Source organism: Drosophila albomicans, chromosome 3 (genome assembly GCF_009650485.2).
Source record: "Drosophila albomicans strain 15112-1751.03 chromosome 3, ASM965048v2, whole genome shotgun sequence".
Classification (NCBI taxonomy): Eukaryota; Metazoa; Arthropoda; class Insecta; order Diptera; family Drosophilidae; genus Drosophila; species Drosophila albomicans.
The window spans coordinates 4657770-5135339 of record NC_047629.2 but is presented as its reverse complement, the minus strand read 5'-3'; the positions used below and the strand labels follow the sequence as shown (position 1 = coordinate 5135339).

Genomic DNA, 477570 nt, shown 5'->3' with positions numbered 1-477570 from the left:
ATTGTCAATACAAGTCAAGTTTGATTCAAAAATTTATCAAATGAATTATTGGTTGGAAAGTTGAGTATACATTCTGAATTTCGAATCTAGTCAAATAATTAAAGTTATTCTTTAAAAATAAAAGCACTGTAAAAATGTTAAATTTAAAATTAAGACAAATAATTTAAGTTATTCTTTTCTCCATAAATTTGTAACTTTTCAGTCCAGTTTCATACATATATTTTATCCATATGGATTGTATATGTAAATTATTCGTATAAAAAAATTTATTTATCCGGAAATATAATTGTTTATATAGGGTAAAAATGGCGTGTCAAATGAAATTCGTTATCGTTTAACAATATTTTCCGCTATTTATGTAAGTGCTACTATAAATCCAAAAGTCAAGCATATTTCATTTCAGTCACAATGAATTTACAAGTTTGTCTATACATTATAGTTCTTATATACGTTCGCGAGGGAGATACCGGCGGAGCCTGTCATTATTTCAGTGAAAACAAGGTAGTACAGTCATTTAAAATAAGTACACTCAGATATTATAATAAAATAATCTTTTTTCTTCTAGTTGGACTGGTTCGACGCATTATTTGCCTGTCAGAAAAAGAAACTATGTCTGGCGAATTTTGATACAAAAGAAGCATTTGATGATCTCCCACGAAAATTTAATATTACAGACGAGTATTGGATTGGTCTGAACGGTTATGAGAAGAATGTACTTCGATATGTATCCAACAACGAAGGTGTTAAATATATGCCACCCGAAGCCACTATCAATGTTGAGCAGCCTTGCATTTTTCTAAAGCCCATCTTTCAAGGAAAATTAACCTTTGAATCAGACTACTGCTTACGTCGGCGTCGCTATGTCTGCTCATCGGCCGTCATCTGCAATGGTGTGGCGACAAACAGCACCTATAAAGACAAATATTCTACAGAACTTCCTTGTGATATGAGCGACATTGTCAAGGATGTCATTGGCATACCCAAGTAATAATAAAGATCAGTTGACATATGTTATTGTAGCATATGGGTATATTTCAGATATGACTATCTACTTTTCATTAATATTTGCAGGACTACTTAACGCAATAATCTTTGCGTTGTTGCCGGATGACCGCATTCAATTTAAGGCACTGTTGCCGTAGGTTGTCATTATCCCCTTTAAGCACATCAATGGTTTCCTCTTGCCGATGTATGGTCTGATGAACTCTGCAACAGTTAAAAGGTTAAGAGATTAGACAACTTTTAGTATACAATTGTGTATTAGGTTTACCGCTTCTGTAACTGTTCCATTTCCTGCTTATGTCGCTCATTGAGCAAGGCCACCTCATTCTGAATATCCGTGTTCAGATTGTCACGCAACTTGTCGCGCTCATTGATGATATCGCCACACATCTTCTTGCTGTGCCCCAGCTCCAGATGCAATTGTTTCACCTCCGCCTGGGAATTGCGCACCTGAGCATCCGACTCTGCGAGTTTGCTACGTATCTCCGCATACTTTTCCCGTAGCGACTTTTCCACATTCTCTGCAAGGGTTAAATCCTTTTCGTACTTTTCCTTTAATCGCCTGAAAATAAATACTAGTCACTCACTTTGCTCTAACTCTATCTCTTTGGCTACTTACATCATCTTCTGCTCGTGCTCCTCGCCGCTTTGTAGAGCATCCGCCTCCATGCGCACCACAAGCTCATCCAGTTGACGATCGCGCTCGGTCCGATAATGTTGTCTAATGGCGTTCTCCTTTTCCGCTTGCGCCAGTTTGCACTTGTTTTCATATTCGGTCTTCCAAAGCTCAAAGTCCGCAAGATATTGCTGCTCGATTGTATTAATGCGATTTTGATATTTCTCCTCCTGCTTTGACATCTTCTCCTGCATTTCGAACTTGGCCTGCTCCAGCTCGCCATCTTGTTCACGCTGCGCCTCCTGTCGCTTAACCTGATAATCGCATTCCTTTTGCCTCAACTCCGCCTGAAGTCGTTCTCGCTCTGCGGCAAAATCATCAGCCAGCTTTTGCCTCAGCTCCGCTTGGGTTTTTTGCTCCTCCTCCAGCTGACGCTCGAGTCGCTCTCGTATAGCGTTGCGTTCCTTTTCAATAATCGCTTCACGATCTTGGGCACAGCTTTCACGAATGCCATTCTCGATCTGTTCGTGCTTGAGTCGCGCCTCCTCCAATGCATCGAGCAACTGCATCTGGTGAGAACGTTTCAAATCTGTCACTTCTCGTTGATGGTTGCAGTTCATTTTATTGATCTCTGCTTCTAGTCCCTTTACTGTCAACTCCTGTTTCAAAGAGAACACGATTACAGCGTAAACCCAATTGCCTTCTCTGCCTTCAACCCACCTTGATTTTCTTGGTATTCTCACGAACCCAACGCTCCCTGCGTATTTTCTCTCCAGCCAAAGTCGTCTCCTTCGCTCGAGTTAGCTCAGTTTCTAGTCGATGCTCCCAGGCTTGATTCTGGCTCTCTAGACGACGCGTTAGCGCCGCAACCTTCTCACACAGTGATCCCTTATCCTTGAGCAGCTGCTCGATGAATCCTTGATGACGTGTCACCACCTCCTCGTAATGCTTTTTCTGGTCACGCAATTTGATGGCATTGCTAGACTTCTCCGCTCGCAGTAACTTTTGCTTTTCACTGCGCAGCTGAAGAACGTGTTCCTTGGACATGTGAATAGCATTGGCCAGCTCATTGGCTCGCAAAGTGAGTGCAATTACACGACGTGCCAATTGATGATTGGGCAACATCAACAGCTCCGAGAGTCTGCAAGTTGAATAATTATGGACCTTTAATTTTAGTATTTACAATAAGTTTTCCCATTTATCATTGATTCAACTGAAATAGCTTCCGTTCGATTACACTTTTGATGACTATTTTGGCTCTCAACGTTATTCGATCATTATTATTTAATACTCGCTTTTAAGTAGCTGACGTTAACAATAAAACACATTATTTTATTCCTTCTACGTATAAGGATCAACTCACTTGGGTACTTCATCGGTAACGTCTGGCTCAACAACAAATTCAACCTCGGAGCGATTGCTATCCGGCATAGATCGTCGAGTTTCCATCAGCGTTTTGTCACAGCTGCTCTCCACATTATTCAAATAGGCCAAAATATCTCTGAAAATAAAGGACGCAGTCTCAGTATTAGTAAAAAAAATAGTAAATTTAAAATTCATCTTAACAAGTAAGAAAGCTTCAACCAGTGTGCTTGACTGTGAGATACCCAATTTCCCATTTTGAAAAAAAACAAAACGTTGCAGTAATATTTTTAAAACATACCACATAATTAACGTATTCCGCAAAAATACTTAAATATATTATATTTGGTATATCGATGAAATACTACATTCGAAATATATCATAGAATTCAAAATATACAGATTGTCACCTAAAGCAGCTAAGACCCCATTGCAGTAGGCGTAATTAGCCATACATACATTTTTCTTTAAAACCTTCTAAATTTTTATCCGATCAGAACCAAATCTCAGAAATTATACATACTACATATTGCTTGTACCAAAATTCGCAACTCGATTTGCGGGGCGAAAGTTGGCGTGACAAACATTACAAGTGAGGTCGAAAAAAATTATATTTCTTAGGTGTTCATGCAGACGGACGGACAGACAAGCAGACGGGCACGGCTATATCCTCTAAACTGTTGACACTGAACAAGAATATATATACTTTATGGGGTCGATGATAACTATTTCTGCCTGTTACATACATTTCCTGCCGGCGCAAAGTTATAATACTCTTCTACCCTATCGGTAAAGGGTACAAAGGCTAGGTTTACCAACCTTTGGGTGAACTTATTGGCTTTCCAATTGGTTTGTCCAATTAATGGAACTTAGCCATAAATTATCAGGTTCCAAATTGAAACTTATAAAAATCAAGTCACTATGCAAACTATAATTGATCCAGCATTGGGAACGTGGCATATTTGTCAAGCTTTGGGACTACTTAGATATTTATTTATCAGTCAATTTCAATGAAGTCAGTCGACTCACGGTCCTCGGCTAATCTTTTAGCCATCACGATAAAGTTCTTGCAATATGAGATTTTTAAACACCAGATCATACATTACTCACTTGTACTTGTCGCCGCTTTCTGGAACGCGATCATCATTTTGACTAACCGTTTCAGCAGTCTCCGAACGCGAATCGAGTTTGAGGTTCAACTCGCTGGGTAAGCGTTCTGCAAAATTATCTGAATTGTGGTAGTACAGTAAAATATAGATTAGGTAATGGTAGTATTAAAAAGATTCATCGAGCGCACCTCGCTTTTTGTCTTCCTCGATCTCTTTGATAACCGACACAATTTCATCATAAGTCGAGTCCCTGGAATCCTCATTCGATTTAAGTGACAACTGGGAGTTACTGTCGTCCATGTCGTCGACTCCCTGTTTGTGCAGTTCCTCAAAATGTGCCAACGCCTGCTTCTGCTCCTGCATGCTCATCCAGCTGTCGACCTTATCCAGATTGTACTCGCTTAGCTTGCGCTCCTCCCGCAGGCTCCCTACGCTGACGGCTTTCTTAAGTTTGGCTCCCGTGCTGGAAATTGAACTCTTGGTCAGGAATTTGGGTTTACTATTCCGAGAACTCGTCTCTGCACTCGCCGGCTTCACATTCTCCTTTTTCTTGCCGACGAACGCCGTCGTAGCTGCCACTTTGAGATAATTGCTGATCACTGAATCAGCGTTGCTGCTAGTGCTATATTGACGTCGATCGTCCTGCACAAGGGGCAGAAAGTTGTTCTCGGCACCAAAGTTGCGTTGTCCTGTTGATCGATAAGAGCTCACGCCACCATTGTTGCTATTGTTGTTGCTATTGCTGTTGTTGTTGTTGGGGTGTGTGATGGAGCTGGAGAGATTCTTCTCGGAAAGATTGTTCTGCTTTTGGTCTTTGCTCTGTGCCACGTACTTTTCCAGATAGTTTGGCAACTCTACGTTATTCATGGGCTCAAGGGATTTGCTTTTGGTCAACAAATTGTTATCCAAGGTCCCACCCACCGCCTGCTTATACTCCCTGATCACATTCAGCTCAGGTGTGGGTGACTTTTGGCGTGCTGCCGCCGAAGCAGTCGATGGCGCTATAGATGTGGTAGATGTTTTCACTTCGGGTTCGGGATCGGCATAGCGACAACTGGGCGCATCGCAGGCGCACTTAGCGTCGGATGCAGCTTCGTTGGTGCTGGCCGTGGATGAGGAACGTGTGCTGCAGGTGCAGTTCTCGGATGGGCACTTAGGGTACTCGTATGTCTCGGCAAGCACTTCAGCGCTGCTGCCCGCCGAGACAGATGTGCCAAAATGCACGGACTTCTTTTGGGCGCCAGTGTCGATAGCATCCAGTTTGCTGCTGCCACTGATGCCATTGCTGTTACCAGCACTATTATTGTTATAGATGAAGCTGGGCAGAGTTAAGGGACCCGGAGCAGAGATGTTACTGTTACTATTGCTGCTGCTGCCAGGCCGCATGTCCTGTTTGTCGTTGTCGCAGTCACTGGAGTCCATGTCGTTGTGCATATTTGGCTTGCTGAAAGACACTCTACCGGGCAGATCCGGTTTGGCGGTCTTCTGCAGCAACGTCGCATTGCTGAGTCCCGCCTTTCGGGCTGACCAGTTGGAAGCGTAGGATTTGAGCTTGTCGCTGCTGCCGGACTCCGGCATGCTGGCCATAAACCGTTCCAGGTGCTCCCCCTCGCTGTTGTGAGGCGATTTTTGTGAACAGTCCGACTGATCGTCGGTGGAAGAATTGCAGCCGCTGCGACACAACCAACTCCGCTTGATGGGCTCGTCCAGCAGCGATTTCAACAGATCCGTAGAAGATACTTGACGCTGCAGGCGAATTGCATAATGTTGCAAGTGCTTTTATTTTATTTCTGTAGCTACTCACGTGTTTGCTAGTCCTGAGATCCTTCTCGGCAAAGTAGACACTGAGCTTGCGGCCAAACTTCGGATCCGCAGACTGCGGTCGTCCCAGGAAAGGCGACGAACGACTGCGTTGATGTAGAAAGTTGGCCGAGCGAGGACGAAAATGGGGCACGGAATTGTGCAGAGTCGTCAGAGAGCGACTATTGAGCTTGGGTCTCGTTTTCTGTCGTGTGGCGAGGTTTATCTGCAAATAAAGCCGAGGCGTTACGTGTAAAGGGAAGATGTCCATAAATAGATACTGCTGCAATACAATCGAAACGTACCTGCGAGCCCTTAAGACATAAATCCATAATAGCACCCGATTTAGCACTCCGAGTATATACTTTTCAAGTGCATTTAGACAGGGCTTGCTTTGCTTTCCTTTTTAGCCGAACTGACGGCTGCGCCACAGCCAACTGAGCTTGTCCCATGGTCGAGCAGTTTGTTTTGGCCAAAAACAGCCCCTGGCTATAATATCGATTAAACGCACGCTACGGTCAGGACATGTGCCCGGCAGATGTTGCCCAATATTGCCCCGATGTTGGTCAGCAATCCAACCCCTGTCGTGGACAATCTGTTGACATGGTTACGAGTAAGCACCCCAACACTTTGTAACCGAACAAAAATACAACTATTACACCCGCTAGGCACAGGTGTTTCAATTTCGGTTTCAGCTTGCTTCATAATAATAACAATTGTCTTTCAATTAAAATCCAATTTTTATGGGTGCAGTTCACTCTCAATATATCTTGGCAATCTCAAACAAGCACAATCAAATCTATTCACTACTATGATGGATAACGTTTCTGCCAAGGTCACGGCAAATATATTTCGCAATGTTAAAGTTCAGACGAAGTTGAAGTAAACTTGATCTTCCAATGTCAGACCAATGAGACTCAAATAATAGTAAACTTGAAAGTTGATTAAAGAGAACAATTCATCTTAGAAAAATCCTGCTTGAGGCTTTTGAGAATACATTTAAATAAGAAACAAGAAGTTTCATAAGACTGGTCTTTTTAAAATAAATTACTTTTGAATAATTTTAGGAAATTAATTACTTTTGAACGGGATTCAGTTATTAATGATAATTACTTCTAAGAATTTAGAATTTAGAAAAATTGGAAACGGTTGAAGACCAATTTTAAAGAGTTAAAATAAAATTAAATTGAGTGATCACTAAATGTAAATATCTCTTACTAAAAAAAAAAAACATTTTTAAATTGAACAGTGGATACAAAGTATTCTTGATGTTGTTAATAATTTCTTATCTACTTCCAAGTAACGTTTTTAGTGCTAGAAATCATATGGCTAAAGTTGGTGAAATACACCAAAGATTAATATGATATTTTCTATTATAGTGTTTCTTAATAATTTCTCCGTATGTTAAATGAAACCAATTGCAAGCAATTCAACGAATATTTTAATAATAATAATTTATTTAAATAAAGCAAATTGTTTGAAATAAACATAATTAAGTATAGCAGGTCTGACGACCGCCTCAACAGTTGGCTCGTCATATAGATACAAATCGTACATACATACTACATTCAGTAGTTATTGATATGGTATATCTATGGGATGCCTCTTCGGAATGCGTCTACGGATGCGTATCTGCGGATACTGACTGATGCGTGAAGCATAAAATTAAATTTGGCAACATTTCTCATAATGAACTTAGAGGCTAACACAAAATACAATACAATACAGAGTGAATGTTCTCGTTCCTTTTTTTTTTGTAGTTTTAGTTGATTAATAACAATTGCACTAACTCCTAAACGCCTCCTTACTCCGCACGTAGAACGGGCGTCACTTGCACCTCATCCTGTGCATCGCTCTTGATGTCGAACTTTAGTTTGGCCAGCTCCTGAAGTTCGGCATCGGCTGCTGACGCAGGTGCATCCTTGAGCACCTTCACGGTGTCGGGATAATTGTTCTCACCGCCGCCAAGCTCCTGCGAGAAACTGACTACCGTCTTAGGCTCGTAGTTGACACCCAAAGCACCGCTGGGATCGGGTGTGGCTATGCTGGGCACATCTCCATTGGTATGCGAAATGGTAATATCTTCAGTGTGTCCATTGCTCTCAGCTGCAGCAGCAGTAGGAGCGGTGTCTCCATTCTGGACAGGCGGCGACACGGGCTCAGCAGCAGCCACTGGCGTTATGACCTCCACTTGGGCTTCAACAGCGGCAGGAACAACCGATTCCACCTCGGACTTTGTTTCGGTTATGGGCTCTGCCTCCGGTTTGGTATCATCATCCTCGCCAGCCACCGCTTTGTTGACCTCCTCAATGGCCTTGGCCACCTCCTCGGGTGCCACATCATCACTTGCCACATGGCCATTGCTGACAGGCTGCACCTCGGGCTCTTCGATGTGTCCGTTGCTGGATTCAACCGCAATTTCGGCAGCAGTTACGGCCACGGCAACGGCCTCAGCCGCAACCACTTCGACTGTCTCTGCCTCTACCTCTGCCTCTGCAGCCGCTTCGCTGTGACCATTTGTAGCTGGTTGCGGCTCCTCCTCAATCTTGGCCGGCAAGGGCATTTCGAGGGCCGGCACTATGGCTGGACTGGCCATGGTCTCAACGAACGAGGTGCGATTCGGTGAGTCCGGCGAGATCATGACATGCGTGAAGTAACCACTGCGGCGATTCTCAAAGTCCAGCACATTCTCCTTGGCCAGACGCTCCTGAATGCGTCGCTGTCGGAGGATAAACTCCGGCACATTCTCATCCTCACCCTGCGCCACCGGCTCCACATCGACGGGCTTGGGGCGACGCAGCACCACCTTAGCGGCCTCATTCTGCTCCGTTGTGGCGGTGGCATTGCCATTGCCATTGCCATTGGCGGTGGCGGTGGCATTGCCGTTGGTAGTCGCCCAAGTGGCGGATGCATTCGAGGGCTTGAAGACGCCATTGAACTTGGTGCCTACCACAAATTTGTTGGTGTTGCTGATGAAGCTGCTGCTGTTGTTGTTGACTGTGGTGGTGTTGGCGCTTTTATAGGCGTTGTAGTTGTTGTTGGCATTGGGCTGCGGTGACAACGGATTGCCATTGTCTTTGGTGCTGGGCGAACGGGCGATGGTAAAGTTGGGTTTGCCATGACTGATCAGCAGCTTGGTGGCCGGCGAGGGGCTCTTGTCGGGCAGCGGGGAGGGCAGACCACTGCGAATTTGTATGCTGGGCTTGTTGATGGTATCAGCCATGATCTTATGTGTGTATTTCTCTCGAGTCTCGAGTCTAATAGCGCTTTTACTTTCCGTCGATCTCTGATCGTCGTTGTCGTCGTCGTTGGCTAACGGGGCTTCGCTTCGTCGTGTTTAGCTGTAAAAGTAAAAAGATGTTTAAGCTTGGAAACATTTAACATTTTAAATTCACCAAATGCTAATTTTTTGCCAAATCATAATAATGAGCAAATTGCGGTGAAAAGCAACCAAATATATCATAATACTAGTCGCGGATATTCACTCGCACACAACATAAAAATGCTTATAATCAAATTTAATTCAATGTGTGGACATTCGCCAGCTAATTATTATTATTTTAATTTGCTTTATTAGCACCTTTAGAATGCTGCCAACAACTTTCTTTGCACTATTCGCTATTTAGTCCAAACAGTCGCTTTTTAAACCAATTCGCCCTGGGCCTAATTCCATGATGATGATGATGATGATGATGATGATGAATCATCCAAGTAGAAAATATAGATTAGAAGAATTTCAATTGGTTTGGAATGGTTACTCATCGTCTTTTGTTGGCCAAATGGTTTTCAGTAAATATTATTATATACTTATAATCAATTGTGACGTGCCAGAAGTCGCTTAACAATTGCTTCGACCAAAACTGATAATCTTATTTATCAATTGAAGCGCGTGGCTCGCCCTAAGTTCATTTATAATTTATTTAGTAAACCAAAATTATAACAGAGTCAAAAGTACACAATTTACTTTATAACTGGGGCTTAAGTCAAGACATTTAATTGTTAGAGTAAACAGTAATTAATATTTGTTATCTACAATTGATTGTGACTATAAAACAGTTCGAAGTTGCTAAGGTTCATCAATTACACTTTCAATACGGGTGTTGACCAACTCAATTAAGTGTGTTATATCAAAGAGATATATATGTGCATTTCATTTGGTTAAATAACATCAATCGCTATCATGCATTTTTGTACAAAATTGTTAATAATGGATTTAATAACTACATTATTACAATCGCTCTTTAGCAATGCGATCCTATAGTTTGTGGTTCAAAGTAATAAATAAATAATAAATTTGTATAAACTTTGAATTCATTCGTCGATTTAACTAACTCTACTATAGTAATATTGTGTTATCAAATCAAATACAATAAAAGAACATTGACGCCACCAAACATACCAAGAAATAATATCTGGGTAATTCTTTGACGTAAAATGTAGCGTGCGACGATATTTAAAGTGAAAAAAGCATTAACAGAAACAATTTTAAAAATAAGTATGGGTTATTTTTATAGCTCTTAAATATACATTTATAGGATTTTAGGAAATAAAATATATAAATTCCTTAAGTTTTTTTTTCGTTTTGTACGAATTTGCAATTACCTCAAAACAAAAAAATATTTTCAAAATCATTTTTATTACTAATTAAATAAATATAAGTTTCAACTTTATTCAAAATAAAAAATGTGCTATATTTTTTCTTTCGACAGAGCATTACCCACGTGTAACTAGCAATATCGTGAAACTTTCCATGATACGAAAACTTTATCAAGTCGAAATAGTTTAAATTTTTTCAATGTCATTCAATTTAGAATATAACTTAGCCCAATTACCGGGAACCTAATCAATTTATTTTCGCTTCTGCTTTGTTTTATCATCAACAAAATTGTATAATATTATCGAACTAAACCTTTATCAATCTACAATCAACTCCTAGGTTCGCGCTATCAATCACATGCCTGTCCACACACTTCCCCCAATTTGATCATCAGTAATGCAAACTTTGCATTCAGTATTGACTTTCGCTGGCAAATTGTAATTTTCAGTCAGTTCAGTTTTCAATTATTTGCTACTGTTCCACATGGCGTATGCGTAATTACGTAATACTTGGGAGGGGGCAAACACAATGTCCCCAGGGTCATATGCTGGTCATTGGCAGACCCCCAAAACAAATGCCATTGATTGTTTATAGAGCTCAGGCGAGCTTAAATAACAATTAATTCGCATAGAAATGTGTGTGAAAAGTCCAAGCACCGAATAGGCGCATGTCTATCTAATTGGGCAGTCGACCAGCTAACTTCATAGATCGATCAAGTGCATGTGACTGACTGACTGACTGACTGGCTGGCTGACTGAGTGACTGACCAGTTAACTGGTTTCGTTGGCGTCTTATCAGTGCGCCAACACACGTACAGATTGATCACAACTGATATCGAAGACCACAAACAATTTTCCATATCAAACGGCGTGCTCTCCTCTCTCTCTCTCTCTCTCTCTCTCTGCCTCTCGCTCTGCTCCCGTGGCCAATGTCTGGAACTAATTAAATTAAGAGCTGCAATTTATGTGGAGCTGCATTGCAGCTACTCGTAAATTCAGTGCACGTTCAATTACTTAGCCAAAGGTCAGAGCAGAGCAGAGTTTATTTGATTTCAGTTTCAATTTTATTGTCCGCTTGTAATGAAGGTTATTGTTTGTTTATTTGTTTTATGGCGTCTGGCCAAGTGTCTGGCAATTGTGATGCATCCTAAATGAACTAACTAAATGGAAAAAGATTCATGTGATTCTTGTTGAAGATAAGTTTACACATTTGAAGCGTTGCAAGAGTAAATTCAACTACAATCGATAGCAGATGTTGACTGTGAAAATGGAATAACTAATTAAAAATATTCAATATATTTTTTTAAATGCAAAATATGAAATTATAGTTATTATTTTCGCCCGTTGTGAGTGTGCACTTAAAATTTTATTATTTGCTGATTGCCAGTTTAGGAACAGCTGAACTACATTTTAGAGCTACACGTGCTGATCGAATGGGCAGTTAAACTATTTTGTCGGCACTTTGGCACTGTTCACTGTACTTAACGGCTTATGATGTGACTGCTGAGCTCTGGCATTCATTAAAGTAACACACTGACTTAATTATTCAATCGAACGTGCCATTAGCAATATCAACCGTCGTCATTGTTTTTTTCTTTCTGTTTGCTGCTAAACCTAAAGTTCCCAAAACCCCATGACAAACAATTAAACAATGTAGAGCTGGCTGATAAAATACAAAAATAAATTAAATTACAAAACGAGCGAATCGGACAACAAATCTCAATTGTTTTGTGATTTCGCCGACGGCGACTTATATAGAAATTGAAATTGCTGTGGGGGTGTCCGATGTATGCTTTTTGCTTTTTGGTGGCTCGCTAATTAAATACAAATATGCAGCTCAATAGGGTTCAGCTGTTTACGGCAAATAATTTAAGCTGTTTAGCAACTTTTTTCTTCATTTTTTGTTTGTTAGTTTTTCTAATTGTGCTCGAAAATACTAGAGAATATATATTGACAGAGGGGAACCAGAAGCTGCAGTGTGAATTGACCTTGAAAATTTGCGCCATGAAATCAACAACTACTATTCAAAAATATATTATGTTTTTTTATTTTTTTTATTATTTGCATAAGGTGAGCAAGAACCTGTATGATTTCGTGTACAACAGTTTGCACTTAACGTTAGACAAAAAAAATGCGACTATAAATATATCAGACTTATGGTGAATTTGATCTTGAATTGATTGAAAAAGAAAGGGAAAGCGCAGTCTGATTTATTTGTTTAAAAATTGGACAAATGTTCGTATTGATACAACTTTCTTATATCATTTGATTATGCTTTAAGCTTCCGCCCTTGTCAATAGCGTCGAGCTCTCTATCTTTCGCCTTTTTTCTCTTTTTTTTGATCTCCACATATCACAACAATAAATCGAGGCGTTTATTTATGAGCAAGTCTCTTCTTCTTTCACTTGGCAAAATTCTGAAGTCCAACAACAAATTTGAGGTGTGAATTGCGAGTGTGACGAAAAACGACTCTGAAAGTGGTATCTAACAACATACTAATAAAGTAAAAGTGGAGACTGCTCGACTCTCAGATACTCAGCTAACGGAGAAACAGAGAAATATTTTTACCCGCAAAGTAGTTTTCATCGTTTTTAAACTTTATTTGGGAGTGGTCGAGTGTTTTGCCAATTATTACTAAAATACTATCGCTGAAACACTCCACTATGAGTGTTTTATGGCCACAGGGTACAAAATTCCCCAACATAAAACCCCAACCCAGATACAGATACAGAACCCGGCCCAAAAGCCCGGCCATTCACATTGAAGTTGTTGGTTCGGCTGGTTTCTGTATTTTGTTTTTTGTTTTTGGTTTTCGGGAACAGAGTCCCATGTTTTGTTGCGTGAGTTCGGTGCGTCTATCATTGGTAAATCAAATTGGTTACTTGGCCCCCTTTTGTGGTTGAGAGGTAGGTGTGTTGCCAACTCGGTCAGACAGACGCGTTAGCAGTGTGAACTGTCTGCTGTATTGCCACAATATTTTTACACACAATTGCAATGAGTTGTTATTAAAAATATGAATATATCTCATCTTGACTCAGTTAGCTGGGAATTGCCTGTGTGCGCCTGAGTTTCGTATATGTAAGTACACAACTATATACATACATAGATACTTCCATCAAGTGCGCTACGTGTTTGGCTGGCAGTCGTAAATATTAAAGTAAGGTCTGTAAACCAGTTTTAATGCATAAATGTTAAAATTGTTACGATTGCGGCAGACGTTAATCTTATCGAATGATAACAAGAACTTTTTGGCAAAAATAAAAGAACAATAAAGAGCACAAGAATTGTGCAGATAAGAAAACCAAACCATATACATAATCCAGAATATTTCAAGAGCATGTAATACGTAGAGTGTTATTATCTAATCTTATAATATGTACTGCGATTAACGGCAAACTCAAACTGGAAATTACTTTAAAGAAAGTGAAAAGCCAACTCTTTTTCTAACTGTTTTTGTTTTCCTTCGTTTTTGCATAAAAGCCAAAGCATAATAAAAACAAAAACAAAACTAAACACGAATAATAATAATAATAACAAAAGTGGGTTCAAGGTACGCGCCAGCTGCCAACTTGGGCGCAATAGCTGTAAATACTTTTTTTTTTGTTTTTGTTTCTGTTCAACACTCGTAATATGAAGTTTTGCATGCAATCGAGCTGCAACACAAAAAAAAGTGAAAACCATTTGGCCGATTAAACGCAACCATCAAAGGTAGCAACTCTGTACGGTGAATGAGAGTGTGTTGTATTTTATTTGGAATTATTTTGATAGAACGTGAAAATAGACATTTTTGGCCAATTTACAGATACGCGACAATTGGCAACACTGGCGCAATTTAACGGTACAGGAGCACAGTACGGGCACAGACACGATTGAACGTTAAGCGGATTCATATTGTACAATATTTGTTATTGTCATTTGTTCGTTAATCGCATAGAATGCGCTCAGTTATTACAGTATTTACACGTTAGCAGAATTTTTGGACACGCACCTCGCTGAATTGTAGAGCTAACTGTTGTTGTTGTTGTTATTGTTGTGGATGCTATTGTGTTGGAGTTGTTGTTGTTGTTATCTTTCACGTTGTCGTCGTCCGCTGCGTTACCGTAAAACGCCAAAACGTAACTGAAACTAAACCTGAACCAACTTCAACACTGACGAGCACCTCTAAAGTCTGAAGCAGCCGTCGACGTCGACGTCGTCTCGTTGTTGTTTTTGTTTTTGTTGTTGTTGTTACTGTTGCTATTGTTGTTGTTGTTAGTGTTGTTGGTGTTGTCGGTTATCGCGCAAAGTGCTCGTGCGCATAGCAGGGGCAAAAAATAAAAAAAAAAACTACATAGCTGAGCAAAAGTAAAGACGCTTAATAACTAAACAAATGCCCTACAGGCGGACAGGGGACAGCGGACAGCGGACAACGGACAGTGTGAAAGGTATAACTACCATATGCTGCACTATCATCATCAAGTATTATACAGGCTATGCTATAACACGAAATAACCAACTATTTAAATAAGCATTTACGTTTAATTGTTGCACAAATTATGCATAATTTGTTGTGAATGGCGTTTCCGACACTTTACAGTTTGTCTAGCGCCCAAAAAACAAAAAACTATCAAAAGAACTGACACAAATGGTTTGCGCAAATATTTAACTAACGTGACGTTAAGTGCTATACTCTCCGCTGTTATAGTATACAACTCTTATAGTGAAACGCAGGGTTTACACGTGTGCTCAGCACGTGATCATCTGATCACGTATGCAACCAGTTGCACAAAGCCTTTTGCTATTTTTGCTTCTATTATGCAACCGCTTGACGCTCGACTCATTCGCAATACCTTAAGTATTTGTTATTTAAAATGGCACAATTATGTGCAAATATGGGTCAGAGATTATAGAGATTACTGTTCTAATTGCACTCATAGACTGCAAATAGCTCGTTAATAGTGCCGTACAAACAAACACTTGGAGATATCTGAAGACTTTGACAAATAAACAAAGATAATTTTGTATAAGAGCATTCATTATCAGCAAATGATAGATCAAAAGTAGCACCGCCAAGTAAAATTAGAACTCAGGGAAAGAAAAAGAGAAAGAGAGAGTGGCGCCTCAACAAGAAAGGCTGATTAACAACTATCAGCATCATCGAGCTTAAAGTTTTCCATACAAAGATTTTTACCCAAAAAAAAAAAAAGAAAAAAAAAGTTGAGTACGATTATAGCACAGATGCTTCAGCAATTCCAGTCTAGGCTAAGAACGTTGTCAATCCGGTATTTCTTTCTTTTAACAGTTTCATCATGTTCATTACACCGCATAAACATTCCTCACATCGAGAGAAGTTGGCGCACGCAAACACAAAATGTTAACAGGCGCTTCACCTATCGATTTGATAATTTCGCTATCACCAATTTGGCTTGTGTACTCCACGACTATTGTAGTCAGTATGTGTGTGTGTGTGTGCGTGTGTGAATTCTTTGATTGTTTTAACGATACGGGCTCAACGATTGTTTGCCTGCCTTTTACACGTTACTTTTTTGGGGCCCTAATGCGCCTCGGAGCTTCCGTCGTTGGACAGACTGTCAATAAAAAATAAAATAATAATTTATAGACAGATTTTGTTGGCCATGAAAGCCGATAGAAAGAGCGAGCAAGAGAGAGAGAGAGAGAAAGACAGAGGTGAATAACTAGAAGAACGAGGAATAGGAGCCAAAGGCGTGGCCTCATTCTATGGCGATAAACGGTACTCGTACATCATATGAAAATGCTCATGAATCGCAAACAAACTCAAAACTGGTAAGAGGTGTAAGCCTTCGACCCGCTTTGCTTATTGCGAATAGATCCCAAGCCAGTTTTACACTTACACTTACTAGTGTGGCAATGAAATAATGCGAAAATGTGTTAATAATTCCACTGACTGTAGAAATGTTCTGCAACTAATTCAATATTTGCACATTATTACAATTAGCGAGTACGCAGTACCTTTCAGCTACAGATCTACATAGTATATAGTATGTATTTGCCCGGTTGAATAACACTAATTGGCATACAAACACACAAAGCAGAACCGGAATGTGTACGCGCCCGATGGGGAAAGAGGGGAGAAGGTCGGTAGAGGGGCTACGCTATGGTATTGCATTGAAGCCGGCGTTAGACGCACCGCTCTTACCCGTTTGCCTGTTGCCCGTTTACCCCAAACAACCTTGACAAAGAAATTTTCAATGAACGTTTAAAATTAATTTGCGTACAAAAGTCGAAAAGAGGCGCACAAAGCAACACCAACAACAACAACAGCAACATTAACGAAATCGAGAACACGAACACAAACGTTAGAAGATCATTTCTTTTGACCAATATAGTATTTATCATAACTGTATATTGTGAGTTGGAAGAAAATTGAACCAATTTGAACGCAATTCTTTGAGAAATTCTACAAATATTTGTGAAAAAAATTCAACACAATAACACAAAAACATTTGATTGGCTTAATTATGCACAATAAATTATAGTTCCTCCATATACATACAATATTTATGCATATATGTGAGTACGTATTTGTCGTTTTTTTTTTCAGCTTTCTTTTCTCATATGGTAAATTGCCGGGCGATGCCAAATAAAATAGAAATTGTTGACCTACCAAATTTTTATTATAAGTATTGTTATGAGGCCCGCTTAGTGCATTTGCATAATAAATTAAAATATTTGAACACAGAAACGTAGCACACACAAATTTGTCTGCGTAGTTGCTACTGCAATACAAGTATAACACGCGCTTAGGGTGGACAAAAACTTTCGAAACTCTCGGCTTTGAAATTGGTAATGCGCAAAAACGCTCTGCACAGGCGCATAACGTGTTTTGAACTGAGCGCAAAGCCAGCGACGATCGCTGATCGGTCAACAGCGCGAACACATAGCGACAACAACAACAGTAACATCAGTAGCAACAATAGCTAGCTTTAATGAATGAAAGTGTAATTTTTTGCCATAGCTGCCTCTATTATTGTTACAATGACAATGTGTAGTTTTTCCACATTGCCCGAAGCCTACAATGACTGTCCTTTACACTCCCACAAAAGGCCAATAACAATGCGATAAAAGCATGACTAAAAAATTTAACATATGCTGCGTATTGAAAGTTCGCATAGAAATTTGAAATTTAAGCGCATAGGTGCAGCAATTTATCGATAACATATCTAATGCCATTTACAGCACTGCTTTTTATCGAACCAGTCAATTAGTATATCACAAAAGTTTAACATTTCGATCATTAGATTCTTGTCAGTAGGCAATCTTTCCTACAAAATTTAAAAACCAAAACGATAACGTTATTAAAGCTCACATATTTAAACCCAGCAGTATGTTTTGGTATATTTATTTTGAGCGTAAATTATATTATTTTGTAATTTAACTCCATCTGGCAGCACTATCAGCTGTTGTTGCCTGCCGTTGAAGAAGCAGCAGCGTTTTGCACGAACTTATTTTGCTAAATTTATAAACTCACAGCGGGATAATGGCAGGACGTGAAGTCGTCAAACGTGCTGTGCAGCAGGTGCGTCCCATATTATCCGTGGATCGCGAGGAAGCACGTAAGCGTGCACTGAACCTCTACAAAGCCTGGTATCGTCAAATTCCCTACATTGGTAAGCCACTTGGTTATGTCATCAAACTCTATTATCCCGTCTCCGGCCATAAATATAAACATATGTGTGTTCCCAATCCACAGTTATGGACTATGACATACCCATGAGCGTGGAGCAATGCCGTGAAAAATTGCGCGAGCAATTCATCAAAAACCGCAATGTGACTGACATCCGAGTTATCGACATGCTGGTCATCAAGGTGTGTGCGATCTTTAGGTCCTATCCTTAAGCAACTATATCAAAACACAACTTATATTACAGGGCCAAATGGAGCTGAAAGAGTCTGTGGAGATTTGGAAGCAAAAGGGGCACATAATGCGCTATTGGAAGGAGTCACAGGATCCTAAGCCTACAGATTTCCTCTCAAAGTTCATTCAGGGCATTAACTAGAAATGCTTAACAAATTTAAATAGTTTAAAAATATAAAACGAATTGTTTGTCGCGAAAACCAAACGACGTTTTTTCGGTAGCGCTTCGTAAGCGCTTGGTTTTTTGTATGTTGTTTATTAAGCTACTTCAAAAAATATCAATGCTTTGTATATATAATTTATACAGACTATGAGTGTGAGTGGTTCTTTTTTGTTTTGTAAATATGCGTAAATCTATTTACTCGATATTAGTTTATGATTGCTGGTTTTGGTGTGCGCGACTATTGAGAAAACATTTTGGAAATCAAAACAAACATAAAGTACAAATGGAATTGGAAATGGAAATGATTGCTGAAGTTGGAGCGAAAGATTGATTGATAAGTGTTTAGTGTGGACAGTCTTCATGTTCTCGTTAGCTATTCAGGATGTTTTTACTTATATTCTAGGCAGGTAAATGGATGTATATTGGTGCTTTCTTTTTACGTGTTTTATGGCACCAACTCGAGCAGATTGTCCAATACGCTAATGGAATTCGAAAAGAGATCGGTTGTAATGTCATCGTAGTCCAAACCGAGGCTCTTCAGCTCTGTATAGCAATCGTCACTAAAGCCCGGTATCTCCAAAGAATTGTTGGTCTTGTTAAATGCATCATGGCGATTGGTATATCCAATACGTTCGCGAAACATTTCGGCCAGCTGCTCATCGCTCAGCTCCACCGCATGGACCTTCTTGGAATGTTGGCGTATTCTGCAATTAAAGCAAAACTAGATTGTGACACCAAGTTGTTCATTATCGTTACACTTCACTTACTTGCCGCGATCGGCAAACTCCTCGGGACAATGTTGGCACTTGTAAGGATAATCGGTGTGCTCGTATTGGTGCTGACGGAGACGCGCCCGAGTGCTTGTCTCAAAGGTGCAGCTGTCACAACGCCACACCTTTGCTTTCTGGTGATTTCGCTGCTCGTGTTCACGCAGCAATGCATAATTTTGGAATTTACTGCCGCAGTTGCGACAGCTGACCACTTCCTCCTCTTGGACATGAGCTCGCTCATAATGCACCCGCAATTCTGCCGCATTAATGTAGTTAAGCGAGCACTTTCCACATTGATAATGACGCTCCGAGTGCCGCTTACGATGCACCGACAATGATTCGCTGTTTTTAAAGCTCTTCTTACATATTTCACATTCGTGCAGCGTATCAACTGCATGCTGCTGTTGCAAATGCATCTCGTACTTGCGCATGCTGCTAAATTGTTGTTCACAGAAATTACAGTGCACCGGTTGCTTCACCTGACAGAAGCGCTGATGGGCCTGTAGACTGGCCTTCGAGCTAAATACTTTGTCGCACGCAATGCACATGTGTTGCTGTTCTGCTCCTTCACGTCCAGCACAACTGACGCCTGCTTGCGACTGCTGTTGTTGTTGCGGTGTATGCATGCGTGTGTAGTGTGTGCGTGCTGAACGCTGATCCTTGAAGATACGGCCACAGGCTGGACAATTCTGCTGTACATAACAATACATTTCTGAAAATAAGAAGAGTATAGAAAATTATGCTATGCATTCATCCAAATCTCACCGCAGTAATGCAGTCTTCACAATTACCGAAGTCACCATCGATTTTGTGATGCTCAATTAGATGTTGTTGCATATCAGTACGACTATTGGTCTCATAGCTATTGCAGGGTCTACACTTAAAGCTTTGATCTAGAATTGCAAGAACTGTCAGTTAATAAATGCCGTTCTTAATAGAACGAATCAACGCACTTTTAGTGAGACCAATGATATCGTCTTCAGACACATCAGAGTTGTGCACTCGCATATAATGGCTGCGCATTTGTTTGGCCTCCATGGCTGTGTGCTTGCATATGTGGCAGCTGAGTAAAGGAATGTGAGCGGGATTGATTTCCCTGCTTGGTGTGGACTTTTGTGACAGCATGGTTGTGGAGTTCTCCTTAGTAGGCAGCAATTGCTCAGTAGCTAAATAAATACACATAAGCATTTCAAAAGGATAACAAAAAAGGTTTAGTCTCACATTCTAGTAGTGTGGCTTTGATCGATTCTATTGTTTGCAATTCCTCAGGAGTTTGGTTTCTAGTGACATCGACATCGTTGAGGGTCATGAAGAGTGCACGTTGAATGAGATCATCAGGCAGATCATTTTTGTTATTAAAATTAAAGTTGTTGTTGTTGTTATTGTTGTTGTTGTTCTCATTGTTTTTATTAGTAGCGTCGTTTGTAATACTATTGTCATAGAATGTCTCGCTGTTCTTTGCATCCGATCCATCATTCTCATCTTCCTGATCCTGATCATTGCTTTCATACTTTACATCAAACAAGATAACTGCCGAGCACAATTTTTATATTTATATATATGTTATATAGACATATTTAATTTGGAGTCTTTTTTCTTACCATCATCTTCTTTTGGAGGCTCGTTGCTCGGCGTTGCATCGTTGTCCAAGCGTGGCACCTTCGCTCCTCGCATATACAGCACATTCTCTTCGATGGGCGCTGAGATTCCATCATAGCTTTCCACGAATTGCTCGAATTCCTGACTAAATTGATTCCAATGCAACAGCTCAACGCTGGCCTTTCGCTTGAGCTCGCCTGTCGATGGATTGCTTGGCGTGTGCGGTGGCGTCAACTTAACATTCTGCGATTCAGCAAACAACTTGCGATTCGAGTCAACAGCCAGCTCCATGAAATGCATGGCCACCTCTAATGCGCGGCAACAGCGTATGCAGATCTGCATGGGCCACTTGTAGCCGCCAGCGGAGCGCGCGGTCATTGGCAAATTGGTGCACTGCCGCAAACCTTGGCCGTATGTGCGTACGCTTTGCAAATCCGGTATCTTGGCGTCCAGCTTGACGGTCTGGCGACTTACCGAAAGGCACGCGCGGCATTTTGTGTTGTTCGCTTTGTTCATTGCGAGCAACGCGTTGGATCTGGCTGCATCCGCAGCGGCGGCCATGCGTCTGATATTTTTGGATGTTGCGTCGATTCGGGAGTGCAAATATATCTGTCGAATACTCTTTATTTGGGTTGAAAACAATTTTTATTTGCGGCTAACAAAAGTTTGCAAATTCTTCTGTGACTGTGATTGTTAGTGTGCCCGTAATACTACATTGCAAAGTATACCGTTTTCTTGAAAAAAATACCAAGACGGTCCCTCTATTCTAACTGTTCTTTTCCAGTTAACGAAGTTTATCGTAATATTTAATTTAATCGCATTCATGACTCACATTAATTTAAACAATTAATAAATTTAATTTACTCTCTATTGTTATAATATTATTTGAATTTATATTACTAACGGAAATTCCTGAAAGATTAGTATTCAATAAAGATTAGAATTTATCGATAAGTGTAATGGGAAATCTACAAACCGCGAAAATTTGAATATCACCAAAGACATTTGAAACAAAGTATTTAAAACTTTCACAATTATACAGGAGACTCCACTGCTTTAAATACTTTACGCTTTGTTCGGATAGAACAAGAAAACCCCCTTGCAGGCCCAAATAATTGTTACTTATTTTTAAATACGTTTAATGATTTAATAATATTTGAAACAAATACTTAATTTAAGGTAGATGTGAAATATATTGAGATTTGTGCAGTTTAGTCAGAAAGAAATTAAAATTTATAAGTTCAAGGCTTAATTCATGTGTGCTTAAATTAAGCATACTTAGTCAATTAAAAGTAATATAAAAAAAAAACAGTAATCCTATTACTTTCGTATATATATGAATATAATTTAACATATTAATTAACTCGTTCACCAACTGTCTCTCATTCGTGCATTTATACAAACAACTATAGGATACAGGGATTAACAGACAATCTGCATTGTGCGGCAAGATTCTATACCAAACAATGTAGTATAAACTTAAGCTTGATAAACGTTTATACTACTTATTATACATATGTATACAAAATATATATTCTCTTTTTTATGATATAATAATCGTGGTGCGTCAAATGGTTAATCAGACGTATCGTTTTCAACATCATGCGACCTTCGTTCGCGAATTTTTATCGGAGGTGTGGATTCATTCACGCTATACATTTTATTTAACTCATCCTCAGTAAGATGCCATTTATGTTCACGCAGTGCATGTCTTTGAAAGCTGCAATTGAATTATTGATTAGCTTATATAAATGGATAGTGGATCATTAACTTACGGTCCGGGTCGCATATAAGTCCGAACGCACTTTGGACACTTGTAGGAATGTGTTCCCTTATGCATTTTTATGTGGTTTCTTAAAAGAAGACTGGTTAACATATCGCGTCCGCACTCGGGACATATATATTGTACACGAGTATGGGAAGCTGTTTGGTGTCGCTTAAGATGATGCTTGTAATTAAAAGTCTTTTCGCAACCATCGATGCCACATTTCAAGGCCGTGTTTGTCCGATGCTCAGCATCCACGTGTTGCTCTAGCTCTGCACTCGTTGTGAACTCTTTGGAACACTGCTTACAAGGAATCTTGCGTGGTGCGTGCCTTTTCATGTGATAATTTAAGAGCGTCACTGTTCGATATGTTGTGTTGCAGACTTTACACTGATGCTGATAGACGTTACGCGGCGACACAATGCCGCTGGAATGTTGCTCCAATTCATGCTGCAACATTTTACTCAATTCGTCAAATGTCTGATTGCATTGTTTACACACAAAAATTGGAGTTTGGGGTAACCTGGAACGAAGATCTTTAACTGGTGACGGCTCCAATGCTGCTGTAAGTAGTTTATCTGTGCCGTTTAGCAATTGTCCTGTGATTGGCAATACATTAAAGTTGTCGTTGTTGCCATGCGCACCATTTTCTATGAAGTCCAGATCAAAATCAAATGGCGTGGGCGTTGGAAAAAGTGTTGATGTTGTCGGTGTTTTTTCGAGTGCTGTTGATGTTGTTGTTAACGGTGATGTCGGTGATTCAGACGTTATCTGGGAGGTTGAAGTTAAAGGCGAAGATTCTGTAGTTGTTTTTTGTTTATCATCGATAGCATCATTTGTGTCAGCTGTTGTGGTAATTGTTGCGAATCCAGACGTTGGTGTTGAGGTCAATGATTTACTGTCAATATCCTCATTATCCGTTTCAATTCCAGTGTCACTGTTTATCACTATGTTGTCTGCTGTTGCACACGGCGATGAGCAAAGATCATTTTTCAATGTCATCGCTGAAGAGCAGTTTCAATTTCGTATTTAAAACGTGTTGCAGATGTTGTCGTTGTGGCGGCATGTGTTGAGCATATTTGGAATTTGAGTTTGAATTCATTCTTGCTAGGCTATTGATCCTCTTACCGCTTTTTCCATAGCCACTGCCATCGCCATCACCATCACCATCGCCATCGCCATCGCCATCAGTGTCAACCTCAGCAACAATACGTTGTGCATTCTTCGGCAAGGCGGTTGTAGACGTCATAGTGGTTGTTGTTGTTGCTGCTGAACTGGTTGTCCATTGAGGCGCCTGCATCTCAATGATTGTGTCTACTAAGTGACTTCGCTGCAAATGGCGAGTCAACGTGCGTTTTGCCGCAAACGAGCGAATACAGCGTGGACACTCAAAAGGTAGTTCTGTGCAAAAGAATTAGGCATTATTATTTGCCATAGTAAGTAAAAAATAATAAACTTACTGCGTATGATAAACACCTCGTTGGCATGTACTGAGACTGTAGAAAATATTAAAAGCCCAACAAGAATTTTTGATAAAACAAGATTCTAGTGTTAACATTTTAAGATTATACTTACCGCCATCGTTAATGCCATGATGAGCATTGAGATGTTTTCGCATCTCACCCTCCACTTCGCATTCAAAAGGACACTTGGCACACATCAGTATCGGAGCTGGAAGAGCAAAGAAACGAATGAATACCAAAAGTATATTTGAAACAACATACAGCGCTTACGCTTATCCACACCGACGTGCAGCTTCTCGATCGCTGTGCGTTCCACTGTTACTTTGTCGCCCTTGGCCTGAACCATATCCCTCGTCGGCATCCGCTTATGCACAGTTTTGTAGTGACGTATGAGCAGACGCTTCATATTGTACAGATTGGTGCAGAGTTCACATCGATATGGCGCCAGTCCTAAGAACAGATTTCATATTGGTTTAAAAGCGTAACTAAATTGTAAGTTGTTGCACTTACCGCGATGTACAAACATATGATTCTCAAACTTGTATTGGCTGGTAAACTTTTTGTTGCAATAGATACAATACGGTTTCTGTAGATGCTTGGATTGCTCGTCATCAAAGTCATCGACATCATCATCATCACTGGTAAGTAGCAAGTTTTGATCGGCAGCCGCGTCATTGTTTTCATTCTCATCCTCATTCTCGGGATCATCCTCATCCTCATCCTCATCTTCACCCACTTCAACATCTTCCTCGAAGTCATCAAACAAATTCTCGGCATCGAAATCCAAACTCATATTATTGTTATCAATCACAATATCGTCGCCATCAACGACCGGCATATCGTCGGCTGGTATAGTGCAAATGGCGGCGACGTCGGTATTGTCAATGAAGTCTTGCATGTCTCCAAAAATAGAATTGTTTGGATTTGCTGTGGTAACTACACCAATATTGCCACCACCAGCAGTAGTAGAAACACTGACAGCAGGCAGAATGCCACTTAAATCGACTTTCCTCGGTGTTGTCCTTATGGATTTGGATAAAGATTGCTCCGGGAATACTTCAAATGCTGCAGAGACATTCTCAGTTGGTTCTGTTGATGTTGTTGTACTTGTAGTTGTCGCTGTTGATGATGCTGCGCCACCATCATAGAATAATGAGGTGGCATCCACAACCACGTTTATATCGCCAGCAGGCGTAACCACAGCTGTAGTTGTCGGCTGAGCAGGTTGTAGATCCTGTAGCGTTGTCGTTGTCGCCGTTGTAGTTCCAGTCGACTCAGTTGTTGCCGATGATTCAATTGTTGATTCAGTGAATGTTGATGGATCTGTGAGGAAGCGATGTACCTTGTCAATAAAATTCCATAAATATAAATTTTAAGAAACACACATGTGATACCAAGAGGCAAATGCGACGGGCTGCATCCCTTATCCTTGGTGTCGTTTGACCAGCTGGGACGCAGTTGGATGTCACTTGGCTGTATCATGTGCTTATCACTATAGTGTGATCTTAAATGAGCACTACTTGGTGTCTCAAACAAACACATGTCGCAAGAGTATATACGACTTTTGTCCGTCGACAGCGACTGCAAGGATTTCTCAACGTGAATTTTACTATCGCCAATGGAAGACTTATGCTCCTCTGTATAGTGCTTAATGAGATCGGAGCTGCGCAGCGAGTGATAAGAGCACTGATCACAATAAAACTTGGGTAAATCTAAATAAAGGAAATAACGTTAATTGATTGGAGTCTTAGAGATTGGGGAAAAAATTAACTTACGACTATGTGTTAATTGATGAGATTTAAGGCGTGCAATTGTGGGAAATACTTTGGGACACAGATTACACTTGTGCTTCATTACACTCGTCGATCCTGGACCTGGTCGAAGTTTTGGTTTCACAGTGATTTGTGGCAATGAATCTCCGACTGGATGGTTTATTTCAATATCCCTTGCACTGTATGTCACATCCGACTTGGAGTCATCCAGTAAGTTCTGCAAACTTGCGTTTGTCGTGACATTTGCCGTTATTTGCTGTGGGGTTTTGCTGTCATCGATGTACTCGAAGACAACCCCAGCACCACCATGGACTTGCTGCAACGAGCCATCAGGCATGACAAGAAACTCCGCCCCAATGCTCATATTCGAGTTGCCACCCGTAGGATCATCAACCGGCAAGACGGCGGAATCATTCGCATCCAAAGAGTTCCCCAGCTGTTGTTCAATATCACGTAGTTGATCAGCGTCAAGTTGAGGCTGCGAGAAGTCTTCGGGCGTCAGCACAGTGGGAATCAGTAACTCCATGTCCTCCAGTGTACACACTTTCACTTGTGCATCATCATTTTCCCTCGCTTGCCTTGATGTCGTCGCATTTGTAGCGTACATAGCAGCCTGCAAGGATTTGCGCATTTTCAACTGCTGATCTATTTGAGCAGCCGTTAAGCCATGCGCTTTCCTGTAATGCTCGGGAAGCAGTCGCTGCTTAAATGTCACGAATTTGCACAACTTGCATGAATGGCGCGTTTGCTCTGTTTAAAAATTATACAAAATGATTAAGTCTTCTTATCTTGTCAATTCCTTCTTCTTACCTGAATGCATGCGAATATGTTGTTTGAGTTCCAGACGATTACTAGTAATGGCGCCACAGATTTTGCACTCGTGGCGAACAGAAGACTTTGAGGGCTTCACATTGTCCCCGCGATGCAGCTGAAATTATATACATTTTTGTGTATAAATGATGCCTCGCACAGTATTATAATCACATACCTCTAGGGGTGGTTGACCATTGAATCGCGTTGTCGCCTTCGTTATCTTGCCAGGGCACAATTTGCGACAGAGAATTTCATGAGCCTTTTGAGCGTTTTGTATGAAAAAGTAGGCAATTTGCAAACTCTTACTGCAATCAGCACAAATATATTGCGGCAGCTCAGGCAGATTTTCGGTTCGAATGCAGAATAATAGCAAACGTATTAGAGGTATTTTTGTGGAGTTCCCATTATTGTCGTCTATTAAACTAGACTCGGTTAGAGCGTCCAGCTTGAAGAACTCCGCCTCCGATTTAAGACAACAGCGACAAGCAAATTTGTAATCCACAACCATGTCATCTATTTTCAATCGCTTGCTCGCCATCTTTGCATGTTCAATATGTTATTATTTACGATAAAGGCAAATCTATTGCTCTTCCGATAATACTAACAAATAAACAAATACACTTTTATCGCGCACTAACGCGAAATTGATTCACCTGGCTATGCTCAAATCGTAGCCATTAGAGGTGGAGAAAAAATTCTGAAACTATCGATGAATCGATACTTTTACATTTTTAAGCATCGATTATTTTATCACGAACAGATTTTATATGTATTTTATTTTATTAATTATAGTGAAAGTTAGTCCTTGAATTGACAATAATTATATAATATCATCTTTTTAAACTATCAAAGGTTATAAAATCATCGATCCTCGCTCACGTCGATATTTGCAGCCAATATGCCCGCAATCTACTCTAAATTTTGTGCGAATGGCAATGGCTCTATAGCGCTGCATGATCATACAAACATATGTTTGTATATACATATATACCATTGAATTGAGTGAATTTTAGAGTTTGGAAAACATCGAATTTTGTGAATATCGACAACATCTGATTCGCATAATATCGTGGGAAAACACATTTTTTTTTTAAATAAATCTACGAAATTCTAATAAATTCCTGCTTTCAAAAATGAAATGCATTTATTTTTATTTACTAAGTTTCTTCTTCTATGTAATGAGACTTTGCAATGTGGCAATTTAAAATATATGTTTCACGGAACTTCTTTGGACAATAAGGACACTTGATAGTGGGTTCCGAATGCGTGCGCCGATGAACCGCCAACGAAGAACTTGACTTGGTTGATACGCCGCAAAACTCACAAGTGAAATTTCGGTCTCCACTGTGAGAGGTAACGTGCGACTTAAGATCCCATTTACTGGGAGCACTATAGCTGCATATTTGACAACTCCAACGGGTGTATTTTTTGTGAAATCTATTCTGATGCATACGCAGTTTACTCGCGTGCACAAATCCTTTTTGGCACACATCACAGACATAAGGATCACCTCCAAAGTGCATGCGATGCTTATGCCGTCTCAGTTGATCTTCATTGATGAAACGGCGCTGGCATCCGTCGCAATTGACAACGGAAATGTCCGATATGGGCACAAATTTCAGCAGCTTATCGTAGTAGTCCTGGTGACGGGTACGAAAGCCACGATTACTAATGTGCAGAGCATACTGACGTCTAAACCAATTCAGCAGTGCTCGAGCACTAAGACTAATAGTCTGGGGCCTTATTTTGACATTAAACCGCCTGGCAAGGGATCTGCCTATTTGTTGGGCGCTTTCAGTTCGCTCGTTCCTAAAATCCATGTTTTTAAACTCATCACGCCACAGATATTCATGTTGGCGCAGGAGCTGAATAAAGTAATGTATAAGCTTGGGATGTGTATTCTGCAGACTGTAGAAAGGCTGATTCAGCTGTAAAATAGTAATATTACTTACTATTAAGCTTGCGAGTTACAACTATGTATGTTGTGTATTTACCCTGTTTCCTTCTAACCCTTCATCTTCTTCAGATTGGTATGAATCTTCTTTCTTCACTTCTGTTTCTTTATGTGTCTCTTCGGTTTCAGATATCTCGCAGTTTTGCTGATTCTGCAACTCGATTTCAACCTCCGCCTCAATCTCGTCATCCAGCTCTGTGCGCTGGCTTATTAAGCATGTATCCAAGGCAAAATGTGACACAGCAAAGTGTCGGGAAAACTGCGACCACTCTGTTAATTCGCCTGCATCACAATGACAGCATTTGATAACAATTAAAGCTCGATCTCCTTCTCGTAACTTTAAATAAACTTGCGCAGCTTGTATATAATCTTTGTTTACATTCATTGTTTTGCAATGAAAGTACCCTGCCAACTTAAGTGCAGTTACAAACGAGTTGGCACTCACACACAGTATATTTGGTATATTTTAGCACCTTATTAACATTGCGACCGGTCTTGTCTTGATGTTTGTGTACACCATCGAGTTCTTAACGATTTTTATCCCGATAAAAGTTGCAAGATATTGAATGGCCAACAGTTATGATATACCTAGCTGGGCTGGCAAACCGCCCACGGGGCTGCACTTGGACGTGCTTAAGGACGACAAACTGGTGCAAAAGCTAATGGTGGATGATAAACGATGCTATTTATTTGGTCGCAATAGCCAAATGAATGATTTCTGCATTGACCACGCCTCCTGCTCACGAGTGCATGCCGCCTTTGTTTACCACAAGCATCTAAACATTGCTTACCTCGTGGATTTGGGCTCAAGTGAGATTTGCCGCCTACTTGACTTGGAATGTTAAGTATGTAGTTTTACTACAGTTTTTATTCGTTCTTGCAGCCCATGGCACATTTATTGGCACCCTGCGGTTGGAGGCACATAAGCCGACACAACTGCAGATTAATAGCACCTTTCATTTTGGCGCATCGACACGCAACTATATACTAAGAGAACGTCCGTCGGCCGGTGGTCAGCATGCAAACATCATGGAGGATCTGCCGTTGAGCGAAACAAGTGATGGCGCTTTGCTGGGGCTGCCGGAAACCCAAACCGAATTAGATGTAAGTTTAAAATGTAGTGAATGTAATGCCCATGGTCACACAATTGCTTTGTAGAACCTGACAGAGTACAATACGGCACACAATCGACGCATTTCGATGCTTGGTATTGCCGACGATAACAATCTGCGCAAGCAGAATGCCTTGAAGCAGGGCCGCAAACGTCGCAATGTTACCTTCAACGATGAGGAGATTATCATCAACCCTGAAGACGTTGATCCCAGTGTGGGACGATTTCGGAATCTAGTGCAGACAACTGTTGTACCTGCCAAACGCTCCCGTTACGAGCCCAATCACATGGGATTGCACACGGGCAGCGGCAGTAGCTCAAATGCAGCGAGCATACTCTCAGCGAGTCACCAAATGTTCCAGCAGAGCATAGTCGAAATGAAGCATCAGCAACAACAACATCAGCAACTGCAACAGCAGCACCATCAACAGCATCAGTTGCCTGCGATTCCCCATTCGCCATTGTATCAGGGATTACCGGCTAGCAACAGCGATGCGGGAAATCAACTGAAAAACAATGAATTTGAACCCATTTCACCGCTTGGAATTAACTCCAAATTAGGCCTAATGCTGCCCAATCCGGCACCCGACGTGACGCCTATCTACGAGGAGCCACTTGTGCCTAGTTCATCCATAGCACAAAAATTGGCCATGGCCAATGCGAATGGTGAGTGCAGTGTTCATACCTTCAGTACGAATCCCTTCAACAATTGTGTTCTTGCAGTGCGTCGATTTGTGGACGAAGTGCATGATACTAGCGGCGAAAGTGACTCGATGTGTCCACAAAAGAAGAAGTACGCCAAAGAAGCATGGCCAGGTCGTAAGCCAATGCTTGGACAGCTCTAAAAGCCCATCAATAGAATGCATTGAGTTTCCAGTGCAACATAAAAGAAGCTGATCATCGGGGAGATAAAACCTTGGACAAATAGAATGCTTTGCTTCCAATTTCGCCTGTTGAAATCTCTCAATCCCGTCGTTTACAAATTGATCAAATTGTAGTCACATTTCCCAGCAAATAACAACAATTTATACATTACATTCTGCTTACATTTTACAACTGTGCGGATAGCGAGGAAACGGTATCACATCGCGTATATTCTTCACACCCGTCAACAGCTGCAGATATCGCTCGAAACCCATGCCAAATCCGCCTGTTGGCAATCCGCCGTATTTGCGCAGCTCCACATACCAACCCAAGCTCTTCGGCAGCTGTGGATGCCTACTGAGTTGCTCAGCATCAGGTTCGCGCAAACTTCCGCCGCACAGCTCACCCACCGATGGCATCAGCAGATCCAGGGCATGCACTAGTTGTGGATTGCTGCGGCAAGTTTTCATGTAGAAGGGTTTCTGTTGTGCCGGCCAGTCTATAACGAACACTGGTGTGCCGCAGTGTGCAACTAGAAACAGTTCCTGCTCCTTGCTGAAACCCTCATTGGGAGTGACAGCGCTTTTGAAGCTTTGTTTGTTGGCTATAACCAATGCGAGCGCCTCATCGTAAGATAACGTTTTCCACGGTACTTGTAACCAAGCCAGATCCGAGCTAGCATTGGCGCTCTGCTGGCAGAATTGCAGATCAGCAGCGTTTGCATTGAGCAGGCGATTAGTAATCTCCTTCAGCATGCGTTCTATGAAGAAAGCCAGGGTTTCCAGCTGCTCCATATGCACCAGCTCTGCTTCGAACATATAAAACTCGGCTAAATGCAATGGTGATTTGGAATTCTCGGCACGAAAGGCAGGGGCCAATGTATAAGTATTGCCCAGGCCGTAGGACATGGCCTCCAAATGTAGCTGGCCGGAGACGCTGAGGAAAACCTTTTGGTCAAAGTAGCTTTGGTCCGATGGAATATTAGGTCGTGCCATTTGTTTCAGCAATTGCTCCGACTCTGGCTGCACACGAAAAACCTTCAAGAAAAATTGCAGTTAATCTACGAAAGTTATCAGAGACGATTTGTGCTACTCCAAACCTCTCCTGCTCCCTCACAGTCGTTTGTAGTCAACAACGGCGTGTTGATCTGCACAAAATTGAGCTCGTCCATGTAGTCGTGGATGGCCTTTTGTGCCCTGTGCCTAACACGCATTTGTGCGGCAATATAGTCGATGCGGGAGCGCAAATGCAGATGCTCACGTACATATTCGGGAGCATGCTTCTGTTTGGGTGAAAAGGGATAGCCATCCTTTAAATGACCATCCGCTTAAAGAGAACAAAACAGATAAAATGGTGTTAAGAATCACATCCTATAGAATCACATTATAGTTGCTTACTTAGAGACTCTACTTTGTCGGCATGCAGCTCCAAGTGTCCATTGGGCGCCACTTGAACACAACCTGTGGCGCTGACAGCGCAACCCGAGGTCAGCTGCTGTGTTCCTGGATTACGGGGCACAACAAGCTGGAATTTCTCATTCGTTGATCCATCGTTGATGTCCAAGAATATGTTGTTTTTCAGTCGCCTCACATTTTTTATCCATCCCTGTAAAGCCACGAATGTTATCCAAGCGAATCTTTGAATGAAAATTGGTGCTCACCTTAACGTGCAACGTGTCTCCAGGCTTGCTAGCTCTGCTTATTTCTGCAATGCGTTGTACGCTACTGTGAAATCTTTTAAATAACAACATTGTTTCCCTTTTTATACAAGAGCCGGCGAAACAGCTGACCAGCTTAGTGATGAGCACACTTGATTGCATAAAAGCTTCATACGCTGTTTATTCTACAAACTTTAAATACAAATTAAAACAGTGTGTTAAATGATTTTATAATTGAACAGTTTTATTATATATATTTGTAGAGCCATAATGCAACTCAAAAGTCGATTAAGAAATATGCGGCGGTAAATGTAGAATGCACGAACATTAAAAATCGATAACATTTTCAATGCAAATTCTTATCGCACGCAGTTTGAAATTTCTCAATATTATGTTGAACCCATTCATTTGCATTCTTCAGAAGATTAGGATTATTAACAAACTCTTGCTGGTCCGCCTGCTTGGTAGCGTCTCTATCTTTGCCGCCTCTGCGAACAAATCCTTCTTCGCCATCCTTTAGAATACCCACGGCAGCCATTTGATGCATATTAACTGATTTATTTTGCCGAAAATTGCCAATACTCAAATGATCGAGCAATTTTTGCAATCCTTCTGCATCTGGTCTGCAATTCAAAAAGTCACCGACTCGGTTCACAGTCCCCGGTAAATCAATCAGCATGTCCTCATAGTTAAGGAAGAGCACATTCGACAGGTGGCTGAATTCCTTAGCCTCCTTCACATGGCTGTAGTAAGGCAGCCAAGGATCTGAAATAATCCAAGTTAGAAAGCTGACTCATGTTTCTATGCTAATGCTTTGTAAACACATATTATTGTTATGGAATTATTACAAAATACATACATATAAACTTTTAACTTTCTTCCATTTTTATATGTAAATGAAGGATCGTCTAATACTTACTTAATCCCTGCTGAAAATAACGCCAATAACGTTCGAAATCGCCGGTGTAGCCCTGTGTGCGAAACAATCGATTCAAATGATAATAGGAGACGGCCACATCTTTTGGATTACGCGCCACATAAATGATCTAAAATGAGATGGATGGTGTTCATGCAAAAAGACATTTGTTTCAATTTGAATTTATTGCATGCCTTGCACTTCTTTTCCAAAACACTCGGCGGCATCAAGGAAAACGGGAAATGTGTCTTTATGAAGCGTCGCTGATTTCTAGGCAGTTCATCTAATGTTTCGTAACCTGGTCGAGAAATGAGTTCAATAAACTCAATAGCCTTATCATTACCCTCATTCTCTGCGATCAGCTCAGCTTTAACATCATTATGCATAAACAAAGGAAATCTGAAAAAAAACAAGTATTAAGTATATCGAAAGAATCCCCAAGGAATTTCCCTTGGCACTCACTCAAAGAAAGGAAAACGCTCTGTTAGCGGACGTTCTTGGGCCTGTTCAAAGTCCAAACCGTTGGCAACCAGCCAAATGAGCTCTTGTGTCCACGTGGTGCCCGAACGTGGCACAGTGGTGATCCAAATATCATCGGGTCGTGCCTCGAAATTATAGTATTGTTCCGCCTCTTCTTTGAACTTGTGGGGAAAAAAGTATCCCTCGGGTCCGACTTGTACAAATCCCGTGCGCTCACCTATTCAGATTTATAGGATTACTAAGCAGTAATCTAGTTGTGTTCTTATACAAACCTTTAAAGTACTCCAAAAGCTCCGTATTGATGGCGGGATCTACGTCGCGTATGCGATGTGGAAACTTGACCTGTAACTTATCCATTTGCACTCCACAAGTGGCTAGCACCAACTAAACTGGTTGCCGCTTGCCAATATGGTCGGGAAAGCGTTTCTTTTACAGACTCAATACATATTTGACTGTTGCACTTTCGGCTTAGAGAAAGTGACTTGACTCTGTCTTGAATTCGACAGTAAGTGCTGGCCCAAGCGGAAAATAGTTACTGTCAATGTACTTGCTTAGCAATGGAATTAATTAGACATCTCGACTCAAGATATACCCATTAACTAATAGTTCTGCAATAAATAAAATAATATCTTTATAGATGCTAGGACAGATGAATATTATAGTGTTATAGCAACAGACAATTTTTTATTCACAAATATCTATGTATGTAACAGTCACAAACAAAATAATTACGACGTTCGTCGCCAAAAAAATACTTCTTATTTAGATAATTCAAATAATATTGTCTGAAAATCTGGCTGAAACCTTAAAAGATATATAAAAACCAATGATATTGGGCAAAAATTATATTATATATTTGGTATTTTTTGGTATATTTGAAGCTCACTAGATACTTGTACATATACATATCTTTGTTCTTTAAAATATTCAAGGAAAATCTTTTTAATATCACTTTCTAGATATGTATATGGTTTAAGTTGTGGTTCATTCTAACGCTAATCATGAATATTAATACAATAATTAAATAAGTTTTTTAAAATGCAAATGATGAAAAAGTTGAATGTTTTCTTAATTAGCTTAAAAAATAAACATTTTTTTACTGTTGAGTTTAATTTGTAAAATTTTGCACACAACGATTCGCGTCGAATTCAATATTAGAACTGACGCTCAATTTTAAAATCACTCATATCATACAGCCAGAATTCAGTTGTTATATTCTTCTTGACCTCCACTTATTAAAAAAGCCCTTTCTATTTATAAATAACCATACACAATTTATACACGGCGCAGATCAATGGAGTGACATAATCTTTTATAATTAAATTCTAATATACATATATTTACAACATTTGCATAAATTATTTGAGACCAATACCTATACAATTATCTTTTAAGGATTTAAACACCTGCGATAATTGACATGCTAATAGATTTTGTTACAGTTACCTCTTTTGCCAAACTTACCCATAAGTGATCAAGTGTATCTCCATGTTCTGTTTTTATGATAAACAACAATTTTCACATTACCAAATTATAAATGAGCATACCCATCCAACTAGTGACCTAGGGCACCTAATTGTGTCATGTACATACATACTATATGTAATAACAAAAACATATAATAAACACGATTAAGAGGCAGTTTAAGCTACGTTAACTTTATTTGGAATTTCACAATCAAAATTTAAATGTTGTGGTTAGTAATGAGCAAACAGCTGAACTTCTCAGCTTACTTAACAAGCGGGCATAGTGCAGAGACGCTGCTTCACCAGACGCTGGGGACAGGCTTGACCTGAGCGAGCATGTGAGCTGACGAGATAGCGATATCCCTGGGAGTGGCCGACGCCACAGCTAACACTGCATGGCGTCCAGTCGGACCATTCCGACATGACGCAACGCTTTGGCACATTAACCTCTTGCTCCTGCTCCTGCTGACCATCGTTGATCTTGTTGCAGGTCACCTGACAGTCATTTTCAGTGAGGAAATTGTTCCGGTTGCCACGACAGCCGCCGTAGGTAAAAGCCTCGCAGCGACCGGACTCAGGATTGTAGGCATAGCGCTGATAACTGCCACGGCAAGGACCTGCTTCGGCCTGCTGTACGCAAATCTCCTTGGCCATTTCCTGGTTGATGTTACAGTCCAGAGCATGCTGGCACTCGCGTTGTTGATGCAACTCCATGCGTTTTGTGCAGTCGTCCTTCTCCTGACCATCTTCAAGCAGCAGCAAGCGCTTACGTATGGCACTACCACGTCCACAGGAGCCAGAGCAAGGACTCCAGTCACTCCATTGCGTGGTCGGGCACTTGGGATCGGGCAGTTCCACCTGCTCGAAAGTGCAATCCGGTCGCATACACTTGTTCTTCTCCACAATGGTAATGTGCGGACAACGCTTGCGACCCATGGGATTCACAAAGGTTCGGGTACGCATAGTGATGCCAATGCCACAAGTGGCAGAACACTCTGACCAAACACTCCAAGGCGTAGTCTTGCACAAGCCAGCTCCTTCGCCGTTGTCGCTTACCAGTGACTGCGAATTGGCAAGATTCTCGCCCTCATCTTCATCTCGATCTTGTGCACCCGCACCATTGGGACACTCTGCTAAGCTTGCCACGCACATTTCCTTGGACACCAGTTGACGTGTGCACTTGCTTTGCTCAGCGTGTGCAGCATTCACATATTGACGACTGCGCATGCGGATTCCCTTGCCGCAGGTGACGGAGCACGGGCTCCAGGCTCCGAAGTCGCTCACTCGGCATTCGGCTGTAATAACATCACACAACTAGTTAGCTTTCTTTTCATGGATAGGGTATTCCAATTTTCTGGAAACTGAAATGTGATTGGATCTCTATTTGTTTGTCTATCAGTCTAAACACTTTTTATTAAATAGCTAAATCTTAGAGACAGTGAGAACCATAGACATTAAGTTTGGGGACCATAGTCCTGTGGATCATCCGCAGATCGAGATTGTATTCTAATTTGACCATGCTATCTAGCTCGCAAATCACAATGCGACTAATCTATTAAAAAGTTTTTTGAGAGAGCTAAATTAATGGTAATAGATGACCTCTAGAATTGCCATTACAAATTCCAAATATGGTGACCCAGACGCGCCTAACAAGCTTTCCTTTTTCACTTAATTAATTGTATTTTCAAGGCTGAAACTTTCCCATCACACTCAATATTAATCTTATAAATTCAATATGAATTACCAAAGTTGGAGTAAAGATATAGAAAATGAATTCGACCTTTAGCAGGTATGCTTAAGATTGCCCCAACTAAATTATGGCTGTAAATTAGATCAATGCGATTTCAATCTTACCTCTGGTATCGTGCTCCTCGGCATCGTCAGAGACTTCCAGCTGGAGGGCTTGAAGGAAGTCGTCGTCGCAGTTGCGGGAAACGATCTTTTCGCGACGGAGATATAGCTTAGCTAAAGGTGTCATCTTTTGAGTCTGTGGGTTATAAAATGGTGCACGTGGATCTTCCGGGTACATTGTTGTGATTTTATACATGCGCTCTCTAGGCTGCGTCTCAGCATTGGGTGACTATGGAAGATAGAGTTGTGTGGGATGTAATTTAACATTTAGGAATGTCACTTCTACTGACCATGTAGGATATACCACTATCGGTGCCGGCATCCCAGGGATACAAATCGAAATCCAGAGACTCCTTCCAGCTGCAGTCCGAGGTACACAAATCAACGCCATTGATACCAACCACCCAGTCGGGAGAAGGGCCAAACATGGAGGTTAATGAGACCTTTGGATGCTTGCGATCAACACGGAATTTGGACGATGTATTTTGATTGACATTGGGATACCAAAGTCCTGCAGCCTTAATCAGAGTTCGTAACTTTGGACCTTGGGCGCGCAGCTCAGTCTCCAAAGCTGTTGGTGATCCCCATTCAGCCAATGAACGGAAGCCATCGGTCGCAATGTGATTTTCGCCCCAGAAGGAAAAGTTTGCTTCATGGGAGGCACCAATCACGTCGGAAAAATGCGTTAGCCAGATGGCAAAAGGATAATCCTTAGGATGTGTCTCGTTTGACCAGATTCCTTCAAAAACAAACTAAAATTTACGGTACAGCAAAAAACTATGAATTGTTACTAATTGGGTAGGGCTTACGCTGTATTTGGCCTCATCACAGGCGCAGCATTCCTTTTGTGTATCTGCTGCATTTAATTTGTGCTCACAAATCACCTGGGTGAGCTGACCGTCATCAGAGAACCAAGCTCTTGGTCCCTCGTACACCATGGCGGACAAAGAGACGCATCCTGACCCTGCTTCGGGGGCCACCCACATAACCTGCACCTCAGTCTTGGGTAGATTGTCAGCCTCGGACACCGTGTTCACGCAGCGATCATTGAACTTGGTAAGCGAATCGCTGAAAAGCTGGAAGCGACCAACACGACGAGGACTGGCAACTTGGGGACGTCTGGCGCCGGTGTGTGCCTCAGCAGCGATGGTGAAATGGGTGAAGTGCTGAATTTTCGTATGCGTGCGAGAGCCGAGCAGTAATACTAGAAAACACCAAAGTATTAAACGCCAGTCAATTCAAATAACCGTTTCGTTATTGTACTCGATACTTTGATCGTGTATTTTGTAAGAAACGAGAATATTCTGGTGCATACTTCGATATGACAAGTGGTGTTTTGCAGATTAACATGTGGCAAAGATGGAAAAATTGTTTATGTACTTGAAGTGTTTTCTACGTATTAGCAATGAACTTTATTTAATCCGATAATCGCGGGTCCGTAAGCAAAAATACAAAGACACGATACTTTTAAATTAAGTATATTTCCTCAAAGTATTTTTAATTTTTTCTGTTTTTGGTCACACTATCACATAGATATCGAACGTGTTATCGATTTTTCCCCATCTCTAATATGCGATCGCTACAGCCGCGGTTTGCTTACAACAAATTATTTGAAAATTACCGAAAGCAATTATAAGCGAGATGAGTTTGTTTGCTAATCTTCTATTAGAAACATGTGTAAATTTCGAAAAATGCGGCGATGTGGTAGTATCACGAAAAGAAAATATCGTGGGATTGTCTTGTCAGTTTTGTTATGACATATTCAACAGTGTGATTGAATTTTTGCATCACTTGCAGAAGATGCACTGCGACATTCTTGAATTTCCAAGAGAACACAACGTGTATACGATGGATGAAATAATGTCTCTTGAGGACGACGACGATGAGGTTGATTCACATGTTATTATAAACGAAGAAACAGATAAACAGATTAATGACATGGAAATTGGACTAGATGCTAATACATTACAAATCAACATACTAAAGGAAAACAACCTTGTCAAAGGCAATCAAATTTCCGGCACAGAAATGTATCGTCAAGGTGCTGAACTTAATAAATCTCTTGTCACTGGATATGATAAAACACTAGCTCTGAAACCTGGGATAGAAATTAAGTGTGAAAGACAACTTCAAAAACCTGGAGCCTCAGATGCAGCAAAGGAATCTTCCACATCCATAACTCATAAAAAGATTAAGCGAATAAATAATACCAAAGAGGAACTAAATGCTGGAATTACTGCATCAACTGAAATTCAGGACGAAAATAACGTTAATTCATTAAGACTTAAAAAAGTTAACATTGTTAATACACACAAAAATGCAGAATTGGCGCAAGAGGTCTATGTACCTCAGAAAAACATACCTAAGGTGAAAGAAAATAATATAAAGCTATTAAAAGAGAAGAAAAATACTGGTCAACATGATCTAGAGACTCCCGTGAGTCGTAATAAGCCAACATTCTACAATCTTTTAACAATGAATAGCGGAGAGAAAAGAACCAAACCCAAACTGAAAAAGTCATTAATAATGACTGAAACCAATTCATTAAAGACCGATTCTTCTTTTAAGCTGGACTACAAAACCCATCGAAATTTGTCTTCTATAATTATTGATAAAATTGAGTACTTGCCGAATATTGATTTAAATTTCCTCAAAACTTCTAAAAGCACAACTAAGGAAACTTCTACATTAGAAGTGAAAAAGCAAAACCCTCTTCGGGAATCTTTTTCTGACAGGTCAAATCCGGCGATGTGGAAAAACAAACCACCCAGGAGACCTACATATTCAGAAGGGCTAACAAGTCAAATCTCGACAAAACCAGAAGTTAAATCAAGTAGTAAACGATCATTAGTTGAATCGATTGATGAAATTAAAATGTCAATAATTTTTGATGATAATTCCAAAAGAAAACTTCCAAAGAATGCGACATCTAACAGAACGCTTGATATTAAACAGGTAAGTTATCTATATAATAACTTACTTTCAGGGAAAAATATCCTGAATGTTTTGCATATTATATTTAAGACGGACTTAAGTGAAGAGCTATTGGGATTGGAAGATATTGAGGTAAAATCAGTTGAAACCACGCATCCTAAATTACGCGATGATTGTGTACTTCTGCAATTTGTTGGCGTAAGTTATGACATTTTTATTCATTTTCGATCAGCATTTTTTGAGCTCTCATTTATTTGCAGTTGAATATTATCAAGGATCCATATTACGAGGACCGAAAACCAGTGGAATTTTGCGAGGTTTTGCGCTCAAAAGCTACTAAGTTCAGCAAAATACTAAGGGATCGAGACATTATATGGAATTTTCAAAAAAGTGCAACTAAGCAGACATTTCAAAAGATCGCTAGTGAATTGTCGATGCTCACGGAACAAGCAAATAAATTTCTTATGGCTGATCTAAATGTGAGCGAAGTGAAGCGCATTTTGAACTTAATTAGCAAATGGTATACGCATCAAACCACTCAAAAATTATTTAAAAAGGTTGAACTTTCATCGACAACGGAAAATTACTTACTGTTGTTTGGCTTTCTGCCCAAACTTAACAGATGTGTGTATTACTGTGAATGGTGTGATGAATGCAGCACTAACAGATCACGCTACAATGAACATCGGATGAGCCATTTACATAATTTCTATTGTCCACAGTGCGAAAGAGGATTCCTAAAATACGGCCAACTGAAAACCCATTTCGAAATCCTACATGGAAGCACTTAACATGCAGCCTTTTAAAATCATAATACTATACAAATTGAAATAATTGTACACCAGCATAGAATAAATAAATGATTTAATACTAAATACAAGATTATTGTATGCTCGAGTCTGTCCATTGTTATCTATGGGGTCATTAGGCCCCGTAACCCCAGTGCTGATTATGAAACCTTTCAATCTCAAGTGAGACAAACCAGACTAGACCAGGCCACCTTAACTTACAGTTGTATGCCTTGCCAGGCACATAGCCATTGGGACCATCAGCCACAATTAATTTGTATCCATTATCGCCGCGTGTTCGTCGACCATGGGGCAAATGTGTGGGAGCCCGTGAACAACCAGCCGCTGAACTAATTGTGCCGGCCACAACACAGGCAACCACAATGATGCTGGCAAGCAGCCGCAGTGAATGCGACATCTTAATCTTAATCTATATTTTTGTATTCTACTCAAATACAACACAAAATAATAATAACGCGACGCGACCGCTTCAGGCAATGCACACAAACAGACTGAATCCCATTTCTGAACTGCTTTTTCGAGTTATCATCAAAATGAGCCGACAGCTGATTACTGCTCTCACAATGGATGTACATCGATTAGCATATGTACTTTGCTCCTAGTGATTGAACAGCTGCCACGGGATCTGTGTGGATGGATAAAAAAGAGTTTGTTCGTATGACCAGTATTGAAAATTCACTTGTTCTGCGATGTCTTCCGCGTTTTATCTAATGGAGCGTAAGCAACTGTGATAAGAGCAAATGTCTTCGTCTAAATATAGTACACGACTCTCGGCAGGAGACCTCGGCTTAAGTTGACACTGATGATGATACTCAAAGATTGTATTCGTATTGTATTTATTGTACGCAATTCTTTATTTTACTTTGTTTGTTTCGCACTTGTTCACTATACATATACATATATTATTGTACATACATACGCATGTATATAGTATAAATGTTGTCATATAATATATATATATAAATAATAGTATTACATGTACATTTGATTTTTGGTAACAATCTTTATATCATTTCAAAATGCAGCATAATATTAAGTATACCATAATATATGTGTGGTTTATAAATTTGTAGGTTGGCGTTGCATTCGTTATACTCGTACTGCTATACTACACACTTTCAATCGGGAATTCGCATCTACATAATATATAGTAAATAACGCTCTAGTCCAGATTCCTAGCGAAATATAATATGTTGGCATTTGGTCAAGGATAACCGAGCTAGATGCAGTTAAATCAAATTGGGAATTTGTTAGGGAGGTGCCAGATGAAGTTAGCTACCTGAGATACACTCGTTCACGTAAGATCACAAAAGATAACTAACATAATTTACAAATTAAAGAGACTTGATAGGTAATACTTTAAAGCATAATAATAGCAAATCACAAGCGTAGCACACATCTAATACTAAAAGGTTAGTATAGGTGTCTCTCGATGATCCAGCAAATCTGAAACAACAGTAGGGATTAGAATATTTCTAATAGCGAACTCTGAAGGCAGCAACTCACCCTTGGCAATGCTCCACCAGGGCAGTGTGACATAAGTGAGGAATGCATTGAGTGGCGTCGATTGCTGGCGACGATTCTCCTTCCAAAAGTGAAAGGATTGTGTGAACCCTCGACTGGTCCACAGTGGATTGTAGGCACCATCATCGAGTTCTGTAAGCAAACGGATAAAAGTCAGAACAATGAATTCCAAGTTCAGCACAGTTCAATGTTATATGCATGCAAAGTGGCAGGAATATCGTGAGTGTATAATTTATAACTAATAAGATATCGTAGCAATGACCTTTGAGTGCCTTTTTGGGAAGATCGCACCAATAGTATATGTTAGTGCCGTCCGGTGTGCGACGCTTGGGTACCAGATGCAGCACCTTGTTATAATAGGATTGCTTGGAGGTGCGTGGCAATGTGGCGCTGCTTGCTTGTGGCTGATTGCCATTGGCCACATCCGCCTCGCCATTTAGTAGGGGTGATACCGCATCACCACTTGTGGCCCCTAACTCCTCTTGTTGCTCCTCGTTATTATCATTAGTTGTGTGGTCAGCCGGCGCCGTCGTTGGTGACAACGTCAAGTCCAGCTGCAATGGATGGCTCTCTGATTTAACAGGTACACGTATACACTTCTCAAAGCGATGCATCGACACCGTCACTGGCACCACAGTGGGCGGTGATGGGGTGCCAGATTGCTCCACCACGGGCAGCTCTTCACGTCCGCGCACGCTTATCATCATCTTGCTGTCGCTTTCGCTGAGTATGGCCATCTTGGCAGAGCAGGCGCTATCGCCGGACTCTGCAGCCTCGCCGTTCAATGAAGTGGCATCATCGGCCAGCTCGTACTCCTCCACCTTGGTAGCAGAATCTGTCCCAGATGCTGTTGTAGGTGCTGTTTTGGCATCGTTATTGTTGTTGTTGCTGCCGCTGTTACTTTTTGCTTTTGGTGTCAGCTTTGACTTTTCCTTGCTTCTCTCTTTGTCTTTGTCTTTTTCCTTCTCCTTGTCACCTGCTTTGGCATTGCGCAACCTCTTGGGTGACATCTTGGCCAGCAGACTGCTGGCTCCATTGGCTTTCTGGTTCGAAGACTTCTTATCATTCTCTTTATCCTTCTCCTTCTCCTTGCTTTTGTCCATCTCCTTTGCCTTGACAACACGCACTCGCGATGCCGCTGGCGCCTTCTTGGCACTTCCCGGGATTGGCACACTCGTCCGACGATCGGCGGCACTCAATGAGACACTGCGTGTGATGTTGTTGCCCTTGCGCTTATTATCGCTAGAGCTGAGCCGAAGACTGCCACGTTTGCTGACCACAAGTTCGCTCTCCACACACAGAATGCTGGGCGGTTTGGGTTTGAGCTTCGTCTGACGCTTGTCGGGCATTTTGCTGAGGCAAGCTGGCGTCTCATTAGATGCATCCTCGCAGCTGGGACAATACACTTCCGACATCACCGGCGTGTCTATGGCACTGGCCCCCGATGTCCAGCGTTTCTTGCACTTTTTGCCACCGAAGCAATTGCAGCCTGTGCTGCTGCTGCCGTTGTCGTTGCTGTTGCTGTTGTTGGACACGGTCACCTCGACGGCAACGCTGAGCGGCGGAGGAGTGACGGCTGGAGCCGCAGCGGCTATCTCATTAACCACGGATTCTGGAACTGGGTCAGACGGTGTGGTGGCATCTGGTGCCTTGTGTGGTTCGTCACCAGCACACGCTTGAGCTAGATTGAGCGTTTCACAATTCGGATTTGAGTGCAGTTTTGTCGCGGAGGCCGAGAAAGCAGGACGTTGCTGATCTACAAGTAGATATAGATCGGTTTTTTGTTTGCGTTTAAAAGCATATACAACGACACATAAAACAACCGACATACAATCGGCGTCCAAGCAACTTATAACATAATTGTTTCGCCAACGGGATCAAATAAGCAAGGGAAATCATAAATAACCAGGAGATGGCGGAGGGCAGGAGTCGGGTAGCGGGTAACGGGTAGCGGGAGACTCTAATCAATAGGGCACTATTTGATTTTGGTGTTAATTATTAATTGGGATGCGGAGTGTAGGAATTAGTTGGTGCTATATATATAGACATTGGATAGGCCTAACTGGAGAAATGAGTAAACAGTAACCAGTACCGAATGAATGATCTATCAGCTAACCCATCCCTGTTAATTAATCATTTTCGCTAAAACATTTCACATGTTTTCTATGCTTTAATCTACTATATTCATCTCTGTTCTATTCATTGAAACTGAGTGTAAAGTAATCAACAATTTGAAACTTAAAAGCAAACATAAATTGCAAATAATTAATTTTGGTTTTACTGTAGTTTAGTTGTCCTGCTTTCTCGGCAATATATCATGTATTGATTACAATATACAATATACATTTATACGTTTTCGGCAATCCTTTTTCGTAATATAACAAATATTGTACACATTTGATTGGTTAGTGTGAAATTTGAAATTTGTTAATTTAAGGAAAAATCGTAGGAACCACAACATGTTTACGTTTACAAGGAAAGAATTGATCACAGCAAGCAGAAGAAGCGCAACACAAATCAAGCTATTTGTACATAAAACATAAATACATAGCAAATCCACATTATTTACATAAATGATCTGAAGAGCATGCAATTCAACAAATACACAAATGTTACTTGAACTAAAGCTAGTGGATTAATCCCAAACACTGCTTACCGTCTCGCAAGTCTCCGGCTTCAATCTCAGACACTTCACTGGCCAACGAGTCGAGTCCTTCATTCTCGGAACGCGCCTTAGCGCCAACACTAGCGCTGGTGCCACTAGTCACCATGTCCTGGTTGGTGTTCTTGGTGCGCCAGCCGTAGCGTGAGAAATTATTGAGATTGGCGCTGGGATCGCTGAGTCGTCGTTGATGGCGATACGTGCAATAGTCATCGTTCTCCTCCTCCCACTCGTCCCACATGTCCGTGGCACAAAAGCCGGGCTCGCTGGTTGGCGTCTCAACACCCGATCCCTTTGGCTTCGTCACCGCCATCTCAGCGTGTCCCTTGCCCTGCGGTCCCTTCATGCGTACGAATTCACAGCGCGTTTGCACTCCAGCACCGCTGCTAAACAAGCCAAAGGACATTCGCTGCGCCACCTTGGAACTTAGACTGGATTGCTGCGCTTACAATAAAACTCAATCAGGCATCTATTTAGGTAGGAGGAATAATAGTTCACTTACTCTGGCATCGTAGACTTTCTTCAGTGCATCGTAACGTATCGATCCCAAGAAGATGACACCCTGAACGGCACCATCCTTGTCATTGGCCACCAGCTCGACGCACACCATTTCGCCATCGCGCACCAGAATGTCGCTGAACACCTCATCGAAGTTGTCCACCATGAAGCAAATGTGTGGGTACGTGATCTCTTCGCCCTCGCCCTTGGTGTCCATCTTCCGACGACTTGGACTAGCATAGACACGTTGTGAGTGCCGACGCAGCACTTGCAACTCTTTGGGCGATGTTCGGGTGCAAATGGCCAAGGTCAATGTGTAGTCAAACTGATGTATAACCATATTCAGGTAAACAGTCTCCTCCCAATCCACATCTGGGTCTCCAATGGGCAGTTTGCGCGAGTCCTTGCGAAATACTTCAACTTCAGTCTGCAAACACACAATTGAATTAAGTGCACCTGATAGTGATGTACACTTACTTACCTCATATTTTGGCATGTGACGCGATGAGCTCTTCACATGCTTCTTGCGCACAAAAAAGAGCAAATCATCCGAGTCAATGCTGTGCACTGGCTCCGTTTGAAATAGAAAATGCCGCACGAACAAATCCGTCCAGTATGTTGTACCCTGTAGCACTACAAAGCCGCCATCTACAAGGACACATATATTATTACGGTAACTAATAATATATTTTTTATATAAAATAATTTTATTTATTTTTTACTTTTCGAAAATTTGTTTTCTTCAATATTACGCAGTTATCTTCTTTATTTTTGTGTCATCTTGCTGTATATTTTATTCATAGTCATGCTTTTGAATTCTGTATTACAAACCCAAAGTTTACATATTACCGTTTTTAAGGAGAAATTTGTTTTAAGCAATATTACATATTTTGAAAATAAGAATATGTACATAAGTAATATAAAAGAGTTGAAAATCTTATAGAATTGCTTATGTAGGAGATCGAAATTTGTACACAAACAAAGAAACATACATTAGATCACAAATTATTCGTTCCATTTTTCACAATTTCTTTCTCTTGAAAGTTAGAAAACGAAACCATATTCTTAAGTGGCAAATACAAATTGTTTAGTCGATATAATATTCGCTGGTATTGTTGAATAAATGGGCATCAGACCAATTTCCGCCCCCTCGACAAAGCGTAACAAAGACTTAAGAGAACCCTTCCTTCAATGGCATTGTAAACAAAAGCGAAAATCCGGTTTGTGGATCGCATACTTCAAAGTATAATTGTGTATGTATATGCATACACATACAAAGCTAATGCACGTCCAAAGTGGAGCAAAATCTGCACACACACTTTTACAGACACATTTACATTGGACAAGGGTAGAAGGAGTTGCCGTTAGAGAGCACTTGATAAATCGATAATGTGCAAATGTAGACAAATTTCTCATAAACTTAAAATAGTTGATAATGGATTATACAATTGAAAGATAAATTTAATCACCATCTTTGAGCAGCTGTCGCATCTCCTTAGTGCGCTGGAAGTTGATGTCCTCAAGCAGCTGCTGGAGTGGAGTCTGTGGTTTGAGCAGAGCACCCGCTGCACTCGCCAACGCCATGGCGATGACGTCGCTGGGATGATTTTTCGGTTTCGCAAGCTATTAATTATTTCACAACTTTGCAATATTTCTGCGGCTTTGCATATTGATGTGTTAAATTCACTTCTATTAGACGAGCAATGAATACGGTTTAAACAGCGGGCAGCGACTAACACACTCTTCAATCTTGCAGCCGAGTAACAGAGCTCTATCCACCTTTTGTTTGGCCACCCTATTTTCAATCTTGGGGTTGTTTGTCTCACAGCTGGTTCCACTTGCGTATCATCTCCAGTTTCTCTTATTTTGGTTAGCCAGCTGTTGTGTTTACAATTACGCCGAAGAATTACTAATCGCGACCTGCTCTCTATCACAAGCTACAACGATAACACAACAATGGCAGTATATTAAGCTTTAATTGCAATTTGAGTATGTCTACAGACATCAATGTGTAAGCTTTTTTAAACATATTAACTTTATTAATATATTCAACACTAATTCCGATACCCTCAACACTAATTCCTATCAACTACCACCACACAACAAGTTCCGATAACAGAAGCTTTAAGTAAAATTATCGATTATTGCCTATTCAAATTTGGTGTTTTTCAAAAGATTTAAATAAACGGTTATTAACATCTGTATTTTAAATAAAACAAAACGATAAATTTAATTGATAACATCATCATTTGATTGCTGAAGTGCTTTCATATCGTTCTGCAGCTCTTTTAATTCCCGTAGCATATTGCGAGCCAATTGACCCTCAGGCGTTGAAATTGGTTCGTAGAGTAGCATTCGAAGCGCTTCTCGTGACATTACTTCAGTCTGCTGGAGCTCAGCCTAAAAAGAAGTGCAAATGAGTTAAATAGAAACTTTACTTTTCAATTGCTTTACCAATAAATCGGAAGCATTGTGCTCTTGTTCGCTGTACAACTTGCGTCCCAACTCTGCCTGGGTATTGGCCAATTCATATAGGGCAATGGCCTTCAATCGGTTAAGTCCTGGCGCCACAACTTTTAGCACAAGCAATATTTCTTGGCACAAGCGAATCTTTCGTTCGTAAACTTTACGATTGGGACGATGAGCCATGTTTTGCAGAATCTGTCGCAGTATGGAGGCAATATGTTGCTTCAGATCCAACATAATGTAATGATTGCCATGCAACAAACGTCCCAGCTTGACGAGCAACAGTTCCAGTCGATATATATCGTCGCGTGCATGAAACACCTCCTCCTTGGCGCGCTCCAGAACATTGGCTACGAACTCGGCTTTCAGCGTATGCTCAGCATTGAGCAAACACTGCCAAACTCCAGTGTCCGAATGGCGAACAATGTAACCACCAGGTATGCAGCTGGTACAGACAAAGCTGCTCATGTGCGTGCCCAGCTCTGTGGGATCCAAGCAACGCACACATTGACAATCGAAGCATTTGCCAGTCTTCAGAATATGCCGACGTTCCTCGGTGCCCAGCAGAATATTGGTGTAGCAATTGTAGAGAATCTCTCCAGCAGCTATAGCTCGACTGGCGTAGACCTTAATCTGCCGCTGCTCATCGATGGCCGTCACCAGATTAGGCAGGCAGCTGTGCGCGAAGAGAGCAGCTCGCATGTAGATGCCCCTCATGGCACCACCTGTTTCAGGAGCTCGTATCTCATAGGCATTGATGTCCGCAATGCCCAGCAAACGTTGCAGTAACTCAGCATCGATATCAGCGCCATTGTGCAGCTGGAGCAGCAAGCCCGTGGCATGCAGTGGCGCTATTACCTCCTCCTCATAGTGTCTCCAAATGTCCGTATCACGTCTGACAGCCAGCTGCGACTCCATCTGCAGCAATTCCTCATACTGAGCCTGCGTCTCGGTGTGTTCCCGCAGCAGCAGATACTTTAGAGCGCCATGGACCTCTGTATGTGTCTGCAGCTCCTCCACTTGCTCGGCGTTCAACTGAAGATTCGCTAGACGCTGGCAATCCCTGCTCTCGTGACTGGCACATTCGCCACACAGCGGCAACAGTCGACACTGGCTAACAACTCCCCAGGCAAGGCAAAAGATTTTATATAATGCTCAGCTGGTTGTTGGAGACAAAGACAGAGACTTACCCGCAAAACGATGTCGTCAGCTTGTGGCAGCTGCAGCAACGTCGATCCGCACTGTTGGCCAGCAAAAGGGTCGGCTGCTCCAACAGCACTGTCTCTCCAGCTCCAATATGGCGCGAGGCAATCACAAACCTAGCCATGGATTACAATAAGGAGTAGGAAGTTGAAGCGATGGAGAGATGAACCCACCTGCCCAGCGTTTCATTGTGTTTCACCTCACATTTCTTCAGAAAATCTTCACTGACTGCGGCCATTCTATGAAGTACAATTTGCCGATCCCTTCGTGGGCTATAAATTACGTGCAGCGTCGTCTATTATCAATCGCAAACTGAATAGTGTGGTGTCTAGTGGCCGACATTGCATGTGGCGCGAGTGCAATTCGCAATTCGCAATTCACATTTCTCATTTATATTTAAAGGCAATTCTTTATTTATTTCAACCCGATTCGATTGATACCCATTCTTCCCCGTTGCTCTCTGGCAGCGAGCTGTGTGTTTGGCTGTTGAACCTTCTGTGCTGTCGTCCACGTTCAGGGCCAGCACAATAGAAACTATGACTAAATTAATTCTCTTTTATTTGCAATCATTACAGTTTGCCGTATTTCATCAGATCCGACTCGATGCGCTCCAGCTCCATTCCAATGCGTTCGGTCAAAAATCCCTCTGCGGAGTTTTCCGGCTCGAACTGCAGCAGCTCCAGGGCCTCCTTGGCCACCTCTCGTGCTCGCATCAACAGCGCCTAGCATGGCGAGATTATAAGTATTCTAATCCTATACAGTTTTCCGTTAGACCTTCCACTTACCACATACTCCTTCTTGCTGACATCGGCATCGGCAAACTGCAGCTCAGTTAGCTCCACAAAGGCCACCAGGTACTCGAATAGCGCTATGGCATACAACTTGGAGATGCCAGGCACAACAGCGCGACAAACTGGCAGCAGATCTGCGCATAGTTCGACGCGTCGTTGCATCAATTTCTTGCAAGGATCATTCAGGGAATTCATCAAAGTCGCCGCACGCAAAATGCTGGCGATATTCTGCTTAATGTCCAGCAGTAGAAAATGATTGGGATGGAACAGTTGCTTGTGCTGGGCCAGCAACGACTCATAAGCCTCCAGCTCGCCCTTGGCATTGACCAGAGCACTGCCTACCTCGCCGAGCAGCTCATGCACATCCCCAGCAGGCATCACTGCTCCACAAGTCGCGCTCATGCAGCGCCAATCGCCGCTGCCAGCCAACTCACAGACAGCGTAACCATCGGAGCAATCCCTGCACTTCATGCTGCTCATGTGCGTGTTCAGTTCAGTTGGATCCAAGCAACGCGAGCAGGCGCAATCCATGTGCCTGGTGAGACGCAACTGATGCTGCCGCTGACTAGTCCCCATCAAAGGATTCGTGTAGGATGTGTGCACAACGGTGCCCGTCTCTAGCGGCACTGCAGCATACAGCTTCATGTTGAATTGCTCGTCGAGGGACACCACAGTGTTGGGCACACAATGGTGCGGCAGACTGGCGCCGCAGACATACACGCCCTTCAACATGTCGCCATCGCGTGCCGTCACCTCGAAGGCGTTGCTGTCGATGCGGATGCAGTGCGCATGCAAGATGTCCGACGTCAGATGCTGTTCAGGCAAGGCTTCCACCAAGCCACTGCTGATTATGGGACGCACAACCTGCTCCTCGTGCTCTTGCCACATGCCATCCTTGTCACGGTAATCCTCCAGCGTGATGGGTCGATTCACCAGCGGCTGGCATTGGTCTCGTCGCGCTGGATCCTCGAGCAGCAGCAGCAACTTGAGCAGCGCACAAATGCTGTAGTGCTTGACCAGCAGATCCTTGCTGATCCGACTGCCGGCGCCGCTAGCGAAGAAGTCGCACTCAAAGGCATCGTGATCACTGCAGTCCATGCACAGCGGATACACCTGACACTTGCGGCAAATGATGTACGATTCCTGCATGCATTGGGCGCACTTTAGCTGGCCGCATTCCCAATGAGGCGCCACCATCAAGGGCTGCTCGTCCAGCAACGTTTCGCCCGCCTCAACTCGCTCGCTGACCACCAAGTGCCTGGAATGTGATGCACAAGTTGTACCATTAGCAATACCATTATGAAGTAAGCATTCGCAATTCGTGTCCAGCACCTGCCCAACTGCTCATTGGTCACCTCTTGCAACTTTTCGCTGTAATCTTGCATTGTTTCCCCGATTACGTGGATCTTCTATGTCTGAAACACAACAACAACAACAAAGACTTTTCATTTCATTGTTTACTTAATTTCGATTCGATTTTCTTTCTTTTTTTTTTTTGATTTTCACGGCAATGCGCGTGCTGCGGTTACCTAAAGCGAACGCTCCCCGGTGACTGCCAGAGGCACATTATAGTTGGAGTCGCCAATTATAAATATCCAAGAGAAAAGTGATCCTATTCTCACTCTCTCCTCTCTGTGTCGGTCTCTCGCTGCTATCTCGGTCTATGCTGGGGCCCAAAGAATTTCCCTCGGCTGATCGCTTGGATGTGTACTAAGTACTTTGGCTAATTGCGTGCGTAACGCAACGCGTTGTTGCTCGCTTATTTTTAGTTAGTTGCTCGCCGGCCTTTTTAGCAGCAGCAGCAACAGCAGAAACAGAAACAGCAGCAGCAGCCGATGCTGTCTCCATTTCTGTGGGGTTCGCGTTTTCCTCATTTGTATTCTAAATTGGTTTAATCGATCGTTAAAGCAGTTATCGATCATTAAAAAAATAAAAAACAGTTTTGTTCTTGCATTTGATTTTTGTATGCGTTAAAGTTTTATTTAAAATATTCCTTTGCCATTTCTTTTCCATTTTCTGTCTTACACACATGCCTTATTTTGAGGAGTGGTTGTGTTTGTGTGTGTGTGTATATACGTGTATGTGTGTGTGGCTACTAATCATAATTAAACTTATGTCGATTTTAAATTATTATTATCGCTTTTGCTCTGTCTGTCAATACACTTCAAACTACAAAAAAAACTTAGCTTCGTTAAGTATACGACGAGAGTGTTGTATGTGTGTGTGTTGATTTTAATTGCTGGTGTAATGTGTTTGTTGTTTTTATGTTGTATTGGCGCTAATTTGGGGCCAAAGAACATACAGAGATACACTTTGTAAATCGTAATGATAATAATTAATTGTAATAATAATGATAATGATTATCAGAGCGCCTAATGCACTCGGAGATGTTCATAAAAGTTATACATGTACATATAGGTAATCCATATACATACACATCTATCTATGCTTGTGTGTTCGTTTAAGGTATATTCTTAATTTGATTTCCTTTTTCTCTTGATCATTTGTTTTTGTTTGTTTCTTTTGTTTTGTTTTATTTTGTTTTTAACACTACAGTTCACGCGAGCACACGCACATCTCTTTCTGTGTGTGTGTGTTCGGTTGCGACTTTTATATGTAAATATATGTATTGTATGTGTGTGTGAGTTTGTATATACGTAAGTAGTAAAAAATGTATTTTGTTTTTATGCTTATTTGCTCCGTTTGCCATGTGCACTTACACATCTATTGGCTTTTTGTACTCTACGTGCCTTCTTCGACTCCACCGGCTCCACGTTGCCAGCACTCGTCGGATCAGTTGCTCCGACAGCCGTTGGCAATGTGTCGCCGGCGGCACTTGATTGCAACTGCTGCTCCGATGATGAGATTCCACCATTGCCATTATTGATCACTGCCAGCTTCATGGACACTGGACTGACAATGACACCGCTACGTTGATGCTGCTGCTGCTGTTGTTGTTGTTGTTGTTGCTGCTGTTGTTGTGACTGCTGCGGTTGATTGCCATAAAAGAGCTTCGTTGGATAGCCACAATTGGCGCTTTCAGTCGGGTGTTCCTGCTGCTGAACAACTTTCGTATTCGAATTCGAGTTCATGTTTGCGTTAGACGATGACGCATTGGACGCAATTGCTTTGGACGTTGCAGCGGTGGTTGCGGTGTCGGCATCGAACACTGTCGCATACTTGCGCTTTAGATTTTTAGCGGCCAAATTAACGGCCAGCAGCTTGGCTGTGGTGGTTTCGTCTGGTGAGGCGAATGGCTTCTCAACGGTCACCGTGACTGTGGTGGTCACAGCATCATTATTATCAGTAGATCCATTCGCATCTCCATCTGCATCGGCTTCAACATCCGCATCAGCATCAATCTCCTCGTTGATGATGATTATATTCTCGGGATCCACTCCCTGATTAACCAGTGCCTGCAAGTCCTCTGGCGGCAGCACTTGTGGCAGCTTTTGATTGCACGAGCTGCAAACTGGTGGAATGGCGGGACTCTTGGAGCGCCAGAATTGTAGCTCGGTCTTACACTTGTTGAGTTCCTGCGGAAAGAATTAATATTCCATACATTAAATCTTTTGAAATATATTTTGCGAATCGAAAATCGTTGCTTAGGCTTATAAATATTATTTGGCACAGAAAAAGCTATGAAATAGGCGACTTCGATTTAACAGAGCCGTGAACTTATGACATTGAAATCCAGATTTGTTGAGTGGCCATTAAGTGCAAACGAAGGTCAGGCAAGATGCCCTTAAGCGAGTTACAAGTGGGCATATGTAAAAAGCCTTCCTTATTGCAATGATTTACAAAGTATTTCTAATATGTAAGTATCTTTCTAACTATGACATTATGTTTAAGATAGCTTACCTGCAACAATGTGGAAAATTTGCGAGCCATTTCCTCATTCTTTTTGTCATTCTCGTCTAGACGGTTTGCATATTCAAGCGTCTGCTTCTGATGCTCGGCCAGCAGATTCTGTTGCTCCGCCAGCTGCTTGCCCTGCTCAGCAGCCTTGCGCTTGCAAGTGCGTAGCTCGGTGCGCAGCACCGACAGCTGATTGTTGTACATCTTCATGCCCTGTTTGATCTTGCGTATTCCCTTACGCAGTACCATATGATTCTGAGGTGGTGAGTTATTCGAATTGTCCGAGAGATCCGAGCTGATGGCCAGAGTAGCTTTAAAGGTAAATAGCAATTATGATTTCATTCGTGAAACTTATTATTATGCTGATATAGCTTACGCCGCTTTGTGGTGATGGGTAATTGAAAGAAGTCCTTGTACGCCAGGCCAGGCAGTGTGGGTTCAATGCGATCCTTAAAATACTCCATGGCCATGGTGGAGAGATCAAAAAGTTCATCGGTGACGCGATATGGACGCTGCAATCGCGGCGTAATACTTATATAGTTCAAAATAGACTGGACCTCATCGAGTATCTGTCGGGAAATAAAGTTGCTTCATTAGGAATCTTGAATAAGGCATTAATTGAGAGGATCTACTTACGGCACCCGGAAAGAAACAGCAATGACCACGCTCAATGTGCTTGCCCATTGACATTTGGAGCAACGAGAGGCGCATGTAACATGTTTCGATAATGTCGCATTCACAGGCCAACGGATGATTGCGGCGTGCCGACTCCCGACGTGGCATGCTCGCCTTGATCGACTGGAATCGATTGAATGTCGTCTTTATTTGCCTGGCGAAGGCGGCATTCAGCATATTCATGCAAATGTCGTTCATCCGATTGGATACCTAAAAGCAAGTAGGGGGGTTTAGGGTCATCTAAAGTTAAAAATATATCAGCAAAAAAGGGGCCCGCATCTCAAAATCTGAAGGCCATCTATAACAAACATGCTTACGAATGTATCAGATTACTCGGCTACCTACTTTACAATACCAAACGGATCGCAGGACCAGTCACAGATACAAACAAGCTAGCGATGTGTGCGTGACACGACATGTCAAGAACTCAACGATAGCTGCCACGTCAACTAATAAAACAGATAACGCGACTACCTACTTTACTTTACGCCATTGCAAACGGATCCCAGGGCCACTCGCAAAAACAGGCAAACAAGCTAACAATGTGTGCGTGACACGCCATGTTGATCTGTCTGTCGCCTAACGTAATTAACGTTTGCTTTCAATGCAAACTGATGAAGCAAGAAACTAATGGCAATCTGTCCGTGTCACGCGCTCAACTCTATAGTCAACTTTTGAGTGGTAGAAATAATAAATACAATAGCAGTAGAAGAAACAACAACAATTCCAGGCAGGTAGTTGATGAATAACTGGCAACATGCCCCCTCCCCCCACCGCAACCGAGACGACCCACGCGCATTCTACTTACATTTTGCAAATTGCTTTTTATTGATTAAATAATGGGGCAACACTGACGCCCCTCCCACCACCTATCCCATAAAGCATTTTTTGGTCTCTCACACTTACCGATCGCAGATTGCTAATTTTCTTATAATCCAAGTAGCCAAGTGTTTTATGAATCAGTTCCGTGGGCAAATCAAGAAAATTCAAAACAGGTGCTGCAATTGTCGCCACCGTTGAACTGGAGGCAGCAACCTGCTGCTGTGGATGTTGATGGAGTTGTTGATGTTGATGCTGGTTTTGATATTGTGTAGTGCGTCGCACCACAGAGGCTCGAGTGGACGATGTTGGCGTCTCTTCGAATCCGGCACCAGCACCACACATTTGGCGCGTTGAAACCATATTGATGCAGCAGCTGGAGAAGCAACAACACAGCACTCAAAATGCCAATGCCAAAATAGTTTGGATACCCGTAGTTGTTACTGAGTGAAGTTGACAGGCGCTATTTTGTGCTACTGCGAATTAAATTAACAACAACGTTGTACCATAAATATGAGCGTGCGCTAAGAAAATATGTATTAAGGAGCGAATATTAATTTCGATTATCGCTTTGATTATGATTGACAATCTACCGATGGATGACAGGCTTCATTCAAATAAAAACATGTACCCAGCAAAGTAACTCGTTTGAACGACGAGTACAGTGGACGACGAGAAGAAATTCATAGTAATTTAGCTACGCACTTCACGAATATTGAAGTGATTTTCATACCCGTTTTATTCAATGGAATTATTGTGTGCACATTGTTTGCTGTATGTTAATTATCGTGCTAGAGCGTTTAGTGCACAGCACAACACTTTTTAGTTGTATTCGAAACGTTTTCATTGACTTTTTACACAATTTCAACAAGCACAATTAAAAGTACATTCACGCTAAAAAAAAATGGTCGAAGACGTAGGAACCTGACCAGCGTGACCGCAGGTTGAATTTCAAAATATACTTTCTAACGTTTAATAGCTTGGTTACACTTCCATGCCTTGCGTGTAAAAAGGCGCACTTTTTAAACAGCATTTACTAGCATTTACACCGTAAGCCATATTTGTACTGAGCATTTCTGCATTACAAAATTGCGAAATATGGCTGCCTAAATAGTTTTTCTATGAACGAATATGGCATATATGAGCTGATTTGGAAATTAAAAATATTTTTCAGTACTTTTTGGTACGTTGGTAATACGATTTAAGGTCACACTGAAGCACAGGCTACAAATATCGATTTCTTACCTATCGAACCAGTTCAATGAAGAAAATTTCGCGGCAAATGAAAAAGCATAGCAGGCCGGCAACCCTGTGGGTTTTAGTAGAGGACAAATATCGACAAATGTAGATTTAGATGTGTTTAACGATCTCGCAGCAGCATTGGTGGTCTTTGGAAAATAATTGTGGTGCTTTTTGGCAGTTTTCGAATTTGCAGTTGACCATTTATTTTTCGCAAAATCATCGATGTACATTAAAAAATCGATGTTATAAAGATTCCAAAACACCGATGCATCGAATGTGTCATCGTTATTTCCCCATCTCTAACAGTTGGTTCTGTTGTTAGGTCAATCTCGCCCAACATGCAGGCTGAAAAAATAATATTAAACGTACTCAATTTAAATAATTGAATACATTTTATACATAGAGATTACAACAAAATTAAATGGTAATAATAGCGATGCTTGCGCGAGATACGCAATGCTGAATTCAAAACACAATCGCAGTGAAAGCGCAAGAACAAAATGCTTTCAAGTTTCGTGTGAGTGTGTGCGTATGTGCTTCTGTTGGTGAGCGTCGCGTCTATGTGTGAGTGAGTGAGTGTTGACAAAAATACAACAAAATCGCAGAAAATCAAAACAGGAAATGTGTGCTGAACACTTTTTCCAAGTGCAATAATAGTTTGACGAATAATATTACACAGAGAGTAATACACCAGTTTGTTAGCTAATAGCATATTTATGTTTTATAGTCACAAGGCACCGCCAGCATGAAAAGTAAACCACAGAATCACTAGCAACAACAATAACATAATAAGTGTGACTGCTCTCCCTTTCGACCATTGTAGTATGGGGGCGTCTCTGAGTAACTTTCAGTGTTGTGTGTTTTTTTGTCGCTGTTTTCAATCGTTTCAAGCAGTTCCATGGACGACGCGACGCTTTTAAATATTATTGAATATCACGTCATTTTGGCCACGCTGATTGACACTCTCTCTTTCGCCCTCACTCACTCTCTCTCTCCGTGTGTTGTTATTGCCATTGCTGCATATTTAATATGAAAAACACTCACAAGCCATGTAACTAATGCTCGTTGCTGCTGCTCTTTATTTTTGCAGTGAAATCGAAGACTTGCATTTAAATGATTGTGTGTGTGAGTGAATGTGCGATTGTGACTGTATGTGTATGTGAGTGTGCGTTTGGTTTCATATGTTAATGCTTTTGTTTTTTACTTCGACGGACTTTTTATCTTGAAAAGTTTCGCGCTATCGCCGAACAGCAGCAGCCGCTCCCATTCAACATTCTTGCCAAGCATCGTCAAAGCGGATTGAGCGTCAAAGACGAAAAGAAGAATAAAAGCAAAAATAACAACAAAAGTAACAGTAACAATAGAAGCAGCAATTGGATAGCTAAACTGGCGCTGCCCACGCCCACTGTCTGTTCACGCCCACAATGACAGCCGCTCCGCCCGCCGTACACGATAATGGCGAACAGCAGCAACATGCATTAGTGAAACGCGCCGAGGATGAGCGCGAGGATATATTCAACCGCTATGAACTGGGCCTGGATCCCAACAATGTGGTGGATTCATGGGAGAATCCCACATTTGAAATCTATCACATAACCGACAAGTAAGTGCGAATCTCTCTGCCAAATGCGAAGCATGTGATATCATAAGAATGATGTCACAACTGCGAGCAGCTGTTGAATTGGAAATTAGAGTAGAAGGATATGTGCATACTTATGTGCAATTATTAAACTATGGATGTACATATGTTCGCTAACCAGTGTAACTATTTAAACATTATAGAAAGAAATTAAGGATGTGGACACACTTATCAGTAGTGTAACTATTTAAATAGGTATAAATTAAATTGAGGATGGAGGCATACGTTTTTATATCTCCAATTGGAGATATATCTACTCTTATGTGTATAGTCACAGATGGTATAATTATTTTAATAGAGATTAAGGATGTGTACACACTAATTGATTGTAAACTTACAAGATATCGTAGATCGATAACAGTTGATTAGCGATTGCTAGTTGCAGTGTTAGCAACAGGGCTAAGCCGGGGCTGCCATGGACCGTGTAAGGGGCAGTAAAAACTATTCACAAGAATAGGCATTAGAATCAGCATTGAAATATTCTTTGGAATTTGTGTACCTGATAAAATCGGTTGGCAGTTAGCAAAGACGGCGACAATCACCGTCATTATCTTATCAGTTACGACGATGGCACTGAGAAATTCATGTCAACTAACTGTTATATTGTTTTATTGTTCTTTTATGATGACGATCAGATACGGCTTCATGCACGACTCCCGCCTGCCATCATCACGCGACTCACAAGAAGTGCAACGCACAAAGATTGAGCTGGAGCGCGATAAAAAATGGGTGAAGATGCTCAGCCATTGGCCGCCGCCGCAGGACAAACTACACAAGCGTGTCTACAAGGGCATTCCGGATCGCATGCGCTGGCCAGCCTGGAAGCAGCTGCTCAACGTGGATCAATCGATGGCGACGAACAAGGGCGTATATGCACGCATGCTACAGCTGGCCAAAGAGCATGCGACTGAGACGCGACAAATCGACGCGGACGTCAACCGGCAGTTTCGTGATAATCTCGCCTATCGGGAACGCTACAGTGTGAAGCAATGCTCTCTCTTCAATGTGCTGAATGCGTACAGCATCTATAACTCGGAGTTGGGATATTGTCAGGGGATGGCGTGTGTGGCTGGCGTGTTGTTGCTGTATATGCAGGAGGAGGAAGCCTTCTGGGCCCTTAATACTCTCATTACGGATCGCAAGTATGGCATGCATGGACTTTTCATTGAGGGATTCCCTAAGCTGACGCGCTTCATCGAGCATCACGATCGCATTCTATCCAAGATCATGCGTAAACTACACAAACACTTTATCAAACACAATGTGGACGCACTGCTCTATGCCATCAAGTGGTTTTTTGTCGTCTTTGTGGAGCGCGTGAGTTGCAATAGTGCGTCTCTTCTTTAGCATTGTTTAACCCCAATCTTCTTGTCATGTTACAGGTGCCTTTTAGTCTGAGTTTACGTGTGTGGGATACTTTTCTGCTAGACGGAGATCGGGTTATTTTGGCCATGGCCGTTACCATTCTCTATCTGCACAAGGATGAACTGTTGCGCCTCAAGGATATGGACGGCATTATTGAATATCTGCAGGTTAAGCTGCATAAGAACTTCGGCTATAACGACGACGATGCCATTCAGGCGCTGGAACGTGTCATGAAGAAGCTAAAGGACCTTAAACTCGATGTGCCGCCACCAGCGAAATCTAATGAGTTTCCCACACGTCAGCTGGGCGTGTTTGTTGAGGCGGATGGCGAGAAGAAAACCGGACGTAGACGAGACTACACCGATACGGAAAAGCAAGTCTTAACCGATGTGATATCAAGGTGGACAGCATGTGATTACAATTGATGTGATTGCAATTATTCATTGATTCGTTTTTGTATTCATTATAGACAAGAACAAAACGCAATTGAGGTGCAATCAACTGTATCATATGAGACATCCGAGTGTGCTACAGGTGAGTTAATGACTTCATCAGGTTCATATTGTATAACTTAGCACAACTACTAAACCTGACACAATTACTAATGCTTGCTTCTTACTTAATCCACGAGCAATTCAACTAATAAATATTATATTTGGCACTCGATAGATTTAGAATTTAGTGTGTGGTGCAAGCTTTTAGATATTGATTCAAAATATTGTATATACATAGTATTGAATTCAAAACATTGTTATATACGCTATTATGTAAATTTTACAATTTTAAATGTACTACTTATGTTCGTTTTATTCAAAGTAAGCCCTCGTGTTGTATTGTATATATAAATATTTATTATTTTACGTTCTCTCCTTTGTACATAGTGGTTTGATCTTTTAGCTTGGTATTGTCGAAGATTTCGTTATTGTATCATTTAGTTGTGGTCAGCAATCTTGAAGATTTGTATATGTACCTATTTATCCCTTTCTATTTTCTACGACGCGATACAAATTTCAAATAATATTCTTATACTTATTAATTTATAACCAACATATTGCTGCATGCTGGAAAAGTTTGAACAAGTTAGGTGGGGGAAGAGCGAACAGACTTTTGATCAATTCATCAAAGTGGTTTTCCGTGATTTGGGCAGTCTCCGGTTTGTGTTTTTGTAGGCAGCAGATTTTAGATGGTACGAGTTTCGGTTGTTGTGGGCACTTGACTAAAATTGTATATACTTATTAATTGATAACCCCCTTTGATATCAATCAATAGCAATATAAGCTACTTATATCTATAATCACAGTAGCAAATATTGTGACAAAAGTGTGTAATAAATATCCAACAAAATATTTAAGAATAACCCGCTGAGTCACGCTTATATGATAAATACGCCCCGTTCACATGCCATTCAGAAGAAGGTGGTCCCACATTTTGTAATTATCTCTCACCCCACACCCAAACCCACACACTTATACATTGTCTAACATATTGTCCATGGTCCATGTATCCATCATGTATCATGCAGCATTCGAATAAAATCAATAAACGCTTAACGCTGAATGTTGTCTGCGTGGGACTCTTGGAGCTCTGTGATTTGTGTGCCGTTCTCTGTCACTGTCACTTGTCTATATCTCTCATTATGTAATGGAGAAAATTGTTGAAACTAAAACCCGCCAATTGCCTTGTAATCTCTATTGTTCGTAGGTGATGCGTATTCAATGAAAACCTATCAGAGTATGACTAGTTTAGCCACATCACCGGCAATTAGCAGTAACTCGCTCTATAGCAATGGGTTCGTGATCACTGGCCCCGAAGATGGCCGCAGCCAAAGCGTTAATAATCTCAACTATAACTCCTGGCAACAAATGCACCAGCTGGCGCCTGCTGAATCAATGCCAAATGGCCGGGGCAAGAGGCACAGCTACAGCAACGGCAGCGATAGCGACAGTCGCAATCGCCTCGATCTGGACATGGCGCTGGAGGCGCTTCAAAGTCAGCAGCTGCATTTGCATTTGCAGCCCAATAATCATCATCACCCGGCACCAATATCGCCTCCAGCTCACAGTGTCCGCCTCATTGTGCAGAACGGAAAAGGAGACGATCAACAGCTGAACAATACAACGAACTTCCACAAGCAGCGTAGTGTGATTGTTGTTAATAATTCAAATACTGGTAATAATTTCATGGGGGAAGAGAATGAAGAGAAGCAGGAGCAAGAGCAAGAAGATGATGCGCTGAGCGTGGAGAACACGCGTCTTTAGTCTTTATTTTGTACTGTATTTAATTCATGACTTACCGTTGCTCAAAGTTTAATTGTTATGCCAATTATTTAGTGAAGGAAATTTATGTAATTAGCTTTAATTTGGCTATCAAAATAGTTGTTCAAATTTGCCTAGCACATAATTTTATCTATATACATACATATATATTATATATAACGTTTTGTATTACGTTGAAATTTCTCACAACTTTGATATTACACATATACAAACATACATATACATACAAATTATGAATTAGTCATATTCCACTGATAATTCCTAAGATAATACTACTACTACTACCAACGACGATTCCAGCAATACGTACAACGATTCCAATGCACAAGCAAGCAACCAACACTAATTACCTACGTATATATTTATTATTAACACCGCCCCACTTAATTATTCCTGATACATTTATGTAGAACCAACAAAATACTATACTACTTAAATTATGTGTCTCTGCCTACGTTTAAGGCTGCATTTATTTATGAACACAGTTCCGTTTCGTATTTCTAGCATTTTGAGATTGTTAGCAAAGTGAAACTCGGAATATGGATCAGATATACTTTTGCTCTATATGTAACATGTACTTTAAATCCACAACATCCACACGCACATATTTCCACATTAGTTTATGTTGAAGCCAAATTTAAGTTGTCTAGCAAAAGCATAATGTATACATTATTATATACTTATATTAGATAAATGCCACACAAGAAATAAAAAAATATATATATGATTTTGTACTGAAATTTATTCTTTGTTAGTTTATTGTTTCTTCTACATCTTCTTTGACACTACTGTGCATGTTCAGTTTCTAGAATAATCGACTGTGTTTTGCAGCTCATAATTGATTAATGAAAAGTATACACATTATTTTTGCACAAAACTACACGAACAATACAATACGATACAACAAACACTAACATTCCTAACAAAATTCTGAATACGAAAACTAAATGCAAATTCTTTTCAAAACGAAACGAAAATCGCACGCATTGGCTAAATGGGAACGGGATCGAAACAATTTGGAACAAATTGGCATACATACAATCTGTGTACACTCGACAACAATTAAACAAATTAGTTACGCTTACTGTACCAGAGGATACGCACTCAATACGAAGTTCGCTTGCAGGTACCTCAGTTGCCTCGCACGGCTCATCGGAGACGATGTCACTGGAGGACAATAAGTGAGTAGAGTCGACATTAAATTTAACATCAAAAGTTATATATTAATTTGCTTCTCATTTACGTTTCAGCGTTCATTTAAAAACCGCCAATATGTTACAAAATGCACCGCAGCGTGAGATGCTTCTGGGCACCTGACGTCAGCTGCCGCTGCCGCCATCGTCAATTATTACTGCCACCACGACGACAACGACGACGACGATGACGACAGCAGCGGCAGCGGCAGCAAACAGCAATAGTAGAATAACAACAACAGCTACACCGCCACCAGTGCCACCGCGATCGCCTTTGGCGCTGGGATGATGACGCCAAGACCATGATGAAGAGGACAATGGCGACTAAATGTAGTTCAAAATGATCGACGTCGGCATTGTCCTGTGCATAGTTTTAAGCATTGTCTCGCCTTGCCATTTGAGAAAAGAAAACCACAACAACATACAAAACCAACACATTCGTAAATTTTCAGTTCGGGGTCTGGACGAGATTTAGTTTAGTTTAGTTTAGTCTTTGTACATATAACCTTAACAAAGTGTGCTTGTAAAGAAACTTTGTGCTTATGTGAAAGGGCTCAAGTTTCTCGAGGGACTTCTAAGATATTGATAATTGTATAAGTATGTATAACTAGAGCCAAATCTGACGAGGGCGCCTCATGCCCCAATCACAAGACATGGAATTATATGAAAGCAATCATGAATTATACGCAAAACGAAATGAACAATATTGTAGCAAGAGCAAATCGTATTTAATACAACATAACAAAAAAAAAAGAGGAACATAACAGATATGGAAATACTAAATAAAATATTAAAGACATGTTGTAAATTGTAATTGTATATACGTATCGAACAAAATACAAAGCAACGTTAAAATCCAATATACAAACATAATTTCAAAAACGTTACGTCCATGAATATATAATAAAATAAAAACAAAACAAAGTGCTACCAAATATTAGCAGTTGAAAATGAAAAAAATGAAATACAAAACGATTATGTATAGTTATTTATTGCAGCAAAAAATGCAAATTTACACATTTAATTTAAGTAATTGTTTGTAATTTGTAATAAACAAAAACTATTTATATTTATATGCATAATTTAAGTTTGCAAACGCACTTGAACAAATACTATAGAAATGCGTAATAATCAAGGATATATTTGCTTCCTCAAAATAACGTTCATTCATTTGATTGACCTAAGTTCCCTCCCCCAAAACAAAAATAAACTTGAAATTTAATTTGTTTATAACAATTTATTTAGTATCTATGTCGTTTTCTGTTCTTCAAGCATCCCCATCCACCTTGATCTTGCCACCCTTCTCGAAAATCGTACCCAAATCCTTAAGCGATACTTCGGCTGTACCGCGTGGCAAAGGTTGTGGTTGATTTGGCCCCGGTTTCCACCCGACCAGATAGATGATCTGAAACGTGGCTGGCACGCCCTCTTCGTTCGGTTTCGCATATAGTTCCTTGTATATAGCACTGGCTGCCAGCAATGTTTCGCGACTCACATGCGCCGGCCTATTGAATGCCGCATTATTCTCGGCCATGCCCTTGAGATCCCACATCAACTCAAACATGCTTGGATAGCCAATGACTAATTCGTCCGTATCAATGGTCAGCATGGTGAAACCGGCGCGATTCAACAGCGATCCAATATCGCGTATCTGTGTAAACGGCGAAACATGCGGCGCAATGCCGCCCTTGCGTTCCAGCTCCGCCAGCTGCAACGAAGAGCGCAGCTCGTACAGAGTATCGCCACCAAAGAGTGATGCAATAAAAACGCCGTCTGGCTTCAGACTGCTCTTGATTTTGGCAAAGCAGCCGGGCAAATCGTTGACCCAGTGCAAACTCAGACTAGAGATAACCAAATCCAGCGAATTTTCTTCGAACTGTTACAAGAAAATGGTCAGTATGTAAGATGAATAATGGTGGTTAGTTTACTCGCCTCCAACTGTTCCTCATCCTGCAGAAGTTTATGCATTTTGAGGCCTGGTGTTCCTTGAGCCTGTTCAAGCATACTGGCGCTTGTGTCGGTCAGCGTGAGATGTTCGACGCACTCGGCGAGAATGTGCTTCGATATGTAGCCACGATTACAGCCAATGTCAGCAGCAGTTTTGAATTCGCGCTTAATGTCAAACACTCGATCCGCCAATCGGAAGCCGACCTCCTCTTTCAAATAATCATAGAGACCCACATCTGCACTGCACAGAACATTCTTTTAATTCATAAAATATTACAACATTCGTATATGTTGAATGATAATCTTACCTGAGTGCTGCGCGTTCCTTCTGTAGTCTTTTGGCGTTCCGATCGAATATGTTCATGTGCGATGGTTGTGTTGAAAGCGAGCGCCAAGCGCCGCATTTTATTAAATTAAAGTGCTGAACGCACGTTTTAATCATCATTTATTTACTTACAACAGCTTTGTTTGTTATGCCGTAACGCCGGTCAGCTGTTTGTCAGTATATTTTTTGAAGTGGTATTTTCAAAACAACTTAAATGCCCATAATGTTAGTGTTGCAGAGCGGATACTTGTTTACGCTTAACCAACACTCATATTGTTTTGTTTTGGCGCGAACATAGTAAAAAGTGGACATTGAAAGCAGCAGCATTAAATTTAATTGCAATGAGTTTTACGCGCAGTTCCCTGCGCTATGCGCATACTAATGGCTACACAGGACTGCTGTACACTCCCAAAGGTGACTTCATCATCACATGCGGCACCGACGGCGACATACGCCACTGGACATGTATCAGCGACGATGATCCCCGATCCACTTGCTTGGGCGAATTCGTCATGTGCATTGCGCACACGGGCAGCCGCCTCTTGGCGTCCACAGATCGCAACACTGTGCACGCCTATACCTTTCCGCAAATGGACAGCGATGGAATCCTCATGCGTTTCACGGCGCCCGCAACATGCTTGCGTGTTTGCGGTGATTACACGGCAGCTGGCAGCGAAGACACCACCATCAAATTACTGCGCGGTGACAATGCTGGCGCTGAGATAACACTGGAAGGTCACAAAGGACCCATTTTGGCGCTGGACATGCACGTCGAGCGTCGTCTGCTCGTCTCAATTGCCGGTGATGGCGAACTCAAGGTCTGGAACTTTGAAACGGGTGAGGAACTGAAGAGTCTTGGTGGTCTGCCGCGTTCTAACAGCTTTGAGAGCACCAGCCTCTTTGGTACACCATCCTTTGAGCCACAACGCGGCGAGCAATTGGCTTATTGCCTGGACAAGGAGATCATAGTGCTTAACACAACGAACTGGCAAGTCTCCTATAGACTGCAGGATGAGCGTGTGTCCAGCAACTACAGCTGCTGTCAGTTCTCGCCCAATGGCGAACGCCTAGCAGCTGGCACCACCAGCGGAGAGCTAAGCATCTTTGATGTACAGCGTCGCAAAGCATTGCAAGTGGAGACGGCTCCCAGTGATTGCAAGGCTATCACTTGCTTGGCCTGGAATACGGCCAACGAGGATGAGGTAGCCTTCTGCGATTCCACCGGACAATTGGGTACCATCTTTGCGGGCGACGATGAGCCACAGGATGATCTTGTTAATGGCGTGGAAGCGGAAGAGGAGCAGGATGATTTTCTGGGTGGCAACGACTATGAATTTGAGCAGGGTGACGAGGACGGTGTGAATGAGGTGGACGACGGCGATGGTGTGAGCTTGGAGCAGCTTAAACGCAAGGTGATGAGCAAGGCCACAGATGACATGGACGATGACAATGCGAGCCGACATTCCATGGCTAGCAGTCGAACTGCCCCAGCTGCACCTCAATTGAAGTGGTTTAAGCAACAGGCGGCATTCCAACCGGGAGCCACGCCCAATGAGCTCGAGCATCGTTACCTGGTGTGGAATGATGTGGGCATCGTAACCGCACACACAGAACCCAGCGGCGATGGCGCCATTGACGTAGAGTTTCACGATGCTAGCGTGCACCATGCCCTGCACCTGAGCAACAACTACAATCAACACAATCTGGCCAGTCTCAGTCGCAGCGCCTTGGCCTTAGCCTCCACGGACAGCAACAAGCTGGTGGTGATTGCTCTCGCAGCGGCCGGCAACAAGGAGTGGTCACTTGGCCTGCCCGATTGTGAGAGTGTCGAGGCATTAGCGGCCACCAGTCAACTGATTGGCGTGGCCACAAGTACACACTTTCTGCGACTTTTTAGCGTGATGGGCACACAGCGTGAGGTGCTCAGTATTCCCGGGCCAGTGGTGGCATTAGCCGGACACGACCATAGTCTGTTGTGTGTCTATCACGGCGCTGGCAGCAGTCAGACACAACAGCACTTGTCTGCCATGCTGATAAATGTCAGCGGCTTGAATCTGCGCGTGGAACATTTCCCTGTGCCGCTGACCCCAGGACGACAGCTCAGCTGGCTGGGTTACACGGATGTGGGCTCGCCTAGCATGGCGGACAACATGGGCCTGGTGCAGTTGTATCGACGAGCGAGCAATGCCTGGTTCCCCATCTGCGACACCATGAAGCAGAGTTCCAGTGTCTCAAATAATTACTTCATTGTCGCATTATCGGAGGTCCGACAGATTGTGCAGGCTGTGCTGTGTCGTGGCAGTTCGTATCCCATGACAAATCCGCGTCCTATGGTGCAGGAGTTGCGCATGCAGCTGCCGTTGTGTGACATTGAGGTGGAGAAGTCCGAGCTTGAGGACACGTTGATGCGCGCCAGCATAATGCAAGTGGATGGCGCCGAGAAGCTGCAAAAGGAAATGGCCATCAAGTTGTTTGCGCTTGCCTGCAACGGTGAGTGCGAGACACGAGCCCGCGAACTGATCGAAACGATTGCTTGCACCGATCTGCTGCAACTGGCCGTAAAATATGCCTCGAAACGTGGACGCATTCATCTGTCGGATCGTTTGTGCGAACTGCTGCCACAACTTGAGGCTGTACAGGAGGCGCGTAAGCAACAACAGCTTCTGGGCGCCAATGGCATTGCGGCAACCATTGTGCTGCCAATGGTAGGAGCGTCCACCTCTACGGCAACCACACCCAAACTAGCGCCCAAAGCCATGGAGCTTAGCGCCTCGAAGCGAGGTGCTCTCAAGCGCTTCTCCAATTCGCCAAGCCTTTTTAGAGCTGCAAGCTCGCGACCTGCCACACCAGATGTCGCCACAGCAGCATTGGACACCCAGGAGAATATGTTTGGTGAGTCCGAGTCGCAGCAGAGCGAATTGCTGCCTAGCAAAGCGAGTGTCAACGATGGCAGCGAGGATCTACAGCGTTTACCACTCAACTCGGTCAATCCGTTTGCCATGAAGCGCAAGCTAGTTGATACCGGCGTTATATTCGGATCGGAGAAGCTAAAACTCGCCAAAAAGTAAACGTTTTTTTCATTTTATGCTAGCGTTAAGATCAAACAGTTGTAGAAGAAAACTCGTAGCGGTTTTATGTTTAAATTTTAAATTCGTAATAAATAATAGTGTGACCGTCGAGATGGCACAAAATATACTGTATATGCGGCATGCTTTTTTATGTCTAAGTTCGCAGGTCTGGCAACACTGCAACACAGGTTTCGATCAAACAATGATTGCCGTGAAAACGAGTCGCGATCAGTTAGAAGAGTGGTCTTCCCCGTGAAAGAAGTGGGAGATATAATAAGTGTCTCTTTGTTAGCGCTGGTGAATATTTCTCGTAATTTCGTGCTGGGTCTGATTTTTAAGTCATACATATTGAATTTAGTAGTTCTATTTTGAATCGTGTTACACGCTATATTTTAATACATACCCAAATATACAAACAAAATAAATACAATACACACATACATATAATACATTTCAAGAAGGCGTGGCATGTTTTTATCGCAAACAAAAATTCGCAGTGGGTAAGTAGGATACATGTGTGCGTATTTACGTACTTATGCACGGCAATACTGGCTGAATTGTCAAGTTTTACCGTTACTATTGCATGCACATGCATATACCAAAAACACACACACACACACGCGGGCTACAAACAAAGACTCACACATGCACACATGACAAGCTCAGGCGATCTCGATTTCCGCGAAACTGTGCGAATGAGAGAGTAGGCAAATGTGTACACTTGATACATTTTTGGAGTTGACAGCATATTACGTTGGTCATTATATACATAGCAGTGATCGTTTAATTGTGTGGTGCGCAGTGGTCTTATTTCTAAGAACAACAAAAATTAATAAGTTGTGTGTCCGCTAGTGTGTGTGTTTTAGGTGGATTGCTAAAAATTTAACAAGAAAACGGTACAAAATTCGTACTATTTGCAGTTTATAATTCCAGAAAGAATCCAGTGTGCGACAATTTGTGTTGCCTTCGTTATTTCGTTGTGAGTCTAAGAGTGTGTGTTAGTGTGTGTGTGTGTGCGTGTGTACACAGTGAATTTGTGTCCTTTTGTATACGAATATAAATTTAACATGACAAAGAATAAAAACCAAAAAAAGCCCTTTTGCCAAAAGAAGCCGCCCAATTGGATTGACAACGCAACTAATACAGGAACAACAACAGAAATGCAGTCTTCTTCCATTTTGACGCCGCCATCGACACCTCCCGCTTATCCATATATGAATATGAACAGTAAAAACAACAACAACAACAACGGCAGCAAGTCTTGGGGTACGTGTTGAATTATCAGTTTGAAGACAATATACTATATTAACAATGAAATTTCTCTTTAGAGCGGGAGCTCATTGGCAGCTTTCTGCTCCGTATGACGGATAAGCAAGTGGTCAGCGCCCGGAGTGCCTGGTATGTGGACAAGCGTACGTTGCGAAGGGAATTCGATCAATACCTATGGTTGGTGCCTAACAGCGCCGAGGTTCGCATAAAGCTCTCCGTTAACGGACCGTTCAATGTAAGTACGAACTAGATGTGTATTTATATGATTTAAACTTCGAATAATAGAAGTGTATTATTATTATTGACCTAGAGAACTGCAGCGGCTTCTCAGTGTTATTATCTACAACTAGGGGAATCTCAAATAAAGTTAAACGTGTTAATACTCAGGTGTAGTAGGGTATCTAATTGTTGTTCATTATATTTTGCATGTATTTCCTTTGTTTAACTAGACGATACTTAGAAAGACAAGTAGAAAAGACGCAATTTGAAATTTGAACATTTTGTTTCGTCAAATTAAGTAGTCATATTCTTACAATTGATACGCTCTTCAATATAATTAGATGTTTAGAATTTTGGTTTTCTATGGGAATTTAGTACTTATTACATTTTAAAGTAGCATGTTTAGCCAGATTCAATGTGTTTCATTTTTGCAATCAGTTTCGCTTATTGGTATCAGCAATATCGATAGGAATGTTTCCGTATAATTTAAACGTGTGAGTCATATATGTTTGAAGCCGCATGAGTTATAATAGTATAATACACACGCCGCTACTATTGTTGTAAACGCTAAAGCCGGTTTTAATAGAGAAATGTTTGCATGGAAAACCCCTCAGTTGCTTCAGTTTGGGCTTTTAATATACTTTTTTTTGTAGCTTGTTGCGTTTATATTTTTAAAAGGGAATCCACCTTAAAGACAAAACTTCACAGACAACAAACACAATTAATTTAATATTTGTTTCTAAATTCCCCATCATTTATTTTATCTATTACCAGTCCCAAAGGGCAATAAACAATAATATAGAATTTGCACATGCCTTGCGCGATAACAAGTGCAACCACAACTCAATAAATATATACATATATACACTTGTATATTAAAAGTATTTCATTGTTTATTATGAACGAGTCTTGCGGTCTTCTATTGTAGATCGGAAAATTGTTGCAGCGAACGAACTTTTTGATGAATACCCCACGCGGCGATCCAAATTATCGCATTAAAAGCTTGGCTTTGATAGAGTTTCGAAAGGAGAAATACAATGCTAAAGATGAGAAGCAACGACAAACCGATCTTGCTGTCGTTAGCAATGTGACGGACGCTGAGAACAACGGCCCGATAACCCAAAGTAAATAAACATCGCAATTGTATTCATTTGTTGTTTGTATCTAAAGTTAATCTGTTGTAGAATTCGTACTGGACGAGAAGGCTGAATCGGTACCATTAAAATATCAGAAGACCCAAAAGCAACAGCGATACGTCGACTTTGAACTAAGCTCGTTGGGTTGCTATGTTTGTCAGCGCAATTTTGAGAGTATTGAGAAGTACGAGGAGCATATAGAATATCATGGTGATGAGTCAGATTTCGAATCGTTGCAGCAAATGACAAAGCGGTAAGATAATTGGCAAATCTAATCTTATAATACCTGCATACTACAATGAAGACTTTTAGTCTTATGAATGTGTATTCATTTGTCAAAAATAAAATTGCTCGACAAAATTTCTAAATATATGTATTATATATATCCCATATATAAATATATTCTATTCTGCTATCTATTCTTAAAATTTTAAATAAAAAAGTTGCTTGTATTTTAAGTTAAGCAATTATATTGACATTTTATCAATTAAACCTATTATTTAAATCTTTTATTCACAGTGCCGAGCCAATGCTGACTTTATCGTATCAGACATGCGTGGACAGTCATTACTTTGGCTTTACGCTGCAGACTGAATTGAACGATCTGGTGATTGAGAAGTTCATCATTGTTCAGTCGCGGCAGTTCTATTATGTGCACAACAGTCGTCTGCCTGTGGAGGTGCCGGCTACTGGACAACTGATCTTCTTTGTGGACTCGCATGTCTTTATGATTTTGCGGGAACAGCCCATTGTGATTGGGTACAGTCAGTTGGTGAATGGACAGCGTCAACATTACGTGGAACAGCATCATTTTATGCGCACTGAGGCATTGCCTAAGGTCAGCTTCAATGTGAATCCGTATCGACTGTCCAACAGTGAGCAGTTTCGAGGCGGACGTCTCGAGCCGGCTATACCGCCGCCAGCAATTGTGACGGCATTAAAGCGCGATGCCCAGGATGCCCAACTGCGTCTGGCCGAGTACAACAAGGAGTATCGCAATTACTGTGAGCTGGGCAACGAGCTGACGCAACAAAATCTGCACGGAACATTGAGGACTCTGCTACAGGTGGAAGATATTGAGCGATTGCAGTGTTATGTGGCACTCAAGCAGTCCAAAATGGAACTGCATCAGTTTGGCAAGGAGTTGTCTGTGAAATTGCAACCCAATTCACGTGGCATTAGTGCTGAAGATGTCCTATCACCAGGAGATGATGTGTTAATCATTAACGAACGCAGCAACATCATTAACCAGCCCGAGCCTGGCAAAGCCAATAGCATACGCCAGCTATTGGATAACAATGGCATCATATTGGAGTTGGCACTTAAGGATTTCGATGCGCTCATTCAATGGGGCCACAAGGTAAACGAGCTGTTCGGACCGCCCGAAAAGGAGCGACGCGAGCCGCGCGTTTACTTTGCCCGCATCTTGGGCGTATCGCCGCAGCGCGTTAATATCACCTGCGATCGCCATCTGCCCGATAATACCACATTTGCATTGGTGTTTCGACCAGTTCGCGCTGTTCTGCGCTATCAATATCGTGCTCTGCATCAACTGAAGCTAACTACGTCCGAGCATGTGCAGCGTTTATTATTTCCCTCCAATATTTCCAAGCAACCAGTCGCCATTGGCGCTTTGAACCTCTACAACAAGAACATCGCACGCAATCCTGAGCAACAGCAAGCGGTGCAACAGATCGCCTTTTGTAATAAGCTTCCAGCACCATACATTGTCTTCGGACCACCCGGTACAGGCAAAACGGCAACCATTTGCGAAGCCATTTATCAACTGTATGTTCGGCGTCCGGAGACCCATATACTAGTGCTCGCAGGCTCGAATACGGCCTGTGATGAGATTGCCTTGCGTCTGTTGCGCTCCATATCAAAGGTGCCCAATCAGACTCGTCCGCTCACTCGCATCTTTGCCGCCAGCTGCGATCGCCGCATCGATAACATTGATGATCTGTTGCTGGAGTACTCCAACATGTATGCCCTACATTTTTATCCGGACGTGCAGGCGGTGCACAACTACCGCATTGTGGTTTGCACCCTCAGCTTGGCCGGTAAACTATCGACGGGCGGTTTTGGACGCGACGAGGATAAACGTAGTGTTTTCTCCCATGTTTTTGTGGACGAGGCGGCTGCCTCAACAGAAGCCGAGGTGCTTATGGGCATCACATGCACAATAGCACCATGCACCAATCTTATACTCTCCGGAGATCATAAGCAGCTTGGTCCAGTGTTGCAATCACAGCGTGCCGGCGATTGGGGACTGAGTGTCTCTCTGTTTGATCGTCTAATAAAGCGTGAGTGCTATCGCTTGGACGAGAATGGTGATTACAATGTGGCTGTGCAGACGCGATTGCGACGTAACTATCGTTCCCATCCTGAAATTGTATCGCTCTACAGCAAGCTTTATTACGACAACGAACTCTTGACGGAAGCTGCTTTGGGTAAGGGCTTTTAAACTTTACTTAAGTTATTTATTTATGTGTTATTGCCTTTGGCAGAAAATGTAAACCGGGCTAAAAATTGGTTTCACACGCCAAACGAAGACTTTCCGATCATGTTCCATTCGGTTTTCGGCACGACAATGAATTCCAAAAGTTCAGTAAGGTATGTTTATCGTGAGCAATCAAGTGTATGTACGTCTATATTAATTCCATGTGACATTTTGCAGTCTGTGCAACAATAAGGAGATCGATGCGGTTATGGACTATGTAAAGGATCTTATGTATTTTGGCATTAACGGTCAAAAGTTGGCGGAAACTGACATTGGCATAATATCGCCATATAAAAATCAGTATCAGCGCATCCAGGAGCAGCTCAACATGCGCAATTGGCATCAAATTGATTGTGGATCTGTTGAACTGTTCCAGGGTAAGGAAAAACAAATTATTATCGTCTCATTTGTGCGCTCATTTACTGAAAAGCTGGGTTTTCTCAATAATAGTCGGGTAAGTGCTTCTTTTAGCTGTATAGATATCTCATGCCAATTTTGCGAGAATCGAATTACATTTATATTCTTCCTCACACACAGCGTTTGAACGTACTGCTCTCACGGCCAATGTCATTGTTAATCCTTATTGGTAATCCACGCACGCTTAGCAAGAACGATGAATTCAAACATATTATTGATATGTGTCGCGATCGAAAGACACTCGTCGGTTCGCCTTATTATCCGGAGGACAATAAACTGAGCGAATCGAGTGACGGCGCTGGCTCCGGCACCGCCGTTAAAGGATCTCGGACAAATGGTCATGTAAACAATCGCACACCGCACACACCACCATCATCAACCGAGGAGACCTCAACATTGGGACACTCATTCAAGCGAAGTAATAATCGTTATCATAATTATCAGTATAACCATCAATATCATTACCAAAAATACCAAAGTAATCGTGAGAATGACTACAAATGCATGTACTCAAATGCCTGTGCCGAATCAATAGCATTTCGAATCATCCGTTAACAGATTGTGAATGGGGTCGCTAGTACATATCTCATATCTCGTATGTTCGCTACGTGCATTTTAGATGTCTTCAAGACCATATATACCACATCGTATTTCTCATACGCTCCTATGAAAGCGACGCCGCCTGCTATTTTGTGTACAATTCTCAGCTGTTTTTAATCCAAGTCAAGTTGATCAGGAATTCATATAAAGGACCAATTGAAGTTCTTTCAGTTGTAATATCCAAATATCGACCCATGTTTACAATAAATTGGCACATGCATATTTTGATCAGGGCGACTATCAAAATCATGCACTGTATTTGTTATCAATTTCACGATTATCTGGTTGTTATTGGGTTTCCTAGCTCATTTTAAATTAATATCTGCATTACTTATTTACCTATTTCTCATATTCTTCATATTTAGCAACAACGCAAAAGAAATCGAACTTTAATGCCGCCAAGAAGATGGTCTACAACAAAGAAGAACTTTTGAAGCTGGGATCTCAGACACCGCAAGTCAAGAAGACTGATATGGACAAGTTGCTTGAAGAATTACCCAGTGTTCCGCGTTATGTGGAAAATGAATCGGACACAATTCGCTCAATTAGGGAAGATATGCAAAAGCTCTTCCTAAATGAGAAGACCAATACTGCTTCTACTCTGAAGCCAACCATATCAAATATGAAGAAGGTGCCTTCATCTTCGCCAGAGATCAGTAATAAGACTTCTGCTGATATTCGTGCGAATACGAAACAATCTGAAAATGTGGCCTCTTCCACTACTTCAAGAGCATCAACATTGAACCTGACTTCAAAAATTCATTACGATATTGCTACAGAGGCTGTCTGTTCCTCCTTTGCTCCTTCTGCTCCACCGGCCAGTCCCTATTTGCAACGCCCTTCGCAGTATTGTCACATTCCGACGGACAACTCGCGATTTTCGCATGTAGGTTCAAGAGTAAATATTCATCACATATTTCGAGTGCAAGACCGACTCAGCATTCGCCAGGGCTCAGTGATGCATACAGACTGCCGCCTCCGTTTTATAATGCACATAAACCGGAGCCTAAAAAGAAAAGCACTTGTGTTATTTCATAATTATTATATTATGTAGTACGAACTACATTTATGAGGACTACTCCGTGAACCTTCGAGTATCACTGTAATCCTTTTTTGACCTTGCTCTCTGGAAGCATGATGTAAAGGACGCTGCTTCACTCAAGTTGGCTGCTTCGACTGCACCATGTTCTGGAGAGCAAACAATAAAAAATATTCGTATTTTGTATTTGCAAATGAGTTACGGGAGAAACTCACTTGCATCTATAACTTACGATCTTGGATAAAGGTCTCTGATCTATTTTATTCAAGCACAAGTTTAATAAGTTGTACGCTATTTCATCATATATGTACGTATATATTGAAAAGGCATACAACGTTAGATTCATAATCTTGTGAGTCTGAAATTAAATATTTATGTCTGTAATGATACTAAATCAGCCAAAAATTGAACTATAAACAATAAGGTTTTAACACATTTGTGAAACTGCGTATATTGCATACGTTTGTTAGATTTGATCAATTTATGTATTCACCTTGGAAAAAACATTACGTAATAATAATGGTATTGCAAATTGGGCACTGGATTTCTGACCATTATTTACTTTATGCTAATCAAAAATAACTTTAATAAACAATTATGTATACGGCACATTTTAGTTTCTTTTAGATCATTAATTTAATTGAATTCGTCGGATTAGGTGCAATGAAGTTATTGCGAATTTCATATGTACATATCGAGTACATGTTAAGTAATCGGTCTCAGTAACAAACAATATTTTTTGTCCAGAAAAATACTTTATTATTAAAAGTAATATAAAATTTATTGGACCACCAATAAACAAATGGGAAAGCTACAGTCGAAAGTGCTTGAATGTGAGATACCCGCTACCCATTTTGAATAAAACCAAAATATTGCGGTACTATTCTCAAAATATATCAAAATAATATACCACAAAGTACTAAATACATACCAACTGATGTATTTGGTATATTAATATGACACTACAATCAATATACACTATAGAGTGCAAAATATACCAGATTGTCAGTCAAAGCACAAAAGACCCCTAGAAAGTAGGATTTTTGCCCATAGAAAAGAATTTCTTCGATAATTATACCCGCTACCCATAGGGTAGAAGGGTATTATAACTTTGTGTCGGCAGGAAATGTATGTAACAGGTAGAAGGAGGCATCACCGACCCTATAAAATATATATTCTTGATCAGCATCAATTGCCGAGACGATCTAGCCATGTACGTATGTCCGTATGAACACCTAGATCTCAGAGACTATAAGACTGCTATAATTTATTTTCGACAGCATTTTTTATGTTTGCACGCAGATTAAGTGTGTTTCCAATTTTTGTCACGCCCACTTCCGCCCCCGCAAATCGACACAACTCGAATAACAAGCGTAATTTTAAGGCTAAAGTCTTTGTGATTCCTGAAATTTGGTTGCGATCAGATAAAAACAAGTAAGAAAGCTACAGTCGAGTGTGCTCGACTGTGAGATTAATTATAGCTCTGATAGTCTCTGTTACATATATTTCTGCCGACACACCTTATGGGTAGCGGGTATAGAAAGATTAGTGAAATTCCTTAAAGTTCGCATAATTGCACTTTATCAACCATTTTTCAAATATTGTAGTAGTTGAATTCAAAAGTTTTTTGCTTTTAATTTTTGTTGTGAAATGTATTTGATAAAGTTGGCTTTTTACAATTTTAGAAGTTGAGAAATGAACAAATTAAACACTATTTCATAAGAGTTATACATAATATTTACTAGATTTTCGAGAAAATTTTATAAATTTTCGTAACTTCAAATTGAAGCTCAGCAACGTCGAATAAATAGTGGCATTCACATTTTATAAAGAAATTTAGAGTATGAGCGCACGAAATAGATTGACTATATCAAATTTGGTAGATACTGCACGTTGTAACAGAATGGCGACGCCGCTATCATCACACAAAACCGGAGCTAGGCTACGAGCAAACGGAGGCGATGGCGATGGAGGCAACGTCATCTTAAAGGCATCGTCTACAGCTGCTTGTCGCATACCTGCATCTGGGCGTCAGGAGAAGTCTAATATTGCATCAACGCTACGTGCTGCTAGTATTCGTAATAAGGCATCTGGTGAAAAAGTAGTCAGTCCCCGTAAAGGAAAAGCTTCAGTAAATGGCGATAAAAAGTTCCCCGATAGACTAGCTACGATCGGTGCTTCAAAACAATCAGATCGCATGTGGCCAACTCGAAAGTCTGCTGTAGGCGCTGCTATAGTAATAAAAGATAAATTAGAAGAAGTCCAAAATAATGGTAGAATAGACGATGAGCCAGCCACTATCATCATGCTTGACACTGGAATTCAAACTGATGAGGCGGAAATAATGAATCGTGACCTACTCGTCGGCGATATTAAGCTCTTGATGCCCTCGACACTAATTACCAGAAAAATTGACAAGACGCGCCGCGAAAGTCCAAATAAAAGTAAGCGCGAATCAAAGCGTAAATTTGATTCCCATGAGCGCGATGAGGAACAGCATTTGGACGAACTGAAGGAGTATATGGAACGCACATGTGTAACAAAACGTGCTGCCAAGAAGCCATCCTCGATTTTACCTCACTTTGAGTCAGCCCAATACTGTAATGTATTCAAATCTATGGATGAATTTTTTACTCGTGAAATTCCTAAAACTGAGTCCATATCAAATATACAGGATCGAATTAAACGGAAGGAGGAAGAACTTATGAGCTTGTTTGATGGTGTGGATGTGCAGAAACCGTCTGAGTCGGAATCTGAAGCCGAATAAATACAAATATGTAAACAAAAATAAATAAATACATATTACATTTAATTTCTATGTAGTCGAGCAATTACATTTGAAATAAGCGCCGATTTGTGTTCTTGTTATCGATAGCACCGCATTCCATTTGTACACACTGAATGGGTGTGTACGCACTGTTTGTTACTCCGCTTGCCGGTTATTTGACATATTTGATAAATATTATTTTACGACGGACTAACCGGCCCATTTAATGTCAACATCAATATACGGGGAGTCTTGAGACTCCTTGACACACACAGTAACTATTGCTGTGCGCTTCTAAAACACAGGAAAACTTAAATTACTACAACATCTACGACACGACTACATCTACAAAGAAGCAGCGGCAGCCGGTCGGTGAGTAAGTTGCACATCTGGTTAATAATGACATGAATCACATGCTTACGTCTGCGTTCAACAGAAAATGACGCTGAAAGTAACAAAGTTGGCACTTTCAAGTCGCCTAATTGTCTTGGCTGTGCAACTGGTGTCCAACTGGGTGGTGCCCGATCATAAGCCGGATGTTTTTCGTATGCCTCTGCCACCAGAAGGCTATACAAAAGGTCCTCTGCCCTGGCTGGACAAGCTGATTGTGGGCTGTTTGAATGGACTTCGCCACTGGGATGGAGAATACTTTTTGCATATTGCCAACAATTTATACACTTACGAGAATACGCTGGCCTTCTATCCACTGTATCCAACTATGGTGCGCTACATTGCAATGGCTTGCCAGAGTTTATATGTGCCATTGTCGATGCAATCGCTGACGCTGGTCGTAGGCGTGGCATTAAATGTGTGGCTCTTCTGTGAGGCGGCTAATCTGCTGTATCAGCTGACACAACGAATGTTCAATGACTTGAACAAGAGCTGGAATGCAGCGTTAATATTTTGCTTCAATCCGGCAAGTATTTTCTTCAGTGCCGTCTACTCAGAGTCATGCTTTGCGTACACCAGCTTTTTCCTGATGCTCGAGTGTGTGAAGCCACATCAGAAGTTCAACTATATTCGTATCGGCGTCAGTCTATCGGCTTGTATTATGTGTCGCTCCAACGGCCTGATTGCCTTAGGATTCCCACTCTACTTCTTCCTTCGCCACGTGCTGCTGACAGCAAACGCGAAGCGGTGTCGTCAAGTTTTCAAAATGACGTTGGCTGTGATTGTGCCGCTTATCATCCTGCACGCTTACTATTTCTACATCTATCGGCTATATTGCATACCCAGCGTTAAAGTTAATATTCCTCAACATGTCCAGGCATACGCCAGCGAACGTAATTATCTGCTCGCGGGTCGAGGACCCGAAGGATCGCCATGGTGCCAATACACCTTGCCTTTCCCCTACAACTATGTGCAATCAAACTATTGGGATGTTGGCTTCTTGCGCTACTACCAGTGGAGTCAGCTGCCTAATTTCATTTTGGCGCTGCCCATGCTACTCTTCATGAACTGGCATTGTTGTGATTATTTGTGGTCATTTGCCACCAGGAAGTGGGCACCTACCGCAAGCTGGCGGGATGTGCTGAAAGTTCAAAAGACGCTACCATTTGTGCTTCACGGCGCATTTTTAACGTTGGTATGTGCCCTGTTCGTTCACATTCAGGTGTCGACGCGCTTACTGGCATCAGCAACGCCCATTTTCTATTGGTTTGCTGCAGATCATATGCCGCGATCACTGGATCAGCTGAAGTTTCGCACAAAAGCTGGTGCTCTCTTCTTTTGGTGTACCGTATACTGTGCATGTGGTACTGTCCTTTTCAGCAATAATTATCCCTGGACTTGAACTTGACTACGATGGGCGTAATGTTGCCAAAGAGACTGTGTTAGGTTTGGATTAGTACGTAATTATTTTAGATGCGTTTCACGCAATAATGTTGACCACCAAATAACGAAGCAATACCAATTTAATGCGAATAAAAATACAACAAAAATAAAACACCTTTGAAAATATATTTTTGTGCTCACATTGCTCGATTATTTGCTATCGGATGCAACAGTATCATTCGCATTTCATTTGTGACCAATTTTGTAAACCAAATTTGTATATGTATGATTAAGAAAAATTATATCATAATAATGACCACCAAAAATATCGAAGCAATGCCAAGAAAATATAAGACGAATAAACGCGTTTGAAAATATTATTTTGCGCTCACACTTATCGATAAGTCGCAAGCAGTGCCGTCTACTGGCATAATCGTTTAGTTGTCACCACTAATTTAAGCAAAACAAAGAATATTTACGATTGGAGTCATTGAAAATTAAATAAAACAAAGCAGCATGGAGCAGCTATCGGGTGTTATGATAATTATCATAATTGGCGGCGGTGTGCTGACCTGTGTAATGCTCTTTATTTTCGCCAAGCGCCAGATAATGCGTTTCACTCTGCGTAGTCGTCGAGGTCCACATGTGGCCGTGGGAACCGATGCTAAAAAGGGACTGCGTCGCGAGATTGAGCGCCGTTTGGATTGCATACAGAAAATAGCACAGGAACCAAAGCTGCTGTGGACAGATACGGACAAGTACATTGTGCAGCCGGAGCAAGAATCCAACCTGCCACCATACTATTATCGCATGAAGGCAGTGGACGATGTCAAATTGCTGGAGTCTGAGATTGCGCGTGCCGACGGAAGCAGCCGTCATGCCCACGAGAGTCTACGTGCATTTCTGTTGACAACGCTGTCTGTCACATTGAATGGCACTGGGCAGCGAATAATACATCAGTTTTGCGACACTTATGAGCATGCCAGACACGATCCCAATGAGTTTGGTAAGGATGAATATGAGGCATATCATCATTTGCTACTGAAGTTGATGGAAGCGTAAGTGTGTAGCTGCAGCTATTCCTACTACCGGATACATGTGACTCTCACTCTTCTTTTACACACAGTGCCAAACAGTTGAAGAATTATAATTCAAGAAAGGCGTCACCTGCTCGAACACCACGTAAACAGAAAATGCACTCTCTACTGGATCCAGCTCGTTTGCGTCCACCGCCTGCAGTGGAACCACCAAGCAACGAGTTGGCAGCCGGTCAACATGCCAAAGTCAATATGACGCTGGGGCTGCAGGGCGATGAATTGGTGGCTGCAGAGTTGGCCACCAATCCATTGCATTTGCAAGCTCCTGCCGAACGAGATCTCATCATTCGTAATCGCATAAAGACGCCAACGCTGGATGACATTGATGTGGATGGCACCGATCAACAGCAGGGGAGCGATACGGCTGCCAGCAATACTGACAATGAAATAATGAGCATTTCGTCTGTTCAGTTTCAACGTAACTCCAGTGTAGTTTAATTGTGTAATTTTAAGTGTACTTTATGCTACATAAATTATTTAATTTTAACGATTTCACTTCTTGCATTTAGAGTCTTTCCCCTTCTCGGCTTTTCGCTTCTTTTCATCTTCGGAACACTTGTCCATCATTTGAGAGAAAATAACTAAATCTAAGAGGCGACATGAGTATCCAGTCTCGTTATCATACCAGCTTATCAGTTTTACAAAATTATCGTTTAGCGATATAGACGCTTTGGCGTCAAAAACGGAAGCAAAACGCGATCCATTGAAGTCGGTCGACACCACTTCGTCCTCTGTGTATCCCAGTATACTCTCCATTTCATCCTTTGCAGCTGCTTTGATAACCTCTTTGATTTGATCCATCTTAGCTGCACAGCCCAGACGACATGTTAAATCCACGACAGAAACATTTGGCACAGGAACTCGAAAAGCCATGCCAGTTAGTTTACCATTTAGATCGGGAATCACTTTACCAACAGCCTTGGCGGCGCCTGTGCTGGCGGGAATTATGTTCACCATGCCACTTCTACCATCACGCCAGGCTTTTCTACTGGAACCATCAAGTATCAGCTGCGTGGCCGTGCACGCATGAACTGTCGTCATAAGACCTTCGACAATTTCGAAATTTTCATGCACAACCTTGGCAATTGGGGCGAGACAATTGGTTGTGCAAGATGCATTCGATATGACCTTCATCTCAGGCTTGTATTTGTCCAGATTAACGCCGCAAACAAACATAGGTGCATCGGCGGATGGAGCCGATATAACAACTTTTTTGGCACCGGCATCCAGATGATCCTGGCACGCTTTGACAGTGGTAAATCGTCCTGTGCACTCGACAACAGTGTGCACACCCTTTTCTGTCCAGCAGAGTTTCTTTGGGTCCGTCTCAAAGGTCACTTGCATTTTCTTACCATTTATCACCAACTGATCGCCTTCAAGCGAAATCTTCTGATTGAAAATACCATGAACGGAGTCATATCGCAGCATATAGGCCATGTATTTGGGATCCATGGCTGGATCATTTACTGCAACCACCTGAACGTCCTTTCGACGAAGAGCTTCACGCAAAAATATGCGGCCAATGCGTCCAAAACCGTTAATACCAATACCAGACATTCTCAACAATTTGAAATAACACAACCAAATATATAATTGATGCCAATAAAAGATTAGTAAATAATACCAATTTAGGTCCACTTTTATACAAATATGCAAATCTTTGTTGTTCGAAAAAAACGAGAAATTTAAATCGAACGTTTCAACTTGTCAAATAAAATAATAGTTGTGAACAGTTTATATTTTTGACATGTAATATTACTACAGAAAAGTTAGGGTTACTTCAGAAAATAAACCTTCTCAAAAAATAAACTTGTAACTGCGGAGTTATCAAAATTCGCTCAATTCGCATTGTAGGCATACTATAATAAACCACCCTGTAATTAACCTGTTGAATTGTCAATTAATAATCATGGGTTTTAAAAAGGCAACAAACGTATTGATTTGATTTTAAAGCTAGTAATTCTCTTCTTAATTAAAAAAAAAAATGTAATCAAAATAGAAATATGTAGATCTCAGAAAAGTAGCGAATTTAACTGTCGTGTCATTAAAAACTTCTTTATAATTCTTTTATAAACAGTTATTTTTATTGACTTGTCTACTGAATGAACTATCAACGTACAGCCCAAACGGTAAACGGAACGGACATTATGATTTATGAAATTTGGCATGATTATGAAATTTGATCATCATAATTTAGATAAAAAGCTTTTGTTATTTTTTGCCCGCTGCTAATAGGATAGTAGGAAATGTATTTGACATGCAGAACGAGTCATGTTCGATTCCATAAAGTATATATATTCTATTGCCATCATTCTATATTCTATTGCCATCAAATGGCAAGCCTAATTTTGAAGCTGGAGTCGCGGTTTTTAGTACATAAGAACAAGGTATGTTTACAATTCCTGAAAATTTGGTTGCGATCAGATAAAAATTGTAAAAGTTATTTAAGAAATAATTTTATATGGTAAAAACGGCGGTTGGAGTCGGATCATACATACATTAAACAAGTAAGAAAGCTACAGTCGAGAGTGCTCGACTGTGAGATACCTGCTACCCATTGTGAATAAAAGCAAAGCGGCATTATTCTTAAAATAGACCAAAATAATATACCGCAATATACCGTATTGACATATGTGGTACTAAATTCAAAATATACCAGATTGTCAGCCAAAGCAACTAGACCCTAGCGTTTTTGCCCATAAAAAAGAATTTCTTAAACTTTGACAATTTTTATCGGATCGCAGCCAAATTTGTAGGAATCACAAAGAGTACAGTTATTATTGTATAAAATAAAATTTGGCTTTCTTACTCGTTTTCGAAATGAGATAGACACTTTGCCTTAAATAATCCATATAAGAAATGTATGCATGTTATTATGTACATATATATATATATCTATAGTTATGACTTGGTTAGAACAAGAAGATTACGGAAATGACAAGGCCAGAAGCACAGCTTCGGATTATAATTAGGCAATTGTGATAGCTAAATTTACCATGTAACACGAAATAAAACATTCGGCGCACGATTTATTTTGAAAGAGTATTGTCCGACCAGAAGCCATAACCGACGCTGCCCTAAGAGGAGTAGAAGAGTTCAAATAAAAGATGTGTTCGTTAAAATAATCAAAAAATTTACAGCAAGTCAAGTAGCGGAAAAGTTGTTACATACAATTGAAAATAAAAAATTCCAAATAAATGAAAGTGTCATCCAGTACTTGTGATATGTTTACTGCGGAGACTTTCTTGCATCAATAAAACCGGAATATAAGCAATATAAATGTATACTCATTGGGGAGTCTATGGGTCGTATGAGTAATAAAGGTAGATTGCAGGATTAACATGTTTTGTTGGACGTTTCTGAGTGATACTCTTATTGTCTACGCATAATTAACTAGCAGACAAAAAGAGCAAATGCAAAAATGATTTGCATAAATAGCATAGATGGGGTATATTAACTATAAACTAAGACAAGAGATTGCGCAAATTGTAACGAATTGAAGCAAGTGTAAAGGGAATGTGATATTCGCTGTTGATGCAAGCGAAATCAACTTTTGCTAAAAATTCTTTTTGCTGAGCCATCGTAGTTGGGAGTTGTTGGCTGGTTGGTTTTATTGCTTATAAATCAATCGACTGCTGCCAGCTGGCTGGTTTGGCAGGCTGGCAAGTCATGGGCTAAGTATTCCAACAAAATGCAAATGCGAATCTACAGGACTCAGAACACAGAACACAACACATCACAACTGAGCACAACACAACACATGAAAATCAGCTGCGGCTGTGCCCAGGGCGTCATTACTCACCTTTGTCTGTTTCGTTACCGTTGCCGCTGCCGTTGCCTTTGCGCCCCTTCCAGTATTTGGCTCCCTTTTGCATAGCTGATGGCCGGAAAGTATGGCATTTTTTATGGCATTCCCTGGGGCCACATGGTTGAAGAGATCAAGAGGTTCGGCTTTTGGGTTGAGGCACTTTTGCCCAGAATACTTGACTTACCATTTGCTCTTATGACGCCTTGCATTGATATTTAAATTGAAGTTTTGCGTGCTCCATTAAATGTGCTGGCCAAATGCATATTTGTAAATGGAAGTGTTCAACTTCAGTGCGATTGCTTTACATAGTCGTAGAAGTTTGTCAACCTTTGAAGCAATTCTTTGCAACATTTTAAATGAATGCAACATGTTGCCAAGCACTCGGCAAAAACGACGCCCACACAGCTCAAAGTCTCACGCTGACGCTCTCTCTCTCTGGTTTACTTTAACTGTTGCTCTCCTGGCCATGTCCTGTGGTGACTGTGGTGAATTAGTACCCGGACCAGGCAAATGGGGCCGCTGATTACGAAATTGTTTGGAGTTAGGCAGCGTGTGGAGTTGTTGTCCATATTATATTCATATTTGTATATTGAAACCGCATTCTATTTCAGTTTGCTGGGTCTGTTGCTGATCATAAACTCTGGCTAAATGGAAATTGAAACCGATGGCAACAGACGAGTCAAGACAGAACGCTCACTTGGTATTTCCCTTTGGTTTTCTTGAACCAAAACCAAAACCAACACGGAAGCGGAAATTCATTGCAAGTGGCAGTCAGGCGACTTTGTTATTGTTTTGTAGCTCTTTTTTCTTTGTCGTTTGTTTGTTTTCTCAATTTGCTGTTTTGCTGTTGCTTCTTCGACTGTGGAAATTTATGCGCAAAACTTTAAAATTGAAACTGCACGGACAGCCAAAAGTTTTGCATTTAAAAATTTTATTCGAAATTCTGCAATAATACATAAAACCTAATGACAAGGTTAAATGCAGCGAACTTTTTATGTGTTTTCGAATGTTATTGGCAAAGTTTCAGATTGAACAGTGTCAAGGTGCTGTCAATTATAAATGGCGAAAGCCGGATAATACTAATTTCTCATCAAATAGTTTCAAGAACTTTTTTACTATACATAAAAACATATATATATACATAAAAACATATATATTTATATAGGTAACTGTCATTTCATTAGACTCCGTATGGAATTTACTTCAATTTATTTCCTTTTAACAAAATTTTTATTTACACAAAAGAAAGTTAAAAGTGATTTAATCAATATGATAATAAAATAAAAATGTATCCTTTTGCAGGATAATCAACAAGCAACCCGCATTAGACCCTTTTGTATTATCCCCGCTCAATTTGATATGTGTAGCTTTGATTTGCAAACTGTGATTTAAATTATGTTCGTTTTGTTTGTTTCCAAAAAGCAGACGGAGTTCATAATAAAATATAAATTTCTTCTAAGAGCGTATAACATATCATTCTAGCTTTATTTATGACTATTGATATTAAATTCAGTTTAGATTCAATGATAACAATAAAAAATAATAATAACAATTCATAAGATAATAATAATATAATGGTAAGGCTTATAAAAATAATTTTATTCACGCTTTTCATTTCCGGTAGGTCTAAAATAATTTTCCAATCCAATGCCTTGAATTTAAGCTCAGTCATTTTCGTATCATTAAATGGGACTCAAGGGTGTCTTAACATTAAATTTATGCACCACTTGTTGTGGCTATATAAATAAGCAAACGCATAAATAGTGGCACTTTAAGACTCCATAACATTAAAGTCATGCCCAAAGAACATAAGCCGGATGGCACCAGCAAGAGCATTAGCGGAATTGCGTTGCTATTTAAGTTGTCAGCAAAATTCGTTACATCCTTTAACAATGGCGAATTGTTTTTGGCAAGCGGGTGACAACAGCATTACCAGCTGTCAACAGGAAGCTATCGTATTTGCTTCAAATAAGTATGTACAATGTACATACACATCTGCTCAAGTAGTGTCATAATTTTATATATGTATAACGATATTTTCCATAAGCTGCACAGCGTAAAAGCGAACGATGAATTTGTTCAGGATAAACTCGTTGCGCACGATTACGATTACGATGACGATAATAAGCTGTAAAGTCAATGCATAATGCATAAGCAGTAGAATCAGCAGCAGCAACAGCATCTGGCATGCTGTGCCACATCAGGCAGCATCAATTATTTGCAGTTTTGCCAAAAAATTCAAATGCAGCCTTGAGATGGAGATAAAGATGCAGATGCAGAAACTACAGACTACAAATTGAATTGTCAGAGACACAGGCAGGCGCACAGTTGGAACCATGCTGAAACACAAAGGGAGTAACTGCATCCAGAGGGTCTCCAACTGACAGCTAATTGTGCGCTCAAGCGTAGGCATCGGCATGGTTACGAAATTAAATCAAAAGACCTATACAACCAGCGACCCACTTCCAACCTCCTGGCCCATTCTTTGGTTACTATTCCCTTGCACTGCTTTTTTTTGTTTGCCACAAGGAACAGAAACTGGCATTCATTTTACGAGCAGTGCAGACAAAATGGCACTAAAAACCAGCAGGTAATAATAAACGACTAGATCATGTACAATAAATCATTTGAATGGTAGCTACAAACGTGTAAAAGCATAAATAAATGATTTCTAAAATTCTAGTTTCAGAATGAAGTGTACTGCAATGAAAAACTTAATTCAATGTTCCTGCTGAAATGAATATTTATTTTAAGATATAGTATTTTGGATGCCCTGTTGTTACTCTTCAAATATTCTCTCCTAACACTGTTTTATTATTATATATAAAATGCTAATTTTGGTATATTCAAAATATACTATAGATTACAAAATCTACCAAAGTCGAGCGGCACAGTCGTTTTTTCAATACCCAATTATTATTTTAAATAACTTCTACAATTTTTATCCGATTGGATCCATAAAGTCAGAAAGATTGTTGTAATTTTTTGTACATAGTATGTACTACTATTAAAAATCGTATTTCTATAAAAATGATTTAAATCTTCCCTGCCAAAAATGTTTCATTAGAGGGTATTAAGTGAATATCTAAGAGTAAGTTTTACGGTTACCAAATCAATGGCTTCAGTTCGAGTTAGAAAATACCGCTTCATTCTCACACTCATGACATCTGTTCGAATAAAGAGAGCGTTTTATGGCATGATATAAGCAATTTGATAAGTAATTTTCCCTTTTGCAAACTTTTTCAAGTTGTCAGCTTATGAAAAGGGTTGGCAATAAACAAATTTAAAGCTGCTTCACAACGCTTTACTTGGAGTGCGGCAATTAGCAGGTGTATACGTTGCTTATTTATGAGCTGGTCATTTGAGAAATTGCTCGAAATTGAAATGCAGTAAGGAGAAGAGCAATTAATTCAGCTTGAGGTGAAGCAACCGCAGCCAAAACATTGATAAATGTAGAAAGTAATGGGTATAAAGCTATAGGGGTCGTCCATGTCGATCTGTAGCTACGGCATTGCAGTTCGATAAATGTGGCACATTACGTGTCCTCGCTAAGGGTAAACTTTACAAGACTGCGTATACGTAATGTCACAAGAGCCAAATGTCATGAAATTTCATTACGGTTCGAGTGCAGCAACTAAATGTTGAGCACTGAGTTAAACTGTCAGCTAAACCAATTACATTTGCACGCCACTGACAACAGCAACAATAATGTCAACAGCAGCAGCAGCAGCAGCAGCAGCAGAAGCAGCAGCAACAATATTGCACGGAAACGGAAGCCGCAGCAGCAACAACGCTTGAAAAATGGCCACACTGAGGAAACGTCGTTGAAAAACAGTAAAAATACAAGCAGACACAGGCTTCCACTGGCGAAACACTGTAATGAGCTGCAACTGAGAAGTTAAAGTGATTTATTCAATTCCAGACAACATTGAGCGAATAAACAACTTGGCACGAAAAAATAAAAATGAGAAAAAGAACGCTCAAGTGATTGACCCAAACAAGCGCCAAACTCCAAACAGTTGTCCGCCTGTCAAAAACTCATTTATTATTTAAATATTATCAGGCCAAAAAATTATAAATGAACAAAAAGAGAAAGGAAGAGAGCCTGCTGCTCATTTGAAAAGTTTTTTTTTTTGTTTTTGTTTTTTTTTTTGTTAGAGGGCAGCTGTCAACTTGAATGTGGCATAAAGGACGATGCCACCAAGGTGGCAAAGCCGCGGACACTTGACGCACTTTGCTTGTGTATTGTGTATTGCTTGAATGCGTGTGTTGTACGGATCGAGGATGCGGGTGTATATCCATACATACATATATATATATATGGGTTTGTATATTAAATTACAGTTGGGCACAACACTGAAAGGCATACAAAACTTTTTAAATTTTTATCAAAATTATTATAAAGCAGTGGAACAAACACAACACGACGCACTGACAGTCTGAATGAATTATGGATCCAATTTTAAAAACTGAGTTGATTTCTGAAACTTCTCGTGCTTTTTATATAACAAACCAGCATGGTAATCGTATTCATATTTTCTTAAAGTGTCAAGTAAAACATCTTTTGATTTCTAGAGCGCTAATAATACAAGCTGCTTTTAAATCAAAGCAAAAGTAGTTTAATGAAATTTAAGTTTGTCCATTGTTAAGAGTCGTCGAGTGAATAACACTCAACTTTTTTCAGTAGTGTTATTTAATATTAAATTCATATAGTTTTTTGAATTTACATTAGAAACGACATCTTACAACAATTTTGAAATTATTATAGGATTACAAAAATTTAAATTTCATCTTTACTCAATTGGTTTGACATTTTTATTGATGTTTTTATTTTGCCACTAATAAGTTTAACACAATTCAGTCAAAATTAAATCGCTATACTTCAAAGGAAATTTTGATATACTTGATTAGTAATGTAGCTACTTTTACAGACTGAAAGAGACCTATTTATAACTAAGTTGGACCCTTGCCTTTCTTGGGTAGTTGGTATAAGAAACAGCGAAGCGAAAAAAAGTTGTAAATTTCTTTCTTCTTAAATTTTGATTAAATCAGAAATCACAGCTCATTGATATTATAAAAAAATACAAAGTGGTATTTGAAGTTCAGGAAATGTTATGTTTATTGACACTGTAGTGACATTTTTAAGAAAATTCTTGATTATATTTGTAAAAGCAAGGGCAAACGCCATTTGCTTTTTTGACTTTGTGTCCTGGCAGCAATGAAAGAAAAATTTTGTGCACTCCCGAATTTATGCCATGACATTTTCAGTGCCTTATCATTACCAGAAGTTGACCCGCATATCCTCGCAACTGAGAGCAATACTTTATATTTGAATTTATTTTTTTTCTTGTGTTTTTTTTGTTGTTGTTTTGTGCATAAATAATTGTTTATGAGCACGTGCTCGTGGCACAGAGTCGACAATGGCTGCCCACATGCAAAGTGAAGTCAAGTGGAAGTGGGTGGAAGGTTGGAGGTGGAAGGGCAACAACTGATGGCACAGACTGTGGATGTGGATGTGGCTTTGGCTGCGACTGTGCCTCTGACTGTGACTGTGACTGGGACGTGGCAGCTGGGATCTGGGCTAGGCGGCGACATGGCACGACTGCTGACTTTGCGTGACCAAAGTGCAAGAGGTGATAAATAACAGCAAAATGTAGACATCAACGGGACGTACCGAAAACTCCCAGTTGTATTGCCACTTTCAAGTTTGTCGTGCAGTTTATAAAGTTGTTGAGGCAGCACCAACCCAAGTAACATTAATATCAACAACAACAACAACAGCAGCAACAACAACAATGTTGTATTACTTTAGTCGTGGTTACGTGTTGTCAAGGCTAAATAGCATTTGCTTGCTTCAGTTTAACACTTTGGTTCCCTTTTTTTTTATCAGCCGAATGTGGATATGAAATGCAATTTTCCAGCTGCTGACTGTGTCCTTCGTTTTTTGTACTATTACGTTTCTTTTTCTTTTCATTTCGTGTGTTTAATCTAAATAACCTTCTGCATATGGCAATTGTCTTTGTCCCTGTTACTGTGTCCCCGGTTGCGGCGCCACAAGAGCAACCGCATCGTGGCGTAGAGCGCGATTAAGCGAGATATTTTTGTTTTGTTGTATACGTACTAGACGTTTGAATGTAATATAACATATGGTATATGAAAAGCACCACTCATCCTATCTTCACCTCCACCTCAGTCAGCTGAAACCACCTTGGCTGCGCTTTGTCCTTGTCTTTGTTTATGTTGGCATTGTGCAACAAGAGCTAAAAATACACATATTAATGTAAATATGCTGCAACAACAGCAGCAGCAACAGCAACAACAACAAAGCACTTGCGAGTATAATTTAAATAACTGCTAGCGTTGCACTGGCTAGTGTGGATACAGTAACAGCAACTCATCCTTCCACACATGCGAGTAATACATCTGACAGATACACATCTACTATACGAAAATACAGATGCATAAGCAAATTGTGTGCAAAATACCTGCACATCCTTAAACGTCTTCAGTTCACCCTTGTTCAACATACACACTCACTCTCTCACTCGGTCTATCTACTGTTCTCTTTCTATCGTGCAGCGCTGGGATGTTCTAAATATAGTCATAGACATGCCCCAATCAATATTTCTATTGCTAATTGAGTTGCAATTGTTCAAGTTTACGCTACGTCAAGGCCAACAAACTGTCGCTGCATGAATACTAAATGCACTCAGTCTGATTTTACCAACAACAGTTTCAGCTTGTATTACACTAATTAAATGCACTGCATGTGAAATAAAACGGTGTTAGCACTTGACATAATTACACATTCTACATAATTGTGAATTTACTTAATTATATTTTCGTGTCTATTTCTATTATCATGTTCAATATTATGAAAGTCATATATGTTTTCGTTATAAAATTTAAGTATTTATAGACTAAAATATGTGATTGACATTTCATTTTATTTCAAATTCGTCGTGTATGCGATCGTCTTTTTGTTCGTCCTCGTTCGAGTTTATATTTACTGGCGTTTTTGTTATCGATTCATCGACATCGATTATCGAAAATAAGTTGCAGGCTTGAAAGCGTAATGTTGCCAGACCGTTTTATTGCAGAGAACGCTTCGCATTCTGACGTTGCCTGATCCATTCCAAGTTTACTGTCTAATTTGAATGCATATTTACAGTTTTCAATGTAAACCAATTGACGCACCTGCCTTCATAAAATACTGCAAACCAAAAGAGTGTGTGTTACATGTAAGTATAAAGTATAAAATATGCAACACATTATTCTGTTTAAGTATAAAATATGCAACACATTGTCTTGGGTCAACAATGTTTTGAATGGAATTTCTGCTACTCTCAGGTATTCATAATCTGATTGCTAAATACTTAAAGTGCTTTTCAAATCTAATTAAAAATTATTAATTGACAGGCATAGCGTGAGGAAAAGTTAGCACAACCTGGATTATAAACGCATAGAGTGTACTCAAACATTATGCTTTTTAAAAGTGAGTGGCAAGCCCGGAAAAATGAGCGTGAAATCAACTCTGTAAATCCCCATACACACAAACAACTTTTTAACAAAGATTTTCTCGAGGTTTTGTTTTTTTTGAGACCACATTTTGTTGAAACAAATCTTTGTTCACAGATCTAATAATACAAAAACTAGAACTAAAGCTGCAGTGGTGAAAGGAAAGAGGAGTTGAAGTGGAGACGCAGAAAGTAGCACCAACAAACAAAATGCCACATAATCCACAAACAAGCAGATGGGAAATGGAAAAGAGGGCGCCATGCATTGGAAGTGTGGGCAAACACAAAAAGCTGGACGATTCCCTGTTAGGCAACAGGACTCGAGAACTCTGCCAGCTGCCTGTCCGGGCATATTTTATGAATCTTTTCGCAACACATTAGCATGAGGCATGGGGCAAATGGCAAAGGGGGGAAGGGGGAAGGCAGGCCTCGTAAGCTCTTAATTGGCTATTGAAATTGAGCCGAAAACAAAGCAAAAACTTTTACTGTGGCTTTAAATAGCAAATGGAATTCGCTGAAAAACAAATTGCTTCCTCAAAAATGAATGATGAGCCTCGCGAATGAAGGGGAAGTAAGTTGCTGGGAAGAAGGAGGATGTTATGGATTGTCTAGGAAATTGCGACATTGAACAAGTTACAATTTGATTAGTCGGAGCGCATTTAATCTACATAAAATATGAAATGAAAATATTATGATGCAGTTTTTGGTACACATAAAGGAAATATTCAATTTAATTGCTTGAATAACATCTTTAATTTAACCTCTGGAAATGAATATTTATCTTGTTTTCCAATTTTAATTCATTGTACGTGTTTGATTTATACCCACCCACCCACATTATTTTCATTCATTTAAAGTCTATTAAATATAAACAAATTTGAATTGTAGATTAAAAAAATAGGGAGGCATAAAACTGACTGAGGAAATTAATAAATTACTATTAACATAAATGTCTTAATTTTCACACTTTTACCCGCACTCTCACAGCCGCTTTCACTTTGAGTCCATTACTCTCTCAATATTTATCAGTTTGAGTCACATAAATATGTACGTATATTATGTACATATCCATCAGTTTTATGTTTATGCAGTGCGCCACTGGGCGTTTGATTACTCATACGACGCGTTTGCCATCGATGATGATGTTGATGTTGATGACTTCATGTGTTTGTGTGGCTTTTTGTTGTATCGTGTTGTTCTCAATGTTAGCTTTTAATGCATATCAAATGTAATAACGTTGGCTATTAGCCAACTTGACGACGCACATCAATAGGTGGCAAGGTATGAGCCCCCTTACGATTATTAAAAAAAGCAACTTGCCCCTAAACGAATGGACTTTGTTGCTCCTATTTGCAGCTCTTGTAATTACGTATCGCGCCAAAAACAATTTACCAAATCGCGCATGAAAGCGCTGTCCCCATAGACCATAATGTTGACAGAGTGTCGACGAAGGGCAAAATACAGAACGTGTGAAAGGGAGAGAGAGAGAGAGAGATGCATATGCCGACTGAGTGCGGTTAAGCTTTAAACTCGATGTTGGCACTTAGGCCCCAGTACTTCCCGTCGGGTGTTGAGCTAATTATTGGGACACTTGTCAGGTGGCTCTACCATCTGCTGTATCGATTTGCAATCTGCATGACAATGGGCGTGGCATCCTTCTCCACTCTCCCCACTCTGCTGGGAAAGCGAATATGTGCAATGATTGCGCGTAGTCGCAACCTAACTCTCAACTCTCAACAGCAGCTGCAATTCGCTACAATGACACGCCTCCCTAGACACACAGGCAAAAACAACGGCAAAATGTTTACTGACTCAATTTGCACTGTTTCTCCAGGTGACTACACAGAGAGAAGCTATTGGGTTAACCATATAAATGAAGAACTCTACAATATAATTAGTGTAGGCCAATATATCTTATGTTGATTATAAGTTGATCGTATTATTATAAAAACACACACTTTATTTTGGATATATAGATGGAATTTTATTGAAGAATTATAATTTATAAGCTTACAAAAAAATATATGCTATGCTAATAATTAAGAATTTGTATAATATTATATGACAGAGCAGACAATGTAGTTGTGGAAGAGTTAGACCAACTTTACAATATAATTAGTATCATATTAGAAATAGGAAAAATGAAAATAACCAATTGAATAGTTTCTTAAGCCGATTGTTTTTAGAGAAAATCAATAAATGGCGTAATATAAAACAATTTTTTATTATAAATAAGAAAAACTGATTTAAGAAGAAATTGTACAACGTTGTGTATTTCATATACATTGAAAATTGTCAAACCGTACAAAATATATCAGATTGTCAATCAAATCATTTAAGAATACACAGTAACTAATGAAGAAGTTACTTGAAATTCCTGTTGGAACAAAGCAATAATATACTTTTACCTAGTAGGTAGCGGAAATAGAAATGTTATTACATACAAGTAGTAAAATATTCAAATAAAATACTATAATTTTAGGCGCATTTTGTTACAAAATGTTTTGACATTGTATTCCGATTTCTCTGACAAACGTTCAACTAAAAGTCTCTGCATTTCTGTCACTGTAAGTGTGAATATTGTGACACAGCTCAGGTAAAGAGGCGATTACCTGTCATGTCAATGCAATGGGTGCTCACTTCATTCGTCCAACTCACATCAACTTCCACACACACACACTGTAACAAATCTTTTTTTGTATTGAAATCTGTGATATATATGAATGTGAATGAGCAGATTTGCGATTGTCTATGTGCGTCTGTAAATTGGCAGATGTTGTGACACGTTTTATTGTTGCCATTTTGCAATTTTTACTACTGCAAGGCAATTCAGCGTCGATTGGAAGCTTGCCTTCAGCTTGTCACTAACAAATTGTAAAAGTTTTCAAATGAAAATTTTCAATTATTATGCAATGCTTGCCTTAAAGTTTCGCTCAACAACATCAACTGCATTTCACATTTTATGGCTTCCTGCCTTGGCGCTTCATAAATATTATGATATGATTTAAAGTTGTGTGAAAATCGCTTTAAATAGAGCCGCACATGCACCATACCTCGAGTGTGTGATGCGAATTATGTGCACATTACGCATACGCCGCGTTGCTTGCATTCAGAGTTCAGAGTTTCTGAGCTTCACATACTCGTAGCTGACGTGTCTGGGCTTAAAAAAATATTTTCACATAGCTTATAGCGTTGCTTCTCCTCCTTCAGTGGCCCCAACTCTATTGCTACATTAATTTTAAATGCAGCTCATTTACAGTTGGCTGCCTCAGTTCCTTGCTCCTGGGTAAATTTATGTTCTGTGTGGGCATTAATATTTTTCTACAAGTACAAATTATCGAATATAAAATTATAACCTATTTGGGGTGAAAATATTATAAAAGAAAAAAAAATAAATCATTTTTACATTTTTGGTTAGAGAATTATGCAAAGTATTTCAAATTTGCATTTGCATTAAATATGAATGTTTTTTTTTTACAGAGTATAAAAAACCAAGTAACCAAGTCATATAATCTTTATTTTCATACTTGTGCTATAATTTAAAAAGAGTGCTTTAAGGAATCTGTCAAGATTTATGAAAATTTAATTAATTCAAGCTTTGTCGTTTTTTATCAGCTTATTTTTCAGCTTTTGCACTTGCGGGTTTTGTTTGTTGTTGCTCTTTATCCTTCCGTTAAGCACGCTGATGTTTCGCTATTTGTAAACGTTGCATGCAACGGGGCGTTCCCAAAAATTTGTCAGCGCCACTTGCTGCGCTAATGAGCTGCAGTTAGTCTTGAGTTGGATGGGCGTGGAAGAGGGCTTTGCTTTGGGCGGAGACTTAGCATGTTGCCCAAAGTGGTTTTATGGGTTGAAAAGTATTAAAAAGCCACAGCCTAAAAGGCCATAAACAAGAAAGAAATAACAACTTAAAGCCTTAGCGAGACTAGGAAAATAGACCCAGATAGAAACTGCTGGCAATAGTTTGGCATTGTTCATTTATTGAGTGGCAAGTCTAGAGCCATCAACTAAGCCACATTTTGGACAATCAGAAAACACACACACATACACACACACTGATCGCTGGTAGTGACTGCGGCTCAATGTGTGGTTGTTTATTGGCAAGCACATATTGACACAAGGATTGTGGCATTTGACATCTGAGTGCTTTCGCCTGAGCCTTTGGTCGTTGTCTCTTTCAGATCTCTACTACAAGGCAATTAAAAGTGACAGCTAACAAAATTCTGAGCCAGGACAGCGCTCATGCTGGGTGCCTATTTAAATATCCATTTAAAGAGCCCCTCCTAACCAAACATACACACACTAATTTGCATGTGGCAGGCGAAGGCGACGTGTCTGTGAACTCCCAAAAGTGATAAAGACATAAAGAGCTGCAGACAGAGCTCTGGGAGGTAACGGAATTCAAACTATATTTAACATTTGCCTTCATAAATCAACGCTGGACAACGCCCCGCAGGAGTTTATGTCCTCCTCCTCGCTTTATGTCTGCAGCACCTTAGTGTCCGTTTTCCTTGACTGTTGTTCTTTGGTGCCACGTTTCGGGCATCATCGTTTCGCGCTATCGCAACAATTAAAACGGGTTCACTTCTGGCCAGCGAATAGATTGCAGCTGAGCTGCCTTTGCGCTGCCAGAGGGCCAACTTGTGTTTGTTTATCGGCAACAAAGTCAGCGGCTTCCGGAAGTAACCGGACACGGCCGGAAGTTCACTGTGCCATGAAAATTTGTCAACATTTGCCCCACGACAAAATCACATTCAGTTTCCTTTTATTTTTATTTTTGTGCGGTTTCATTTTCAGTTTTGGCACTTTGTTTGCCACAGGCAAATGGCAAATGGTGCGTTTCCAATTTACTTTCGGAATGGGAATGAGGATGCGAATCGAAATGGGAATGGCATAGTCAAAAGAAACAAACTCGTTAAAAGCAAATTCCTACACACATGGAAGTTCGCCATTGGGCCGCATGTGTAATGTGGCATTAAGCTGGAAATAATTTGAATAAATGACGCTGACAATGACTCGAGCACTCGTCAATAATTATTTTAATGACACTGACGCTCACATGAAAGCTTTTGTAATATTAATTGTGCGGCCTTTTGCATATTTGATGACATAGCTCTCCTGCAAACATGAATTTGTAATCCAAAGCACTTACACAGACAATTAGCGAGCGCATTAAGTATACGACACGTTGTGAGTTCACTTTAAACACAGTTACAAAAACGTAGCCACAACTAAAAAGCTCATACTCAACTTAAACGAAATTGAATATGCCGAGTGCCGAGGGCACAAGGACTAATAAAACTAAATGGCAAATAGCAAATGTCTGCCGCAATGAATATAAAAATACAAAAATATTTATACCACATCGCAGCTCAAATACGCTTTTGCGCAATGTAAATAAGACCAAATACTGACAAATTCTAGGAAATGTTAAATGTGTAATTTAATTATGAAGAACTTAATAATTTATAAGCATTATAAGTGACTCACTGAAATTATTTTGCTTGTCATCTAATTCATACAAAAATATATATTATTTCATAATTTGTTAGCTTGCTGTATAAAGTGACATCATGGAATATTACTCAACAATTTAATGTGCTGTAAATCAAACAACTAGTGGCAAAATATGCATTACCCATAGATAGTGTATCTAAAAGGTCGCAGCTTTTTTGTACTATTATGAAAATGGCCTTGGGTAGACATTGAGAAAGTTGAAAAGAAAGTCTACGAACAACAATGCAATAACGCCATGGAGTAAATAAATATTGGCAATCTTGGCCAAATGAACAAGCACTATGAGTATGACTATTGTCGACATCAAGTATACGCTATGTGTCCCATGTGTTGCCCTCAGAAATGCTGAAAATTATAGCATACTTTTCTCGCAAGCAAAATACAAACACGAGTATCTGACGTCTTCCACTTGAGCAACTAAGACTTGAATTTCTCTTTTGTAAATCAGTAGAAATTTCCGTTGAGCGGAAATGCAGCAGCAAAAGTTTCTAATCATAATACGAACTCAAAAAACAGATAAGCAAAAGTGAAATGTTGCATTGACTTACTTCAAGCTCAAGCTGAAAATCTGGAAATGAAACATGGCGCCAAAGGAGTGTGACAGTTGCAATTGCTGCTATTCAGCTGAGTTGCCCCTTTTTAATAGGTGTAGGCAGTTTTCTCAAGGTGCAGCTTGCCATTTTGGGTAGCCCAAAAACTTAAAATGGTCTTTGGAGCTACATAACATATAAAATCAATAGGCGGTATTTCAAGGTTCAACGTTTTTGTGGCCTTCTTGCCACTTGCACAAATATTCTTACTACATAACACTATGCACGTAATCATGTATCAAAAGTTTTTATTACGTCCTTAAAACAAGTTAAGTATTGAACTACCAGAATAATATACGAACTCCACGCAACCCACTCGTTTATTGCGTGCTGAGCTCAATTACAGAGTTCGGTAATTAGGCACCATAGACGAACATAATTATAGTAATCAAGTAGCAACAGACTTTAAGTACAAGCTATCAGTAAGCTGAGAATAACAAACCAAGCGATAAGCAACCCCAATCGCAAAGATTTCACCCCTTTTTTGGCCAGCAGCATTTTCAGTAAATGGAGCTTAAAGCAGTATTTCAATAATGAAGCTGAATTTTATGCTTATTGGATAATACTTTAAGCGCATGAAAGTGTGTTAATCAATGCTGCAATTTCTCTCGCTCACTTTAAGGACTTAATTTACAGGGTCAACAATCAAGCAGGAAAACTAAACAAAGATCTCAAATGCGAAATGCAAATTTTGTTCCAGCTGCAAGTAAAAATCATGCGACACCGAGTGCGAGCAAAGCTTGAATTCGCTGAAACATTATGTTGTACAAACAATGGAAATATAAGAAAAGTAAGAGGAGAAAACATAGAAAGGAAGACTGCGACTGAGAGCGAGAGAGAGACCAAGACTGGCACTGAATCTGAGACGACGAATGCAGTAATTAGAAATGCAAATGATGCGCAAAATCGCAATCGCAGCAGCAAACAGCAGCCAAGTAGGAACACGAGAGCGCATATTAAATGAGTGGCACGTGATGCCAAGCGGGGTACGAGTGACTGCCAAGTGGAAAGTATGTTAGTGTGTGTTGTTCCTTAGCCTCTTCCCTCAAGTCATGTCTGAGCCAAGGAAGGCAGCACTTCAAAGTGGCTTTTAAAAGCATTGCTTAAGGTACTGCGTGCGTATCAAGCACGCGGTAAGCTGAATTTGATGTGCATTTAATTAAAATTGAAATGCTTTAGGTGGCTGCTTGGGTACAATTCTTATAAAGGTCACAATGCTCATGATTGTGGTCGAAAACAACTGAAAAACTGTATGGAAAATACAGAAAAATATGTAAGAAATCTACAGTCGAGTGTGCTGGACTACGTGATACTCAGGTGAATACTGTGTGTGGCTTAGAAGTGAAATACAGAGCGCGACATTAATACGTATAATAAATGGAATTTAATTACATTACTAAGAATATCATTGATAGCACCTTCTATGTCAAATTGATTCTATAACAACTTTGTTCATGTCTATATTACATATTAGAAATAGCAAATAATACTCTTCTTATATAAACTGCTCATACGGTAGAAGAGTATTACAACTTTGTCAGAACTGCATAACGGATAGAAATAGGCATCTCCGGTAAAGTATATATATTCTTGATCAGAGTCACCAGCCCAGACGAAATAGCCATGTCCGTCTGTCTGTCCGTTCGTTCGTGTAAACACCTAGATCTCAGAGACTATAAGAGATAAAGATTTCGAAAGTGTCATTTTTTAAGCTAGAATTATGATTAAGTACATACAATAATAACAACAATAATTTATATTTCCTGCCAATTTAACGATGGTCAATTCTATTATTGTAGAAGTTATTTAGAAAATAAATTTCTATGGGAAAAACTGCTACTGCTATTGGGCTTTAGTTGCTTTGGCTGATAATCTGGTGTATTTGAAATGAAGTAATATATCAATATATCAAATATAGCATTTAGTGTATTTTTAGTATTTTCGGTATATAAATATAGTATATTTTAATACTGCAATGTGTTGATATTATTGAAAATGGGTAGCGTGTATCTCGTAGTCGAATAGACTTCACAGTAGTTTTATGTATAGGAAGGAAGTTGACTCATTATTTCTTTGACACAAAACTATATATCTTTTTCATGGAAAACAGCATAAATAACATCGCATATTACAAATTAGTATAATTTAAACATAAACATACAGGAAAAACTAACTCGTGTGCTTATTTCAATTATAAATACAATTTTTATTGCAAAGCTGTTGCATAATAAATAATAATAAGCAGCGTTCTTCACTGGGTTTATTTATTATCAAGTTAATCAATGCTCAATTTAAATTGCATGCACCATGTACATGCAATGTTTACGCTAGTTTACTGCAGCAATGTCAAGAATGTGGAAGCACAATATGCAGTTTCAAAATAAATAAATTCCAATTGCAAAAGTGCTAGAAACGCTTGTGTACTTAGCACACAAAATGCAGATGCTGTCGCACCAAGTGTCAGAGAAATGCAGACACGGTCCTCAGATACAGACAAACAGTGAGAGCGACAAGCTGATTTAAAGCAAAAAGAAAGCAGTGAGAAAAACTGTATCTTTGCGGATTGTGTCGTTCGAGTATTGAGTCTATTAAATAAATATTTAATTTATGGGCGGATTAGTTTGCATAAGGCTATGCAATCACTAGACCGCTATAGTAAATAAGTATTTTAGTCATTTTCAATAATAAATGCACAGTTGGGAGATAAACTGTTGTTTTTATGTAGACTCACTTTATTTCTGAAAATTAACTTTTTTATCTTACAATCAGTACAAATTATTTAAGTGGTGAATAGAATAATCGAGGAAAAATCGTAAAAAAATAAAATAGAAGCGCTAGAGGAAAATTTGAGTTTTAAGAACACTAATCTAACCAATTGAATTCCTTCCACTTTATGGCTAAGAGCATTTCCATTATCCATAGTATAAAAGAAAACTGACTAATCTGAATCTGTAAAAGTGCAACTAAAAAGACTTCGAGAGCGAAATGAAATGGTTGCAATGACACATTTAAAGAAAGTTTAAATTATGAGTATACATTTCTAACATGCAATAAATGCTCGCTTCTGACACAATATGTGTTAAGTCAAATGAAACTCGTTTACAAGTGAATTGATTGTAATGCACTTATTCAACCGCCAAAGGGAATTAAATCATGTACTGACTGTCGAAATTGCAGTTGCCATTCTCTGGTGGTCCCACATGCATGTATTTTTGCAACCGTAATTGAGGACTATCAAACAGAGCTAAACAATTTATGTGTCAATGTTTGTGAGTTGATGAATGTGGAGTATGTATGCGTATTTTCCGATCAAGTGCAAGTGTATCTGTGTGTGTGTGTGTGTGTGTGTGTGTCCTGTTAAATGGTGGCCCGCAAGCTGCACTCGTTACTAGTTGTCAACGCAAAATGGCGACCGTTTGACAGCAGATGCACAAAATCAAATTGTACAACTAAAAACTGGTTTTAGTTCGAATGATCGACTAAAAGTTACCATGGGAATTTCTTTTTCTAATTACATTTATTTCATCTCTATTTTATTTTTGTTTCTCTTTCTGCGAATCAATTTATGCATAGCTCTTCTTCATTTATTTATTTCCTTTCTGAATTTATCATTGCTTACTTTTAGTATTCAAACAGCCACCATACGCCCTATTCATCTACCATGGTTACTCATACTATGTGAAATACAACATGAACACCGCATATTTGTGAAGGCAAAATCCACTAAAAGATGTCAGGCCCAATTTGACTAAAGGTCCAGAGCATCTGTCAATAGCGGGACTTTAACAACGGCATCCAAAGTTGATTTATGCAGCACGTTTATTTAGAAGGACTCATGCAGAGAGAGAAAGCGAAATAGAAAAGAAAAAGGAAGAGAGAGAGTGAGAAAAAGAAAGAGTAGGTATAGTTGATGGTCATCAGAGTAGTTTGGGAAGCCGTTAACACTCACTTGAAAGTTTTGCAGTTGTTCAAGCTGTTGCTGCTGCTGTCACCATTGCGTGATTTACAAATTGCCAAAGCCTTGAATTGTAAATGTCAGAGTGAAGAACAAATTGTTTTTATGCTTACCGCCAATACTCAATGAACAAAGTGTAGCTTTTGGCAATTTCTTATTGCATTTCATTCGACTCATTCTCAAGAGATGTTGTAATTAATGCAGAACAATTAAGTTAATTTGTAGGCAGAGAGAGCACAAGTGGAAGCACGTACTCCATTCAGAAATGGACCTGACCAATTATAGGCCAAACAATAGATTAGAGATGGGTGCACATCGTGATTCGTTGCGTGATACAGAAATGAACACACTTGATTATGATTTTCGATGAAGAGATGATAAAAAAAAAAAAATAGCATCCACAATTAAAAAATATTGTTGTTAGACATATAGTATCTCTAATATAATCGATGTATCATGTAAGATTACTAAAAATATTTTGTTTTAAGTTTTTCTCTTTGCGGGAGAGAAAATGAGTTGATGTTATAAGTCTATAAAAATCAATTCAATGGTGATCTTATCAATATTAAATCAAAAACTGACTATTCACAATAAAAGTCTGCAAGCACTCCTATCGTATGACCAACATCTTTATCACGTTCATCTCTAAAAGTAACTAATACAATCCGAACATTTCCATGCCTGCTTCGTTCATTGGGTAATTAGAGAAATCACTTTCGATTTTGCCTTTGAGTAATTCAATACGTCTTTCCCCCTTTTCTCTGTCTTCCTTCTCTAGAGAGAACTTTATTGTTTTGGTGTTTTGTGTGAGTTTTGGCCTTTGGCTTAAGTGGCCAACATTTATCTGTAGCATTGTTTGCATATTAATTAATTAGCTTAAAATATTTAGGATAAAGTTCCTTGGCGAATATTCAACGTGACTTTAATTTTCCGCCAGAGAAGATTCATGCCATTACAATGCAAGATGTTCAATGCAAAGCAAACAACAATAAATAAAGCTTAAGGACAGCCTAAAAGCTGCGGCAGCTTTCAATAAGCTCTTAGCTGATAAAGGAATTGTATACGACGATACGTTGACTGTTAAAAAAGTGGAAGCAAAACACCAGATAAGTATTACATTCTGGATTACTTTTTCTATTTTGCACTTAAAATTCTTAAAATTATTATAAAGTACACTTTTCGACTAGAATTCCCTTGACATTAAAAATAATAATAATGATAGAAATATTTTTATGTGCAATGTTCTTTGTTGGAACTTTGCTAAGTGACTCGCATGGAAATCAAGTAGAGCCTGATAAATGACAAGCGAAAGCGATTTACAGAACACGAAGAATAAAAAACTTTTCACTTTATAGCCCCTAAATATGCATCAGACTCTGCGTAGGTGTGTATGTGTATGTATCTGTATGTGTGTGTGTATGAGGGGCAGTCAAAGGCAATAAATTCTCACAATTGATTTTGTGGCTGGTCCCCTCAGCCTTCAGTCTCAATGCTACTGGTTGGTGGTAAACTTGCGCCGCATTTGAATGATTCAGACTGAAATTTTGTTACTTATTTATTTTGATTTAACATTTGAATGTTTTATTCATGCGAATGACGACCCACAAGATGCCATTAACATATTTACACATTTAAATGATTTTAATACTCTTGAAAACAAAACAAATTCTCGCCACTTTTAAAGTCAAATTTCTTTTCTTCTTCGATCTTTTGTGCCTTCAATTGTAAACAATTGTAAACTTCGCAGAAACTTTTGCCTATACTAGATATCAATATATGTATGTATGCTTGGCCATTTATTAGCAATTTAATTATATTTTAAATTAACAACATATTCTAAACAACGATTTCCTCATGCTGTGTAGTTGTTGCTTTGTGTTTACTGGAAAAAAGCACATCTGATGATTCGCTGAGATTCAGGAAAGCTGCTTACTCTGCCCCAATAGAGCGATAAGCGCCGCATTAGCAACGGAAATTTATTGCCAGATTTCATAGTTGAGATGAGCTGTAAATGCGCTGAGTTTACCGATGTATTTCTTGTTGCTGTAATTTGTAATTTCCGTCATAAGCATTCAGGAGAAATGTGGACAGACGGTAAGCTTGCCTGCGCCCTTCTTGTGTTTAATGTCAAAGCAATTATGTAATGGACTTTTTGACAGTCGAAAAAAAGTATCTCATGGCCAACACAGGCACATACAGAAATAGTCAAGCAAAGTCAGAAACAATTAAGTTTAAAGGCTTAGACACACAAATCCGGGCACAAAGGTGGCCAAAAAGTGTGCGTAAGAAAACTGAGAAAAGGCTGGAAAAACGACAAAAGTGTATGAAAAATGAATGAGCCACACGCTAGGACAAAACCAGCACAACAATTGGGCACTCACATATGGAAATGCAGGACAAATAGATGCTCCATAATATTCGGATAACAAAACATTTGCTTTTCTTTTAGGATTTGCATAAATGTGTTGTATTTTATATGCTAATGAGGGAAAGAAATATGACATGGTTTTTATTTAAAGCCTTTTACATAACTTGTTATAGAATTTAATCAAATTAATATGTTCTTTTGTCAGACAAAGAGAAAAGTTGAATGAATGTTTGTAGTAAACACGTTTACACCCATTTATAAGTAGTTTTGAGTACAGGGTATGCCAAAGAACAGCTGCTTTAGTGCGCAGTAAGGCATGAGTTGTACTTGACATTGCCTGACGAGCACACACAAACACACACAGACACACACACACACACACACACACAGAGAAACAACAATCATGCAACCATATTCACACAGACAAACATGCGAGCTAAGCCCCAAAGGCCAAATGCTATAAAACAGCCGAAAGTTGCTTTTTTCTGTAGAATTATAATATTGCATGCTGATAAAACATTGAGAGCCAAAGCACCCAAGGGGATTACAATTAAAAGCGAGCACACATACAAAAGTATCTATACTCATGCGCACACATACATGCATACAAACATACAACTTCACAATCGACGGAGAAAGTTGAACTGGCGGAAATCATTTTGCGCATTATGTTCATTTGTATTTTTACACTTTGCATGGCAGATAAAAAGCGAGCCAAAGAGAGCTCTCCACTCAACCCACTTGTTTTTCCTGATACCTGCACTCTGCCCCATGCCCCATGCCCCATTCCATTTGCCACTTGCCACTTGCCTTTTGCCACTTGGCCCGATAAGTTGGCACAGTCAAGGCCCAGTTCGAAGCACATTTCCATATCACTTGCCACCAGAGCGGCCTTTGTGGAAGTTTTCCTCTGGTTGCGTTTTGTTTTTGTTTACGAAATGCCTGGAAAACCACAAAAGGCAAGGCGCGGAGCATTTGTTGGCAACAAATTCAACAGTTTGTTGCCAGCAACCCCAAAAATGTTGCCAGACCCAATGTTGCCACACTGTGTGGCACCTACACACTCGCTGGCCCCGGGTAAGTCGCCGGCGTATGCTCCACTCGGCTCTCTCTGGCGTTCTGCTCTCTCTCTCTCTCTCAGTGTCGTCTCTTAAATCGTTTTCAAACCCAAGGTGTGTTGAATTTGCTGGTCTTTGATAAACCATTCGCCAGCCAGAATTTGAAGCAGTCTGCAAAGGGTTCTAGACGTTAACGGTTCTTCTTAATATCAAACTCAAAACCAAGAGCAAAATCGTTGCGTGCGTTCTAACAGTTTCTGATTGTTTAAATCAAGTGAAGAAAGTGCTATAAAAAATATACATTCAACTATTTGCTGCAGTTATTAAAGTAAATATTTTATAAACAAATCATTTCTATTTATCTATCAAATTAACTAGAATGTGTGTGATATTTTATAAATTTATGTGATTCATCGATTGGAAATAATTTGGGGGAAATAATTTCAAATGCCTGTATTAAATTGTTCTTTTAATTTCAAAAATTTTTTGGATATTCTTTGAAATATATATTTAATATCATTTAAATAAACTTCACATACATTTAAACGTTCAACTGATTTCGTTGATGCTGAATAATTTTGATTGGTTTTATTGTTCTAAATTTGGCTTTCGTTTCGACCACATTTCAAATTTGATTGTCATATTTGCAAGTACAGCACATGAAATTATTTATAACGTAATTTATTGTATGCTGCAAGTGCAAACGGCGTTGCCAAAAAGCATTCCAATCGTTTCTCAAGGTTGGTCAACAGTGGCAGCTGCCACAATTTGCAATGTTGCAGCCAGCAGCAACAGCAGCAGCAGCCCGATCAACTCGGAGTAGTCCCTGAGAGCTCCGAGAGCTCAAAAATTTAATGCAAAATATGGCTGCGTCAATTGGTGGCACAATCGACGGATCTAATATGCAAACTGAATGGTTCGCTCTGCGATTGCTGAACCTTTATGCAAATTGCCGTAAATACAATTTGGCAGACATAAAGCCGTGGGACGAGAAAACAATAAAAAAAGACACAACAACCAACAAAATTTCACAAACAACAAGCTGAATAAAGGAGCCAGCCGCATTGAAAATGCTTGAATTTCAATTAAAAAGGGTCGAAAAAATGTCAGCAGTAATTTATATTCATATTACGTATACGGCACGAGCGCCGCATTCACCAGTCATTTAATGACAAACTTGACACTAAAAATGCCCCATAACATAACAACGTCCTTGTTTATATGTACTGTATTTGTTGTTCTTTCGCAAAATTTAACACAATGTGCCCTCAAGAGCTGTCGGAATGTCTAATTCTGTCTGCTGTCTGTACACATCGTAGGTCCTCGTCGGAAACCCGCTCCGCTCCGTCACATTTATGACAGCTCGGGTCTCGTTAATTTATGTTCATTCATAAATTTGCTCCCCGCCACGAACAGTCTTAGTCGAGATGTTCATTTGCATTTTGCGCCCCCGTGTATGCAACACAAATCAAGTCGCCAACTTTGAACGTTATGTTGTGCGTCAAGAAGTCGTCTCATCAGGTGATACGCACAATGTGACATTTCACTGATATTTATAGACACTACTGAACACATTCGAAAGCGTGTTCCGCTGTAGAACAAACTATTCATAAGGATATATTTTCTATAATTTTAAGTTTTGTTGGAGAAGCATACTATTTTTTTATGATTAAACACTTTATTAAAATACCTTTTTGGTGAAAGACTTTGGCTTGCCTGCTTAGACAAATTTGTCGTACAAAATAATACTTTTTTTGAGGAAAGAAAACAACAATAAACTTTAATTTATACTTGAATTTAGTAGCTTAATTCTTCAGCATAAAGTGCCACTAAAACTTTTTACTGTCTACATTTAATAATTATTTAGTTGCCGTCAACAAGTTTTTAAGTTCTTTGATGTTAATTACCGTAAGCACTTGCCAAGTGCATTGTTAATTACATGTAACATACTTCGTATATAGTACAATAAATTACTTTTAATTGCTGTCATCTGCATACTTAACATACTCAACATGTTGTCATGCTTGTGGCCACACTTGAGTCAATTGCGAGTTGCAGGCTTTATTTCATTGCTTAGCCTACAGAACATCAACAAAATCAGCGTCAACAACAACAGCATTTAATTTTTATATTATTTTCGGGTTGGGAAATTGCAGATAAAAAGTCGACGCAGTGGAAATTGTTTCGCATATTTCTCTTTTGCCTTCCGTCTGCATTTCCTTCGTTTTTTCCTCTGGCACAAATGAAATAATTAAAATAACACAAATGCGCACCAACAGCAACACACAACCTCGCCCAAAATACACAACAACACATATTGTTGAATCTCTCTTGTTGTCGAATGTTTTCTTAATTTAAGAAAAGCGACGGCTCATTGTGCACGCGTTGTGGCAACAACAATACCCCTCGAATAATCAAAATAAATATGGCAAAATTGGAATGAATGAGTGAAAGACGCCAGGAAGTCAACACGCCTTATTTGCTCTAAGGTTGTAGGCTTTTATAATGCCTTCTTCGAAAAGAAAAGTGCTATTACAAATAACAATTCTCAGATGCCTTATTATAGTCGTATGAGTTGTGCGTATACTTAATAAATCATAAAAACACCAAAACTGATTTATAAATATTTTTAGTGACTCACTTTAGATTCACACATACTCGTATGCAATTGTAGAGTGTTACATTTCTTAACAAATCCCCAACTTCCTCTTAGACGAAATAGAAAACTTTTAATTTATGAATAGAATATTTTGATGAGTTGCTGATACGATTTTTTTTAAAGCAAAATCGTGTTCAAAACTATTAGACGAACGATCATATTAGACAAAAGACATTTTGGATTAACAACAGAATTTAAAGAAGAACAGATTTTTATAAAGAATTCTATTGTAAAAAATAATTGCTTATATAAAATTATATTTTATTATTATATAAGACATTTTATATTGCGATCATAGTTGATCTCTTTATTTCTGAAAAATCAAATATATTTTTCGATTTGTTATTGAACGTGTTTTTTATGTAAACTACTTTATTTATTTATGTTATTTATTCGTATTACCAATTCGAAATACAGCCAAATCTTTTTCTACTTTAACAAAAATGAAAAAAAGGTTTCCCCTCATATATTAAAAAAAAGGAATAAATAAACTATTATACATATAACAAAATTTATGTATATTCAAAACAAAAATGTGGATTATTCCATTAACAGGTTGATTCGACTTCATTCACAAGATTATCAGCTTAAAGGGCACTGCCAATTAACAAACCTTTCATAGCATAATGAGAGACCTTGGCCTGTAACAAGCTCATGGAATTAACCAAAATAGTTACTTCAATTGATCCTCATTGTGTAACCACTGTAATTGTCATTAAGCAAATTGTGTAATGCTTAACAATTGGCCGCCACTTGAAGAGACAATTTGAAAGCGCTAATTCAAGATGCCTCACCCACACACATCACGAGGCAAACCCACAGGAATTTTCCAAAATTATCTTTGTACAATGTCAAAAGCAACCTTGGCGTGGAGTGCGTGTGTGTTGAGAGTGTGAGGGGGAAGGGGAGGTTGGTAAAGTGAAAGTGCCATTAAGGAACTTTCACGCCTAACAATAATAATTATTATAATTACAAGTTGGCCAAGAAGTTGAGGGCCAAAGTGTTGCCGTTTGCCTCAGGCAGCGTTAAATATTTACCCAAAAATATTTGAAGAACACCAACAGCAGCAACAGTAAAGGCAATCAGCATAAATTTTCCTCTTGTTTTTCTTTTCGTACATACTCGTATACCCTGTACAAATGTGTTGAAAATGTAAAACAGTTTTCAAAGTGCCAAACTTTACATAAATTTTTAAGCGTTATTTATGCAAAAGTGAGTTGTTATAATTATTCAAGACGTTTCATAAAAATCCTGCAGATATAAAATAAAATATTTAAATTATTTAGAAATCGAGAAGACAGTACACTTTTAGGTGTGACTGTCATTTGGTTGACTAAAGGGAATCTTTTGAGTCTTTCATGTGTTGCTTTGTTTTGAGGAAGAACCAGAAATCATTGCACACATCCATTACTTTTGGTTGGCATAGACATCCAGCTGTTTAATTATGTTGGCCAGCCCATTATTATTTATTATTATTATTACTTCTTGATTATTATTTATACAAACGCGCTGCCAGCGGGCATAAAAAACGTACCGACTATGTAAATATTTACAGCATTTGCGCGTGTCTCAGTTTTATGATGGGCATTAGTCGGTCAATTTATCAAGCTTCTGGCTACAGATAACTGTGGATTGCTCTTGAGGGTGGTGATGGGGGGAAGTCTGTTAATCAAGGAAGAGCGACGTCATAAAATGGCATTTGCAACAGGCGTCGACAGATTTAATGAGCCAATTTTACCGACAAACAATTAAAAAACTTCTTTGAAATGGCAGCGATGGGTAAATAATATTAAAAATCTTATAAAATCGTAAATGTTTTCGCTTCTTCTTTTGTTCGACATTTTTATTTATACAAATAAGGCCGAACAAAATGCTGGGCGGCTTGTTATTATCTTCAGTGTAGCCGACTTTTTATGTCCGTATGATTTTCAGCCGAAATTTGCTGATGACGCAGCCGGAATTCAGCATTGTTTGCATTGTTGTTATTGCTGGTTGTTTTCCCCTCTATTGTTTACTTTAGCAGCTTCGCCAACACTTTTGCTATTTGTTTAACAGACTATACTACGAACTCGTATTCCCGCTAATTGAGTAATTTTTCTGCTATTATATGGAAATGTGATGTGGTTTCACTTATTTATATACATAAAATCATTCCCTAACACTCAAACTGACAGCACTTGTCTGACGTGTCCTTGCCCAGGTGTCTCTCCGTGTGTTTGTGTATTATATAGTATAAACGTTTATATGTACTACAGGTGTGTAGTATGTCCAGAGTATATTCAGCATAGCGACTATTTTAAAATGAATGACTGGCATTTCCATTTGCAAATTGACAAAACCCGCGGGCTCCGCTCCAAAACAACATCTAAAAACACAACTCACAAAAACTGTCACAGCATCCGGCAAAAGTCAGCAGAGCGACAAATATCTTTAACAAGTGTTGTACTATCCTATCCACCTGAAGTGAATAATAAACTAAGAGTATTTGTAAAGCAAACTCTTAACACATAACTATTTTTTTTATTTATCTTAAATTTTTTACAACTTGATTATTATTGAAGTAAATAACATTACTATTGCATCATCATTTCCCAGTCAAGTTCCTCTTAACAGGGTATTGCAATTAACAAATTTGCAAATGGAATTTTATATGCACAAATCATAAACCATTACGGGATATAAATCTTCTACATCACTCAAGACTGAAAAGTTGTTATAAATGTTGTACTAAATATAAACAGTTTAGTTTCAATTCATTTCGATTGTTCGATATCGGTTATCGTTTATCGGTTAGGTGTAACCTCTTATTTTCGCACAGTGCTGCCAACTCAAGCGATCTATCAAGTGAGCTCTTTTATCGACATATCTTATTCATTCAATAACCCAAAGACAAATTTACACTAGGGAATAAATATATTTGTAATCTATGCTTAAATAATAATAATAATAATATAATTCCTTAAAAACTGATAAGTACACTACTTCAATACTGTGTACATAAGAAACAAATTAAATTTTCAATTCAAATATTCGTAGCGCAATTTACATTTTTTCTATAGTCATATTAGAATACCATTATCAATGTTTTATTAATATATTAGAAGCCCATTTGACCCTACTCAGTCATGTTCGGTTGACTTTTAAGTTGTCTTTTGAAATGGGTCCTTCCATCTCTTATGACCCTGCCAGTCATTTCGTGCTCATTCAACCTTGCGAGTTCTGCTTGTTTCAAGCTTAATTGAACTCGTGTCAAATTGTTTACGATGTGCCAGCAACATATCCCTAAGTAGAAGGAAAACTTCTATGTACTTAACTCGCTGTAGCCTTAAGTGTAAAAAATACTGCGTCGAAAGATTTGCCAACAAAAAAAAGTCTGAATAAAGCAGAAAACCGGAATTCAAAAAGACGTTTGCTTTGGTTGCTTTTCATAGACTATTCAAGAGACTCTTGTTTCTTCAGCTAACCAAAAAATTTAATTAGAGAACCGCAGTCGCTCTCTTTCTTTCTCTTTCCCTCACTCTCATCTCTATTTCTCTCTTTTATTCAATGCCGCATCGCATGCTTGCAATTAGATTTATTATTTTTTTTTCTTCAACATAATTCTATTATTTGTTTTTATATTGAAATGCGGGCTGCCTTCTGTTAAATTGAACAATAAAATAAAATGATACGCCGGATAAAGTCAGAGAAAATCATGTGGTGCAAGCGACGCGTCAGTTTGCAATTGTTTTAATTAAATTTGTATGGTAATTCTAAAGGGGCGCATGCCAGGTGATGAGATACTCTGTGTGTGGCCACAGACACAGAGCTAATTAGTATACAGCACTGGCAGCCTAAGCTTTCATTTGTTTAAATGCACACTGCCAACACTTGTTTGCGACAGGCAGTCGACACTGCGTATACTTAATGCGGTAGTTGTTAAATGTGTTCATCGAGTAATGCGATCTGATTAGCAGTTTATTACGAAAATAATTCTCATAATTCTCTTCATTCAAGAGATTGTCAGTAAATATTAATGGGTGAATTTAACAACACTTTCTAGCTAATTTGCTGCATTGTCTGTTGAATAATGGAATATTGCAATTTACTGACAGGCAATTCAGCATTCGCATTATCGAGTCTGCTGTAGAGAAATGCAGTTTTCCTCTTTATAATTTTCTGTTTACTTAGTCCTGACTAAGCAAAGATGTTACAACTGAAGCCATCTACTTAATTCCTTTACCAAAGCCAGTTTAATACAAATGACGCAATTGATTCCCCCTCAGTTCAGTATGAAAAGCAGAGCATGGACACCCCGCTGACCTTTTATGGCATCATTGGCACCGACACATTTTGCATTTGCCTGTGTATTATCATAATAATAAATTCCGAATGTTTTCTTTCACATGTCAGACTTAGGCCAAAAATAATTTTGAGGCAGTCGCTTGAAGTTTCATTGAAGAGTGCGAAAAAGAAAAAAAATATATAAACGCAGCTGCTGCTCCTATATATAGACATCTTTACGTATTATCCGCCAATTGTTGTAGATACATATTCACATACATATGTATATGTATATGTATCTTTATGCAGGTCAGACAACTTGGCCAATTAAGTGAGTAGACAAGAATGTAAATCACAAACCCATTGAACTTGAAAGAGACTGCTGCAATGCCAGCTAATTGAGTATATACGAGAAGTATGAAATGTTCAAGAAATGTTTAAAATGAAATTTATTGCGATTTACACATTTCACATTACGCCAAACACTTGCGAAACTTAGCGTGTGAAATCGCTCAGCGCATCTCGGGGGAAAGACAAATAAATATTGAGATTTATTAAATTAGAATGCCATAAACCATTCGATTCCATGTTCTGTGTATAGCAGATTTATGCTATTTAAAATCACATAAATTAAACGCTGCTTGCAACTTTCGCTTAATTAAAATTTATGCACATTTTCGATATTGAAATTATTGTAGCCATGTGCCCGACGAAACCGGATAAATACTCGTAAATTACGCGCTAATTATTTAATTCGCTTGAAAGAAATTCATTCCAATAGAATACGCCACGTGAAGCACATGCTATTTCCATACACGAAGTGAAGATAAACATAAAATAGAATATATGTACATGGATGCAGATATAACGAAAGAGTTATGTGTATATCAACTGCTAGTCGTGTTTGTTTAATTGCATTCCTTTGGTTTATTGTCGCATCTAGCTGCAATTTAACTTTACAAATTGGTTGTTAACATTTAAGTGCATTTTTATTAGCATATGCTCCGAACCCAAACTCAAATCCAAATCCAAAACGTGAAGCGAAATACAATAAATAAAATTGTGGCAATGTCAAAGTGTTTTGATAAATTGTCTGTCTCGGCTTAGCCCCGCTCATAAATTAGATGTGCTCCCTTCGGCATTTGGCAGACGTTGGCAAACCTTTTATTGGTTAATCCCTTTGGGTTACAGATTGATCGGATCACAGATACCATACAAGTGGGTGAGGCTGAGGGTGGCTGGAGCATGCAAATCAATGCGGACCATTTGCCTTTTTATGATGCGTGTGAGCTCAGCGCAATTTTCAAACCATTGGGCAGCTGATTTGGGCCGCATTTCAGCGTTCAGCATTCAGCTTGGCTTTAACGTGGTGCCCTGGCCAAATGGAAATGTCAATGTCAAGACGCAACTGTTGCCGGCTTCGCCTTGTTAAGTGTCTTGCTTTGATGCCAAGGCTAACTTTATTATTCCCGCTCGCATGCACAAGCAAGTGGAAACCTTCCTTGTTAGATAGGGGATAGGGGTAGGTAGGTTCTTCCCTTACCCTTATGTCGTGCTGTAATGAAAGTGAAATACAGTAGGGAAAACTAAAAACAACCTATACAAAAAACTCAACACAAAAAGCAGCTGAGACTTGAGTCAACTATGCGCTACTTCAAGATGCCCTGTAATGAGTGCTTCGCGTGCTTATCATGACAGACTGTTCAGTATACTGAGATACTATAAGTGGAGGAATGCTCAAATTTGTATTATTTTATCCTATACAAAATATTCAAGTGTTTCTTTGCAATAGCGCTTTTATGGTTTTACATCTATAGTGAATATTATAAGTTTAAAGATCCCAAATATTATTGAAAACACTTGAATTCCGCTGATAGAATCTACGGCCAGTTAATAATCTAATGCATTTACTATACGTATATCCTCTATATGCAAGACAGTTAACAGCGTATACCAAGAGAGACAATATATGCTGCATAATTCAACAGCTAAGCAGCAGGCACAACAGCACAAGCAGACTGTCGTCTGTCAGTCAGTTACTCGGTCATTCAGTCATTCATTCAGTCTGTCAGTCAGCGTGTCAGTCTTGTACGTGTGAATGAATGTGTGTGCAAGTGTATTTTGCTTTTCAACTTCCGCCTGCACTGCACATAAATTATACAGAAGTGTGAGTGCAAGTGTGCGTGTGGTTTGCTGTGCTGATGCTTGAATGTCTTTATATATTATTATTTATGAATATGACTTTGGCTGACACATTGCAGTAGAAAGCTGAAAGCCACAAAGTTTTTATACACGAACACACTATGAACAGCTGTCTCTTTATATAGCCGCTTGTAAAACCGGAAAGCGTCTCTTTTTCCTTTGGTTTTACAGCAACATTACTTACATTTACTTGGTTCATCATTTGCTGGTCGTAGTCCTTGAGCAGTCAGCCAGTCAGATCACTGGCATAAAAGCCAGTCGAATGAAGACCATAGGATATGGAATATAAAATAGAAACATTTGCACTGCAATACTGAAATGGTAGAAAACAAGTAAGAAAGTTACAGTCGAGTGTGCTCGACTGTGAGATACCCGCTACCCATTTTTAATAAAGGCAAGATATTGCGGTATTATTTTCAAAGTATACCGAAAATAATAAAAATACTAAAATTATACCAAATTGTACGTTTGGTATATCGATATAGTACACCATTCAAAATATACCATAGACGGCACAATGTACCAGATTGTCGCCCAAAGCAACTAAGAGCCCTAGTAAATAGGCGTTTTTGCCTATACAAAAGTATTTCTTTAATAAAAAAAAATTACGCTTGTTATTCGATTTTTTTGATTTGCAGGGGCGGAAGTGGGCGTGGCAAAAATTTGAAACCAACTTGATCTGCGTGAAAACAAAACAAATGCTGTCGAAAAATTAGAGTTCTATCTCTTAAAGTCTCTGAGATCCAGTTTTTCATACGGACAGACGGACAGACATACAAGCAGACAGACGGACATAGCTAGATCGTCTCGGCTGTTGACGCTGATCAAGAATAAATATACTTTATAGGGTCGGAAATGCCTCGTTCTAACTGTTACATACATTTCCTGTCGGCACAAAGTTATAATACCCTTTTACCCTATGGGTATAAAAAGTCTGGACAGTATTTCTAATATTCAAAAAGCAAAAAAAAACAATTATTACTCAAAAGAAATATACCGAACAATTGACGATTACTTTACTCTTCTTGTGCTTCATTTGACATTCTCCCTTTTCGGTAACACCTCAATATCGATAAGTCATCGATATCAGTGCTACAAAACGTGTTAATCTATCGTATGCTAAATGTAATTATTATGTGTACATAACTTAATTCCTAATATTGCACTTATCTCCATTCTTACAATAAACAGACAGCACACTTAGCTATCAATAAATAAATAATAATAATACTATTGTACAGAAATTACATTAGAAATAGCGAGTCGCCATTCGAAATCGCAGTCGCCTGCCAAATATTGAATTTATAAAATAATCAATAAAACCTGTAAAAACAAAGAAGCCAAAAAAAAAAGAAAAATAAAACAACTATTTTGAAGGCCAAACAAAAACAGTCTGAAAACGTCAACAAAAAGCCAAACTATTATTGTTTTGTGTTGTTAATACTTTTACTACCACTGCAATTGCCGTTGTTTGGCGTAATTAAAGCTAAAAATAGAATCTGCCACAAAGCTATCGTCTGCGTCAAAAATACTCAAGGCACTAATATATAATTCAGCCTTTGAGAAACTTATAAATAGAGCAGGACGTGAGCCCAACATGTACTACACATTTCCGTCAGATCATGTTGGAAGGCGGTAATACTATAGTACCAGCAGAAATAAACAGACACAAACACTTAAATAGAATGCGAGAAGCGAGCTTAATGCAGTTAAAGTTAGCACCGTGCAGTAAACAGTTGAGCATGCAACGGGTAAGTGCTGAGCACTGCCCACAGCTCAACGGCTGCTCCATTGTCCAGGCTTTCTGGAGGCGGACGTGTCACAGGTAGCTAAGCAAAAGCACTCGGGCTGTGACTCGCACTCATCAGGCTGGGGCCACTTTAACACGCGCGCACGCCAGAGTCTTGACTTATGCAATCGCAGGCGACAACAGTGCCTGACAATTGTTTGTCCCCAGGCTGCTTTTCCCGTTCGTTTTGCTTTTTGCTTACCTGGGTCAACTGGCGGGTCTCGTTTTGGTATTGTTAGCTGCCATGTGAAACGACCATTAAGCCGCAACGTCTCGCCATACGAATTTTCACTATTTCTGTTTCTTCATTTCCGTTTCCGCAACTGTTGTTGTCGCTGTTTTCGCCTGTTGTTGACAGCTCGCAAAAGTGTGACAGCAAAAGCAAAAATTAAATTATATTTGTTGTTTTCGTTCGCTACGCTGCACAAGCATTTTTATGGCATTTTCATGTCGGATGCGTATACTTAATATACGCACTAAATATTTATGCTTGTTGTTTATGTTGACATTCCGCGGCTCTCACATAATTAGGCAAGTGCGTGCGCTAATCAACAATCGGAAGAAAATAGATATAAATATTTTATGCTTTTCACGGGCCACTTTGACTAATTATGCAAGGAAAATCATGGAACATCGTCAACAAAAACAATTGTTTAGTATATTAATGATATTTTAGTATATCATCATGTTGAGACTATTCTTATAGTAGGAACAACAAAAACAAATAATAAGTATATTGAAATAGGACATTTTTAGACAATACTTGCAGTATAGATTATTTATTAATTATACAAGGACAACAAAAACAACTATTTGGTAAATAAACGAAAATTTTAGTATATTAAAATAAACTACATATACTTACAGTATAGATTATTTATACATTAAACCAGAAAAATCAAGAACAACAAAGACACCAGTTTAGTATCTTAATGCATTTTTAGTATATTGAAGTACATAATTTTTAGACTATACTTACAGCATAGACTATTTATAAATTATACAAGCAAAATCAGGACATCGTCGAAAAAAAACAATTATTTAGTATATTAACGAAATTTTAGTATGTTGAAGTAGATTATTTTTAACTATACTTCCAGCATATATTAATATTATTTATTTATAATAATTAGACACAAGTAAGAGACAAACTTTATTTGGGTCACAAGTATCAAAGCAAACTATTAATTGGATCAGCAGTTTACAAATCAACTATGCAAATATTTGCTGCCGTTTCAAAGTTGTCTTAGCTTCTTCCAATTTCCTGCATGTAATATTTGCTTGCTCTGAATATTTTTCAAAGTTTCTCTTTTTCGGCAGTTTGTCTTGCAAATTGCATTACAGCTGGGTGCAACAGAAGAGCGTGAATTATGCATAAACTATCGCAGCTTGAACTTATAGAGGCTATAACTTATAACTATAGTATGTATGCGAGTTGTGTAAATAGCTTAGCCATAACATTTTGCTAGCTCATGTGTGTGTGTGTGTGTGTGTGGCATGCCATATTTTGTATTTTCGATGCTCAACGCGCTTAGCGTTTGCCATTTTCGAGTGTCTTCTACACAATGAAAGTTTTCAAATATCCTGCAGCACTCATATAAATATATTTTCTGCTTCATATGCCATTCCACAATTGCAGCAGTGACAGCAAAAGCAACAACAACAACAACAACAACAATAAAAGCGGCAACAACATCAATTGCTGCAGGCTGTGCAACTCGTACTCGTATTTGTGTTCCTTTATGCGTTTTGTAATAACAAACGGCGCGCCAACAATGCGAAGGTCCTTCTAATGAGCCTGACCCAGAATGTGCTCCAAGGCTTCTACTTCGCTATGTGCTCTTGGTTTTTCTATGCTATTTCTTTTCAGCCATAAAATGTCAACATAGCTGCAGTATAAAAGTCTTTAGGCAGCATTATTGCACTTACTTTTGTAGTTGCAGTTGCACTTGGATTCGTTGTTGCAGTTAAAGTTGCATTTATTGCAATCAGCTAGAGCTAAGCGGGTTCTTTACGCAGCGAAAGTTCGTAGTTTTTACGCTGGTAGGTACTAAAAGTTCAACAAGTGTTGCAATTGTTGTTGCTTACTTAGATACTATTCCGCAAGTTACACAACTCAATTTAATGAAATGAAATTGAAGCATAATGTAGGAGAAAATTTAAAAACTTTCATTTACAATTTTTTTTGATTTTTCAAATATTTCTACACAGAAGAAAAACGTGATAAAATCAAGAAAAACTTCTTGATGACAATATTTAAGTAGTGTAAGGCTTAAGTCAAACTCAAAATCCTACATTAATTCTAGAAATTTAAGTATATTTTCTGAATTCAAGAATGCATTAGTAGTCAACTATACATTATGAATATTTAGTTGAATATGTGTTGACCATATTTTAATTGTAACGATTTGGCGAATTATGATGTATCTTAATTCGCCAAATCGTTACAATTAAAATTAGGTTTGCCACTACCAAATGCAGCATTAAAACCTAGTATTTAATGTCAATTTACTAAATTATTTATTAATTTTAATGGAGTACTAGACAAATTTCGCTTTAATTAATAATTCCAAATGGTTTAGATTGTTAAGCAAACGCTTTTCTCGTTGCACAGCATTAAAAGCAAATATTAACGGGGAGTAAAGTTCAAAAGCAAAACAGAATGGTCAGTATGAAGAGCGCACACTGTGCGTATACGTAATCTCATGCAATTTGGCTCTGAAATTGCTGCAACTGTTTGGAATAGATAGTGCTACATGACTCAACTTGTAGGGAAAACGCATTTGCAGTAGCATTAGCAACAGCAAAAGCAATTGCAGCAGTTACAGCAACAACAGCAACAGCAACAAGTTGCCCCCGTTGCCCGCATTGATTCTGTGTATGTGCGTGTGTGTGTGCGGCACGGTGCAACTCATTTAGCGGCAGCTGCTCTAGAATTTGCTGGCATGTCCAGAGGCAGACTCAGACTAGTTCAGGAGCCCGCAGGAGCCGCAACAAACTGCTACTCGCCCGCAACTTCCGAGCAGGACAAACGTTTAGTCCACATCCTGCTGCTGTTGCGGCGTCATCTGCCTTTTTTTTTTTTTTGGTTCGTCTTTTTTCCTTTTGTTTCAATGCCCGCAGCGACCGCACAACACATAACAACGGGAACAGGAACAGACAGGCGACAACAGCGGCAACAGCAGCAGCAGAGGCAGCAACACTCGTTGTAATTTATGCTTGTTATTTTAGTTTGTAAAGCAATTTATATCGCATTCTCTTTGTTAAATAAGTACATATTTAACGCAGAGTGACGTTGCTGCTTTTGATGCGTTGTCTGCGGGGGGCCAATGTCGGGGAGCATGGCTTAATTTAAGTGTCGCCTTCAACTATGCTTTTTGCATTTTATGGACGACAAACGTTGTCTAGGTAGCTCCTCCTGCTTACATATAAGTGCGCAGCAGCAGTCTCTGCCTTGGCTTAAAGCAAGTAAGCTAGTGTCGAGTGTGCTCGACTTTTGAATACTCGCTATCCATTTTCTATAATAGCAAAGCAGTGCAAAAGCATCAAATATTGTTAAAAGTTATATATTCGTATATTCCAAAAGCTATATTTGTTATATTGATATTAAAATTTGTAAACATACCAAAAGATACTTAAATATACCAAAATATATATTTGGTAAAGCTAAATACTGCTAAATTCAAAAAATATCATATAGAGTAAAAAAATACCAGGTTATTAAAAAAAAGAACTCAACACCCGACAGCTGAAGTAGTTTATCTTTTATATCATATTGTTTTTTAATCATTTTTTGATTCTTATCTGACCTTCAATAGTTTTAAGGACTGAAGTTATTATTGTTTGTACCAAAAGCCTCGAATTTCTATTTAAGCTTGCTATTGGTTATATTTTCGATTTGCGTGGCCGGAATATTACCAAAATTGTAGCTCTATCTTATACAGTCTCTAAGATCTAGGTGTTCTTAGATGCCTCTTCTGCCTGTTAAATACATTTTCTGTTGGTACAAAGTTATAGTACTCTTCTACCCCATGGGTAGCGGATATAAACACACTCACGCACACACGCACACAACATTGTGTGCTCTAATCCTGTTAGCTGCCCTTTTATATGCGCTGCCGCCGTCAGGCAAGAACGTCATTCGTTGGTATCCCACTGTCTATGTGTGCTATTAATTTTAAGCTCCCCTCCTCCGATGCCGCTGTCGCTGTCGCTGCCGCCACATGAGACTCTCACTCTCCCAAACACTAAGCCAATAATGAACTTGCCGTCAAACTAATTGATTTAATTTTCATTCTTTGCTGTGGTGTTGCGAAATATGCAACAATTTTAAAGTTTTTTGTTTGGTTCACTTTTTATTTTCGTTATTTTTTGTGGTTTTTAAAAGTTTTTAGTTTAAGTTTCCTTTAACAGCAGTTGAGTGATTTTTGATTGCACCTGCTTACGTGACTTTTTGCCAAATGGAATTCAATTGAAATTTTCAAATTATCTTTTGCTTATTTTGTAGGTAACCTCAGCAAATATACACGGCAGTAAAACTACCAAACAAATTCAATAAAAAAAAGAAGTTGAAATGGATTCTGCTGCAGCTGCTGCCGCCAAGCGCGTACAAATCGAGAAGGCACACAATTTTATGCGTCAATATCGTGATCCCGAGTCGCGGGAACTGAAGAAACTGTCGGCAAATCAGTTTATGGATGTGTGGGCGCACTACGATAAAGATGGTGTGTAGTTGTACTTGATTTCAGCATATGTGCACACTAAAAAAAGTTTAGTTTATATTTATAAACATTTATCTTAAAATTTGGGTTCTTAAAATAAGACCACTTTACGACTCAAATTAAGCAAATTATTCTAAACAAACCCAATTCTCAAAATAAGAATAAATTAACACTTTTTTTAATCTTATAATAATTTGATATTTGTGCTGTTAAAAGTATACAATTTTGTTTGGTTTTTAAAAATAATTTGGTCAAATACTCATGAAATTGATACGTTTTCTTGCTTCAAGAACAACTTTGATTTTCGAACTATTTTATCAGTGCACATGTTCTGCTTCTCTGCTAACTGTCAGCTTTATTTCCTCCGTCATAGGCAACGGCTACATTGAGGGCACGGAATTGGATGGCTTTCTGCGTGAGTTTGTGTCCAGCGCCAATGCCACTGACATCAGCCCCGAGGTAAGTGCTAGTGTACCATAGTTCAATGCCAACTGTCAACTCATCTCAACTTAACTCGTCTGATATATTTCATGAACACGATATATCACATTTATCTCTTCGTAGGCTGTCACTGACACAATGCTGGAGGAGCTGAAGTCCTGCTTTATGGAGGCCTACGATGATAATCAGGATGGCAAAATCGATATCCGAGAGGTAAGACCTAACTACTTAACATGTTTAGCAGTAGTACAAAACATTTCTTTTAAGCATAGCTGGGCACTTTTCAATGCTTCATTTCGAACATGTCGTATGCGCAATGTGACATTCTGTTTGCCTCTGCGCCTGCTGTTTTCAAATTGCTTTTTAAATGATGCTGCTGCTGCCGCTTTGTCCCCATTTTTCCTTAGGGGGCTCAATAATTTATTTGGCCATTTTCGCCATTTGCCATTCGCCATCGTGCCCATACTGAAAAAGTCTTGGCAGCGTCAAGGTCTCTCGAAAAAGTTTCGCCCGTCTTTAAATGACTTTTTAATTGAGGCTCAGCATTGCTGAAGAAGCGGCCACAGACTATTGAATGTAGCTTTTGTGTAACATAACTTCGACTTCAATGAAAGTAATACTAATAATGTTGCCAGCTTTTTTGGGCGAAGTGGCGAATGATAAATGAGATACGGTATTTTTGGACAGGTTGGGACAACCCTTTGTGCAAGCTTACTCGCATTACAATGTGACTTCAAAAAGCTTTCAGCCACCCACATTCATCATTTATTCAACTTGGAAATGTTGCGCATACGCAATGTAGCCACTTTTCAAAATAAACATTCTCAAGGTAATACTGCGAAGGAAATGTCTAAGAATCAGCTTACACACACGTAACACAAGCATTTTTGGGGACGGAGAAAAGCATCTCAAATTGTAATAATTAAATTAAGAGCAAACTTTAAAGTTTTCGTCCCTCGCTTCTGTCAATCTTTGGGTGCAACTCGACTGTCGACATGACCAAAATTCAAATCGTCACTTAAATATGGAGGCAAAAGTTTTCCGTTGCAATTTTCGCCCCAGAAACTCGAGTGAAACTAAAGCGCAGAATTTTACTTTTAGTTAGCCAAAATATTTCCAGCTAAAATAGCAATACACACAACTACTCTACAGAGAAACGGGATAAGTTTTCAGTTGCAAATTGTTTGACTTGCTACAAAATCCATCTCAATTAAATTATTTGCGTAAACAAAGCTTGATGAATGGTAACTTAAAGTTAGAGAACCCAAAAGTTAAAGCATCATCTACCATCCAATATTCAAATATTATTTAACTTGATTAACACAATTTAAGCTAATGGAGCTAATTTAATCAAGAGTAGATGTCGCTTTTTTAAATTAATGTTAAACATATAAGAATAAACAATGTTTAACATTATTGTATAATGTTTAATACTATGTAAAGCATCTGCTTATCGTTAACTTAAGCCGTAAACCAAATTACAGTTGATTCTTAAAGTCAAACGATTTGGTGACAAATACATTTGTAAACTTTTATATAAATTCACAGCTCGCACAACTTTTGCCCATGGAGGAAAATTTCCTTTTGCTCTTCCGCTTCGATAACCCCTTGGAATCAAGCGTCGAATTCATGAAGGTAAGTGTGTTGGCCAACGGAGCGTAAAACGAGGAGCAGCCATTGACAAACAGACTGGACCCAAGGCAGTCACAGATGCCGTTGATGATGTTTGGAGCTGTTTTCGCCGATGCGGATGCAGATGGCGAAACCGTTAACAGCTTTTTACAGAAATGTATTCTTAATTAATTTGAACATGATGTTCTCGATTACCAATAGATCTGGCGTGAATACGATACTGATAACTCTGGTTACATTGAAGCGGATGAGCTTAAGAATTTCTTACGTGACTTGCTCAAAGAGGCCAAAAAGATCAATGATGTCTCCGAGGATAAGCTTATTGAATACACAGACACCATGGTGCGTACATATACCTGATGTTATATGTTAGATTAGTTTAGCTAGAGAGTAATTCATTACCGCACAAACAAAATGAAAAGCATCAACAACTATGCATTACTCAATCAATGTCAACGTTTTTCCTACAGACCATAAACATGTTGTGAGTCAAGTCGTGCGTATAATTTGCAATTAAATTTCCACAGCGACAATATAATGAGAATTGCTCTGCAATTTATCTGCACTGAAAGCAATATAAATTAAAAAGTTTATAATGGAACCAGACATATATGGGCAACTTCGTGCATCTCTAAAATGCTTGGTACAAGAAGCTAATTTGTTTTGTTCTTTTGCCAGTCTTGGTTGTCGGACTTCTTCGTCTTGAAGCACGTATCATAATAAATCACGGTAAAGAGTCCACGCCGTTCAAAGCACAGCAAACTCATTTGCATGTTAAAAAACCAAAAAAAAAAAAAAGAAAGATGGAACGAAAAAGCCTAGGATGAAATATCTAAATAGAAAAGTTGGCAAATTTTTCATTTCTGAAATCAGTGACATTACGCAAAAATTTCTGAGCTCATAACTCTTAAACGGGTTAAGAAAATAACTATTTATTATACTTAGGATTTCTTGTCAATCCTTTTTAATGCTTGTTAAGTAATTTTATACGCTGTATTAACTTCTTCGGTTGACAAATGGAATATTTTGGACTGTTTTCTATATTTTTAGTGTAATAATATGTCTATAAAGCTTTTGATATATTTTAGTGTTTGTATTTAGTATTTTAATGTGGTAAATTTTAAGGATTACTCTCCATTTACAGTGAAGTTCGTTAAAAATAGGTAGCGGATAGCTTTCTTGCTTATACACTGACGAGTCTTAATTTATTTGGTTGGCAATCTGGTATATTTTTACTTTATTGTATATTAAGAATATAGCAGTATATCGATATACCAAATATAGCTTATAATGGAATTAAGTATTTCTTAGTTATTAACTTGGAATATTTTAAGGGTAATTTAGCATTCGCACTGAAGTTTGATAAAAATGTTTATCGGGTATCTCACAGTCGGGCACACTCGACTGTCGCTTCCTTTATACTTTATAAAGTTCGAATTCAACAGGCTGGCAGTGCTTAACGTCTTTTAAGCCTATCAAACAGTTATTGTACGAAACAAGAAGAATAATACGTAATTGTAGCTTTTTTTCTTGAGGCGTTGTTGGTCCGCGGGGAACAAAAGTCATGACTAAAATCGTTAAGTAACTTAGCTAAGTCGATTTACGAGCATGTGTTTATTTCGGTGATGTTATCCAATGCTCAAGAGACACACAAGCAATTTCTATATCATTAATTAAGCATAAAAGTTTTGTCATTGAGCTCATTTACTTTAGTCCCGGTTTCTCTTTCTTTCATTCTCACTCTCTCTCTCTCACTCTTGGCAGCTCCAAGTTTTCGATGCCAATAAGGATGGCCGTTTGCAGCTCTCGGAAATGGCCAAGTAAGTAGATTGGCTAAGGCCTAGCAGACCGCCTACTGCATTCAATGTCAACAATACGCCCAACTTATTTATTGCAGACTACTTCCGGTTAAGGAGAACTTCCTATGCCGTCAGGTATTCAAGGTAAGTGCCAAGCATTATTAGTGCTTTTACCGTTCGATTGAGGAAATTGCGATGAAAGATATCGAGCCTTTAACTGTAATTTGCAAGAACATATACTTTACAATATATACAAGTATAAATATTTATTACTATGAGTAGGTCAGCACTTATAGCACCTAGGTTAGTCATAGCTTTAGCTTTAAATATTAGCTCTGAACTGAAATACTTGGCTAAAAGCAATGTATTAATCTTGCATTTAACTACTAAGGCCATGCGTATATATTATTTTTTCACTTTATTGTTTTGTTCTTATTAGTTTCTTTTTACAAAACTAAAGCTGTGTGTCTGGTCGAACGAGTTGAAATATATTTCAGCCACGTTTCAACGCCATCAACGTAAAATAAAAGTTAGTGAAGCGCACACGGCGAAAAACCAAAGAAATTGCAATGCACAGCATAATAACCGAGGCGACCAACGTGGCGTATGTGAGATGTCAAAAGGCAGCTATGCCAGACACAACAGATTGAAACACCTGTTCTGTGGAGTAGGCAGGGGAGGGGTTGAACAAATCAATTTCTGTGTTCTCGAGTAGAATAAATTCCCGCCCCTTACCTCTCTCTTTCCTTGTGTGCTTTACCCTAGTTTTTTTCTTGTCCACAGTCAGCACATTTCAGGGGTCGGTAAAAGCAAAGTTTTCCGCTTGAAATCGGCAATGGCAATGACTGACATCTGTTCAACTTTTGATTCTGTAATTAGACAAAGTTTGAGTCCCCAAATCTGAATCCGATGACAAATCTCAATCCTTTGCTGCAGCAGGTGTTACTCTTTGGGGAGAGACAAATGCCAGGGGAAAATTGTTTCGTAGCTGTACATTTCAGAATTTTGTTTTGACATTTAATATTAAAGAAGAGCGCTGCTCAAAATGCGCCCATTGGGGTTAAATGGAGCGTTGCCTCAGCAGTGTTTGGGGCAACAAAAGCCCCAGCTATGGTATGGCATTCATTGTTGCCATTCTGCCAGGCAACTGACTGCCCGGAACGTAATTGGTCACCAGGCCACAGAACAAAACCAACTTGGCCATAACTTTGCCATCGCTATAGACGCTACTCCAACTTTTTGACTGCAATATTTGCCCAAAATGTGGCTCGTTGTGAGCTCACATTTATGTGCTTGGCTTTCAGTCTGCTCAGTCAGCCTTTTGGGTTGAGCTCAAGGCTGCATTAGGGTTAGTCACAAGTTCTCGCTGGAAATGAAAGCAAGAATGAATGTGGATGAAAATGATAAATTACTTATTGTGAAAGGACCTCAAATTATCATACCATTACCAGGGTAATTATGTGTATTGACGCATAATGCTTTGATGATTGCACGTGTTATTAAAGGAGTTACAGAATCAAAGCCATTAGCCTCTCAGAAGTTGGAAACAGAATGCACATTACTTAGACAACTTCTTAAAGATGCTTCAGAAGAAGTCTGAATCGGAATAGAAATTTGAGAGTTTTTCAGATGACTGAAATTGAATGCCTAGTATTCAGACAAAATCTTAAAGATGATCGCAAAGTAACATTATCAAATTACTCTTATAGCAGTCTGAATTGAAATAGATAGTCGAGAGCATTAGCTTTTAATACTGAATTTGAATACATATTACTTAGGTAACTTCTTAAAGATGCTTCCAAAGTAAGATTATATAATTGCTCCTATTGCAGTCTGAATTGGAATAGAAAGAAAACTGAATTTGAATGCATATAACCCCAACAAATTCTCAAAGATGCTTCCAAAGCAACATTATCAAATTGCTCGTACATGAGTCTGAACTTGAATAAAAAATCTTTAGAAACTTCTTGACTACCCTTAACGAATGCCTCAAAGCTCTAGAGTGCTATAGCACTGTAAGTAAGCAAGTAAACGAATGTCTGATGCCTGCAGCTGAACTTGGAAAAACTCTTTCGTTACTTATGGCGCTTGTACTTCAAGCAGATGTCTAACAGCAAAACAAATCCTGACCATGACCAACTACTATGTACAATACCACTTTGAGAGCTGTTCCTGGCAATCAACGAACTTCGACTGGCTTCTACAAACGAATACGAGTAGAGAAACAGAAACAGAAACCGGAGCTGTGCCAGTTGCCAGTTACGAGTGCTTATTGTTATTTGCTGCAAATGTACGTGCTTGAATCACACTTGAGCTGCTTATAGTGAACATATGGATGTGCTTTCCATGCTCTACATCCAAGTTTTTAAAGTTCCTCTCAGAATTCGTATGATTTGATTAGACTATTCGACCAATTTTAATTTGGCTAACCGATCTAAACGGTTGCTGTTGCTGTTGCTTTGCACGCAATGCAACGTGTTCGATTTGCATATTAGCCACAGATCCACAAGCAATGCATTGCAATTGCCAACTTTCAGTCGGTTGTGCAACGTGGCGTATGAGCAATGTGCAGCCACAGAAAGCCACAATTTCAGTTAAAGCTACAGCCACAGCGACAGCAACAGCAACAGCAAAAACAACAACGACAACGATATTCAGAGGCACAGCCGCCACAACCATGTAAACTATTTGCCCATTGTTACAGTTGGCAGCACAGTGACATTTTATTTGCCTTTTATTGACAACTCCCCCTTTCCTCCCCTTCGCATATTCCTGAGAGATTTTGCTGCCACGCCCCGTACATGTAGCATGTCGCATGTCGCAAGTAACACGATGCCCATTTACAATGTAACCGACAAGTTGAAATCAACTCGTACACGTCGCATACCACATGCCACATGCAACATGCCACACCGCGTGACACACACCGTCACACCGCTGTAATCAAAATGGAGATTCTATCAACTTTCCTCTCTATTGGTCACAAGTTTTTGCCCCGGCATTTGTGCAGCATCAGCACCCAATTATAATGCCCATCAACCCTCGTAAAAATCCATAACTTGCGGGTAGTGAAAACACAACACAACTCACAACACAAGACTTGCGGAAGCTGTAACTGATAAGACGTTGAGTCGCAGCGCGTCTTCGAACTTTGTTGCAGTGCTTATTAACGCCCGCAAGTATGCAATAAAATAACAAGCTACAAGTTTAAGCAGCCATAAAATTGGCATTTCCAGCCCATTTGGCCATCTCATAATACGCATTCCATATATTTCTCACCGTTGGGGGGCAAGTCAGGTGGGGGGATGGGTGGATGGGTGGATGGGTGGACTGCTGCCAGTTGGGACCATTTCGTAAGCAATAAAAGTAAAAATAAGCATGCATCAACATTTTTACAACCGCCAAGTGGCAGCGAGAAAGTCTTATGAGTTATGCTCCTCTGCATGCTGCATTTACAGCCCAAGCACAGGTAATTGCCTTGCCCAATTACACTGCACGACAAATTGCATCCCATCTTAATGGCTGCTAAAAGTCTACAAATAAATATGCTATCGCAAAATGAGTGAAATTCTAAGAGATGTCTTCTTATTCATATTCTACAACAAAGCGAATACCACGATAAATTCATTTTAATTGCTTTCTTCTAAGATATTCAAATTTATTTCCTTTCGATCTATGTGAATTCAAATGTAAATTCATTTTGAATAAAATATATTGAAATAAAATAAATAAATTGAATTTAATTGAATCAAATTCAATTAAAAAAAATAACCTTTTAATTTACACGAAAACAAATAACCATTCATTTTAAATATAAAGTAATATTGCTTTCTTTTAACATATTCTAATTTCTGTCCTACTGAGAATTCTGTACATATTTTTCACCAACAAGTTCCGCATTTCACATTCGCTTTATATCCAAAACCGAGCTTTACAATAATTCAAATGTAATTTTGAGCCTATGTCAGCCAAATTAGCAAAATACTTGGAGATACCATTTCCAAAATTAATTCATTATAAAATCGTTCCTTTGTCCTTCCATATTTTGCACAAGCATGTTCCGCATTTCACTTTCGCTTCATAGCTAAGGCAAAACTTTACAAGAATTCAAGTCTATGCTTCGGTCTTCTATTTGTTTCAGCGCGCTGATTAGCTTGCTTATAAGCTCAACTGTAAGTTCAGCTTTCAGCTCGCAATGTGCGCAAGACTTTTAAATATAACGTTTCTGTATATTCCCTATAACAAATCAGAATTTCATGATAAATTAATTTTAATTTTAAAATCACACTCGTTTCTTCTAAGATATTCAAATTTATTTTCAAGAGATAACCTTTCGATGTAAGTTCTACAACAAAGCGAACTGCAAGATGAAATCGTTTGATTATTAAATCACATTTCTCCATTCCCAGATATTAAAACATATTTCCTTGTGAGAATTGAGCTTATATTTTGTAAGTGAAATGTGGAACTTTATTTCACTTTTACTTCAAAGCTGTGCAATAATTCAAGTCTAACTATTCCGTACAACAAATGAGAATTCCCAGATAAACTCATTTTAATTATAAAGTCCCACATCTTTCTGCCAAGATATTCAAATTTATTTCCATTAATTCCTTCTGGGAAGTCAATTCATATTTATGCATTACGCGTTCCATAAGTGAACTCCGCACTTCACTTTCGCTACATATTCAAAAACAAATGTGCAGAATCACAAATAACTCAGAGCCAAAAGTCGTTATACATAACTATTTGATACCCTATAAATAAATTCAGGGCTATAAAATTAAATTGAGGTTGCTCAGTGTACGAGGCAAGCACTTGATGTGACGTTTGCTGCTTCTGCAGGTTTTTGCTGCTGTTTTGGCGTCGAGCCAGCAACGCCGGAACAGCTTATGCTAATGCACATCACGTATACGCCGCATGTGTCGCAATGGGCTACAGCATAATGCACAAGAGCTGCAACGGCATACAAAAAACTTTAAAATGTGCAAAAACTTTCGGTCTAAATGTGGCTTGCCAAATTTACTTTAATAATGCCAGGCAAGGGAAGGAGATAGAAGAGGGAACTTGGCCATTTAGAAGGTTGGCCATTTCATTTCCAACTCGGCTCGTTCCCAGTTCCCAGTTGTGTTGGGCACATATTTATATTTACGCTACTTTGGCGTCGTCTCTGAAGCGGCATTTGTTTTCGCCACGTGCAAGTTGTTGGCAACGTTCGACTGAAACACACACACGATAAATATTACTTTTTGTTTTTTTTATATTTCTTTCTATGATTATGTATTGCTGAAACACACTCTTTGCACCTTTAAGCGACAGATAATTTAAGTAGCAATACAACAACTATTAAGTAATTGCAACTAAATCGTTTACTAATTGGTCTTGCATATGACTAGCTTATGTTTATTAGACGTATACTTAAATCTTATATCTTAAGTTTGCTGCATTCTAGCTGGAACTAGCTTACTAACAAAATCTATTCTAGTCTAAAACAAATACATCTGGAAAACTAAACTAATTTAATTATTTGCTGCCAAATAGTTTTGCAGCTCGAGCAATACGATTTTTATTTAACTACTTTCGAAACTTGACAAAATTTTCTCTGACTTTCTTTTTTCATTCCCCTCCGCATAACCCCTTCTCTATTGCAACTCTATGCCTAACCAACTGCAACTACCTAAACAACAACTGTATTTATTACAAACCTATCTACATACATATTTATATATGCATATTTCTATTAACTATTTTAAACTCTTATCAATAACAACAACAACAAAAACAACAATGAACACTTGTAAATTTTATTTCATTTAAAAATACAAAACAATAATGAAACTAAAAATATATGTGCACGTGATGTAAATTTTGGCTGCCACAAAATATTCTTTTCACTCTTTGCAAAAAATAAAAACAACATCTAATAAAAACTAAACGAATGCAATAAAAACTAAATAAATAAAATGCAATTCAAAACTCGACTCTAATATTGCTGCGAAAAAACGCAAAAAATAATAATAATATTAAACTAACAATAAACAACAAAACAATTTGCTGTAAATAAAATCGACAACAACAACTACAAACTACTCGCACTGCCTACAACAACAACAACAACATCAACAATAACAACAACAACTATACAATATTCAATAAAAAACACACTCGTTCAACAGGAGGGCATTGATGTAAGTATTTACCAACCAAAGCTGAACGCAAAGAGAGAGAAACACGTTACCAAACCAATTGGAATAAAAAACAACGACAAAACAGCAAAACCGAACACAAAACAAATATATGAAGAAAATAGGAAAGAAAATGAGAACTAAATACGCTTTGCTTTTGTATTTTTATTATTTAACAAGTCCAACTTACTTTAAATTATAGTCTACATTTCATTCTCTTTTTTCCAATATTCTATTCTTATTCATATTCTATTCCAATATATGAGTTTTATTAAATGAAAGCATCAAAATAAAAGCAAAAATTTAAATGTATATATACATTATCGATTAATCAATTGTGTCGAATTAGACAATCTCCCATAGATCGAATAGATTGAATACTTAAACATGGCCTGAAGGCTCTATTCGCTTAGCTTATCTCATTGCAATAAGGAATTCTATTCGTTATTGCAATAAAATTAATAATAATAATTCTTAAACTTAAACTTAAAACATAGCAAACATCTCTTAACTAGCATTCCTTCTTAGTAAAAGTAGATTCAATAAATTGTGCTCCTATTTTCTTCAATTTAATATTCAATTTTATTGACTAAAGTGTTATCACAAAAACACTTCCAAATGGTATCAAAAATTAATCCCCTCAAAAATACTCATATTTATTTTGTGAAAGACCACAACAACAAAAAAAAGCAAATACACAAATGTGCATATTTATGAACAATTGTTCTATCAACTATGATTTTTAACTATAATATTTGGTTTACATTTAAATTAGCAAAAAGAAAAAATGAAAGGACTTTTATTGACTTTTGCTTTTTTGATCCCTTTTTATGCGTTTTGTGAAAGTTTCAACTTTTTGTCTAAACCTAAATACATACATATACAATTGCATTTCGGTAGACAAGTTTCTGTAAAGAATTTGTGTGTGTATTTAAATTTATTGTATATTTTACTTAAATAGCTTTTAACTGCATGCTGGAATGCTGTGTGTTTGCTTTTGCTTTCCCTTCAAAATCCTTAGATACTTTTAAGTATTTGTATGCTTAACAATGAGTGAAACTGTGCGATTGTGGTCCAGAGGAAACTTATATAACTCTGAGCTGTGCGTCCAACCACATTACAACAAAAGGATGCAACTTTATGTCGCAAGAGAGTGATAAACAACTGAATAAGTATTTGTGGACTGAATCTAGTATAAGCCAGTGTTTTAAGCTGAATTAGTGGCGATTATAAATTGAATGCTGTCAACAAAAGTTAACTCAGTTATAACCAAGAATATATTTCTCGTTGAGATAGAAGAGAGACAGATGCAACTTAATGTCAAAAATAAAATATTGCTTGCAATCACTTCACTTAGTAAAAGCAAATTTTATTTTCTATGCTGCTTCAGCAACTGATTGTGGTGATTGTGTATATAGATATATTTATTATACACTTCTTTCAATGAATACGAAAAAACAGTACAACAAAATTTCAACAATTTTGGAGTTAGCAAAAAGCCTTAGCAACGTTTCTAGTTAATTTTAACACTTTTCTGACTTATTTAAGGTTAAATTTACCCAAATTAGTCTTAGTTTATTGTATATCTATGTCAAGCACTTATAGTGTGCTATAAATATGGAGAAGGATTTAACTGTCAACTGCAACATATCAATTGCAACTTGGCTTTAAATTAAATAGACAAATAAACGACTCAACTTTTTTGAATAAAATGAAAAGCATAATGAAAGGTAAATCTATGCACAGAATAGCTCATAGCTTTTGCTGAAATCAGCGTTTAAATCCTTCACATGCGCTCAATGTATATATATTCAACCCTTACTCTATGCTAAAGTTCAATTTAATTTATGTGTTAAATAGTCAAACATCCAGAGCTTAAGCTCTATGAAACACATCCTCTTTAACCGCAATGGAGCCTTAAGCTCTGACCAATCCAATAACCAAACGACAACTATGCGCTACTAATTAGATGTTTGTCGAGTCCCACACACACACAGAGACAGAGACACACAAATACTTTTACAAGTACATTGTGAGTGTGGGAAGTAGTTCAAACAGACGATGGGAGTGTGAGAAATGTGTGATAAGTACGTGTACGTGCCCTGCTTAAACCTAATGATAGTCCAGATACGACCCACAGCGACCTTTTGCATAATTTACAAATGCGTGCAACTATGTGAGTGTGAGTGTGACTGTGTATAAGTGTGCGTGTGTATTACTTGGGAGCGAGAGCGAGAGCGAGATCGGAGACGCATCCGTCTATGCCGCCCATATGGGTAATGGCAGCCGCAGACATCCGTCGAGGCGTCGTATAACCCCGAAATGGTTTTCAAAAGTGTTGAAGTATAAAATAATTACTTCATTTTATCAGGGATGTGCGAACGTGCCGCACTGACAGCAGCCAGCTTAAGTGCGCAATTTGTCAGAGTTCCGACAAAATGTAAAGCACGCTTTTAGGCGCCGTCCAATGTTATATAATTCAGTGTGAAAATGTTTCGAGCAAAATTAAACACTAAAGCCAACAACCATAAAGCGAGGCTGCCATCCAGTCATTTTTACGCCACGCACACAGATACGACACACAGAAAGAACAATGCGCTGAAAGGGCTGCCAAAGCGGGCACTTAATGGATTTCCAATCCCCAGAAAACCGAATAAACGAGCAGCTAAGAATGTGCTAATCACTTCAGCTCGACTGTGCGATACCCTGCACACTTTCGGCAGACAAGGCAAGCCAAGAAAATCGTCAGTTCGCTGCTTATACCCCTTTCTTGCCCCTTTCGCTGTACAGGGTGTGCTGAAAGTAAAGCAAATGCGTTTTGTCGCTAGCGCCGTTTATAAAGCAGCTTACATGGCTAAATAAAATAAATGTTATCAGCCCTTAGGGACACCCACACGCACACACACACACACACACACAGTTGTAACAAATTGTTAGCTAGCTGAATTTAAGCCGTTCCCATTTCTGGTGTTTTTGGGCCAAGGGAGCACCTGCAGCTGATTTGAACTTGAATTGCTGCCAACTCCTGCCCTTGCTTGCATAACCGCAAGTGCAGTGCACGAGCATGTGTTGGAAAGGAAGTGGAATCAATAAATCTAAGTACCACATATACAATACAACACTTGCCCACACACACACACGCAAGTCGAGGAGCTATAAATGTGCGCGCCGAAATACATGCTCCATTACATTGCCAAATGCGCTAGAAAGCCGCAGAGAAATACGCAATTTCACCTTAATGCATATTAATTACGAACTGTCAAAGGGAAAGAGATAGAAACAAAGCATAGAGGGAGGTAGGAAGGTAGTGTGAGAGAATAAGGAATAAAAACATGGCTTGCTTAATTAAGTCATTCGTTATGATTGCGACCCATATGCAATGTCTGGCGACAGCAACATAATACTTAAATACAGGAATAATACTTAATTTATGAGAATATGTAGAATACTTTCAGAGGCAATGGAAATGTGTCCTTTTTTCTTGTATTTATTTTTAAGCTTACATATTAAACTGTAAAGATCAGTACCAGCAATGTTAAAAGGCATTACTGTTAAAAAATTGCAATATTTTTCAGCTGTTTTATCAAATGGCCAATACTCTAACGTCAAACATAATTTGAATAAAATTTTTAATAAATTTAACTTTAACGTGTTTAATAGTACTTCCATATATATATGGTATTGGTGCTGGATGAAGAGAAAGCATAAGGGCGGGAGTGGGACAAAGTCGGTTATAATAACATGGCCAGATAAATTAAGTGATTCATTATAATTGCAACTTGTTTGCAATGCTTAGCGACAGCCGCAAAATACTTAAATACAAAAAGAATACTTAATGTATGTATGTTAACAACTTAAACTTTAAAGATCAGTACCGGCAATGTTGATTAACATTACATCTGTTTATGTAAGCTGCAGCATATTAATAAAATGAATGATGAAAAATTTAAATATTTTGCAACGTTTTTACAAGTTGACAATACCTTAACGTCAAACATAATTTGTATAAAAGCTTCAATGAATATAACTTTAACTTGTTTGAACTACATGTTAGTATTACTTACTTATATGTACATATATAGTATTGGTGCAGGATAGAGAGAAAGCATAAAGGAGACAGTCGAAGAAAGTAGGATATAAAAACATGGTCTCTAAATTAACTGTTTCGTTATGATTGCGACCCATATGCAAAGTTTGGCGACAGTCGCAATACAGAAATAATATAATACTTTATGTTTGTAATTCGTAGCATACTTTTAGGGGCAATTTTTAGCTGCCCCTCAGCAGTTTTTCGTTTTTGCCTTGATTGTGCAAATAATTGTGCTCAAATTGGTTGTAATGTTTATTGAGAGATTGAGTCAACGCAAACACGAAACAAACAAACAAACAAACAAAAAAGAAAAATGTAAATGAAAATTGATTTGCATGCAGGCAATCTCAGTCCCATGTGTGTGTATGTATATGAGTGTGAGTGTGTGCGTGTTTAAATGCGTGGGCATGTGTCTGACTTAAATTTCCGTAGGCAAACAAACACACGCAGCATGGGTTGCATAAAAATAAATACAAAAGTTAAAAGCAACAAAAATGTTTGGCATGAACTGTAAATAACACAATATTAGTAAGCACACACACACACACACACCCACACACTCCAATTCACATACCATTTACATACATGCGAGTTGACTGTATAATTGGGTCGAACACAGTATAATTGCGAGTGTAAATACTATAGAATTAAAAAAGTAAATCGACTTTATAAACATCTTTAACTGGAACAACAATGGCTTTCTTTTCTCTCTTAGGGTGCTACCAAACTGACCAAGGAGGACATTGAGAAAGTCTTCTCATTATACGATCGCGTAAGTATCTTCAATAAACGCTTAGTATAGAAGCAGTTAATCAACTCATTTCGTCGACAGGATAACAGCGGTACCATTGAGAATGAGGAGCTGAAGGGCTTCCTGAAGGATCTGTTAGAACTGGTCAAGAAGGTAAGATTTTACTTTAATTTAAATGTACTTAAATTAATTGAGATTTATATTCATTTATGATTTTTAGGATGACTATGATGCTCAGGATCTGGCTGCATTTGAGGAGACAATCATGCGAGGCGTTGGTCATGACAAACATGGCAAGATCTCACGCAAAGAGCTGACCATGATTTTACTGACCCTGGCCAAAATATCGCCTGAAGATGAGCAGTAAGATTTTAGTGTCCGTCGATGCCAACGAAACGAACCGTAAGATTTGTTAGCACAACAGCACAACAATATAAATATATATTTTTGTTACCAATTTGGGTAAACGGCAGAGTTTTTTGGCCACAATGCCAATCGATTACTTTAATAAGGCCCCATTCATAGGTGGCTAGCTGAGAGGAAAGCAACTCCCGAAATGCAAAACCTCTGCAAAATAAATATATTAAAATAAATTAAAGATTACAAAACAAAAAATTGATAAATTGACAAATTGATGAAGCGCTAAATTTCCATCAAAATTACAAAGCAAATATAAGCTAATATAAATGTTTCAAATTAAATAAATGTTTATGCATGTTAAGCTTTTGAAAGTCTATTTCCTAAACAACAACAACATCAACAACTACCAAGGCATAAGAACCCAACAATATTATGTACTATGTGTATTCGTAATTTAACAATAAATAATAATAGTATGAAATATACTTACTTATAAAACTAAAGTAATTACTTTTATGATAATGCAACTCGAAACCAGCCAGAAACACACAAAAAACAAAAAAACAAAGTTCAGTACATCGATTTTAAAGTCTTGTCTGGGATGAATTTTTGAATGCGAAAATGCATGGAAAACATTATATTTTATATTCTCAATTTATTGCATATATTTATTTAATTTTTAAAAAGAGAAAACAACTAATTTAATTTCGAATTAATTGAAAATTTAGCTAAGTGTAAGTGCAGACACTCAACGATTTATGGCAGAAGCCAAATGAAAATTAAAAATAAAATAAATAAATACATTTATTATGTAGCGAGATTTTTTTAGATAATTGTTGTTAACTATTGTGTGTACCAAAATAAATATTTGTAATAATTATTAAATTATATAATATAAATGTATATGTATATGTATAATGAATATATTTTATGCGTGTGATTATTTCCGCTTTACTTTCCTCGTAAATTTTTGCCCAACAACAATTTCAAAACACTATTCAAGTGTCCAGTTAAGCGTAAATCGTATCGTATTTACATTTCGAACACTTTTTTTTAGTGAATAAGTTTAACCAACATCAATCAGACCACTCAAACAGCAGCTGCCAATTGGCACTCGAACACGGGCGCCTGTCCAAAGCAGGTAATATAAGATTCCACTTGCAACGTGCCATCCACTTGCCACGCCTCTTTCAACTGTGCTCGACATGCGTTGCGTTGCCTTCGTAATTGTCCTTGCTGCATTGATTAATGCGATTCGATTGAGGCGATGGCAGGTGAGCAAAATTCATTGAACCGAACAGGTTCTATTAGAAGTCAAACAACTGTTGGAAATTGTTTTAACAAGTCCTCAAGGTGCTATCTCTATATTATAAATACTTGATAACTAAGCCAGCTCTCTCTTGAATATTGTTATTATTTCACTATTTGATTATTTGAAATAAACTCAACCATAGCCAAACGAAAACAAACCTAATCCTATGCTAGCTAAATTATTATATGTTTTAGAGAAATTTACGATCTTACAAATGCCAAGTAAACGAATGAAAACGAATATCGTATATACCTTATAAAATATACTTATATACTATGTCAACTTACTCGTACTATATATACTATGTTTAAGATCGAAATGAAAAGTCTATAATACACAATATCAGACGATAGAGTAACATGCATGTAAAGCTTCAAAAAGGACTTTCCGAAAAACAAAACAAACAAAAAAAATACCAATCTATACTATAACTACTATATAATAACTAAAATACCATATACGAAATATGTCAAGCAAATTCTATGAAACGAAATGTGTTTTAATAAACTATCGATAGATCACAAATTCACAAAAGCATCCTAAACCTAAACCGCTTGCTCCTCGTTCTGCTGCTCGAGAAGTTCGTTGAGCTGTTGCAGCAGCGAATTGAGGCTCATTATATTGGCATTAACATCGGGCAGGGGACATTTTTCAGATTGTTGCTGTACCGCCTTCGTCTTCTGCTCCTCCTCCTTCTGCTCATTCAGCGCTGGCATTGATACTTTCAGCAGTCCATTGATGTACTCCGTCATCTGCTTGATCTTATGGCAATGGCTGCGATCGAATTGATAATGATTATTCTGTTTTTTTTTTAGCAAATAAAATCAAACAGATCTTTAACAATAAATAATTTTCATTATTTTTCTACTTTATGAATAATACTTATTATTATTTTAGATTTTGTTTATAATCATTATATAATATTTAAGAGGTAACAGTCGCTGTTAATTTTGTTTGCTGTTTAACTCACCAATTGGGCAACTGAAACTCGCTGTTGGGAACATGACGCCAGTTGCAGTTCTGCAAATGCCAGGCACAATTGAAGATCTGCAACTGCTCCCGTTGCCACTCGATTGCAGTGGCCCACTGTGGCAGCACCGTGGGCAACAGTTCGAGCTGCAAAGTGTGCAGCATTTGCGGAGACTTGAGCGCCTCTAACTCCAGCAGCAGCGGTTGATCTTCGTTAGCCTCTGCGACAAGTTGCTCCTCTGTTTCCAACTGCTGCTCTAGTGGCTGTTCTACTTGCCCTGCTTGCTGATCTGCTTGATGCTCTGCTTGCTGATCTGCTTGCTGCTCTGCTTGCAGCTCTACTTGGGTCTCCACGTGCTCCTCCACTTGCTCCTCCACTTGCTGCTCTACTTGGGTCTCCACGTGCTCCTCCACTTGCAGCTCTACTTTTTGCTTCACCTGCTGCTCCTGCTCCTCATCCTGGCTATAGTTTATGCCCAATGCGAATAATAATGCGCACAGTGATGAAGACTTCTCAATGCAGCCATGTTTGCCAAAGTGTCGCTGCAGGAAACGCGTTGCCTGATCCAAGGAGTCACCCACACAACTGCAGCTGGCTGCTCCCGTACTGCGAAAAGCAAAGCCCGAGGGATTGTTGGTGAGCAAGCGAGTCGCGTCATTGGCATAAGTGATGTGCGTCTGGCTGAAAAATAAATGGAATTTAATAAAATCAATATGAAATGCAAATAAATGTCTCACCACTTCGCAATGTGAACATTCAATTTTGTGATGCGTCCAAAAGACATGCTACAACTTGCAATCGATTTACAAAAAATACAACATAAATGATAACGAAATCAATAAATGGGAATAACAAATAATGTTGCTTGACTGACAACTAAACGGACACTGAAATTTAAGGGGTATTATGTGTCGGATATATTAATTGTAGGCCGCCTCGATGTCCAAACGCTGTTGATACGCCAAACGCTGGAGAATCGTCGGATGCGTGTGATGCCAGCGTGCATAACACCTGTCATAGACGGGGAAGCTCATGTGATCCGCATAGATCTTGATCAAGGCCGAGCGCAATGGCATCGAGTAGCCCAGAAAATGGGCAAACCGATCGGCAGCATATTCGAAGCGTCGTAAGTTCCACAGCATCACAAAGTTCGCCAGTGTCAGATAAGGCGTGAGGGCAAAACGCAGCACAATGATGAAGCCTACAATGATCGGGCAGAGACCTGGCTTGAAGCCGACCGCCTCGTATAGCTGAGGGCAATGGAAGAGCAGACCAAACAGGATCATGGTGATCAAAAAATGCAACTTCATTATCAGCGTAGCCTTGTAGAAATGGCCATTCTTCCAGTGTCCCAGCTCGTGGGCCACCACAGCAGCCACCTGAATATTGAACAGCCCTCGTCCCACCTCATGCGGCTGCAGTTCATGCGGCTGAAGTCCCTTATTGTACAGCAGCGTATCAAAGATCACGATGCGCTTAAGACAGCAGCTGCCGTAAAAATAGGCATTGCTGTACTGCGTCGACTTGGTGCGTATGATGAACACCCGGGACATCGGGAATCCAGTGAGATCGCAGACACGCTTCACATCCAGGTACAGAGGTCCCTCAGGCAAACGCACCTGCCGTCCAATGCAGGGAATGCAGAGATAGGGCAGCAGGAAGACGAGCAGCAAGGTGCAGATTGCCCACACTGCCCAGAAATACAAAAAGAAAAAATAGCCAATGGTGCGCACAACAAACACAATTGCCAAGGTGAGAGGAGCCAGGACGATTTGTGACAGGATTATGGACAAGATGCCCATGCAGATGTACATGTAGCACGGCATGCGGGTTTGTGTGCCATACCGCAACTCCAGTATGCACTTGTCGTAGAGCAGCACGGGCAGACAACGCAGCGTTATGTAGATGGTTAGATAGAGGACGAAGATCAGGCTAATCCACAGCTCATCACCGGTGACGGAGCCAAGTGTTTGTGTGGCCAAACTCCATACGAAGGGATAGAAGCCGAAGAAGAGTTCGGCCAGGCTGATAACCAAATCGATGCCATGCTTCCACATAAACAGCTCCATCTTGTGCAGCTCATAGACACGGGCACGATGATACACTTCTGGTGGAATGACGGCACGCAGCTCCTCGGGTATAACGCCAGCTCCCAGACAGACCAATTGCTACTGGACAGACACGAGAACGGAATGAGGAATCGGGAACAAGAAAGAAAGCTACAGTCGAGTGTGCTCAACTGTAAGATACTAGCTACCCATTTTCAATAAAAGCAAAATTGTGCATGAAAATATACGAAATTAAAAATTACTTATATATATCGATATACTAAGAGATTTAAAATATACCAAAGAGTATAGATGCAGAGTGCTGTTAAACTCTTGCTCTTTTAGTATCTGAACTCTAGGTAGAGTTACCGATAAATAGACAGATAAACAGACATACGGACATGGTAATATGGTCTTGACAGATGACGCTGATATACTTTATTACAATTTTTACCTTATTACCTTATGGATAGCGGTTGTAATCAGAAGCCATGGAACCATTACTCACCTGACGCTTGGCCAGTATCATTTCCCAGATGTGATCAATGGTGAGCACAGCCAGCAGCACCCAAAGGAGATGCTGCGGATCGATCTTTGGCCATGTGTCGTAGAAAACCATTGCTCAGGATAAGATCATGTTTTCCCGAAAAAAACAACAAACAACAATAATAAACGAACAACACATACAAAGTATACTATAGTATAAATATTTTATTTCTTGAGAAATCCGAAACGAAATCGAAATTAAAAATAAATGTCAAAATCGAAAATTGGAATCGAGGCTACTTGGATCACAGTCTGTGGTTTCGCTCCAACCACTCGAGTTGGGCCAATCGTCGCAGCATTGGGGGATGTGTATGATGCCATATCGAGTAACAATCGTCCGTAATGGGAAACGATAGATTGTCTGCATACAACTTGAGCAGCGCCTGCCTCAGGGCTGCAGCGTAGCCAAGCCGAAAGGCAAACCGATCTGCCTCGTACTCAAAGTGTCGCGTCACCGTCAACATACACACATTGGAAAGCGTGAAATACGGCAGCAGCACATATCCAAAGATGATCAGGTAGCCAACAATTATCGGCTGCAGACCAGGCTCAAATCCTACGGCTTCATAGATGGGACCATGTGGAAAGCACAAGCCAATGAGCAGCAGCGTCAGCAGCAGTTGTGTGGTGAACATAGCGAGTCCCTTGTAGAAATGTCCGTGCTTCCAGTGGCCCAGCTCGTGAGCAACCACAGCCACAACTTGGCTATCCCGCAGACCTTTGCCAACATCTTCAGGCGGCAGTTCAAAGCCACTGCGGAATCCACGATTCAATAGCAGCGTATCGAAGATGACAATCCGTTTAAGGCAGCAGCTGCCGTAAAAGAAGGCGTTGCTACCCGTGGTCGGATCCCGTACCCTAATTATATGCACCTGTCTCATGGGAAAACCAACTCTGGCAGTGAGTTGCTCCAGCTCTAACTTCAATGCTTGGTTCTCGAGCGGCACACGTTTTCCCAGCACGGGATCGATCAAATAAGGCAGCAGCAGGATGATGATCGACGTCGCCAGGAGCGCCAATACAAAAAGGCCCAGAAAAGCAAAGTTACCCAGAGCGAGGCCCAAGAAGACAATAGTCACCACTACGACGGAGAATATGAGAAACGAGAGGATCGCATCCAGTAAAAGATTTAAGATGCGGAAATACCAAATCACTGGTTGCCTTTTGACCAGACTGACGATGCAGTACTTCTCGTAGAGCAATCCCGGCACAGATTTGATCAACAAGTAAAGGTTGAAAATACACGCAAAGATGATGGAGACGACAACCTCGTGCTTCATCCAACGCAGCCATGCTATCATGTTAGCCAACTCCCAGAGGTACGCATAGAAACCGAAGTAGAGCTCGAGGCAGCCGCAGATGACGACCATCCAGAGCATATTCACAATGGTGAACCAACTCTTGTGCAGCTTGTAGGTGCGCATTGCATTAAAGAGATCTCCCGATAAATATGGACGCAGCACCTCCGGCACCTCATGCACGTGATAGACGACTACAATCTGCAATAGAGATTAGAAGCCATGCTTGGGATCGAGTTGGGAATCATGTGGGATTTTACCTCGCGCATTATGAGATAGATCGACCAGAGTTTATCTATAACCAGTACGCCAATTAATATATAGAGTATTATGACGGGATCATTCCAAAAAGATTTGATCATTTTAAGTGCCCCAGTTCCAAAATTGACATTTTAAAATTTGTATCGCTTGCTTTATTGAAATCTACATAAATTACACATACAGGAAAAGGGGGCGGGAACATGAAGCGGGATCACATTAGAAAAAGTGAAATGCTTTGGTATCCATTAATTAAAATTACTGCTGCTTCTTGGCCTTGCCCAACTCCTTGAGGCGGGCCAAGCGTTGCAGCAACGTCGGATGCGAGTGATTCCATGTGGAATATAACCAATCATAGACTGGAAAGCCTAAGTTGTCCAAATTCAATTTAATTAGGGCGCGTCCTAGCTGCTCCTCGAAGCCCAGCGAGTGAGCAAATTCGTCGGCCTGATACTCGAAGCGACGCGACAGAATGGTCATGGCAAAGTTAATGATTGCATTGTACGGTGCCATCACATAGGTGAAGACAATCAGTAGACCCACCAGAATGGGTCGCGTACCCGGCTGGAAGCCCAAGGCTTCGTAGAAGGGCGCATACTTGAACAGATATCCAAAGACCAGGAACATGAGCAGTAAATGCACCTCCATAATGACAATGTTTTTGGTTACGTGACCCAACTTCCAATGGCCCAGCTCGTGGCCAAGTACGGCAAGCACTTCCTCGTTTGTGCATCCCTTGCCTTTCTCATCGTCCGTCAAATCAGTATCATCAGCCTTGCCCTTGTTGAGCAGCAGCGTATCGAAGAGCACAATACGCTTCGAGTTCCACAGTCCATAGAAATAGGCATTGCTATGCGACGAACGCTTTGAGCCCTCAACCACATATAGTTTGGTCAGAGGGAATTTCAACGAGGCTGCCAAATCCTCAATAGATTTGCGCAACGGTCCATCCTCCAGCGGTGTGTACTTGTCGAACAATGGAGCAATGAATATGGGATAAATGGTGAGTAGCACCAGTGAGATGACGCCAGTGAATACCCAGAGCCAGATAAAGAAGTTGTCGCCGCCACGCTGAACGATGAATATAATGGCCGCAGTGATGGGCACCATAACCACTTGGGTGACTAGGAAGCCCTTCACCTGATCCCAGGCAAAGAAGCCGGCTGTTTGCTTATTGAAACCATGCAGCTCCTCCAGCACAAAGATCTTGTAGATCTTAAAGGGCAACGACTTGCACGTGGACATCAAGTTCGAGATGAGCACAAACACACAGCTCACAAGAATCTCATTGCTGGCGTCCCATTGCAGACGATTGACCACATCCACTGAGACCTGCCAGATGATTGCGATCAATCCCAAATAGAGTTCTAGGCATAACAGCAAAACATCCATCAACAGTGCCTTAAATATGCCAAAGTTCTCATTATCCAGACCATATTTGCGTGCCTTATCAAATGTCGCCTCGCCCATATGCGACGTCAGCTCTTCAGGCACTTTTCGCGCATTTCTATAGACTTTCACCTGCAGTTACGATTGATTGAGAATGAATGCTGTTATTTAGTAGCAAGTAAATTGACATTTAAAGTAGTGCTAAAAATATACACATGCGTATTTGCCACATACACACATACAAAGTCTGTGTACACGTATGTTTGTATATATATGTATATGATGCATCATACAACTGTGTACAATTTTATTGCCGCATTTAATGACGGCACGTGCCGGCTAAGCTGCAATATTGACTTACCTGACGCAGCGATATATAAATTTCCAGTGCATTCTCGATAATGACCAAAGCCAAAATACTGTAAAGCACAGTATCTGCATTTACCGAAGTCATTTTACATAAATTTTAACTATACGAAAAATAGAGGAAAACTTCAACGCCGCTCAGTACGGCGGTGTGACCGCAAGTGAATAGTAGTATAATATACCCTTTCGCAGTTCAAAAATATACCAACCACTTGCATTTCATTCGGTATATAGATTTACTTTATTCGTTTAAAAGGACGCAACTTTTCTTGATTTATTTTTAAATTTGTTAGAAAATATCATTGCTATCCTGCTACCCTTATTGATATCCGTCAAGTTGATCCGTTTTTTCGTATAAAAATAAATAAAATACCAAAAATTAAAATGCTGTCAACTGCCATTTATCGATAGGTGCGCTAGAAAAATCGATTAAAAAGATTTCAAATTTTGTTTTCTTATCAATTTTTCTTTTTTTTTTTGAACAAGATTTGACTAAGCTTAACGTATTTGTACATTAAACTGTTCCACACTGGCGTCAGCAATATTTTTATGTATTTCATTAACCTCTGCTTGCGTCATTGTGCGTTCCATATGGCGATAAACGATACGGAAACAAACGCTGGATTTGCCCGTTTTCGGATGTTTAAATTTGTCCACTAAACTTATCTGAAGAAAATAGAAAAACAAACCAATTATTATTTGCCTTACATATTTTTTATATAGAATTTACCTGTTCCACGACATCCCCCGCAACCGAACGAACCAAATCATAAAAGTCGTTGGGAGAGAAACCTTCATTGACCTCCACATCGGGTGGCAGCCAAAAGGACAAGTCATTTGTGCATTGTGGATAGTGCGAAATAGGTTTGTACTTCGTTAGTTTCTGCAGATCCTGCTCACTGAATTGCGACAAGAATCCACTGTCGTTGGACCAAAACAATCGAATGTCAGGTATATCAAACAAAATCATGGCTAAGCGCTCCAAACCCAACCCGAAGGCGTAGCCAATGGACTGATGCACACCCGCGTGTTGTAAAATCTCGTGACGCATAATGCCGCAGCCGAGCACTTCTAGCCAGTTGTCCTTAAAGTAAATCTCCAACTCCCACGAGGGCTGAGTAAATGGGAAATACGTGTCCACCCAACGATATTTGATGCGTGGCCCAAACAGATCCTTGGTAAGACCCACAAGCACATGCTTCATCTCATGTTCCATCAATTTGACGGCTTCCAATGTATGACACGGCTGTTTGGTTTGATCCATGAACTTGGAGGATGGCAAAATGCGCTTTGGATTGGCTATCGAACCCGTCCACGTCTCCTCGAACAGCTCCAGGCCGGGATTACGCTCAAAGAGCTTATCTTTGGTAACCAGACGCACTGCATCGGCCTGATGGAACACTGGATAATGCGTGCTATCGATCTCATCGCGTCGATACACTTCACCAACCACCAGAAAGTTATCCAATCCACCCGAGATTAGCTCCACTTGATGGGCTGTGGTGTGGGCACGCAACAAATGCTGCTCATTGATGTAATAACAATCCGATTTCTGTCGACTCACATGATCACTGGGTATCAGTAAGTTGTCGAAATTCTGTTGCACTGTCACAACGGGATTCAATTTGTCGTATACTGAGAATAGTGGATTTCCACGCTGATTGCGATACGCGGCATAAAAATAGTTTACAATACGCTGGCGTATAATCGACAGTGGATGATCTTGTTGCAGATGCTTATTCATTCCCAGATGCGTCAATATTTTGGGCGTTACATTCGTCCAGCTGTCAGTGGCGTACGTGCCTCCATTGATTTCCAATTGTGATTGGTTGTTTGGTGTCACTATTTTACTGGCCTCCTCGGCAGCGCTGCTGGCCAACAAGCGTCGCGAACAGATCCTTGCACTATGCACTGTGCGCAGTGTTAATAACATTTTCATGCTGTTTATTTTTTATTTATTTATTTAATTGGCAGAAAGTAGGTCTATTGCATTATTTACTATCTATTACAAAACAACAGCTGTTTGTGTTATCGATGCGCGTGCGTCGTTCGGGTCGATAATTATACAATATAATTCTATCGATACGTACTGATTTTAATGTTATTACGCAGGGCTGCATTTCGTTATCAAAATCTATCGACTTCAAATATTCAACGTTTATCAAGATAAAACTGCCTGAGCAGTGTGTAGTTAATATTAATTGTATTTTAATATTAATTAAAATGCGGTATTATTTTAATAATTATTTATTTAATACAAAAACATCAACATTGATATATGCCTAATTTGTTTCTTTTGTAATGGCAAACTAATAGAGAATATATGATGATTACAGATCGGAGCATAAATATATGCCATTTAAATTATAAACTTCGCTTTTGAGATGCTTCTTGTATTGGAATAGAGGTGTTGTGAATAATTAAATGAGGTTGAACGGCTGTGTGTGATGATGATTTTAGACCAATGGATAGCTGGCAGCTGTGGCAATACCGCACTGATTCTTCGCATTACGCGTCATCTTGATGAAACCCTTGTCACCCCAGGTGGTGCCCCAAGAGTTCTTAACCAACCAGAAGTCCTGGCCATTCTCGTCAGTGCCAAAACCAACGGCAAGCACACCATGATCCAAGTTCTGGGGATCGCACTGTGGCTCATTGTAGACGCCCTCAGAGTAGAACTGGAATGATTCGTGCGAGGCATCGATGGCAACCGAAACGGGTCCAATGGTGGCAACTGCCTCAGCCATCTTCTTCTCATTGCCTTGAGGAATATCAACAAAACCGCGATCTGTGGCTCCAACGGTGTCCTTGTTGAAGTGGCAGGAATCATCAATACCCTCATAGGCGTACGACTTCTCGGTGTCAATGCCACCATTGTCCTTGATGTAACGGAAAGCGTTGTCCATCAGGCCACCATTGCAGCCATTGTTGCCATACGAGGTGGAGCAATCGACCAGATTCTGCTCGGACAACGACACCAAGGCGCCAGTCTTGCGGAAATGCTGTCCCTCCAAAGCACCAGTGCTGGAGAATGCCCAACAGCTGCCGCAATGTCCCTGATCCTTGACCTCAGTTACAGCGCCCTTGGTGCGCCAATCCACAGAGTTGGGCAACTTCACATGCTCGGGCGAGATGAATGTGATGCCTGTGAAGCTGGGATCCGTCGAGCTGCAAAAGCGAATGCCAATCAGAAAAACCTGATTTCCAAGTCGTTTGCAAATTGATGGTCATTAAACTTACCGTAGCTGCTTGAGCAGTGTGTAGTTAAAGCCATTCATCGTCTGATGGAACTCATGATGCAGCATATCCGCATACTTGTTAACGGCCATCTTGTAGCTAACTTCGCCGGCAGCATAGCGCTGATTGTGCTTGGCAATCTTGTGCTTGTTCTCATTGAAGATCTTGAGGCGGAAACGCTCCTCGGTCTCATCGAGATAGTTCTTGCGATGCTCCAGCTGCAATGCGAAAACAATAACATGAAATACTTGAAATACAAAGAGTACAACAATTCATTTGCTTATCATGTACGACGTCTATCGCAAGACGAGCGTGTTAAACAACAATATTTTTACCTAGTACACACTATGTAGATTAGATAGCACAGCAATCTACATTTGCTGCACTTGGCCCGTGAAGAAGTTCATTTAATTCGAGAGCAGAACCGGCTTAGATTTAGTTGCCACGATTGATTTTGTTTTAACGCCCTTATGCGCTGATAAGACGCTCTAATTCTTATCGGCCAGCTTTAACACAGGTGTTGGTGTTGTCAACGTAGCACGGGGGCAAACATAAAATTAAACGATAGCCATAACAAGATTTTACGACTCTGTCAAAAACGGAGGTAGAAGTTGTAAATGAGCCCATAAAATCGTAAAATGCCTGAATTGAATGCTGTAGTCAACTAGCAGATACCCTAGAATTTGGAGAATACAGTATAAATATACATACAGTAATGTATTCCCTCTACACATTGAATGCGTTCGCTATGCAATGTTTGAGCACACAGTAAAAAACACACTCTTTGGACCCGTACAACATGCACAAACAAAGAACAATTGTCGCCCATATCAAGCCGCATAACAAAGTTTTTGTCATTGTTTGTTTCCATTATGCTGTCACCCTAGACTTGCGTTGCGTGTCTCTTTTTTTGGGAAGTTATTCGACTGTATATTGCACATAATTGATATAATTGCTATGACTGCTGCGTGGCACCATTTTCAGACTTGTCAACTGTGAATATAAAATTCTAACGAATTCCAGACTCATTTTTATTGATTTTTTGAATGAATTTCACACATTTATTACAAAATATATAGTTTGCGTTAAAAATAGACTATGCGGTTCAGTTCAATACAAAAAAGGAAGATACAACACAAACTTAAAATAGTAATTAAATGCACGTGCTTATAAATACGCAACACACACATACGAGATGCGACTGTATAGGTGTTGATTTTTTTATTATACAATTTACTGCTGCTGCTTTGCACTTTAGTCGGTTATTTTGTGTGTTTAAATACAATAAAAGTTCGATGCAGCCACATGTCTTGAGTATCTTATAACTACAAAAATGTAGCTAAACTAGAATTACAGGATAATTTTGTTACACATATCGTGTGGGTTTCTCATTTTCGCTACAGTCGCTCCATTTCAATGGAGGTGCTATCGTTTGCCTCTACAATAGGGGCATTTGTAACCAATGCAGTTGCTTTGGCTGACGTTGTGGGCTCCTCTATTGATGGAGCAGCCGCCGCCTCCAGTTCTTGGTATTCGCGACGCTTCCGCAGAATGAATCGCAGCACAAACCCATTGATAATGCATATTGCGATGACAAACACGGTTGGTACCACAACATCCACGGTTATATTTAAATCACTCGTGTGGGCCATAATAACAATAGTAGTAATAATACGTGGTTTATTTTATATAATAACTGTCTGCTCGACTTAGTTGGCTTTAGCACGTTTTTCCAAATGACGCGCGTGCTTTGCTTTGGCTTTTGCTTTTCCTTTAATATGTTTCTCCTTCACTCTCTCGCAGTGTAATTTCGGCGCGCGCACTATATTGTCCCCCTCTCTCAGGAACTCTCTCTATCACTCTCTTTCTTGCTACGAGCTAACGGTGCGACTGCCTGTCTACTTGCGCTGAGAGTCGAGCGGCTAATAACAAAAATAGCAGCCTGACTTTTTTCGTTAAGCGCGCTGTGCACGCTATATACACGCACACAAACATACAAGCTACGCAAATAAATGTGCATGTGTATGTGCATGAAGATTTAATCATTAGGGTCTTTCGTTGTATGTGTGTAAACATGCAGGGGTCGAAACGGGCAGAACGAACAAAACAACCGGTTTTCTCAAAAAAGAAACCATCTGATTTATTAGGATATCTATTCAAAACGAACGACACATGCATAGCCTGCATGTGTTTCATGTATCGAAATAAACCAACCGGTTGTAGCATAATAAAATGTATATCGATATCACACATATGTATGTATTTATATATCGCGCGCCCACTTGCCTACTTATTTTCGCGCACTTTGCAAAATCGGAGAGAGCGAGCGAGAGCGAATGGAAGCTTCTTTGCGGTAAAAGAGCAAATACAACTGAGCAAAAACAAACAGCATACAAGTGATAAGCAAGCATTTTTTATTTTAACAAGAGTCACACGCCATTGCGGGGACCGTTTTTTGTTATTGTCCAGTTTTTTGTTTGCGAATTGCGCACACAAATTGAATGAACTGGAAAAATAACATCTTAATAAGCACATGATGATTGACAGAGTTTGGGGGGTCGCATTTCACACGCTTATCTGCCTGCGAGGCCGACTCACCACTGCCTTGCTCTTTCATTATTTTGATTATTATTATTATTGCTCTAGTTCATCGGAATGTGCTCGAGTCAATAACATAATTTGCACACTCATCATTATTAATGACTATTGGCAATTTGTAATGTCTACGCACACATTTCACAATCCGTGTCCTCTTATTTTGCAAAGTAAGCACTTATTTTATGCGCGCCTGTTTGTATGCTGTGAAATTTTGAATGCAAATATGGTTTAGAGTACAGCTCGAAAGTATGCAATATTTTTTGGTATTTACGCAAAAGTCGTTATAAATTGAAAACTGCTTATCAGTTTCTATATACTATATATGTAAGTAAAGCAACAGCAACTAGTCGGGAAAGTCTAGACAAAGTTGGAAGCTTGTCAATCGTTCTAGTCAGTCGATAAGCAGAGAGGCGAATTGAGCACAATTGCAAATAACACTGATAACGCTGATGGTTGATTATAAATACATACATACACAAGAGTTCAAAGCGCTCTACGTCGTAACTAGCACAAAAGACAAAGACGGCATAAATACACAAAAAAAAGAACAAAACAATGTTCAATGAGTCAGCAGTGCAAAATCACATTAATGTCATTCTTGTGTTTGCTAATCGGTTGTTAGAAATTGTTCGCTGAATGAAGCCGCTTTGCTTATCGCAACAAGCTGACTTTGCTTATCAATAGTTCTGTTGATCCGTACCGAGTTGAGCCGGGTACAAGAAATAAATGGAAGGCGGTTTAACAGTACATTTGCCTATCATCTCATGTGACATTCTGCGATCTGTCATGTGAGCCGGCATGTGACTGGACGCGGCTTAATCAGCGATTTCAGCTGCAGCTGCGCAGTTGCAACAAAATGTTGCAATATTTGTCAGTGCATCTGATGCACATGACTCACACGAGAGTCCAAAACAATGCCATAAAATAATGAAAGAATGACACGGAACTAAACCGAGACAATGGAATTAATCATTAAAACTATAATGCATTCAAATCTCGCCACCTGTTAATTGTTGAGAGGTCCGATTTCGAAGATCGATATTGTTATTACTCACCTTAAACGCTTGCCATTCCTCTTTGATGACATCCGCAAACGAAACACCCTGTGCAACAGCCACCAGGGCCAAAAGAGCGATCACAAAGCGCATTTTCTGCAAAGGGGGATAAACAAAACAGTAATTAAAATAAAATCATACGAATAATTATCTATCTAAGCTTCAATTTAGTTGAAGTTTGACTTGTCTGCGTTGTCATCACGTGATGAGCTTTTACATGCCAGCAAAAGCTCAACGATTTTTGTATAAACAAACCAAATGCAAGCTAAACTCTGATGAAATAATAAAATAAAGAATGTTTTCTGCTGCGTTTACAGTTTATCAATTAACATGAGCCGCACACATGGGCAACAATTAAGAAAAGCAAGTCTCCGACCTTTCACTCGTTCATTACATTTTTCCACTTTTTTCGAGTTCGAAACTGAGCTCCGTTATCTTTCTTATCTTACATTAGTCTTGCGTCTGTGTTTTTACGTTTTTTGTCGTAAGTACTGTTTTGTTTGAGCCAATTCCGAAATGTATTTGTTATACTTTTTGTAATATTGCAACAATTATGCCAAGTTCGAGGGCCACCAACAAACAGGTTTTGCAAACGTTTCAAAGCTGAATCAGAAATAACAACAAACAACAGGTAGAAAAAACCCCAAGCGAATTGATAAGCGGCATAGAAAGAGAAAATAGGCCAAAGAAGAAGAGTGAAGCAGCTGTTGAAAACAAAATGCGCAACAGCAACAAAAATAATAATGGCGTCCAGAGCAGAGCGCAATAAACAAAGACGCCAGCCAAAGCAAAACACGTAGGAAGAAAGTAGAATATAATGGAATGAATAGAAGAAAATGTCTACACAGCTGAGAGATGCTGCTAGAACTTGCCAGACAAAAAGAGAGAGAAAGATACGGAAGCAGGTAAACCCACAGACAATGGAAATAATGGAGACTTACTTTGGATCAGACAACAAAATTAAAAGTCACGACGCACTTTATTTAAACAAACAGTATGCCCCCTTCTAACAAGAAACAAATGACGAAGTGGCTTAGATGTAGCTGTTATATTTGAATTATGTATATAGTATATTAATATTGCTTACCTACTACTTGAACGTCAGTCTCGAGTTGAATATTAATTACTGAACAATTGCGACTTGACAATAAAACCAACAGTTAACACTTTGTGCAGGCAGAATTAATATAATTGTTTAGCTTAATCTGCGCTAGCTCCACTCTCGAACACTTTTCGTTGTTTAATAAATCCAATTGCAAATTGTTGTTGCCAAGAAATCTTTTAGCAGGGCTGGAGTAGCTTCGATTGCATTATCGATTTGATAATCGATTTATTATTGCATAGCTTGTTTTATACGAGTATGTTTTTCGGTCTCAATCCGCTAACGCCAGAGGTGAAAGCATCATGGATGCGTTTGATCGGTTTATTCTAGTTTAATTTATTTGAGCCAAAATAACAATTGGGTATATTAAACGAGTCTTTTGACTGAATGTTAACAATATGTTAACACTCTGTTATGCCACTGTGTGGTGGTAACGTTGTTTTGGTATTATACCACTAGTACTTTATGTTATATTCTGAAATAAATCCTGTGGTCACACTTCGCTACTGTCAAAATAATTTGCTCCGTCATCCGCTGAGCAGGCGATTTTTGATTAAAAAAGGATTCCCAAATTATTAATATTTCTCACATTATATATCCAGTAAGTACAACTACGCCAACAAATACTGAGCACACGAAAACGGAATAATAATTAAATTGATTGCAGCTCTCGAGAAGCAATCGCATCATGTTTGGCAGACAAAGCGGATTAGGCAACTCGAACAGCTCGAATCTTGTAGAGTTTCGCGCTGGTCGCATGAATACGGTCGGCAAAATGGTTCATCCCGATGCACGCAAGGGTCTGGTCTACATGACCCAAAGCGACGATGGCCTAATGCACTTCTGCTGGAAGGATCGCACCAGCGGCAAGGTCGAGGACGATCTGATCGTCTTCCCCGATGATTTTGAGTACAAACGCGTAGATCAGTGCAAAACTGGTCGCGTCTATGTGCTCAAATTCAAGACGAGCTCACGTCGCATGTTCTTCTGGATGCAGGAGCCCAAGTCGGACAAGGATGACGAGCACTGCCGTCGCATTAACGAGCTGCTCAACAATCCACCATCGGCACATCAACGCGGTGGCGGCGGCAGCGGAAGCGAAGGAAACGATCTACAGTACATGCTGAACAATATGTCGCAGCAGCAGCTAATGCAGCTGTTCGGTGGAGTGGGACAGATGGGCGGCCTCAGCTCGCTGTTGGGCCAGATGAAGTGAGCTTATAGGATAAGATATTTGAATTTGTTACTAATGCTTTTTCTTATCAAGTTCACGCACGCCACCATCACGCAACGCTGCGTCCTCTGGAGGTGGCACTGCTCTGCAAACGCCTGAGAACGTGAGTCTACCACGCCCACCATCTGCGCCCACCAAGGGTTCCAAGTCTGGTAGCAGTCGCAGCAGCAGCAATCAGCAGAGCGATTCAACAGGCGGAGGCAGCGCTGCTAGTCAAGGCGGCGATGTTGATGCTTCTGGTAAGAAAAGTACTACAACAACTACATCAGCAGCAACACCAACTGCAACAGCAACCACAACTGCAACCACAAGTGGCGCCTATGCAAATCCATTCCAAGCCTATTTATCGAATCTCTCCCCCGAACATGGCGCAGGTCGTTCACTCAATATCGATCTATCGACGGCACTGTCGGGCGCCGATGCCATCAATCAATTGATCGCCGATCCGGAGCGCGTCAAATCGCTAATCGTCCACTTGCCCGACTCTGAGGATGGCGACGAGGATCGCAAGCAGCAGATCAAGGATCACATCAGCTCGCCGCAATTTCAACAGGCACTCGCACAATTCTCCAACGCTTTGCAGTCGGCACAACTCGGCCCGGTTGTGAAGCAATTTGAGTTGTCCCCCGAAGCTGTTGCCGCTGCTTATTCCGGAAATCTGGAGGAGTTTGTGCGTGCGCTGGAGAAGAGTTTGCCAGCTGGTGCCACAATGCAGGAGGGCAAGGATGCCAAGGAAACTGCTGCGGCTGGAGAGAAGAAGGGCGATGCAGAGCCGCAGGTCAAGGATGAGGCTGCCACATCTGCCGAGCAACCAGAGGAGAAGCAAAAGTAGTTTAAGCAAATACTACGCAAACATAAATATATACCCGCAAATCCCCATTTGAAATGAAACTATAATTTTTCACTTACTCCAAAATAAACTAATTGGCCATGCAAATGTTTTTGTTTTTGTATCTTGTGGATCGACAAGTGTTGCTGGAGTTAAGCTGAAATTCATTTGTTGCCCTTGACACTTGATTTGGGCTGCATACAAATGGCACGCACTGTTTGGCTCGCTCTTGCTCTCTCTCTCTCTCTTGCCTGCGCTCACGCGCCGCCGCTCTCTCATCAAGCACACACAGATACACACACACACACGCTTGCATGGTTTGCGAATACTTTTGCGAGCAGCAGATACAATGTGTGTATTTATTCAACTTCAAACGGGCAAACCGCGCGTTCGCTATTTCGCTTGTTTTTGATTTTGATATTGAATCTTGATCTCTTCAATATATCACAAATATATAATAATTATCACAATAATAACGCGTTCATCTATATGCACAGAAAAGTGTTTATTTTGTTCTTGAAAACAACAAAATAAAAAGAAATTTGCTGCTGCGTTTTGCGTCGTAAGTTTATGTTTTGTATGTTGCTGTTGTTGCTGCTGCTGCTGCTTTCGTTTTGCAGCAAGCTGCTTCCAGTATAAAACATATATGTATATCTATGTATGTATGTACAAGTGTGTTTACTGTTACTGTCGTCGTTTTTTTCTGTCTTTCAATGCATGACTGCGCGCCGCATTGTTGAGAAAAGCTTTTCCCTCTACAGCAGTAAGGCAAAAGCAAAAAAAACGAAACGAATAAAAACTTAGCTCGACGCGGCAATAACAAAAATTTACAACAACAAAAAATAACAACAATTAACTGTAGTGGCAGAGCGGCCACCCAGCTGTGCTGGTATTGGTGAGCATGAACCAGCGACCGTCGCTGTCGCTGTCGTTCACGTTGTCTCTCTCTTTGACTCACTCGCACTCGCACTAACACACACTCACACACGCACGTACACTTGTACATAAAAGCTTGCATAAAAAAAGTGTATGGAAAAAGTCAGCGGTTGCAAATTTTGTTGTTAAGACAAATAAACAGAAAGAACGAAAAAAAAGTAAAAATCGAAAGAAATTCGCAAGTTTGTTGTTCGCATGTGCGAATATGTGCGTGAGAGCGAGATGGAGCTAGTTAATGGCAGAGAGCAAACGTTACTTTATCCCGGTAACGATCTGGCAACACCAACAACAGCAGCAACAACAACAGCAGCGCAGCAAAAGAAATTGCGTTGCGGCAATCGCAACAATTGGCAGCAGAGTAAAATAAGCTTGAAAAATTATTCGATTTAACAGCCAACAACTACAACAACAATTAGTTTAATCGACAGCTGATAAATAAAAAAGGAACTTACATTTAAAACAAGATAAAATTGAACAGAAATCCTCAAGGACAAACAAACAATTAACAAAAAAACCGACCGGAATAATACACAAGCTGTTTTTAATGTGTAACAAATTTAAATTGAGAATTCAACCAACAACAAATCCCAATCGAAGTACAACAACAACAATAACAACAGCACAACACAGCGAACGACTTGTCGCTGAAAGCAAAATCTAAAAAGCGCCGCATCAGCTGCAATTGTGCGATAAGGTGAGCAAACATTGTATGTATGTATGTATATATATGTACATATACTTTATGAATGTGTATGCGTGAGTTTGTGTCGCTGGTCAGTTGTGGTAAAGGAGAGAGAGCGAGTGGGAGAGGGACAACAGTGCCGAGTTTGTCTTCGCATATTCTAGAACAGCTGCAGAAATTTCTGCACGCCCACGCGCCTGGCACTCGCGCGCCATTTTAGCTAACAACTTTCTCAAGGAAGTTGGAGCCATAACAAAGCTGTGCACACAAACACATGCATACAATGATGCAAACACACACAAGCACATTATGCTGTAATGGCGCCTGAGCATATGCTATGCCAGTTTCAAGAGACAGCTGTGCAAAAGAGATGACCATATATGAACGTAGGTACTGTAGAAGCTCCGCTGCTGTGTGAGACAACTTCTGTTTATGTTTTGGTAGAAAGGTCACACGGGCAATTTTCTTCGTGTTTTTCGCATATGAAAGTGCATTATTGCACGTAGGAGTGTGTGTCTATGTGTGTTTTGTATATTCCAATAAATTTGATTGAAGGACATTTGGCAAATAAAAAGCACACGTTTCTGCAATTCAATGTACACGAGACAGGTTTGTACATATTTAACCCCTTCTGCCCCATTCTGATACGTTCACTGTCAACCAAACCACAAGTTTAGCGCTATTTCATCAGGTTATGCAAACAGAGAGGAAAATGTATTTAAGCAATTTCCAATATGGCCGACGTGGCCTGAGCTAAAAACCCACGCAATTTTCGGGTAAAAAGCGCTCAGAAATCAAAGTGAGAAGCTTTCGTATTCTAGACTGACATTGAACTTGAATGACAGCACAAACAACTACTACAGTTAAAAGTATATAGTATACACTATGTAAATATGTATGAGTTGGTAGTTTGAGAGGATGCTGCAACAGCTTTAAGCTGCTGCTTTCACCAATTGCAGACCTGCATCTCAACAGTTTGTTGTTTTTATCTGCACTCCACCACAATCGATATGTTGTTATTGTAGTTGTGTCACACACATAAGCACATGCACACTATCAGCCATTTGCCCGCCATTTTAAAAGTTTAACCCGAAGCTTTGGCTTTGCATACTCTCATTGACCACTGCACTTGCGGTGGGCGGGGGTTTTGGTGAACAAATTTTAAGCATCTCTCTCTGTCTTTCCCCTTGTCATCGAACAAGAGGGAGAGCGTAAGTTAGTGAGTGCTTGAAAAAAGAAAAGCCAATCGCCAAATGAAAGTGAAAAATCTTTATTTTGCTCTATTTTTGTCGCTGTATGTTGACTAAAGTAAACATCTGTTTAACCCTTATGTGGTGAGTCTCACTCATTACCAGTGTGACCAGATGTTCGTTACTTTGGGTTGCGTACTGGGCATTCAACAATGCAATTATAAGGAGTCTGTATAGTCCTCCCCACTACTCCCCACACACCTCCTCCACAGCCCCAGCGACTGGCACAATTTTGCTCGACAGCAGATGATTTTCCGGTTTGCCAAAGCAGCGACTGACTGCAAAAAAAGACAAGTAAGAAAGCTGCAGTCGAGTGTGTTCGACTCTGAGATACCTGTTACTCATTTTGACTCACAACAAAATACTTTTCTAGGCTATTCAGATATTCCAATATATAGGAAATTATTGGTAGGAAATTATGTCATTATCCATTGGATAATATCCAATACCCATTTAAAATAATCACAAAATATGTATGTGCATGAAAGCTGTTTGATCGCTAAGGTGCTTGAAATTCATAAAAATATTCCAAAAATTTCAGCGTAAAACTAAAACATATTTCATATTAGATTATATTTTGAACTGTATACTATGTATTTTTACTATATCTTGAAAAACTGCTTGATTTTGTTGTACAGTTTATTTCCACTTGAAGGATGATATCAAATTCTCAACTAAACTGCTTAATATTATATTATATAGATGAGTCCTGCTAGCAAATGTGATTACTCCAGCTTTTATTTTCTCTGCACGCTGTATAGTATAGTATTTAAGCATAAAGACCATGGCTAAATATATTTACTGCTGCCTCCCGCTGTCGTTGCTTATATTTCCTGCTGGCGTGAAGCTATAATACCCTTCTTATTTAACGGATAGCGGGTATTAAAATGTTTGTACCCAAAACTGGTTTTTTTTTGCCAACAGGCGAAAAGACGGCGAACAAGATCCCAATGCGCTGCCCTTTTTATTTTTCTTTTATTTTTGGGCTGCAGTAGTCATTGTGCAAAGAGAAGACAAATCAGTATAGTTTTTGTTTTACATATTTAAAGCTTAAGTTTTAATTTTGGGCATTTTGGCTTAGAAATCAACGGGCTTTATGGTAATAAAACGCGATAGAATAAATGCCACTATAATCGTGGCACAAACGAAACAAAAGGCAAACGTGTAGAAGCTCTCCTCCGTAAAGATGTCGGTGAAAGCAGGAATATCCTGATAGATCTGCTCAATGACCGCCAAAGTGCCCTTGTGTTTCTTCACCATGATGATGTCTCCAGAGGAGTATTCACTTCTTTTTGGTTGCCTTCTTGCCACCACCAGCACCGCCACCCAGCTTTTGTTTTTCGGCTTTGGTTAGCACCTTATTTGTAATTTCCTCAGGCGGCGCTAAAGTCGAGACGTGTTGGTTGCAAAGCTGCAGGAGTTCCAGAGTATTCAGATTTGCACTGTTGAAGCGAATCTCCTTGACTTTGGCTTGTTCTGTAATTAAAAAATAGAAATTTACTATTCAATTCATTAAAGAAAATGGAGTTCATACCTTGTGCTGAATCGATAAGCGAGAACTTGATAAACGCTGGCGATCGATCGCAAACAATTTCCGGTTTGACAACGCACTTGGGATTTGATAGCGACACTTTCGGAGTGGAGAGCAGGAACAGAAATTCTCTATAGAAAAAAATAAAAACAATATTTATTATAAAACAGCTTTTTGACCGTCAATCAATAAGATTAATTCCATATGTTTAACTATTATTATATAGCTGATTCATTTGCTTGCTTGCAGCTGTCTCTGTTTGTGGAAATAGAAGCAACGCCTCAAACTGACGCCGACACCGACTAAAATGTCAACGGAGCGGGAGCTGGCGGGGGGAACAGCTCAGCTCCATACGCTGCCGTTGACATTTCAGCCCGATTTGGGCACTGCATTGCAGTTGAATTCCGTTGGCATCATTGGCAAGGTTTATGGTAAGTGCTATCAATTCATAATCATTTAAATCATTTTACTGCACATCTATTATTTTTGTATTTTATATATATTTCAACATATTCGTTTTATATTTATGTTTAATACATTTTTGACTAAGCACTTTTTGTTCGTGAAAATCTTTACCATTTATTTGCGTTGTACTGCGCATGTTTCATAATCGATAAACCATCTGGGTGTTGGGAAAGCGCTTTTCCAACCCTATTCATTACCCGCCTCCTTTCCCACTCCCACTCACCGTGTGGATTTTACATTTTCCGCAAATGGATCAAACTGCACTGTTATGCGTTTGACGCCTTTCAAATTAACGCTCTTCAGCTGCTTGCCAATCGCCGAAACAATGCCACCAGAGCGGCGGAGCGTGCCCGAAAACGGCACCGACATTTCAAATGCAATTTGTCAACTATTGGCTTGTTTAACGAAAAACAATTTTTTTTGTACAATTGGTTTTGTAACAAACACGCTCAGCTGGAGAGACCGCAAGAAGTATCGATGACAGAATCGATGCTTTTGAAATATGGAGTATCGATTCGTAGTTTTGTTGGCAAATAAGATAAATTAATAAATGAATGGTTAAGAATTAGATAATACTATATTCATTAGAAGAATGTAAAACCTACTTAATTTATAAAATAGTTTTAAGGTTTTTTCGTTTTTAGCAAACATGCATATCTAAAAATATAGTATTTTAGGTTAAAAATATACCAAAAATACTACTTCTAAAAAATGTACAAACAGACTCTGGACATATTTTTTGTTTCCATTTCATTGTTATTTACTTAAATTTTCAACAATTTAATTGTTTGAAAACAAATACAAATAAAAATGTTCTCTACTCTGCGAGCATTGTCGGAAGAGAGAAAAATGTCAGATTTGGCTCAATGCTTATTGTACAACACTGTACATGCGATCTGGCAACCTTGTTATTGCCATTTTGGCTTTAACAGCGCCAATTTGAGTTAACATGAGACTTATGGTCTATGATTTAATGACTGTTCAATAATCAAATAAATTAATTGATGCATAAGAAATTGTTAGGATGTCTTTTGTAAACAATTTTCAATGTAATTTTGAAAAAATTATGCACACAATACGCCACTGTAACACGTCGCGAGGCGACATCCTATAGCCATCACTCTCATGCGCATCAACCCCCAAACCAAAGTGCTTTGCCCTCATTTAAGTGTGGTTAGCGTACAGTATGCGTCTCACTCACACACACGTCGCGAGTAAAATTTTTGTGTTTGCTGCGGGACGTCCAAGTGTGAAAAACTAAAGAAAATTGCATTTTTTGCATAATGCGCGACGTGAAAAGCTAACAAAAGTTGTCAAAAAGCAAAATTGAATAGTCTGGCTAACGTCTGTGTATAATTTTGGCAGCGCATAACGTGTTCGGGTGCACAAAAAACGACGTCTCGAAAATATAAGAAATATACGTGCACACATTTTTTGCTGCCCAATCTAAAACGCATACAAAAGCATTTTCTTGCTGTAGAAGCGCCACCGAAGTTGTCGTCGTCGTCGTTTGTCCAGCGGAGCACCCAGCACACCAGAAATTTTCACACATACACATACATACATTGATGAGAGAACACCCACACATTCACTCACACATTGAGAGATCAAGATAAAAAGCATAAAAGAGAATTTGTTCTTTAGTTGTATTGCAAACACAACAAAAAAAAAACATACATATGTATATGTATATGTAAAAGCATATGTAGATGTACATACATACAAACATACATATAACGAAAGCTGTGCCTACATTTGTGTTCTTTTCCAATACTACAATAAAAAACAACAACTACAACAACAATAAGAATTGTAATAATAATTGAATAGAAATATAATAATTAACGAGACTCGACATTAAACTCAACGCATTTTTTTAACTAAATCGCGTGGTCCTAAGTGCGAAAATTCCAAATAAATTCACATTGCGCCCATAAACAAAAACAAAAAGAAACAAATGCGAAAATCAACCAAACGAATAAAACTACTTTAAAGTGTGATAAGCAAAAGGCTGAAATCAAAAAAACAAAAAAAGTATAATAATTAGTAGGAACGAAAAGCAACAAATAAAAAAAACAACCAACAACAACTACAAGAACAATCAATTACATTTAAAACAGAGCAAAACCAACAAAAAACACTCGCAAACACAAAGACAAAAAAAAAAAAAAACAAAACACACCTTTGATACACTCTTACATTTCTTAAACAAACAAAAAACTAGTGCAAAATGTATCCAGTTGGACAACGTAAGTGGGGAATGCAATGCAACTCAAAAATCAACCTACAAATCTGCCACATGTTATATACATATAGATAAGACCCCGCACAACCTACCTACATTGCAGAGTGATGTTATACTTTTGCAAAGACAAACAAAAACACACAATCTTCGTCATTCGTAGTTCGTTAAATGCGAAATGAATGAATGCGTAAAACAGACGAGGACAAATCACTCAGACGAGTTTGAGTGACTGTAAAGTGCAATATGCCTCTAAGCTCCAAATAAATAGAAAGGAGAGGGAAGAGAAGAGGATTGCAGTAGACTGCCAGACTTGTTGTGTTTGTAGGTGGGGCTTTAAGGCAGAGTGAGTGCGACAGACTGACAGATATTTGACAAAGCCATGTGCGCCAAACTGGGTCAACGACCGCCTCATATTAGTTGAGTTCTAAGGCAGAGGAAGCGAGACAACGGCAATTAGGGGTCGCAATTCAATTGCTCCTTAAATGCGGAGTTGAAAAAGCATAACTCAAACAAAAATTGCGTCGCATTTTTGTTGTATTTGCGTCTTAGAGATATGTAGATCGACGACGCCAGATGCGTTTTGTTTTTCTACAGATGACATAATACATAGATAGATAGATTGTCGATAGTATGCAATTACATATTGTAAGTGGGGCATGGTGACTAATCTCAGCACACATACACACACACACACTCAAACACACACTTGTGGCAGATTTATTGACAATTATATCGATAATAACTAAAGAAATGAATAAGTTGGGAGAAGCTGTAACTAAAATATTAATCGCACTCTCTATAAATATATACATATATATTCAACATTTTCTTTATCGCCTTCTCTTTCATTTACATTTCATTATTTGTTTTTATTTATTCTTTTTATTTACCAAACAATGATTGGCCAATTGTTTTCTGTTTGTTTTTATTTACATATATTATTTTGGATTTTATTTTTGTGTTTATTTCTGACCATTTTGATTTTGATTAAATTTTCTTTTTATAGAGTCACAGTGGACCACCCCCTCGCCCACGCGGCCTCAGAGCCCCTCTCAGGCGCAGACTAGCTTCGACACGCTCACATGTAAATTTCTCTCCAACCAAAACCAAATTACTAAAAACTACTAAAACAAAAAAAAAATCTAATTTTAAAATCTATAATTGAATTTGAAAAGCTAAACCAAACAATTGTTTATGTTCTTTAGTTGATGTTTGAACAAAACCAAATCTAACAAAAAAAAAAAACAAAAAAAAAGTTTACACTACTAACCCAAAATGTCTACACACGAATTTTCATAGTAATGTGCAAAATTTTTACTAACAATACTTTTTTTTAGTTCATGTAATGTTTGTTTGTCTCTATTTTTATTTTACTTTTTTTTATTTCTGGAATGCAACGTGCAACTAAAATTTAAAAATTAAACCTAACACAAAAAAAAAAACACAACTAAAAATCTACACTTAAATCTCTACAAAGCGCCTTACCTGTTATAGCGATTAGAGTTTTAATATTCTCTTGAGTAGTGCAACAACAAAAATTTGCAATTTGTGCATGCAACGTTCTTAATTAGATGATTTTTAATTGAATTTATTAGTGCTAGTGCTAGTCGCATAGCCCAATATATATATTTCACCAGATATTTATTTTTCGCAAAATTGCAACTGCAAAGAAAATGCAATCAGACGAACAGTTGACTAATCAGATTCTTTGAACTTGCCACACACCACCTTGCAGCACCACCAACGCCCGGTTCTTCGGTAAATCCCACCGCTGTCACCAGCCCAAGTGCTCAGAATGTGGCTGCCGGAGGTGCCACTGTGGGTGGCGCTGCTGCCGCCGCTGCGGCTCAGGTCGCCTCGGCCCTTGGCTCCACCGGCAGCGTATCGGCGGCAATTGCCGCTGCGGCAGCTGCATCGCCCACCACTCAGCCGGACATGCCGGTGTTTACGTGCCCCCGACGGCCGAATTTGGGACGGGAGGGCAGACCGATTGTGCTGCGTGCGAATCACTTTCAAGTGACGATGCCGCGCGGCTTTGTGCATCACTATGACATCAACATCCAGCCGGATAAGTGTCCACGGAAGGTGAACCGTGAAATTATCGAGACGATGGTGCATGCGTACAGCAAGATCTTTGGAGTGCTCAAACCCGTATTCGATGGTCGCAACAATTTATACACGCGCGATCCGCTCCCCATTGGCAATGAGCGGTTGGAGTTGGAGGTGACGCTGCCAGGCGAGGGCAAGGATCGCATTTTCCGTGTGACCATTAAGTGGCAGGCGCAAGTGTCTCTCTTCAATCTGGAGGAGGCGCTCGAAGGACGCACCCGTCAAATACCCTATGATGCCATACTGGCCCTCGATGTGGTCATGCGTCATTTGCCAAGCATGACGTACACGCCGGTTGGACGCAGTTTCTTTAGCTCCCCCGATGGCTATTATCATCCACTTGGAGGCGGTCGTGAGGTTTGGTTTGGTTTCCATCAAAGTGTGCGACCCTCGCAGTGGAAGATGATGCTCAACATTGACGGTGAGTTAATTTGAAAGCGTTTAATGCCACTCAAACTAATTCAAGTCAATGTCTTGTAGTTTCGGCCACTGCCTTCTACAAGGCGCAGCCGGTCATCGACTTTATGTGCGAGGTGCTGGACATACGTGACATTAACGAGCAGCGAAAACCGCTCACTGACTCGCAGCGCGTCAAGTTCACCAAGGAAATCAAGGGACTCAAGATCGAGATTACGCACTGCGGCCAAATGCGTCGCAAATATCGTGTCTGTAATGTAACACGTCGCCCTGCTCAAATGCAATCGTAAGTCGTACATTATCTGCATTGTAAAAGTCTCGTTTATCTAATTTGCCTTTTTTGCAGTTTCCCACTGCAGTTGGAGAACGGCCAGACTGTGGAGTGCACTGTTGCCAAGTACTTTTTGGATAAGTATCGCATGAAGTTGCGCTATCCGCATTTGCCGTGTCTGCAGGTGGGACAGGAGCACAAACACACCTATCTGCCCTTGGAGGTGTGCAACATTGTGGCCGGACAGCGATGCATCAAGAAGCTGACCGATATGCAGACATCGACCATGATCAAGGCCACCGCACGCTCGGCACCCGATCGTGAGCGCGAGATTAACAATTTGGTGAAACGTGCCGACTTCAACAATGACTCGTATGTCCAAGAGTTCGGTCTGACCATCTCGAATTCCATGATGGAGGTGCGCGGTCGTGTTTTGCCGCCACCCAAATTGCAGTATGGGGGACGTGTGTCGGGCATTGCCGGGCAACAGTTGTTCCCGCCCCAGAACAAGGTCAGTCTGGCTTCACCCAATCAGGGTGTCTGGGATATGCGTGGCAAGCAGTTCTTTACCGGCGTCGAGATTCGCATTTGGGCCATCGCCTGCTTTGCTCCGCAGCGCACAGTGCGAGAGGATGCGTTACGCAACTTTACGCAACAGCTGCAGAAGATCTCCAACGATGCTGGCATGCCCATTATTGGCCAGCCCTGTTTCTGCAAATATGCCACAGGTCCGGATCAGGTGGAGCCCATGTTCCGCTATCTGAAGATAACGTTCCCAGGACTGCAGCTGGTCGTGGTCGTGTTGCCGGGTAAAACGCCAGTTTATGCAGAGGTTAAGCGTGTGGGCGACACCGTCTTGGGCATGGCCACGCAGTGTGTGCAGGCCAAGAACGTGAATAAGACGTCCCCGCAGACGCTCTCCAATCTGTGCCTCAAGATCAATGTGAAGCTCGGCGGCATTAATTCCATCTTGGTGCCATCCATTCGGCCAAAGGTCTTCAACGAGCCTGTCATCTTCTTGGGCGCCGATGTCACTCACCCGCCAGCTGGCGACAACAAGAAACCATCGATTGCCGCTGTTGTTGGCTCTATGGATGCGCATCCATCGCGCTATGCGGCCACGGTGCGTGTGCAGCAACATCGCCAGGAGATCATCCAGGAGCTGAGCAGCATGGTGCGAGAGTTGCTCATTATGTTCTACAAATCCACCGGCGGCTACAAGCCGCACCGAATTATACTCTACCGCGATGGCGTCTCCGAGGGTCAATTCCCACATGTGCTGCAGCACGAGTTGACGGCCATTCGCGAGGCATGCATTAAACTGGAGCCCGAATACCGACCGGGTATCACCTTCATTGTCGTCCAGAAGCGCCATCACACACGACTCTTCTGTGCCGAAAAGAAGGAGCAGAGCGGCAAGTCGGGTAACATTCCCGCCGGTACCACCGTCGACGTTGGCATCACCCATCCCACGGAATTCGATTTCTATCTGTGCAGTCACCAGGGTATCCAGGGCACCAGCCGTCCCTCGCATTACCATGTGCTCTGGGATGACAATCACTTTGATTCTGATGAGCTGCAATGCCTCACCTATCAACTGTGCCACACCTATGTGCGATGCACGCGCTCTGTCAGCATACCAGCACCCGCATATTATGCGCATTTGGTTGCCTTCCGTGCCAGGTAATTGAAGGATCTCTTCTACCTCTTTGAATGCTATCGACTAAATGCTTTCATTTTTGCTTCTGGCAGATATCATCTGGTTGAGAAGGAACACGATTCCGGCGAGGGATCACACCAGAGCGGCTCATCCGAGGATCGTACACCAGGAGCCATGGCACGAGCCATCACTGTTCATGCCGATACCAAAAAGGTCATGTACTTTGCCTAAAAAGTTACAGCATCAACAAACAACAACAAAAACAAAAACGACACCAAAAACACATCAACATCAACACTACACACAGCAACAACAAGAAATTTTCGAAAATGAATTCGAATAAGCAGCAGAAAAACAAGAGAAATACAAAAAAGTGAGAACGAAAAAGCCAAGCCGAAAGCATTAGAAATTAGGTTTAAAAGTAGTAAGTAAAGCAGATGATGAAAGAGAGAAGTCGGAAGGTCTGAAATAAACACACACACACACACAACACAATATACACCAAGCAGAATACAACTGAATATGAAAGGGAATCGAATGTTATGAAAAGCACAAGTGAAAAACAAAATTCTCAAAAAAGCGTAGCGAAACAAATAAAAACATTACTAAAGGGAACAAAACGAAAGTCAAACAAACAACCACAACAACAACAACAACAAAACTGCAACACACATTTACGATGAAACTTTTTGTAATAGAATAAATTATATTTTTACACAAACTTAAGAGAAAAGAAAGAAAAAAAAAACAAAACAAAAACACAAAAATGAAGACAAGAATTGCAAATAACCAAAGGTTTTTAGTATATCAAAAAACATGTTGCTGACGTTGCAATACACACACACACACACTTACACCACACAGACAAATACACACCCACACCAATACCAACCACAAGACAACAATAACAAGAACAGCTCGGATTCTCTGTACTGTGAACGAAAACCACCAACAACATGCATAAGGTAAAAACATCAGCAAAATGACAAAAACGAAACAAAAACCAACAACAAGCTTGACAAGCATTAAACGAGTGTAATAATAATTAGCATGGTATTAATGTAATGCAAAACAAATAACTTCAATAATTCAACTCAAAGTCCAGATTGTGTAAAATTAATGGAGAGAATTGTGAAACTTTAGAACACATAAGCCGAAAGAATTACCAAAAAAAAGCAAGAAAAAAAAGATACAAAAAAAATAAGAATATTAATCCAGAAAGATTAAGTATAACTCCAATTTCAACAAGGGACAAAACTTTTGGTCATACAATTACTAGTTATATTTATATATAAATATATATATTTAGGCAACTTATATGTAACTATATATTGTGTGCAGAAATCGAGAAGGGAAGAAAGTGAAAACTTTAGAACAAGCATCAGATTTCAATAATTTAAAAGTCAACAAAGTGAGTTTTAGCTAATAAGCAAATAATTTGAGACAGACATACATACACACAGACAATCCAAAATACACACACAACCATCTACACACACACACACAAACGGCATATCAACCCAATGTCCATTTAATTTATGTACCTTTAAATTAGCTCATCTTATAAGTTGCATAATTTTTAATATTAATTCTAATTAACAAAAATATTACATGGTGTACGGGTCAAAAACAAACATTTCTTTTAGTTAATAGAACAAAAATAAGAAAAAAATCAAGAAACAGCAGCAGCTACCCAACAAATATCAAGAAGAGCATCAACAAAAATCGCATTAGTTTAGCTTTAATTTTAATTGTTTGTTTTTTAAATGCCAATCAAATGATATACACAACAAATGTACTTTTGTAAAGGACACAGTTCAAGTTAACATTATTGCTGATTTGCTATCTATCGAGTCGAAAATGCAGTGGCTCATTAATTTATATATATTTATATATATATATATATAGACATCTGTCCCTAACATACACACCAACACACAAACAACATACGCATTATAAATTTAGTTAAAATTTTAACATTTTTTAAATATCTGCCAAGTAAAACGTGTCGTATTCCAACACAACACACATACACACAAACAAACACACACACACCACACTCGTATATGTGAGCATTATAAAATACATAAAAATATATATATATTTTATTTTAAAATTACAAATTAGTTGTTAAACTTGACACAAGCGTTTGCTTTTGATTTTAAATTATTAATGACGAAATATGATTATTTTTAACATGCCTACAACGATTTTTTTGTAGAAATGTTTTTTAACAAGGGATTAAATTTGTACGATTATTTCAAGTAACGCAAACAAAAACCAATCATGATAATTTTAAGTGAATGTAAACAAAACAAAACAACAAACAACAAACAATGCAAATAATCTGCGGGGTCTCTTAAGTTAAGGATTCTTCAGCTCATGCACATACGTACATATGTGTGTCATGTATATGAGATATGTGTATCCTTGTATCCTTGTATTGTATAATTGTAACTGTAATTGCTGTTTCGACAATTCTAATAATACTTGAAGTTTAAAGCTTTAAACAACAAACACGAAATAGTTTTAAAATGAGACGAAATACAAAAACCAAGCCTCAGTTGGAACTTGTGATGTAAGACGAAATAAAATGGGGCATATTAAATCCATATAATCCCGTACAATATTAACTACTACTATATATACTACATATACATACATATACTATATGTGTGACAAGCTGATAGAAATTGCAATAAAATTAACTGTACTTTCCCAAAATCAAAAAAACAAAAAAAGAAAAACACTCAAAACTCACTCATACAACAACAAAATTGAATGGTTTCTTCAATGTCGAAGCACATTATCTCTTATATATATTAAACATAGCAGAAACTGAGTTACAGTAGCAAAACGTAAACTGAATACCGAAAACAAAAAAAAAAACCCAACTGAATGAAATACTTTTGCTCTGCTCAATCTCAATCTCGAGGCCGCCAATAACGAGTATATATAATATCGTATATATGTAGATATTACGTTTTTTCTATTCACAGAACAGAAGTCACTATCCCAATTAGTGCTTCTTCAACTTCTATGTGTCGAAATTAAATTGAGCTTTAACGTAAATAAAATAAAGTGGAATAAAATTATATGATTATGAAGAATAACAATTATTACTTATAAATGTGCCGTTTATTGCAACTCAATGAATAATGAATAAATAGAGTCTAAGTACATATAAATGTCTACAATAATATACAAGTATATATATATATATAGAGTACTACATACAAACACATATATATATACATGTATATATATATTTATTTGCGGAATACATTAGAGCGAATAATGATATCGAAGCTAGAACAGCAATTGCACAACTCTTCCTAAAGGAAATAAAATTATGCCACAATTAAACAGCAAGAACAACAAAAACAAAACAAAATCAAAGGACTAAATCCAAGCAATTATATACTTATTGATATATATAGATGTATATGTGTGCGTAATTGTATACTCTACTCTTCCAATTAGTTCCACAACACACACACAAACACAATCCACATCCCCAGATCCAGGCCCAAAGTCGTCGTAGTGTTCCAACAAAACAAGTACATATACATACATACACATACATATATTAAACCCTAGCTGAAATTGGATTAGTGAAAATCATAAAATTAATCGTAAAATCGTTAAAGTCAAAGGTATCAAGTATCAAGTATCGTCAGAAGCTTACAAATTACTTATATATGATATAAAGATAATGATCAATTTCAAGCCCCTTACTTTAAAGTCTAAACCAACATGCCGGGTAATTAATCAATAAAATGAGTAATTATTAATTATTATTTAAGAAAACAAAAAACAATGAGAAAAAATACATTATTCGTAAAATGAGAAACGTAAGCAACGTCAAATATGGGAAATCTGTAACTTTGGTGATCTTTTTAAATGTTATTAGTAAAAAATACACAAAAACTTACAAAAAAAAAAACAAAAACAACAAAAACACAACTAATAAGTGAAACAACAAAACAACAACAAATCAAACAAGTTCTAAATGTGACTTAAAATACGACGTAAAACACTTTTCCACATATTAATATTAATATATGTATGAGAATCATCAGAAACAATTAATTTAATTCAATTGGAGTTTTCAGTAATACAAAGTAAAATCAGCTGTCTAACAATTAGTTTGTAAGAGCTTCAATACAAATAGTGCATATATGTACATACACATATGTATGTATGTACATATATCAACTAATTCAATTAAGTTACATTTTATACAAATATTTCAAATTAGTTTGCAAATTTTTGCGGTTTTAAATTTTTTTTAATTGCGTTTCAAAAACAAAGTTGAACAATGGCAATCCATATATATCCGCATATGTTAATATCAACATATACAGTGAGAAGAGAGCCAAATAACATATTCGATTGCATTAATTATAAAAAATAAAAACAATATACATATACACCTATTTTCTGTTCAATAAAAATATATTTAAACTATATGGCATTTATAAATTATTGGAACGACATGACATACTATATATATTTATTTTGATAGCCCACTCATTGGGTACGGTTTTATATCTTCGATCCATTGGGCACACATAAAAGTATATACATATTTACATCTTAATGGGCAATTAGATCTCAAAGACTATACGAGTAGGAAGGCATTAGAATGAAGATGATAATACAGAGAGTTTATAAATACGAATAAATGTTTTAACAAACTTTCATATCCGCAATGAAGAATGTGAACATTAATCAGATTGAATCGCTATATTAATCGAGAAGCATATGTATTAATTTGTTACTCTCGAAACTAAAGAAAACCTTTCCATCTTCCAATAATAGAGGGATTTATATGTACGTCAAGATAGTTCCGCAACTTTATCGATACAAAAATATTGGATAAAAAAAAAACTTTATTTTCGCCTTTTTACTTGATATTTAATTTTAAATTAAAAAGGTTTAAATGCGAAACAATAGAAAACTAAATTATCTTTCTATTTAATCCATGTTCGTCTAATTGCATGCAGTATTTATGCACTATAATCGTGAATGAAAAATTGGGGTAGCAACATTTTTGCCAATATCTCGGCTTTGACGAGTTGTCAGCCAAATCGGCATATGACAAGGTTTAAAGTATTGTTTTATGAAAAAAAAAAATCATAAATTTCTCTAGAGCCGTTTTCGACATATTTTTCGTATATACAACTATAAGGAAGATAATTAGCAATTTTGGTTGAAATCCTTAAAGCGATTTTTGACAAAATTAATCTTTTGTTAATCCGCAAAAACAAGTTCATTTCACAGGTGCATCAAATAACTGGAACCAGCTTGGAAAACTTTAGTGTTAAATAACACCCTTTGGACTTTGCCGGGACTTTAAATACTTGCAGAAAATAACTAAATGAAACAACTATAACTATAATTTCATATTACATTTTAATATTCTATGTACATATATATTGATTTATTATAATTAATAAATACACGCAATTTTATATTATTATTTATATCGTAATTTTGCAATTTTCTTGACCACTATTAGCGACAAAACAATATGTTAACGCTATCATCAAATTATTCTTCATATTTGTAGAACTTGCTTTGTTGCGCTATTTTATTCTATTCGAATCAAAGACATATGTATATGTGTTTTATTCAAATCGGTAGAGCCGTTTTCGAGAAAATTCATTTTTTGTGATTATTGCGAAAATTACAAATCAATTGAATTTGGCATCATGGCAACGCCTAACATCTGCGAAGCTAGTGGAAAGTTAGCGTCGAGTTTTTGGTTTGCAGATTTTTCAAAATTTTGACCATGTACATAATTGCTCAATACCTTAAAAAATATATAATTAACATATGTATCATTTATATATACTACATAGCAAATTAGCAAAGTTTCCAAAGAAAATTCAAGATTATTCGATTATACGCTCTCCTAGACTATGTCAGAGAAGGCGTCCATTGTTATAATTTTGCTTACAAAATTCGAATGCTTTGCAGTTTGTTTTATTCAAATCGCTAGAACCATTTTCGAGAAAATTAAATTTTTGTGAGTAATACTCACTGAGTATTTCCAAACTAATATTACCATGGTGGCAACACTTGTAACGACCGAAAGTTGGGCCACGCTTTATGAAAGCTTGGTGGCAACTCTAGAACATAACGGAATAATATTGTATGTTCTGCTAAATTGCTGCAGTCTTAACAAGTGATTTATAAAGTTGAAAGTTTATAAAGTTAAAATAATAAATATATTTAAAATGCCACGCAAATTCTCCAAATCGTAAGTACATACAGTAGTAGATACATAATATGTATAATATATCCAGTGCACACTTTAAGAGCATTAACATACATACATGTATGTACATACATACATATATGTATGTATGTATGTATATGCAGTGGGACTTTTGTGACAATGCAGCGGCCATTCCGGGAAAATATAAATTGATTGGAAAAGTGAGTGCTCAAAGTGAATAATATTGTTTTGAATTTTCAATGCCATAAATATATATTCGAAGTGTATAATTATATATATATACATATACATATATATATGTAGATATAAAATTATTATTATTCACTTTGCAACACATTCTTCTCAATATCTGAAAAGCGTCCCTGTATTTAATACAAGTAATAATTTCAGAGTCGATGGCCTTAGTTACTAGCACTTCCTTCTTTTATTATTTTGTATAATAAGTAACATGTAAATAAATAAATAATTTCAATGTTTCCTTTGCATTTATAGCAAATATGGATATAAGGATGCTGTACAGGAGGCAGTTTCCGAGGGACTAATTTCCGGAACCACTCTTTCGACGTTGGATTACCAAATGTTGTTGGACAAACTAAATGCCAATCAGAAGCGAGTGGTTCCATTTAGCAACACTAGCAAGACTCGTTATGCCTTGCTAAAGAGCTTCCAACGTGTAAGTATTAAAAATTTGAATTTAATATACATATGGAAATATTTTTAGATCATTTCAATTCTAATTTGAATTTGTATATAGTTTCAGGCAAAAACCACTAATGGAGTCTATAAGTCAAATGGTATTTATAAATTGAACTCAAATATAAAATTAACCACAAGTATACATATATTCTACTGACATTTGCATTGAGCCGGCAGACAAAACATTGATAGAAGCCAATTAGAAATGATTTCGAAATGAGTGCCACAGTGGAAATGAAAGTTTGAATGGATCGGTTCTCCTAGTTGACAATTTGAATAGTCCACGTGCAATGTTTTCAAAATGCAATTATGAGGACTGTGAATTTAAGGTTATTGATTTTTATTAATTAACAAGTTCTCTGCTTCAAAAAGTATAGAGCACATGATTAGAAAAGCTTACAGCTCTCATAATAATGCGTGTGTTTTATACTTTAAGAAGCTAAGAATTAATAAATTAAATTTTAAGCGTATGGTTATTGTAGGGATCCATCGTGCAATAGCTTTATATTTAAAGGGTCTTTTGATGGGGTGGTTAAAGAACTAACAAGTAGTCTTAAAATAACGCACACTAGGTATTTCATAAAAGCAAACACAGTGCAGGGCAGTAAACAGATTTATGGAAAGAGCCTCCATAAAAACTGAACTGCGTTTGAATATAGAGTTAAAAAAAATTAACAAGCTAAATATGACTCAAGATTTAGTTGGTAATAACCAGATGACAAATGAGAAACTGCCTTTTTATAGAAATTTAATATCAGAAAACAACGGCAATTTGCTTCGACAAGGATCCTTTTGTCGATGCTTTCGGTATGATTTTTAAAAAACATTCTTATTTTATTCACTACTTATCAACCAAGCTTGAAGATTTTATATGGGACAAAGAACATAATAATATGTTATTGACCCATATAAAACAAGGCACTTTACATATGGATGTCACAGGCTATGTAGTGCAGCATTTGCACGTTGTAAAGAACAGAATATTTTTGTATTCATTAGTAGCACATATCCCTAAACTCCATATTGTATTCCCCGTAGCTCATGCAATACTTTCTAATCATTCATCGTATGATATTGGAAGATTTTTGTATAAGTTACGGGAGTCTTGTTTAACAAATCGACATTGTAAATTATAATGAAATTTGTTTTAATTATGTATATAATAGAAGTTAAATTTTTCCTAATGTTTATTTTCAATTTTGTACAAGCCACTGACGCACATAGATAGTATAACGAACTGTTTAAAACTCAGGCAAGTGTAACCAGGCAGCTTTTTTCAGCGCTTTTGTATTTTGGTATATTTCATGGTTAAAATGTATGTTACTAAAATTTTACTTGTGGTCACACTCCAACAAGTAAAAAGTTTTGACAAGACACTTCTTAAAGAAAGGTCAGAATTCATGTAAAAAAATAGACTACTTAATTCAATAATAAATCATTTGCTGATAAGAAATTAATATATTAAATTATATTATTATTTGGCTGCAAAAACCGTCGCAATTTGACATAAGAAATCGATGTTTTTCAGAATGTTAAATACATCGATGCATCTTTTTCGCCACCGATATTTTTCTAACCTTGTGGTTAATAATTCTTTATTATTAAAACGAATTGCAGTGAATCCGTCTTTTGCTTGTGGCTACAGCAACAATTGCAACAAAATGGGTAAAAGTGCATTGGTTATCTTGGCCCCCGGCGCTGAGGAAATGGAGTTTACAATCGCCACTGACGTTCTGCGTCGTGCGGGCGTAAGTTGTCTAATACTTATCATTTTGCCAGCCGGCTATTTATAGACTAATTTATATTCTTTTATTGGCAGATCACTGTGACAGTTGCCGGTCTTAATGGCAGTGAGCCCGTTAAGGGCTCTCGAGACATAATCATCGTACCCGACAAGTCGCTGGATCAAGCAGTGGATCAACCCTACGATGTGGTTGTGCTGCCAGGTGGTTTAGGTGGCTCCAATGCCATGGGCGAGTCGAAGGCTGTTGGCGAACTGTTGCGCACTCAGGAATCAGCTGGACGTCTGATTGCCGCGATATGTGCTGCTCCCACGGCGCTTGCCAAGCATGGCATTGCCACCGGCAAATCGCTGACTTCATACCCGGCAATGAAGGATCAACTTGCAGATAAATACAGGTTAGATTTCATTAACATGAATGAACAAATGAATAACGATTAACCAAAATAAACTACGTTTATATTTAGTTATGTAGACGATAAGAACGTTGTTCAGGATGGCAATTTGATTACCAGCCGTGGGCCAGGCACATCCTTTGAGTTCGCCCTGAAGATCTCCGAGCAGTTGGCGGGTGCTGAAAAGGCCCAGGAGGTTGCCAAGGGCATGCTGCTGACCTTCAAATAAAATATATTCTCATTTTGAATTAAAAATATGCAAGGCATTAAGTAATAAAAGTGTGTTTAACATTTTGGAGAATTAAACTATAAGGATCTCCTATATTACTCAAGGAAGAAAGTTGTCAGATAGCCCCTTAAAATATTAATAAATGTATATAAAATTAAAAAAAACTTTCTTATTTCATTAATTAATTTCTATTAACTCGTTTGTACTTTTTAAATGATAAGAGGGTTTGAAAATGGCGCGCAGTACGAAATATAATATAAGCCATGTAATATCTCTCAAAGAAGTTGTGACGTCATAAGCGTCAATGTTATGCTACTCAAAGAGAGAACAACCACCTCATTACGATTGCCGTGCACTGAATGGACCTGTTTCACACACAAGCAGCAGCTGCTCTCTCCCTCGCTCTCTCTCAGCAGAGTTATCGCCGCGGCGCCGGAAAGAACATTTCACTTGCTCAATCGATAGACGAGTCGTCAGTTACATTTTAGAAGCCAACGAGGGAAGACGTGCGTGATCGTTGCTGTCGGGCCCGTTACTCGCACTGTTTTTTCGATAGAATTAAATTTCGCTGGGATTTGGATTTTGGATTTGGTTTCGGCACGTGAATTATTTTGCTGTTGTGTTTTCGTCGCCGTCGTCGTTGTCGTCGCCGTTGTGCCCGTTGCACCTAAAACGCCCATTACTGTGTGTGTGTGAGTGTGCAATTGGCTGCTGTCCATGTATTAGTGTAAGTGTTGTCTGTGTGTAGTAGACGCTGCAGTTTTGTTGTTCTTGCTTTTGTTGTTCCTATTTCTTTTGGGTAAATTGCACAAGTGTAACGGTATATATATCTAGAATTGCATCAAGCACAACAACAACAACAGCAACAGCAGTAAAGACAGTAACAAGAGCGCCAGTCTATTGTAACAGCAGCATAGTGTAAAGTGTGTGTGTGTGTGTAAACGAAGTTAAAGTTAAAGAGTAACATGGAAAAAAATAAATTGTGCAGCTCATTCAAACTGCACGCGTGTAAAAAGCGCAAAGAGATATTTCCCAACAACAACAACAGTAGCAACTGCAACAATAGCAAATACAACAACAACAACAACGCCGACGATTCGCTTGCTTAAATTGCCATAAATTATTTTTTATAATTTTTGTGTATGCAGTGTAACAAACAACAATACATGTTTATATGTATATATGCAGTTTGTTTGTTGTTTGCCAAGATGTAAAAATTAACATAAGAATTGGAAGGAAAAACGGCAAATTGAAAAGAAAAATCTTTGCACGAGAAAAGCCAAAAGCGAGAAGAAGAAGACGACAAAAAAACTAGTGGAAACAGCAAGTACGGCGCGTCACCCTCTGCTCTGCTCCTTGCTGTTCATTTTCTCTTGCTCGCTCTCTCGCGCTCTCTTCACTTGCTTTGCGAGTGCTGCTTCGCTCTCTCGCGCTGCCGCTATACTGCTCCTTATGAGTCAGCCATGCAGCCTGCGTCGAAGTCGACGTTGGCGTCAGCGACCGCAGCAACACGATTGAGGGCAATGTATGACAGCAAACAACAAAAACACAGACAAACACAGTGTGTAAAAGAAATTGTGCAAAATTCAAAGGTTTAACGTGTTTCATCGGTCTCCTCTCGTTCTCTCTGGATCTGTGTGTGTGTGTGGCAGTGACAAATGCAAATGCACAAAAAAAAAAAAACAACAATAAAAACGGCATAAGCAAAAGCAGATCGACAACAGCCACAAACATACATTTGCTTAAAGTTTCAAGCAAAAATGGTATTTGCTCTATACAATACGAAGTAATTGCTAATGGACAGAATGTGGAATTTAAGTTGCTCGTATTTAACAGTTGCGTTCATTTGTTTTTTGCTCATTTTAAATAAACATCGACTTAATTTGTTTATACACTTCTATTTACGCTAGAGAGCAGAGTAGTTTCTGTGTGCGCGTGTGTGTGTACAAGAATTGTGTCAGTTGCATCACCCCCCTTGAGTATTCCATCCACCCCTTAAGAACTCAGTCGCGTCGCAGTCGATAAAGGCCGGTTACTCAAAGGCAGCGCTGCCCCCAGATGTTGTCTCTTATACTGCTCTCTCTGTCGTTTTTTTTTTATATTTGTGCAAACAAGTGAAGCTTTTAATCGTAAAATTTCACATTGTCTTGTTAATAAGGCAAATTTGTTGTTGGGTAAAAATCGATAGGGAATCGCTTGTTGATGATGACGGGTGACACATCCACTCGCTCACATGTTTTTTTTTATCACTCAAACGCAGGCAAAGCTCAAAGCACACGCATACGAACATCTCACACACTGACACACACATGCAAGCACAAGCAATCAACCTGCCAACGGCAGCCCTGACACTGACCACAACAACATTAATAGCAGGCACATCAATAATGTTTGCAGGTGCGAGCGAAAGAAGGAGAGCTAGCCTCAGCAAGAGCGAGCAAACGGAGATAGTACTGCACACTACTCGCAAGTGTGAGAGAGCAGCATGTGCAAGACATCCGCTCTCATCTCTACTTTTACTTATATGCCGATGCCGCTCTGTTTACAATTTCGAACGAATGTTTTTTTTTTTTTTTTTTAATTTTATTGGTGTTTTCTTGTGCTTGTTCTTCGCAACAGACAGCAACGAAGTTCAGCGGCTACGAGAAATGCACGCAATCAACCCCTAAATAGAATTCCGTATGCCTTTTGGCAGCTGGCCACGAGCACACGTCCACTAACTCATACATGGTGTATATTACTTTATCCAGTTTTTTGTACCCGTTAGCCAAAGAGTTAAAGGGTATTAGCACTTGGTGGCAACTAGCCAACTATGGACCCTATAAATTTTCTGCAGTCTATTTTTCTATAATTTACAGTTGAAGTATGTTTTCAACCCATCTTACAGTACATTCAATAATAGTTTAATTAAATGAAAAGCGAAACAAAACTAAGGATCAAGAGTTATTATTGTTATGCGTACTTTAAGCTTGTTTTCAAACCTATGTAAAAAAAATTTGAAATATGGAATGAGTCATGAATGAGTTTATCAATCGAAATTCTGTGCTATAGCGATAATTGTTGTGTTGGACTTCTGGTAAAATCCCAAATACTAATGAATAACTTTCAATTGTAATCAAAATTGGGTGTAGCTTACACTAAGCAGAAAAAGTCTGCGTACAAACTTAACACGCAACTTTGATGTTAAATAAAAATAGTTGTATTGAAGATATTGGCTTCATTTTTTTTTTTAAATTAACAACATATCTATTATGAAAAAATATAACCAGTCTTCATTTATTTCCATCAGCAACTTTTTTAATTAAAATCAAAAAACAAAAAATACACCAGTTTCCGAATCAGAAAAAGTCTGCGTACAAACTTAAATTAGTTTAAAAAAAAGCCATTTATTAATAAAATATTACAAAAATTAGTACGAGGTAGGATAAATAGGAAGGTTTATTGTGCCAATCAAGCGTTTTGGCATTGATTAAACCAATTTTTGGTGAATTCTGGTGGTATTTCGATCCACTCATCCAAAATTGCTCCCGAGGGAGGAAACCGTTCGTCAAACTGGACCAAAAAGGGAAATCTCAGCGGGAAATTGTCGAATTTGTTTTTAAAACGCATTCTATGATTAAAAAAGTCAAAAAAAAATGGAATCAAACCGGCACAGTTCAATCAAAGCCACATTCTGGTAGGCCTCCAAAGCTGACCGATCGAGAAGAGCGGGAGATTTTGATGTCGGTGAGGCGTAATCCTGGGTCAACTGCCGCAAAAATTGGTCAGGACATAAAGGAGAACTATAAGAAGGATTTACATGATAAAACAATCCGAAAAATTTCCGAAAAATTTCCAAAAAGTAGGACTTTCATGCCTGTGTTGCTCACGCTGCCACCACCGTACTTAACTGCTGGCGCAAGGTTATGCACATCAAGGGCTGTGCCAGGTTTGCGCCACTCAAATTTTCGCCCTTTTATGTCAAATTGCTCCAATAATTGAAAATAACTTTTTTCCAAAAGGCTAAAGGCTATTGGATGTATTTTTTGTAAAATCAAAGCGCTTCGCTTTACTGACGGGTGATATGAGAATCTTCTTCCGCGCAACACTGGCATGAAAGTCCTACTTTTTGGAAATTTTTCGGAAATTTTTCGGATTGTTTTATCATGTAAATCCTTCTTATAGTTCTCCTTTATGTCCTGACCAATTTTTGCGGCAGTTGACCCAGGATTACGCCTCACCGACATCAAAATCTCCCGCTCTTCTCGATCGGTCAGCTTTGGAGGCCTACCAGAATGTGGCTTTGATTGAACTGTGCCGGTTTGATTCCAATTTTTTTTGACTTTTTTAATCATAGAATGCGTTTTAAAAACAAATTCGACAATTTCCCGCTGAGATTTCCCTTTTTGGTCCAGTTTGACGAACGGTTTCCTCCCTCGGGAGCAATTTTGGATGAGTGGATCGAAATACCACCAGAATTCACCAAAAATTGGTTTAATCAATGCCAAAACGCTTGATTGGCACAATAAACCTTCCTATTTATCCTACCTCGTACTAATTTTTGTAATATTTTATTAATAAATGGCTTTTTTTTAAACTAATTTAAGTTTGTACGCAGACTTTTTCTGATTCGAAAACTGGTGTATTTTTTGTTTTTTGATTTTAATTAAAAAAGTTGCTGATGGAAATAAATGAAGACTGGTTATATTTTTTCATAATAGATATGTTGTTAATTTAAAAAAAAAATGAAGCCAATATCTTCAATACAACTATTTTTATTTAACATCAAAGTTGCGCGTTAAGTTTGTACGCAGACTTTTTCTGCTTAGTGTATATCGAAGTGGGAATGGGAACAGAAACGTGGAAATAGTTGGTAGCTAAATGTGACACATTCAATTTCTTATTATTCTCTAAGAAATAGTTGTATCGGGTGTTTTGCTGTCGGGACTTCTGCGGTACATTTTTTTTGTTCTTTCCCCTATCTTTTTTATGCGTTTGTCTGTCTCTCTCACGCTCTTAACAACTTGTAACATCATCAAATTGATTTGGCGTCTAGCCTAGAAAATAAAATGCCAAGGCTTTGTTGTTGTTCCTCTTGTTGTTGGCCTGGAAAATGCAGCCGAGCGTTGACTGTAGCTGTTCTACTGCTTCCCTCACCCCTCTCACCATTTGTTTGCCGCTTGTGCTTTTAGCTTGTTCTTGTTTGCTGCAAGTATTTTTGCCGTCTGACAAGTTCTGCGTTTTTTTTTTGTTTTTGTTATATTTATTTTCCTCTCCTTTGGCCTGGCTCTGGGTCTGGGTCTTGGTCTGGGTGTGTCGCTGGTTTCCTCATGAACTCGTGCCTAAAGTTCAAGTGCCCAACTTGCATGCGATTTAAGGGCGTGCCTAGTATGAGGTGTTGCCGATTAGTCTAATTGCAAGTCCAAACTCTCTAGATAGTTTAACACCAGTTGGCTGATTATTTAAACTTAGTTTACACCAAAGTACAGCATCAGCAATCGAAACAACTTCATTTCCACTCAATTCGAAATATTAATAAGTCACCAGTTTTCAATTTGAACTTCCTAAACTTCAGCTAATTAAAGTTCTGACGAGGCAACGCCTCCACAGATGAAATATGTTGGTTCTCTCTAGGCCTACATAGCATATGTGAAAGGAAAGCCCCAATTAGCCGCCGTTGCTCGTAAACATGAAAATAAAGAGTTTCAAACAGACCATTTAACAATTAGCGGCTAGACGGATGGAAAGATGAAAAGAATGCTGTCGACATGAGCTGGAGTATGAGTAACCGATCCCAGTTAGTGATTGTGGGCAATGGGAATGCCCCAACCAAAGACTGCAAAAGATGACAGAATGATGATATATCTGAGATTTGGGTTGATCTGCCTGCAATTTTCATATCAGACCATTGAAGACAACAAAATGATATGTTAGAGAGAAGTTAAATTTGAGTAGACTCGTTGGAGATTAAATAGAACATGTTCCATCATCGAAGTACTAGATTAGATTAACTAAGATAGAAAAAAATGTAATGGAATTCAGTATTAAATATTCTTTAACATTGCAAACTATATTTTAATATACAAATGTTAAAAATGAAGATTCAAATAGTTTCATCTATCGGAAGAAGCACAATTTATTATACTCACATAAATATACTCGAACATTTCGCCTTAGCTGGCAACTTGAACGAAATTTAAATGCTATAAAATGCTCTAAATAGGGCAAAACGACTGGCAATTAACACATTTCGAGGTCTTGGACTATATTCTAAATAGTCCAAGAATTTAAAACGCTGAATATCATTTTAATTGAGCTCGTTCTCAACTAATATGCAAATGTTTTCTAATTGGCAACCTCGGGCGCTGTCCGATAACTTTATAGCAATAACTACAATAAAGCTGCTAGGCATGATATGATCGCTGACATGATCGTATAACTCACCCAAAAGTGGCCCCGACATGTGAATATAAATGTGATCTCATGATCTAATGGAGCCATTTACCGCCCGTATTATAATCAATGCAATTTCATAAAAATGATTTCATTCGACTCGATTCTTTAGATCGAGATTAATGCTCGTTTATTAATGCCTGTCAGCTTGCGGGACAATTATAATTTGCACGGAGCTTTGTTCCCATGGTTTTCCTTCCCCCAGCCCCATTCAAAAATATTGCTTTAGTTTTTTTTCTCGCTTTTTTTTCTCTACTATGCGATGACGTTGTCAAACTGGTTGATTGTCCCTGTGTGAGTGTGTTTTATCAGCATTTATTGTTTTGTGACCGTTCAAATGTCGCTTAATTGACTTTGTGGTTTGCCTCGCTCATTCTCTCTCTCTCCCTCTCCCTCTCTCTTTCCCTTTCCCTTTGCCACCCGCCTGGGAACCCCACGAGAATGCTGATCTAAGCTCGGCTTTTGCTTTTTCTTCCCTTGAACATTTGAGCAGCACTTCACAGCTCACATTGTTGTTGTCTCCTCTCCGATCGCTCCCAGCTCCCGTAGTGGAATGTCATCAAAAATACTCTTTGCGGTCGTTTCAAGTGCTTTTTTATGGGCTCTTCACAAAACAAGAAACGCCTATTAGAGTCATAAATGTGGATTGCTTTAGGAATCACTAGACCTGGCTAGCACAGTGTTAAGTAATAGCGGTAATGTCTTTACAAAGTGTGAAAAAGTTCACAAAGCCCTGATGGTAGCAGTTTTTTTTGGAATAGTCTTTAAATATTGAAAGTCGTTATGGGGCTTCAACTTTTCTGTGGAGTTTTAAGGAATTATTATAATTGCTAAATAGTTCAGAAGCACAATGGTAGCACTTTTTTAAATAATATTAGTAAACATTAACAGCACTAATAAGGGATTATTATAATTTCTGTAGCATCTCAAATTACACTTGCAGCAGGGTTTTTCTTTTTTCTTCGCAGAAACGATTTTATATTTTTAGATCGTTCTCTAGAACTCCCGTAGCATCCTATATCACATTTTTGCAGCTCCTTTTCAAGATTTGCTTGCTTGCCAGAGAATTTCTGCAATTGTATTTTTAGCTGTGGAATATCTTTAAAAAGATTCCTTTTAGCTCGTATAATCTTTCGTATTGAAATGTATTTTAAAAACTCGCATGTTTTATCCTCCGTGCTCTCCAAGCATCCATTCTGCCAGAGAATTTCTGCAATTGTATTTTTAGCTGTGGAATATCTTTAAAAAGATTCCTTTTAGCTCGTATAATCTTTCGTATTGAAATGTATTTTAAAAACTCGCATGTTTTATCCTCCGTGCTCTCCAAGCATCCATTCTCGGTTCTTAATTATATTCGCTTGTCTGTGCAGTCGAAACAACTGTTGTTGGACCTGTCGTCATCATCTCAGCTGGAGGGCAGTGCTTGCAAATCTTTTTCCCCTCTTCTCTTCCCATTTCGTTTTCATTCTCATTTTGTTGTGCTTTTGACGATTGGATTCGCTTTGCTAATTTGCAAGTTAAATGCGCAGAGACAAATTGCCAATGTATCTTTAATTAAAACTATGTAAATGCAGAGCTTCTGTCTCAGCCCAATATAAATTCAAGACCAAGGGGAAGTCATCGTAAATTAACCTGGCGTGTTTTATAAGTTTTCGAGCAACGATTAGATCAGCCTCTCATGCTGCTGTCTCTGTCTCTCTGTCGCTCCCTCTCTTGCAGTCTCTCAGGTACAAAAGTTAAGGCCGCGTGCGTATTGTTGCGAGTTTTCATTTCAATTCTAACTGTACAACTTATCAGTCAACAATTAAATTCATGATTCGCTTATCTACTGATAAGCACACACAAAAACACACACTCACACTTACACCTGGCAATGTTGAAATACTTTTTAGGCTATTACGATAAGTTTTTTTTGTTGATTTGAGGTCTGGTGACAGTGATGATGGCGTCGGTGGCAGCGACGCTTAGACGCCAATGTCAGTGCTTGTCAAGCTGCGGCCACCGACTACAGTTTGACAGCCACTTGTGCTAACTGTCAACAGTGATTTGTTGTTGTTGCTGTTGACAGTGATAATCATTTGTTTCTAATCTTAAGCTTGCCACTCACGTCGGCTTCTAGCGGACGTCCCTCTCCCTCTCCCTGTCTCTCACTCTGTCGCCCTCAATAGCGTAATGCCATTCAGTATGTACAGTTAGTATTGTTTCATATGACGACTGGCCAAAGAGTGTCCACATAAATTGATTAAAAGTCATAAAAGCGAGCGGCAAAAACAAAAAGCGTCACGAAAATTCCCATAAACAATTCACACACACATTGTTGCACACACACACATACCGACGCAGACACAGTTAGTTTACTTTGCCAAAAGACATTCAATAATAATACAATTTAGCAGCAATAATTGGCCATTGAGCCGGCTTTGGGCTTGCAGATAACAAACAAGCGCAAGAAACGCAAACAGCGCCAGCATGCGAAGGAGCGAGACAGACAGAGAGTGAGAGAAGCATGAAGAAATAATAAAACGTTCGCTTCTTCTTGTTACTTTTGTGATTTCTTATTTGGCCAAGTTTGTTACACAGCTGCCTCTGCCGCGTCGCTGTCGCTGTCGGCGTCATTTTACGTGCTCTTGCACTTTGCACGCTGCTTCGCATTGTCTCTGCTTGCCGCTGTCTATTTCCGGTAATGCAATGCGACTGCGCAAATGCGCTCTCTTGCTCTCGCTCTCACGTTCTCTCTCTGTTTTAACCCATTAAACCGGTCTCGTATTTGACGCTCTCTTGCCGTTGCTCTCTATCTCTGTCTAGCCCACGTTGACATTTCGCTGCACTCACACGTTTGTTTATCAGCAGCAAACGTAGTTTCCGTTGTTCGTTCGAAATTCATTGATTGCAAATTGCGCGACCGTTTTTCGATATCGAAACCAGCGCTGCATGTGCTCGTGTTGTTTTTATGTGTTTTTATCCATGGCACAGTGCCTCTAAAACTGCTGCCGTTTGACTTATCGGAAAGGCCTTTCCGTTTTGTTTGAATTTCATATTATATACTTGTTATGTGAGTGAGTGTGTGTGTTTCTGTGTTTTGCTGGCATTGACCCACTGGTAAACAACAACGACGCGAGCGCGTGATAACAAGTGTCGTTGTTGCTGTTGCTACTGTTGTTGTTGAGTACACTTTACATATAAAGGCAGCAGTTCACAATAGACTTTTACATTGCCGCCTAAAAGTATGCAACTGAAATTTTATTTCCATATTAATTTTGTATTTTGTGTTTGCTTAATTTACAGAAAAGTATTAAATAAATTACCAACAAAATGTTAGCCAAATTTTAGTAAATATTAAGGATAAGTAATAAATTAGGGGACACACTCCGACAACGAGAACTGCGACAGTCGATCGCAAATCATTTTTCACACCCAGCCAAAGACGCAGACGCAACGACGGCGTCCCCGCGGAGTTACGTCCGTTCTCGCTCCACACCGCAATCGCCACATTCGCCGCAATTGGTGGCGATCGCCGGTCGGGGGGAGGAGCCCAACAGACGCGCCTACTTGGCATCAGCATCGTCATCAGCAGTCGCTGCATCGTCGGCCTCGTGCCCGCTGCTGCAGCCACGGCATCATCAATCGGAGCAGCAATTGTCCAAGCGGCGTTGCATCTATGCATCAACGGGGAGCGCTGCAAATATCATGATGGATCGCGAAGCCCTTAGCGAATGGGCCAAGGATAAGCCGCTCAGCATACTCCAGCTGGATCCGGCGGATCGTGCCGTCCTGCGGATAGCAGGTGAGTTTGCAAAAATCCTTTTTTCATATTATTTATATGGTCTAAGTGCAACTGACGACATATAGGGATAAGAATAAGGATATATAGGTTTCATTATGTTGTTGAATAAATATACTTATGATTCTAAGGATAAAGCTTTCATTATGTTGTTGAATGAATCGAATTATGATTCCTCCGATCCGCTGGAAGTTTAGAAGTTATTTAAGAAAAAACTTGCGACTGCTGTAGGGTATATATCGTATATTTTATATGTATAGATATATCATAATGACAAGCAGTATTTTTGTATAATTAATTTAGTATATTTTAACAAGAATACCGTTATCGCACTGGTTTGACTTTATTGAAAATGTGTTTAGCTTTCTCACTTTTATTTACATACTTGATTATTTGATAAGGAATTGAAACAATCGCAGTCTCAATGCACTTAAGATAAAACCTATATCGATAGAAACTTTCATCGGTTCAAGAGAAGTATTCAGTTAAAAGAATACTTTGATTGCGTCGGGTTTGATTTCATTCAGAATAAAGCTCTAGTGTTAATATAAAATTTTTTGATTGCCAGAAATGGCATTTCTTAAATATATTTATTCTCAGATACAAAAATTAATTTAAACAAAATTACACAAGATTTTTTGAATGTATGATATTGCTTTTTATATTCTTCTTAGTTTAGGACATTTCATATTTATTATATCTTTAATTAGCTCATTCATAACTGCAATATATTAATGCCCTAGGCGTAGTATTTAAAAAATAACTGATATATCATCCCACTCGTGTTCATAAAAATTGAGAGTAGAATTAATTTATGGTAGAGCTTTATTCGAAACCAGAACTCTTAAAAAGAAATAGGCAATATTTATGTGCAAATCTTTTGTCTACATGACAAAACGTCTGTTTGTGTTTGTGTGTGTGCCAATTCTGTGGCCAAATATTTGCGTTGGCCCACTCGAACATGGCTCAGAGCCAGAGGCAGAAGCAGAGGCAGAAGCAGAGGCAGAGGCAGAAGCGGAGGCAGACACACAGAGCCAAGACTCGACAGCCGGTTCATTGCACCTATTAATGGCAGTGCATGTCAAACTGTACCGCAATGCTGCTGCTGCTGTTGCAGTTGCCAACAGCCAAGAGTCAGCACAACTTTTATTCTATGCGCTCGCTTGCTGCATTGACATTTTTTCAATACAGTAGCAGCGCCTCTCTCCCCTTATCCCCTCTCCCTCGCTCTGTGCCAGTCGCCGCTCCCAATCCGCTGATGGAACTCGCATATTATGCGCTAATTCCACACCTAACGGTGCAGCCTCCGCCTGCCTGCCTGCCTGCCTGTCGCTTTTATTCTATTTCTGTACCGCCAACGGAGTTGGCAGTAGGCAGCCCACAGCGATTTCCCCACTTCGTCCCTCCTCCTCCTCTTCTCTGTTCATCCCATTTCCCTAACGTTTTGTCGCTTGCGTTTTTCATTTATTTTATTTTGTTTCTGCTCTTTTATTTACTTGTTTTTTTCTTTTTTTTTTGCAATTGCAACACAAAATTGAAATTTATGTCGCAGTCATTTTGCTGCCTCTGTTGAGGGCATTGTGCGGTAACAATAAAAATACAAAATAAAAAAACAAATTGAGAAAAGGAAAATCAAATTGAAGAGTCTATTGAGTGCTCTACAATTGTCGCTGGTCTCGCTTCTGCTGCGAGTTATTTGTGGCCCGGAGACAGATGTAAATGCAGATTCTTGACGAGTTTATTGGATGTCTGGAAGGAATTGGAATGACTTTGGAATTTCTGGCTGTGGAAATAAATTTATTTCGGTTTCAGATAAACAGTGAAATAATCTTCGATTTAAGGCATTATCTTAGTGGTAATGGCGTTAATATTAAGGTATCACAAATAACACAAAGAAATTGATCTATAATTTAAGAATATGGTTACATGCACTCAGTTCATATAATTGTTTTAAGCATTGTATTTCCATAGTTACTATACACATGAGATAATGACGTTATGACTACAAAAGTTATCACTACAATAGTTAAAGTTAGTTAGTTTGTTTGTCAAGAACAACAGAATCATTTCATAGGAAAATTCAATTCATTTGAAGACAGAAAATTATTGATTGAAATCCAACAGACTTTCGCTTAAGTTAAAACAAAATTTAAAAAAAAACTTTATATACCACAAATAGAAAAACGAAATAGCTTACGCTTGCTAAAGCTTAGTTTTGATGATTCTTAAAAACTTGATTGCGATCAGATAAAAATTGTAGAAGTTATTTAAGAAATAATTCGATATGATACAGCTGCAATTGGGTCTTCCTTGATTTGGTATATTTTGTACTCTATGGTATATTTTGAATGCAATAGCATTTATACAAGGTGCGTTCCAAAGTAAACAGGACTTTTAACAAAAAGACAGAACAAATAGCTTTTTCGGCAAAATCAATTTATATTATTCAAAATAGTCTCCTTCTGCTTTAATACAGCTTTTTGCACGGTCCAAAAGCAAGTCGAACGAGTGTTTTAGCTCGTTGCCCGGTATGGCCTCCAGTATGCCGGTGCAAGCCTTTTGAATGGCCTCGACGTCTGCATAACGCTTTCCTTTCATCGGCAAATGCATTTTTCCGAAAAGGTAGAAGTCGCACGGTGCAATAACAGTTGAATACGGGGAGTGGTTCATGGTTAAAATGTGATTTTTGGTCAAATAGTCGGTCCTTCGAATGTTTAATTCTGAGCATTTTTTGGACGTCAGTCAATTTGTGCGGAACAAACCGTGCACACACCCAAATGTTCGGTCAAAATGCGATAAATCGATGTTTTGGAGATGTTCAATTCTATTTCCATTAATTTCAATAATGATTTCGTCTGATTTTTTATGAATTCACGCACAGTTTCGAAGGAATTTTCGGTGATCACGGATTTTGGTTGGCCCACATGTTCATCGTCATTTATGTCCTTACGATCACTTTGAAAACGTTGAAACCACTCGTGCACTCTGCTACGGGATAGGCAACCATCGCCATAAACTTGTTTCATCAATTGAAACGTTTCGGTAAAAAGTTTTAAAACAAAATTTAGTGTTGGGTTTTTTGTTCGAAGCTCATTCTCGCACCGATGACAAAAACATACTGACACTTAAAAGGGAATAACTTCACTTCCAATAGATGAAATGTCATGAAATTTTTACTGGAAGTCGATAAAGGATAGCAGATTCTAACGCACCAGTTGACATAAATATGGCGCCACCAGAGGGCGCTAGATTCAAAAAGTCCTGCTTACTTTGGAACGCACCATGTATTGATAAACCAATTATAGAATTATGTATATTTTAGTATTTTTTCATTATATTATTTTGGTATTTTTTGAAGAAGTTGAAAAATGTGCCATCGATAAAAGTAGTAATTGATATTTTAAGCATTTATGGTACAACCGAATTAAAATCACATTTATGATCATTCCTTATTTTAAATTATCGTACATTTTTCAGGCAATTTTTGAATTTTTTTCTTGCATTTACAAATAAATGACACACAAAGTATCTCAAAATCTAGCACTAATCGGCTTTGTATCCGTGAGTCAAGTTTTGTCTTTGTCTATTTACAATCGCATTCAAATAGTGTGTTGTCTGAGACATCTAATTGGCTAATCCAATATGTTGTTTGTCTCCATATTTCAATTGCTGACCTTGATTAGATTTGTCTACACTTCGCCGTAAAACACTTTCTCACTTTTCCACTTTCCATGCCGCCCACTCACGATAACGAGTCTGTTGTTAAGACACGCCCACAAAAGCAAAAAAACCAAATTATATTCAATTGCAAATGATTTGAAAAAATCAAACAAGTCGCGAGACAAGATTTCAAGCGAAACTGAAAGCCACAGCTACAGTTGATTGAGATTGATAGTTAGTTGATGATGTGGAGAGAAGGGAGAGGAGCAGATCTCAGTCTCAGACATAGACTAGTGGCTACCAGTCTGCCACAGACACCCACAAACATTAGGCAGCTGTAATACTGCTGCCGCATTGCGTAGGCTCCATGTGAATCAATCTGAACCGATTTCGAGTCGCCGCAACTTGATTTGCAAAAGTTGGACAACTCTTAATGTTGCAAAGTTTTTCTCTCCCTCCTCTTTTTTATACTCGCTACTCATTATGTAGAAGGGTATTATGACTTCAGGCTCCAGCATATGTATGAAGAAGCGGAAGGAGTCGTCTCCGATCCCATAAAGTATGTATGTATATACATATTCTTGATCAGCTCTAACACTCGAGACGATGACCGTCTGCCTATCTGTTTTGGTTGACAATCTGGCATATTCTGTATTCTATGGTATATTTTGAATATAATAATATATCGCTATACCATTTATAATATTCAGTATATATTAGTATTTTTTCAGTACTCCCCTGATCCTATTGAAAATGGGTATCGAGTATCTCAAAGTCGAGGAGATATATCGATATACCAAATATAGCATTCAGTATATTCTAGTATTTTTCAGTATTATTCTGTTCTTACTGAAAAGGGGTAACGAGGATTTCACAGTCGAGGAGATATATCGATATACCAAATATAACATTCAGTATATTCTAGTATTTTTTAGTATTATTTTGTTCTTACTGAAAATGGGTAACGAGGATTTCACAGTCGGGGATATAAATCGATATACCAAATATAACGTTCAGTATATTTACAGAATTTTCTGTTCTTATTGAAAATGTGTAGCGAGTATTTCACAGTCGAGGAGACTCGACTTTAGCTTTCTTACTTGCTTTTTTTTTTGCATATGGTTAGTTTTAATTAGCCCTGAGCCAGTTTACCCACTAACACACACACACACACACACACACACGCTTACGCACACCCACAGCGTTTTGTTCATGTAACGGAAAACTTGGCTACATTTCTCGATTTGGCTTTAAAAAGAGAGAGAGAGAGAGAGAGAGAGAGGGAGAGAGAAAGAGAGAGAACTGAAACTTTGCATAGCGCCAACTCGCAACTCGCTGCTCGCAGTTCGGAACTCGGATTTCGCAGTCAGCTAATGAAGTCTGAGCTGAGCTCCCACACAGATTGCAAGAGTTGTTTCCCCTTCCTCTCTTCCCCATCCCTCCCATCCATTGGCGTCTGATTGCGAGGCGCAGTCAATCATCAACATTTCGGGGAGCGTTGCTAATATTTTAATCAAACAAATTTTAAACGCTATTTTCCTATGCCTATTTCTTATTCCCAATTTTGGTTACGCCAAATAAAATGTTTATTTTGTTTGTTTTTTTCCCTCGCTTTATTTTTGCCGTTTCAAACTTGGCTCAAATCTTATGGTCGGTTGCGTAGGTCGCACTTCTGACACCAAAAGAAGGTTGTGAATATTTCGATTCGATACCCTAACAAAGGAAATGCTTGATTTTCAGTATAGCTTGAGAATTTTTTTTCAAAGAAACACTGAATCTGCAGCTTTTATATTTTTAAAACATGAGTTTTTAATGTATTTTAAATTTTATTATAAGCAGTTGCAGTGAAATTACAAATTATAGAAGATTATATCTTTTCTCAAGTTAAAGCGAAACGAAATAAAAGCCACAATTTAGTTTTCATTAATTTTTTTTAATTTTTTTATTTAATTTTTGTAAATTATTTTTTTTTTCAAGTTAATCTATTAGCTTGGAGTGTAGAAACATTCACACTCTAAGATATATTTTAAACATATTAGTATAACTATATACCAAATATAGCCTTCGATATAGTTCAGTATTTTTTCAGTTTTTTGTTTGTTCTTGTCTTGTTTATACTTTTTAATTAGTAGTTTGCAAACAAGTTGTTTGATAAATTCGATAATTGATATTTTGGTCAGTTCTTGATGGAAAAAAGAGTATTTAAATAGCGACTCTGCTTTCTTCTTTCCATTTTATTTGTTTGTTGTCATTTTGATTACGCATTGTTCGATCACATTGACCATTTTAGGGGCTATCCCAAAATGAGAAAAAGAGTTCACTTTTTTTTCGTGTATCGCATAAGCTTTTATTTTTAGCAAGTCTGCATCACTGACAGACAGTCGCGTCTTGAGACTGGATACCGTTTAATCGAGCTATCGATTAACGATCGGGGAAGGGTTGTATTAGCATAATTCATTAATAAATTTCACGACGCGCCTTCCTCTGATTGCGAGTCGGCTAATTATTGGATCTAACGTATTAGATATGCAGGTCGCACAATCGCAGTTCGATCGCATCGAGTATTGAGAGTGTGTGCATTATAAACCTGGCCTGGTAACAATACTTATGCCAAACCGGAAGTACAGTTGAGTTTGCCAGAGTTGTCACCACTATACACAGAATATTTGCTTGTAATTTATTTCGCTTTTATTTTGTGTTGTATTTTGTGGAGCTGCCTCTGTTTTTTATTTTTCGGCATTGCGCTTTGTTTTGTATCTTATAGATACCGATACGCCTACTGCGCGTACATAACACGATGTTGTTAATTGAAAACTGATAACTGAATGTGGGCAACCCTCCCCTCCTCCCACCCCCTCTCGTTTAACGTGAAGCGGGCGCCCGATGAGTGTTCTTACACTTGGAACCTGCTTCTGTTTATGAGGCACGTAGACGCTTCTTTCTACCCTTCTAACTATCTATCGAGTTGTGCTTCCACATCGTCTGATTTCGTTTCTGTTTGTGATTCCGTTTTCAGTTTTCAGTTCTCAGTTTTTAATTGTCATTATGTATGCGTGTCGAGCGAACCTATCGCGGGGCGTGTTGTCATCTATAACTCTCTGTCTCCGACTGTGTGTGTGTGTGTGTGTTGATATCTCTAATTAGTTTTCAATTCAATTTGCATTTACATAGCGCTCTCGCTCTCGCTCTGGCTCGTTTGCTGCCTTTGTTTTCGTCGGTTTGGTAATTAACCGTTTTAAATTATGACAATCTTAAGTGCTTGAGAGTTTAATTAGAATTTAACGACTTAGTCTCGACCAGCGAAAATAGCACTATAAATCGATAATAATGATGTTTGCAACTTGTTTAACTAATGAGCTTGCGTTGACTTCTTTATGGTATGCTTACTGTTTTTCTTTCCTCTTTTCAGTGAGTTATGATTTGTGGAGAGAGATACCGAGTATCTTCACACTGAAGGTCATTCGAACTAGTTTCGATACTCGCAACTTGCACACTTCTAGATAGTTTTGTGCCATCTCCATATCGGTTGCTTGTCGCTCGCTTTGGTTTTTTTTTTTTTTTTATCTGTGCTTCTCCCACCAAGGCTAGTCGAGTGATAGAAGAACATATGGCAGAGCTCCCAATGCGTTGGGCTCTCCGTCAGTCTCTGACTCATTAGAGATAAGCAATTTGCTCTGTCAATTTGTCAACTACACAAACATTGAAACTCTGTCTATGGCTATAGTGGAGTACATGCACATATATCTAAATATATAAACGTCGATCAAACGCAGATACCGCCGTTCACACACTCCAATAAAGCGTCAAGTTGAATGGCGAAAGGCAAAAGTGTGCGGCTATTGTATACCCTGTATTTTCTAACATAAAATTGACACACAAAATCGAAAGTTTATCAAGTGATCAAGAAACTCAATTTTTGAATGTTATTTAAATATAAAATTTTATTCGAGGGTTTAATATTTCATATTAAATAGTAGATAATCCTAACTGAGTAACCGGCTTCCAATTTTTAAAAAACAGCCAATAAAATCTTTCAAAGTTTATAAAACTTTTGTAATCTGAAATTTTCAGAATTTAACTAAACCTCTTATGATTTTTTTCTATCAAACTATTTAAAATAGATTAATATAAGAGCTGAAAATTAAATATTAGATTGTTTTTTTTTTTATAAAATACCAAAAAATAAATCATTATCAGTAATGAAAATAAAAAAGAAAAGAATTCGTAAAGATTGACGAAAAAGTATATGGATGACCTTTTTTCTAATCGCTTCGAAGTTATTGATTTCTTTCATTTGAAAATAACAATTGATCCTTACGAGTACATATTTCATATTCTTAGAATTTGCCACATTAAACAATTCTGGCATCGAAATTTATTGAGTATTTAACTAAAAATGAGCCTTAAAAGAATACGATTAGCTTTAAGTTTGGAACTCTATTCTTTGGTAAGCTATTTTACAGGGTATAAATGATACAAAAAAATAGAAGAAAAAAGAAATAAATACAGAAATTATAGAAATTCATACAATGAAATTTGTACACAAATATTTAATTACGCTACTAATTGCCAACAACAACAACAATAGTAACAACAACAACAACAACAACTTGGCGAGGTCAAGAGACTTCTCGGTTCGGTTTCCCCGCATTGCGAACAACAGTTGTTGCTTGGCGATTCATTGAGACTGTCAAGTGTCACAATAAAACAACACACATCACCTAGCACAAGTGTTTTTTGCGATATTTCTGCTTCTGCTGCTGCTGCCATTATTATTGGTTGTTGTTGTTGTTGTTTTACGGTTACGCCCACAACTTCAATCGAGCGAGCAACTGCAATGAGATCAGCGCTCCGTTCGTTGGTTGCTCAATGATCAATTCCCTTAAAAATGCAGCAAATAAAATGATTAAAATATGATTTTTTGTTGGCCGTATTTTATTTTTGGTTATTTATGGTCTGTTATACATTTAACAGTCAGTCAGTTGGTGTCTGCTCGTTGCGTGTGTGTAAGTGTGTGTGTGTGTGATGTGCTGTGGTGTGGGAGGTTGTTGTCCATGACGTCACTGTTAAAACTGGCTTGCAAAACAAGTTGGCCTTTTGACAAAGCCAACAACAATCGCGCAAATCATTTAAATGACATTACACGCAAATAAACGTAAACAAGTCACTTGTTCGCAATTATGATGAATGCACGCATTTAAGATACCCTAGAACTCAGAAAAGCTCGAATAAAGATTTTCAACAATTGGTCAAAAAAGTATTGCAAGAATAAAAGTTGCTTCATTCAATATGAAAGGATTTCAAATGTTGACAAATTCAACACTTTTTGAAATCATTTTAAAAAAATGAATACAGATTAAATCGAATAATGATTAAAGGAACCTAATATTCAAATTTTTAGAGTACAAATAATTTACATAAATTTCATAAATGTTGTATATTAATATATATATATGTATATTAATATTGCATATAATAATAATATCAAAATAAATATGATTCTACAATTTAGAATGAAAAAATACAGTTAAAATAATACAATATTGTTAATATTATCAATACTAAGAACTTCTATAATGAAACGAAAAAACGACTAGAAAAGTGAAGATGAATCATGCATGATAAAGAAATTATATATATGCATATATTATTGCATTATTCTAAATTCTAAACTGTAATTATAATAAATAAAATACAAAACTATATAATACAAAAATGGGGGTATACTGGTACTATATCTAGGAAAACATGAGCTTGCTAACTTAGGAATTACATGTGGTTTACGTGAGTTAAATCGGCATGGAAGAGACTCAATGATTGTTCCATATAATTGACTTTCCCTGGCTTCTTGATAATCACGCAACATCGTCTAACCCTTGTCAGAGGAGAGTCGTCTGTCACACTCCCAGGGCAACCCACATTTTCCATGGTATTGAAAAAATGTTGAGACGGAGACGAGACGCCTACAACACGAAACCAGTCTCAAGTCTGTCTTGCGATTGTGTGTTGCATGTAGACACGTACAACAAACTATCTGACTGTCTGTCTCTGTGTGTGTGTGTGTGTGTGTGTGTGTGTAGTATGTGACCAGCTGTGATGGGGGCACTTTGTTCGTATCTGAGGTCTCGGGCTTGGGGTCTTGGGTCTGGGTCTCTTCACTGGGTCAGTTGTAGTCTCGATGTATGTGTGTGTGTGTGTGCTTTCGGGACCCTTCTCATTGCCAAGTGAGACACGAAAATTCCATTGTTTCGTTTTGTTCACCTTTGTTTACACATTTTGCAAAAATGTATTTGCTGTTTGCCTGAATTCCCATATCGTCTTTCACTCCACTCTCAACTCTCAAGCGAACACTCACTTCAGTTTAATGCCAAATTTTGAATTCCACATATTGACATACTCGCTTGTATTCCTATATATTCGTCGTACATATTTGCGTCACTTTTCGTAATATAGTACTATGTACTTTAGAAGCGGGACGTCGGGGAAATACGAATACGAAACGAAACGAAACAAAATGAATAAAATGACAATACTCGTTAGCGCAGCAAATGTCCAGCAATGTCTCCATCTCCAGTTTTAAGCACATGACGCAGTCAGTTACTACTTAAATGACTGACTGACTGACTGCTTGAATGATTGACTCACTGACTGAATGACTGATAGACAGACAGACAGTCATGTGTGTATTTACTTTTCGGTTGACGCCCTTCGGGTGCCGGCATATCTTCAAGTCGAGGTACAAGTATCATTACGGAAAAGTGTCGACTCTGAGATTGTGACTGAGTTTGGGTTGAGGCTAGTGTCTGCGATCGGCGGGTCTGGGGCTAGGCCAACTCTAGGCAGGTCTGGTCTGGCCTGGTCTGGTCTCTTGCTGTTCGTCATGAAGCGGATGTGGAACTGACAGGCGGTATTCTTGTGGTTTGGGCGTCTACAGCGTGGGCAGTTTGTAATATAGTGTGTTAGGCAGCTGCTTGGCTAGTTGGCTAATCAATATTGTGCAAGACTTATTTTCTGCGAAACACTCTTGAGTGTATTCACAAGTGAATTTATGCATATTTATCATGAAAAATGAATACTAGCGAAAATTGAAAACCAATTGTTAGGTATAGTATTATATTGGCATGTTATAATGGAGTAATATCGATGTTCGAAATTGTTTTTAAAGAATACTGAATACTCATGGTAAATACTCATGAGTGTTATTCAATGATTCTATGACATCATATTATTGGGAAAGTATAATTAAGTATTTTTTATGTTTGCAAATAATTACGGTAATATAATTGAGTATTTCTTATGTTTGCAGATAATATTCAAATACCTATGAGTGCATTCATGCTAATACTCATGAGTGCTATTTGAATACAAGCGATATTCGATAATTGGGCATCTTTTATGTTTGCAGATAATATTCAAATACTTATGAGTGCAGTTTTGAATACCACTGACAAATACTCATGAGTGTTGTTCATGTGTATACGTGAATACAAGCGAGAATTGATAAAGAGCTGTTTTGTCATAGTATTACTGACGAATACACATGAGTATTATTTATTTATTATGTGTGCAGATAATATTCAAATACTTTTGAGTGCATTCCTGAATACTACTCATGAGTGTTTTCATTTGCACATGTTTCTGCAACATTTGCGTCAGCTATGACATTATTAATGAATGGTTATCAAGTGTATTCACGAGTGCATTCACGAATACTATTCATAAATAATCAGTACTCGACATTATTGAGCTTAACAGAGCTTAAATAATTTATCAAGACGTTCATCCTTGCTGCTGACCTTCCACAGCTCGCCCCACTCAGCTCGCTATAATCCGCAGTTCATGGATTTAGTTCGCTGTGAATAGCAAACTTTGAATAAAAGTTCCTAACTGCTTTGCTCCTCCCCCACAAACAACACGACCGTGGCGTGACTGAAGGCAATATGGCCCAAGAGAAGTCGTAAGCAATCAGCTGGCAATTAAATAGTGGCAATTGGAAATCAGCTCAACGATTTGCGAACTGGGTAATAACTAATTAAAAATGAAATTTGCGTAAGCGCACCCACACACACACACATATGTGCACACAAGCAAGTGCAAGCTCGCAATCTGAATATCACACTTGTATCGATTGAGGCCGGCCACTTGAGAGCCCAAAGAGAGCAGCAGGCGCTGCACAAGTGGGCTGAAGAAAGAGCGGGGGAGAGAGAGAGACAGAGAACACTCCATAATCTAGATACGAGAATCACTCGAGTGCGACTGCGACTGCGAGAAACGACATGCAAATGAATGAAAGGCAGGCTCACAAATACTCTCAGATAGACTCTGTTAAGCTTAAGCCTACTCATTTACACTCGTATTTGGAGTGGTCGGCTTAGTCACGACTCCCAAGGCTCTTTGCCACTGACTCATTCATCAATTCGGCAATTGGCCAGTGACAAATTTAGCTCATTTTCGGCGTCACTTTCCACGTATTTCCGTCAATTAGAACACAGCTGTTATTAATGCTCACACCCACTACAACTTACTACATCGATCTCTCTGCAATTTACTCAACTTTCCATTTTTAATAATTGCACTCAAAGTGCAGCACATGCGACAATTTGTGTGTGTGTGTGTGTCTGTGTTGCGTTGTCAAGTGCTTTACGCACACGCAATGAACTTCACCAAGTCCGCTCAGCTGTTGTTGTTTGCTCTCTCTCTGTATGGTAGCTCTGCCGCTCTCTCACAATGTTCAATGCGTTCCCTCTCTGTGTCGTTAGGTGCTCTTAAGCTTGCTCGCTCAGCACTCGTGCGCTCTGTTGATGACTTGTTGTTAATCTTTGCATTTCTACATTTTTATGGATTCCTACACTATTTTTACACATCATTTTTCTTCGTTGCTGTTGTTGTTGCTGCCGCTACTTATGTTTATAAGAGCGCCAACCGTATTATAATTTGTTTTTGGTCAGCAGCTAATATAGTGGCGTTCCAAATATCGCACCCCCTTCCACACCGAATGCTCACCGAGTTGTTTACATTTTCCAAAACTATTTTTGGTGCTTTCTTCTTTTGCTGCAATAAGGAAGTGAGTTTGAAGAACTCGAACGAGGGCTGCAACAATTCGCGCACCATTTCTTTCGTCGGTTATTAGTTTGGTCCAAGCTACAAACCCAAATTAGGGCTTTTTGTTTATTAACGGCCATGACCATTAGCGGTTTATTTTCTTTTTCTATTTCTTTTTTTAGTTGTAGTTTTATTTTGATTTCTTCTTTTTGCTAGCCCACATGCCTGAGAGCCGCCGCAACAGTATAAGCCAGCTATAAGCGGCTTCCTCTCGCCCGCAGTTGTCGGCAATTAAAGACCCGCAGAAAAGGCAAGGCGCATAGCGAAAATCTTGACCAAATATGTGGCATTTTTTGGCTTTGAGTGAGTTGGAGTCGAGTGAGTGAGCAAAAAGTCGCGCTCACTCTCACGCACTCAAAGAGTCCACAACGATCAACACTGCCCACACAGACACAGCGCCACATTGTGAGAGAGCAAGAGCGCAGAGAGTGAGAGCACGATACACCTGCTTAACTCACGTATGCACTCACACGCATGCAGAGTATGTGATAAAGAGAGTGAGAGAGGCAGGCAGGCGGTCGACTATTGGCGGCACCCATTGAAATCGTTGCTTGTGCTCCGTCAGGTCTCTCAGTCCAATTTGAACAACGATACCGAGCGGTTGGCGTTTCTCCTCTGCAAGCAAAAGTTTTTCGTTTTTTAAGTGCCCAAAGACAGCAGTAGGCAGCACCAACAACAATTTGTAAATTCTGCTGCCAACGCACAGCCGTTTTTCTAACTCGGCCCTACAATAACAACAACAGCTGCAGCGGCAGCAACGACGAGAACGCGTTCGTTGTGTGTCGTGTGTGTGTGTGTGTTAAAAGCGAGTGAAAAAAAAGTTGTGCAAAAATCGCAGAGGAAACAAAAAGCGTAATAATTCCGGAGCTTATATAAAAAATAATATAGAATTTATGCAAAAAAAAGAAACAAAACAAAACGCGTGTTTTATCTAACACATAATAAAGCACTAAAATAGTGACTAAAGAAATGACTTAATAGAGTGACTGAAACCATAAAATAACTGTTGAATATTTAATGCAGATTCAGAGGGTGTTCCCCTCGTTTCTGTCCCACAACTTGTTGCAGCTGTATTTGTTCCTATCTGCATGCGTGTGTGTGTTGTGTGTATGTTTTCGTGTGTGCATTTTTTAAATATTTGCAAAGTCAAAAGAATGGCTCAGTCCCAAAAGACAGTCAAGAAACTTCTTTGCTTGCTTTGCTTATTTTGTTGTTTGTGTGTGTCGGTCTGTCCGTCTGTCTGTGTGTTGATTTTGTTGTTCTGTCTCCGCCTGGCTTTTCATTCAATAACCAGTTTTGACGCGCTCTTTTCTTATTCTTATTTTTTTGGGTTTTATTTTATTTTTTTTTCTTATTTTTATACATTTTTTGGGCGCTACCTCTTCTGTTCCATTTTGTTCTCATGGCTTATGCGACTGCACACGCACATTTTTCTTGTTGTTGTTTGTTGCTGTAGCATTTGATTTCGCTGCAAGGCGAATTTGCTGGCAAATTCCAAATGTGACTCAAACTCTGTGCTACCTGTGGTTTTTTTTTTTCTTCATTATCTTCTCTTTGCCACATTTCTTCTTACCCACTTGCAAATGCCAGGCATAGTTGAGTTGCGCTCTCTCTCTTTCTATCATGCTCTCAGTTGAGCAGTTCACTCAAATATTAGTTGACAAAGACTGGGAAGAACAGTCGTCAGCTTTAGTTACTGTTCATGGCAATTTGTGCTCAGCAAAGAAGTGAACCTCTAAAGTCAGGTCTCGGCATTAGACACACACACACACATACACGCAAGTACAAATGGGAGACACACGGACAATTGGACAGTGGGGAGAGTGTGAAAGATTATGAGGAGCAACTGTGCCACACAGTGTTGAAAAAGTGCGACGAGCGAGTGATGTGAAAATTAGTAAACAAGAAATACATTTTATGAATTATTGTGTGAATTTTTGCATGTGAATGAAGAAAACTAGCAGCAGCAGCAGCAGCAACAACAACAAATACAAAAGCAAACAAATTATGAGTGAAAACCGAACGGAAAAGTGAAGAAAGCTGTGAAACAACACAAACAACAAATTAACATTGAAATTGTCAAATGAAAAACTCATTGAAAACTCATCGAAATATGCAAATCAAATAATCAAATAAAACAATCAACATATTTATAAACATAACAATAATAATAACCACAACCATAATAATAGTATTAGAAAAACTGAGTAAAAGCGGCAACCGCCCCCTTCACTTGCATATTTGTTGTGATGTGTGTGTGAAAACAATGCAAACACAATGCACAATAACAAAATAGCCGCTACCTATAAACAAATTGAGACACTGCGCCAGAGAACTAGAGGAAGAGAGAGAGAGAGAGAGAGAGAGAGAGAGAGAGAGAGAGAGAGAGAGAGAAATTTGTAGTATCAGTATCTATTGCTGTATCTGTATTTGTATCTGTATCTGAGCAGCGGAGGCGACTCGACGACTTGTATCTAATCAGCGCGACAGCAAGTCTCATTGGCCAGCTGCCTGTTGCGTGCTTATACTATTATTTATGTAGTTATTTTTACATTTATTATGGAAGTTGTGGAAGTTGAAAGAAAGCTGACCTCATGCATTTGAGCTGAGAATGCAGAAAGGCGCTACAAAAAAATGCCATTTATAAGCACCCAAAAATAAAAAAATTTGCTCAGCGGCAAACTCGAAGAGTTTCGCAAATGAAAGTACAATTTATTATTGTCATTGTTGAGTTTTAAATGCAAAACACACAGACAGGCACAAATAAAAAAAAAGAGACAAACGGGAGACAAACAATTCAGAGCATTGCTCGCTTTTACTTGCCGCTTTTGCTTTGTATCTGTATCTGTATCTGTATCTTTGTAAGTGTCTCTGGGTCTCCCGGTGTATTTGTATCTGGGTATCTGCAGCTGTGTGCTGTCTTATTTCAATTTATCTTTATAATTTCAATTTGCCCAATGGTGCTGTGCCCTTTTTTAAAGTGCAAATATATAGAGCATCTGTTAATTTGAGAGACAAGTCAGGAAATTAGCTAAAACATCTACTATAAATAGTTGAATAAAAATAGAATAAATACTTACTCATGCTTGGACAAGACAATAAAATGATGAATATTTCATTTATGTTTTTTTGTAAACTATTATCAAAAGGAAAGCGTATCTGAACTTCAGCTATGCGTTGGAATCTTTGCGATTCTTTTCATTTCTTTTTTGTCAATTGTCTGTAGTTTTGTGTCGAGACAGTTCAAGAGCCGGGCAACAAATGCAGAAAACAGCAAGTCGTCTGTCACTTGCAGATACACAGATAAAGATACTCATATGTAGAGATACAGATACAAGTGATACAAAAGTATCTCGGCGTGGCCTGTGGCTCAAAATTTGGCTGCTGGCCAATTGGAACAAAATGCCGGCTACATGAGAGAGATATTTAGATTTGCAAATAGACAACGACTTCCTCAACTTTTTCTCAATGCTATTTATTGCATTTGTTTTAATTGTAATTTGCTTTTGCCTTTTTTTATGCTCGCTTGGTTGCTTCTTTTTGTTGCAATTGGATTCGATGATTTCACGTTCAAGTACGCTGACTCATGGGGTTAATTTGCATTTGATACATTACACATCACATCTCTCTCCTCCTTTCCCTTTTGTCTGGTTTCTCTGTGGAAGAGTCGCGTTTAAAAGTCCAGCATTTCTCATTCGTTTTGTCAATCAGTCAGCAGCAAAGCAATAAAAATAAAATCACAAAGTGCCATCCACAAATACACAAAATACAAGAAATACGAATAAAGAAAAACTCCAACGACGAATACGTGCTAAAAATAATCAAAACAACAAAATAAATCGCAACTGCAACTGAAAGCGAAAGTAATCCTAAAGTGCTTGAGTGCTTCATGACATCGTAAGATGACATCGCATTCCTATTATAAGGATCGTCTCGGTTTCGATCCCAATGAGATTCAACATGAGGCATCAACCAATAGTCTTCAACGCCAGCAGCAGCAGCAGCAACATCACAGCAGCAGCAGCACCACCACCAATTCCATGAAACGCAGCAGCTCAAGGCAGACGCATCAGCATCACCAGAGCTATCATCATGCCACAACAACGAGCAGCTCCGCCGCATCGCCGGCACGAATCTCTGTCTCGCCCGGAGGCGGTGGCAATGGCGGTGGCAATGGCACCCTGGAATATCATCAGGTGCAACGCGAGCAGCGTGATCGTGAATTGTATGCGAATGGCCATAACAGCAGCAGCAGCAGCAATCACCACCACCATCATCAACAGCAGCAGCAGCAGCAGCATTCGCATCATCGGCACTCGCAAGGTCTGATTGAAGCGAGTCCGGCGGCGAAGAAGGCGAAACACTCGTCGACGCAGGCGCAACCGCAGGGCGGTTACGAGGATGCGTTGACACAGTTTAAAGGTAGCATGTCCATTTGGGATCATTTTATAGAAGATTGGGATATCATGCGTAAGTCGGCCAAGGTTCATTTCCAAATTCAAGAGTTACTCGTTGTTCGTTACTCGTTACTCGTTACCTGCTGCCCGCCCGCTCCAGATCAAATTAAACCAATTCCAGCTGATTCTAATATTTACTCGCTACTCGTTGCCTTTTAGCGAGTCCTTGATTGAAGCCGTACTAACATATACGCTACTCGTTATTCGTCACCTGAAATATATTTGTCAGTTCCAATTGTGAATGAAAATATTCGAGCTACCATTCACTTCTTAATTTGTCGTCCTTCCTTGATTGTTTATTTTTAACTAATAGCTTGATGAGCTGTTTATGAAGCTTTCAAAGAGTTACTCGCTACTCTTTAGAAGTTTGCATATCCTTGAAGGCTGTTTAACATAAGCACTTTAATCATCCATTTAAATTTGATAACATAGTTTTGAAAAGTATTCAATTGAAAATAAACGATTCGCTACTCGATTCTCACTCGCTTGTCAACATTTTTCCAGTTCGTTAGCTATGTTATTAAAAGCGATATTGAAAATACCGCCAGCGGAAATGATTTGCATTTGCGAATGCTTAACACATCTCGATAAAAATTAAGTTTGTATAATTCTTATTCTAATTATTATACGGTATCTGCGTTTTAGCATCTTGCCAGAGTTCAAGGCCATCGTAGCTAGCTTTGGACGCCAAAAAAAAGGCAACAAATTAATATCTTATTAATATGCAAAATACACGCGACGAAACCCTATTTGACACCTTTCTGTTTATGAAAGCACTTTGATTGACTGACCCTGACCATGAAATTTGATGGACATTCAATGCTCAAAGAGTGGCACCCAAAAAACCAAGTCAAACGTAACGAACTATTCGAAACCCTCCCATATTTACGGTAAACATTTCACCTACTCTACTCTTTCAGTTGTGTCTGCATAACTTAGGTGGGGTCTCCCTCCTGTTTGCCAACTTCTGTCAATATTTATCTAACGTTGCTTCAGCCCAAAAGTATTTTATTTTCCGTCTTCTTTATTTTGCGTAAATATTTTTAAACTGGTTGGTTGTTAGCTCTCGTCGTTTGGTTCGTCTTGCGGTTGGTCACCCAACAATCTACACCAAACTGAGGCAATTAACTCTTATAGCTCGTCGACAAATTAGTCGTTGCTCAGAATTCCTCGAATTTCGTCTCAACACATTTTGGGGGAAATATGCATATATATTTATATATATATTTGTATCCACCAATATCGTGCATAGAAACCCGTTTATGCTTTTCTAATTTATGAAGAAAAGGTCGAGCCAAAGCTTGCCAGACTATTAGATACCTTAATTCAACACTTTAGTTAGCTGTATGTGATCACAGACCCGTTTCGTTTTTATCGATCTTAGAGAGGGTATAAGAAATAACACATTTACGAGCTTTTTATGTTGATTTTTATATTAATTTGCCTTTTGTTTGAAGTTGACACAAATCTTTTCGGAATCGTCGTCGAATTATGGAAAATAATAAATTATTATAATACGTTTTGTGGCATTTCGAACCATTTTGGTAATGTGTTGATTGGTTAGGAGCGCGAAAGGTAGGCGCTTAAATGTCTTAAAATTCTATCGGGCCCCTCACTCGAACTTTGAGCTCATCAAGTATCATCATATATAGTGTGGATGGATATAGTATAGACGTAGAAATACTTCTGACTGAATGGTTCTGTTATTTTATCAATTGATTTAAGTCTGCGGAAAACCAACCGGCACCGAAACGCAAAGTCGTTATTTATAGGAAATTGCATAATGAACTTTATGTGCAAAAAAGCCAAACCTTATCTAAACTCATTACGAGTGTTTTGCCAATTTTTCGTTGTAGTCATCGATATCGTTGCTATTGATATTGATATTGATGTTGATATTGATGTTGTTGTGGGCAAGCAACGTCCTTCGCTTAGTGTACCAATTGTTGTAGTTGTTCGCTGACATTGAAGTGCGCTAATCAGAATGCAAAAATAAACATTAACGAACCTCAAATGCGACCCAAGACGCCAACTGAAATTTCGTTAACAATAACAACGAGCCACCGACAATACTAATAGCAACAAAATACGTTAACAAACACTTAATCGTGGAAACGAATTCAACTTAGAACGTGACATCATCACGCGCTCACGAATACAACAAAATGCCAACAACAGCATTAAAAGCAGATAGCGTGTGTTTCGCTGTGAGTGTGCCTGTGTGTGTGTGTCTCGCACACACACACTCCAATACTTTTCTACACCTTGTGTCGTGTTGTCAAATTGAAGTGAACCCTATAAATTTATGAATTGTGATATGTTGACGGGGTCCGCAAGTGATAAACTTCCTATACCCTGTATAGTCAATAATGTTGAAATAGGAGAGTAAAAATACTGCCAGATAAAGTAGTTTCCTAATTGTGTGATAAATTTAATAGATCCTCTAAAGATACGATTTTTACTGCCACTCATAACAAATACAATCATATAGTAGTCTTAGATCATTTTGTTGAAATGGAATTGTTTTTACTTATGATAGAAATTTTTGGGGGAAATTTACATAATTAAATAACAAGCGTCGAAAGTTACCCAGCTTGTGAATAAAGATTAACATGCTCGTAATGATCCTGATGAAATGATATATAATATATTTATTTCTTTGACTTTGAAGATGCTTCCTTATAGTTGTTAATTAAATTCAAGTTATTTAATCCAATACGATCTCAAAAATACCGCTAAAGAGTTGAGTTATGTAAGTTAATTTGGTGTTCAATTTTGAATTAACATTCCACAAAGCAGGAAAGAAAAACAACGATATTAAACGAGATATGAAATTTGATATATTTGTATTATTCAAATAGGGTATCTATATATGTATCTATAGCATAATTTACATTGTAATGACAACATGAACACAAGTCATAATGGGGTTTTAGCTATTTATGAATGTGACGTGAGTTGTGTAATTGGTAAAATTTGATTTATGTATGAGATAAATAGAATTGTATATACGATAATATATTATTCTGTTGTCTTTGTAATCAGATCTACAAAGAGAAGGATTTAACGAGTATTTTTGTACACTTGTGTGTGAGTCATTCACACTTAAGTAGAATGTTGGCTTAGTCTGCAGTTGCTTTTAGTCAGCAAAATAATTATTAATACAAACACAAATGCAATTAATAGCTCAAAATAACTCGAATAAAACAAGTTAACAACCTTCACACACACACACACAAACACAGAAAAGAGTTTAAAGAGATTGAGAGAGTAAAAGGGAAGAGAAAATGAGAGAGAGAGCAGAGAGAGAGCGAGTCACTCCAGAATTCTCTCTCTAGAGTTTATATTTTTATACACTCATTTTTATCTACTTTTTATTTTGCATTTTTTGTTTTGCTTTTGAGCTTCTGCTTCTCCTTCTGCTTCACACGAAGTTTTACGGTTGCGTTTTATTTACACTGCACTACAATTTATCGGTTCGCTTAATCGCTTAACTTCGTTTACAACTGTTTTGTGTGTACATTTTGTACTCGACTCTTCATATCAGTCAATGGGCTCTGAACTTTGCTTTTTATACCCGATACCCATAGGGTAGAAGGGTATTATAACTTCGGTATTCGGTATTAGTCAGTATATTAATTTGGTATATTTTATATATACAAGTATATAACATTCGGTATATTTCAGTATTAGTCAGTATATTAATTTGGTATATTTTAAATACTATATCATTACAGCAAGTATATAACATTCGGTATATTTCAGTATTAGTCAGTATATTAATTTGGTATATTTTAAAAATAATACCGTACAGTTTTACTTTTACTAAAAATGAGTAGCGGGTATCTCACAGTCGAGTACACTCGACTGAAGCTTCTACACATGTTTTCTATTGGCTTAGAGCTTTGTTGTTTGCTAATCAATTATATTGAGACCCAAAGAAAGCAAGATAAGGCCTTTGCCTAGATCAAAATCGCATTTTCACATATAGTAAAATCTGATCGATAGTGCGCCTCTTTCGCCACTGTCCCTTTTTGGTCAACTCGATTCTTATTTATAGGCCAAAGTAAATCAAGGCAATGACTTATCAGATTGTTAGTCTTATCGGACTCGGACTATGAATAAAGTCAATGCCTGAGGCCCTGAGATTTATATAGAAACTTATCGCTATACTTGTAAGTATGTAGAGGGAACAAGTCGAGCTAATTACGAGACAAGTTAAATGAATTGTCAATTAAGTTGAAATGAATTGAATTGACTTTAAAATGTGTACAAAACAAGCTCATTAAAAGTTTAGGCCATAATTCATCGCCTACGCGATAAAAATATAGTTATAATAGCTAGATTTTCGATCATTTTTTTTTATTTACAGTAGGCGTATAAATTTTGCATAAATTATTGAGCAATTTTCGGTCGATGATGTCGTCAGCCTGCAGTTTAGATCATATCAAAATTTGTTGAATGATTTAAGAGAAATATTTTAATACTTGGCATGAGTTTTGTTGTTGCATGAACCAATCCTAACTGCTGACAAATTGGTATCACACAAGAGCTTTTTAATATTAATGCATAACCTTTCGCTTTTCATATTTTCACAGACGAACGCGATGCCATTCAAAAGAAGACTTTCACAAAATGGGTTAACAAACATCTTAAAAAGGTGAGTGCACGAAAGCAACAAAAAATGGAAATGAAAATGAAACCAAAGCAGAGAAAGAAAGAGATTTAGTTGAAAACATCATCAACATTGTCATCAATAATATTTCATCCTATTGAAGTGCATTTATTATGCAAAAATAGTTACATAAAGTTAGTCGATTAGGTATTGAGAGTATTCTTCTTTTGTAACCAAAAAAAAAACAACATTAAAACAGAGCTCAATCTTCTTTTCTATTTGTTTAATACAAGCAGCATTGGAAATATGCCAAGGTATTAGTTTGGGTTAATTCTCCAACTTACATGTACATTAATTTTCCTTTATTATCTTTACAAAAAAAAAATTCTACAAATTTACAGACTTACACAATGCTACACGTTTGTGTTACGACAAATGGTATACCCTGTTGTTCACAGTCTGTAAGTTCAGCTCAAGCATTCGACTGTATATAAATGTTGCTTATGAGAGATCGTTATACTTGGTTTTTATTTCTGTTAAAACGTTTTTATAGCTCTCTTTTTTTTCCTTTCGCAATAATATTGCATACTTTTTTTCGAGGCATTGTTAATACTAAAAATAATATTTTAAATATAGTTGCGTTGTCGTTGTTTTCTTTTTTTTTACCACTAAATTCACTCACCCACTAAAAAAAAAAACCCGCACATTTTTCCAACACCTGCATGTTTGTAGTTCCTCTATAACATTAACTATTTTCCAATATTAAATGCTTTCCGTTTCCCCTCTTCACTTAGGCCAATCGAAGAGTTGTCGATTTATTTGAGGATTTGCGCGATGGTCACAATTTGCTTTCACTCTTGGAGGTGCTATCTGGCGAACACCTGGTAAGTAGAGATGATTCACATGACTCTCCATCCAACGCAGCTTCGATTGAACAACGATTTCTTTTTGATTCTTTGACAGCCACGAGAGAAGGGAAAAATGCGTTTCCACATGCTGCAGAATGCACAAATGGCGCTGGACTTTCTGCGCTACAAAAAGATCAAATTGGTCAACATACGCGCCGAAGATATTGTGGATGGCAATCCCAAGCTAACGCTGGGCCTGATCTGGACAATTATATTGCATTTCCAGGTAAGTTTGCACTGTCGAATTTCCTTTACAAATGGAGAAAGTTTTAAGAAAATGTTAATTGAATTCCTGCTGCTTCTTCGAACCTGTTTATGCGTTGCATCATATGTTAGCTTACAATCGACTCTGTTGGATAACTGTGGGCAGCTCACCCGAATGTTGTTTCAAAGTCATCGGGCAGCGCCCACCATCAAATAATTGGGTGAACAGTTTGCTGCGCTCAAAGGTGACCCTCAAAATTGGCCGCCCAATTCGTGAGATCGTTAACAATTTGTGTGTGCTTTTGTTTTCATTTGGGCGTCTTGCGAGTTTTATATAGTTTTAAGCTTTTTGTTATAGTTTCAACATCGATTCATTGAGACAACTGCAACTGAGCTCGGCCCACACACAAAACTAGTGAGTTTTATGGTGTGTCACTCGATGTTGTTATTGTTTTTTTTTTTTTTTTGCTGCTGAGTTGTTTAAGCGATCTCTACTCCTACCCATCAGAGCAGTTGCTTTTTTTTGTTTATTTATTTATTTTTATTTTTATTTTTGTTGAACGGCTCTCTCAGATCTGTTGACTTATTTTGGCGAATGCGGCGCTGCCTTTTAAGGCATCAAGCTTGCCTTCTCTTCGCCACTAGCAAGCAAGCTTGTCGACGTTGTTGTTGTTGCCGTCGTCTTACCACCAGCGCTTCATTGTCTGACACACATAACCAAGTCCAAGTGGTTGCTGCTACAGTTTGTCAGCTCAATATTGTTGTTACTCTTGTTGTTGTTGTTGTCAGCAAGGCCGCCACAGATCAACCACTTGCTCGGGCCACCTACACAACACACAGTCACAATTGAATTGTGCGAATGAAGTGTAGTTGAACTTGTTCATTCAAACAGTTCATTCAAAACTAAAACTTAACTTGAAACAATACAATGAAGAAATATTTTAATTCAAGCTCATTCATAATTAGCTAAAATTAACATTAGATTTCTCTGAAATTCTTCTATAAAATAGAATTGAAGTTGCATATATTTGATTTGTATTTTTGGTTTCGGCTACTTAGTTTTATTAAAAGAAAAGTAAGGCAAAAGACATAATGTTCAAGTAATTCCGAAACGATATAGACGATTTAGTTTCACAGACTATAAAATATTGAGATACTATTTATTTGATAAAATTGTTCATCCTAGTTCAATTGTGAATTGCAGAGTTCATTAAAAAAATAAAACTTAACGATCAATGAAGATATTAAGAATGAGGACATATTCGAAGATTGTTTAAGCTCATTCATAATTAGCTAAAATTAAAATACACATAAAATGGATGCTTACTAATTCAATTTCTACTGAAATTCGAGTGACTCTTTCAGAAATTAAAAGTAGAGTCAGAATCAATAGCTTAACCCGTATGAAAATGAACTAAAACAAGTAAGAAAGCTATAGTCGAGTGTGATAGACTGTGAGATACCCGCTACCCATTGTCAATAAAAGCAAGACAATGCCGTATTGCTCTCAAAATTTACCGAATTAACATAGTTATAATAGTCTAACACTCAACGTTTAATGAGTATAAAAATAAATATATCCAAAAAGATTTAAATTTGTGAGCGTTAACAGATGTATGCAGATTTCAATTAAAATATTTTATATTAATGTATTTCCAACTGTATTCATTATTCCTGTGAATTTGTTTAGCTGTTTGTGAGCATACCCGTTTTTTTTTCTATGCCGCTTATCACAGCACAATTTCTGTTAAGTTATCGCAATGAATTGGAAATCACTTGGTGCTGTGGTGCTCTCAGTTTGCCAGCAATTCTGGCGCTTAGTCATCGTTTGAATGGACGGACGGATGGATGGATGGATCGGTCAATGGGCAACGTTGTTGTCGCACACACATTTCCGTCTCCGTCTCCAAGTCTGGCTTGAAGTCACAATAAGTGTGTCAACAAACAGAAATCAACAATGTCGATGCAATTTAAAACTCGGCTATTTCGTAATTTGTGACGGCGCATGCCGCATGTTGTCGTTGTTGTTGTTGTTGTCGTTGTCGTTGCAATTGCATTCAGAGGCTCAACTTGATCGATGGCGCGCATAAATGCTCAATGATGCTGCCAGTCTCAGTCTCAGTCTCAGCTTCAGCCTCAGTCGACGGCGGTGGCAGCAACATAGCAACCAGCAGCGACCATGAGGCACAAACAACAAGCAACAACTACACAAGCTTGCCTCAATGCGTCGTTGATTCAATTGAGGCAAAGCGAATTGTAAATCACTTGGCAAATGTGAAACTCAATCGCGCGTCATTTACTGTTTTGTGTTATTTATTATTTCTTTCTGTCTCCATCGCGATCGCGATCGCCATCCTCATGCCCCTCTCCCTCCTCCTCTTCTCCATCAACGTCTTGACAATTGGCTGATTCCAAGGATTTATGCATATTGCGGCTACAGTTGCGGGTGTCGCGACTCGGTTGCTTTTATTTTCTGATGTCATACATTATTTTTGTGGCCAATGCAAATTTGTGACCGCGACATAAAAGGATATTTGTGATGGCATCACTCAAAATAATTGAATCTAGTGATAAACCAACTATGCAATTGCAAAGAATTGTTGTGCATTTTGGAATAGCTTAAATCAGAATATTTTATTTAAGATCAAAGACACCAACAGAATATTTTATTTACGATCAAAGATACCAACAGGTGTGCTAATTCAAGACTTAATAGAATTGACTTAATAGAATTATAAGTTTAATGTCTTGTACTGTATTTTATCAAGATTCTTTGAAGATATTCAATTTTCCCAATAACACTAAGGATGAGAAGTAGATATTTAAGTTCTGAAAACTTCTGCTGTTTTGTAGTAACATTCTTTTTTAGGTATACAATTCAGTTTGTTAAATTTCCAAACAAAGTTTTAACATGCAATGAAAAGTAGCTAATCAATTGTATACATTTAAATTTGTTTAAACTTCCAAACTAAATGTAGATTCTGAAAGTCTTCGGCTGTAATTTCTTAAGATTCTATTTAGTTTGTTTAATTTACAAACAAAACTTAAACTCAAAATGATAATACATAGCTAAACAAATGCCAAAATTCTTGTGCTGTATATTATTTATATAATTTACAGATATCAAATTTAGTTAGTTGAAATTCCATACAAAGCTTAAACAAACAATGAAAAGTAGCTAATACAAATGCTAAAAGTCTGCTGCTGTATATTATTTAAATTCTTTTTTTTTTAAGTATAAACTTTAGTTGTTGCAACTTTTAAGCAAACTCTTAATTTTTCACCTAAGCTGTTCAACTGCTTTGCATAAATCTAAAAAAGTTCGCAAATCTCGTTTGTTTGGATTCCATCTCAATTATGACATAAGAGTTATTTATACAACAATATATACATGACAATCGCTTTGTGTGCATTTAATTCAATTAAAAAGCGCATTTTGTGGGTCAATGTGCAAAATATTAAATTGCGTTGAATCGATCAGAGTCAAATCCAATAAATTACAAGCAATTTGCCAGTAGCCCCAGAGGCACTTTGTAACGCTGCTTAGCTATAATTAAGTTATAAATTGTTCCATACAACTAATCTCAGTGATCTCTGAAACACCCACTCGACTGACTGAGATTGCACAAAATCGGAGGGGGAAACACAGTTGACTCCATTGAATATCCAAGTCTGAGCGTCGAGTTGTGTTCTGACAGTTTGACTTCGCCTTGACTTTTAGTGTTCGCTCACTTCCGACAGCTGGAAATACTTTAAGTTGTTGTTAAGCTGCGCGCTCAATTGTTTAATTTAAGCAAGAAAAACACAAAATTAATATTATAATTTATGACTGAAGCTGAGAGTTGGCGACTAAAATATGCTCTACAACACTTCTCTTAACAATTTAATAATTCTGAAATGCTCACAAGACGAAAGAGACAAAATTAAATAATTTGTAAACTGTCAAATTTATCATTAAACATTTTGCAGGGTATATGGTAGAATCGTGATTGCCAACCATTCAAAAATATTGTTAGAAATCTGTGTCGAATTACGCTGACAAACGTTTTCATTATAAGCTGCGGCTAATTTTGCATCAATTTGCTCATTATTCACTGCTCGTTTTGGTCAGTTGGCTTGCTCAGGTGTATTCGACAGCAATACAGATGCGGCAGCTATATTTGGGCAGATTACCATAACAAAATAAAGAGAAGAAAAATACAAAGAAGAAACAAAGCTCAGATAACATTTAGCTAAGGCGCCCAGGCGTTAAAAGTGAGCTGAAAGAAAGTATCTGTGAAATGCACATACACAAATCACATACACAGATAGATGGATAGATTTATGTATGTAGATATCATTCTCACGTCATCGGTTGAAATTGAAATCCATTTGGAATTTTGATTTATTATAACTCGTCGCGTTTTCTGTTACAATAAAGTCAATGACAACTGTTCGCCGCAGCCTTCAAGTCAGGTGGAACAGAAACAATGAGACAACAAAAAGTATACAAAAGGCAAATGAAAATAAAACTGAAAAGCCTGAAAAAGAAGAGTTATATGTGCCCTGTTCATGACATCAGCACAGTTCTTAAAGGTAGAGGCTGACCCGCCTCGTTTAAAATCTATATCACGTAGCTCAACAGCGAAACGAAAGACTTCAACGCAAGCAACGAACTTGCTAGTTTTGATCTGAACTTCGACGAACGAAAAATGCACTTATTTGTCCAAATTATGTTATTAATGGCATTTGTGTGGGATGCTTAACTCAGCATCGAATCTGAAAATCAAACTCAATATCTATAGATAGATATATAAATAACTGATAAACATAGTCATAATATTTCGAATCTTTCGCTGTTCATTAATAAATCGAATGCCAGCTTTTGCACAAATATGGTGCGAATGCCTGCAAACTGGTTGGTGGTACATTCGTTTATTCGATCATTCGATCATTCGATCATTTCATTAACTCATTCACTAGACAGCAAGGCGCAACCACGCAAAACATTCCGCATTTTCGTATGCAAATGCCAAATCTATCCATATATGTAAGACATCAAGAGATCACTGCGATCGAGTGATCAAGTACTTATTTACACGCCACGCCGCCCGAACGTGTTTCAATTCACATATAATTAATATGAATGGAATATATACACAGTATTGTATTGTACGAGTATTGTATTGTATGAATAGAGTCCGAGTCCGAGTTCGACATTCGTATAAACAGTTCAAGTACGTAACCGAGATTACAACAAGACGACTGACAAATAGATAGACAATACCGGTCTCTCCTCTGTTCTAAGTAAACAATTTTTAAGATTTATATATAATTAGTGATGAGCCCACACGTTCTCTTACGACCGTCGACGAGCTGACGACAGTAAAAGCAGCCTGGAATGCTGCCCATTTGGTGTGTTTAATGACGTGCCCACATTCGACTCGAAACTCGCATAACTCGACTTGAATAATGCAAATACTGATCATCGACCAGCTGGTTTTATCGCTGTTTTTAACTGCTTGCTAAGTATACTCGTATTGAGCTATCTATTCCTTTGGGTCAAAAACCTTCAAACTAACATTTAAGGAAGCCCTAAGTGTGCTTCTATTGTAATAACTAATCATCATGATTCAATTTCCCCTTTCTTCTGCTGTGGCGCGCACTAAGTAAACGATAATCACAACAGATTTGTTTCGTATCAATTACAATTGGGGGTAGACAAGTGTTTAGGATTGTAATTGTGATGTGTCTAATTGCATTTGCAAATCACATTGATCGCTACCGTTGGACGCACTTTTCCTGCTTTGCTTTGGTTGGTGGTTGCATTGTTGTTTACCCACCACAAACAACGGGTTTCAAGTGCAAACACGATGCTCAAATTACCACAAATTATATAGATAATGCACAATTTGTTTACACGCTTGCATCACATTAGTATTAATAAGTTTGTCAGCCTGGTTAAGTCGACTTGACCCCTTTCTTTTCCCCTTCCCCGTCCATTCAATGCTGTCAACTCTCCGTTGCCTCTTCTCCGCGCAGTGGCTAATTAGATTTGCAATTCTATTGGTTGCAAATAGCAGTAGAGCAATGGAGTCACACACTGTGCAAAAATGGGGGAGTAGTTCATATCACAATGGCATTAAACATCTGTTCAATTTATAAATTCCCAATTCTATTTATAATATAGTTGCGATCGGATAAAAATTGTAGAAGTTATTTAAGAAATGCTTTTTTTTAGCCTTGGCTGGCAATCTTGTGTGGTACTATATCGATATACCAAATATATACGTTGGTATATTTCGGTATTTTTTCGGTATATTCATTTAGTATATTTTTAGAGTATGGTTTTATTGAAATTGTGTCGATGCTAAGCATGTTTACCTATTTTACATTTATTTGAAAATAAGTAAAAAATAGAATGCAAAAGCATGCATTATTTTTTGGCAGTGTACCGAATGAAACGTCAAAAGTATTTATTAGCTAAAGGTATTTATGAACGTACCTCAACTCATGTTGCAGTACTTCCACATTTGCTTAGTATATGACTGGTAAATAAAATGATTAATATGCATACAGTAAACATGTTGTGTTGTGTCTCTAGGCGACAACAGTTACTGTCTTTTAGCCATGTAGGGCAAGCACTGGCTGCTCGGATAGAATATTACATGTTAATTACCTCATGATATGGCCACACAAATGTCACTCCCCCATTACAAATTGTATGAAAGAACATTACTATAATCAGGTGTGTTACAGCATTTTCCGCCTCGTATTGTGAGTGCAACATTTATAGGGATTTCAACACCCACAACACAGCAACAATTACACTTTCTATAACCATGTTGGGAACTGATTGTGTTGCCAATTTGGATCGAAAAGTGATTTGCATATGCCTTGAATGCATTTAAATTACATTTTAAAACACTTTTAAGAAGTGACATTTAACATTTCAAGCTCAGATTTACGAGTATAATACGGTTGCATAACACAGAACAGGAATTTGAGGTTTTAAACAGAGAAAAATGTTCTCGTTTTGCTGTTTAATGTATTTCGGTAATATGTCATTATCCAATAAAAATAAACATTAGACAATTTTAATGCTCATTAAGTTGGCCACTCAATTTATCAGAATTTTAAAAACAAGGCATAACAAATGAGCATCTCAATTATTTGATAGCCTTTCTATTATAAATTATGTTGTTTTTCTGTTTCATTCCATTCGATTCCCAGCACTTTTCATTCGCTTGTGTAGATCTGTTTCTTCCCTCTATCTTCATCTTGGTGTCTTCTCTTTTGGGGTCAGTTCATAGATTGGCTTGGCCTGAGCCAATCTTCAGCAGCTTTGTAATGAGTTTGTCGTGATGTGCTATGAGCTTTAAAATTCAAATTGCTGTGCTTAATTTAGCTTGGGGTTTGGGTGAATTTCGATGTCCAAGGAGATGGCAAAAAAGATATGGATAAATGTCGGAGAGTCATGTTGTTAGTTGTCGCTTCCAGATGGCTTCCGATTACAGCCAACTTGACCCACTGTGCGACGAGTCTCGCTCTCTCTCTCTCTCTTTCTTTCGCGATTCATATTATAACTTGTTGTTCTATCTGGTTTGCGTTTGAGTTAGTCTTTTTGGCATTCTTATTGTTATTATGACCATTCTATGGCTTTGGCTTTTCGGTTTGTTGTCTATTTCTGGTAACAAAGTACTTCTAAGACCGACTACCTGCCTGACGCGATGACGCAGCTCTGCTTGAGGTGAAGAGAAGCCAATAACCACCGCAGAAAACATGGCAAATCTCAGCTACCACAACGAATGACAACAACAACAATGATAACTTTGAAGTTGAAGCGCCATATTATGTAATGCTGTTTGCGTGCATACCCTGGAAATGCATACAAAGGGTATTTTTATGTGAACTAAACTTGAAGTGATTTTCCGGGTTGTGCCTTCTAATTTCAGTGGCGTTAAATCCGTCAGAACATCTTTTACACCCTGCTTCTTAACCAAAAAGTTAATCGGATTACAGGGTATTCCGTTTGCTCTTGTAACCTTCATTTTGCGTGTGTCTCTGTTGTTGTTCTGCGTTGGCAGTAGTTGTACTTGTTGTGCTTTTCTTGCGTTTACTGCGTTGGCGTAGGCGTTGGTTGCCACGGCTACGACACTCACACACACGCACACACATGTTAACACACACACCTGCAAGTGGTGTTGTTTGCTATAAACCTGTAAACACACATGTACATACGTCATATGGCATGTAGGAGCTTAGAGCCCGAAATCAGCAATCCATAACGGGGTTGCCCGCTGGCAGCGACGCAAGCAGCGACGCCGCGACACACACACACACACAGTCACATACACATACGCACAGCTGTTGTCAGCACGATCGCAATTTCAATTCCAAAATATATGTTTTCGAGCTGTGCTTTTGGAACACGCCAACGCCAGGCATATTAGTATGTTCCAATTCCATTCCATTCCGTTTCGTTTTAGTTTCTTTTGCTATTGCTGCTGCTGGTTGTTGTTCTCGCTATTCTCGCCAAACAGACGCCGACTGCGACGCTAAGCGACGCGGCGTCGACGTAACAACACCTGGCCTGTTGTGTGCCAACACTTTGAGCGTTTTAACTTGGCCCGACCGCGTTTAGTCGTTGTCGAATCGCCGCACACATTTGTTGTCAGTGCCCCGTCGCCGCATGTATCTCTAAGATACGCATATGTAAATGTATCTGCAATTCGTCGCATCTTCGTAATCCGTAACTGTATCTGTAACTAGAGTCAGGAGTGTATTAACACTTTAAAGCTCTATTGTCGCGTGCGTCGCTTAACGTAAGAAAAACGCTGCACAATTCGTTTTTTCGCGCTAAAAGTGAAATGTGAAATGAAAGACATAAACAACGAACTCTTTTTTTTTTTGCCAATGATGTCACTGCAAATTGAAACCAGACGAAGGCAACGCAACGATCAAGATTCTTTAGTTTTCAATTTCCATTTCAATTTGAGATTTATATCTCCAACCCACTTCAGTTATGTGCTCCAGCTTCCATCGCATCAATGAGCTATTAATGCGCTTGCAATCGTTAAATTTGATTTATTAAATGCCGCCTTATATCAATTGATTTCAATCTCAAAAAGCGCAGTTGTTGTTGCTGTTGCAATTGAACTCAATTTGGTTTCAATTAATTTTTTATGACGAGTTCATTTAAACGACTCTCGAGTGCTGTCTGTAAAGTGTTTGCTTGTTTGCCCAACAAATGCAATAAAATGAGTCTGTAAATTTGTTGTTCCCTCTTTTGTGTTGCCATTCCGTACACTGCAAATTGTTTTAGAACTTTAATTGAGTTTTTAAAATTTACTATTAACTCATCAAAATTAAAAACTTTGCAGTTTTTCTCACAGTGTAGCAAAATTTGCTTTAGTCTCTGTTGGGTTCTGGTTCAGCGCTTGCTTCAAAACAAAACCAAAAAAAGAAAACCCTACAAAATATATTGTGGAAAATGTACAATAATATTTGGCATGTCACAATTACTTTTCCCCTCTTTGCTTATTTTTGCATTATTAAGTATAATTTATGCTTGAAAACTCAGTAAAAAGAAATCTCGAAACAATGCAAATTGGGCAAACAAATTTATCTATGAACAGCTCTTAGAGCTGTCGTTGACATCGAACAGTAGCCAGCCACCGAAATAGGAAACAAGCAGAACAGCCAGATGCTGTTGCTGTTGCTGTGGCTGTCGCTGTTGATGCTTGCTACAAAGCCATTCAAAATGTCAAGCCATTAACGCCTTTTAGTGTCGCCTCCGCAGACACTTAAAGCCAAGACTTTTGTTTTAAGCTCTTGCTGCTGTTGTTGTTGTTGCTGTTGCTTCAGTAATGTTGCAATTAGCATTTGTTGTTATTGTGGTTATGGTTGTGTGGCGGCTGTGTGGAGGATCTGGTGACGGTCATGTCACGCATCTGGTGCTGCTGCGCAGGCGTCACCTTTCAATGATACCATATGCTCTTCGAGTGGGCGCACATTTTGGCCATGCCCGCTTTCAGACCACTTTACTTGACTCGTTGTTGTTGTTATTATAACTACTTGTTGTGTCGTGGTTGAACTTGACGTTACGAAAATAAAATTTGCAAGTGCTGCGAGCAGCTGTCTTGTTAATCCACTAAAAATGTGATGAAAACATCTAATAAATAATTTGTGGTGTACTATAAACAATGCAATGCACTTGAAATAACAATGTGCATAAAGCAATCTCCATTCTACGCATTCTAAACATTGCGCATTTTCTGGAACGGCCCTCAACAGTGTTCCATTCCGCAATGTTCTCATGCAAAAAATTAGTTGGAGCTAATTACTGTTGTTGTTTTGGTTTGAGCCCCATGGCGATGATGGGCCATGCACATGAACTTTTAGTTATGGTTGTTTGTTTCTTTTGCCTCAAAACAACAACAACAACAACAATAAAAACAGAAACGTGAAGAAAAGTATTCAAAGCATTTAATTTTGCGTGACGAATTCTAGATACACTTCCTCAATCATTTCGCAGTTTATATCCGAGAAGAGAAACTTGCAAATAATATATTTTTAGCATTGGCAATGAATTCTAGTTCGTGGCTATCCATGTTGGATAATTCCAATTCATGATAAATTGCTTTTTAAAATTGAGCTTTCTTATAAGATGAGGGTATTAGGTGCCCGCAAAGACGGCTGGACAGTTAGGCTGGTTGGTTGAATGGATAATTATGTGTACGTACAACACATAAATAATTCGCTCATCATCCGCAACAACAAGAGGAGCGACCATAACAATGGGGTCCCCCTCGGTGGGTGCCGCTCTCTGTGATGGTTCGTTCAGTGTCTAGGGCAAACAGAACAAGACATCCGGTGTTGTGTGGATGCCCAAGCCGGGCACCGGTGTTTGGGGCTTGAAGTAGGAGCCGGCTTTTGACTTAATTAAACATAAATTGCGGTGCCGGCAAACTCGAATTGTCTGCGAGCACGAAACAATTAAATCATTTTGAAATCACGCACAAAAATAGCAAACTTACAAATCGCAGAAGAGAGATAGAGAGAGAGGGAGCAAAAGAACAGAAAACAACGAAACGAACAACGAAACGAAAAACAAAGTGAAAACGAAACGAAATACCAAACAACACATTCGATAACGACTACGATTGCGAAACTTATCGATCAAAGCTGGCTTCCATACAGCAGCAACTATGCACTCCAGCTCCCAGTCGACACTGAAGCGCACCCAGCAGCTTGTGCGTCAGACAAATGGTGGCCAACCGTATGTCAGCAGCGGGAGCGAGGTGGTGCACACCTCCCGCGGCCCGGCGATAACGACCAACATCGATGACTCTAGTCTGCGCTATCGGCACGAAACGAAACGAGAACGAACCGTTGAGGCTGTCATCACGGACTATCCGGGCGTGCCACCGCACGGTAGCGTTCCACACGAGCGCACTAACTTTGAGCGCACTGTAACGTTCCAGGATGCAATTGATGGCAGACGGCCATCGGATAGCAGTCGCGCTTTGGTGCCCTCGAGCGGTGTTCCGGCTACGTCGAGTAGCTATCATCAGGTGACGCGCAATAAGCGCATCTCCACCGAGGTGCTTGGCTCGAGTGTGGAAAGCACAAAGACCTCGCAGCGGGCACCGAACGGGCATCGACGTGTGACCACGCATATTGTGCGCAAGGTGACCACGCTGAGTCGTGCCGAGGAGAATCAGCAGCCGGCTGAGGATCTGCTGCCACCAGCGAAGATGATACGCAGCTCCGAGCTGGAGTATCGACGCGCTTTGCCGGCCATTGAGTCGAGCACGCAGCGCAGAGAGGTAAAATTGTGAAGAGGGAGGGAGGAATTGATAGACTGACCCATAACCCTTAAGTTGCTTGCTCCATTTGTTTCCATTTCAATATGTATTTTACCTGTAAAAGTGGTTTTAATAATTCATATCGCATTTGCATTCATAGATCTCCGATATTGTTGTGGGCAAAGAGGACAACGTATCTGCTCGCGAGGCTCTGCTGCGCTGGGCACGCCGATCGACCGCTCGCTATCCGGGCGTGCGCGTCAATGATTTTACATCATCGTGGCGAGATGGTTTGGCCTTCTCGGCCTTGGTGCATCGCAACCGACCCGACTTGCTTGACTGGCGAAAGGCAAGGAACGATCGGCCACGCGATCGCCTCGAGACGGCATTCCATATTGTGGAGAAGGAGTACGGTGTTACACGTCTATTGGATCCCGAGGGTGAGTTCAAAACTAGCATTCAATTGAGAGATGCTTTAATTGTTTGTATTGACAGATGTGGACACCAATGAGCCGGATGAGAAATCCCTGATCACGTACATTTCATCGCTGTACGATGTATTCCCGGAGCCACCATCAATTCATCCGTTGTTCGACATGGAGTCACAACGTCGCGTTCATGAATATCGCGATTTGGCACAACAGTTCATCTATTGGTGTCGCGAGAAGACCGCTTATCTGCAGGAACGTTCGTTCCCGCCTACGCTGATCGAGATGAAGCGTCTGCTGAGCGATCTGCAGCGTTTCCGCAGTGAGGAAGTTAGCGCACGCAAACGCGAAAAGTCCAAGCTTATTCAGATCTACAAGGAGCTGGAGCGTTACTTCGAAACCGTGGGTGAAGTTGATGTGGAGGCTGATCTGCGACCAGATGCCATTGAGAAGGCCTGGTACCGCATGAATACCGCACTGCAGGATCGTGAGGTCATACTCCAGCAGGAGATCGAGCGATTGGAACGCTTGCAGCGTCTGGCCGATAAGGTACAGCGTGAGATTAAGCATGTCGATCATAAGCTTACCGATCTGGAGAACCGCATCAGCGAGGAGGGACGTCGCATTGAGCGTCTGCATCCGGTAGATGCCAAGAGCATTGTGGAGGCACTTGAGACGGAGATCAGGCATCTGGAGGAGCCCATACAGGACATGAACCAGGACTGCCATGTACTCAACGAGGGACGCTATCCCCATGTTAGCGAACTGCACAAGAAGGTCAACAAATTGCATCAACGCTGGGCTCAACTGCGCACCAATTTCCATACGAACCTGGTACAGAAACTGTCCGGTTTAAAGTTCCCCGTCCATGAGACGACCGTAACGCGTCAGACGCGCATGGTTGTCGAATCCCGACAGATTGATACCAATCCCCACTTCCGTGATCTGCAGGAGCACATCGAATGGTGCCAGAATAAATTGGTAAGTTGAAATTAATGTGAATGAAACTAAAACGTATTAAAAACATAAACTATGCTTGCAGAAACAATTGCTTGCCGCGGACTATGGCAGTGATCTGCCATCGGTCAAGGAGGAACTCGATCGTCAACAGCACGAGCACAAGATCATCGATCAGTTCCATTCTAAAATACTCAACGATGAACGTCAACAGACCAAGTTCTCTGGCGATGAACTGAATCTGTATCAACAGCGTCTCAATCAACTGCAAAAGGTCTATGCCGAGTTGCTTAGCACCTCGACAAAGCGTCTATCCGATCTGGACTCGCTGCAGCACTTCCTTAAGCATGCCTCCGACGAACTTCAGTGGCTGAACGAGAAGGAACAGGTGGAAATCACACGTGACTGGGCGGACAAACAACTCGATCTGCCCTCCGTGCACAGATACTACGAGGTAAGTTTCAAGACTTTCATTTTCTCAAATATCGCAGATATTCTGAGATCTTAGTGCTAGTTTTCATATACATATGTGTTGTGCTTTATCTTATTCCAAGCGTGCATTTGGTAATGGCGACGAGGTAAGATTGGTTACAAAAGATTTCCCCTTCCTTATGAAGGAAGGGGAAAATATCTTTCAAAATAAAACATCCCACCAAGTGCACTGTCCACTTACCAAGTGATTAAAAGATTCAACTAACTCTTCTTTCTTATGTAATCCCTGTCTAGAACCTTATGTCCGAGCTGGAGAAGCGTGAGATGCACTTTGCCACCATTTTGGATCGCGGAGAAGCTCTGCTCAATCAACAGCATCCTGCATCGAAGTGCATTGAGGCCCATCTGACAGCATTGCAACAGCAATGGGCCTGGCTTTTGCAGCTGACCCTCTGCCTGGAGGTGCACCTGAAACATGCCACCGAATACCATCAGTTCTTTGCCGAAATCAAGGATGCCGAGCAGTGGCTAACCAAACGCGATGAAATACTCAACAGCAAGTACTCGCAGTCCGACTTCGGTTTGGATCAAGGCGAGGCTTTGTTGCGTGGCATGCAGGATCTGCGGGAGGAGCTGAATGGTTTCGGTGAAACCGTCGCAACATTGCAGCGTCGTGCTCAGACAATTGTGCCGTTGAATAAGCGACGTCAGCCGGTGAATCGACAGGGTCCAGTGCAGGCGATTTGTGCCTACAAGCAGCAAGGTCAGCTGCAGATTGAGAAGGGCGAAACGGTCACCTTGCTGGACAATTCGGGACGTGTGAAGTGGCGTGTGCGCACCTCAAAGGGTCAGGAAGGATCCATACCCGGCGCCTGTTTGTTACTGCCACCCCCCGACCAGGAGGCTATCGATGCTGCTGAGCGACTTAAGCGATTGTTTGATCGCTCCGTTGCATTGTGGCAGAAAAAGCATCTGCGTCTGCGTCAGAACATGATCTTTGCCACGATCCGTGTGGTCAAGGGCTGGGACTTTGATCAGTTCCTGGCCATGGGACCCGAACAGCGTACGGCCATCAGGCGTGCTCTGAACGACGATGCGGATAAATTGCTCAGCGAGGGCGATCCAAATGATCCGCAGTTGCGACGATTGCGCCGTGAAATGGACGAGGTCAATCGATTGTTCGATGAGTTTGAGAAGCGCGCCCGAGCCGAAGGTGAGTGTGTGGGCGGGAACAACAACAAAGTGGGCGTGGGTGGTGGCGCGGGCGTTGATTTGGTCGCGATTCAATTGGCGGCGTTTCGCCAGCTGTCAGTACTGCGTTAAAGTAAAGGCCAATTAAGCAGTAGCTTTTAATTGAATTGAATTTAATAGTCTTTTGAGTTGCTCCGAGCAGACCAGGAAGATGAACTTAGTCTCTAGTCTAAATTCAAACGCGACACAAGTTAAACAGCACTGACGCAAAATGAAGAAATTATTCGCGGGTGCCAAAGCGCGCGGTATTGTGTAACTCCCTCAAACTATGACAAACTAACCCATAAACTTTTTTCCAATCAATTTACAGAGGAGAGCAAACAGGCAAGTCGCATTTTCACCGAGGAATGCATTGCGATCAAGAGCAAACTGGAGGATATGGCCAGAGAGTTGGATCAGATCATATTGGCACCATTGCCACGTGATCTGGACTCCCTGGAGCACGTGCTCGAGATCCATGCCGATTACGAGCGACGTCTGCAGTTGCTCGAACCCGAGCTTAAGCATTTGCAAGAGACCTTCCGTACGATTGCGCTGAAGACGCCAGTGCTAAAGAAATCGCTGGATAATCTGATGGAGCTGTGGAAGGAACTCAATACGCAAAGCGGACTGCACAAGGATCGCTTGAAGTTGCTGGAAGCCTCATTGGCTGGCCTCGAGGACAACGAGCATGTCATCTCCGAGCTAGAGAACGAATTGGCCAAGCATCAGGATCTGCCCTCAACAGCCGAGGGACTCCAGCATGTGTTCAAGCAGTTGACTCACATGCAGGACATCATCACACAGCAACAGCCGCAGATGGACAAGATGAATGATGCAGCCGATCAGTTGGGACGTATGGGCGTGCCCACCAAGGTGCTAGGCGATCTCAAGCGTCTGCACTCGAACGTGGAGCGTCTAAATACGCGCTGGAGTGCGGTCTGCAATCAATTGGGCGAAAGGTAGGCATATTATGGATATGGTTACGGATGTGGATATGTACACCTGTTTTAGATGTACGCATCATTAAATTCCACATTCCACACTTAAACAGATCAATTCTGTGTTGTGTATTTAATAACGTTATTCACACCAACCATTTGTAGAATGCGCTCATGCGAGACGGCAATTGGCCTGATGAAGAATCTCCAATCAAGCGTGCAAGTCGAGGAATCATGGGTGGATGGCACTACGGAACGTCTATCGGCCATGCCAACAGCGACTTCAGCTTACGAATTAGACGTGAGTAGTGTGCACATTGCTAATATTCATAGTTTTATTATCGTTGATTTGATTTATTATCATTTGATTTATCATTTCTATGATCAGTTCCTTGATATTATAGTATACTATATCCAATATAGAGGTTTATTTCCACCCCTTATAAATTCTATTGAGCGCAAATTTCAGACCCAATTTAAAGCAAACACAAAGTATATATACATATATATATACATAAGTTATCTTATCCGATGTGTACAGTAAAATCGAAAGCGTAGTACTTGTGCTCTCGTCTCCACCGTCCCCTTGTCCCACTCTGCTGCCCAATGTAGTTGCTATAGTAAACAATTTTCTTTGTTTTTGTATGGGTCAAAAAACTCTGGTGTCGGACATGTTTTAAATGTCTTTAATGTGTGCAAAATTATTAAATAAATTAGTTCAATTGTTAACTGTCCTCTGTCCCCCTCAACTGTCCTGTAACGTCCGTAGTTCTTGTTTAATATCAAAACGCAAACGTAGAAAATTGCCAGTTGCCTGGCAAAAACACACAAAACACATTCCTGTATATATATCGATATATACATATATACATTTGCGATCTTTTGGATCGTCCACAAACACCTCCCACCTACACACCTGTAAATGTGAACACATTTGTGCATATGTCCCAGTATCTTATAATTTATTATTATATTATTAATTTATGTTCTCGTAGTTTTGAATTTCCTAGTTCCCTAAGCTGCACCTACATCATATATACATATATATATTCAACTGTCATCGATATCACCATCATCATTCGTAGAATTTTTTGTATTTGTAGTTGACAACTAATTGTATATGTATTTTTGTCTAATTTCTTGTATTTTCACCCCACCACCAAACAATGAAATATTTCACAAAATTATCAACAAATCACACACTATAAAAACAAACAATAAAAACACGAAACACGATCACGAAAACAAAAATCCAATCAATCAATTTAAAATAAAATCTTAAAAAAAAAAACCAAAACAAAATGAAAAACAAATCAAAATATATTGTCCATAAAATCGCTACCAAATTCCCCTCGCAAAAAAAAAATATAATGCAAACAGAAACTGCTCGGAGCTGCTATCGAACGAAAACCAAAAATCGAAAATGTCAACGTGGCTGGAGGACGACTCATTCGCGAAGCTAAGGTAAAAATTCGTATGCCTGTTTTAAGAATGGATGTACTTAATATGCGCTCGGCATAGGACAGAGTCTTTAGTGTTAGCAATTCATGGAATAGAACTTATTGAAAGGTATAAAAAAGGCATTTATTGTGAAATTAGGATAAAAGATTTTTTAATTTGTCAATTCAATACGTATTTATAATTTGCATACCAAATTTAAGAGAAATTTAATTAAGATTTGAACTTTTACAGTACAAAATTAAGAAAAAATACAAAATTAATATGGTACATACATATAAGAATATTAAGGTTAGTCTGTTGTCATACCCGAAAATACTAAAATGCTAGTGTATTTAGTATATTTAATATGAGATCACTTTATTATTTAATAGCACTGGATCATAAAGTACAGGACTCTGATATTGTTATCTAAGATTAGTTCGGAGCTAAAGAACCTTAGTCCGTGTCGAGCGATAGACTTCTCTTCGTATGTGTGTGCGTGTGATTGTGAATCTTTTCGATTAATGGTCGACGAGATGCTGAGAGCATCACGTCTTCTACTCTTTCTCGCTGTCTCTACACTCTGAAAGTCTTACTATCCCTACACCTAAACACAATATTTAATGCTTTTTACAACAATAACTTCGAAATTGTGGTTTAATTTCGGAGGTGACTTTATGTTGAGCTGAAGATTTATGAGTAGTAGTTTAAAACTTTTTGGGTACAAGGTGCGTCAATAACACAGCAACCAAAACCAAAACTGACAACCAACAAAATATTGATCAACACAACAACAACAACTTACACTAGAACAAACAACCACTCAACCAAACAACCAACCAACCAACAAAAGCAATTAAAAAGCAATTGTAATCAGCGTAATTTCTCGTATTGATTAATCAATGAAATAAAAAGCACTAAATATCTACCAACAACAACAACAACAAACACAAAAACATTATCGAAAGATATCTACCCCCTCTTAAATTTGTTTAACACAACAAATACTAACATTTAACCGAAATTAACCCAACAAACCTCAACGTGGGCACAACAACATCGACCGACAGATTTACGATAGTAAATGTCTGCGCTTTGTGGATTGGTTGCTTGAGGCGCGTCCTTCATTCTCGCCGCCACGCAGGGATCTGCGTCCGGCGGACAGCGATCCGGGTGCGACACAGTATTACAGCCAGCGTTTGGATAATTTAAACACGAAATACGACAGACTGCTGGAACAATTGTCACAGAGGCTAAAAACTGCAATCGAGGTAAACGGCAGCGATGGTCTGGTGAGTATCTTCGTCATATTTGCATGCGAGCGAACACTAGAGAGTGAGCACGAGGGAGATACCCGGACCCGAACAGTACAATTACGTCAGCACTTAAATTTAGAAATGTACAACATACCGATATTCAATTGTCGGAAATATCATTACCATTACCTACAGCGAGACTAGGTAATACATATCAGCCATCTCACTCAGCCTAACAATAAAGTCTCAGGTTCAAGTTCAAAACAACACGAGCAGGCAGGCAGGCAGGCAACTCGTTTAATGCTTTCGTTTTCAATTCAAGTCGAGTTCTAGCTCAGCAATGTATCTGTATCTGTATCTTTACGGCTGTATCTGTATCTGTTAGGCTGTTGCCTTATGCACTGTTATTATTAAATTAACCTTCAAAATAGATAAAGACACATGGACAAATAATGACATCAGAGCGGTGTCAACGTTTGAAATGTTGCCCCATAAATCACCACTTGATTAATTTATAAAAACAAATTAAACTATTTTTTTTTATTTTATTTTATTTTATTTTTGATTCTTGTGACTTCTCGTGACAGTCGTTTGTCGTCTGTGTAAATTGCATACATTTTTTTTGTATTTATAATGCTTGCGTTTTTTTGGCCAATTAGGCAAATGAATTCAAGTTTTCATAAATTAAGCATGCCGTTTGTCAATCTCCGCATATTTCGACTTCGTTTTGTGTAGTATTAAGCTATTAATAGTTAGAAATTCAATGAGATAGCGGAACGACGTCATCGACAGATCATCGTCTGTTATTGTTGCCCTGTCAACTCAATTCAGTTTTGACTATGTTTGCTTAACTGGTTGTTTTTCGAAGAAATAAGAAATTCAATTAAAAATTCAATTTAAGCCAGACCAACTGGTTTTAAAAATGCTGATTATGACGACTTGTGATATGCAAAAACATCTCCAAATTTTGCACAAGTGTAAATAATTGTTTAAATATTAAACTATGAGTAATTAGCATACACATAGTAGAAGGGTCTCTCAATTTTTTTGGGGTGAGTAAACTCATGAGTGCAGCTACCAAAAATGTGGAATGCCTGAAGCTAAGGTTGGGGAGCTTAGACGGTATTGTTTTCAACAACAAACAGAAGGTGCTAAGCGACAGCAGTGACATCATGAATATCTATCGCTGCTGCTGCCAACATCCATTGCCAGTTTTGAGGTTTTAAAGGCTTAACTTGATATGCATAACATCATAACAGGGGCGTCAAGTCGAGGCTTGGCATTAAGTGGAGTGAATGAGCACTATTGCGATTTAGAAGGTTAAACTTGGACAAAGTAACAAAACTGGTTTCGTTTTTCATCTTTTTTTCGCTAACAAAATCGAAAACAAACTCCAGAATCCACAATCGGTAGGCAAACTATGTTGTCATTTTTTTTGTTTCTTTTGTGATTGTTGTCTTACCATTTTCTTTGTTTTTTTGTTGTTCTCTTCCGCATTTTATGCTCGCTTCTTACTATTTGGGCATTACGAATATACCTTTTGTTAATTAGTTTGTTTTTATCACTTGGTGGAGCAACAGCTGAGCAATTTACCGGCATTTTGGGGCAGCTTTTCGCTCCCTCTCTATTGCTCTTTTGCTCTCTATCGTTCTCCCATTGAAAAATCAGCAAAAGCTCGCTAACAAAAGCTCAAGCAACGCTCTCGCTCTCAGTCGCTCTCTCTCAGCGTTTTTACGGTCAACTGCGACTGGCGGTTCCGTTGCTTCAATCAGTTCCGAATGCGACGTGGTTGTATAACGACGTAGAAAAAGATTAAACGCGTCTCACGTTCAAATTTTCTAAAGAAGTTTTTTAGCGTGGCTCTCGGTGTGTGCGTGTGCGTGTGTGTGTCGTCTTGTTGTGCCGTGAAACTACAAATAAAGGCAAAAAAAAAAAAATACCTCAAAGGTTGCCCTTTTAGTTGAAAGCAAAAATAACATTTGCAAATTTTCTATGTAAGCGACAAAACTAAACAGAAGTAGTACCGAAAAAAAACAAAAAAAAAGTTGCATAGAGCCGGCGCGTAACACTCATACGCCGCGTTGTCAGCTAGAAAGTGCGATTGTATCTGTCAATGTATGTGTGTGTTGGTTCTTAGTGTGTGTGGCTATGTCTGTGTCTCTGAATTGAATACAAAATTCATGCATGTGGCCTGCTTTTATTTATTTAATAGAAATTTAAATTCGTTTTTGTCGCCTCCTACGTACCAATCGGAGGTCCAAATTTAAGCGAAATGAAGTCACCGCAATAAAATAGAAGAGAAGCATAGAAGAATATCAATCTAATAGAACTGAATACAATTGAATTGAAGTGTGAAAATGGAAATAAACGAGCAATAACAGCGCAGCAACATCATGCAATATTTGCTTTAGCCTTGAATATGTCGCAAGAATCCATATGTTATATTTGTCTTGTTTATTTTCGGGTGTTAATGAAAGCACCCGACAGAGCAGAGAGGGGCAAACTAAGAAAAAGAAAAGTATTATTGTTGTTAGTTTGAGTTTGCACAAGCTGTATGACTCAAGCGGTTGTTAAAAATGAAATAGCCGAACGCAAAGAAGAAGTTAATAATAACAATAATAATGATGCGGCAGTAAAAAAGTCAATTAAAAAACAAAAACTCTACGCTCTGCTTAAGCCACAATTAAGTGACCATTTGTCATCTGCCCAACTGACCTACACACACATACATACATGTGTATGTGCCTGGAGCTTGTGATATCAACGCCTGCGATCAGCTGTCAAGGCGCTATGGGGCGTGCCCCTATCTAATCGGCAAACAGTTTTGAGATGTAATTCATCAAAGAAATAGTAGACGGAAGAATAGAGTGCGGTGTCAACTAGTCACTGATTAAATTCGATTTTAATACTTAGGCATTTCATGCTGTCATTAAATATATTTGTTTTGTTTTTGTTTGCGGCTTTTCTACATGTCATTGTGCTTTATGTGTTCCCCTCTTCCCGTCTTTGTGTCATCCCCCTCTGCATTTCGTATGCCTGCAACGCAGCTATTTTATCGATTAAACTCGACATACAATTTTGGCCGCCGCCTTAAACACACACAGATATAGTATCTAGGTATTTTTAGGTATAACCTCTGTATTAGTAGACAACAAAAAAAAAAAGAGAAAAATTGTCAAAGAAATGAAAGCGAATGCTGGATGAGGCATGTGGCATGTGGCATGCGGTATGTGTGTGCTGCATGATGCAGCTCACGTCACTAGCCGGCGCCTTAGTCATTTGCTTGGACTAAAAAGCGTGTCAAGCGCAATTCGTTTAGGAGCCCAGGAGCGCAATCGAGGGAAAACTTGATAGAGGATGAAACGACCGCAAAATGTGCTTTAATTACATCTAATCAGTGTTGCTGTTTCATATTATGTATTTGCATATGAATGCGGTGGGTGCTCGGCGGCAAACTTGTTTAATATATTATATTGAAATTCACTGATGACATCATTACTTGTGCTCATTTCGTTTCGGACTTTGTGTGTGTGTGTTTTTTTTTTTTGTATGTGTTCTGTGTCTGTATTTTTGTTAATTATAATTTATTTGTTGCTTCCACTAACTCTAGGGCGACCTTCGTTAGCAGTTTTTTTTTTTTTTTTTTGTTTGTTGCTGTATAAATCTCAATATGCTAAATACATATAAAAGTGATTGTCTAAGCGTAAACAGACTGCGTATTTAACTCTGAGAATCTAAAGAACCCCATTAACAAACTCGATAAAAAGCAAACTGATAAAAAAAAAAAAAAAACTTTAGTACTGCAGTCATTTCAATTGAGTTGAAGTAATGAAGGGGTCGCAGTTTGGAGTAACATGCCACATGCTCTCAGTGCATAACCGTGAACAAAGTGAATCGCTCTCCGTTTGCACTCTCAGTCCATCACTGGAGAAATAAAGATAAAACTTAATTACACAGATTGCAGATTGGCAAGACTTTTGATGTTCACCCATCTCGAAGTTGACTCAACTTGCAGCACTCTAAAAGAGTTTATTTATTTCGAATATTACTCGTACATCTACTCGGATATTCACTCGTCCATATGCCGTACAGCACGTTCTTAAACGTCCCTCAACAATAGCGTCATTTCTATTTTCATAAAGGCTTGCTTATGGTGTTTGTGTATGTCTGTGTATGTGATTTTTGCATTTGTCTGGGTAGTTGATAAATATATAAACATATTTTATATGTGGGCCCGCTGATAAGTCGAGTGTTATATTTACGATTTGCCGGCATTCCAAGAACTGTTGTGCATTCCTTTTTTTGCGGTGGCCAGACTTAAGGAGACCATTGAAGCCAAATTATCGATGTTGTAGATCCATTAGGTTTTTTTTAAAAACAAAAAGAAAAAAAAACCTATGCTATGACAAGAAGTATTTCAGCCTGTAAACTAAATATAGTTCATTCTTGAATTTAGCACTAGCCTTTATTGAATGTTCTTATCGTCTAACTGTTAAGCCCAACCATAAACACTGTCAACAAGCCACAAAAAAACAGATACAATCGCATAAGAGAAATCAAGTTTCGAAAGCGAAATTTGTTTGTATGAAATTTCTAATTTTTGTTTGACCCTCAATTGAAATCTCGCAGTGCATTGAAGAAGCGTCAAACTTAAATCAAGTGCCTAAACCAAAACCAAACGTTACTCAAACTGCTGACTATGACTTTGTCAAATTGAAAGAATCGAAAGCTTTAGCCATGCCTCAGCATAGATCGGGTCGTAAGACGACAAAAAGCAATACCAAAACACAAACCACAACTGTCCATGTGGCAGAGGAAAGTGACTATGACTTCGCGTTCGAGTTTCAGGTAATACACGAAAACAAAACAAAAACTACCACTTCCATATCCATCCCCCCATCTCCCTGACTGCTCCCTCCACGCTCGCTCGCAATGCAAAATGTTGCCAAAAACGTATTTGAAATAATTGTTTGCTAATGTTACACACATCTTTCCGGTTTAGCAATACGCTGAAAGTCTACAGAAACCGCTGAAGACCTTTAGAGTTGACTTCAGTGCGGGCAGCGTACCAACTGGCGATGGTTACGCTGCACGTCCAGATGATCTCTATACCACCACATATAGCACAACACAGTAAGTATTTGCTTGGATTGTTGTTCTCTTTGCTCTTGATCGCTAAACATTTGTTCATCTCTGCAGATTTAGCTCAACGAAAACAACGAAAAGCTCGTCTAAGAGCATCTATAGCAGCGATGGCATCGATGCTGTAGCCGGTCAGGAAGTGGACTCTGCACCCCAGTCCCAAATACAGTTCCACGAGATACGCAGTAATCTGAAGAGATTGCCAGGCAATGGCACTTCGGTGCTGGACATTGCCGGCATACGGGATCCACGCACTGGTCGTGTACTCACCATCGGTGAGGCGATCCAGTTGCGAATCCTTGATGTACGCACCGGCGAAATGCTGGTGGGTGATCGTCGCATCACTTTGGAACAGGCGGCCGATCAGGGTCTGATTGATGAACAGCTGGCGAGACAGTTGCTTCAGCCAGGCGCTGGACGTGATGGGGCCGGCCGCGAGCTGTCGCTGCTGGAGGTGATACAGCGCGAGATAAGCGAAGCGGAATCTGGCTATGAAACGGCCGAGAAACGCATCAAGGTAAACAACACAGTCACAGTAGAGCAATCGCAGTCGCAATCCCAAACGGATGCGACATCACCGGAGAAACCGAGAAATATTGCCGACGCCATTTATGCGGGAAGTGTGGATGCCAAGACGGGTCTGTATCGGGTCAAATCGGGCCAAACTATCAGCCTGGCGGAGGCCTACGAGCGTGGCTATCTCATCCGGCACGAATCGGTGACAATCAAATCGAATGCGCTGTGCCTAAGCGATGCCATTGCCCATGGCCTGGTAGATACAGCTGGCTGGATCATTGATCGTAATTCCGGTGATAAGTTCCGTTTAGACTCGGCGATTGCCAATCAACTGATCGATGCGAGCGTTCGCGAAGTTGTCGACGCGAAGCGGGACGTGAAAATTACACTGCAAGCGGCATTGCAGTCGGGTGTATTGAACGCGAAAACGGGACGATATATGAATGAGGTAACCAAAGAGAAGCTTAGCTTCTTGGAGGCGCGTAATCGTCAATTGATTGTTAAGCCGTATACCCTGAAGGACATTTGTGATCTGAATCTGCTCGATAAACAGAATCTAATCACGAGTCCAATGCGTCGCGAGAAACTAAGCATCATGCAGGCCATCGAGTCGGGAGTATTGGATGGTAATCAGCTTAAGTGCATTACCAAGCGAAAGGGTGAGTTGATCACACTGCAGGAAGCTATTGCCGATGGCATTGTCCTTCCTGCCGAATGCAAGTATCGCGATTTTATGACAGGCGAATTGATTAGCATACCCGAGGCGGTAGAACGTGGTCTAATTAGTTCGGTGGCTCAGCGATCTATTTTTGATATTGATGGTTTCAAAGATCTGCGTAGCAATGATTATGTTAGCTTTAATGTTGCCCTCTCGCGCGATCTATTACGTCGCAAGAGCACGGGCTTTGCCTTAGAGACAGGTCGGGATAGTCTGGTGCCACTCGAGGTGGCTGTGAGTGAGGGGTTGGTGCGACAGGAGGTTTATGAGATGTTTAGTCGTGGCATTGGCGTTCACAATGCCAGTGGCAAGGAGCTGAATGTCTTTGATTTGGTATATCACAATCTAATTGAGCCGAAAACGGGATATTTGCTCGACCCTAAGACTGGTGAAACAGTGCCTCTGGACACCGCCATCGAGCGAAAGTTCATAACCCCCGAGGGTGCTTTGCTGCTTAGCAGCCTGCTTAATATTACACTGACCACTGAGACTGTAACAAGGACGATTAATCGATATGTTACCATACGTGCCGGCTCACAGGAGCCTGGAGACACTGTTCTCTTAACATTCACGGAAGCCGTCCGACAAGGTTTCATTGACGAAGACAGACAACTTTTCAAAGACCCCAAAACGGGTAATGTGTATTCTGTTCAGCAAGCTCTTAATTATGGCCTACTCGTACCAGATAGTAATCAGACGGTACCGGAGCCGACAAACCGCAAAAAGACAAAGTCAACTATTACAATAGTGACGAAACAGATAATACCAGAAGCCGAGCCCATTAAACTGAATACACAGCACACGAAATATGTGGAAAAGTCCGTTGAAATACCCATTTCCCAGGAGCTCATTAAACCACAACGTGTCGTCTCAGAGTTTATCAACATGGATAAGAGCAGCTACATCGAACAAAATGTGACGGAGCGACAAATTATGGAATTGCCACCAGGTGGTTGGCGTCTCAAGGATGCCATTGAGCAGCGTCTCTTTAATCCCGATACGGGAGTATTCCATGTGCAGGGAACCGATCGGTTAGTCAACTTTGAAGAATGTATTGACAAGCAGATCATCAACAACTTATCTGTGGCCGTAATTGAGCCTAACACTGGTGATAAAATTTCCATAAAATCGGCCTTCGAACGCGACATCCTGGATAGCTATGGAAACTATACAAATAATAGGCAGCAGGTTCTGGGTATGCGAAGTGCCATCGCCGAGGGTAAAATTGTTTTGGAAACAGTTCCGGCAACGCGTGGAGCTAGCCAAAAGACTATTCTACGGATTACGAGAGTTAACAACATGCCCGATGTGCTCGAGGTGTCGACTCCACTGAAGAATGCTCCACCACGCTTTGTGGAGGTCAGCACATGCCAGCGGGAATTGGCTTCACCGGAGCCACTGCAAATTGCACCTGGAGCTATCTATGATCCATCGACAGCACTTGTAATTTTCACGCAGAGCGGCGAGACGGAGAACATCTTTGATGCTGCGCGACAGGGACTGATCGATGAGCAGCTCATCAAGATTGTGGATCCGACAACAAAACAAACGATTTCAGTAACGGAGGCCATCGCTCGCTCTATTTATGATCCCCGAACGGCAACAATACTGAATGCAGAGGGTCAACCTGTTGACTTGATAACTGCCACGAAACTGGGACTGCTCAGTGTGGTGGGTGCTCCATTGGTGGCAGCTGAAGGAGCTCTGCGTACAGTTCGCTTTGTTGTCGACCCACGCACCGGTGAGCAAATTCCTGTTGAAGTTGCCTATGAGCGTGGCATCGTATCACGTGATCAATTGCAACGTGGACGATCGTTTGAGAACGAGCCTAAAATCACGACGGAAGAAAAGATTGTGGTGCTGCAGAAAATGCGCAAGATTATTTTGAAACCACGCGATGCATTGCGCAAGGGTATTATCGATGAGGAAACCTGTCAAATACTCGAGGATACCCGCAACTTTACTGATCCTCAGGGCGAAGTTGTCAACATTACCGAGGCTCTCAACACGGGTCTGATCGATGGTCGACGTGGCCAGGTCACGGACCCACAGGGTAATCGAGTGTTAAATTTGCGACAGGCTGTCGAACAAAAGATTTTGGATCCTGAACAAACCAATCACATTCTCATGCCACTGGCAAAGAGCCTCTCCGTACCCAGACTGGAGGCTCAGGGTCTCATTGATCCACAGACACAGACTATTGTCCATCCCGAGAGCGGCTATCCATTGAGCATTCATGAGGCCATCGTTTGTGAGGTGCTGGATCCTCATTCCACACTGCAGAAACCCACAAAATGCACGCTAGAAGAAGCTATCGAGAAGGGCATTATCAATCCCGATGAGTCCACATTCAATTACAATGATAAGACCCTGAACATCTCAGAGGCTATTAGGGCCAATTTGTTTGATGTAAGCTATGACAAGCAAAAGTCAAAGGTCGACATTCCACCGGTTGGCATGATACTGCCAGTTGCCGTGGAGAAGAGTCTTGTTGAGCCCATAAAGCGTGTGGTACTGCATCCAAGCTCAAAGCAGGCATTGCCCATTAAGCAGGCAATTGAAGATAACTTCATTATGTCTATTCCCTATGCACCTAAACCGGATGCCATTGAAGTGGTGTCAGCTATGGAACAGAATCTAATTGACGTGGCTGCTCAGACTGTGACGCATCCAAAAACTGGCGAGCGTCTTCCCCTTCGTCAGGCATTAGAGAATGGAGTGGTTGTAGTCAAGCAATTGTCGGACTTTGTTGTCACCCAAAAACCAATTGCAAAAACAGAAATCATGGAGACAGTGCGAGCTGTACATACGGTAACAACTAAAACCATTGAACTGATGCAAGGCTATGTACTCATCTCAAACAATGAAGTGCAGAATGTAAACACTGGTGAAGTGTGCAGTTTAGAAGAGGCTAAAGAGCTAGGTATTTTACGCGAGGAAGCTGTCACAAGAGAGACTAAAGCTTCGGCTGGCGATCATCTGAATGTGGATGAGGTCAACTCTGTTACAATTCCAACTTCCAGCGATCAAACTATGGTTGTTGAAGAACGCTCACAAACCGTTGTGGTGAGCTCGGACACGCGTAAACAGGAAATGCAAGTTATTAGCACAACCACACAGCAAACGGCAAAGGACACGGCAAGCACAGAGATTGAAGTTAAGTCAAACAAAGAACCATCCAAAACCTTGCAGAATGTTAAGGATGCGGCCAAGTTGGGCGCTCTCGGCGTCATCGCAGCGCCTGTCCTGGCTGGTGGTGCTCTTGTCAGTGGTGTAAAGAGTCTTATCAAGTCAGCTAAGTCGCCGTCTGATGACGTAAAATCGACAACTACAACAACTACCACAATTATTAGCTCGAAGGATGCACAACAGCCAGAGAAACCTGTAGTTAGTTTCGTTGAAGCCCCACAATCAAAGGTCCAGGAGCAGCCACAAGGACAACCACGGGATCCTCAGCCCCAACAAGTAGCAAGTGAAGTTGATACTCTGCTGCAGGATACCGAACAGTTTATCAGCTCCACAACAGCCAATTTCATTGCCAATGAAAAGCAACAGCAACTGCCAAGGGAACAACAGCCTGAGACATTGCCAACGGGAACAAGCAGCGTAATCACTGAAGGATTCACAAGTACCACAACGACAACAGTCACAACTATCACTACCTCAACTACAGAATCCAAGGAAGAGGAACCCGTTGTGGTGATTCAAGAGGAGAAATCAACTGTACCTGTTAAGGAACAACAACAAGTGCCTAAGGTAACAGAAATGGAAGAGGTCAAGCCAGATGTTACCCAAGTTACCGACACCGTCCACACTGTGACCACTACGGAATCAATTCCAATTGTCTCAGAACCCCAGAATATAGCGGAGGAACCCAAGGAAGAGGATAAGCAACAGTCTCAGATAGATACAGTTGGCAAACCAGAACCAAAGCCCAGAACTACAGTTAAAGAGGAGGTAACTGAATTTGAGCCTCCTTACACTGCACCATTGGCGCCATTTGAGAACCAAGAGTCGCAAGTCACAGAGATTAAGGTAACGGTAACCGAAGAACCTGTCAGTACGGAATCGCAAACGTTAACAACGACGAAAACAATGACAACCGTAACAACAACAAAGACAATTGAAGAGAAACCCATTGTTGAAGAAGTTACAGAGACTATTGTCACAAGTCCGTCAAAATCAGATGAGAAACCAGATGAATCTCCTGCAGTAGAAACTTCCACTGTAATCGTGGAACCTGTTGAAACTCCCAAAAGCAACGTTATTCTGGAAGAAAGGGTAGTAACTGTTGAAGAGCCAACAACTACAGAATCTTCAACCTCTATCACTACCACTACAATAACTACAACAACAGTTACCAGTGAGGAACAGTTGCCTGAAAAATCGGTCACTGTTACTGTGGAAAAATCAGCACCACAAGAGAAGCTTACGGAAGAACAGATCCCGAAGGAAAAGCTAGTAGAAGAACAAACAACGAGCGAAGAAAAGCCCAAGGAAGTCCTAACTAAAGAGACTTTAACACAAGAGCCAATAGTTTCGGCACAAACAACAGAAACGATAACCACAGTAATCACTGTAACAAAGGAGCAACAACAACAACCAGGTTCCCTTGAGCAAGGGAAACCACAAGATAGCACCTCAGATAAACATCAAACAGTTGTTGACTTTATTGAAAATGAGAAAGGACAACAGCCATCGACTGCAGGTGGCAGCAACATTCTGCAAAATGTCAAAGATGCAGCCAAGTTGGGAGCACTTGCTATTGTGGGTGCACCTGTGTTAGCCGGCAAGGCTTTGGTGGATGCCCTTAGCACAGATAAGGTAGCTCAACCTGTTCAAAAGACAACGGAAATTGTCACGGCAACTACAGAGGAATCATTGCCAGAAAGCTCGTCAAGCACGACAATTGTTACAAAGATTACGACGACGACGACAACAACAAGTAGCAGCACTACAGAAACTACACCAGATGATGAAGCCAGAGATACTGTGGAGGAGACTCAAATAACCACCATAGAACACTCGGGCAAGCGCGATGTGCCTTTAACGCTGGCAATCGGTGATGCCATCTCACAGAAACTTATTAGTCCAGAAGAATGTCAAGTGATTGTAGATGGAGAGCCTCAGTCAGAGAGTGTGGCAACATTGCTCAAGGATGAACAACTAAGTCCATTGGACGAAGTGCAAATTATTGACGACAAATTAATTGTACTGCAACAGGTTACCTACCTCGTGGATGTTGATACCGAACTGACACCTGAAAAGCTGTACGAACTAAACATATACGATCCAAACCATCAGTACTTCATAGATCCGTCCACGGGACAAAAGATATCCTTCCAGACACTCGTCTTTGAAATGAATATTTTTAATCCTGAAACAATACTGGTGAAAAACTTTAGTACAGGCAAATATGAGACCTTGACCGCTGCTCTGGAGCGTCCTCTTTTGGATAAGCATACGGGCCACATGGTCGATCCAAAAACTGGCAAGAAAATACCATTCTTTGAATGCATTGAACGTCAGTGGATAATTCGTGCCAATCCAGAAGAACAGCGTCCCGCGCCCATCGAGAATGTTGTGATCGATGCACAGACAGGAAAGGTCGTTCTTGACGATGGTCAAGTTTGCTCCATTGTTGAGGCCATCAACACTGGCAAGCTGGACATTCAGTCGATATCGGTGCGCGACCCAGTTAGCGGTGAGGTCATTCCACTGCGTATGGCAATTGAGTTGGGAGTGGTTGATATGCAGGCTGGTACGGTCATAGATATTCAGACACTGAAAGAAATACCCATGGAACTGGCATTCCAATTAGGTTTCCTTGTGCCTGGTGCACGTAAGCCGATTTCCCTTGAAGCTGCTGTTCGCAAGGGTCTTTACGATCCAGAGACTGGCAAACTTTACGATTCCGAATCTCAGAATCAAGTCGATGTGCAAAAATCTATTGAAATTGGTCTGGTCGATCCAAAGATTTCGCTAATTGTTGATACAGTTACAAAGAAAGAGTTGAAACTCGACTGCGCCATTGAGGATGATCTTGTAGTTCCGGCAACTGGCCAGATAAAGGATAATAAGAACAATACGCTCGTATCCTTTGACGTGGGTGTACAGCAACGTCTAGTTAAGACCGACAGCGTTACCTGGAGTCTGCCTGAGCTGCTTCAGCGTGAATATTACTCGCCCAGCACTGGCAGGGTGCTCAATCCTGTCACTGGTGAGGATATACTGCTGCAACAGGCCATTGAAATGGGCTTTGTCGAATTGGATTCAACGCTGGTTAAGGATGCTGAGCATGATAAGATTGTGCCCGGTAAGGAAGCTGCCAAATTGGGACTGTTGGATACAGTACGTGGCACTCTCAGTTCGCCAAACATCAGTTTGGATGAAGCCTTTGTAAAGGGTTATCTAATTAGTACTAAGTCTCCCCTCTCCTTAGTCGATTGCCTGCTGCGTGGTCTATACGATCCTTTGACAGCAAAATTCACCATCGACAAGAAACAACTCGACTTGAAGTCGGCCATTGCCCAGAAGCTCATTAATCCCGAAGAGCTTGTTCTGTTAGACCCCAAAACGGAATCAATAATTTCCTTAAACGAGGCTATAGCCAAGGGTTATCTTGATCCAGTTGGTGGCTTTGTCATCAACCCCTTCGCCTCTACGAAGCTGTCATTAAACGAAGCACTCGAGAATCGGATTCTTATTCCACCCAAGCGCAAGCGCAGTCTACCTGATGCTGTATACAGAGGATTATACGACCCCAAGACCGGCCAGTTTAGCAATACAGTCACTCGGGAGAAGTTAACAACTGAACGTGCTATTCGTAGGGGAATACTCGATCCCGATTCGACGGTCGTCAATGTGTGTGGTCAGGTTATACCCTTTGGTGTAGCCACCGAAACAGGCATTGTGGATAGCCAACAAGGTACGGTGAGGGACAGCGCTGAAGATAAGCAAATTGATTTTAAGGAAGCCTTCGACAAGGGTGTACTTGTAGAGGCAAAGAAACCCTTGCGTCTCATTGAGGCTGTTGTGAAAAACATCTATGACGAGACCGATGGTCATTTTGTTGATCCCAAGACGGGCTATAAATTGAACTTTGCCGAAGCCCTCGACACTAATCTGCTTGATGAGCACAGTGTTCAGATCAGGGACTTCAAGACCGGCCTATACAAGCAACTAAATCTGACACACGCCAAGGATGAGGGTATTATCGATCCCCAGAGCTCAAAACTTCTGTACAACAACCAGACTGTTACTATTAAGCACGCTTTCAACATTGGCATCCTTATGGATGTGAATGCTCCCATTAGCGTGCAGCGTGCCATTCATCAGGGTCTATTCGACGACAAAACTGGCAAGCTAAGCGATCCTAAGACTGGTCGCCAGATCACCTTACTTGAGGGTATGCGTAGTTTTGTGATTAATCCCCATTTGCCGTGCTACTTTGACGAGCAGACTGAGCAAATGTTCACCCTCAGCGAGACTTGCCGCAATGGCATCATCAATAGAAGAGAGGGCGTCTTTAAGGAACCGGGCAGCAGTGCCTTTGTGCCTTTAGGGGAAGCATTGAGTTTGGGACTGATTGTGGATATTGAGAACGCTGGCTTTGGCCTTTACGAGCTCTTGTCCATGGGCTTCTATGACGTGCCCACACGTAAAGTTCTTCATCCAGTGACGAATCGCAAGCTCAATCTGAATGAGGCATGCGTTGAAGATGTGGTTAGTCTGTCCTCAAGCTTAGTTAAACACCATGCGACTGGAAAGTACATGCGCCTTGCGGCTGCCCTAAAGGAGCAGCTCATAGATGATACCAAGGGTTGCTACAATTTGCCCAGTGAACAGTTAGACTTACAGACAGCTAGAGCTCGAGGTCTAATCGTGTCGAATCGTCGCCTCTTGAGTCTCGAAATGGTATTGCGTATGCAGTTGTATCGACCCGACACTGGCAAATTCTGTGATCCCACGACCGGTGAATATCTCGACTTGATTGAAGCCATACATGCAGGTTTCATAGATCCCGCGAGTACCGTCTTTAAGAATCAGTTAACGGGTAAAGAGCTTCCTCTAACCGAGGCAATCGAAAACAGCGAAATTGATGTATCAAAGGGCCGCGTTTTTGATCCTAAATCAAAGTCCACCTACAACTATGATGTAGCATTCACTCGTGGCATACTCGTGACAGTACCGCGACCTCTAACAGATCGCAACGAAGTCGTCCGTCGCATGGACAGTGTCGAGCTGTTGAGTCAAACGCCCGTGAGCGTCGTTATTAGCAAACCACGCGAAATGTCTCTCGAGGAGGCAATCAGGTACAACATTATCGATCCAAAAACGGCTCTTGTACGAGATTTTGATAGTTATAAGTTCCTGCCATACGCTGTGGCTCAGGAACGCGGTTTAGTCGATGTCACCAAGCGAACGCTCGTTGATCCAAAAGCCTTGTACTTTGCATTCGATCCCACATTGATTATTTACGTGCGCGAACCGATCACATTTGATCAGGCAGCCGAGTCTAAGGAATTGGATCTGCAAACCGGCATGCTAAATTATCTGCCAGGCGCTACCGTTAGCAGCGTTGGCGAGGATAGCGCAAACGATTCACTGACTGTCATCGAAGCACCGAAGGTATACACGCTTAAAGACGCCGCCAGTGCAGGCATTATTGACCCCGATTCGGCACTGGTCAAGGATCTGGCCAAGGCGAAGCTGGTGCGTTTGCCAGAGGCATTCCGCAAGGGTCTCATGGATGCCAATAAGGCGAATGTGTTGAATACACAGACCTCAAAGCTCTGCACACTGCAGGAAGCCTACGAGACAGGCTTGATCTGTACACCGAAACGTTCATTTGGTTTGCTAGAATCGATCACCTTCAACCTGTATAATCCAACCAATGGTTGTCTAGTAGATCCCTTCCAAATGCATCCCGATATCATCAAGCGTAAGAAATACACATTGGCTGAAACCATTGCTTCCGGCCTAATTGATCCCTCCTCGACTGTGGTCCGTGATCCCAGCACTGGGGTCATCGTACCACTGACTGCCGCCATTGGCAGCGGCTTAATCGATCCAGTTGCTGGCCGACTTAACGATCCTAATGAGCCAAAGAATAATATTGATTTGGTGAAGGCAGCCGAGAAGGGCTTACTCCTGCCAGCCGAACAGCGGGTAAGTTATCAGTCCTATTTTTTTCTTCTCATTTTCTTTCTCTCTGTCTACTTTCTGTGTATGTATCAGGTTTTATCACTTTCAATTTCCATCACAAAACAGTCTCGGAAATGCAAAAACAAAACCAAAACAAATGAAATGAAACCAAAACAAATTATGAAATTTATACTAAATCTAAAGCTTCGTGGCATGTTTACTTTTTGGTATTATCTATTATTATGATTTTATAAAATTTGTTTAAGAAATTTTTGATTCAGCGCGCTCTCTACTATCTTTCTATCTCATATCTCTACTTCAGACTAACCCCTTTTCAGTTCTCAGTCTGCTTCTCATTATTACTTACGATTATTATTATTTTATTTTGCCTGCTTGCAAAACGGGCAACATTTCTTATATTGCAGCGCATGGCATTCAATTTAATGTTCGTTCACATAGCGTATAACGTATAAGTTTCAAATGAGGGCAATCCTTTTGCTGAACTTTAGCACAGCAAAACAACATATAGCATATCATACTTCTACATCACACCAAATGGTTGATCGAACTGAATCCAAAACCAATCAGATCAAACCCAATCATGTTAAATCAGAACAAATCATATATCAATATATTGTGTGCTTCATCAATTGCTTGAACTGGCAAACGCAACTCAACTCAACTCCTCAACACGAATGACGTCGGCAATACTTCATATTATACATCTACCACATCTCTATCGATTTGTCTATATACTATATATACTATCGCATAAACATATACTCGTACATAGCTCATATTCATATTCCTCATATATACTCTATCTCTCACGCCACTTTCTGTACTTAAACACAAAACTAGGCAGCATTTCCTTTAGGTCTTTTGCTAACCAAATAGTAGTATCCAATTGTTGACTATCGTATTGATCTGCAATTTATATATTTTTTTATTATGGCGCCATTAGTTATATTTTTTTAACATAAGTTAAAATTTTGTGCATAGCCCCGATTTTTAGTTAAATATTTCTCATTCAAATACAATTGTTTAAATTCCAACTTTTCTACCTATTTTTCAGCATATAATTTTTGATACATACAATTCTTTTAATTATTATATTATTTTGTTTGCAGTTTTAATTTTTGAGTCGAAAACTAAAGACCATAACAGAACAATAAAAACACAAAATTAACACTAACCTCAATAAAAACCTCAATAATGAATCCAACCAAAAACCTCCATTAAACACTGTAGCTAGTATGCCTATACTAAACAAGTATAAGCTCTGTAGTTCGTAGTCCAAAGTAGTGCTTGTTTTTATTTGTTAAGTAGTAAAACACAATATACCCTTGGTGTTTGTGCTGTCTCTCAATTATGCTTTATTTGCTACTAATACTAGAAACTATAACTTATGCCTAAGTATGTTATGTACTTGTTCCTCTTTCCAACTGGCTTTGATTTGCTTTGCTTTCGGTTATTACTCTATTATTATTTCAGCTCTGTATGTTTGTGTGTGCTATCTATTCGAATTTAAATATTTATATATATTTTGTGTTCATACTGTATACATATTTTGCCTTTCGATTATATGATGAACATCCATATGATATATACTTGTCATTACATGTAAATCAATTTATACCCCCATCATACTTTTGTATGAGTAAAAGCAGATCTGTATCTGGCTAAGATATATATCGACCTTTATATTTTATAAATCTAATAATTGGGCTTTTCTTTTGTCCTTTGTCCTCTTTTAACAATGTTCCATTATAATAGCAAGCAGTATTCGAGAAGTTCAACATGTGCGAAGAGAATGTCAACGATCTTCTTAAATGGGTCACATCTGTCGAACAGAAAATCTCAAGCGTTGGGGGACCACGCGAAAAAATCGATGAATTGCGCAATCAAATCAATGCGCTCAAAGTAAGTGATCTATATATACTTACATCTTTCCATTGCACTCTATATATTGTCGACTTGTCACTCTTGCAGCAAATAAAGGATGAAATTGAATCCCAGCAGCGCCCTGTTGCCACCTGCCTCGAGCAAATCCGTCAGATTGTGCTCACCGGCGGCGATGTACTGTCTGCACCAGAGGTGACAACCCTTGAAAACTCTGGACGTGAGCTGCGCTCTCGTGTGGATCGTGTCAATGATCGCACCGTGCGTCTGCTGCGTCGACTGGAGGCTGGACGTGATGAGTTGACTAAGTTGCGCAGCGAGCTGGACGTGTTCTCTGACTGGCTGCAGCTAGCTCGTCGCACGCTGGAGGACAAAGAACGCTCCTTATCAGACCTCACCCGTCTTTCCTCGCAAGCTGACACCATACGTGAGTTTGTCAGCGATGTGATTGGACACCAAGCTGATCTGCGCTTCATTACGATGGCCGCTCAGAAGTTTGTCGATGAGAGCAAGGAGTTTTTGGCAGTTCTCAACGATTTCCGCACATCGTTGCCCGAGAGGTTGCCACATGTGGAACCGCTGTCGAGTGCCGAAAGTCCAATACGCCAGGAGGTTTCATTGGTGTCAGCTCAGTACAAGGATCTGCTGAATCGTGTCAATGCACTGCAGGATCGGGTTTCCGGTCTGGGTGGCAGACAGCGCGAGTACCAGGATGCTCTCGACAAGGCCAACGAGTGGCTGAGAAGTGTTCAACCACGCGTCTCCCGCGTCATTTCTGAGCCAGTTGCCGGTGATCCAAAGGGTGTACAGGATCAAATGAATGAAGCTAAGGCGCTCCATAATGAGCTGCTCTCTAGTGGTCGTCTGGTCGACAATGCACAGCAAGCGTTGGATAACCTTTTGCGTAGCCTGGGTGGTCAATTGAGTCCAATGGAGATCAATCAATTGGAATTGCCAATTGCTGATTTGAAGAACAACTATCAGCAACTTCTGGATACGCTGGGCGAGCACTGCAAGACCTTAGACAAAACCTTGGTGCAGTCGCAGGGCGTGCAAGATGCACTCGACAGCCTTGTTAGCTGGGTCAATCAGGCAGAAGATAAGTACAAGCTGAATCTGCGACCCGCGTCGCTGATTAAGGAGCGCCTGCAAGAACAGATTCGTGAGCACAAAGTGCTACTTGCCGATCTGCAATCGCATCAAGCCAGCATTGACAGTGTCCAAATCTCAGCGAAGCATTTATTATCAAGCGCTTCGAATGCTCGCATTGCCAAGAAGGTTGAATCCAATCTGAACGATGTTACCGGCAAATTTGAGAAATTGTACGAGAAGGCCAACAAGCGTGGAGAATTCCTGGACGATGTCTACAACCGTTTGTCCAAATACCTGGATGATATCAGCAACGTTGAGCAACGCATGGGTAACTTGCAGGAGGCACTTGACAGCCGTGAGACCAGTCTGCTGTCTACGGAGGAGCTGGCACGCCGCATGCAGGATCTGTCTCGTGAAAAGGATCAACTGGCGCCACAGTATGAAGATTGTGTGCGCAATGGCAAGGATTTGATTAGTCTCCGTGATGTTACCGATACAGGAGCTTTGCGGGATCGCATCAAGGCATTAGAATCTCAATGGCGCAACATCAACATCAGTATTGATGAGCGTGCCAAGCTGTCAAAGCAGAAGGCTGAACGCCGTCTGGCTTACGAGAGCCTTAAAGACGATGTCTTGTCTTGGCTGACGAACACCGAGGGCCGTGTCAATGGACTGGCGCCTGTGGCCATCGACCTGGACAAGATCAAGCAACAACACGATGAGCTGAAACCCATCTGCAAAGACTACCGCGACTATGCACCTACAATCGACAAGATCAATGACATAGGTGCCCAATATGATGCTCTCATTCGACCAGAGAGTCCCTCCAGGAAACGGTCGACATATAGTCCCATTAAGAGGACCAGCCCGCTGCGTCGCATGTCCGGAGATGCCAGAAGCCCCAGCCCGACCAAGGGAGGCATACTGTCGCCACTATCGACTGGTTCCAGTGGATTCGGTAGCCGCAGATCCTCTCAGGATGGCTTCCAGCTATCTGAGCAGTCTCCGGTTCAGCAGCAGTTGAGCGAGATCAACAATCGCTACGGTCTGATTGGCGTTCGTCTCAACGATCGTCAGCACGAGCTTGACAACCTGAGCGAAGAGGTTCGCAAACAGTACGAGAACTTGAAGGGATTGGCTCAATTCCTGGATCGCATTCAGCGCCAGGTGCCGAAGGAGTCTGTGTCCAACAAAGAAGAAGCTGATCGCTGCATTAAGCAGGCTCGCAAGATCTTGGAAGATATGTACGAAAAGCAGAGTTTGCTGGACACCACGAAAGCGCAAATCAAGGACATATTGCGTCGCAAGTCTGATGTGCTCGGTGCCGATCAACTGCGTCAGGAGAACGATAACATTCAAGAGAAATGGAAGAATCTCAACGATATTTGCAAGAATCGTATAGCCTTTTCCGAAAAGCTGCGTGACTTCCTGGATACGCATGGTAACCTCAAGAGCTGGCTGGACAGTAAGGAACGCATGTTTACGGTCCTAGGACCCATCTCATCTGATCCTCGTATGGTACAGAGCCAAGTACAACAGGTGCAAGTGCTGCGCGAGGAGTTCCGCACACAACAACCTCAATTGAAGCACTTCCAGGACTTGGGCCACGATGTCGTTGATCATTTGGCCGGCACTCCTGATGCTCAAGCAGTCGAACAGAAACTCAAGGATGTGATTACCAAATGGGATGATCTAATGGGCAAATTGGACGATCGTGCCAACAGTTTGGGCGGTGCAGCTGATAGCTCCAAGGAATTCGATGCGGCTGTCAATCGCCTGCGCGAAGCTCTACAAAACATTAGCGATAACTTGGATACGTTGCCCACTGATGGCGACCATCAAGAAAATTTGCGCAAGATTGAGAACCTTGAACGTCAACTGGAAGGCCAGCGCCCCTTGTTGGCTGATGTGGAACAATCCGCAACAACTCTGTGCAATATTCTCGGCGATCCGGCCTCCCGTGCGGACGTTAATTCACGTGTAGCTGCCTTGGAAAAACAATATCTGGCACTGCAAAAGAAATTGGATACTAAGAAAGCCGAGACTGAGGCCTCGTTGCGAGATGGCCGCCACTTTGCGGAGAATTGTTCCAAGACGCTTGGATGGCTGTCCGGTGAACTTTCTAATCTCACCGACCGTCTGCTAGTTTCCGCACATAAGCCAACGCTGCAGCACCAGATCGACACCCATGAGCCTATCTACCGTGAAGTAATGGCACGTGAGCATGAAGTGATTATGCTGATAAATAAGGGTAAGGATCTGTCTGATAAACAGCAGGATCGCACCGTCAAGCGTGATCTTGATCGCATTCAACAACAGTGGGAGAAACTACGTCGTGAAGCCGTCGATCGTCATACGCGTCTACAAACATGCATGGAGCACTGCAAGAAGTATTCCCAGACGTCGGAGACCTTCCTTGCCTGGCTGCGCACCGCCGAAGATAAGCTTGCCGATCTAACACCCGGCGTGCTATCTAAGTCGAAACTGGAGACACGCCTTCGTGATCTCCAGACCTTCCGCAGCGAGGTGTGGAAGCATTCGGGCGAGTTTGAAAACACGAAGGGTCTTGGCGATACCTTCCTCACAAGTTGCGATATCGATAAGGAACCCATTAAGGCTGAGCTTCAAGACATTCGCGATCGTTGGGAGCGTCTCAATAATGATCTGATTGCACGCGCTCACGAGATTGAGAATTGCTCTCGTCGCTTGGGTGACTTTAATGATGAGCTGCGCAATTTGGATCATTCACTGGGTCGTTGCGAGGATCGCCTAGCTGCCCATGATGCACTCGGCGGTGCTGCTAAGGATCCCAAGTTGCTGGAACGAGTCAAGGCCATTCGCGAGGAGCTGACAAATCTCAGCAAACCATTGCAATCGCTCAAGGCGTTGGCCAAGGACATTAGTGCAGAAGCCCGTGCCGCTGGCGGAGATGCCGATCATTTGACAAGCGAAGTTGATGGTTTGGCCGATCGCATGTCAGAGCTGCAAGGACGTCTGGATGATCGTTGCGGTGAGCTTCAATCAGCCGCTACAGCCGTCTCGCAGTTCAACGAGCAAATGAAGAGCTTAGGCATCGATTTGAATGATCTGGAAACAGAAGTCGAGAAGCTTTCGCCACCAGCTCGCGAGATTAAGATTGTTCAACAGCAATTGGATGATGTTAGCAAGCTGCAAAACAAACTGGATCGTCTTGTCGGTCGCCTCGAGGATGCAGAGCGTGCTGCCGATGTCCTGGTTGATGCCGGCTTTGCTGCTGACACAACTCAAACGCGTGAGCAAATCTCAACGCTACGCAAGACGTTAGGACGTCTGGATAATCGTGTGCGAGATCATGAAGACAATCTTCAGAGCACTCTGAAGGCTCTTCGAGAGTTCTACGACATTCAATCACAGACCCTCGATGACATCAAGGATGTGAGCGATGAGTTCAAGCGCATGAAGCCCGTAGGATCGGAACTGGATCAGATTCGTCGTCAACAGGAGGACTTCCGCAATTTCAGAGAGAACAAGGTGGAGCCCCTGGCTGTCAATGTAGACAAAGTGAATATGGCTGGACGCGATCTGGTTCGTTCTGCAGGCAGTGGAGTTTCGACAAGCACTATTGAGAAGGATTTGGAGAAATTGAACGATCGCTGGAACGATCTGAAGGAGCGTATGAACGAGCGTGATCGTCGTCTGGATGTGGCGCTATTGCAATCTGGAAAGTTCCAGGAGGCCTTAGCCGGTCTCTCCAAGTGGCTGAGCGATACTGAAGAAATGGTTGCTAACCAAAAGCCGCCCAGCTCGGACTACAAGGTAGTCAAGGCTCAACTGCAGGAGCAGAAGTTCCTCAAGAAAATGCTTCTTGATCGTCAGAACTCAATGGGCTCGCTTGCCAATCTTGGTAAAGAGGTGGCAAATCATTGTGAGCCCGCTGAGCGTGCCTCCATCGAGAAGCAGTTGAACGATTTGATGAAACGTTTCGATGCACTCACCGATGGCGCCGAGCAACGTGAACAGGATCTGGAGGAAGCCATGGAGGTGGCGAAGCGATTCCACGATAAGATCAGTCCACTGGAATTGTGGTTAGACAACACGGAGCGTGCCGTCAAGGCCATGGAATTAATACCCACGGATGAGGAGAAGATTCAACAGCGCATACGCGAGCATGATCGTTTGCACGACGAGATTCTTGGCAAGCAGCCCGACTTTACCGATCTCGCCGATGTGGCCGCTCAGCTGATGCACTTGGTCAGCGATGAGGAGGCTGTGAACTTAGGCGAAAAGGTCCGTGGTGTTACCGAACGCTATACCGGTCTGGTTGATGCCAGCGACAACATTGGCGCTCTGCTTGCCGAATCCCGTCAAGGACTGCGTCACCTGGTGCTTAGTTACCAAGATCTGGTGGCCTGGATGGAGAGCATGGAGAATGAATTGAAGCGCTTCAAGTCTGTGCCAGTGTATGCCGAAAAGTTGCTCGAACAAATGGATCATCTGCTGGAGCTCAATGAGAATATTGCCGGACACGCTTCGAATGTGGAATCCACCGTTGAATCTGGTGCAGAGTTGATGAAGCATATCTCCAACGATGAGGCCATCCAGCTCAAGGATAAACTGGACTCGCTGCAGCGACGTTATGGAGATCTTACCAATCGTGGTGGCGATCTCCTGAAGAACGCCCAAAATGCGCTGCCCTTGGTGCAACAGTTCCACGAGGCTCACAATCGTCTGGTCGAATGGATGCAGAGTGCTGAGACTGCCTTGGCACCCAGCGAACCACGACAGGCGGATGTGCTGCGTCTAGAGAGCGAACTGTCTGATATGCGTCCCATTTTGGACACCATCAACCTAGTTGGCCCACAGCTATGCCAACTGTCTCCGGGTGAAGGTGCTGCCACCATCGAGAGCATTGTGACCCGTGACAACCGACGATTCGATTCGATTGTGGAACAGATTCAGCGCAAGGCTGAGCGCCTGCATTTGAGTAATCAACGGGCCAAGGAAGTCACCGGTGACATTGATGAGCTGCTCGAGTGGTTCCGTGAAATGGACACCACATTGCGTGAAGCCGATCCACCAGGCATGGAACCCAAACTGGTGCGCGCTCAGTTGCAGGAGCATCGCTCCATCAATGATGACATCTCCAGCCAAAAGGGACGTGTTCGCGACGTCACTGCCGCCTCGAAGAAGGTGCTACGAGAGTCTCCACAAAGCGAGAACACTGCCACTCTGCGTGAGAAGCTTGATGACCTGAAGGAGATCGTCGATACCGTTGCGCAACTGTGCAGCGAACGTTTGGGTATCTTGGAGCAGGCGCTGCCTCTCTCTGAGCACTTTGCCGACTCGCACCAGGGTCTTACCACTTGGCTGGATGACATGGAGCAACAAATCTCACGCCTCAGCATGCCTGCCCTGCGTCCTGATCAGATCACATTGCAGCAGGACAAGAACGAGCGTCTCTTGCACTCAATTGCCGAGCACAAGCCGCTGCTCGATAAGCTCAACAAGACGGGCGAAGCACTGGGTGCTCTGGTTGCCGACGACGATAGCGCAAAGATCAATGAAATTCTGGACACGGACAATGCACGCTATGCTGCATTGCGTCTGGAGTTGCGTGAACGTCAACAGGCTCTGGAAAGCGCTCTGCAGGAGTCGAGTCAATTCTCCGACAAGTTGGAGGGCATGCTGCGTGCTCTAGCCAATACTGTGGATCAGGTTAATCAATTGGATCCACTATCTGCACTGCCACAGAAGATTCGCGAGCAGATTGAGGACAACGATGCTCTGATGGATGATCTGGACAAGCGTCAGGATGCCTTCAGTGCTGTGCAACGTGCCGCCAACGATGTCATTGCCAAGGCTGGCAACAAGGCTGATCCAGCGGTGCGCGACATCAAGGCCAAGCTGGAGAAGCTTAACAACTTGTGGAATGACGTGCAAAAGGCGACGAAGAAACGTGGCAGCTCACTGGACGATATCCTCAGTGTTGCGGAGCCCTTCTGGAAGCAATTAAACAGCGTTATGAAGACTCTGAAGGATCTGGAGGAAACGCTGTCCTGCCAGGAGCCACCAGCGGCACAACCGCAAGACATCAAGAAGCAACAAGTTGCACTGCAAGAGATCCGACATGAGATCGATCAGACCAAACCCGAGGTGGAACAGGTGCGTCGCCATGGAAGCAATTTGATGAACATGTGCGGTGAACCCGATAAACCAGAGGTGAAGAAGCACATTGAAGATCTCGACAATGCCTGGGACAACATCACTGCATTGTACGCCAAGCGCGAAGAGAACCTTATCGATGCCATGGAGAAGGCCATGGAGTTCCATGAGACACTCCAGAATCTGCTGAAATTCCTCACCAAGGCTGAGGATAAGTTCGCCCATCTGGGACCCGTAGGCTCTGACATTGATGCCGTCAAGCGACAGATTGAACAACTCAAGTCGTTCAAGGACGAAGTCGATCCGCATATGGTCGAAGTAGAAGCATTAAACAGGTAAGCTATTTGCTTAAGTCTTATTACAGTAATTGAATACAATGCTAATGTCTAATATACGATATTTTTACGACGTCTGTGTGATCTTCGTTCCCTCATACAATTGGCAGAGGTCTAGAAAGGCAAGATAGTTTCCAAATTTCGTACGTTCTATCGTTCGTTCGTTGTTGTGCTTTATTCTTAAGTGCCTTGCAATTGTTAAGCTGCGATCTGTGCTCTACACAGAGTCTGGAGCAATTTCCAGATCATGTTTGCGCATGTTTACCTTTTTGATTTGATTTGATTTATGCCGCAAGCCACATGGAATATACCATTCCATAAATATTCATTTTGCATGATCACCAATCGGTCAATCGGCCAGTTATGATCGATATTGTTGCGTTGTGCCTGCATTTACGACACTATTTCAATGATTTGTATGCTAATCCATTTGATGTCATCCTTATAGACAAGCTGTGGAACTGACGGAACGCACTTCGCCGGAGCAGGCGGCATCAATCAGGGAGCCATTGTCCGTGGTCAATCGACGATGGGAGGCATTGCTGCGCGGCATGGTCGATCGCCAGAAGCAGCTTGAGCATGCCTTGCTCCATTTGGGACAATTCCAGCATGCGCTCAACGAGCTGCTCGTCTGGATCAACAAGACAGACGGCACGCTGGATCAGCTTAAGCCGGTAAGTCGGAAGTTGTTTACCATCTTTGTAACTGAAGTTGACTTAATCGTTTTACTTGCAGATTCCCGGAGATCCACAGTTGCTGGAAGTTGAGCTAGCCAAGCTTAAGGTGCTGGCTAACGATATACAAGCTCATCAAAACTCCGTGGACACGTTGAATGATGCAGGCCGCCAGCTTATCGAGACAGAGAAGGGATCAGTGGAGGCCTCGACGACGCAAGAGAAACTGCGTAAGCTGAACAACGAGTGGAAGCAACTGTTGCAAAAGGCTAGCGATCGCCAGCACGAACTGGAGGAGTCTCTGCGTGAGGCCCAGGGCTACATTGCCGAGGTTCAGGATATACTGGGATGGCTGGGCGATGTAGATGCCGTGATTGGTGCAAGCAAGCCAGTTGGTGGTCTGCCAGAGACTGCCACCGAGCAGCTTGAACGCTTTATGGAGGTCTACAATGAGCTGGAGGAGAATAGGCCTAAGGTCGAAACAATTCAGGCTCAGGGACAGGAGTACATCAAGCGTCAAAACCAAATGAAGGTGTCCTCAAGCAATCTGCAGCACACTCTGCGCACGTTGAAGCAACGCTGGGATGCGGTCGTTTCACGTGCCTCCGACAAGAAGATCAAATTGGAGATTGCTCTTAAGGAGGCAACAGAGTTCCATGATACGCTACAGGCTTTCGTCGAGTGGCTAACACAGGCTGAGAAACAGTTGTCGAATGCCGAACCCGTTTCGCGTGTACTGGAGACTATTCAGGCGCAAATGGAGGAGCATAAGGTGCTGCAGAAGGATGTGAGCACACATCGCGAGGCCATGCTGTTGCTGGACAAGAAGGGCACTCATCTCAAGTACTTCAGCCAGAAGCAGGATGTCATTCTGATCAAGAATCTACTCGTTTCCGTACAGCATCGCTGGGAACGTGTCGTTAGCAAGGCTGCAGAGCGCACTCGTGCTCTGGACCATGGCTACAAAGAGGCACGTGAGTTCAATGATGCCTGGAATGGCATGATGCAGTATCTGCAGGAAACCGAGCAGACATTGGATCAGATCATCGAGGAGGCCACTGCCTCCAAGGAGCCGCAGAAGATCAAAAAATACATTGGCAAGCTGAAGGAGACACATCGCCAGCTGGGCGCCAAGCAGTCGGTCTACGATGGCACCATGCGCACCGGTAAGAACCTGATGGAGCGTGCACCCAAGGGTGATCGTCCCGTGCTCGATAAGATGCTGCTGGAGCTTAAGGAGCAATGGACGCGCGTCTGGTCAAAGAGTATTGAACGTCAGCGCAAGCTGGAGGAGGCTTTGTTGCTCTCTGGACAGTTCAGTGATGCTCTTGGCGAGCTTCTCGACTGGCTGAAGAAGGCCAAGAGTCGCCTCAACGAAAACGGACCCGTCCATGGTGACCTGGAGACTGTGCAGGGACTTTGCGAACATCACAAGCACATTGAGCAGGATCTGCAGAAGCGTGCTGCGCAAATGCAAGGTGTCCTGAAGACCGGTCGCGATCTGGAGCGCTCTGGCAACAACCCCGAGGTAGGACGCCAACTCGATGAGATGCAGTCCATTTGGGAAGAAGTTCAGAGTGCAGTCGCCAAGCGTGGCGAGCGCCTCCAGGTGGCCCTGGTCGATGCAGAGAAACTCAATGCAAACGTCCAAGCGTTGTTCGATTGGTTGGATCATGCAGAGCACAAGTTACGCTATGCCAAGAATGCGCCCGATGATGAGAAGGTCTCACGCGAAATGATGGATATCCACACGGAATTCATGCGTGATTTGCGCGTCCGTGAGCGTGAGAAGAGCGAAACTTTTGAGTATGCTGAGGAAATCATTAGCAAGGCCTATCCCGATGCCATTCCCATCATCAAGAACTGGCTGTCGATTATTCAACAGCGTTGGGAGGAGGTGCGTCAATGGGCTATCAATCGCGAGTCGAAACTGGAGCAGCATTTGCAATCGCTCAAAGATCTCGATGACACAATTGAGGAACTGCTCGCATGGCTCAGCGGACTCGAGGGTACTCTATTGAGTAAGTCCAAAATTATATTGAATACTTTTACGGGAGACTTCACAGTTAACTCATTTTAATCTTTTAGATCTGAAGCATGAACAACTACCAGACGAGATTCCACCTGTTGAGAAACTGATTGAAGATCACAAGGAGTTCATGGAGAACACGGCACGCCGTCAGAATGAAGTGGACCGCGCCTGCAAGCCACGCCAACTGCCACCAGGTGCAAGGAAGCCATCGCGTAGCGGCAAGACGCCAGTGTAAGTATTTTGCCGTTGCCAGAAGGCATTGCCTGATCTCTGTATATACTTTCCTGATTTATAATTTTGTTGTATTTTATTTTTGCTATTTTTCTTTTTTTATCACAAAATTTATTGCTACAACAAACCAAAACAAAAAATCCAATTACTTTCCCCGCAATGAATTGCACCACACTATCTTGCCTATCGTCTACCCAAAACAAAATATCAAAAACTATGTATATCCAACACATTGCAACAACAACAACAACTATATATATATATATATGTATATAGTCGTGGCTCCAGTCACGATCTGCGCGAACAGTCGCCCGATGGCACGCTGAGACGTCAAAGGTTTGACAGCAACTTTATAATACTCTAAAAACAAATTGTAAACAAAGAGCAATGTGACGAATGCGCTTGCCACTTGCCCCATGCCACTCACACATCTAGCCTGGTTTAAGTGTAATTTTTGCCTAACATCTCTGCAACATACCACAACAACAACAACAACCGAAACAAATACATAACCAATAGCTTCGTGTAATAACTTTGCTGGTTCACTCGTTACTCGTTTAATTGACACATTACTTTCAATTGTAAATGAATTATTTAGACAAATATTTATTTTTATAATATATATGACTACTTAAAATTTTTAACATTGGATTGAATATTTCGATTTAAATACTAAAATAACTTTTTAATCCAATTAATTACATATTTTATATTGAGAAAAACAATCGAAATCAGTTTTAATGAAGATCATGTCAAGTAAACGAGTTAAAAGTGTAAGAAAACTAGCTTAAAACATTATATCCAAAGTAGCGCTAAAAATCGCTAATACGTAGCAAAGTTTGTTTCATCAATCGACATTAAGTACCCCACATCTACCTTAAACTTGCCCCCCGCCACATCGAATTGATATAACTCATCGCTGCTGCTATAACTGTTGCTTTATTTTGTAATTTAATAGTTAAAGAAAAGTAGAATTCGATTTAGAACACTTCCATTAATCTATTGTTTCTTCTTTCCTATTCACAGCTTCAAGGGCTCTCGTGATCAAGGTCTTAATGCACGCAAGGGCAGGTGAGTTATCGTTTAAATTGATTAAGCTGATCTCTGGATCCATGAATGTTCCAAAAATAATAGTGCATGCACTTTCAAAATTCTCAAAAACGAAAATTTCTTTTGTTTTTTTCTCTAAAAACTTGTCGAAACTTTTGGAACTGTTTATTTTTGGAAATGCTGCGTATCGAAATGTTATTTCTTTTATGTATAAAAAACAACTTTTGTATATCTTTGTTATCAATCTTATATTTATGCTCTTGTTTTGTGAATTGTTTCGTTACTTGATCCGTTATTTTGTATTTTTTGTCTCTTTTGGATTCTACTATCATCCTGTCTACACACACGCTACGTAAACGTTGCTTCATATCAAAAAACAAACAAACATCTTTGCATTTTGCTGCTTATTTGCTCATATATGTACTATATATACATCGCTGTATAGTCGTGTTACGCCCACGCGTGATACGCCCGACAGAGATCGCCTGCCGCACTATGGCCCACGTTTCTCGCCAAGGTAAGTCCTTACTCTCCCTGTTCTGTCTGCTCTCTGTCACATCCAATGCAGCTCAAACTGTACTCATTGCATGTGTATCTCTATGTATCTATGCGAGTATGTGTTAAGTACGTAGTTTGATTTGTTCGCCAACTAATTAGCTTTCCTTTTGTGTGTTGCTATCTACTTTTGCTTCGCTTCTCTAATCCTTTTAATCTTTTCCATATAGCTCCACCGGACCCGAACTTGAATTCCGCTCACCACGCGCTAAGCTTCTGTGGACCAAGTGGCGCGATGTCTGGATGCTCTCATGGGAGCGCCAGCGTCTGCTGCATGAGCATCTCATGTATCTGAAGGATGTGGAGCGTGCTCGCAACTTCAGCTGGGATGATTGGCGCAAGCGCGTAAGTTGATGGCGTCATTAACCTATTTTTAAGTGACATATAACTCATCATTCGTTCATTCTCTCGTTTGTCAACAGTTCCTGAAGTACATGAATCACAAGAAGTCGCGCTTGACCGATCTGTTCCGTAAGATGGACAAGGACAACAATGGCATGATTCCACGCGATGTTTTCATCGATGGCATTCTCAATACCAGTAAGTATTCCAGCAAGCAAATCATGAATACAAACATTAAATCACTTTATTTCTCATTTAGAATTCGACACATCTGGATTGGAAATGAAGGCTGTTGCTGATCTATTCGATCGCAATGGCGAGGGTCTCATTGATTGGCAGGAGTTCATTGCCGCATTGCGACCCGATTGGCAGGAACGTAAACCCGCCACAGATTCCGATAAGATCCATGACGAAGTCAAACGCCTGGTCATGCTTTGCACATGTCGGCAGAAATTCCGTGTGTTCCAAGTTGGCGAAGGCAAATACAGAGTAAGTACAAAAATTTGCGAAATTGTAATTCAACTTACATATTTGTTAATTCTTCTCTCGCTTTACAGTTTGGAGATTCCCAGAAATTGCGCCTGGTTCGAATTCTGCGCAGCACTGTCATGGTGCGCGTTGGAGGAGGCTGGGTGGCTCTGGATGAATTCCTGCAGAAGAACGATCCTTGTCGCGGTAAGTCCCATTTAAACAAAGATTCACATACACATATATACACTCTACTACTATTAATAGTTGTGTTGTACACACAGATACACGAAATTTTGTTGGACTTTCATATCCATAATTCGCATATATTATTCTAGTATAGTCTTGTAGTCCACACTGAAACAATACCATCCCCATTCAGATCATGCATTTTGTCTATATACCTAGATTATAAACGATGCATCATAAATACCATTTGATCATGTCTCACAAATCTCTCTCTCACATACATACATACCAACCATAATAAACAACATACATACATACCATACTAGAAACAGTTGTGCTTAACAACTAATTATTTTATTTAAAAGCTAAATCATATTAATAATACCAAACGGATATGGTCATTTAACCAACAACAAACAAAACGAAAAAAAAACAAAACAGTACAATAATACAAAATATATTTAAATTGTGCCTAAAATATATTAATAGCCAATCTCAACCTTAAAAACAACAAATACCAATTAAAACTCATAATTTTGTTTGGTCGAAAAGTTGCTCTAAACAAACAATCAACGAAAACCAATTAACAGCGCGCCTTTTGTTTTTGAAGACATTTTTGATAGTCAGCGCCAAATTTGCTGCCTCATAATAAACACACAATAACCAAGCGAGATCAACAGCCAAAACCAAAACCAAATCCAAATCCAAACCTAAATCAAAATAAATAAAAACCTATACCTTCCCACGCTATATACTTAGTTGCCATTTAGTAATCATACTTCATTTTTTTGCTGCTTTATTTGTTAACTCTGCGTATTTATTGCTATTATATCACATTTTGTATTAAATCTATGGGTTTAGTAATCTCTAATAAGAGCTACAATAAATTTAGAACATTATTACTGCATGCTTTTTCTGTTATACTCTGCTGCCTAACATTAAATACAGTGCTGTCTGTACTAAAATGAACTGTAATTGTATCGCTACTGTTGTAACCTCTCCTCATATCATTTCAAGTTCGTCCAATTTTTGTTAAAATTTGATTTGTTTTACATTAATTTTGTATACCGTTTTCGTTTTTACTAATCTTATTTTATGTTTTCCCCCTTTTTTCTTTTTCAAATATAATTATTCGTTAAAACAAAAATGATACCGATAACGAAATATGCCCGATATTCTCAAAAAAATTTAAAACACACGCTGAACACACACCCACACAACTTTGTTATAATTGCTCTTGCGCCGCCCGCTCGCCCACGCCAACAATGCACCGCCTGCGCCCAAAAAAAAAAATAATAAATGTTTTATATCTTTGTATACCACAAAAACTACTGAACATACACTGAACAACCTGAAAAACTATGTAATTTGCGGTAACAAAATTTTGTTGTTATTGTTGTTGTTATATGTTCGCCCTGCCAAAACAAAAACAAAAATCGAAAAAAATACCAAATTACAAAACACAACATATACCACTCACACATGCTCGTATTGTGCGTGCGCGTGTGCGTGCTTGCGTGGCGGGTATATGCAATTGTATGTCTGTGGTGAAAAATACCAAATGAATGTCCGGTAATACCGTCGTAATACCGCATTGATCGGAGCAGCCAAGGGACGCACTAACATTGAGCTACGCGAGCAATTCATATTGGCCGATGGCGTCTCACAGAGCATGGCCGCATTCACGACCAGACGTTCCACGCCCAATGCTGCCCAAACTGCCAACAGTTCGCAAAATGGCGGCGCCGGTAGCCCCAACTTGCCGCCATATATGAGTGGACAGGGTCCCATCATAAAGGTAAATCAAACATACACAAAAAAAAAAAAAACAAAAAACGTGGGTTAACAAAAGCAAAAAAAAAACAACGAAGAAAATATCCCCAAATATCCCAGACTATGCTACCAAAAGTTCCTATTTACACTAGGGTCATTTCGAGGTGAGTTTAGTGCTTCGATTTGGGTTTATTGTGTGTGTTGTTGACAAAAAGCTCGCTGCTACAGCTAAAGCTACAGCTGCTGCCGCTGCCGATGCGCTGCGCCGCTCCGTCTCTTGATTTTTGTGCATGAGAATAAAATATGTATTATTATTGTAAAATTGTAATTGTTGTTGCTATACTACATGCATATACGTATATATCTACATACATGTATTATAAGTATATACATATATTTATTATTTATTTCGTAATCTCTTTGGTTCGATTTTAACGTTTGATTTTAATGCTAGAAAAACGTTCACATGCAGCTGAAAACAATTACAGTATACACTAAAAGCAATTTAAGCAGCTGCTACTGTCTTATTGTTTTTATTCATCTTGTTATGTCTTGTGTGAGGTTAAACTTAGGTAGGCGGTTATTGTTGTTTATTGTTGAACTTGAAACCAGAAAGCCAGAGAGCTTCATTTTGTTTGACTAATGATGAAAGGCTTAAATGATCATATACCGTTTGTCAGCTGTAAGAATACAGGTCAAATTACCTGGCTAATGCGTTACAAATTCCAATTCTCTATATATATATACACATACATACCGATAGCTGATGAGCACTTGGCCGAGTTAATGCCAATATTTGAGAAAATACGTGCACAAGACCAAGTCCCATGCGCCTTTCCCATACATATGGGCGCCGGCGGCACAGTATTTGTGCGTTGCAATACCAGCCGCTCGGTACCGCTGAGTCCCCACGTGCTGCATTGTCATCCAACAACACACTGGGTAAGTGAACTAAAAGCTAAAACTAGCAAGGAGCTAAAGATCACAGATCACAGAAGAAAGGAGGTGAACTGCAGAGAGGCGGAGAGTACAACGGGTTTTGCGGGCACTTGAAGTAGAATTGTTCGGCAGTACCGGTTGCTAACTCTATTCTTATATTTCAATAGGTTCGCGAGCGTTCGGTACGTTCGATACCCATGTCAAGGCCATCGCGATCATCGCTCTCGGCCAGCACGCCAGACTCGCTCAGCGATAATGAGGGCAGCCATGGAGGACCATCGGGTCGCTATACGCCCCGCAAGGTTACGTATACACGCACGGGTCTGACGCCAGGCGGATCACGTGCCGGCTCCAAGCCCAATTCTCGCCCGCTCAGCAGACAAGGCTCCAAGCCGCCCTCGCGTCATGGCTCAACACTGTCGCTGGACAGCACAGGTAAGTCTTAAATACATATCCCGATTGAGACAACATCTAATTCTATTATTTGTTCTTCAGATGATCACACACCCTCGCGCATACCGCAGCGTAAACCATCCGCATCGAGCACCATTAGCGGCACAGGAACAAGCACAACACCCCGCCCGGCTCGTCTGTCAGTGACCACTGCCACACCGGGCAGCAGGCTGAATGGCACCAGTACCATCACACGCAAAACCGCATCTGGTTCTGCGAGTCCAGCGCCCACAAGGTGAGTCCTCTCAAGCTAAATCCTTAGTTATTAAACTGCATTTATGTAAATTGGGGATAGCTGGGTGGGATTTCTGTCATTCAAATACAAAATGATTAATTTATTTAATTTATTTTTTTGAACTTATATTTTCGGTTTCTGCATTAACTTTTGACTCACACAACAAAAAAATACAACCAAAAAAAAAAAAATTATTGAAAACAAACGCTAACTAAAACTCTGAATTGGCATTTATTGACTCATCTCGAAATTTGCTTGAAATGCAACAACACTAACTGCAACATCAAACAACAACAAAAAACAAAAAAAATACCATTTATAAAAATCGAAACTCGTGCCTGATTCAAAATATACAGCAATGGAGGCATGAGTAGATCATCCAGTATACCAGCACTAACAGGCTTCGGCTTCAAACCCACTAGGTAATGCCCAAATACAACAACAACAAAACATAATAATTAAGTAACGCAACAAGCATACACTAAACATTACATATTTTTAATTATTTATATGTTGATTTACATAATTTAAGAGTAAGGTAATTTCTAATCGAACTTTTAGTTCTAAGATGTAGCTCATAAATCTTGGTTATGGTTTTAATTGCATATTTGCTAACTACTCGTAAATTGTTACCACTATATATATAACCACGCATACACCCACTAAAGCCGCCCATCAAGGATACCGGTTAAGATACCTCTGAACGATTCCAAAACATCATCGCCCACCAGTTCGACAGGCAATCCTAGCTTGGGGTAAAGTTCTAAATCGAGAGTGCTGCTAATACTACTCCTAAGTTATATAAGCACCTCCACGACAACAACATACTAGTAGATACTCTTTCAGTTCAAGTAATTATTATTAAAATATTTTACTTCTAAGTTATTTGCTTTAAGTTGAATTATTTGTAACCACACAGTGCATGGCAAGCTGCAACTGAACGGAATGATGAACGTAATGTTAACAGATGCTTTAAGATGTTCTTATTATTGTTGTGATATTCATTGGATATGTGCTCGCAAATCATATTGAGTATATTTCTGAAGAATAGGATTACAATTTCCATAACATTGTTTGACATCAGTATCGATTTGCGAGAACATTGAAAGTTTGTTAATTGCTATTATTGTTTTATTAATATTTAATTTATGTTACACTGTTCAAAGTTCGATATTTTAGAAGAAATATTGTATACTTACTAATGCATTCTATTTCCCTCCAATAGGCGCAACATCAGTGGCAGCTCAACGCCATCGGGAATGCAAACACCACGCAAGACCTCCGCTGAGCCAACATTCAGCTCGACCATGAGGCGGACGTCGCGAGGCACCACGCCCACTGAGAAACGCGAACCATTCCGGCTATAAGTCGGCGATTGGAGGACCCAACAGTTTGAAATGCCAATTATCAATTAATACACAAATTACTAACAATGCACTGAAGTTATTTAACTAATCAACAACAAATTGTGAATTACCTGCCTCCCTCCCCCCAAGTACATCCCCACAACAACAACAACAACAAGCTAAGAAAATGTTACATTAAAATGTTAAAATGTATCACTAGCAACCAGTTAAAGAAGAATGAAGAAATATGTTGGTAAAGCATAAAAGACACAATGAGTGATGACAAGAAGGATAGAGAGTAAAATGTAGTTTTATAGTTCAGAGTTTATAAAGCTATCACACAAAGTTGATCCGAAAGAACGCAACCTACTTACGAGAGTACTACTAACTAATGCAAACTTTTGCTACTACTAATATTTAATGCCTATTTACTAGTTATACATATATTTCCAAATTTATAATTTGTATATATAATAATATAATGCAAAATACACTCCAAGTGCTTTAAGGCAATTAAAAGGAATTATTAAAAAAAGAAAAATTATAAAAAAAAACATTCGAATTAAAGTGCCGAGATGCTCTGCCATCTAATTACAATATTCGATTGCGTTCTCAAAATCGCCAGTTTGAGGTCGCTTTTGATGTTGTAAAGATGGCAGTTGCATTGAGGTTGAAAAAAAGAGAAAATAATCCCGTTAAAAAATAAAATCTGATTTTGTTGTGTTAACAATAATAGTAAATGAGAAGGCCACATAAAAGAAGAATGAGGAAATTATTTAATTATATACTAAAAGTCATTACTCTAAGTTTAATTAATATTTAGTTACTAAGCGCAAATACCACACACAATTTGTAATGCATAATTATTTTTGATTTGTATATGCAAATGGAAAACAAAAAGAAAACTAAGAGAAACAAAAGCGACAACAAATTCAAACGAAATCCCGTTTATATAAATATTGTATAATACTAATACTAAATTATTTTGTTATACGAAACGAGAGAAACATTCAACGTTTTTGTAATACTTCTTAATTAAAACAATTCAAACGAGAAATAAACATTTACAAAAAAAATATTAATAACAAACATGTCAAGTTGTTTACAGCTCGAGAAGAGCCAATTTTATTTTGGGTGGAAATATTTTAAGGATTGAACCTGTAAAGGAAAGCGAAATGAATCAAATGGCAATAGCAAGGAGGCTGAAATTTTAAAACCGTATTGTTTTTATACATATTCAGAATCAATCATGATATAAAGTGGACGAACAACTTACGATACAGCTCTGATCCTTTATGGTTGATAAAATACTATATATGTAAATATGCATCGAAAAGTAAACAACATTCTTTTTTTTAATTCGATTTATTGATTTAAGTTTTCCGATTTGTTTTGACACATTGAAATTTGGTTTGTTAGTTAGTACATTCTACGCATCCTCTAGCTCATCCAAATGCTACTCAAACATTCGATTAGTTTAGACATTTAAATACGTGAATGCGACACATATAATTGTTAGTATTTTATTCGTATTCGTATTTGTATTATTATTTTGTATTTTGTAATATCGGTTGTGACTTTCATTCAATTAAATGACTAGATTGGCGTGGCAAATGTCTAGCCACGTCCAATTCATCCGGTTTACGAATTTGTGCCTAAATGGTTTTGTCATTTTTTGTGCTACTTTATGTTTTGCTGTTACAGGGAAAGTCGACGCGAAGTGGGATAAGAGTTTGTGAGTGTAAAGAGAGATAGAGCGAAACATTTATGCTAAACATCATGTGCAATTGCAGAATTATGCGTATAGTAGTCAAATATCGTTTTAATAAAATGAGTGTATGTGTGTGAGTGTGTGTAAGTGTTCGTCAACGCCAGCGCTGCCAGTTGGTGCTGCTAAATACTTCCTAGTTAGTTTGAATGCCCTACATTGTAGTCGTAGCCCTACTCCTATAATATCATCCCGGCATAATGCCGCAAGTCTTTTGTAAGCAATTACAAATACAAGTATCGTAAAAATAAACTAAATACATATAGATATCGATATCGATGCACAAATATCAATTGAAATTAGCTAACCCCGGCTCGCTAATGCTAAACTAAACATTAATTCTTCAATACACCTGTCCAGGTCGAAAGCCTTAACTCAAGTTCACAGAAATTGAGTTTCCACAATGGGAATATAAAAAAATAAAATAAAAGAATATGAACTAAAATCGATTATAAAACGACGCAGAAGTGGCAACGGGTTGTGGGTTATGTATGGGTTTCCTGTTATTCTCGTTAATGTTGTTCTTTTAGTTGTTTTCGTTAAATACTAGCAGCAGGACAATGGGAATGGGATTAGTATTGGGAATGGCAACGCTATGTGCCTTGGCCTTGTCATTGGCATTGCGATAGTTGACGTCACTGCTGCGTCTTCTTGAAATGGAATCGTTAGCCGCAGCAGCCTGGTGCTGCGCCATTGTCACCTGGCATGGCCGGCTGCGGCAGTCTGAGCCTTTGGTTGCTTGCCAGCACCAGCATTTGATGCGCTGCCACTGGCTGGAGCTTGGCCAGCATTGGGACCACCATTTCCTCCTCCGCCGCCTCCTCCGGCAGTGCTGTGTGCATTCTCGGCACGCTCGTTGCGATGATGATGTTGGTGGTGATGATGACGGCGACCGCCACGATAATGTCGTCGATTATGATGCTGATAATTATTGTTGGTTGGCTCCGGCATGATGCGCTGTGTCTCCTGCACCACGGGCGCAAAGCTGCTGGTCGCTGGCTTCGCTTGAGTAGTTGCCGTGCTGCTGCTGCCTGTAGCCTCCTGCGGTCCAGCCAACTTCTTGGCTGCTTCAGCCTCCTCGCGACGACGTCGACGGCGTATATCTTCCTCGGTCTCTATGGCAATCACTGCACTGCCTTCAGCCTCTGCATCAATGATGGCGCCACGACTCTTCTGCTGCAGATACAGCTGGGACATATGATGCTGCATTTGACGCAGCTCCTGTGTTACCCGAAAATCGGGCGCATTCTCTAGCTCCGATGGCGGCATGGCGCACTTGAGGCTATCTGACTCGTCGTGTATATGCTCGCGGCAGACGGGACAGAGCGCCTGAAAGGCGTCGGCTGTCTTTTGCAGCCAAGCAGGCAGCTTCTCGAACTCCTCCTGGTAGTTGCGACGCAGTGCGTTCAAATGGCGGGCCAAACAATAGCTATGTAGATAATGGAAGCACTCGGTGCGTGTGAATTCATCGCCCTCGCTAAAGCCATACAGACAAATAACGCACTGGCCACTGGGCAAATTGCTGCCAGTTAAATGTTCGCGCACCACCTCGATGAGATCGAAGACAACGGGAAATCCAAGTGATTCCTTGATCTTAGCATTGCAGGCGCTTCTGATCGCCTCCAAGCGGGCATCATCAAGGCCACGAGGGCGCAGCAGCTTGAATGTTGGACTCACATCCGGATAGCCGGCAGGTGGCAGCACCTGCAGTGTCACACAGATGTATTGCTGCTCATCCTCCTCGCCGGTCAACGGAAGAACTGTTGTCTCGATGCTCTCCACAGCACCGCTGTACAATGGACAATTTTCCAAATGTTAGTAAGTACTCTAATTTAATTTTTTATTGTACTTACCTGGCATTTCGTACAATGCGCACATCGTCCATAAGAATCGCCTCCAGAGACTCCAACTCCTCGTCTAGTAAACTGTGCACAAAGTGTCGACCGATTAATTAAACAGACCACTAAACGCACTTCTTTCTACTTACGCATCCATCTTCGTTGCAGTTTTGTTATATGCTTTAATCTTTTTGTGATATTTCTTGAAGAGAGGTTGTTAAATGGTAATTTTAAATACAATAAAAAAATCGATTGAGACAAAAATTTTGCGACTGACAACAACAAGAAAATACGGCAATCACAGCGCACCGTAAGCATGACATTCACAATTATCTTTGACATTGAGAATGTTAATAGGAGCGACACCTAGCATTGGGTAGCATAACCAATCATAATGCACTGCTGCAAATGTTGGTATATTTTTTGGTGTAAAATAGTATGTTTTGAAAATTAGATCAGATGCAAGGCGCTCAATTTAAATCACAAATATAAAAAGTGAGATTTATTACTAAAAGTGATTATACAATCTTAAAGTAATTTGTAATGCTCTTAAATTAAAATACATTTAAGTTTTTTTTTATAACATTCTATGATGATCGCTTTGTCTTTTTAATTTTTATGTAAAATATTATTTAAATATTTTTTAAAAAGGCAATGAGAAATAATATAGAGCAATCTTTAAAATAAAAGTATTAACTTGACTCTTTCATTATCTAATTTATAACTTGCATTGAGTTTCAGAAGCTTTAAAATCCCCCTGTTCTTTGTCATACTCATTCGGGGGTTGTGCTTTGTGATTTATTGGGTTGTATAATATATTTGAAAATAATTTTCCGCTTTGGAATATGAAAAATTTCCATACCATCCTGTTATATCCTTCAGCGTCACTGCTCAGAATGCCCAAAATTCTCAATTTGGTGGTGGTTTTACGAATGCTTTTCACCACAGCCAACTGCGAGCTTCTCGCGCTGCTATCGAGTGAAATCGAATGAATCTAATGCACCACAGAGCATTCGTGGGTTTTTAACGGCGCCAAGCAAATCAGTTTACAACGGAAAGCACAAAGCAACGGTCGTGAGAATTGAGCAAAGCTCCATAAATAAAAAAAATTAAAACAAATAAAATAAACGCAAATTTTCGTGACAGAATTTTTGGAATTTGTGAGTGTGGTGCAAAGTGCCTACAAGAAATTCCAACAAGTTTATCTTTCAAAGAGAATCTGGTATCTGTCAAAGCCAAAAGATAGAAAAAAGCAAAAAGCCGCGCGATTGTGTCCTTTGTGTCTGTGTGAAAAAAATTCCGCCCTTAAAGAGCCCTATTGAAGTAAGCGAACTGAAAGTTTGGTACGTTTCAACTTCGCATAGAACTGTCAGAATTTGTATCCTGACGTGTCCTGCGCACACAGCACATATACATGCGGTCATACACTCACCAATACCTAACGCACCCATACACATACATTAAGGATACACGTGCTTCCCTTTAAGAATCTTTCGGTTGCATTGCGATTTCAATTCGACATTTTTACACAGTCCACAATTGAATGTAGATTGTGCTTTAAGCAATTCCGATATACGAAAATTTGTGAAATGTTTTTAAATGCATAATCTGCAATCAGCGAATATTGTCATGTAAATTATTCGCTGAGATTGCACGTCGAACGATGCTTTATTCTGTCATTTTTACAGTGAAAAAAAGAGTATAAAAATGAAAGCATCCATGGGACAGAAGCACGTGTGTTTTGAAAGCTCAACAAGAATGTGTGGCAACAATAATAACAGACTGTTATGAGTTTGCAAATTGAATCAGAAGTTAGTAATAATATCATATGATTGATTTTTGCATAACCCATAAACATAAACAGATTTCTTGCTGCGAAAAATACGTGGATTTCCGTACAAGCTTTTCACACTAGTTCTCCTCTGCTTGCCTTCCTCTCTCTCATCTCTCGACTCAGTCATTTTCTCGCTCTCTGTCTCTCTTTATTGCGTGCTCAATTGCTCTCATCTACCCAAATGTGGTGAAGGGAAATTGCATTGAGGCTGGCAATGGCATTGGCTGGGGGTTGCTCTGTCCAAAAGCTCAACCCATGTCCCATTCCTCCCCACATCCACATCCACATCTACATCCATGTCCGTGGCCATAGCCAAAGCAGCAGCATCCGCCCAACAGCCCAACAGTTGATGCTCTGCCAAAAAACAAGAAAGTGAACTTTGTGCTTGGCTGATTGTGTTTTGGCCCTGACAATTGCCAGTTTTCCGATTCCCATCTTCTCACCCACTTCCACATCTACATCCACCCTCTCAGTATTTATCTCCCTCATTTTCTCATCCTTCTTTCTCACATTGTGTTGAGAGAGCGAAAGTATATTATGTGTTGAAATTCCGCCATATAAGGCAGTAGTTTTTTGGGGTTTAAAAAGTCGATACCATGTCCACCAAATGAATTGATGTTTACCTTCCATACATTGTGTTGCATTTGACATTGAAAGCTATCTTAAAGATAGTAAGTGTTCTATTCTGCGTAGCTTGTAATTATAATAATAGCATAATAAACACTTCCTCATTGTAAAATGTTAAATGTGTTTTAAATTCATTTAAATTTTCAAAAATTTGGCTGCCTTCAAAGAGCTGGATTAATTTGGTTTCTATGTGGCTGGCTAAAATCTTATCAATTTCGGTAGCTTGTAAATTTTCCATTGTCTCATGATTTGAGATACAATTTCGCTGAAACTAAGTGCAAGTGTTTACATAAGCGTTGAGCTAGTTTTTGCAGACCAAGAATTGGGATGCGTAAACAAAGCGAATTGTAATACAAAACCACTAAATGGAACAGCTAAAGCAGATTAAAGTGGCTCCAACCAGTCCAGTCCAACTCAGCCATGGCTTCAGCTTCAAAGGCGACTAACTTGGAATTCTAGAAAACCGTCGAGGAGTGCAGGTGGCGACTCTTGAGCGTAATCATCAAGGTCAGGCCACTGACGCACCCCAAAAGCGGGAAGAGGGGTTTGTACTTGAATTTTTGTTCAGCTACGCTATCAAAGAGAATAGAATCGGCGCCACTTTAACCGAAGCGCACAAAGGCATGGCGTGGGAAGTCGAACAAGTTCAGAGGCCAACGCTTTATGGTATTGATTCCTAAACAACCAAAAATTGGACAAAAATATTGTAAACCAATTGAAGCATTGCAATTGCCAAAAATGCGCTTGTTCTTTGACTAAAAATAGATGGGAAAATTTTGAAAATTAAAATTCTCAATGTATGTATTCATAAATACGAGCAACTTGAGTTTGCCGACAATGTTTACAAGTGTTCAAGTGTGCGGTGGCAAAAGCTGTAGCGGAACAGATAGAGAGAGATAGAGAGAGGGAAAGGGAGAGAGAAAGAGGTGAAATAGCAAATAACAAATCCAAAAAGCCCCATAAAACGTGCAAATCGATGGCATGAATCGAATGCTTTTCATTGCTAATCAAACTGCATGATTTATGCAGAATGAAACCTGCCCCCGCCCTTCTTCTTTTTATAGTGTCTCTTCTATTTCGACTACCTCAATTCGCGTATCGATTGGATCGGGTAACACGCCATGTCACACACTACACACTAGATAATCCTTTACTCTGTTCTTTCCCTTGAGTTCTACACTATATTTGAGTGTGCTGGCTTTAAAGTGTCAGAGCTGGAGGAATCGGCCGCAAGGCAAATCCTTCTCTCTCGCCTAGCGTTGCTGAAGGGTTGAACTTACAACACACAAATTTACATATTTCATATCTACCCTATGCCAAAAGTTGTCAGAGCGAACCTCATATGTCAGACTATGAACGCATCAAAAGCAGCGACTATAAAATATGAAGCTATTAAATTCAAAAAGGGCATATGAGTACAACTACCATATGGAATTGTATTTTATTTCCGCTTAATACTGCACTCAAGTGTGTCGTAAAAAGCCCAGCTAAGCTCGACATATACGATATGCGATAATATTATCTGTTATATATCAAAATTAGCGCTTTGCAACTCTCTTAATAATTATTAAATTTGTAGCTTTTGAGAATTTAGTATTATGGAATAGTGCAGTATTTCTTTACTAAATTATAAATCATAAATCTTTTTATTAATAATAATTGTTTTTTATATAAATCGTTTATTTCCTACATATTTTCCTAAACATTTCAATCTTTATAGAACCTTACTGAAAACATATAAATTAAAAAATAAACCATATACTCCCATACACTTTTATAGGGTATCTATGAGCAGTGCTTGCTCAATTTTCACTTTTATAATACTTGTTTTGAATAACATTTTGGCACGACGCAATTCCCTTTTGTCCTTTATTCAAAGGTACAAGTTAAAGCGCACCGAAAAAGACACCAACACAAGCCCACAAATGGCAAGCTTTTATGCCCAATGTGTGTGTGTGTGAGTGTGAGTGAGTGTCAATGTGTATGTGAGTCTGTATATCATATATTTTAGAGGTAGCTCCGTTTTGGGCGCACTTTCGGTAGATTTCCATTCATTTAAAATGTATTTTTGTCTGAGGTCGAAGCCAACGCGTTTGCTTTGCTCTTGTGAAATTATTTTGTGTGCATTGCAATGCGGTTATATAAGAGTTGTGTGCGACTGTTCGTGGATTAGTGAAGGAATCGGGATAATATTTTGGTATACTCCGAAGCCCTAATTGAGTCCAATAAATAAATTTGTTGGCCTTTGCTGGGGCTATTATTAAATAATATCCTACAAAAATTGCTTAAGTAATGTGCTGCAGACCACTTAACACTCATGCCAACGTTCCTCTGCACACCCCCGCGTCACTCGCGGAAAGGTTGCTGTTGACAGGGCCAGGGCCAGATGTGTCCTGCAAGAGCAAAAACAAAACAACAGCGGACAGCTTGAAATTTATATATAGAATCGCCGGTTGAAAAGAGAGAGAGAGAGGGAGATAGAGAAAGAGAGAGAAGGGGCACTTGGGCATGGGTCAAATGCCAGGTGCATGGAAAACAACAACAAGAATTGCGACGTAGAAATCAGTGTTAGGCCACAATAACAATAGCTCAGGACCTCACAGGACTGCTATTTTCACACACAACGTTTTACGTAACATAAATTGGATTGTGTAATCAACAGAGCGAGAAAGAAAGTTGGAGGATTGGACAGTCGACAGACAGACGGACAGACAGACAGAGGCGATAGTGATAAACAAACCGGAATCAGCAACTAAGCGACTAGGTCAAGGGTGAGACAGCATTTCAGGAGAGGGGGAGTTTGTTTCGCACAATTGAATAATAATTCGCTTCGAGTGCTTTATTAGAGTGCAGAGATATAATTTGGGTGGGCAGCTTTAGAATTTTCAGCAGTCAGTTGTCATTTGATTTGCCATCTAGAATAAATATTTACAATTGCATCCTCTAACCAGCGAGTGTTTGAGCTCTTGTACAAGATACGCAATTGCCGCTGGCCATTTGAAAAGCAGCCAAAGACGTCATAGCGCATTACGTATACGCCAAGTTGGGCGCACTCACAACCCACACACACACACACACACCCTCGCACCCACTTGCCTATGTAGTATGTATGTAAACGTTCAGTGCCATCAATGAAGCAGCAGGACGCCAAAAAGCTTTTTCAGACAGCTTTTTAGCCGCTTCTCTTTCACTCTTTTCCACTTTTCGCTCTGTCACTCTCTTGCCTCGACATTTTGTGGTGAGTTTCTCTTTCGTCAGTGCACCTAATGTTCCTTCTTCTTGCTGCACAGCTGCTTACTCATACATACATATGTATGTTTGTATGCGCAAGTTCGCTCTTTCATTCTTCGTCGCTCTCTTTCACTCATCGCCCTTCCCTTTTATCCACATTGTAGTTTCCGTTTTACTGTGGACTTCTGCTGGCGACATTTTACTACGTCAGCAGGCGAGACGAGCCTCCAAGTAAATAGCACAACACACAAATACATAGCCATGGGCATGTGTTTGCTAATATGTATAAACGAGTCTGTGTGTGTGTGTGTGTGTGTGTGGGTTAGTGCGTACTTTTGCTTGCTTTGCTTTGTAACGACCTTCTGCAGCCCTTTTTGGGGGTCTTACACTGTGCAACACGTAAAACAATTAAAAGTAAAAGCAACTGCCATTTGTCTGTGAACGAATGAAAAGTTTCGATTGGGACTATCAAATACTCTGGAATCAAGTGGAATCAAATTGCATCGATTTTAATATGTACTACATTATTTAATTTTTCAGAATGGGATAATATTAACATTTAAAATAAGATTGTTGCATAATCAAAATAGCTTTAAGGATCTGAGAATTTATCTATACTTAAGTTTGCTTCATATATTTTATAACTATATCTAAAAGTTTCAAATCATATGAAACGGATATAATAAATATGCTATATTTCCTTAAATGTCTAGTTTTGCTACAAAAGTAAAAATATAATAGAAATATTCTATTGAATTCGCATAGTCGCACTTAAATATGGCTTCTTGAGTTAACTCTTCGTTTTTTGTATCATCACAATATAAAATTCTATAAGAATTTGTATTTTAAATATTATTAATATTTCTAAATGTTTGCTCTAAATTGAAATACGAATATTCTTTCTAAGTTCCTACCTTTAGCTTTTATAGATATTGCTATTGAAGTGTTCACACGAATACGAGGGTTGCTATTTAAGTTTCTGGCCTAGGTCACTTCTAGCCATATTAGGACCAATTGGCTATTTCCCAAAAAAAGTTTGGACTTTTATCAATAAAAGCTCCATACAACTTGTTCATGTACGAGCACGTTTGATATCGATAAACGATTAATCAAAAACTTACCTCGGCAGAAAAATCGAATTAACTCGTGAACACTTTTGAGCAAAAATTTTTCACAACTTTCGACTTGGATTATTACGACACGAGTGCACCGATGAACTTAAATCTTTATAAGGCGATGAAGTGCCATCCTATAGCCCTGTGAAATACTGGTTTAATGGATTCTATCGTGGCCGATGCTCGCTAGAAGACGAAGGTTGTGAAGGTCGTCCAAAAATGGACGTTGGGCCAGAAAACATTGATGCCGTGCGTGAACTGATAATGCTAGATCGACATGTGACATATCGTGAGATAGAGGCATCCTTTGACATTTCTTCCACCAGAATACATTCGATATTGCATAAACACCTGGTCGTAAAAAAGGATTGTTCTCATTGGATCCCGCACAATTTAACGATTGCTCAAAAAAAGGCTTGTGTGGATTGGTTCAAAGAAATTTTGAAAAAATACATTCCCTGTGCTTCAAAAGACATTTATAAGATGGTCACAGGTGACGAATCATGGATCTATGGTTATGAGCCCAAAACAAAACAGCAATCGACCGTGTGGGTCTTTGAATACGAGCCAAATCCAACGAACCTTGTTCGTGGAGGAAGCACTATTCAGCAAATGGTCGCCTGTTTCTTCGGTAAAACTGGTCATGTGGCGACTGTTTCGCTTGAGCAATGTAGGACGGTCAATTCTGAGTGGTACACCATAATTTGTAAGCCTGAACTCCTTGTAGAAATTCGAAAAACGAACAAGAAAAGATGGATCATTCCGCACCATGACAACGCGAACTCCCACACACCAGCTCAAACCCGCGCCCTTTTTTTGCGGTCAAAACGTGGAATTCATGGGTCATCCGCCGTACAGCCCTGACTTGACTTCTTTTTATACCCGCACATCATCGAAAAAAGGCGTGGTCATTGATTTTCGATGTCAGAAGATGCTGTTAAAGTGTTCAAAAACCATGTTTTGGAGGTGCCTCAATCAGAGTGGGAAAAAGTGCTTCGACAATTGATTTGAGGGCATTCAAAAGTATATAAATCTTGCTGGAGAATACTGTGACAAACAATAAATCCATTTTTTTTTATAAATATTCGCATTTTCATTATTAGGCCAGAAATATAAATAGCAACCCTCGTATAGTAACAGATGTACGAAGAAGATATATTACTTAAGTGGGTAGAAAATATATTTTCTTTCTTTTTTAATTACATATTTTTAAGCATAATGCTCTTAAATACTATATTACTTAAGTACCAGTTTAAAGAATCATATAATCAATGTGCGTGGTCACATAATACTACAATACGTTACCACATTAATACTACATCTACACATTGTACATGCTCTGGACTGCATTTTAATTAGTGGCAACCTTCTCTTTGGTTGCAATTGAAAGCTCTTGGTGTTTGGTAGATTAGTTAGTAACACAGAGGACATAGGGAAAAGAGAGCAAGAGACAAAATGGGAGTGAGAATGAGATGCACTGACATTGTTTGTGGCAGGAGCACACTACACATACAAATATATGTTAGTTTGGCATCCACTTAAGCTTCATCACTGAACTTTATCAAATTACAAATAAAAAAAAAAGAAAATGTTGGCAACTAGTGAACAAAGAAAACAAATAAAATTCCATAATGGCCAAACAATTAGGGCACAAATTGAGTTACCTGGCATCACAATTCTGCCATATACAACGAACCACTCGAAAGCCAGCTCAAGGACGTGCCACAAAAAATGGTTAGCCTAAGCTTATTTGCATGTATACACAAGTCTGCAGGTACTCACTGTGAAACACACATGGTCTATAGCTACATTATTGATCAAACAAATGACAGGTTCATCAAAAAGTTGCAGACTGCATGAATACACAATTCAGATACTTGGCTACTTTATGAGTATAATAAAAACGTGTAAGCAGAATAGTTGATTAACTAAATAATAAGTTTTATAGTAGCATTTCATGGAACAAAATGAAATTCCAATAGCTCGTATATTAGTTAGTATTTTAGCAATTTTGGTAAAACTAGAAAAACAGCTGATAATTTTGGTTATAGTATATAAATGAAGAAATGTATTATATTGTTTGAATTCATATTTATTAAGTCTCTAAATAGCAATACCAATTGCAGGACTTAATAAATATCATTGTTATTGGATCGTTGCTAAGACAGCGGAAGATCCGAAATTCGAAAAAGGTTTCGATTCATTAAAAAAAGAATGAATAGAAACTGATAAAAAGTTGTTTGGATTGCTCATTTCAATTCGCATATTACGTAACTTACTGGGACAATGAATTTAACTGTAGTCACTTACTTTTGTACACTTAATAAAAATCGAATGTAGATAGATTATTAAACTTTTCCCTAAAAAAACCGTGGATTACAGTAGATTGAATTGTTATTACTACAAACTATCGCCAAAGGCCCCAATAAACACTGTGTTATTGTACTTTTGAAGCTACAATATCATCATTAAATAAGTAGATAATTATTCTGCATACTAATTCAGTTCTCCATTATAATTCACAGAGAAAAAGTGACGTTGAAGTAAAAGGGGCAGTTAACTCCCAACGTTGATGGCTGCCACTAAAATAATTGATGCACCACGCAACGGCCACGAGATGGCGCCACTGAACACGAGAGCCAGGGGCGATGGCACCCATGGGGTGACCATTGTGTTAACCGCACCTCAACGTAACTCAGTGCAATCGGTGGACATCCCAGGCGAACCGGATCGTGCCGCCTGGAGTGGCAAGATGCAGTTCTTCCTCAGTATTATCGGCTATTCCGTGGGACTGGGCAACATCTGGCGCTTTCCCTACCTATGCCAACAGAATGGTGGCGGTATGTAATATAGTGAAATATCTCTCAACGAATTATACTGTATATATGAGAAAAGAAATCGTTGCCCGATCAATGCACTGGGTCAACCCAAATCGAACTGAAGTTAATATGTCTGGATGATAACGTTAATTGCATTGACTTTAGTCAATACAGAAGCAGACAGAAGCAGAGGCGGATTTGATTCCACAGGAGGTTGTAAATAAAAACCGCTTATTGACAAAATGTCCAACAAGTCTGGATAAATAAAATTGATAGTTCAATTCCAACATTGTTAGCTCAATGGCCCTCTTTCCCCCGCAGTCCGCTCCTGTTGCATTCGTACATACAAATTCGATATCATGAGTGCATGAGGCTGAAGCTAATCAAATGCGCTGCTCTGACAATAACATTATGAGATTTAATGTACACTAATTGCAGAGCTTACGACTCGTGAATGGGCTGCACTTGTGTAAGGGCGGCGGTGGCGCTTGGCGGGTTTTATTGGGACTGCCGGAAGAGCTTAATTGTGGGCCTTGGCCCCCAGGCGAACTATGTACCGTCTGTGTATACACACACCTCTCTTGTGCCAAACAACAACGCACTTTTATTGAAGGAAACATTCCGAGCTTCAAGCTCTTTTGGTTTTAATTCAATTACGAATGTATCGATTAAAAATAGACCCATTGGGAATACTCTTAACTATGAATCAATGACCCACTAAAGTCAGTCGACCCGTTTAACGTGTCGTATAAGTAATGAGTTGACTTTGCTTTGCTCTTTTGCAGGTGCATTTCTGATACCCTTTATGATAATGTTGATACTGGAAGGCATACCGCTGTTCCTCATCGAGCTGGGCATGGGTCAGCGTATGCGCTTGGGTGCCTTGGGTGTGTGGAACACCATTCATCCGTGGTTGGGTGGCATCGGCATCTCCTCGTGCATTGTGACACTCTTTGTGGCGCTCTACTACAATGTGATCATCACGTGGGTCTTCTACTATCTGTTCAACAGTTTTCGAGTAAGTTATTACTACGAGTATATTCATAAAAGGGTAAATAATGAAATCTATTTCTCTTTTGCAGTATCCGTTGCCGTGGTCAACTTGTCCGACAAACAGCAGTGGCTTTGAGCTAGAGGAATGCGCCAAGTCGTCGGAGACAACATATTTCTGGTATCGAACCACATTGGATGCGGCCCCATCGATGGATGAACCCGGTGGCCTTAAGTGGTGGATTGTCTTGTGCCTTCTGCTGTCCTGGACCATTGTCTTCTTCATTGTGATGAAGGGCATCCAGAGTTCCGGCAAGGTGGTCTACTTCACCTCCCTCTTCCCCTACATTGTGCTCACCATCTTCTTCATAAGAGGAATCACGCTGCGCGGCGCTGGGGACGGATTGATGCACATGTATACGCCCAAGCTGGGTAAGCTACTGGAGCCGACCGTCTGGCTGGATGCGGCCACACAGGTCTTCTATTCGTTTGGCCTGGCCTTTGGGTCGCTGATTGCCTTCGGCAGCTACAATACGCCGAAAAACAATTGCGTCCGGGACGTGCTGCTGGTTTCAGTATGCAATGCGGTCACCGCCATCTATGCGAGTGTCGTCATCTTTGCTATACTCGGATTCAAGGCCACAGTCAACGTGGATCGCTGTAATGCCGGGTGAGTTGTGAGCACTGATTGTGACATGGCTTAGGGTTGGGTCTGGGGTCATTGCAAGTTCACCATCAGCACGCATCAGCGGGCATCAGCGCACTGGGCGGGGTCATTACTGACCATCGAATCCACTCATTCACCAGTTGTAACTGGCATGCGGCAGCTTGTGTACGACGACGAGCAGCTATCTTTAGCTCGTCGCTACATTTGCTGTTGTTTGCTTGCCCATTGATAGCCCAATCGATACGCGGTCAATTTGTTTCAATTAATGGGCGCTGCACAGGTTTCTGCAATGCCTTCCCTTCCCTTCCCTCCCCACTCCCTCTTGCCGTTCCACAGCATTCCCATCGCTCTCTTTGAGCTATTGACAATTGCTCTTCAACTTTTGTGTTGTGTTGACCCATTGAGCTTGCCCCAGGTATTGAGTTATTATTCTACTCTATTGCCAAACTGGTTCAAGCCGACTACAACTGGTCTCTCTTGGCTCTGTTTTCTTTTAGAAATTCGGAAATGCTGGTGAAGTATGATATGCTGCCCTACACGAATGCCACAGTTGAGGAGTTCAATGTGGCTATGGCCAAGTACAATGCAACCGAGCCCAAACCATTTGTGCTCAGTGTATGCGACATTAAAAAGGAACTGGACAATGTAAGTGGTTAAATCGGATAACTTAAATAATCGAATATTAACATTAGGAACGTTTAGATAGGGATATAATTATTATAATTTTTTAATTGTTTGAATGAACTTATTATTGAGGATGTTTACAAGAAAGAGAAATGAGTACGATAACTACAGTCGATAGATTAGATAATCTAATATTAACATTATGTTATTAGGAAGGTGTAATAGAACGTATAGATAGGGATATCAAATGAATATTATTATAATTTTATAAGTGTTTGAACGAACATTTTATTAGAGACATTAAAAGTATGAGTATGAGAAGTACAGTCGAGAGGACTCACCACATTCTGAGAATATACCAAATTATTATTACATACTGTAAAAAGTAATATTTTTATACCCGCTACCCATAGGGTAGAAGGGTATTATAACTTTGTGCCGGCATGAAATGTATGTAACAGGTAGAAGGAGGCATCTCCGACCCTATAAAGTATATGTATATATTCTTGATCAGCATCAACTGCCGAGACGATCTAGCCATGTCCGTCTGTGTGTCTGTCTGTCTGTCCGTCTGTCCGTATGAACCGTATAATCTTTTTCGACAGCAGTAGTTATGTTTACACGCAGATCAAGTTTGTTTCAAATTTTTGCCACGCCCACCTCTGCCCCTGCAAATCAATAAATTCGAATAACAAGCGAAATTTTTTAAGGTACAGCGAATTTAGGTGTATACAATAATAAGTATAGTATTTATGATTTCTGAAAATTTGATTGCATCATATAAAAATTGTGGAAGTTATTAAAGAAATACTTTTGTATTTTTTCTTTGTATTTTTAGTATATTTGTATGATTGGTATATTTTGAAAAAAAATATCGCAATATTTTGCTTTTATTCAAAATGGGTAGTGGGTATTTCACAGTCGAGCACACTCGACTGTAACTTTCTTACTTGTTAATTTACGATTTACAATTTTGATTATTTTACTTTCAATTTCGATTGCCTGCAAGAAACAAATTAGATGTTTTGGTTACAATTTTATTATAAGTGGTTGATCACTAATATTATATAAACTCTGATAAATTCTTCTTTACTATCTCCCTAGGCTGCTGAGGGCACTGGCTTGGCGTTCATTGTCTTCACCCAGGCCATCGTCGAGCTGCCCGGTGCACCATTCTGGGCTGTGCTGTTCTTCACCATGTTGTTGTCGCTGGGATTGGGATCGCAGATCGGCATCCTTGAGGGCATGCTGTGCACGTTATTCGACATAGACATCATAAAGCGGGTTAAGAAACAACATGTCACTGGCGTGGTATGTCTATTCTGCTTTATTGTCGGTTTCATCTTCTGCACAGGTGCCGGCGAGTATTGGCTCAAGATGTTTGACTCTTTTGCCGGCACAATCGGTTTGGTTGTTGTCGCACTAATGGAAATGATAGCCGTCATCTTTATTTACGGACACGAGCGGTAATTATTGAGATTTGCATTTTGAATGTTGATTACAATTTGACTTTCATTCACAGCTTCACTGAGGATATCTATCAGATGACGGGCTATAGACCGGGTCTATACTGGCAGCTAACTTGGCGCTACATTGGCCCTGTTATCATGGTCTGCATATTGATCTCCTCTGTGGTCTTCATGGTCATTCGCAATCCCACATATGGAGCCTGGAATGCCGAACTGGTAGCTAACGAATGCTTTTTAATTTTGTAGCAGTATTTTCACTAATCTCTCTTATTATTCAGGGTGCTATTGAGCAAAAGAATTACCCCAATTGGGTGATGGGCATTGCCTTGGCCATGATAATGGCGGGAGTGCTGCCCATGCCCATTGTGTTCCTCATGCGCAGCTTCCAGTGCCTGAAAGTGGATCTGGATATTCACCAGGGTTCGATACGTCGCAATGAGACAACCGCCTCTACCAAGGAAATGATTGACAACGATGATGATGTGAGTTTAAATCGGGATTTTTGGGGCGGGTTTTATCCCATTTTGGATATTCTGTATAGTAAAGTACTTAGTTGTGTTGTTGTCTTGGAGTTAAGCTAAGATTCTCTTTTCAACTACTACTATAAATGTAACTAATTGTGTCTTCTCTCTCACTTAACGATTCACTCACACATTTGCGCTTGTTTTTCTATCTACCAAAAAAACAAAACCAAAAACAAAACAAAATGCTTCAAATTTGTAACATCAACATTCGCGACATTCAAAACCATTCCATCTCGCTCAATGTCTATCAGAATTTGAGTCCGGATATGCCACCGCAAGATTCATTAGCGGCGACACGCTTCACAATTGGAGACTTTGAAGTAAGTTCTATGTTGTCCTATCATCGCCACCTAACAACCGCCACGTTCATAAGACAGTTGCTAATATCACAATTCTCGATTTTCTTCTTTCCCTTCTATTTTATGTGTCACACTCATGCAAACAGAACTAGAACTTCTAAAATGAAAACCAAAAACAAAAACTTACAAATAATCGAATAACAACACATTTTAAGTATCCAACTCAAGTAAATACCCAAAATCCTTACTCAACTCAACTCAACTCAACTCAACTCAATTCTCAAAGAAGACTCGTTGCATCGCCTGACTCCACGCATTTCGAGGACAATGAGAAATTAAACACGCGCCGTCTGCCTGACTATACAAAAGTCTCATAAAGCAAACTTGCTCACTTATTGTTGAACCGATTTGAAATAAGTAAAGCAACAAGCAAATATTTTTAAACAACAACGCACAGCATATTAACTAGCAACAAACAATTGCAATGCCATTTAAATATACTTTGAAATACATACATATGCAAAATGTTATGTATTCTATCGTATCTATCGAACAACTGCAATTTGTACTCTTCAGCGCCTTCTTTACAAGAACAAAGAGAACGAAAATATGAAGAAGAAGAAGAACAATGATAACAATTATTTACCACAAATTAGTTTAGTGCAAATGTTACTCGTACTCGTACTCGTACTATATGATAAAAAGTTAACTTCAAGTTTAGACAAGGCTCAATGATTAGGCTTAGGCTGCAGACTGACTGACTGACTGACCGAAGAAGTGACTAACTGACTAACAGAAAAAATGGACAGACAGTCAGACGGATGGGCTATTCGCAGTCAGATTACGAGTAGCAACTCTGGCCTAAAGATGGTTCAGTAATGCAAACGCAAGAGGTAAAGTAACGTATTGTAAATTGATCAAAAACTAATTTCAAACTAAAATGTATAATTTTGTTAATATCTTACATTGTTTTGTTTATTGTTCCTCTTGATTTCGTTTGTCTTTTTGGTACTTGTATTGTCATGAACTCTTACTGAAGTTCATAAACTGTAGCTGTCGATGGGCTTTAATCCAGTTCTAAGTGCGCTTAATATCAGCTATGCCATTAGTTAACTATCTTTCTTTTTTTTAAGTATCAAATATATACATATTTTGTATATCCTTAAAGTTAATTAAAAACGTCTCTAGTGGTATTATTAATTAATCAACAAACTGTTTGCCTTCTTAGGACGATGAGGAGGACGATGAGAATGATTTCAGTGGGCCAGCGTTGGGTGGTCATGTGAAGACCCAGAGCGACTTTTCCGAGGACGATGAGGAGGATAAGCCTATGACCATGCGCTTAATGATGATGCGTCCAACAACAGCAGCAACAACAACAACAACAAACAACAAAACAAACCCAACCACGCCTCTCAACAAAACGGGCAGCAATCATCTAAATGTGCCAACAAGCAGAAAGCAGAACTTCAAAAAGGACGCATACGATGTGTAGATAGTGTGTTGCAAGAAGATTGCGAGGTGGCAAGGGTGAGTAATATACCATATATATATACATACAAATATACTATATATTTGGTATATATGCATATACTTAATGTACTATGTAAATCAGATGCTTATGAAAGCGCTAAACCATTTATATGAGAGTATTTTAAGTATTTTAATGTAATCTATAATTAAAATAATACAACTTAAAGTTAAGTAAAACGTTTTCAAATGAATAGAACAAAAAATCAAATATAAAAATTGTTAAATAAACATTTCACAAACTAACACTCCCACACACACACATACACACACACTAACACTAACACATACACAATCACAAAGATACACTATGTACAATGAGCTACAATTGAACTACAAAACGGGTTTGAACAAAGTTGGAGATCTTGAGAAAGGGATTACATACATTTATTTATGTTGCCGTAGTATTTAGTTGGAAAAAGTTAAATGCTTTAACTGTTAATCACAGCCGTATTTTCGTATGTTTTAAGCCCAATCGACATATATATCTATATGTACATATATATTCTATATTTATCTAACCCTGCCTAGCCGAGAGAATTTGAATTGCAAGATGCTTTGTAGAAATCCAAAGAAACACTTTTAACGAATGCATTTCCACGAGTTTAACTCATTATTAGTCTCATTTCTTCAAGTTGAACTTACATACTCGAACACCCAAATATATTCAGTTTAGCTCTACATAAAGTATGATATAAATATTTATATATACATATATATTAACTATTGTAATAATATTAAGAATGGCAAACAAGTTGAAATATTAACAAGATAACTTCTAGTTCAGTTGTTAAATGCAAACGATAACCAAAAATATACCAAATAAATTTACACAAATACAAACAACAAAAATCTGGAAAAATACACTTACACACATAAACACACACAAAAAAGAAAGATGATAAACCGAAGAGTAGAAAAAACCAAATGGAATATGTGATATTCTAAATGATATCCTCAAAGTGTAGTCTAAGAAATGTATCATCAAGAAATTATGTTTTCAAACACTGTTCTTTCTCATACAGCCACTTGCTTCATAATCCTTAATCTGTCCATATTTCCATATTTCAGTTAAGTTTTATTTTCACACACCCAACACTAATAGTGTTCTCCTAAACGAGTATTCAAAACAAATGGAAAAATAAAATAAAAATCTGCTGTGAATAGTTTTAGTGGTTGTAAAGTTCTATTACAAGTCGAAACAAAATCGAGAAGCGTTATAAATAAATGAATTAGCTATTAAGCGGCATTAATCTCTGACTAAACTCCAGATTCATCTTTCACCTCTGTTCTAAAATCATACTATATATGTATTTAACATTCGGTTTCCGTAACAGGTTTAAAAGCAACTCACATACATTTATAATTCACATACAAGATAAACACTCTATTGAATTTCCTATAATCAAAAGAAATGGAATTTTTTAATAACGGCAACCGTTGAAGACAATAAGACATAAAAAGTACTAAAAATACAATGAAAAATGAAATGAAATGAACAAAATAGAAATACTTATGAAATTGAATTGTGAACGCTCCGATAGGCACAAGTTTTTACATACAGAGAATTTTGAATTTTGATTTCCATTTTGAAGAGATTTTCAAATCAGTATTTTCCTTTCAGTCAGTAGATTGCTATAGTTGTAAAATGCTGGCGGCACTGTACAGTTTAGTACAGTATAGTGCCTGCCACATGTTCTATTTATGTACCTTGCGAAGACACTGGTCGAGAGCGCGAGTGGTAGATAAGAAGCGTTAGTTACGATAGTTATAGCTAAGTATATAAAATCTGTTGACAGTAACTGGAATGAATGAAGGATCTACGCAATTGCGTGTGATCCTTACAGTTAATCCTCCTCCTTGAATATTATTTGTCCTTTACACCAATTGATGATCAAATTGTACAATTTATTTCGCATGTTTAAAATTCAACATTCAAACATAAAATAAAACTATAAATATTGTATATCAATTATTGTCGTAGTGTTTAAGAAATAAGCGAACGATGCGAATAAATGGACTCATGTAAATTTCGATTGTATTTAACGTATCGAGAAATTACTTATGTGAAATATTACTATGATATACATATGTACGCAGGTAATTATTATTAATAAACATATTTCAAGAATAGTGGGTTAAGTTGAAGAAGAGCAAAACAATTGTAATGTTGTGTTTTCATTAAATTCAAATCCTTTCATTCTGAGCCAGAAATTGTTTTCGGTCTTTATAAACTGTTCTGCTACCGTAATTCACAATAAACTGGAATAGATGGATTACAAAAATGAAGTATTGACTAAATTGAATGTTATTAACACAAAACATCTTTACGTCCACACATCGCTATCTTTGTTACATAGCGTTCACCACAATCTAATACGCTAGTCTCCTAGTCTCGAGCGAAACTGATTACATTTAAATAATGACAGTTAGGCATCACTATGAAATTGAAAAGCGCCCTCTATTGTGACCGTTAAGAACTTGAAATATGAAATGAGCTTTTGCTTAGCTTTGAGCACTAACTAGACTACGCGCATATCAGCAAACCGAAGAATACTCAGATGTGTCAAACAGCAAAATAATTGGTCACTGTCAACAACATTATTGGCGCCTCATAGCTGCGATTAGAACCCTAGAACGTTCGGCCGATTTCGAATTTCGAGCAACAGAAGCACCGTTAAGCGAACGACGTCGAAATCACTTCAATTGCACAATATGGTGAATTCTATTTAGAGGATCACAATTTGGAGTATTTCTAGTTACTCAATTAACATTTCAGCTTTTTCACGTGGAATCTTATTAAACTGCTGAAGTTATTGTTTTAATAATAGATGTAGCATAGAGTAGAATCTTCGTTTTGTGTATCCCAGGAGTGGAAATCTTTTCTCAATACTATTAGCTGTCAGAGAGTTCTGCACATAACATAGGAGAACACTCCATATCCACACTTTCTTTTCAGTAGATCCCAATCGTCTTGTCGACAATTATAATGCATTACTTCAGTCAATAACCCAATCGCTTAAACACAGCCAATTTTAATTTAACTATCCATGATTGATAAGGTGAGTTTTCATGTTATCCTGTGGTCGCTACTAGTTCCCTATTAAAGATTTGTAACACGGTCAATCTATGTGATATATTAATAGCCAATACCTGCAACCTATAACACATCATTATAACTTGTTTGAAACAGAAAATATATAAAAGAGGTATATCTTAAACATAACATCACAATTAACCCAATGAAAGTGAAAACAGTTTTTACTTTTTTTTTTTTAACATTTTTATTATCTAATTATTAGCAAGCGAATATACACTTTATAAATTATATTCAGCTTAGTTGCCACTTGCACCCATTGTACATCTTTGGCAATTAATAATTGCTTGTTCAATGCATTTTGTTTATTTTGCTTTCTTAATAATTTCTTTTGGCGTTCAGGCGAGAGGAAGGAACTTTGCACTGAGAATAATGTTTAGTAAACGCTAAAAACATTTCCAACAGATTATACTTATCGCTGCTGGGTTCAAGTTTCGTTCGGCCAAATAGCTTCGCAAGTAGCTATTGATAAAGATCCAAATGGGTTTTTCTCCCTCATTCATAGCTTATTTATCCTATTGTAATATTATTGTTAATTATTGCAAGTGCTGCATTGCTGTTTCAATTGGTTTCAGTACAGGTAATTACAGTCATTCCTGAAGTGGCAAAAATAACCATCATAAACAATACGGAGCTATTAAATAATGCGGCAAACGAAAAGAACAATAATAAATGTGTTTACTATTGAGTGATTGATATGAGCTGAGTAAAAAAAGTTGCACGACTAGAAGATTCTCTGTATTAAGCCATCCAAAACTGTTTTGGCTATAGCCCAGATGGGGTATAGAAATCTGTGGAACGCACAACTCAACGATAAGCGACTGTTGCTATTGTTGTAGCATAATTCGGGGCACAGGTCAGAGCGATAAGGCATCCAGACAACAGCTGAGATCGGCTGATGGAACTCTCGCCTGCCGGAGCAGACATTGAGTAACTGCAGCGACTGCCAAGTTGGCGGCAGGAGGCGCGTCTCGTCTGGCGAGTGAGGTGCATGCGGAGAGCGGCACGTAGCATGCGGCAGGCGGTGGACGGCAGACGGCAAGCCGGCAACGTGGGCAGGTCTCTTATCTTATCAGCAGTACATATGTTGATGACACTGAGTGTGAGTGTGGGTGTGAGCGTAAGTGGCTGTGCATAAAACAGAAGTGGAGAGAGCGAAATAAAGACAAACACAACAGAAATCGAAACGAATCGAAAAATGTATAGCAAAGCGTATGTTATGTGTCGTATGGTATGCGATACATCTGTTACTTAAGCCCAACCAACGCCAGCCATAGAGTTTCAGTTTGGTTTGTTGTGTGGACGCAGCAACAAGTGCCAGCAGCAGCAGCAACAGTAGGAGCAGCAACAGTAGCAGTCGTAGGAGCAACAGTTGCAGCAGCTGTGCGATTATTGTTGAAGCACAACAAGTGCCAAGAGCAAGAGAGATTAAAACAGAGAGTGAGAGAACTCTCTGGATTCGCGCCACGTTTCTTCAATTAGTTTGTGCAGAGTGCAAGACATTTAAATATAAATTCGCATTACGACTACAATTTCATCAAATTAAGCGAAACGAAATAAATTCATTAAACGAACTCAACTCAATTGGCAACCGCATCTACAACTACAACTGCATCTGCAACTACAACTGCAACGGACGCAGCTGAAAGTGAAAGGAAACAGAAAAAAGGGAAGCGATATAGCGATAAAACGAGAAAACACAAAATGCTACTCAAAGGCATCCACTTGTTGCGAAGCGGGTAAGTTTTAATCGGATTTAAATGTCGCCCCATAAGCAGGTCATTGTCAGCCCGTGGTTAGCCATTTAAAGCGCACAGCACAGTATTGCTCGAGTTAAGCAGGGACTTCTATTGAGTTATGCGTTGGCATTGCACTACTTACTTGTCTTACCAGCTTTGTAGTTTACTACTATTTTCAAGAATATGCTTCAAATAGTTTTCATTGACAATAACCTACCCCAATCGAAGGGCCATTATCGCTTACAGCTCTTGTAATTTTAATCTCACTTCCAGAAAAATTCCACACTGAACTTTTCGCAGCATCCGCAGCAATTCTTATCAATGTTAATGCCATAGACTTCTCTCAAGATCAATGCACTCGTACGAACAACAAATAAAATCATCAACATCCACATCAACATCAACGTAAAATGTTCTTAAGTTTGGCCGCTCTCATGTTGTTTACAATCGCGCTCTCGCATGCTTAAGTTTACACGCTCGCTAGTTTGTTTATAAACAATTTTCACGCACGCTATCAACTCTCTCATTTGTTACCCCCTCATGTTGAAACAGTTTTATCAATGAATTGGAAGCTTACTTGACTCGTCATACGACTTTTTGCACGCGCTTAAAATTATGCAACATTTTTGTTAGTTGCAGGGTCTCAATTGAATTAATTCTAATCTCCCTGTTGTTCAAGACTCTGCTTTTAGCTAAGCCAATCAAAATGCTGATAATTCATAAATATTATTTGGCTGGCGATTACGCGCATATTGCGATTAGAAGAACCCCAGAGCCCGTATCTTCTCTTTGCACAGCTGTGCGCAATAAAAAAGTGTAGCATACTTCGGGGCTGACAACTAAATAACTCAATTGCTTGCAATTATTGCATACATTTGTGGGCAAAAGCTCGCTCTGTAAGCATTTGCTTTGTCCGCTTTGTGTTTCGCATTCTTTATTCAACAATTTCCGCTCCCCTCACCGTACCGCCCACGCTTCGTCTATTATTTTTGTATTTTTGTTTTGGCTCCGGTTTTTTCCTTCTCTTTCTGTATAAATGTGTGAACGTGTGTTTGTGTGTGTGTAGTGAGCGATCTCGGGGAGCGACGCGTTGCCTGCAGTTAACCAACTGGTTCTGCCGCCTCTCTTTGTCCGAGTCTGTATCTGTGTGTCTGACGTTGCTGGCGTATAAGCAATCAAAACAAAAACAAATCGATGATTGTGTTGGTGGCTGCCTTTGTTTTTGAGGCTGCATAGCAACAGGAACAGCACCGCGCCGGTTACTGAAAATAAAAACAAAATAACCGAAAAACAGACAAAATCGAAATCTCTTTTAACGTTTAGTTACTTGTTTTTCTTGTTGTTTTGCTTGCTTTTGTTTTGATAGCAGCGTTGGAGTGGCGTGGTTTTTTGGTTTTTTTTGGACCTCTTGGCCAATTGTTTTTGTGAGTTGAGGCCTGACAACATCGCTGGAGGTTTCCTTTTCATATTTCATGCGCTTTATCAAAGTGCAGGCAACGTACATATGTACGTGTATCTGACACTGTTTGTGTTATTATTATTACTTGTGCAATCCATTGACAGTTTGCTAGCAACGACGTTCTTCTGACACGCTGATGATAACCTTATACAACCCGACGACAACGACAACGGCAACGACAACAAGAGACCGAGACAACGACAGCAGCAACAGCAACAGCAACGGCAAAACAGCAACGACAACCACAACAATATTTTCGCTTTTGTTGTTGTTGACGCTATTTTGTTAGCCGAGCCCCCCAAGTGAGCAGCAACAGAGACACAAATACAAATATAACTTGACAAGAGAAATAATATTATTCAAACAATGAAGAAAGACAATAATATTTGCACATATTTTCGCATTCGATGAATGAATAATCAAAATAAATGTGGGCAATCTTATATATACTACGTAATTGTAATTACTTTATGACAATGTTTATCAAATTGGCCACGCGACTCATCTAATGGGTTTCTCAGAAGTCTTTGTTCCACATCGATCAATAGAAGTCTAGAAGAATTGGAACTCGCTAATTATATCGAATAGTTCAGTTGTTATCAGTTAATTGTTTGTTTACTTGTAGTACACTTTCATATTTCGGTTCATATCGGTTTCAGTTGGGTTTTTATAAAATATTTCAATGTAAGATAAGATAAGATATCCGAAGGGAAGTGTCGTTAGTTTAACAAGAATTGTATATGAAAATGTGAAAATTTCATGACGTGTATTGCCAACTAAATAAGGTGATCTACTGCGCCACTGTATGCCGTAGAAATGCCTAGAGCACCCGCACAGACCACGACGATTTACGACATTACAAACGAATATACACTTATTATAGGAAGACTTTACTCTATAATCTACACGCCACCTACTACGTTTTACACTGAAAGAGAGAGAGAGAGAGAGAGATACGATCGTTCTCTTATCAATTGGTAAACACAGGGACAGACACACGTTGATACTGGACTTTGATATGTCATAGAGCTCATTAGTATAATCAAACTGAAATTCAACAATTATTTTCAGTTCCTGCAAAGACCAGTTCTCGCCGGTAATTGATATTAGTTCTTATATTTATTGTGGGGGCAACTTTCAACACAACTAATTGGCCTTGGCCTTCAATTGGTTTCAGACAATGGATGCGAGTAGTATAGTATGTTATTATTTCTCAATGACTAGGACAACATTCCCAAAACTGATTCGTTGCAATCCATCCTGAGTTGGCATTTAACTGGTTAAGTGGGGCAACATTCCGGACGGTCCGATGACCTTAGTCATGAATTATATTTAAGACATGTTGTCAAGGATAAATGCCAGTTACTTTTTACATATATATATGAACAATACTTAATACATTTATTTAGGTAATGTAAGGGTCTGGAATTCGAAAGAAGTCAAGAATCGAAGAGAATAAATAAATATATAGAAAGTTTATTTAGATTGCATATTGTTTTTGATTGTAGAGATTATAGAAAGTATGTTTGTGACGTAGGGAAAATTTTCCATCAACTTTATTGCTGTCATAGAGACAGGTTGCAGGTTAACATGACTAAGTCGAAATATTCGCGAAATTCCCTTTTCAGCAGACGTCATAAAATAAATCGTTCTGTAAACAATTTAGCTGAGAACTAAATAAAATGTATTGCTGTTTAAGTGGAGCCACGCGTCGACAACAAAGACATTTGTCTGGCCAGCTCGATCGGTTGCTCGGTCGGTCAGTGATAACTGGTTCAAACTGGACACCCTCGAAACTGGTTTTGCTTGCGATACGCGTTTAGTATTAAGTGTTTAGTGCCTTGGCGTTCGCTGTTCGATGGCCAGCTGATAAGGTCTCCAGCGATACGCACATCTAATTTGGGGGCTCTGCCCTTAGTCTACTCGATTTTGCCGAAAACTAAGACAGACGGCCAAGGCGAGTTAACGAACTTATCCCCCAGAACAAACGCCCTTAGAATACGATTTATTTGGAACTTTTCGCTTATGGCTGAAATACAAAATAGTGGCGTTACTCTGTTGCCACGTCCAAACCCCAAATAAATATTATATACAGCACCTATTCATATCTCTGCACACACATATATAGTATTTCAATAAATTTTCCACGTATATACTGCATACGTATTCAGTTGTGAAAGTATATGAGAATAAAAACACGCGCCTGTTAATTTTCTGCGTATTTCGCATGAAAATCTCAATAAAAATAAATATACGTAGTACAAAAATAAATGTGCCGCAGCAATGGCAACAAAGCATCAGCCAGCAGCCAGATACCCAGCACATTCAGCATCCAGTAGGGTATGCAATGCGTGAGAGACATGCTAATCGAATGCACATTTTTTCGTACAAGTTATTCGATTAGCATTTCTATTATTATATATTAGAGTGTCTAATATATGATGCGTTTCTTTCGGTATTTATAGAGAGCGAATCAACCAAAAAAGAAATTTTATAAATTTCAATAAAATTCATTTGTTGTTATTACTTAATGAGCATTTAGATACGAAAATATTTATATTACACAAGTGTATTTAGAATACACAATAAAGACAATATGAATAATAATAAAACTATAAATAAACAATGTAAACAAAACATGTTATACTAAAATGTTTTTTAGGGAAGTAAACTATTTGTAATGACTGCATATCTTCTCTATTTTCTTTAGGGTATCTCAAACTGTAGGTATCTACATCTATATCTTTTATTGTATAAAAAATATTTCATAAATATTTGCATTTTAGAGTAGTGTTAAAAATAGAATTAGTGATTAAGATAAACCCTTATCTTCATATTCTAGGCAGGGTATCTTACAGTCTGAAATGCAAGTGTGTTGGTCCTATATTGAATTAAAAGAGCACACAATGCATCTCTGTGACTAAGATAAAAATGTACTTGCCATTTGTAAATGCCAAACAAAAAAAAAAGAAAGAAGAAGAAATTCCCTCTTTGAAATCCCAAATCCACTCATTCCAATTCTCATTCCCATAGCCTTAGTCAAAGATTGTTTACACAGACAGACCCTGGGTTTGTTATCATCACAAATAGATTTCTAGTTCGCATTGGCGCGTGACAGTCATCAAACATTCTATAGTATTTAGGGAGATGTGTGCCGAGTAATTAGTTGCAAGTGTCGAGATACTGATAGCCAAAATTTGGAATGGACAACACGAGCTCTACCCATTAAAATTGCAGCTGTGGTCAGTTCTTATCATTAGCATTAGAAGACATAATGCTACATGAATATTTAGCAAGTATTAAGAGTTCTGTGTTTCGTTTTAATCCATTTAAAAGCCCCATAAACCCAACAAAAAACTCCACCAGACGGCCACAAATCTTTGCGCTTTATCAAATTAAGTTTCGCCAAAACAAAGCGAAAACAAAACAAATGCAAATAAGTCAAAAGAAGTCGAGCAAAACAGCAAACGGAAAAATCATAGTACATGAGATGATCGACTGACGATAAAATCTGTCAATTGGATTAAAGCGAAAAAACGAACAAAACAAACAGAAATTATTAAAAATGCATACACATTAAATTAGCAGACTAATTCATTAGCACATTTGCTATATACGCAAATTCAAGAAGGTTAATTCAGTGGCAAATCAACCAAATTGTTTATTTAGGAAAATGATTTATATAACTGAATTTGAAGACAATATTAGACATTATTGAAGGGGAAATCAGTTGAATGCTCAAAAAGCATTTGTTATATTTAGACATTTTATTTATGCATACTTTCTATTAGTTATTGTTGTTAATTTAATTTAAAAGTCTATATAACAATTCTTAATTCTATAGAACATTTTGTAGAATTCCTAACTTTGTTATTGTTTTTATTCAACTATCGATATTGGAATTTTGCAACCGTACTGCAAGTTTTTTTTACTTCTTGAATATATTTCTATGATTATTGATTCATAATTTATATGCGATCAGCTGTTGCTTTTCAACTCTATTTATTTTGAATAAAGTTGTTGCCGTGTTGACACAGCTCTAAAAAGAGCTCTTCTATCTCTTTGTTTAGTGGACTCCACGCGAGACTAGATATCGAGTATACTTATTATCATGCCATAGTCATGCACATAATGTGTGTTAATGACGCTATCCAGGGCAGACATCAGACATCACACACGCCACGCACACTCACACACACTATTGACACACGCACAACAAATACACACACTCACACACTTACATAGTTACTATCGAGAAGACAAATGCGCAGTTCCGAAACTACGAATATATTGGTCTGCTCAGCCAAATTAGATTACATAAAACGCTACGTCGTGACGTCACCAAATGGAACAGAGCTCGAATGATTGGACTTTGCACCCCATCAGCATTGTCCATGTAACCGAGTATAGAGTATAGCATTTGTATGTGAAGCATGTCTGAGTGGCCCAGATATTATGATATGAGCTGATTAACCTCAACAGCAGACACGATAAACGACAGCAGAGTGATGAAGGGGTCATAGATGGGGGATTAGAAGTTCAATTGCCTCATTTCAGGGCAACTAATTGCAGGACTTGTGCAGAGATTCATCCTAAGTGCCATGATAACCATTCAGTGTCAGTTGGTGCCATGACAAACGATCGGCCGAAGCAAAAGAGAGGCGAGAAAAGAGACAACACCAAAACAGAGAGCCAGACAGCCAGAATGGCTGATGAAACATTGCATCACTTCGTTCAGACGATCAACACACAAGCCAAATGAAAGTGACGCAGTCATGACGACGCCTTCTCTCTATCTCTCTCTCTCTCTGTCTTTCTCTCTACGATACAAACAGAGACAATTGAAGGTTGTCTCCACTTGGCTGCTGCTCTTGGAATCCCCAAAACCGAACGCCGTCTGTTGTGTTGTGCAAAAGTCTGAGCAAGTTTTTCATGATATTCAACACAAAAATAAATACAAAATGTTGGGTTTAAAAGATATCGACTTTGCAATACTCTTTAAGCTATTTCAAGAATACACTATAGTAGAAAGAATGAAGTAAATTGACAAGTTTGGCAGATAAACATATTTTATTGTATTCTTTAAATCTTTATCTGTTGGGAAAATTCATTGAATATAAATCTACTATTGCTTAAACTAGACATCGAGACTCCGCCCTTAAAAGATATAATATTATTGTAGAAAGCTTTAAGGAGAGAACAATTTTCACTAATAATAAACACTCTCTAATAAACACATAAAACCCAACTAAAGTTTTATTTGCACTGGGTATACGCAGAAACCTGCCTGAAACAAGCAGCCAACAGCTGATTAGCCAGTTTGGTTTTTTATTTTTTTTTCTTCTTTTTTTACAATTGTGTTGGGGTAAATACAGCGTCGCGTCGACTCTTTTCCAGCAGCTGTGCGAGCATACTTAGAATACTAATTGAGGTACAGTTGTGCCCAAGCGTTGTTAGTCGCATAACATTTGTATTTGAGGACTGAACTCAGTTCTGTTTCACTGAAATCTTTTCACAATTTGATCCTCATCGTATCCTCTCTCTTTCTTCTATTTCCTTAGACTTATTGCGTCTCCCAAGAGCTACAACTTTCGCCTGGTCTGTCGTGCTCTCTCCGTGCAATACGGCGATGCAAAGACCTTGACTCCAGCAGTTAGGGATTATGTGGACAAGTGTGTCAACCTCTGCCAACCGGAGCGTGTTCACATCTGTGATGGCAGCGAGGCTGAGAGCAAGCTGCTGCAGAGCCTTATGCTCAAACAAGGCACCATTGTTCCCCTACCCAAGTACGAGAACTGTTGGCTGGCTCGCACCAATCCCGCTGATGTGGCGCGTGTCGAGTCGAAGACCTTCATTTGTACGGATCGCAAGGAGCAGACTGTGCCAGTGACACCCAAGGCGACGCCTGGCACCCTGGGCAACTGGATCTCCGAGGCTGACTTGAAGGCGGCGATCGCAGAGCGTTTCCCCGGCAGCATGAAGGGACGCACCATGTATGTAATTCCCTTCAGCATGGGTCCAGTGGGCTCACCACTCTCAAAGATCGGTATCGAAATCACAGACTCGCCATACGTTGTCGAGTCAATGAAGATAATGACGCGAGCCGGGTTCCCAGTGCTCCAAGTGCTGCAACAAGGCGACGGTCAGTTCGTCAAGTGTCTCCACTCGGTGGGTACGCCAGCCAGTGGGGTGCAGGCTCAGGCCTCCTGGCCCTGCGATCCTGAGCGCACCATCATCCTGCACAAGCCTGCCGACAACGAGATCGTTTCCTATGGCTCTGGCTATGGCGGCAACTCTTTGCTGGGCAAGAAGTGCTTCGCTCTGCGCATTGGCAGCACCATTGCCAAGCGGGAGGGTTGGCTGGCCGAGCACATGCTCATTCTGGGCATCACCAATCCGCAGGGAAAGAAGATCTATGTGGCTGCCGCCTTCCCCTCGGCTTGCGGCAAGACCAACTTGGCCATGATGACACCGACGCTGCCTGGCTACAAGGTGGAGTGTGTGGGCGATGACATCGCCTGGATGAAGTTTGATTCCCAAGGAGTTCTGCGTGCCATCAATCCAGAGAATGGCTTCTTTGGCGTTGCCCCTGGCACATCGCGAGCCACGAATCCCATTGCCATGGACACCGTGTTCCGCAATACGGTCTTCACCAATGTGGCCTCCACCTCCGATGGTGGCGTCTACTGGGAGGGCATGGAGACATCGCAACTGGCGAATGTTACCGTTACCGATTGGCTAGGCAAACTCTGGTCCAAGGAGTCAGGAAAACCTGCCGCTCATCCCAACTCCCGCTTCTGCACGCCCGCTTCCCAATGTCCCATCATCGATCCCGCCTGGGAGGATAGCGCTGGCGTGCCCATCTCTGCCATACTCTTCGGTGGTCGTCGTCCAGCTGGTGTGCCGCTCGTCTATGAGGCTCGCGACTGGTCACATGGTGTCTTCATTGGAGCTGCCATGCGCAGCGAGGCAACCGCAGCAGCTGAGCACAAGGCCAAGGTGATCATGCACGATCCCTTCGCGATGCGTCCCTTCTTCGGCTACAACTTTGGCGATTACCTCGCCCACTGGCTGAGCATGGAGAAGAGCGGCCAGGTGCCCAAGATCTTCCATGTCAACTGGTTCCGTAAGAGCAGTGAAGGCAAGTTCCTCTGGCCTGGATTTGGGGACAACTCGCGTGTGCTGGACTGGATCTTCCGACGTGTGGAGGGCGAAAAGTGTTACGAGGAGTCACCCATTGGTCGTTTGCCCAGCAAGGATGCACTCAATGTGAGTGGACTGGAGGACAGTGTGGATCTGAAGCAGTTGTTTGATCTACCGAAGGAGTTCTGGCAACAGGAGGTCGCCGAGATTGAGCAGTACTTTGAGGCGCAGGTGGGTGTCCATCTGCCCAAGGAGGTGGCCACTCAGCTGGCCGAGTTGAAGGCGCGTGTGGCAGCCATGTGATGTGGGTTCCATAGGTTATTGCTAATCATAGTTTATTAAGAGTCTACTAATAAAAAGCGAGCATGAGATTTTGATGTAGTTCCGAGTTGAGTATTTTTAAATGGGTCTCGACGGGGCGTGGCCAGAGCTTATCAATAGCCAGCAAGTTTATGAGTCGGAGTCCCGACCACAATTCGAATATTGGCGTAAACAAGCATATAAATCCATAATCGCGCTAACCTCTCCTGCACTGTTGCCAATTATCAAGATCGCAGCGAAAACAAGCAAATAAAATGGGTGTCAAAATACCACAACCAACAAAAATTTCGGGGGCAGAAAGTGCTATAGTATATACTAGTATAAAGAACGAGCCTCGACGAACATTGATCTTGAAAAATGGAAACAGGCCTCCGTTGCTGGGCGTTGCCAAGGTCTGATTATCGGAGTGGTGTGATTCGACATGTACCAAAATACCAGATACTATACAACGAACATTGATAAGATCAAAATTGCGACAAATGAAAAGGGTTTCAGATCCGGTTCAAATTCAACTGCATGTGAAAAATTTAACTCAATTTGGAATTTTGTGCAATTCAATTTAATTGATAATTAACAACTATAGTATTCGGGGAACTATTAATAAAGTCTAGAAACTACACATAATACTGAAAATAATTAGATCCGGCTCAATGCAAGTTTTAGTTCTAAAATCAGCGCTCAGCTCTATATTTAGAAGGTATTTTCCACTAGGAAGGGGCTTGGTTGAGCACCTGATTAGGCGCATTGACAAATCGATGTAATAAATATAGAGCTATAACTCTATATTATACGAGTATATAGACACAATATGCATGTTGATTTTTCCATATTGATTCGCCAATCGATTGACGTAAATTCAGAAAAATAGAGTCAAGTCATCAGTCGCCCGTTGAAGGGGGGAATTGCGGGATATATAGTATATAGTATTGAGCCATGACGGACGAGGGCAGATCGGGGGGTGTGTGAACGGAAGCACAAGCAGGCAGACAGTAATAATGATGCTGCTGCTGCTGTTGATGATGATGATGATCAGGCTTATCAAGCTGAACTAGAAAAACAAGTCCATGGTTTAAAAATAAACACACAAAAAAATTTCAGCGAATTTTTAAGAGGCGCGTGGAGACAGGCTGATAAAAAGCGAAACCTTTAACTTAAACAGCAATGCAGTGGGAATGATGAAGAGTTCGCACAGGGAATAAGGTGGATAAACTATCCGATATAGTTCTAAAGTCTAGAGTTCAGTTGTGGGAACCTTCATTTCTCCTTCCACTGGCAAAGAACACATGATCGAAAGTCATTTGGCTATTATTGGGTACAACATGTCACATGAATAATGCCAGCCAGCAACGTGTGTTGCTCTGGCCATTCATGGCCTCCAAAGGCTTTTGGCTGATGGCCATGGCCAACATTATAGCGCCAGAAGAACATCGAGCGCTGAGAACTGCGAAGAAAGAGAGCTGGACAGATCATCAAAATTTCCGTCACCAGTTCTATGCGTATAGAAATACTTTGCAAAAAAAAGAAAGTGAGATTCTTTTTTGGCAACGTGTCAACAAATCGTATGCCATGTGATGGTGCCACATGGGCGTAGGTGGGCGCGTGTTCATGCCTAGGGAGTGGGGGAGGAGCTGTTTATCCACATATAGTAGGTTTTTTAAATAGCTTTTAAAAACAAATGCATAATTAGGGTTAAGATTACCTTAATAAAGGGTTTTTTTAAACTTTTTCCTGCACTACATTCTAAGTAAGCTTCAGCTTAGGATGAGTCAAACCTTCGAAATAGCGAGTGACTACTGTATTCGTCATTTGTTTATCAATCAGTGCGTGGGTGTGGCAATAAAGTGAGATTCGAGTTACGTGTATCTGGCGTACTATTTGAATACGGCTTTGTGTGAAAACTATTTGCCAATTGAGTGGTATTTACGCACGCCAATTGCCCGATATCGAGTATTAACATAAATAAACAAAATAATTAAATTAGCAGTCAGCGAAAAATATCAACAAGTCGCTTCAAATCTTATCAATGCGCGCGATGCTTATCAAAAAATAACAAAAAACGGCATCGAAATTGAAACGCAATGAAAACAGAAAACAAAAATAAATGCTGAAACTTGCCACAGTAGCGACAACAACAAAAACAACATCTACTATTTTACTACGCGCTTCTTTTGCTGTTGCCATGCAGCGGACAATCCCCCTTCTCGATGCCACCTCATCCATACACTTGCTCTGTGAAAAACCAAAACAATCGGCGAGCCTCCCAACGACGGGCCAATCAGCGTGCCCGAAGTTTGACCCGACGCCTCAAACGAGCGCACGCCGTCACAATTTGCCGAACGATTAGCCGAACGTTGAGCCGATCGTCGCACGAACTTGTTCTAGTCGGATCGGGCAGGCGCCAGTGCTGGCATTGCGGGAGCGTATAAAAGGCAGCTGCGGTGAACAGTTGGCATCAGTTACTCGTGGACTGAGTAAATGGAAAGATCAAGTGAAACATTTAATTTCAGTGATCTGAAAATCAAATTGATATTTGACAAAAAACTCTGGCGAAACATATGAAAGCAAAGCAACACCAATAAAAGAAAACGCAAATACAAACAAAATAAATCAAATTGTGATAATTGATAATTGTGATATTAACAAATTTTAAAATTTGCCAATAAAAAAGCAAAAATAAACACAAAAATTTGTGCGCCATATTCCAAAGTCTTATAAAGAAAATAAACTAAAACTAAACTAACAAAATGCCTGAGCTCATTGAACAAAGCAAAATTATGTAAGTACGAGTTGCAAGCTAAGAAGAAAGAAAGAAAAATAACCATACCAGACATACACTAGAGGCATAGCGAAGTCTCTAGAGAAGTCTCTCATAATATACTATGCATGTTCATGAAACGACACAAATGTATTTTTACACAAATATTTCAAAGCATTGCAACTGCATTTTTCAATGCTATTTGCGTGCTGAAAAAATGTGTATTTCCTTGAATGCTTGTTCCAAATTATTAAAGCGCAAAACATTGAATGAAATTCTTTTAATTTCAATATGAATATGATATAAACATAAATTCCCCAGAAATACACTGACTAATCATTACGATTGTTTAATTTAACTCATCTGATTCACAAAAAAATCAGAATTACTTGAATTGCTATTTTAAATTTTCTACAGCAAAAAACATACATTTTTATAAATACTTGCAATTTCTTAAGTTCCTATAGCAACAAATTGAATGAATTTTTTATATTTTAAATAGAAATGTATTTCTTAAACTTCCATGATCAATCATAATGACTTTTCAAATTAACATAGCTGATTCACTGAGTTGATTAATCAGCTGCGAAAAAATACATTTGCTAACATATTTAACAGTCTGACCCACTGACTGACTTTTCATCGGTCTCTGACCCACTTACTTTTTAAACAACTCTCGCTCATCCACCTCTCTTTTTTTCTCTGCCTCTCTTCAGCTCCGCCAATGGCTGCGGTCTTCCCCAACTGCACAAGCAGCGCCAGGACAATTGTGGCCTCTACAGCCACATCCGTGGCATCCCCACTTCCTATGGCGATGTCAACTCCTTGACAGCTGGCGTGCGCAGCTTCGTCGAAGAGGCGATTGCCCTGTGCCAGCCCGATCAGGTGCACATCTGCGATGGCAGCGAGCAGGAGAACAAGATGCTAATCAAGACTCTGCTTGAGGAAGGTACCATTGTGGCCTTGCCTAAGTACGAGAACTGCTGGTTGGCTCGCACCAATCCCGCTGATGTGGCGCGTGTCGAGTCCAAGACCTTCATCTGCACCGAGGAGCGCGAGGAGACTATTCCCACGCCCAAGGATGGTGTGAAGGGCGCTTTGGGCAACTGGATTTCACCCATCGACATGGAGGCTGCCATCCAGCAACGCTTCCCCGGCTGCATGAAGGGACGCACCATGTATGTGGTGCCCTTCAGCATGGGACCCGTTGGATCGCCCCTCTCCAAGATTGGCATCGAAGTCACCGACTCCGCCTATGTTGTGGCCTCCATGCGCATCATGACCCGCATGGGAGCCTCTGTGCTCCAGCAGCTGGCCAAGAAAGAAGAGTTCGTGCGTGCCCTGCACTCTGTGGGCACCCCCGCCAACGGCCAAGTGGAGCAGCCATCGTGGCCCTGCGATCCCGAGCGTACCATCATCCTGCACAAGCCCGCCGAGAACCTGATTGTCTCCTATGGCTCTGGCTATGGCGGCAACTCTTTGCTGGGCAAGAAATGCTTCGCTCTGCGCATTGGCAGCACCATTGCCAAGCGCGAGGGTTGGCTGGCCGAGCACATGCTCATTCTGGGCATCACCGATCCCAAGGGCGTCAAGAAGTACATCACCGCCGCCTTCCCTTCGGCCTGTGGCAAGACCAACTTGGCTATGTTGAACCCTTCGCTGGCCAACTACAAGGTGGAGTGTGTGGGCGACGACATCGCCTGGATGAAGTTCGATTCGCAAGGAGTTCTGCGTGCCATTAACCCAGAGAACGGCTTCTTCGGCGTTGCACCCGGCACCTCAACGGAGACTAACCCCATCGCCATGAACACTGTGTTCAAGAACACCATCTTCACCAATGTGGCATCCACATCGGACGGCGGTGTCTTCTGGGAGGGCATGGAGAGCAGCCTGGCTCCCAATGTACAAATCACCGATTGGCTGGGCAAGCCCTGGTCCAAGGACTCGGGCAAACCTGCCGCTCATCCCAACTCCCGCTTCTGCACCCCTGCCGCGCAATGCCCCATCATCGATGGCGCCTGGGAAGATCCAGCTGGTGTGCCCATCTCTGCCATGCTCTTCGGCGGACGTCGTCCAGCTGGTGTGCCTCTGATCTACGAGGCACGTGACTGGACTCACGGTGTCTTCATTGGAGCCGCCATGCGCAGCGAAGCCACCGCAGCAGCTGAGCACAAAGGCAAGGTGATCATGCACGATCCCTTCGCGATGCGTCCCTTCTTCGGCTACAACTTTGGCGACTATGTTGCTCATTGGTTGAGCATGGAGAAGCGCGGCCAGGTGCCCAAGATCTTCCATGTCAACTGGTTCCGCAAGAGCGATCAGGGCAAATTCATGTGGCCCGGATATGGCGAGAACTCTCGTGTGCTCGAGTGGATTCTGCGTCGTTGCAATGGAGAGTCTTGCTATCAGGATTCGGCCATTGGTCGCATTCCCGCTGATGGGGAGCTCAACTTGGCTGGCATGAAGGAGCAGACGGATCTGAAGCAGCTCTTCTCGCTGCCCAAGGACTTCTGGACTCAGGAGGTGAAAGATATCCGCAACTACTTCGAGTCCCAAGTAGGCGCCGATTTGCCCGCCAGCATTTATGCTGAGCTGGATAAGCTGAGCGAGCGCGTTGCCGAATTGTAAACGAATCGAAAAGCTTTCGAGCTGAGAATTTATTGCAAACATTTCACAACACAACACAATTCACAAACACACATCTTTACCCGCCCTGCAACACCTTATACCGATAGGCAACTATCCCATACCCATAAACAAAAACCAAAACTATAACCATTATAACCCCAAAAACTCCCAACTATATACTCTATTTACCCGAAGACTATGCTAACTACACAATTCTTCACTTAGGTCGTTTCTTTAGCTCTTAAGCGCAGACTTCCAAAACTATTTATTATATAAGCATTAGAATAAGTTTACATTTATATTAGGGCAAACAAAAACAAAATGAAAACAAAAGAAAAAAAAAACAAATAAAACCATAAGAATTTATTCTAAATATTACTGATTTTCTTTCTTTTCGAATTCACTTTCTATGAAGTTTCTTACCTTTCAGCATTACGATTTAAACAAAATAAGGTAAAAAGGTTCAGTCGAGAAAGCCTCACAACAAGTTGTTCAGCTGTCTTTATAATGTATTTATTTTTATTAAACCAATTTGTTTTAACAGGTTCTAAATTAAGTATGATTTCTTTAAAAGAACAGTCTTGGGATTATTTTCTTTCCTGGTTTTTAACCATTACTGGAGTAGCCTAAATGCTTTAATTCTGAAACGAACTGAGGGAAACCTTGAATATTGTTCAAATTACAAAAGTCTATCCGCAAATTTATAAAGTTTAAAATTCTTTAAAAAATGAATCACCTAGCTGTAGATAATACGTATTGTTATACTTTCACTCAAACTTACTTCGCCATTTTTCAAGCAGTGATCACATTTCCAAATATTCACTTAGTACATTTTAAAAAGCATGAACTCATCCAATTTTTGTTCAATCAAGTGAACTGATCAGTCAATATATTTCGACTTATTTTCAAATCGAAATAAAATGAATAGCAAGCGTAGTTTTTAAGCTAGAGGCGATTTATGCTACTAATCACTGTATGAATGATTCAAATTAGATAGAAATTATTTACTTTTGTACTCTATGGTATATTTTGATAGATATACATATTAATATATAGATATACAAATTAAAGTCTTTGGTGTATTTTCGAAGTATTTGTATACAAATTCGGTAAATTTTAATTAATACCATATTGTTTTGTTGTTATTGAAAATGGTTAGCGGATATCTAAAAGTCGAGTAAACACGACTGTAGCTTTCTTACTTGTTTTGGTCAGTTTGCTACTTTTATTGAAACACGGTAGAAACATCTAATACTCACTTAACCATATAAATTCTTAAGCGGTAATAATCGATACGGGATCGCTACCTCAGAGACTATAAAATATAGAGCTACCTTTTTGACACATATAGTACATTTAATTAGTTGCAAAAAGTGACTTCGCGAATCAAAATAACAATAACAATCTTACTGCTAAAGTGTTAATTAGATTATGGTTTACAAAGAATATTCATGCATGAACACGAAGTGATCTTAAAAATCCCAAGAAAAAATAAACATGTGAGGTAAAAAATTAAACACAAAATGTTTACTACTTAAGGGTTGCCATTTTACGAAATAAACATCTGTTCTCTAAGAGAATTTCATTATTTCAACACTCCGTCTAAACCGCATTGAATTAACACGGAGACGTTGTGTTAACAGCACATTCATAAAATATTATGTATTATTTAAAAAAATTTAAAATAAACTTGGTAGTTACTAAATGAGCAATTTAGTATGGAGTAAGTCAATTGCATCTGCCTTTCAAACACATTACTAAATTTTACGCCTCTGTTATTTAGTGGGTTTCTCACAGTTGGACTGCTCAAATGCAGTTATCTTTGGTTCCTGTGTTATTTCCATTATTCAAATTGATTTTATGATTGAAATTTAAAAAAATTTGTGTCCGCACAAAGGAGGAAGAAGTATGCACTAAAGAGAGGTAGCCGGTCATTAGCTGAATACAAATATGTACGATGTAGAAAACCAATCTGCACTTCGGTGGGCTAACAAAATGCAAATGTAACAATTTTGATTTGACTTAGATTAAAGCTTATTTAGGTTTTGAAATATGTATACTAAGAATATTATCTAAAAAAATAAATAAAAGAAGCAACAGTTGCGTGTATTGTTGGCGGTATATTGAAGACAAACAATTGAATTTGAAAAGTGCCCCAAAGAGATACATGACTTCCATGCTGGAAGTGCTTTTTTCGGTTGAGCTAGAGCTTTTGGCTGCGGTGTCGAAGTCGTCGTCGTCGTCGGCATCGACGATGGCGAGGTTCGTTCGTCACACACACAAAATGCAGCCAAGCTGGCGAGCCGAGACACAGTTCAGCTCGAGCTACGGACGCGAACTGTCGTTGATTATCGTGTGCGGCATTTTGCAGCACTTGCAACGCGCGGATTCAAGCGGAAACGGAAGTGCAGCGAGAGGCAAACGGTTAACTGTACAAACTGTTGCTTGGTGTTCTTAGTTTATAGTACCAATTGCTCTTCTTGTGCACGAAGGAGACGCAGCGAGAGTGCGGGAGTGCGAGTCGGAGTGGGACTGGGAGTGGGAGTGGGACGGAGAGAGCAAGAGTGTGTTGTAACGCAATTAAGACAATTAGAAAAGTTAATTTCGGAAATTACAAACAAGCGCAATTTGCAAAAACAACCCAGAATGGTAAACATAAAATATGATTTCCTCCTAAGTTGAGACTAAGTATAAGTCTGTGTGTATATATACGTGTGTGTGTGTGTGTGGGAGTGGAAGTGTAGTGTGTGTATGTGTGTGTTGTCTGCTGCTAAGCTGCGATTTGACATGTTGATTTATGCGCTGCTCTTTCTACGCTCAAACTTCTCACTTACGAGAGACTGCGTCTGTCTGCGTGTGAGTGTGTCTATGTATGCCTGTGCATGTGTGAGTGTCTGTGTGTGTGTGTGTGTGTCGGTTGCTGGGATTACGCGTGTCCCTGTTAGCACTTGTTGCGCGTCGTTCGCCGCACAGGACACTCGCTTAATTGCTAATCCTCGCGCCCAACTTTCTCAGCCAGACGCGTCTAATTACGCCCAACCTGGGCCACAATTGTGCTCCATCGTGACACCCACACCCACACACACTCTGTGGACTGCAGAGATTGCCCCCAGCACCCACAAATGACGCATTTAAAACTAAATTGTTGGGCCCGCTTCTCAGTTCGCCTCAGCTAGTCACTTAATATGCCATCAACATGAGATTTGCACAAATGGCGCACGCCAAGAATTATGTGTTGCAATAAAATCGATGGGCTGCGCGGGGTCAGGGATCGGGGGGTCAGTGGTTGGTGCCAAGTGGCTGCCCAGAATCTAATAACTAAGTTGCGAACGTGACTTTTAGCCTAGAATTCTAATTCGCCATTGCCATTTCTGTTTTCGTTCTTGTTGTCGTTGTCGTTGACCAGCAAGAGAACTCAGCCCCCATTTTGCCCCACTAAGTAGGCTACACTTTCTTGACGTCCCTTGTATATTGTTTGATCCTAAGTGTTTTATGGACTTTTCTTGTTTATGCTGCACACACACACACACACACATACAGACAGCAACATCAACATCAACACACACTCAGCAACAGCAGCAGCAGCAGCAGCAACATATTCATTTTTCACCACAAACGCTAATTCTGGGAGCCAAGTGCTGGCCGGTCAGAACTCAGCCGATATCCAAAGAGTAAGCACTAAGCACTAAGAGGTGCGGTGGTTGCTCAGAAAATATTTATGTTTACTTATGTATACAGACACGTAGAGACGTATACGTTATGTGGGCGTTAAATATGTGCTTAACGGGTGCGGGCATGTAATTAAGCAAAGTTTACTTAAAAGGGTTGAGCCACTCACTCCCTCTCTCTGCCTTGGACAAGACGAAACAAGTCGTTCACTGGTTAGAGGTTTACCCATAAGCTAATAGCTCTTGGCACTGCACTCGGGTTCATTACGCTTGCTGATGATAATGGTGATGACGTTGCTATTAGAGAGCTCTCACAAGGCAAGGCTAGGAGTAGCAGACAGTTTTGGCCACAGGTCAGAGACATTTGAACTTTTCGATGACTATTCCAAACAGCGTATATTTTTCCAAGTAACTCTCACAAATTACTCAGTCGCCAATCCTTTGCCTTCGTTATGCTCTTTACATCCCTCTGCTATGTTTTTATACCCGCTACCCATAGGGTATCACAACTTTGTGCCTCCAGGAATTGTATTTGATATATGTATATACACATGATATATGTAAAATTGTGATACATACAATAACAACTGTAGTCTTTATAATTACTGCAAATTTGGTTGCGATCAGATGAAAATTGAAGAAGATATTTAAGAAATACTTTTTTGGCGAGAAACTCCTACTTCGTGTCTTAGTTGCTTTGGCTAACAATCTGGTATATTTTTGCACTTTATGGTATATTTTGAATGGTGATATATTAAAATACCAAAAACCTAGCCTTTGGTATATTTATTTTTATATTTCATTATTAATTTATTTTTATATATTTTAAGAATAATACCGCAATATTTTGCTGTTAATCAAAATGAGTGGCGGCTATCTCACAGTTGAGCACACTAGACTAAAGCTTTCTTACTTGTTTATTCACAAATCCCCTCAAAATCAAATCAGTTTTCGGCCTCAGGTTATCTTTCCGCAAATGTTATGCATAACTTTGAAATACAATAAAAACAAATGCATAAGTTATTCATTTTTCATTATTGAATTCCATCACCTGTGTGAAGTTGCTCAGGAGAATAGAAAAAGAGAAATATATTGAGTCTGCTGCCTTATCAAATATGTAGCAATTATATTGACCCTGAAGTTAGCTTTGTTCCTGCTACCTGCTTAAGTGTGAGTCGCATACGTTTATGTAAAATTCTTACAAATTCCATGTGTTGAAACACAATAGCATAAGCTCACTGCGTTCCTATGGCGTAGGCTCTGATATCCCTGTCATGCATAGACAATTCTTGTAATGCCAACACACAAACTGATTCGTTTGCGACGACAGACAGAGATAAATAGACAAAGATGCCATGAGATAAGAGTGAAAGGGCGAATAAGATTGGAGCTGACATTTTTGTGTCCCTGTTGCTTTTGCTTTTGCTGTTCTCGGTGTCCACAGATTTTTCGCATAACCAAAACTGTTGTCCAATGTTATCAGCACTGGAAAGTTACACGGAATTGTGAACTGTTTTTTCTATTCAACATTTGTATGATTATTCTATCCATGCTTCCAATCCAGCTTACTCCCCCACACACAATCGCCCACTGTCCATGTGTCTCGCCATCTGTCTGTCTGTCCGTCTGCCTGTCTGTCCATCTGAATGATTGGTTGTGGTGGCAACAGGCCAGGTTACGTGATTCCCAGGCACACTGAAGCGTAGTTAAATTAATTGAGTGCAATGCTCGACTATAATATACTCTGTAATTAAGTCTGGAGAGTTATTAAAGCTAATATAAATATAGTAAAGTAATTGGATAAGCTTTTAGGGAATTCCTAAGTAATGATACTTTGATTTGTATAAATTAACTCTCAGCTACAATATAAATTAAGAAAATTCATAATATTTGAGAACTTGCTCTGCAATGTCAAGTTAAATTTCATTTAAATTTAATACTTTGCTTTACTTATTGATTTTGTGATACAAGCACGTTTTTCAGCTAAAGGTAAATGTCATAAATATTCTTGGAAATAAGTAAAGCCATCAGCAAGTTTTATCTCTGCTAATTACTTCCGCACAACTGAATAGAATTTACAGTATACTTTTGAACTTTGAATGTGCCAACAGTTGCAGTTATTGTCACAGCCAAGTAAAGCCCCAAAGGGCAGCCCGTTTAGGGAGTATATAGAAGTAAGAATACAATCATATATACCCGAGTAGACGGTGAGTTTTCGCCCTCAGTTGGCTGCTTCCATATTATTTGCTTTACAATATGAGCACGTATCCACGCAGCCACGCTTTTGTATCTGCTCAGAGCGAAGGTGAGTGGGTGACTGGCTATTTGTATACGCTGCACACACAATACAATAGATAACTAAACGCGTGGGGTGATGGGGTGGGGACAGGAGAGCAAGCTATGGCAACAGTTGAGACTCGGGGAAAATGAGCTCCGCAGGAGCTGGACAATAAAAGGAAGACACTAGATTTGCTCATGTAAGTGCTGGACAATTTTATAGTAGTGTCGCTGCCGCTTTTGCTGTTGCTGTCGTTGCACGTTGCAGAAGTATAAGTATATGTTCTTTTTATAGTAGGAACAACCATAAAACTGTAGTACAAATAGTTAAAGAGCGCCTTTATGCAACAATCAAATCAGCAAGAGAAATGCCAATGAAAATCGAAATCAGTTGACAGCTCGAATTGAACTTTGTTCTGCTGTTAAAGCTCAATTGCTTAGACGTTTGAACTGCCACCAAATGATGCAAGTACTACTTGACACAGCCAGACACCTGAGTTCGCACATCACGTAAATGAAATCAACTTAACTAAATTCGTCCTATGAATGAGTTTACAGAAGCTGAGAAAATTTATATTTTATAAATTTAGCATTAACGAGACACTTCAAGAAATAAAGTTAATAAAGCTAAAATAATAAATTATTAAATTTAATTGGTGTTTAAAATTAGAGGGTGATGTGGTAATCACTAATCGAATGTTAGGTTAATCTGATTTGAATTTTTCTGGAACTTGCAATTTTACTTTTAGTTAAATATCTGAAATCTAAATTCTGTTTGGATCGATATTTAATTAATGTTTGAACTGTGTTTCAATTGAAAATTAAAATAATTATAAAGTGAGACCAACGAAGAAGAAACAGCACTTCAATTTACCATTCCAGAGGCGTAATTAGCCATACAGAAGTATTTCTCAAATATAGTTATTTTTGTCTGTATTAAAATTAGACTGTAGCTTCAAAATATCGCTTGTTATTCGATTTTTGTCAATTTAAGGCGGCAAAAACTGAAAAACTTGATCTTCAGGCAAACTTTGCATGTGCTGTCGAAAAATTATAGTTCCTTCTTTTATAGTCTTTGAGATCTAGGTGTTCAAACGGGCAGACAGAAATACGGTCAGACGGATATGGCTATATCGTCTCGCCTCTTGACTCTGATGAAGAATATATATACTTTAAAGGGTCGGAGATGCCTTCTTTTGCCTATAACATACATTTTGTGCGGGCACATAGTTATAATACCCTTCTACCCAATGGATAGCGGAAACAAAAATCTGATAGGTTCTTGGGTTTGTCCCAACAATACAAAAATATTCGATTTGCAGTATTAGTAAAGATTATTTGAACTGAATTTCGTATTCAATCACAAAAGTTTAAAGACATACATATATTGGAAGGCAGAGCATGTTACCTTGGTGTTACATGCATAAAAGGATACCAAGTTAAATTAAATGATTGATGGACTTAATCATGTGAAAGTAGAAGTAGGATAATTTGTTTGGGATTACAAATTTAGTTAACTTGATTCAACATTCAACAAGTTAGCGTCTCTAATTGTCTGTCGAACCTCACTCAGTGGCATTGTCGGCTGAACCTAGATTAGGACAAGAATCTTTAAACTGCTGACAAACTACTTTGCTGTCAATACAAGTCGTTCTCTGCGTGTGAGTTTGCGTGTGTCTGGCAGTTCGGTAAGCCAGCTAAAAGACAAACATCAAGTTTTTGCTCGCACACACACAGCGGGGAATCAATGGCAGCCGAGGCAGCTTGTTGCATGCAACGTGCGACAAAAGACAACATTTGAAAGCTGCAACAAAATGCTTTAAGAGCTTAACCTCACAGTTGAGTGGACAGCCGCAAAGGGGGTGGGGAGGAGGAGTTAAGGTGGGGGTTTCAACCACAGCCACTTGTGCTGTCAACTTTGAGGGAGCCACAACGCAAAATTTCATAAGCAATTTGCTGACACACGCTCACATACAAAAACACACACATCGAGACACACGCACAACAAATTTGCTAAGCCCGTGAGCCATTTAGGCGGAATTGTGGTGGCCACAAGGAGGGTGAGGGGGCAGGGGATGAGAAGGGAATGATGGCTTGGTCGAGGCCGCGGCCGTGGTCTTTATGTGTTTTGCGTTTTGCGTTTTATTGTAGTTTTCATTATTTTATTAAATAAAGATAAAACCATAAATTATGTTTGCTCGCTGCGGACTTTTAGGCAAATGTGTTTATGTGTGAGTGTGTGTGTGTTTGGGTGCATGTGTGTGTTTGTGTTGAGTAATGGCCCGTAATATTTACACATGAGTTGCGACCAACTTTCAGCAGCATCAGCAACAGCAGCACCGAGAGGACTAAACGCCAGTCGAGCAATTGGATAAAATGGCTCAACAGCAGCACAGCTGGGATGGCGGCGAGTCATCAGCTGGTGGCGCAGGCGGAGGAGGTGGCTATGGTGGGCATGGTCATGGGCATCAACAATCCCATGGGCATGCACATGGTGGCGGACACAAGACGCCAGCACGTGCGGCGAGCAATCCTTTGCCCTACAAAGGCGCCACGCCCAAGTCGCCCAGGTGAGTAAACACAAATAAAATTCCAAATACGAGATTGAGTTGGTCTTCCACACACAGAAAAAAAATAATAAAAAATTGTAAAATAAACATGTTGAATTAAGCTTAAAGAAGTCTCAATATCAGTATAATCCAAGATTGACTTAATTTAAGTTCGCAAATATTTGATTGTTTTAATCCCGAAATGCTTTACCCATAGGGTAAAAAGGTATTATGCTTGGTGGTAGGTACTTTGTACCTCTAGGAAATGTATATACAAGGCAGAATGAGGCATCTCCGACCCTATAAAGTATTATATAAGTATATATTCTTGAACAGCGTCAACAAATGAGACTTTATTGATATGTCTGTCTGTCCGTCCGTCCGTATGTACACACTGTACCAATATATCTAAAATAGCCTATGGTAAATTTTTATACCCGCTACCCATAGGGTAGAAGGGTAACTTTGTGCCGGCAGGAAATGTATGTAACAGGTAGAAGGAGGCATCTCCGACCCTATAAAGTATATATATTCTTGATCAGCATCAACAGCCGAGACGATCTAGCCATGTCCGTCTGTCCGTCTGTGTGTCTGTCCGTCTGTCCGTATGAAACACTGGATCTCAGAGACTATAAGAGATAGAGCTATAATTTTTTTTCGACAGCATTTGTTATGTTTGCACGCAGATCAAGTTTGTTTCAAGTTTTTGAAATCAATAAAATCGAATAACAAGCGTAATTTTCAAGCTACAGCTGCGAATGGGTGTATACAATAATAACTATAGTATTTATGATTCCTGAAAATTTGATTGCGATCAGATACAAATTTTAGAAGTTATTAAAGATATACTTAGGTATGGGCAAAAACGCCTACTTACTAGGGGTCTTAATTTCTTTATCCGACAATCTGGTATATTGTGCCGTCTATGGTATATTTTGGTCGTGGTACTATATCGATATAACAAATATACCGTTTGGTATATTTTTAGTATTTTTGGTATATTTTGAAAAAATACCGCGATATTTTGCTTTTATTCAAAATGGGTAGCGGGTATCTCACAGTCGAACACACTCGAAAGTAACTTTCTTACTTGTTTTTGTATAATGCTATATACGAAATCCAAATTAAATCGATCACCATTTGATCTCAGGACCTTAAGCAACTTTAAGAATGAATCGGGACAGCTCTACTAACAGAGATAAAATGGAAAAAAATGATGAGTAGATTAGGGAAGGAAGTTTCCAGACTAAATTTTAGGAATTCCTGGTCTTTTTAATCGTCAAACAGGATTCATTTAACAAATTTAAACAGAATTCAGGCTTAAGTAAAAACGAAATTGCTTTGCATTTTCAAATACTGTTTTTCTCTCTGTGCAGGAGCTATCATCCAGCGCCGCCCTCGGTTTATGCCACGTCCACACAGTCCGCCTATGGCTATGGCAGCTATGAGCCTCCGCGCAGTCCCAAGATTACCACGACCTTTGCCAACGACAGCTGCGATGAGGTGAGCAGCTCAACACCATCGTCCTACTACCAAACGCCCACATCGGGCTCGGCCTCGGGATCCATGGACGACTCCTCGTCACTGATGAGCGGACATGGCGTGCGCAGTCCCAAATCGCCGTGTAAATTTGTCTTTGATGCCGTCAGTCCGGGTCCCGGCATGGATCAGGCAGCGCTGGGCCGCAAGTTTGAGTACTACGAACCCATCTCGCCGGATGATGGCTCACTGTACTACGAGCCACCGAGTTCGCCTCGTCGCCAGGGCTCCAAGAAGCTGATGCGTTCAAAGCAGCCTCTAGAAACGTTGCCACAGTTGACCACAACAGGTGTGGGAGGGCAACGCGGGGGGAGTGGCAAGCGACGTCGCGACGAGTGGGAGCTACCGGTGATAACCAAGATTGAGGCACGTTGCCTCAATGCTGCCGCAGCAGCTACATCCACAGCAACAACTGGAGCAACAGCAGCATCTTCTGCGGGTGGCTACAGCAGTGGAGGAGGAGCTGGAAGTGCCTCCACTGGCAGCTACTATGGGCTAAAACGCGACTCGTGTATTACGGAGTGCACTCAGCTTTCAATGGAATCGGGTGAGATGACACAGCACACGAATAGCACGCTGGTGACTACGACAACCACCAGCTTCAGCTACACGGACACCGATGCTGGCCATGTCACCATGTCGGATGAACCGCATTCGCATCGTCAGCGACGACATGCCATCAACATTACCTCCAATCCTGGCTACCAAGTGCTCCACAGCTCACACTCCACCTTGGATCGCACCTGCTCGGACAGTGTTGTCTCGCTGCGCTATCGAAAGTCCACCAGCGATCTCACCAAGGACTCGGAGCACGAGCTCAGCGGCTGCAAGCCAGCCAAACCCAAGCGTGATCCGGTCGAGTACAAGCCTCGACGTCGAGGCAGTTCCAAGGGTGGACTTGCCTATCTGGCCAGTCGTCGCAGCTCACGCGAGTCCATGAAGAGCGCCTGCTCCAACACATCCATCTTCTCCAACGATGACATCGGTCCGCTAGCCTTCCAGAGCTCCAATCGCGGGCGACAGCGACGCACCTCCAATTTTCTCGAGTTGCCAGGTAAGTAAATATCTTCTCTTCGATGTGATCATCTTTGAGACTTTCGGAAATATACAATAGGTAGATTTTGGAAGTAGACTCTTTAAAAACTTTAAGAAATTGCTGTTTATTAACTACATTATAATTCGTATAATTCGGTCCGCTAAAAATGTTGAAGAACTGCAAAGATTGAGCATAGTTTCATATTTTTATCAATCTATTATTCCTTTATACAATATATTTCAAAATATATGTAAGTGTACAATAATCAACTCATATTTTAATGAAACTAATCTTTGGGTCATCGAAAATCACCAATCTTAATCATAAAAAAATATTAAAATATGGTTGAATGAGCATAAATCTAGATTCCGTAAAGATAATTGAATGTGTATCACATATCAATATGTTTTCTTATTTATTGTCTCATAGCACTACCAGTTAGAGGTTATAAATTATGAAGCTAGTAACCAAGATTCGCCTTTATTATTATTACTATGATATTGGTTTATGTGTAACTTGTTTACTTCTAATTAAATTGCTTCTTATTAATATTTTCCTTTTTTATTTCTTCTTCATAAATATTGAATTATAGTATTTATAATATTTTAATCGTTTAAAGATCAATATAGCTTAAACTATTGGCAATGCATTTCATTATTTAGTGATAATTATAAATTGATCTAAATTGAAGTTTCTTTTATTAATATACAATTATCATATTTATAAAAATATATATAGGTTTTAGTTTAAGACGAACAATCTAAAACTTATGTAAGAAAACTGAAAAATTACGGCCAATAAAATATGGAAGAAATAGCCAAAAGTTAATTTGAACTGATAAATTAAATATATCAATAATGACAAATAATAAATACATATGAATTAGTTATTAACTAAGTAAGTCAGTAATCATGTTTTTAATTAGCATTAGCAAATATATATTTATTTTATTTTTGGGTTAAGTTCTGTTTAAATTAGGATACTGCAGCTTAACCTAATTATATACTAATAATTGTCAGTATGTTACTGACTATTATAACATAACATAGTGGGAGATCAGGGCTAGATTTATATCGTATTAAAAAAAAACTTTTACATATTTACATCACACACTCAACATAGAGACAGATTAGAATATAAACCAAGAATCATGCAAAAGCAAAGTTTGTCCTATATTTTATTCGAATGACACTAAATTCTAACTCGAGTTATTAATTGATAGGCATTATTGAATTGAATCAGCTTTAAAGTTTTAGAACTTAATTTTAAAGAGTTAAATAAAAGTGATGAAGTGTACATATACATTCAAGTAGATGTTAATCATTCAAAAATTTGTGTAATTTCTCAATAGTTCCCGATCACATTCGTCCGCGCGTCTGCTCGTTGCCAGAACGTCCATATAATCCACGGGCCAGCGATGATCTGTATCGACTGCGCCACTTTTCGATAAGCAAGGGCAACGTGGTCAACTGTGGTGACTCGATCATCTCGCGCAGATCGCGCAGCAACACCAGCGTGAACTCAACCAACAGTCGGGCCAGCGAGAGGTCGCCCTTTGAGGGCAGCTGTTGTGGCGCCGGCTATGCCAATGTGGACTCTCTGCCGGCCTCGCCCGATGAATCGGAGAATTTGGAGCCACCTCCGCCGGCACGATATCGGGTCGTCATGCTGGGCGATGCTGGTGTGGGAAAGACGGCGTTGGTGAATCAGTTTATGACATCGGAGTACATGCACACCTACGATGCGAGTCTAGGTAAGTTGACTGTCCGAAGGGAGGTGGAGTCGGATAGCAGTCGGACAGTGAGTAGTTTGTGCTACCCCAAGTTTTTTGATGTGGAACCTATGCCAATCCCATTGCCGCTGGTTTCCGCTTATGTCTATAGAGTTTAATTCTGATCTGAGTTTTAGACGATGAGTTCGGCGAGAAGACGGTGAGCGTTCTGCTGGACGACGAGGAGTCCGACATGGTATTCATCGATCATCCCAGCGTAGAGATGAGTGTGGAGAACTCGCTTTCGACGTACGAGCCGCACGGTTGCGTTGTTGTCTTCTCCGTTGTCGACAAGGGCTCATTTCGCATTGCCGAGGAGATTATAAATTATTTGTGGCAGGAGAATTATACCAAGGACAAGGCAGTCATATTGGTTGGCAACAAAGCGGATTTGGCTCGGGCTCGGCTTATCACATCGCAAGGTAGGCAATCAAGATGGCTTTTCAGTTAGTGATGAGCTCGTGTCGCCGAGTGACACGACTCCGTTTGAGTCGTGCTCACGTGCTCATTAGCCGTTTTCTTGCAACAAGAGATGTGCGAGTGTCACTCCGTGACACGACGTTGCTCTAGTCTCGTGCTCACGCGCTCATCTCTAGCTGCAAAAGAAAAGCCTATGAAATCCAGGACTTAATTATGATGGCTTGATTTCATTGCCATCCCCATTTCCCATTTCCCACTCGCATTTCCAATCTCATTTCATATTTCACTCTTCATTTCTGCTCTCCTTCCATCCACACAGAAGGCAAAACGTTGGCCGCCTCACGCGATGCCAAATTTATTGAGACGTCCAGCGGCATACAGCACAATGTCGATGAACTGCTCGTCGGCATATTGAAGCAGGTAAGCAAGGCTCTTAGAGTAGTAGGTTACGCTTCAGTTACTTCCCCCCACCCACCAGAACACATTGTGGCTTTGCGGTTATTTAGGTTTAGGTGCGAAATACACGCAACTCACTGATGCATGCGAAAATTGTGCAGGAAATAACTTAAATGGATTTGCGGTTACTCGTTGGCTGTCGGTCGCTGTGTATGTGTGTGTGTGTGTCTGTGTGGTAAGCACCAGTTTGCTGGCCTTGTCAGACCCAAAAGCTCACTAATTAATGAAAATTGTGACAAAGTCCGGATATTTAATATACCTCCCATTTAATGGCGATTCAATTTCAAATGGGGGTGTTGAACAAATATTTTCGTGTTTTGCAGATGCGCCTCAAGGAGAAACGCGAAAAGAAATCTACCTCGAAGATGAAAACCTCACGCACCCACATATCCCTACATCTGGCAAAGGAAATTCTACAGAAAATTTGCCTTAGCGACATTTCCAAATCCAAAAGCTGTGAAAATCTTCACGTGCTTTAAGAGAATCGAGCAAATCAGGCAGCAAATCAGAGCTAAACCTAAAATACAAGAAAAACGAAAATGAAATAAAATTATTTTGCTAGTATTTTAAAGAGACCGCAATTTACATAAATACATAGCCCAATATTATCTACCATATAGACGTACTCGTAAATACCTAAGTTATATAGCCAATGCTCAGCTTGCTAAAACTGTTTTTGATGTTCTCTTTTTAAAGCATTTTTACGAGTATTATAAAGTCGACGAATTATTATGAACGTTGCAAATATGTTACAGCCAATTTGTGTACAACATATGTATGTCATACTATATGCAGCAAAATATATGTAAATCTATATGTATGTGGGTACAGTTGAGATGAGTGTGTGTGAGTGTACATAAAGAAAGGTTATTAAACTCTGACACAAAAAAAGAACCTAATAAAAATGTTGCTGAAATTTGCAAATAGTATTTAGCATGGACATGCCAAAAGTCTCGTTAGCTTGACTTGGGTAGGTTAATAAAAATATCAAAAGCGAAGACTTTTCTTGGTAAAAAATTAAAGCCAAAGTTCGAAAATGCAGATCTAACAAGTAAGGAATCTATAGTCGGGATACCCGCTACCCATTATTAATAAATGCAAATGCGGCGTTACAGTTTAAATATACAAAATAGTTATATACCACAACTAAAATATAGTGAAAGCCACATATGTGGATAGACAGGTGGTATTATTGTAAAAATATACCAAATGAAAATACGGGAAAAATATTACAATATACCAAAAGTTGTATGTGTACAGGCCGTCAAGCGGACATGCACTTTTCGTGCAAAACATAGCAAAGAGGATATTCAATTAATATACTGAAAAAATACTAAGACATACCAAAAGCTCTATCTCCTACCAAATTATTATACTGAAATAATACTAAGATATATCCTTTCTAGCATTTGGTATATCTTAGTATTCTTTCAGTAGAATAATTTGTTATATTCCCTTCTTCCTTCTTCTTTCTGTCACTTACATTTCCTGTCGCAGCTATAATATCCTAGCTAATTGGTAACTGGGATAAAAAGGGTAGACAGAATAGCCTGCAGTGACTGCGCCTGCAACGTTGACCGCACCTCGAACAAACAGTCAAAGAAAACAAAGCAGCAAATCAAGATATGGTAGAACAAGTCATTAGCTCGTAGACGAGTATAAATGACTAGTGTCAGGCCTCCGACTCGCGATTGTTTCTTTTGTTTATGGCGGATGTTTTGATTGGGTTTCTTAGTTAAACCCAGACGGCAATCGAACAGAGACCGAACGGGACGATAAGTCGGGGCAAGTGTCTGGCCTTGATGTTGGCACCGCACCTACTTTTAAAGGCAGACCTCGTTGATAAGCGAGACGCGTGTCTGACTGTGACTTGTGATTGGGCGTGGCACACACACAAGCACACGCATACTCACTCACATAATCACAAAAAATGCCCACATATGTATGTGCTCGTAGTTAAAAGAAATTAAGCAAAAATTAAACAAATATATTTCTATGTGTTCCATGCGATTTTTAATATGCTGTCAATTTTTTTCTAAGCGTGAACTCAAGAATAGCCCACAGAAATATTGTAGAGAACTATTTTATTAAGAATATAATGTTTATAAATGTGTTTTAAGAGTTTACACACATACAAATAACATACATATATACATATATAGTGGATATATATTATAAATGCATATTTATGAAAGAGCTCCTTTGAGTACTTCGAAACAAGCAAAACAAAAAAATCTCTTCCAAATCGTAAAGAAAACTCATATCGGAATGACTGTTAAATGTTGACTGTTGTTATTAACTAAGCTAACACAAAAATTGAATAGTTCATAAAGCCATATGGTATATATTTATTAAACTCTTTTAGAAGATAAAAACATAATTGTTTAAGATATATTTACACTATCTTCTAACAGTTTCGAACTCATACGCTTAAGCAAACATACTAGGTCAAAATCTAATAAGACATCTCTGGTTTTCTTTATACTTCGCTCTCTGCTTTCGAGAATGAACTTTATGTTGATTTTTCTCAGACAATCACACACTCAACACATACTCAAAACATGTGCATGCATGCGAAGGAAACACTTCAAAATCTGTTCGACTGTAGCTTGAAATTTAAAAATTTTAATAAAAAAAAGGGGGAGAAAGTTTTGTTCGGTTAAACTTGTAATTTGCCGCAATGCAAACATGGGAAATACTCACTAGTTGAGAGCAAAGTTGCGGCAACGCTAAACTTTTTCGCCAAAACAAAACAAAACGAAACTAAACTAATAAAATAAAATAAACTAATTTATGTAAACAGGCGTATACGCAATCTGCATCGCGCATACGCAGCGCTGCGAGTTAAAATGAATATTACTATTATTACACAAACTCGCGAAGTATCAATTCAAATCAAAATAAAAAAAGGAATCTAAGCAAACTAAATGCCCACCGAATTTATTGTGTACTCTTTAATGTTTAACAAAAGAATCATATAATATTATAATCAATTGCATTAGAATGCAATTCTTGAATCTTCCACGTGCTATCAAAGAAGCTTTAAGCTGAGGTCAGCAGAGGCAGCGAAAAGCGAAGCGAAGCGAGAGTTTAGCAAATACTGAAAGATCAATTATCAGAAATATATGTGCAAAAGAAAATGTGAATTTGAGAAGTGATTAATAGATTCTTACAGCTGACTCGACCTCGACCAAAGGCATATCTGTATATAGATAAATATATATTTTTTCACTGTACACTTATTCAACAAATGCAATTTTTGTTGTGACTCGCTTAACTCTATTCAGGAAATCGATATAACATAATAATCAAATGATTGAAATATATATTGTAATAATAACTTTGGAATATGTTTAAACCTGAAAGCTGTCAAATTGAGGAGTGCTTTTAGCTAAACCAAATAAATGCAAATGTATTAGAATTTAAGAATTTGTTGCATAACGCTTTTGTGGAATGCAAATGAAGCAGATCCATTATGAATTTAACTAAATATGCTGACATCATGCTGATGAGTCTGCTGATTATATGAACGCATAAACAGAAAAAGATGAAAACAATTTGAAGACAATTTTAATGCGAGATAGAAAGTGCAATTTTGTTGTTGTTGTACATTGTCGAAGTCTCAGTCAAAGTCTCAGTCAAAGTCTCAGTCAAAGTCTCAGTCCCAGTCTTGGCCTTGGTCATGGCCTCTATAAGCATTATAAAGGAAAAAGCCAAAAACAAAACTCTCTAAATTCTGTCTTTCATTTCTGGGCAGTGGGTGAGAATAAATATGAAGATGCTGTTGCCACATGCTGCCAACTCATGCGACTGTTGCGCACTTGCGGCTCATTAACAGACCAAGAGTGGCAGAGGGGAAGACGGAGGGAGCGGGGGCAACTCACTTTAGGCGACACAAAAACGCGTTAAGTGCCTGATGTCAATCACAGTCGGTTGGACCGCAGGGCCGGCACATTGTCAGGATTATACGCTTCAGTGCATCCCGAGAAGGAACTCGCTTCGATGTTTCTCGTATCTGCGACTGTTGTTTTCGTCGTTGTGGTTGTTTTTACTTCTGTTGCTGCCTCTCGCTCGTTGTTGCCTTGGCAAGAGAATCAATCAAGTGCAAAAGTTTCCATAATTAACTTAAAGTTGGCAATGCGCATCGTCTGATTGATGGGATCAGTCGACAGGAGGCAGACAGAAGACAGAAGGCGAAGGATAAAAAACAAAGGACGAAGACGTCCCACAATTGGTCAAAAGGACATGGCATTTATTTGAATTTTCCTGATCTCCGCCCCGTCACCTGCCAGTCTCATCATTTTAATGAGCTTATCTCATTATATTTAACGCTCCGCCGTACTTCCATCGCTTTTTAGCAGGACTCATCTTTTCGAGACGAGGCCAGGCAACACACCGAGAGGACTTATTATACAAATTGCTAGGCTATTTTCTCGCTGTTATATTTGTTGTTGTTCTTGTTGTTTTTCTGTCATCGTGCATTTCCTTTCAGCTTCGCGTTTGCTTCATCTTATTTCGCTGTCATTTACAATTAAGTTTGTTGTTTGCTTTTCACACAGCACGAGGACGCCAAAATAAAACTAATTTAAAGTTCAATAAAGAAAGTACATACACGAGTATATACATAGTATCCTATACATACAGACAGACAAAATACATCAACAATCTCTCTCTCTGAAGCTGTCCTTTAATCAACGGCCAAGTCATCATTCTCGTCGTCATGCCCATCATCATTATTATCGTTGGCAACCAAAACAAATATTGACATACTTTAAATAATTTATGAATATACGAGCCATTGCCATTGCCAATCGAGGGATTCTGGATTCAAGGTGCTCCACAACACCCCTCGCCTTCCCCCCTCACAGAACCTTCCCCACCACTGCTTCGCTTGCCACGGCATGACGGTGTCGTAATTGTAATTGAGTAAATGCGTCGAGAACAAGGGGGACGCACCCTCAGCCGTATCCTCAGTGACGACACGCAAATCGATTAAGAACTTAACAAGGATTATACCAGGATAACAAGACCCGCTTAATGTGCTGCAGCGTAAAAGGAAAGCGTACAATTAAAGCCGCACATTTAACAGGATTCAATTGTGAATCTGTTAACCTTAAGGGCTGGAAGGTCGAGAAGGCGTCTCATATGATGGCTTACTTATTATACTTAAGATAAATTAAAACAATTACACTAATGTTCGTTGTTTCGATATTTCAATTTTGTGAACAACCTTTAATTGCTGAAGTTAAGCTGAAGAATGGAAAGCTATATACTTGTATTGAACAAACTTGGACTTTCTTTCAAGAGTTAGAGGGATGGATCGATATGTAATATATTCGTAAAGGACTTACCTCTAATATTATCTCCAAATTTAGTGACTTCAGCTTGTTTTATATGCAGAAAACTTTTTTTCGATTTTATGAAGTTTAAGATTCCGTTTGTACCTGTCACATCTTTAATAAAATACATTCTGCTTTTTAAACCCACACGTATTCATTCATACGTTGGAAGGCTATTATAACTGGTGCCTGCAGAAAATGTTTGTAACAAGCAGAGGAAGTCATCTTCTACCTTATAAAGTAATTTTGAAGACTGAGGCGATTTTTGGTACGTACAATAATAAGCATAGTTTACGGTTCCTGAAAATTTTGATTCCGATCAGATAAATATTGTAGAATTTGATTAAGAAATACTTTTGTACGGTCAAAAACGGCTAATTATGTTACTACGGGTCTTAGTTGCTTTGGCTGACAATCTGGTATATTTTGTACTCTATGGTATATTATGTATGTAGTACTATATCAACATACAAAATATATCCTTTGGTATAATTTGATATATTTAAAAAGATCTGAACTGTTTGACTTGTATTCGTCGAGCACTCTCGACTATAGCTTTCTTACTTGTTATGGAGTGCAGCCTGTTGTGCTTGTCACATATTTAATATGCTCATCATTTTAGTACCCATCATCATTACGGGATATTATAACTTATGCCGACAAAAAATGTTTGTAAGAGGCAGCTGGAGACATCTACGACTCCATAAAGTATATATTATTTATGTGTGTCAACTGCCGATATGAAACACTGGATCTCAGAGACTATAATCGGTTAAGATAAATGTACATACATATATATACTTTTCGAAAGTTCTTGTTATTTTCGCAAGGTTGTTTTAGATTGATGCACTGTCGCCCGTATATTAAAAACCATAGCGAATAGCAAGAGTGATTTTGTAACACAAGCCGATTTTTATAATTCCCTAAAATTTGGTTGTTAGCAGTAATCTAAGGTATCATTTAACATGGAAAAATACCTTGTTTTTGTCTTTATGGTATATTTTGAATGTATTAGTGTATCAATATATTTTAATAATTTTTCGTGATATTTTTAGGATAATACCGTATTTTGTTATATTTTATGAAATCTAAAATATTGTTGATGGCAACCAAAAGAAACCAGCTGCCGAACTACGAAATTTCAAAAGCAGAGAACACCTCGTGTATATTAAATAATAATAATACCTCAGCAAGTACTTTATAGGATTGCCACACAACTTTCTTCATTGAAAGCAGTTTAACTATTGTGAATTGCCACTTAAAGTAATTTCATTTAAAATAAATGCGAAATGTGTTTTCTGCCAATTGAAACAATTTGGTTTTGCATACCTCAATATTTCAGCAACGCTTATCTATTTCCTGTATTGGATTAGGAAAGCTTTGAAGCAAGCCAGATGAAGGTATTTACAGCAATGCTAAACCCAAAGTTGCCTGTCATCGTCACCCTTTTGAATGTAATATCGTAAGAGGATCAAAAAGGATGCTAAATAAAGTACACAGCATTGTGAGAGAATGTCTGTGTATGCGAGTATAGTAAACACACGCGCTGACATTCTAGCTAGCCAGAAGAGTAAACAGGCAATACTGCCCACACCTGCACACATTCACACACCCACACACACACCCACACACACACCCACACATCCACACAGACACACACAGTGTTCTCACGATTATGAAGAAATATTCGCTTGAAACAAGCGAGAGCACATTCGGGACTCGTTGCCAAATAAGCTGAATTTTTATAAAGCATACTTTACTTTGCCGCCGTCCACGCGCAAATTGCCAAACAAACCACGGGCTCAGAGCTCAGCATGAAGCAAGGCAACAAGGCAGAGAGCAACGTGTCCCTGCTTGCCTACTTGTCTCGTCTGTTCTGCTCTGGCTGTCGTAATGCCTCCCAACTGGAATTTGGCCAAATGAAACTTTAAGCAATGTGAAAAAATGAAATTTAAATAACGATTTATAGCCTTTGAAGTATGATTATTTGCACAGACGCCGCCAACGTTGCCGCTCTAGAGACGCAACAACTAAACGGACGACACACAATTTAAGGTTACAAAAGATGGTAACTAGCTAATTCACTGGGCACGAATATACGAATATCTTAAAACATTTATTTGTTCTATACAATTCACATTTATTAAAATCATTATGCACTTCTTGCTTTCATAAAAAAAAAACGAATCGGATAATTTATATGCGTTTTATTCTATACTCCTTGTTATCAGAAAGAGAAATAATCTTTTTCGAATCGATATTTTGAATCCATTTATCAATGTCTCAATAAAACGTATAACTCTTTTAAGCAATATGTGACAATTTATGTGGACATTAAAAACTTTCTTTGTTGTTTGTTTTTATTTTTAATTAAACTGGGCATTCGTAACCCTTGTAGCTACTTTATTTTTACTTATTTGCATTAAGGAAAAATGGCACAAGTTTGTTAAATATTCATGACGCATTAATTAGAATAAATTGTAATATAATTACGCTAGGATTATCTCTAGAAATACCCTAGAAATTGGCCGGTATTTATATTGAAATAATATAGCATACTTTTCGGCATGCGTTTTTATATGTTGTAATGATTGACCGTATACTTAATATAGCTATGTATATTTGTACGTGGTGAAATATGTATGAAAATTATTATTTTTACTGGTTTAAAGTAAAGCACATGACAAAGAAATCACTTTAAAGTATCGCGAATTATTATTAATTTTTTATTTATTTATTTATCTACGATCACGCTCAATGTGTCCACAATTGTAATGCGATATATTAAAATGGTTATGGATAACATTTAATTCGCAAACGGATCTTTGACATTCTACAGACAGTGACTGCAAAGTTTCTTCTAATTAAAAGTTAAATAACAGCTGCCATTGAGTGTCACATAAGGAGCTTAGCGTTTGCAAATGAACAAATTATGGAAAGACAAACAAATTATTTAGATTAGTGAATGTGCTCGATGGGCAAGTTAATTTTCTTGGTTACGGCTAAACGGGCCAAATAAAGTCGAAATTCGTAATGCGTTCAAACAGACAAACAGGCGGCGAAAGACGTTAGACAGCAGACAGCAGACGATGAGCGGACAGTACAAAGCAATAGCCAAGCTGCTGAAGGAGTCGAAAGGCCATGCGGAGGAGTTGCAGCCAAAGACTGTGTAAATGAGTACGTGTGTGTGTGGGTGCCTGTATGTGTGTGTGTATTGGTTGTCTGTACGTTGCCAAAATCAAATATTGCTTGCTAAAAAGGGTGCTGGGGGATTGAATATGTATGTATGTAGGTGGCCAATCAGACTCGGGGCCAGGCTTGTTGCTGTCACTTTGCAAGGCGTCGTGGCTGTCGAATTCAATGTCGATGTGGATGTGGATGTCGAGGTGGATGCTGCGTTCTTAAAAGCAATGCCATGAAATTGCTTTTTCCAAAAAGGTAACGCTTACAGCAACAAGTGAGCGGCAGCCGATGAATGTATACATACATACATATGCACATAGATAGCTGTGTATTTGTAGTTGTGTGAGTGGGCTACAAAGGAAATGAGAAAAGGTTGTTGCTGGCTTCCTTTTGACGCTTTATGTGCGCTTTGTAAATTTGCGTAGAGGCCGACGCGCAGGCAATGAGGAAACAGGAAGTTGCCAGGACATTGTTTATTCCTTAGTGGCAAACAAAACAGCCGCAAACGCAACGTGTTGCGAAAAATTCAAAGTCAAAGCAGACCCTAAAAAACGAAGAAAGCGAAAGCGAGGACCCCTGCCGTGGCCCATAAATTACTACAGGAATTTAAATTGTTACCTAGCGCAGCGCATGTCCTTCAAATGTCTGCATTTCGTTCTTTTTTTTATCATTTTATTTTCACTTATTGTTTTTTTTTTTGTGTTTTTTTATTACGGTAAAAACTAAAATGTTTCAGACAAACGTTGACAAAATAATCTGTTAAATGTCCGCAAATACATATATTGTATAGGGGAGGACGAAGGGGACTGAGGACTGGCACAGGACACCACTTTGACAATAAGAAGACGCTAAATAGACGCAATTTCTGTTGTTGTTTCACAGCCAAATGCCAAAACGCCATTTTCACAAAGTTTGCCCAAAGTAAACAGATGGAAGCACGAAGCACAGTGGCACAAAATACATAATAATATTATATAATTATATAAAAAAAATTATATCAAATATAAATGCGACAAAATTAAATAAAAAAGTCTTTTTAAAAGTACAAATGCAATTATACTTCGACTAAAATAATTTATAATATAAGTAAAAAAAAAATATAATTATAATTTAACCAAGTAAATGATGTAATTGTCAACTTTTGTTTCATTTAAAAAGCTATAAACCGACCGAGATGTCAACATTGAGAGAAAAAGTAATAATTATTAATTTGGTTACATTAAAAAATCTTTAAATTACAAATAATATGATATCGTAAACAGCTTAAAAAACTAAGATTTATGAATTCTGGAGTATTTAAACATATATTAAACTATTCAAAATGAAATGAAAAGTTAAATACGATGTTAACCTTAATATTTGTTATTATATTGTCAACTATTATTGTGCCTGCAAGTTCAAAATTTTAATGTTTTAATAACGCATAAAAAATAAATGAATTGAACTTTATAACTTTTTATAACACATAATAATAACAATGTTTTGTTGTATATTCCAAAAATCGTTACCTAAACTAGTCATTTTTCAGAAATTCTACTTTTTTCAATATGTGTCCCAGTGTGCCGAGTCAACGAAGACGTTGGAAATAAAGACGACGATGGCAATGGCCAAAGCATAAAAGTCAAAGGCAAGCAACGAAAAAAGTCGGATTTTACTTTCTTTACCTAACTTAGTTGTTGTCGTTGTTGTTGTTTGTATTGCAGCTTTATCAACGCCCTTCGCCAGGCAAAAACACACTTGTTGAGCATTAAACAGGCGAAGACGAAAGGATGAGAAGGGAGACGTAAATAGAAGGAGCAGTAGATGAGAACCAGCAGTAACAACAACAGCAATAACAACAACAGTAACACAAACAAAAAAAAAACGCCAGGAAAGCGACAAAAGTGACAAAGAAATTGAAATTCAGTCAGTGTGCTAGTGTGGGCAGGAGTTTGTGTTTGTGCCAATACCCTGTAATGTGCGTGTACAAAAAATGTAATAAGCGAAAGTTTGTACAAAAGTTCAGTCCACAATTTAATGGTAGAGATGTTCTTATGTAACAACAAATCAATATTTAATTTCATATAAAATGTGTTGCATTGCGTATTTTTATATTATTCTAATTGAAGTTTTAAAAATAGTAGAGTAGTAGACGACGTTAGCAAATTAGAATCAATTTGTTTTGTATTTTTTGTTTATTTATGAATTAAGAAAGGGTAAACTTATTTTATAAAAATATTATATAGTTATTTTTTAGTTGATTTGATTTAATAAAAATAAATAAATGGAACATAATTGCAACAAAAATAAAAATGCACTTTGATTGCATAAAAACTAGAATACAATTCGAATTTAAAAGATCAGAACGTATTTCAAACCAATGCAAATTCCTACTAGGTTTCAAACTACAGGGTATTTTCATGTGACTTAAGCTCAAATATTTACTCTTTGCATATGCCATGTGGCTGTGACCTTTTTGCCTGTCGTTGCTGCTGCTCACTGGAGATAGAGTCGAAGCCATGACAAAACTTTGTTATCGCACAGACTCCACACACACACACTTACGTATACACAACGCAGTTGACAGATGCCACGCAAAATGGGGCATGCAGACAGACTAAGAGCAAGTCGAGCAGCCGATTACTTCGACTTGCAGCTGCCACATTGCTGCACATTGGCCTTCAACGCAAGTTCGATTTGCTGACAGTTCACCGATTGCGGTTTCTGCTGCAGATGGCGTTGTGTGGCAGCTTGCCAATCGAATTGAAAGTGCAGAGCAACAATAACTTTGCCCTGCCTATTTTAAATGTCTTGCGCTGAGTTGCAACAATGTTTCCGGTCTGCGAAAATGCGTTGCGCAAACTTACAATCAATTTGCAAGCTTCGCCCACTGTTTGCGCTCATTTGGTTTTTGGTCTGCGTCAATGTTTGCCTATCGCAACGACAGGTGGCGAGCGTGTGTGCGTTAATAACTGTTAACTCTATGCATGCCTGACTGATGCCTCTGCACACACACGTGTGCGTAAATGAGTGGTTGTGTGTGTGTGCGTTGGTCATTTGCGCCTCAATTATGCAAATTTACGTGAATTTTTCAATATGCAACGCGAGCCCAGTGCCAAGCATGACATAATGGACAACACAACAACACACAAATAGACGGCAAGTAAGTGTGCGTGTGTTGGGATTTAATTTTCCATCGTATTGCGTTCCAAGCGGATTTTCCTATATATTGTGTTTAATGACTGCAACTCGCCATCACATTTCATTTGCATAATGAGCAGTTTCTCTCTGGGTGATATCCGCGCTTCGCTATGATAATTTTGCACCCTTAATGTATGCTATTCTTTTAGTCCTTTCGCCATTTCCCCCTTCATTCAAATTATATGACAATTTATATTGCATACTTTTAGGTGTTCATATATTTTGCCAGTTGGATGAGTGGAAAATTGTAATGAAATTGTTATTTTTTTTAAGGGTATGCCGCGTTCGACATGTTATAGAAAGTTAATTCAATGGTTTTTGGCATAAAATCATCTTACGCTTCGAATTGTTTGCACAAATGACTCTGCAATTATGCACCGAATGGAGTCCGATTAAGCTTAAAGAGCTGTAATGAAAGCGAATCATTTCTGAATAAGGTAAAGTTCGAAAATAGCTTTAATGACCAAGGTTAAGAACACCAGACGCAAATAATCAAATACAAATTTAATTCTTATATAAATACTGTTAAATCATAAATCATCTTTTTCAACATCAACTTGCAACTCAATATTTTTATTTTCACATCTGAAATGTAAACGGATTTATCAGCATATTAATGGGCTACATTTTTTCGGTTTCCTCTATAATTAGTAAATAAATTGATACACTCTCTTTGTCGCTGACTTCAAAATAATTAATGGCAAAATGTTTGCGAAATTGCCAAAGTGAAAGCAAATACTAGTTGAAAATTCTATTTTTAGCTTTAATCCGCAGACAATCTCCGTAAATCTCTTTAATCTTTTATCTACTTTCATGTCGAAATATTTACGGAAAACTGAAAGATTTTCACACACTTGGCAATTCCACAGGTACTCAGGTCGTATCCTTGTCGTTGTCGTTTTTCTGTGCTATTTTTGACTTTGAAGTTTGCCCGAGTTGTCTGCGGTTTGATTGATGTTGCAATTGTCGACTCGACTCTTGACTCTCGTAACTTGTTGCAGGTGGCAAGCGGGCAAGCGAACAAGCGAGCAAGAAAAATTGAAATAGGGTCGTCGGCGCCCTTGTGTTTGGTATTTCCCAGCAGATGCAAAAATGAACCACTTTGCAATCAACCAACATAAAATGCATATGAAAATACAAAAAAAAAAAATGAAAACAGCGAACAGAAAACAACCAGTAAAAGCACTTGAGGGGGGTTGAAGGTTAGCAAACTGCTCGTCGAACCTGCAAGCTCATTGAGAAATGGACCCCGAGGAGGACCCATCGAAGTTGAAGTTTTCCGCCTGGACATTAGTTTTATGCGCCACTCAAGGACCCCCCGAACGGTAGTGAAATCGAAAGGTGGTCGCTTCAATCTACCCCTAAAGTCTCTTACCACAAGAGCGCGAGCTTTTGCACTCTCTTAGCCGACAAAAGCTCTCTTTGGTCTTCACTGGAAACCGCGAGCAGTGCCGCACTTGCAAAGGGGGTTGACTACCCCTAATGTTTAAGTCGAAACAGGGTCAAACATGGCAGGGAATAACCATGACAACCTGGCTAGGACAGTTTGTTTGGATTTGTTTACTCTATTGCCCTGAAAGCCAAACAAGCAGGCGAGCGAAAAGTGTCGAGGGATTCACTCCAAATGGAAACGCATGTGAAGCGAACGGTTATGATCACGGATCTCGACCAGAGTGAGCAAGAGCAGCACGAGAAGCTCGAGAAACTGCAGCCAGAGCAGAGCAGAAGCCATTCAAAGCGACAGCGAAAAGTGCTGCAAACGCTGAGCGGCAATTTCAGTCGCAGATCGAAGAGCGTGGAGGTGGAACAGCGACAGACACAGGAGTTGTCCATCCAGAAGAAGAAACATCAGCAGGAACGCACTCTCAACGGACTGGTAAGTAAAGTATCTTCCCAGCCACTTGGATATTATATCGCTTGCTTCCCTCAGCTGCAGGCCAAGGAGCAACAGCTAGAGCAGCTGCTGCAGCGACTGGATACTCTACACAAGTACAATGATCGCTTCGCCAAGGAGAACGAGCAGCTTCGCCTGGACAGCGACCAGCTGGAGCGGCGTCTTGGCCAGGCGGAGGAGCAGCTGGCCAGTTGCCCGCGTTGCCAGCAGCTCAGTCAGAAGCTCAGTGGCGTCGTGGAGCAGAACAAGGAGCTGGCCAACGATGTGGACATGCTCAAGACTTTGGTGTTTCGCTTGAACGTGCAGATCGAATGCTATCAGGATCAGCGACGCACTGCCGACAAGGATGCGCCTACTGCCACGCCCACTACCACCTCTAGCGCTGTGCCGCCCTGGACAACTCAGCTGCCGACGCACACGCTGATGCCGCTGCTGCAGGCGTACGATGAATCCTTTCGGGACAAGGACGCACTGCTCGCCCAGTATGCCGCTGACTTTGAGCTGTTTGGCGGCGAGCTGAAGCGTGCTCTGGAGGAAAACACGCGTCTGCTGCAGGCGCAGGAGCAGCTACGTCGAGATGTGGGTGGCTGGACGGAGGAGCGAGTTCGTCTGCAGGCACAGCTGGGAGTTTGTCGTTCTAAAGCTGAGGCGCAAACGCGTAAAACTGATCTGGTCAAGGAGAAGCTGGTCGAAGTGATGCACTTCTATGAACAGCGCAATCAGACGCTGCTGTTGGACATGAATCACCTGCAGGATGCGTACGCCCGCTGCAAATCCGAGCTGGTGGCACTAAAAAGCACAACGCTTCCAACTCCGTCGACGCCGCCTGCTCCAAATACAGCTGCTGTTGCAGTTGTTGAGCCCGTTGGCGATTCGGAGGCAGTGCAGCAGTGCAAGACGCTGCTGGAACAGCTGAAGCAGGAGCATGCACGCGAACGCACCGCTCTCGAGGATCAGCTGCAGGCGAGCAATAATCGCGCCGCTTCATTGCTGCGCAGTTCCGAGAAGGCAAAGCATGCCAGGGATCGATTGAAGGCCCGTCTCCGCATGACACTGCAGTGGGCACAGAAACTGGAGGCGGGCCAAACGGAGGTGCGCGAGACGTACGATGCAGTGCAGCATCTTTCGACGCTGCTCAAGCACAAGGAGTCGCAGCTGCGTGGCCTTCATGCCCGCAACAGCGAGGAGCTGGAGAAGCTGCATCAGAAGCTGCAGCAGAAGGATGAGACCATTAAGAATCTGCTGCGCAGCAAAATGGAGCGACGTCCAGCTGGAGATTGACGGATAGATTAGTTAGTCGATTAGTCGTTTAACAATTAAAAAATATATAATTTCAATACAAAATACATTAATAACTTAGTGTGTAGAAAGCTTTCGAAGCACAGCAATGAACGGCTCCAGCGCCAGTGTGGATGTGGTTGTGGACTTAGCTTGCGATGATGAAGAGGACGATGACGATGACGATAACGATATCGGTGATGGTCAACAGTCGAGAGCCTTTTGGCTGCTGGAATCGGGCGGCTGCTCCTGATCATCGCTGGTGCCGGCGCAAACGCCGCACGCCTTTGGCACCGTCTGCTCTATGTACATGTTAATCTTTTCGAGAATTTCGGGACAAACGCCACGCATCAGCTGCTCGTAGCGTGCGGCGCCCAGCTGCGTCTGCAGACTCTGCAGCTGCCACTTGAGGTAATCGGTTAATGGTATCTTATACACCGGATCCTTGAGCACCAGCTGACGGTGCCTGTCGTCATGATAGGTCTTCGAGTGAAAGTCATCGTACAGCTGCTCCTGGAAGTCCTCCAGCTCGTGCTCGTCGTGTATGACCAGCGAGTCGTAATAGCGTTGCGTCGCCTTATCGGCGCCCTCATCCGACGCGGTATATTGCTTGTCCATCACCTCGGCTAGCGTCTCCTCCACCAGCTGCAGGATGTGCGGCAATCTGGCGAGCAGCAGCTCATTGTTGCCAAAGATCGATGCGAATGCCAGGCAGAACAGTTTGCGTTTCTCCGCGTGCGTGTCGGCGACGAGGGGAAACATCTCGATCCACACGTCGAGAATGCGTGCAAGTGCATCCGTTTGTGGCAACTCCTGCACCACAGACATGAACACCGACTGATCGATGAGCAGCGTGCGTGCGAGCAGCGTCAGATACCAGCCCATGGTCATGGGGTATTCCTGCTTGAGGCACACCTGCTGGAAGACAAAGGGCAGAGCTGGACGCACCAGACGCAGTCCCATCGCTGCATCCGTCTTGAGGCACGTCTCGAATATGCGCAGCATGGCAATGATGCCCTCGGCGCGTATGTCCTCAAACGAGTGCACGCAATACGCCACGAATCCCTCGCCATATCGACTCAAATATGCCTGCAATTAGAGAAAGGCATCGTCATTAGTCATTAGCATTAGTCAGCCTCGGGTTGTAAACACAATCGAACTCACATGAGGGTCGAGCAGAATGTAGGCGTGTATTAGCTGCAGCACTGTGCGGAGATTCTCCGACGACATCTCAATGATGGGCAGCAGGTGATCACAGAGTGCCAACAGTTCCGGTGTCAGCGTGGTCGAATTGCCAATCACCGCCAGCCAAAGCATGATGCCATCCTCGATGAGATAAACATGCGAGCGTTGCTGTCACAGTACAAAAATCAAATATAATAAATTAGTAAAAGCAAATCTCGTATCTATTCCTTCGCTCACCTGCAGATCTGTGCTCAGCTCTATGACGCTGTAGAGGAAGGGCTTCATAATCTCCGGCACATCGCGTATGGTACGTACCAGCTGCTCCAAAGTGCCAATAATGGCACAGCGCAGCATATTGTATTCATTGAGCTCGCTCTCGCGCCAAAGCAGCGGCAGATAAGAGATTAATTGCAGTGCCTGAGGTTCGATATATTCGCTCATCTTCTCCACCAGCAGCGTCATGGTGCCCAGCACAACGATCTTCGTATCGCAGGCGGCAGCCTCGCGCAGCAGCAGAAATAGCGCCTCAAACAGAGCGGCAAAGTATGGATGAAACGCCTCCGGCATGAACTCAAAGTCGTCAATCAGCAAATTGAGAGTGCGAGCGGCGGCCAAGCGAATGGGCATATCTTCCTCCGGGCGCAGCAGATGTAGGCATGCCTCATAGGCCACGGGTCGCAGTTCGCGAGGCAACTGGACGCCTACCCAATGACCCACCAGCCAGATGATGCGGCGACGCAGTATGCGAAAGTTGGGCGCCTCAATGCGCAGCTCGGCGAGCAGCTGCGACGTTAGCCAGGCGCCAAAGTCCAGTTTGTTGAAGAAGTGAAAGGCCGCCTGGCCAACAGCATTGTAGATGGCATCCTTGAGAAGAATAGCCTTCAGATCGGAGGTCTCCGACAACTGCAGTTGCTGCGCACGACGCACAAACTTGAGCACCTCGTTGATCATGACACTGGAGTGCTGGGTGAAGCAGGTGAAATAGAGCGTTTCGACGCAGGGACGCAGCTCGTATTTCCAGGCATCGCCACCGCCATCGTCCTGGCCATAGCCCTCGGGATCCTGTTGCCATTCCGCCAGCTCATCCTGTGTGAGCAGAAAATAATGCGTGACAATCTTCTCGCACAAATACGTCACGCGCTCCAGGCTGAAGAATTTGCTCTGTGTCTGCGCCGCCGAGGCAAGCAGCTCATCCTCCAGCGTATTGTCCGAGGCATGTGGGGCTAGGCTGTCGTTGCCGCTCATCATGATGCCCTTGAGCAGATTAATGGCCTGTATGACAAAGTTGCTGAAGTTGATGCGTTCACCAGCATCAAAGATGAGCGCGGTGCCCTCGTGAAACACATAGTGGAAGCTAAACTCCAAGGCGACGGACACAAAGCGGGCAAAGGACAGCGAGTGGCGTTCCGCGAACTCGTTTAGTGTCTTCATCATCTTTAATATGAAACGTTCGAGATCCGTGATCAATTGGTGCCCAGCTGAACGCATCCTCAGCTCATAACGCAGCTCCAAGCACTGACGCAGTCGTTCGAACAGTTGTTCAATGAAGTTCATGTGATCGGTGGACTTGTACGGCTTGCTGCCACAGCCATAGACGACGAGCTTGCGCAGCGTACGCATCGCAATATAGGCGCGTTGCAAGCAACTGTGTGCCTGTGCCTCTGTGTCCGTCTTCACCAGCTGGAGGAAGCGTGTGGTGAGCGTTGCCCAGATATCCCAGGCCATGTATCGAAAAATTTGACCGGCCAGCTCTTCGAATGCCCGCTTCTCGGCCATGATGCGACGCGATGCCAGCGCCTTGATCACATAGTGCAGCACAATGAGCGTGCGATGCTGCTGCTGAGCTAGTAGGGGTGTGGCAGGGGCTTCACCGGCAACGCTGCAGGCCTGCAGCTGCTTCATCAGTGTGGGAAGCAGCTCGGGCCAACAATCAATGCGTGCAATTTTGCTCAGCAGCACAGCCACTTGCAATGCCACCTGGGGCACATCCTCGGCACTGTAGTGTTGCAGCAGAATATCTCGAATCTCCTGTTTTTGCTCTGGTACCAATTCTAGGCGAGAATTGTGACGCCAATAGCGTTCGATGCCATTCTTGAGGTAAACAGCCGCCATCCAACGAACTTTAACGGCGTCTGAAAGGGTTTCGGATGGCGCGTCAATGTCGCTGGCCAGTTTCATGCTCAGCTTGGCTAGAATGGGAAAGAAGCCGGCCTGTTGCTCCCACTCGCTTAGCTGTGCCTCTGCTTTCTGCACAATCTCGTGATTGGGATTGGCGGCGCCCTGCAGTGCGGCTACGACGAGCTGCTCCGGCGATGCCATATTTGCACACACACTACAACTCGTTGAAGCTCTCAGTCGTTCAGTTACGGGCAGCACGTGCTGCTGTTAGTCCTTTTACACACGTTCGCCACTCAATTGAGCTAACAACACGTTCCTAATGCGATTGAAAAAGCGATTTGCGAAAATTATTGACCAATAATTACATCGCCTTTTAGGCCGAGGCGCTATTCAATTAGGGATGTTCAATAACTATCGATTGATTTCGATAGGCAAGCAGACGATCAATGTGAACCACACATTACTAAGTGAGAATTATGCAGTTCTTGAATACAACACCACTTAAAATATAATGTCTATGACTTCAATAAAAATGCTTATTATTTTGTCATTTTAATACAGAAGGTATTTACAATTTTTATATTGCCATCGATAGGCACAGCATGAATCGCAACTATCGAAACGGCATTGCAGACATTGGCAGCGCTGAACAGCTGTTTGCGGCTTTTGGCAAGGCGATGCTGACTTGCGACAAGTGTGACCGTTCTAGGCGAATAAACAATACAGTTATGGTATTTCCATGAACTTACCTGATACGTGTATTTTACAAAATTCAGAGAATTGATATATTCCCATCACATTTAAATTTATTGAATTATAAATCTGAAACTAACATCAGTTTATTACTTAATAAATAATATGGAATATTTAATAAGCAACTAATCCCAATTACACCATATGCGGATTTTGGATTGATATGACAGTCTCTAGTCATGAAAATCTTTTTTTTTTTTATATACATATATAACAAATCCTTCGAATCTAGAATACTTAAAAATATCGAAGACTCGCTTTCGGTATCCTTTATCATAACGAATGCTTATCGAGGTGAAATACATACAGCTCACCACTCAACCACTGATAAGAAAGCGCGCCAAGTTATGCAAATTTTTCTTTTACTTTTCGTATATGATCTAGCTTAAATTATTTAATTTATTGATTGATCGTACTTTAGCAAATTTGATGAGTCTATTCTGAAGCCACTCAACCTTTTCAAGTTTGTTAAAATGCTGTTTATTCCACTGCAAGCAAAAAGGGCAACTGTAAATTTTGAGTGTGGCCACCGTGTAGTAAAACAGCTGCAAACAAATGGAAAACATATCGATTTTGGCATCGATATTTGACCACCTCTATTGAGTGCGACTCAATTTGACAATAGATAACAAATAATTTTGGGATGAGAAAAGAATTGGTCACAAGCTTAACAATAGAGTAAATCTAAACATGATAAAAGCGGTAATATTAATTGGTGGCCCCCAGAAAGGCACTCGCTTCCGCCCGCTGTCCCTGGACACGCCGAAGCCGCTGTTTCCAGTTGCCGGGCGACCGTTGATAGCGCATCACATTGAAGCCTGTGTGCAGCTGAAGGAGCTGAAGGAGATCCTGATCATTGGCTTCTACCCGCAAACGCAGATGGAGGGCTTCGTTAGCGACATGCAGGCGCTTTACAGCAGCAGCAATATCAACATCAGGTGGGTCAATCCACAGCTGACGTGTCCCCATTCCCCTGATGACTAAGTGAGCTCGAACTTCCACTCTCTTCTCTTTGCCAGGTATCTGCAGGAGTTTACTTCTCTGGGCACCGCTGGCGGCATGTACCACTTTCGCGATCAGATACGCGCCGGCAATCCGCGCGCCTTCTTTGTGCTCAACGGTGATGTTTGCGCCGACTTTCCGCTGCAGGAGCTCTACACATTTCATACGGAGCGTCCGTCCAGCGCTCTGGTGACCATAATGAGCACGGAGGCGACTCGCCAGCAATCGCTGCACTACGGCTGCCTCGTATTCGATCGCGCCAGTGGTGCGGTGTCGCATTACGTAGAGAAGCCAAGTTCCTATGTGTCCACGTTCATTAATTGCGGCGTCTACGTCTGCTCCATGGACATCTTCACGAAGCTGGCGCAAATCTTTCACGCCAAAGGCGAGGAGTACAGTTGCCTCAGCTATAACAATGGCAATGGCAACGGCAAGGAGCAGGGTCACATCAAATGGGAGCAGGAGGTGCTCACACCTCTGGCTGGCACTGATGAGCTCTTCGCCATGCCGGTGCCAAATTGGTGGTCACAGCTGAAGACAGCTGGTTCGGCCATCTATGCTAATCGCCATTACCTGGCCCTCTATCGGCGTACACATCCCGAACGTCTGGCTAATGTGGGTCAGAAACGTGGCGACGGTGATGGCAACTTGATCTGCAGCGTCTACCCCGATGTCTATGTGCATCCCTCGGCCACAGTACATCCTACAGCAGTAGTGAGTATAGGATATACAGGTCATTTCGTTTTTAGATAACTAATTGTGCTACCAGCTCGGTCCCAATGTGGCCATAGGTCCTGGTGTCCAAATTGGGCCTGGAGTCCGCATCCGGGAATCGATTGTGCTGGAGCAGGCGCAGATCAAGGATCACACGCTAATACTGCACTCGATTGTCGGACGTGGCTGCATCATTGGCGCCTGGACTCGAGTCGAAGGCACGCCCAGTGATCCCGATCCCAACAAACCCTTTGCCAAAATGGAGAATCCACCGCTGTTCAACAACGAAGGAAAGCTGAATCCATCGATAACCATTTTGGGTATAGTATATATATAATATATCCCTATATAGATAATCAGTTGACATTCTTTTTTAAATTATGCAGGCTGCTTTGTGCAGATTCCCGCCGAGAAGATTCTGTTGAATAGCATCGTCCTGCCGCACAAGGAATTGAGTCGCAGTTTTAAAAACGAAATAATCTTGTAATAGATTTCTTTAAGAAATTCTCAATCAACAATCAGTATGCTATAAATTTTATTTAACTGCAATTATTTTGTAATGCAATACTACTTAAAAAGTCTAATAAATGTATTTGCCAGATTTACTTTACACCCGTCTTACGATATTTGTTCAATTTCGATTTTCGTGAGAAAGATTTACGATATCTGCTTGCATTACAACGATATTCGCTTAGTTACGATCTCCATAGCAAAGATATTTTCTCAATTTCCTGAAAATGTATCAAACTTTAAAAATCAGAATAATTTTTTTTTCTGAGTTACGATACTCCAAGGAAATCTAGATAAAAAGAAGATATCAAAATTGTATTATTATTTATTTTCTTTAAATTCATATGCCGATTCTTTAATCTACGATCTCGGATGGGTATGCACTAATATAGTAGAATGCTTAGAAGAATGAAGTAAAATTCTGCATTCTTCAATAATTAATTCACGAATCTTCCGATTTACGATACTCACTAGATTTGCTATCTCCGCTTGTTACTATCACACAACGATATTCGTTTAGTTACGATCTGCATGACATGCAAAGCAACAATAACAACGTTTTCGTATAGTGACTCCACAATCGTAGCAAATACTTTGGCGCTCACATACACACTCCAACACTCTCCGTCACTCACTCTGCGCTCTCTGTGTGACTTTGGGCCTCGCTCTCTCTTTTGGGTTTTGACCATAACGCGATTACACTTTGCTTCTTTCAGTTAGTTGTCGTCGCTTGTTGCTGTCAACGGGTGGAGAGAGTGCTTCTTCTCTGTTTTAGCGTTAAATAGTCTTTGATAAACCCTAGATACGATAATTGCTGAGCTTGTAACTATCATCGGCAGACACTGAGTTAATAATGTTTAATGCATGCAAATAAAGGAAAATGGCTCGCATGGAATTGGGAATAAAACGATTGAAAAATGCAAACAGGTAAGTACGTAGGCAGTTCTGTTGGTAATTAAGCAAGAAGAAGAGAAAGAGACAGAATGGACACACACACACACACACATATATATACGTATATTGCTGGTGTACAGGTGAGTCAATGTGTCGATGCGCGGGGGCTGCGCGAGCGTCTTGCGCAGGTATGTAACTTCGAGGGAGAGCGAGAGCGCGAGAGAGCATACGAGAGCCAGAGAGCGAAGCGAAGCCAGTCATGGCTCAATGAGCGTAACTGTCTTTCGACGCTGTCGTTGTATGCGCAGCGTGGGAAAACTGCAATAAGGTTGCTATGTGAGTGTGTGTGTCTGCGACCCCCTTTGACAACGACACTGCTTTCGGTGTTTTGGTGTTGTTGTTGTTGTTGCTGCAGCTCATTCATTCATTACTTCATTACTGTTGTAGTGCTTTGGCATTTGCCTCAGTGCAGCATACACAATTGGGCGCAACGCGTTGCCAACCAACTGCCGATTGGCAAACTCACTAATTTAGCCAAGACTTGGTATTATTTGTGCTGCTGTTGTTGTTGTGCGTTTGCGTGCTGGAATCTTGTTTGGCATCAGCAACAGCAACAGCTAAGTGGCCCATACACCTGAGCCGCTAGCTGAGAGCGCGCTCACACTGTTATGCTCTTACTCTCACACACACACACACACACAAGCTCTCTGCAGCAGTGAGCAACACACACATAGGCGAGCAAGCGCAGCTCATTTACCTTCGTGGCTACCTGTGGCCCACGACGTCGATCAGTTGCTGTTTTAACCTGGAGACAGACGCACGCGTACGTCGCTAACAAAGCAGTAATAAAACTTAATACACACACACACGTACTCACACACATGTAGTCACGCACACATTTTAGTCGAAAACTAGAAAGAAAACAAACAACAGTAACAGTAGGAAAAAAAGAGACACACTCATACAAACTACATACAAAGTGGCTGTTGGTAGTAGAAGAAGCAGCAACAGCAGCAAAGAAGGCGAAAAAGTGACTTGTTTTTTGTTTGCATGTGTGCGCCGTCGCGACGTTGACGGTAACGTTATAACGTTGAAGCCGCAGTCGAAGTCGAAGCCGAAGCCGACGTCGGCGTCGCTGTCCGCTTGTACGTGTTGGTATTAAGATCGCGTCGACGCGTCGTGGAAAGGCAAAAGACAAGCAAAGCAAAGCAAAGCTAACGTAACGTAACTCACTAAGTGCTAGTCAGTGTGACTAGCAAAAGAAGCACAAGTACATAAAAGCTTTACATATACGTACACTCACACATGCACTCTACACTCGCATGTATAGATGTGTAAGCGTTGTGTATGTGTGAGCAGTTAAATTGTTAAACAATCAGAAAAGAAAGTGCAATAAAAAATTGTGAAAAGCAGCGACAGTAAAAACAATAATAATAATCACAGTCAAAACCACAACAACAGGAACAACGAGTGCAATGTGTTAAGATCGCGTTGAGATCAACAAACGTAGAAAACGTGCAAGGGAAGAAGGAGAGCTAAAGCAACAACAACCTGATGCAGAGGCATCTTAATAACGGTAAAGAAAAAGAGAGCTTAAAGCGTTGGCGTCATTGTTGGTGTAAGTTGTAATTCAATTTGTTTTAAAATGGCACACATACAACCATAACGTGTACACAGACGCAATTATATTTGTACTATAGCATATGTGTATCTTCAGATATATGTGCATGTGTGTGTATGTGTGCAGTGTGAATAAACGAATGAATGAACAAAAACAACAACAGTTTGAAGACGGACCAAGTTAAAAGCAGATGCGCAAACATAACAAAGTGAAAACATATTTACAGTTACACAGACAAGAAAAAGAGCGAACCATCAGAGTAGCAGCAGCAGCAGCAACAGCAGCAGAAGCCTCGCAGTCGCAGTCGACGTCGACACCGACGCTTCAAAGCTTTAAAACTTGACTGCTGCTGCGTTGTGAGAGGCTTGTTTCTGTTGTTGTTACCACTGTGGTTTGTAAGTCTGCACTGTGCTTTTTATGCTAACTTTTGACAGCCAGATTGCAAACAGAATCACAGCAACAACAACAACAATAATTACAGCTGCACTTGCTGGCTTAGTATATGCAACTGAGAAAGAAAGAGATAGAGATAAGTTTCGCAATTGGCATTTCACCTGCAATTTGTGGCAATCATAAGTTTCCTGTTGGCAAAAACGAAATGTAATGGCACACGACACTAATTTCAACTCCAATGCGAATCTCATATCCAATAATCCAAGCTGAAAATTCCAAGCATTCCATTGACGACTCCCAAAACGAGCTAAAGAGATGAGAAGATAACTGAGAAAGCTTGAGTCAAGTCGACTTAAGCGATCGACAGGTAGATACGATCAACAGTTAGGATAGAAGTAATAATCTAAATGATTTGTTTTTGGAAATCGCTAGAGTTTAATACAGGTGCAATCTGTGTTTTAAATAATTATATAAAAGAATAAAATTAAATAACTTAATATACAAACTATCCGGAAACTTAATATTCCTATTTCCAATAATGTTCGGAAATCCATTAAATTGCACGATTAAGTTTTATTTGAAATAACAAAAATGTTACTAAATTTTGTAGAAAGTCTCATAGAAATCTGATTAAAAGAAAAAGCTTTGTATATGATTGAAATATTAATTGTGTGCTTTGAACAATTAATTTCGCCTATTATAACTTATATCAAATAAATAATTTGCCACTTAATAAATTGCATTTGAGGTCTTCTAATTGTCGACTTGTTATATCGTTGCAGCTGTTACCAATTTACAGTAGTATTGGTTATAATTTGGGTTTCATTGTCTTTAGAGAAAAACCGTAACGTCACCGTTGCTCAGTTTCTGTTGTTTCTTTAATGAAGTTTTTTTTCATTCATTTCGAAGTTTCTGCTTTGAAGCTTTCTTCCCGTTCTAATTAACCCAAAGAGGCCGCAGCGTATCTTGTACCGTTATTCATTAATGAGAAATTTCAAATTTCAACTGAAAAATAAGATTTATTGTGTTTTTGTCACTTCGTATCAAGTTTTTCTCCGTTTGAAATTCAGTGAAAACTGTTGTAACTTTTTTTTAGTACTCAAAAAATTAACTAACGCCTTGGTCAGCTCTTATTCAGGCTTCGTTGAGTTTTGATGTGTTAAACAAAAGGGAAATTCGTTCAATTGCAAAAGACAATGTGTGAAGTGTAACGGCTAACGGTCAATTTCAAGTACACTTAATAAAAAATATTTAGAGACCATTCACACTAATGAACTAACGTACATATATACGGAAAACTTTTAAATCATGCTTGCTATATATTATATTGACATTAAAATCAAATAAAATCAACACGCTTCATCCATACAGTAATTACTGTGTTCAACTGAAATCCTATGATTTATGAACTATTTAAGATATCATAAATTTTCAAAGAGTTTCTAGTACTTTCTAATGAACATTTAATAACTCACTTTCAGTCAGTAGTGTGCTATTATCTCTAGAATCGATTGCAACTATTAACTATAGCAAACTAAGAAAATGTACTGCTCCACATATTTATGTACATATTTGTAAGTACTTATAGAAAACACAATTACACTTAACATTACGATAAACATCGAAATAAGTTTTAGAAGGGCGAGCACTATTCGAATATTTGTTTGATTACCAACTCTTAGCATTAAACCTATAACATTTTAAAACTAGACTATTTACACGTATTTCATTAAGATTCATTGAATATTATCTCTGATGATGCGAGTTCTTAGATTAACAAACAAAAACATAACATTTATCGTATGTGATTAGCGACAGAAAGAGGAAATAAACCACATTGTAAATTGCAAAAGTCTGAAAGTCTGAAGAGCAAACTCATTACTTGTCGTAGCATTACCTCATGGTTGAATACGATGATACTACAAAAAAAAAACACACACACATTGCCCATTTCCACTACGGAAATGTGCAGCACACAAAAAAAAATGGAGTTAAACAATATGAGTTATTATCCAAGAGTAGAGAGCTAAAAAACACGAAGACGAATGCATAAAATAAAAACAAAGGCAAAGACTCCAAAATAAACAAGTAAGAAATTCGAGACTTGAGAAACTGTCGCAAAACTGTTAAAAATCGCTTTTGGTTTTGTCTTAATTACACAATCTTGGACTTATTGTTGTTTTTGCATTATTTTAAATTTTAATTTCAACAAAAAGGCATCATAAAGCGAGCGATTGCGACAAGTCTCCGGCGATGTGCTGAGTGGTGTGCGCCTGTGCACCCCGATTAACCCAAGTACGCCGTCGACCTTTGCCTGCCTTTGTCAGTCATTCAGTCAGTCGGGCAGAGTTTGATGCTGTTCGTGTATATACACGTATATGTAGCAGTATGTGCTTTTTTTCGTCTGTATTTGCTGTTTTCATTAAAAGTAAAACTTTTCACATTAAAAATGCTCATAAAATTGCACTTTAATTTTCGTTGTTGTCGCTGTTGTCGTTTCCACATTCGCCTTTTGCTTGACTTTGTCCATTTGTCTGTATTATAAGCTGTAGCTAAGAAGGGAAGAGAGAAGAAGGTGTAGAAGGGGTGCCAAATTAAATTTCAAATCGTCGTGTGCAGGTTAATAATTTCAATTTGACCTCTTTGGGTATGCTTTAAGGCATTTTAGAGACTTGATGACTTAGTCGTAGTTAAATGTCGCTCAAACTGAAAATTGGCAACTTCGCATCCTAACGCAATTGGCAACGTCATTCGAATTTCGAATTTCGAATATCCAATTGGCAACTCAAGCTCGAAGTGTTGCGATGTTGCCAATTCGCATTGGTTTGACATTTTCTTGAATGCATTTTTAATTAGCTATTTAGTTGCGTTGATTTTCTGGTGATAAAAAGTTCAAACATCACAATGTGCAACCAGCACTCATCCATTCACTTTTTAACCTCATTAAACAATCGTTTTGTACTTTCTCATTTTCCAGGTATTTCCAATGGCTCAACAATCATAGAATGCATTGCTGCAATGTGTTCCTAACCAAATGAACTGCATCGTAACTACTCGTACAACATTAATAAACAATTGCTGCTATTGAAAGCAAATAGAAAGTTAAACATCGAAATCAATCGAATCTGAGACACAAATCTAACAGTAGTTACAGATAAGAAGACATAATGCAGGTACCAGAACACGTTGTCTCACTCTACATTGCCACCTGTGGTCAAAATGGACCCGGACTTGGCTCTGATGAAAAGGAAATCATATTACTGGTCTATGTTCTCCTGGAAGTAACCACGGGACAGGTGAGTTTCTCAACCTTATAAATAGACTTTGTCAGCACCGCCCTTGCTTCGACGCCATTTTGTTTGATGCTTTTTATTGTGCTTAATTGATAGATACTGTGCGATAACGTCAACCAAAAATAATAGAAGCATCTCGACTTTGATTTGCTGACGAATACCAAGTAAATCATTTTGTTTCAACAAGAGCAATCTGACATCTGATATAGACATCTATACAATGAATTGAAGTGTAGACGTATAAAATAGATTGGCTAAATTTGGATATTCTAAAGTATTTTTAAATAAAAAGATATTTGCGAAGTGGTTAGTTTTGTGGATAAATTATTTTTAAGAACTGCAGTCAAGTTGCTAGGGTAATCAACTTGTCAGATATTATTCCTTGGACTACATTTTGTTGATATTAAAATTCAGCGAACGAAATATAATAATATATCTATCAGACTGTAGCTTATTTACATTGACCCTAAAGTTTGTAACTATCCAATTGCCTTTGAAATTTACAGGGTATTCCATTGTGATGTATTCCAAATCTAATACCGTATTAGGACACTGAGTGTTTCCTACTTAGGTTGCAATTAAACATATAGAAAATGCGAGAATTGGGCAAGGCAATAAAAGACAAAAAAAAAGAGAGAGAGCGGGAGAATGACAGCGTTAGAGGAGGAAACGGATGGGGGAAAGGAAAGGGCATAAACCTTATGCATCCACTATATAAATAAGTACTGGCAATACCGCAAGTATTTGCATATTTTGAGTTTGCCTAGCGATTGACACTAATTGTTTGAAAATGACTTAAACGTAGTCAAATCTATGTATATGGAATTACGAAATGCCCACAAATAACGCATATAGACATGCAATATGACTTTTGGATTCAGCACGTGTATTTGCTTTTCTAAAAGCAATAGTTTTCAAGTAAAAGTTGAAATCTTTTGTTTGACTTCGCGATTGATAATTGAGAAATCCCCAATCTATTGTCGAAATCATTTTAAGATTTCCCTGTAAAAGTTAAAGTCATCTTTCAATTAAATGACATAAATAAAAGAGTTCTTTTGTTTGACCATAATGAAAACTCGCAAATATTTGTTCAATTATTGCAGCCAACTAGCAAATCTTTATATTATTTTTCCCTTGATTTTCCATGAATTTCCCTCGAGCTAAAGTTTTATTTGCATGCAAAACAGCTTTTTGTCTTTGGGTTCGTCTATCTAGATATTGTCTGGTCAATAATTTCAATAGTATACGTAATATTATTTGCGAAATACTCGACAACAGTACACAAAGCTTTGCCTGCCTGACGTTACTTAGCTCAGCTCCCTCCCCATCTTCCCCTCCCTTCCCCGGCAATCGGCATGCACTTTTTTAAAGCTGCGTGTCTGTATTCTACGCCATAAGCATTAGGTTGGGATGAAGAAAACAGCGTTGGCATTATATCTGTACAGACGTAGTATTTACAGGCATTTAACTTGATGTTTGTCTGACTCTGCCTCTGTCTCTGTCTACTTCAGACTGAGGTTGACATTAACTAAAGCTAATCGCACAATCTTCTCCATCGCCGCTCTATCTTCAATTCCATCTCGATCTTTGTTTCAGTTTCCATTACGTTTCTAACACGCAATATTTTTGTGAGTGCATCTTTATTGTCAAAGTGAATGACATTAAGTGTTTTTTAATGGCAGGGTCACACTGGCATTGAATAGTCGCGATTATATACAGCACAGCCCAGTAGGGAGTCTGGCGTTCACCCTTAGCCATTATCATTTCACGCTTTTTGGCCAATTTATGATTAATTTACTAGCCTAGCATTAGCTACTGCCAAAGTCAGACTGACTTTCCCAAAATAGTCTGTTTAACTCGCTTTGGCTCAACATGACCCGTTATTATGTTAATGCTGAGCGGTGAGTCCCCGTCTGTCTGGTTCAGAGTTCATTAGATTTAATTAAAATGTTTGGACCTTTCGACCATGTCGACAGTTCGAGTGGGTCAGCTTTCGAAATTGATCATTTAGTGGCAACGCGAACTCGTGATCATTTATAATATCTATTTATAAGACGAATATTAGTTTTAGTTTGCCAAATCTATGCAAATTTGTTAACATACATAATATATATATTTCATTTCTAAACACCAATTGGAATTTATTGCCTAAGAAGCTTAACTCGAAAGTTTTTCTCACTTAGAAACAGCTTTCTATTAGTGCACATTTTAAAAATTATTCACTTTATATTTGTCTAGACAGTTCGTTTGTCAATGTACATCAAATTAAGTTTACTCTCATTTTTACCCAAATTTTATCATCTATTTTAATTTATCGTTCATTGACTGAAAAGTTGCAATTTTTAGGAAATGTTAACTTTGAAACTCTTTAAATATAAAAGAGTGTTTTTTCTTCATTATAATACTTAATTTTATATTTATAGAAACGGAAAACAACTGCTATTTTTAGCATACCTTATTAACCAATTATAAAGCACAAATTTATACAGCAAGTAGACAATTTAAGTAAAAGACTCCCACACTTAGTCCGCTTAAAACATATTAAAATCGAGTAGTCTGGTTTAGTTGCTCAATTAATATACTAGAAAAAAGATTGGCTCATGCTCTTCGTACGGATTAAACATGTTGAAACTAATGAATGAGAGAGAACGAGTATTTATTGGATTGGAAATATGCTGCTAGTGGTTTGCTGACGCAAAAGCAATGCCCAAAAAGCATGGAAAAATTATAATTGGGTTTCGTTATTGTGGCATTGACATGACTATTTTGATTTGTAATATAATTTTTAGATATTATTGCCTGCAATTAACCTGCCAAATGGAGCGCAATTCACATCGCAGCTCACTATTTTGGCACGCCGAAAATTCTTGATTAGAATTCAAATTTTGTTGTGTCTAATCGTGTGTATTTTGTACACTCATGATATATCAGCAAAGATTTCCTTATCTCAAAGTTCTTTGACAATTTAGAGGAATGACCAATGGCTTATTTATTTATTTACAATTAACTATTGTGGCAGCGAGCGGTAGCTCTCTCTTTATTTACAAATGTTCAAGAGTTTATGTTACAATCATTTAGCCAGCATTTTCTCGAAGTTTATTTCAGTCAATATTACCTTTCAGTTCTGAGCATGTAAAAAACGAAATTAACAAATAATGTAACAAGCAATGACAATATTAAAAGATAAGCTAAAGTTCGATTAAGTTTTATAATTAATTGTGTGTTCTAAAATATTGTAGCATAATTTTCAGTTGTGTACTCTCGATTATTTTCTACAAATTTTTGCATTTTTCCAGCGCACAAAGTGTAACGTTCCTATTTATGTAATTGACTGAAGACTTTCCTACTTCATTAATATTCAATTGCACCTAAGTAGTTTTCCAGAATATATTTTAGCTAAGCTTGCAGCTCTTGTTCAACCATTAATTATATTTTAATTGAACCTTTTTTTATTTAAATAATAAACTACATTTTCCCCTATTATATTGATTGTCTCTCAAAGTCTGATGATCTCAATTTAACAGTTGTTTGACTTTCGAAAAATACAAAAATCTGTCAAGAGTTTCCTTCTTCGGTGAGACTTCCTCTCATGCAACATTGTAACATAGAGTTCACTCTCGCTCTCTCATAAAATGAACATAGATTTCTTGTAACTGCAAAATTGCTTGACAGACTACTCACATTCACATATCTACATTCAATTATTGGCATGTTAATTACAGGTTAGTTATGACTCGTCTGACAACAATTAAAGTTAATTAACATGCATTAGAAGAAGGAAAGGGGAAGGGGGAGGAGAGCCGGGAAGATTATATGTCGACTACATCTTAAGCTGAAAACTCAATCCCAATCTTCAGCTTAATTTAACCAACTAACTGCGACTAAACCAAACGGCAATTGAAATTCAATCAGATTGCATTTAGTTTTCACTCGCAAACTGAGAATTGAGAACTGAATTGAGAATTGAGAGCTGATAACTGGCTTTGACTATGGCACGTTTTCATTGATCTAGAAACGGGGGCTCATATAAGTGTCTAGTCTATTAGACTAATAGACTGGTTTTCAATGGGTTAATACGAGTGTGGCTTGATCTAAATTTTCCACAATTGTGAATGCTTCAAAATGCTTGTAAAGTTTTTCTCTTTATCGCTTTCTTCCTTCCTCGTTTCCTCGTTCTCTTAACTATTCCTGTTGAAAGTAATGTTGTGTTTGCTATTTTGGGTCGTTGTGCATAATTAGCTTACACCTTAACCCCAGATTGACTACACATCGTATGAGGGGGGAACCATTGTGGTTTTGTTTCCTTTTCTTGATGAATTTAACATTTCGCCTCTCATAAATATTTCATATGGCTTCCAGATACTGGTCGAGTATAGAGTAAGCGTAGTGGTGTGTATCCATTGTCAATATATTCGAAAGCTATGCAAATCGTATGGCATCAGAAGTCAAAAATAAGTAATACGAAATTCCGAAAACAGTTTACAATATGTGTTTAGTTTTGCTTTTCTATATTTGCATAGTTCTGAGCTACCTGCAGTTTGTGTTCGATTCCTCCCAGGTTCAATTTCTTTACCCGATTTCCATTCCCATTCTGAATCCGATTTCGATTTCGATTCCGTCACATATCCGCTGACGCAAGCGTTGCCCAGACTTGGTGTATGTTAAACAGTCTTGTTTCTTGCTTCTTGATTATAATACTAGAGAATGGGAAATGTGAATCACACTTGAATTCGATTAGTGAATATTCCAGACCAACTGTAATACTATGAACTAAATAGAGCAGGTGCCAAAGTGCTGTGATAAAAACCGATTCACGTTTTCAGATTGCAGCCAAAAATGGCTACGTTTATGGCGTGATAAGGCCAAAAGTGTATTTTGGTAGCAAAGATGGGATGACCTCGAGTCCAGGGGGTTCAAAGTTATTCGATTTATATATCGAGTCAAAAATGGAGTAACAATCTAATCTATTCCACTCTGTTTCCTGTTTCCAGATCATTGGCACCAAACAAATACTCGTGCGACCCGATGGCTACTTCATCAAGGATCGCACCATATCCAGCTCCTCGGATAACTCGAATGTTACTAACAACACAGCATGCTCACCCCCTTTGGCCATTGGCTACGCTGGCGACAATAGTTCTAGCAATAACACCACCAATAATAACAACAACAATTCAACGAACAGCATCACAAATTCTGCAATCAGCGGGAACAGTTCCGGTTCCAGTAATGGCCTCAGCCTGACCACATTGGAGAACAGCAGCGAACTCATTCTGCCCATTGCCGAGGCACAGGCTGCTGGAAAGCCCTTAACCGAGGCAATTGAGGAGGTAAGAACATTCTAATAACAAGTGAGGAAGCGAACATCTCTGCGAGATACCCAATTTAAAAAAGAATAAATCCAAGCGAATGTGGCATTATAGTTAAAATATACCAACTAAATGTATTTAAGATATACTTAAATACCGAATGCTATATTTGATATATCGACATGTAAAATATACCATGGAGTATAATATATACCAGATTTTAAACCCAAGTCGGCTATGTCGTCTTGACTTTTGTCACTGATCAGGAATATATACATACATTATGGAGTCCTGGAGCATCAAGCTATAATACCCTTTTACTCTATGGGTAGCGGTATAAAATAGGAAATAAATGGTATAAAAACTATAAAGATAAGAATTAGAAACATGCTACGGATTTTAGAGTAGCTTTATGTTAGTAGACTACAAGATAACAAACAATTTACAAAAGTGAAAGACTCAAGGAAATGATAAACACAAATTGAAAGTTGGTTATATTAAAGGGAAAGCTAATTTCCAATTGAACCAAAAAGTTAAATCACCTTCTTCCTTGCTTAATAACATTTTCATAGTCAATCATTTGTTTGATATACCAAATATTATGTTGTCGATTTAATTCATTGAGTATTTTTTAATCGCGTTTTGCTTGTCAACTTTTATACATTACTAAAAAACCCCAAAATAGGCATAAGTTAAGCTATCTATCACAATCCAATTATTAGATCTATTAGAATTGTAGATAAACGTCACATACGATTCCAATGGCTCACGATGACGTTGTTTCTTGTCGAGTCACTGAGGATTGCATGTTATGCGATGGGTATAAATGATTGGAGAACTATTGCCGTCGCTGTCGCTGTCGGTTGCCGGCTGCAATCTTATCAGGAGACTGATAAGGGCGTCACTTGAGAAATTCGACAAGCCTCCGGCGTTCCCAGTCGCTCTCTTATGCTCTCTCACACTCTCTCGTCCTCTCTCGCGGTCTCTCAGCCCGTGTGTAGTTATGGATTTGTAAGCATTACCGGTAAATATTAATGTAGATCGATCTCAAGTAGATAAGTCAGCGATAAACAAGATCATATCGAGAACGAGGCACTATAAACTTGGGTGCAGTAGAGTGTTACACTTTTTATTTGATATTTTTAAATCAAAAATGAAAATATGTATGTTCACTAATAACGATTATTAGTGAACATACATAAAATGGCGCGACCTCCGACTGTGCTGTTAACTTAATGAACTACGGAGCTAACCCTGAGATGATAATGTCCAGAGATGCTTAACAAAAGATCATTAAGATCAGTTTTGCACTCTGGACTCATTAATTGAGTTGGACTTGGATGCGCTATGCCAATTATATGTCATATTATCGTATTATCATTGTCTGAAAAGTGCATCTTTGGTAATTCGTTCGAGATTAGTCGATGTCAGATCCGTAAACAGTTTTGTGACGCAATACACTTCGCTCTGCTTGGCTGGCATACTAATTGGCTTGGTCAACACGAGTACGACAATAAATGGCTATTAGATCGGTGGCTATATCTCGCAATATTCCCTGCCAAACTCTTTTGAAACACACAAACCTTTGGCTCTCGCTAAAAGGGTCTGAGCATCAGCCTCAAATGCTACGCTATATATATTTATATATATACTCACGATGACATGGCTAAAAGCAAACAGTATTATATTTGTTGTTGTTGCTGTCGTTGCGGTTATTGCTTTTTATTTAATTGAGAATAATTGTGAATAGCTACAGCAAGCGAAAAAAATGCTAAACGGGTTTAAACAAATTGCCAATTGCATTAACGCTTTTGTTGTAACCTAGAAATGTGTGTTGCCAATTTGCATGAAGACTAATCCAAATCTCCGGGCAAGTCTTTTGTTCACTCAAATCAATTAGTTGGCTTTTGAACTTCAACCTCTTTAGTTAAATTCCACTTGAATATTTTTATGAAGCTGAGGTTAACTCTTTGCGAAAGCAGAAACTATCAACTTATCGATGAGAATGCTTTGGGAAAATAGGAATAGAATGTTATTAAACGATTCTATTATTAATAATCTCTCTTTCCTTTTTTTATATTATTAACGAAGATTGAGAAGCACATTTTCTAAACCGAATATTTTTCACATCTTTGATTTCAGTTTGATGCTTATCTACGCTCTCTCGCACTCGTAGATACGGAGATCAAGCTGATCACCGATGGGCAGCTGCCGCTTCGTCAGTGCCTTCATCGGGAGGCCTGTGCCAAGGATGTCGAGCTGCCTGCCTACTACAATCAATTCAGCGATCTTCGCAAGGAGTTTCAGCGTTACAAGTCCGGTGATCTGTCTCGTGCTCTTGTTCCCTTAAAGGACATTAAAAAAATGCTGCAATCCCCTACACTCCCCTTACCACAGTCCATAGGTGAAATGCTAAAAGGTAAACGCTTTTTGTGATTTCCTTTTATTTATTTTGTGTGTCTAATAATCTCTTTTATGCAGAGCTCAATGCTACTTCTGTGGAAGATAATGACTTTTATATACGCGAATCTCGCGATATGGTCACTGTGATTCAAACATTGCTTCAAGCGGGTGAGTTCAATCTATAGAAATTTCGATGGGATTTTGTTGTTAGTAAGGAATTTTGTATTGCATTTATAGGTCATAAATTTGATGCAAATGAACTCGTCAATCTGGTACTGGAGCCTGGCATTTGGTAAGTTTAATTACTTAAATGACAACCAAACCGAACATTTACTAAAATTCTCTTTGCGCGTTGTAAAGTGTCTAAGCCTGAAAATATACCAATTAGATTTTGTTGAAGACGAATAAGTTTCGTGACAATTCTTAAGTACCTGGCTTCGTCTGGGTTTCAGCAAAAGTTAAGAGCTCTCATTCGCTCTTTCTCCCTCTGCCTTTCCGAATACTCTCTAAATGCGCTCAGTTTGAAATTCAGCGGCTTACTCTGACTGCAGTGCTCCAATTTTGTCAAGGTCTGCACTATTTCGAGCGTGCCTCAATACAAAATCCACTCAAAAACCTCATAAATAATATGCTCAGACATTCAGAGACTGGAAGCGTTGTTTGCTCGTCGATCGTCGTCGTTTGTTGTTCGTTGTCGTTGTCGCCAACGACAGTCGACGATTGGATTGGGAGACGATAAGAACTCACAGTCGGATCGCACATCTTTGGAGATCGAAAAGGGAATTGGAAATTGGATGAATTGTGACTATTGTTATCGCTACCGCCGAAACTCAATCGTAGACAAATAAGTGTGTCATACTCGATTCTACCAATCCAAAACAGAGAAAACCTATTCCAGTAAACAAATTAATTGGTGGCCCTTAAAAACAAAAGGTAAAACAAGCAGAGCACTAAAAACCTGAGGCGATATGAGTGTGTCACAATGTGTGTGTGCGTTTATTTGGAAAGTCAGCAAAAATTGTTTATGGTCTTGAAAATCGAAACGTGACGCGACGCGACGCGTTGCGAAGCAAGCGAACGAACAGAACTTAACTCAACAGACCAACAAACGGTTAAACAAAGACTTGAAAAGTGTGATGTCTAGCCTGTTGCATAACTAATCTAGAGCTGAGCATGATTAACAACTGAAATTCTAATTAGGAATTAACCATTGAGTTAAATATATGAAAATCGCTGTTATAAATGATCATATTACTGAACTTATAGGAATAAAAATGGGAAAATTAATTTTCCTAATATGATTATATTAATAAAGAAAATTGGTGTACATAATATACAAAAAATAAATAACCAAAACCTTCTAGATGTAGGCTTATCTACTACTTAACTAAACGCAACTTGTGTTCCTACTCGTGTTGCACTTTACTTCTCGCAATTTGTGTGCAATTCAACACTGTGAATACTTCGCTAGAATTACACTTTACTTATACCCTATACTTTTTTCCCTCTGCTTACAGCTCAATTGACGACGAGGTCGACGGCAATTGCATTGTGCGAGCCCGTGGGTTGCCCTGGCAGAGCAGTGATCAGGACATTGCCAAGTTCTTTCGGGGACTCAACGTAGCCAAGTAAGTGCATGTGAATGTTATGAGTGTGAATGCGAGTGAATGTGGAAGTAACCCATTGATAAGACGGGAACCCTCCTCCGCTTATCGGAGACGGAGTTCAGCTGGGTCACCGACAGATTACGCTGCTCTTGGCTGTGTGGAATGTGGAATATTGAATATTCTGTACGGCTTTTCCTTTATCGTAGATGCTCTACTTAATCTCTTTCTGCTCTCTCTCTCTCCCTGTCTCTTCCCCCACTCTTTTTCTCTCTCTCCCCCTCTCTCTCTCTCTCTTGTGTCGCGTTCTGTTTGCAGAGGCGGCGTTGCATTGTGTCTGTCGCCGCTGGGACGGCGCAACGGTGAGGCATTGATACGCTTTGTATCGCAGGAGCATCGCGACATGGCTTTGAAGCGGCACAAACATCACATTGGCGCTCGCTACATCGAGGTGTACCGCGCATCGGGTGAGGACTTCCTTGCCATCGCCGGTGGTGCATCGAATGAGGCGCAGGCCTTTCTCTCCAAGGGCGCTCAAGTGATCATTCGCATGCGAGGATTGCCCTATGATTGCACAGCCAAGCAAGTGGTAAGTCGACACTTTGAAAGTCCCTTTAAAATACTTTAAGACTTGAATCCCTCTTTAGCTGGATTTCTTTACCACCGGTGAGTCGCCTTGTCATGTCCTGGACGGCAACGAGGGAGTGCTGTTTGTCAAGAAGCCGGATGGCCGAGCCACCGGAGATGCCTTTGTGCTGTTCGCCAACGAAGCTGATTCACCTAAGGCCCTAGGAAGGCATCGGGAGTCGATTGGACAGCGCTACATTGAACTCTTCCGATCGACGACGGCCGAGGTGCAGCAGGTGCTGAACAGATCGATGGACCCGAAGACCTACGAATCGAACAATCACAGCCAGCCGCCGCTGATAGCACAGTTGCCCACCATGCAGTTGCCGTTGCTGCCGCAGGTGGGTCCCGCCGCCGGTGGTCACGTCCTCAACCCGCTGTCAGCTAGTGCCAGCCACGCTAACCTGTGCCCATCACTTACCCATGCCCCACAGCATCTCATCACCTCCGGGACGACCAAGAACTGCATTCGGCTGCGAGGTCTGCCCTACGAGGCGATGGTCGAGCACATTCTCCACTTCCTGGACGACTTTGCCAAGCACATTATCTACCAGGGCGTGCACATGGTCATCAATGCTCAGGTGAGCTCTTTTCCCTTCCCATCCCATCACTCGATATGCTAACACTAGCTTTGCTTTTGCCAGGGCCAGCCCAGCGGGGAGGCCTTCATCCAGATGGACTCGGAGGATTCGGCCAGATTGTGCGCTCAGCGCAAGCACAATCAGTACATGGTCTTTGGCAAGAAGTTGCGCTACATTGAGGTCTTCCAGTGCTCGGGCGATGACATGAATCATGTGCTCAATGGCGGCCTCGCCTCTCCAGTGGCGCCCCCGCCACATCCTGGCCACGCTCATCTGGCTGCTGCTGCCGCCGCCGCTGCCGCAGCTGCTGCGGCGGGCAAGCAGCCATCGCTGCTATCTCCGGGTATGTTAGCTCAACCGCCGCCGCCATCCGCCGGCGCACAGGGACTTAGCTCTCACTCCCACACACACACACACTCACACGCACACTCACACACACACCCACACTCGCATGCGCACGCACACACACACGCCGCGGCCGCTGCAGCCGTCGCTGCAGCAGCTCATCACGCATTGCAAACGTCAGCTGCCTCGATGCTTGGCGGCAACTCGCACGCTCCGCCCACCGCCGGCACTCCAAGCGCTGGCTTGGCCGGCTTCATGGTTGCTCCGCCCGCTGCCACCATGTCCACGCACTCCTCGCTGGGTTCCCTGTCCAGCAGGAGTCTCGCTCCGTCCGCACCTGCGGCCTATCCCTTCAATCTCTCCATGCCGTCCACGCCCAGCAGCCAGGCTGCTGCAGCAGCTGCTGCCGCCGCCGCTGCGGCTGCCACGAATCCTGCGCTGTTGGCTCAGCAGCAAGCGCAGTTCATTGCCCAGCAGAGTCTGATGGCTCGCCAGCAGGCGGCTGCTGCGGCCGCGGAGCAGCAGCAACAGCAGCAGATGTATGCGAATGCTGCCATGTTGCAGCCCCATCCGTTGTACATGCAACATCCAGGCGCTGCCGCTGCCGCAGCTGCTGCAATGGGCGCTCAGCCGCAGTTTGTCCTCATGCATCGTCCCTATCTGCAACCCTTTCAATTGGGCTACATGCCCGCAGCAACCGGTGGCTATCAATTCGCCGGTGCTGCCTCTGCTGCCACCTCACCGAGTGGTGCAGCCGCAACGGCGGCAGGTGGTAGCTCCAATGCTGGCCTCGCGCTTCAATCGCACAATATGAAGCGTTCCTATGAGAATGCCTTCCAGCAGGATGCGGCAGGCGCCGCTGCTGCGGCCAGTGCCGCTAAACGGGCCTTGACCCGGGCACCCAACAGCGTCTATTCATATTATAATCCGGGCATTTAGTGCATCAATCGTGATTGATTCATTTCACATGCCACCTTAGACATGATTGAGGGATTTATTCCTTCAGAATACTTGAGAATTCAGTTTAGCAAGACTGATTGAACATGATTGAAACTGCAAGAAACTCCATTTAGTGCATCAATCATGATAGATTCATTTAACATGCCAAATTAGACATGATTGAGTGATTGATTTCCTTAGAATATTTGAGAATTCAGTTTAGCAATATGATTGAAACTCCAAAACTTTATTATTGATTCTTTGCTGACACTTATTGTAGCATATTTGAGAATTCAGTTTAGCAAGACTGATTGAACATGATTGAAGCTCCAGCACCTTAAGTGTATTCGAAAACCTTACTATAATTCAGATCGATAATGACTGTTTGATCGATCGATAAAACTCCAAGGCTTCCTGCACATTCCAAACTCATTTCCAAATGCAAAGATTGATTGATTGTCTGATTGATAGCTTTGGCAATGAGCCTCAAAGCAACGACATTTGCAATGCGCGATGAGTGGCAATATACATACATAAATATATACCCTATATATATTCCTTACTTATACATACCTTTTGCTCGCTCATCTTGGAAAATCCATCCACACTCATACATACATACATACATACCAGACACTCTTTAGAGCTTAAAATTTGTTTTTATCGTACACTTTTTATAGTGAAATTTTGTGTAGTTGTTTAAGTTTTTTTAAAACGAAAGTAAACGAAAATTACTTTAAGCATTTTGTCTATGGTCTAGCATTACTTATACTCTGCACACATGCAAACACTTACATACATATGTTGCATAGATACACACTTACACACGCAGACACAACACTCATATACACACACACACACACACACAGACACCCACCTACAATCGGGGCAAGCTAACTAATATCTTACAAATTTTATATACATCCTATAAATCTTCAGGGCAATTCTTTTTATCTACTTAACTAAGCTATGTGTATGTGAATGTGCTTCTGTATTAGTGTGTGTGTTCCTGTGAGTGTATGTGGGTGTAGAAGGTGAGCGCGTGGGCGTGTGTGTGTCAGCGCAACAACAACATTTAATATTCAATAAAAAAGAAAACAACAACAACAACAGAGGCTAACGTCCTTCAAGCAGCGAGCATTCAAGTGACCTGTGTGCGTGTGCCACGCCCCTTAAAGTGCAATCTATAAACTAATATTTAAGCAATGGCAAGCACACGCACACACACTCACATATACATTTTTCTGCTCACTCGCTGCTTGAACGGCGTCAGGTGTTGGCTCAAGCAAAAAAAAAAAAATAATAAAAAAAAAATCAATTATATATATCTGAAATGTGCAACAGATTCGACAAGACGAAATCTTTTCAAAATTATTATATAATGCGACAACTTAGACTTAGAATAATAATAATCATAATATTAATAAAAATCGTAATAATATTAATAATAATAATGGAAGAAAATGACAAAAACAAAACCTAGTTCTAAGTCCGTACAACGTTGTAAAATTGGTTGGCATCAGTGTTAATAATTTACATACTATACATATCTCGTAAGCACTAGAAGTCTTTTCCTATGTCTACCTGTTGCTATTGGCAGCAGCTCGACGAGTGTTACGGTCTAACAACACACACACATTTATCTATATGTTATCTTTATCTATACTTTTAATCATATATCTACCGCATTGCTCACTTTTTTATTGGGTTAATTGTTGGATCGTAATGCTCGTCTGTTGCTAGCTGTTTAGCTTTAACACACTCCATTCGAAATTGATAACGATGTTCATGATATTTGCATATCGTAAGATGGGAATATCGTAAATCGTGTATCAATCGCATACATGTATCTGCTATCTATAAGTGTGCGTAATTGGTGTTAGTCGCAAAATTGGAAATTAGACACTTTTCTATATTTGATGATAATCGTCTATCAACACGGAATTTATTTATTGTGTATTCTTTGTCATCACTAATTTTTAGTCTTTAATCCAAAAAGTCTCTCTCTTTATTTCTCTCCCACTCTCTCACATTCTTTGTCCTATAATTTATCATTATTATTAATATACAATAGATTATAGTCATACAAATATGGAACACAATCAATTTGCTTATTATCTATGTACGTTCGTGATGTGGTTTTGGATATTTTTGGGTAATTGCCATAGATTTACAACTATATATGCAAACCGTTCGTCTCTGTCCTTGTATTCATTCTTAACTACTCGCGGACTATTGATAAGTAAACTATATTAATCTATTTGCTCCTTTATATGACATCGACAATATCTTAAATGCGACCTTAATAATATTTCAAGAATATTATTATTATTCTGCACAAATTTAAATTCTACTTTTCACCGCACCTTAAACTCCTTTTCTGCGTCTAACAGTCAGTTCTGCACTGCTTGCGGCAATTCAAAATAGATTTCGAAAAACTAAGATACATTTCGAAGACACCAGAAAAGCATGGGAAAGATTTTCTTAGCTTAGCGTCTAATATAGTTGTTAGTTAACTTTTAGTGCTTAAACAAGAATCGAGTGGTTTCCCATGGGTCTTATTTTTGGCATAAATGCAATACACATTGACAATATTTGTTTTGGCTTCCATGCAGAACTCATAAGACACCACTTAAAAAAAAAAAACGAAAAACAAAACATAATTAATAATTAATAATAACTTAATTAGTTTTTAACGCACAATTCAAAACGTCTTTTGATATTCAAACGAAACTTTTTATTAATTTTTTATACTTCAATAAAAATATTTACACAATGCTATATACATACATATATCTCGCATTCTTGCATCTTTCCCGCTCCCTCTCTCCCACTCTTTATAAATTTTTCAAAATATCTTTTCTATATTTGCTTAACTTCGAAAACGGACAAATAATCTTTGCTATAATTGTAATCGTCTAAAGTCCACTTCTACATTCTCTCTTTTTCTCTTTTTCTTTCTCTTTTCGAGTCTATTACTTTAATAATTCACATGATTCTGTGTCTGGGGATGTACTTATTTGTAACTTTGGTCTTGGGCTTGGGCCTAGCTTTATAAATGTGTTCAGGCGCATCTTTTATCGGTTCTCGGCAGCCGTTGCGATATTTTTTACGACGTTACGAGTTGTTCCTACATTGGATATACTTTTTGGATTATCTCTCTTCTTTATTCCCTAAAAATTTGTGTGTGTTTGCAACTATGTAACGTCGATTTATTAAGATGGCGTCTCAGATATAATAATACCCACCAAACTGCAGCGCTCTATCTTTCCCTCTCTCTCTCTCTCTCTTTCTCTTAAGACACATACATCCTTGCATATTTGTACGTAACAAAAAAAAAAAAAAGAAAAGAACAAAAGATACGGTTGATCGACAGCTTTTTTTGTAACGCGTTGAGGCAACTGATGTATTTGAGCTCTAATGTATCTACCATAATGATAACGATAACATTCTCATTCACCGTCGTATATTGTCAGTGGTCCCCGAAGTTCAATGTGTGTGTTTTATTATTATTTTTTTTGGTATTTTGTATACTTTTTTGGTTTGCATACAAAACATATTCTCTGTACCGTAAAAGAAATGATATGTTATCCTCTTGAAGGCTGATTGGTGCTTGGATTAAAACAGATGGGAAGTGTTTTAAGAATTTACAATGTGCGCAAAAATGTATTCATGGTCTCTGGGTAAAGTGGTAAATATATACATGCATAAACTTTAAATATATATGGTATACTTTATATACTGAATACGTGTCATATAAATATAAATATACTACATCTTGAATAAAATCTTACCAAATATTATATTTATACTACATGTCTCCTCTACCATATTTTGCAAATGTCTAAACGGTGAGTGTTTTTGATTACGATTCTACCTAACTTAACTAACCATAACTAATCCTAACACCAACAACAACAACAACAACTACAAAAAAAAAACTAACCTTAACATTGTCCGTTGCAGCTTAGAAAAGTTGCCTCATCGTTTTTGTGTCGCTTCAAGAAACAGCAATAACCGTTAGCTTTCTTAAGTCTCAACTAACCGATTTTCCTCTCTCTTCCCGTTCCAATTTGAAACCCCTACAAACCATACTCACAACACTGACGCCCAAATGTGTTTTTTATTCCGATTGATTTGCATTTCTGAGCTGCATTTGCAAATGCCACCCGCACTCTCATCTAAATCTCTGTTTCTCTCTCTTGCTCTCTCTCCCTCTCTCTGTCTCCGACCTTTCTAGGTGCCACAGTGCTGGGCGCTCATTTCGGTGCACATTTTCCGGCCTACGGAGCTCCGCCCCCACCGCCGCCCCACACTCCGTTGCTGGCCACGCCTCGTGCTCATCACGCCCACGCCCACACGCATGCTCATGCGCACGCCCACCATCATCACCATCATCATGCGTCCGCCTTCTATCCGCCGCCGCTTGTCTACTGGCCGTACCCCAGTCCGCCCGTTTCGCCCACCACCTACTACAGCCAGCCGGGCGCCCATTCGCCCTCGCATCAACATCAGGCCTTGGTAAGCAATAGCACCTAGGTAAAGCATTTCGATATTTATGTCTATTTATTGCAGTACCCTTTGGACTTCTTTCCACCGTCGCCGCTGTCGCCGCCTAACGCAGGCTTGATACTCACGCCTAGCAAAAACGCTGTGCCTTTTGTGCCAGCGAAGCAAGCCACCACCATTAACAACAACAACAACAACAACAACAGTAGCAATAAGCTAACGGTCACAGCAGCAATACAGAATGCAACGTCTTCGCCGTCGGCAGCGACGCCAGCAACCGTCGCAGTTGCGTCTGCGCAGCCTTCGACGCCGGCGTCACCGTCACAGTCACAATCTGTGCTCAGCCTAGACACAAACCACACGGCAAATGCAACGCCTACGCTGAAAACTAGCGGCCCAGGCGGTGCAGCCAATGCCACGCCCATTGTGAGCAATAATTGTGTGGAGCTTTACATATTATAAGATACTCTTTTGAACAGCTCACAGCTCTCTAAGAATATTTTTGCATCTAGTACGTTTGCAATAACAAAAATGAAAAGACAACAGAAGATAATTGTTAGCTTTTAACGAAAGTCTTGCCAATCGAAGAAACTTGTTTGTAGTCTAGTTTAGAACCAGCTGTAGATAAGTTTTCGCCGTGGCTTAGCCGTGCTAAGCTGGGTTGCGCACCATTCAAATTCAATTGCTGCGCGGCGAATTACATCGGCCCTCAGCTAAGGAATCTCTCGCTCTCCTCCACACAGGCAAGCAGCACTCCAACCAACCAAGCAACCAACCAAGCAACAAAGCAACCCTTAGCGTATGCGCAAGCCAACGGCATATTTAATGTTTTAACTGCTAAGTAGACGCCCAGTGCAATTCATTTCAATGATTTTCCATAACAATTGTTTATTTTATTTTAATTTATTAATTTACTGCATACACACATACATATAAACACATTCATACAGAGAGAACTTTCTGTATACACACACACATAACAACATATTACACTTACATTTTATTCCAAATATACATATTAGCGAATTAGCAAAGAGAAGAAACTACAAATTTATCCCTAGTCAATAGTCAATTTATTTACACAATTACATTTATCTATTTTTACTCCACTTAAATGTAATAATATCGAAAGAGAATATACAAAACATACATATATAAATCAATTCGAACCTTGTGTCAATGCCGTGATTAACATTAGTTAATCCAAATCCCTTCACCTAGTTTCCCTCCTCTCTCCCCTAAATGAAATCTTCCCCTAATGCATTGCCAAATTAGTCAATAACAATAATAATGATAATTGTAATCATAATAGTAGATTATGCGTTATATCGTCGATGCGATTTTAATATTCCATGTTTTGTTTAGGCTAAGCCATTACATTTTTTTGTTATTTTACGTACTCGTCATGTGAAACCAAGAAAAATCGCCTATTCAAAGATCTGTTTTTACTTGTTATGCTATTTCATTTGAAAAGATATTATCAATTGTTTCCAAATATGCAAATATAATAAACCAATAAATAAATAAAAACTTCAACCTTATCACTTGTGTTTTTATCCATTGAATACATAGCAAAACGAATTTTCTTTTTAGTTATTAGAGTCTGAAGCTTAAATTTAAAATTTTACGACTTTTACAAAAGTTAAATTACAAAAAAATATAAATCGATTAAATCAAGTTGTTCTTCATTCATTTTGGCGCAGTTGGGATTCGAAATGTAAAGAGAAAATATTAAATAAATGCATTTCTTTAAGTTTTATTTTATGGTATCTTTAATTCTGACTTATAATTTAAGCAAAGTAAGATTATCAATAGATATTTTCTCTATTTTATGCTAGTCTTAGCGTATTTTCTTTATTATTTTAATTTATTAAATTTGGTTGATAACATAAGCTTACAGTAGTAATTCATTTTTTATTAATTATTAATTTGCTAATTTGTTTCTAAAGACATACAATTGTATACAAAAGGATTAGAAACATTATCCTGAGTCGGCTGGTGTTTCAGCAGGATTTGTAACTCGTAATCTGCAATGATAGCAGGACTGCGAAGGACTTTGCAGATATGCATAGGCAGCTATTGTATAGGAAAAACTTTATTTAACTATCTGAATTTCTGTGTTAATATTTATGGATTTGGAAAAAGACAAGGTGAAACAATTTCTAGGACCCTTGAAAAATGATGATACATATGTAGATCCTTCAATGTAAAGTGATAATGTGTGAGCACAAGAATAAAGTATTAGTCATAAATAAAAAATGTTTTGCGGTCTTAAAGAGAAATCCTGATTGAAGAATTTACTTTCTTCGTTTAATTTTGACATCATATAATCCTCAGTCAAGTTTTTGATCATGATTTTAAAGCGATTTTCGTAATCGGTCAAATTAATTATAATATTATTACATAAAGTTTTTATTTCATTTATTCCAACTCTAAATTTTGAAACGTAAATTCTAATAATAGAATCTGAAAGAACATTGCGCGTCTATAATAATGTCACGTATGGATTTCCATTGATTGATGTGTGACTATTTAATTGTACAATTTCATTATATAAATACTCAATAATTTTCTTCAATTTGAATTTGCTTAAATTTTAAAAGAAGGAAAACTCGTTAAGTGTTTAAATTTGATTATTGAAAATATATTTAACATTGGCTTTTATTAATAGTTAATTGATGGCGCGGCTATCACTGGACATTGCAGATGGTTGATTGAGCGATAAATAGCTCAACTCGGCGGCCCATTAGGGATCATAAATAATGACATCGGAGCTGGCTGATTCGTTGACAAATGGCGTTACAAACGGACGAAAGTCCCACCGACCAGTTTAAAAATCACGGTCGTTGTGAACCATCATCCGGTCGCACCGTACCATGACCATGATAAAAGATTGATTCAAAAAAATTGACCCCAAAGCTTGGGTTTAGTTTTTATGCAAAATCATTTGCTGCACCTGATGCCTCTGATGTGTCGGTGTTTTCCTCCTCCTTCCATCGCTGCGCCGGAAGTGAAGCATTTAGTTGTCCACATGATAATTTTTCAATGGCAGCCGCTGTGATGCAGCTCCTCCGCTCATCTGAGCATCTGGGCATCTGGGTATCTGGGCATCAAATGCACATTAGGCGTGGTTCTGTGGCGCGCCATTTTGCGTTGACAACTTCTCGCCCTGCTGAACGAAAAGAGCAAAGGAAAAGTGTTGGTTAATGCGACAAAAATGCAGCAAATGTTGTTTGTAAAGTCCACGGGATGGGATAGAGAGAGAGAGAGAGGGTAAAGAGGCGAAAGGCATTCTGTTTCTGTTTTTTTTTTTGAGTTTTGCGTTTTTCTTTGGCATTTTTATGGTCGCACACTCGAGTTAGTACTGCACTTCCGCTAATGCTGCCGGAAATGGCAAATAAATCTCATTTGTAATCGTGAAATATGAGTGTGTATATATTTTATTCCAGTTAAAAAAGTCTACTAGTCGGCTGAGTGCAACCTGTACAGTGCACACTCGCACACACATCGTAATAATAAAAGTTGCGAAACAGTTGCAAAACTTTCGCCAATGCTACTCGAAAAGTAAGTCAATAAAATGCCGGCAACGACTGCAAAATTGACAAAAAAGACCAGAAAAATACCAACAAAACGATGATGAAGAAGAAGAAGTAGTAGTGAGAGGGGGGAAAAAAGATATCGGCATATTTTCAAGAGCTTAGCGAGGACTTAGCGACTGTCGCCAATGGCATTGACAGGCGTCGAAGGACTCTTTCCGGCGCATTCGATTTGGTATTAAGCCATTGAAACTTTTATTGATTTAGTAGTATTTCTTTTGCTTCTGATTTTCTATGTGTTAAGCCCAACAACTGAATTCACTTTAGTTGCCATTTTGACTAACTTTTTGCACCATAATTATAATTTGGATTCATTTTGGAATTGGATTTTAACATCAACGTATGATGAAATAATTTGAAATAATCTATTATATAATTTTTATATCTATTATAGATTTTAATCATATTTTTAACATTGTACGTATAAATTTTAATTGTAATCATTTGTTTATTTTATAAATGACAATAGGTTTCTGTTGATAATAAGATATAATTTAAAGTATGCAACGTATGCTTAAGCTGCTATTCTATATATTTGGAAACTTAGAATAAATTTCATATTTGAGCAAACTTAAGTAATTAAAAAAGTATGAAAAGTCTGTTTAAGTAAACAATATTGTTGAGCTCATAAGTTTTTACTATTTTGATTTATTTACTATTTTTATTTCTTAGTTAGAGGTAGGTAGATAATCTAATATAATTTAAATGTAATAGTATATCGATATACCAAATATATCTATCGGTATATTCGGTATAGTTTAAGTTCCTTTTATTGAAAGACTGACACATTTTGTACTCTATAGTAAGTATATTAAAGCATATATGGTTTTTGTGCAAGTAGCTGCTGTTCATATTCCACTAAACAAAAGTATTTTTTAAAAAAATTTCAAGAACTCTTTCGAGAGATCGCTCAAACAAAATTTCGACACCTCATCTGGAGTTAGCTTACCAGTTTTGTTGTGTACATATTTACCCGAAATATATGCGATTGCCAGTCAGCATCCAAAGGTGCCGTGCTCTCTTTGTTCTTCGAGTATCTAAAGAATACAACAGGAACAACAACGAAGGGAAAATAAAATGAAAATCAATTTTCAAGCACACAACCCAACGGAATTTTCTCAAGTTGATTTTATTATTTACTTGCGCTTTGTACTTGGTATTTGTGTTTGTATTTGTATTTCGCATTTCGTATTTGCTGTTTGACAGATTTACTTGAATGCTCAGCACACATGAGAGGAGAGATTTGGCTGAGATGGAGGAGGAGGAGGAGGAAATTCGACTGCATTGCGTACTTTCTGAGGCACGTTTTAACTGATGTAAGATGTGTACTCAAGGGAGCCTATCATAAAGATGCGAGTGTCTGCGAATTAAATGCTAAGTGGATGTCAAGTGAATTGTGAGGAGCATGACTTCTTCAATTGAGTGTGAGCTAATCCAAAACTTTAACTCTGACTTTGGCTTAAACTACTTTCGGCCAATTGTTTCGCCAAGCTGCCTTTGTAATCCTTTTTTTTGTCCTTTTTTTCCAATTTCTCTCTCTGACTGATATGGCGTTGTCTGAGCTTTTTGATGTCTACCTTAGTATGTGTCTGTGTGTTTTTAACACTTTTTTTGCCTCTTCTGCGATTTCATGTACTTTGTTCAAACACACACACACATACACCTCAGCACTTATGTGAGTGTGTGTGTCGGAGGCAATGAAGTGCATTTGAAGCACACTTGATGCACGTACAGCACGCAGTGCCTTTTTAGATGTATTGTAAATGACTGCAGCGTGGGCGTGGCATGTCGACGCGGTTCGTTAGTTTTGACACACACACACACATACAGTCTCAGTCTCACTTGGCAGACAGGAAGAGGAAGTGTATGTGTGTGTGTCTATATAGCGTCTGTTTGATAAGTGGCAGCATTTTTTTCCTCTATTTCTCTTTCAATTCTTTTTGCTGTTGCTGTTGTTTTTGTTTCGTTTTTTTTCGTTTTTGTGCTGACACTACGTCAAGAATGTGTTGTATCCTTTGGGCTGATCCTTTTGGGCTGCAAACCGGTTGCCCACTAATGAAATTGTTAATTTTTGTTAGCAAAGTCACGTACACGATGTGTTGATGACGCTCAAGAGCCTCCTCTTCATGCCTCCGGCAATTGCCAACGCGCCACAAAAGCGAATAGAGTTGAGTGGCCAGAAAGAGGAGAGCAGCATGAAGAGAAGGTGATAGGGCTGGTGTCCTAAGACAGCAGCTCATAAGTCAAAAGGACGACCAAGCGGGAGAGAGATAGGGAGGAAGAGTTGAATGTTCAGTAAGTGTGCAACAGGCCAAATGAAAAGTTTCAATTGCTCCATTTCGATTTTTGCTTCAATATTTGACTACAACAACTTAAGACACACACACAAACACACACTTTTGCACAGTTGCACACAGACTTACACGAGTGTAAGTTGCACGTGCAAGTGTCGACATAAGGAGCCAAAAAAAAGCAGCAAAAAAAATATTATATAGTATACGGCGAAAAAGTCGCATTGCAGCTATTTCTGTTACGCTTGCCAACTGCTGCCCTACGGTTCTATGTGTGTGTGTGTGTATGTGTGTGTGGCTCACATTAATACCGTTTACCTACATCTTTTTTAGCTGGGGTAGCTCGTTTGGCACGTAGACACGCATACACACACCCTCCCCCCTCTCGGCTACTTCTCTGCTGTCTCCTTTATTTTAACTTTACGTTGCGCCTTGTCGTTTCTTCTGTTGTTCTTTATTTATTTATTTTTTTTTTTTTTTTGGGAGCCATTTTGCATTGCATTTTATTCAACTTTATTCACGTTTTATTTTACTTTCTCTACTTCTTCCTCGCTCTCTCTCTCTTTTGCCTATTGTAGTTATGCACAAGTGCAGAACGCTAAAGCTCCAAAAATGTCTGCTATGCATGCAACATTTCTCTTGTTTCTACTTCGTTTGCTCTTTATTCCTTTTATGCTTCCTCATATTTACGTTTAACATTTGCTGCAAGTTTTCATATGGAACTTGCCATTGTTAATGTTTGTATAAATTCGGAATTATAACATAATTCATTAGATACATTTGTATTGTATTCCATGTTATTTTGTTTTGTTTTGAGAGTATTGAAAGAATAAAAGTGGGATTATTCTCTTGAAAGTTTAATATTTTATTTGGACTTATTTGTTCGATTGCTTTTTAACTTTTACGCATAACGTTTGATGTAAGTTTGTGTTCATTAGGATTATAAAAATTGCCAATTAAAACAAAACACATATATTTGTATTGTATTTTTTTGAAACAAGAAAGTTACAGTCAAGAAAAGCTTGAGTGTGCTCGATTGTAAGATACCCGTTACTCATTTTCAATAAACCCATATTGTAAAAATATACCAAATTAATATACTAAGAATACTAAAATATACAGAGAGCTGTATTTGGTATATACCATAGAGTACAAATTATAGTATTTTTTTGAATTCATCGTGCCGGTATTTGAAGAAACTTTAAAATATTTGTTGTACTAGGTTCACTATTTTATTCCGAGCACAGGTTAACATATAAATTCTTTTCCCCTTTAAAGTGTTACTGTATGAAAATATACTAAAAGAAAATAAGTATTATATATTGCAAGTCTGGAAGCTACACAGTTTTATGATGATTTCAGTCCACGCACATAATTCTGAGTTTCTTGGAAAAGCTTGCGTAATATGTTCTCACTTGCTCAACTTTCAATTTGTGACCATCATCAGTTGCAATCTGAAGCAATAGGTGGTTAGGTGTGCCGCAAGGCTAACACACAATACAACACACACACACACATACATGCGGCGTATACGTAATCTGTTTAAATACAACAATAAATAATGAAAAACAGCAGCGCATATGCGAAATAACGCTAAAAGCGAATTTACATACAAAAAGTGGAGAAACACCAAAAAGCCGACAGCGTTACATATTATAATGGCCACAGGCAGCAGAGCTGAGTGGGAAGGGGGAGGCAAATGGGGGGGCGCGCGAATACAAGGCTCTGGGCAAAGCTGGTCACGTATTTTTTGGTAGCTTTGCATGAAAAAGCCAGAGGGAGGGGGCGAGGGGAAGATGTAGAGCAGCCGCTTGGCAATCATGAACATGCCATAATGCTTGTGACCGCGGCTATTAAATCAACACGAGCGTTACACAGACACACACACACACATATACCACTCACACACATACACACTCACAATACTTTGGCGAGTAAAAGAGGGAGCATTTATTTCCTATGATTTATTATTATTTCGTGTGGTTTTTTGCTATTATTTAAATTTTAAATAGCTGTAAAGTGCACACACACACACACTCACACACTCATACACACTCGGAGAACAATACGCCCACTAAAAATTGTATTTGCGGGCAGCCTGATTTTATTGTAGTCCTTACATCGCTTGCCTTTTAAACTGACGCTGCTGCTGTTGCTATTGCTGTTGCTATTGTTGTTGTTGTTGGTGTTGTTGTTGCTATCATTATTATTATTTTTATTATTATTATTATCGTGCAGCATTGTTTGCTGGCATGCAGTTGCTGCAGCTGCTGTTATTGTTGTTCCTGGCCAGCCATTTTGTGGTAAATAGAGTCGTTTAAATGCATACAAATAGTGCAACCGTGTGGCATGTGGCATGTGGAATGTGTGTGTGTGTCTCTCTTTGTGCTGGTGGAAAGATTTTATAATAACATTCATAATGCAACGCTTGCATGTCATTTGCAACATTTTACAACATCGCGTCGCGTCGCGCTGCTTTTATGAAATATTTCGTAGCATACTTTTTGGAGCAAGGCGAAAAAGTTCACTGGAAACTTTAAACGTGCCGCACTTTCGGTTGGGCTAATAAGTCGACTTAAGACTGAACTCAATTTCATGACTTAACCCACGTGACACTTGCTTGCTTGCTACATTTTGCGGCAAGCTCAACGCCACTTAGCTATGCTGCTGTCACTTAATGTCAACTGGCTGCTAATAACTTTTGTCTCGCAGTCACTTGCCATAAAAAATCGATGTGGCACGAGCTAGATTGAGCCACATTACAAATGATTGCTTTGACATACTCGCATGCCGGGTGGGGCGGTCGAGGAGGTGCGGCGCGAGGCGGGGCGGGTGCCAATCGCCTGCCACAAGATCCGCTAAGCGCTCAAGACACACGCTCACGACAGACATTCGGTGTCTCCTCTTGCTCTTCCCGGCCATATTTCAATTTTATTGCAGCCAATCAGCCCTCTGCCACGCCCACTGCTATAATAAATGGGTATCACCTGCAATATTATTCATAACATCCAAAGTCAATCGGATCCAAAGTGTAGTGAATTCATTCGAAAACTCAAAAAATTCTTCCATCATCAGCATAAACAACGTTCACATTTTCTTTCGTGCAGCTGCCCAATAAATGTTACTGAATGTCAACAATGAAATATGCTGGCATACTTGCCGTATACTTAATAATAATATAATAACAAATGGGGCGGTTGTTGCATAAACTGACATTTCATTTTCCCTCTCCCTCTCTCTCTCTGTCTCTTTCTCTCACACTTTATGTGTGTGCCTCATTTTGTGGGGAGCAGAGCAGTGAATGCAGCCAAAAGCAACATAACTGGCAACATAACTGCGATGTGGAATTTTTGCTGGCTGCTGTGCCGCTGCAGCAGCAAGTCAAATAAAAACTGGCTACAATACAAAACAAATAGAAATTTATTGCCTGGAATTTACGACGTTTCATGTGCTTTCGCCTTGCTGCGGCTTTCCGCTCATTTTTTTTTCGCTTTTTGGGTTTTTGGCAAGTTTTTGACTCTCCCGAGAATAAGTTTTTTTTTCTTTCTTTTTTTTGGTGTGCGCATATTAAATGCAAATTAGCATTAAAGTTGTTAATTGAGTTGAGCTGTAAGTTGGCTTGTAAAAGGGCGTACAAAATAATATTAAAGTAATTAGTTGTGCACAATCTAAAGTGAGAGAAATTCAAGAGGTTCTTAATTTAAAATGCATTTATATAATTAAAAGAAAGGAATATTGAGTTTAGTTTGTCATATAAGTAATTTAACTTTGAACTATGTTTTTAATAATAAAAACAAAATAATTGTTCTTAAAAAGGCGTAAGAATAATATTGATTATAGAAAGGGGCAGAATTTCAAAGAGGATTATTTGGTTTAAAATGATTTTAGACCATTTAATAAAAAGTCAATAAGAAGAAAACAAGATTAGGTTAAATTTGTCATGGAGTAATTTAATATTTGTACCTACTTTTAATTCGTATGAAGAATTATAATATAGAAAACGCGTCAAAAATAGTAATGAAATAGTTAGTTCTTCATAATGTATATTCTGAAGAGAGAGAGGGAGGTAGAAATGTAAGAGAATTAATTAGTTAAAAATGCTCGTAGAGTTTAAATAACAGTCCATAGTAAGCAAGTAATATTGGTTTTAATTTAATAGATAATAATTCCAATTTTAAACCGTTTTTTTTTATATATTATTATATATAAAAAGTGTAAAAGTAATTAGTTGTGGACTGTCAATATTACGAAGAAGGGAAAGAAATTCAAGGGTCGAAATTTGAAATTTTGTAGAACATTAAAATATAACTCAAAAAGGAAAAGTTTACTGTAGCATAATCAATTTCCAACAATTTAACTATTTCTTGGTCATAACCTTTGGATTTTTTATTATTTAATATAATATATGTAATATGTAGTTCACGATTAGGTTGTCTAAATTTAGTAAAGAATAAACAGTATTTACTGACGACTGACTTCGCTACTACTTCTATCGATTGCTGATATCGATGGCTTAGTGTCTATCAACTTACAAAAGCCAACCGATACTTAAGTTTCTATCGTGTTGCCTCCACTTATGTTACATTTATATAAGCAAGCAAATTACTATTTTATAATACATAGAAAATACATAAAAAAAAAATCAAAAACTGTGCAATATTAAATTGTTCGGGCTGTTATTTTAGCTAAAAGAAGTTTTATTAAATTTCACAGGGCGTGGCACAAGTTTAGCTAGTCAAAAGTTAAGCCAACAATAAAACAATGACAACGTTAGCAGCAAGCAACAGCAACAACAATAAGTTGCAGCAATAACAAGAATAATGGCAACAAACATTTGTTGGCACATGTTCAAAATAAAATCGCATCGCTTCGCTGCTTCTTTTTTGCGCAGAGTGTGTCCAACTGTCTGTGTGTGTGTGTGAGTCTGTGTGTGTGTTTGTATAATTTCTTTTTGTCTTATGGCTTTAGCCGCTGGCACTTGCAGCAAATGCCAGTTGCCTGACTTGCCTTCCCTTATCATCCCTTCCCTTCCTCTTCCCGCTTGCAACACTTAAAATGCATTTTGCTTTTTGGCCGCTCACTCAAGCCGCCGCCTTTCTGTCTCCCTCTTTTGGTCCTCTCTAAAGCTGTCTCTGGCTGCATCTAATTCGATTAAAATGTTGTAAATTATTGCACTCACATGGCTAGCCTTGCATTACAAGAGTGTGTGCGACTACATGTGTGTGTATGAGTGTGTGTGTAACTTGGCAATATTACGTAATGCTTTATTGAATTTCCCAATTCGAATCTATGTTTGCTGCCAGCTATTTGGCTGCTGCTGCTGATGCTGCTGCTGGCTTCTGGAAATGTGTTTTCAATGAACGTTTTGTGCGTTTTGCATTTCGCAGCATGAAAAATGTCCTTTCGCCCCATAAATCTTGCGAGGCACGTCGAGTGCTGGCCTCAGGCTGCGGTTTTCCTACATATTCGAATACGAGATTCACAATTGAATTCGAAATTCGCAGTCGCATTCGCATTCGCATTCGATTGCATTTCTTTTTGATGATATTTTTAAATAAATGCGTAATAACGATCGTAACTTTGAGTAGGAATGAGAAAAGAAGAGACAACAACTGCGGGAAGGGGAGAGAGAGTAAATTTATGTTATGACTGTGGCAGAGCAGAGCAGAGCAGCTTGCATAATGTATAGCCATACATTTAGTCATTTAGGCAACTGACGCATGCCACATGGGGCATATCAAATACTTTGCTTGGCCTCCACAATTTTGACGTAGGCTGTGCTCCTTCTTCTTCCCGTTCTCCTCCCATTCCTTCATTCCCCTCTGGCAGCCTGCAATCAAATGTGGCAATTTAATTTATTGTTTATTTGGCCAAAATGACTGCAAGGCTCTCTCTGCTTCAGAACGTGGTTGAAGTTGTTCCTTCTCCTGCTGCTGCTGTGGCACGCAAACCCGAAATGCTTGTAAATAAATAATTTTTGTCTCTGAACAACTAAGAGCAGAACCCTTCAATCATATCGCTCGTGCTCTGGCCAAAATTGAAATTAATGACTCGATGCGGCATGTATCTGGATCTCCAACTGTAGCTGTGCCCCACGGCTCGTCAATGATGCGTGCCTGCCCTGCCAAATCAAAGCAAATCACAAAACTTTCGGACGAATCGAGTCGAGGCATGCCCCAATGCCTACAACTCAAACTCAGACCACAACTTACCTCGCAAAGATGGAACGTGGAGCGTCGCTTTATGCCTCCCCCGAGGACAAGCTGCAAAGCATCAAGTTTGCGGCTGACGCAGCTGATTATTATTATTGGTGGTGCATGCCTATTGAGTCCGTTTCCGTTCCGTTTCCCATCTCCAGTTGCCTGCAAATAAACGCAAAATAAACGAATTTATTACATTTATAAATGGAAATTTGCTAAATATTTGTTGCAGCCACAATCGCGCCGCGTCTCTTTGCCACGTCTGTGTGTGTTTCTGTTTCTGTTTCTGTGGTTGCCTCTCGTGCAAAGTCAATCAACTTAATTAAAATTAAATAAATATGTATTTTTAATTAAAAATCAATCAGACGGCTATTCAGCTGATGACATTTTCAATGGCTCCTCGCATTCTCATTTTCAACAACAAGAAAGAAAGCTGCAGTCGTGTATGCTCGACTTTAAGTCACCTGTTAGATGGTTAATCCAAGAATCAATGTTTTCTAATAGAATCTACAATTATTCAACTGAATTGTGAGATCAAAGAACTTGCCTTAAGTTCTCTACAAATTTATGCTTATTTAATAAATTAATACAAATTTTGCGTGGCGATTATTGACAGCCAATTATTTAGGGTTTCTTCAGAAAATTATTTACTCTTAAAGTTTGTTGTCAATTCGTTTACAAATAAGAGAAAGTTTTAACATATGAATCGAAAATACTTTTTAGTAACTATAACGCACTATTTTTGCTGGTCGAAAAGCTATCAAACTCTTTTAACCTAAAGACAGCAGGTGCATAAATTCGATTGCAATCTTTCGATTTGCTCATTGAATGCAATTGACTGAAAAGCGCTCTTCAACATCGCAAATTGCCAATCTGTGTGTTATCAAGTCTGCATTCAATTTCAGTTTCCCATTGAATTCACTTTTTAGACTGCATTCAAAGCGATTAAAAGTGTAATGAATATTTGAGAGAGTTGCAAAAAGTTGCCAAGCATTATAGTTGAGTTAAATTCGCATTAACGTAATATAAATATTTATATTCGTGTTTTAATCAGCTATTTGAACTTCATCTAACGAGTCACACCTTGAAAATAAATATAGTGTAATTTCTAGTTGTCAGCCATTTACGTTTAGGTAGTTTTGCACATATATTTTCCTTAAAACAGTGAATATTATTTACCTGTAATGGTTTTCTTTTTGAACAAATTAATTTGTTTAAGTCTCTTTTCTCTTATCTTATTTATACTTGCTTTCAAACAACAAAGTTTAAAGTACTGCACCGATTGCAGTTTAAGCTTAATGAACTACAATTAATGGCAAGATGAAAAGTTTCTGTAGAATATTATATTTAATCAAACTGTCGCTCCAAATGCCTATTAAATGGATAATAACTGTTTTCATTATTGCAAACATCATTTAGTCAAACATTTCTAACAATTTTAGGTGCTTTGGTTGACAATCTGACATATTTTATCGATATTCGACATAGTTTAGTATTTTTCCTGTGTATTGTTTTAATATATTATAAGAGTATTGCCGTAGTAGAGTATTGAAAATTGGTACTTTACTACTTTACATTTATTTATTGCATCTTCTATTTAGCTGAGACAAAGCAAAGGTAATGAACTAGTATTTATTGGAATTCAAAGAATGTGTGTGGAATATTCGACGAGTATTCAACACAAAAGTGTCGCTGAAAATGCGTATTAAATGCATAATTGAGTTTATTATCAAATTGCAACGTTTGCTTATTACGCGTTGTTGCAAACTGTCATTAATCATTAATTGTTTTTAGACTTTTGCACCTGGCCAATTTCACAAGCTGCACGAAAAACTGGCCAACAATGAATGTGTTTCCGTGTGTGTGCGAGTGTGTGTGTGTGTGTGTGTCTGTGTGCCATAATTGTATGCGTACACAATATTTATTATTTATTGCAACAAGAACAACAGACTGTGTTGTCTGGCAGGACAACGCACTCGGGTCGCCTTTATCCTTGCATGGTGATAATGGGATGCGTTATAACTTTTAATTTTAATTTAAAATGCATTTCGGACATTGCACGCTGCACGCTGTCTGTGTTTATTCGCGAAATGAGTTTTAAATTAATGTGATTTTTGTTATTTATGAGCTGCAGCAACGTCGTGTTTAAAGCCACAAAGTGCTTGCATAGCCAAAGCCGAGGAGCATTTAGGCCAAATCACAGTGCGAAATGGCCAAACAAATCAGCAACAGGCAAACAAAACAAAGCAGAGCGACAGAAACACACACAAATACACTCGCAACTTGCATAACAAATGTAAATTGTGTCGCGCACACACACACACACACACTTGCACACACACACACACGCATGCAATACGCATTCGAGTTTTAAACTCATAAAATATGCAATCAATTTTCTGGCTGGAATTGAAACCTCTTTTGACTCAATGTACAAACCACACACCTGCTTTGTCTCTATGTCTCTCTCTCTCTCTCTTTTCCCTTCCCCCTCAGTCTCTGTAAATTAGCCCCCCATCTGACCCATCGTCCCAGCTCATTTGCAATTCTAATTGTTTTCCAAATTCATCAATCGCTCTCAACTCTCTCTCTCTCTCTCTCTCTATCTATCTCTTTCTCTGTTCCGCTCTCTTTCCCCATGCGAGCAATTGATTTAAGTGTTTGTAATGCGAGTAGTTGTTGTTTATTGTGCGCTTTGCTTCCATTTCATTGCGAATTGATAATAAATTGTAGGCTGTCAATAATTTTAATACCATGTGTCTATCACACTGTAATCCGCCCCATTTTTTTCAGCTTGTTCTTTGATTGATACCTATGATTGATTTGCAGCTGAAATATTGCCACATGCAGCGCAGTTGACAACGAATTTAATTTAACCATTTTTTTCACGACATTTCCAATGGACTTTTTGACCTCTTAAATTCAGATTGAATGCTAAATTAAAGAGCAATATGTTTAACAAAAAAGAGTATTCATGAAAACTATGGCTGCAATTGCTTATTAAATGACATAATTGAGTTTATAAATATTACTATTACTGTTACAGTATATTCAGTATATTTTTTATTTATTTTTATTTATTTATTTATCCAGTATATTATTTCGGTGACATCTTTTATTGATGTACCAAATATTCGGTATATTATAGTATTTTTCAGTATATTATTTTGGTATATTTATATAACGGGTATCTCACAGTCGAGCACACTTGATTGTAACTTTAATTAAATGGCATAATTGAGGTTTATGAATATAATTATTACTGTTGCAGTATATACAATATATACCAAATATAGCATTCGGTATATTTTTGTTTTTTTTTTTTCAGAATGTTATTTCGGTATATGTATTTATATTGCTTTCGCTGACAATCTGACATATTTTATTGATGTACCAAATATTCGGTATATTATAGTATTTTCAGTATATTATTTTGGTATATTTATATAACGGGTATCTCACAGTCGAGCACACTTGCTTGTAGCTTTCATACTTGCTTTATTTCTCTACGCTTAATATGTTTAAAGCAAAAGTGTTTGCTTAGCTTCCACCACAAATAAGTGTAGCATAGTTTTGGGCGCATATCAAGCTGCGTCATGCTACGCATTGCTGATTCTCATATGCGTGCAACGGCAATTCTCAGTCGACAGTTTAATCATAGAGTCAACACTGAATGAATTCCTTGTGCAGGTGCTACTCTCGCTGCTGCTGTTGTGCTGCTGTTGATCACGCCCCAAAAATATAATAATAAATCAAGCGTCTCTGGTTCCATGTTGCGAACACTTCCGCTTCCGTTGCGCTTTGTCATGCTCATGGGGAATAAACAATGCATTTGACGATGTTTGTTCAACTTCAAAAGCGAACTCAACATTTAGCGGCCCATTTAACACAATCAATGAGGTTACTAAGACTACAAACCCAGCAAAACCTCAATCAAGTGAATAAGCAAGCGGCCAAGCATTGAAATTTGATGAAGTCAACACGCATTAGCATTGCCTGCGTATGTGTGTGCGTGTGGCTGTGTGTGTGAGTTAACAACAACAAAAAAAGGAAAAAAGGAATTCGCTTATTTATAATCACTTACATCCTCCGAATGGAACGGCACAAAGAAAAGCGCCTCAGGTCAAAGAGAAAAGAAAAACTGGCAAGCAAACAAAATACACATTGATATAATTTGTTAACTGTTGAGGTATGCTGAGTGGGTGTGCAAAGAAAAAGAAATGCCAGCAGAGGCTTGATTAAGTGCGTTAATAATTGAATAAAGGGCGTGTAAGTGATATAATTTGATATACGATATAACAGGATAACTGTTAGTTCATCATTCATATTTCCAACTCAACCATTTTCTTTCGCTTTTCTTGATGTCGTTTGCCCTGAGTTTGGGAAAAATTACAAGAATATGGCACTTTAATTTGCGTGCCGCCCTTTTTGTGCTGTGTCTCATTTAATGATGCGTATACGCAACGTTGACCCATGCTGCCTGAGGCCGAACTATTGGGAGTCCAGCAGGGGACACTGGATATTAAATTAATGAAGCTTAACATTGAGTAAAATACTTCGATGCTGACGGCGCGCGGCATCAACAATAATTATAATCCGAATGCAACGTCAGCAACAAAAGGCGAAGATAGGGATCGAGGGAGGGAGGGTGAAAGATGGCAAATAGATGGCATTAAGCGTTTAGCGTTAGCGTTGTCTTTGCCACACTTTGCAGCACTCAACTGTGCAGCAACTTTATGCAATTATGTTAATAACAATGAAGCAGAGACTGAGGAATGCAAAAAATAAAAAACACAGGCAAAAGGAACGCTGTGCAAACTTTTGTTCAGTGCTCGACGACGTTAGTTTCGTTTGCTTTAGCTCGCTTTACACATAATGAAATAATTGCGACGCCTAAAAGTATGTAACAGCATTTGCCTGCGCACAGATTGCAAAGTTTTTAGCATATAATTTAATAAGTAATCGCTGCAGCTGAAGGAGGAAGAAGGAAAACGCAGCTGGATGGCTGGCTGGCTGGCAGCAGTTTATGCAACATTCCAGCCGGCAGTTTATGTGGCATGTGCCACAAAAATATTCAATTTTACACAGGCATTTTCTTCTTGGGGCCAGCTTTGCTTAATTGCAGCATAAACTTGGCCTTATTGGCAAGTCCGATAAACTTGAGCTTGTAATAGAGACGCAAGATGGGTGCAAGCGAATTCTTAATAAATTGCAGATTTACACAAAAAGGAAGGAAGACGACGTGGGCAGGAGGAATGTCTTACATATGCATTACATGTGTAATTTGTGCTGAGTGTGTAACGAAATTAGAACTTTTGCAGCGTCTAGAAAATGTTGCAGGCGAAAAAAAGAAAAATAAACGAAGAAAACTTGTGAAAATCTCTCTTCTTTTTGCGCAAGGAAATGAAGTGCCAGGCAGGACAGCAGCAGGCATCATCTCTCCCTCTCTCTTTCTCTCTCTGTTTCTGGGGAGAAGTGGCAGGCAGACAGTTAGCAAGTTGAGTCTATGGGCCAGATTAACTTGTAGCAGCACCAAGCACAAACATTGCATGCAACAATCGGGAGGCGGGTTTGGAAGAAGTGCCAAGGATTTCACCCATAAAATGCAGTTGAAGAAATTGAAAAAGTTTGCTTTTTTTTACTCTGTGCTGCTGCTGCTGCTTTCGTCTTTGCAATGTGCATAATGTAAAGTTCATGCTAGTTTTGGTTCTTAGCTGAGTCCGACCATCAGTCTGCCAGTTTTGTTTGACTCCTTCGCCATCATCTCCCTCTCTGTCTCTCTGTTTCTTTCTGCTCTGCTCTGCACATGTGTGTGCATTGAAGCATATCCTGCTGCTGCTGCAACGGCAAAAGAATTGCTTAAAAAAGCCAGTATATAAGTACACATGTATGTATTCAGTTCAGTGCAACGCCCACTTGGGCAACATGTGTTGCTCAACGCCTCCGCTCTGTGCTGCCACACAGACTCTTAAATTACACAACTTGACGCTGTTATAAAATTCAAATTAACTTCTCCTCAGAGGTTTTTCGGCGTGTGTGTTTGCTTGTCTTTTGCTCTTACATGAAAAATGAAAACAAATCTTAATTAAAAATTATTGTTGACACTTTTTGTGACTCTTTTTTTGTTATGCACTCGCTAAACTCTTTATCACAAAATTATCTTTCGCAATTGTTCCACATTTCTGTATGTTGGCAGCACTTTAAAGTTGAATTTAACTCAGGAATTCAAAAGAAATATGGCTGAAATGGGAAATGGACAATATAGAACCGAATACTATGTAATACGTAGAAAAGAATTTAAAGTCTTTGAAAGTATTTATTTGTTAAATTATTATAGTATTATTACAAAATGAAAAGCAGTATTTAAGTTCAACATTCTATTTAGACAGATGAAAACAATCTGAAAACATTATTATTGAACAAGGAATTCCAGAAGACCACTTTATGATATTCAACGTATAGCAATCTGGAACACACTAAGTTTGCATTTATTTCCATTTCAGTTTCATTTTAGATCACCTTATTTGAAAAATATATTGAGTCTGTGACACGTAAGTTTGACCTTTTTTACTTAAACAGACTACAGGAAATGTCCAATCTTAATAATTGCAATATAACTTTATTAATAACACCGAAAGCTGTCAATCAAGTACACATTTGGAACAAACTTCATAAATTTCATTTTGGTTTGGAACACTTTGATTTGAAAAGCTCGAGCACAAATAAATTCTACTTCTTCTACTTGAACAGATTAAATCAACTAAATATAATATATGATATATTATAGATTTTAAGATTAATCGTAATTGCGAATTCTTTTCCAATTCATAAAGTTCAACATAAATTTATTGTGTTGCTCTTTTGCTATTGATAAACAAAAAAAGATATCTTTTTTCATTGGACTTCTTAATACTCATTTTCTGCTTAAAAAGATTATCTCAACTAAATATAATATAATAATATCCAATGTGTTTTAAGAGTATGAAGTTTTTCCAAAAATATTTTCCAAAAATATATCCAATCTTTGAATTTTCACACAACTTTATTTAGCTGCTCTTTTATCGACACTTTTGCTATCGATAAAGAAAAAATAACACTTCGAGCTGCTTATCATGTAGCAATCTCGAACATTGAGAAATCTTTGTAAATCCGAGCGCATTATGCAAGTTAAGTAAATGCCAAAAGCAATGCGAAAACAGATTTGATTTGGCGCATAAAATTATCGTCGAGTTTTGGGGCATAATTTGCAGACACGAGCCCGAAATGCCGATGCGCAAATGCTTGAGTAGGCAACCAGAACAGAAAAGAACAGAACAGAACAGAACAGAACAGAGAAGAGCGCAAGTTGAAGTAAGCTCGTAGCAATTGAATTGGTGGCATGTACATAATTTTTGGAGGCGCCACTCAAGGCACACACAAACACACACACACACGCAGAGCATTAAGTCGAGGCTTATCGATTAGCTTAAATTGCCGTGCGTCGATTGAGCTTAATCTGCGCTTCCACAAAGCCCCGCAAAATCGTTGCGACGAAAGCTGCTTTTTGCTTTAAGCAGCTTTAAAGCAACTTCTACGTGAGCGAGTTGCGCAAAACTTTTCATGTGGCAAGCGGAAAGTTTTATTTTAACTTTGTTACGCAGTTTTTCGAGTTTTTTGTTGTTGTTATTATTACTATTATTATTAAGAACGCTGTTAACCCCTTGTTGCCGACCTATTTGGAAAGTGCAGCTAAACTTTGGCTTGCCACGCATGCAAATAGAGAACGTGAAGTGGAAGCTCATTGCATGCAAATAAACATTCAATATGCATAGAAGAGGACACACACACACACACACACACACACATACATACAAACACATAGCTCTACAACATGTCGCGTTACAGGATAAAGTTTTTGCTAAATTGTGTTGTTGTTGCTTCTTTGTCTTTGTCATTGTCTTTGTCTTTGCCTTTTTGTGTTGTCTCCCTTCGATGCAGTTCAGTTCACTTCCCTTCTCAATTTCTTTCGCATTCAATTGCTTCTATCAGTGCACTTTGATTTTCTTCCTCTTCAGAAAGTTGCTCAATTGCTTGCGCATGTTGCAAGTAGCAAGTAGCGAGTAGCTAGTTGCAAGAGTCATTTAGTTTTATTGCATTGTCGTGTGCGGTTTTGTAAGTTGCCAAAAACTATGCATTTAATTTTGTTATTTTATTAGTGTTGCAGCAACTTCACTTGCCACTTTTACTTCGTTAAAGTACGCCATAATTTCGGAGCTGATTCAAATCTCTTTTTCTCTCTCTCTCTCTCTCTCTGTCTGAGGTAAGTTTCGGGCCAATTAAATGGCTGGCTAAATCGGTTATCAGTGGCCAATTAGCAGCATATCAGAGACGTGTCTGTCACATGCTTGTTTCCTGTTTCTTTTCTCAGTAGACAAAGAGGGAAGAAGACCAAGTTTAAAATGCGCACGCAATGACAATTAAACTCAGTCTTGACTAATTAAATTTAATAGCGGCCACTAGAAGCAGGCATATGCAAATTAAAAGTATATAAAGCGATCTATGTTGGGAGGAAAAAAGACAATTATGCAAATAAATTATGTTATAAAGGAAGTTGAGCAATTAAATTCCCTCTTTTTTTGTGTTTAATACAAATAGTTGTATTAATTTAAATAGCTCGTAATGTAGCTCTACTTGCGAAATAATATTATACAATTGCGTAATACATATTACGTTGCCACAAACCGTGGCAAGCGCACATTTCTTCCACCTTATTGGCTTCCAAGTGCCTTCTACTCTGGCTTTGGCTTTGGCTTTTCTTTCCATTCCTTGACTTGGCTTGGCTTGGTTTGGCAAGGAAAAAAAGTTTCTATTTCTTTTTTCTGTATTTTTAAAGTCCCCGCTAAACCACACAACCTCAGGCCTCCGGGCTGCTTTCCGTTGCCAGCTATGGAAACTAGTCGTAAAACAGTATCCAAAGCCATGTCGTGCAATGCAACTGCAATGCAAACCTTCGCTTCGCTTCGCTGTGAGAAACTCTGCACCTTGTAGCACAAAATGGAAAGAGACAGCAACAGCAACAGCAACAGCGGCATTGAGAGAGCCACATCAAGGAGAGGGAGAATGAGATGCAGAGGGGCATTCACAACGAGGACACACTAAATCTACCCATCGCTGCACGCTTACACCCCACTGTGCCCTTTTAGAAATGGGCACAAGACAAGAAGTAAAGCGAAATTTTTATGCAACTTTTTCACGGCAAATGCTCTGGAAAATTGCGATGACAACGGCTTCAAATTTAAATCACCATAAATTGAAATGTCGACAAACCATTCATCTAAATAAACTAGCAAATTTAAATTGCAACTAGCCGAAGCTTCTTGTTGCCAAAGGAATTGCATTAAAAAGTTTTGCTTCGACATTTTAAAGACTCATAAATTCAGCAGTTTGTAATGAATATCTTTTTGTTTGTCTGATTTTGTTAATTATATTAAGTTTGGCATTAGTTCATGCAACTGTTAACTTCGATTGTAAGTTTTTAGTCAATAGAAATTCATTTGGAAAATAACCACCTTCTAGGTACATTACTCATACGTCCAGTGATACAGGAATGGAAAAATGATTCAGATTTGTCTGGTTTTTCGTTTCATGTTTTTAAAAGATAAATATAAATTTTGAATCACTGGTTACTATGACTTTAACGCATACTTGCAGTGAATATCAAATAACCAGATTTCAATTAAATCACTCACACGTCCACTAATACGCGTATGTAAGAATTGTAACTAAAAAAAGATTCAAAATTCCAAAATCTTCATCGATTTTACGTTTTTTTTTTTTCTGTGCAAAATATTAATTTTTAAATTAAATGATGTAACTCTTTACTGTATTTATCAATATTACCAGTGAATATATGTATATTACTTATACGCCCGGTACTTAACCGAATATATAAGAATTTTAATTGAAAAATGTTTAGAATTGTTAAATATTTTGGTTAGAATTAAAATGCACAAGAAGAACTATTAAAAAAGAACTATTTTTTCCTGTCTCCCATCATGGCTCATGGTTTTAAATTGCTAAACTTTATGATTTGACTTTGTCTAAAATTTTTGTTTTTCAAATACTTTCCGTTTATCAATTGCCATATTGCTGATACTTTATTAAAAAACAATGTACAGCTTTACTTTTTATTCATAATATTTTCCATAGCATTATTTCATAGATTTTTCTTTCCCTTTTTTTGGCATTTAAATATATTATTATTATTATTATTATTTCAATGCACGTCTTTTTTATTTGCGTCAAATACATTACTTACTTTGCTTCCACCTCTCTCTCTCTCTCTCATATTGTCCCCTGGCTAGTTTAATCTTTTTCAGTTGGCTAACAAAAAATAAATGGTGGCGAAATTGTCGTCAGCTCCTGTATTGCAGTTGCTGTTGTTGTTGCTGTTGCCATTGTGCTGTTGCTGTGTCAATTTTAGCACATTTGTTGCTTGATTTGTGCGCGTGCTCGTATTTTGCATAACAATTGCAATGCCAGGCAGAGGTAACGAACAAGGGACAGATGGAGGAAGGAAGGGAGGATAACATGGAGTCCGCCTCCTCTGGGAGCTGCATTCGGTACACAATTGATTTAAATGTTTGCGCACATGTTTCCAGCGAGCAGTGGAAAAAAGAAAATGCAAGAGAAACCGATGCGAATGCCCAAAAGCGCGAACAAGCGAAAAGAATTCACGTAATAATATGCAAAGTGAAAAAAATTGAGAAAGGCAGAAAGAATAAATGGACTAAGGGTTCGATGTGCATTCGAATGTTAACGGAGGGTGGAGAGAGCGCAGAAGAAGAAGAAGAGTAGTTGCAATTGTCGCAGCATGTCGCTGGGCGTCAACAAAATTTTTCCAACTCAATTACCAAGCAGCTGCAACGTGTGCAGCGTGGCAAATCTCAAGCGGCTGATGCAAGCACATAAACTCAAATATTGACAGACAGCATTAGCGTTTTAGGGACGCTGAAATGGAAGAGTGAGGGAGAGAGAGAGAAAGCGTGGTTACCTTGAAGCTAAAGTTGAAGCCTAGAATTTAAAGGCGTGACACGTGCGCTGGATGCTGCCTCTGCTTCTGCTTTTGCTATTTATATTTACCTGTCACAAACAGACAGCCAGACACTCTGACAGGCATAAACCAAGTTCCACACGCACACATCTGTTCGCTGGCACCTTGCACTAATAAATAAACAACAGCAACTGACAGCAGCAACAGCAACAGAGATGAACGCCGCCTGCAACTGCGACTTCAACTTCCATTTCAACTCTTTCTCTTGCCAAGATTCTGTCAGTGGCTAATCACTCATATAAATAAACCTCAGTTGTATGCATGAATAAGTACAAGTGTTCCTCTTCTTCTGCTCTGCTCTACTCTGTTCTTGCATTTTTGTAGGTAGCAAGCGAGACACAGAGTGCGGCATTCATTTGCTGTTGGTTTCTGGCTTCTGCTGCATGTTTGGCATATGTAAATTATGCCAGTGCCAAGTCAGCCATTTAACTCAGCAAGTGACTTGCCTCCCTTGCCTCTTGCTCCTTTTGCTGTCAAGAGTTGAAAATTTGCCGCTCACCCATCAACGTCAGCACATAACGTTGCAGCTCCTGCTGATTACAAAAGTCAACTTTCGGTCGCTCTCTCTCTCTCTCTTACTTCTCTCACCTCATTACACTCTTGCTCTTCTCTATATTTATCTCTTGCTTCTGCCCTTTTTTTTTGGGCATTCAGTGTCTGCAGTTGCGTATACCCTGCACTCGTAAATAGCACTCAAAACGGCATCATAAAGCTTGTGCAATTTATGATCCAATCGGCAGAGGATTGGAAGATTGAAATTGAGCCTAATATATTTGGCTCTAATAAATGTTGCTGAAGTTTTGGTGTGAAATAGTAGATGACAAAGAGTACATATCAATTGTTAACTTAAGTTAATTGTATAACATATCTATAATTGAAAATTAGTTCAAGAAGAGGTAAAAAGCTTAACCATGGCAATTTGCCCAAATAGGTGTCTGTACAATTAATTGTATAAAATATAGTATCTAGTATATATTTTATAGTATGTAATGCAGGTACAGTATTGTATAAATTATTGTGTATAGAATGGCATATAGTATAATATAGTAAAGTATACAGAATAGTATGTAGTATACTATAGTGAAGTATACAGTATATATGTCAATAATAGAAATGCAATTCAATATAATCCATATTATTTGAGTCTCAATAAAAAAAAACATTTGTAAGGTAATATAAAATCTTTAATATTTTTGGCCAAATAAACGACATTCCAAATGTTTATAATAACAAATCCATAGTTTCTATAGCTTAAACCTTAAGCCTTAAACCCACAAATTATTGCTATGCAATCTTTAATGTCTTTGGACAATTCTTATTATATTGCGAGGATTTCACTCTATGCAGAATCAAGAAAAAGTTTACAGGGTAACTGGCTAGTCTTGCCATATATTAACCTTTAAGACATCAAGTGTTTGCGCTCGTTCTTGTTGTTGCACTTCGAGTGAGCAAATACTTTATTAAAACTCTGTTCGGGGCGCTGAGCCGCTGAGCAAAGCGTGAATCATTCATATGCCAGAAAAGCAACAGCAGCAGCAACAGAAACTGTGGTTACCTCTCTCTGTCTGTGTGTGTGTGTGTGTGCAGGACGAAAGGCGCTAGGAAGATGGGCGTGGCTAATGAGCAAGTTGTGTTGTTTAAATTTTGTTTTACAGCTCAAGTGTTTGGCTTGAGACGCAAGTTAAATATATGTACAAGAATATACAACGTGGCGTATGCGCAATGTTTGCAGAGACCGCTCTTGAAGATTGTTGAAGAGGAGACACGAGACAGAAACGTTGCTCGGTAATTGATATGAGCACTAATAGTATTACGAGCGAGTTGTTTGCCAAGGCAACAAAAATCTGTGCAAAACCAGCAGCAGAAGCAGCAGCAGCAAAAGCAATGAGGGCTACTTTGGCGGCTTTTGGAGCAGCAATTTGCTTGCATCAGCTGTAAAATGTGCAAAAGGACAATTGAAATATATTGCCAGAGGGTGCAGAGTATCGACTCGAATGTTGCCATTCAGCTACCGCCGCCTTTTATCATCATTTCAAACAGCAGTTTGCTGTCAAATGCAGCTGCGCTTCGTCTCTGAGTCTCTGCTCATTTCCTTTTTCTTTGTCCCTTTCTCTCCCTCTCTTTCTCTCTCTCCCTCTGTCTCTTCCCTCACTCCGGGGTTCTTTATGTCTTTGGCAATTTTGATTCATCGCGTTGTCGAATGTCAACAATTTGAATCATTCACTTGACTTGGCGTCTGTAATTTGAAACTTTAACAACAAAAAATTCAGAATGTAGAGGGAAATACTTGACTTGGAAATACCCTAAACTAGAATGCTAGAATATGAATATTATTTTGTTCTCCAACTTCTGTATTCAATTGACGACTACTTGAATTTTTAAAAATGTGATTTTTAGTGACTAAAAACATTAAACTGAAAAGAGTAATAATTTGAACTAACTTAAACTTATAATCATTATAATCTTCACAGTTTAATTTCTTTATTTTTATGATTATTAAATTTTCAGAATGCAATTTGCATTTAGCTTGAAACGTTTAGCTTAAAGGGGTGACAACCAACGTTTTTCGCAATTTCGTATTTTAAATTTTATAGGGTGCTAAAACGATTATTCGCAAGTTTTAAATATTCATATTGCTTTACTAACTGTCCTGTCCCGTCCTGCTCTGTCGTGTCCTCTTCTCTTCTGTCTGCCATTTATTATACCATCGACTCATAGGCGAAGTCGACTGCCTGACGTCTGCTTGTCTGTCTGTTTTGTCAATTTCTGAGTGCCTGTATCTTTGCGAGTGCCTGCGTGGCTATCGCATTTGTCTATCTGCCTCGTTTGCTTGCCTGCCTGCTCGACTGTCTCTCTGTCTGAGTGTCTCTCCTCTTCACACACCCAAATACACACACACTCACATTGCAGTCATGTGTCAAACTCTGTATGTCGACTTCTGACATAATATTGACAGCTAAACAAATCCAATTATGCCCAACTCCTGTGGCACCATAACCAAAAACTCGCAATCGAATCGAATAGTATCGTATCGCATCGCCTGTTTTGTATGCGAACAGGATTTAGGCTGCTAACTTACGAAATATGCTAAATGCTGACCATGTTTCAGTTACACACATTTTCATTGTTCTGTCCCTCTCTCTCTTTCGCGCTCTCTCTCTGTCGCTGTGTGAAAGTTGGCTTTAACCTTCTTCGAGTTTCGAGTGTGTTTTGTGTATTGGCCATGTTCGCTCAAGCGCTTTAAACGTTTTCCCACTGCTGACCAGACTCAGACTCAGAGCCAGAGCCAGAGAATCGAAGCCAGAGTCAGAGTCCGACGATATTTCAATTTTCCGATATGCTGTTACTGCTGCTGTTGCTGTTGTTGTTGTTGTGGTGCCAGTAAATTGTGTAGGTGTGCAATTGAATTATTGCAGTCAATGCACACATTCACACTCTCTCTCGCCCTTTCTCTCCCTTCCGCCCTCTCTGTCTCTCTGCTATCATAAATATGAAATTTTGAGCCTGCCTGCGTAGCCTGGTTGCACATTACGATACTCCTCTTCGCACACCTCAGCAACAGCAGCAGCAGCATTGTGTGGCATGCCCCAAACTCAAACCCAAACCCATGCTGTTTGCTATGCCAACTCTCCGGGCTGTGCCAACAAGCATTTTACGGTTTATTTTTGGGGCATTGAATGCAAATATTGGCATAAATTTTCGGCTGTTGCGGTTCGGTTCGGTTGGGTTCGGTCTCTGCTTTGGGTGTGGCATGTGGCAGGAAGCGCCTCAGCTGCAGCTGCAGCTTCGGCTTGGCCAATTTTCATTTGGCTTGTGGCATACACACACACACACACACTCGAACACAAACATAGTTCTCACACTTGACTGCATTTTGCTGGGCTGGGCTGACTGACAGAATGCACTTTGGATTTTGGATATTTTGATTTGAATTTCGAATTTGGAAATGTGTTTTTGGCCTTTTGTTCGCCAGTTGTTGGCCACTAAATCGATAGGCCAACCGAGTGTGTTTGCTGTTCGTGCTAAACAAGAAGATTTAATAACAAAAAAAAACCGAAAACAAAAACAACAACTTCAAATTTGTTATCAACAAAATGTTGGCAGCAGCTGCAGGTGGTAGTAGAAATGTCGAGGGGTTTAAGGCGCTGTCAGCAAAACTTTAACTGGACTTTTGCTAAGCAACGTAGGCGCAAGTCTACACTGCGAGAAAAATATGTATGGAAGCATTTTAAAGGAAAAAATGTCTATTTGAAATTTAATATTTTTGTATTAAACTATGTCTTTGTTACCATACAAACTTAATTTAATTTCTGGTTTTTTTCTGCTAAGCAAATTAGACGCAAGTATACACTGAGAGAAAAGTTCGTGCAGAAAATCTTTTAGAAAGAAACAAAAACTAATACGACAAAGTTTATTTATTTTTCTTTTATTCTGAAATCATTATTTAATAATTTTGAAAACATAATCCTATCTAACATTTTAAAAAGAAATAAATACAGAAAGAATATGATTAATATTGTTGCTATTCGAAGCAATTATTATTTTTTGGCACGCTTATGACAACTGAGTTTAATTTCATTTTTATATTGAAAATTATTTTTAATTTTTTGAAAGCTTTGCTTTTTTCAAAAATCAAGAAATAAGAATATATTAACTTTATATATTTTTAAAATATTTAGTTTAGTAACCGTCATGGTACTATGAATAATATTCACAGGGTTAATTTTCTCTATGCCAATTTTTCTATTAAATCTTTTTTACTAAATTATTGTTTGTTGCCATTGTAACAAATAAATTTGGGTTTGCTTTTGCAAATTAAATCATTTTAAAAATTATTATAAGCAAAAAGTATTTCTCGCAGTGTGAATTCGCCCATTGCCAACCGCATGCTTGTGATTTATGTGTTTGTTTTTGGTTTTGCGCATTTATCAACAGAAAAGGAAGCACAACAAACAGAGAACAACAAGCACAAGCACAAGAACAAGAAAACAAATGACAGATCAGCTTTTTACGTAGCATTTACTTAGGGCCAAAACGTTTATTTAGTCGAAAGGCCGAACGGAAAACAACGAAAACTATTTGAATTTCAGTTCGAGGGAAGAGAGGGAGAATGAAAGAAAAACACTCAAGTGTACACGATAACCAATTGGAATCGAATTCGAAACCATTTTGGGCTTCATTGCTGCGAGTTCAAAGTTCAATTAAGTGAGGCATTTTGTGGGGGATTTGTTGGCTGGCATTGTTAAGCCTTTGATTGCTATTTAGGCCAAACATATAAATTTACACGACTCCGAAATGGTTGTAAGCAACGCCCACTATCTATTCAGCCTATCGCCACGCCTCCAACTCCGGGTTTTGGCCCCAAACTGACCCAAATCAATAAATTAAGCGAGGTTCGCAGAGCTTTAAACTTTTGCCACAACTTTTTTGTGTTCAGTAATCGTAAATTCGTAAAATTTCGGGAGCGGGAAATTGGCAAAAACATGAAAAAAGTTTCTTGGCTCGAGCGAAAAGTATGCTACAAAATGTTAAAACTAAACCTAAAACTACGATGCTAATTTCCGACATGGCTTTCTGTTTTTCTCTTTCTGTTTGTTTCTCGTTTCGGTTGTGTGTTTTTTTTTATTCGGTATTTTCATCTGTTGTCTGTGCTCATGTCCTGTTGTCCTAAGTAAACCAATTTGTTGTTTGCCTTTGTGTGTGTGTGTGTGTGTGTGTCTGAGGTTGCCTCAAAATTCTATTAAAACCGCATAAATTACAAACTCGATTTCCAGCTGGCGAGGCGACGAGGCGACAAACGCATTTAAATACATTTTAATTAGCTGCCACGGCAAAGGACGAAAAAGAAGAGCCCTACTCCTCCTCCTCCTCCTCCGCCTTCGCATGCTCCTCCTTCCAGCTGAATGCTGCCTTTGATTTCGTCTAACAGCCCCTCAAAGTGTGCTTTTCTTTCTCAGTTCGCTTTCCGTTCATTTTCCGCTTTTCATTTACACAAAAGCTACTTAGACACGACTTTAGGGGGTCGAGTCGAGAATGTGAGAGAGAAAGAGCGCAAATGAGAGAGATTGGGCAATGGCCATGGCGAAATGATGAAAGGCATTTGGCTCTGATGTTTAGTTGCAAAACAATTAAGCTGAAAGCAAAGCTGTGTATTCAACTGTCTCTCTCTATCTGTGTGTGTGTGTGAGTGTGTTCTGTGAGAAATGAAACGCAATCACATTGAAGAAGATCAAGTAAATGTGTTGCTAAGTATTCAGAATATAAGACTAACAGATGCTCTGGAATAACTTCAAAAAAGTATAAATATTGATTGCATCAAATGTTCTTATATATTTTTTAAAGTATTGCAATGAATTAGAGCAACTCATTACAAATTAAAGAAAATAAACTATAGAAAGTTCATTAAAGTCTATTTACATTTTATCAATACTCAATTATTGAATATTGATTGACTACTTCTTAAAGTTGGTAATAATGCAATCCATATATCAATTTAGATATTTATACCTATTCATACCTAGTTCAAAAATGTTTAAATATTGAATGAATATTTCTGAAAATTGTGAAATTACAACACTGCTTACTTCTTTTGTCTTCATTAAAACAAATGCAAAAAAAAGTGGTTTGAATTCTTAAAGTTGGTGATAATGAAATATGAAATATATAAATATATTGAGTATTCATCCTCTTTAAGGCAATTCCTACCCCTTGTCAGCTGCATTTAGTACCCTTTACAGGGTATTCTACTTCATCGCTTGAACTTTTGTGTCATTGATAAATGTATAGACCTATAGAACATTAGCATTAATAGTGTGGCATTAATTTCGAGGCGCAACATATAGCATGCTTTTAGGCGGCCAATTATAGCCGCAGACCTCTATTAATATGCCTCGAGATATACATAGATACTATATGTGTATGTACATAGTATATACTATATGTATGTTTGCCGGCTTTAAACACATTAGGTCGAGCCCGTCTGTTGTCCTGAACGAAAAGCTCAGCCCACTTGGCAACAACTTGAGGTAATGTTTGCAAATGTCAGGCCCTAGCACAGTTTGCATAAATAATTCAGTTGAAAGGACGCTTTTAGGCTCGAAAACTGTTGTAGACAAAACTGCTTAAATATGCATAATTACCTGAGACATCAGGAGGCGCCTCCTCGAGTGGTGCAGCTCCTGTCTCCATCCTCCATCCTAGAGTCGTCGTCACAAGTTGCGAGTTGCGTTTACTTTTTGGAGCCTCGCAGTCAAGTTTTAGCCAAGTCAAGTCAAGTCAGCCATGACGCTTTGTTAGTCCTGCCGGAAGTGTGTGCTCCTCCTCCTTCACCGCATCCCAAGGCACTTGGCATAAATTTTCCGTATTGCCTGCGAAAAGTAAACAAGGCAAAATAACATAAATAACATTTTCCAGCACAGAGGCAAGGAAATGAGTTGAAAGCGCAGATTTAAGGCATTCGAAAATGTTAAATGGCGAATGGGAAATTTGACAAGTGTCTTAAAAATGGTTACGTTGAAATAATAAAATAAGAAAAATGCTTAAAAAGTGTGCGAGGAATGCATAATTATTCTAGACAAACTCAATATTCAAATTATGAACAAGTAATTATGTATAGAGGCTTATTTTATCTCATATTTATTTAAAATCTCCAGTTTAAACAGAACACATATCTGAATTAATGAAATAAATTTAAATGCGAATGGAAATTGACGAATGGGAAATTTGAAATTAGACTTTAAAATGGTTACATTAAAATAATAAAAAAACAAAAAGTTTTTTAAATGTGAGATAAATGCCTAATTATTCTTAAAAATGATGAAATTCAGATGCATTTAAATTGTAGATAACAAAATCCTGACTGTCAATCGAACTGTACCTTAATTAATAAGCCTTATTCCCTATCGTATTTATTTCCAATCTTAAGTTCGAACGCAATATTCTAAATTTATAAAAGACCTTTAAATTAATTTTATTCCGAATAGCGAGTCATTATATTGCAAAAAGGGGAAAAGCGAATGAAAAGTTAAAATAATAAAGCACAAGTGTGTGAGGAATGAATAATTATTCCAAGCACGTTTCATATTAAATATGAAGTCCTCATCCCTCACATATTTATTTAGAATCTTAAGTGAAAATTAATAAAATAAATGAAAATACATGGGAATTCTTAATAACGTTGAAACATTTCAATAAATGTGCGTTGAGTTGTATTTTGACATTCCTAGATTTTCTTGCAATAAAAATCAGTTTAACAATCTGCTAATGCGCAGAACGACCATAAAAATGTATAACTAATTATGTCAGAAGTGCTTGCAGTGGAGTAGGGAATACTTCTTCCTTTCGTCCCTTAATAGAAATCATTTAAATATGCTGCTAATGCTCTTTAAGCGGCAGTAAAGAGTCAACAAACCAAACGAAATGGCAATTGCCTCGTTTCCACAGTGACACGCAACGATGTCATGAGCTTGTTCGCTTGTTGTGCCTCTCCCTCTACCTCACCCTGTCCTCATCCCTCCTCTCCTGGAAGCGTGCTCCCGTGCTGACACAAATTACAGCATAGCCACAGTCTCGTGCTCACACACACACCCTCAGAAAAAGAGGGGGAGAGAGTTGCACATTCCACATGCCACACACACACAGAGCCCACATTCCGCATTCCGCATAGTCATAAATATAATTACAATAATAAAGGAAATATTTACAACAATTGTAAATACCTCAACTCAACTCGACTCAGACTGAAGTACTCAACACGCACAGTCCCCAAATTAATAAACTCCAATTGGCAACGCCTCAATCCCCGTTCCCCGTTCCCCTGCCCATCTCCTCCCATCTCCATCATCATCCTGGTTGCTGGGCCTGGGGGTTACCTGATTGCCGGCGACGAAGCTTCCTGATGAGCGTGTGAGCTCGTAAAGATTTCCTGACTGCCTGCGTGAATCGAAACGACACAATGAACAGCGCCCAAGGCCCTAAGTGATCAACTAACTGATATCCTATAAAATATGGCAATTGTTATTTAATCGCCGAGCGTAACTCAAAATGAGCAAGAAAGTTAGAGTCGAGTGAGCTCGACTTTCATATACTACACATTTTCAATTAAAGCAAAACTGTTCGATATTATCATTAAAATATGGTAAAATATACCAAAGGCTATATTTGGTATATTGGTAGATTACTTTATTTGAAAAATAATAATGTGGTATTGTTGGTTAAATATGCTAACATACACCGTAAACTATATTTGGTATATTGATATACTACTACCTTAAAATTTGAATAGTGCAGCATTATTGTTAAAATATACTAACACACACCAAAAGTGAATTTGGTATATTGATATATTACTATATTTATTCATTCATAAACGGAAAGTATATTTGGTATATTGATATACTCCTACATTCGAAATATGCCAAATAGAATTAAATATACAAATCGACCAAAGTAATTTAGATTCTAATAACTTCTGCGTTTTTTAGTTAGTCACAAGCAAATTCTTTGGGAGCATGAAGACTGCAGAAGCGGGCGTGGCAATAATCTAAAATAAACTTGTCGATAAACATTAGACAATGTTTGTTGTTCTGTATGCGGTCAGAGATGCCTCCTGTGGCATAAGGTTATAATACACTTCAACGATATGGATAGCGGGTACAAAGATAAGCCTCCTATAATTACGTTTACAGGGTATTGCAACAAAAGGCGTGTCGAAATCCATCCAGCTAGTTAATAGAAGTTTTGCCATTTAACTGCTAACTGTAACTGTGACTATGACTGCGACTTGCCCTTGCCTATCTGATTAGAGTGTCACGCCATAATGTCATCATAAATTGTTGTGTAGCCGAGGGGTAAAGACTAGCTGACAGCACAAGTGATGGTTACCACTCGTTCTCTCTCTCTCTCTCTCCCTCACTCGCTTCCGCATTGTGTGGCAGTTGCACAAAGATAGTGAGTATTTGCAGGAGGCACTTCAGCCAAATGAAATTTATGATTAAACTAAAGCCCTTAACCGAGTCAAAGATACGAGCTTTACCTTGTGCTCAGCGACTGTCCAACTGCCCAGAGCGTATGCTAAAGAGATCAGTGGCAACAAGAAGGAGCTGCAGCTGGATCAAAAGTTGGAGCTGGAGCTGGAGGAGGGGAGAACGCACACAATGGCCGCCGTTTACCGCAGGCCAAAATGCCACACTTAAGTGAATTACAAAAGCAGCTTGCCGAGGCAGCTAGCTGCTAGCTGGTTGACACTAAAGGGGGCAGGGGCAGGGGCAGAAGGAGTGACAAGGGGGGGCGGAGTCAGCCAGTCAACGCGTTGACAGCCACAACAAGCGGCTTAATCGCATTAGTGCGGCAAAGCGCAAGGTCTCCTTGCTTTCCCTCTTTCCCCCTTCTTCAAGTGGGTCCGTGGCAAGTGCGAAAACTGATTGTGTGGCGCCACAGTCCTGAGTCCTGAGTCGTGAGTCCTGTGCCACGTTGCCACGTTGCCTGGTTGCCACATTGTGCCTCGCTGCCTTGGCCAGGCGCTAAGCTGCGCATTGTGCGACGCAGTGGCAGCGACAACAACAAGGACAACGCCAACTATTTATACAAAGAGAAAAATAACAAAAAAAAAAAATAAAATATGAGAATAAAGTCTGTTGGGGCTGCAGTCAGAACTCAGCTCAGGCAATTGCTGCGACACACACACACACACAAATAGTATTTATATTACACAAAAATGTTCTTTCATTTTTTTTGGTTGAGTTCGCAGTCGAAAAAAAATTAAAAGAGAAAGCAATTAATCTACGACACAGAGCACACAGAGTGCCACAAAGGACAAGCACAGAGGAGAGTGAAGAGGGCAAAAGTGCTTATGGCCAGGCTTCCTGTCCTGCAAATCCAATAACTTATCTTGATTTTATGGTTATTTCAACAAAGGCCGGAAGTTGTAGGTGCAGCAAAGTCGACAGCAAAAGGAAGCTAAAAGCAAGGAGAAAAAAAAACTAGTTTTCCCCTCTCTCTCTCTCTCTCTTGGTTCTTGGCTCCTACAACTATGATACAGTTCAGATAGTGGGTGAGTTTTTGCATTTTGCACTTGACATGTCATTGTGTGTGTTTGCCAAAAAGGAGCAGCAGGCAGGGCAGAGCAGGGCAGGGCAAGGACAGCAGTCCTGTTGGGACAGCACATTCAAGTTAAACTACGAGTTCGTATCTGCAATTGACATATGGTTTCTTTTCAGTTTTCAGTTTGCAGTTTTCGGTTGGCTTTGCGTGTTGTAAATTTTGCATGAAATATTTTATTAGAAATGTCCTACATTGTGTCACAGACACTGACTGCACTTGTCTCAATTCCCAGCGAGCAGCTGCAGGTGATGTTCTCTTCCTTTCCATTCCCTTCTCTCACGCACAGCAGAAGTCAAACAGTTTGTAAGCTGACATTATCAAGATTAATTGAAGTCCTTTTGTATGCATATAAAACTGCGTATGTACATATGTATGTATGCACTTGACATTTATGAGTCGCATAAATCTTGGCAAAACAATACAACATTTAAATGCAACATCAGCTTTTCGACTAATTGATTAACAAGCTTCCATCCATTCCATTTCCATTTCCATCATTAAAGACGCCTCGCAAAATGCGTGTTAAGCAACCACCCAAAAGTGCCATAGACTTAAATGAGCTGAGGGCGGACGGAGTAGGAGACTGGGAAGGAAGTCACAACATTTTCAATTAATATTTAAATTCCACACAACAGAAGTTAATAATCAAATTATTTTGAAGCAATTACCAGAGAAAGCAGAGAATGCAAGACAATCAATTTGGAGTCGACATTGCCATACTCTACAGCAACGTTAAGAGGAATAATTGAATGGATTTCAAGCCAAAGGCAAGCAGAGAAGCTCATTCTATGGAAAAACACAGAGTATAACGAATGACTCCCCCAGCAGCGCGTCAATTACAAGCTCGTCGAGAGTTGGAAGAGAAGCGTCAAAAGTTCGGCGAGATTGGCATGCCGAATTTTAATTTTTTTATTTTTTTTCATTTTGCTGTTGCTTCGTTTTGGGTATTTGACGCACCCGCAGGAAAACAGCTGCCAAATGCAGAGAGCAGCAGCAGCAGCTAGAATGCAGAGATAGAGACACGAGTTTGGAATGGGAGAAAGATGAACAGACGCTGATAATGATATTTCTTTGTTCTGGTCTTCCTCTACATTTCTCTGTACAGCTCTCCCCACGAGGGGTGCTCAAAATTTATGCGGTAACGATTTTATTTTCAGTTCATTTCGTTTTTTTTTTTTCGTTTCAGCTTTTTTTGCAGGCATCACATATTCATTAAATTGCACAAAAGCCGAGAGCAATCTCTGGCTTAAGTGTCTGAATCGTGGCCCGGAGGCAATGTTAAGTGTATCAATGAGGTCTCAGCATCCACTTTCGTCTAATTGGTAATTGTCGTAGACTTTGCACAGCATCGCACACAACACTTCGAACGGCAGCAACAAGATTCTCAAATCAGAGCAAACGCGCTCCAAACTTGTTTTCTCTCTATGCGGTTGCTTTTAGAGGTGTCGAGCGAGTTTGAGATGACGCAATACGGGAGACTTTAAATGCTTGAAATAATTGCACAAATGTTTTCAGTCCAATGGCAATGACATCAGTGCCAACAGCCAAAGTCTTCTCTCATCTGAACCTATTGCATCATTGAAATAATATTCTGCACAATAAATTCGATAATAGATTGAGCAAAACTAATATCACTCTGATGTACTATTATAGAATGACATAAATTCGATCAATGTTATTTTTAGTCTCTGGCTAACCGTCGCATTATAAACATAATTGTCATAATTTATTGACGCATTTCATAAGCGTAATTAACAAACGAGTTAAACGAATTTAAATTACCAAACATGTATATGAAACTATAATAACATGTTATGATTGCAGCCGATGTTATTAACTGTCAATAAATTCAAATAGAATGCAATTAAATTGCTTGCAGTGGCTTTTTAATAGCCACATTAAAAGTTTAATGTGGCCGCAGGTCGATGACAAAAAGAGTTGCGCAAACACAATTCTGCAAATATAAATCATACGTCATGTTCGCCAAGAACTGACCAAGTATAATTTGCGCGTGTTTGTTTTAAGTTATTTCCATCTGATTTAAAACAATATTTTCTGAGCTGGCGAATGTCAAATGTGAATTATGCAAATTGACAACAATGATATACGATTAATAAAACTATATATTCATAAGCCCTAACAAATATGCAAATTTGCATTTAAATAATTGTGCAAAAAGTCAATTTAAAATATAAATAAATGCAAAGCGGACTAAGGAAATTGAAATAAAATTTAAAAATCAAAATGAAATAAATCATAAAATTGCAGCTGATTTAAATGCACGTTGATGAAATTGTCCCGCTAATTTGTTTGTGGACATTCAAGTAAAAAATAGATAAACGAATGATGAATGCAATGAACGACTAACCGATGCTCTGTATAACTTATAAGTTGGCAACTATTTTATGACTAGTTTACAGAGTATTTATGTGGTAAGAACAACTCGCAATGCAAACAGAATAATAACAATTGAATGGCGGCTGGTTAAAATGTCGGAAGTGCACGCAAAATGGCCGCAATTAAACAATCAGCACAACAATTACAAATGTTGACAGTCTGTGTTGTGCGTGTCTCTGAATGTGTATGTGTGTGTGTGTGTGTGTGTGGCTTATATAATGGCCAAACAAGTTGATATCGCTGACAATTGTTAGCTGCAAGTTGTGGCAATAATTTATTGCAACTGATTTACTTGTGCAATTAACTTTTGCATGGAATTGTCGCAATTTATGATGACAATTGCCAATTGCCATGCTGCAGTTGCAAGTTTGCAACTTGCGCAAGTTGCAAGTTGCGAAATTTGAGTACACAAAAAGCTGATGAAAAGCAAAGAATCATAGCGAGAACTCATCTTTAGATTACCTAAATATTTGCGCAGTGCCTAAAGGAATTTCCATCTACACACACACACATATCATTTACATGCTGGTGGAGCTCTTCAAATGATTGATATGTTAATGCAGCACGTATACGCCGCGTGTGCCAGCTCGTTGTCGCTAAGGCCTCGCTTCTCTCTCTCCCACTCTCTACACAACTGACATTTGCATATAGACATCATATGCAAATATCTGCCGCAATCTAACGATGTGCGAGTGTGTGTTTGAGGTTGCAAAAGTATCTGCGAATTTGCAAAAGCGCGTATCTGTGTGTATGAGTGTGTGTGTGTGCGTTTAATGTATGCATGTGCAAGATGGCGTCGCTCTTCCGCTTTGTACTTCATTGCAGCTTGTCTCATTTTCCATTTGTCAGCATTTCATTTCTTTTTTTTCCCCTAGAATTCTTCATATTTTCGGGCTAAATTGCTCTAACGAGCTGCAGCTGCAGTTGCACTCGACTGAAGCGTTGACTAACTGACTGATTAACTTGCCAAGTGACAGACTGTCGCCAGGTGAAGTTGTTGTTCAGCTCGTGAGCCTTCTCCTTCTTATTGTTGTGTAGACAGTTTGACAAACGAATTTCAGCGACAACAACAACACAAACAACAAATGACTAGCTACATTGGCTTTTTGCCTGTGTGATTTGCACTGATTTGTTGGCATTCGCTGCGTCATTGACTTGTTTTTTCCGGCCAGCAAAGAACAGAACAGAACACAGGTCGCTCTTTGGGTCAGCAGGCATAGACAGCGGCTCGCAAAAACACACACACTCCCACACACACACACACAGGGAGTGACATGTGTGTGTGTTTTTCCTTTTTATGTTTGTTATGCCATGTTCTGGCATATGTCCTTTGTATCGATGCGGTTCTTTGCCCATCTGTGTATGTGTGTGATTGTGTGTGTGTGTTTTGATTATAACGTTTTGGGATGTTGCTCTCTTTTTATTTCGCTGGCAGCCAAAGGGTCCTTTTTTCGTTGTTGTTGTGGTTGTTGTTTTGTTCCCATTGTTGCTGCTAAGCTGATTTACGTGGGTTTTATGTGTTTTCTCTGTTCTCTCGCCCGCACAAATGGGCGTATGAGTGATATTTTTTGTGCTCCTCTTGTCTCTGCTGCCTTTTGTACAGTTTAGTCGCTGGCAACAGTTGAATGATTGATTGAACGTTTTGATAAGTGCTGTCAGTGGGTTAGCTAGTTTTTTCTTCTTCTATTTTTTTTTTTTTTTTCATTGACTCCGCTTGTGGTTCAGTGTTTTTTCAGCCACACGCATTCATGTGCAGAATATATGGATTTCAAGAGGTTTTTTCTATGGTGAATGACACAAAAACATCATGAAGCAGATTCAGCACTATAGTTCTTTTCTTTTTCTATGCTGGACCACTTTTTCGTTTGATAAATCAATCACAAGTCACTAATAATTGACCACACAAGCAATGGCTAAAACTTTAATGCACCATTAGAGCTTAAGTTTTTCTGTTTGTAATGTGTTATTTAGCATCTTCAATCGGCAATTTCATTGGAAGTATTGTAGTAGGATGTGTGTCTTTCGCTTTACACAATTCTCTGCAATTCTAACAGCTCTCTTGTGAAGTTAGATATGCTCTCTTTCTTACTTACTCATTTCTTTTGCGACTTTGAACTTTCGAATATATAATTTTCAGCGACGCGGTCAGTGTTGATCGGTAAGTTAAATAAAACGGAAAAGGAAAAGGCATCTCAAAAAGTGTGCTATTTACTTAATTTATCTCCAACAGTATTTTCAACAATTTGCATGTTTATAAAGCAGCAGTTATAGCTTCGGTGACTCTGCTAGGATGATGTACAATTCAAATAACCTTCACTTAAAAAAGTGCGTTAATCACCTTTCAAGAAAAGACTGCAAGCTAATGATTGCGATTTTAACTGGTCACTGTTTAGCGATGACTCATGTGGTAGGAAATGCAACAAGTCTGGAGTCAAAAAAAACACTGGAGCATCTTCTCTATGAATGTCATGAGCTATCCAGACTCCAGTTGAAAAACTTAAAATGGCTTTTGCCAAAAATGTATCCATACTATCTATCTAACACGAAGCCATCCAACACCGTTATAGCTACAGACCTCAATTGGTCTATGCTCTATTCCTCCATGGAGCAGCTGGTCAACTTAACCTAGCTTATAAAGCAGATTTCTATTAATTTTAGAGCAGTCTTGACAAATTGAAACAACTTGTGATGTTAATTTCATGTTAGCAATTACAATATTAGTTAAATGTTCGAAGGCAATCGCCAATCATCCTGCTCTGGGCATTACCCTGCACTTGATGCAGTACACACCTCCTTCAAGACAGAGTGAGAGAGAGAGGAAGAGGAAGAGGCAGAGGCAGCGTTGCATTAGTTGCACTCGAATGCTAGTAGCCAAGTGCAGGCAGCACTTAAAGCAAACTCCACGAGTGGGTGGTCAGTGCAAAAGCTTTGCTGGCAGACTGCACTCGAACGGATTTCCTTGTTAGAAGCCCAAAGACATCAAGAGTGCTACAACGATGAGAGAGAGAGGAGAGAGATGCAGATGGTTGTGTCTTGGCACACAAAGTTGTGGGCAAAGTTTCATTCATGCACTTGATAGCACCTAATGCAGTCAAGGATTGAAATTGAAGCTGCAAATGAAGACGGCTGCAGACGGGTGTAAACCTCTTGCTTGCCCTCTCATCATCATCGTCGTCGTCATTGGGGGCTTTGCTATTGAAGCTGTGCAATTAGCACGCATCGATAGACACGCGCGTGTACTCGACACCGAGTGCTTAACAAAAGCGAGCAATCCAAGCAAAATGCTAATTAAGTGCATGAACAAAAGTTCGTTGCTGTTAACAATGCTAGCTTTAAGCATACTCCACACATGCCACAAACCTCCGACTCCGACTCCACCTCCTTCGGCCATATGCCGCATGCCACATGCCACACATGGCACTGCACAGAGAGAGAGAGTCGCCAAACAGTCATATATCATAGTCAGGTCCAACTGTGTGCGCCCTCTGCGAGTACCACACACAAAAAATATTAAGTATACGCCAAGCAAGCCAGCCATCCAGCCAGCTAGCTAGCCAGCGAGGCAGCTGTCGAGCGACCATTACAAATGAGAAATTTCCCAACACTGAATCAGAGTTTCAGTGCTGTTAGCAACACGCATGCCGTAACGAAATTAAACGAAACTTTTCGGCACAATTAATGTATGCAGAATTTGTTTAATTGACGACTCGCATGCCATAACTTATATGCCACACTCACACACACACACATATTTAAATGCAGATGGAGTGAGGCTAACGAGTGCTTGTTAATTGCACAACCAAAGTGCTTGGACTGTTCAACGTGGCCTGCCTTTTTGCCTTTTAATACCCTGTAAGCAAAGTCTAAGAATGAGGCGAATGGTTGCTGGAGTCTACAAACTTTAAAGAAATTTAAAACCGTGCTGCAGTTGCTTATCCCAAATTTATAAATCGAAATTGATAATCATAATTGAAGTCCAAATCCAAAGCCTCCATTCTAATTACAATCTTTGTAATTGATTCTATTTCTATAACTATTTAATCGAATTGGTTTTATTTAATTTGTCACGTTTATAGTGCATACTCTTGCTTTTCATATATAATAAAATACAATCATCATAGAAATACAAGTTTCTTAAGATTCTTGAGAATTGATTCTATTTATATGGTATATTAGTTGGATCATTTCACCAGGAAATGAACCAAAATGAGCCATTCAGTAAAGCGAATGAACTGAATAAGTTTACAATCATTCTTTTCTTTTGTTCACTTTTGAACTTTAGTTTGTTCTTGTTCACATGTTCCATTTTCAATTACTTGTTCTATATAGCAACAGTTTTTTAAACGTTATTGGAATAGTACAATAAGAATTTTAGTAGACCTAAAATACACAAGCGGATTTAAAAGTATCAAGCGATAAACTATGATTAACTAAGTTAGGAACAAAGTAAAACAAATTCAACGAACTAGTTCACAGATTAAAAATAAATGAAAAACTAATTCAGTAAATTGAACTGTGTTGACACAACACTAATTTTCATCCAATTTATTTGTTATCTCATTTGTTATTGTAATATCTCAATTTTTCAATGAATTTTCAATTAATAAAATATGTTTTATAGTCAATATTCGTGTTAGCTCGATTGCTTCACCAACGAATGAAGAAGAAGTTATTCAGTAAATTGAACGAACTTAATACGTTCAATACGAGTATTAATCGTTTTCTTTTGTTCAATTGTTCACTTTTAATCTTCAACTGATTCTTGTTTACAAATTCCATTTTCGTTTAATAGTTTTATTGCTATTGGTTTTCTTTCAATATCGTTCAGCTATTCGATTAAAATTTTTAGCGCCAACTTTGGATTTTGGAATTAACAAGAAGTTCAGAAGTCGATATGTAGATTTAAGTGAAGTGAATTAATTCTATTTCTATATATGAAATTCAATTGCTGTAACTTGATTGTTATCTCACTTAAGTTTTCAATTGTTGCTTATCTTAGCCCAGCATCTTTGCTAAAGCCTTGATAATTTATTCAATTTCTAAATCCAATTGATTTTTATCTCGCTTGCGATATCTATTTCTCTCTTAACGCTTATCTCAAGCCAACATCTTTGTGTTTGGCATCGCATCTCGTTTCCAACTGTGATACAGGATATCCTGCTAGTCAAGCTGCAAGGTTAAGGCATCAGCTCTTTTTGTCGTACTCGCTGCAGAGACTGCCAAATGCAGACATAAAAGTTTCTTTAGCTGCGTGCAGTGCACTTGCCAAAAGGCATTTCGTGAGCACGCCCCCTTTGGGGACCGAGTTGGCCAAGTAAATTGCCAGCTAAAGTTGAATGTTGTCGCCTGCGTGTCGCTGCGATAGGCATTAAAAAAAAAGAAGAGATGAAAAAGAAATTAAAGCCAAAGAGTAAAGCAAACTTTGGCTTGCCCATTTCATGCTCATAAGCATAACTTTGCATTTTGCGTTTGGCTTTGGGTATCTGGAAATTTTCGAATTCTCTCACATTTGCATGCAAAACTTGAGTTGAGTTTGAGTTCGGGAGCCAAGCGTGAAATTGGCAGTAAGAACAATTTGTAAGCAATGCACTGGACTTAAAGTACTTTTTCCTGTTACCAACTTCAGCTTACAATCAATTATAAGACGGAGAGTGAGAGGGAGAGGTTGAGAGAGGGAGCTGGGTATTGTTAACCTGTCCGACACACATTTAAATGCAATTTAATGCAATTTATGGGCTCTGTTGCCATGGCTTATAATGCGATTGCAATTGGCTGGCTGCATTCATAGCTCATGTTGTTAAGCCAAGGACCCTGGCATAACAACAGAGTCCTTATTAAAAGCGGAAACAATGCGCACATCCGCTTCAATTGTGCCATCGCATGAGCCAGAGCGTGTGTGTGTGTGTGTGGCACGCAAATGAGCATTGGAATAATGTGCATGCATTATTATTCATGTTGTTGGCCGCGCTGATAAAAAACCGACCACGACCAACATCAGCAACAACACAAAACTTAACAATTTATAGCCAACAACAGCAACATGGTTTACACCTCACCCTCACCCCTACCCCTTTGCCCACTATCCCTCTTCCCTTCAACCCCTTTCTCATTGAGCCACGCCTTTTATGGCAGTAGCTCTATATGGTAAAAACCACTTGGCCGCATTTAAATTACGAGCCATAAATAAACAGTGTTCAATTAATGTGACCGAAGAAAACACTCGAGCTCTGCCTATAGTTTTGCTAGCAACACTGCGTATACGCAATGGAATTCGACGAGCTGTCTTCGGGGTGCGGAGGGTAACATAAGTGCCGACCACATTATCATAAGCAATCCCATCAGCAATAAACCGCAGAAGAAAATACAAAGTAATTTCAACATCAAAACAAAACATTATTGTCTATTTGCTAATATCGTTATCTTCAGTTCTATCTTTCTACTATCTTAATTCGAGCTGTGAAGGCCGCTATAAGGAAACATTATATTATTTTAGGCAACTTGTAAATATTACTTTCTAATTCCACATTTATCCAACACGTTTATCTAGCATGTATTATACAGTTTTGTAGATGAAATATGTGTGCAAAAAATAAAAAGAATAATGATATTTTTAACAATAATATGTGTAACTTTTTCATTACATTTTATTTTATCAATCAAATATCAATTGGTTTAAAGCTCAAAAAAGTATGAAAATATTTTATACATTATATTTCTATAAATCCAATTTCAATTCGTATAAGTTAACTCAAAATAGTATAAAACAAAGAATGCCTTTTCGCTTCCCTAAGTGTTCTTTAATTTAATGCCTTCAAACTTACCTCAAATATGGGGTGAAAAATGCGACATCAGCTTAAGCAAACTGCAAAGACAAAAAAAGAAGAAAAATGCACGATAAGTATTTGAAAATATAATGGGCCCGTTGCCCGTGGCAATCTTTAAACGAGCTCTGCTCTTTAACTCTTTTTTCATGGACGTTTTTTTGGCTTTGCTGCGCAAATCAACATAAAAATCGCATTTATCAAAATGCGAGACAAAAGTTGATTCCGCATAAAATGCGAATAGAGAGATGTGCAGAAAATTGAGTTGTGAGCAAGAAACAAGGACTACGCCCTCTTGGTCTCGATGGCCACGCCCACTCGCATGAGGCGTCGAAACAATGCGAAAGGGCGCAAACTTAAACTAAAACCGAACGTCAAACTCGGAGCAAAATCATTTTGTGTTGTGATTTATTTCAAATTGCGTTTTCTTTTGTTTTTTCTTCTGTGTGCGTTTTATTTTTTGGTTTTTGATGAAGAGGAAAGATCAAAGTGCTGGATAAGCTGCCGCTCTAAACTCATTTGACCATTTTAATGCCATTCTAAGGACAACAAAACTGACACAAAAAGGATGTCCCCAAAACTTGTCGCTGATTCTCGGTTTGAGTTCGAGTTCCGACCAGTCACCAAGCAGCAGGCAGCAGCCAAATATGCTGTCATCACGATTATCCTTAACGTCGTATGGCTGCCAATGCCAGTTGTTTCCTCTTCCGTTAGAATAGCCGCACACTCACACACACGCTCGTATACACACACATGTGAGCATGCGGATGTGTAAGAATTTGTAAAACCAGCCACAGCAACAAGAATCAAGAGTCAAGACTCGGAACCTGTTCGAAAGCTGCTCTCAAGGCAAGAGACAAACAAGCGCGACAGAGATTGGGACAGTAGCAAGAAAAAGATAGAGAGAGAGAGAGTGGGAAAGAGAGATAGTATACCAATGAATGAGACAGCAATAACTTGACTATGGCAACACATGAAACAACAAAACAACCGAAGAGCCAACTTCCTGACCCTTTTCCTTGGGCCTGGCAAAAGTGCGTTAGTCGCAACTTCTTTTTCTTTGTTGCCTGCTAATTTTATATATTCGTTTTTCTTTCTCTATGTCGCACAAGGGTTGAAAGGGTATAATAGATCACAGGCAATCCCAGTGACTGGCATCTATAGAGTTGTAGAAGTTTAGAAACAAAATACGTATAAACGATATTTTATATTGAATTTAAATGTATTTGGTAATCTATATAGTATTTCATTTGAAGTATATATCAAACAAGTAATATTCAACAGACGTGCGTGCTCAATAGTTAATCATTTTTAATTACACCATATTCTGAAAAATACCTTATTGATATACCAAAAACTAAAAAATACACCGAAAGTACATATTGATATACTACACTTCAAATATGCTATAGAGTACAAAATATACAGAAATATTGCAGAACATACTAAATTATCTATATATCGAATGTGTATATTGATATATTACATTTTAAATATGCTACAGATTACAAAATATACCAAATTAACAAGATTACCACATTAAAAGAATTTATTAAATAACTAAGGATTGAAAAGTACAATAGATCGACGAGAATCGAAGTGACTGGCAACTTTAAATTGAAATTGTATAAATGAATTGAGAAAGTAGATACTATAAAAGATATTTTACTTAAAAGCCCAATATATTTTACAATCTTGTTCAATTTATTTTCTTGTTTCTCAAATAAAAGGTATTCAAGCAGTCGTATAAACGCAACTTAAACACGCATTTACTTGTGTATTTTTTCTGTATTTTTCCTTCACTTGCTCGTTGCTCAGCGTGCATAATTCTTCTTTCATTTCGTTTCAGTTCACTTTTCAGTTTTCATTTTCCAGTTTTGCTTTTGCGTTTTTGGCTTGCAAATTGAAATTTAAAATTTATGCAAATTGTGCTGTCAACCCAAAAGGGTATTCGTGATGGCCCAGGAAATGGTTATTGCCCCATACACAGACACAGACACAAACACAGAGACAGAGACACAATCTCTCACACACTGTGACTTCAGTTTTGATGTCATTTGATGGTGTTGGTAATTGCGTGTGTGTCTGCAGCACAAATTAATCGAAATTAAAGTTTCAGTTCTGTTCTGTTTTTTTTTTCTTTTTTGTTTGCTTTTTTCGCAGGCTGTGAACATTTTTTACGACATACTTTGAGGCGACGCTGCGCTAACAAGCCACGCCCCGAAGGAAGACACGCACTGCGGACTGAGTTCTCCAGCCACATTCACATATGTGAAGCAAACAGTTTGGAGTGTGGGAATATGGAGGAGTGTAAGCTTATCTAAAATCCTGGCACTAGCACGCTATTCAAGTCCACAGCTCAGTGACCACGGCAGCTTAATCACTCTGCCGCACGCAGCCTCGAACTCAACCTCAGCCGGAGCCACGCCCACATGTGGCGCAAAGGGAGGAGGGCGTCGTTACTTCAGCGTCGCCGCGTGCAATTAATTAAAAACAAACAAATTTCAGAAATGCACGAACCCAACAAAAAAAAACAAAAAAGCGAAAAACTGTCAATGAACAATGCGACACAAAACGACAGCCAAGTTTCTGAACACTGACCAGGCAAGGCAGCCAGACTAGATTCAGCTGAAGCTCCAGCTCAGTTTCAGTCCCAATCCCAATCCCAGTCCCCGTCTCAGTTGCAGGACATTGTGGACTGGACGCGACAGTCGCCAGGCGACTGGCAGGCGACAAAAGTTGCTGCTCTAAGCGTTTTTTAATGCAGCCAGCCAGCGCACAGATTTCTTGTTGTCCTCTTTTTTTTTACCCTTTTTATTGCCATCCCCCTTTCCCCCCTCTCTGCTGCTGCTCTCTGGTGAGCTCTGGCTCTGTCGCTGGTAATTTCGTTTTATTATTTTGCAGTTTTCCGTGCTCTACTTTGTAAATATTAAATTATGACGAAAAAAAAGAACGAGCAAATGCCCAAAGGAAGGCCACGCCAAATTCCAACCGAGAAAACCAGAGTGAGAGAGAGAGAGAACGAGTGATAGTGAGAAGGGCAAAAATATCAAAAGAAATCAGATAACAGTTATGGTTATGGTCATAATAACTGCAAGCCAGGTGGGACTTGGCAGCAGCTTTGCCGTTGCTTTTGCCGTTGCTTTTGCCTTTGCCTTCATCTGCAGGCAGCTGCAGTAATCTTGTGTTTTTTTTTTTGTGCTTCACGGTCACTTAGGCATTCGCAGGTGCATATGCTGCGTATACGTAACGCGCATTACGTATACGTAGAGCTCTACGTATAGTGGTTTTTCTGCTTTAACAATTACGTGACACATTCTGCATGCATTTTGCCTCTTTTGCTCTCTAATTCTGTCTGTCTGTCTCACTTTTGCTTCGCTTGTTTCATTTGCAATTCCGAAATTCGCATTTGCTGCGCCATGTGCAGCAAATGTTCATTTGCAAAGAGACGACACAGAAACACACACAGCATGCAATCGCAGTCAGCAGTCGACAGTCGGCAGTCTGCAGTTATATGTGCCATTTTCTCTCAGTGTGGCGCACATGATATGGCCAATGATGGTCATCGCGTTAACTGCTTTAAGTGTGCTGCAAGTTACCGACTCGACTCTGCCACAGCTTGCCACATTCGCATTCACATTCACACAGCGGGCAAAATGAAAATAAATACCAAAAAAAAAAAAAGGAAAACGGGGTAAAAAAAAATTAAAATTGAAAACGACAAAAAGTTGTGACCGCATCCGGAACAGGCCGCGACGACTCTAGCCTCTGTTTGCCTCCGTTTTGCCTTCGTTTCCTCATCTCCGTCTCTGACTTCACTGCGCGCTGTCGTTTGTCCTTTGTCGCATGCAATAAGTGCTAGTTGAGTGGCGGCACTTGAAAGCAGAACCACACCAAGTCCACACACACACACACACACACTCACACACACATGGAGCTTATTCAATTGGCCAGCTGCATGTGTTTCTGGCGGTGCTTCGGATTACAGCTTTGGCCCTGGTGTCGGTGTCGTTGCTGTTGTTGTTGTTGGTCTGGCGACCTGACGCCGCCATTTCCGTCCAGCCAGCACGGAAGTGGCAACCAGTTACAACCCCCGCCCGCCCTTTACACCCCTCTCAGGCCATCTCATTCTATACAGCTTGCTGCCGTTTCGTGCGGATTTGTTGCGGCCATTGCATACAAAATGTGTTGCATACATTTGTGCGCCTTTCCAACACTACGAGAAACAGAGAGAGAGAAAGAGAGAAACATAGAAAGCGAGGAAGGGAGGAAGGGAGGGAAAAACTCACTTAGAGCACAAGCGAAGCGGCAATCAAAATGGAAATAAAAACTGCAGCAAGCTACGTCGCAAACTCGGTTCCAATTTTTGTATAATAATACACAAAACCAACAACAACGACAACTATAACAACAACGACGACAACAATCGAGTACAATAAAAACGATATAGGAACAACGAACAACAATAAGAACAACTACTGTAGACGTGAACACAATGCGGCTTTGCACTCGTTGTGGCCGCTTTAAATGCCTAAAACAGTCGACAATGGGCAGCAAAAGATTGATATACAGCTCGTATACGTAATAAAATAAATGACTCGACTTGCAAGAGAACTGATGTTGTATAGGCAACACAAATTTATGCATATATTTTTATAAAGTTTAACTAAAGTCCTCATATATAAAAATCAAATTTAATTTAAGGCAAATACAAAGCAATCATAAAACTTTTACCTTAAATATTTAATTTAGTTTTGAAAAACATATTTTTGATAGAAACATTAAACACAAAAACATTAAACATTGAGCAGCTTGGCTTCACAGAAAGAAAAAAGTTGATTAAAAACTAGATTTCAAATCTTTATTTGAGAATTATGAAGAAGCAGTCAAAAATCTGTATAAATAATAAATAAATAATAAAATGCAACACAAATTCAAAGATAGGCTTTCATCACAGTTGTAGAACTAATTCAAAGCCTTAAAGTCTTTTACCCACTGTAAACTGCATTATTAGTAAAAAAATAAATTAATACTCTATAACTTGTCAAACTTTTGTGAAATTAATAATAAATAAATGATAAAATTAAATTTGAGAAAATTCGAAACAAAGAAAGCAATGAAGCTAAACATTGAGAAGTGTTTTAAAGGCTTAAGCCGCTTTCGTTTGCCCACTGTAAGCTGCACTATTAGCGAGCCATATGCAGGCCAAATACTCGTATATAAAACTGACAGCAACAAATGTAATGTCCTTCAGCCACATTAAGCCACGTGCTGCGCTGCGCTGCGCCTCGCTTAACGTCGCTGCTATTTGCCAGCTCCGCTTCCGTTTCTGCTTAGGTTTTGTCGAAAGTTTTTAACGGGTCGACTAACTTGGCCATTTAAGCACATTTGTCCTGCAGTACTTTGTTCTCTGTCTCTGTCTCGGTCCTCAGTCCTGAGTCTGGCCTATCCTGACCAGCGGCTGACAGTGTGCTAATTAGAAGTCCTTGTTGCTTGTGGCCACAACAAAACTGGCGACGATGTTGGCTGTCGCGTTTCAGCCGGAGACCGAAAAAACAATGAAAACTACTTTGGGCCAAAGTCACGATGCGACGTGTGTGTGTGGCTCTCTCTCTCTTTCTCTGCTTCTGCTTTTGGTCTTTTGTTTTGCTGTGGAGCAGCGGCGGACAAGCCATAAAATGCATGGCAGCAGCTGCTGCCAGTGCCACGAATGTCCTCAATGTGCTGAATGTCCTGCTACGTTTTTGTGCGCGCTCTGCACATTTTTATTATTGAGCCACGTTGAATTATTTCATGCTGCGTGCGGCTTTAATTCCAGCATTAAATTCAAGGCGTGGCCCAAAAGGCAGAACTGCAAGTTAAGTCCTTTATAAAGTGCCAGGCAAGAGAGAGAGAGAGAGAAAGAGAGAGAAAAGTGTGTGCTTTCATCTTTTCCACTTTTTTTTTTTTGGAAGCCAAAAAACCACAAAGAGGAAAATAAAAAAATAAGCAAGAAAGGATAAATAATTGCCTTGCTTGCTCAACTGAAAACCAAACTGGAGCACAAAAAAGAGGTGAGGTGGCAGCAACAGGGAGTCCTGCTCCTTCATATATAAAATGCTTAATGTGGCCAGCATTGTCTTCCAGTGCAACGCACATTAGTTTGGCCCGAAAAAGCCAACCAACAGTCCAACCGAAGCGAGGCGAGGCGAGGCGAGGAGCATGGCCGGAAACCGCAGGACTTCTTCTTCGCCTTCGTTACAACAAATTTGTTTATTATGAAAATGCAACGAGCCGAGATAAGCAACTTGCCAAGCGACCCAATGACCACGCCCACAGGCCACACACATACACGAACACACACACATGCGATCAGAGCATGTTAATTGCTGTGGTTACTGCCAACAAAATAAATGAATAATTTTGCTGGGCGCTGTAAATTATTGTCCAAGCCGAGTTATGTGTGTGGGCAAGTTTTATAGCAAGCATCTAGTGTCTGCTATCTATACGATATAACACGATATATATGTAGTCGCATCCGAGTTGAAGTATATACTATATCTTGTATCCGATGGCAATCTTTGTGAGCAAATTATGCGTGCAACTGCTGCAATTGCCATTTTTGTTGCTGCTCAAACAGTAATTTCTCTTCCTCCCCTCGTTCCTCGTTCACCACCCCATCACTGAGTAATTGCAAGCCATAAATAATGTGTCTGCTCTGACGCCTGTCACTGCGAAGCGAAGCGAGCCTGGCTGACTGGCTGGCTGGCTGCCTTCAAGGAGGTCTTCAAGCGTTGCTTCCCAGCAATTTCTTTTGATAACTCAATGCGTCGTTTATGCGCTTTGTTTGCCTCGCATTCAAGCGGAAATGCACAGTGGAAAGGGGCAAGCTTGAATATACAATGCAAACACATACACATACACACACATACAGAGAAAAACAGAAATACGCACGAACAACACTTTTATTGGCACTTAAAAGCCTGGGCAATTTAAATGGCGTTAAAGCAGGAAAGCTACGTGAGCTCAACTGCTTGCCATCAACTTACGTGTAATTCCTAATTTGCTTCCCTCAAGGAATTTCTTAAGAACTTGTTAACTAACTCAACTCGCAAAGGGATTTCCATAGAGCTGTGACTTTGGTTGACTTCTCGCTAAAGATTTTCTCAATGCAGTTCAAAAGTTATATATCTATTTGAAATTTACCAACAAAATGTGAGTTTCTAATAAACATCAACCTAGTAAGTATTTAATACCAATAAATTCTGTTCTTCACACATACAAACCGGAACAAAACAATCTTAAAACAAAGTTATTAAACAAAATGTAGTTTGAAAAGTACTTGCAACAATATTGTAAACCTAAATCATCGTTTAGGGATTGAAAATATTGTGTGTTCAATTTTGATAATCTGTAGATATTAAATTGGGATTTATTATGAGTTTTAAGAATGATTAATCTTGAACTTACTCTTCAATCACAACAAGTTTATATAAGATGCTTTTGCCATTACTTTTGACAATTTTCTAACTAATATATTTTATTAATAAATATCGAATGTAGATAAATATAAATTGGACTATTGCTCATACTTCGAACAATACGAAGAGTTTAGATAAGAAAATAGTTTAAGCGAATATCATATATGTTATAAATTAGTATTTTAGTGGAATATTCAGAAATAAGTTTATAGTTTAGAAACATCAATTACTACACTTTCTTTGACTGATAATAAATAAATTGCCAAATATGAGTTAGACTGTTGCTCGAAAAACAAACAAAAATGTAGATAAACACATAAATTAAACCTTTCTTTTCAATGCTGTGAAACTCGTATTTCGTATCTGATCTAGTTAGCTTTGATTCTAACGTTATCCTCGTAATAAAATGATAAATTTGAATGGAGTCATAATTCAAGCAAGCAATATAAATATTCGTATACTCGTATATATAAAATGCAAAATATTTATGAATTATGTTGCACAGTTGGCTTCGTTCTCTGCATGGGCAATAACTTTATTCAGTTGCACTTAAAATGTGCGAGTCAGAGGCAGAGAAAGGACGAAAAAAAGTAAATAAATGTGCTGTAAGCGAAAGCTCTCTATTGCAGAATGTGTTAGGCATAGGTTGAAGCCAGAGTCGTGCTCTGCTCTGAGTATGAATCATACACGCACACCACAAAACAAACACACTCACAGTCGCAGTCACAGTGTCACACACACACACAAGTGTCACGCTCTTCAGTTGCTGCGTTGTTAATTTCATTCATTATTTATGGTTTACCTCGAAAACGCATCACACAGCTGGCGGCATTGCACCCTCTTTGGCACTCTCCCCTCTGTTGCCCTCCCCGCTCAGTGCTCCCTCCAGCTACACTTTTAATTAACAAACGCACGAAAATGCCATTTTACATGAGACATGTCACAGTATCCTGGAGTTGGGAGTACCGAAGAGTGGGGCATACGCTGTCTGCCTCCCTTTCCCTTCCTTCCTCCTCTCTTCTTGTGTGTTGTGTGCCTTGTAAATTAGTGCGCTCATGCAACAGACACTGGCAACACACTGCAAACACATTTCATATGCAACGGCACTGCGCACATTTAAAGCACTCTCACACACACACACACACACACACGTTGGATTTAGCTTGGCGCGTATTACGCATACGCCTAGGTCGCCGGCTGTCTTCTGACATTTTATAGCACACTTTTCGGGTTGTCGTTTTACGAATGCATTGTGTGTCGGTTCCTCGCTCGTCAAGTAATTAAACGTGTCGCATTAATCAACAGGCGGCATTCGGCCTCCCCTCCTCCATCTCCCCCACTTCTATTCCCCTCTTCTAAGTCCTCGCACAACTTGCCAATAGTTTGCTGAACATCATTTCGCGCTTCTCTGCTGGCTAGTCCGCTCTTTGGAGGCGGCTTTAATTTATTTAGACCAAATACAACGCAAGCAAAAAATGGCAAACGACTGAAATTTATCTCTTGCACGCCTTGTCGCATAAATTATGTCGCCTACTCCCCCCACTTCTCTCCCTCCCACACAGTGAACGGCGGCGCCGGACGAAATTAATGAAAGCGACGCAGCGGCAAAAGATGCCGAAGCCAGCGCAAAACAAAAGACAAAAGACAGTTAAAATGAACTAAAATTAAATGAAATGGGGCAAACAAGGAGAGAAGAGTGAGGGGAGGGTGGAGGAGCGGTGGTGTTGCGCCTAATGACAACCACAATGAAGCAAGCAGCAGCAGCAGCAGGAAACGGAAATGAAAGCAACGCGCAATGCAGAATGAAAAATGGCAAAAGACAACACAAAATGCGAAGGCGACTGCGAATGCGAATGCGAATGTGCAACAACAAATCAGAAGTGCAGCGCACAGCACAGCACAGCAAATGTTGCATGGCAAATGCGATTGTCAAACAATGACCTCATTAGATGCAAGACGAGGCCTTAAACAGCACCCCCCCCCCCCAGAAGGATGTGGCAACTCCGCTGCAATTAAAGACTGAATGAAGCAATCGAAGAGAGGGGGGAATGGAAGTTGCCTGCGAGGCAAGCTGTCAGCATGGATGCAACGTCATATACGTCAAGCGCGTGACAGCACAACGAGGCGTGGAGGCCTCTCTATTCCCCTCTAATAAATACCCTGTAAACGCAGCCACAATGCAGTGTAGCTCTGACTGTTCTCAACACTTTAATCCAATCCAAGAGTGACACTCTGATGCATAGATTAGCGCACAAATCCCAGGCTGTGGGGCTAATCTTATTTTATTGCCACAGGGTATCCCTCGTCTGCATGTTTTTGGGTCGCATTTAAAGGTGACACAACCTGACAGCACTAGGACAATGACACGCCGTTGCCTTAAGGGCAACATTGCCACACGCAGCTCTCAGCTGTCAACCGCAATCAGAAACAGAAACAGAAACTAAAAACTCAGGAGGCGCGAATAGAGGAAAAGAAGAAAACACGAAACTAAGAACTGTCATATACTATGGAGAGTATAAGATACTTTAAGCTTCTAAGCAGAGCTTAGCCTCTCCGCTGAGTAACCAAGCAAATTATGTCGCATTTAAGTTTCATAATATGCTTAAAACTTTTCTTCTGCTTCCATTTACTTTTTGTCGGAATTTAAAGGTAATGTTTTCTTTGGCGCATTGTTCGCAACTAAAACGAAACACCTGCTAGACAAAAACTGCTGCTGAGGGAGAAGCACAAACACAAAACACAGTTGGACCATGAAAACAGTAACTAAAAGGAGCAGCCAGACATCAGAGAGACATCACTAACCAAGTTGTCCTCTGTCTGCCTCGTTGCCATCTCCTTTTTTCCCAGGATTCTCTGCTGTCAAGACAATGGACTGCGACAAGTGCGGAGTCTATAAAAACTACATGCTCGTCGTAGGAGTCGACTACACACCAAAGCAAGGCAGGATAAAGCAGAGCAAAGCAAAGGAACTGCAACTACTGCCACAACTTGCAAATGCACAGTTTTAGCTGTAAAGCTGAGTTACAGGCTGCCGACGATAACAATGCCAGCGGAGAACAACGACTGAGCTAGCTTCACAATGTTCTGCAGTTCTTTGACTTAGAAGTCACCCTGTAAAAGCCGCAGATTAATTTATCTAATTTATATTTAAAGTACATGTTTTACAACACTAATCACTTCAATTGAATTCTGTTTAATGCCAGCTAAACAGCGAAACAAATTTGCTTACATTTTTTATATACTTGAATAATTCAATTCTACATTTTTAATATTATAATTAGTTTGTTTAGTATTTTTTAGTATTATAGTGTTATAATTAGTATTATTTATTATTTTGATATTTTAAATGTTATTTTTGGTATTTTTTATCAGTTTTATATGTTAAATGGTATATTTGTTAGTCAATTATGTATCTATGCTCAGATTCTTAAATTGAATTCTCCTTCGTCTACGAATAGATAATAAAACTGCAAAACAGATATTAATATTTTTAATTTGCTAGTTAAATACACAAATTTCACATGCTATTTATTTAGTTTAGTATTGTTTAATATATTTTTGTATCATTTATTATTATTTTAGTATTTTAATTAGTATTGTTAGGTAATTTTTAGTATTATTAGTTTTACTAGTATTATAATTATAATTTTTCTGTATTATTTTTAGTATTATAATTTGAGTATTTGTTCGACCGATCAGAACCTATGTTCAAACTGCTGCCTCAATCTTTCAGTATTGTATTCATAAGCATTAAGCTAATAATAATACTAATACAAATTTATTATGAAAGTGAAAAGAACCGAAGTAAGAACGAAAACCTATCAATGTCAGCTAAACGGCAAACAAATATTAATCTTTTGAATTTGCTATTTGAATACATAAATTCTGCATTTTATTTACTAATTTTAGTGTTATACTCGTATAACATATATGTTATATATATCATTTTATATGATATTATGTTTAGTATTATTTCTAATTATTTTATGTATGATATATGAAACACATAATCGTTTATTTTTATTAGAGAAATCTGAAGATATAATCAAACTGCTGCCTCGAGCTCACATTAATAATAATACAAATTGTATCCCAAAGAATCCCAGTCAATAGTTTTAGACAATGAACTGAAATTTTGTATATTTTTGTAGGAAGCAAAGCCTGATAAATGATCAGTGTCAACTAAACCGTTAAACGGGTTGCACAATTTAAATTGTTAGCTCAAGGAAATGCTCCATTTACCAATTATTATCATATATCAAAATGGTTTGAAATAATTTTTATCTGTTTTCTAAACAAACGAACAAACTATTTACTATACAAAGCTGAAGCTAATGCTACTCTAATGATAAAACAATCAATCTGTCGGTATTACATTCTTACACCTTTGAGGACTTTAGTAGAAATTCGTTACTTCGTATAGCAGTCAGTAGAGCACTCTTCTTAGGTTATAATTTCGAGGGTATACACAAACCGCAAGCTAAACAGAAAAACTACAACCACACAACTACATTCAAAGTGCTCATTGTGTGTGTGTTTGTATAAGTGTGTGTATCTCGGCTTGTACTTGTGTGCATTTGTATTGGACAGCACAAGACAGAAACAAGACTTTACAATGAGGGGAGCAGAGTGATGTGGAGTGAAGTGAAGTGGAGTGGAGTGAGGATGACAGTAGCTGAAGAAGCTTGCCGCATTGTCTACGCGACGAGTTGTTAAGCACAGAGCGTTGCATTCTTTACTTGCAACAGAGGCGCGGCAAGCGGCAGGAACACAATGCGACCTGGTTGCATGTGTCTGAATGAAAGTCTGCGAGTGTCTCGTTGTTTGTTTCCTTTGTTGTTTAGCTGCAAGGCAACGCAACACACAACAAAAGGCGCAAATAGAAAGGCAGAGAGGGGGAGCGAGGACGACAGCTGTTGCAAATGTTCGCCACTCACACACACACACACACACACACAAACACACAAAATTTGCAAGCGAAACAAATTCGATCTGAATTATTGACTTTAACGTTGAACATCATCCTTGTCGCAGCTAATTGACTTGTTGCCCCAGCAACAACAACAACAACAGCAACAGCGACAGAACATTAATAAATAGCTGGAAGGCAGCAAACTGTTAATTGCTTTGACCTTTGAACTCTGCTTTTGAGAGTTGCCTAAGTAATTGAGAGATTTGCAAGTTGTTGCCGCCTTCACCCCCTCACCCTTTTTGCGGCACCTTTCAACTGGCGACTGCTGCGCGACACCCCGCGGCGCCAAGCAATCACTTCGTGCCACAACATTTTCAAAGAGCGAGAACCTTTGCTTCTCAGAGATTCTCAGCCATTGTTCTTGCACTGCGTTGCAAGAAGCGGAAAACAAATTATGCTTCAGCTTACATAAATCATTTAGCTGCACACAACACACAGTCCATGTGTGTGGCATGTGTAGCAGGCAGTAGGGGGCAGTGGGGTGGCTGCCACATGCGGCGCTTGGGTCACTTAAAAATTATGACAACCTGCAACGAGCCAAAAAACAGACAGAGCAAGAGAGAGGAGGAGAATTGCGTTTTTGTTTTGTCGGTGTGCTTGCAACACAGGAAAAAGAGCCTTGCTTGCAACGGCAACGGCAGCTGGCAGGCGGCCCAGAGACAGGCTTTTGGGTCAGCCTGCGCTGCCTACGCCAAATTGGCAGCAGACACAACTCGTTCCGCCACATGTAGCACGTAGAACACACACACACACACAGTGCAGCACACAGCCACCTTGGCACCATCAACCAACAACGAAAAAGGGGAGCAAACATTTTTGGCAATCGGCAACGGAACTTTTGGCTCGCTAATACCTTTTGGCACAGCAGGGTTAAAATAAAAAAAAGGAAAGGAAAGGAAAACAAGCAGCAACAAAGGCCAAATACAATCTCCAGCAAAGAGTTGCCGCACATCCTTTGGCTTTGTTGCAACAAACAAACAAATCACTCAGCAAAAAACAAGGCAAAATACTCGAACACAAAATCCAGCATAAATGTGCGAGTCTTTGCTTTTAAAATAAAAAAAAAGTGAATCCACCTGAGCGCAGCTGTTGTTGTTCCAAATGAATTTGCGCCATATTAATTTTCTATCGCTGTGCCTCATAAATTCAGCCAGCCAAAGTTTGTTTTGCTTGCTTTTAGGCCATGAAAAATTCATATGAAACACGACGCGCAGAAAAGTAGGCAACACTTTTAAGGTTATGCAAAATTGTGCCAAGTCAGCGGCAGCGGTGAAAAAAGGTGTAGAAAACACCAAGTAAGAAAGCTCCAGTCGAATATGCTGGACTGTGAGATACCTGCTATTAGTGCGGTATTATCGTTTAAATATACCGAATTAATATACCGAAAACTACTGAAATTTACTGAAATGTATATTTGATATACCGGTGTGCTACCTCATGCAAAACGATGCGATATTATCACTGAAATATATCGAATTCATATACCAAAAATACTAAAATGTACTGAAATGTATATTTGATATATGGGTTTACTGATTCATACTATAAGTGCGGTATTATCACTGAAATATACCAAATTAATATACCAAAAATACTGAAATATACTGAAATATATATTTGATATACCGGTTTACTGTTTCATATCCCTGAAATATACCAAATTCATATACCAAAAATACTGAAATATACTGAAGTGTATATTTGATATACCGGTTTACTGCTTCATACAACAAGTACGGCGTTATCACTGAAATATACCGAATTAATATACCAAAATACCGAAATATATTTTTCATATGCATTGACATACAAAAGAGTGCAGTATTCTCATTAAAATATACGAAATTAAAATGTCGAAAAAAATCGAAATATGCTGAAAAGTATATTTTATATACCATAGTGCACATAATATACTAGATTTTCAAGAATTTTAAATAATTTCTTGCATAGCTCTGCCTGTTACACACATTTTATGTTTGTACAAAGTTATAACACCCTTTTACCCTGAGGGTAGTTGGTATAAGAAAAAAATACCAGCAAACACAACAAAGTTTTAGCATTTGGGGAAGGAGTAGAAATGAGTCTGCAACTTTTGAATAAAATGGCGCATAAAATTATAATAGCTTATCAAATAATTTAATTTGCTGGACAACAGCCTGTCCCAGTTTCAGTCGCAGCTTTAAGGGCGTGGCACAGGATAAGAGAGAAAGAGAAGGGACAGAGGAGGAAGGAGACAAGGCACAGAGAAATGCCGACGACGCGTCGTTGTGGTAATTACTTTGATGAAAAATGGCAGTTTCGGTGATTAAACAGCGTGGCTGCGTGTGTATGTGTGTGTGTGTGGTTGAGGATGTGTGTGTGTCTGCCACAATTCACTTGATTACACATACGCCATGTGGAGCCTTTGCAGGAAATTAAGCTGGGCAAAACGGAAGTCGCTAGTGAAGGCGCCTGAGTGCACATGCCTGTGTGTGTGTGTGTGTGTGGCCTAATGATGTCAGCCATGTTTGCAGCACAACACGCAGTTGCCGCATTAGTTGTAATTGCCTTAAACGCCTTCAAAGCGAAATGCTTCAACTGCAGATGCTGGCGTCCTTTGTGTGTTTTTAAGTAAATATCGACAAAATATGCTGCGGCACTATGCCGACGACAGACATAAAAAAGCGTCTTGAAAGCTACAAATAAAATAAGTGAAACGTGCAAGGCGCACAAAAAAAAAGTGCACGAAGAGAGATTGCAATGAATATTGCAGAGAAGAACATGAAAAGCAACAGCAACAACAGCAACAATGACAATAAATTGCTGCTAAAAATGAGCAATGAGTAATTCATATTGTAAGTTGCAAGCGTTGCAAAACTTCCGATGAGAAACAGCAGCAACAGAACGAACAATTCAACGGACCATCAATCTTGCAACTAGCTGTGGGATTTAGGGAGACAAAGAGGGGAAGAGAGCAAGAGAAGGAGAGAGAGAAGGGAAGGGAAATTCTTCACTTTTGGCGCCGCAGCGTCTGCCTCAATGTGGCAGGACGTGAAACGCGCTTTTATGTGGCTGCTGGGAATTGGTCGACACAATTTGAGGCAAGTCCAACCGAGCCATGCCACATTGCGGCAACTACGTGAGCGTTGCGTTTGAGCGTTTGTAATGTGCTTGTAAATGCAATAAATTTTGTTAGCTCTGGCCGCAGAAACTTCAACGTTTTCGGACGCAAACTCAGACGGACAGGACAGTTGGACTGGCAGATGGAACACATCAGCGTGAAGAGCCATAAAAACGCGTTTTTGATTTGCTAAATTTATGTGCGCCACATTAAATCTCTCCTCCAACACGTAGTACAGTCTGTGGGCGTGGCTCAGCACAAAAGCAACTTCGCCTCACATCACAACTCAGTGACAAGCAAAGGTGATATCAGCAACAGGCGACAGTCAACTGCCAACTGGCGACAGGTGTTGTTGGTATTTTCTTTTAATATGTCTGTTTTCATGTGCGTCATGCTTCTCTCTTTCCTTTTTAAAACTCATTAAATAATTTACCAACTACTTTCAATAAGCGTAAGAGTTGAAAAATGAAGGAGATGGTGATGAACTAAAAAGTTATCACTAGACTAGAAAGAGTTTAGTATTCAATCAATATTAAAATATTTAAAATACTTCTAATATCTGATAATGTTAATGGGAATAATCATGTTAGCTCATTATCTAATTCATTCCCCAGCTAGTTCAGATTTCAGTATTAAAATACTGCAAAAATATCATCATACATATTTAAAATACTTATAGTAACTGATCATTGTAGACATTGTTACTCTTTATTTAATCCATTTCCCACGAATTCTAATTCGAAAATGATTTATTTTTAAAGACAGAATACTTCGCATTCGTATTACTTAACAACTAGCATGAGTTCAGTATCTAAATACTAGCAAGTAATCAATACTAAATTACTTAGTATATAAAATAGTTTCAATATCTGATTATTGGTGTCAATAATTCATTTGATTTGAAAAAAAACTGTAAATTATTAAACCTCTTCACTTTAGACAACGATAAAAAGGATCTGTATTAAAATACTAAAACGTTGTCAATATTGAAATACCTATTATATAAAAAATTTCTAATCTATGATAATTGTTGTGAATAATACTGGTTACTCATTATCTTATTCATTTCTCAGCAAGTTTAGTTAGAAATTTTTTTATTTTTAATGCACTGTGAATTATATTAACAAAGTGAAATAAATAAATAAATATTTAAAAAATTTCTTCAAATTTGAGCCACAATAGCTGTGAATAGTAATGTTGTAAAGGACTTCCGCACAAAATCTAACTCAATCTCCATATTTTATAATTCGAAAATAAATTAATTTTAAGGAACTGAAATTAATTAAAAACGTTAGACACAAAAAATAGTTTTTTGAACTTTTCAAACTACTCGACTTTATTCTAAAATGTCTCAAGAAGTTAAGAATTATATTGCAATAGAAAGCAAAACTTAATTACGAAATTATTTATCGCTTGTTTTAGAACTACTTCGAAGACAAATTGAGTTCACTTCTCTCAAACTTCAAATTCCAGAAAAAAATATCTTTTACATTTTAGTGCGTAATCGAACCTTCTCTTAACCACCTTTGAACCCATTTCGAAAAAACATTTGGCATGAAAATGAAAATAAAAATAAAGTATGTGAAGCTGATTTCAAAGCGTTGCTGTAAAGTGCGTGGGTGTGACAAGGCGATAAACAGTTAAAAGATTTTTTATATTTTAGGAACACACGCGTTGCATATTAAAGTAACGCTACCGTTAACAATGTTGACAAGCTGTTGCTGTTGCTGTTTGTTGTTTGTTGTTGGCTTCTGCCTCAAGCTGGGAGACTAGGAAAGGAAGGTGAAAAACTTTTGACTGTTGTCGTCATCGCTCATCGCACTTGGCGTTTGTTTGTGTTGTTCTTTTGTTTATGTTTTATTTGCTTTTTGCCTCGCAGTTTTTTGTGCGCTCGTCTTTATTTGTTTACAGCAGTTTTTATGTATCGCAAATTGCGAATAGCGACGCCAATTCGCATATGCAAAAGCGTACACCAAACATGTGGGGCCTGCATATATTTGTATCTACAAAACAAGTATCTCTCCCTCGTATTCTCTCTCTATCTGTCTCTCTCTGTTCTGTGTTCTCTTTTCACTCATTCGCTGTGTATCTGCGTTGACGTAATGCCCATGAAAATAGCGGCCGCAATTTGAGGCAAACAGTCATTTTAGAGCATGTGTTGCCACTTTCAAGTGGCAGCCAACTGAAATGTTGCATGTTAAGTGGCAGCTTTAACGCCCCAAACTATGCAACGCCAACTTTACTGAATGCGCACATAAACGTTTTTAGCTATTCCAAAGACTGTTTCAGCCTCGTAAATATAACAGCTGCTTTGTGGCCTTAAAACGTGTCCAAATTGTACAAACAGTTGGCCACTCGCCTCCCCCCGCTCAGAATGTGGCATCATCATCATAGCGCAAAATTTATTATCACGCTCTTGTTGCTCTTTTCACTATCATTAATAACCCTTAAGAAAATTGTAGATACAAATTCAATTCCTTCAACTTTTCTTTGAATTCTTTTCAACTATAGAATAAACTTTTATTTCATTGAATGATTTTTCAGTTTCAGTTTTACTATTTAGGATTGTTAAATAAACAAGATTTAAATTTCTTAAACTATTTGAGTTCCTTGTAACTTAAATCACATTTATATTTCATTGATTTCTTTGTAATGAATGTAGAATGTTGAAATTATTGCAAGTTAAATCAATTGTTATTTTCGTAAGCTTTGTGAGATATTTTTTAACGTAAACTGAATTTGTATCCTTGCCTTAATAATTCCTTGCTTTCTATTATTGCTCTTAAAGTATAAACGAACAAAAGCAAAATAAACTAAAGTGGAAAATTAATTTTCTATATATTATATTAATATTTGTTTTCATTTGACATTATATTAAATAGTTGTTGTATTAATAAAAAGAGTTATTATTAATTTAAAAACATTTATAAAATAAAAATAAATCAAAAAATAATATTGAAAATAAGATAAAATCGAATTTATTATACTTTCTGAGATGTTTTCATTTGTAATCATTTTCATTTTCCCTTACTTTATTTTGTTGTTCTATTTTCGTAGTAGAAACCTTCTCGATGGACCAAAATATTATTGGAAGACCAAAACAAATTTGCTGTTAATGGCTGTCTTAACTTGTACACAATTGTCCAATGTTGATTGTCAATAGAGAGTGAGGTCAGTTGTAAGCAACTGAGCAGCAAAATACATACAAATACTCGTATATCACAACTAATCCCTAAAACTGTCGAAACAAGCAATTGAAATTGCTACAATTCTATCAATTCCCCAGTTGATGTTGTCAATTAAATCTCAAATTGCAGTTATCTAAACTGAAGTGCAGAAAACTATGGCAACGTATGTTATTTATGCATTGAAAGAGACCAAAAGGGGGAAATAGAAAATAGTAACAGAAATAGAGATAGAGATAGAGATACGAGTTACACTTGAACCAAAAATCATGCAGAATGGTTATATTTCAATATTTTATTAGCCTTTGCTTTTGGCTACAATAAATTGCAGCAGTTGCTGGAGAGCTGGGATCTAAATAGAGAAGCAGCAACGACAATAAATAAACAGCATGGCCATTACACAAATAAAATAGCATCATCCACAGCTACAAAAAGAGACAACACTGATTCAGTTTCAGATACAGATACAGATACAGTTGCAGATACAAATGGAAGTGGGAAGGAAGGAAGAGCTAAACGCTGAATGACACAATAAATAAATCCGTGCAGCAGCGTTTTAAAACAAATCGAAAAAATCAAATAACCCAAAACAACAAAACAACAAAACTCACTCGCGCACTATTTGAATCGCGCACAGCACAAATAGAACCAAAAAACAAGCGTATAAATATAAAAACAGAAATAAAATTTGCATTTTTTGTTGTTTAAAGCGTCGTATCAGCAGCAGCAACAGTAACAGCAGCAGCAACAATAACGAGAGGAACCGCAGCAACAAATAACAACAACAAAACTATAGAATGTATAGAGAAATGTGCAAAGTCAAAGTCAGAGCGAAATGTTATCGAAATGCTATTGAACACAAGTATCAACTGGCGATAAAGATAGAGCTCACAACGGGAGACAGTTGCTGAGACAGAGACAGAGAGAGAGGGAGAGAGAGAGAAGGGAAGATGCTCTTTAGTTATGTGCATATATTTGTGTATTTATTACAAATGTATATAATGCAGCTACCTTATTCTATTCTCTGCCTCTGCTTATTCAACGTATTTTCTATAGCTATCAAAATCAATTTATTAATTCTGGAACTGAACTATTCTTTACTTTCGCTTATAGAATTCAATATTCTTCTTTTTATTTGTCTTGTTTATCTTTGCTTTGCGAATTTGCCACTTTTTAATTCGCATTAACATTTGTTTTAATCGTATACAAAGCGAATTTCGTTGGCTTCTTCTTTATTTAGCATAAGTAAATATACAGACTCGAAAAATGAAATGATAAAACAACAAAGCTGAAGTGTGCTTTCAATGCCAGCTGTTGTCAACGTTGCGTATGAGCAACGCATCATGACGCATCGCTGCGATCAATCTTTCTTTCTCTCTCTCCATTTCTTTATACACTTTTTCTCTTGCTTGGACTGACCCCAGTTGCAACTGTTTTTCTCCTCTTTTTGCTCAACTGCTCAACACGTCACAAATCATTTTAATGGCGTTCCGAACTTTCATTTGGCTTTTAAATTTTTGCACCCATTTGATTAAGGCAAAGTTTCAACTTGAATTTTCGGGCTGGCTCAGAATGGCATTTCCATTTCCATTTCCTTATCGTCGTATCAATAAATTAATTCGAAAACTTTTTGCTGCCTCCCTTCATTCGATTGCCTTCTCTTCTTCTCTCCCCTCGATCGACCCATTTTTGTCATTACTTTTTTTTTTAATCGTGCAAATTTCTCGCTTTTTCTCTCCATCCCTCTCTCTACATTTCTTATTCTTCTTTTTTTTTGTACTCGTCATCGTATCTTGTATCTATAAGTTTGCTGGCTGCTGTCGTGTAATTTGCTTTCAGCTTCATTTTTTTTATTTTTTTTTTTTTCGCTTGCTCTTTTTGATATCGCCAGCTACAAACGACAACGACAACGACAACTACAACTACAGTGCGACAGTCACTCGACAGTCAACTTCCTCTTCCACCCTCTAAAACACCCCAACACATGGAATTCCATGGCCCGATGCCTGGTGCCTGGTTCCATCTCTATTTTTGGCTATTGAATTGGTTTCGTGCTCATGCATTTTATATGAAAATGTCTGCATGTCTGTCTGACTTTTTGCCTACACTTGCCCTCCTCTCATGCCCTTGCCACGCCCCTTAATAGCACTAGATATAGAGATAGATAGCCGAAAAATGTTTGCCGCTGCAATTAGTGGACAACATTTGTTAACCAACCGACACACACACACACACACACACACACACACTCGCAAGGCAGATCCACTTGGCAAATGCAGGTAGAGAGCTGCTAACTGGGCTCTTATCTTTATTGCAACTAAGCAGAGAGCGCGGAGCGCAGAGGAAGCCGAAGAACCCGAGAAGAAAATGTGGGTGCCATGGAATAAAGAAAGAAACGACAAAAAAAAAAGATGTGGAAACTAAAAAACATGTCGAATAAAATACATTTTTTTTCTTCTTTTTTTCATTTTCGCCCATTTGAAGTAGAATTTTAATCCATGGTTTTTTAATGCGGGCGATAAACTTTTACTACAATTGTCGACAGTCTTTTTCGAGGCTATATAACTGTACTACACACACACACTAACACACTCACACACTCACACACTCGCACCAACGTTTGCATAACTGTGTGTGAATGGAAGTTGGGGGCAAACAAGCTCTCTAACTGGTCGTTCAGGTGCTACAGTTTAATTATGTGACGTCGACGGCGCTTTTGCCGCTTAATGTTTTAATTAAATGTTTTATTAGCACGCTTTTGGGGCACGACTCGGCACAAAAGCAAGCGAGCGAGCAAGAGAGAGGAACATAGAGAGAGAGAGAGAGAGAGAGTCGAGTAGAGTGGCAGCAGAGACGAAGAGTTCGACGTGCCCCCTTTTTCTGCTTGAATGCGGATCTCTGAGCATAGCTATGCAAGTCTAACTTGGTTTTTTTACGACCAACTGATTGCTGTAGTACTTAGCATTATGATCATCAGTTTGCATACTTTACCAAGTTCTCAACTTAAAGAAATTAAATCTCCTTTCTTTCTTGAATACAATTTCATTTATCTTTAAAAAAAATATTAATATTACTTTTCCTGACTTATGGTATTTTGTCTCAGTAATTTTGTCCCAATTTTCTATTAAACTTTATAATATGTATTAATAATTGCATATTATTCATAGAACGTTTTATTTAAGTTTTCGTAAGATTAAATATAATAATTGTTTAATATCAAACTAGTTAAGGATAGTTAGTTCTAAGCTTAGATATTTTATCTCAGCAATTTCTTCCCAAGTTTCTATCAAAGCAATATTAATATTTTTATATCATATTATTCATAGAACGTTTTATTAAAGTTTCTCTAAGATTAAATATTATTATAATATCAAATTAGTTCTGGATAGATTTTCCTAAACTCTGATATTTTACCTCAAAAATAGTTTCCCAATTTTCTCTCACGTCATCATTATTATTATTTATAGAATGTTTTCCTAAGCTTTAGTATTTTGCTCAACATCAACACTAGTAATATTAAAATTCATATTATTATTATAAAATGTAGTATAGTTTTTCTTTGAAATCCAATTTTTCCGAACTCTGATATTTTCTATCAAAATGAAGCTTAAACTTCTTGCTTACCAGTTTGCGATGAGACTTTCAGTTCCACCGATGTTTTTCTTTATACACTTTAGTTTATCAGTATATAGAGGTGAAGAAAGAGAGAGTCTTGGGAAAGCGTCGAGGCGGTAGCTTTGTTCTAAATGTTGCACTGTTGATTTTCAGATGCATTCAACATTTTGTTGCATTGTCCGAGGCATCGGCTTTTATCTCTCGTCATTTGGCATTCTTTTTCATCTTTTAAGGATGTTCCAAATGCCAATTTTTTATGACGCTGCATTGCCTTTTAAGATGGTTGCCGTGTGTTGCGTTGTTGCGTTGTGTTTGTGGCATGGCCAACAAATCAACATCCGGTTAGCTGATACGCCAAAGTCGCCAAGTCGTCAAGTCAAGCACAAACATTGCACATACTCTCGTATGAATTATGTACATAAATACAAGCACCCCTCGCTTGCTCAGCTCTACCTCTCTTACTCTTTAATCTGCCTCGCTCTCTCTCGCTGTCGCTGTCACTGCGGCCTCACTCTTTGCGTCTCTGTGTCTGTCTGGGCGAGTTGACAGGCCGGCAGCAGCCACATTTGATAACTGTAGCTGCTAACTGCTAGCTGAAGTCGCCTTTACACTTGTGTGTGCGTCTCTATGCGTTTGCCTGTGTGAGTGTGTATGTGAGTTGTCTGGCCGGCCTCAGTTGTCTCTCTGCGTGTTTGGGTGTGTGTGAGTGTGCGATAGTCAAGCTTTTTTTATTGTGTGGGTAACGTGTGTTGTCGTTAACTTTTTGGCGACTTTTAGCACACACAGACAGGCGTCGTCGGCTTTTTGACTTGTTTTCTTGTTGTTTATATGTATATGTATGTATACTTTGTACTTGTAGTTGTTACAGTTAATATTATATTATTGTTGTTGCTCACTTTTGATTTAGCACTTTTAGCACTGCTTTGTCTTTCTTTCTTTCTTAGCACCAACAGTTCTCCACTCTCTGTGTGTGTGTGTGTGTGTGTGTGTATGTGTGTGGGTGTCAATAGTGTGAGAAAGTAAATATGTGGCTGAGGGGCAAATTGACAATTGAACAAAGTCAAAAGCAAAAAGCAGCGTTTGACGACCGGCACAGACGAGACGCGTAGCACGAATGAATGAAGTTGGCGAACCAACCACATTGCGAAGCTTCCAGCCAGCAGCAGCAGCAATATAGTAAAGCAGCGACAGAGGCAGCGGCAGCGGCAGAGACAGCAGCAGAGTCCACCCGATGACAAGACACGATGCAAAACGACGACACGAGACGAAAGCTAAAATGGTTTCGTTCACACTCGCTCTCTCTCGCTCTGGCTCTCGGTCTGGCTCTCGCGCTCTCCTCGTGTTTTGTTGCTCACGCGTGTAGGTCGTCTAGAGGCCGTTTGTCGGCTGCCCATTTCTTTTTGCTGTTCTCTTTGTGGGCCACTTTGCTGTGCTCTTTACAATTTGCTTTGGCTGCTCTCGTCGCTCTCGTTCGCTCACTTGCAAATTCTTTGCTTGCTAAAACTGCAAATCAAAGTCGAGGTCGTTGTACGAATGAAAGAATGTCGGCATGTGCTTGTTGTTGTAGTTGTAATTGTTGTTGCTGGCGCTGCTGGCGTCGCTGTTGTTGTTGTTGTTGCTATTGCTAGTGTTGCTGCTGCTGCTGCCCTGTGATGTTTAATACTTGGTCCGATCCAGCATTGTAGTTGTAACTGTGCCGCTCTCCAACTCCTCTTCCTCCTCCACCTTCTCTCCCTTACTGTCTCTGCTGTCGCTGCATTATGCTGCTTTTGTCTGTCTTTCTCGCTCTCTCTTACTCATTCTCTCACTCTCTAGCTAGTCATTTCTATGTGTGTAAGTGTGTGTGCTCGGCATGCCTTAACTTGGCTTTCTTTTGAATAATGTTGCTTCATGCTTTCGCAGTCTTGCTCTTCATCTGCCTTCGTCTGTCTGTCCCACTGTGCAGTTGTCTGCTAGGCAAAAATGCTGTTACTTTTTATGTGCACTCCCCCCATCCCCCAACCCTTCTCACCCTTCGACCTAGACACTCCTTTTGGAATTTTGTTAGACCGACGACGTTGCCCATTTTTACTTATTTTTACTACTTTTTTAATACATTTTCGGCTGTTGCGGAGTTGGGGGCGGGGTCGGGGTTCGGGGCTCGGGGTTCGGTTCTTGGGGAGACTATTTTTTTGAGTTTGTTTGTGCGCCGCTTTCGCGCGTTTGTAATAAAAACTCGTTATAAGTAGAAATTCTTTCCTTTTTTTATTTTCCTTCTCTTGTTGTTTCTGTTACTTTTTTGTTCATTTTTCGGCTAGTTCACCTGCCCACCTTGCCTTACCCCTCCTCCCCCACACTCATCTGTTTCCATTTTTTAAGCACTCTTTGCGGCCACTTTTCTTTATTATGATTTTTTCCTTTCTACCTTTTTTTTGCTTCTTCAAATTTGCTTTTTTTTTCCTCCTGTTTCATGACAAATGTGAGAACCGCTTGTGGCTAAAATGCTTTGCTCAGTCGATGGCGGCTAAAGCGCTTAGAAGTTAGCTCGACTGGTTAACGCCCCCTCTCGCCTTCCAATGCGAATTCAGGTAAAGTTCCCCCCTCCCCACACACACACCTTTTCGCCCTTGCCACATTGTTGGCCAACACTCTTTTGGCCAGCGCAGCGCAGACTCAATTATTAGGCCAGTTGGCAAGCTAATTTGCTTATCAGCGAATGCAATTGAGAAAATGCCTCAGGGACATTGAAAGGGGTAGAGAGGAGGGGGAGGGGCATCGAAATGCGCGCCAAATGAAATTGTCATTTGGATTGCAGCAAAGTGCTGATAACATGGCCTCATATCTCACACTCTTTCTCTCTCTCTCTGTGCTCTCTCCTCTTTCCTTCCTTCCTCTGTCACCCAGCTAATAACTGTCTACGAGCTGATAAGATATTGTGGCAAGAAATAACTTTAAAATAAGTTTGCAGCTCTTGAAACGTTTAATTCATGGCTAAGGAACTCGACACTGGGAAAACTGGTAACGAAAGATGTTAAAAAGTCAAACTATTTAACACCATTTATCGCTTCAAATGGCAAAAACAAATAACAACAAATCGCTAATGGTTATTGACCAGTTAAAAAAACAATCTACAAATAAAGAATATTATCTTTACTCAATAATGTTTCAATTTCTCTAGGAATCTCTGAAACGTTATCTAGTTGTTAGCTCTTAAGGCTGAAATTTCTGGAACTTTTCTTAGACAATCCATAAATAGAAAATATTTGCAAATTATGATTGTAATTTGCGTGCTCAGCAAATTCTACAATTCTTATCTACCCAAAAAGTTAAATATTGGCAAAAGGCAATTACATCGGAAAGATATCATATAATATCACATTATAATACCATTTCAATATCATATTATTAGCACTCACCTGGCCAACGCTTTGCTTATAAATTCTGTTTTATTCAGGAATTTCCAACGCTTGCAGTTTTACTGCTTGTTGTGTTTTTCTTATTTCTTTGTTTGGGATTTGTTTCAATTTTTCAGTTTTTAGTTACATTATTTGTTTATGGCAAAAATGTACACGCCGAGCAGGATTTACGACGAAATTGATTTGAGCGTCTCGCGTTACACATTTAACATTGAATTTGAGAATTAACAAAGTACACACAATTTGTTGTCTGTTTGGTTTGACAGTAAATTATTGTTGTTATATGTGCTGATCAATCACTTGAAACTCATTTTTGTATTTAATTTTTTGTTAAATTTGACTGTTGGCATCACTGTTGACTAATGTAACGTTAGTGTGTACCGTTAGACAGTGCGTATGCGCAACGTTTCGCAAATAATCGCATCACTGCGTCACTGTTGCGTTGCCTTGCCTGTCGACCTTTTCGGCTGAGCGGCCAAACTCGACTGCTCGACTGCTCAAATGTTCGACTGCTCAACTGTTCGACTGCTTCCAAAGTGCTGCTGCTCAGTCTCAGTCTCTGTCACTGTCTCCACTTCCGTCTGCTTCTACTTCTGCTGCTGGATTGAATTTGAACAGAAAAGAACTGTCGCCGCTGGGCAACCGCAGCTGGCGAACGTTGCGTTTCAACTGAATGCCAACTTGTCGGGGACTTGCCCAACGAGAACTGCTGTGTGCATCACGACCTGGGCAAAACTTCAAAGCGCAGTTATTGCAGTAGCAGCAACAGCAGCAGCAATAGCAGCAGCAGCGACGTCAGCTGGTGAAGGTGAAGGTGGCTCAGTGAACGCCAATCAATGGGAGAGAGTAAGCGAGAGACAGAACGAGAGAGAGAGAGTGCAATGCTGCGTCGGCGCTCTGCTGCTTTTTGGCTGCTGCTGCGGCGACGGCGACGACTCCTGCTGCTGCTGCTGCTGCTGCTGTTACTGCATTGCAAAGAATGCAAAAGTGCAGAGTGTGGGGACGAGCATTGGGCGCCAGACGATGACGACGACGACGACGACTTACCGTTGAGTGCATTGGCATAGTAAACTTTGCACCAGGCACCAGCTTTGCCGACTTTGCCGACATCGTGTCGAGACGCTTCGCGTCGCTGCCTGCAGTGAAGTTACACGCAATAAGAGAGCGAACAGGAGAGAGAGCCGATTCAATGGAAGCCGACTCTCTTTGCATTGTTGTTGTCGTAGTTGCCGAAGTGCCGAACATCGAATACCGAACGCCGTTAGATGCGCACATAACGATTCGTCGTTTTTGTCGTTGCTCATCAACAAGTCAGCGACTGCGTCGTCGACAGCGACAGCGACAGCGTCGTCGACGCCTTTGCTTTTTGATTGCAGCAGCAAATTCGCACAAAGGAATTCCCCCGAATTGGCGTCGCCTTCGGCAGCAGCAGCAGCAGCAGACGCAGAAGCAGCAGCAGTTATAGAAAATGTGCAAAAAGAGTTTTACGAACTCTTTGTGATCAGTTGAATAAAATTTAAAAATATTCATACACAAGCAGTAACTGTGACGAAAACTAAACAGAACACGAGAGAGAAAGAAGGGAACGAAAGAGCGACAGAGAGAGAGAGAGAGGGAGACAACTTCGTGTTTGGCTGGCGCCAGCAGCGGAAGTAAATGGGAATGCTTCAATTTAGCCGGCATTTTGCAATGCATCCGACGCGAGCAGAGCAGCGACTGCGAGAGTTTCTTCTGGGGTGGTCTGGCTGCCCAAAGAGAGCCAGAGAGGGACAGAGCGAGAAACAGGGACAGCAAGATAGAGAGCGCGCAGTAAGGACTTAAGAGCAACGAGTGGCGACTCTTTGGCACGTGGGGCAGGTCAGTTGTGCCTGTGGCGACGCCAGCTGACGATGCTGCCACACGACGCCTTCGCGATGCGGCGCTCAGACTTCGACAGACAGCAACAGCGACACCGACAGCGACGGCGGCAGCAGCAGCAGCCACAGATGCGACGACAGGAGCTGAACTCTCATCGTATTATTAGATTTATCGTGTTTTAGCGCTTAAGCAGATGCCCCAACAACCCGCCGACCTCCGCATTCGCCGCTCCCCACTTCCCCTCTGTCCCCTACACAATCAGTGACCATAAAGTGGAACTGCGATTCGCGACGGCTGGGCACATTTTATTTCCACCACTGTCCCCAATCCTCAATCCGCAATCCCCCCACTCCTATCGCTTGTCCTTTTGCTCAGCTCCTGCGGGCTCTTTTCTCATCATTATTTGTGCCTGCAGTTTCTTTACGTTCCTTTTCGTTTTCGTTTTCCTTTTTTTTCGCTTCTTGCAGTTTATGTTCTGCGCTGACTTTTCATTATTATTATTAGCACATCTTGAGCTGAGCATCTTCTTCACAGGACAGTATATATATCTCCCTCATCTCTCTCTCTATTTTACTCGGTGTGCCACACTCTCTCTTCCTGCCTCTCTCTCGCTGTGTCTTTCTCTGACTCGTGTGCAATTGGCATGCAAATATATTTAATTAGCTGACTGAAATCTCAAGCTGTTTCCAGGCGTTGTCGAGTCGCTTCAACTTTTTTGGTTTGGCTTTAATTCTGTGGCATGCAACGCGACGCGCCACACGATGCCACGCCATGCCAGACAACAACAATTAAATTACAAAACAATTTCAGACTTGCCAAAAACTTTTCACTCCAAATTATTATTAAATTTGTGCACAAAATACACCCAACACTCACACATCTACATAGATGCACAGATAGAAGCCATATCTAACACCTACACACATGCCAACACCAACACCAACACACACACTGACAATTTTCTACACATGTCGCCTTTTAACCGCGCACAATTTTCATATGCCAAAAATACTAAATATCCGATATGACCAAAAATATGCAAATATTTAAACACTGATCGAAATTACTTAGTTAAAAAGAGAAAGGAAATAAAGTAATGAAATAGACATTAAATAGAAATAGAATAGACATAGAATAGAAAAAGAATACAAATAGAAAAGAAATAGAATTGAATAGAAATAGAAAAAAAACTGAAATATAAATAAAATAAAAAAAGAATAGTGATAGATTAGAAATCGAAAAGAAAAAGAAAAGAAATAGAAAAGCAATAGAATAGAAATAGAATAGAAATTGAATATAAATAGAATAGAAATAGAATAGAAATAGAAAAGAAATAGAATAGAAATAGAATAGAAATAGAATAGAAATAGAATAGAAATAGAATAGAAATAGAATAGAAATAGAATAGAAATAGAATAGAAATAGAATAGAAATAGAATAGAAATAGAATAGAAATATAATAGAAATGGAATAGAAATGGAATAGAAATAGAATAGAAATAGAATAGAAATAGAATGGAAATAGAATAGAAATAGAAATTGAATAGAAATAGAATGGAAATACTAACTAGCCGTATATAAATATAAAATTACAGTTTTGGTTAAATTGAATTGATTTTAATATGAAATTATAAAATGAAAGTATTATTCTTTTGCGGTTGGATTTAAGAATTCTTAATAGGACAGACACAACATTTAGTATATTAAATAAATTTAGTATAAATACAATTTATTTCAAGTGTATCAATATGACCAAAATATGCAAATATTTGAACACTGATCGAAATTACTTAGCTAAAAACAGAAGTCAACAAAATGAATAGAACAAAATATAAATTAAACTATAGTTAAAAAGGTTGTGTATTGTGAAATCAATAGAATTACAAATAAATTAAAATAATGTTAAAAATAAATGTTCAATAAATTTAAATAAAAATATAATATGAATTTCGCTTGTATTACAAAATAAATAAATAATAATTATTGCAAGTGTATCGACGGTGTTTTGTGTCAGATTGGCGTATTGTAAAACCGCATTTTAGATATTTTGTCGCTAAATTGAGTTCCGACTTTGCGATATTTTCGGATATTGAAATGGGCATTTCGTGTGTCTGAGGCCCTGGAAAATTGCAAGTAATTAAACCAAAAATGATGTTGCCAAAATAACAGCAGCAGCGGCAGCGACAAGAAGTTGGCAGCAATTAACAATGAAAAAACAAATAAATTATTTATAATTTTTTGGCATTGCCATTAACACAAAGCGGCACAAAATGTCGGCTACAAATAAATCAGAGAGCGACCAAAAAGAGAAGCCAACAAAAAAAAAGAAATTTTTATATATGTATTGTATGTATAAATATTTGCAAAATATTTAATGTGCAACTAATGGCGGCAACATTGCTGTTGCAACTACTGTTGCCGTTGCAGTTGGCCACCAGAGCTTAAATTAAACATTAAAACGATGCTAATCAGACGATCCCCTGGCAATTTCATTCATACTAACTATGCTAAAAGCCTGCATTAAAGTTATGCAACGCGCCAAAAATATGCGCAAAATATTCAAATGCATCTAAATAAATATGAGAATTTTATAACATGGCAAAAACGCACACAAAAGATACGCGACACCCAAACAACAAAAACAAAACTAAGCAAAAAATTGAGGACAACATTTTGGTTCGCATTCAAATATCCTGTAAATAAAGTAGGAATAACAAAAGATGAAATTCTTATATTAAAAACTCTTAGGGATGCTGTGCTTGCTAAATAAGTTTTGGAAAATAAAAGTACAGGGTATTAAGTATATCATGCATTGCTTAGTCTAATACCCTGTCGGAATATGGCAAAGGATTAACTTTGATCAGATGCAAATGAAGGGACAACCAGGGACTCGGTTGTGGCACAAATTGAGCTAATTGCACACTAGATCTATTCAAACTATGCGACTAGGGTCGAGAGGGTATCGCAAAAGGACATGGACATTAATAGCCGCATTAGCATAACGTGTCAGGCATTGTCAGCCTCTATCTCTCTCAGTCTATCCCTCTCTCTGTCACACTCTCTCTCTCTTAACCAGAGCAACGCTTTGCCCCCTGCAAACGTCGCGACGTGAAAAACCAAATTGCAATATCAGACATTTAGTCCATACACCAGACACACAATATTCCATTTGATTGACATGTCATTCACTCCAATTGACTTTAATTATGCAAACAGTGTGACAAAAGCAGTGCGAGAAACGCAGCCAAGTAACACATGAAGGTAATCCACGCTGTAGGTCTTCATGGAAGCCACTTCAGGGCACGCCCTCAACTGGGCATTGAAGACCACACAAGCCTTAAAGCACTACTCGTATAAATAATTCACATTTCCACCCAAGTGTTCACATATGCCAGCAAAAATTCAGATTCATTTTCTACTTTAACTTACTTACATTGAACTGTATTTCTCGTTACAAATGAAACTAAAATTGAGCAAGAAATCTAAAGTCGAGTGTGCTCGATATTCCCACTCATACTCAATAATACTAAAATATACCGAAGGCTATATGTGGTATATCAATATACTTTCACATTTAAAATATACCAAGAGTACAGAATATATCAGAATCTTAACCAAAGTAATTAAGACACGATTCCAGAAACCGTTTTATGGTTAGCAGGTATAAAAAATTAAAAATATAAAGTAGAAATAGCTCAGCAATATAAATAATCTATTTGAAACTTATTAATGTTCAAATTTCCCCCTGAGAATTTTTGAACGAATAAAAAAAAACAAATGTCTGAAAAACTTTAAAATAGAAAAAGATAATTTTATATCAATCTTTGATCAAGACTTTCTTATTTCTTCTAATATCATAATAGTTTAATTTAAAAGATATATAATTAAAAAAAAATATTGTACATTTGACAATCTAAGAAAATTAAGTATAATAATTGAAACTATATTTCTTTCTTTCAAAACATTGTTAATCCTCTTATGTGATAATAGTGTATCTTGTTTCATTTTGTAATCTATTCTAATTATAATGATAAATAAATTCAAAATATTGTAAATACATTTACATATTGTTGTATGAGAAATCTTAAATAAAATAATTAATTTGTTTTCTAAGAACTCCATTTTTATTCAAACAATGATTTCTAAACTTTTTAAATGTTATCTATAATCTATATATTATTTAATGATTCCTTGAATATTTTTGTATAATTACATTAAGATGCATCAAATTGATTTTTACTCTTTTTTCTATCTCTATTTTCTTTTTAATATGTAATTTAGACATGCCTTAAAATAATGATTTTGTTGAAATTTTAATTTTGTTTTTGAAGCTGTATTTAAAAATGGGTTTGCTCCAAGTCACTTTGAGCTTTGGTTTTGGTTAAATCGAGACCATCTTATAAATTGAATCGTTTGCAACTTTGATCAAGCGACAAATGCTTTGGCTGCCATCGTTTGTTGGAATTGTAAACCAAAGTGCTGCAAAGTAAGCCAAGTATCTGTCTCTGTAGTTGCCACAGTTTGTGCCGACTGTGCTGCATGAACGACACTTGCAACTTTTCTGTGGCATTAGCATCTCGAAGCCGCACTTCTCACTGCTTCGCTGTGTCTTCTTCTTTGCACCTTTGTTAACTCGCTGGCAGTGCAGTTAATTGATTTGCATTTTTTAATTACCGAAAACCACCTGAAAATGAAAAGCATCTCTGGAGAGGTGGCTGAGTGTTTGAGGGAGTGTGTGTAGAGGGATGTGGGTGAGGGGGTTGCTGTGTGTGTGTATGTGTGTGTGTGGAAACCGCTAAACGCGCGCTAAATGCGGTTGAGGGAGGCAAAGTGTATGAAATGTGGTTGCCACGTGGGTGGTCAATGGGTGGCTTTTGCTTGGGTCGCGCCATGTGTTTAGTTAGTTGCGCAGCTGCTTAAGTTGTGGCAGAGGATGGAGAGAGAGAGGAGGGAGGGAAGAGGAGGGAAGGAGGTCAGGTGTAGCCTTTGCAGAAGACTGTTCTAAACATTTTTTGGGTTGATTTTTTTGTTTTTGCGTGCGAGTTTAGATAACACGTGTGCCACTAAAGTGTGCCAGTGTCTGTGTAGGTGTGTGTGTGTGTGGCATGTGTGGCAGCCACGTCTGCGGCAAACCATGCAAACAACGGTTTAAGATGATTAAGTGCTTTTCTGCCCACAACTTGTGTGTGCCTAGCTCAGTGACTCAGCGAATAAGTTGCCAGCTGTTGTTGTTGTTGTTACTGTTGCTGTGGATGTTGCTGCTGCCGCTGCGTCTGTTGCAAGTTTTCATTTTCGAAAACGTACACAAAACACGCCTACACAATGCTCAGCACCCCCTAAAAATGCTGCAACAAATATTTTTTCACTTTTGGCTTACCTTTTTTCCGTCCCCCAGCCCAACACACAACAAAAAAATATTCTTTTCTTCCTTTTGCTGTTGCTGGGAAAATGTAATTTCCATGTGTTTGCTGGCATCTGGCGGTAAACTGGCAACCAACTAAAATTTCTGCTGATCTGCGGCTTTTGCAACAGCAACAGCAGCAGCAACCAAACACACATCCTGCCTGCCTCGACTCCGTGTCCCTCGCTCTTTGTTCCTTCATTTTGTGCTGATTTGTTTATATTTGCATTGAATCTTCTACGTTTTCAGTGTGTCAAGTTTTGTGGTTGCCTGTTAACCCATTTGATGTGCTCGACATTGAAGTACACACTCACACACTCACACTGACACACGCATGCACACACTCACACACACACACACGCCCTCTCGTTTGTTTTGAGAAGATTAAGTATACGTCAAGTTGCACACTCCGTGTAGCGTTTTTCAATTAGCGTCGACTCCTGCTGCTGCCTTTCGCTACCCACGCAACAGACACCCAAACACACACACACACACACACACACACACACACACACACACACACACACACACACACAGGCACGCACATAGACAACAAGTGGCGTATGACAGCTGACAGGTATCATTTTGCATTGGCTTTTGGCATTGTGGCTAACAGCGCTGTCATTAAGCCAAAACACATTTCAACTCCTCAACTGTTCACACTTTGCTTTCCAGCAACACTTGCTGAAAATATTCAATCAATTTTTTAAAGTTTCTATAGATGGGTTTCTATTTTATTAATCTATAAAGGATATATAGATGCTCTCATAAATAATCTCAGAAATAAAAGTCTCGATTTTTGCCTTTAAGCAACGACTGTTGAAAATATTTACTATATTTTAAAAGGGTTTTCTGTATTAGCTTAGAAAGCTTTTTAGCTTATACATACAAAGAAAAGATTAAATAGTGTGAGAAATGAGAAGCTAGATTTTGTAGAATTCTGAAAAGATCGAATTATGCAAAAATTGTTATTAAATATTTTTAATTACTGAGATGGACAAGTCACGAAATGTCTTACCTTGATTAACTTTAGAGATTCGTTTTGTTTGCATTTTTATGAATGAAAAAAAAAAATATTTTCAGCTAACTTTGCTCAATTTAATTTCTTTATTACAAAAAATGACAATATCTGAATAAATATGTCATATTTTTAAGGAAATATATATATATATATATATATTTTTTTTTAATATTTATAGATATTTATTCTTCAATAAAAAAATAAAGTATAAAAGTACAAAATTAAATAAATAATGAAAATAAATCTATATTTTTTAACGTTTCTGATTTTTATACCCGCTAACTATAGGGTAGAAGGGAATTATAACTTTATGCCATCTGTCCGTTCGTTTGTATGAACACCTTATTCTCAGAAACTATAGGAAATAGATATATAAACTTTTTTCGACAGCACTTGTTACGTTTGCACGAAAATCAAAAAACAAGCGTAATTTTTAAGGTACTATAGAGTCTTATAGACTTTTGATACAGACAATAGTAACTGTAGTTTTCATTATTTCTGTTATTTTGGAAGATATTAAAAGAAAATCTTTTGTATGGATAAAAGGTTTACCTCTTACGCATCTTAGTTGCTTTAGCTGACAATTAGGTTTATTTAACACTCTATGGTATTTTTTGAATATAATACTATATCAATATACTCAAAAAAGCCTTTGGTATATTGGTAGTATTTTTGCAGTATACTAATTTAGTTTATATTAAAAGTCATACCGCACTGTTTTGTTTTAAGTAGTAAGTATCTCACAGTCGAGTAAATTTGACTGTAGCTTTCTTACTCTTTTAGAAATAAGAATTACATATAAAACCAATTGGTTCTAAATAGAGAGCGTCTATTGTATCATTATAGATGTTTAAATACTCCTATTAAAGAATACAAAAATACAATCGATCATTGATTTAGTTTGTTATTTTATTATGAAATCTAAGTTGGTCACACTTGATCAACTGCCGCTTGCGTTCTTCCTTCTTTAACAGATGTGTTGGGAAAATAATTAAAATATCAAATATATAACATAAAGGACATAAATCAACTAACGTCTTTTTATTCACAAAAATAGTTTGTTTTTCCAAAAACATAGATGTATAATATTAACTCATAAGTAAAATGGATCAATAAGCTCCAAAGCTGGCGTCGAAGACTTCGCTTGAGTTGTTGGAATACAAGAAATGTCCTTAGATTTGAATGTGATAAGCTCTATCAGCGCATCATTTGCTTGTTGCCAGCAGCAACAGTTGCGCCTCTTGGCGACACATCCTGGGGCAGGAGCAAGGCAGTAAGTTAGCTGCTCGCCAGGATGCCAGGATGTTTGGGAAATGGCATCAGGAGAATGGGGCAAATGCTTTGCATATTGTGTTGCTGAGTTGCCTAAGGAGAAATAAGAACAACGACGAAAAGTTGCCGCAACTCTTTGAATTTTGAACTCAGTTGAGTGGAGGCCAAAATGCAAAAAAAGCGCGCAAGCAATAAGTTGATCAACGGGCAGATATTGTGTAAACATTGCTGATTATATTGTTGACTGACGAAACCAAGCAACCCGTTCAGTTAGAGGGTATCAAGAACACGCGCTGAGTGGAGGCCGCATCGCATTTCAGCAGAGGAAAACAACTAAAAGTCAAATAAACAATTCAACTTAACGCTGTCAACGAAGCAGCTCTCGCAACCCAAGAAGCTGGCTGGCTGGGTGGCAGGCAACGGGCATCATCATCGCTCATAATACACAACAGCAAACTGAGCAGAGAGCACAGAAGAGGAGAAGGAGCAAGCAGCCAAGGAGCAGGCAGGAGCCTGCCATAGTTTCATATTTCGCTGCCTTTTGCATGTTTTATTTATTGTTGAGCGTCGAGTCGACTGCGACTCCGACTCTGAGTTCGTCTACGAGTTGGAGTCAAAGTCGAAGAGGAGCGCACAACTAGAGTAGAGTCCTTGGGCGAAAGGTTACAACTCTTGACTTTAATTGTTAACAAGTGACTGCTGTGAGCTTAAATTATTGAATGCCACAAGCGGAAGACATTCATCTTAGTGGCGCATCTTGTTGCCGACATTTCCCACCAAACAAAAATATTGCAATCATATTTCACAAATTTCTCGTGCGCCACGCAAATTCTTCGAAACGCAGCGTCTCGCATATATCCTGCTTAAGCATTTTGTCTAAACATGATATACGACGATGCTGGCTACTTGCTTGCCTTGATTAAAGCGCAACATTTTGTGGCATTAACACCCCGAATGAGGTCAGTAACACACACACACAGAATGAAGGGAGCTGTGATGTCGCCTTGCAGCTAATAGCCAACGGTGTGGCATGCATATTAGAGTAGCAGCAGCATCAACAGCAGCAACAGCAACAGCAACGACAGCAAAAGCAACTGCTGTGGCAGTAACATCATTAGTCTTCATCACCAGCTGCGCCTCTGTGATGTCCTCAGACATTTGACGGCACTGCGTTGCGTATACGTAACGTGCGATATTTCGTGACAACTCGCAAGCATTTTCCACACTCACACACACACACACACACACACACAGAGAGGGAGCGGGATGGCAACAGTAGGCTGAAAGCAAAGAGAAGATACTCTAACACCTTTTGCACTCAAACAAGCTCAAAGCAAACAAGCCAAAGCGAAGACTTTTGCTACAAGCTCGACTATTAGATTTCCTACACAGAAAAAAAAGATTTTGGTGCGTAAAGTGTGTTAATAACATGAAAATCTTAATGTCAGAAAACACATCTTGATTCAAGAATAGTTAATATAAGACAACAAATATTAATAGGAAAAAAATTGTATGGTTTTAAGACCAAAAATAACATACTATATATGATTCAAAATATTATGTTATATTTCATTGTTTTTTTTTTTTAATACCTTTTTATTATTTTACCATTTAATGATTTTATTAGTAATTAATATGAATATTTCTTTGGATATTTGAGTTTTGCAACAAATTAAATATATTGGGTGATCTTCGACTTTATATTATTTAGTACTATCATAATAAATATTTTAAGTCTTGAGTGTATTCACTTTAATTTAGTACTGCGTAATAATAATAATATTGTCTTGATCATCATGTGTCATTTGTGGGTATTTCTCAATAAAAATTAATTGAAAATACTATTCTATTTCATAGTACATCTTCTTTTTATATTACTTTCCTACTACTTTCCTATTAACTTACCATAAAAAGATAAAATATTATATTATAGAGAGAAATAAAAAAATACGCAAAAATAATATCCAACATAAATATGAAATTGACTTTGAAATTTTCTTTCTTATTTTTAGAATTATTATTTATTTTTTAAAGATTACTTTAAATTTTTTTTTAAATTTCTTAATGGTAATAAATTTAATTATTTGTTTATTTCATTTATTTTATTTTATTTATTTTGTTTGTGTATGCAATGTGAAAGCGAAGCAATTTTAATTATTATATAGATTATGAAATCATCTTAATCAATTTCAATTAATTTTAGCTTTTAATTGTATGTTCTGCTAAACATATATTTCGAATTTTTAGTTTTGGTATTTTTTTAAACTTTAATGCAGCATCTTAACCTGATTGCCGCATTTACCCCATGTTGTCATTGGGTATTAAAAAGGTGAAAAAGCGAAAAAGTTTGCCTTCAATTAACTTTGATGTGTTGAAATTCAGCCGCAGGCTTGAAAATAATTAATTGTTGTTGTGTGCTCACATACGTATGTGTATTTGTATTTGCATATGTGTGTGTGTGATTGTGTGAGGGCGTGGCATGAGGCACAAGTGTGTGTATGTTGTTTGGGGAAAGAATTGTGTTGAGTCTTCAGACACTTGACGTTGTCATCGTTGTCGTTGTTGTTGTCGTTGTCGTTGTCGTCTGACTTTGCAGTCAAGTGCGACGCGAGTCGCATTGTGTTGCAAATTGTTGCGGCATTTGGCAAGAGTTAAATTTAAACCAACTTCAACTGCAACTCGTGCCGCTTTTGGCCGGCCAATGAATCATGAATTGCCACGGGGACTAGGATGCGGATGGGACACGATATCAATGCAAATTGAAGTGGCCAACGTGACGCTGCCCAATTGACGAGCTGACATCCTCTGGACAAGCGTCAAGTTTGTCGAAGCCAGGTGACGAGACGGCAGCGGACACTGAACAGAGGACATGGGACAGGAAACAAGGACAAGGGCTGTGGGGAGGAAGGAGGGGGGCGTGACAACGGTGTCCAAGTCACATTTGAAATTCAATGAATTTTTACCCAGCGAACGAGAGAGAGCAGCGAAATTTTGTGGCTTAGATGAATAACAGCAGCATGAGGAGCTCAAAAACTGAATCCGGAGTCATGAGTCCTGGCCAGGACTGCACATGTCAATTGGCTGGGCAATGGGAGAAGCAAAGCAGAGCAGAGAAAAGCCGCATGCCACATGCCACAATGTCGCTGTTGCATTATGAATGATTCGGTCAGCAAATTGCCACAAACTGTTTGTAGTTTAAGTTGAATTCAATTTTGGATCCAGCTCCAACTTCGTCTCCAACTCCAACTCTGACTCCGACTCCGGCTCCGACTCTGACGAATGTCCTTAAAAAGTGCCATAAATTCCACTTTCAGCAGCCGCCGACAGTAAATTGCCGCTAATTATCCTGAGTGCAGTCAAAAGGATAACAGCACTGAGTGCGAGTGAAAATAGTAGAGAGCAGAGAAAGCAAAGAATCAGCAACAACAACAACAACAACAGCAACAACAACATTTTTATTCCATTGCAATATATTTCCAAATGAATTATTTGAGTTTATTTTAATTATTACATTCTGGCAGTTCAAGATAGTAAAATGCATTAAATAAATACTCAACTAACAGTCTCCATTTAGTCTTCAAAATAAAGCAAAATATTTAGATTTTTATTTCACAAAAATGTTAACTAAAAAATCTAAAAAGTAGGTCAAATCTGAGCACTAAATAAAAATAATTGATTGCGATATTTTATGTTTTATTTAAAAAAAAGTCGATTCGTATAGAACTAAGACAAATTAAATATTTTTCAGGACTAGATTTATAACATTTATATTTCTTTCTTTAAGAGCCCATGAAATTTATTATTAAGTTTAAATCAAACCAAGTATTAAAGCTTCCCGCTATCCATTTTGAATAAAATATACCAAAAATATATACGGCACAAATTCTGCAACTATAACAAATTATATATTTGGTATATTGATATAGTACCACATTAAAAATATATATAGTGTAATTGTCAGGTTTTTATATTTTTTATTTCGGTTTTATTTCACAACTTGTTCTTTTTCTCATCGTTCTTTACATAGTGATCGCACTTTCGTCTCGTGCTCGACCGATACACCTATCGATCGAGCTTCTAACTCGATAGATATTTAATCGATTAATTCTTAATGTTACAATATTTACATTCGGCCGACCTGACTACAGATCGACCACGATCTACATACAAAGGGCAATTGTATCATTAACATCAGTGATCCAAGGCTTAAGGCGAGCAGGCTCTAAAATGCCTCTAAAGGGCAATTGAGTTAACTGACAGTCATCAATATCAACTACTTCATGTCTGGGAACTAATAAGTCCGTCTCAAATCATTAACGCACTTGTCCGCTGCTAGGTGTCCTAATATATTTCGTGCGATTTCCTAATAATCTGCTCTTCCATGCAAATGGGTACATACAAACAATAAGAATCATTTCTATTCTTTCTGCATACTAGTCCATCTCTCAACTCAAAGCTACGCAAGGTTCCATTCTCTAGTTTCTGTCTCAATCGAACTATTTCCTTATCCCTCATTTGTTCCGTTTGTAAAATCAAGTCTACATCCTCAGGTGTTGCCCCCACTACTCCAACTAAAGGTATTGATTTCAAAAACGCGTCCTCACGAAACTCATATTTATCAATCTTGTCATCTCCCCAGGCCCTTTTACCACCGTCCATGTAATCCCTATTCACATCCTCGCAATTAACTCCACCGTTATTTAAAGAATCTTCACTAAGGTTCTCTTCCATTATAACTCGTAGTCTCTCTAAAGGATCTTCACAAAAGCTATCTAACAACGCACTATCCCCTGGTGTGTCTCTACGGATTTCTAAAAGGCTTTCTATAAGGTTGTCACTACTGATTCCCACAAGGTTGTCTCTACGGTTCTTAACTAAGTTTTCTCTATGGTTCTCTCTACGGTTCTCTATGCGTTCTTCCTCAAAGTTTTCTAACAAGTCATCGTCTTAGGCTGCTCCTCTCCTTTCGACGGCTGGACGGGCACCTTCTTTATTTTGTCATAAATCGTAATTTTTGTGCGCAGCTCATCCAACGATTCGCAATAAGCCATTGCAGACGCAGCTCCCGAATTGTCTCCTAAGCCTTCAACGACGAATCGAATTATATCCTCCGTTGCCACCTCGACTTGTTGCAAATGTTGAATTTCTGCCTCTACGTTCGCCGCCACTTGATCACGATGCTGCATGTTCACGACCGCAATGTTCGAAACTTCCAAAACCTCGCCAGACGCCGCCACACTGCCGCCATTTCTCAGAACACTATCGCTGTCTCTCTCACTCTCATGTCCAATAGGGGCAATTTCACCACCACCGACGCCAACGTTATTATCCGGACTTGAGAATGCCGCTTCTACAGGCGAGCCGTTGCTCAGCTCCCGCTCCTCCAGATGCAGCTTCTCCACTTTTCCTTCCTCCATATTTGCCATAACAACTCTCGCAGCCGCCCGCAATTGATAAATGGTAGCGTCTTCCTCGAAACGCACGTGTTTTCTCTCCCAAATCGCAACTAGGTCAGGTCTTGATTTTCTCAATATCTTTATATCGCATCACACGGAGTTTCTCGTTTTTCGGGCCTTTACCCCACACCTGATATGTAATTGTCAGGGTTTTTATATTTTTTATTTCGGTTTTATTTCACAACTTGTTCTTTTTCTCATCGTTCTTTACATAGTGATCGCACTTTCGTCTCGTGCTCGACCGATACACCTATCGATCGGGCTTCTAAATCGATAGATATTTAATCGATTAATTCTTAATGTTACAATATTTACAATAGTAATACCATAGATTGCCAAAATATATCAGATTGTCAGCTAAAGCAATTAAGACCCCTAGTACTATAAGTAGACGTTTTTGCCTATACAAATATATCAAATTTGGCTGCGATCACATAAAAACTGTAAAAGTTATTTAACAAATACTTTTGTATATCAAAAATCAACCAGCAATTGGAATTAGTTGTTTTGACTGACATTCTGCTAGTTTTGATACTCTAAATTATATTAAGAATCGATATACCAAAAACAACCTTCGTTATATTTTAATATTTTTTTAATACTAATTTGTCATATTTTAGAAATACAAGCACTATTTTGATTTTATTCAAAATGGGTAGATATAAAAATTTATAAGTCAGATCTTGAACTTAAAATCTTTACTATTGTGTTCCACGTTTCGTTTACATAAATTAAAGTCATTTAAAATAAGAACAAAAACTTAAAACATACAAACTGTTTTGAAATTTTGTTATTAATTAAAATTTCTGTAAATTATTAAATTAAAATTAAAAATTCTGTATTTACTTCATTGCCGTTTTACATTTTATAAAAATACATTTCTAACTGAAATCTTGCTTTTAAAATCTGTACTGCTGTAATATTTTTTTACATCGATTCAAATCTTTTCAAAATAAAAAAAAATAAATATTCTGAAGAACTACACTTAAGCCATAAAAAATGCTTGTACATTTCGTTAATTAAATTGCACAATTAAAAAAACGGTTTTAAATTTTTAAAATCTGATTGAAAGTGTTAATCTTATAGGAGATAAAATAATATTTATTTATATTTTCTTTCATATATTCATTCTATAGGACTAGTCTTGAGACATCTAAGATGTTTGTAAATTAATTTAATTAAATTCTACATTTAAAAAACGAATATCAATTATTGAAATTTAAATGAAAAAGTGCATATTCTTCAGGGGATATTTCACAGGTCTTATCTGAGTATAATCAATTTTCTTTCAAGTGCAAACACAAGTCTGTTAAATGTTTAAGCAATCGGCATGAATATTCCCATACATTTAGTAGGGCAATAAACAAAGTGGCCAAGTCGTGTTTGTTGTGGAGTTGCTTTGCTGTTGCTGATGATGATGATGAAACCCCCTAGGAATTGACAGCTCAACGAGCAAGGAGAAGAGCAAAAAGCTAGAGCACAAGACACAGCGTTGCGTATACGCAATAAAACAATTAGTAAAAGCTGCAATTGCAATTGCAATTGCAATTTGACATGCCTCGAGAGTGTAAGACGTATCCATGCTTAAAGCTGCAAATTCCACATGGAACTCGAAACACACAAATTGAAATTAATTTGATATCCGAACACAGAGAGAGCGAACGTCAAGAGGAAAATGACGATAACGATAGCAAGCGTTTAGCAGGAAAATTCCCCAAGCATTCGATGAATATTTTCCAAACAACTTGTCAAGTTGCCCAATTAATAAATCAATTCAATTCGATTGCTCTTTGAATTTCTTTCCCCTATTTAATTTTGCATTTATTTACCTGTCATGGGCACACAGAGACAGAGCTAGCAAAAAATATAAATCAACGACCAAAGACAACTGCCTGCCCCTGCCCCATCCCCCGCTCTTTGCCTTAATATTTAAGAGGACAACTACAGGAAATTCAATTAGGAAATCAAAGTAAGACGACGACCTTGCAGAGTCGAGTAAGGAGAGTGAAAAATTGAGAGTTAGCAATGAAGAAGAGCCTCAACATTCTTTTCTATAAGTAATAATATAATCAGGCTGCTATAAACTTATCACACAAACAAATACTTGTGAATTCTAGGACTTTCGATTTAATTTCAATCTTTTTGATTTCAGTTTTCATTCACGATTAATTGTTAAATTAATCCTCTTTGAATATTAAAAAAAAAGTAACAAATAATTTTAAGTTTAAACTACAAATCCATTACAATTTTAATCCGCCTATCATAGTTCAGTTAGTTAAGCCGACACTAATCATTCTTCATGTAGACTGTCTTGGATGTAAATTTAGTGTTAAATATTTTTAATATTATATATTAATTACTTAATTAAAATTGAACGGAATAAATAAGAAAGCTACAGTCGATTGTGCTCGACTGTGACGTACTACGCATTTTCAATAAAAGGAAAACAACACGGAATTTTTATTAAAATATACCGAATTAATATGTATAATATAACGAAAAAATACTAAAATATGCCGAAGGCAATATTTGGTATATGCCAGATTGTCAAACAAAACATAAAATTATTACAATATTATTATTTAAATGAAATGAAATGAAATTATTAAAGTTGTGCTTGAGGCTCAAAATTATAATAACCAATGGGTGGCGGGAATAACAGTGTTATTATAGTGTTATTAAATTTTACTTCCTAACATGAACTTTTTGGATTACAACATCCAGTAATTTCTTATTTGAATCAAGTTAATTCAGAATTATTGAAGATATTAACTCTGTTCGGGCGAATTTGTTTCTGTATACAGGAAATTTAATAAGGAAATCAAGGGGAGACTGCGACCTTGGAGAGTTGATAGTAACGAAGATACTCAAAATTCTTTGCAATGCTTAAAAGTTCTATACGTTCTAGTAAAGTCAGGTAGTTGGTTCTAAAGCTTCTCAAGCAGATCTTACTTGTGGTTAATGTTGTTGTTATTGTTGTGGAGTCGTTGTTCTTAGTTTTTTTTGTGGCAATCATGCGAGACACGCGCAAGCAAACCAGCAAAAGAGAACATACATAAATCATTTGGCTATTTTCGGACATAAGACGCAGCGATAAACAGTTAGGTCCAAAAAGTTTTTTTCTTTTAAACGGCAGCACTTCAGCAGGTAAATGAACTAAAAGTACGAAACACTGCGTGGCAACAACAACAACAAAAGCAACAAAGAAAAAGCAACAACAAGTGATCAGCGAGCGAAATTAGATTGCCACACTTTCAAATGTAACGCATAATAAAGAGAGTAAAATACAGGAAGAGAGAATCAAAAAGAGAGAGAGAGAGAGAGCTTGAAACACAAGGGATACATTTAAATGTCATTCGACACGTCGCAGTCGCTGTCGCCGTCGCTGTCGGCAGCGCTGCCACAGTCAGCCGCGCTTAAGCTTAGCTTAGCCAGCGAACAGCTGAGCGACAATGGCCATTGGCATCGCGCTTACGCAATCGAAGAACGGTAGAAAGCTCTCGCTGCCCACTGTGCAAGCAGCTGTTGCAGACAGCAACTGGCTGCTGCCTGCTGGCGACTGCATCGTTTGGTTGGCCAAGCGGCACCAAAACTGAGCAACAAACTAACTAAAAAATAACGAATACAAAAATATGAAAAAATCGCTTGCAGCTTAAAGTGTTAAGTGACACGCCTCGTCGACGTTAATTTGTCCGGCAGCTACAGTAGAATACTTGCAAGAAGAACATAATATTATTATTCACCTAAAATATTAGGTGTTAACTATATCTTTATAATTCATTTGTAAAATAAGAATATTATTAGTAGCCTAAGACCTTAGTCGTCATCGCTCTTTCCCTTTATTAAGACTTTTTAAAAAACTTTGTCTACTTTTATAAATAAATAAATAATTATTATTTATTCAAAAACATAAGGGAAGCTAAAGAGAATACAATATAAGAACACAAAAGCTTCAGCTCAGCCTCAAATATTATATAATATATAAACGGATTAGTAACTCCAAGAAAGAAAAAATTTTATAATTTTGTTTTAAATTGTAAATTAGGGTTAATAATTTAATGAAATTGCATAGGAAATGTAATTTGATATAAAAAATGTTTATATTAAATAACGAATATTAAGATCTCAACAAATTAAAATAACTAAAAATTACAATTGCAAAAAGAAAAAAAATATAAATAAAGATGTATAATACAAATTTATTTTACAATTAATTCAACTAATGTTATTATTAATAATAAAATTATAAAGTTTTGAGAACATAAATATAATACTACCAAATTTCGTTATTATTTATGTGACCAAAATTTAATATAATACAACTTATTCTAGTTTAATATTAGTACAAAAGTTTCTGTTCAAATGTTTGATAATATTTACTTTAATACAAATCATTAATACTCTAATAATAATAATATTACACATATAGAAAGATATGATATTTGGTTTACTATTGTTAATGACATTAATAATACCATACAAATTACAAGCGATAAAGCAATTTGAGTTTATTTTATTCAATATTTTATAATTGAAATTCGAAGGTACAAAGTATGGTTGAAATAAATAAAGAAATATTATACTTCATGTCATATATTTTACTGTAAGTTAAGAAAAACCTTTGAGTTCAAATTTGTGTTTAAATTTGTTAAAAGATTAAAATCAATTAGTGTCGCCACACTTTGTGTGTAATTGAGTAATACATTTTAATTTAAGTTCACTTCATTCTTTCAATGAAATGTTATTATTGGTATTAAATTTGAGCCATATATTAAGTATAAGAATTGCATTTTAACACATTTTCTGTATATTATATAATTATTAGAATTCTTAAGCCATTTAGATATGTGCTTTAAAGATGAGCGTTAAGCTCGGCATAGTTTTCACTGTAGAAAAGAATAGAATAGAATATATTATACTATACTATTGAAGTTGCATTCACTTCCTCCATGGCTGGTGGTTTGTCTAGTTTGCCGGCTGTTGTTGCCACTGCTTGGGGCGCTGCTGCCGCGCTGGCTGCACAACAAAGTCGCAACTCGCAACTAGCAACTCGCAACTGGCAACTCGCAAGTGGCAAGTTGCGGAGTCGCGCAGTCGCCGAGACTTTGACTTGAATTTCGGAATGCGGAGAAAGTAGGCCGCGATCGTCTGTCAGTTTTGTTGGCTAGCTAGCTAGATGGCTCGATGGCTGCTTGTTTGCCGCCGCTGTCTCTAACGCTGGCGTCGGCGTTGTGGCACCGCTTGTCGCGTGCAGCATTCCATGCAACCACCTCGTGCAGCAGCAGCATCTGAAGCAGCGGCAGCGGCAGAAGCAGAAGCAGCGTGAGCAGCATCCATGTACACTCGTCGCTGCAACTTTGAACAGTTAGACGACGCTGCAGTTCCGTTTGCTGCAAAGCGGATTTTGAGCCACTAATTGGTCTCAATATGTCTGGCAACGGCAACAGCAACATCAACAGCAACAGGCAACGGCAACGGCAATGCCTGATCATCATTATCGTCGCCATTATGGCGATGATCATTGTCATTAAAATGACGATTATCTCGATCGTTTGCTCAGCGTCCTCAGCGCAAGGTTGTTGCACGTTGCAAGATATTAGCGCAACATTGTTGCCCCACCTCAATGCAAGTGCCCCTCTCCTCCTTCTCCGCTCGCTTCTCCACTCTTCTCTATCTATTCTCTGTCTGGCTTGGGACTAGCTTTACTTTTATGGGGAGGGGCATGCAACCAAGATTTGGCGTTGCCGTCGACTTTCCGCCGCCTTTCATTTGCTTTGTTAGCTCTTATTTAAAGCGTGTTTGTTGCCTGCTTACTGCTTCTCCGTCCATCCGTCTCTCTGTCTGTCTGTCCTATTATGAGTCTGCTGCTCGTAATGTTGCATTAGAAAGCAGCCGCTGAAAACGGAGACAACTCATAAATGCTAAACACACAGGCTTCAAGAAATGCATTCCCGCGTCATCCAAGCTGCCTCTTGCCACATGCCACTTGCCACAACAAGCTGTTTATGCTAAACGGTCAATAAATAGAACGTTAGTATCTAATTGGATTAATCAAAGACCACTCAAGAGTGAGTGATAAACTTTTTATCAATTAAGCAATTCATATTTAGCCATTTTATTCCTTTTATTGCTAATTAAAAATTGTGCAAGTTCTACAAATAGTATATCAAAATACTTATTTATTTATTTAATTTATTTTATTCGTTATACAAATTTCATATGTCTCCCACATATTTTCTTGTTTAATCAAACTCATTCAAAAATCTAACAAATATGCAAGTTTCTTTCATTAATTTGGAGAAAATAAAGGAACATAAATATTACTATTCAGTATTTCAGTAATAGTATAATATTTGTTTACGTTATTTTGAATATTTAAGATATTTTCGTTACTCAAACATCTAATATAATATTTTATAAATATTCCCCAGTAATAACGGCATACAAGACAAATACTTCACAATGAAATATTTCCCCTGTTTTTAGAGAACCCAATGAATTCACCTAATTCGCATTACTGACTTGATGAGATATCATTTCGAGAATGCCTGAAACTCTTATGTTATTAGAAAAATTTAAAAATATTAAGATAATCCAGCATTTTTTTGTCTTACTAAATTTAATCTTCAACAACTTACAGGATTATGATCCCAACGGTCTACAAGTGGAAATCATTCATAGAATCGATAATTTGAGTGCCTAAATTCAAAATTTAAAAAATAATAAGGATTAAAAAAGAAAATTTAAGAAGTCTCTGTTGGCTACATAATACCTGATATCTGAACTAAGCTCGAAGACCAAGATTAGAGATATTGACGGTTTCCATATATTTCATTTTAGCAAACCCAATTTCACTACTTATCTATCCGATTATAAAAACGGGTATTTGAAATAAGGGAATTGCGCATTAAAAGTTTTCCCCTAAATTATACTTTTTTAATGCTTTCTCTTCTGCTCGAATAGCGAATCAATATTAAAGTTTGCATAGCTCAGCAATTGGACTTTCCGTATTATATCTGTTCTTTTTACGGTTCCTATAAAACTCTCAGTGGCAATTGTACATGTTCCCATGTTTGTATATAAATTGGCCAATTGGTATTTTACTTCGTCTTCTTCTTCTTCCTCTTCTTATTCGTGTCGTTCTTGTCAACTAACAGCAAAAAATTTAATTTGCGCAGCATTTCTGCAATAAAAATAAACATAAGACCGGTAAGTTGGCATTGAAGTTCAACACCGAAGTTTGTATTCTCTTTAGCGATATTAGGTGAATAAACAAATGCTCAAATTGCCATGAGAAACTACACAGCATGTGTGTTAGTCAAAAACGTTGCGAGTAAGCTCAGTCAACACTTAACAATTGAAAAGAAAAACAAAAATAACAAATGCTCCAGAGCGTAAGTAGTTATTATGCCCTCTAATTTACTTTTCAGGAAGAAGGGTATGCTTGGTTTGTGTCAAAATGAAAACCTAGACTCTTTAGATTATTCTAATTTCATAATATTTTATATGTACATATATTCTCAACTTTAGTCTTTTACTTTACTACGTTTACTACAATAGCGTCGATCACAAACAAGTGACAAGGTATCGATTATTTAACCTCTTTTCTCACTTATCGATACTTTAATTTTTTAGTATAATTGAAAAGTGCGTATTGTACTTTTAAGTGTTGAGTAGTGCGTAACTTATCTTAGTGTTGAGTAGCGTCTAAATTTTAATGGGTAATAAATAAAGCAACTATTTCCAGTATTTAAAAGCGCAATAAATATAATACACAATAATAGCTCAGAGTTGAGTGCTGGGTGTTTGCACGTCGAGCATTGTCTTTTTGCTAAAAGGAAATACTTGAATGCTCAAGTACTCGTATGTCTATATTTATATACACACACATAATAAAAACAATAACAACAACAACAACTACTGCTAATATTCGCAGTTTGGCACCTTAGCAGTTCCCGCGTACTTCCTTTGCAGCCCTTTCCCACATGCGAAGAACTTTTAAACAGCTGCTGCTGCTGCGTAGAAACACGCGAGAGCAAATTCAAAGACAAACAGCTCTCACTGCGCTAAAGAGATAGACTTCAAAACAATAGAATAAAATAAAATGCACAAACAAAAATAAAACGAAGCTCCTAACTATTTACATATCTACATACGTTTGTCGGTAATGTGTGTGAGAAAATTAATGTGTTCATCACTACTATATATGTAAGTATACCACAATTATAAGAATTTCAAATACTTTCTTTCGTAAAACACATTTTTCGTTTAACCGGAAGTTCATTTACCTTTTAAATCTGGCGCCGAAAAAGAGATCAAAGCAAATGTGTTAAAAAGAGCAAATGGCAAAAAAAAAAACAAGACAAAGATCTCTCTCTTAACTTAAGTGCTCTCTTTGAATGTACTCACCTCTCTCTCACGCTCTTTGCAAGACCACAAAACGAACTTGACACACTGACGCAGTTTTTACGCCAGTTTCGTTCAGCTTGATGCTAGATCAACTCTAAGCACTGTGCAAGAGGAAGGGAGAAGCAATGATGAAGTGTATGTTATGTACATACGAGTGTAAGCATGTGCATTTGCTGAGCCGCTCTCTGTAACTGTTAAGCAAATATTTACGCAGCAACAACGACGCGACGCGGCGCAACGCAACGTTGCGCTTTCTGCTTACTGTTTGATTTATTTGCCGTTTGCACTTGAATTCTTTCTTTCTCATCGTCTGCTGCTGCTGTTAGTGCTGCTATCAGTGGCGTCGCTGCCGCAGCTTGCGTCGCAACGCTGCGGTCGCTCTTTAGACTTAACTCGTTTAACTGCACTTGTTTGCCGGTCTGTAGTTGTTGGAAATTACAGTTAACGTTAGACGCCATCTCCCGTTAAGTAGCCTGGCTAAGCGCTCTACCTCTTCGCCTTCCCCCCTCCCTTCTTCCCCTTAGTCGATCTCTCAATGTGTCTCGCTCTTCGTCTTTTACATTCTCTAGTCTGCCTTGCCTTTTTCCACTGAATGATCTAAAAATAGACGCTTGCCTTATTGGAACGCAGCTTAAGCTGCGCTCTGTCTGCTGCTTCGACTCTGCGAGATCTCAAGTGACGTCAGCGTTCAACCGTTGTGAACTTCGAGTGAAGTTTAAGATTACGCGCAGTAGCTACCATTTAGTTGGAACTTACATTGTGCTTAAATGCGTTAATGCTAAAACAGCTTCTTAATGGACGCTCAGGTATTTACGGGCTCATGTGGGAAAGTTTTTTTTCTGCGACAGAAGTGTCAGCATTGAAATACAAGGTCACGTATCATTGCGAAAACCTGACACAAAATTTTGCTTAATTATGTAAATGGGAAATTAAATAAAAAGTAATTTGCTGATTTGTGCACACTAATATAATATTATATGTAACACAAAAAATCATGTTTGCAAAGAGTAATTGAACTCAAATTAAAATATTATTTTCAGTTTATAGAATTGGTCGTAGTAACTACGTTTAACTAAATCTTTAAATATTATAAAAATCGTTGGTATAAAAATGTGTTAACATATCAGTAACATTACTCTAACACCTGATGTGCGCTTAACTTCAAATTTGTCTAACAAAGAAATTTTGTCGTCACTTTCAATGTATGTGTATACTTTTAATAAATAAATAATTGGTTCATTAATCAAATGAAATTAAAAATTATATAAAATAATCCCTGCTCAAATTTTAGAGTATTCCAATTTGAGAGCTTTTACTTTATAGATTTGCTAAGAGAAAGGTTTTTAAAATTGGGTAATAGAATATTAAGTATACGTATTATTATATTATATATTCCACTATTATTTTTAAAGTGCTGTTAAATAATGACAATTTCTTATTTTTGGAAGAGTCGAAGAATAGAATGTAAAGTTTTCACTTTATAAAACCTACTTATAAGTAGTTATATTAAGAATACGTACTCAGTATTTCACAAAATGTTGAAGATTGATTTTATTTAAAACTATACAATAATTTCGCATCCCTGAAAGAGTCGAATTTTATGAAGAGTTTTTACTTTGTAAAACCAACTTAAAGGAACCTATTTTCAAAATGGAGTAACAATATTAAGTATACGTATTCAGCATTTAATTAAAATTTAGTCCAGAGCTCTTGTTTATTGTCTGTTGAAGATTTTTAGCAGCCGCCAACACTTTATAACAACTAATAAGCCAAACTTTAATCAAGTGGCAATATAATCTGAGCATAAACCACAGCTTTCGGCATCCATTGCATAAACTTCACACACAATAAATAGTCGAAACAATGCGTAAGCTGAGAGAGAAAAAAAAACAACTAACAAGGAAACGGCGAAGAAAAAACTTTAAGCTTGCAGCACAACACAAACAAGCAACGCGCAAAAAGTGGCAAACAACTTTTGTGAATAATTCACGTTTTATAATGACAACATTTACCGCAGCATACTTTTCGGCTGAAGTTCCGGTTCCAGCAGCAGTTGCCCCCATAACTTGTGCTCCCCCTCTGCCCTTCTCCCCCCGCATCCCCGTTTCCATGTGCACTCAGTCAGTGTCAGAAGCTCGCGCGTTTGTTCTGCTCCTCACATTGTTGTGTTAATTAAATGTCAGACGTGAGAAAATTGGCGCCATATTGGATTTTATCTGGCTGAGCTGCGGTTCCACAGCACACACACATATGTATATACATGCATACAATACATATGTCTGTCTGAGTGTATATAGTGGAGCTTTGCATGTGCCACATACGCATGCTGTGCGGGTGCAGCATGCCCCACTTCTTGCCCCAGTCGCAGTCGTCGTCGCAGTCGCCAGTTCAATCCTTTTTTACTGCTGTTTGCTGCTTATCTGCCTTTTGGCTTTTGGCAAATTAATGAGCCACCTACACACTGCAGCTGCCACCAAGCAGCCCCCTTTTGCCCCCTGCCCCCTGCCCCTTGCCACATGGCTGCAAGTTGTGCACGTTTCCTCTGTTGCCTTTTTGTGTGTGTTTCGCATGCGCCTTTTGCGAACCAACTTATAAGTAAAACATGTAATTTCAATTTTGTGGCATGTTGCAGTTGTTGTTGTTGCTGCTGCTGTTGTTGTTGTTGTTATCCACATCGCGTATGCAGCACAGGTTTACCAATGGAGCCGACGAGTAGGCTGATTTGTGGAGACCAGCCCAATGTCGACAACAAAATTGAAGTTGATAATAATGCAGTGCGATTTCTTTTGCGGCCGCTCTGAATGATGTAACTGAGGCAGCAGCAGCAGCAGAACGACAGGCGACGCGAATATACGGGAAGGGGTTGATGATGGGGATGGGGGCGTGGCTCACTCGCGTTGGCGGCTGCAGTTCATATGTCAAATTTTTGGCACATGTCCAAAATAAAAATACATGAGGCCAAACGAACCAAACAACACACTCACACACACACAGCAGACTCATAAAAGAGTCAGAAGAGGAGAAGGAAGAGGAAGAGGGGATGATAGTGCTTCAGGTCGTCAGCAGTTCTTGGTGGAGTGTTGGTAAACGACAGCAAAAGGCAACAGTGGCGGCACTTAGCCAAACAGTAGCCTCTCCCCTCCCCACCCCCCACTCGACCCCTCTGTCAGGCCACAGAGACACAGCGAGAGCGACAAAAAACAAATGGACAAGCAAACCTCAATCTCTACCCTTCGCTTTAGCTTCAGCTTTGGGTGATGCAACGGAAGCGGATGTTCGTATTTGCACTTTTGCATTTTCGCTAAATGCGCAATTTTGTTATGCGCCACTGGCTAACGGGTCACGCCCACTTCTCCTGCGACGACGGCAACGGCGACGGCGAAGACACTTGGCATATGCGGCGTATGTGTAATATTTTGGCTCTGCTCTTTTTTGTTTGCCTACCGTTATTTGTTAGCCGGCTTTTTCTAATTACTTGAAAGCTCGCAAACTGACGAACTGACAAATGGCTGAATGAATGGCCGAATGACGGATTGATGGCATGACTGCCTTTTGACTGTGCCTAAGATGATGCAAGTCTTTAGGCTAATGAAGCAACTACAGCTGCAGGGAAGAAGAAATGGGATAAAGGACGTCAGAGAAATCGGTCTGAGACAAAAGCCAAAAGTTGGCCATAATCAAATTGCATTTTGTTGGGACTGTTGCTGTTGCTGCTGCTGCAATCAGCACAGCACAAAGAAAATTGCTAGAGAATAGAATCGTAGATGAGGTAACAATGCTCGACTAGAAGATACGCTGCAAAGCTGAAAGGTTTTATGCAAATTACAGTTAATTTATTCAATTAAAATCATATTTTATCAACTAATTAAGGTGTGTTGGAATGTTGAGAATTTAATACAGGGTATAAATATGCTTTACTCGTTCGCTTTCTTCCCCCTCAATAGCCAAAAAATGACAACAAATTTTTGTTGGGCGCTGGAAGCAAATTTAAAATGAAATACAAACGTTCTGGCTGAATGGCTTGACATGGACTTAAACCGGAAACGGAAACGTAAACATTACTTTCAATATGGCAAAGTGGCAGGCCAGGGAAGCAAGAAGGAGTAAGCGAGAGAGACATAGAGAGTGAGAGAGGACGAATCGAGGCCTGTGCAATGGGCGTATGAAATCCGCAGTCCATGTCCAGCTCCAATGATATTCTGACCAGACCAGGACGGGGAAGGAGAGGACACAGGACACAGGACACGGCCATGTCCTGACAGGCCTCAAACGCAAACTGCATACCAAATGCGTGTGTGTCGCAAAAACCAAAACTGTAAAGGCGACAAGGGGGGAGGGGAGGGGGCGACGTGCGGTGGCCAGTTGGGCAATCTTTTTGCTGGACATTACAATAAATCTAAAATAAATATATAAAAGGGGGCGCAGAGAAGGAGTGAAGTCCAAGCACAGGCTAACAGAACAATGATGAGAATGGCACAACACAAACACTCACACACACACACTCACACACTCACACACACACACATGTAGAAAGAAAAAGAAGAAAAAACACTTTTTTACGATGTGGCAAAATGAAAATGACTTTTGCAAGTTTGGTTCGCTCTTCATTTTTATTCCTTTTGCGACTCATTTCCTTCAGCTTCAGCGCTTGGACTTTTGCCTCCCGAAATTAGGTGCAAAATGAGCACACAAAATAAATTTTCAATTGCAGCGCCGCAAAGAAACAACAACAACAAATTCAACCGCTTCTCCACCCCCACTCCCGCCCCCGCCACTGCCTGCCGGACACACACCATAATAATGGGGCGGCCGAACAAGTCGGAGCAAGTCAAGTGGCGAACGTTCAACACATCCTGCTAAATCAAAAGAACAATGTGAAAAAGTCCCAAAGAACAAAACGAATCTGCAATACGCTTTGAATGAGGGTCACATGAAGAGGGAAGAAGATACGGAAAAGGAAAAGAAAATAGAAAACAGTAAAAGTAATTACTTAGATAAATATTATTAACTTAAAAATAAAGAACTGCACTTACAGATAATAAATGAATAATTAGTATTACTCACAAAATACAGGCAAAAAGATAATATTAAAAACTCAAACATAAGCAACATAAGCATGAATGCTGACTTTCAAAACTATAATTAAATAAAAAATATCAAGCAACATTTAGGTAAAGAAATAATACAAGAGTGAAAAACTAAAAATTCTTATACAATTACTTAGATAAATATATAAAACATTAACAATATTTAAACGAAGGCTACGTTTTATATATTAGATTGTGCATTACTTATAATAATTAGTAAATTAATTACATAAAAATACTTAAGAAGTAAAAAAATACAGGCGTGCTCAAGCGCATTCAATCCATTTTTAATATAATACATTTTTTAATTTTCAATAAAGGTCATTGGACAACAAATTAATATTACTTTAGTTATTAAGACTTTTTGAAACGTGCAAAATTGAGTTGCCTTATAACCCTTGGAATTCTTCTCTATCATCATTCCGTTTACCTAAAATATGTAAAGAATAATAAAATAAATATAAAACAAAAAAAAATTTTGGGTTTGCTTTTGTGATTAAGAATTTATGGGTTACGAAAGTCAAAATCGTGAACATGCACTCAATTTTGTTCAATTTGTTATATTAAAAATTAAAATTGAAAGCAAATGTTAATAAATTAATCATCAAAATGCATTAATATATACCTATAATACGTTTAATATATTTTGTAAATACTTTTTATCTTAAAACGTCAATTTTCGATACTTCCATCACTTTGAGTTATTACTTATTTTGTAGTAAACAATTTCAAATTTGCCTAAACTATTAATTTGAAATATAAAACGCTTTTTCTAGTACAATTCTTTTCATATTATTTCACCGAAGTGTTTTTATTTTTTATTAAATTGTATTACTTCAGAGCATCATAATTATCCTTAAATTTATTTTGTTACTATCCACAGATGTTTTAAAACTAATTTTTATATTATTAATAACTTTTGTGCAAATAGAAGTTTAGCAAACACTTTGAAACTATTAAGATGCCACAAGCGTTAAGTAGAGTATTCGAAATCAACAGCACAAAAAGGTTTGCAGGACACTTTTGTTGCTTTTTTTATGCTCATTTTATAGCCTTTGTTTTTACGATCGCCCAACTTAAAGTGGCGGCTACTTTAAATCCCGCAAAGGTGGCAGATATAACGATAATGGTGAAGAGAGAAAACAAGTTTAGTGTAGAGTAGAGGGAGAGAAACATCTGCTGCTTTAATAAGCCAAAAGTCAAACGTTTAATATGCATAATTGTCTAACATGCCAAGTCAAGACTTGCAAGTCAAAATCTCGAATAACACACTGCAAACTGCAGCACACAAACACACACAGACAGCGCAGGACGAAGGACGAAGGAGGACTTTATGTAGGCATAAGCACAATTTATGCCATGCACGAAGTGCATATGTGTATATATGTGTATGTGTGTGTATATCCTGTACTTGTAGTTGTGCTTTGCTGTCAGGATTTGCAGTGTAAATGCGTTAATCTGTAGTCTTGGCATCAAATAACCTGAAACCTGGTAACAAAACAATTAAAACAATATGCAATTTTGATATGTTTATTTGTCTATCCTCAGCCCCCTCTGTGCGTTTCCCCCTCCACCCTCCACCCTAAAGACACACTCGCACCCGCACAAACCTTTTGCTTTGTTTCCCACTGTGGGGCAAGTGCAGCTTGCAGATTACATTAGGCGGCATCCTTTGGGTGCAACAACAACAACAACTAAAACCACAACGACTTCAACTGCAGTAATTGCATTTGCTTCAGCTCTCGCCTTGTTTTTAGACCGAGACACGAGGCCTATTTACGGATGTGTGTGTGTGTGTGTGTGTATGTGAGAGCACAATTATGTGTGTGCTTGTGAAAGTTGCAAGTAAATGTTTAGCCAAGTTTTGCAAATGTTGCTCATAAGCAATGCTTGTGTTTTGACTATATATCCATGATCAACTTTCTAACGATTCTATCATTAAAATATACCAAATATATATAGACGATATGCAGATAAAGTATTAAAATCTAGCATCTATTTGCTTTAGCGATTTACTTATTTATAGTACAGTATTTTTTAACGATTTTTTTTATTTAAATTTACCATATTAGTATTTCGTCAAAGTATTAAAATATAAAAACACCCATATTTGGTTTATACGAGGGAGAACACTTTCGAGCAATAATTTTTCACAACTTTCGACTTAGATTATTACGCCAAGAGTGGACCGAAGAACTTAAATCTTTGTAAGGCGATGAAGTGCCATCCTATAGCCCTGTCAAAAACTGGTTTAATGGATTCTATCGTGGCCGATGCTCGCTGCAAGACGAAGGTTGTGAAGGTCGTCCAAAAACAGACGTTGTGCCAGAAAACATTGATGCCGTGCGTGAACTGATAATGCAAAATCGTCATGTGACATATCGTGAGATAGAGGCATCCTTTGAAATTTCTTCCACCAGAATACATTCGATATTGCATAAACACCTGGTCGTAAAAAAGGATTGTTCTCGTTGGATCCCGAACAATTTGACAATTGCTTAATAAAAAGCTTGTGTGGATTGGTTCAAAGAAATATAGAAAAAATACATTCCCTGTGCTTCAAAAGACATTTATAAGATCGTCACAGGTGACGAATCATGGATCTATGGTTATGAGCCCAAAACAAAACAGCACATCAAGGAAAAAAGGCGTGGTCATCGATTTTTGATGTCAGATGATGCTGTTAAAGGTGCCTCAATCATAGTGGAAAAGTGCTTCGACAATTGGTTTGAGCGCATTCAAAAGTATATAAATCTTGCTGGAGAATACTGTGACAAACAATAAATCCATTTTTTTATAAATATTGGCATTATCATTATTAGGCCAGAAATATAAATAGCAGCCCTCGTATGTATTTTATGATATATCATAAATGCAGTATTTTGATCGAATTTATCTTTCAAATTTTCAATAACATACGGACAAAGTATTAAAGCTATTCTTGATGTATCGATATGCTTTCTTAAAATTCACTATTTTTAACAATTTTATCATTTAAATTTACAATATTAATATGCCGAAAAAGTATTAAAATATACTAAAGCTGAATTTGGTTTATCGACGTACTACGACACTCAAAATAAACCACAATTATTTTCATATACAGTTATTTTTATCTTGTTAACCTCTCAATAAGGAAAAGAATATTATGAGTTGAAAAGATCTAAGAAAATGTAACTTTGCATCTTTTAATTTTTCTATATATGTATGCATATATTTTAAAACAATGTATCTGATGACCCTATAAGCCACATTATATCGCCTTGGTTAGAATAATAACATATTCCTCGCAAAACATATTTTTTATTTAAATAACAAAAATACTTAGCTTTATACAATAAACTAGGTTGATATTTATAATATTTAAGCAAACATCAAACAAATAAAAATTTATAAATTTATATAAAGGACTATTAAGTCAAATTTTAAATTAAACCTTGCACTCAGAATATATTTCATGGAAATGAAATTAAATGTTGTTTGCCATTTACTTGGAAAAAGAATACTGCACCTAACAAAAATTAACCTTTAAATTTGTATTTTCCCCTTTTACTTGGTAATTATAATAATTTATTAAATAATTTAAATTTACTAGAGCATTTATTTTCAATCTCATACTTAGACACTTTTTGTTTTTCCACTTGTAATGAAACCCATTCCTCGAATTACCAAATTGCTGTTAAAGATTATTAAGGAATCAAATTTAAAATTAAGTTCTGACACAAGCATATTTTTCATCCAAATTAACTTACATTTCCATATTTCTTACATTTCACTAAGAATAAGAATGTTAAACCGAAGAAGAAGTCTACATTTAACTGTAAAAATTAATAGCTTAAATAGTTATATTAGAACTTTTATTTACTTTCAATCCCTGCTTAATCTTTTTGTCTAATTCTTTCATTTGAAATTGAAATTGCTAATTACCGAATTGCATTTGAGGACAATTATAAAATCAAATTTTAAATTAAAGTCCCCATGCAAATGAAATTAAATTTTTGCGAATTAAACAAAGTTGCTTATTTGCTCGACAGCAAAAATAAACAATGGATATTCGATGTATTCACACTTTGAATATAATTGAATTTTGTGTATTTTATACTTTGTCTTCGACCGGTTTTAATTGCATTAAAATCAATTTTGGGAAAAACCGCTAAATAACTGCATCATAAGCTTTTTATCCGCCCCCGCATTGCAATTATTTTTTGGCCAACAATAAATTTGTAGTCAAGCTGTCGCTGCAACTAAAGCAGTTTGCAATTTTCACTCAATTTTACTTATCAATTTTGTGGTCCATTTATTGGTTGTGTGTCTGTGTGGATATGCGTGTGGGCCACGCCCACTTGTCGCCCTTTTAGGTGATTAACTTTTTGAATAACTGCAAGTTGGTTGGTCGGTGAATTTTGTGGTTGCAACTGCAGCAACAGATCTTATTGTTCTTATTGTCGCTGTTGATTCTCTGTGGCCAATGCGTCAAAAGTTACAAATTGTTGTGAGAGTGTGCGTGCGTGTATGTGTGTGTGTGTATGTGTGTGTGTGTGTGTAACTCAACTTGGCCGACAAATATTTTGTTAGCGTTGAATGCCTTACGCTGGCTCAAAATGTCGCAAGACTTGATTAAAATTGTTGTAAATATTTACGCGGGCAACTTCGCTGGCCGCTGCACCTAAAAGTTGGCTACACATTATCGTGGTATACCCTGTAGACAGCCAACTGCTGATGGGGTATAACACACTTTATGTTGGTAACATTAAATTTTTTCTAGAAAGTGATGCGAATATTAAACTTTCGATAGAATAACTCAATACATTTAACAAAATAGTTTTTCATTCTAAAGCTGCTTGCTACATTTTTATTTATTTATAATTTTATTTACTTTTTTTAATTGATATCTCTCTTGACCCTTTGCTTGAATTTTATTTTATGTTCTCCCATTTTATTTGCTTACTTTTTTATATTTATTTCCTACTCCTCATTTATTTCTTGCATTAAAGCGTTTATTCAAGTTGTCACTTAAGTTTTTTTTAATTGTTAAAAGCTTTACAAAGAAGTCAATCTTTAACTTATCAACATATCTACTTCTTTTTTTTCCATCACATTTCTACAGAGTATTTCGTAGTCGAGCAGTTACTTGCTTCACTTTGGGCTGACCAAAAGCCGCTGGTTATTTGGCTGTTCTCTTCTGTTGGCAATTTAACAAACATATCCGCATTAAGGTTAAAAACTTTTAATTGTTTGCTTGTTGTGAGACACTCTCTCTCACACACACATACACACACACACACACACATTGTTGGTGGGGCACAGCTGCTGGCTTCTTGGAGGCCTTTCGAGCTGAGGACCAAAAAAGGGCGCACTAATTAAAATTCGCGCACAATTCGCGTTGGTCAACCGACAACAGCAGCAACAAAACTTTAGCACAAATGTCATTTCTTTTTGGCTGTTTCCCGAGGTGTATATGTGTGTGTGTGTGTGTGGGTATTTGTGTGTGTGCTTGGCTTTGGGGGCAAAGTTAGGGGCACGCTCTTGTAGCACTTGTATGCTCACAAATGCCCAACAGCGTTTTTCGGACATTTTACGTACTTGGCTTGTTATTAATTTTTCCAATTTTTTTTTTCTTTTCATTTTTGTTTCTTTTTTTCCAGTTGTTTTTGTTTTTTTTTTTTGTTGGCTTTTGTTTGCTTGGACTAAAGCGAAGAGATGGTCACACAACGCTTCGTCGTCTCAACTGATTCAAGCTCTCTGGACTTGAATGGCACTTGTACGAATCATTCCCTTCCCTTGCTTTCCTTCTAACTCCATCGACCTCGTTCGCTCTACAATTTCAGTTTTTCATTTAGCTGTTGTAGTTGTTCAGCATTCTAATGAAGTTTACCCACAGCAATTGTTTAGCAAACGTGCCTTGGCCTGCGTTTAAGCGATTTTTTGTCAACGCGCGCACAAACGTCGACAGCACTCAGCAGCAAAGGGTGAACGGATGGTGGTAGGGGGAAGGGGGGAGGTGCCAGCTGCCCTCATACCCTGTATACTGTTGAGAGCGAGTTGCTTACAATTACTTGAATTTTACTAATTGAATGTGGCTTGTAGTGCAACAAGTTAACTGAAATAATTATAGCATACTTTTTGGAGCTAACACGAAAGAGCTTTAAATTACCTGTGACGAAATGAAAGCATGCACTTGAAAGTATTCGTAACTTGGTTTATAAGAATACCATTTCTAGGTATATAGATTCAGTCTTAATATCTTAATATAAGCTATCCGAAACCCAAAAACTCTTTTCCAAATTCCTTATGAAAACTGGTTATATAAAATCTAGCTTAAGAAATGTTTAGCAAATAACTAAATATTGTAGTATTTATTTACTCTTTACTCTCTTATTCTCTGTTACATCTCTATACTTGCATTATACAGTACATAATTTTAAGGGACGTGATCAGTATTGATCGAGAACTGAAATCAAATAGACGCTCGAATAACGAAACTAGATTTCACAACACGTAACAGCATTTTAGAGTAAATCAATACATCACTTGTGATAATTGATGTGCCACTTCTATAGATCATCGAATGGTTCAACAACATTACTTCATATTTGAAGCAGTGATAAAGGTCTGGAAATAGCTGAAATATTTAAATCTGATGAGGTCAACAAATATAAGAGAAAAAGATACAAGATGTCTGCGACTTACCGGTTGATAGGCAAAATGTATCAAATAACCCCGAACTTGAATATTAATAATTCATCTTGATTAGTAATATGGTGGTGAAAGGCAAAGATAATATCTATATTCCAAGAAAAGATTTGATCTTTCACTTCGGTAAGTTTGTCCAGAATACGTATAGCGTTCCAAATAAGGATTTTCATATAAATAGACATATTGGGTAAGAAACTTGAAATGTACAATAGATATCAAACCACTTATTCACCTATCGGCTACTTTAAGGAGGCAACGATCGTCTTGAGAGAACACTTCCCCAACCGTGTTCCTTGTGAAGCAAGTTGCCGATGGATCGAGACATCTACTCCGTATTCCTATCGCGCAAATTATATCCAGTGTACATCCAGTGCCCCATAAGAAGGAGTCCCCAGCAAAAAAAGTTCCCTCAACCGAAGTTCTTGGGTAGGCTGGGCGTGACTATTTCCTTCACTAGTTCCATCTAATTTTGCTCCACCAGGTGCACACTGACATCTACAATCTTAATTTACAGCTTAAAACTAATGCTGTTGCTTAATTTAACGCTAAGTTCTCAGTTCTATCAGTCTTTATTGAAATTGTCTTACTAGAAAAGTTTCTTTCAGATTAATATTTGTTAAACTCAAAATGATACAAAATATTAAAAAATTAATGAAATAAGTGTTTATACCCGCCCTAGCCAATCGAAGAAATTGAAGAAGAAGCATATTTATTGGTACACTCAATAATTCCTTCAAACTTTTGTGGTAGTTAATAAGACAACACGAATTGTAGCTTAGCGTCCGATTTATTCTGCTGCTTGATCAAGACTGACCGCGTAGCTTAATTATGTATAATACGAATGTGAAATGAGAGAAATGATAAAGAGAGCCAATATCGAGAGAGAGAGTTCGGATAGCCGAGAGAGCATCGAGTTAAAGTATATGTATGTATGTGTGTGTGTGTAGGCATACGTCCTACTACACTTTATATGTTAAGTATTTGGGTGCGATCGGTTTAACAAATTGAAAAGTTATTTTGAAAATATTTATATACGGCAAAAATTGGTTGCTGCTGTCGGATATTTATATATATATATTTTGAGTTGATAATCAGGTATATTTTGTTCTGTATGGTATATTTTTAATTTACTAATATATGAATATACAAAATAGATATATAATTTTTTGTTCTGTATATGGGTAATTCTCTGGTAAATGGCGCGTGCGACCAGCTTTTCAGTGACAAAAGTGAAGGTTATTCTTAAAGCTTTGGATTAGCACTATTTTTAAAGCTAAGATTGATTTTAGGAACTTGTTCTGTTTTACGATAAAATATATAAATTTGTTAATTTTTTGGTTTTGCGTACGAATTTTTTAATTTTTGCAATTATCAGAACAGAAAACAAAAATAGAAACAAAAATCCAAAACCATTCTTAGCTCTAATTAAAGTACTAATCTAGAGCTATCAAAATAACCTTTTTTTTGTTTCCGGTTATGTTTTTTTTTGTCACTGAAAAGCTGGTCGCACGCGACATCCCTCAGAGAATTACCCATATTCATTTAGTATATTTTAAGAATGTATTTTCAGTGTTTTGTATTTATAAAAAATCCTGTTTATAGTGGTAAATTACTTGTATTATGAATTATGCAACATTATGCTCTATTCAATATTTAAATTAACTAACCGTTAAGTACTACACAACACTTAGAATAAGGAAGTATCAAAAGGACGAAATTAGGAAATCGCTAAAAAAAAAAGCCACACTTGTGTGTGATCCAAGATTTAGAAATTCAGCAAAACTAATAAAATTTGTGACAAAAAAAAAAATAAATAAATAAATATAGCAAAAAAAAAATAAATGAAATATCAATCTTTTAATAATTATATTATTATAAAAAAGCTTCTAAAAATTAAACTTGCTTGTCCTCTAAGAGGAGTTGAACCGTAATAAATGTTTCCTGCATATTTACATTTGAAAGTAAAGGTTACAGTCAGAATGTTTTGTTTTGTTTGACTCATTTTGAAATATTCATTTGAATATTGAATGTGAATAATAAGAGAATAACTTTATATTGCTTTGATAGTTCAATTCAATGCAATTTTTGTTTGTGTGTGCGATTTTTGCCAAGTCCTGCGTAGAGAAAGTGACGGACAAAACGCAAAGCAAGAGGGAAGAAGAGAAAGAGCGAGAAAATGTGTACACGTCTTTATGTCGGCAGTGCCCGATTTTAATAGAATTTAAAGCTGGCGAGCTGCGAGCAACCCATTTGCCAACTGGCCGTAAAAATAGTGAAATTTAGCTGGCCGTTGCCTGTCGCCTGTCGTTTCCTTGCTTTATGTGCGACAATAAACATGAAAACAGACATAAATGCGTTTTATTCCGCTTCCCATCTCTTTCTCTCTCTCGCTCTCTCTCTCTTTCTCTCCATTGGCATATGAAAAAAGGTTTCAAAATAAATAAAATAGAATTATATACACAACGAGTTGAAGCATTGAAACATAACAAAACACAAAAACCAATAAAATGTAAGGAACGACAATGGCACCTAGTGACAAAGGGGAAAGAGTGGAGCGGGAGGGGGAGGGGGGAGAAAGAAGGCAGCGTAGAACGCGGAAATAGACACAAAGTATTAGCAGCTTGTTTAAGCTTTTTGGCCATTTTCTCATTTGTTTTGTGTGCTCGTAACGACAAGCGACCAAAAGAAATGTTTTGCGGTTGGCAGTTGGTCAGAAAGCAGAGTGAGAGATAGAGAGAGAGAGAGAGAGACAGAGGCGAGGGAAATGGGGTATTAAGCAAAAGTTTCATTTATTAAAAAGTTTGTCACGCGGCCACTTTTCAAATGACTGGCAATTTTTCACGTGACAATTGCACTTGCTGTCCATCTGTCTGTCTCTCTCTCTCTCTCTATCTCTCTTTTTATCGTTCTCAGTTTAGTACTCTCTTAAAACTCTATCTGCTGTCCGTCTCTTTCGCACACGATGCGACACTCATTCAGCGTTCGCAATTAGCAAGCAGTTTGCTGTTTACTTTTCAGCACAATTTGTCTTGTCGCGCCTGGAAGTAGGCAACATTCACACACATGAAACAAGCCGCAAAACTTCATAAATAAAACCGAAACAAAAAACAACCCGGAAATCATGATGGAAGGCAGTAAGTAAGGAAGCAACTTCAATGTGTATTTTGTGTCATAAATTGTATGTGCAGAAATTTAATATTTGAAACATACTACAACTTTGTGCCTACAGGAAGAAGACATCTTCAACCCCATAAAGTATACATATAAATTAAGTATATTCTAAATCAGTGTGATCAGCTGAGTCGATAAAGCTATCTATGTATAGTTGAACAATTCAATCTTTGTAGCAATTAGACAAATTTACAAAAATATTTATTTTTTTTCTACTTCTCAACTATAATAAGTCGAAAGGTAACAATCGACTATTAACGACTAACACAATATTTGTTAGGGCATTTCGAATTCAAATACCCTAAATAAAAATAACAATAATGTCATAATTGGACTATACAAGATAGTGATATAATTTGTTTGACTTTGAATTGTAGTATATATAGTATATCTTGAACGCTATGGTTTATTTTAAATGTTTTAGTATAGCGGCATACTAAATATTGCTTTTGGTATATTTTGATATTAACGGGTATGTCGCAGTCGATCACATTTGACTATAGGTTTGTTCCTTACGCATCCGCACAATTTTCCCCCCATTATTCTTTTACAACGATCGAAGTGTCAGAGTGTCTATAACATACTTTGCGGCGTCGCATCGCTACGCACGATTCATCATAATTTTTTTGTCGGTTGCCTGCGATTTTACTAACAAACATCAGCAGCAGCAGCATCAGTTGGTCCACAGCAGCCGCGTACAATGCGGCGTATAAGCGATATTTGTTATTTATGCAAATCAAGTCACTTATGCTCTGCTATTTCACACAAAAGTTGCCTTTAAAAAGTTTGCAAAACGCAGCATAAAATGTCTATTGATACCCTGCGCACGAAAGGAATATTATCATTTGCCAAAGGTTGAGTTAATTCGAAAATGCTGCAGTGCTGTTATTAAAGTGCGCAAATTTATGCTATTACTTTACTTGGCTGAGCAGCAAAGGATGCTTTGATTTATAAATAATAATATTGCATTTTGGCAGTTCTATTTTTATAAAATTAATTATTGACAAAATAATTTGTTGTTTTATTAAATGCGACCATTCGTCTGCTAGAATATTAAATTATAAAATCTATTAAAAATTATAAAAATATATTCTTCACGCTTTGCGAATTTATAATTTGTATTTTTCGGTTAATTTATACAATAATCATTATTGTTGTGTCACACTACTTAGTTACTGAGATAAAAATTATTATTTAGAAACAGAAAAAAAGTAAAATTACAAAATAATAATTCTTACTTGAGTTCAATATATTCTTGTGATTCATCATTACCAACTCACTTACAATGAATTAATATGATGCATTTAAATTTGTCCAAAGAAAAAAGCCAAAATTTAAAAAAAAAAAAAAAAAAAAAGAAAAGAACAATTTTATCTTGATTATTATTGTTGAACAAAAAATTACCATTACAAGAAAAAATTATGATTGTTGGCATAGTTGTAAAGCAAACACCATTATTTCTTTACCAATTTTTATAAACTTAAAAATAAATAAAATTTTTAAATATTAACTATAAAAAAAGTTGTTATGTTATGTTGAATTATTATTATTAAAATAACTTTGTAATTTTCACTATAAAACTTAAGATAATTACAGTCCTTGGCTTTAAATTTGAAATTTCCGAAAAATTGTTCAAATTTGTACGTCATCAGTAAATAATTTAGTAATATGCACACATTTCACGAACTTAACTACACCAAATTACTTTTCACTCTGATTTATATATATTTATATTTTCCATATACTTTATTACTTAACATTTTTGTATAAAATTCAAATTTATTGCATTAGAATAGAGCAATAGTCAAAAAGAATCTGTCGTAGGGTATTTTTCAGTAATGGCATTGAATCGACTGTAGAATTTCGTGTTTTATTTCTTGTTAAAGAAGCCAATCAAAAGGCAAATGCAATAAATTTGCACAAAAACAAAACAAAGGAACAACAAAACAAGAAAAGGGAAGAGAAGAAAAGAAAAGAAAAGAAACGACCGTCGACAGTTGTGTAACGGCAAAACTCGAACTATGACTGTTGGCCAGTTTATGGGCCAGGCTAACTACAGGCAGAGACTAACAGACTAACAGACTGGCAGACTGGCAGACAGACGGACAGTAACTTTGTATGTTGTATGTTGTTTGTTGTTTGCTTGTTGCTTTTGTTTCATTTTCTGTGTTGTCTCTTGTGCTTGTTGTTCTTCAGCTTGTGTTCTTTCGCTGCGCCTTTTAGTTATGTGCTGCAGATGTACTAAAAACTGCCAAAGCACAACACGAACCAAACCTTTTGCAGGACCCTTGCCTTGCCTTGTCCTTGCCGCTAAATTTTCCGCCGCTACGTGCGACATGCGCCACGCAAATGGCTGCAGCAACAACATCACAACAACCCAAAGAACAACAACAACAACATCGCAGGAACAACTGCAGCCTGCTGCATGCAAAAATGTTCAGGGTATCTGCAGCGCTAAGTGGGTCGCCTGCAGGACACAGAACGCAGCTAAAACTTCAGTTGCAGGCACATTCCCGGGCACCAAAACACCCAGCTACATGTCGCATGCCACTCTCTACTCTTCACTTCCAACTTGCCACTTGCCATTGCCACTTGCTAGCTGCCGTTCGCCATATGCCCCGTAGGCTCAGGCACGTTAACCGGGCCCGTTCAGGCGTTAAGATGTGACTTTTGCGTTGTCCATTAGCCAAAAAGAAGAGAAGAAACAACAAAAAAATGAGAGAAAAGAGAGAAATAACAAACGGAATAATAAAATAAAATCTCAAGTTGATTGCCTGCATCTGCTCGCGCTGCTAATGCCCCAATCATCTGCCTCATGCCACTGACACTGCCCCTTCGTGCATCTTCTTGTGCTGCATCAACTTCTCTACTGCACTTTGGCCATTTTGTCACTTTAAGCAGTAACTAGTTTACTTACCGAGATCGGGAAAGTCGCGCCCGCCAACTGTAAGCAGTGCCTTGCCTTTGTCTTTCTGCTGCTTTGCTCCAATCACAAACATCCCATTTTTGAGGTTCTTGCATTTGGGGGACTTTTTGTGCATATGAAGTTTTTGACGCACCCGCGAGTTGTTTGTTTAGCTGCTAGCCTCCGCTTCGCCGCCATTGACTAAATTCTGGACCAGGTTCATCGTCGGAATTCAAGAGCGTATCATGCAGGTTTGTGTTGCCCCCAATGGTATGGCTGATTTCCTCCTCCGTATCGCACAGATTAGGCATCCCATCATCATCGTCGTCCTCATCAATGTCGTTGTCGTCGTCATTATCTTCCTCCTCGGCATGGGTAATGATCATTTCCTGTTCACGATCGCACATGGCAACGTTGTCATCGTTATCGTCATCGTCAAGCAGGCTGGGCAACGAGATGGTCACCTAGCCGACCAAGTGCGCCTTGTTGGCATCATTCGAGACAACGATTCAGTCTCATTTGATTTGCAGCGAGAAGATTTGTTATGTCTCCTCCAAACTCTCGATTGCCGCTCTTGAAGAAGCGTTTACAGCAATAGAAGCCATAGAAGATGGGATTGTTGCAATGCACCTCCAGATTGTACTGTAAGCAAAAGAGAAAAGTTGAATATCGAATAAGAGAGAGAACATAGAACATAACGTAGATTACACGATGCATTTGAGTATTGGTGCGCACTGACTATTGGCAGCTGGACTGATCGCATTGATGTACCATCTTGGCGTGCACGATGAGATCCGATTACCCGAACGCAGCGCGTCTCGCATTTGCTACACTTAAAGGGTTCATTCTTTTAAATGGCGACAGCTAATGAAATATTGTGTATTATATCTTCTAACTTCGTAACATACAAGATATAGTACATATCTACGAAAATATCTGCAACTAAGCAATTGAAAAAGCCACAAATGGAAATTTTTCTTTTAAAAAATGAGCTTAATATCGATTAGATAGATTTTGCACATAAAATGTGATAATAAATAACAAGTAAGAAAGCTATATATGTATATACCTACACATTTTGAATAGAACCAAAATATTGCGATATTATTCTCAAAATATTCCCGTTACCCATATGGAAGAGAGCGATAGGAGAAATCTCCGACTCTATAATTATACATATATATTCTTGATCAGTATCAACAGCTAAGAAGATATAGTTATGTCTGTCTGTCCCTAGCTCCTTTCTCTCAGAAGTCGGTGTGAAAAGTATATACTATAATATACAAATATTATTACACTGTAAATATGGTCAAGATTCTTTTAAAATTCGTGCCACATAAAGAATCTCCCCTCTAGAATCCTCTCATAAAATATATTTCTTCTCTGTGCTTTTTATTTTTCTTCATGTTGCTTAATGTCTAAGTTGTTAATTTGTTATTTTGATTTATAAGTAATGATTGGCTTGCCACCTTGGTAACATTAAACCAACTGATAATAATATTAAATTATCTACGCCAAGAAGGTCAATAACCTTAATCAATTCCTATTAGCTCCAATTTCGGAACATCTTTTCCTCCATGTACAAATATGCTTCTTCAGCATTAACCTCCACTTTGAACTTAGCCAATGTTGTATCTGTTTTCATTTTAATATATAGCGTTGTCTTACTATATTTCTTCGGCATCTGATGCTTCTTTAAAGACTTCCTTTCTGTTTTGCAGCACTTGCCGCAACGATTTATCAACCGAAACCACGGCACGGCGCAGTGTCGTGCAAATTGATTATGATAATTATATCACTGTTGTTGTTGTCGTTGTTGTTGTTGTTGGTGTTCCGTGGTCGCAACACTTTCGGGTAAACTTCACTGGCCTCTATTCTCGCTCCTTCTGCTGGCCACATTAATGACAGTCATTATGTAATGATGGCGACAACGCGACAGGCTACGCGTCCTTGCAACGTTCGCTTGCCCCAAAATGTATGCTATGCAAAACATTAAATTTGCATAGTCGAACAAGTCTGGACAAGTCGTCGCAAGTCGCCAAATTGTCAGTTCAATTCCTATTCGTATTCCTCTTCCTGTTACTGTTGCTGTTGCTGTTGCTTTTACTGTTCATAGGCTTGTCACACAACTCGCAACTCGCTGACAGTTTCGCAGTCACACAAATCGCAACAACTCGCGACATCCCGTCAATTGTTTACTTTGTCTAACCAGACAGACAATAAGACAGTCAAACAAATGAACAGAGAGCAACAAAGAGCACTGACAACACTGACAATGGCGGTGGCTGACAGAGGGGGGAAAACAGTTAGACAATCAAAGATGATGACAGGCAAAACCCCCTGTGCTCCCTTGCTCCCCTCTCTTCACTCACACACCTAACTGATGCTTTCAACAGCAAATAAAACAATTTGCGAAAAGCCCAAAAGATATAATACACATAACAACAACAAACCATTTAAATTATGCGACTGCCAGATGCCCTAGCTGTTAGAGAGCAGGAGTCAATTAAGGCAATTATTTAAACGTAAGGCCAACCATTATTATTCTTCTATTCTGAAATTTATGGTACCAACAATTTTCTAAAGTAGAGAAACAACCTTTAAATAAAGGTGTCTGTATAATATTTTCCCACAGTTTTAAATTGTTGCATAACTAATCAAATATAAAACCATTAACTAAGATTCTTTTTGTCTATAATTCAGAATGTCAAGGTTGATTGCCAAATAAAAATCTGATATTTCAAATTATATGTTGTGAGCACTTTTTCATCTATTTTTGTATTTAATGTAATTAATTGAATTTAGGCTTCAATTTTGTTAAATCCATTTAGTGTAAACACCCATTAAGAATATCAATTTAACTTATTCCCCCAAGATCAATTTCATTTTTATAAACTGACGATTTTCAAAAAGAAAGATCGCAAAGTTGTTGAACTAAAAATAAATTAGAAAAAAAAAACAAATTGAACGAACTTAATTAAACGTCTCCAAGTATATGAAAATGAACTGTAGTATCAATTATAATAAAATACTAATTGTAGAAGTAATAATAATAAAATAGTAATAGTAAATTATAATTTATTTATTATTACTTATTATATGAATCATTTACAAAGAATGTCTAACAGATTTTCATTTCACAATCTCGATTCATTAATTTACATTTTAAGTGATTTTAGTGGATTGACATTAATCTTTAATTACACCAAGTCTATATATATAAATTTAAATCTATGTAAAATTTTATTTGAATACAATCATTTAATGTCTAGCAGACATAACATTTAATATATTTATTTCCTGAAACTTTTTATACATTAATTGATGTATTTCTAAGTGTTATCGCGCTGTAAAGTCTAATTTGCATGTCAGCCAATCAACAGTTGAAAGTGTCACATACGAATCTTTTAAACGAAGCTACCCTTTAAACTTTGGCAAAAAAGGGAAACAGCCTAAATGCGACTGGTCTGGGCAAATTAAAAATTTTTTGCCCAGATATAAAAATCGCACAAGTATTTTTATTTTTATCTTTTTTATTTAATTTCTTTTGTTTTTGTATTTGTTTTTCTTTTATTTTGTTGTGTGTTTATTTCGGTGGCATTTTGTTTTGTTTTTTGAATGTTGCATGCAACAAAAATGTTGTCAACTTTTATTACAATTGTTTCTCTGCTGTTCTTGTTGTTGCTGGTGCCGCGTTGACACTTAATTGATGGTGGCAAGCCGTGATTGGTGCCATCGCGCCAGCTTAGCGCGTTTAGTCTGAGGGGCAGGAGAGGGCGTGGAAGAAGGGCGAAGAGCACAAACTGCAGCGCTATCAAATGAAATTGGCGCGAAAATCGTTTTACCAATTGCAGTTTTAGTTTTGGTCATTAAATTGGGGCCCCAAAAAACCAGCACAAATATTCATATCAATCCTTTTTGGTTTCATTTTTGTTCAGCTCAATGCAGTTTGCAGATTTTCGCTTCAATTAAAAATGCAATGTTTATTTGGCCACGTTATAAAAACTTGATGAAATTACCCGAGTAATAAGCAAATGCAGACGGATTTTAGCTAAAATTGTGAGTGGTTCTCCGCAGGTTTATTCTCTAAAATTCCGAACATTAAATCCCCTAAAAATATTTTACTTTAAAAATAGTCGTTGATTATAGCATTTATAATTTACATAGCGGCGAAACTTACCGCAAAACATGATAAACTTATGTAGGGATATACTAAAATTCTTAAATACTAAACCCTGAAAATACTAAAGTAATAAAATAATAAAATACTACAATAATAAAATATTACAATAATACAATACTAAAATAATATAAAAATAAAAACCACTAAAAAAATAATAAAATACTAAAATATACTGAAAAATATTAACTATTAAAATACTATTACAAAATACTATTACTAAATTTGATAAATTAATTAATTTTAATTATCTCTATTAAATTCAAGAACCAAAAATTAATTATTATAAATAATATATCTTGAAGTCAACTTCGTGCTAAACTTAATCAAGTTAAACCGAAGATATCAAGTTGTTCAATTTAAATACGTTTCAAAACAATGCAGAGCTTAACTGCAGTGATTAAACGAGTATTTGTAGCACAGAGTAAACCCATTGCTCAGGTATATTTATGGTCGTTAGACAGGTTAAAAGTGAGTTGAACAGTGATATTAAGCATACGCACCTTTAGCCAATCAGCCTGAAGAACAAGCTCGGTCAGGCGAAAAGGAACGCAAACGAAGCCGTAAATCAAAGTAGAAAACGGAGCCGATACGAGACGAGACGATGCAAAGGCGAATGCGCTGCACTGTGGGACTCGCATTTCCGGTTTTCCCTTTAAATTATGTTATCATTGAGCGAAATGCAATTAAGCGCCGATAGCCTACGGTGTGTCAATCAACGGCAAATAAAGGCGGCTCACAGGGGGAGCTGGAGCCAAGCTCAATGTTTAAGCAGATAATAAAACAGGCAGACAGAGAAAGAGCGAGAGAGAGTGAGAGAAAGCAAGACAGGCAGACACGACCACGGCATGTGCAGAGTTATCATTTTGCGGTAACCAGCGACAAGCACACACACACAGACACACACACACACACACACACACACACACACACACACACAGAGGAGGCACACACTTAACGTATCAGAATCCTCAGCCGCCCCGGAGTGCGCAAATTGACTTTTGCCGTTGCCAATGCAGTTGCCGTTGTCATTTCCTGGATTGCACATTGCGAGGCGACACATGGCGACAACTTGCAAGACAGCAGCACCAGTTACTGACGGTGCAGCACGATGGAATACGGTGTACGGTGTATGGTGTACGGTTAGTTGCCACACGCCTCACGCACTCGACTGTAACGTGATAATTTGTCTGACGTCGCACTCATCTGTCTCGGTTCCCATCTCTGTTGCCCTCGCTGCGTTGCTGCTCGTCGCTCATTGTGGCTTTGGCCGAGATTGCCAAGCCATGACTTGTTTGGGTTACGGTTTCCCCTTCATCCCCTCGCCACCCATCTGCCCTCTATGCCACCCTTAACCCTTTGGCAAGCCATACACACACATACATACGTATATATCGTTGACATGCTTCTCCTTCGGCGTCTCTCGCTCTCTGCTTCGCTCTTGCCATTTCCATTCAGCAAATCTGTCACCTGAGTAACAATTATAGCTGCTGGCATTTTAAGTGTCTGTGTTTGTTACTTTCTCTGTCTATGTATGTGTGTGTGTGTGTGTGTGAGCAACTCTTCGTTAACTGCAGCACTTGATGTGGCTGCAACGACATTCTCGCAACATTCTCTCTGCCTCGAATCAATCAGCTCGCAAAACTTAACTGGGCTGCCAATTGAAATGTGTCATCAAGTGAGAATCGTTTTTTCTTCATAAATGCGATTTTCCTCTTATTAACATTTAAATTGCCATAAAACGCTTCGTCCTCCTCATCGTTCAATTATGTTTATAAATTGCCGTATTGATATCATTTTCCAGCAATGATACTCAATAATTGAGCGCTTCTCTCGTAGCATTCACGTTGACTTATCCTTGGTTTATCCAGAGTCTTTTTACAAGTTTCATACCGGAAATTTAAAAATTTCATAATGCGGCATAAAGAACAAAATAATATACACATTGGCTATTAAAGACAATTCTATTAAGGCGCACAAATTAAATGAATGCAATTTCAGTTCAAAAAATATAAATCAGTTCTACGTTCGGACTTTTCTAAACGAATTCAACCTTTACTCCTTAAAAATTTATTCTATTCAGTTCTTCACATTATTTTGTTTTCGTTTCACTTTTAATCTGTATAAGTCGAAAATGCTTAATTGACTTTTTGTCTTTATTTTGTGTTTAAATTAAAATTAATAAATATTGTGTAAGTAATTTTTTCTATAAAAAAAAAATATACATTACTTCTAGACTTAATTCACTTTAAATTTAAATGAAAATAAAAATTTTGTCTAGGCATAATGCAATTTTAGTTTAGAAGCTTTGTACTTTAAAGTTCTTTAATTAAAAATGAAGCTAAAATGTTGTAACTTTCAGCTTTAAGTTTAGCTAAGGCATTTTTAGTCTAATCGAACATAGATAAGAAACTTTAAATGACAAAAAAAATTTAAATGTATGAAAAAATAAATGTGAAAATGTGAAATACATAAACAAATTTAAAAGAAGAAAAAGTTTAAATAGTTCTCGAATAACTCAATTGTAGTTATGCTTGACAAATCAATTTTCACAGTTAATAAATTACTTTCCATCTAGCTTTCAGGTTAATAAAGTTGATGTTATATTGAAATCAGTTATACAATTGTGTAGGCTAAATTGTTGTGAATGGTGAGGAACAGGTTGAAAGAACAGAAGGATGAGGGAAGAGCACAGGATCGGTTTTGGCTATAAATCAATTGGTTTTAATGCCTCGTTGGGCACAACAAATCTGAAACCTTAGCGCAAAACCGCAAGCCAAAAGCGCGTTTTCGATCATAAATAATGATGTGACGCTGGTCAAGGAGAGCGAGTGGCAATGTGAGAGGCAGAGTGGCAGCGTGGCAGAGTGGCAGAGTGTCCAAGTGGCCAAGTGACAGAGCGGCAAGCAGCAAGCAGCAAGTGGCGCCACTCTGTATGTAGCTGCTGCCGTCTGTCCAAAAACCTAATTAAGCCACGACAACAAGCCGGAAGTTGGAGGCAGTCAACTTGGTCATTGTGCATGCGAGTGTGTATGTGTGTGTGTGTGTGTGTGTTAGGCGCCAGGAAGCGCTCAAGTGTGGCAACAATGGTTAATGCTTAAGTAATTACAATGGCTCGACGATTAACTATGCAGAATGGCCGGGCTAATGAAGCTGGCTCCACAGGCAACGACAGAGGCTACAAGCGACAAGCTTCGACTTCAGTTTTAGCTTCAGCTTCAGCTTCTAGCTACAGGCTAAAGGATACAGCAGGCTCACAGTGTGCAGCTAATTATCACACATGAGACGAGAGCGAGTTTCCCTTGGTCTCTCCCCTTGGCTGTGTTAGTATTTCTGATTCCTGCCTGTTGTCCTTGTTCGGTTGTTCGTCCGGCACTCGAGTCGCCGCATTTTATGAGAATTTATGTTATGATCTCATCGATGAATGAAACTGGCTGCTGATTGATTGGCTCGCTGCGTGTGCCACATGCCAAGGCGTTGCCCGCAGTTACAGTTACAGTTTAGTCCCCCTCTCCATTCCCTCCCATGTCTCTATCTCTCTCTCTCTGAGTGTGGCATGCCCAAGGACTCATGCCGCAGACTTTGTGACGCTTCGCAAGCGTTTGTCCCATTATTTTTCCATGCACAACGCACTTCAGACATTTTTATACTTTATGCCACATTCAGAGGCGCTACCAGCTCCTAGCTCCCAGCTCCCAGTTCGCAGCTAGAGTTGCTTGGCCAACGCATAAGCCACTTAAGTAGTTTTTTTTCTTATTCTTTTTTTTTTGTCTTTTTTGTTTTGTGGCACACGCCTGGAGCCGCCATTTAGCGCCACCAAGTTTTGGGCGTCATCGATGCCGACAACGCTTGCCAAAACGCATTTTGCAGCTGGCTCTGGGATGAGGCAGCGTCAAGTGGCAAGCAGAGGGAGGCGGGGCAAGAAAGGCACGCGGCAGACGTTGCATAGTTTAAGGCGGTTGCCTTTTTTTCTTGGCCATGGCACATAAATTGCCGGATTGTAAAGCAGCTTAAACGAATTGCCGCTCTGCCGCAGCAACAACTTGGCAACTCGCCCTTGCAACGCTGCAGCCCCCCCTCCCGTTGTCCTTCTTCCTCTCCCACTCCTCCTCCTACTCTTTCAAACGCCTTTGCTCTATTCAAGTTTGTTGTTGTTGGTTTTGTGCAAGTTTTGCA

The 477570-nt window shown here is 39.2% G+C and overlaps 47 protein-coding genes and 2 long non-coding RNA genes across 129 annotated transcripts; 22 read left to right on the top strand and 27 right to left on the bottom strand.

Moving 5' to 3' along the window:
* The first annotated feature begins 390 nt into the window (after positions 1–390).
* LOC117570659 (uncharacterized) lies at positions 391–1039 on the top strand. The gene is made up of 2 exons (XM_034252445.2): positions 391–501; positions 566–1039. The coding sequence occupies exons 1-2, from the start codon at positions 409–411 to the stop codon at positions 986–988; spliced, it is 516 nt and encodes a 171-aa protein (XP_034108336.1). The 5' UTR covers positions 391–408; the 3' UTR covers positions 989–1039.
* On the bottom strand, positions 821–6342 carry LOC117570658 (centrosomal protein of 131 kDa). 2 transcript variants are annotated; one of them, XM_034252443.2, is made up of 9 exons: positions 6195–6341; positions 5894–6115; positions 4278–5835; positions 4091–4208; positions 2982–3119; positions 2339–2759; positions 1622–2277; positions 1271–1564; positions 821–1206 (listed from the first exon to the last, which is right to left on the bottom strand). In XM_034252443.2, the coding sequence occupies exons 1-9, from the start codon at positions 6219–6221 to the stop codon at positions 1074–1076; spliced, it is 3567 nt and encodes a 1188-aa protein (XP_034108334.1). In that variant the 5' UTR covers positions 6222–6341; the 3' UTR covers positions 821–1073. The 2 variants fall into 2 exon arrangements, with proteins under 2 accessions (XP_034108334.1, XP_034108335.1); XM_034252444.2 differs by lacking the exons at positions 821–1206; positions 1271–1564; positions 1622–2277; positions 2339–2759 and adding an exon at positions 2780–2923 and having other exon boundaries at positions 6195–6342.
* A 984-nt stretch (positions 6343–7326) lies between these two features.
* On the bottom strand, positions 7327–17131 carry LOC117569130 (uncharacterized). 3 transcript variants are annotated; one of them, XM_034250152.2, is made up of 2 exons: positions 17111–17131; positions 7327–9230 (listed from the first exon to the last, which is right to left on the bottom strand). In XM_034250152.2, the coding sequence occupies exon 2, from the start codon at positions 9110–9112 to the stop codon at positions 7694–7696; it is 1419 nt and encodes a 472-aa protein (XP_034106043.1). In that variant the 5' UTR covers positions 9113–9230; positions 17111–17131; the 3' UTR covers positions 7327–7693. The 3 variants fall into 3 exon arrangements, with proteins under 3 accessions (XP_034106043.1, XP_034106041.1, XP_034106042.1); XM_034250150.2 differs by lacking the exon at positions 17111–17131 and adding an exon at positions 14474–14613; XM_034250151.2 differs by lacking the exon at positions 17111–17131 and adding an exon at positions 9470–9485.
* Positions 17132–17835: 704 nt separating this feature from the next.
* Positions 17836–18675, top strand: LOC117569788 (NADH dehydrogenase [ubiquinone] 1 alpha subcomplex subunit 6). Its single transcript, XM_034251090.2, has 3 exons — positions 17836–18113; positions 18197–18312; positions 18375–18675. Exons 1-3 carry the CDS (start codon positions 17984–17986, stop codon positions 18501–18503), a joined length of 375 nt encoding a protein of 124 aa, XP_034106981.1. The 5' UTR covers positions 17836–17983; the 3' UTR covers positions 18504–18675.
* An 86-nt stretch (positions 18676–18761) lies between these two features.
* Positions 18762–21592, bottom strand: LOC117569787 (zinc finger protein 502). The gene is made up of 6 exons (XM_034251089.2): positions 20896–21592; positions 20516–20824; positions 20248–20460; positions 20086–20187; positions 19292–20006; positions 18762–19228 (listed from the first exon to the last, which is right to left on the bottom strand). The coding sequence occupies exons 1-6, from the start codon at positions 21452–21454 to the stop codon at positions 18970–18972; spliced, it is 2157 nt and encodes a 718-aa protein (XP_034106980.1). The 5' UTR covers positions 21455–21592; the 3' UTR covers positions 18762–18969.
* A 477-nt stretch (positions 21593–22069) lies between these two features.
* On the bottom strand, positions 22070–27369 carry LOC117569203 (uncharacterized). The gene is made up of 11 exons (XM_034250271.2): positions 26882–27369; positions 26704–26821; positions 25897–26643; positions 25507–25833; positions 24632–25444; positions 24392–24571; positions 24234–24329; positions 24119–24154; positions 23787–24059; positions 22669–23662; positions 22070–22613 (listed from the first exon to the last, which is right to left on the bottom strand). Exons 1-11 carry the CDS (start codon positions 27242–27244, stop codon positions 22469–22471), a joined length of 4092 nt encoding a protein of 1363 aa, XP_034106162.1. The 5' UTR covers positions 27245–27369; the 3' UTR covers positions 22070–22468.
* Positions 27370–27814: 445 nt separating this feature from the next.
* On the bottom strand, positions 27815–29059 carry LOC117569097 (zinc finger protein 809). Its single transcript, XM_034250114.2, has 2 exons — positions 28701–29059; positions 27815–28634 (listed from the first exon to the last, which is right to left on the bottom strand). The coding sequence occupies exons 1-2, from the start codon at positions 29043–29045 to the stop codon at positions 27864–27866; spliced, it is 1116 nt and encodes a 371-aa protein (XP_034106005.1). The 5' UTR covers positions 29046–29059; the 3' UTR covers positions 27815–27863.
* Positions 29060–29139: 80 nt separating this feature from the next.
* LOC117569096 (nuclear inhibitor of protein phosphatase 1) lies at positions 29140–30806 on the top strand. Its single transcript, XM_034250112.2, has 4 exons — positions 29140–29470; positions 29544–29764; positions 29819–30437; positions 30495–30806. Exons 1-4 carry the CDS (start codon positions 29227–29229, stop codon positions 30614–30616), a joined length of 1206 nt encoding a protein of 401 aa, XP_034106003.1. The 5' UTR covers positions 29140–29226; the 3' UTR covers positions 30617–30806.
* Positions 30807–30814: 8 nt separating this feature from the next.
* On the bottom strand, positions 30815–32500 carry LOC117569095 (probable asparagine--tRNA ligase, mitochondrial). Its single transcript, XM_034250111.2, has 4 exons — positions 32296–32500; positions 32033–32240; positions 31735–31961; positions 30815–31672 (listed from the first exon to the last, which is right to left on the bottom strand). The coding sequence occupies exons 1-4, from the start codon at positions 32452–32454 to the stop codon at positions 30815–30817; spliced, it is 1452 nt and encodes a 483-aa protein (XP_034106002.1). The 5' UTR covers positions 32455–32500.
* Positions 32501–32616: 116 nt separating this feature from the next.
* LOC117569098 (sulfotransferase 1C4) lies at positions 32617–35248 on the bottom strand. The gene is made up of 6 exons (XM_034250115.2): positions 35153–35248; positions 33961–34296; positions 33671–33905; positions 33403–33607; positions 33212–33338; positions 32617–33057 (listed from the first exon to the last, which is right to left on the bottom strand). The coding sequence occupies exons 2-6, from the start codon at positions 34043–34045 to the stop codon at positions 32639–32641; spliced, it is 1071 nt and encodes a 356-aa protein (XP_034106006.1). The 5' UTR covers positions 34046–34296; positions 35153–35248; the 3' UTR covers positions 32617–32638.
* A 71-nt stretch (positions 35249–35319) lies between these two features.
* LOC117567299 (spondin-1) lies at positions 35320–41246 on the bottom strand. The gene is made up of 5 exons (XM_034247182.1): positions 40950–41246; positions 37815–38209; positions 37296–37757; positions 37009–37234; positions 35320–36449 (listed from the first exon to the last, which is right to left on the bottom strand). The coding sequence occupies exons 1-5, from the start codon at positions 41143–41145 to the stop codon at positions 35422–35424; spliced, it is 2307 nt and encodes a 768-aa protein (XP_034103073.1). The 5' UTR covers positions 41146–41246; the 3' UTR covers positions 35320–35421.
* Positions 38549–40810, top strand: LOC127565681 (protein teflon). Its single transcript, XM_052005389.1, has 3 exons — positions 38549–39960; positions 40030–40137; positions 40200–40810. Exons 1-3 carry the CDS (start codon positions 38647–38649, stop codon positions 40728–40730), a joined length of 1953 nt encoding a protein of 650 aa, XP_051861349.1. The 5' UTR covers positions 38549–38646; the 3' UTR covers positions 40731–40810.
* Positions 41247–41576: 330 nt separating the features above from the next.
* Positions 41577–47418, bottom strand: LOC117567298 (uncharacterized protein KIAA0930 homolog). 2 transcript variants are annotated; one of them, XM_034247180.2, is made up of 7 exons: positions 46902–47418; positions 45914–46080; positions 45437–45859; positions 44929–45373; positions 42535–44028; positions 42255–42404; positions 41577–42194 (listed from the first exon to the last, which is right to left on the bottom strand). In XM_034247180.2, the coding sequence occupies exons 1-7, from the start codon at positions 47014–47016 to the stop codon at positions 42154–42156; spliced, it is 2835 nt and encodes a 944-aa protein (XP_034103071.1). In that variant the 5' UTR covers positions 47017–47418; the 3' UTR covers positions 41577–42153. The 2 variants fall into 2 exon arrangements, with proteins under 2 accessions (XP_034103071.1, XP_034103072.1); XM_034247181.2 differs by lacking the exon at positions 42535–44028 and having other exon boundaries at positions 41579–42194.
* Positions 47419–47543: 125 nt separating this feature from the next.
* On the bottom strand, positions 47544–49423 carry LOC117568450 (uncharacterized). Its single transcript, XM_034249124.2, has 4 exons — positions 49275–49423; positions 49089–49217; positions 47887–49012; positions 47544–47832 (listed from the first exon to the last, which is right to left on the bottom strand). Exons 1-4 carry the CDS (start codon positions 49337–49339, stop codon positions 47662–47664), a joined length of 1491 nt encoding a protein of 496 aa, XP_034105015.1. The 5' UTR covers positions 49340–49423; the 3' UTR covers positions 47544–47661.
* Positions 49424–49644: 221 nt separating this feature from the next.
* LOC117568451 (SET domain-containing protein SmydA-8) lies at positions 49645–51524 on the bottom strand. The gene is made up of 4 exons (XM_034249125.2): positions 51422–51524; positions 51225–51307; positions 49887–51150; positions 49645–49823 (listed from the first exon to the last, which is right to left on the bottom strand). Exons 2-4 carry the CDS (start codon positions 51275–51277, stop codon positions 49671–49673), a joined length of 1470 nt encoding a protein of 489 aa, XP_034105016.1. The 5' UTR covers positions 51278–51307; positions 51422–51524; the 3' UTR covers positions 49645–49670.
* Positions 51525–51893: 369 nt separating this feature from the next.
* LOC117568449 (putative uncharacterized protein DDB_G0282129) lies at positions 51894–56159 on the bottom strand. 2 transcript variants are annotated; one of them, XM_034249122.2, is made up of 6 exons: positions 55978–56159; positions 55332–55720; positions 54387–54635; positions 54127–54319; positions 53754–54061; positions 51894–53428 (listed from the first exon to the last, which is right to left on the bottom strand). In XM_034249122.2, exons 2-6 carry the CDS (start codon positions 55605–55607, stop codon positions 52583–52585), a joined length of 1872 nt encoding a protein of 623 aa, XP_034105013.1. In that variant the 5' UTR covers positions 55608–55720; positions 55978–56159; the 3' UTR covers positions 51894–52582. The 2 variants fall into 2 exon arrangements, with proteins under 2 accessions (XP_034105013.1, XP_034105014.1); XM_034249123.2 differs by having other exon boundaries at positions 55332–55717.
* Positions 56160–56765: 606 nt separating this feature from the next.
* Positions 56766–63758, top strand: LOC117567267 (USP6 N-terminal-like protein). 6 transcript variants are annotated; one of them, XM_052006186.1, is made up of 7 exons: positions 56767–56910; positions 57717–58089; positions 58761–59442; positions 59508–59863; positions 59960–60024; positions 62842–62947; positions 63017–63758. In XM_052006186.1, the coding sequence occupies exons 2-7, from the start codon at positions 57911–57913 to the stop codon at positions 63081–63083; spliced, it is 1455 nt and encodes a 484-aa protein (XP_051862146.1). In that variant the 5' UTR covers positions 56767–56910; positions 57717–57910; the 3' UTR covers positions 63084–63758. The 6 variants fall into 6 exon arrangements, with proteins under 6 accessions (XP_051862145.1, XP_034103017.1, XP_051862146.1 ...); XM_034247129.2 differs by having other exon boundaries at positions 59508–59890; XM_052006185.1 differs by lacking the exon at positions 63017–63758 and having other exon boundaries at positions 56766–56910; positions 61192–62947.
* A 424-nt stretch (positions 63759–64182) lies between these two features.
* LOC117567268 (arginine-hydroxylase NDUFAF5, mitochondrial) lies at positions 64183–65406 on the bottom strand. The gene is made up of 3 exons (XM_034247130.2): positions 65215–65406; positions 64892–65147; positions 64183–64835 (listed from the first exon to the last, which is right to left on the bottom strand). The coding sequence occupies exons 1-3, from the start codon at positions 65349–65351 to the stop codon at positions 64227–64229; spliced, it is 1002 nt and encodes a 333-aa protein (XP_034103021.1). The 5' UTR covers positions 65352–65406; the 3' UTR covers positions 64183–64226.
* A 55-nt stretch (positions 65407–65461) lies between these two features.
* On the top strand, positions 65462–68412 carry LOC117567266 (WD repeat and HMG-box DNA-binding protein 1). The gene has a single exon (XM_034247125.2). It carries the CDS (start codon positions 65573–65575, stop codon positions 68297–68299), a length of 2727 nt encoding a protein of 908 aa, XP_034103016.1. The 5' UTR covers positions 65462–65572; the 3' UTR covers positions 68300–68412.
* A 129-nt stretch (positions 68413–68541) lies between these two features.
* On the top strand, positions 68542–76088 carry LOC117567962 (uncharacterized). 2 transcript variants are annotated; one of them, XM_052005736.1, is made up of 10 exons: positions 68542–68795; positions 69409–69565; positions 69628–69803; positions 70716–70911; positions 70972–71176; positions 71443–73373; positions 73431–73536; positions 73601–73877; positions 73961–74258; positions 74806–76088. In XM_052005736.1, exons 2-10 carry the CDS (start codon positions 69460–69462, stop codon positions 75492–75494), a joined length of 3984 nt encoding a protein of 1327 aa, XP_051861696.1. In that variant the 5' UTR covers positions 68542–68795; positions 69409–69459; the 3' UTR covers positions 75495–76088. The 2 variants fall into 2 exon arrangements, with proteins under 2 accessions (XP_051861696.1, XP_034104156.1); XM_034248265.2 differs by lacking the exon at positions 68542–68795 and having other exon boundaries at positions 69070–69565.
* A 1087-nt stretch (positions 76089–77175) lies between these two features.
* On the top strand, positions 77176–78325 carry LOC117567847 (uncharacterized). The gene has a single exon (XM_034248099.2). It carries the CDS (start codon positions 77323–77325, stop codon positions 78244–78246), a length of 924 nt encoding a protein of 307 aa, XP_034103990.1. The 5' UTR covers positions 77176–77322; the 3' UTR covers positions 78247–78325.
* Positions 78326–78395: 70 nt separating this feature from the next.
* LOC117567845 (GPI mannosyltransferase 2) lies at positions 78396–80205 on the top strand. Of its 2 annotated transcripts, none has more exons than XM_034248096.2 (2): positions 78396–78618; positions 78683–80205. In XM_034248096.2, the coding sequence occupies exon 2, from the start codon at positions 78686–78688 to the stop codon at positions 80036–80038; it is 1353 nt and encodes a 450-aa protein (XP_034103987.1). In that variant the 5' UTR covers positions 78396–78618; positions 78683–78685; the 3' UTR covers positions 80039–80205. The 2 variants fall into 2 exon arrangements, with proteins under 2 accessions (XP_034103987.1, XP_034103988.1); XM_034248097.2 differs by having other exon boundaries at positions 78396–78622.
* A 224-nt stretch (positions 80206–80429) lies between these two features.
* LOC117567846 (protein C1orf43 homolog) lies at positions 80430–81603 on the top strand. Of its 2 annotated transcripts, none has more exons than XM_052005737.1 (2): positions 80430–81081; positions 81146–81278. In XM_052005737.1, the coding sequence occupies exon 1, from the start codon at positions 80536–80538 to the stop codon at positions 81079–81081; it is 546 nt and encodes a 181-aa protein (XP_051861697.1). In that variant the 5' UTR covers positions 80430–80535; the 3' UTR covers positions 81146–81278. The 2 variants fall into 2 exon arrangements, with proteins under 2 accessions (XP_051861697.1, XP_034103989.1); XM_034248098.2 differs by having other exon boundaries at positions 80437–81077; positions 81146–81603.
* Positions 81514–82846, bottom strand: LOC117566762 (glyceraldehyde-3-phosphate dehydrogenase). The gene has a single exon (XM_034246305.2). It carries the CDS (start codon positions 82671–82673, stop codon positions 81609–81611), a length of 1065 nt encoding a protein of 354 aa, XP_034102196.1. The 5' UTR covers positions 82674–82846; the 3' UTR covers positions 81514–81608.
* A 23246-nt stretch (positions 82847–106092) lies between these two features.
* Positions 106093–137389, top strand: LOC117572084 (calbindin-32). Of its 2 annotated transcripts, XM_052004799.1 has the most exons (12): positions 106093–106257; positions 121350–121566; positions 121937–122022; positions 122128–122217; positions 123553–123639; positions 123838–123978; positions 125401–125456; positions 125534–125579; positions 136426–136482; positions 136543–136614; positions 136682–136863; positions 136935–137389. In XM_052004799.1, exons 2-11 carry the CDS (start codon positions 121416–121418, stop codon positions 136826–136828), a joined length of 933 nt encoding a protein of 310 aa, XP_051860759.1. In that variant the 5' UTR covers positions 106093–106257; positions 121350–121415; the 3' UTR covers positions 136829–136863; positions 136935–137389. The 2 variants fall into 2 exon arrangements, with proteins under 2 accessions (XP_051860759.1, XP_034110571.1); XM_034254680.2 differs by having other exon boundaries at positions 136682–137389.
* LOC127565585 (uncharacterized) lies at positions 114070–115443 on the bottom strand. The gene is made up of 3 exons (XR_007954921.1): positions 115238–115443; positions 114467–114570; positions 114070–114406 (listed from the first exon to the last, which is right to left on the bottom strand). It is a non-coding gene; the product is annotated as an uncharacterized LOC127565585 (long non-coding RNA).
* Positions 137390–138611: 1222 nt separating the features above from the next.
* LOC127565583 (putative uncharacterized protein DDB_G0271606) lies at positions 138612–139985 on the bottom strand. 2 transcript variants are annotated; one of them, XM_052004797.1, is made up of 3 exons: positions 139841–139985; positions 139104–139784; positions 138612–138907 (listed from the first exon to the last, which is right to left on the bottom strand). In XM_052004797.1, the coding sequence occupies exons 1-3, from the start codon at positions 139885–139887 to the stop codon at positions 138679–138681; spliced, it is 957 nt and encodes a 318-aa protein (XP_051860757.1). In that variant the 5' UTR covers positions 139888–139985; the 3' UTR covers positions 138612–138678. The 2 variants fall into 2 exon arrangements, with proteins under 2 accessions (XP_051860757.1, XP_051860758.1); XM_052004798.1 differs by having other exon boundaries at positions 139844–139970.
* Positions 139986–140023: 38 nt separating this feature from the next.
* LOC117572079 (CAAX prenyl protease 1 homolog) lies at positions 140024–141804 on the bottom strand. 2 transcript variants are annotated; one of them, XM_034254671.2, is made up of 2 exons: positions 141660–141804; positions 140024–141271 (listed from the first exon to the last, which is right to left on the bottom strand). In XM_034254671.2, the coding sequence occupies exons 1-2, from the start codon at positions 141768–141770 to the stop codon at positions 140024–140026; spliced, it is 1359 nt and encodes a 452-aa protein (XP_034110562.1). In that variant the 5' UTR covers positions 141771–141804. The 2 variants fall into 2 exon arrangements, with proteins under 2 accessions (XP_034110562.1, XP_051860756.1); XM_052004796.1 differs by having other exon boundaries at positions 140024–141274; positions 141660–141797.
* A 136-nt stretch (positions 141805–141940) lies between these two features.
* On the bottom strand, positions 141941–143392 carry LOC117572081 (CAAX prenyl protease 1 homolog). Its single transcript, XM_034254673.2, has 2 exons — positions 143256–143392; positions 141941–143196 (listed from the first exon to the last, which is right to left on the bottom strand). The coding sequence occupies exons 1-2, from the start codon at positions 143355–143357 to the stop codon at positions 141943–141945; spliced, it is 1356 nt and encodes a 451-aa protein (XP_034110564.1). The 5' UTR covers positions 143358–143392; the 3' UTR covers positions 141941–141942.
* On the bottom strand, positions 143386–145189 carry LOC117572080 (CAAX prenyl protease 1 homolog). The gene is made up of 2 exons (XM_034254672.2): positions 145004–145189; positions 143386–144774 (listed from the first exon to the last, which is right to left on the bottom strand). Exons 1-2 carry the CDS (start codon positions 145094–145096, stop codon positions 143512–143514), a joined length of 1356 nt encoding a protein of 451 aa, XP_034110563.1. The 5' UTR covers positions 145097–145189; the 3' UTR covers positions 143386–143511.
* A 264-nt stretch (positions 145190–145453) lies between these two features.
* On the bottom strand, positions 145454–147153 carry LOC117572078 (probable phenylalanine--tRNA ligase, mitochondrial). The gene is made up of 2 exons (XM_034254670.2): positions 145739–147153; positions 145454–145674 (listed from the first exon to the last, which is right to left on the bottom strand). Exons 1-2 carry the CDS (start codon positions 146945–146947, stop codon positions 145507–145509), a joined length of 1377 nt encoding a protein of 458 aa, XP_034110561.1. The 5' UTR covers positions 146948–147153; the 3' UTR covers positions 145454–145506.
* An 86-nt stretch (positions 147154–147239) lies between these two features.
* On the bottom strand, positions 147240–153153 carry LOC117572083 (cathepsin L). The gene is made up of 4 exons (XM_034254676.2): positions 152986–153153; positions 151899–151994; positions 148249–148463; positions 147240–148176 (listed from the first exon to the last, which is right to left on the bottom strand). The coding sequence occupies exons 2-4, from the start codon at positions 151989–151991 to the stop codon at positions 147465–147467; spliced, it is 1020 nt and encodes a 339-aa protein (XP_034110567.1). The 5' UTR covers positions 151992–151994; positions 152986–153153; the 3' UTR covers positions 147240–147464.
* LOC127565584 (uncharacterized) lies at positions 149263–150193 on the bottom strand. Its single transcript, XM_052004800.1, has one exon. It carries the CDS (start codon positions 149895–149897, stop codon positions 149643–149645), a length of 255 nt encoding a protein of 84 aa, XP_051860760.1. The 5' UTR covers positions 149898–150193; the 3' UTR covers positions 149263–149642.
* Positions 153154–153441: 288 nt separating the features above from the next.
* LOC117572082 (proteasomal ubiquitin receptor ADRM1 homolog) lies at positions 153442–155171 on the top strand. Of its 2 annotated transcripts, XM_034254675.2 has the most exons (4): positions 153442–153601; positions 153668–154212; positions 154268–154473; positions 154609–155171. In XM_034254675.2, exons 2-4 carry the CDS (start codon positions 153689–153691, stop codon positions 155064–155066), a joined length of 1188 nt encoding a protein of 395 aa, XP_034110566.1. In that variant the 5' UTR covers positions 153442–153601; positions 153668–153688; the 3' UTR covers positions 155067–155171. The 2 variants fall into 2 exon arrangements, with proteins under 2 accessions (XP_034110566.1, XP_034110565.1); XM_034254674.2 differs by having other exon boundaries at positions 154268–155171.
* Positions 155172–155450: 279 nt separating this feature from the next.
* Positions 155451–166926, top strand: LOC117572077 (protein argonaute-2). Of its 4 annotated transcripts, XM_034254665.2 has the most exons (8): positions 155452–155625; positions 156393–156693; positions 159712–159893; positions 163179–163256; positions 163908–164702; positions 164762–164984; positions 165045–166652; positions 166722–166926. In XM_034254665.2, exons 3-8 carry the CDS (start codon positions 159770–159772, stop codon positions 166858–166860), a joined length of 2967 nt encoding a protein of 988 aa, XP_034110556.1. In that variant the 5' UTR covers positions 155452–155625; positions 156393–156693; positions 159712–159769; the 3' UTR covers positions 166861–166926. The 4 variants fall into 4 exon arrangements, with proteins under 4 accessions (XP_034110557.1, XP_034110556.1, XP_034110559.1 ...); XM_034254666.2 differs by lacking the exon at positions 163179–163256 and having other exon boundaries at positions 155451–155625; XM_034254667.2 differs by lacking the exons at positions 155452–155625; positions 156393–156693; positions 159712–159893 and adding an exon at positions 161116–162176.
* On the bottom strand, positions 158958–159191 carry LOC117572086 (uncharacterized). Its single transcript, XM_034254682.2, has one exon. The coding sequence runs from the start codon at positions 159189–159191 to the stop codon at positions 159009–159011; it is 183 nt and encodes a 60-aa protein (XP_034110573.1). The 3' UTR covers positions 158958–159008.
* On the bottom strand, positions 159214–160373 carry LOC117572085 (39S ribosomal protein L53, mitochondrial). The gene is made up of 3 exons (XM_034254681.2): positions 160151–160373; positions 159466–159593; positions 159214–159407 (listed from the first exon to the last, which is right to left on the bottom strand). Exons 1-3 carry the CDS (start codon positions 160294–160296, stop codon positions 159214–159216), a joined length of 468 nt encoding a protein of 155 aa, XP_034110572.1. The 5' UTR covers positions 160297–160373.
* A 7966-nt stretch (positions 166927–174892) lies between the features above and the next one.
* LOC117568065 (protein dj-1beta) lies at positions 174893–176077 on the top strand. Its single transcript, XM_034248423.2, has 4 exons — positions 174893–174962; positions 175190–175320; positions 175392–175711; positions 175781–176077. Exons 2-4 carry the CDS (start codon positions 175234–175236, stop codon positions 175935–175937), a joined length of 564 nt encoding a protein of 187 aa, XP_034104314.1. The 5' UTR covers positions 174893–174962; positions 175190–175233; the 3' UTR covers positions 175938–176077.
* Positions 176078–176438: 361 nt separating this feature from the next.
* LOC117571686 (dystonin) lies at positions 176439–263938 on the top strand. Of its 48 annotated transcripts, none has more exons than XM_034253944.2 (36): positions 176439–176664; positions 185655–186153; positions 207968–208029; positions 208281–208298; positions 208386–208445; positions 208779–208868; positions 208948–209118; positions 221046–221325; positions 221381–222294; positions 222356–222724; positions 222825–222848; positions 222997–223915; positions 224264–224894; positions 225039–225174; positions 226254–226337; positions 227384–227605; positions 232572–232702; positions 232769–243116; positions 244869–245015; positions 245085–252562; positions 252673–252684; positions 253011–253236; positions 253298–255257; positions 255325–255499; positions 255776–255835; positions 256526–256570; positions 256995–257066; positions 257275–257449; positions 257527–257644; positions 257706–257935; positions 258004–258121; positions 259711–259901; positions 260983–261250; positions 261311–261503; positions 262172–262258; positions 262729–263938. In XM_034253944.2, exons 2-36 carry the CDS (start codon positions 186057–186059, stop codon positions 262868–262870), a joined length of 26253 nt encoding a protein of 8750 aa, XP_034109835.1. In that variant the 5' UTR covers positions 176439–176664; positions 185655–186056; the 3' UTR covers positions 262871–263938. The 48 variants fall into 48 exon arrangements, with proteins under 48 accessions (XP_034109835.1, XP_034109836.1, XP_034109856.1 ...); XM_034253948.2 differs by lacking the exons at positions 176439–176664; positions 185655–186153 and adding exons at positions 199497–199764; positions 202624–203334 and having other exon boundaries at positions 232769–233228; XM_034253931.2 differs by lacking the exons at positions 176439–176664; positions 185655–186153; positions 259711–259901 and adding exons at positions 199497–199764; positions 202624–203334; positions 260640–260818.
* A 760-nt stretch (positions 263939–264698) lies between these two features.
* Positions 264699–266755, bottom strand: LOC117569993 (E3 ubiquitin-protein ligase RNF25). Its single transcript, XM_034251373.2, has 3 exons — positions 266605–266755; positions 266471–266542; positions 264699–266406 (listed from the first exon to the last, which is right to left on the bottom strand). The coding sequence occupies exons 1-3, from the start codon at positions 266610–266612 to the stop codon at positions 265314–265316; spliced, it is 1173 nt and encodes a 390-aa protein (XP_034107264.1). The 5' UTR covers positions 266613–266755; the 3' UTR covers positions 264699–265313.
* Positions 266756–267498: 743 nt separating this feature from the next.
* On the top strand, positions 267499–294129 carry LOC117568548 (sodium-dependent neutral amino acid transporter B(0)AT3). Of its 5 annotated transcripts, none has more exons than XM_034249266.2 (10): positions 267499–267778; positions 275788–276102; positions 276867–277099; positions 277164–277741; positions 278236–278383; positions 279467–279828; positions 279885–280047; positions 280110–280313; positions 281883–282184; positions 294041–294129. In XM_034249266.2, the coding sequence occupies exons 2-9, from the start codon at positions 275835–275837 to the stop codon at positions 282147–282149; spliced, it is 2223 nt and encodes a 740-aa protein (XP_034105157.1). In that variant the 5' UTR covers positions 267499–267778; positions 275788–275834; the 3' UTR covers positions 282150–282184; positions 294041–294129. The 5 variants fall into 5 exon arrangements, with proteins under 5 accessions (XP_034105157.1, XP_051859464.1, XP_034105156.1 ...); XM_052003504.1 differs by having other exon boundaries at positions 267499–267798; positions 281964–282184; XM_034249265.2 differs by having other exon boundaries at positions 267499–267798.
* Positions 286578–295993, top strand: LOC117570125 (phosphoenolpyruvate carboxykinase [GTP]). The gene is made up of 2 exons (XM_034251589.2): positions 286578–287020; positions 294041–295993. The coding sequence occupies exons 1-2, from the start codon at positions 286986–286988 to the stop codon at positions 295923–295925; spliced, it is 1920 nt and encodes a 639-aa protein (XP_034107480.1). The 5' UTR covers positions 286578–286985; the 3' UTR covers positions 295926–295993.
* Positions 295994–298394: 2401 nt separating this feature from the next.
* Positions 298395–301699, top strand: LOC117568715 (phosphoenolpyruvate carboxykinase [GTP]). The gene is made up of 2 exons (XM_034249531.2): positions 298395–298719; positions 299415–301699. The coding sequence occupies exons 1-2, from the start codon at positions 298688–298690 to the stop codon at positions 301324–301326; spliced, it is 1944 nt and encodes a 647-aa protein (XP_034105422.1). The 5' UTR covers positions 298395–298687; the 3' UTR covers positions 301327–301699.
* A 7874-nt stretch (positions 301700–309573) lies between these two features.
* Positions 309574–317803, top strand: LOC117569999 (uncharacterized). 2 transcript variants are annotated; one of them, XM_034251386.2, is made up of 6 exons: positions 309574–309841; positions 311197–312413; positions 313747–314148; positions 314298–314588; positions 314906–315006; positions 315366–317803. In XM_034251386.2, the coding sequence occupies exons 1-6, from the start codon at positions 309648–309650 to the stop codon at positions 315519–315521; spliced, it is 2361 nt and encodes a 786-aa protein (XP_034107277.1). In that variant the 5' UTR covers positions 309574–309647; the 3' UTR covers positions 315522–317803. The 2 variants fall into 2 exon arrangements, with proteins under 2 accessions (XP_034107277.1, XP_034107281.1); XM_034251390.2 differs by having other exon boundaries at positions 309575–309841; positions 314304–314588.
* A 10521-nt stretch (positions 317804–328324) lies between these two features.
* On the top strand, positions 328325–329940 carry LOC117568100 (protein Cep89 homolog). The gene is made up of 2 exons (XM_034248482.2): positions 328325–328620; positions 328675–329940. The coding sequence occupies exons 1-2, from the start codon at positions 328369–328371 to the stop codon at positions 329917–329919; spliced, it is 1497 nt and encodes a 498-aa protein (XP_034104373.1). The 5' UTR covers positions 328325–328368; the 3' UTR covers positions 329920–329940.
* Positions 329941–329983: 43 nt separating this feature from the next.
* On the bottom strand, positions 329984–334038 carry LOC117568099 (importin-11). 2 transcript variants are annotated; one of them, XM_034248480.2, is made up of 4 exons: positions 333969–334038; positions 331339–333535; positions 331081–331269; positions 329984–331005 (listed from the first exon to the last, which is right to left on the bottom strand). In XM_034248480.2, the coding sequence occupies exons 2-4, from the start codon at positions 333418–333420 to the stop codon at positions 330121–330123; spliced, it is 3156 nt and encodes a 1051-aa protein (XP_034104371.1). In that variant the 5' UTR covers positions 333421–333535; positions 333969–334038; the 3' UTR covers positions 329984–330120. The 2 variants fall into 2 exon arrangements, with proteins under 2 accessions (XP_034104371.1, XP_034104370.1); XM_034248479.2 differs by lacking the exon at positions 333969–334038 and having other exon boundaries at positions 331339–333622.
* Positions 334039–334560: 522 nt separating this feature from the next.
* LOC117568101 (mannose-1-phosphate guanyltransferase alpha) lies at positions 334561–336298 on the top strand. Its single transcript, XM_034248483.2, has 4 exons — positions 334561–334910; positions 334992–335688; positions 335744–336008; positions 336075–336298. The coding sequence occupies exons 1-4, from the start codon at positions 334663–334665 to the stop codon at positions 336173–336175; spliced, it is 1311 nt and encodes a 436-aa protein (XP_034104374.1). The 5' UTR covers positions 334561–334662; the 3' UTR covers positions 336176–336298.
* A 633-nt stretch (positions 336299–336931) lies between these two features.
* Positions 336932–360248, top strand: LOC117567296 (RNA-binding protein fusilli). 6 transcript variants are annotated; one of them, XM_034247178.2, is made up of 14 exons: positions 337896–338668; positions 342084–342402; positions 347391–347729; positions 349851–350127; positions 350190–350279; positions 350349–350403; positions 351629–351739; positions 352034–352304; positions 352363–352683; positions 352777–352923; positions 352987–353266; positions 353963–353968; positions 358448–358728; positions 358783–360248. In XM_034247178.2, exons 2-14 carry the CDS (start codon positions 342274–342276, stop codon positions 359176–359178), a joined length of 2703 nt encoding a protein of 900 aa, XP_034103069.1. In that variant the 5' UTR covers positions 337896–338668; positions 342084–342273; the 3' UTR covers positions 359179–360248. The 6 variants fall into 6 exon arrangements, with proteins under 6 accessions (XP_034103066.1, XP_034103069.1, XP_034103068.1 ...); XM_034247177.2 differs by lacking the exon at positions 353963–353968 and having other exon boundaries at positions 352363–352923; XM_034247176.2 differs by lacking the exons at positions 358448–358728; positions 358783–360248 and having other exon boundaries at positions 352987–356798.
* Positions 360249–361221: 973 nt separating this feature from the next.
* Positions 361222–426839, bottom strand: LOC117567893 (uncharacterized). 3 transcript variants are annotated; one of them, XR_004572092.2, is made up of 5 exons: positions 424555–426839; positions 402214–402254; positions 389035–389262; positions 370816–370965; positions 361222–361888 (listed from the first exon to the last, which is right to left on the bottom strand). It is a non-coding gene; the product is annotated as an uncharacterized LOC117567893 (long non-coding RNA). The 3 variants fall into 3 exon arrangements; XR_004572090.2 differs by having other exon boundaries at positions 361222–361885; positions 424555–426838; XR_004572091.2 differs by lacking the exon at positions 361222–361888 and adding an exon at positions 370537–370724 and having other exon boundaries at positions 424555–426834.
* Positions 426840–477570: the final 50731 nt, after the last annotated feature.

What these genes read in the sequence shown, in the direction of transcription:
- LOC117570659 (XM_034252445.2), top strand. Translation starts at nt 409, where the DNA reads ATGAATTTACAAGTTTGTCTATACATTATAGTTCTTATATACGTTCGC. An exon ending in ATTATTTCAGTGAAAACAAG is followed by an intron (nt 502 to 565) that starts GTAGTACAGTCA and finishes TTTTTCTTCTAG; the next exon opens with TTGGACTGGTTCGACGCATT.
- LOC117570658 (XM_034252443.2), bottom strand. Translation starts at nt 6,221, where the DNA reads ATGGATTTATGTCTTAAGGGCTCGCAG. An exon ending in TATGTCTTAAGGGCTCGCAG is followed by an intron (nt 6,116 to 6,194) that starts GTACGTTTCGAT and finishes CTTTATTTGCAG; the next exon opens with ATAAACCTCGCCACACGACA. An exon ending in CGAGGAAGACAAAAAGCGAG is followed by an intron (nt 4,209 to 4,277) that starts GTGCGCTCGATG and finishes ACCACAATTCAG; the next exon opens with ATAATTTTGCAGAACGCTTA.
- LOC117569130 (XM_034250152.2), bottom strand. Translation starts at nt 9,112, where the DNA reads ATGGCTGATACCATCAACAAGCCCAGCATACAAATTCGCAGTGGTCTG.
- LOC117569788 (XM_034251090.2), top strand. Translation starts at nt 17,984, where the DNA reads ATGGCAGGACGTGAAGTCGTCAAACGTGCTGTGCAGCAGGTGCGTCCC. An exon ending in TCGTCAAATTCCCTACATTG is followed by an intron (nt 18,114 to 18,196) that starts GTAAGCCACTTG and finishes CCCAATCCACAG; the next exon opens with TTATGGACTATGACATACCC. An exon ending in TCGACATGCTGGTCATCAAG is followed by an intron (nt 18,313 to 18,374) that starts GTGTGTGCGATC and finishes CTTATATTACAG; the next exon opens with GGCCAAATGGAGCTGAAAGA.
- LOC117569787 (XM_034251089.2), bottom strand. Translation starts at nt 21,454, where the DNA reads ATGGCCGCCGCTGCGGATGCAGCCAGATCCAACGCGTTGCTCGCAATG. An exon ending in GCCTCCAAAAGAAGATGATG is followed by an intron (nt 20,825 to 20,895) that starts GTAAGAAAAAAG and finishes TGTGCTCGGCAG; the next exon opens with TTATCTTGTTTGATGTAAAG. An exon ending in CAAAGCCACACTACTAGAAT is followed by an intron (nt 20,461 to 20,515) that starts GTGAGACTAAAC and finishes GTATTTATTTAG; the next exon opens with CTACTGAGCAATTGCTGCCT.
- LOC117569203 (XM_034250271.2), bottom strand. Translation starts at nt 27,244, where the DNA reads ATGGCGAGCAAGCGATTGAAAATAGATGACATGGTTGTGGATTACAAA. An exon ending in TCATGGCATTAACGATGGCG is followed by an intron (nt 24,155 to 24,233) that starts GTAAGTATAATC and finishes TATTTTCTACAG; the next exon opens with TCTCAGTACATGCCAACGAG. An exon ending in ACTTATATGCGACCCGGACC is followed by an intron (nt 22,614 to 22,668) that starts GTAAGTTAATGA and finishes ATTCAATTGCAG; the next exon opens with CTTTCAAAGACATGCACTGC.
- LOC117569097 (XM_034250114.2), bottom strand. Translation starts at nt 29,045, where the DNA reads ATGAATGTAAACAAAGATTATATACAAGCTGCGCAAGTTTATTTAAAG. An exon ending in AAGGGTTAGAAGGAAACAGG is followed by an intron (nt 28,635 to 28,700) that starts GTAAATACACAA and finishes ACTATTTTACAG; the next exon opens with CTGAATCAGCCTTTCTACAG.
- LOC117569096 (XM_034250112.2), top strand. Translation starts at nt 29,227, where the DNA reads ATGGCCAACAGTTATGATATACCTAGCTGGGCTGGCAAACCGCCCACG. An exon ending in CCTCGTGGATTTGGGCTCAA is followed by an intron (nt 29,471 to 29,543) that starts GTGAGATTTGCC and finishes TCGTTCTTGCAG; the next exon opens with CCCATGGCACATTTATTGGC. An exon ending in GGCCATGGCCAATGCGAATG is followed by an intron (nt 30,438 to 30,494) that starts GTGAGTGCAGTG and finishes GTGTTCTTGCAG; the next exon opens with TGCGTCGATTTGTGGACGAA.
- LOC117569095 (XM_034250111.2), bottom strand. Translation starts at nt 32,454, where the DNA reads ATGCAATCAAGTGTGCTCATCACTAAGCTGGTCAGCTGTTTCGCCGGC. An exon ending in GAGACACGTTGCACGTTAAG is followed by an intron (nt 32,241 to 32,295) that starts GTGAGCACCAAT and finishes GTGGCTTTACAG; the next exon opens with GGATGGATAAAAAATGTGAG. An exon ending in CGACAAAGTAGAGTCTCTAA is followed by an intron (nt 31,962 to 32,032) that starts GTAAGCAACTAT and finishes GTTCTCTTTAAG; the next exon opens with CGGATGGTCATTTAAAGGAT.
- LOC117569098 (XM_034250115.2), bottom strand. Translation starts at nt 34,045, where the DNA reads ATGGATAAGTTACAGGTCAAGTTTCCACATCGCATACGCGACGTAGAT. An exon ending in GAGCGTTTTCCTTTCTTTGA is followed by an intron (nt 33,608 to 33,670) that starts GTGAGTGCCAAG and finishes GTTTTTTTTCAG; the next exon opens with ATTTCCTTTGTTTATGCATA. An exon ending in TTATTTTCAGCAGGGATTAA is followed by an intron (nt 33,058 to 33,211) that starts GTAAGTATTAGA and finishes GGATTATTTCAG; the next exon opens with ATCCTTGGCTGCCTTACTAC.
- LOC127565681 (XM_052005389.1), top strand. Translation starts at nt 38,647, where the DNA reads ATGAGTTTGTTTGCTAATCTTCTATTAGAAACATGTGTAAATTTCGAA. An exon ending in GAACGCTTGATATTAAACAG is followed by an intron (nt 39,961 to 40,029) that starts GTAAGTTATCTA and finishes ATTATATTTAAG; the next exon opens with ACGGACTTAAGTGAAGAGCT. An exon ending in TACTTCTGCAATTTGTTGGC is followed by an intron (nt 40,138 to 40,199) that starts GTAAGTTATGAC and finishes ATTTATTTGCAG; the next exon opens with TTGAATATTATCAAGGATCC.
- LOC117567299 (XM_034247182.1), bottom strand. Translation starts at nt 41,145, where the DNA reads ATGTCGCATTCACTGCGGCTGCTTGCCAGCATCATTGTGGTTGCCTGT. An exon ending in GTGATGAGGCCAAATACAGC is followed by an intron (nt 37,758 to 37,814) that starts GTAAGCCCTACC and finishes CGTAAATTTTAG; the next exon opens with TTTGTTTTTGAAGGAATCTG. An exon ending in ATAGTGGTATATCCTACATG is followed by an intron (nt 37,235 to 37,295) that starts GTCAGTAGAAGT and finishes TATCTTCCATAG; the next exon opens with TCACCCAATGCTGAGACGCA.
- LOC117567298 (XM_034247180.2), bottom strand. Translation starts at nt 47,016, where the DNA reads ATGGCGTTGGCGAGTGCAGCGGGTGCTCTGCTCAAACCACAGACTCCA. An exon ending in GCGACAGCTGCTCAAAGATG is followed by an intron (nt 46,081 to 46,901) that starts GTGATTAAATTT and finishes GTGTCCTTGTAG; the next exon opens with ATGGCGGCTTTGTAGTGCTA. An exon ending in AGCCGGAGACTTGCGAGACG is followed by an intron (nt 44,029 to 44,928) that starts GTAAGCAGTGTT and finishes ATCTACTTGTAG; the next exon opens with ATCAGCAACGTCCTGCTTTC.
- LOC117568450 (XM_034249124.2), bottom strand. Translation starts at nt 49,339, where the DNA reads ATGGCCGCAGTCAGTGAAGATTTTCTGAAGAAATGTGAGGTGAAACAC. An exon ending in CACAATGAAACGCTGGGCAG is followed by an intron (nt 49,218 to 49,274) that starts GTGGGTTCATCT and finishes ATCCATGGCTAG; the next exon opens with GTTTGTGATTGCCTCGCGCC. An exon ending in CTGACGACATCGTTTTGCGG is followed by an intron (nt 49,013 to 49,088) that starts GTAAGTCTCTGT and finishes GGGAGTTGTTAG; the next exon opens with CCAGTGTCGACTGTTGCCGC.
- LOC117568451 (XM_034249125.2), bottom strand. Translation starts at nt 51,277, where the DNA reads ATGCAAGATTACAGCGAAAAGTTGCAAGAGGTGACCAATGAGCAGTTG. An exon ending in ACCAATGAGCAGTTGGGCAG is followed by an intron (nt 51,151 to 51,224) that starts GTGCTGGACACG and finishes ATCACATTCCAG; the next exon opens with GCACTTGGTGGTCAGCGAGC. An exon ending in TCAGCAAGAAGGAGTATGTG is followed by an intron (nt 49,824 to 49,886) that starts GTAAGTGGAAGG and finishes TCGCCATGCTAG; the next exon opens with GCGCTGTTGATGCGAGCACG.
- LOC117568449 (XM_034249122.2), bottom strand. Translation starts at nt 55,607, where the DNA reads ATGGTTTCAACGCGCCAAATGTGTGGTGCTGGTGCCGGATTCGAAGAG. An exon ending in AAATTAGCAATCTGCGATCG is followed by an intron (nt 54,636 to 55,331) that starts GTAAGTGTGAGA and finishes ACTTGCTTTTAG; the next exon opens with GTATCCAATCGGATGAACGA. An exon ending in ACCCATCACCACAAAGCGGC is followed by an intron (nt 54,062 to 54,126) that starts GTAAGCTATATC and finishes TTACCTTTAAAG; the next exon opens with CTACTCTGGCCATCAGCTCG.
- LOC117567267 (XM_034247126.2), top strand. Translation starts at nt 57,911, where the DNA reads ATGACAGCCGCTCCGCCCGCCGTACACGATAATGGCGAACAGCAGCAA. An exon ending in TTAACCGATGTGATATCAAG is followed by an intron (nt 59,891 to 59,959) that starts GTGGACAGCATG and finishes TATTCATTATAG; the next exon opens with ACAAGAACAAAACGCAATTG. An exon ending in GACATCCGAGTGTGCTACAG is followed by an intron (nt 60,025 to 61,191) that starts GTGAGTTAATGA and finishes TATTGTTCGTAG; the next exon opens with GTGATGCGTATTCAATGAAA.
- LOC117567268 (XM_034247130.2), bottom strand. Translation starts at nt 65,351, where the DNA reads ATGATGATTAAAACGTGCGTTCAGCACTTTAATTTAATAAAATGCGGC. An exon ending in AAGGAACGCGCAGCACTCAG is followed by an intron (nt 65,148 to 65,214) that starts GTAAGATTATCA and finishes TGTTCTGTGCAG; the next exon opens with TGCAGATGTGGGTCTCTATG. An exon ending in AGGATGAGGAACAGTTGGAG is followed by an intron (nt 64,836 to 64,891) that starts GCGAGTAAACTA and finishes TTCTTGTAACAG; the next exon opens with TTCGAAGAAAATTCGCTGGA.
- LOC117567266 (XM_034247125.2), top strand. Translation starts at nt 65,573, where the DNA reads ATGAGTTTTACGCGCAGTTCCCTGCGCTATGCGCATACTAATGGCTAC.
- LOC117567962 (XM_034248265.2), top strand. Translation starts at nt 69,367, where the DNA reads ATGACAAAGAATAAAAACCAAAAAAAGCCCTTTTGCCAAAAGAAGCCG. An exon ending in CAACGGCAGCAAGTCTTGGG is followed by an intron (nt 69,566 to 69,627) that starts GTACGTGTTGAA and finishes ATTTCTCTTTAG; the next exon opens with AGCGGGAGCTCATTGGCAGC. An exon ending in CCGTTAACGGACCGTTCAAT is followed by an intron (nt 69,804 to 70,715) that starts GTAAGTACGAAC and finishes CTTCTATTGTAG; the next exon opens with ATCGGAAAATTGTTGCAGCG.
- LOC117567847 (XM_034248099.2), top strand. Translation starts at nt 77,323, where the DNA reads ATGAGCGCACGAAATAGATTGACTATATCAAATTTGGTAGATACTGCA.
- LOC117567845 (XM_034248096.2), top strand. Translation starts at nt 78,686, where the DNA reads ATGACGCTGAAAGTAACAAAGTTGGCACTTTCAAGTCGCCTAATTGTC.
- LOC117567846 (XM_034248098.2), top strand. Translation starts at nt 80,536, where the DNA reads ATGGAGCAGCTATCGGGTGTTATGATAATTATCATAATTGGCGGCGGT. An exon ending in CTACTGAAGTTGATGGAAGC is followed by an intron (nt 81,078 to 81,145) that starts GTAAGTGTGTAG and finishes TTTTACACACAG; the next exon opens with TGCCAAACAGTTGAAGAATT.
- LOC117566762 (XM_034246305.2), bottom strand. Translation starts at nt 82,673, where the DNA reads ATGTCTGGTATTGGTATTAACGGTTTTGGACGCATTGGCCGCATATTT.
- LOC117572084 (XM_052004799.1), top strand. Translation starts at nt 121,416, where the DNA reads ATGGATTCTGCTGCAGCTGCTGCCGCCAAGCGCGTACAAATCGAGAAG. An exon ending in CCACTGACATCAGCCCCGAG is followed by an intron (nt 122,023 to 122,127) that starts GTAAGTGCTAGT and finishes ATCTCTTCGTAG; the next exon opens with GCTGTCACTGACACAATGCT. An exon ending in CAAGCGTCGAATTCATGAAG is followed by an intron (nt 123,640 to 123,837) that starts GTAAGTGTGTTG and finishes GATTACCAATAG; the next exon opens with ATCTGGCGTGAATACGATAC.
- LOC127565583 (XM_052004797.1), bottom strand. Translation starts at nt 139,887, where the DNA reads ATGTCTTTTGGACGCATCACAAAATTGAATGTTCACATTGCGAAGTG. An exon ending in AATGTTCACATTGCGAAGTG is followed by an intron (nt 139,785 to 139,840) that starts GTGAGACATTTA and finishes TTTATTTTTCAG; the next exon opens with CCAGACGCACATCACTTATG. An exon ending in GAGTTTCAGTTGCCCAATTG is followed by an intron (nt 138,908 to 139,103) that starts GTGAGTTAAACA and finishes ATTCGATCGCAG; the next exon opens with CCATTGCCATAAGATCAAGC.
- LOC117572079 (XM_034254671.2), bottom strand. Translation starts at nt 141,770, where the DNA reads ATGGTTTTCTACGACACATGGCCAAAGATCGATCCGCAGCATCTCCTT. An exon ending in TGATACTGGCCAAGCGTCAG is followed by an intron (nt 141,272 to 141,659) that starts GTGAGTAATGGT and finishes TCTGTCCAGTAG; the next exon opens with CAATTGGTCTGTCTGGGAGC.
- LOC117572081 (XM_034254673.2), bottom strand. Translation starts at nt 143,357, where the DNA reads ATGATCAAATCTTTTTGGAATGATCCCGTCATAATACTCTATATATTA. An exon ending in TCTATCTCATAATGCGCGAG is followed by an intron (nt 143,197 to 143,255) that starts GTAAAATCCCAC and finishes TCTCTATTGCAG; the next exon opens with ATTGTAGTCGTCTATCACGT.
- LOC117572080 (XM_034254672.2), bottom strand. Translation starts at nt 145,096, where the DNA reads ATGACTTCGGTAAATGCAGATACTGTGCTTTACAGTATTTTGGCTTTG. An exon ending in TTTATATATCGCTGCGTCAG is followed by an intron (nt 144,775 to 145,003) that starts GTAAGTCAATAT and finishes TCGTAACTGCAG; the next exon opens with GTGAAAGTCTATAGAAATGC.
- LOC117572078 (XM_034254670.2), bottom strand. Translation starts at nt 146,947, where the DNA reads ATGAAAATGTTATTAACACTGCGCACAGTGCATAGTGCAAGGATCTGT. An exon ending in CGGGGGATGTCGTGGAACAG is followed by an intron (nt 145,675 to 145,738) that starts GTAAATTCTATA and finishes TATTTTCTTCAG; the next exon opens with ATAAGTTTAGTGGACAAATT.
- LOC127565584 (XM_052004800.1), bottom strand. Translation starts at nt 149,897, where the DNA reads ATGGCCCACACGAGTGATTTAAATATAACCGTGGATGTTGTGGTACCA.
- LOC117572083 (XM_034254676.2), bottom strand. Translation starts at nt 151,991, where the DNA reads ATGCGCTTTGTGATCGCTCTTTTGGCCCTGGTGGCTGTTGCACAGGGT. An exon ending in AGGAATGGCAAGCGTTTAAG is followed by an intron (nt 148,464 to 151,898) that starts GTGAGTAATAAC and finishes TTCGCATTGCAG; the next exon opens with CTGGAGCATCGCAAGAACTA. An exon ending in ACACTGCTCAAGCAGCTACG is followed by an intron (nt 148,177 to 148,248) that starts GTAAGTTTAATG and finishes TCGCTTTTGCAG; the next exon opens with CTCGACGGATCCCAGCTTCA.
- LOC117572082 (XM_034254674.2), top strand. Translation starts at nt 153,689, where the DNA reads ATGTTTGGCAGACAAAGCGGATTAGGCAACTCGAACAGCTCGAATCTT. An exon ending in TCGCTGTTGGGCCAGATGAA is followed by an intron (nt 154,213 to 154,267) that starts GTGAGCTTATAG and finishes TTTCTTATCAAG; the next exon opens with TTCACGCACGCCACCATCAC.
- LOC117572086 (XM_034254682.2), bottom strand. Translation starts at nt 159,191, where the DNA reads ATGGTGAAGAAACACAAGGGCACTTTGGCGGTCATTGAGCAGATCTAT.
- LOC117572077 (XM_034254665.2), top strand. Translation starts at nt 159,770, where the DNA reads ATGTCAACGGAGCGGGAGCTGGCGGGGGGAACAGCTCAGCTCCATACG. An exon ending in TAGCTTCGACACGCTCACAT is followed by an intron (nt 163,257 to 163,907) that starts GTAAATTTCTCT and finishes ACCACCTTGCAG; the next exon opens with CACCACCAACGCCCGGTTCT. An exon ending in CGCCCTGCTCAAATGCAATC is followed by an intron (nt 164,985 to 165,044) that starts GTAAGTCGTACA and finishes CCTTTTTTGCAG; the next exon opens with TTTCCCACTGCAGTTGGAGA.
- LOC117572085 (XM_034254681.2), bottom strand. Translation starts at nt 160,296, where the DNA reads ATGTCGGTGCCGTTTTCGGGCACGCTCCGCCGCTCTGGTGGCATTGTT. An exon ending in GAAAATGTAAAATCCACACG is followed by an intron (nt 159,594 to 160,150) that starts GTGAGTGGGAGT and finishes TTTTTTCTATAG; the next exon opens with AGAATTTCTGTTCCTGCTCT. An exon ending in GCTTATCGATTCAGCACAAG is followed by an intron (nt 159,408 to 159,465) that starts GTATGAACTCCA and finishes TTTTAATTACAG; the next exon opens with AACAAGCCAAAGTCAAGGAG.
- LOC117568065 (XM_034248423.2), top strand. Translation starts at nt 175,234, where the DNA reads ATGGGTAAAAGTGCATTGGTTATCTTGGCCCCCGGCGCTGAGGAAATG. An exon ending in ACGTTCTGCGTCGTGCGGGC is followed by an intron (nt 175,321 to 175,391) that starts GTAAGTTGTCTA and finishes TTTTATTGGCAG; the next exon opens with ATCACTGTGACAGTTGCCGG. An exon ending in CAACTTGCAGATAAATACAG is followed by an intron (nt 175,712 to 175,780) that starts GTTAGATTTCAT and finishes GTTTATATTTAG; the next exon opens with TTATGTAGACGATAAGAACG.
- LOC117571686 (XM_034253929.2), top strand. Translation starts at nt 202,815, where the DNA reads ATGACATCGCATTCCTATTATAAGGATCGTCTCGGTTTCGATCCCAAT. An exon ending in TGCAATCAATTGGGCGAAAG is followed by an intron (nt 224,895 to 225,038) that starts GTAGGCATATTA and finishes AACCATTTGTAG; the next exon opens with AATGCGCTCATGCGAGACGG. An exon ending in ACAGGCAATCCTAGCTTGGG is followed by an intron (nt 262,259 to 262,728) that starts GTAAAGTTCTAA and finishes TCCCTCCAATAG; the next exon opens with GCGCAACATCAGTGGCAGCT.
- LOC117569993 (XM_034251373.2), bottom strand. An exon ending in CGCATTGTACGAAATGCCAG is followed by an intron (nt 266,407 to 266,470) that starts GTAAGTACAATA and finishes TCCATTGTACAG; the next exon opens with CGGTGCTGTGGAGAGCATCG.
- LOC117568548 (XM_034249266.2), top strand. Translation starts at nt 275,835, where the DNA reads ATGGCTGCCACTAAAATAATTGATGCACCACGCAACGGCCACGAGATG. An exon ending in TTAAAAAGGAACTGGACAAT is followed by an intron (nt 278,384 to 279,466) that starts GTAAGTGGTTAA and finishes CTATCTCCCTAG; the next exon opens with GCTGCTGAGGGCACTGGCTT. An exon ending in TGATTGACAACGATGATGAT is followed by an intron (nt 280,314 to 281,882) that starts GTGAGTTTAAAT and finishes TTGCCTTCTTAG; the next exon opens with GACGATGAGGAGGACGATGA.
- LOC117570125 (XM_034251589.2), top strand. Translation starts at nt 286,986, where the DNA reads ATGCTACTCAAAGGCATCCACTTGTTGCGAAGCGG. An exon ending in ATCCACTTGTTGCGAAGCGG is followed by an intron (nt 287,021 to 294,040) that starts GTAAGTTTTAAT and finishes CTATTTCCTTAG; the next exon opens with ACTTATTGCGTCTCCCAAGA.
- LOC117568715 (XM_034249531.2), top strand. Translation starts at nt 298,688, where the DNA reads ATGCCTGAGCTCATTGAACAAAGCAAAATTAT. An exon ending in ATTGAACAAAGCAAAATTAT is followed by an intron (nt 298,720 to 299,414) that starts GTAAGTACGAGT and finishes GCCTCTCTTCAG; the next exon opens with CTCCGCCAATGGCTGCGGTC.
- LOC117569999 (XM_034251386.2), top strand. Translation starts at nt 309,648, where the DNA reads ATGGCTCAACAGCAGCACAGCTGGGATGGCGGCGAGTCATCAGCTGGT. An exon ending in GCCACGCCCAAGTCGCCCAG is followed by an intron (nt 309,842 to 311,196) that starts GTGAGTAAACAC and finishes CTCTCTGTGCAG; the next exon opens with GAGCTATCATCCAGCGCCGC. An exon ending in CACCTACGATGCGAGTCTAG is followed by an intron (nt 314,149 to 314,297) that starts GTAAGTTGACTG and finishes TTCTGATCTGAG; the next exon opens with TTTTAGACGATGAGTTCGGC.
- LOC117568100 (XM_034248482.2), top strand. Translation starts at nt 328,369, where the DNA reads ATGGAAACGCATGTGAAGCGAACGGTTATGATCACGGATCTCGACCAG. An exon ending in AACGCACTCTCAACGGACTG is followed by an intron (nt 328,621 to 328,674) that starts GTAAGTAAAGTA and finishes TGCTTCCCTCAG; the next exon opens with CTGCAGGCCAAGGAGCAACA.
- LOC117568099 (XM_034248480.2), bottom strand. Translation starts at nt 333,420, where the DNA reads ATGGCATCGCCGGAGCAGCTCGTCGTAGCCGCACTGCAGGGCGCCGCC. An exon ending in AGCTGAGCACAGATCTGCAG is followed by an intron (nt 331,270 to 331,338) that starts GTGAGCGAAGGA and finishes GTACTGTGACAG; the next exon opens with CAACGCTCGCATGTTTATCT. An exon ending in ACATTCTGCTCGACCCTCAT is followed by an intron (nt 331,006 to 331,080) that starts GTGAGTTCGATT and finishes CTCTAATTGCAG; the next exon opens with GCATATTTGAGTCGATATGG.
- LOC117568101 (XM_034248483.2), top strand. Translation starts at nt 334,663, where the DNA reads ATGATAAAAGCGGTAATATTAATTGGTGGCCCCCAGAAAGGCACTCGC. An exon ending in CAGTACATCCTACAGCAGTA is followed by an intron (nt 335,689 to 335,743) that starts GTGAGTATAGGA and finishes TTGTGCTACCAG; the next exon opens with CTCGGTCCCAATGTGGCCAT. An exon ending in TCCATCGATAACCATTTTGG is followed by an intron (nt 336,009 to 336,074) that starts GTATAGTATATA and finishes TAAATTATGCAG; the next exon opens with GCTGCTTTGTGCAGATTCCC.
- LOC117567296 (XM_034247175.2), top strand. Translation starts at nt 342,274, where the DNA reads ATGCAGGTACCAGAACACGTTGTCTCACTCTACATTGCCACCTGTGGT. An exon ending in CATAGGTGAAATGCTAAAAG is followed by an intron (nt 350,128 to 350,189) that starts GTAAACGCTTTT and finishes TCTTTTATGCAG; the next exon opens with AGCTCAATGCTACTTCTGTG. An exon ending in CGGGGACTCAACGTAGCCAA is followed by an intron (nt 351,740 to 352,033) that starts GTAAGTGCATGT and finishes TTCTGTTTGCAG; the next exon opens with AGGCGGCGTTGCATTGTGTC.